General features: G+C 33.2%; 17 protein-coding genes and 2 long non-coding RNA genes across 31 annotated transcripts in view; 10 read left to right on the top strand and 9 right to left on the bottom strand.

Annotated features, from left to right (window-relative positions):
• The window catches only part of LOC145311960 (phosphatidate phosphatase LPIN1-like), a 19,267-nt gene extending 4,994 nt beyond the window's left edge, over window positions 1-14,273 (bottom strand). For 2 of the 4 annotated variants that reach the window (XM_080151033.1, XM_080151034.1), the window contains exons 1-7: window positions 14,230-14,273; window positions 13,773-13,897; window positions 9,538-9,627; window positions 8,855-8,926; window positions 8,357-8,419; window positions 7,953-8,022; window positions 929-1,040 (exon numbers count right to left, since the gene is read on the bottom strand). In XM_080151033.1, the coding sequence (XP_080007159.1) occupies window positions 929-1,040; window positions 7,953-8,022; window positions 8,357-8,419; window positions 8,855-8,926; window positions 9,538-9,627; window positions 13,773-13,883 (518 nt within the window). In that variant the 5' untranslated portion in view covers window positions 13,884-13,897; window positions 14,230-14,273. The remainder of the gene's footprint in view (window positions 1-928; window positions 1,041-7,952; window positions 8,023-8,356; window positions 8,420-8,854; window positions 8,927-9,537; window positions 9,628-13,772; window positions 13,898-14,229) is intronic. The other 2 variants (XM_080151035.1, XM_080151037.1) reach the window with 1 other exon arrangement.
• LOC145311954 (uncharacterized) overlaps window positions 1-181,728 on the top strand; it is a 214,592-nt gene extending 32,864 nt beyond the window's left edge. Inside the window, exons 2-13 of the mRNA XM_080151025.1 lie at window positions 150,738-150,911; window positions 151,479-151,557; window positions 170,231-170,308; window positions 171,268-171,343; window positions 172,444-172,539; window positions 172,788-172,886; window positions 175,105-175,187; window positions 175,699-175,760; window positions 176,162-176,246; window positions 176,493-176,569; window positions 177,176-177,270; window positions 177,472-181,728. Coding sequence (XP_080007151.1) covers window positions 150,742-150,911; window positions 151,479-151,557; window positions 170,231-170,308; window positions 171,268-171,343; window positions 172,444-172,539; window positions 172,788-172,886; window positions 175,105-175,187; window positions 175,699-175,760; window positions 176,162-176,246; window positions 176,493-176,569; window positions 177,176-177,270; window positions 177,472-181,442 — 4,971 coding nt within the window. The 5' untranslated portion in view covers window positions 150,738-150,741 and the 3' untranslated portion in view covers window positions 181,443-181,728. The remainder of the gene's footprint in view (window positions 1-150,737; window positions 150,912-151,478; window positions 151,558-170,230; window positions 170,309-171,267; window positions 171,344-172,443; window positions 172,540-172,787; window positions 172,887-175,104; window positions 175,188-175,698; window positions 175,761-176,161; window positions 176,247-176,492; window positions 176,570-177,175; window positions 177,271-177,471) is intronic.
• Window positions 31,777-83,499, bottom strand: LOC145311956 (uncharacterized). Of its 2 annotated transcripts, XM_080151029.1 has the most exons (17): window positions 83,382-83,499; window positions 71,626-71,792; window positions 71,029-71,134; window positions 70,440-70,502; window positions 69,930-70,042; window positions 69,355-69,451; window positions 66,548-66,623; window positions 65,436-65,522; window positions 64,140-64,238; window positions 61,042-61,074; window positions 54,967-55,103; window positions 46,538-46,690; window positions 43,736-43,850; window positions 42,835-42,900; window positions 38,332-38,471; window positions 36,846-36,910; window positions 31,777-35,619 (listed from the first exon to the last, which is right to left on the bottom strand). In XM_080151029.1, exons 2-17 carry the CDS (start codon window positions 71,752-71,754, stop codon window positions 35,419-35,421), a joined length of 1,680 nt encoding a protein of 559 aa, XP_080007155.1. In that variant the 5' UTR covers window positions 71,755-71,792; window positions 83,382-83,499; the 3' UTR covers window positions 31,777-35,418. The 2 variants fall into 2 exon arrangements, with proteins under 2 accessions (XP_080007155.1, XP_080007156.1); XM_080151030.1 differs by lacking the exon at window positions 61,042-61,074.
• On the top strand, window positions 98,843-126,514 carry LOC145311953 (calumenin-B-like). 2 transcript variants are annotated; one of them, XM_080151023.1, is made up of 13 exons: window positions 98,843-99,717; window positions 100,183-100,257; window positions 100,550-100,642; window positions 101,086-101,189; window positions 103,857-103,946; window positions 104,674-104,737; window positions 110,844-110,957; window positions 115,361-115,481; window positions 116,518-116,629; window positions 117,573-117,632; window positions 119,092-119,181; window positions 120,394-120,506; window positions 125,410-126,514. In XM_080151023.1, exons 1-13 carry the CDS (start codon window positions 99,456-99,458, stop codon window positions 125,480-125,482), a joined length of 1,371 nt encoding a protein of 456 aa, XP_080007149.1. In that variant the 5' UTR covers window positions 98,843-99,455; the 3' UTR covers window positions 125,483-126,514. The 2 variants fall into 2 exon arrangements, with proteins under 2 accessions (XP_080007149.1, XP_080007150.1); XM_080151024.1 differs by lacking the exon at window positions 100,183-100,257 and having other exon boundaries at window positions 98,866-99,717.
• Window positions 131,184-143,244, bottom strand: LOC145312818 (uncharacterized). The gene is made up of 12 exons (XM_080152059.1): window positions 143,104-143,244; window positions 141,301-141,551; window positions 140,868-140,928; window positions 140,310-140,406; window positions 139,082-139,359; window positions 138,556-138,777; window positions 137,691-137,808; window positions 134,189-134,267; window positions 133,769-133,900; window positions 133,359-133,448; window positions 131,640-131,733; window positions 131,184-131,446 (listed from the first exon to the last, which is right to left on the bottom strand). Exons 2-12 carry the CDS (start codon window positions 141,540-141,542, stop codon window positions 131,351-131,353), a joined length of 1,509 nt encoding a protein of 502 aa, XP_080008185.1. The 5' UTR covers window positions 141,543-141,551; window positions 143,104-143,244; the 3' UTR covers window positions 131,184-131,350.
• A 2,714-nt stretch (window positions 181,729-184,442) lies between the features above and the next one.
• Window positions 184,443-195,738, bottom strand: LOC145311952 (protein rolling stone-like). The gene is made up of 13 exons (XM_080151021.1): window positions 195,676-195,738; window positions 195,151-195,215; window positions 193,179-193,226; window positions 190,863-190,945; window positions 190,420-190,475; window positions 189,720-189,833; window positions 189,198-189,248; window positions 188,651-188,704; window positions 188,277-188,306; window positions 187,893-187,994; window positions 187,523-187,581; window positions 187,016-187,068; window positions 184,443-185,358 (listed from the first exon to the last, which is right to left on the bottom strand). The coding sequence occupies exons 1-13, from the start codon at window positions 195,702-195,704 to the stop codon at window positions 185,281-185,283; spliced, it is 822 nt and encodes a 273-aa protein (XP_080007147.1). The 5' UTR covers window positions 195,705-195,738; the 3' UTR covers window positions 184,443-185,280.
• A 25,245-nt stretch (window positions 195,739-220,983) lies between these two features.
• Window positions 220,984-293,527, top strand: LOC145311951 (neuropilin and tolloid-like protein 1). Its single transcript, XM_080151020.1, has 17 exons — window positions 220,984-221,439; window positions 221,946-222,042; window positions 223,758-223,793; window positions 231,601-231,692; window positions 232,000-232,044; window positions 232,232-232,292; window positions 243,028-243,128; window positions 243,479-243,518; window positions 257,558-257,648; window positions 258,272-258,381; window positions 270,840-270,893; window positions 273,020-273,117; window positions 277,726-277,822; window positions 282,357-282,418; window positions 285,418-285,536; window positions 285,833-286,036; window positions 291,309-293,527. The coding sequence occupies exons 2-17, from the start codon at window positions 221,947-221,949 to the stop codon at window positions 291,338-291,340; spliced, it is 1,338 nt and encodes a 445-aa protein (XP_080007146.1). The 5' UTR covers window positions 220,984-221,439; window position 221,946; the 3' UTR covers window positions 291,341-293,527.
• Window positions 293,528-295,428: 1,901 nt separating this feature from the next.
• On the top strand, window positions 295,429-336,172 carry LOC145311948 (lymphokine-activated killer T-cell-originated protein kinase homolog). Its single transcript, XM_080151018.1, has 14 exons — window positions 295,429-295,456; window positions 330,028-330,117; window positions 330,559-330,663; window positions 330,983-331,055; window positions 331,480-331,608; window positions 331,823-331,894; window positions 332,292-332,392; window positions 332,920-333,020; window positions 333,461-333,564; window positions 333,893-333,975; window positions 334,109-334,170; window positions 334,403-334,477; window positions 334,982-335,106; window positions 335,600-336,172. Coding segments are annotated over exons 1-14 (1,170 nt in total). The 5' UTR covers window positions 295,429-295,455; the 3' UTR covers window positions 335,649-336,172.
• LOC145311947 (uncharacterized) lies at window positions 295,434-327,203 on the top strand. The gene is made up of 37 exons (XM_080151017.1): window positions 295,434-295,453; window positions 298,247-298,397; window positions 298,643-298,701; window positions 298,908-299,043; window positions 299,220-299,325; window positions 299,594-299,728; window positions 299,934-300,043; window positions 300,426-300,546; window positions 301,029-301,108; window positions 301,393-301,512; window positions 301,966-302,048; window positions 302,181-302,233; window positions 303,461-303,547; window positions 304,219-304,366; window positions 304,772-304,880; window positions 305,343-305,451; window positions 305,955-306,087; window positions 306,431-306,509; window positions 306,932-307,040; window positions 307,367-307,481; window positions 308,032-308,212; window positions 308,430-308,578; window positions 308,865-308,976; window positions 309,360-309,472; window positions 313,569-313,665; window positions 314,110-314,231; window positions 314,407-314,529; window positions 314,839-315,135; window positions 322,088-322,210; window positions 322,591-322,674; window positions 323,115-323,190; window positions 323,602-323,667; window positions 323,985-324,074; window positions 325,119-325,228; window positions 325,696-325,792; window positions 326,278-326,406; window positions 327,067-327,203. The coding sequence occupies exons 2-37, from the start codon at window positions 298,293-298,295 to the stop codon at window positions 327,178-327,180; spliced, it is 4,080 nt and encodes a 1,359-aa protein (XP_080007143.1). The 5' UTR covers window positions 295,434-295,453; window positions 298,247-298,292; the 3' UTR covers window positions 327,181-327,203.
• LOC145312331 (uncharacterized) lies at window positions 315,581-321,121 on the bottom strand. Its single transcript, XM_080151574.1, has 3 exons — window positions 318,386-321,121; window positions 317,449-318,112; window positions 315,581-315,948 (listed from the first exon to the last, which is right to left on the bottom strand). The coding sequence occupies exons 1-3, from the start codon at window positions 321,119-321,121 to the stop codon at window positions 315,581-315,583; spliced, it is 3,768 nt and encodes a 1,255-aa protein (XP_080007700.1).
• Window positions 327,385-330,027, top strand: LOC145311950 (uncharacterized). 2 transcript variants are annotated; one of them, XR_013876850.1, is made up of 5 exons: window positions 327,385-327,458; window positions 327,608-327,709; window positions 328,419-328,527; window positions 328,788-329,147; window positions 329,644-330,027. XR_013876850.1 is itself a non-coding variant. In XM_080151019.1 (4 exons), the coding sequence occupies exons 1-4, from the start codon at window positions 327,418-327,420 to the stop codon at window positions 329,016-329,018; spliced, it is 483 nt and encodes a 160-aa protein (XP_080007145.1). In that variant the 5' UTR covers window positions 327,385-327,417; the 3' UTR covers window positions 329,019-329,559. The 2 variants fall into 2 exon arrangements, 1 of the variants encoding a protein (XP_080007145.1); XM_080151019.1 differs by lacking the exon at window positions 329,644-330,027 and having other exon boundaries at window positions 328,788-329,559.
• On the top strand, window positions 336,167-376,507 carry LOC145312573 (uncharacterized). The gene is made up of 28 exons (XM_080151828.1): window positions 336,167-336,238; window positions 336,945-337,036; window positions 337,621-337,730; window positions 338,287-338,424; window positions 338,613-338,665; window positions 338,901-338,961; window positions 339,330-339,401; window positions 355,777-355,831; window positions 356,245-356,373; window positions 356,865-356,976; window positions 357,640-357,758; window positions 357,929-358,199; window positions 360,325-360,449; window positions 360,643-360,782; window positions 360,959-361,089; window positions 361,653-361,779; window positions 362,370-362,474; window positions 362,654-362,852; window positions 363,415-363,538; window positions 365,217-365,310; window positions 365,706-365,862; window positions 366,570-366,700; window positions 369,888-369,980; window positions 372,214-372,348; window positions 372,786-372,894; window positions 373,184-373,287; window positions 374,476-374,549; window positions 376,411-376,507. Exons 1-28 carry the CDS (start codon window positions 336,183-336,185, stop codon window positions 376,505-376,507), a joined length of 3,213 nt encoding a protein of 1,070 aa, XP_080007954.1. The 5' UTR covers window positions 336,167-336,182.
• Window positions 358,339-359,418, bottom strand: LOC145312817 (uncharacterized). Its single transcript, XR_013877132.1, has 6 exons — window positions 359,296-359,418; window positions 359,124-359,209; window positions 358,978-359,035; window positions 358,836-358,896; window positions 358,637-358,700; window positions 358,339-358,482 (listed from the first exon to the last, which is right to left on the bottom strand). It is a non-coding gene; the product is annotated as an uncharacterized LOC145312817 (long non-coding RNA).
• A 960-nt stretch (window positions 376,508-377,467) lies between the features above and the next one.
• Mlh1 (DNA mismatch repair ATPase Mlh1) lies at window positions 377,468-426,768 on the top strand. Its single transcript, XM_080151016.1, has 23 exons — window positions 377,468-378,189; window positions 378,837-378,896; window positions 381,734-381,814; window positions 382,208-382,294; window positions 387,312-387,403; window positions 387,775-387,853; window positions 403,495-403,601; window positions 405,284-405,388; window positions 406,261-406,320; window positions 407,420-407,567; window positions 408,563-408,695; window positions 410,075-410,163; window positions 410,569-410,716; window positions 411,644-411,735; window positions 413,014-413,168; window positions 413,560-413,662; window positions 416,209-416,259; window positions 419,237-419,285; window positions 419,644-419,728; window positions 421,233-421,301; window positions 421,474-421,553; window positions 421,733-421,897; window positions 422,135-426,768. Exons 1-22 carry the CDS (start codon window positions 378,145-378,147, stop codon window positions 421,882-421,884), a joined length of 2,070 nt encoding a protein of 689 aa, XP_080007142.1. The 5' UTR covers window positions 377,468-378,144; the 3' UTR covers window positions 421,885-421,897; window positions 422,135-426,768.
• On the bottom strand, window positions 388,280-396,436 carry LOC145312816 (uncharacterized). The gene is made up of 3 exons (XM_080152058.1): window positions 396,215-396,436; window positions 395,957-396,131; window positions 388,280-388,594 (listed from the first exon to the last, which is right to left on the bottom strand). The coding sequence occupies exons 1-3, from the start codon at window positions 396,322-396,324 to the stop codon at window positions 388,517-388,519; spliced, it is 363 nt and encodes a 120-aa protein (XP_080008184.1). The 5' UTR covers window positions 396,325-396,436; the 3' UTR covers window positions 388,280-388,516.
• A 320-nt stretch (window positions 426,769-427,088) lies between the features above and the next one.
• LOC145312572 (uncharacterized) lies at window positions 427,089-438,447 on the top strand. The gene is made up of 5 exons (XR_013877069.1): window positions 427,089-427,163; window positions 428,289-428,362; window positions 428,979-429,030; window positions 437,234-437,291; window positions 438,356-438,447. It is a non-coding gene; the product is annotated as an uncharacterized LOC145312572 (long non-coding RNA).
• A 384-nt stretch (window positions 438,448-438,831) lies between these two features.
• LOC145311945 (uncharacterized) lies at window positions 438,832-493,672 on the top strand. Its single transcript, XM_080151015.1, has 39 exons — window positions 438,832-438,921; window positions 439,128-439,377; window positions 439,869-439,990; window positions 440,473-440,607; window positions 440,769-441,035; window positions 441,763-441,883; window positions 443,851-443,999; window positions 444,478-444,532; window positions 445,103-445,186; window positions 445,413-445,488; window positions 445,627-445,964; window positions 446,037-446,481; window positions 447,007-447,056; window positions 448,136-448,236; window positions 448,652-448,722; window positions 448,914-448,985; window positions 449,263-451,621; window positions 452,242-452,361; window positions 452,665-452,758; window positions 453,149-453,244; window positions 474,345-474,446; window positions 475,308-475,413; window positions 475,754-475,855; window positions 476,068-476,179; window positions 476,377-476,484; window positions 476,816-477,002; window positions 477,374-477,440; window positions 478,669-478,783; window positions 479,314-479,439; window positions 480,320-480,411; window positions 480,745-480,850; window positions 484,648-484,759; window positions 484,946-485,031; window positions 485,701-485,736; window positions 490,502-490,579; window positions 491,773-491,945; window positions 492,475-492,695; window positions 492,883-493,032; window positions 493,149-493,672. Exons 2-39 carry the CDS (start codon window positions 439,293-439,295, stop codon window positions 493,463-493,465), a joined length of 7,236 nt encoding a protein of 2,411 aa, XP_080007141.1. The 5' UTR covers window positions 438,832-438,921; window positions 439,128-439,292; the 3' UTR covers window positions 493,466-493,672.
• Window positions 493,673-495,360: 1,688 nt separating this feature from the next.
• LOC145311943 (glycine receptor subunit alpha-2-like) lies at window positions 495,361-548,326 on the bottom strand. 7 transcript variants are annotated; one of them, XM_080151007.1, is made up of 16 exons: window positions 547,849-548,326; window positions 547,433-547,503; window positions 547,202-547,319; window positions 543,818-543,892; window positions 535,913-536,003; window positions 535,413-535,463; window positions 534,174-534,258; window positions 529,840-529,938; window positions 520,283-520,327; window positions 519,924-520,026; window positions 518,937-519,068; window positions 514,350-514,462; window positions 512,980-513,071; window positions 500,075-500,150; window positions 499,146-499,228; window positions 495,361-498,245 (listed from the first exon to the last, which is right to left on the bottom strand). In XM_080151007.1, the coding sequence occupies exons 3-16, from the start codon at window positions 547,293-547,295 to the stop codon at window positions 498,164-498,166; spliced, it is 1,221 nt and encodes a 406-aa protein (XP_080007133.1). In that variant the 5' UTR covers window positions 547,296-547,319; window positions 547,433-547,503; window positions 547,849-548,326; the 3' UTR covers window positions 495,361-498,163. The 7 variants fall into 7 exon arrangements, with proteins under 7 accessions (XP_080007133.1, XP_080007134.1, XP_080007132.1 ...); XM_080151008.1 differs by lacking the exon at window positions 529,840-529,938 and adding an exon at window positions 529,669-529,767; XM_080151006.1 differs by lacking the exon at window positions 534,174-534,258 and adding an exon at window positions 534,671-534,757 and having other exon boundaries at window positions 535,415-535,463.
• LOC145311944 (tryptase-2-like) lies at window positions 510,366-510,894 on the bottom strand. Its single transcript, XM_080151014.1, has 2 exons — window positions 510,667-510,894; window positions 510,366-510,597 (listed from the first exon to the last, which is right to left on the bottom strand). The coding sequence occupies exons 1-2, from the start codon at window positions 510,733-510,735 to the stop codon at window positions 510,421-510,423; spliced, it is 246 nt and encodes an 81-aa protein (XP_080007140.1). The 5' UTR covers window positions 510,736-510,894; the 3' UTR covers window positions 510,366-510,420.
• Window positions 548,327-576,716: the final 28,390 nt, after the last annotated feature.

The following is a 576,716-nucleotide window of genomic DNA, read 5'->3' as shown; positions in this document are numbered from 1 at the left end:
ACGAAGATTTATTAAGATTTGTCTATTAATATTGGGGTGCTGGATCGATTCTTAAATGTTTAGGTTTTCTCTTTCTATTCAGGATTGACGGCTGAAATTATCAGGGATTGAATATGCTCATGTTCTACATATTTCCATCAAGTTTCATTAAAATTTGTCTATTAATTGCGGTGCTAGATCGATTCCTAGAAGTTTTCGTGTTTTTAAATGTTGCGTGGTTTTAACCAAGATTTATGATTATTGTAAGACACTGCTCTAAAGTAAATTTCTTTTCCGATTTACATTCATAATTTTTCGAGCTTCGCTACTTATGGATGTTGTCATCCTTGTATTAAGAATTAAGTGAATTTGTTATTTTTAATTGTTAGATTGCTAATTGGCCTATCACTATATTCCTGCACATGTACTGAATCATAACAATGAATATAAAATATGTGGATATTGTCACAGATTATAGCATTTTCTGAAAAAAATGTTTCTCCGAGCTGGCTGATATAACGATATCCCCATTCCTTCACCCAATGACTTATTCCTATCCCCTTCCCGGAACAAACAGGAAGCAGGAGTAGTTGTAGTATCGACAAATATTCTTCTGTCACAATATCCACGTATTTCACATATCCATTAGATAGCCTGATATCTAGTTGCCGAATGTGTACGCAGTTTCCTGAGTGTTTCCTCATCCTAGCTCAATATTTACTACTAGCTAAAAAAGCTTCAAACTTCAAAAAAAAAAAAAAAAAATTTAAAAAATTCAAATTTATAATGTATATTGTATAAATCGTTTACACATTCAAATTTTGATTTTTTTAAGGGAAGTTTGAAGATTTGTAGCTAGTAGTAAATATTGAGCGAGGATGAGGAAACACCCAGGAAACTGCGTACACTTTCGGCAACTAGATATCAGGCTATCATCCATTATCCTTACTTGGTAACAGTGCCATCTATGTCACTGACAACAAACTTTTGTGTAGAGTTGAGCATAAAGATTGTGGCGTCTGCCTTCACCCGGGAACCAGAGGCCGTCACTACCTGGTATTCTAAAACATACGATACATGATTTTTTATTAAGGCTTCGAAACCGATTAATCTCCGCTGGATTAGAACCGGTTCTCAGCCATACTGAAAAATCATGTATAGCATAGTATTACAGAAAAATTTTCACGAATATTAAAATAAAATCATAAAATTTAAACTAGTTTTGTTAGGCCAGGTCTTCGGCCCCTCGGGGTCTATAAAACGATGCGATAAATAACTATTCATCGCATCGGATTGTAGACATATTTCCGCGGATAGTAAGATAATAATCAGTTCTATTTGTTTTGACTCGAGGTTTTTTTGTCTGTAGCTTATAATCTCGATAATTAGTAAACCGATTGAGTTCTTTCTTAGGGAAGCTTCACAGTGATCCCAGGGGCATCCTTTAGTAATTCATATTTTGTTTAAATAAAATATATTTAACATAAAATGTGGGTTTCTTTGAAAATTAAAAGTAGAAATAAAATCAAATTTTTTTCCGGAAAACACAACATTTTTTTCATATTAGAAAATACTTTGCTGTAACTACATTTCCAGGGAATAAATAGTCTTGAAATCATCTTCCTTTAAATAATTTTCATAGCCATAATCATAAAGTCAGAAAGAGGTGGTAAATCCCTCTAAGGTTCAAGAACCTTTCAGAGAAACTTCCAACAAAAAATTTCAGGTGTGGAGTTAAACCCTTACCTTCCTTAAAGATGGTATTAGATAAACCTACATAAAATTAGGCGATGGTTGGGGGGGGGGGGGGGGGAGGGGGACTGAAGAAAAAAATTGAATTTCTCTTTCTTTCTTTCTTCAAGGCCCTAATGCGTATAACACTCTCACCCCATTAATATATCATTTAAAAGTTAAGAATTTAAAATCCATCAACCCATCCCTGTGTCCCATAAAACTATCAAGTGTATAAATTTACAAATTCCATGAGTATACACTTTACACACACTTTCCATTTACACAATATAATTTTACAAATACTGTAGGTTATATATAGTTGGGACACTTTCCATTTACACAATATAATTCTACAAATACTGTAGGTTAGGTATAGTTGGGACACTTTCCCTTTACACAATATAATTTTACAAATACTGTAGGTTAGGTATAGTTGGGACACTTTCCATTTACACAATATAATTTTACAAATACTGTAGGTTAGGTATAGTTGGGACACTTTCCATTTACACAATATATTTTACAAATACTGTAGGTTAGGTATAGTTGGGACACTTTCCCTTTACACAATATAATTTTACAAATTCCATAGGTTAGGTATATTTGGGACACTTTCCATTTACACAATATAATTTTACAAATACTGTAGGTTAGGTATAGTTGGGACACTTTCCATTTACACAATATAATTTTACAAATACTGTAGGTTAGGTATAGTTGGGACACTTTCCATTTACACAATATATTTTACAAACACTGTAGGTTAGGTATAGTTGGGACACTTTCCCTTTACACAATATAATTTTACAAATTCCATAGGTTAGGTATAGTTGGGACACTTTCCATTTACACAATATAATTTTACAAATACTGTAGGTTAGGTATAGTTGGGACACTTTCCATTTACACAATATAATTTTACAAATACTGTAGGTTAGGTATAGTTGGGACACTTTCCCTTTACACAATATAATTTTACAAATACCATAGGTTAGGTATATTTGGGACACTTTCCATTTACACAATATAATTTTACAAATACTGTAGGTTAGGTATAGTTGGGACACTTTCCATTTACACCATATAATTTTACAAATACTGTAGGTGAGGTATGGATGGGACACTTTCCATTTACACAATATAATTTTACAAATACTGTAGGTTAGGTATAGTTAGGACACTTTACATTTACACAATATAATTTTACAAATACCATAGGTTAGGTATAGTTGGGACACTTTCCCTTTACACAATATAATTTTACAAATACTGTAGGTTAGGTATAGTTGGGACACTTTCCATTTACACAATATATTTTACAAACACTGTAGGTTAGGTATAGTTGGGACACTTTCCCTTTACACAATATAATTTTACAAATTCCATAGGTTAGGTATAGTTGGGACACTTTCCATTTACACAATATAATTTTACAAATACTGTAGGTTAGGTATAGTTGGGACACTTTCCATTTACACAATATAATTTTACAAATACTGTAGGTTAGGTATAGTTGGGACACTTTCCCTTTACACAATATAATTTTACAAATACCATAGGTTAGGTATATTTGGGACACTTTCCATTTACACAATATAATTTTACAAATACTGTAGGTTAGGTATAGTTGGGACACTTTCCATTTACACCATATAATTTTACAAATACTGTAGGTGAGGTATGGATGGGACACTTTCCATTTACACAATATAATTTTACAAATACTGTAGGTTAGGTATAGTTGGGACACTTTACATTTACACAATATAATTTTACAAATACTGTAGGTTAGGTATAGTTGGGACACTTTACATTTGCACAATATAATTTTACAAATACTGTAGGTTAGGTATAGTTAGGACACTTTACATTTACACAATATGATTTTACAAATACTGTAGGTTAGGTATAGTTGGGACACAGAAACATGATTTGTGCACAGTGCGTTTGAAGGTGCTTTGACTTTTGAGTCAGAACCTAAATTTGGACATAGTGCATTTCATTACCCTAGGTTAGGTAACTTCATTTAACTTTTCAATAAAATCTAAAATGCAGCCGTTTTTGAGAAAATTAGATTTAAAAATTCTTAGTTCAATTTTCATCGGCTAGGAGTTACCGCATAATCATGACAAGAAAAGCAAAGATTATTTATTTAAAATTTTAAACAAGTTTGCTTTTATGAAGTCTTTCATAAAACCTCTCTATATATGATTTGTTTAAGACTGAATTTCCGTGACCTTAGCAAAGCAACTGATAAAAATGGCCATGAATCAACTAACTTCAGGAGTGGTTTTATGAAGAACTTTATAAAAGCAAACTTGTTTAAAATTTTAAATAAAAAATCTTTTCTTGTCTTGTCATGATTATAAGGTAACTCCTAGCGGATGAAAATTGAACTTGAAATTTTTAAATCTAATTTTCTCAAAAACTGCTGCATTTTAGATTTTATTGAAAAGTGAAATAAAGTTACCTAACCTAGGGTAATGAAATGCACGATGTCCCAATTTAGGTTCTGACACAAAAGTCAAACCACCTTCATACGCATTGTGTGTGATATCTAGTGTCTCACACATGTTTTTTTTTTCTAAACGTCCCAAAATTCCAACCTGTCCTTATTTAAACTACTTGATGGTATATTTTTGTTACTTGAAACATAAAAATGAATGGACGAGGTAAACAGTTTTGTTTTGTTTGCCGACAACAATATTTCAGACACAATACCAACAAATGGATTGCAAGGTGACAGGTTCGAGTACTAGCAAACTTTTAGTCATTCGCTCCTTGAATACATGTTTAAGTAAATGACAAGGAAAGTTTTCTTTAACAATTTCATCTGAACTTATACATACATACATGTAAAATCATCTCATTAAATTATTACAACTGTTTCTAAATAATTGCAAATGATGTTGTATTTTATTGTCTACTAAATGTCCTCAAGCATATACATAGATGAGATACAACCAGAGATATAGGGATACGACAATGGCCGATAAATTGATGCACATCCTCAATAATAATACACAAAATTAACCTTTCTATAGATTAAAACAATTAGTTGAATTATTGGGACACTCAACTTAATGAATACGAATCAAAAATCAATAAAAGTCCCCAAAGTTGTTAAGACAACGAATAAGAAAACGGTATAATAAAACTTTAGAACTAGTGTAATAATCAATGTCCCCTCCCTCCAGCAGTATGGATTATTTTGGCTTTATATATAGCTTACACAGAAAATTTAATACTTTTAGGGAAGCTTAATATTGTTCCTGTGTAGGTAATTTTCTATCTTAATTTCTAAGTATGTATGCTATTTTTTAACCATCCTGGAAAATTTTTACCTTAAACTTTTCTTTATTTGTTTTAATTATAAAACGAAAACAAGAAGTGTTACATTACCCCCCCCCCCCCCTCCTCCTTACCAATTGTTGACTGAAGCTCCTGAAAGCTAGGGGCGAAACCACTTCCATTATTAAAAGTATTACATGAAGTATGCTTTTCTTTTTCATTTATAAAATACTTAACCTTGACTCAATAATAGTGGTGTACTGTCCTATACGCACTATTAACAGCCTTGTTAATTAATTTCCAGTATGGCTTCAAACCGATTAATATACACAAGATTAAAATTCAAAAATTAATACCAGTTTTGTTAACCCAGGCCTTCGACCCCTACGGGCTAAAAAAACTGTAAAAAAACTGGGTTTTTTTTCTTACATCTTTTTATTTTATTTTAATATCCACGAAGTTTCTCATATAAGTTTATTGCAGAAGTGATGACACGCTAATAAAAGCATATTTACATAAAACTAAGTTGTATAAAAGTAATAATAAAACCAAAATAACCAAAAAAATTGGGGTGGTTTTTTTGGTCGAAGATTAACTGTTCAATATAAGTGTATGAAAGGTCAATTCTTTTATAAAATAACAGGATGTCTTTCTGTACCGAAGGATCTTCCCAACCGCTGAACCGATATGGTTCTCCTTTACAATTTAGCTTCTGATCTGTCCAGAGAAAGTTTATAACTTTTTTTAAGGAGGTTACCAGCACCCTATCAAGAGAAATCGCCGCTAGAAAAAATTACCCCCCCCCCCCCCCATTAAAATCAAAATTGAAAATGGGCGAGTGCCGTCTCAAGTGCCTTTAGATGCCTCTAGGGGCAAAGCCACTAGTACTATAATGAAATACTATGGTTTTCAATTAGTGTTATAAAAAAAGATTTAACATAAATAAAATATTTGAAAAATTAAGTGTGAAAAAAACTTAGTTATAATTGAAAAGAAGTAAAATTTAAATTTAAATAAGTTAAAATGATGAATATTTAAGATTTTCAAATTAAAAAGTTGTATTTACAGTAAAATAGTAAAATGTAACAATTATTAAATTTAGAGCATTCATTTTTCTTTACAATTAATAATTATACAACCATGTTTCCTTTTCAATGAATTTAAAATATAAAATTCATAGCTTATATAAAATTTCTAAAATACTTTCTGTGAAAAGTTTAAAATTAAAAGCTCGAGGCGAGAGAAAATTTTGAATGAAATTATTCAATTTGGTAAAGTTTGGATTGATGTCTGCTAAAAGGACCTAAATTAACGACGTCAAAAATCGGCAATATACCACAAAGCCATTACATGACCACACAGAAATCCCTCTTCCTGCTTATTTTAAAAAGATAAAACAAAGGACATGGGGTGGGAGGGCGAGGAATGATAAAAGACAAAACTTTAATATTTTTTAGGATAGAATGAATACAGAGTAGCCCCGTAGGATAAAAGCCTCACAGGAATATGACCCTCAACTGGTGTTGGTCAGATCAAACCTAACTTTCTTCCTTTTAGCTAAACATTTTCCAGTATGGCTTCGAAACCTACTAGTATCAGCTAGATTAGAACCGGTTCTAAGCCTTGTTGAAAAACATGTATAGCATCTTATTAGAGACAATTTTCCAAGAATATTAAAATAAAGATAAAAAGATTAATACAAGTTTTGTTACCCGTGTCTTCGGCCCCTCGAATTCCAAGGATTAATTTTTCCATGTAAATGAAATATTTTTTTTTTGTGTTTTGGGGGGCGGGATGGTTCCTCAATACGGATTAGAGGGATAATATCTAAAATCCTTAATAAGATGGATAAGTTGAATATATAAAATGGTTTCATTCATATTCTGGCTCATTTTATTTTACACTTTCCAACAGGGACAATTTTGTAGCGCAGCATAATACCATTTTATAGAGAAGAAAATATTCAATTATTATACAGTAATAAGTCATATGTGGAAAAGTCTAAAAGCATAGTTCATGTACATTAAATAAAATGCTTAATAACTACAAACTATAAACATAGCAATTTTCTTAGAGATCCCAAAAGGATTATAATAATATTTTCTTATTCGTTGGCTTAACAACTTTGGGGACTTAAATTAAATTTTGATTGATTGGTTTGTTAAGATGAGTGATGAAACATTTTAACTACTAATTTTATTGCATAGAATGGGTAATTTTGTGTATCATCATTTAAGATGTGCATTGTACATCCATTTATTGTCCATTGTCTTGTACATTTTGATCCCTCAATTTTTCTAGGTTAGTGTAGACTTATTACTAACAGTCTTTAAGTGACCGTCAAATAGACATACGAACACTTCCTTATTATGAAGCACTCCACTATAAAATATAAAAGTTTTTTATATTTCATGTTTGACTATTTGAAGATCAAATAATTTCAAAATAAAAATGTTTAAACTTTTGAAATAACTTTAGAATATTGAAATAGTGACTTTCAGAATAAAATGAATTAAGTATTTTGCATATTTTGTATTTGAATGAAGGAAATGTAAAATTATGTTAATTTACCAATTATATGAGCGACAACTTTATTGGTGTCTTATAAAATATTTTTTAAAAAACTGCTTGACTGCATCAATCTCCATGTTAGATCTATATATGACATAAACATCTATAGGAATGGATTTAGGATATTCTTGGATATATTAATATTAATATATTTGTCGTAAATTTAGCTTGCCAATATGGACCCCAGTTCGTTCATCCAGTAGGAGGGGAGGAGATGTGGTTAACGGGGTGGATATAGGTATATCGTTGTTATTTTAGCCTGCTGTGAGCCTCACTTTATCAGAGTACATGAAAATCTGGTGCAAGATCCAAGTATTAAAATATTGATTTATATTGGTGAGCTCAAGTTTTCCAATCATTTAATATGTTATATTTACCTAGTAGATTATTTCCCATCTTAAGATTTAGTTTCTCTAGCTGAGTATGAGTTGCTGTGTCGGTCATCTGCAAACACAAGATTTAAACCTATTTGAAATATAATTTAGTATTTCTATGGTTTTTTTAAAGTTATTGAAGTATAATTGAGGTTTGTCCGACCGACAAACCGACATGAACCATACATAGCAAATATGTAGTAAAACTTAATACTTACACAATTACACTTAAAAGGTTACTTTTTTAATAATAGCAAATTTTAAATATTGTCAAGCTTTTGTTCAAAAAGCTTTGATATTACTTCAGTTATTAACATTTAAAAATTATGACTTATAACACAAATGCTGCACTACATTTGAATATATTTATCATTGTTTAAATCTTTCTTCAGGTTTAATCTTCCCTGATGGGGCATAGGATCTGACACTCCCAGCAGTGCTGACCAAAATCTGTATTTATTCTGACGGGTCTAAAATTTATTTAGGTTTTGATTGTACAGCATGACCCACAAAAAATGCTGTTGATATTGTATAGTTAAACACCAATATTAAATAATTCATTTTTAAAAATTGACTACTGGTTTGGCCCTACAATGTTTGTTGTACCGAACTTCTTTTTAAATATAATAATAAACAATGTAGTAAAGGATATAAAATCTTAGTTAAATAATTTTTGGTTGGCCATGCTGTTCATTCCAATGAAAAAATGTATTTAAAGATTTTATAATATCCACATGTTTAGAATTAAAAACAAAATGTAAAATCAGTTTTAAATAGTGTTTAATTATCTCTTTTTTTTTATCATTGCCAATAATTTCGTATCTTGTATTGTTAAGATACAAACTAATGGCTTTTATACAGAGAATAAATTTTGGGAAATTTTGTGGTACAATGATAAAGTTTACCTCTAGAGTTGAGAAATAACCTTGACCAACACTGTTGAGCGTCATAGATACTGGTACAACCTCACCATTAACCTTGATATAATAGTTAATTAAGTCCAAAGGTTTCAACCAGTAATTTTAATCTACAGAAGGGATAATTTTGTGTATCATCATTGGGGATGTACATCAATTTATAAGCCATTGTCTTATCCCCCTAGATTACTGAATAGAAATCTGAAATAATTCCGAGCAAATTATGCAAAAATATTCTAAAGAATAGAATAATAATTAATCTACAACTCTTTTTCCCGCCTAATATTTACTAGCTGACAAAATTTGTGAGAAGTTTAGTTTCTGTTCCAATTTTCTTTTATTTAATTCCTTTGAAGTAAAACAATTATTATTACAAGAGACATTTAAAATGGTACCTACTGCTGCTATGTCAGGCGCGTGACAATAATAGTAAGAATGTCATAGCCCTTAAACAGTCGCAATTGATTACCAGCCACAGTTGGACATTTAGACAAAGGTCGTGTAATCATGGGTTTGGTTGTCTATCGGGCAAATTGATGCTTTACACAGTATTTATGAGACACGGAAAAGGTTTCATTGTACTTGGAGAGGACTTGTACCAGTACCTAGACCCCAAGAGGTCATCGTCATCAACAAAATTAATTTTCATGAATTAAAAATTTCAATCTTACCTTTAAACTGACAACATGTCCAGATCTTGGTAACCAAATATCTTTTTTACCAAACAGGACACTGAATGGGGTACCCTGCAGGAATCCATCCTAAATTAAACCATTAGATTGAGAATATTGATTGGTAAATCCACCAATTTATCCTGATGTGTTTGAGTAAAAATTCAATGTTTTTTTCCATTATGGCTTCAAAACCGAATAATACCCGCTGCATTAGAACCGGTTCTCAGTTATGCTGAAAAACATTACAGACCATTTTCCACGAATATCAAAATAAAAATCACAAAATTAATACCAGTTTTTTTAGCCCAGGACTAACAAACTGGTTTTAATCTTTTCATTTTTCCTTTTAATATCCGCGGAAAGCTGTCTATGATACGATGCGATAAATAACTATTGTATCTTTTATTGATAATAATATGCTGAGATAAGAATTATAGTTATCTTTTGGTTATACATCTATAGTATAATGAAAATTCGCTAAAGATATATCAAGTTTCATAACGGTCAGACTATTCTTTCAGGCCTTAAAGTGCAAGGCGGTGACGTACAAATAAGCGTTGTTTTTGATAATATTTCTAACAAACAATAAATGTGTTTTTTGTTTAATATGGTAAGAGCAGTTTTAATAATATATGAGAATAATAAAGAAGAAGATGTATTTTGTATAATCTTTGTATATATATTTTTACAGGGTGTTGGCAATTTACAATTTGTTTTATAGTTGGCATCTGAAATATCTGTACATTTAACAATTAGTAAGGCAAATAAACTTCAAGTTTTAATACTTTGTGAGTTTTTAATTAATACAATTTGTTTTAAAGATTTTTTTTATTTAATTATCCCAAAATTCTTTTTTTTGTGAAAATTCATAGCAATAGAAATTATTTAAAAACAAGGATGACAACATCCATAAAAGCGAAGCTCTGAAACGGTAGGACAAACGGACATTAATACTTGTATAGTGTCAGAACTGAATAATCAGAATATAAATGAATAAGAGTCAAAGCAAAATTGGTTGAAAAACTTACAGGATAATGCTTATGGACATACTTATATTTTTAGGACTTGATTATAGAGTTGCTTTGCTTATAATATTGTACTTTGTTGTCCTAGGAATCAGTATACCAAAAATTAGAACAATCGGATAATTAGATCACATAAAAATTAGTTGTTAAAAATGTAAAAAATCAACATGTTTAAAATAGACGTACGGACATTCTGGTAATGATTATAGAGTTGCAACGCTTTCTAAATAGTACCTAACTACTACAGAAATCACCATGCAAAGTTTGAAATCGATAAGACAATTGTAACATGCCTAAATCAATGAAAATAGCTATCCGTCTCAGACGTACGGACGGACGGACCGATCCTAATTATAGAAAAGTTTCGCTTTTAATTAGAAGACAGCAAATTTGTGTTCTACTAATGTTTTGTTTAAACTTTTGAAGCACAAGATTATTAAATAACTGAAAATATAATAGCATGAATTACACAAAAAATTTAAGTGTAATATCTTTGTAGTTAGTTATACCCAAACTTTATGTGAATCACAATTTGAAACTTTTTTTAAGGCACTCTGTAAGTATATATTACTCAGTTTTATGTTATATATTTAGAAAGAATAGTGTCTGCTTGTGTAGTAGGCGTGTGTGTACTTTACTTTCATTATATCATCTAATATACAGGAATAAAGAGATAAATTAATGGATATAACACTTGTACTTGGATATATGGACAGGGAAAATTTTTTCGTTGATTTAGCTTGCTGATATGGCCCTCATTTATCGGTCAGTTCGTTTATCCAGTAGGAAGTAAAGGGGATAGGGTAAATGTGGTTGTTGAAGGTAGGGTTGTATCGTTATTTTAGCCAGCTGAGAGTATTAATAAATGTATAAAAGTTAAAGCAAGTTTGTAAGTAAATTTGTTGAAGAACTGCTTGATACAAAATAATGTTTATGGACATACTTACATTTTTAGGACTTGATTATAGAGTTGCTTCGCTTATAATATTGTACTTTGTTGTCCCAAGAACCAGTAAACCAAAAATCAGACCAATCGGATAATTAGGTCACATACAAATTTGTTGTTAAAAATGTAAAAAAAAATCAACATGTTTAAAATGGACGTTCTCACATTTTGGTAATGATTATAGAGTTGCTACGCTTTCTAACTCGTACCCAACTTCTACAGGAATCACCATGCAAAGTTTGAAATCGATAGGACAATTCTAACATGCCTAAATTAACGAAAACAGCTATCCGTTACGGAAGGACGGACGTAAGGACTGACCGACCCTAATTATAGAAATGCTTCGCTTTTGACAAATACATTTGAGAGGAGGAGAGGAATAATTACACCAAACGCCGTAACGGAAGGCTCTTAATTTAGGCATTAAAGAATTGTCCTGTTGATTTTAAACTTTAGATGCTGATCCCTGTAACAGATAGGTACGATTTTGAAAGCGTAGCAATTTTTAAAATCTTTATCACAAAGTCCGTAAGTCCATTTCAATCATGCTGATTTTTAACTTTTTGACAACAATTTATTGTATGATATAATTATCCTATTTTTAATTGTTTTAATGATGATTTCTAGAACAACAAGGTACAAATAAGTTCCTAAGAAAACACAGCAAAAATACATTTATTGAAAAATAAGGTTTGACCAATCATTACAAAAATAAAGCGATGGACATACAGAAACTGAAAAAGTTAAAGATCTTAATTTTTGCATAAAAGCATTTGAAAACACAAAAAAACAAAACAAAATATATCAAATATTTAATCTATAGAAGATGAACATTTTTAAATTAATCAATGAAATCTTTTGCTTCCTACTTTATTCCTGATAATATTACATAAAAGTATATGTTTCATTTACTAAGTATATTTGCGATAACTTTTATTTAATGAAATCTTCCAATTTTTAACATGTACAAAACGGCCTGCTTACTTGCTTCAAGATCCATGTCAGATCTATATAGGAAATAAATGTCTATAAACGAGCTCAAGTTTTCCAAGGAATATATGACTAAAACTCATAGTGCTCCAATAATCCATAATAAACTCTCATTGCCCAGAACGATAAGACTCATTATTTTACTTTATTAAAAATAAATTCCTTTTTTTTATTTCATGTAGCTATTTACCTTATATTGATCTATTTAATTTCTAATCATTAAAGAGAAAATTTAAATTTATAATATAATAAATTTAAGAAAACTCTGTTTTAAAAGAATTCGATTGTGGCGACATTTTGTGTGGTAAAATATTAAACTAAAATTGTAATCAGCATCATTAACCCTTTAGTGATGGTAATGTAAAGAAAAAAATATAATTTAAAAAATCTTTTTAAAATCATTTAAATTATTAAATATTTACTTTCTTTTAGATAGTAATGCCAGGTGAGGAAAATAGATTTATTGAGAAATAGATATGCATATAGAAAACTAGCCAATAGGGAGATAATTATATCGAGCCAACTCTAGTTTATAAATATATACCTACATTACATCTATGATTCATAATATAAAAAGGATGAATTAAAAATTGAAAATGTGTGACGCTATCAAAACAATTCTACATAGGATGAATTAAAAAACCGGGTTAAGCCAGTACATTGTGAGTTTAATATCAGAGACGGAGGGGGCGTTAGGCTGTCTATTACTCTAGTCCCCAAAGTTTTATGAATAGTTTATTTTTAAAGATGTGTCTTACTTAGCTGCCATATCAGATATACTTTAAATTTACTGTCAATATTATTTCTAAAATAGATTTAGTATATAAGTGGATATATTGACAGGGGAAATTTATCGTTAATTTAGCTTTCTAACATGGACATCATTTATTGGTCAGTTCGTTCATTCAGTAGGAGAGGAAGATGAGGTAAAGCAGATGGATGGGGATATCGTTATTTTAGCCACCTAAAAGTTTCACTTAATCAAAATACACGATAATCTGGTTTAAGATCCAATAATGCAGCTTCTACCAATAACGAAATTAATTCGGAAAAAAATCACGAAACCTATACTTGTTTTTCAGCTGTCGTTGGGGGGCAACACATCGTAAAATTGACGACCTCCCCAAATATTATTTTAGATTTTTTTGCTTGTTGGTTATACCTATTCCTGCTATTAATGATAGATCCATTTTTCATTATCTATAATTTCAACATATATGTAGGACAAGCAAACTTTAAAAAGGACGGAAAGCAATATCAGAAAATGTTACCTGGTCTTTAACAACAATGATATCATTAGCTCCAGTCAGGAAGTTTGTATCAGCCTGCAGTCCATCCACAAATAAGATTACAACACATAATTTCAACACGTCACTAACCATTGTAAAACACACTGAAGTTCAATAATCTACGATTTTTTAAGCTGTAAATTTTAATTTCTTAGTATTGATGAGAGATTACATTGAGAGTAGCTGTTTCCAAATTTGGATCCTTTTCGGAGTTAAATTGTGCTTAAACTTTAGAATTAAAAAAGTGTGTTTCATAAATTGATTGCAAAAAATGCCATGAAAATCATCCATAGAATTACAGATTCCACATTTCTCTTAAAGAAATGTTCAGAAAAGTTTGATATTACTAACATGTTTAAATATTGAAAAAATACAAATTTTAGAAAAAGTTTTAATTAAATTTCAATTATAAGAAACAAAATCGTAGAGCATATCCCTGTCAAAATATAAAAACACACACAATTATTTGACTGTCATAATCTGAAATATAAATAGATATAGGATGTGCGCGGATATTATGACAGGGTAAAAAATGTCGCCAATTCAGGTTGATATCATGGAACTCGCTTATTGGTCAGTTCTTCCATCCAGGGGATGGGTTACAGAGTGTATGGGCGGTATCGTTATTTTAGCCAGCTGCGGACATCACTGAGTACATGAAAATCTTGTGCAACATCCAAGTAATAATATATCTATTGAAATATAACACTGATGTAACTTCTTTGTCATGCTATGAGCAACTGAGCAATATTATAAATAGAAATTTTACATGAGAATACAAAACAGCTACATTTTCTCCAAAAAATTGCCTTGCTTGAACTATGGTCAAATATGAACTAAAGGCACAAAATCTATAATTTCTCTGCCTATATAGCCTATATTGGCCTCATCCTATACAAGTTATAACGTATATAACTCACACATAATCCCTAATAGCATAATGTCTGGCCAGAAAACAGCTTAGAACCAAGACTATATTTATATAGCTATTTTAAAATTTGGTAATATTTCAAAAACACTTTGATTTCTAAAAGTAATAAAAAAGTAAGGGAGAGACAAAGCTCATTTCAAAAAGCTGGCAAAACAACCTAAAAAGGGTCTTTAATTTTTGTGTTAGATTATTAAACATTAGATAATATAAAGTTAAAATAAGCTGATAAAATATTAGTTAAGTTTCAAGACCAGAAATTTGAAAAAAAGCATTTACAACTTTCTTTTTAAAAAATTGACATTTGTAACCAGATTTATCTAAAATGTTTCGCCTGGTTTACTATTATTGTGTCATAGCAACATACTTTAAATTAATAAAACTTAATGGAGAAATACTAAAGGGGACTGTGCATGAACGAGAGCAAGTGATCTAATCAAATTACATTAAAATTAAATTAATAAAGCATTAATTTGGTAAATATAAAAGGTTTCTCTTATATCTAGTTACATGAGCAAAAAAAATAACTTCTGTGTTTTGCAGCAGAAAGTGATCTGAAATTGAAGTAAATTTACCTTTTATGGCATTCTATGATCATTCCCTTTTCGATTTTTTTACAAATTGAACTCAACAAAACATTTGATTATATATCGATGAAAATCTCTATGAAACCATGGCTGCTCATAATTTTATTTGTTTAATTTGTTCATTCAACAAGTTATTTAAAAATGTACCGAAATAATTTAGTTAATAAATTTAAAAAATTGAATTCCAGTTCTTCTCTATGACGTTTATAATATCATTCATCTTATCATGAGTCATCGTGGTGTTTTAAAGTAACAAAAAAGTTTTAATATTGTTAAGTTATACGTGAGATATTAAAATTAAAATATTTGATATAACATTATCATTGTAATAAAGTTGCAGAATATATGCATTTATTACATGTCCAATAAGATTTCGGAAATAGCAAACTAAGAAATGATTTGTTTTATTTGCTCTTAGATCAGAAGTTCCTAAAGCTGTTAATCCAAAAAATAAAATGAAAACTATATACAGTGCAAATCATTATCTGACGGCTGCCGAACTCTTATTGTAATGTTACAATTAACGCCCCACCCCATTTTATTACAGTGTTTTCACTAAGTTACAGAATATAAAAATGAATTTAAAGTAAAAATGATAAATTTCCTTAAATCTAGCAAGATAATTAAAAATCACTTCTATAAAAATTATATTGGCAATTCGCAACCACAGTCGCCGGCATAATTTTAGAACAACCTGCAGCTTAAGCAACTACAACAATTAAAAGTTATTAATTCGCAGCTGGAATAAATTTTCACCCATAGCTACCATAATTTTTATTGATATATTTTTTTATGTTCATTTTTTTTCAAGTAACTTGTTTATACACTTAAAATTAATAGTTAAAACATTTTTAACAAAATAATAAAATTTTGAAATTAAATCTATTTACATCTTAAATATATAAATCTAGAATAAAGATGCACAGTAAATGTAAATTAAAACCAGTTCATTTAATGATTTTCATATATACCGCATTGTATTACAGACGGCTTTTTTAATTAGCAGTGTCCTAACTTTTCAACTAAGTAATAACTTAAATATCATCATTGGGTACAAACATCAATTTATCATCCATTGTCTTATCTCTTGAGATCCCTGGTTGTGAATATATGTAGAGAATATTGCATTTTATTACAGACAGTTTTCCGCGGATATTAAGAAATATAGTATTCAAATTTAAATTATCATAATGGTACCCATCTTACATAATTATAGTGGTACCCAATCGCGATGATATGATTTTCATATCTATTGCATTTTATTAGAGACAGTTTTCCGCAGATATTAAGAAATAAAGTACCCAAATTTAAATAATTATAATGATACCAAAACTTGTATAAAACTTGAATAATATATATCTTGGAGAGATTTGGTGTTTTTAAATGGTAAATAGATACTCGGATTTTTATTGCTCTGATTAGCATTTAATTATTTTTAATAAACTTGTAAAATCATAAAGTTCATGAGAAGTTTGGAGATTAGTAATAAAGGGTTAGAAATTAAAAAAAGGGGATGTCTAGGGCAAAAAAATCCTGACCTGATTTTTTAATATTTTTATTCGGCCAAAATATTAAAATTTCCAGTCAATTTCACACGTCCCTAAATATCAATATTTTAATGGTAATTAACACCTTCATATTATTTTTTATTAAATTTCTACCCAGCATATGCCTGAGTTCATTTAAATACAACTTATTAATGAAATATTATCTAAAATCACTTGAAATTTTAAGCAATCCATTTAAAAAAAGAATTAAGAAAGTTATTTTAAAGTATTTGACTGTCTGACAGTCGAGCATCTACCTTATCTATAGAGTAGATTCGCTACCAAAAATCACTTTAATTAATTTTTTATTGCCTCTTTATACATGAAAGTACAAAATTAAACTTTTAATAAAAATCTTGATAAAAATAAAGCACTGCTTAAATCCAGATTTTGAAAGTTATTTTATCATTTGTTATGATGTAGTAGTGATGATACTTTATACTAAATTTTAAATGTGCGCATCCTAGGTGTGTGTGTGTGTGTGTGTGTGTGTTTGTTTGTGTGCGTTAGCGTGTGTTGTTCGTACTATTTCATATCGAGCAGTGTGTTCGTTTGTTTTTACAGCAGGAAAAAGGTATAGTATATGTAAATACACTGTTTTAAGCAGCATAAGAAGGCCTAAGAAAAAAATCCAGAATAGCAAAGATCTAATGATAAACAGGAAAAGCTTTACCAAAGAAAAAAAAAACACAAAATATTTTTTTTTGCGTATTTATTTATTTACTAAGACTATTCCAGATTACTTGAAGGCCTTCTTTTGTCAGTTAAAATTTTGTGCAAGCATAATCTATAAGGTCCAGCGTTTGGCCGTTAGTAGCCTTTAAAGTTAATAAATTTTTGGAGATAATCATTACTAAGGAACATTTTTCCGTGAACTGCACTAAATCCAAATTGTCTTATCCCTGTATGACTGTTGATAAGAGAAATTACTGCACAGTGCCTTCGAAGGTGCTTTGACTATAGTGTCAGAACCTAAATTGGGACATTTCATTACCCTAGGTTAGGTAACTTCATTTCACTTTTCAATAAAATCTAAAATGCAGCGGTTTTTGAGAAAATTAAATTTGAAAATTTCAAGTTCAATTTTCACCCACTAGGAGTTACCGCATAATCATGACAAGAAAAGCAAAGATTATTTATTTAAAATTTTGAACAACTTTGCTTTTATAAAGTTCTTCAAAAAACCACTCCTGAAGTGAGTTAATTAATGGCCATTTTATCAATTGCTTTGCTAAGGTCACGGAAATTCAGCCTTAAATAAATCATATATGGAGAGGTTTTATGACTTACTTTATAAAAGCAAAGTTGTTCAAAATTTTAAATAAATAATCTTTGCTTTTCTTGTCATGATTATGCGGTAACTCCTAGTGGGTGAAAATTGAACTTGAAATTTTTAAATCTAATTTTCTCAAAAACCGCTGCATTTTAGATTTAATTGAAAAGTGAAATGAAGTTACCTAACCTAGAGTAATGAAATGCACTATGTCCCAATTTAGGTTCTGACACTAAAGTCAAAGTACCTACAAAGGCACTGTGACTGTAGTTAAGTTGATTTTATTAAAAGAAGGTGTGTCAACTTTTTTTTTTTATAGCTAGCCGGTTCTTTTAGTAAGTAGTAGATGTAAAATTTTTCATAGAATTCAGATATGCAATCGGTTTTTTTGTAGACCTCTTATTTTTTAAGTAATTTAAGTTTTTTAAAAAAATAATTAAGTCGGTTTTAAGGTACTAAAACGCAACAAAATAAAAGAAGAAAATGGCCAGTAAGAACAAAAATAGTAAGATCTTTAATTTGACACCTTACTTTTAAAATTCTGTTGAGTAATTATTGAAAAAATCTATTTTTTTAACCTCGGTTTAATAAAAACTTTAGACCTAAATATTTTCTCAACAGACATAAAAAACATGGGTTCATATATACCTTTAGAATCAGAAAAATATTACGAATATATTGTAAGCAAAATTGAAAAAAAAGTAAAAAAATAAAAAAAATAAAAAAATAGCCAATTGTATTTTTTGTTCTGGCAACACAATCGTCTTCCCTTTTTTACCCCCTCTTTACCCCCTCTATACCCCCTTCCCATTTTTATACTCAATTGAAGAGTTAAGACGTTGCCTGTACAATATAATATGATATTTTCATATAATTCCTTTTATTGTAGTTTATATTCTATATTGTAAACTTTTTTTTCAATTTTGCTTACAATGGATTCGTAATATTTTTCTGATTCTAAAGGTATATATGAACCCATATTTTTTTACTTGTGAAATGATAAAATTGAGTTCAAAGTTTTTATTCTCGTGGGTTTAAAAAAATCGATTTTTTCAATAATTACCTGACAGAATTGAAAAAGTAAGGTGTCAAATTAAAGATCTTACTATTTTTGTTCATAATGGCCATTTTCTTTCTTTTTTTTGTTGCATTTTAGTACCTTAAAATCGACTTAATTTTTTTTTTAAAACTTAAATTACTTTAAAAATAAGAGGTCTACAAAAAAACCGATTGCATATCTGAATTCTATGAAAAATTTTACATCTACTACTTACTAAAAGGACCGGCTAGCTATAAAAAAAAGTTGATACAACTTCTTTAAATCATCCCTAATTCCGGAGTTTAGAAAAAGTAAATGTTTATATATTTGATCAGCCATGGGTAACAATTACACTCTTTCACTTTGCTGACAGCCGTTCTTATGTTTTCATGAGTAATAGGTATCACAGTAGAATTTTGTTCACATAATACCTCATGTGTACTGTAATATTTAAGCTACTATTGTAAAAATCTTTAACTACAACCCAGGAATGTAAGAAGAGGTAAAAATACAATTTTATGGTTTAGTATAAATTGAAAAGCAGGCAACTTTTCCTTGATAAAAGTTAGAGATTAAGAAAAAGAGCTATGTTAATATCAACATGTATAATTTATAATAATGCCATTACTATAACATGTAGGAAGGCTTAGTGTTTGAAATGAAGCTGATATAAGATGAAACATGAGTAAATCTTATAGGGTTGTTGTTGTTGTTGTATAAGACTTAGCATAAGAATACGATTCTTTTTTGTATGTCTATGTTTTTCGACCCACCAGTTTCGGTTTTAGGTTTAAAAGAAAAAGATTTTAAAAAGTTGTTTCTTGCTATGGGAAATTGGGCAGGTGGAGGTACCTTTCCTCAAAATAGTTGTAAATATTCCCTGTAAATCTTCTTTGTAAAGGAGAACCATATCGGTTCAGCGGTTTACGAGATTTCGAGCTCCAGACACATATATAAAGACTTGTGGCTGCGACTCTTGCATCTACAGGCTCTTAGTCATCAACTAAATGAATACCCTACAACCAACCTAGGGCCTATTTGAAGCTTCTTAATAAAGGAGAACTTAATTGGTTCAATATTTATTAAAATCTTGAGCTTCAGACAAAAAACCTTACCACTTTATATAATAGGATAATCATAACCTTTCTAGCACTTTTTCGTATTCTTTTTACCATCTTTGTCGTCGATATTATGCACTTTCTTTCTTTTTATCATATTCAAATTGCAGAATAATTTTAAATCAGGGCTAAAGGATGCATTTTGGTTTAACTACACTTAAAAAAAAATAAATAACTGCAGTCGCCAAAACTTAAACGCAAGTCTCCAAAAAGATTCAATATTTCTTTGATGACAATATCATAATTTCTTTTTTTTTGCACGAAATAAAAATACCAGGGCTTGGCACCCACAGTCACAATAAGCGTGAAAGCCGCCCTACAAGCCTCATTGTCAGCCCTGCAATTTTGTAAGCTATCCACTATGACCTTTTCTAAGCAGAGCCGCGGCAACCTTCAACTACACTAACCTGGGTAATCCTCCTTTACTCCATCCTCTCCCCACCTACTGGATGAACAAACTGAACAACAGGGAAGTTCTATGTAGCAAGCTAAATTGACGACAGTTTTTCGCCGTGTCTTGTCCCTATTTAATAAGTAAGCTATGTAATATTTTTTTCACTGTTGGACTCTCTTAATATCTCCCAAGTTTAACTATAAATACATAGACAAGTGTATTCATTGCAGGGTATTTTACACCGAAAGACGGACGTACCGACATACCATAGTTGCGCTTCTAAAAGAGATAAAATATCCAAAATGTAACCAATTTGATATTTTATTTCGATTTAAAAAGACTGAAGAATATAATATTGGAAATGTAAGAGGATGTGATTAAAATTTGAAATTGTAATTGAAAATTCATAACAATTAATGAGTTCTAATTTCTTTTGTCAAATTTTTAATTTGTATTGAAAATGATTTCAATATCTAAAAAATATCCAATAAAATAAAGTTTTATTTAATTTAGGTTTCAAGATTTACTTCCAACATAATTACTAAATTTTTAGAACCAATAGCTCTTTTCGTTAATTTACACATGATAGAATTGTCCTATTAATTTTTAAACTTTGCATGATTACTATAACAGTTTGGTACGAATTAAAACTCTAATCGTTAGAAGAAATTCTATACTTCTATTTGAAACATTCTAATATGATATTACTATCCTATTAATCTGATTTTTAAGATATGATTCCTAGGACAAAAAAGTAGAATATTTTGGGCGAGGTATCACTTTCATTAAATCTTAAGTACGCACGGAAAATTATTTACATCCTTATCCGCTAGTTCGTCTGTTATGCATTCGTGGAGATGAAAATCCTATAGAAGAAATGTGATTTCTCAGTTGACATATAAGGTAGATGTCTAAAGTATCATCTAAAATTTTGATGACCAATAACAATTAACAAACTAAGACTCTCTTTGTCGGTCCATTTTCTTATCTGTTCATATGGTTTTGATAAATTACTTCGCTATTTAGAGATGTTCTCATCCCTGTAAGACATGCCTTCACTTTTTCATTATGTTCGGAGTAAAAAAAAATGTACACTATTAGTCAATGACATAGTGAAGCCTAATTTTTTTTATGTTAAATTAATTTCAAGGCACATGTCTGACATTTCTTGTAATCATAAAACAGGATTTCTCTCTATTTTTACTCCTTTTTTCAAATGATTGATGAGTACATGCATTTTATGTTGATTTATTAGATTTGCATGTAAAGTTTACACACTGAGATTGTTCTATAAAACTTAATTTTCCTTTCTGCTATTCTGGAAACGACTGTTTTATAAACGACCAAGCTAATATTGCTTGATTTACTTCTACAAGATCAATATTTATTTTGTTTGTCAGTTAAGATCTCGCTACTACTAAAACTTTTAATGGATCTATTCTGGAGAAGCTTGACATACATGTCTCCGGATAGTTATTTATGCTATTCCTTTATGAAACTTAATTCAGAAGAATGGATGATTTCAGCAATTTTTACGCCGCGCCGTCTCAAAACTGTTGCTATTCTATCGATATGAAATTTTAAAGGTTTACTTCGACTAATTGCTTTAATCAAAGGTGACCTTAACTTTATAGTTATTTTTAGGATATCGAAGTGAGTTTTTCTATTCCTCAAGAATTCGGGAAGTTGTGTTAAGCTTTACTTTGAAAGAAGAAACAAAATTTTGGTTTCACGCCAAACGTAGGAGTGGAAAAACTTTTGGTCCTACCCAAAACATAGGAGTCCAAAACGTCGTAGTGGACAAACGCAGGAGTCCCAAATGCAGGAGTCCCAAACGTCGGAGTGGGACAAACGTCGGAGTGGATAAACGCAGGATTTTTGGGACAAACGTCGGAGTGGACAAACACAGGAGTCCCAAATTTTTTTTCAATTTTTTTTCAATTTTTTTTATACAACCCCCTCTCCCCACGGTTCCGTTATTTTTCTTAGTTAGGTTAGGTTTGGTTATATTGCGAGGGGGCCGAGCGCTGCGGCCATAGTCATTATTTTGTAGACAGAGTTAAAAAAAAATCTAAATTATCATATTACTAAAATAGCGGACACTCCTAGGTTTTACTTAATCAATGTCCACTCCGACGTTTGGGACTACTGCGTTTGTCCACTCCGACGTTTGGGACTACTACGTTTGGGGTAAGACCAAAATTTGTCCCTATAAGGGACCCCCAAAATTTTTAGATGCATGGGCGCATTCCTCTCCCCCCCCCCCAGGCAATTTTTGAAAGCGAAGCTTTTCTATAACTATGGTATTGGTCAGTCCTTCCGTAACGGTTAGCTCTTGTTAGCTTTAGACATGTTAGAATTGTCAGTAAGGTACGAACAGAACAGACCATGAAAAGTCCTAGGGTGGGGTTGTTTAATCCCCTCAAACTTTAAACTCTCATTTTACCCCCTATCTATAATACAAAGTAGCTTGTTGTCTGTCCGTCTGACCGTCTGTCCGTCTGTCTGTCCCTTAAGATCTCGGTAACCACTGAACCGATCGGATTCTACTCTTGAGGTAAAGCCCCTAGAGGCTAGGGGCGAAGCCGCTAGTAATTTTAAAAAGTAAATTATATTATCTCTATAGCAACTCTATATTAGTTACCCGAAAGTCCACACGTCCATTTGTTTGTCCTTTAATCTGATTGTAGAGATTGGCTTTAATGGAAGTTGCCATCCTTGTTTTCTTTCATTTCTAGGTTTCATTAAAATAAAAAATAAAATAAAAATAAATCATAGAAAATTGACCATCTCTAATACTTTGTTGCACATAAATGTTGAGGGTACGCAAAAAATTAATAAAACCATGAACCAAATTAAATGAAATAAAACAGTAATTATTCCACCGTTATAAAAACATATATCATAGTTTTATTGTACAGGTGTATAATAGGATGATTAATATTATGTCAAATAGTAGCGAAGCTTTACAAAATTAAACTGATATTTAACCTAAAAAAACATGGTACTGAATGTATATACTACATATTATTACTTTGATTTTACACAAAATTTTCATGTTCTCTAATAAAGAAAAACTCGCAGCGGGCTTAGATAACGATCCTCGAGGGGCACTTGAGGAGGGGGGAGTTGAATCCTAAAACCTTTTTTTATTTAGATTTTTTTTTTTGGGTGGGGAGTATTTTTTCTAGGAGCGATTTCTATTGGGATGGTGGTTTTACCGTCCCCAAAAATAGTTTGAAACATTTCCGGGACATATTAGAAGCTAACCTGTTAAGGAGAACCCAATCGGTTCAGCGGTTAGCGGGATCCTTCGGTACAGACAAACAGACACACAGACAAACAAACAAACATCCTGTTACTTTATTATAAGGAAGAAGAAGATAAGATAAAGTAATTTTAAGATGTCATATATTGTACGACATTAAGCATTATAGTGCAGTTTATGTGCATTACAAACCTACAGACCGCCAGACAAAGAGTTGCTTCGCTTCCAACAATTTTTCTTTTTTCTCCGTTACTCGGTGAAAATATTTGACAAGTAAAGAAAATTTATTAGGTTGTAATGATAGCCGGGGTTTTATTTATTACTCATGGAACAATTTTTTTCCACCAATTTTCCATTTTATTAAACATACATTATATAAAAAAAACCTCTCTTGCCTAAATGGATATAGAATATCCTTATACTAAAGTAACAGGATGTTTGTGTGTCTGTGTGTTTGTGTTTCTGTGTGTTTGTATGTTTGTGTGTTTGTTTGTACCGAAGGATCTCGCTTACCGCTGAACCGATCGGGTTCTCCTTAACAGGGTAGCTTCGGGTAGGTCCCGGGAAGGTTTATAACTATTTTCTTGGGGGGGTGGGACACTCCCAACCCCCCCCAAAAAAATGAAAAATTCCCCCCCGAAATTTTTTTTTTTACTTTTTCGTTTAAAATCTAAAATAAGAAATTGGGTTATCAAATTCGCCTCTCCCCTTCTCAAGTGCCCCTAGAGGCCTCTAGGGGCGTATCCACCTGTACTTGCTAAAATGGACATTGTTTATTGGTCAGTTCGTTCTTCCAGAAGAGGGGAGGATGTACATGTCGATCTTTTGTCAGATCTAAGAAAGAAAAAAAAGTCTAATGCAAAATAAACAATTCAAGACTATGTTACAAAGAAATACAAAAAAATATGGATGCAGAAGTCAGGGAATTAAAGGGATAAGACAATGGCTGATAAATTGATGATTATCCCCAAAGATGATTACACTAAATTACCATTTTTGTAGATCACAATTAGTGGTTGAAACGTTTAAACACCCAACTTAAAAGACTAACCAAAGTTGTTAAGCCAACGAATAAAAAAGTCCTTATTATAAAACTTTGGGGACTAGTGTTATAATAAGCTCAATGTCCCCTCCCTCCCTGTGTACAATACACTGTGGGCTAGAATTGAATCAAGACAAAAGTAAGTGCCGAGCCCTGGGACCTATGTATGGTGAAAATAGACATAAAACCATGATGATTCCAGGTAAAACCAAAATATTTCAGCGGGGTCTTTTTGTTTTATTTCAATTTTAAGTTCTGAAAAAAAAATGAAAAAAATATGAAAATCTTTAATAAAAAACAAACAAAAACTGTTTTTCAAAATTTTTTTTCACTAAAAGATACAAACAACTTATATACATACTATAAGCTTTAAAAAAATCAAAATTTTCAAATTTAGGACTGCCTTTCCAAGGTTAGAAGAAAAATCCTAACAACGAATTCTAACATATTTCTGATCAACATAGCAATAAAACGTCTTTTGCTAAATCTTTAACATCAAAATTAAATAGCACTTACTAAAGACTTTTTTTCATTTAAACTTATACTTTTTACATTATTTAACTTTTAAGATTGTGTTTTTTTTAAAGAAAGGTTGCGTGATTTTTTTCCTCATAATTAATTTATCTTAATATGCTGCATTATAAGTGACTGACATTGTAGGCTGTGATGGCTTAGAAAACTCAATACCAGTTTTGTTAGCCCAGGCCATCGGCCCCTCGGGGCCTACAAAACTAGTTTTAATCTTTTTATTTTTATTTTACTATCTGCTAAAAGCTGTCTATAATCCCATACAATAAATAACTATTAAACATACCAATTAAAGTGAAACAGGGATCTTAAGGGATAAGACAAAGGATGATAAATTGATTACTCCTTCTGTAGATTAATATTATTGGTTAAAAAGTTTGGACTTTGCATGTTTGAACCATCAAATCATTAATCAATTCATAAATTATCAAAAGGATAAGAAAATGTGTTTATAAAACTTTGTATATGATTTACAATTCTATGTCCAGTTCACTCCCTCCCTCCTTCGTTAAACATACACTTATATATAGACAGAAAGACATCCTGTTACTTTTTGTCTAGAGTTTTAGGATCTTTTGTTCTATCATACAAATTATTTAAATATCCTGTTTTGAAAAGCAGAATGCCGTTTTAAAATTTATTTTGCTAATTATAAGAGGGAGGGGACATTGGGATGTAAATCACACCAGTACCCACGTTAGCTCAAAAAAATTGTGTACTTTTACTAAAATTAATGGAATGGTTTCAAACTAATATTTTACAAACATATAATCAAACAATAATTTTACATAAGAAATGGTTAGTTTCCTTGTCATAATTTGTGGAAATCTACATGTATCACTCTATTGTCCTTTGTCTTATCCCTTAAGATCCCTGAAAGAAAGAAACAAGGATGACAACATCAATAACATGGATGAGATGGGAATATGGACAAGCAGTTTTAAAAAGAATTTCTTTAAATCCTGAAACCTTTCTTGCGTATTTTATAATTTTAATATTTATAGACCTTGACTGATATACAAAGTAAATTGTTTAGGGAATCTTCACAAAAAATGCAGCCGTCTGTCTTGAATAGCTGCTATACAAATTAAATTTCCCCTGAAAACAGACAAAAACAAAACTATTCAAAAGTACCCATAGTTGTTAAGTCAAAGAATAAGAAATGTCTTTATAAAGTTTAGAGACTAGTTTATTAAACAGTCAGTTGTCCTCTCTATTTCTGGGACACATTCCATATAAGTTTCATTTTAAAAAAACCTAGAATAAACAAAACAAAATATTTTTACTAAAATATAAGCCAACGAATAATAAATTATTATGATAGAACTTTTTAGACTAGTGTTATAAACAGTCCAAAGCCCCCTACCTCCAATGTATGATAAATAATTGATTTTATACATGATAAATACATGCAAATCGGCAAGAAGGGAGGAAAAATGTGACTGTTTATTTGTTTGTGTAGCCATTGTTTCTTAGTGTTTGGACCTAAGTAGTAATGAAGAAGGATGTATTTTAGCCACTAGGGCTATTAAGCTCCACGCTCAAGTATATTATACCTTGACCCGCTGTCACAAGTGAGCTACTCTTTATTACCTCACCCTCGTCGAGTATGGCATGTGACTATAAATTATACTGGTACCAAAAGTTTTTATAGACACGTTATCTAATTAGTTAACTGGTCTTTTATTAAATCTTAATTGGATGGTTCAAACTAGCAGTGTCCACACAAAAGAAAACTTTTCCTATTTCTAAGAATCTTTACAGTTCTTATGTCCCCTTCTTCCCTGTTGTTTTGTTGTTTACAATTAAATTATACTGATAAATAAATTCTTCAATTTATGAAATGGTAGATTTAATATGGATCAAGGGGACATTGGAATGTAAAATTTGCTGGTACCCAAAGTTCTTTATAAATATTTTCTCATTCATTGGTTCAAAAACTTTGGGAACTTTATTTTTCATCTTGATTGTTTGGTTTATACTATTAGTCTTGGTATGTTTTATTGATAATTTATGAATTGATTAATGATTTGATGGTTCAAACATGCAAAGTCCAAACTTTTTAACCAATAATATTAATCTACAGAAGGAGTAATCAATTTATCATCCTTTGTCTTATCCCTTAAGATCCCTGTTTCACTTTAATTGGTATGTTTAATAGTTATTTATTGTATGGGATTATAGACAGCTTTTAGCAGATAGTAAAATAAAAATAAAAAGATTAAAACTAGTTTTGTAGGCCCCGAGGGGCCGATGGCCTGGGCTAACAAAACTGGTATTGAGTTTTCTAAGCCATCACAGCCTACAATGTCAGTCACTTATAATGCAGCATATTAAGATAAATTAATTATGAGGAAAAAAATCACGCAACCTTTCTTTAAAAAAAACACAATCTTAAAAGTTAAATAATGTAAAAAGTATAAGTTTAAATGAAAAAAAGTCTTTAGTAAGTGCTATTTAATTTTGATGTTAAAGATTTAGCAAAAGACGTTTTATTGCTATGTTGATCAGAAATATGTTAGAATTCGTTGTTAGGATTTTTCTTCTAACCTTGGAAAGGCAGTCCTAAATTTGAAAATTTTGATTTTTTTAAAGCTTATAGTATGTATATAAGTTGTTTGTATCTTTTAGTGAAAAAAAATTTTGAAAAACAGTTTTTGTTTGTTTTTTATTAAAGATTTTCATATTTTTTTCATTTTTTTTTCAGAACTTAAAATTGAAATAAAACAAAAAGACCCCGCTGAAATATTTTGGTTTTACCTGGAATCATCATGGTTTCATGTCTATTTTCACCATACATAGGTCCCAGGGCTCGGCACTTACTTTTGTCTTGATTCAATTCTAGCCCACAGTGAATATGATTATTATATTAAAGGAATCTTCACAAGAAATTTTAAAAGACAATCTCACTAATCAGCTTGCTAAATCATAGTTTCCAGTTAAAAATCTATCACCCAGATTTCCAGAGATATTAAACTAAAAGATTTAAACCAGCTTTGTTACACCCCAACCCCCCCTGAGGCATAATGCCAACAAAATTAGTATTAATTTATGATTTTTTTAAAAATTTCTTACAGGTACTGGAGAAGGAACTTAACAAACTAAATAGACGTTATTCTTTTATTTATGTGTAAAAATGTTCTTTGTGTAAAGATAATTAGATCGATTAATATGTCCTATTTAATGCAATTTTGAGTCTTTATACAGGCGGAACATATTTTCCAGTATGGCTTCGAAGCCGATTAATATCCACTGGAGTAGAACCGGTTCTCAGCCATACTAAAAAATCATCTATAGCATCGTATTACAGACAACTTTCCATGAATAATAATCATAAAAATAATACCAGTTGTGTTCGACCGGGCCTTCGGCCCCTAGTTTTAATATCATCAATGGAATAATACACGGCACTGTTGTTGAAAAGAGACTATCCAGTTTAAAACACACAGCTAAATTTAATATCATCATTATTTATTTTAATAACCGCGGAAATAATACGAAGCGATTTATAAATATTAAAAGATATAGTTCAAGGTTCATATTTAACCAAATACAAATTTTGATTTATTAAAGTCTTTAAACTTTACTTTCATGTTTTTTGATGGATTTATTGTTACTTGGATGTTACACAGATTTTCATATTTTCTAACTAGAGTTGGCTCTATATAACTATCTCGCTATTGGCTAGTTTTCTATAAGTTCATATCTATTTATCTATTTCTCAATAAATCAATTCTCCTCCCCCGCCATTATTATCTAAAAGAAAGAAGTAAATTTTATTAATTTAAATGATTTTAAAAAGATTTTTTCAATTACATTTTTTTCACATTACCATCACCAAAGGGTAAATATGATTAAAATTTTAGTTTTAATATTTTAACACAAAGGAAGTGTCGCCAAAATCGAATTCTTTTAAATAGAGTTTTCTTGGATTTACTCTATTATGAACGTATATTTTTTATTTATGAAATAAGGATTAAATACTTCAATGTAATTCAAATATCAACATGAAGTGAAAAACTTAATTCATTTTATAAACAAAAAGAATAAAGGTCTTATCGCTTTGGTCAGTGAGAGTTTAATGAGGATTATTGGAGCACTATGAGTTTACAACACTATTGGAAGACTCGAGCTCATTTATAGACGTTTATTTCCTATATAGATCTGTCATGGATCTTGATGCAATAAAGCAGGCCGTTTTGTAAATGTTAAAAATTGGAAGATTTCATTAAATAAAAGTAATCGCAAATACACTTAGTAAATAAAAGGAAACTCGCAACGACCTAAAATAATGGTACCACCATCCACCCGTTTACCCCATCCCATCCCCTGCCCTCCTACTGGCTGAACAAACTGACTAATAAATGAGTCCCATGTTAGTAACCTATATTGACGACACTTTATTCCCCTGTCATAATATCCACGTATATTCTATATCCATATGTTTTGTTTTCCTCATAAAAATTGTTTTCCCTACATTAATTTCCATTAACTTTTACCCAGAATGTTTATACCTTCAAGGTAAAGGTTTGGTTTTATTGTTCATATTTTTAAAAGCGAAGCTTTTCTATAATTAGGGTCGGTCCGTAACGGATAGCTTTTTTTCGTTAATTTAGGCATGTTAGAATTGTCTTATCGATTTCAAACTTTGCAAGTTGATTCCAATAGTAATTAGGTAGGATTTAGAAAGCGTAGCAACTCTATAATCATTACCAGAATGTCCGTACGTCCATTTTAAACATGTCGATTTTTTTACTTTTTTAACAACAAATTTTTATTTGATCTAATCATCCGATTGATCTGATTTTTGGTATATTGATTTCTAAGACAACAAAGTATAATGTTATAAGCAAAGCAACTATATAATCAAGTCCTATAAATGTAAGTATGTCCATAAATATGTTTACTTTTAACATCCATAAATATGTTTACTTTTAACATCCAACTAAACTCAAGACTGAAGAGGGTGCAATGTCCACCGAAATATATTTCAATAAATAGCTGGGAAATATCAAAGACTTTTTCACTCAGTAAATTTATCATACGTCCATAAAGATTATCCGGCATCAAGCAGTTTTTCAACAAATTTACTTACAATTTTGCTTCGACTCTTATACATTCTGATTATTCAGTTCTGACACTATTCAAGTGTTAATGTCCGTTTGTCCTACCGTTTCAGTGCTTCGCTTTTATGGATGTTGTCATCCTTGTTAATATAATGTCATTAATTTTTATAAAAAGAATAATTCTTCTTTTTAGTAGCGTAACTACTGTATAATCTAAAACGTCCGTTCGTCCGCCTGTCTGCAAGAAACGGTATTGGGAAAGCGTGAATTTCAGCATAAAAAGAGACAGCAGTAAAATTTTGTGAAGTATTCCAAATTTGATGAGCATTCGGTATATAATACTTAATCCGAATAACTAATTCTTTTCTTCCATCTGCTTGGCTGTTCTACTATTTAAGAGCTTCGCTATCTATGGCTGTTATTTGTCATCCTTGTTATCTCTTTTCTTTTTAATAATTGTAGACTGTCCAATAAGTTTATTATAAAGAAATACTTATTTAGCAGAACGCAAGTATGTACACTTTTAAAAAAGCAAAATATACCATCTAAAATACAAAGTAGAACGATTTCTGTCCGTCTGACGTTTAAGATCCCGGTAACCTCTGAGCTGAATGGGATGTACTCTTTAAGGAATATACCTACTGGTTCTTCAGTGATGTTAAGCTGTTTTATTGAGGGGTGAGACACCCCAAATCCCCAAAAAGTCCCCCTGAAAAAATTCCTCCACTGTTATCCTTTTGGCTGAAATATATCTTAAATATCTATAATACAAAGTAGAATGATGTCTATCTGTCTGTCTGTCCGTTGGTCCGTCCGTCCGTCTGTAGCTTAAGATCTCGGTAACCACTGAACCGATTGGATTCTACTCTTCAGGGTTATATACCTATTGGTCCTGTGGTGATTTTAAGCTATTTTCTTGGGGGGTGGGACACCCCCAACCCCCCCAAAAATAAAAATAAAATCCCCCCCCATTTTATTTTTTGAATTTGATACTGTTCCAGTCCAGCGCAGTTCCAATTTTTTTCCCGAAAATTTTGAAATTGATACTGGGGCAGCTCCAATTTTTTTTTTAATTACCTCTTGGGGCAAAGCCCCTAGAGGCTAGAGGCGAAGCCGCTAGTAATTTTTCTATAGTAACAACTGACCATCCGACAAGACTATATAGAAGCATTGCTAATATAAAATATACATAAAAATGACCATAATTTACATTTATTGAAACTGCTTTTTAAAATAAAGAATATATCTAGCATCATATGCATATATTAATATTAAGAAAGAAATGATTATGTTACATTATATCACATGAATTAACAATACATTTATAGTTTATACACAGAAATAGGAACAAAGATTCTAAAAAATAATTACAGAACAAGAAACCCCAAAATTTGCTGGCCCCAAGGTGAGAATAGATATTTACCGCATCGTATTTTAGACAGCTTTCCACAGAGAATAAAATTTAAAAACCAGTTTTGTTAGGACGAAGCCCGAGCTAACAAACTGGTATTAATTTTATGATTTAAAAAAAATATTCGTTGAAAACAGTCTATACAGTATACGTTACAAAAAATGACCGGTCTTTAAAATGCTAAATAAAGTTTTAACCATAATTTGTGTGTGCAGTGTGTGCTCTTTATACATATGTATGCTTGTGTTTGTTGCGGCCAATGAGATTAAAGAACATTTACCCACATTTGGCAGGCTATAAAAGAAGATATTCAAAATGTCATTAATCAACCAATAATGTATTTTGAGTGAATTTTTTCCTACCTCTACCGAAGCGGTCTCACCAAAAGTTGTCTCAGCACCTTGATAGTTGAGATATCAAGCTACCAAGCTAGGATAGTACACTGAGATACCACAGTGAGAGGGTAGAGAAGACTAAACTCCAATATCTCAACCCTAGCTCCACTTATAGCGAGCTGAAGTCAAACCAAAGACTCATTCCTGGAATCCTGAAAATTGAAAATGTCTCGATTCTAGCCTATAAGGGGCCCTAAGGGTACTCTAAAGTCATTTTAGACTATGGGTTCAAATGGTAACTGCCTTTTATTTCTTCTGCCATTACCAAAAAGCTAAAGAACTTTTTTCTAGCCCTTCTGTGGGCTGAGATCTGAAAATTGGACACCCTGGGCACAAAGTTCTTGATACATGCTTTTTGTGCTCAAATGACTTGTATAAGAGCTAGGAAGCTGAATAAGGTGTATATAGAAGCAGAATTTTATGCTTAAGATAAAACTCTGAATAAACCCTAGGCTAAAATTAATTTTACTTTGTGATTTTTGGGCTTAAGTAAAATTCACTTAGAATAATAATAGGTGGAATTTTGACATTTTTATTTTTTTCTTTTATATTTTACCATATGTCGGTAAAAATTCTTTGGTCTAATTGACTTCAACACACACAATTATACATACATATAAAAAGCACACATACAAAAAATAGGGTTACAACTTTATTAGATGGGAGGCAGGAACATTTAAAATACCGATCATTTTTTGTAACATATACTGTAATAAGTTGATTTACATGATTTTTCAGTGTGGCTATGTAAACCGGTTCTAATTTTCAGGATATTAATCGGTTTCAAATCCATACTGTAAATTGGTTTATAATAAATAGGATAGAAAATATTCTGAATCCCTATATTATTGATAGAGCTCTGCATTATTTAAATTTACTGCTTACATCAGGGACGTCCAAGCTTTTTTTTAAAGGGGGAAAAAGAGAGGTTTTGGAGGTTTGAGGGGGATAATATAATTTACTTTTAAAAAATTTAGTGGAGTAAAATGAGTGTCTAAAAGTTGAGGGGGTTAAACAACCCCACCCTTGTACTTTTCAAAGTCTGTTCTGTTCAGTATTTTTTAGAAACCTTAATCCTATTCCAAGTTAGGCATGGAAATGGTTTTAATTTAATATTCGGGTCAGATCAATTATCCTAGAATTTTATATACAAAAAGAAAAAATTTATAAAATTCAGAGCTGGGAGGTTTGAAACAAAACTCCTCACTTACATAAATAATTTGAAACTCCCAAGCTAAAAATTATTTAGTATTAACAATCAAAATTAATGAGGAGTTCTAGTTTGATGAGATTCTTAATTCAATGAAAATATATAAGAAAAAATTAAGCTTTTTAAAATAAAATGCACATCAGATTTTGTATATATAATCTTTACAAAAGGATTATAAAAAAGCAAACAATTAGATTTCTGTAAATATATTATTGTTAAAAATGAAAATTATTTTGATCAATTCGAGAGTATTTTTTTATAAGGGCTGATAACGGCCAAACGACTGGCCGAATATATGACCAAACGTATAGCAAATCAGACACTATACAGATAGCCGAACACTGGCAGAACAACTGATCAAACAGCTGGCCGAACAGCAGACCGAACAGCAGACCGAAAAGGCTGACTTCACACATGGATGGACCGAGCTCAACGAACTTTATGACTTTACATAAGTAAGGTATTCTATAGCCATGCGCTTTCATCGGTCAATTGGGACTTGACATTAAAATTATTTTTAGGTCTTGTTGGATTTGATCTAATGTATATGCTGTTTGGCTAGCCCTGAAGTCGACTCAAGCCTTTTGATAGTGAAAAATTTTAAAAAAAGTATGTCATACCTCCAAATTGATCAAATTATTTTCAACAAGTTTAAAAACATGAAAGAGTAGGGCAGCCAAATCGAGTTCAGATTTGTTAAAATCATAAATTTGGGTCACACCAAGGTTAAACATAAATAATTAACATTATGAAAAACAACAAAATTACTTATTAATATTTATATATTTAAAACAAGAATAGTTATGGCCATAAGAAGCGCAGCAATATAAAATTCTTTTAAAAGTTACCAAAAAAGAATAGAATTACAGTTTTTTCCTACCCAAGCCCGCTGTTTATATAATCAATTTTGAAGCAGACATACAGTCTACCCCTACGATATAGGTAGCTATACTTTTAAAACATAAATTATGAAATACTGTACTACATAAATATCTTTAAAAAGAGCAATAGTTTGGATAAAAATCTGGGACGAAATATAAATAATTTAAATTAATTTTAAATTTTTAAAACAATTATTTTTGCATACTTTTTACTAGTTGTGAAATGTCAATATAAATTGATTTAAACAACAACTTCCATTTGCAATAATAAAAATGTTTTGAATTGTCTAATTTTTATCATTTTTTGTGTGTTATTTTTTAACATTTGTCACAGTGTCTTTTTTTTATAAATTGAATGGCGACTTTTGTATATAATTTTAATTGTCTAGAATCACTTTTGTGAGGTCACTTAGTTCATTATTTTCTTCACTTTTTCTTTTTTTATGTTTTGAAAGTCAGATTTTTAAAATTGTTTTCGGGGTAAAAAATTAAATAAGATTTATCAAATCAAAAAACGTTTTAACTGCTTAAAAAGCTTATTGAATTGTTTAAAAACACATACAGGGTATGTAAAAAATATGTTGCAAAAATGTAAAGACTAGTCATAACATTTAGCCATACATTTTAAAGCTTTGATAACCTTTCAATTTGAGTTTTTTTTTTTGAGCTTTAACTTGAGTGGTTAAACATTTTCATTGGTTGTATTCTTTCTAATTTTCTAATATTTCATATACCCTGTGTGTATATATGTTAATTAATCTTAAAACAAAAAATCTAGAACTTGCTAAATATTTAACCCCAAAACAATATTATTGTAAAACACTTTTGTAATTAGTTTATTGTTTATTAAACCTTTACAAAGTTGGCTTCTTTTTTTTGAACTATCTCGGTGTACGTTCAGTAGACTAATAGTACATGTACTGTTCAGTGTACACTTATGTCTATAGACTGCACCAGCTGACAGCTATACTAACAAGTACTAGGAGGACATGTACACTGAGATGACCAGCGCCTCCGTCCTCGTCCTCTATGACAGGAGTGAGACAGTACATGTGGTTGAGGTCCACCTCTGTGATCTTGTGCTCGTGGTGGTCCACGGGGTCAATACACGAGGTCTCCTTGATGTAGTCCTTGTCTATCTCCTAAAAAATAGAACTATTATTACTTGGATCTGACACCAGATTATAATGTACTCTAAAAAAGTGAAACTTGTAGCTGGCTAAAATAACGATCCATTCTCTTTACCCCATCCTCCCCTTCCTACTGGATGAACAAACCGATCAATAATTGAAGTCTATATTAACATTTAATTGACGACAACTTTTCCACTGTATCTGCACCTATATATATTTGTATTAAATTTAAAAATAAATCTCAAATGATGTTAAAAATGATTAAATGAAAAATTTTCCATTCTCTGGAATCAAGTTTTGGGAAATGTCATGGACAAATTTGTCTAATGTGGGATTCTCAAAAGTTTTCACATGACACTAATTCAATTTTATATTATTTCTTTCTTGTAATAGAACTTTTTTTAGTTGTTAAGCTACTCTAAAAGTAGGATGTGTGCCCTTCTTTTTATTCATATAGGTAGGAATTTTCTTATGTCTTTTTTGTTAAAAAAAATAGAAATAAATTTCCTTAAAATAACAATAAAATAAAAATTTTGTCGCTTATAAGTTGCTCACTATAATCGTACTTGTTATTGTAAGAAATTAAGTTTCAGTCGGGAAGGGAAGGGAGGGGACATTAGGCTGTTTATTACACTAGTCCCCAATGATTCATATTAAAAAAAAACGTTTAATTATTCCTTTGCATTACAATTTTTCTTATAAAATTTTGATTCTTTTGGTTTGTTCTTTTAGTTGATTGCTCAAACGATTCAACCATTTAGATTCATAAGTTTAAGTATAATTCACATGACACTAATTTGATTTTATATTATTATATTATTCTTTCTTGTAATAGATTCTTGGATTCTTGTAATAGTTTTTTTTCCTATGATATTCGAATGATAATTAGATTTCTAGAAAAAATATCAATTTATCGCACAGTATTACAGACAGCTTTCCAGGGATATTAAAATTAAAAAAAATATAAGATAAAAAACAGTTTCGAGAAAAATCGTCTGTAATACGGGCTATACAATACATGATATTCAGTATGGTTGAGAGCTGGTTTTAGTCCTGCGGATATTAATCGGTTTCGAAGCCATCCTGGAATATCATTTACAAATAGTAACCATATTATAATTTAATGGTTTTGATATGCTACTGCAAGACTCTATCATACTGTCAAATATATAACTAGAATTTTCATAAATTATTGTATTATGTATAAGCTGCGCTTATCAAAGTGTATTGCTTACCTGCCATTCGTTTTCATACCACTTTTTATACCATCTCATCTCACAATCACAAACCAGGGGATTACCTAAACAAAATGGCATACATACACCCTTTCATTAGAAAAAGAAACTTATCCAATTTGAGAGAGGGAGAAGACATTGGAGTGTAAATTATACACTATACAGGTACCCAAAGTTTAACCACTTTAACCTACGAATGATACGCATCCACTCATTGTTCAAATTTTGGCCCAACACCGAGACAACACAAAAGTCGTTAAAAATGGTTCCTACTGCTGCTATGTCAGATGAGCGTTATAAATAGTTGGAGTATGGGCAATGCGATAGCGCAACAGTTACCATGCACAGTTAGGACTTCTAGAAAAAGGTCGGCAATCAAAGGAACCTAGTATTAGTGTCTAACTTTTTATCTTTGTGACGTAACAAAAATCTAAGGATGAGAGGGGAGGTGGGAAAGGAAACCGCTAAAAAAGAGATGGATTTTTGTTACGTCACGAAGATAAAAAGTTAGACATTATTACTAGGTTCCAATCAAAGTGTTGGTTGTCTGTAGGAAGTTTGACCATATGATCTGATCATGCATATCATCAAGCAAGATATGGTTTAGAGATGCACCAAAATAAAATATCGTGTTGTATTCTCATAGGCTTTATAACCACGTTATATTAGTCGTTTTGCCAAAAACTGGATTCTTTTAATGTACTTTGATAGGTTGGTTTGGTTCTTAACAAGCAGTGTACTAACTTTTCAATCAATAATTAAAATCTACAGAAGGGATAATTTTATATTTAATAATTGGGTAAGCTCTTAAATTTATCGCCCACTGTCTTATTCCAAGAGAGAGAGAGAGAGAGAGAGAGAGAGAGAAGGGACTATAGGCTCGGGCTGTTTATTACACTAGCCCCCAAAGTTTTATTATAATGTTTTTTTATTCGTTTGCTTATCAACATTGGGGACTATACGGAATTTTGTTTGGTTGGTTTATTAAGTTGAGTGTTTAAATGTTTAAACCACTAATTTTAATTTACAGATGGGCTAATTTTGTGTATTATCATTAGGGATGTACAACAATTTATTAGCAATTGTCTCTTACCTTTAGATCCCTGCCTTGTCTACTTTATAAAAACACTAGCGGCTTCGCCCCTAGCCTTTAGGGGCTTTGCCCCAAGAGGAAATTAAAAAAAAAATTAAGTACTACTGGTGCTGCCGCCAGTAGTTTTATGTGAACTAACTTACCCATAAGAAAAAAAATTGGGAGGGATTTTTATTTTTGGGGGGGTTGGGGTTGTCCCACTTCCCAAGAAAATAGCTTAAAACCACCACAGAACCAGTAGGTATATTCCCTGAAGAGTAGAATCCGATCGGTTCAGTGGTTATCGAGATCTTAAGGGACAGACGGACGGATGGACAGACAGACAGACATCATTCTACTTTGTATTATAGAATATCAAAGCATAAAAAATGCGCAAATGTTGCAAGAACTTACTATGGATATCAATATTCTTGAGTGTGTCCAGTATTGGTTCCATCAGCTCGAAGTGTAGGCTGGTCAGCTCGTTGTTGAACAGCTTCAACCATTCCAGGGAGTGCAGGTCGTTGAAGGCCGTCGCGGGGATCAAAGATATGCTGAAATATAAATGAATAAAAAACTAAGTAACAAAAAAGGATGACATCAACAATAAGTAGCGAAGCTCAAAATAGAAGCAATGAATTAACGTACAAAGTTAGTTAGGAGCAGTTAAAACATATTTAGAATTTAAGAATAGATACATCCTTTTTGAAAAAATATATATCATATTTTTTTGTAACATGACTGGCCGCCTGGCGGACCAAGTATTGGTAAAGGGAATCTAAAAATCACCCGTCTAAATTTAATAGAAATGAGCAAATATGGCCATTAATAAAGTAAGTTTTTATACGAAAAAAGGGAAATAAAAAATCACTTAATAGACAGGCATTCATGACCAAGTTAGAATTACCCCCCCCCCTCCCCCGCGCGAATAAAGTTATGGGGAAAGTATACTTAAAAATATATTATTAAATTAATTATAATTATAAGTAACACTTTAAGTCTTTTGTATTAAGTTGCTATGCTTTAAAGATTATTCAAACTATAGACTAATAACTTGAAAACTATTCAGACATTAATAAAACGATTAAATCAAGGCTGGGCACCCGCAGCTGTATTTGCTTTAAGTCGCACTTTATTTTGCAAATCGGTTTGCTTATCAAATTAAGAAAATCCAAAGCCGCATCTGCTAGTAATTAACCAACCAGAAGAAATCCATTTTATACAAACAATATTCGTTTTTGACTTGCAGAAAAGATAAAAGCAAACATTGTATACCAACATAGTATGGAAATATCCATACATCCAACGTCACTTTTAATTATAGAAATAAATGAAAAATGAACTTGTAATTATTTCTTTTATAGACCTTTTTATTACACTTCATCAAGTATATTAATATTGGTATGTAGCACAGCTTACAGTATGAAAAAAATAACATTAATACATTAACAGGAGAAAAATTGTCGTAAATTTAGCTTGCTTAAATGGACCTCGTTTATTGATCAGTTCGTTCATCCAGGGATGATAGGGGAGGGATGGGGTAAAGCGGGTGGAAGGAGGGAATCGTTATTTTAGCCCGCGGCGTGTTTCACTTCGTTAGAGAATATAGAAATCTGGTGTAAGATCAAAGTAATAATATATTTAGGATTAACCTAAAGATTTTTTAGACTGACGTAAAACCAAAACAAATCTAAAAAAGTAGTTGCGCTACCAGAAATAATTTCCAAATGTAATATTTTATGTTTATTACGTCTACTATGTGTGATTTCATCTTTTTTTATGTGCACGAAATATTGAATTTTATTTTCTTGCTTTCACGAAAACCAGCCGTCATTTGCGATTTGAATGAAATGGAACATTATTGATCGCTTGCAAAAGATGGTTCATCATTAGAGCTAATTGAATCATTTAAAGCATTATTACTGCTAGAAACCTAAATCTATAATATTCTATTTATTACGTTAGGACTAAAAAGTAGCTTAAAAATAGTTTTATATTTTTTCTTTTTATTTTAATTATTACCTTAGAAATACTGGACATTGAATATATGTGGATATTATTATCAATTTAGTTTGCTAACATAGAACTAGTTTATTGGTCAGCAGGAGGAGAAGAGATAGGGTACCTGGGGGTGGTATCAGTATTTTAGCCTGTTGCCAGTTTCACTCTATTAGAGTAGTAATAAATAAAGTAGTAATAAATCCAATTTAAAATTGTATATTTGTCCAAAATGAATACATAAGTTTAATATCATATTACATAAATTATATTATTTTCTTAATGAATGGATGAAGTCAGGGAAAACTAAAATAAACTTTTATAATTATGTTTATAATGAATGGAAAGACGTAAAGAGAAATAAAGAAAATTGTAAAACCTAAGGAAAAAAAGTTTGTTCATTGACAAGAAAAATATACTCTTTATGTTTCAACCCTAATACTTAAAAAAGCTTTGACAAGCTGACATAGACGTCCAAGCTTTTTTTTTTTTTTTGGGGGGGGGGTAAAATTTTTTTAAGGGGGGGGTAATTCTTTTTTTTTTGGGAGGGGGGGTAAAATGGCGCGCGAAGCACATCGCAAATTTTTTTTACCCCCCCCCAAAATTTTTACCCCGGGGGTAAAATTTACTTGGGAGGGGTAATTACCCCCCCTAAAATCTGTTGGCAGGGGTAAAATGTTTCCCCCCCGCAAAAATTTTTTTTGTTAGGGATTTTTTATTTTGGGGGGATATTAACCCTCCCAAAATTGTTTGGGGGTAAATTTTAAATGGGGGGGGGGGGTAAAATGAAAAAAAATTTCACCCGCAAATTCGTTTGGAGGGGGGGGGGTAATCGCCCCATTACCCCCCCCCCCTTGGACGTCTATGCAAGCTGATGTAATAATCTTTTTATCTTAAAAATGTTCCTTTAAAAATATTGACTTTAAACGTGGACATCTCCAGGAGGGGAGTATCAATTTTAGAAAGCAATTGAAATGGCTACCTTTCTCTTATTTTACCACTTTGGGTTATACTAGTAACTGCGCCCCTAGCATCTAATTTTTGAGGTTCTGTATTCGAAGATTGAAAAAATAGCCTAAAACCATCCCTATACTTGAATCTTAAAATATGGTCTAAAACCACTCTGGAATCTATGTAAAGCCTCTCTTAAATGAAAAACTAAGCCAGTTCAGCAGTCATCGAAATATTAAACTTCAGACAAAAAATTATATTTCAAGAATTGATCTTATAAGCATAAATGTTGAAAAAACCTACTTTTCAAGTTTTTAAGTATCAGACTATATATGTTGACATCTATAGTCTAACTCTCTACATTTTGAACAAATTTTCATTAAATGGAACATTTCATGTCAACTTCAAATTACCATTCCATGTAGCTATCACGGGTTAGGACAATGAATTTAAAAAAATAATTTGAGCATGTACGTAATTCAAAGTTGTAGCTGCGCCTCTAGCCTCAACTTATAAAAATGAACTAGGAAGGTTGTTTAATTCCAGAGAGCACTTTGCATACTAGCTACTATCTAAACTCACAGTTTTTTTTTTTTTGGGGGGGGGTAATTTTTCCTATGGGCGATTCCTCTTGAAGGGATATAGCTATCATCCCAAATTATATAAAGACCTTACCTGGACCTTTAAGAAGCTTTTCTGTTCAGGAGAATAAAAAAGATCAAATAGTTAACGAGATCTTTCGTTACAGACATCCTAACTTTTAATTTAAGTAAAATTTCTCTATCAAAAATAGTAAACCATATTTATATTCATTTAAATTTTTTTTATATCAATTTTTCTGTTTAATTTCATAAGTTCGGTCCTTTGTTCCCTTCTGAGCAAAAAAAGATTTGAGTAAATTATAAAATACAAGCGGCTGCGTTCCTAGCTCGATATTCGAAGGATTAAGGAAAGTATGAAAACAGCCTAAAACCAAACTTAGATGTAAAAATTAAATAGCTAAAAACCATCCAGGGACCAATCAGAATCTTTCATAAAATAGAGAACTCGATCGGTTCAGTAGTTATGAAATCTTAAGTTACACAAAATATACCTTACTACTTTATGTAATACGATGTTTTTATTTTTCCTTCGTTACTTTTGTATGACGTCATACTTTTTTAACAACTCGTCAAATTTAAATTTTGCTAATTGAATTTTTTTTTATATTTGGCATCAAGTAAACGTTAGTAATGTATTGTAGTAAAGTTAACAAAACATAAAAACTACATTTACTGATATTACATTCTTTTTACATAAACAAAACATTACTTGGTATTAGCTAGTTAATTTTTTTTGTAGTTTTGACTTAAATAACGCTTTTAACTTTTTAATGTTTACTAAATCGATATATTATTACTAGGATGTTGCACCAGATTTTCATGTACTCGTATAAAGTGTCGCTTGAAGTTGGCTAAAATAACGATACCCCATTATCCCATCCCTTCTCATATTAATGGATAAACGAACTGACTAATAAATGAGGTCCATATTACAAAGATAAATTTTCCCCTGTTAATATATCCAAGTACATTAAAATGAAAAATTATAAGATGAAAACCAGTTATGTTAAAATTAGAATCAATTTCAATTTCATCATTTTAATATTCGTGGAAAATTGTCTGTAATAATATGCTACATGATTTTTCAGCAGTGCTAAGAATCAGTTCTGATCCGGCGGATATTCATTGGTTTCGAAACCATACTAGAATAACTGGAATATCTCCCTCAATCCAATCATTAGATAGAACCTTTTCGTTGATTGCACGACTTTCTTCTGAAAGTCCTAATTATTAGCTTAGGTAATTAATAATTATCTTGGTCTTGTTCTTAAAACTATTTTACCTTTAAATGCTTCTAAGTCGATAGTTATGCCATGATTTAAACCTATTGCCTCATTATCAACTAGCAGATGTGGTTAAAACTTACTGGTTATTTTGTAGCCAAAGGTTCTTGATATGTTCTCCAAACCCTTGGAATTCATCATCCTCTAGCCTAAGAAAGAAAAACTTTAGTATTTTGTGGGACATTTTAAAGCTTCCCTTATAGCGGAAAAATCTACTTTGATGTATGGAAGGATGGCAGTGTTGTGGTTCCGGATCCGGAACCGAATCCGCATTTTTTTGAGTCCAAGGATCCGGATCCGGATCCTGGGGTATAAATTTATGGAAAAATCTACCTAAATTTATAAAAAATAGTCACTTACAAATTTTACAAAGGAGGACATCATCTCAGACATTCTCGTGATGAGAGCCAATCTTTAAGGTTTAGGTTCAAACTTGAAAATTAAAAGTATTTTTGACTTCGAGATTAAAGAATAAATATTTTTTGAAAAATTTGGTAATTTCATTTTTATTGTCAAGGATCCGGAGCCGGATCCGGATCCGCACTGACCAAATTTGGAGGATCCGGATCCGCATACAATCAATGAGGATCCGCAACACTGAAGGATGGGCATATCATAATTATTAAGTTACGTCACTCCCAAATTAAATTTTTTATATGTTTAATCATTTATTTGTCAGTCAAAAATGCTTACAAAACAGACCTTTTTGACCTATGATAATAAAACATTTTCTTTACAAGCCCAAGTAATCAGTTTTGAAATACCTTTCTAGTTCATGGAAAATTAATAAAAATACTAAAATTGGGGTGTAAGCTTTTGTATGCATGGATATCACTAAATCAATAGAAAAATATCTTTTTAAACTTTTTTAAAAGGTTTATTCTGTTTAATTAACCTTTTTTTCTGTTTTGAAAGCATTTTGACAGAGTTATGGCCAAATACATGATCGAACATATAAGGAACTAGCGGACTTTAAAATCTTACCTGGTAATATTATTATCATCAAGATGTAGTGTTGTTAGTTGATGTAATGGCCGCAAGGCGGGGCTAGGTATTGCAGTCAGCTTATTGTTGGTCATCGATAAAGACTGTAAACCCTCTACAAATAAGAAGTAATATTAGAAAGTTTTAGCATATCCGGCATTTCTCTAAGGAGGGTCGTGATAACTAAATTAGTTATAAAACTTCCCAGGATCCATTAGATGCTGCTCTCTAAAGGAAAACCATATCGGTTCAACGGTTACCGAGTTCCTTTAGTACACAAAGACAAACAGACACAAAGATATTGATCCTGTTACTTATACATGTGTATGATCCATGAAAATTGTTAAACTTTTAAAAGGAATTCAGTAATCCTTTTACTACAAATAATAAAAATAAAACTGCACCAATAGACATTTTTACTACAGGCAAACATCATTTTAAATTAAGCAAATAATAAAAATTGAGGTTTTATTGATTTCAATAAAAAAAACTACGCAGTAAATTTCTACAATAGGAATGATAAAAATAAATTTTTCAAAAATTATTATTAAACATAAACTAAAAAATATTTCATTATCTTAGATGATCATATTGCAATAGCCCAGCCACCATTTTATTGCAAAAAGTTTCTTAAAAACATATATGGCAATTATTTTTATTATAAACACGGGCCGTGATTCAGCAAATTATAGTTCCTATACCCATTTATTCCATTTAAAATTGCCGAAAACTTGGATAATTTTGTGAGATTGTGTTGTGTAAAGGGAAGTGAGTTATGGGAAAATTTTCACTTGGAATCCTGGTTCCTTGTCCTTGTCACGCGTTTGACTTAAAAGTAAAATTTATAAATAGGTAACACTTGTAACATTTGATTTTAAGAAACTTTGCCAACGGCTACGTGCAGGGGCGTCAAAGCTTTTTCATTTGGGGGGAGGGGAGGTAAACATTCAAAATTCAAAATTTTTTCGGGTTATCTTTATTTTTTTTTTGGGGGGGGGGGGGTATTCACCCTTTTATCCCCCCCCCCCCACGTTGGACGTTTTTGGCTTCGTGCTGCACTACAATACAAACATGCTGTCAAAATTATAATTAATGGTCCCAATTATCCAGTTATAAAAAGTGTATAATTGTTAACTTAACTCTGATCAACTAGAATTAATTTCAAGATTTGTTATAGTTACAACTCTCCCTATTATCTAGCTATAATAATTGTATAATTATTAACTCTTATCACCTAGAGTTAATTTCAAGATTTATATATAGTTACAACTCTCCCTATTATCTAGCTATAATAATTGTATAATTGTTAACTGTCGTCAACTAGAGTTAACTTCAAGATTTGTTTATAGTTACAACCCTCCCTATTATCTAGCTGTAATAATTGTATAATTGTTAACTCTCGTCAACTAGAGTTAATTTCAAGATTTGTATATAGTTACAACTCTCCCCATTATCTAGTTATAGTAATTGTATAATTGTTAACTCTTATCAACTAGAGTTAATTTCAAGATTTGTATATAGTTACAACTCTCCCTATTATTTAGTTATAGTAATTGTATAATTGTTAACTCTTATCAACTAGAGTTAATTTCAAGATTTGTATAAAGTTACAACTCTCCCCATGATCCTGTTAAAATAATGGTAAAATTGTTAACTTTTTCACCTAAAATTATTTTTGAGAACTGCAAAACATTATCTTTATGCATTTGTTTTGCTAGAAACGATTTTTCTTGGAGGTGGTACCCTCCCAAAAAAATATTTATAATCCTACCCAGGACCTTTTAGAAGCTATATTACAAAGGAGAACGATATCGGTTCAGTGATTAGCAAGAGACTTCAATAAACTCAGACAGATAGACATGCTATTACTTTTAGATAAGATTTGATCTGATTTTCAAGATTTCAACAGTGCTACAAGCAAAAAAGTCCTTTATAATCCACACAAATATTGAAAATCAGTATTGAAGACCACTAAACCAAGTTTGATATAAGAAATTAATTTGTTTACAACTAGTTAACTAATAGTTAATTGATATAATGCATTTCTGGTAGTGCACCTACTATATTAAACTAGGTTGTAGCTGTCTATAGGCTCTAGCAAATTAGGGATAGATGTCACCGCGTTTGGCTTACGTGATCTATTAACGTCATAGTAGAGGGAAAGAGAAAGGGAAGGAGGAAAGAAACTTCCTAGAAATGAGATTGGTAATAGGGTATTTTGTGACGTTAATAGTGGCACGTCAAACGTGGAGACATCTATCCCTATTTTGCTAGGGAACTATAGACAGCTACAACTAGATTTTTGGCTGTCAGTTGATGAAAGATATAATAGTTATTTATCGCATCGTATTATAGACACCTTTCCGCGGTTATTAGAATTAAAATTATGAGATTAAAAACAGTTTCTTTTAGCTACTAGTGTCTGAGGCCCGGGTATCAAAACTGGTATCAATTTTATGATTTTTATTTTAATATACGTAGAAAATTGTCTGATTTTTTAGTATTGCTGAAAACTGGTTCTATAATCTATTGGTTTCGTAGCCATACTAAAAATTTCTTTTTCTATAAATAAGACAGCAAAACTGTAATACGTTTTGGTTGCGCTGCTAATTTATAATTAGTACCTGTCAATTATTTAACATTTACCAATATGCATTTAATTGCGCTTTTTGCAAAAAAAAATTACAATCCAAAATTAACTTTTTTTTTATTATATTTTGATTATTTATTATAGTATTGAATAACCAAAAAATATTTTTTAAAAATAAGAATAAATAATGAGAAAAATACACACAAGTTTACCTTCAAGACCGCGAAAAGCTTCCTCGTGTATTTCCGAGATCTTGTTGTAGTCCAAACTGAGGCTGGTCAACTTGTAGAGGCCGTCGAAACCGCTGGAGTTGAGGTTATGCAGAAGGTTGTGGTTCAGGGTCAGCGTGTCTAGCCGTTCCAAACCTTAAACATAATAATCCTATTATGTAAAGAAGCAAGAATTTTTTCATGATTGTCCGTTAAGATCTTGCTAACCACTGATAAAGAAGTTTCATGATGGTTTTAGGCTATTTTTTTAGGTTTAAATGTTGCTAAATGCTTGAAGCACAGCCAATTTAGGGATGATGTACTGTCCAAAACAGAGGCATAACTGATAATGCTTAAAGTTACCTAATAATGTTAAGTCAGACTCAGACTAATGAAGATAGTAGAAAGAGTAGAAATTTAATGAAATTGAGCTCTTTAAAGAACATTAAAAAATACTAAATATGTTCCAAATTTCATTAAAAAGTAATTTGCTTAATCTGTTTATAATTATACCTGAAATTGATACCCAATGTTTATTGGTGACAAATATAAATGTTTATTTAAATATTCATATATTTTTAATTACTGTGTAGTAAACCTGTCAACATTTTCTTTAATATTTGTTATTGGTCAATTATTTCTAATTTTTAGTAAATCTCCTAAATTGGTCTGTCTGTCGGTATATGTCTGGTTCTGTTTGAAACACTTTTTTATATCTTCTTTTCGTTCTGAAATATTTCACTCCTTAATATGGCCATTATTAATAATGTACATTATATGTAATTTCATTTTTCTTTAAAACAATCAATTCACTGAATTTTATTTTTACAGATAAACAGTTTAAGTATACATATAATTTTCAGCGGTTAGATGGCGGCTGCAGTATTTGACAATGCATTAAAAGTGGTATGATTTATGGTTCATTATTATTGACAAACGATCTGTTTATACAAAACAGTTATCCGTTTTGTATTAATATAGAAAAATTGTAATTTGTCCCAAAAATTTGTGGTTTCCCTAAAATTGCCTTCTTAAAATTAATTGAATTTTAGGTGATGTGAGGGAGGGGTTCAAGTAAGGTTAGGTAATATTTGATTGCAGGGTAGTCCTGCAGGGTTAAGGCACCTAAGGTAAAGATCTTGCAGGTGTAAGGCATAAAGAAAAAAAATATCCCCTCTTATATCCAATTTATTTAAGGGGTTCTGTGCTTGCTAGACACTTTTGGGGGAAAGCATCAACATATAACATATTATCAGTATTCGGCCCATAAGTTATCCAACAGTAATACCAAATAAACGATAATTTTTTTCTCTAAATTGTATGCAAACCTTAATAGTTTTATACACTATACTTTCCTTGTCATGCAATGTACTTTTAATAAGACCACTTTTCTTAGACTTCTTTTAAAAATCCTTTACGATTTACTGAAATATATGTTTAATCTTCTTCATTTAAAGTACTAAGGATTTTTGGTTCGAAGCTTAATATTTCATTGATTACTAAAACAATGAAATTCTCCACTAGTGGGATCTTCATACATGTCTTTTGATGATTTTCAGGCTATAGTATTTTTAGATTTAAGTCTTGGGGATTGTTTTAGGCTATATTTTAGCCCCCCCCCCCCTCCTAGCCATTTGAATACAAAGTCACAAATAGATGCTCGGGGCACAACCGCTAGTATTATCAATTGCGATTACTTTAAATAAATAACCCGGCACTTTGGGGCTAAAAAAAATGGTTTTAATCTTATGATAGTACATTCTATATCCGTAGAAAGCTGTTTATAATTCGATGCGAGAAATCGCGAAATCTGACTTCTGAAATTTGTGTCACTCTTCCAACATGACGCATGACGGCGTACGACCGCGAGAATGACATTTTCTAGGACTCCATCAAAACTAAAGAAATGGCGTTTGACAAGAATGCATTCTAAAAAATACTCTAGTAGTAATAAGTCTTTAAATATTTTTTTGTTTTCTGTAGAGTAAATAATATAAACTATTATGATATTTGAGAATTTGTTTTTATAAATAAGTTTTGATAGATTATGTTTGTCTTTCTACTTTGATCAGCTTATATAACTATACAACATTTCATTAATTAATAGTTGATAATTATTTTTATAATCGTTTTAAAGACAACTTCCCGCGAATGTTAAAATGAAATATTATCAGATTAAAACCTGTTTTTAGCTTTGTTAGTCCCGCGGGACAGAAAGCCCGGGCTTACAAAACTGCTATTAATTTAATCATTTCTATCTTAATATTCAAGGAAAAACTGTCTGAAATACGATACTATACATGATTTTTCAGTAAATATTGAGATAGGATGAGGGTGCTATGTACACAATCGGAAACTCAAATTCAGTTGACCTGAAAAAATTAATTAAAATTCGAATAAAGAAATGCACAATTGTTTGATATTATTATGCGCGTACATATGATTTTAATCAACGGGTGTAAAATGATATTTTTTGCATCCACATTAAACACCCGTTCATGAGTTGTAAAATCGTGTTGGCCCAAGAATGGATGTAGAATATATGTGGATATTATGACAGATTTTTTTGCTAATTTAGGTTGCCAACGGTGATCTCATTTATTGGTCAGTTTGTTCAACCAGAAGGAGGATAGGGGATGGGGTAAAGGGGGGTGGGTGGTGGATATCGTCATTTTAGCCCGCTGTGAGTTTCACTTCATAAGAGAACATAAAAATCTAGTGTAACATCCAAGTACTATTAAATCCATTTGCTTAATGTAGGGGGCAAAATCTCTTTATTCTTGTCAGGAAGGTTTTAATACCCTGTCCTGTCAATCCCTGATAAAAAAGATACTGCTCACGTTAACCAAAATGTTTAAAAATGTAGGACAAAATTAATAAAATATAATTTCGTGACTCCAGCCTTACATGCCAATGTTAGTTTTCAATTAATGTTCTACACAAGGATCCAGGATAGGACAATGGACGATAAATCATCTTTTGAGTTAAATGTTCTGTCCCTGAAATTGTACAACGAAGAAGTAAAGCAAAGCTTCTCCGCGTATATAAAATTTGAATAACGGTCCGGCATGGAAGAATTGTCCTACTGATTTCAATCTAGGCATGATGAATCACATAACAGTTAGGTACAATTCCTAAAGCCTGGCAAATTAATAATGAGTGCCTATGTGCATTTTAAGCATAATTATTTTCCGCCTTTTTGATAACATTTTATTCAATGATTTTATTCTCAAAACATAAAAATCAGATTCCGGAGGAATCGAACATTACACATTTAGGGACACACTCCCATTACCTCAAAATACCAAAATCAGATTCCGTAGGAATCGCATATGACCTATATTTTATTTTATTTTGTACATTAGTGGATTATTATATCCCTTCTCAAGAAATAAAAATCAGATTCCGTAGGAATCGAAACCAATCATTACACCTTGTTCACTTAGGTACCTAAATACGTTATATAGGTACGGTTTATTATCTATAGACACATCATTAGAGTATCTTATTTTATTTTATTTATTGGATTGGACCAGCGTTGTCGCGATATTTATCGTTACCCTGTAATTATTGGTGTGGAGATGTCCTTATACACGGACAAAACTCCACTCTGTAATGAGAATAATTTGTTACAAAGGAAACTGTCTGGGTAGAGCTGAAAAAGGATCACAACGGGAATAGCGACTTCTTTTGAAGGTTTTGGTTCCTTAATTGTTCCGAATTTATGCTTGGAGAAGTTGCAACTGATAGTAGGAGGATGTCTGAAATACACAGCAAGATATTGTATTTTATTATCATTATTGTTAAGATTATTGTTAAGATTATTTATTTGCACATAGAACATTGTATCGGCTTGGCAAGCGTCAAAGTACACCAGTGGCTCCACAACCCTTAAAGGGTTATGCCAACTATCTGGTACAATGTTGCATGGAATTTTTCTTGTAAAATGTTATCTTTATCCTATTCGAACTGGCCTGGCAACTAGGTGGAGACGAAGTTCGGCCAATTCCATGCTAGGTACTTAATAATAGTTATTATGTAAATTGTTCTCAAACCTGCATCAAACATAACAAACCAGAATAATCAAACCAATCAAAGCATAGTAACTTAATGTATGATATATATCTAATAAAATATGTTGTACCTTTGAGGAAAATAAATCTTATCTTATCTTATCTTATTTTCCTATATAATTGATTTTTAGAATATTGATTCCTAGGACTTATAGCCATAATCTATAATATTTGTTTAATAATATTATTAATTCAAACTAGCTAATATGCATGTTGTCAGCCTTGATTTTATAATGTCTATAATCAAAATTTCAATTTAAATTCTAAAGAATTAAAGTAATTGTGAAAGTGTTGCCTACTTATTGTAATGCATTGTAAAACATAACAAGAACAGACTCCAGGTGTTCTATCACTACCACTTAATTATTCAAATTACTACCAATAACCTTTTTTTTTGCCAAACATCGAGTCATTTTCAATTGTAGATCGACCAAACATTTGAAATATTAAAATATTTGGATCATGGAAAGAAAACAAAGTCATTCCTAATTAGGACAGAAGTCACTGGAAATTGATCTAAGGAAGGCTACTTATGTACTTCATCTAACAAAATCTTACTTAAGGAAGGTGACTTATGTCCTTTGTCTGACAAATTCTTACATTAGGAAGGCTGCTTATGTCCTTCATCTTGCAAAACTTAGCTTTTCTGTCCTTCACATAGCAAAACCTTACAAAACATAGCTTGTCTGTCCTTCACATAGCAAATTCTTACAAAACATAGCAAATTCTTGCAAAACATAGCAAATTCTTACAAAACATAGCAAATTCTTGCAAAACATAGCAAATTCTTGCAAAACATAGCAAATTCTTGGAAAACTTAGCTTTTCTGTCCTTCACATAGCAAATTCTTGCAAAACATAGCAAATTCTTGCAAAACAAAGCAAATTCTGGCAAAACATAGCAAATTCTGGCAAAACATAGCAAAATCTTGCAAAACATAGCAAATTCTTGGAAAACTTAGCTTTTCTGTCCTTCACATAGCTAATTCTTGCAAAACATAGCAAATTCTTGCAAAACATAGCAAATTCTTGGAAAACTTAGCTTTTCTGTCCTTCACATAGCTAATTCTTGCAAAACATAGCAAATTCTTACAAAACATAGCAAATTCTTGCAAAACATAGCAAATTCTTGCAAAACATAGCAAATTCTTGGAAAACTTAGCTTTTCTGTCCTTCACATAGCTAATTCTTGCAAAACATAGCAAATTCTTACAAAACATAGCAAATTCTTGCAAAACATAGCAAATTCTTACAAAACATAGCAAATTCTTGCAAAACATAGCAAATTCTTGCAAAACATAGCAAATTCTTGCAAAACATAGCAAATTCTTGCAAAACATAGCAAATTCTTGCAAAACATAGCAAATTCTTGGAAAACTTAGCTTTTCTGTCCTTCACATAGCTAATTCTTGCAAAACATAGCAAATTCTTACAAAACATAGCAAATTCTTGCAAAACATAGCAAATTCTTACAAAACATAGCAAATTCTTACAAAACATAGCAAATTCTTGCAAAACATAGCAAATTCTTGCAAATCATAGCAAATTCTGGCAAAACATAGCAAATTCTGGCAAAACATAGCAAATTCTTGGAAAACTTAGCTTTTCTGTCCTTCAAATAGCTAATTCTTGCAAAACATAGCAAATTCTTACAAAACATAGCAAATTCTTGCAAAACAGAGCAAATTCATGCAAAACATAGCAAATTCTTGCAAAACATAGCAAATTCTTGGAAAACCTAGCTTTTCTGTCCTTCTCATAGCTAATTCTTACAAAACATAGCAAATTCTTGCAAAACATAGCAAATTCTTGCAAAACATAGCAAATTCTTACAAAACTTAGCAAATTCTTGCTAAACATAGCAAATTCGTACAAAACATAGCAAATTCTTGGAAAACTTAGCTTTTATGTCCTTCACATAGCTAATTGTTGCAAAACATAGCAAATTCTTGTAAAACATAGCAAATTCTTACAAAACATAGCAAATTCTTGTAAAACATAGCAAATTTTTGCAATAAGGTTCCCAAACTCAAAAACGAATTTTCAGCGCAATCCGACCACCGGTTGGGACTCTTATTGCAAGAATTTGCTATGTTTTGTAACAATTTGCTATGTTTTGTAAGAATTTGCTATGTTTTATAAGAATTTGCTATGTTTTGCAACAATTAGCTATGTGAAGGACATAAAAGCTAAGTTTTCCAAGAATTTGCTATGTTTTGTACGAATTTGCTATGTTTAGCAAGAATTTGCTAAGTTTTGTAAGAATTTGCTATGTTTTGCAAGAATTTGCTATGTTTTGCAAGAATTTGCTATGTTTTGTAAGAATTAGCTATGAGAAGGACAGAAAAGCTAGGTTTTCCAAGAATTTGCTATGTTTTGCAAGAATTTGCTATGTTTTGCATGAATTTGCTCTGTTTTGCAAGAATTTGCTATGTTTTGTAAGAATTTGCTATGTTTTGAAAGAATTTGCTATGTTTTGTAAGAATTTGCTATGTTTTGCAAGAATTAGCTATGTTTTGTAAGAATTTGCTATGTTTTGCAAGAATTAGCTATGAGAAGGACAGAAAAGCTAGGTTTTCCAAGAATTTGCTATGTTTTGCAAGAATTTGCTATGTTTTGCAAGAATTTGCAATGTTTTGTAAGAATTTGCTATGTTTTGCAAGAATTAGCTATGAGAAGGACAGAAAAGCTAGGTTTTCCAAGAATTTGCTATGTTTTGCAAGAATTTGCTATGTTTTGCAAGAATTTTCTCTGTTTTGCAAGAATTTCCTATGTTTTGTAAGAATTTGCTATGTTTTGCAAGAATTTGCTATGTGAAGGACAAAAAAGCTAAGTTTTCCAAGAATTTGCTATGTTTTGCAAGAATTTGCTATGTTTTGCAAGAATTTGCTATGTTTTGCAAGAATTTGCTATGTTTTGTAAGAATTTGCTATGTTTTGCAAGAATTTGCTATGTTTTGTAAGAATTTGCTATGTTTTGCAAGAATTAGCTATGTGAAGGACAGAAAAGCTAAGTTTTCCAAGAATTTGCTATGTTTTGTAAGAATCTGCTATGTTTTGCAAGAATTTGCTATGTTTTGCAAGAATTAGCTATGTGAAGGACAGAAAAGCTAAGTTTTCCAAGAATTTGCTATGTTTTGCAAGAATTTGCTATGTTTTGCAAGAATTTGCTATGTTTTGTAAGAATTTGCTATGATTTGCAAGAATTTGCTATGTTTTGTAAGAATTTGCTATGTTTTGCAAGAATTAGGTATGTGAAGGACAGAAAAGCTAGGTTTTCCAATATTTTGCTATGTGATGGACCAAAAACCAATTTTTGCAAGATTTTGCTATGTGAAGGATCAAAAAGCTAGGTTTTGTGAGGTGAAGGGAGGCTACTTATGTCCTCAATCTTGCAAAATCTTTGTTAAGGGAGGCATGTTATGCCCTTCATCTAACAAATTCTCACTTAAGGAAGGCTACTTATGCCCTTCCTAGGAAGGTGACTTCTGTCCTAATTTAGGAATGACTTTGTTTTCTTTCCATGATCCAAATATTTTTCTAACAAAACCATTCAAAACATGCCATATTTTTGCTATCATAAAACGTTTCACTGGTGGTTTTGCCCATGAAGGTAAATTGGGACCCCTCTGCCCCAACCCCTGAGTCTGACCCAATAATCTTTAAACCACCACAGGACCAGTGATATATTCCCTGAGAAGCACAACAGTTCCGGTATAGTGGTTACCGAGATCTTAAACTTCAGATAGACATCCTTCTGCTATGTTTTATAGATACGAAGTTGGCTAATCTTTTTTTGGGCTAATATTGAATTAATGATATTGCAACAGTTGGGTGTTCAGTTTGTTCTTATACTTTTCTGCGTTTTTATGAAAGTGAATTCAGAGCGGTGGTTATGGCACACTATCTACTTACATATGGTCCCTTGTGACAAATATTTCAAAACTATTCACATGGGTGAAATATTGTTTTAAAATTGTTTTTATAAAACATCAAGTCACAGTTTATTTAAATAATATTATGCTTTGATTTTATTATTTCCAATATGTGTTTGCGATAGTTACATGTCTTAAATCATATCTTATATGCATACAACTAGCCGCCGCGCCCCTAGCTTATAGCAGAAAAAAAGCAAAAAGACTAAAATCCTGAGACTTATGAGAAGCTTCTATAAAATAATTGAATCTACAGCTAAAGACAAAAAACATACTACTTTTTGTTACATGATTATGATTATGACAGTTTTAAACAATTTCATCATATGCTTTTTTGTCGATAAATTATCAATATCAAAATAAAAATGTGTTTAATAATATCTTGCCTCTTATTCAACATGATAAAAATGTACAAAATTTGCCTACCTCTGAAAACTCCGGGAGTAATAGTTGTGATCTTATTCTCTGACATCTCTAGCTGGTTCAGGTTCTTCAGGGTCGTGATGGCATCCTTTGGGATCTCAGACAGGTGGTTGCGCCCAACGTTCAAACGGAGAAGGTCCCTAAGCATTATAGAACATAAAAATATGTGGTGACAAGTGGTTTTATTAGTTTTAAAGCAGCTAATCAACTATATTTAATTTTATCTAATTGAATAAGGTCTTGTTTTCCTTTAATTCTAAGAAGATAAATTAACTAGTCTGGTTTTAATTAATGTTAATAGCTTCTAATATATTCTATGTTATTAACTATAACTTTATGTAGCAACTTGTTGTCCTAGATTTTTTTTTTGTTAATAATAGTAAAAAAGACTACGATATATGTAGATTTGAAATTGATTATGAAAAAACTAATTTTAAAATAGAAATTTTAATGAAAGGATAAAGTTTCAATATCTAAAAAGTAATTATGTTATTGTTTTATGTAACATTTTTTTCACTTGGTTTATTTTTGTTAGTAAAGTTAGTAAACTACCATGTGAATTGAAAATATTAATGTCCTAAGTTGATATTTAAAGAAAATTTAAATTTCTAATATACTTTATAAAGAAACAAGGATGACATTATCCATAAAAGCGAGCTCTGGAATTAAATGGTAAAACAAACAAACATGTTTATAGAGTTGCTACGCGTTTATTGTACCTAATAATGACAGGAATCAACATCCAAAGTTTAAAATCGATGGGACATTTATTACATGACTAAATATACGAAAAAAGCTGGCTAACGGACAGAGGTACGGACGGACATACAGACTGACGGACAGACGAACAGACGTACAGACGGACGGACGGACGTACATACCCTAATTATATAAAAGCTTTGCTTTTGATAATATATACGTTTTATGGGTTCCAGGACAAACGCAGGAGTGTTAAAATTTTATTTTGATTAAGTTTTTCTATACAAATTAGGTTAGTTTAAGATATGAATGCACAAATAAGCCCCCCCTCGCAGGGGTTAGGCATTAAAAAAAATAAAATTGGTTAGGTTATGTTAAATGTCCACTCCTGCCTTTGTCCTAGGACCGTTTTATGTATCATTTTGTTACTAATTTTTATAAATTAATAGTTACTAAGTAGATAAGGTAAAATAGGATTTATGTAACTTTTAAAATTAATGTATCAAATTAAACAATTTACGTTGCACAAAAAGTTTTTTTTGCACTTTCAATTTTATAAATTTTTCTAAATTAACTAAAATCATAAAAGTATTTCCTGACTGAAGTATATTTTTACTTTTTATTCTTGGAAATTGGTATTTTATATGATTTACCCTTTTCATCAAATTAGATTCACTTTTTTGATTTAAATAGAAATAACAAAGAATTTAACAAAGCAATAAAATTTTGGGTTTTTTTTGCATAGGGACAATAATATTTGATAATACGCCTTAATCGTCTTAATTAACTTTAGATAAAAAAAAAATGTTTTTAACAATTATTGTTCAAAATATTTATCCTTTAAAAACCCTTATTATCAAAAGAAAAGTTATTTTATTTTGTGTTAAGTAAGAAAATTGTAAGAAAATAAAATAAATCAATAAAATTAATCATATATGAACAAGAAATAACAAAAATATCCATTAATTGTTAATAGCGCTGCAAAATAATCACTAGAATGTAAGATTGTTATTCAAATAAAAAATTACATATAACAAGAAAACGTTAACTTTAAAAAGCGCAGCTACTTTTAAACTAAAGTATAGATGTACGTTCGTCCGACAGTCACTTAGAGGTTGTTTGGAAACCAAATGTAATTCTTTGGTTTATTGTTTTCAATATTTTCAATTTTTGACTTTTGTATCAATTAATTAACTGCATAAAAATAATGTAAAATTAGCAAAATTGTTATCTGTCAATATCTTAAAAAGACGAACTGGCGAACAATTAAAAATCTAGAGTAACTTGGCTACACTACACAAAGTGCACTAGTTTGCCTATTAATAATTGCTATAGAACAATTAACGACAAAGTAAACTAACATTAAACATAAAATACACAAAAAGACTTTCTTTGCAAATTTATTTTTTGCAAATTTTCTATTTTGCAAGCTGATTAAGTAATACAACCCCTTTTTCTTTGATTTTTAAAATGTAAGGAATGATTTAGGGTGTTTTAAAAAACAAAGATTTGAAATACCGCGGGGATAATGTATACTCGTGAAAAATAAAATAATGAAGTAAACATTGTTGTTTGCACTACAATCAACTTATGGACATACATGGCCTTATTTGAATGAATATTGGAGAGGGAGAGGGGGGGGGGGAAGAAAAGGGAGTTATCAATAAATTTTGCAATATTTGCATTCATGATTGATACCAATCAATACTAAAAACATGGAAATTTTGCATGGCTTACCAGAATTGCAAAACAATGCAAAAAAAAATATTTGCTAACTTGTTTGGCGTTTTATAATTTTGTTCTGATTGTTTTGTATTAATTATTTCTAACAAATTAAAAGTTTTAAAATCATTCAAATCCAAGTGCATTTTTCCTAAACAATTGGCAGCGCCTCTAAAGACCTTTAAATACCGCCTTAAATAAAATAAAAGAAAAAGTACTTTATATCTATAATACAAAGTAGCTTGATGTCTGTCCGTCTGTCCGTCTGTCTGTCTGTCCCTTAAGATCTCGGTAACCGCTGAACCGATTGGATTCTACTCTTCAGGGTATATACCTATTGGTCCTGTGGTGGTTTTAAGCTATTTTCTTTGGGGGTGGGACACCCCCAACCCCCCCAAAAACAAAAAAATCCCCCCCCCATTTTTTTTTTTTTTTTTTTTTTTTTTTGTAGAATTCTTTTGTAGAAGATTTCTTTTGTAGAAAATTTCTTTTGTAGAAGATTTCTTTAGTTCTTCTTATTTTTAAAAATTTTTTTGTCATCTCTTGGGGCAAAGCCCCTAGAGGCTAGGGGCGAAGCCGCTAGTAATATATATAGCAGTATTATAATAAGCCTCAATTATGCCATAAACAAATAATACTAATAAATGTAAGCTTTTGTTAAATATGTCACTATTATATGATAAGTAGACGTAAACTAGCAAATAAAGTAAAAAGATTTTGTTAAAAAAATTACATATTAGTCCATGGTTATTTTTCAGATAACTCTCATAGCTTTGATTTTCAACATAATTTGATTCAAATAAAATTTTTTTCACATCCTGCTTTGGGGACTTGAGGGGTGTGACTTAATTGACCCCCAATTGTCTATATAATTGGTGTAAATAAAGGATTGTTATAGGCATAGACGTCCAAGGGGGGGGGGGGGTAAAAAGGTGATTACCCCCCCAAACGAATTTGGGGGTTCCTTAGGCACCCCCAAATATTTTTTCATTTTACCCCCCCCCCCCCCCCAAACAATTTTGGGGGGGTGAATATCCCCCCAAAATAAAAAATCTCTAACAAAGAAAATTTTTGGGCGCTTCTCGCGCCATTTTACTCCCCAAAAAACGAATTACGCCCACCCCCCAAAATAAAAAGCTTGGACGCCCCTGGTTATAGGCTTACAATTAGTAGGTACATATTGTATTTGTGCCAGATTACCATGTACTCTTGTGAAGCAAAACTTGTAATAATTTTATCCACCATCCACTCCCTTTGCTCCATATCCTCCCCTTTTCTGTCATAATATCCACGTAAATTCTACATCCATTATTACTCTACCTTACGTCAAGTCATTCACACAATTGTAATTATCTATTCTTTATTTATCAAAGAGTTTCACTATAAATTGGTATTGATCGATAATTAAAACGGAAAAATGGCAAAAATACTATAATCTATAAACACATAGACAACTATATCTAATTATCATTCTACATTTAAATTAAGCTACAGCTAAATTAAGCCATGCAGACAAAATATTTAAGATTGTAATAAATTCTAAACAATATAAAATTTTAATCTAATCTAAAAAAATCTACTAAAAGTAAAATAAAGTGTTTATTCATTATAAAAAATAAATGTATAAAAAGTCAGGCAATATAAATAAAATAAATATGCTTCAGATTTAAAAAGAGGTATGTAAATACAAACAAACCTTTCCCTATAATTCAAGGAATTAATTACATAACAGTAGAGTTGCTGAGCAAAAAAATCAACATTAACTAATTTATTAAACGATTTACAAAAGACAGAAAATAAGTATATCTTAAATTAACATTAATATAATTGTGATTTTGAAACTTCTAGTCCCGAAACTATAGGTTTTAATTACTTCAGTTTAGACTAACTTTTTTTTAACAAAAGTATAATGTTCAAGATTTGAATTTCCAAGTAGCCAATTACGAAAAAAAATATTCATATTTTCATATTACTAAAATATATGCTTGAAATATGAGCTTAAAATAAAGTTGTAAACACCGCAGTTGACATTAATAAGGTAAAAAAGTATGGTTGGAACTTATCACAAACAATTTATATCGATTATTGGACTTCAAACTCTTGTTATGGAATTTGGCATTTCAATTTAATAGAAATAACATTTACTTATTTATAATTGATGTACAATTTGGCTTTCAAATATTTCGTTCTATGTTTACTGCTAATCTAAATTTAAGAATAATATTAAATGACCTATTAAATTTATTAAAAGGATAGATAGATTTCAGGAAATCTTTGTATTGGTCTTGGTCTAGGGGGGAATGTCATACCCGACTTCCTCTTGGAGTGTTGATCATAGAGGCTAGGGGATCGACGGAGCTAACAGTAATTTATGAATATTAAATGTTAAAGATTTAAAAACAATTTAAACATAACCTTAAAATCAAAAGAGAAATGTATAATAAAATATTTCTTAAAACTTAACTAAAATAAAACGGGCACATATGAATATTTGCATGAATGTAAACTGCAAATAAATCAGTGCACGCCTTTTTGTATAAACATATCTAATCTTGAAATGTCTTATAAAACGGCCTGCAACACTTACCAACAGATACTTTGCATAGATAAAAACAAATAACACCAGCATCAAACAAATAAATCCTTGTTTTTTTTTTGGCAATTTAGGTTTGTAACAAATTACTCATTTCCCCTTCTACTATACATTTTTAAAGTTATACATTTGATCACTTGTACTGGTTGGTTAGGAAAAATGATTTTTGCTTAAATCCAGTTGTCATCTAATACTGTTTTTCTTGCCTCTGTAGAAGAAAAGTATTTTAAAAAGTACCTTATAGTGATACCAATTAACATCCATTCATTTTCTAGTTAAGTGGACAACATTCATTTAAGAGTTTTGACTTCAAATTAATTGTTTTTCTCTTTTGTTTATGATTAAACATAAAAATCAATTCAAGAGAAATTTTGTCAATGATTCGAATGCTCACGGTAACATTTTGTTACTACAAGTTTCGGGTATAGTCCCTTTTGTGGCAACGCCTCTTTAGGGGCGTTTCGTCATATTTTTAGATCAATTTTCATAGGTTATTTTGGGTTAGGTTAGGTGATTGCCACGCAGGGTTCGGCAATTTGCACCGCCGGGGCTAGAAATAGGGGAACAGCTACTGTGAAAATACGACGAATGCCCCTTAAGAGGCGTTGCCACGAAAGGGACTATAACCCAAGTTTCTACAATCCAAATTTTACTTGTTTCTAAAGTCAAAACTCCTACTGGACTAATTCAATCCAAATTGACATTGATTTAATATACATCTAAAATCTAACAGAATGAGCATATATACATATATCAATTGTGCAGTGCAGTAGTCCAAATCCAGTAAAACTATTTGAAATTTTAAAATAAAATATTTTTAAAAATGCAACATGGCTATGAAAGAAATTTTTAATTAGTTAAGAATATAAAAAATTTCCTTCATTTTTAACATTAATTAGTTTTTGGGCATGCTCTATCTTTAATTTAAATGTTGAAAATAACCAAAAAGAGAAACAAAAGTAAACAAGAACATTTAACAAAAGCATATGTTGTTGTTGTTAGTAATGTTAGTTAATGTTGCATGTATATGATTATTGTTTCACTGGATAGTGGATAGGACATACCCTTTCACTGAGTTTTCAGGGGCTTCTGTCAATCTGAAATCCGGAGATAATAAGCTTTAAACACGTTGGACCAAAGAATATAGAAGAGATATAAGAAAGAGTAATATGCCAAGTTGCGAAGCATGGAATGGAAAACAAATGGGTGCGCACGATCTCAAGTTTTTATTCTGGGACCAATATCTAAAAGGATTTTTTTTTGTAGCTGAATGAGACCTCTTTTCTTTTACCCTTTATCAATAAAGAATCAAGATGTTAGAATTTTAGAATATGGTCCCCTATAATGTTTTATTAATTTTAATAATATTTATTTCTAAGCAATTAGTAAATTCAATGAAACAAAGGAATTGCCAATAAGTTTATAATAGTTCCCAATTATAATTTTGCATTTAAAAAGTCATTAAAAGTTTTTATGAAGTTTTACAATAATTTGTATTTAATTGTTTTTAAATTTATTTTCTAATTTAAATTTCTACAAATAATGAAAATATCAAGTTTTTCAATTTAAAACTTATTGATTTTTCATATTAATTGAAATGTTAAATGTAAAATTCCCATAAAAGCTTAGAAATGAAACACATAAAAAAAACTGAAATCCTGCCCATATTATCTTTTGTTTTCATTCCCCTTCATAATAAATAAAAAAATGATATGGTCTTGTTCAAAATGATTTATTCCTAGTATAGAAATTCTCTGTTAGAACTATTAATACTCATTTCTCCGGATTGTATTTACAAAAAAATTACATACAGATCTTAAAAAAGGGATATAGAAAATTTTAAAAAGGTAAAAAAACAAGCATTTAGGAAAGATGACTGCACTTTTGTATATAGCTCATAAAAATAATAAGTTTGCTAGGAAAATGAAAACTAAAAGAGAAATATAAATAAATGAAGAAAGGTGGGCACACCCATTTATTTAAAACATACATTTCTGCTCATTCAGATTAGAATTTGGTTTATGTTTTTTTTGTTTATATGTGCTTTTCAAGCTTTATGTCAAGAAGAAAACTAAAAAAAACTAAAAATGTATTTTATTAATTAATTTTTCATTATTTTTTTACCTATTATCTAACAATTGTTTATAGAAAAAGTTTTCTTTCTCAAAGTTTCTTAGCTTTACTTAACTTAATTAAAATAATAAAGTTAACGTAAAGTTAAAAAAGAAAACCTAAAATTAATTGTAAATTTTCAAATCAACATTGAAATAAAATGGTTAAAGTTTAAATGAAAATTTAATAAAATCAAATCATTTGTAAACTTAGAATATTAATTAAAATATTTGGTTTAGTCTATGTATAATAAATTATAATTACAAAAAATAATTGGTTGTAAAGTTCATGAAGCATACATATAACTGAAAGTCTTTAACTTATTCTCAACTTTGTTTATGAAGCTGAGAGTAAGCATAGTTACAAAGATACAGAAGAAGAAGAAGAGAGGTTGTGAATTGAAAGTGGAGCTGAAAATTGAATAAGTTGAGTAAATTTGGTCTTCTATTCAAAGTGATTTCCAAGTATTGAACATTTTTGTAAAGTTTTCAATTCTTTTCAGATTTTATTGTTGAGCCATACACAAAAGCACCAGGGACAGAATAGACTTATAAAATAGTTTATAACTTTTCAGCATAGGTATAAAATGAATCTTTTTCTCCTCAGAAGTCCAGCAATAAACTCTGAATTGGCTGGAGGAGTGTGGGTGTTCCACTTGTTATATATTAAAGGGTGAAAAAGGTTCTGTCTATATATGAGGAAAACTGACTTCAAGAAACTATACATTTTAAGGCTGATCAAAGATGTTTTTTTTATCATTGTAACTCGATAGAAAATGACACTCAATCAACTAATTGCCCTAGAAAGTAATACTAATATTAAAATTTTCTCTGTTATTGAATATTTTTTTTCAGGTTTCAAACTAAAATTCCTTTGCTTTTACATTTACATTAGCTTTCTAATTTCCATTTCTGTCCAATTCCATGAACAAGTGTGTCAAGAAGTTAAGGATGTCCAGAGAGTATGCTTAAACTGAACTGAACTGGTCAGTCACAGTTGGGTGCACGTAAAAAAAATGAAATGGAAAATTAAGTTCCTTGAAAGTTTTAAATCTACCTCACCTAGAAAAGATAAATTGCTAGATTCTTATAAATCCACAAAATATTTTTTTGCATATTTGGGGTTATAAAAAACAATTATCGATGGAAATGGTATTTTTTGAGGGATATTTTTATGTTTCTAAAAGAAACCAATATTGGATATCATCATATTTAAATTTTAAAGAATGTAAACAAGAATTTACATATTCTCTTAAAGAGTTTTTTTTTGTAGGAAAATTAAGTAACCTATTGCCAAGGAGCAAGAATAAGAAAGAAAGTGAAGGTTAAAACCAATATTTATGGTTTCAAATGAATGAATAAAATAATTTCAATGTTGTAAATATTTATGAAATTTCAATAGAAATTTATATACATATTTTTAGGTTGAATATAGTTTACAATTTTACTTTGAATTTTTAACTAATTTTTATTGTAGGTAATGTTATGACAGAACTGAAATTATTAGAAATTACTAGAGGATTTGTACTAGCCTCTATTTCAAAAAGAGGATATGAGGAGTAAAAATGGATTAAGACCAACCTGAGACAAACATGTAGCTTCCTCAAAGAACACAACCCAATGAAATATTCCTTTTAATTGTCTTATTGTTTTTTATTCACATAAACTTATTTTTTGGAAAAATACAATTCAAACTTAAAGTTTTATTTTATTCAACAAAAAGTATTAAATATTGTTTGTTAAATTAAAGTAATTTCAAACTTCATTTTCTTCCCTAAATTTCCACAAACATATAAATATGTTTGAAAGAAAAAATAGAAAAGGAAATATATCTTTTACACAAGAAGAAAGAAATTTAATTATAATCAAACAATTTATGTTATAAAGTAAAAAAACAGCACAGTAAGCACATTTAGAATAAAATAAAAAGAGAGAAAAAAATAAAAATTTACAAGGGGTAGTGAGCAGAAATGTACATTCGATGCAATGCATCTTTATTTGGTAATGAAATATCAAATAATAAACAAGGCTAAAAAGATTGCTATACTTACTTGGTGAGGCCATCAAAGGCTCCAGCATCTATCTGACTGATGGCATTCTGGTAGATAGTGAGGCGGGTCAGCTTGCCCAGACCCCAGAAGGAACCCTCCCTGAATTAAAATTTTGCAATTTTTACACAATCAGGATTTTATTGCAAAGGCCAATGGCAATGTTCACCTAAACCATTTTAGAAAAAAATCCAGTGTAATTTTTCTCCAAGAAAAGGAGTTGAATATCCTTAAGGGTTAGATTCGTGGTTATTTCAAGTTAACAAAAATATATAAATTGCTTAAGTTTTTACACCTTTAGTCTGATCAATCAAGAAGCTAATAAATAAACTGCTGAACTGATTTGTTTCTCTAAAAACAACCTTAAACTATGAATGATAGCTTTATAAAATGACTAAACTATTGATATACAAAGTACAATAATCTCCCTCCCTTCATTAATACCCTTTTCTTTTGATTGCAAAATTGTATGGGTTATAATTCATGAAAGATTAAATGAAAGCCTTTTATAGCTCACATATTAAGGCTCCCCACTGAGAAAAGGTGGAATCATATTTCATAAAAACAGTGTGTCTTAAAAACAACAAATATTAAGTATTGCGGTAGGAATTCTAGTTCACAGTTCACTTTAGGATTTGCTGATACGAATGATCCAAATATTCATAAGTTATAAAGATTTTAGCAATAGACTCATTTTGTATTTTTCTCTTATTTAGATTGTCCATAATTCAATTTACTAAAAAGTTAAATATTTTATAATCTGCATAACAATAAAACTGTCTATGTTTTTTTTTATTATTCGGCTAGAAGTCTTGAACACCCGTAAATACATGAGCTCCATGAAATGGTTATTTTTTTGTGTAAATTACACTTGGAATATATAAAAAAATGTTGCGCAATTTATATAAAAAGAACTTTTTTTACCATTAACAATAATTAACAAAAAATCAATAAGTTTTGTAAATAAAAGAAATATTTTATTTTTTATTTGTTTGTTTTCAAGTCTTTTAACGTAAAAAATAACATTTTCCAGTATGGCTTCGAAACTGATTATTATCCGCTGGATTAGAACCGGTTCTCAGTCATTCGGAAAAACCATGTATGGCATCGTATTACAAAATTTTTTTTCACTAATATCAAAATGAAAATTTAAAAATTAATACCTGGTTTGTTACCCGTCCCTTTGGCCCCTCGGGGCTAAAAACTGTTTTTTAATCTAAAAATTTTTCATTTCAATATTCGCGGAAAGCTATCTTTAATACGATGCGATAAATAACTTTTTTGCAACATCCCATATACCTGATTTTTGTGATGTTATTCTGATTTAAATTTAGATGGTCCAACTCTCTTAGCTGACGTAGCGCCATCTTTGGAACTTCTAACAATCTACGCAAAAAGAATACAAAATTTTAAAAATTTTAGCTTTAATTTTTTGTTTGTTTTATATTGTCATTAAGTGTATTTTTCCAATTACCTTCTTCAATTTAAACAGATTAGCGCTCTAGTTTTTAATTGTAGAAAACGGTAGGGATCTAAAGGGATAAGATTTAAATTGTAAATTGATTTACATCCCCAAAATTACTCCTTCTTTAGACTACTATTAGTGGTTGAAACGTCATTCAAATGAATGAACCAACCAACCAACGAATAAGAAAACGTTTTTAAAAGACTTTGGGGACTAGTGTAATAAACAGCCCAATGTCCCATCCCTCCCTGACAAAGAGGTGTACATTACATTAAATACTATTGGTCCTTCTCTCCGAATTTTAAAGAATTAAGTAAATATGTTTTTTCTCACGTTTAAATTCTCTCATTTCAGCTGACTATCTACCTATACCATTTTATATTAATCACTCCACTATGACTCTTAATAATTAATGGGAATTTTCTCTTAAAAATTCTTTGGAAAATATTTTGTAATTGACTTCAGTAGAACAAAAGATTTTATTAGATTATCAAGAAAGTTTTCGTATGTATCTGTCTGTTTATTCTTAGGAATTAATTAGCTTTTATACAAATTTGCCATCTAATAGGACATTATAGATATTTGTTAAAGTTTTGTCTGTGGTTAATTTTGATAATTTTGCACCTTATGCAAAAAATATCAAATTAATTGAAAAAATTGTCACAATTGAGGAATTTCAGTAAGCTTTAAGTACATTTTTTTGTTTATTACAATTTCACGTTTATTGGAGGATTACGAATTACCCAAGAAGTGCCCTTTTCAGTTTTATTTCTTTTAATTTTTTTATTTCTTTTTACCAATAACTTTTTCTGTGTTAAAATTTGAAAATAATATTTATAAATTTTCTGGGTCTTATTGAAAATCTAATAATAAATTAGATTGCTTTGTCAAATATATTTTTTTTTAATTACTTTTGTATGAATTGCTATGAATAATGAATTATTACCTGTTACCAGAAAGAACTAGATGTTTGAGCGTAGCTGCTAGAGAAGAGAGACTGTTTGGCATCAACGTTTGTACTTCTAAAATTATAAACAGATGACTAAATGTTTAAGGGCAGAATAAAACCTTTTAATCGGCCGAAAAGTTATTGACATTATTACTTCTTTCGGGTTGGATTCTTTTTGGATTCTAAGTGATCTTCTGGAGAAGGCAGAACAACGCTTGTACTGAGAAAAGATAATCAAACGCCCACTCGGATATTGAATAAGTATCATCCAATCAGAAACCAACCCTTTGGTTGCACGACCTTTGTCTGCAAGTCCTAACTGTGCATGTTAATGAGTTGCGGCTGTTTATGGGCCAAGCCATTTCACCTACTCTGACTATAAGTGTAATATGGCGCGAAATGGACCAGACTCGTCACTCGAACATGACACCTCCCCGACAGGAAGACAAACGCTTTCATGTACGATATTACAGACAGCTTTCCGCGGATATTAAAATAAGAATTATAAGATTTTATTAGCTACGTAGTTTAATATTTTTTATTTGAATATTCGTGGAAAATTGTCTGTGCTGCTGGGAACCGGTTCTAATCCAGCGGATGACAATCGGTTTAAAAAAGACTTTATTAGAGAAAGAGGTTATCAAACGTTTTACTAAAGTCAAACTGTAATTAATTTTATTATTTACATGGTTTCATTTTTAACTGTTGCTAGGATAAAATTTTCATTAATTTTCAGTTGAAATGATTATATTTTATTTAAGTGTAAGCAATAACACATATAATGAACTAGCTAGAACACAAACACACACACAATTCGTATTGAAATGAACCTATTTGATTCTAAATTTCAATTATGTCGAATCCAACTAATTCTTTTATCCATTTCAGTTTGATTGCTTTGTATATTAGGCAAATTGTTCACTAAATTTCAATTTATTTAAATTTTGTTAAATTTGATGTTACAACGTAGATATTGAATTTTAGCTTAATCATGATAATAGGATGTGTGTCTAGGACGATAGCTCCATCCTTCCAGAAATTTATATTTTATTACTTTTTAGAGGCAAACACTTAGGCTAGGGGCAAAGTCACCATAGAATCTTTCATAAATTAGTTGTAGGCTGCTTCTATCTATTCATAATGCAAAGTATAACGATGTCTGTCCGTATATTTGTCCGTCTGATACTTAAGATCTCGGTAACCGCTGAACGGATTGGGCTCTTCTCTTAGAGGCTAGGAGCGACGCCGCTAGTTATCAATAGAATTGTACATTTAGCAAAGGTATACTTAAAGTTATACATAAATCACGTAAAAGTTAAATGTGACTGCAAATAAATAATTGATAGAAATCCATGTGTACACGTCAGCCTGACATTTTCAATAGAATTTGCCTACATCCAATAGGGTGGTTGACAGCTTTCCGCGGATATTAAAATGAAAAAATATAGGATTAAAACCAGGCCCGGGCTAACAAAAACTGATATTAATTTAAGGATTTTTAATTTTGATATTAGCAGAAAATATTCTGTAATACGATGCTATACATGATTTTTCAGTACGTCTGAGAACCGGTTCTAGTACAGCAGATATTAATCGGTTTCAAAGCCATAACAGAATAAGTATTATTTTTTTTAACCATCTAAATTAAAAAATCACTAATTAACATCAATCTTAACCTTAATAAGTTAAAAAAAACTTTCTTAACCACCCTTCTCTAGTTGGCAACTCAAAAAATATATACTTTATATTAATATTTATTTTTAGGAATTGACAGATTTTTTAAAGAAATCAAGTTTAAGAGGTATATATATTTAGAAAGTATATAATAAGAAGTCCGTCCGTCCGTCCGTAACGGATAGCTTTTTCGTTAATTTAGACATGTTAGTATTGTCCTATCAATTTCAAACTTTGCATGGTCATTCCTGTAGTAATTAGGTACGATTTAGAAAGCGTAGCAACTCTATAATCATAACCAGAATGTCCGTAAGTCAATTTTAATTGTTGACTTTTTTTACTTTTAAACAACAAATTTTTATGTGATATAATTATCCGATTGCTCTGATTTTTGGTATACTGATTCCTCGGACAATAAAGTACAATAATATAAGCGAAGCAAATCTATAATCAAGCCCTAAAAATGTAAGTATGTCCATAAACATTATTCTGTATCAAGCAGTTTTTCAACATACAATTTTGCTTCGACTCTTATACATTTATATTCTGATTATTCAGTTCTGACACTATACAAGTATTAATGTCCGTTTGTTCTACTGTTTCAAAGCTTCGCTTTTATGGATGTTGTCAACCTTTTTGTTGGTTATATTTAAAAGGTTTCCTTAGTCTTACGTAGAGGGAATATGAAAAAATTAGAAAACCCTAACTCATAACTCATAACCCTGGCATAAGAATTTTTTACAATTTTACCCAATATCATATTTTGATTTACTTGATTTTAAAGTTTTTATACGTGTTTAATGATTTTGATTTTCTCGTTTGGGTAGCAACCGTACTATCTATCTATTTCGCTTATCAACATAACATATTATCAAACTTGGCTTTGAAGAAATCAATATTTAAAAAAAATCAGGCTAATTAACATTTTCTTTAAAACGTAATTTATAAAGAAACCGGATAAAACAGCCTAGCAATAAAATTTAGACTATAAGAGCCAAGTTGGCAATGACTTTGATTCTTAAACCAAACAAGTAAGGAAAATAAAAATAAAAAGTCGTATTTTAGAACAAAAAATATATAGACACAAAGTCTTCTAGAGTAGCTAGGCTACTAATCAATAAATAACTTACCACAATTATAGATATAGAGATGAGATATTTTGAGTCCCATAAATATATAATCAGGAAACTTGGGAATCTTGCATTCACGGATTTTGAAGTAGGAAATCTAAAAAATATAAAAAAAGCTTTAAATCATATTAAGACATTTTAATGAGATTGAAAGAAAAATTTTTACAACTTCTATTGGATTTCACATTAATTCTCATTTAACATATGCCTAAAGTAAAATCAATGTAAGGTATATATGTACATATTTTTTTTTTATAAATAGACTCTTTTGTTTCGCTTTAGCAGAGCAGTTAACCTTTTAAAATTCTCTTTCATAAAATTTCAGGGTATTTAAAAAAGATTAATAGGAGTTTAACTCAATCGGTTTTGTGGCTAGCGATATAACAGACAAATATAAAGCCTTCCTACTTAATAGGATATTTTATTTGAATTTAATTTTGAATAATGTTTTTTTTTGTCTCCTTAAAATATATATTTCAAAGACTGTATGTATGTGTAACAAGCAACGTGTTCAACAAACTAACACATTGTTTAATGACTTAAAGCATAGCTTCGCTACATCACAAATAACTTACCGTGTAACCAACATTTGTATTTCTGTTGTGAGCCTTGAGATTGTCTGTTACCGCTATCAGCTCGTCCAAGTTTATTTTCTCACATGTTACGTCTATACCTGACGTTTTCTCCTGGTGGGTCAAAATAAATTATAGCTTCAGATCTAATTTAGTTTTATATTTCAGACAAACAAAAACTTCCAATATTATTATATAATAATTTTTCTCAGCTTTGTATTGGTTTTTAAGGGATTTCTAGTTATCTTAGGTTATCTAATTTATTTTAGAGTTTAAATAGGGGCTTAGAAAAGAAGTTAGGTTACAAGACCACCTTTAGTTTGAAACCCTGGGAGGTCAGGGACAATAAACCAAAAATTATTCTAATCCTCAATGTTTATAAACTATTAGACACGATCTGTCATTGGGTGTTTATGTATTCTTGATTGGATTGCACTTTATAATATGTTTAATTTATTTTAATATATAACTACAAAATTTTATTAATCATATAACTATTTTTTTATTTTTCCTTGCATTGACATGGTGCTATACCCCTCGGACAGTGTTGCTTACTCTCACCAAACTTGTTATCACCTTAATAATAATAATAATAATAATATTGACATGGTGCTATATTCCTCGGACAGTGTTGCTTACTCTCACCAAACTTGTTATCAACCTAATAATAACTTTGAAATTGAGCTTGGTCAATGTTATTTCTTGTAGATGGTTTTTCTTGTATAAATTTTAAGAATAGCTACGTTACTTGTAAAAAATTAATAAATCAATTTATAGAAGAACTCCGCTGCAAAAAAAAATTGGGCGAGGAGGGAATTTAAAACAAAATATGTGGTGAGGGCAACCACTATAAAAGTAACAGGATCTCTTCATGTCGGTACAATGGGTCTTCTTTACAGTGTGGCTTCTCATATGCCCTAAGAAGGTATATAGCCATTTTGGGGAGAGTACCACTATCTTGACAAAATATATCACCAAAAAATATTTCTAAAGTCTTGCTAGGCGGCGCAACTATATGGTTTTCCATTCCTTCAAGGAAATAGGGGGGGGGGGTGAGTTGAAACCCCTCCCAACACGTAGCCTCTGGTATTAAATATCTTACCAATTCTTATTCCCGCTGTTTTCCTAAAATCTGTGCCCCTGGTTTTTCTGCCAGAATCCTGCCATTCTGGTAAGTGTATCGATAATTCTTCATCTGTAGGCAAAACCTGGCAAGTAGAAAAGTGGATCAGATGCAAAATTTTTAACAATTCAGACTTTCTCTATGTTTGTCTGTTTATCATTCCTTCCTTTTGTCCATATTGATATTGAAACTTGATTTCTTTCGACAGTATATTTAATAAAAAATCTCTCTGACCAATAAGCATCCAGATAGCTAACTTTTACCATTCATCCTTGGACATGATACACGTATTGAATATACTTAGATACTTAAGATTTGATTAATTTTTAAATGAAATAATGTAAAGGAATAAGTCAATTGCTGAAAAATTTATGTACATCCCTCATGTTGATACACAAAATCACCTCTTCTGTAGATTACAATTATTGGTTTAAACGTTTGGACACTCAACTTAATGAACCAACCAAAATTAATTCAATAAAAGTTACCAAAGTTGTTGAGCAAAAGGTAATATAAAAATTTGGGGACTAGTGTAATAAACTGGCTAATGTCCTCACCCTCCCTATGTGTAACTACCTTGTGTTTGTGTGGAGCTAGCCGCCTGGATGCCAGGCTGGAGCTGTGTGTTGCTGGAATAAGAGTGGTGAGTGTCACAAACGCCCAACAGAGCAGCAGAGACAGCAACTCTGCAAGTTTCAGGTCCATGGCAGAAGGTTTTCAGAAGTTGTTTATGTGTTCACCACCTAAATAGTTTATTCATAACAGATTTCAAACGTTTGCTTCCAGCTTTTTCGTTAGCTTAAATACTCTCTAATTAAAATCATTGGATATTTTATTACTTGGATCTTACACCAGATTTTTATGTTCTCTTATAAAGAGAATTTGCAGCGGGCTAAAATAATGATTCACCCTTCCCCTTCCCCTTCCTATACCCAATCCCCTCCTCTCCTACTGGATGAACGAATAGACCAGCAGATGAGTTCTATGTTAGCAACCTTAATTGACGACATTTTTTTCCCTGTCATAATATCCAAAAATATTCTATATCTATTTTTTGGAGGTAGGATAAGGTTAAATCTATTACAAATTACTTTTATTATTATTTTACCATACTTTTGCTTATTTATTCAGTATACGTAAATAATTATTTTCAACTTGTCATGAGTACATATGTAATTATATTTTTTGGTCAGTTATAATTGCTAATTAAGCAACTTACTTAATAACTTACTTAATAGTTGTTAATTAATAAGTGTTTATATTGACTATTCCGGAATACATTCGATAAGTACAACAATAAGTGCTAATTGTGTATTAAAGGACAAACAGAAACAGTTTAAACATAATTATTATATAATATACTAGCAGCTACGCCCCTAGAGGTCTCTAGTGGTCCTTGAAGGGGAGGGGGAAACGGCCTCCTACTTTTAATTGTAGTTTTGAAAAGAAGTTAAAAATATAATTGGAGATTCATTTTTTTTCTTGTGGCAATTTCACTTTGGAGGGTGGTGGTACTCTCCCCAAAAAACTTTCCCAGGAACTATAAGAAGCTACTCTGTAGGGGAATTCAATCGGTCCAGGGGTTAGCGAGATCTTTCGTCACAAACAAACAACCAGACTGCTTTTGGTTGTTCTCTTTACTCCGCTAGTTAAGAATTTTCCCATACTTGTTCATAGTTTTTTTTTGTTGAAAAAATATACACCTTCTAAACTTAATTACCGAGTCTGTCAATTAACAAACAAAGGAACCAATAATCTATTTTCCAGTTTGGCTTCAAAACCGATTAATATCCGCTGGTTTAAAACCTGTTCTAAACCATACTAAAAAAATCATGTTTAGCCGTATTACAGACAATTTTCTAATAATATTAAAATAAGAATCATAGAATTAATAATAGTTTTGTTAGCCAGGGCCATCCACCTCTTGGGGCTAGCATACCTGTTTTTAACCTTATAACTTTTTAGTTCAATATCCGCGGAAAGCTGTTTTTAATACGATGCGATAAATAACTATTATATATTATTTTATCTTACTCATTTTATTATAGAATTTCTATATTTCATAGAAAGTTTTAGTTACTTTCTGACAAGAATGAATACTTCATAAATTGTTAAGTTCATGAATGTAAGTTCTAACTTCCTTACTTATTGCTTGATTTGAAAATTTTTACTATACTATTATAATGGATTTGTAATTACTTGGATCGCACATATTAGCATGTGCTCTAATAAAGTGAAACTTGGAGCGGGCTAACATAATGATTTTATCCCCCATTACCCCATCCAATTCTTCTTAATGAACGAACTGACCAATGCAAGACAGGTGAAATAGCAACCTATATTGCTAACAATTTTGCCCTGTTATAAAATCCACGTATTTTCTACATCCATTTACCCTTGTAAAATGATAATGTATCTTTAAAACATAATGCGAGGCAGGATAGTTTATAAAATCATGAAGCTTTATTCTACAGAGGTTTAATAGTTATTTCTTTCATCGTATTATAAACCGCTTTCCGCGGATATAGAATGTACAATTATTAGATTAAAACCAGTTTTTTTTAGCCCCGAGGTGCCGAAGGCACGGGCTAAAAAAAAATTGTTTTAATTTTATGATTGTACATTTCTATATTCGTAGAAAGCAGTTTATAATACGATGCTAGACATAGTTTTTTCGTATTGATGAGAACCGGTTCCTAAATGGATATTGATAAGCTGGTTTATTAAGTTGAGTGTCGAAAGTTTAAACCACTTATCTTGATCCACAGAAGGTATTATTTAGTGTTTCAACATTGCATTGGGGATGTACATTAATTTATTGGCCATATCCCTCTAGATCTCTCTCATAATTACCACTATTATCAAAAGATAAGATTAGAAAAAATCTGATTTAAACTAATTTTAATAAAAATTAGTTGATAGATTTTGAACTTCATTTTCTCAAATTTACCAAATTGTAAAATTTTTGTTAACCCTTACAGATCGGGGGGGGGGGGGGCTCAAAGAGCCCCCCCCCCTCTAGTTTTTTCAATCTCATTTTTTTTGTAGGTAAGATGGAGTGCTGTGACTTCATGACTTCTTAAGTTTAGTAATTATACGTCGGCAAGAGTTGATTTTATTACGATATCTGGTCTGTGTCGGTCGTGGTGTCCGGTCAAAGTCGGTTGGGTAGCACCAAAATAAGAAAAAAATTCTAAATAAATCTTAATTTCTACATTATAACTTTTGTGTATAAGGAGAAACCTAAAATTTTTTTTGGTGAATACTTAGATATCAATGACCTTCTGAGAAAAGTTTCGTTATGACCGTTTGACCGCTCCCTGACCGACTTTATGACCGATTTTTGTCCAGCTTTTACTACAGACATATATCATGAATATCGTGGCTTCTATTACAGCTAGAGACCTATAAATTTTTTTGGTAAATCCTTGAGCTACATCAAACAGATAAAAATATTAATTGGCGCCGCCAACCGCCGTTTTACCGCCGTAACCGCCGAAAATGGCGGTTTCCGTTATTTGCCGTTTTTCGGCGATGATCAGAAAAAGTAATTTTTTTGTTATGAAAAATAAAAGTTCGTCCTAAAATTTGGTCATCCTAGCTGCAAAATTGGCCGCTCTACAGCTGTTTTAAAATTTTGCGGCTGGCCGCTAAAAAGCGGTTTAAGGAGCGGCCTGGCCGCTATGACTAGAAAAAGTAATTTTCTCTAAAAATACACATGAACCACCAGAAAAAAATTTTACGTCTTTATCTGTAACAGGAGCCGAGATAGAGGGGGGGGGGGGGCTCAAAGGTGGGAATTGGGGCCCGAGCTGTAAGGGTTAATATAAGAGTTGCTCTCCTCCTATCCTTGATTTAATTCGAGATGGGTGTGTTTATTTTGGTATCAAAATAAGTCACCCATTTCTTATTCGTTGGATCAACAAGTTTGGGGACTTTTACTGAACTTTGATTGGTTGGTTCATTAAGTTGAGTGTCCAACCGTATCAACCACTAACTGCAATCTACAGAAGGGCTAATTTTGTGTGTAATCATCAGCTATTATCTCATCCATTTAGATTCCCAATTTAAGTGAGTAAAAACTAAAGAGTCCTTTAGTTTTTTAAATTTACAGACATGAAGTGGAGGAGAAGCTACTTTATAACCCTTGCCTATCCCTCTGTTGGTATATAATAGATTGTCCATCGAAATGTTGGAAAGATAATTTTTTAGCCATTTTAAACATTTTTTCTTGATTGATTTGAAACGTACTTTTTGGAAAACAAAGGGAAAGTTTCAGAAAAAATAACCATGTACAAGTAAATAATTAAATAAATATAAACAATAATATTTAAAAAGTTTAATATCGAAAGTTTTAAAAAGCATGACACAACACAATCCCCTTTTTGACACAATACAATCTGTCCCGATTTTGTATTACTTTTGCGGAACATTTTTCCAGTTACGTCATATTTTTCTTTCCCGAAAAAGAGAAGGGGGAAAGAAAAAAAAGGGAAGGGGGGGAAGAAAAAACAGATGGGAGAAAAGGGGGTTTTCCCCATCTCTTTTGAATATGACGTAACTGGAAAAATGTTCCGCAAAAGTAATACAAAATCGGGACAGATTGTACTGTGTCCCCCTTTTTTCCCCCTTTAGAATGTTAATTCCTTTCCATGGGAGTAAAGTTTTTTTTCTAGGAAATTAAGTTTCGTTTAAAAAGTTTGCATTTATGGAAAAAAATACATTTTTACATAAATTAGATAAATCAATATATTGAAGTACAATGGTGTCCACTGTTTTGGGGGGGGGGAGACAAGACATGGGAATGAAATGAATACTGCCAATCAATGTTTATAAACTGATTTTGGCCAAAAAATATTTTAGAGTTCATATTGCCTCTTGATTTGGATGCATAAGGTAACAGCGTCTCAACTTTTCCTCCAATAATTTCAATCTTTATGAAGGGAAAATTTTTATTCATCGTCCATTGTCCTCATAACCCCTCACTCTACAAGTGTTAATGATCGTTGTTTATCCTTCATATTCTGCATTTAACCAATATATGTATATTGCAATAAATTAACTTAACTTTTAATTTTTTTCTTATTGTCTTTAAAAAATAGTAGAAGATTTTCGGCAACACCTTGAAAAACAAAGTACTTTTACATATTTGCTTAACAAACAATGTGTTTTAAATAAATTATAAGTTGAAAAACACAAATAAATTTAATTTTTCTCGGAATCGAAGTTAGCACATCAATAATTATTAGCTAGAAAATACGTGGATATTATTATAGGGGAAAGTTGTCGTCATTTTAGGTTGCAAACATGGACATCACTTTTTGGTCAGTTTGTTCATCCAGTAAGAGAAGAGCGGATGGGGTAAAGGGGTGGGATGGAGGTGTGGGAATAATTATTTTAGCTGGCTACAAGTTTCACTTATTTAGAGTAATTGATAATCTGGTGTAAGATCCAAGTTATAATAAATCAATTTAAATCAAATTTTAGCAGGTATATCTAATAATGTTTTAATTTGAACCTTAGTCGCGGCTGAAGACAACATAATCTTAATTACACAATGTTCTTCTTTATTAACAGACAGAAATTAATCATTAAGAAATATCTATAATACAAAGTAGAACGATGTCTGTCTGTTTGTTTGTCTGTACCGAAGTATCTCGCTAACCGCTGAACCGATCAGGTTCTCCTTTACAGGGTAGCTTCTCATAGGTCCCTGGAAGGTTTATAACTATTTTCCGGGGGATGGGACATCCCAACCACCCCCCCCCCAAAAAAAAAATGAAAAATAAAACTAAAATTAAAATAGTGGGGTCGACTAACCCCCCCCCCCCAAAAAAAAATTTAGAAATAAAAGTTTTTATTTAAATCTAAATTACGAAAAATTAGGTTCATAAAACCTCTTGGGGCAAAGTCCCTAGAGGCTAGGGACGAAGCCGCTAGTATTATAAATACTAATATCCTTTTCTTGTACACTATAAATAGGTTATAAGAAATATGTATTAATATGCAATTTTGGTTTTTTACCTTCCTCAATGTTTTTGACATGAACTATATTGAATTTTAGATTAACTTATTATAGTAGCTAGTAGGAAGAAGCTTGTACTTTATACAAAAGAACTAAACAATAAACAATTGGTAATAATCGAAAAAAAAACTATATGTTTCTTCAAATATCAACTACACATTGTTTTATTTTGGATATAGGTAAACGTAAATAATTCTTAACTGATAATGCTTTCAATTTTACAGCTGTCAATTCCTATTTATCAAACGTTGCATTTTTTTAGAATGGAAAGTAGGTAAATGGCTAGAAAATTGAATTACGTGTGTTTTTTGGCTATTCCTTAACACATTTAGGTGACTTTCTACAAGTTGCCAGTGTTGCACTAGTAACCCCTCTTATTTAAAAAAAATTAAATAATGCGGGAGAGGTAGTTTTATCTTTTCCCTTAACCCTGCAGGGCTGGACCTCTTACTAATTATAAGCTTACCAAACCTGACCTAAAGTAATAAGCAACCAACAAAAAATTAACCCCCCATTATTTCAAATTTTTTAGAAATGAAGGAGGGGGGGGGGGGGGTTGCCAGTGCCAAAGTGGGCACTCTGTGCGATTTTTTTGATCGAGTCGATTATACGAGGAAACATTTTTTAGAGGGGGAGGATAGGGTTACCATAAAAATTCCCCTCATTTATTTAAATGACCTTAAATACATTTAAAGGTATAATTAGGGGCGCAGCTACTTGTATGATAAAATGATGTTAAGTTTTAATACACAAGAACTTGAACCTTTTAAGCCAATGACGCTAAAGAGGCAAGACATAAAATGTTTTCTCCAAACTTTTTCTAAACTTTGATTAAAATTTATGATATAGGATCATATAATAGAAAGTAAACTTCATATTGGGAAGAATATTTAATACTATGGCGGCTACGACACTACAGGCATCTAGGGGTACTAGAGTAAGGGGAAGGAAGGGGTACCTTCCCTTATCAGTATTATTATTTTATAAAAAAATGGGGGTTGGGGGGGGGGGGGTGGTAGTTTTTCAGAGCGATTTTTCTAAGGTTGTAGGAGGTACCCACCACCAAAATTGTTATAAAACTATCCTGGACCTTTGATAAGTTTCACTGTAAAGAAGAACTATATCGGTTCAGTGGTAAGCTAAATTTTTTTCTACAGACAAACACTGACACACATCTATCCCTATTCTTTTATACTTTTCATCAATGGTTACTGGTCATTGGTGCTGAAAAGGTAAATTGTCAGTTAGTAGTTAATTGAACAAAAATTTATATCGAAACCATTGCAATTTCTTAAGATTGTTTGATGCCATTTTGTAAAGCTATGTGTTGTTATGTATTTTGTGGTTTAGTTGTATTTGATCATGATATCTGTATTGGTTAATATAAACATAATTTACTAAAATATTTGGAATAGAAAAGATAGATTTATCATATTATTCTTATTGAATTCTTATGCTTATTAAACATGATTTACAACAATAATGTGATGATTTCGTTTTGATCATGGATTGAAATTTAATAGAGAAACTACTTAAATTTAACAAAAACAAGGAGCAACATATATACGAACAATCCATAATTTTGGAGTTGCTCGGTTCTAAATTTCCTAACGTACTTATTCGTCAAACAAACTAGCATGTGAACTCATTTTGATTTAGGGTACACATTTTGTAAATGTAGTATAAATCAGTAAGTTTTGTCTGTGTAAATCATTGTATCGGTTTTCAATGGAAAAGGGAAACAGACTAACAGACTTGAAATTCTTTCTTTTCACTTTTCCTTTTCTAGTGAGAGTGGAAAAAATACTTTCTTCTCATATTCAAAAGGTTTATTTTGTTTGATACAGCATAATAATTTCGTCATATTGTCATAAAAATCAAAGTCATGTCTATGAAATGTCAGCCGTGGCCCATTAATAATGTCATATAATTGAATTAGCAGTGCCATTTGAGTTGAGACATGTTCAAAATGTCAGCTATTATCAGGGACGTCCAAGCTTTTTATATTGAGGGGGGTAAACTGAAGTATTTATATTTTTGTTTCATGGAAGAAAATGTTTCTTTTTTTAGTTTAAGGGGGGTAAACAACCCTTTACCCCCACCCTTGGACGACCATGGCTATAATTCATTACTGGCCCTTTTTTACTTATAGCTGCTTAAAGCACGTATTTATAACAATTATGTTTTTAAACCTTATGTTCTTTATACATTAATACAGCTTATTTTTAAATCCAGAATCTTTGCTGTTTTCTGCCATAATCGTCCTTGTTTACAAAGGAGGGCTACATTTTCTGGTGGCTTTAACAAGAAAACTTATTTTGTTATAACTATATTTAGAATTGACAGTTCCCGTCTCAAGTAACTTTTTTGTGGATTTATTTATTTCAACCCATTCATAATTTCGTTTTTAAAAACGAAGCTTTCCAGAATTAAGGTAGGTCTCTCCGTCCGTAACGGTTAGCTCTCTTCGTTAGAAATGTTAGAATTGTCCTATCGATTTCAAACTTAGTATGATGATTCCTATAACAATTTGGTAAGATTTAAGAAGCGTAGCAACTCTATAATCGCTACCTGAAAGTCCGTACATCCCCTAAAAAAAAAGCTGATTTTTATCTTTTTTCGCAAATTTTTTTTCTATTATATGATTTTCATATTCATTTGATTTTTGTAGTAATGATTGCTAGGACAACAAGGTATTATAAGCGAGGCATCTCTAAAATCAAATCCTAAAAATTAAAGTATGCAAATAATGTATGTACGTACAATTTTGTTTAGACCTACAAATTAATGTTTATTAAGTTCTGACATTCTACAAGAGTTAATTTTGATATTATATTTACATGATAGTTGCTATTCCACAATTTAATTTTATATCCTAATCTAATTTTTGCATGCTTCACTGTTTGTTTAACCTAAAAACTTTGAATTATTGCAGGTTTATGCCAAATATTTGGCATAAAATTTACAACCATTACTAAACCTAAATCTTTAGCAAAACATTAAATAAACGATTTTATTACTAAATTTGCTGCGTCCTTGTTTTAAAAAATCCCATATTTTCTCTATTTTCAAAGTTTACCATTTAGCTAATATTTTTTTTATCAAAAGTTCTTAACTTTTGCATCGACATACAAGCTTTTTATTTAGATGGAGTTTGTGGGGGGGGGGGGGGGTAGAGGGTTGCAAAGGTTTGAGAGGGGTAATATAATGTATTTTTTTAAAATTATGAGTGGGGGGGGGGGGGAGTGTTAAACACCACTTTAAACCCAACCTTGAACGTATATGAATTCATAATTTGAAACTGCATTTGGTTTCTTTTACTTTTAGGTTTACTTAAATTCCTTACGTCAAAGATTCTTATTGAAAAGGCTAAAAATAAAAAGAGTGAATCACTGACGTATGTTAGTAAAAATTAAGACCTAAAAATAAACCTAACATATTGTATAATTGAAGTAATTTTTTGGTGGAAAATTTATCTTAAAATTACTTGGATGTTGCACAAGATTATTATGTGTACTATAATAAAGCAATACTCGCATCTGGCTAAAATAACGATACTCCCCATCCAAACCCTTTACCCAGTCCCAATCTCCTCTACTGGATGAACATACTGATCAATAAAAAAGGTCGGAAATAGTCCCTTTTGTAACATCGCCCCATAATGGGCGATTCGTCGTATTTTTAAAATGGCTTTTTATAGGTTATTTTAGGTTAGGTTAGGTTAGGTTATATTGGGTTAGGTGATTGCACCACAGGGTTGATAATTGGCCCCCCAGGGTTAGAGCCCCCCGCAGGGGTTAGAAACAATATATGTCCACTATCCTAAAGATCTCGAAAAATACTCATCCGAATCAGAGTGGCTTTATAAATGTCTTGGGGTGGTTTTAGGCGTTTACCTTACTTGCCCCGCCCTCCCCTATTAACTAAAAAATGGGGTTATTTCTGTACCCCCCCCCCTTGTGGACGCTCTTGAATCTACAACATCTTCTATCTTTTTCACTTTCTCATTCTTTTGAGAAGAAAACAAATATTCTTTTATGGGTCTTCATACGGAGAAGTAAATATTCTCGCGTTTTTTTAAATGGTACTTCTAGCTGGCTAATATAACGACACCCTCCTTCCACCCTTTTACTCCATTTTCTTTCCCTTTACTGGATGAACAAACTGACCAAGTAACGAGTTCAGTATTAGCAACCTAAATTCCATATTTATATCTATAACATACTTTAACAGACAAATAAATCTTTTTTTATCTTATGTGCAACATATTTTTTCTCATTTTACTTTGTAAAAACACCTTTTCTTGAGTGACCTAGTGGGATTCAATTTATTTTTGACTGATCCAATTAGAAAGTGGTAAAATAACAATCTGCTATAACATTCATTTTATATTAAAAGGAAGCCATTCCATAACTAGGCTCCTATGTTAATCTTTAATTGGCTTATTCAGTAAAAAAGTATTAAATACTCAAACAATTTAAAAGGAGTTACAATTACGAAAGTCTTTAAAGGGCTTTTAAATGATACAAACGATTTTTTGTATTAAATTCGTCGTTTTGAAGAGATTACAATATTTTTTCTTCTGTTGTTAAAAGTAATCTGTACAAACAATGCATATATAATACGTAGATATATTGACAGGGGAAAATTTGTCGTCAATTTAGGTTGCTAATATGGGTCTCAATTGTTGGCCAGTTCGTTTATTTATTAGTAGGGTAGGGGATAGGGGTAATGGAGTTTTTTAGCCAGCTGGGAGTATCATTTATTACCAGTACATGGAAATCTGGTGCAACATACAAGTAATTATAAATCGATTACATAAACTTAATTACTTCTTGTAATTTATGTTTGTTAGATTTTTACAAAACGTTTAATCTAAAAGCCGGATATGTAACAATATTTTGAAAGCTTTTTCATAATAAATGTAATGATCTTTACACAAAAGCAAAAATGTGCGCCGCTAGCATCTATGGGCTGAAGAATAGTCTTAATTTTTTTTTTTTTAAACTGAAAACAATTCAAAATAGTCTAAAACCAGCCCGAGTATTATGTAAAGCTTCCCTATAAAGGGGAATTAACCCTTTTAGCAGTTATTAAAATCCTAAGCTTCAGACAAATAAACTTTATTACTTTATATAAAGGTTAAATTGTTATATATTTTTAATGCATCTACCTATTATCGTAAGTAAAAATTGTTAGTTTGTGTATGTACATTATGTGTATGTATCTAAGTGTTTGTATGTTTAGACATTGAATTTTTTATATACATGTTGTTTATGTCAACTGTTTAAGGTTGGTTTTATTAGCAAATAAGTTTAAATATTTAGGTTTAATATAAAACTTTGAGTTTGATCCTTAAAAGATTAATAATTCAAATATTTTTAGAATCATAGCTACTCTACATTGCTCTTAATAGGTCAAATAGCAGGCTTTAGCACTTCAAACAAATTAGCAAAAATGTTTTCATTCAAAATAACAAGTAGCATATTTGTGACTATATTTGCTTATGTAAAGTTGCCACACTGCAGTTTGTGCAGAATCCTCTGTGTAACACAGAACACAGAGATAGATCAGTGTTGAAGAAAAAGTTATACCCTTCTACCTAGTCTTCCTTACATTAATTAGCTTCTTAGGATATTTAGGTTTAATGATTTTTTCTATTATTTGGGAAATCAATTATTTTTTGCTCCATTTCCCTATATCCCTGTTTTCCTTTGTGTTAACTTGACCTTTGTGCCCCATAATTGTGCATGTGTTGTGCTGCAGTCACAATTTTATAACAAATCAGCAATGGATTTAGGATATATGTGGATATATTGACTGGGAAAATTTGTCGTCAGTTTAGCTTGTTAATATTTGCTAATATATATTTTGGCGAGCTGCAAGTTGAAGTATTACTTTATCAGAGTACTAGCGGATACCCCCCTAGAGGCCTCTAGGGGAAGTCTACCATTCACTTTCAATTCTATTTCTATAAAGTGAAAGAAATTTTTTATGGTAAAGGGGGAAATTTTTCTATGGATGATTTCTCTTGGGATGGTGGACACACCCTTCCCCAAAATAGTTAAAATCATTCCTTGGGTCTATAAGAAGCTACTCTATAAAGGAGACCCATTTCGCTTCAGCGGTTATCGAGATCCTTCGCTACAGACAAAAAAAGCTTACTACTTTATATAATAGGAAAATCTGGTGTAACATCCAAATAATAAATCATTATACAAGGTAAAAATAAACCTTAAAGAAAAATTTTAAAAATATATAAAACAACAAAAAATTGCATATCATAACTTTATAAAATGTAACCAACCTGTGTATCTATCCTAGCACAGTGTGTATCCGCTACCTAGTTAATATCACATAACATAAAGTCAACATTTTTTCACATTTTTCATTCTGAAAACAAAGTTTTATTTCCAAATTTTTTTCGATAAGTCTCATTCTGAACCTAAGAACCACGACTTTAATTCTATTTTAAATGTCAATTTGGGTTAGGTAAAGTAGGGTATTCTTTTTTACTGATTAATATCCGCTGGATTAGAACCAGTTTTCAGTCATACTATCAGTCATCGTATTACACACAATTTTTCTCGATTATTTAAATAAAATCCAAACTTTATTTTATTCTAACTTAATTATAATTAAAATAATCTAATTTGAAACCCTCCTCGCCAAAATGCATTTTGTAACTGCGCTTAATGTCTCAATACTGTTTAAGTTTTTTTGCTGAAAAGCAAATTAGATCAAGTTATGAACAAGGACGGTTTTGTTCAAGATATTTTGCTTAAAAAAAATATATGAACTTACAACGTGAAAGGAGAAAGTTGCTCAAAAAAAAATTCTGACATCATAAAAATGAGGATAAAGATAGGAGAAGTGGGAAAAATAACCCCTAAAAAAGAGATGAATAATCCCTCATTTTTATGACGTCAAATGCTGATTTTTAGAGTGACTTTCTCCTATCACCTCACAACCTACAACGTTTACAATCGGTTGAATTGTTTCCTAGAACAGTTTGAGCATAGTTGGTTGTCTGCAAAATATTACTTAATCACTTTGAATAATTCAGATTTTTATAAGTTTCATTTATATTGGATAATGCCATGTATTTTATAAACAAACATTTGTATTTGATCGGTCCTTAATTTTACCTTCTTTTGTAGATAATTTTTGAGAAGCCACGCTACTAAAAACAAGTAATAAAGTTGTTGTTTAAACCAAACTATTTGCATTAACATTTGCACCAAAATCTTGTTATATTTATCAAACTTTGTGAAAACTAATTTTCTTTAAGAAAAAAACTTTGGTGGCTGCAATGTTTCGGCTGAATTTACAATTTTTTTTTAATGGCTGGAGATGCAACTTAAAACTTTGATAGTTTGCAGATTTTTTGTACCTAAAATAAGAAATAAACACTTACAATTATACAAAACCCCCTGCAGGGATCTTTTAATCTTTCCTTAACCTAACCTTAAAAAGCATAGAATTACATTTACATAGAAAAAACGCAAAGAAACTTAACAAAATAGAAAAAAAACTATGTAAAAAATTAAACAATCAAAGTTACGGAATGGCTTTGTTGCTTTAATTGCATAAAATATCAAAATATTTTTTAATTACAAAGCAAAATATTAAAATTGTATGATCAAGTTTTGTATTTTTTCTCAATTATTAAATAATAATGTATGTATATAATCATGGTTATATAAATAAAATTACAACTTAGGTAACATTTTTCGTCTGCTAGCAATTATTTTCTGCTCTTTTGGAACGAATTAGCTGTGTTTATATTTTCAAAGCTATTGGCTAACATTCAAAGACCCAATTGAAATTCAACAGAGGGTCCATAATTTTTCAAGAAGTAATATACATGAATTGGCTTGCTAAAATGTTTCTTTATGTCCTCCATAACCTAATTACGAGATATTTACAATAAACGCCACTCAATTATTTGGATATAATGGATATATAATATATGTGGATATTATGACTTGTCGTCAATTTATGTTGCTGACATGGTCATAATCTATTGGTCAGTTATTTCATCCAGTAAGAGGGGAGGTGATGTGGTAAGGGGGTTGGGGGGTCGTTAGTTTAGCCAGCTACAAGTTTCACTTTATTAGAGTACATGAAAATCTTGTACATGATCCAAGTAATAATATATCTAATTTCCTAAAATAAACATTACACAAAAAGGAACCTATTTCATCGTTGTTGTACTCATGAAAAACATAAACATTGTACACATGCAAAGGAAAAATTTGGTGATTTGGTGCTTTCCCTCATAGTGCCTATCAAGCATAAAACTCCTCCTCCTTTTATTTTAAATTTATATAAGTATCTGGGCGGAGAGTCCATTGTTTTTACAAACAAGCGAAATTTTACATCCCATGCCCCTCCATTTTCTATTTATCTATTCGACAAGGATTTCTAAGGGAAATTATTGCCGGCGATTAAACTCAAAGTCTAAATGGACCACAAAAAATATTGCATTCTTTACCCTCCATGTAAGATTAGATAAAATATTGCAGGAGAGACCCGCAGGGGTAGACCTCTCATTAGAAACAAGAAACAAAGTCCTTTTTTTACAAAGTAGAAGGGGGTGGGGATTCTGATTTAAGAATGTGTTATTGTAGTAAAGCAAATAAAATTTGTTTCGATGTGCGCTGAAAGTACAGCTTGTTTATTTTTTATGTTATTATATATTATAAAGATATTTCGTTTATTTTAAATGTCTTTAAACATTTAAATATAGAATTAGAGATTTTAAAAAAATTGAATTCAATGTAGACTATTGGATATGGAATAAGGATGCTGAAGGAAATTGTGCATTAAATAATTGTAAAGCATTATATGTAAATAGTTTAGCATTACACAATATTAATAATATACAAGAAAGAAAATATTTCTTTGTTCATTTCAATCATTAAATGAATGAAAAAAAAGAATAAATTTAAACATTTAAAATACTGAATGTTTTTACGATTATAATGTTTTAGACCGACTAGATAAAATTAATCAAAATGGTCCTATGCGAGATTGTTGTATTGGAATTATAATATCATTGTCCACAACAAAATACCTTGATCTTAATAGTTATTTTTACACCATGGCTATTACAACAGCCAAATGTTGAATTTTAATAACAACTTTTTACAGGGAATCTTTTTAAAGAATACTAATCAGAATCCTATCACACTCTAGATCAAAAGAAATGCCAACTTTAACTAAAAACCATTTTTCCCTTTAGAAATACATTTTAAGTTGAATTTAGGTAAGCATGAATAAGCCAGAATTTATTTAAATAAAATTTAATTTTTTTTGTCTACGTAAGTATATTTTATCTTTAAATTGATAGTGACGCATGTTTTATAGATTTTAAAATAATTTTTGTATTATTAATAGATCATTTTTGCTGAAAGACTTTTTAAAACTATTTTTTTGGAAATTCTATATAAAAAATACAACATAATTTGGTGGAATGAAAGTATTGTTACTTGGATGTTGCACCAGATTTTTATGATCTCTAATAAAGTGAAACTAGTAGCTGGCTAAAATAACGAAGCCCTCTTCCAACCCTTTTACCCCATCCCCCCCCCTCTTACTGGATATGATGACAGAAATGATGTTAGCAACCTAGATTGACTACAATTTTTTCCCTGCAATAATACCCACGATTCTATAACCATTGTTTAATTTCTCATTGTCTTATTTTATTAAACACGTTACTTAAGTCAAAGTGTTTACTTTAAACCTAGGACTAAGCCTAAAATTAAATTTTTTTGAATAGAGGGATTTCTGACCTATAGGCTTACTGGCGGATGACGCGCGGCTACCAGGTCCTGATTTTTATGTTGATATAAAAATTGATTATTTGACATTAAATGAAATGATTTCGGCTTACATTTATTTTTAAAATATGCATTTTTGCAAAAAAAAAGTTTATTTATAATTCATAGTTTGTTATAAATATAAAAGAATATAAAGCTACTGTTGAACATGACAAACAGACATATTCTCAACGTAGAAAAGTCCTGCTTCTAAATATTAATTAAAGTCTGGACTAAATATATATAATTAGTAAACGATATTTGATTTATTGTGCCAATTAAATACATTTGTCATTTTACTAATAACAACACATAAATTAGTTTTAAAGGTAAAACTTTTTTGTTAGTAAGTATTTCCGTCAGTAGACTCCAACCTCAGTATGTTACAAATTTAGTACAATTCAGTCAGTTAGTTCTATTGCATTTTTAAGCGTTAGATTTGTAAGTAGGGAGAGGGGCTCTGGGCTGTTACAATAGTCACCAAAGTTTTGTAATAACATTTGCTTCTTATTCGTTGGATTAACAACTTTGGAGACTTTTATTGAATTTAGAAAGTTTAGTGTCCTACAGAAAGGGTATTTTTTGTGTATCATCATTGGGGATGTACCTCAATTCATCGGCCATTGTCTTGTCCCTTTAAAACCCCTAAAGAATTGTCTGATTTTTTATGAAGCTTATCGCAGCTACTCTATAATTTCAACCAGAGAGTTTCGTAGATCTATTTTATTAAGTCATGCACTTTTATTTAATGTAATTGTGAACTTAACTAAGGATGATGTGAAACTTGCTATTTTTTGTCCTTTTAAAAATTAGATTAAAAAATCGATGATCGAACATTTTTATCTTTTTTCATTATCCATAGAGAAGTTCTAAGTACTATCATTTGTCTGGAGTAGCTACCCTCCTTTACACCCTAACTGTCCAAATCTAACACATATATGGCACCCCCGAATTTTATGAAAATCCCCCCCCACCCCGGCCCCCCAACTTCCATTTTTCATAAACTATAGTAATATGAGTTTTTACCTCAACGAAATATCCAGGGCTGTTATTTTACCACAAGCTACTCAAGTAGTATTGAAATATTTTATCCCCCCCCCCCCCCCTCCCCCCCGCAAATATAAAGGTTGAACGTTCTAGCTTTGAAATTATTCAATATCTAGATAGATGTTTAAGGTAGCTATGCTCCAAAAGTTGTGACCAAAAATCTAACCATAAACCCTATACTAAAAATTCTTAAAAATCTGTGTTTCCATTTTAAAATTCCTTTTAGATGGATATGATCTTCTAAGTTTTAGAGTAGATTTATAATAAAAAAGTAAAGAATAAAAAATGTAATATATCTATGTTTTTTCCTTTATACTGATATTAGCTTTTCTATATATCATAAACATTAATGTATTGTACATACACCTATTTATCATAACTTTTACCCAATATATTATATTATATACCAAAATATATATATAATGTTTTCATATATTATTTACAAACCTAATTATATTATTGAAAAAATGGGAAAACCTTTTACAAGTCATAACAATATTTTATTGAAAACTTGGTTACAAGGAGTTTAAATGTAAATATAACTATATTACAAATACTATTGAGAATAAGTCATAAAATCATATGTTGCTTCGCGCCCTCCCGGCATTTTAATAATTAGAAATTGAGGGTTCTTGAAAATGTGATTTTCATTGCTGCTTTTTCGATAGACTGCTATTTTTTTGTATCATGTATGCAACTTACTGAGTCCGTCAGTGTTCGGTCATGCTACAAAATATGTACATCCTATAATATAAATGATAATTTCCTTTGTCTGTAGATAATGACCTAGAAAAGTACAGCTCCAAGTTTGTTGTACTTTTCAGGGACGCTTTATAAATGGCTCTCGGTGGTTTTATGCTTTTTTTCTGACCTCTCCCGGCCTCCACTAGGTGCTAGGGGCATAATATATAGTTTATATAAATAGATCTGATTTTCTTTTTTTGTTTCAATATTTGCTCTAAAACTCACTTTTCCCCTTTGATATGGTCATCCTTGTTAAGTTTTTAAATAGCTTTTGTAGCCCATGCATCCATTCGCAGAATATAAAAATCTGACGAACGCAAAGACAGATCGATTATGTGATTTTTACGTGCATTAAATATTATCTTACCAGTAGGTTAATTAAATCTTTTTTGTAATCCATAAGTTCATTCAAGCTTAATCTAAAACTCAACTAACGATGGATTAACTGTTGATTATTATTTTAAAATCTGACGTAATCCAATGTATTTTATATAACATATTTCTATTAAAAAAAAACAAAGAAAATTAAAACAATGGTTTTTTATTATAATAAAATGTACTTTCTTACGTTCGATGTTATAAATTTGATAGAAAATAATTGTTTGATAAATTTTTATAAAATCTCCATATCTGTCGCAGTAAAAAAAAGGTTTTAACTCCTCATAAATATAATAAATATGGAGCCGCCGTTACTTTTGGTGTGGATCCGTTAAGGCAATAGATTCAGCGAAAAAATAGGAGGCTCCATATTATACTAAATAAACTCAAATACAACATATTTTATTTAAATATTTAAAAGTATTAAATAACTAATAAAACTCCGATAATAAACAGGTCAGACAGGCGTAATAACCACGGACACACCCTATAAATAGAAAAGCCTCAGATATATTTAAGAATACATAGTTTATTTTGTTTACCAACCATATTACAAAGGCAAAAATTAGGCATTATGTAAACATACGAGATGCTTCACCCCTAGCCTAGCCTAGGGCGGGGAGGTCAAGCTTAAAACCACCCCAAAAAGCTTAAAAGGCTTCCTTAAAAAGAAAACCAAAACAGTCAAGTAATTTCCGAGGTCTTTAGGTTAAGAAAAAAACTTATTACCCTTTATTATAAAAAGAAAACTAGTTGCTTCTCCCATAGCATCTAGAAGAGGCCTGGAGAGGTCATAAAAATACCTTATACCATCTAAAGTCATTTTTAAGCTTCTCTGAATTGTACAACCCATAGTATTTTTTGAGATCTTTAGCTTCAGTCTAAAAAATGCACTATTCTATATTATAGATATCTTTGTATACAAAATATACATATATATACCCCCTTCAAAAGGTTAAATAGGAGGTACTTATTTGCATTAAAAATATGTCGAGTTCTAAATTAATAATAAGGATCTAAAACATTAAAAAGCTCTAAAATCTGTATCACAATTGACCTAAAACTGCCCAAAAATTTTGAAAACGAGAGAACATCTTTAAAAAAAATTGTATGGTTTCTCCAGGTGATAAAAAAGGTGGATATAAACTGAGCCCTCAAAGGAAATGAGAAAGGGGGAGATGCATATTTTGTGGGGGTGGGTGTGATGGTTCTCCCTGGTGGAGAGGGAGGGTGTGAGACTCAACAGGCTGTTCTCCATATCAAGGGTTCTCTCTCCCAGTGTTTCCGCAACACCAAAAATATTTAAAAAGCAAATCACATGTTTTACTTTTTGTAGATTGTATATTATGTAATGAATTCAATGAGAAAAAATACACTTTTATTAAATTAGTGGCCAAAAAAAAGAGCCGAAAAAAGTCCCCTATAGTGTTACGGACTGACGGATAAAAAAGGAAGATTAAGTAGCTTCGCTACTAAAATACAATAAAAATAATTGAATAAAATTTAGGGATTAAGTTTAGTTTTAATGCCGCCAAGACTATTTATCGCAAAAAATGAATTAATTTTCAGAAGGATGGATTTTTGAAAGATAAGTTGTTACTTTAATTCTATTAATAGTGGTGACCACCCCCAAAATAGTTATAAACCTTCCCAGGACCTATGAGAAGCTACAATGTAAAGCAGAACCATATCAGAGCTAGATCTTTAAATCATTTCAATGGTACGCCAAATCGGGGTGCGCCGAATTTCAGCCAATCACAGCGCGGCATTTAGTGGAAAGTTGGCTCACCCCGATTTGGCCCACCATTGAAATGATTTAAAGATCCAGCTCAGTTCAGTTGGTTAGCGAGATCCTTCGGTACAGACACACAGACAGACATACACACAGATCCTGTTACTTTATTTTAAGGATATTTTAGCTTTTGCAATGCTTGCATTTCTGCTGGTGCACGAGGACACCGCTGTGTCTTGTATGTTAAGTGAGAGTACATGACAGTCTAACTCTCCTCTCACATCCTCCGCTCCAAAATTCTCATGGCTCTGGGAGCAATATACACATCCCCTTTTTTCCTTACTTTCCCATCATGCTCATGGTACACCATTATATTTTACCCCCTTCTTTATCTTCATTTATATCAATTCCCCAAACGCCAATATAATATCAAACACCCCTTTTCTACCACTCCCTTTATGTTAGAACCCCCCTCCCCCACAACAATGAAAAAATAAGAAGAGGGCTTCTGCTCTAACTCTCTCCCCATGGCAAGACATCCAGTTCAAGTGGTTTCTTTATATTAAAATTACACCAACTTTTCCATTTAGTTTATCCAAAAAATTTCTGTGATATTGATTTTAAAAATGTTTTAGGATAAAAACTTTTGTATTGTGTGTTTATGTCAACTTTACTCACTTTTCTCTCTTTCTACATATCACTCTCTCTTTTTCACTTCTCTTACGGTGTCGAGTCAAAAAAGAGAAAAGAGTCAATATAAAAGATAGGTGAAATAACTTTTAAAACAACCTTACTACTCAAAGGTATCTCCCCCATGTTATATTTTTACTTAAAGGAAGCTACTCTGAAAAAGGAGAACCATATCGGTTCAGCGAATGGCAACATCCCACGCCACAGTCAGACACATAGACCGTCTTCTACTTTATTAGGGATCACCTTCTTTTTTTGGGGGGTGTTGTGTGGGCATTTTTACTAGTAGCGAATTATCATGGGAAGGTGTAGTTCCCTCCCCTAAAACCTTCTCAGGAACTGTGAGAAGCTACAATGAAATGGAAAAATTATATCAGTTCAGCGGTTAGCGAGATCCTACGTTACCAACAGTCAGACTAATATCCTGTTCCTTTAACTTTATTGTTTGGTGACATAATTCACTTTTAGCCTTAGTTTATGTGTTATATTTAGCTAATAATTATAAAGTTGCTAATTAACAGAAAGATTTTCCCGCTGTATTGTCGCAGCACTCTTTTATTTCGTAGAGCCATGGTAAATATCAACCTTCAAATACCACGATCCAACAAGTACCCCCCCCCCCTTCTTCCTCCCAACCTCAATTTTGATAAGCTCATGTTTTCTCCCACAACCCACCTGTTTATATTACAATCTTTCCACTCTTAGATAGAATTGTCCCTCTTCCCCCAAACTCTTGGACAGCTGGTGTGTCTCTGCGTAACCTCCGGTTAAATTTTACGTTATCTCTGGGTGTCTCCGACACCTGCCGCAACGGCCATACAAGAAGGTGCAAGGGCCTGAACCCGTGACCATACGGTTACAATATGTCGAGGCTTTACGAAGTACGCCCCTATGGGGGAAATGTTTTCTTTTTTAAGCGAGGGGGGGGGGGAGATTTTACCATCATTCGAAGGTAGGTGAAAAATATAAATTCAAATACATATATTTGAAAGCAAAGTTTTTCGTCAAAAAACAAATGTTTGTTCGTCCGTAACGGGTAGATTTAATCGTAATTTAAGGCATTTTATAATCGGCCCATTGATTTAATACTTGCATTAGGAATACTTAATTTCATGAGGTCAAATATGGGAATCATCACCAGAAATTCCGTCAATTTTTGTTTGTTAGAAAAAATATATTTCCTAAGACCTTTCATAAGTGATCTAATGCCTTTATGATTTAAATTGTAAAAATCAGTATTTGAATTATCATTCCCATATAAACAACCCCTTAAATAGTGGATGTAAATATTCATTTATTTCCCTGGTATCTCATTTATATCCCTGGTATCTCATTTATATCCCTGGTATGATTTTAGAAGATTTTTAATTTTTTTTGGAAGATTTTATAATTTTTATTAATTAATAAAAGAAAGAAAATGATCATAGCCGGGAAATAAATGAAAATTAAAAACCAAAATTAAACCACATTTTAGCATAAAAAATGAGTTTTTTGTTTAAAATAGGAATGATATTCCTGTCCAGTTTTTTGTTTAGGAATGAATATTTCTTACCCTCGTGAATAAATGATGACCTATCGGTCCATCATTTATTCCCTCGGGTAAGAAATATTCATTCCTAAACAAAAAACTGGACAGGAATACCCCATTTCATTATGTCTTTTTGTTTGTCTATCTTTTTAGTTTCGCTTCTGTTCAATGTTTGCATTTTGCTTTTTTCTCCTTCGGGAACTAGAATGGTGATTTAATCAGAGATCTTAAGGGATAATACATTGGCGGATATATTTATGTACATCCCCAATGATGATACGCAAAATTAACTCTATATAGATTACAATTGGTAATTAAAACGTTTGCACCAAACAAAACGAATCAACCAATCAAAGTTCAATACAAATCCCCAAGGTTGTTAAACCGATGAATAAAAAAAAACGTTATTATAAGACTTTGGGAACTAGTTTAATAAACAGCCCAATGTCCCTTACCTGCCTGGATATCATCCAGGTTTAGGGGAGAAATAGAAATTTGATATGGAGTTTTATATTGAACTCCAAAGTAAGTCTCAAAATAATAAAAATCTTAGATATTTTACAGAGAAAAAAACAAGGCTGGTTACACCCATGGGAAGCATATATCATAAAAATATTCTGAAAAGATAGGAGAAGGAACAAGGATGACAACATTTACAGGTAGCAAAGCTCTTAAAGTAAGGTAAGAGCAGCATTGCAAATGCAATGTAAGATATTGAAAATGATAAAAAAATCTCGAAATCTTCATAAAAAAATCTATCTATCTTTTCTTGCAAGACCCATTGAAGCTACTTGTCAGTTCATTTATGAACACAGAAAATTTAATTTTGATAAAAAAATAAAAGTGTCTAAAAAGCTGCTCCAAAGCAGCCATACTGCTAAGAATGACGAATGTTATTTACTAGGGTTGGGCCGGATATCCGGCAAATATCCGGTTATCCGGCCAAATTACCGGATATCCGGCCGGATAACCGGCCAAATTACTGCATATTAAAGTATCAAAAAAGGATATAGTCCCTTTCGTGGCAACGCACCTTAAGGGCCGATTTGTCGTATTTTTAAAATTGCTTTTAATAGGTTATTTTAGGTTAGGTTAGGTTATATATTGGTTAGGTGATTGCCCCGCGAGGTTAGAGCCACCCGCAGGGGCTAGAAATAGGAGGAAAGCTACTGTGAAAATACGAATAATCGCTCCTTAAGGGGCGATGCCACAAAAGGGACTATACCTGCAAAAAAAATCTTCATAAACTGGTGTTTTATTATATAAAATTAAGGTCAAAACTTAAAAATTAAGTAACTATTATATGATCTTTCTTCTTAGCAATTAATCTAATGAACTATTACTACCCTCAATCTGTAGTATCAACCCCTAACGGTTGGAGGATGGGCGGGGAGGTGGTGTTAAATGCCTGCCCCCCCCCTCTGTTTTTTTCTATCCCATTTTCTGTGTATAGAGGTAGAGGGCTATAACTTAGTGACTTTTGAAATATGGGTATGACACATAACTGAGAGTTGAAATTTTTTTAATACCTCCTTCCAGGCGGGTACAGGATGGCAGCAAACCTGGTAAGGTCATTCAGGTAAAAAGTAAAAATATTTTTTTTTTACTTAAACAAAGCATTTCATGTTATCTAATACTAAAATATCCTATAGTCGTACATCCTTATATGAAATATATATCAAGTCGATTTCATGTTCCAGGTATAATCCTGCAAGTCCTGAACCTCCAGGTCTCCAGAAATCTTTAAACGGTTCCTGTGACCGCAAATTTTTACTTGAAGATTTCAAATTTTAAACTTAGGCTTTTTTATATATCTTCATGACATATTACAATTTCATAAAATCCGTTGCCGTTTACCTGCCAACCGTCGGTTTGCGGCTGGCAGCTGCCAAGTACTGCTGTCACCTCCAAAATTTATGTTTTGAGATTTGTAATATAAAATTTACATAAAGATAAACATATTCAGAAAAAATTGTTCTTCTAGCTTTAATAATAAGAAAATTACAGCCATTTAAGATTTTAAAAAATATAAAAGATAATATTGCCGGATATCCGGCCCAACCCTATTATTTACTCAAATATGCCCCTTAATGATGGGAATGTTGACTTTAATAACAGGATACTAAATCACATTCCTCCCATAGCGTTCAGACAAAGTAAATTATAGAGTAGCTTCTCTACTTCTCTCAAAAAGGTGTTTGAAAAAAGTATTAAATTTAGAATGAAATTGAAAGAAAAAGTAAAATATATAAGTTGGAGAAAATCGAATAGAAAAAACTATGTTTGCTTTGTTCCAAAAATTTGTAAAATTCCAGAATTTATTTTACATTAGATTACAAAAGAAAAGAAAAGATAAATCTATTGAAAATAAAAGTTGGAAAGAAATTAAATTTTTCTTCGCTGTATGTACAAATGAACACAGGATTAAAAAAATCATAAAAGCAAAGCTCAACACATCTTACTATCGGAAAAAAACACGACCGTGGTTAATCACGTTGCGCATCTGCTCGTTGTCGGTTAGGTGATAGGTTCGAATCGCGGCTACTATAACTACAGACGTTAAAATATTTCTGTTGCTGCTTTGTCGCTGCGCGACATTAATAGTTAGAGTAGTGGACATGCCTTGGCCCAAAACAGGCGCAAATCATAACCACTCACAGTTAAGCACAGATCATGTGATCAAATAATTGTTTTTCTGATAGATGTTACATGGTTTTAGTATAGCGTCATGGCCAGACAGCAGCTTCTCCCGTATGAGGTAATTGATAGGTAATGTCCGACAAACAAACATTAAAAATGAGGAGGGCACTCTCTCTATAAAAAAAGAATTTTATTTAGAAGTCTGAATAAACTCTAAACGTTAATTTAAACATGTTTTAGAATCATCCTATCGATTTCAAAATCGATGTTTCCTGTAATAGTAAGGTACAATTTAGAAGTCATAGCAACTCTATATCATATTCATAAAGTCCCTTTGTCCTATTTGACTTTTCCTTTATAGGGAAGTTTTACATACATCCCAGGAGGGTTTAAGGCAATTTTTTTTAGATTTGTGCCTTGAGATGTTTTCAGGCTATTTTTTGCCATTTTTGGATACAGAGCACCAATAAGCTAGGGGCGTAGCTGCTAGTCAACAATGAAGTCTTAACTCTTAAATGTCCGTATTTCCAGATTCATATTTGAAATTTTGAGACCAGACTTAAATATCATTTTTCAAGGCTTCTACACACAATATTAAATATCAAAAAAGATATTTGTAAATTTTCGTTTGTTTGACTGTCTGATATATCCAGCTTTGTTTTTATAGATGATACCATCCTTGTTTTAATTTACTTTTATATAAAACAAAAATTACAATGGATATTGAATATACGTGGATAATATTTTTTTACAAGACTGCTAAACCAAAATCAAATAAATGTGTATAATGACGGGAGAAAATTTGTCATCGATTTAGGTTTCTAACTTGGACCGCAATTATCGGTCAGTTCAAGTAGGAGGGGATGGGATGGCTTTTAGTGGGTGAAAAGGAGGTATCATTATTTAAGTCTGCTGTGAGTAATACTTTATTAGAGTACATGAAAATCGTGCAACATCTAGGTAATAATATATCTATTTTAAATACATCTTTTGACAATAATAATAATTCTGAAATAAGTTAAAACAACTTTTTTGCCCAACTTTTCAATTATCTTTCCAACTTTTGTTCCAATATTTTGTAAGTGTTTTATAAATTATTTTTAGTAGCGAAGCTACTCTATTATTCTAAAGTATTTAGATCATTAACATTAGAATTTAACTATTCAATTTTTTAGGGATATTTATCCTATTATATAAATTTAACGAGTTTTTTTTGTCTAATATAAGATCCCAAAAATCGCTGAAACGGTTTGGTTTTCTATTTCAGGTTAGATTCACTTACATTCAGATTTACTTGTTGAGATGGTTTTAGTCTATCTTCCTAGCACCTTTCTGCCCCCTCAAACATTGATCAAATATATGCTAAGGGCGTATCTCCTAGTATGTAAATAAAGAGGCAGGTAACTTTTTTGCTGAATTAAATATTCCCCTGAAGTAATTTGAAACGATTCCTTTAATTTATGATCAACTACATAGATTTCTTTCTCTTTTGCTTCTCTTTCTATGGGTGTTGTCATCCTTGTTTTTATAACGTTTATCTATGCTAATAATACTTTATGATTTGCAAGGCCCTCAATCAGGGAGGGAGGGTTTTATTCTGCTTCGTTTCTATGGATAAACCTCTTTTTTTAATTATTCAACATTTTTTCGTACTTCACAATTTATCTAATTTATTTAATATACCTATTTTAATCTAATTAAAGTAATTTAATTTGTTGGATAAAATTGTAAATTTTGCCAAAGAAGGTGTATCAACTTTTTTTTTTATAGCTAGCCGGTTCTTTTAGTAAGTAGTAGATGTAAAATTTTTCATAGAATTCAGATATGCAATCGGTTTTTTTGTAGACCTCTTATTTTTTAAGTAATTTAAGTTTAAAAAAAAAAAAATTATGTCGATTTTAAGGTACTAAAATGCAACAAAAAAAGAAAGAAAATGGCCATTATGAACAAAAATAGTAAGATCTTTAATTTGACACCTTACTTTTTCAATTCTGTCAGGTAATTATTGAAAAAATCGATTTTTTTAAACCCACGAGAATAAAAACTTTATACTTAATTTTATTATTTCACAGGTAAAAAAATATGGGTTCATATATACCTTTAGAATCAGAAAAATATTACGAATTCATTGTAAGCAAAATTGAAAAAAAAAGTTTACAATATAGTATATAAACTACAATAAAAGGAATTATATGAAAATATCATATTATATTGTACAGGCAACGTCTTAATTCTTGAATTGAGTATAAAAATGGGAAGGGGGTAAAGAGGGGGTAAAAAAGGGAAGACGATAGTGTTGCCTGAACAAAAAATACAATTGGCCATTTGTTTAATTTTTTATTTTTTTACTTTTTTTCAATTTTGCTTACAATGGATTCGTAATATTTTTCTGATTCTAAAGGTATATATGAACCCATGTTTTTTATGTCTGTTTGAGAAAATATTTAGGTCTAAAGTTTTTATCAAACCGAGGTTAAAAAAATAGATTTTTTCAATAATTACTCAACAGAATTTTAAAAGTAAGGTGTCAAATTAAAGATCTTACTATTTTTGTTCTTACTGGCCATTTTCTTCTTTTATTTTGTTGCGTTTTAGTACCTTAAAACCGACTTAATTTTTTTTTTTTAAACTTAAATTACTTAAAAAATAAGAGGTCTACAAAAAAAACCGATTGCATATCTGAATTCTATGAAAAATTTTACATCTACTACTTACTAAAAGAACCGGCTAGCTATAAAAAAAAAAGTTGATACACCTTCTTTATAAAATTATTAATTTATCTCACTTCCTTTGTCTCTGAGAGGAGAGAAAGAGAGGCACATAAAATAGGGTGAGGGAAACATATGCGCGATCTTCGTATTTGCGAATGTTCGCGTTCAAATGTATGTGTGTGTGTGTGTGTGTGTGTGTGAAGGGGATTGTCGGAGCCGAAATCTATGTTCCCTTCGTGTTCAAACACACACACCCACACATACACACACACTCTAACACACGGACACCCTAACATAAACGCACATATGCAGCAGCTTATTTGGGTTAAATTAAAAGGGGTGTATATTCTTCAATAGCATTAATATTTTTGTTATATTTTGAAGTGTTTTGAATCATAAATATTAAAAAAAAAGAATAATTAAGATTAATATTTTTTCAATTTTCCCTAAATTTTCTTGAAGTTTAAAACCTAAACAAAATACATTATACATACAAACAATAAGCTGAAGAACAGTGTTTTGATTTATTCATTATTGCATATTGAGCATCTAAAATGTTCTATAAGTGAAAATTAAGTTATAGGGCTTGTACCCTCGAAAACTTATATTAAAAGTGTTAAAACGTGAATGTGAAAAAGGCAAAAGTTACTTTATAAATTAAACGATAAAAGGGGGTTGTAGAGATCTTGTAAACTAGGCATGAGAATATCCCGAAAAGCTAAATTATAATTCTTATATAAAAGTAAAAGGATCTGTGTCTGTCTGTCTTTACTGTAGGAACTCGCTGACCGCTGAGCTCCCTTACAGTGTAGCTTTAAATAGGTCCCCGTAAGGTTTATAGCTATTTTGGGGGATGATACTACCACCCCCCAAAGAGAAATCACCCATAAAAAAATGAAACCATCCGTTTTAAAAACTTTAGAATTTTTTTTATTACATCAACTTTGCCACAAGAGACTAACAAATTATCCCACATAACTGTGAAATCTTAGTTTTTTGTGGCCTTCAAAACCTTGATTTACATTATCTCTACAATATTCATATCAACTTTAGTTTAATTAAAACCAAAATTACGAAGCCCAAAATGTTTTACACAAAGAAACATTTATTATTGATTCAAATAATATTTTTATTGCTGTCGACCCCCTCCTCACATGGATGGTGGCTATGGGGGGACGATTCTGAAAGTGTGACCGAGGAGGTTAAAGTTGTTGAGAATTTAGTTCCTGAAACATTGGAAACTGGCGACAGTATTACAGCTGACACTGAAAATAAAATAGATGAAGTTAAGTTAGACATGATGGATAATAAAACTGAAGAAACTATTGTTAACATTGAAAAAGAAGGTAATTAAATACTAAACTTTCTTTGCGTTATCTATAAAATAACAAGGATGACAACATCCATATAAGCAATGCTTTGAAATTGAAGGAGAAACGAACATTAACACTTGAGAGTGTCCGAACTGAATAAGCTGAATATTAATGCATATGTAACGGACAGGTGTACGGACGGACCGACCCTAATTATAGAAAAGCTTCGCTTTTAAAAATGTTTCTTAAAAACAGAGACTGAGCTGTATAACTAATTGAATCACTCTTATGATAAAATTATTTCCAGCATGGCCTCAAAACCAATAATAGATTAGAACCAGTTCTCAGCCATCCTGCAAAATAATGTATAGCAAAGTATTGCAAATAATTTTCAACGAATATTAATCATAAAATTAATACCAGATTTTTTTACCCAGGCCTTATTTTCATAACCGAGGAAAGCTGACTATAATGCGATGTGATAAATAACTATTTTAGAATTGACAGAAAAACCATTGAAGGCAAACAAAGCAAAAGAAAAAACAAAGATTAAAAATGATATAAAAGAAAAAGGTAACAACTCTGTTAAATTTACAATTGGAAAGTTTATTATAATTGATTTTAAGAAGGGAAGCTACCCTATAATTAACTTTGTCTGTTTGTCCATTAGTCTATAGTGCTATGGGAGAATGTAATTATCTCAGCTGCTACGTAAGATATTTCAAAATAAAAAATTTCACTAATTTTTGATAATTGTGAATTTATTATAAATAGTAAATTTAAAAGGTATTTAAAATATGAGTTAAAGGGCAATGTAATAGTATAAAAAACGTTTAAAAAATTAATTAACTTATATTTTTGTTAGAAGAAGAATCATCCAAAAAATCTCCAAAAGCAAAAGAAGTATTTCATGAAAAAGCTGAAGAAATGTATATACCTTTTACTGAAGTGGAAAAGGGTAAGGATATCCATAAATTCTTTTAGAAGCGTAGTTACTCTTTATTTTGTCCGTCCGTCCGTTAGTCCGTAAATGTGATTTTCTCGGATACTATCAAATTTGTTACTGATTTTTTTAAAGATATCATTTCCAAAGAACATCCAGTAAACAACAAACAAACAGTCTGTTGTTAATGCTACAACATTGTTTACAAAGGTTTTCTGATTTTCTACCATTGTTGTATTGTCAATGCATATGTCACTCCATCACTTTCTTTTACAACTTCTCTTTTTTATGACTACAGAATATTACCTCTATAATTCACTTTGTCGGTATGTCCAAAAATGATTTTTAGTACTTTTTTTTATAGACGTTGTCTGCCTTTTTTTTACCTAGAGTCACAAATGATTTTGAAAGCACAACATTTATAATGAAAGATACTAACCTGACTAATATTATCTTAGGTGAGGAGGCACATGACAGCCATATTGATGATGCCATGCTTCACCATGAAAAAGAGGATGGGCACTTCCATGATGGACAACACAACGAAGAGTATGATCAACGGGTAAGGAAATCTTAGGGAACTGGGTGATAAATATTTTATTAATCCTATTATATGCTCGTTCGGTCAGCTTTTAGGCTGAACTAGAACACTCTCAGGGGAATGAAAAACCGTACTAATTAGCCACAAGTGCAAGGCCCCCAGCTCATAAGTTGGTTAAGCTCTCTGGTCGAAATTTCATTTCTTACTCGTCATAGGGTAATGGTGCAATGGATAGGGTGTTGGCCTGGTAATCTAAGGGTTCCCGGTTCAAGCCCCGCCACGTGCAAAATTAACTCTGATTAATTGAGCCATACTAATAAGCCCTAAAAGGGCGAAACACTGTGTCTATGGATATCTATAATACAAAGTAGAACGATGTCTGTCTGTTTGTGTGTGTGTTTGTTTGTCTGTTTGTTTGTAGCGAAGGATCTCGCTAACCGCTGAACCGATCGGGTTCTCCTTTACAGGGTAGCTTCTCATAGGTCCGGGGAAGGTTTATAACTATTTTCTCGGGGGGTGGGACTCCCCCAACCCCCCCAAAAATGAAAAATACCCCCCCGAAAAAAAAAAAATTTTCTTTTTGAAAACTAAATTAAAATAGTGGGGTCGACTAACCCCCCCCCCCCAAAAAAAAAATTCCCCCCCCAAAAAAAAATTTTTTTCTTTCTTTTTTATTTTAAATCTAAATACGAAAAATTGGTTTGATCAAACCTCTTGGGGCAAAGCCCCTAGAGGCTAGGGGCGAAGCCGCTGGTTATATAAAATAGTATATTTTGTTTTTGTTTTCTTTTAAATATCTCGCTAACCTCGAATAAATTATGTTCTTCATTACCGAGACGCTTCCCATTTGAATGGTTTAAAGCTATTTTATTTATAATTTTTTTTATTATTTAGGCCACTCCCTCCCACTTCAAATATGTAGCACCTAGATGCTAGGGGCTACACTGCTAGTCCTTAGAAACAGTAATATTATATGTAGCTTAATTAAGTTAACCTTAACAAATTACATCAGCCTTTTTGAACAAATCGTTTTCATAAATCAGGATTATGTAAGGCTTAAATGTTAAATTTGTGTAAATATATATTATTCATATGTATGTAATATTAAGGACCAACAGACTTATGTTGCAGATTATTGGGCGGTTGAGAATTATTAAAAAAGTTTTCCAGTATGGCATTTGATTAATATCCGCTGGATTAGAACCGATTCTCGGCCATAATGAAAAAATCATAAATAGCATCGTATTACATACAGTTTTCTAGGAATATTAAAATAAAAATCCTAAAATTGAAACCAGTTTTTTTAGACCATAATGCGGCCTTTCGTTTTTGTTCATGTAAAGCTAAGATGCAGCTAGCTGCGGATATGATTGCGGCTACCGAGTCGAGTATTATATTATTGTATATAAAAGCAATAATGTAAATTGATATTTCATATAATATGCAGAGAAACTAAAAAAAAAGGAAAACTTTTCTTTCTCTTTCTTGCTTTTCAAGCCGAGGGGATGTGCAGTATACAATCCAAAGTAGCTGGATGTATGTTTGTCTTTTGTCCAATAAGATCGTTGTAAAATCAAGGCTCTGAAACGATAGGACAAACGAACATTAACGCTGGTAGAGTGTCAGAATTGAATAAACAGAATATAAATGTATAAAAGTTGAAACAAAATTTTAGGTTAACTTGTTAAAAAAAAAACTGCTTGCATACAGAATAATGTTTAGAGTCATACTTACATTTTTAGGACTTGATTTTGATTATAGATATGCTTCGCTTATAACATTGTACTTTGTTGTCCCAGGAATGGATTCAAACCTGCACATCCCTTGTCTTTCTTTGGAAACTAGAAACTTTTGTTCGTCTATGTCATTCTAAAATGTATTATATACATTTTAGAATATATTAATGCACATTTACAATGGAAAAGGAATCAAAGTTAAGTCTAAACAATAAATATATAAGTATAGATGGATATTCTAGACAACTATCTCCATCAAATGCCAATGACCCATTAGCAAGCATAGCAGTAAACTTTGGTTTCTGAAATAAGATGTTAGAAGCTTTTTTTTATGATTTGCATTGTTTTTGTAGCGGCAAATCATCTATGTCCTTAAGTGTTATTGTTAATTTTAAAGATTAATAATTTTAAAAAATATCTTTAAACCAATATAAACATGATTAAAACAATGTAATTAGAATGTTTGCAATTCTTTTTGTTCTTTAAATGACATATTGCTTAACTAAGCTAAGCACTACAGACTGACAAACTGACTCGGGGACTTTTACAGTAGTTTCGCTTCTCTTGAACCAAAATTGTATAAATCTCTGCTTTAATATTTCTTGTACATGAGAAAATAATGTACCACAAGTCAAAGACGTCCAAAAGGGGGGGGGGATAGAAATTTACCCCTGCCAACAGATTTCAGGGAGGGGGGTAATTACCCCCCTCCCCCTAAGCAAATTTTACCCCCGGGTAAAAATTTTGGGAGGGGTAAAAAAAATTTGCGGCGCGCTTCGCGCGCCATTTTACCCCCCCCCCCCAAAAAAATTTTGGACGCCCCTGCCACAAGTATTTAAGTTTAGAATCTGTATTATTACTCCAGGCCTTTGGCGCCTAAGGGCTGAATTTTATCTTATAACTTTTTGTTTTAATATCCTCGAAAAGCTGCATTCCAAAGCTGTTATTTTAGATGTTCCTTGGAGAAGACAAAATGTTGGAGTACAGACAATTAACACCAGATGAGAGCAAAAATAAGTTGAAAGATATTCTTTTGAATAAGGTAGATTCCTTACTTCTATACAAATACAAGGGTTATATATGATATTATATTTCAAAGATTCACTTAGATTACGTATCCTAAAATTTAGATTAAAATATAGAATAAATGTGAGGGTAAAATTTTATCAAAGAACAATATAAAGGTCAGATGAAATATATATAATTTATTTCGACCTTTATGTAGCATTTGTGATTTTTTTTAAAGCAAAGCTATTCTTTATTTAGGGTTGGTCCGTCCGTCCGCCCGTACTTCTGGAACGGATAGCTTTTTACGTTAATTTAGGCATGTTAGAATTATCCTATTGATTTCACACTATGCATGGTGATTCCTGTAGATTTAGAAAGCATAGCAACTCTATAATCGTAACCAGAATGTCCGTCCATTTTAAACATGTTGATTTTTAACTTTTTGAATAATAAATTTTTATGAGAAAGTTTTACTTCAGGTGTAATGTCCATCTCTGCCCCTGATTAATCAGGAAAGAATGGGACAATGGCCTGTTTATTAAACTTATTTCCAAACTTTTTCTAATTCGTTGGTTAAAAAACTTTAGGGACTTTTAATGAATTTTGTTTGGTTGATTCATTAAGTGCCCAAACGTTTTAAGCAATAATTTTAACCTACAGAATAGAGAATTTTATTTATCATCATTGGGTATGTACATCAATTTATCGGTCATTGTTTTATCCATTTAGATCCGTGTTATTAATAAAGTTTAATTCCCCAGGTGGATAAGAATGGTGATAAGTTAGTCAGTGTGGAAGAATTAACAATCTGGATTAAACATACAGGTAGATACTTACATAGGTAGCTTATTCAGTAGATAGATACGCAGGTATCTTTTTAGTAGATAGATACATAGGTAGCTTATTTAGTAGATAGATTCGCAGGTAGCTTGATCGGTAGTTAGATTCGCAGGTAGCTTATTCAGTGGATAGATACGCAGGTAGCTTATTCAGTGGATAGATACGATGGTAGCTTATTTAGTAGATAGATAAGCTGGTAGCTTATTCAGTAGCTAGATACGCAGGTAGCTTATTTAGTAGATAGATACGCAGGTATCTTATTCAGTAGATAGGTACGCAGGTAGCTTATTCAGTAGATAGATATGCCGGTAGCTTATTCAGTGAATAGATACGCAGATAACTTATTCAGTAGATAGATACGCAGGTAGCTTATTCAGTAGACAGATAAGCAGGTAGCTTATTCAGTGGATAGATACGCTGGTAGCTTATTTAGTAGATAGATACGCAGGTAGCTTATTTAGTAGATAGATACGCTGGTAGCTTAGTCAGTAAATATATACGCAGGTAACTTATTCATTAGATAGATATGCAGGTAGCTTATTCATTAGATAGATACGCAGGTAATTTATTTAGTAGATAGATACGCAGGTACATTATTCAGTAGATAGATAAGCAGGTAGCTTATTCAGTAGACAGATAAGCAGGTAGCTTATTTAGTAGAAAGATACGCAGGTAGCTTATTTAGTAGAAAGATACGCAGGTAGCTTATTTAATAGATAGATACGCAGGTAGCTTATTTAGTAGATAGATTTGCAGGTAGCTTATTCAGTAGATAAATAGTTAGCTAACTTAGTAGATTTAGTAGAAAATACTTGCTTTTCATAAAATAAGGATCTCATTTCATATGCGTAGCATTTCTATAAGTATCCGCTTCTCTCACTGACTCACTGATTGTCTGACTGAATCTTTCCTTCTAATAGAAAAGTTATTAGTATTATAGAAAAACTCTCTAAAAGATTATATTATCCACGTAATGTCTCTGATTAACCAAAAATCGAATGTATATACATTTAGATATTTAGAATTATAAAGTAGCATTGCTCCCAAAAAGGATATTAAAATTGGAAAATCCTACAAATCAAGTACTCCAACTTTAGTAAAATACCATAAAATATATACAAGTTTCATGTTAAAAAGCAAAATCTAATGATATTTATTTAAGGATACTCGACAAATATTTAAAGTGCCTATTGTGCATAAATTCTAATTAAAATGAATGGTTGCTATTTTTAATGTTTTGTCCGTTTGTCTGTCGGTCATGCTTCAAAAGATGTAAACATTATTTCTTAACAAGGTTTCGTTTTTTATGGAGTTTTTGCATATTCCCTCTCTTAATTTTTCTTAGTTATGAGAACAGAACATCTGTAAGTCACTGTTTATGTTGTCCATTCCATGATTTTTTCTGCTTCGCTTCTTATGTATGTTGTCATCCTTGTTTTTCATTTAATTATGTTTTACCTGTCTGTTTGCCTATCCTCTCAGAAATACTTAAAGTATTGTATACACAAACCTACTAGATTATGTTATATATTTATTATTTTATTTTTTAAAAGTCTTTTATTCAATGATACAAAATACACTACAAGAATGGATTTAGCATATATATATATATATAGTGGATATATTAACAAGGGGTAAAATTGTCGTCAAATTAGGTTGCTAACATTGACTCACCTCATATATTGGTCAGTTTGTTCATCCAGTAGAAGGGAGGTAATGGGGTAAAGGGGATGGATAGTCAGCTATGAGTTTTACTTTATGATAATTTGGTGCAACATCCAAATGATATTATAGCGATTATAAGATAAAAAATTAATCCTAAATTTATTCAAATTTATTAAAGTTTGCCCTATCTAAATTTTTGTAGTAATTTCAGCAGATTTTTGCTTGATTTTGGGGGATAACTCTTCATAGTAAAGACAACATTTTTATCTGCCCCCAAATATCTTATCTAGATTTATCTCGCTTGCTGGCTATACCCGATTCCTGTGTTAATATTATTAGGTATGAGTAGAAAATATTGGAATATATCTATGATAATAAAGCCTGGATTTCCCCCAGGGTTATTCTTTTTGGTTCATGGACAATATTCTATTATGAAAAAGTATACAAACAGTCACAGGGACACACGACTGTGGTGTAACACGTAATGCATCAACTTGTTGTTGGGAAGTTGATAGGTTTTAATCAAGACTCAACACTGTGTCATGACTAAATACGTCAAAAGTGGTTCCTACTGCTGCTTTATCAGGTGCGCGACATTAATAATTATAATAGGAGGAATGCAATTGCACAAAACAGGCACAACTATTATCATGCACAGTTATGACAAAAGGTCATGCAACCAAAGGGTTGGTTGTCTGTAGGACGTATGACCATATAACTATTAGGGTGGGTCGATGCTGTGCATGGTTATTAGGGCGGGTCGATTTGCATTATTTTTTGGAATTTCACATTAGTAGACATTGGGCCAATATAAAACCCTGTGAAACTTGAAATAGGTTTATTAATCCAAAAACAATGGGGGGTATAAATTTTGCCCGCCCCCTTATAAAATCAAAAATTGAAATACCTATAAACACAGGCATGTTGCATATCAAAATGACCGCATTGAAATGCTGATTACAAATCTGAGAACTGTTTTAAAAAATATTGTTTCAGTCTGAAATGATTTTTCAAATAACCTACCAAAATAAACAATTTTGACTAAATCAGCTGTTTTTAGGTACTTAATGAGATCTTCTTCAAACTAGGAGCAATATTTTTCAAAACGGTTTTCAGATTCGTAATCAGCATTTCAATGCAGTCATTTGATATGCAACATGCCTGTGTTTGAAGGAATTTCAATTTTTGGTTTTATAAGGGGGTGGGCACTTTTTATACCCCCCGCGCGCCCGTTGTTTTTGGATTAAAAAACCCCTTTTAAGTTTCACAGGGTTTTATATTTGCCCAGTAACCCCTGCCAATGTATACTAATGTGAAAATCCAAAAATATTGCAAATAGACCCGCCTTAATAACCATGCACAGCATTAAACAAGGTTTGGTTCCGAGAAACTCTAAAATTAGATCTTTTGGTGTATCCTGTTCTCGAGGCTATCTGAGCCTAAGCATTCATATGAGAGGTCTGAGTTTTGTTTGCTTTTGTGTCCAATTCCAATTAACTCATTAATTTCACATTTTTGTCACATGTGATAACTTTTTTTCCTTGTCAGTTGTAAACAGTTAAAAAGCTATTAGACTGCCAATATTACTAGATTCAGATGCTTTATTAAAGGTTACTAGATAATTATTATGCTTAATTAAAGGCTTTTATATTTTTTTATCCCTTTAGATCCCTTGAGATATTGATATACAGCAATGTTTCATCTCTGTGTAATTTTGTCTTAAGGGATTTGTCCTAGAATGCTAGAGCAAATATTAAGATAAATTCACTCATAAAGACACTCATAAGCCTTGGAAACATTCCTATATTCACAAGAAGGAATTGCATTATTTCAATACTTGTGGCTACATTCAAGCCTTTAGGGGTTTTTGTGCTGTTATTTTTGTTTCTTGTTAAAAACTGAAACCTTTCTCTTTCTAGTGATTGACTAAAATAAGGGAAATTCGCTTTAATGATGAAGTTTTTTTTCAATCTAGAGGCTAAGTCTCATATATAAAAATTAACTGTGCTAAAACCATCCTGGGGCCTATATGAAGCTTCCCTTAAATGAAGAACTCAATTGGTTCAGTAGGTATCAAAATCTTAACATACAGACAAAAAAAAACCAGTCTACTCCTATATAATAGGATACCAACGAGTTCGTTTGAACGTTTACTTTTTTAATGAATGAAAAACCACCCTACATATTTATTCATGACGAAACAAAGGCCATTTTGTCCATAAATAAGAAAATAAGTCAGTTGTAGAAAAGTTACTCTTTTGGATAAAAAAGAACAATTTGATTGCATATTAGTAAATCGAATGTTATGGCATGTTATTTTGAATATGTTTTAATTTTAATGTAAGTATAAAAAATATAATATAAGTATAAAAATGAAACAGAATGCATAGAGAGAGACTGGTAACAAAAGTACAGTCTATCACCTACTAAAGTGACACACTGACAAGCTCAAATTACAGAGGAGCTGTGCTACATAAATATCATTATCTTTGGAGCATAAAATTAAGAGAATATTATCAGATAATAACAAATGATTAGTTAAAATAATGAGTAAAGCAAAATAAAGACAACGTACTCTTCTGCATGACTATTTTTTATAATATTATCTATAATGCTAAGTAGTACGATGATTTCGATAACCACTGAGCCGATTGGGCTCTACCCTTTAGCAAATATAGATACTTGTCCTGAGATGGTTTGAAACTTTTTTCTTAAGGGAAGAGGTGAAAGGAGGGTTGTAAAAAAGGAGAAAAAATGAACCCTTTTCCCCAAAGTGGCAGAGCTCTGTTAACTTTGTACTTTTTTTTTGGCAAGAAAGGCTTAATATTATAAATTTTATTCTAAACAACAAGTCCTGGCTTATCTCAGATAATTGGATGGGATAAAAAAATTAGCTCTGTACTTTTGTCTTGAGATCATATGTATATGACTTTTAAAAATAGTGTATGACATACGATCTAGAAAGTTCAGCAACTCTAAAGTAATTACCAGGAAATTCGTACGTCTTTTTTAAACCTGCTGTTTTTTAACTTTTTGACATCAATTTTTGGTATGACATAATTATCCTTTTCAGCAAATTTGGTAACAATGATTCCTAGGACAACTGGGGGTACAATAGTTTTACCGGCGCATATCTTTAATCAAGTCCTAAAAATGTTGTAAGTGTGTCCTTAAACAGAATCCTGTATTTAGGAAATTTTGCAACAATTATGTTTGTACCTTATATTATTACTAGCGGCTTCGCCCCTAGCCTCTAGGGGCTTTGCCCCAAGAGGTGATAAAAAAAACTAAGTCGAAATTCGTTAAAGGACCAAGGAAATCTTCTGCAAAACATAAAGGACCAAGGAAATCTTCTACAAAACATAAAGGACTGAGGAAATCTTCAAAAAAAAAAAAAAAAAAAAATGGGCGGGGGGATTTTTTTGTTTTTTGGGGGTTTGGAGGTGTCCCACCCCCCAAGAAAATAGCTTAAAACCACCACAGGACCAATAGGTATATACCCTGAGGAGTAGAATCCGATCGGTTCAGTGGTTACCGAGATCTTAAGCTTCAGACGGACGGACGGACGGACAGACAGACATCAAGCTACTTTGTATTATAGATTCTCTTTTTCAAGTTTTGACACTCTACAAGTGCTAATGTTCGTTTGTCCTACCGTTTCAGAGCTTCGCTCTTATCCATGTTGCCTTACTTGTTATAATATCTTACTTCTCAATAAACTTTATATTTTATGTAATGGTTTATGGTACTTTTTATTTTTATGTAAATGGCAATTTTATCACTTGAATGATAACGACGATTTCTTAAACTTGAGTTCTTCAAACTGTTGTCATTTTTTTGTTTCATCTTTATAATGGAAATAATTGTCTTTGTAAATATATACAGTTCTCTACGAAAGTTTAAGCCTGTTTCTATTCCCCAGAATTTGTTTATGTTTTATTTTACTTTTTGAGAGGATTTTTATGTTTTTGTAAGAGCTTGGGTGATTTTATCTAACAATGCAACTCAGATTATTTAAAAAAAACAATATGTATGGTTCAGTCTAGAGGACCTGTATTCGAATGGGTAGAAAAATAGCCTAAAACTTTTCCAATACTTGAATCTGAAATCACAAGACTTAAAATAAAGAACCACATAATTTAGTAGTTACAAATGTTTTTTTTATTAAGTAACAGAATGTTTGTATGTTTATCTATAGCTAACCAATATAGTTTTTCTTTTCAGTAGAATCTCTTATAGGTCTAGAGAATGTTTTTAACTACATATTTTGTACCAAGATGAAAAATACTACCACTTCAAATTTAATTTTGCTTTTTACGTTAAAGCCAAAATGGAGGGTCGATTTCCTAATTTCCTTCTAGAGCCTAATGGGCTCTTTTGAAAAAGATGTGGTTTTTATATAAATTAATTCTGTTTTATATATAAGGAGAGAAAAGCATCCTGCGAAGAACAGAGTTATTCTGGAACAGATCTAATCCTGAAGGACGAGATGAACTCAGCTGGGATGAATATAGAGCCAGGCAGTATGGATTTCTTACAGGTATTATGAATTATTCTAGTTACTCCGCCCTAGCCTCTAGAGGTGGGCAAAGGAGGTCAGGAAATTAGCCTTAAACCATCCAAAGGCATTAATAAGGCTTCACTGAAGTATAATTCATTCGGACAAGTTTCCGAGATCGCTAGCTTTGGACAAAAAATCTAACTTCTACAAATTGTAAGATAATTTAGTTGCTTTTTCTTAAAGTGCCTTCTACTGAACCACCTCTCCCTCATTTTTAAAATAGATTAAAAATTAAGAGGTGAGAAAGTTTTTCGTTTGTCTATTCATTACTTTGGTAAGGTTATTTTGGGAACTTAATAGAGTTAGAACAATTTATGTTTTAAAATTTTACAAATTCTTTAATAGGCAAAAGAGTTACAGTCAGAGTTATTTGACTAAGAAACGTTTGGACGTACCGACAGTTTTTATTTAGAGATGAACTAAAGTAGTGATTTTTAAAATCTGGATAAGTCACATTGTCAAGGTCTTCTCTAATATGCTTCTCAAGACAGGCGAAACTCATGAGTAGTTACCAATAACAGTTAGGACAGTTATCACTTCCAGACATAGGTCGTGCCATTAAAGAGTTCGTTGTCTGTTGGGTGTTTCCTTACTTAACACCCTGGGCGATTGAGCACATTACACTGCAATTTACATTCAGAGTATGTTCAAGGAGATGACTTGTATACCTTACCTAGCCCCAAGATCAAGGACGTCCAAAATTTGGGGGTAAAGTGGTGATTATCCCCCCAAACGAATATTTTTCATTTTACCCCCCCCCCCCCCAATTAAAATTTACCTCTACCCTGGGGGTGCCGTAAGAATTTTACCCTCAAGGTAAAAGATTTACCCCCCCAAGGTAAAAAATTTACCCCCTAAAAACAAATTACCCCCATCCCCCTAAAATAAAAAGCTTGGAAGCCCCTGCCCAAGATGTCATCATCCAATATGATTCGCTATACTACAGAACTCAATCGTCCTAGTTTTTATTTGAAAAGTCTAGAATATAGATGCAACCTGAGTAGAACAAATAAAATACAACCAAACCTTTTCCCAAGGGATTTAGCACAGGGAAGGAGAGGACAATGGCAGATGAATTTTCATTTTCTAAATATTCAATCAATTTTTTACTAGCTATTAAAGTCAGGATGATGTAAGACTTATTGAGAAGAATAATTTTTGTCAATTGTAGTGTCCCCTATTTCCTGGCTTAAGCATCAAGTGGTACTAACACAGACTAAAAAATTATATAGAAAGGAAATGTTGAAATCCTATTATATAAAGTTCTAAGCTTTTTTGTTTGTAGCAAAGGATCTCGCTAACCGCTGAACCGATATGATCATCCTTTACAGTGAAGACTTTTATATGTCCTTGGATGGTTTTAGGCTATCTTCTTATCATAAAAAGGCTGGGTATATTTAGGTTTAGGCTATTTTTCTGCCCTTCCATATTCCTTTAATTATATAGCCTCTAGATTGTATGGGCGCAACCGCTAGTAAGTTTACAAAGTTTAAATAAGCACCAAATGGCTCGAACAAAGACAAATAGTGATATAGAGAGCTGGTGTATATTTTAGAAATATTTTATTTTCTGTAAAAATGAGCATATTGTGCCATCAAAGACTAATTATATATACATGTATTGTATATAAGATGTACCAAATAGCACAAACTATAATTGTTAGAATTTAAAGTTCTTATGAATCAAAAGTTGTCGCAAATATAGGTATTAAATGTGATTGTTGAAAATGTACACTTTCGTTGAGTTAAAAGTTGTAGAAAATTAAAGAAAATAAATTAGATTTGTGCTGATTACTGTACGCAGAACAACAGCAAGGGGGGGGAGGTTATTCCCCATACCTTCCATGGGCGAAGCCCCTAGACGGTAGGGGTAAAGCCACTAGTATTTAATAATATACACTAAAAGATTAAGTTAAACTGTATTGAATTATTAAAAGCAAAAAATGTAATTTATGATTATAATTATACTCATATTTCTTTTTATGTCAGTATATGCAAGTATAATTAACTTTTTACCTCTATATATACTTTACTATTTTATTCAAATAATTTTTTTTTTATTTTCAATGAGGAATCTACTCTACAATATAATCTTGAACAAGGATCTGCACTTTAATTTTGCTTTTTAGGGGGGGGGGGTTGTTGGAAAGCATCAATATTTTTATCTATAAATATTCCATCTATGGTTTGACTATTGGGTTGTATATCATTTACAATATGTATAAAATCTGTGGTTTGTATTCTAAGAAATATAAATTTGTAAAATATTATAAATCTTTATATTTTTTGTCTCTGAATTGTATTTTAAGATGTATAAATATTTAAGATTGTTCCCCGCAGATACAAATTTTAAGATAACAATTTTCTATCCATTTCGTTTTTCTATTCGTAAAAACAATTGCTCAGTTGATTTTAGTTTTTGGTACTTTCACAACAAGTACCTCGTTGATCATTTTAATACCCCCAACCCTTATTATAAGCGGGAGGGGTCAGTTTTTGGTTGTATATTTAGGTTAGGTTATATTGTGACCCGTAGGGCTAAGATTCTAAAAGAATGGGCTCAACAGGGATTACATGTAGAAAAAAACTCCCCACCTCCAGCTACTCTAAATTTGATTTAAAAATAAGGGCTGTAAGAGCTGAAAAGGCTTTTTGTGTAAAAGCACCAGTTATCTTCAAGAAGGCGCGTTACACTCTGCGCTAGTATTCCTAGGTAATGACAATAAATCTTAGCTAGCTGTCTTAAAGTTTTTTTTCAAGATTACATTTTACACTATAAGGAAAATGTTAAAATAAATATAATAAAAAAATGAATTAATAATTGATAAAGTTGACCTACGAAAATGGATGTAAAATTTTGTCGGTGGATAATATGAAAAGGAAAAAATTGACGTCAATCTAGCTTGCTAACATGGAACTCGTTTATTAGTCATTTCGTTCAGAGAGGGAGTGTAAAGTGGATGGAAGGGGAGAATCATTATTAATTATAATAATACATGGTGAACTTTTTAGAATACATATCTGGCCTTCTTTTAGAATATGAGTGAATTGATTATTTTATAATAGGCCATTAAAACACTATTTTAGACTTTGTTGCATTGATGATAAGTTTTTCAGCCCTAATGCTCGACAGCCACATGTAAGCCTTAATGAAAACATCATTTTATAACTTTAAAATGCAGCTGGATGTCTAAACCTGTTCCTAAAGAGACAATTCATCTTTGCGGCTGGCGAGCTCTAGTTTTATCTTTACCTCAAATTAAGTAGAGAAAAAAATTGGGCTTGGTAGCAGATTATCCTTATAATAAAGTAACAGGATGTTTGTCTGTGTGTTTGTATGTTTGTACCGAAGGATCTCGCTAACCACTGGACCGATAGGGTTCTCCTTAACAGGGTAGCTTCTCATAGGTCCCGGGAAAGTTTAAACCTATTTTCTTGGGGGGTGGGACACCCCCTACCCCCCCAAAAAAAATGAAAAATCCCCCCCCAAAAAAAATTTTCACCCCCCCCAATTTTTTTTATACTTTTTCTTTTAAAATCTAAAATAAGATGTTTAATTATTAAATTCGACTCTCTCCTCAAGTGTAGCCGCTAGTTTGAAAAAAAGAGTGTCAATGTTTGTATTTAATAAAACTGCGGATAATTGGCTAGTTCAACGATTCTGGACTATAAAAAAATAGTTATAGCTGCGCTTATATAATACATGATGTCATTCTTTTTTATGAAATTTATTCGTGAGAATACGAGAGTGTAAGAAAATTTATTTAATGACAATAAAATGTACCCACAGATTATCATATATTATATTTTTCTTCATTTTTTGTTAAAATTTTCTTACTTTTCATTTTACTTTACAGTACGGATGTTTCAGCCCTCTGAATATAAATATATTATCTTATTTTATGAAGTAGTAATGTTTTTTTTTTGTCGATGGGGTTCTCTATTTTAAGTAAGCTTCACATGGGTCTTCTGATAGGTTTAGACAATCTACATATTTTCAGATTTAAGTCTTGCGATGGTTTAAGCTATTTTGCAGCCGCCCCTTGCCCGTATGAATACTTAGCCCCTAGATGCTAGTGGCATTGCCGCTAGTTTACATATATAGTATGTAAAGATAAACTGTATTTCTGTTTATATTTACATTGGTCGATCATGAGCATCATTCGTTGATGTCCGCACACATTTGATGTATCTTCTATACCCTTCTTCTTTATAAAAAAAACATCATTGCTGCGCTAAAACTAATTGAAAAGAAAAAGAGTAAGAATATATTTTGCCTATTTTAAGGCTGCTTGCTAGCAAATGGATGCTTCTTGAAAAAAACAAAGCCACGAGTTACTAGTTATTCTGAACAATATCAAAATCACCTATTTCTTTGTTTAGATCGCCTGGACAGCAACTCCGAAAGACGATGGGTCGGTGAGGATGATGTGAACGAAAGCACACTTAAAATTTACCTGAGCTTAGAGGCTAGAGACAAGCGAAGATGGACTGTTGCTGATAGGTAACTCAACTCAAACTATATATGTATTAGAATTTTAGATCTTTTAGGTTGCTAACATGGACATTATTCATTGGTCAGTTCGATCATTAAGTAGGAGAGGAGGTAGTAGCGTCATTTTAGACAGCTACAAGTTTCACTTTATTAGAATAATTTAGACGATAATCTGGTGTAAGATCCAAGTAATAATATTTCCATTTATGCAGTAATTTGGATATTTTTAAGTTCCAACCTTTCTATTTCCTTTATATTTAATATCCAGGGATAAGGGATGGGAAACGTAGAAAAATATTATTTCAGGCCTATTTCAAGCCTATGCCTAAAAAACCTGTTATGGGATGGTACATTAGTTTGTTATCAACTCTAATGAAATAGCTAAATAAGCGTTAAGAATATAAAGTATAGAATAAAATTTAGGGCGGTAGCCAATAGGAGCCGTCCGCCAGTGACTTAATTTAATTAGGAAATGGTAAAAGTTGCATTATCCCTTTCAAAACTAAGCCGGGACCTAATTTATGGCCAGGTTTCCTATCACTTATCCCTGTTTATATCCCAAAAGAAAAGAAACAAAATATCAAATAATGAATAATTAAGTTACTGAACTTTATATAATAAACAGTTCATACTGGTTTAAAATTATATTTTCGTTTTTCTAACGGAAAATATTCTTATTTTTAATATGATTTTAATCTGTTATGGAAAGATTGATAATGATATTTTGTTGACAGAATTTAATTAATGACAACACAGGAACTCACAAGAATAGCATCATTTCTCCATAAATATCAACAATGGATGTAGTATATACGTGGATATTATGACAGGGAAAAATTTCGTCAATTTAGTATGTTAACATGGAACATTGCCTCCATCCACCCCTTTACCCAATCCCGTCCACTCCTACTGGATGAACTAGTGACCAATAAATGAGCTGCATGTTAGCAACCTAAATCGAATAATTTTTCCTCTGTCTTAATATCCACGTATATTCTATATCCATTCATATATTCAATATTTTTAATTTAATGATTGTATTTAGGAATAAAAATCTGCGTTTGGACAAGTCCGAATTTCTTGGATTCCTTCACCCCGAAGTTGTACCTTACATGTCTGATATACTAGTCACAGAAACTATGGCAGAGCTTGATAAGGTATTATGTATACCATAATAATAGTTGTACCTTACATGTCTGATATTCTTGTCACAGAAACTATGGCAGAGCTTGATAAGGTATTATGTATACCATAATAATAGTTGTACCTTACATGTCTGATATACTAGTCACAGAAACTATGGCAGAGCTTGATAAGGTATTATGTATACCATAATAATAGTTGTACCTTACATGTCTGATATACTAGTCACAGAAACTATGGCAGAGCTTGATAAGATATTATGTATACCATAATAATGATTGTAAATGTTACAAAAATATTATCGTTTCCCTTCTAAAAAATCGCCTTACCACTCGTGATTTTTCATTGCAAGACTATCGTGACTCCTTTTATCCTGACCTCTTTATTATTTAAAGTAATAAATAGGGGAATATATTCAAGAATAAATACTTTTTATTGAATATGTATTTTTGCGCGTGTGTCCCTTGCATCTAGAGGCTATGTAATCTGAAGGGTGTTTTTGGGTAGGACTATAGGCTAAAACCATGTCAAGGCTCAAATTTAACTGAGATAGCCTACAATCATCCCGGGACCTATGTTAATCTTCCATAAAATAGAGAACCCAATTCCTTCAGTAGTGTTTGAACTCCAGACAAGAAAAACCTTACTACTTTACATAATATTAAATGTATCAGGAATCTAAAGGGATAAGACAATTGCCGATAAATTGGTGTACATCCCCATGATAATACTTAAAATTATCACTTCTGTATATTTCAATTATTTGGTGAAACGTTTGGACACTAAACTTAATGAACCAACCAATCAAAATTCAATAAAAGTTCCCTAAATTACCAAGCCAACAAATAAGAAAACGTTATCATAAAAATTTTAGGACTAGTGTAATAAACAGCCAAATGTTCCACCCTGGATATATAATATATATGTAATATCATTATCCAAATTTGTATAATTAAGGATGCGGATGGAAAATTAAACCTGACAGAATATGTTCTCAACATATATGGGGATACTAAGGTAAATTAAAACATGAATTGCGCAGCTTTTGTTAATGATAGAAAAATACCACTCATACCGTTGGAACCACTCTGAGCTCAAGTTTTTTTTATGAATATAAATATCATTTTAAGCTGTTTGAACTTTATTAGCTATGTTTGTCCCATTGTACGTTTGTCACATAGGCCGCTTGTCCCACAAGTACGTTTTTCTGTGTTCATATTATCATTGAAAATTATTACATGCGCTGTTTTTTTCTCGAACTTTTAATCTAATTGTAATAATATTTAGCATAAAAATCATGAATCAAATGACATTTTGAAATTAACCTTTTAATAAAATATCAATATAAAAGGGCTAGTATACAATAGATTTGACATTTTGCGTCTTATATTTTTTATTGATTTATCTATTTTTGGACTACAATTTTATCATATACTAGCGGCTTTGCCCCTAGCCTCTAGGCGGTTATTGATGCTGGCGGCGATTTTATTCAATGATATAATATTCATATACCTAATTTGCTTCCCAGTTTTTAAAATTTAATACAATCTTGAAAATTGACGATTTTATATTCATTTGTTTACAAATAAGAAAAAGTCCGGTTTTATGTGGCGCACCCTGTATATTACTAGCGGTTTCGCCCCTAGCCTCAAGGGTCTTTGTCCAAAGAGGTAATTTGAAAAAAAAATAAATAAAAAATTGGATGTGCCTGTATCCATTAAAAAAAATTGAGGGGGATTTTTTTTGTTTTTTTGGGGGGTTGTGGGTGTCCCACCCCCCAAAAAATATCCGAAAACCACCAAAGGTAGGTATATTCCTTAAAGAGTTGAATCAAATCGGTTCAGTGGTTACCGAGATCTTTAGGGACAGACAGACGGACGGACGGACATTCGTACAGACGGACAGACATCAAGCTACTTTGTATTATAGATTATATAAATATCCCAAGGCTGAATTTAAAAAGAAAAACAACTAACAACCATTCTTGGACCTATGGAAATGTTGTGTAAAATGGAGAACTCCATTTGTCAAAATTTAAATATGTATAACAGTGTGGCTAAACTTTAATTGTTGTTAAGATTAAAGTAAAAGAATAGAGGGAGCACGAACTAAATGTATTCATGTCTATAGGTAGAGACCCTGTACAGACTTTCAATTTTAAAATTTAAAGATCATCCATGAGCGTCGGAAATATAAACACAGTCAAGTCACTACAAAAAGCAATTTGTTAGGAGATGAAAAATGCCCCCAGAACTTAAGGCAGATAGTTGTATGGGTCATACATCTATACTTTTACATTTCTTTTGTCAAGTGTGTTTACTTATTAACATGTGGATGTGATTGCCTTAATTGGGTCAGGTTTAGACTTCCAGCTAATTTTTAAAATTGTAAAATGTTGCTTTCCCTGAGGCTTACAGGTAGCTTACGCCCGGCCTCCAAGCCTGACTAATTGTTTTAAAGTGTGTTTAATTATTAGAATGTGGATGAATGGAACCGAGCAGGCATAGAGTTCAGAAGATATAGAGACAAAGATGGAGATGGTTTCATTGATAAACATGAACTTAAGGTAAAAACAATATGGATTTATCATTACTTGGATCTTACACTAGATTATCATGTACTCGAATAAAGTGAACCTTGTAGCTGGCTAGAATAACAATCCCCCCATCCAACCCCTTCACTCCATCCCCTCCACTCCTATTGGATAAACAAACTGACCAAAATAAAATAACCATTTTATCAACCTAAATTGACGACAATTTTTCATTGCGTATTATTTTAAACTAGCAGTCAATTCATTAGCTACCAAATATAAAATGCAATATATATATAAATATGATTATTATAAAAAAAACTATATTAATAATATCATGAAAAAAAATGTATTGGTATAATTATAATATTCCTGCACACTAAAGATAATATATCAAATAAATACTGTTCTCATTAAGTCATTAATAATGTAAAAAACATAATGTAGGCGAAATAGAAGGAATTATTCATGAAATTTTCTTTTTCGTGAAGACAAAAGATTTTCTTTAAAATACTTTTGTATTTTTCATTTATTTTTATTAAAATGTTAGTAGGTATATAAAAGTATCTCTAATAGAAGCTGAGAAAATAAATTTTTCTATAAAATATTAATTTTATTAACTACAGACCTGTGCAGAAAAATATTTCTAGACTGGATGCTGATTAGTAAAATGAATATGAACAACAAATATAGATGCCTAAATTTATTATATTTATATTTCCATCTTATAAGAACGAACAATCACACCGACAATCAGATGGACAAAGTGGTTATAGAGTAGTTTCGTTATTATGAAACTTTGGATCTAGTGCAGATCATGGTAAAATGTTCTTAGTAACGATTATGCACATAATTCTAACAATTTGAGAGGCTGCTAGCTGCCAAACGGTTGAACGTACATGTTAAGCCCACACAACGTTAAAGTGCCATAAGAAGGCCTTTGATAAATCTGAAATAACCAAGATCCAATGATGCACAGTGAAAGCTTCAATGAAGAAAAACGTCTAAACTAATTCTTTTTTGCACATTAATGTACACTGCGGACTAACTGTGCATTATTGAGTAATGTCTATTTCAGAATATGTGTAGGCCTTCTTTAGTCGGGTAAAATTTTGTGCGAGCATAATGTTCACGTTCACCGTTTGGCCGTTAGAAGTCTTAAGTAAAGTTCCTTAATTTTTGGAGATAATCGTTACCAGGAACATTTTACTGTGACCAGCACTAGATCCACTATTTGTACTTTAGGCGTGGATATTACCTGAAAGCTATGACCAACACGAGACTGAAGCTGAACATCTCATCCGTGGATCTGATACTGATTATGATAAGATGCTCAGCATACAAGAAGCTTTAGATAGGTAGGTATTATCAAGCAATCACAAAGATTTTCTTTTCATCCCTTTGTCTGTCCGTCAGTCATTTTTATGTAAAAATAAACTATATAGCTAACCTTTCTAATAAACATTGGAAATTTTAGTATCAACGGGATTGGAACCTGTTCTCAGCCACTCTGAAACATCATCGTATTACAGACAATTTTCAACGAATATTAAAATAAAAAACGTAAAATTAATCTAACTTTTTTTAGCCTAGGGCTAGGCCTATGGACTCTGGGGTCCAACAAAACTGAGGAAATTTTCTTTTACCGAACTATACTTCTAGCTTACAGACAAAATTAGAAATGATTCATCAAGAACTCACACATATATTATACGTTATTCTTATACTTTTTTTTCCTTTAAAAACTTTATTTTATATTAAATATAGATTTGTAGATGTTTTGATCATATTCGTTTTCTCAATCCTTTCTATTCTATCAGCTTATCCTATAGACTTCTATTTGAATTTTGGGCTGTCATAAATCTTAAGAAATCTTAACTTCTTGGCTATCCTATGAAATTTTATAGTAATTGGTAAAATATCTTAAATTTGTTAATTAGATTCAACCAACCCTGACTTTACTGTCTTACAGGATAAACTCAATTTTTCTGATAGAGGTAGCAAGGTAGGGTAAGAAGCAGCTAGTATTTGAGTATTTGAGTCAGTCAGGGGGGGAGATATTAAGAAATTTATAGGGGCCCAACCCCCTTATTACATTTCTTTAAACACATATAGTCACTAAAGGTATCTTTAACCCTGAGGTGCGTTATTCCTACAAGATATGAACCTTACAGGTCTCTTTAACATTTACTTAACCTAACCTAAAGAGAGCACCAAATATGTTTTTTTTCTTCAAAAAGTTTGTTCGTTGTCCAGATGCCGCCAAATTATTTTTAACTAACTGCCGCTCCTCAAAAGGAACCAGGAACCTGATTTTTCTTTTCCATATATGAGAAAGTGGGTATCAATTATTCATTGTAACGTCAGATAATTTTATACAACTTGTTTATTAAATATTTATATAGAATATAAGATATTATATTACTTTAGATATATAGGCTTCGTGCTTTTTTTTGCGGATTTAGATATTAATGACCCCCTTGGTAATAACACATTCTAGAACTTTTATCAAGAACATGTTAAAATATATCAAGTTTTATGCAGAATTAAAATGCCTTTTATAAATTTCTTTGGGTTCCCTACTGAATAATAAGCATTCCTTTTAAATTAACCTTAGGACAAACGAATGTAATCTATTTTACCAGGTCTATTGTATATAATGTGGAACTATTCTCAGACGTGAATGCATCATTATCTGATGGGCACATGAGGAATTTAATTAATTTTATAGACAATACAGTTGATGACGAAGAAAGTCCCTCAAAAATATTCTGACGTCATAAAAATGAGTGATTAGGAGAGGAGTAACGGGAAAGAAGACCCTAAAAAAGAGATGGATACTCCCTCATTTTTATGACGGCACATGCTGATTTTTTGAGAGACTTTCTTCGTCTTCAATACAAGTTGTCTAAAACAAATAAGTCAAATTGAATTTTTGCTTTGCCCCTACCCTATAGGTGCTTTGTCCTATGAGAGGGGTGTGAATTGCCCTAAAAATTCAAGGTTTAGTGAACATATACGCCCCCAAAAATTATAACAGAATCAATTGCTACAGTGGGTAGCAGGATTTTGAGATGGGCTGGTTCAGAGCATACATTGTTTTTATTTTATGTATAATTTTTTTAACATTATAATTTTGGTAGATATCTTATGTGGTAATCTATGATATGATGTTATAAAAGGTAATATTACCAATTATATTATTACAACGAAACTATAACATTATTACAGAATTATAAAAGTCAGATATATTCTTCATACATAAAATTTTTTACCATTAAACCTCAAAATGATTTCATAGAGCTAAAACCAATTATTGTAATATAAGAAGCAGTAATCTGTTTGTCATCATTTGGGATGTATATTAATCTATCGTTCATTGTCTTTTCTACTACTTAAAATTTTTATCTACTCTTGAAACATTTTTAAAAACTTTTAACTGTTCGCTTATCAAATTTCTCAACCAAATATTTTTAAGTGATTAATATTGAAATTGCAACCTAGATGAAACAAATATTTCTGTTTTAATGATTTAACTATGAGAGTTATAGATCAGATTCGCTCTTATACAAAAATTTCTATTGTATGTACTTAAGAATTTTTAATAAAGTAAATTATTCTTAAAAAAAGAATTTTTTGCAATTTATATTTCGCATTTTCATGAAAACCTATCAATAATTGCCCTAATAATATTTATTTATATATTGGAAGTATTTGCTTGACACTGAAAATGTTGGCTCTACACTTTGCGTTGGAAATTTTTATATGTTTCAAAATGGAATAATAAGTTAATAAAAATGGATTAAGTAATTTAAGAGGAAAATTTAATTTTAATGATACAAATTTCCATCATTTATAGTGAAATTTTTTTCTAAACAAATCCCTCTCTTTGAAAAATGTAATTTAGCGGGGATTTCTCCACGGTATTTCATGACTTATTTACAACAAACAATAACATTTGTATTAACCTTTAATATAGTAGAACAATTAGTATAAGATACATATTTTATACAAAGAAGAAGTTGTAATTTTGTAGCAAAAAATGAAATAAAGAAAAAAAAGTCAATTAATAATGGCGAGTAATCAAAAAAACACAATATATAAATGTTAACGAACATGGAAAATTTCTAAAAAAAATTCCCGGTAATTCTTACCAAAAATTAGTATCATCAAACACTTTTAATAGGTTCCAAAGTACACAAATTAAGACAAATTACTATGTTATTATTAGCTTTCATTTTTTTTCGCATTGCCATCAAGGGCCGGGGCTGGGGATATCTTAAGGCTTTAGACAACTAACTACTATATATAGAAAAGCCAATTTTATTTAATGTCATGAAGTTCTAATAATTTTATATTTTTTTTTGTTAAAGACAAACCTTGTTAAACTTTATTTCCAAATTCACAATTTATGCGAAATAACATGGTAAAATTGATTTAACGTCTATCGATTTGTATTTCCTACTTTTGTCTTCAGTTTTGAATAAAAAAGTAATGTTCAGATAAGATATGTTGGCCTATCTAAAAAAAAACTCTACTACCACCCCAACCTTCATTGTTTATTTTGCAAGAATATATTACTTTCTAAATTTATAAGTTTCTTCATTCTTCTCATAGGCGTGCGGGAGGAGGTTTGGGATGAGAGATTATAAACTTTCCTCCATATAATACCCCCCCCCCCCCAGTAAAATTCACTCCACAAAAATACTATTTTCATACAACCCCCAATTCAAGATATAAGGCGGTAGATTTAATTCTAAATGGAAGGGTAAAATTATCCATGACTATAATCAACCCCCTTACAGAATCCTGACCACGCCCTGATTCTTCACCCACAAGGATTAAATAAGAGGATTAAAATAGATCAGGTTTCTTTTTACATCATAATATTAGTCCTGCATTGCATTGTGTGCAGTCATTTAAGAATCAGCTTATAGTGTCTCCAAAAAAGTGGATAAATGTTGCAACGCTTGGCCGAACTAACCCCATTGACGTCATATAAAAAGGGAATATGACGTCAATCTGCATAGCCTGGCTAAATGTTGTAACTTTTGTTCACTTTCTTTGTGACACACTCTAAGCTGATTCGTTTTTGAAAATATAGTATGAGATAAACTATACTTTTTATGCCTTTAAACTATACTTTTAATAGTTTATACTTCTTCCAACAATTAGAACATCTAAAACGATTGTCTACAGATAGTTTGTCATCCGGTTTCCGGGCAAGGTTGCTGTATATTAATATTAAAGTTGTAGTTTTCAGGAAATAATTTCTAAATGATTAGGGTATGTATGTTTTTACACGAACGGACAGTAGTCTTATTTTATTTCAAGGCACCAGTAATCATGGAAAATAGTCTTAGTATTTTATATGCTCGTCTATTTTTTTGGCTGTAAGGAAGAATATGTGGAATTGTGATTCTCCCAGCTGCTACTAAAGATACCCGGATTCTTATTACCTAATCAGTAAACACCATCTGTTCTGTCAATAAGTTTCTAATAATTGGTCAGTTTGTTTTTCCAGTGGTAGGGGAGAGGATGGAGTAAAATGGATGGATGGGGGCATCGTTACTTTAACTATCAGAGTCCATCAAAATCTAGTGCAACATCCAAGTAAAAATGTACCGATTCATAAGAATTGTAAATTACTAAGTGCCTATCAATACTTTACAGTAGTTTTTGCTTGGCATACCATTCTCCTCTCCACTCTTCTAAGTCACATGGACCCGTAGATGTATACATGTACATGATCCATATCCAAAATTAATTTCCCATGCCCATAGTAAGGAGGTATAGTCTAAAACTTTAAGGAATGTTATGTTAGTTTGACATGATCCTTACTAAGTTTTTACTCTCTTTTTAGTCACAAAAAAACGTATAAAAAAGTGTTAACGCTTCATAATTATCACATAACAAAATAAAGTTACTGAATGTTATACAAATTTGTATTCAAGAGATTAGAGTAAAACACTAAAGTGAGAAAGGGTTAAAAACTGTATCTCCCCATCGCAACCACCTTGTGCATTGTGCAACCTTTCTATTGGGTCATTTTAAATCATCCAATGGTGTCGCTTATATTAACACAGAAAAGTAGCAGAAAATAATTTAGAAGCAGACCAAAGGGTTTTTTGAAAAAGGAAGGGAGGTAGTTGTCTGTATATACATCTATCCTATAGATCTGTTTTCCAGATAATGTTTTTTTAATAAATTGCTGATTGTATGCATCCTAAAATTATTATAATTATATTTTTTTTACTTCAGGTATAGCATGTTTGTATCCAGCCAAGCAACAAATTTTGGAGAAGATCTGAAAGTAACTCATGACGAACTGTAGTCAATATTATGGCAGCTTTGCAGCATTTGGAACAATCTCAATCTTTTATTTTAATCTATTTGTATATTGAAGTTAAAGTAAAAAAGACAACCTTTAGTTTCCGATTTACTGAGACATCTAGAAGATCAGAAATGGAGAGAAAAAATAAAAAAAAACCTTGTTCTCTGTTTAAAAAAATATCAAATTTATTTTTGGTGTTTTTTAATATCTCTTACAGCAAAATGTGCATAAACCTACTTAAAACTAGAAAAAAAGTAACAATAAACATTTTTAAAAATCTTTAAGTTCTAAAAAGGCAACTCTGTTTTAAGAGATATTAATCAACATAATGAAATAAATCTGATGTATTCTGTAATAGAACCAATATGAAAAAAATAAATTGTTATTTTTTTCATATTGGCTGTGTTTCAGAAAACGAAAGAAAACAAATACACATTTACTTGTATACAAACTTTAATTATATTTAATTTTTTATCTCCCTTCCATTTTTGTCAAGTGTTCCAAAATTGCAATTAAGGTTGGAGTGGAGTCATTGGTCTATTTTATGTATGAAACAAATTATTTTTGTATTCACATACACAGTGTGCATAACACTTAAATTATGCGACAAATGTAAAAAAAAATAGAGATTTTATTTGTTATGTGAAGCTTTGCCATCAGATATATTCGTCCTTATTTAGTGTTTACGTACTTAAAACAGTACTTAAGTTAATAATAAATTGTTTTCATAAAATATATTTAATAGTTTTTTTTTATCGCATCGTTTTATAGACAGCTTTAAAATAAAGATTTAAAACTAGTTTTGATATTCCCGAAGGGCCGAAGGCCAGTGCTAATTTTTTTTTATTTTTAATTTAATATTAGTGGAAAATCGTCTATAATATGATGCCATACATGATTTTTCAATATGGTTGAGAACCGATTCTAATCTAGCGAATATTAATTAGTTTCGAAGCCATACTGGAAAAAAATATCTATTTTTTTACAAATTAAATTTTATCTAATTTGATATTAATAAAAATTATACAATTATTAGATTTGCTCATATTTGGATTTTATTGGAAACATATTGGATTTAAAAAGGACAATTGTATACATGAGTTGAGCCTGTTTTTGGCCAAGGTATTCACCAAACTCTAACTATTAATCTCACACACCTGATATAGTAGTAGTAGGAATTTTAAACTTGTTTCCTTGAGCTGAGATTCGAACCTATCACCTCCCGACGACGAGCGATATCGAGTTCTTATGGATAAATAATCTATATTTAACAGATTTATTAAAATAACTCACCAATAAACAATCTTATTTCACATTCTCAGGCTTACAGAAATATATTTATATTATAAGTAGCTGCGCTCCTGGAATTAAGGTTTAATATTGTATATCAAATTTTAAAATATTGTAATTAAATATCTAAATTTGTATTCTATGCAGATAGACTTCCGTTTTGTTAGACAAACGGACAAACAAACGTTCAGAATAAAATTGGCAGGTTCTTAAATAATTTTTTTCTGCCCTTAAAAATCCAAAAATAGAAAAGGCTTACAAAGGTCTTTTTCTTACTTCTTCATGGCAGTTTTTAGCAATTTACCTGGGGCGTCCAGCAGGCAGACTTTTGACTGCAACATTTATTTAATTTTTCAATTCTTCTTGACCAAGCTCAAAGGAGATATTGAATTCATCCCCTATAAATCTTTTTAAAGCATAGGTTTCTGAATTTAGAGAGCAATGTAATTTTTATATGCTAAGGCTTCAGTTTTCATTAAAACTATCATCCTTTTACTTTATTTTTCGAACTTACTACCAAGAATTGAATCCTGAACTTTCATACAGGATGACATTATAAAAACTCATAAGATACATAAAAGACTAAGTATTTTTTAATAGCGAAGCTTTTCTGTAATTAAGGTCGGTCCGTACGTCCGTCCGTCCGTCTGGATCAGAGAGCTTTTTTCGTTAATTTAGGCATGTTAAAACTGTCCTATCGATTTCAAACTTTGCATGGTGATTCCAGTTGTAGTTAGGTACGATTTAGAAAGCGTAGCAACTCTATAATCTTTACTAGAATGTCCGTACGTTCATTTAAAACATGATGATTTTTAACTTTTTTAACATATTTTTATGTTATATAATCCGATTGGTCTGATTTTTAGAATACTTATTTATTGGACGACAAAGTACAATGTTATAAGCGAAGCATCTCTATAATCATGGATGTATGTCCTTAAACATTATCCTGTATTTAAGCAGTTTTTCAACAATTTTACTACCACTTTGGTTCCGACTGTTTAACACTTATAAATATTCTGAATAATCAGTTCTAACACTTTACAGGTGTTAAAATGTTCGTTAGTCCTACCGTTTCAGAGCTTCGCTTTTATGGATGTTGTCATCCTTGTTATTCTAAAACTAGATAGATTTGACTTGTTATTCCACAAGAAGACCGAACATCCTACTTTGATATTCTTTTTCACAAGAAAAACAAAATAAAAGAGTTTTTTTCTTAGGAAAATAAAGTTTAAGTTTAGTTGTAATTTTACTTTTTTATGTTAAATTAGGTCAAGAATGTAACTTTTTAGCTACACAAAAAGTGATATTAGGTATTAAGTAATTACAAAAATGCAAAATTTATCTAATATAACAGCTTCGCACTTAAAATATGTACGTCATAGAAAATTAATAATCTCTTTCATTCTGACTCATATGAGTTAACCATTATTTAGTGTTTGCTTAAGTTGAAGCTAAAATTATACATTTGGGATGCGTGCCTCTGTCTGGACATTCGTGACGGATAGTCCTGTTTTGATAATGATCCTATAAATTTGAAGATTCCTGTAATAAATAAGGGCAATTTCATATGTCACTTATAAATAATTTTTGAAAAAGGAAGAGGTAGGTTGTGCTAAAATTCCGCAAAGGCGTGAGTTTTAAGGCTGACAAACAGTAGAACGTTAATATTCACTAAATATAAATATACAAAATTGTTTGTCTATGGTTCTATTCAATAAGGAATACACATATTTAGTAAATATTACGTTCTACTTCTGTTTTTAAGCCTTAAAACTCACACCTTCACGGAAGTTTAGCACAACCTACCTCACCCTTTGTAACAATTATTCTTTTAACTTGATTAATGTAATGATTAGGTACACAAAAATAGTTTCTGGTGCTTTCCCTCAAAGTGCCCATTGTGAACTCCTATGGGGCACACAAGTACCCAATATAACCTAACTTTACATGACCTATAGTAATTAAACAAATAAAAAACCTTTCCTTCAACCCTTATTTCAAATTTATTTCGAAAATAAGGGGGAGGAGGTTCCGAATTTGTACAATCAAATCTGTAAGTAAAATTATTTTCAAACTTCTAAAAAAAATTTGCTTTTTATGAATATTATCATCCTTGTTGTGAGAATTTCTGGACTAAAAAAATAAGTTACTACGTCATTGGTTATAGAGAAAAAGTGTGTCAGACAAAATATGTTTTCACAAAGAATAGATACAGGAAGAAGAAAAATGAGGACTACATTTAGAATTAACGTAGTACTTTTTGAAGAAAAAAAATTGTTGAAAGGGAGGGTTATTTTATTAGGTGGGTGGTGTTAACTTCCCCCAAAACAATTATAACCTTAACCTGACGTACGAGAAACTAAATTGTAAAGGAAACCCATTTAGGTTCAGCAGTAAGCAATATACTGTTACCTTTATATGTGAGACTAACCTGCCATGGTTTGGCTCACTGCCACAAGGATTGAGGATGTGAATCATAGTATAGATGGTCTACGGCTCAGCATTCTAACTTTAATGGCAGACGAGAAAAAAATAGTAACCTAGGCATCGAATGCTTCATCAATTAGAGTAAAACACTAGAGGGAGAAAGGGTTTAATAATTATATCTTCCCATCGCAACCACCTAGTGCAACCTTTCTATTGGGTTATTAAAGATCAACCAATGGTGTCGCTTATATTAACACAGCAGTAGCAGAAAATAATTTAGAAGCAGACGAAAAAGGTCGTTGAACGAGGAAGAGAGGTAGTTGTCTGTATATACATCTATACTAAAAATCTGTTCATAACATACCATTATACTGACGTACCCACGGAACAAGGATATTATAAGAGTATTAAAGTGAGAAAGAAGAGGGAATATTATAGAGAAGGAGAGATAATGAGAAAAAGAGAGAGAAAGAATAGATATTAAATGCATTTCACACACATGACGTCATAGGATTTAAATAAAATGGGCTCTTTTCTCTTTTGCATAAAGTATTAGCAACGGAAAATAAAATACTTCATAAACGAATGTATTTTCTGAAAGATCTCGTAAATGGCTCGTAAAGACTCTAGAGGCTTGAGACGAAGCCGCAATACAACTCTTTTAAAAAGTATATTATCATGTAAAACTCTTAAAAATGTATAAGATGGAACAATGATGTAAAGACCATATATAAATAAATCGGCTTTATGACGTTGGTTTAAGTGTGTAAATCAAGGAGGAAGGGATCTACTTTCATTGCAAATATTAGTTAACTAAAGCATCAGAAAAAATAATAATCAGCTATTGGTCTAGCACTGTATTATAAACTAGCGGCTACGCCCCTAAAAGCCTCTAGGGACACTGGTTGGCGGGGGAAAAGTCAACCTCATCCCATTTTAAACTTGAGTTTAAAAATATTTTTTGGGGAGGAGAGGGGTGAAGACACCCTCTCCAAAAATAGTTCAAAACCTTCCCAGGACCTATAAGAAGCTTCACTGTAAAGCGGTTAGCGAGATCCTTCGGGACAGACAAAAACGCTTACTACTTTAAATAATAGGATGTCCAAAGGTGGGGTTAAAGCGGTGTTTACCCCCTTGAAACGTTGAAAAAAAAAGCATTTTATCCCTCTCAAAATTTTAAAAATTACATAAGATTACCCCTTCAAACCTATGAATCCCCTTATTTTACCCCCTCAAAATAAAAAAGCTTTGACGTCCCAGCACTGTATTCATGCTCAGATTCATGCTTCTTATTTTTTATTGGTTATCCATTTACATATACCTGTGTGCCTGAAAGTGTGTGTACGTACATTTTTCCCATTGAATGTCACTGTGTGTGCAAACTTTTTTTCCATTCACGCAAAAAGCATGAATCAAGTTTTGACGCTCTGAGAAAGAGAAAAACATTTTATACAAAAGTAACAAGTTAAAAAAAGATTGTTAAAAGTTAAAACAACTTTTTAAATGTAAGCATTTGTTTATGTAAGTGATCTTAAAGGCTTGCAAAACGTAGCGCACTCTCTTCGTCGTCGAGGAAAAAGAATATAGAATACGTGGATATATTACTAGAAGAAAATCTGTCGTCAATTTAGGTTGCTAATACGGATCTTATTTATTGGTAAGTTCGTTCATTCAGTAGGAGGGGAAGGGATAGGGTGAAGGAGGTGGATGGGGGTTGTCTTTATTTAGCCAGCTGCAAGTATCACTTTATCAGATTACATAAAAATCTGGTGCAACATCCAAATAATAATATATCGATTGCCATAATTAAAGATGATAACAATACTAATTACTGCTGTTATGTCAGACGTGGAACATTAATACTTTCAGGAAATCAGAATTTTAAATGATTTGGAAGTTATTTTATACTTAAAGACAAAGGTTGTACAAATAAAATCATTGGTATGATGCATTAAATTTAATGAAAAATCGTCTATTTCTTTATTATGATACATAATATATAACATGAATGACATTTATTGCCATTATAATCAGATAATCGTATACAATAATATTATTTTTTAAAAATGATAAAAAAAGTATTATTAAAATGTTAATTAATTTTGAATACAAAATAATCGTACAACATTTATTAAGTTAAGTAATTTATTAAGCACTGTTTGATTTTGTACTTTTGTTGTTATTTCTTTGTACATCCAGTTTGTGCTGTAGGTCAGCTAGTTGCTGTACAAAGCCACTGTTTACCTAAAAATGGATTTATTATTCATTGGATCTTACACCAGAATATTGTGCACTCTAATAAAGTGAAACTTGTGGCTGGCTAAAATGACTATACCCCCCACCCACCCCTTTTACCCCAATAAATTCCTATTAGCAAGATGAATTGACGACACATTTTCCCCTGTCAATATATGTTCAATATGAATTATTGTAGTACCTGTATGGCACGTTGCTTTCTCAGGTGTTGCAGGGCTTGCAGCGCACTCCAGTCGTGTTTGATCATCAGATAGGCGATTATACAGGTGGCACTTCTAAAATAGTTGCAAATTTTGTCACCAGGTGTCTTCCTTAAAGATGTTAGAATATATGACTTTTATGCATATTATTTTATTTTGTTCTAATATATTTTGGTCTTTTAATGAAACATTGATCTTTTAAATTCTTATTTTCTAACATTTTAATTGGAACTGATGATCTATTTTATTAGTGAAACAATTGTATTCCATAAATAAATTTAGAAAAACTAATATTAGTAATATTTCTATTTATAGTAATATATAACATATACATCATGTATTTGCCATTATAGACTTATGTTCTAATAATAATACATTGCATAGTTTATATAAATAATTAATGAGTCATCCATAAAACAAATTACTATTTTCAATTTGCAAGAAAAACAAGGATGAATTCTGTCTTAAGAAACACTGAAACTCCGTTATATTTTTAAAAATAAGCTTGTAGCTTTTCCACGATGCTAACCACCGCGGGGAGCTCTAAATCTGCGGGGCCTCTAATCTAACCTGACCTAATTTAATAAACCAACAAACTTAAGTCTCGCCCCCCCCCACCCTCCTTCCTTCCATTTTGTTCCTTTTTAAACAAGACTAAGGATACTTTAGCATTAAAGAAAACTTTTTGCGTGTTAACAATTCTGAAAATAAATGGAATAACCCTGATCCACTAAACATATCGTTTAACTAAAACGAAAACATCAGAAATAAGCGAATATTTAAAACAAAATTACTTTTATATTTAGTAAATATGTTTAGCCTAACATAGAAAATAAAATCAGAATAAGAGGTAACGGATATATAAAGCTGAACGTTGATGCAAGATCAGTATCAATGTATATTACAATCTGACTAACCAAGAAGAACCAACAAACAGTTATTTATAAAAGTTTTTCAACTAATAACAGAGTAATTTATAAAACCCAATCAGAATATAATTTGTGGTTTATTTGGTTTGGCCTGCTCTATAATCAACATAATCACTAACATTATCAATACTTTAATATAATATTCAATTTTATTTTGATATTTTGTTTTGTTTTGTATTTTAATTAGTTAAAAACATTTTCTTTGACTGTAAGCAATTTTTTGCAATCTTTTCAATAAATTGTTATTGGTTTGTTTTCTAACCCCTCATTTTAACCCCTCAAAATAAAAATAAAACATATTGTAGATTACCTCTATCAAACCTTTGAAACCCTTCATTGTATCCCCCTCCTACATAAAAAGCTTGTTTTTAACATCCTTAGATTTTATGTACACAGGCAAAATTTATGCAAAATTTTCGCTTAAACCGTTTCTGAAAATTTAAATCCGTTTTAATTCTAATGAATAATAAAGAAATGAGATGTAGGAGGCTTTTGAAAATATATCTTCTAAGGAAGGCTATACATAACCATACACCTTAATTACCTTAATGTATATAGAATATACGTGGATATTATGGCAGGGGAAAATTGTCTTTAATTTAGGTTACTTACATGGACATCATTTATTTGTCAGTTCATTCATCCAGCAGGAGGGAAAGGGATGGATGAAGAAGATCGTTATTTTAGCAAGCTACACGTTTCACTTTTTCAGAGTACATGATAGTCTGTTGTAAGATCCAAGTAATAATAAATCCATAATGCCATTCTTACCTACTTCTGCCAAAAACACAGTTGACAAAAATCTTTCCATCTTTTGAGTTGAGGGCTTCGTCAATATATTCAACCACGTCGAGAAAATGCCTACAACAAAAGAACTGTTATGATTATAAAAGGTACATCAAGTTTTTTGCGCGTTTAAAATATTGGCATAGTGATCCTATGCTTTTTCTTGAATCTTGATTGTTAATATATATTTCTTGTATGGTTTTAAATACAGTTGGCCCTAGATAGACAAATAAGTTCAAGGAAGGTGCAAACCATTGGAGTTTAGTGGTGTTTAAGGCGTGTATGTATAAACCCCGTCGGGTTAGTGTAGACACTCATCCATCAATCTACATCAAGAAACTCCTGATTTAAAAAGATTTAAAATAAATTCTTATTGTATATGTTGTAGTTTTTACCTATGGATAAGCGTGTTAGGTGTATCTTCAACTCTGATCCCCATATACTTGATTCCCACAGAGTTATAGAATTCTTGACTTGTGTTGACACCCCTGTTTTCTGCTGCGTTCAACACATGCGTTACTCCAAGACTAAACAAGTATTAATAATTATAAAATTGAAGCATTTATATAATTTTATTTTATTCTTAAAGAATGTTATTATAGTCAATTTAATTTTGGTATGATTGATAATTCTCTTATTTTCTAGACATTCATAATTTTTTGTCAGAATTGATTATATTACATAAAATTTCTATATCTCCCTCAAAACGCACATTTATGCTTCAAACATGCAATATAAGTGTCTAGAATATACACCATACCCTCCATTAGAATAGCCTAAAACTTGCCTGGGACAGTATACAATGAGTTATTTACCTTTTCAAATAATTTTTATTCTTTGCTGTAGCCCCATTACCAAGCACTATGTTAGGATACACTTGATCACAATCAATACCTAAACAATATAGTTCTATGTTTCCTAGTACTATGTTAGGATACACTTGATCACAATCAATACCTAAACAATATAGTTCTATGTTTCCTAGTACTATGTTAGGATACACTTGATCACAATCAATACCTAAACAATATAGTTCTATGTTTCCTATGTTAGGATACACTTGATCATAATCAATCCCTAAACAATATATTCTATGTTTCCTAGTACTATGTTAGGATACACTTGATCACAATCAATACCTAAACAATATAGTTCTATGTTTCCTAGTACTATGTTAGGATACACTTGATCATAATCAATACCTAAACAATATAGTTCTATGTTTCCTAGTACTATGTTAGGATACACTTGATCATAATCAATACCTAAACAATATATATCTATGTTTCTTAGTACTATGTTAGGATACACTTGATCATAATCAATACCTAAACAATATAGTTCTATGTTTCCTAGTACTATGTTAGGATACACTTGATCACAATCTAAATGTATATATATTTGTTTAAAAGTAACTTGTAATGATGAATATTTAATATATTTAATAAAACCTTGTTACCAAAACCTAATTACATAAATTATATTCCTGGTATATAATTTACCAAACCACAACCTTATAAGAATAATAATTACTTACAAATATGAATGTATAATATAAAATTTAATATTTATATGCATTTAGTGATAACAATCAAATTGTTTAGAAAGAAGGGTAATAATAAAGCAAAAAAAATATGTAAATTACAGGGATCTAAAGGGATAAGACAATTGTTAATAAATTAATGTACATCCCCAATGATGATACACAAAATTACACTTAATATACATTAAATTTAGTATTTAGTTATAAAATTTTGAAGACAAGTGTAATAAACAACCCAATGCCCCCCCCCCCTCGTTCTCTCTCTGGTAATTGTAGACTTCATTGCATATTTGTTATATAGATAGCGTTCTAGAATTTAAAATTTATGATTTTAAGTAAAAACTGAATTTAACTCTTATTTCACTACTAAAAACGTGCCATTACACCAATAAATTCAAATACTAATATTTGAATTTTAAATAAGCATAAAATAACATAATTGGAATGGTAAAACTATTTGAATTTTGTTAATATTAATTTTTCTAATTCAGATAATTAAACTCGAATATTTTGAAGATTTTTATTGGCAAGGATTCAAGGAAAGGCCAAAAGATGTTAAATTAATTTTGTATAGAAACACAATTGAGTTCTGCGGAATCAATGAAAGAATAAGATAGCTTAAAATGGAATGGTGAAAATTTGTTAATTGTTATATTTACTCTATCTTTATTAAACTTTACTTTAATTATTTTCATTAATCCTATAATATAAAGTAGTAAGTTTTTTTTGTCTGTAGCAAAGGATCTCGCTTACCGCCGAACTGATAAGGTTCTCCTTAACAGTGAAGCTTCTTATAGGTACAGGGAAGGTTTTTACCTATTTTTGGAGAGGGTATCTCCATCATCCCCTCAAAAAATTACCCTCCACACACAAAAAAAATATTTTTTTCTTTTTCTTTTTAAAACTTAAATTGAAATATTATACCCCTACTACCTTAAGTGCCCCTAGAGGCTTCTAGGGGAGCGTAACCGCTAGTATTTTATAAAACATCGCTATTATTGGACATAATCGTTTTGGCCAAACCATCTTAATACTATGACAACAAATTTTAATGAAAAAATAACCGTTGAAAGTTTTTCTGTGATGTAAGCATATTACAAACTTTTAAAAAAGAAGATTGTTCAACTAATATTTTAGCATTATCAGCTTCTTACCAACTTTCTAGAGCATATCTTTTCTATACATCTCACGTATGTTTGTTTACAATTTTACTATCTATAATACAAAGTAGAATGATGTCTGTCCGTCTGTCTGTCTGTCTGTCCGTCCCTTAAGATCTCGGTAACCACTGAACCGATTGGATTCTACTCTTCAGGGAATATACCTACTGGTCCTGTGGTGGTTTTATGCTATTTTCTTGGGGGGTGGGACACCCTAACCCCCCCCCCATTTTTTTTATGCTGAAGATTTCCTAAGTCCTTTTACGAATTTCGCCAAAAAAAAATGTTTGATCACCTCTTGGGTCAAAGCCCCTAGAGACTAGGGGCGAAGCCGCTAGTCTTTATCATAAAGTAACAGGATCTATGTTTGTGTCTATACCGAAGGATATCACTAACCGCTCAACCGATATGATTCTCCTTTACAAATAGCTTTTCATATGTCCTGGGAAGTTTTATAACTATTTTTGGGGAAGGTTTTGTTTTGTTATCCCCGAGGGGCCGAAGTTTAAGATTTAAAATATTATTCGTGTAAAATTGTCTGTAATACTATGCTATGCTTGATTTATAAGTATGGCTGAGAACCAGTTTTAATCCAACGGATACTTATCGGTTTAGAATGAATACGGGAATAGTTATTTCTCGCATCGTATTATAAACGGCTTTCCGGATATAAACGGATAAAAATGTACAATTATAGGATTAAAACCAGCTATTTTAGCCCCAAGATGCCGAAGGCACGGGCTAAAAAACTGGTTTTATTCTTATGATTGTACATTTTTTATATTCTTAGAAAACTGTATATGAAACGATGCTTCACATTGTTTTTGTTTTTTTTCAAATGTATGAGAACTGGTTCTAATCGAGCGGATATTCTTCGGTTTGGAAGTCGAAATGAAAGTATATTACCCATTTATCCCAGGCCGAAAAGTATACATAATTTTCTTTACTATAGATACCCAAAGTATAGGGGTTCAGAGTTACAAAATTATTTATTTATTTTTTATCATTTAAACTATCTTTACTCTGCTTTAAATTATACTTGTTTTTAACTAATATTTCATCAATCCTTACTTGGAAAATTGCAAATTTAATCTAAAGCAAAATTTACACACGTATATTTTGAAATCAGAGATGTAATAAAGCATATTACAAAATATAAAAGTACGATTATTACTTTAACTTGAAAGATTTATGTAGAACCGGAACATAATTGTTGCTAGCGGATGCTCTAGTTGTTGCTCTAGGATTCAAAGGGATAGGAAAAGGCAGAAAGACATACTTAAACCATCCTAAGAATTAAATCTAAAAATTAAACAGTCTAAAACCCAACGAAAACCAATATGAAGCTTCCTTAAAACTCAATCGGTTTTGAAGTTATCGAAATCTTAAGATACAGACAAGTAAAGCCTTCTACTCTTCAGGAAATATACCTACTGGTCCTGTGGTGGTTTTAAGCTATTTTTTTGGGGGCTGGGACTACCAAAAAAAATCCCCCCCCCAATTTTTTTCAAAGAAACTAATCAAACCCAGTTCATTACCTCTTGGGGCAAAGCCCCTAGATGCTAGGGGCGAAGCCGCTAGTATATTGTAGCATAATAATGAAATTCTAGTTACCTAATCTATGCCTGTCCCACTTGCCATGAATTCCAGGTACTCCAGGCAGTGCCCGTCTGTCTGGAGTGTACACACTCAGGTACCCGGACTCAAGCTTTTCTGCCATTCGTCTACGCTCCTAAATTTATAAAACTTTATGGGTAAAGCAAACATGAAAGTAATATTGAAGCCTGGCTTCCAAACCGATTGATATCAGATGGATTAGAGACGGTTCTTAGCAATACTGAAAAATCATGTATATAATCGTTTTACAGTAATTTTTTACAAATATTAAACTAAAATCTTAAAATTTATACCATTTTTGTTGGCCCGGGCCTTCGGTCCCTCGGGGCCAACAAATTGGGTTTTATTTAATCTTATAATCTAAATGCAAACCTGTCTAAAAAGCGATGAGAAAAAGAACTATTATTGAATGTGTATTAATTCTATGGCAATTATTTTTATTAATGAATTTGTATAAAAGAAAAAACACTAATTCGCCTTTTCAGTCGGTTCAAATCAAATGCCATTATAAAGTCAAACTGTTGCAAATACAAACTATATTCGCAACTATATTCTAAATATGTCTTAATCCATTATATAAATAAACAAAATATCTCAAAGGATCTTGCCAACTGCTGAACCGATAAGGTTCTCCTTTACGGTGCAGCTTATCATGTGTAGGTCCTGTGAAGGTTTATAGCTATCTTGGGGGAGGGTACCACCAACCCCCCAAAAAAAATAATTTTAACGGACCACTGGGCGGTTCCGCTTTATGACTACAACTGAAAGTAGGGAGGGGGTTGACTCTCCTACCCCCCCCCCCCCCAATTTAAGGGACTATAGAGGCTACCTAGCCCTTTATTTTTGGTTTCTAAAGTATTACCTTTAATTCTAGAGCCATGATACAAGAGCCATCCAAATTATATTTTGTCCTCAAACTATTTCTGGAATATTGATGAACTCTATTGGGACTATGGTTGCTTTCAAGTTCCTCCAATACTTTCCTCCATCCCCTCCTGCTAGCCTGACCCCGTCGGTTCTGTGGGGTAGTAGCCTGGTCAGGTTCTTTATTTTCTTTTACTTGGGCTGTAATATTCATGTCTTCCTAGATTAAATAATTGAATTTTTATTTTTGTCTTTCGGCAAGGAGAATAAATGTATAAGTAAAGATTTAGAAGGCAGATAACTACCTGACCCAAGTAGTGGGGATCATTTTCGTCTTCTAGCAAATTGCTTTCTGCTCTTCTGTAGCAACTTGGCTGTATTAATATTTCCGACCCTATTGGCAGATATTCAAAGACCTAATTAAAAGTAGGCACATGGTCCCCAGCCTGCGAATAACGTCTGATTATCCATGCGCTAATAATGTCCTTAGTCGTTTTCTTAATTTACAAAATAAAAAATATTACCTCTTTTTCTTTCAATTTATGTGAATTGTTATTGTTTGTAGAATTGTTCTCAATTTCAGTTATAATATTTACAGTTTTGGTTTGCGATTCTATATTTTCTTTTTCTCCTCCCTTGTTAATCAAACTTGAAGTTTTTGTTTCATTACAATTATTACTTTCATTCATTTTTCTTGGCAAAATATTTTCTTTACTTTCAACTTTTATCTTGGTTACATCATTTTCTTCAGTTTTAGCACTTTTTGTTTTTATGTAATGCTCCAAAATTACGATCAGGGCCTCTGAAAACAATAGAATTGGTTACAATTCAAGTAGTAAATAATGAAAAATATTACCATAAACAAGGATTACAATATCCAGAAAAGCGAAGTCTTATAAATCAGACGAACAAAAAACAGTGGCACGCATTGAGTGACTGCGCTTTTAATATTGAAAACAAACAAAACAATTTCAATATCTGTAAAAGAAATTATGTTAAAATATCGCAAAATAAATGTAGCAGGTTATTTAACGCTAGTTTTGGTGAGCTTCCCTTTTCAAAAATTTACTTTTTACTTTGAAACAAATTTATACTAAGGAAAAATTAATTATTTGTAATAATAAAAAATCTAGGAAAGACAATAATAAAAAATCTGGATAATACAGAATAAGAATTAATGTTAATTAAGTTGAATGAATATTTAATTGGTAGCTGTTGTGATAACAACCAACAGAAACAACGTGATTGTACTTTTCTCAAGGTTTGTCTTTGTTATTTATAGAACGGACATAAAAGCAGTATTGAATAATTGTGGTTACGCCCCTTTAGACCTGTAGGAAGCACTTAAAGGAGGGGTGGGGGGGGGGGGGGCGGGTAAGTCGACCCTCCACTTCCAATTTCAGTTTTAAGAAGAAAAAAAGGAAAAGTTATTTCCCTTGGGCGAGTTCTAATAGGAGACTGAAGGTATTCCATCCCCCCCCCAAAAAAAAAAAAAAATTAGATATAAACCCTCCCCGGACACTTCACTGGTAAAGGAAAACCCTATCGGTCTAATGGTTAGCAAGATATTATGATACAGGAACACAAACAGACATTCTGTTACTTTTATAAGGATATCATCACTATATTAATCTTAGTGATATTTTGTGACATAAATCTAACTACATCATACAATAACGAGATAATCATTTTAAAAAAAACAAATGGTACGTTTTATCAGTTGTTTTATTGCGGTCACTCCATTATAATTACCTAGCATCCAATATTCCCTGGAGACCTGAGCTTTCCGCAGGACTATCCGCAGGTTCAGGTCTGTCTTCATCCTGTGCAGGTGGTTCTGCAGGTTTACCTGAAAACAGGGGTAAACAAGTAAATATTTGGAAATATGCACCTTTACTCATTAATAAGGTGATATATTATTACATGGATTTCACAAGATTTTCATTTACTCTAAAAAGTGAAATTTAAAGTTGGCTTAAATAACGATATCCTCAATCCCCCCTCTTAACCCAATTATCTCCCCTCCTTCTGAATGAACAAACTGATTAATTAATGTCAATGAGATCAGGTTGATGACATCAATTTACGACTTATTTTCACCTATGCATGACCCCTGAAGAGCCTATTCCTGTGGTTCCCTTACCCTGCAGGGGTACCCAGTACCCAATAAAACATATCCTAACCGCCCAACTTATTTTTATTTTTGTTTTAAAAGAAGACTTGAGGGTGCTAAGCTAAGCACTGTAAGGCAAATGGCCAAAAGATCTTAGAATATCATTCAGACATGATAATGAACGAAAAATGGTCTACCTGTTCGGTTGCGGATGATGAAATCATTGGCAGTTGTACACTACGATTTTCTCCATTCTTCCTGAAAAAGAAACAATTTTCCAGTAATGCTTCGAAACCGATTAATATCCAGCCATACTGAAATGTATTACACAAATTTTTCCAAGAATATTAAAATGAAATTTATATAATTGATACCAGTTTTAATAGCCAGGGCCTTTTAACTAACTTTGTTCTTATTGTTGTTCACTTTAATATCCAAGGAATCTATAATACGATGTGATAAATAACTATTAAGGCTATAAGAATAAAATATTTGTCTTTTACATTTTTGTTAATCTACTGTTCAATTTGAAATGTCTGTTTGTCAGCATGTCCGACAATCCGTCTGATATACAAGATAAAGGCTGGATTTTTTTTTTAATTTTAAATTTTAAGATTAAACTATTTTTACCTGGAATCCGCGTTTGATTTAATCAAACAGGACCCCTCACTCTCCCAACTTTGAAAAGCTTGAATCAATGTGGTAGCAGTGCTGCTTCTTCCAATGTAGCCGCTAGTTGTCTGTGCTGCCGCCGTAGAGCAGCTGTAACCGCAGCTACTCTCTATACTGCTGCATTGGTCCTTGGAGTGTTGCAGCACTTGTATTAGATGATCAACACTCTTGTCAGGGCCTCGCAGTAGTAAAGTTGACATCGTTATTCACTGAAATAATCGATATATTATTAATAGGATTAGCACCAGATTTTTATGTAATCTGAGAAAGTAATATCTCGCAGGTGGTTAATTAACGATACACCCCATCGACTCTCTTTAACCAATTACCATCTTCTTACTGGATTAACGAACTGACCAATAAATGAAGTTCATATTAGCATGATAGATTGACGACAAATTTCCCATGTCAATATATCCACGTATATCCAATAAACATTACTGAATTTTAAAAACAAGGATGACATTATACATTTAAGCGTAGCTCTTAAGTTAAAAATTCCATATACAATTTTACTCAACATGATAAAAAAAAACAATTTGTTTTTAACCCCTTACAGTCGGGCCCCTTGCCACACCTTAATCGGTCGGGGGGGGGGCGTTCAACGCCCCCCCTTATTATCTCAGTTCCTATTAGAGCTAGAGGGCTAAATTTTTTTGTGCAAGTCCCCTGTTTTTATATTGAATTTCCGACCTTTTATAAGTCTAAGTCAATTTTCGCTTCCTTCACCCTTTTATTTAACAACCTTTGTTTTTAGGTCTTTTTTTACTTAAAAATTTCAAACGGCTGTAATTTTCTTATTTTTGAAGCTAGAAGAAATTTTTTTTCCAGAAAATGTTTATCTTTATGTAAATTTTACATTAAAAATATCAAAGTATAAATTTCAGCGGCCGCAGCTGTACTTGGCAGCTGCCAGCCGCCGCAGTCGGCGGTCGGCGGGAAAACGGCGGCGGATCTTCATGAAATTTTAATACGTTATGTAGACATGTAAGAAAAGCTTATATTTAAAATTTGAAGTCTCTAAGTCAAAAATTGCGGCCACAGGAGCCTTTTAAAGATTTCTGGAGACCTGGAGGATCAGGACCTGCAAGATCATACCTGGAACCTGAAAGTGACTTGAACACCTGTATTTCATATAAGGATGTACTACTAGAGGACTTTTTAGTATTTTGGTATGATAAAATGCTTTGTTTTAGTCAAAAAAATATTTTTGCTCTTTACCTGGATGACCCTGCCAGGCTTGCAGGCATCCTGTGCCCGCCAGGATGGAGATATTAAAAAAATTCCAACTCTCAGTTATGTGTCATACCCATACTTAAAAAGTCAAGCAGTTTGGGCTCTTTATCTTTCACACACAGAAAATGAGATAGAAAAAACCGGATGGGGGGGCGTTCAACGCCCCCCCCCCCCGACCGTTAAGGGTTAAAAGAAACAAATCTAAATTACTTAGTACTAACATTTTAATTTTTTTCTTTGTGAGAAATCTTAACTAGTTCCACTAGGGAGGGAGGGGACATTGTTTATTACACCGGTCACCAAAGTTTTATAAAAGCGTTTTCTTAATCTTTGGCTTTAAAACTTTCTGGACTTTTATTAAATTTTGATTGGTTGGTATATTAAATTGAGTTGCTAACGTTTGAACCAATAATTGTTATCCAAAGTTTATCGGCCATTCTCTTATATCCTTTAGATCTCTGAGTTCCACAAAGAAACTTTGCAATCGTTTTTAATTTTTTTTGTTTGTTAGAAAAATTAACTTACCAATCTGATATGTCTAGAAATGCAGGTACAAAGTTCCAACTATGTGAGTTGCTTCACAACAGGATTCCAGACAGACCTGACAGGTTCTGTGACAGGTCCTGGTATCTGTCTGTCCACCCAGGTAAAGCACTAGGAAGCAACTAATGTCTCAAATCATAATCTTTATCAAATGTAAAGTACTAAAGGATCAATTATGGAATTTCAGGGGCAACAAATCTCTGTAATCAAAAAGCAATCTCATCTTTGGTCTAGAGAGGGATAGTACAATGATAGAAAAACTATTATTTCATATAAATTTGTCTTTAAAAAACAAAACTAACAAATAAATGAATTTAAACGAGATTTAAAATTAGATATCAAAACAAAACGAAAGAAAGAAAAATCAGAAAAAAATTATAGAAGTCATTTCGGTAAAAATTTTGTTTTACATTTTTTGTGCCATGTTATCAAATTTATGTTTTTCTTTTTTTGTTCAATGCATTTTCCATATAAAGCCTTTTCCTTATGTTAAAATGATAATTGTAAAGTATTAAAATGAATGAATGAAAAAAGAATTTTTATTTTTTTACCCCTGAATGATGTCAACGCAAAGCTTTTTTGCTGATTATCAAATTTTTGTGTTCACGCTTTCAGATCATTGCGCCTACCCTCTCGTAGTAAATCAGGAATTTGGCCAAAAGCCATTTTCATTTTTTGTATCCGTATTTTTGTCTGTCATAGTAGTTTTCCCAGGGAGTAAGGGAGAGGACAATGGATCGAATATAAACTTGATTTGTTATAAGATTGCTAGTTTAACATAGAAAAAAAACTTTATTGTGATATTTGTTTAATAAACACTCCTAAGAACCCAATTAAATTTTGGTTTATGGGGCTATGGGTTAAATGGGTTCCAGGGAGATTTTTCTAGTTATTAATAACAGAATGGTTACGTCAGTCTGATGGGTTGGTAATCTAATTTTCAAATGAATGCTTTTTTCTTGGAACTTTTTTTCTTATTTTATAGTTTTCTGTATTGTTTTAACTCCCTTTAAAATTTCCTCCATATTTTCTGGACTAATCTGGTTTTCATAGTCTTTCACCAAAAACTCTTAAATTGAATTAATTGCCTATTGTCCCCTCCCTTACTCTCTGAGTTTTCCTCTTTGTAAATAAGTAAGTATCACCCAGCCCCTCGATGGTTCCAACAATGGATTTATTATCACATATATCTTACACTAGATTATCATGTTCTTTGACAAAGTGAAACTTATAGCTGGCTAAAATATCGATCCCACCAACCATCCTTTTCCCCCCATCCCCTCTCCTCCTATGGATAAACGAACTGACCAATAAATAATGTTGATGTTAGCAATCTAAATTGACGACAATTTTTACTCTGTCAAAATAACCACAAAGGGGGGTCATTTCTCAAGATTGGGGAATTTTTAATGTGGAATTTTATACTATTTATACAGATTACTAGATTATGGGTAATTATAAATTAACGGTAAAAGAAAGGTACATTGGAATTCTGTTACTATATGCTCAGAGCAAAGCTTTTACATTTTTATAGTTCGTCGATCCGTCCATGTTAGAATCTTCCAATCGAGTCAAACTTTGCATGATGATTCCTGTGGCAGTGAGATACAACTAAAAAAGAAAAATTGCTTTATAACCATTACCACAGACAGCATTATAGACCAAGTAATTTGTAAATATGAATATTGGTCAGCAAAATCTTCTTTTTCAAATAGCAAAAGATAAAAAAAATTATTCTCATACAAATTTGATTTCCCATTAAGCCTTAATTATAGACGGTAACATTATGGGACCTTCCCAAAAATGGAGAACTCAATGGTTTCAGTAATCATCGAAATCTTTAGCTGTAGACAAGAAAAACATTACTACTTTATATAGAAGATTATTTTAAGCAAATATAAAACGAGCTGATTTTGCAAATAAAGCAATTTTTTTGTGTGTGTATATTTTCAGCTTTTTTACACACCATATATCAAAAATAAGTTAAGAAAAATGCAAATTTTTGTAAAAATAACACATAACTTTGAAACTAAGATCTGACAAGTATTTGATTGATAATCCATAATCCAAAAGATTATATAAGTGTGGATAAAGCATTTAAAAATAAGGCTCTGTTTAAACTTATTCCGCGGGGGCTTCTGAAAATAATTTGAAAAAAGCTTTGTTTGTAAAGAGTTGCAGAGTTGGTGCACAGATAAAAAAAAATAATAAGTTTAATATTAAATTCAAGTGTTTTTGCAACAAATTAACATCATAGTATTTTAATGACTTTAAGACATCAATATTCAATAATAAAGTCCATTGCATTGAAATCTATCATATATCAATTAGATCCTAAAAATAAAAATATTTGAAATAATTTTCCTATATCTGGGAATAAAACTAATAAATGGGACATATTTTACATGTACTTCAAGTATTTTTATCATAAAATTGATTACAAACTTAGTAATTTACTGATCCGTACATTTTTTATTCTGTGTTTTCTGTTAGGTATAAGTTTCTATTGTATTTTTTAAAAATAGTTCAATTATCAATATATGATGATTTAGCAGTTTAAGCTAGGGAAATAAAATTTAATTTCAATATAATATTGATAACAATTTATATTTAAAAGATAAGCGTTGCTCTTAAAATTGACTTTTTCATCCTTGTTATGAATTATTTATATAGTACTACCCTGTTAAGGAGAACCCGATCGGTTCAGCGGTTTGCGAATTCCTTCGGTACAAACAAATAGACAGACAAACATCGTTTTACTTTGTATTATAGATGTATTAGAAATCAGTAAATGTATACTTTATTTATCTTGAATTGGGTTATCTAATATCTAAAGTAACATTTTTAAAGTCTTTGATTTATGTACATGTATAAAGATGTACATTAAATTTTGTTTTTCCTTGTTTTTTCCCTAGATAAGTGCAATTTTCTATCTGGATTTACATATATATATAAAAAGTTATATATATGTTCTTATAATATCAAAGAACGATTTATTCCGCTTGGTTTTTCAATAACAAGGCTTTTTGTCATTTAAGGATTGTATGTTCAAAAAAGTAGAATCGTGCTAATCTTGCAAGACGATTCCTGTGGCTACAATCATGTAAGAAAATTCATCTGTAAGCATATTGTGCTCTTTTATAAACTAATAAACTTGACTTTTAAATGTTGATTCCTAGAACAATGAAATACAATTTTGCCATTTTCATATTTGACTTTTACTAACTGGCATTAATATAATATTTATTTATCACATCGTAACATAGACATCTTTACGTGGATATTAAAATTAAAAGATTAAAACTAGTTTTGTTAGGCCCGAGAGGTCTGGGCTAACAAAACTAGTATTAATCATATGATGTTATTTTTTAATTCGGGAAAAATTGTCGGTAATACGATGCTATACATGTTATTTCTGTATGGCTAAAAACTAGTTCTAATTCAGCGGATATTAATAGGTTTCGAAGCCATACTGGAATAGTTATTTCTCGTATCGTATTATAACGGCTTTCCGAGGATATAGAGTGTACAATTATAAGATTAAAACTAGTTTTTTTAGCCCCGAGGTGCCGGAGGCACCGGCTAAAAAACTGGTTTTAATCTTATGATTGTACATTTCTATATTCGTAGAAAGCTGGATATAATACGATGCTAGACATGGTTTTTTCGTATGGATGAGAACCGGTTCCTATCCACCGGATTCGAATGAATACGAGAAATAATATTAAAATGATCTCATAAATTCATTTAGTACCTTCATGATCATGTTTTTAGCACGCAATATGCGTTCTATAGGGATTATCCCTTCTCATTATGTATATTACAGTGTAACTATGTATGTAATTCTATTACAAGTAATTGTGTAACTTTTACTTTTATCGGACTTTTGCAAGAATTTTTTTCTTTTTCTTAATTTTGAAATCTTACTTTTTCCCTTTATTATTGACTACTAGCGGCTTCGCCCCAAGAGGTAATTAAAAGAAATAAGTACCTCTCGTACCACTCCCCAAGAAAATAGCCTAAAACCACCACAGGACCACTAGATATATTCCCTAAAGAGTAGAATCCGATCAGTTTATTGGTTTCCGAGATCTAAAGGGACAGACGGACAGCCAGAAGGACAGACAGACGGACGGACAGACGTCAAGAATTATATAAAGAATATAAATCTACCATGACTATATGACTGTCTGTTTATAATATATCTTACATTATATTACGTTTGATATTTATAATCTTTTTTTATTTAAACAAAAGTAGTTTTTTGGTACGTATTACTTTTCATTTCTGCGCATTATGTAAGTTTCTTGTTCTTGTTATTTATCTATTGGATAGGCATTTTTAAACTTCATTTTTCGCCTTTCTTTTTTAAATTTATAATCCTTCAATAATTTATGCAAAAAAGGGCATTTAGAACGTGAATATATAATTACTATCAAATTTCATAGAGAAAGTGTTTCAAATGCCATGAACGTTTTATAATTAATTATGCTACTTAATTATTTAAATGTCTTACGGACGTTCAGACGAATGGACGTTTTGAATTATAGAGTATCTGAGCTACTTAAAAAGAGATGTAGTTTTTGTGACAAAACACGGATTCATTCTAGTTGGACAAAATCAGCCTTGTAATGAAAAAATATTTAGTTCATAATAAGTTATTTAACTCTGCTTAAAAGTTTTAAAGAAGACTTTAGACATCGTCTTATTTTATGCTGCCTATAAAAATCGACATATAATTACTTGGATGTTGCACCATATTCTCGCCTACTCTAATAAAAATTCCTTTCAGCTGGCTGATACAACGATACCCCCCCCCCCCCCCGTCTTTCTACCCATTTTATCCTATCCCTTCTCATTCTAATAAAGGAAAGAACTAATCAATAAATAACGACTAAAGTAGCAACCTATATGGACGACAAAATTACCCTGTCATAATATCCACGTTTATTATATGAATTCCTTTAAACATGCGGCTACATGGAATGTATTTCATAAATTTATTTTTACACGCAGATATAAAAAATTGCTTATTAAACATTTTTAGTAGCGAAGCCAATTCATAAACCGAATTATTCGCCTGTCTGTAGGAAACGTTTTGGGGGAAACGCGATTTTCTAGGACCCTGTAAAAGATAGAGAGCTGAAACTTCTTGTCAACATTCCCATCAATATGGAGCATAATTTAGAATAAACCCTTATATTTTTCACATATTGACTCGTGTTTTTATTGTTTTGGTCCGATTTTTAAAGTTTTTGTGAATAAAAGTATCAAAATTAAATTTCCCGTTGTCCTTAACATCCAATAAGTAATTTACTTTGACCGTCAGTCTGTCAGTCACCCTAGAAAATATTCGCTGCTTATGGATGTTGTCATCCTTGTTTATCTCCATTTTCATTTTCCTAGCAAATAACCAACCCTTTAAATTACAATTTAATTTCTGTTAATGCTTACCCAGGGATCTAAAGGGATAAGACTATGGCTAATACATTTTTTTATGTAATCCCCACAAAATTATCCCTTCCGTAGATTACAATTTGTGGTTAAAACGTTTGGACACTCAACTTAATTAACCATCCAATCAAAATTTAACTAAGTCCACAAATTTGTTAAGCCGACAAATGAGAAAACTTTATTATAAAACTTTGGTGACTAGTGTAATAAACAGCCCAATACCTGCTCCCTCCCTTGTACTTTCCCCTGGTTCCTTTCTCTCTCTCTCTCTCTCTCTCTCTGTCTCTCTCTCTCTCTCTCTCTCTCTCTCTCTCTCTCTCTCTCTCTCTCTCTCTCTGTCTCTCTCTCTCATTTGTCTTTTTATCTCCTATCCTTTTCTCTTTCTTACTTTTTCTTTACTTTCTCATTTACACCTAAATCTTTTTCATTCTTGTTTTAAATTTTTTTAATTTTCTCCATTTACTGCCACTACTTCTGAACTTTCTTTCTTCATTCAATGTATTTAAGATTATAGAATAAGCATATTTTGTGATATGTGCACAAAGAAAAAAATCAGCAAAAACTCGATATTAACTTTAATTTTTCATTTTTCTTATTTCTTTCATGTTTTAAAATTGTCAATGTTAAAAATCCCACGGAAAAAATAAAAGATTTGAAAGTAAAATTGATTTTGTAATTTTTTTTTTACAACTTTGCTAAATTGTATTTTGATTTTATTTTATGGACATATAGGATATTCCTTCCTGAGTTACGCTGACCTGCGCTTTACAGGTGCGCGCATACATACAAAATATACACACACATACAAACACACACCCACACACCCCTAATACACACAAACAGCACCCGTCACCGAGCTTTCTAACATAATTCCTTCTGAATTGTAAATCTAATTTTGGATCCTAAAGGGACTGTTCTCTTTTCATAGAAAAATTATTTTCATATATAAAGTTAGTGAAAGTTATAAAACATTTTGAAAGGTCTGATTCTTGTAAAATTTGAATAACTGGATTACAGATAAAGGTATTTAGGACAGAATGGCCTGTTACAGAGGCTTATTCTTGATCTCATTCAAATTTCAAAAGTAAGTTATAAGCAAAGATGTCCTTGAGGGGATGCCTCAATTTAGGTTTCAAACATGGACCTCATTTATTGGTCAGTTAATCATCCAGTAGGAGGGGAGAGAATATGGTAAATGGGGTGGATGGAAAGTATCGTTATTAAAGCACACTGCGGGTAAAACTTTATAAAGTACATAAAGATATGGCGCAACATCCAAGTAATAATATAAGCATAGTACTTACACTGTCCCTTAGACCTACTTAAATCTATGTATGTAACATAGCAGACACAAATTATAAGCTTTTACACACGCAGAACAAGAGGGATATACTGTTTTTGAGGATAGGTGAGGTAAATATAAAATAAAAACAGTACAGTACATAATCGGGAAAGCAAATACTGAATCTTAAAGTAATTATTCATAATTCAGGACCTTAGAATCTAACATAGGAGTGAATGACGCTTTCTACATCTCCTATTTCTACCCCTTATATACCTTACTTTACATAGATGTGAAAGAATTATATTCTTGTTCTTCTAGTCATTTCAAAGTTCATTATCATCCTTGTAATAATAGGTGGGTGCTGCATATTATGTAAAGGGAAAGTGAGAGGGATATTATGATTTCATTGTTGTACTTTTATGTGATTTCAAAGTGATTTGATTACATATTTATTTTCTCTCATAGAATTTAACCGGTACAGCGTGACCTGATTTTAGTCTAATTATTTGTAAAGTTAAGAAATAGTTTCTTAATTCATATTTTTTCTTATAGGTGAATATATAGGTAAAAAAAATTTTGTAATAAAAAAACATTAAAAAAGTGAGATTTTGAAAAGACCTACATTTAAAGACATATATAAGAATAAAAAGTCCCTCAATAAATTAAGATATTCTTGTTCATTCTTGTTTTTTATTTTAAATTATAAAAAAGGTGCTTATTTTTTGGATGAATGAATGGATACAAATTAATCTTTCCTCCATTATCTGATGCGAAAATTTTGGTAGAATTGAGAGTTATCTATGTTATCAAAGGCATTTTTAAAAAGAAAATTAGTTCTTATTTAATCCCTATATAAACCTAGTTGATATTTTGTAGACAAAATGTCAGCTGGTACATGTGAACCTGTACAACCAACCTCCCCCACCACAACTCCGGTCACCCTGATCCAAGTGCCAGGCAGCAGCCAGCTCTTCGACAAAACATTTGCCTTCAAGATACTTGAAAAGTGGTTCATCAAAAATGACGTTGATCCGGAAAAGGTTGAAATCAGGTAAACAAATTTTCCAGTATGGCTTTAAAACCGATTAATATCCGCTGGATTAGAACCAGTTCTCAGCCATACTGAAAAATCATTGGTTGCATTGATTAAAGAAAATTTTCCGAGAATATCAAAATAAGAATGATAAAATCAATACCAGTTTTGTAAGCCCAGACCTACGGCTCCTCGGGGTTAACCAAACTGGTTTAAATCTTATACATCTTCGCGGAAAGCTGTCTATAAGACTATGCAAATAATATTAATTCTTTTACAATAAAACGAACAAGATTTAAACATAAATGAATTTATGAATTATCTTCAAGTCTCAAACCACTCCACCTTATTATAAGAAAGAAAATCAAAAAGAAATTGATTGCACTTTTTAAATTTTTAATTCAATATGAGCTTTGAATTAATGTATATGTTGCATTAATTTGAATACATATTAGGGTTGGGCCGGATATCCGGCCACACCGGATATCCGGATACCGGATATTAAAACTATCCGGCCGGATATCTGGCCACACCGGATATCCGGCCCAACCCTAATACATATTAGTATTATCTATTTTATTTTAGTAAAGTAACAGGCAGAGATAATAGTGAACAAGGTCTTCTTAGTACAACATATGTAATGGACATAGAATACAAAGTACAGGTAATGAATGTGTACCTCTAGGTACAACAAGTCATTTAGTCAAAGTACAAGTTAGTGTAGTGTGAGTAGCGCGAATCACTAATACCTAGTTCTGTAGAGAAACTTCGCTTCAACTCAATAACACAGAGTTCAATTATACAAGTTAATTGAGGGCCCGGCCAGGGGCTGCTATTCAGCCAATTCGTTCCATTTGAAATCGGCGAAAATAAAATATTTAGTTGGAGTAAAGTTGGAGTAAAACTTGTGTAGCTGAAAGGGAGGTGGGTAAGGAGGGGAGAGAAACGGAAGGGGGTTGTAGAGGAAATTTTCACTTAGAATTGTTTGTCAGAATCACATTCCCTTTTCCCTAATTGAGGGCAAACTCAAATAATACTAAATTGGTTGTCTACAACTTTTGTTTAGTTAGGTTGGGTTAAAATAGGATATAACGATATCCCTTCCCTTTATTTATTTGGAAGTTGTTCTTTATGGGAAGGAATAGACAAAATATATAAATAGAATTATAAATTTTAAAAATAACTAAGGTACACAAAAATATTAACAAGGAAAATATTATGCAGAGGAGCACAGCTACTCTATTAGTCAGTCTGTCCCACTAAATTGGTACATTAGTTGTTCTGTCACTACTTGGTCATCAAGTTGAATCAAGATATACTAGGACCATGCAGCAATACAGAATGAAAGAGAAGATATATTTTTTTTAAATAACCATACTTGTTGAATAAAAAAGTGTAGTATATCAATATGGAAGTTTTAAATCAATTTTAAAAAAGAAACCTTATTTACAGAATTTTTCTTAACTTTTGATTTAACGATTTGCTTATGTTAAAAACTTTTGAAATCCATTAAGTTGGTCTTGTTTATTCTGTAAAAACACTGTTTAATACTTAATAAGAAAAGTATACATTGGAAATGTGCCCCACCCCCAAAAAATTAGAACTTAATTGGGAAAGAGAATGTGAAAGTAAATTGATACAATCAGGCAAAAACAAAGTAGAGAAGAATCGCTGGGTATAGTCCTTTCCATGACATCGCTCCATATGGGGCGATGATTTTCTATAGCTCCTTCAAGGAGCTATAGCATAGCCTCTTATCATATGGAGCGATGTGATAGCCCCTTTTAAGGAGCGTTCATATCGCCTCTTATGATAAGAGGCTATGCTATAGCTCCTTCATGGCCTCTTAATAGCTCCTTTGAAGGGGCGTTAATATCGCCTCTTATGATAAGAGGCTATACTATAGCCCCATGATGGCTCCTTCATAGCCTCTCCATCGCCCCTCCATAGTCCTTTACCTCCAGTGCCCCTTCATCGCTCCTTCATCGCCCCTACATCGCTCCTTCATCTCTCCTTCTTGAAATTTATATTAAATTGTACTTTGATGTCCCCTACATCGCCCCTACATCGCTCCTTCATCTCTAATTCTTGAATTTTATATTACATTGTACTTTGATGGCCCCTACATCGCTCCTCCATCGCCCCTACATCGCTCATACATCGCCCCTACATCGCTCCTTCATCTCTCCTTCTTGAAATTTATATTACATTGTACTTTGATGGCCCCTACATCGCTCCTCCATCGCCCCTTCATCGCTCCTCCATCGCCCCTACATCGCTCCTTCATCTCTCCTTCTTGAAATTTATATTACATTGTACTTTGATGGCCCCTACATCGCTCCTCCATGGCCCCTTCATCGCTCCTACATCGCCCCTACATCGCTCCTTCATCTCTCCTTCTTGAAATTTATATTACATTGTACTTTGATGGCCCCTACATCGCTCCTCCATCGCCCCTTCATCGCTCCTACATCGCCCCTACATCGCTCCTTCATCTCTCCTTCTTGATATTTATATTACATTGTACTTTGATGGCCCCTACATCGCTCCTCCATCGCCCCTACATCGCTCCTCCATGGCCCCTACATCGCTCCTTCATCTTTCCTTCTTGAAATTTATATTACATTGTACTTACTTTGATGGCCCCTACATCGCTCCTCCATCGCCCCTTCATTGCTCCTCCATCGCCCCTACATCGCTCCTCCATCGCTCCTACATCGCCCCTACATCGCTCCTTCATCTCTCCTTCTTGAAATTTATATTACATTGTACTTTGATGGCCCCTACATCGCTCCTCCATCGCCCCTTCATCGCTCCTACAACGCCCCTACATCGCCCCTATATCGCTCCTATATCGCCCCTACATCGCTCCTTCATCTCTCCTTCTTGAAATTTATATTACATTGTACTTACTTTGATGGCCCCTACATCGCTCCTCCATCGCCCCTACATCGCTCCTCCATCGCCCCTACATCGCTCCTCCATTGCCCCTACATCGCTCCTCCATCGCCCCTATATCGCTCCTACATCGCCCCTACATCGCTCCTTCATCTCTCCTTCTTGAAATTTATATTACATTGTACTTACTTTGATGGCCCCTACATCGCTCCTCCATCGCCCCTATATCGCTCCTACATCGCCCCTACATCGCCCCTTCATCGCTCCTTCTCCAAATTTATATAACATTGCAACTTGATGGCCCCTACATCGCTGCTACATCGCTCCTCCATCGCTCCTACATCGCCCCTTCATCGCTCCTTCCACAAATTTATATTACATTGTACTTTGATGGCCCCTACATCTCTCCTCCATCGCTCCTCCATCGCCCCTTAATAGCCCCTTACCTTAATTTATATAAAAAAGCCCCTACATAGCCTCTCCATCGCCCCTTAATAGCTCCTTACCTTAATTTATATAACATAGCCCCTACATAGCCTCTCCATCGCCCCTTAATAGCCCCTTATCTTAATTTATATAACAAAGCCCCTACATAGCCTCTCCATCGCCCCTAATAGCCCCTTACCTTTATTTATATAACAAAGCTCCTACATAGCCTCTCCATCGCCCCTTAATAGTCCCTTACCTTAATTTATATAACATAGCTCTTACATAGCCTCTCAATCGCCCCTTAAAAGCCCATTACCTTAATTTATATAACATAGCCCCTACATAGCCTCTCCATCGCCCCTTACCTTAATTTATATAACATAGCCCATACATAGCCTCTCCATCGCCCCTTAATAGCTCCTTACCTTAATTTATATAACATAGCCCCTACATAGCCTCTCCATCGCCCCTTAATAGCCCCTTACCTTAATTTATATAACATAGCCTCTACATAGCCTCTCCATCGCCCCTTAATAGCCCCTTACCTTAATTTATATAACATAGCCCTACATAGCCTCTCCATCGCCCCTTAATAGCCCCTTACCTTAATTTATATAGCATAGCCCCTACATAGCCTCTCCATCGCCCCTTAATAGCCTCTTACCTTAATTTATATAATCCTTACCTTAATATATATAACATAGCCCCTACATAGCCTCTCCATCGCCCCTAAATAGCCCCTTACCCTAATTTATATAACATAGCCCCTACATAGCCTCTCCATCGCCCCTTAATAGCTCCTTACCTTAATTTATATAACATATCCCCTACATAGCCTCTCCATTGCCCCTTAATAGCCCCTTACCTTAATTTATATAACATAGCCTCTACATAGCCTCTCCATCGCCCCTTAATAGCCCCTTACCTTAATTTATATAACATAGCCCTACATAGCCTCTCCATCACCCATTAATAGCCCCTTACCTTAATTTATATAGCATAGCCCCTACATAGCCTCTCCATCGCCCCTTAATTGCCTCTTACCTTAATTTATATAATCCTTACCTTAATATATATAACATAGCCCCTACATAGCCTCTCCATCGCCCCTAAATAGCCCCTTACCCTAATTTATATAACATAGCCCCTACATAGCCTCTCCATCGCCCCTTAATAGCCCCTTACCTTAATTTATATAACATAGCCTCTACATAGCCTCTCCATCGCCCCTTAATAGCCCCTTACCTTAATTTATATAACATAGCCCTACATAGCCTCTCCATCGCCCCTAAATAGCCCCTTACCCTAATTTATATAACATAGCCCCTACATAGCCTCTCCATCGCCCCTTAATAGCCCCTTACCTTAATTTATATAACATAGCCTCTACATAGCCTCTCCATCGCCCCTTAATAGCCCCTTACCTTAATTTATATAACATAGCCCTACATAGCCTCTCCATCGCCCCTAAATAGCCCCTTACCCTAATTTATATAACATAGCCCCTACATAGCCTCTCCATCGCCCCTTAATAGCCCCTTACCTTAATTTATATAACATAGCCTCTACATAGCCTCTCCATCGCCCCTTAATAGCCCCTTACCTTAATTTATATAACATAGCCCTACATAGCCTCTCCATCGCCCCTTAATAGCCCCTTACCTTAATTTATATAGCATAGCCCCTACATAGCCTCTCCATCGCCCCTTAATAGCCTCTTACCTTAATTTATATAATCCTTACCTTAATATATATAACATAGCCCCTACATAGCCTCTCCATCGCCCCTAAATAGCCCATTACCCTAATTTATATAACATAGCCCCTACATAGCCTCTCCATCGCCCCTTAATAGCTCCTTACCTTAATTTATATAACATAGCCCCTACATAGCCTCTCCATTGCCCCTTAATAGCCCCTTACCTTAATTTATATAACATAGCCTCTACATAGCCTCTCCATCGCCCCTTAATAGCCCCTTACCTTAATTTATATAACATAGCCCTACATAGCCTCTCCATCGCCCCTTAATAGCCCCTTACCTTAATTTATATAGCATAGCCCCTACATAGCCTCTCCATCGCCCCTTAATAGCCTCTTACCTTAATTTATATAATCCTTACCTTAATATATATAACATAGCCCCTACATAGCCTCTCAATCGCCCCTTAATAGCCCCTTATCTTAATTTATATAACAAAGCCCCTACATAGCCTCTCCATCGCCCCTAATAGCCCCTTATCTTTATTTATATAACAAAGCTCCTACATAGCCTCTCCATCGCCCCTTAATAGTCCCTTACCTTAATTTATATAACATAGCTCTTACATAGCCTCTCAATCGCCCCTTAAAAGCCCATTACCTTAATTTATATAACATAGCCCCTACATAGCCTCTCCATCGCCCCTTACCTTAATTTATATAACATAGCCCCTACATAGCCTCTCCATCGCCCCTTAATAGCTCCTTACCTTAATTTATATAACATAGCCCCTACATAGCCTCTCCATCGCCCCTTAATAGCCCCTTACCTTAATTTATATAACATAGCCCCTACATAGCCTCTCCATCGCCCCTAAATAGCCCCTTACCCTAATTTATATAACATAGCCCCTACATAGCCTCTCCATCGCCCCTTAATAGCTCCTTACCTTAATTTATATAACATAGCCCCTACATAGCCTCTCCATTGCCCCTTAATAGCCCCTTACCTTAATTTATATAACATAGCCTCTACATAGCCTCTCCATCGCCCCTTAATAGCCCCTTACCTTAATTTATATAACATAGCCCTACATAGCCTCTCCATCGCCCCTTAATAGCCCCTTACCTTAATTTATATAGCATAGCCCCTACATAGCCTCTCCATCGCCCCTTAATAGCCTCTTACCTTAATTTATATAATCCTTACCTTAATATATATAACATAGCCCCTACATAGCCTCTCCATCGCCCCTAAATAGCCCCTTACCCTAATTTATATAACATAGCCCCTACATAGCCTCTCCATCGCCCCTTAATAGCTCCTTACCTTAATTTATATAACATAGCCCCTACATAGCCTCTCCATCGCCCCTTAATAGCCCCTTACCTTAATTTATATAACATAGCCTCTACATAGCCTCTCCATCGCCCCTTAATAGCCCCTTACCTTAATTTACATAACATAGCCCTACATAGCCTCTCCATCGCCCCTTAATAGCCCCTTACCTTAATTTATATAGCATAGCCCCTACATAGCCTCTCCATCGCCCCTTAATAGCCTCTTACCTTAATTTATATAATCCTTACCTTGATATATATAACATAGTCCCTACATAGCCTCTCCTTCGCCCCTAAATAGCCCCTTACCCTAATTTATATAACATAGCCCCTACATAGCCTCTCCATCGCCCCTTAATAGCTCCTTACCTTAATTTATATAACATAGCCCCTACATAGCCTCTCCATCGCCCCTAAATAGCCCCTTACCCTAATTTATATAGCATAGCCCCTACATAGCCTCTCCATCGCCCCTTAATAGCCTCTTACCTTAATTTATATAATCCTTACCTTAATATATATAACATAGCCCCTACATAGCCTCTCCATCGCCCCTAAATAGCCCCTTACCCTAATTTATATAACATAGCCCCTACATAGCCTCTCCATCGCCCCTTAATAGCCCCTTACCTTAATTTATATAACATAGCCTCTACATAGCCTCTCCATCGCCCCTTAATAGCCCCTTACCTTAATTTATATAACATAGCCCTACATAGCCTCTCCATCGCCCCTTAATAGGCTCTTACCTTAATTTATATAGCATAGCCCCTACATAGCCTCTCCATCGCCCCTTAATAGCCTCTTACCTTAATTTATATAATCCTTACCTTGATATATATAACATAGTCCCTACATAGCCTCTCCTTCGCCCCTAAATAGCCCCTTACCCTAATTTATATAACATAGCCCCTACATAGCCTCTCCATCGCCCCTTAATAGCTCCTTACCTTAATTTATATAACATAGCCCCTACATAGCCTCTCCATCGCCCCTTAATAGCCCCTTACCTTAATTTATATAACATAGCCTCTACATAGCCTCTCCATCGCCCCTTAATAGCCCCTTACCTTAATTTACATAACATAGCCCTACATAGCCTCTCCATCGCCCCTTAATAGCCCCTTACCTTAATTTATATAGCATAGCCCCTACATAGCCTCTCCATCGCCCCTTAATAGCCTCTTACCTTAATTTATATAACATAGGCCCTACAAAGCATCTCCATCGCCCCTTAATAGCCCCTTACCTTAATTTATATAGCATAGCCCCTACATAGCCTCTCCATCGCCCCTTAATAGCCTCTTACCTTAATTTATATAATCCTTACCTTGATATATATAACATAGTCCCTACATAGCCTCTCCATCGCCCCTAAATAGCCCCTTACCCTAATTTATATAACATAGCCCCTACATAGCCTCTCCATCGCCCCTTAATAGCTCCTTACCTTAATTTATATAACATAGCCCCTACATAGCCTCTCCATCGCCCCTTAATAGCCCCTTACCTTAATTTATATAACATAGCCTCTACATAGCCTCTCCATCGCCCCTTAATAGCCCCTTACCTTAATTTACATAACATAGCCCTACATAGCCTCTCCATCGCCCCTTAATAGCCCCTTACCTTAATTTATATAGCATAGCCCCTACATAGCCTCTCCATCGCCCCTTAATAGCCTCTTACCTTAATTTATATAACATAGGCCCTACAAAGCATCTCCATCGCCCCTTAATAGCCCCTTACCTTAATTATATAACATAGCCCCTACATAGCCTCTCCATCGCCCCTTAATAGCCTCTTACCTTAATTTATATAACATAGCCCCTTCATAGCCTCTTCATCGCCCCTTACCTTAATTTATATAACATAGGCCCTTTATGGCTCCTGTACAGCCTCTGTAATTGTATTGCCCCTTCATTATAGAAGGTAGGGCATTAAGGTAAGGAAGGAATGTGACCCTCTACAGTTTTAAATTTAAGTTTTAAAAGGATGACAAGGATGACAACATTTATAAAAGCAAAGCTCTGAAACGATAGAAAAAAGTTTAATGAACATTAATAATGTAGAGTGTCAGAACTGAATAGTCAGAACATAAATTTAAAATTCGAAACAAAATTGTAAGTAAATTTATTGAGAAATTGCTTACATGCAGGAAAATGCTTAAGGACGTACTCACATTTTTTGGACTTGATTATAGATATGATTCGCTTATAACATTCTATTTTGTTGTCCTAGGAATCAGTATCCCAGAAATCAGATTAATCGGATAATTTTGATACATAAAAATTTGTTCTAAGTTAATAATTAGTATGCTTAAAATGGACGTACGGATATTCTGATAATGATTATAGACTTTCTAAATCGTACCTTTCTACTACAGGAATCACATGCCTAAATTAACAAAAATAGCTAACCGTTACAGACGTACGGACTGATCCTTAATATAGAAAAGCTTTGCTTTTAAAAAGTTAAAAAGATTTTTTGAGGGGATGGGGTAATATTTTTCTTGGGGTGAATTTTCTGGGAGGGTGGAGATACCCTCCCTCGAAATAATTATAAACCCTCTATGAACTTAAAAGAAGCTTCACTGTAAAGGAGAACCATATAGGTTCAGCGGTTAGCTTTTCTACAGACAAAAAAAAGATTACTACTTTATATAATAGGTTATGAAAAAGGAAAAAAAGCAAGATAACAAGGATAACAACATTCACAAAAGCAAAGCTCTAAAATCAGGAGGTCAAACATAAATTTTGTTAAAATTAGCGTAAATCTATAATACAAAGTAGAATGATGTCTGTCCATCAATCTGTCTGTCTGTCCGTCTGTCAGTCCGTCTGTCAGTCCTTAAGATCTCGGTAACCACTGGACCGATTATATTCTACTATTCAGGGAATATACCTACTGGTCCTGTGGTGGTTTTAGGCTATTTTCTTGGGGGGTGGGATACCCCCAACCCCCCCAAAAACAAAAAAATCCCCCCCCATTTTTTTTTTGCTGAAGATTTTCTTGGTCCTATTACGAATTTCGCCAAAAAAAATTTTTATCACCTCTTGGGGCAAAGCCCCTAGAGGCTAGGGGCGAATCTGCTAGTATAGAATATAGTAAAAGGGCATAATTTTATTTTTAGTATTTGATTATAATACTAAACCTTGTTGTCCTAAGAAACATTACTCCAAAACCCAGATGAATGGGACAATGATATTATACAAAAAAAATGGACGTACATACTTTCTAGTAATGAATATAGTATTGTACCCAACTGTTATAGAAATCATTCTGCAAAGTTTGAAATCGATAGGATATTTATAACATGTCTAAATTAAAGAAAATGTCGTCAAACCGTTTGGACGTACGGACAAACCAATCCTTACTATAGAAAAGTTTCGCATTTAAAAAGGAAAATTATAATGAAAATATAATGAATTAATAAAATAAATATAAATAATATAATAACATAATGAAATAAAGAAAAAAGAATAAACTAAGAGAATGAAATTTTTTAGTTAAATAGAATATTGAATAAGGATCATATAATGGACAAACAGACAAAGTAAGTTATAGAGCAGACTTTAAGAGAATATGCTATTACTCAAAGATTATCACGAAACCTAAGTCTTTTGAAGCATAATTGAGAGACAGACAAAATAATTTATAGACTGGATATACATATGTCATGGGAATATTCACTAAAAATCTCAACAGTCTATCTTTAACAATAGCAGAGAAAACCACATGCTTAACTTAATGAGAAGAGCAATGACGAAAGGACTAACCCTAATTGTAGAAAAGTCTCTCTTTTAACAAAAAAAAGTATTTTTTTTGGTCTGAAGCTTAAAAATTTCATAAACTGACTAAATTCTCCATTTAAGGGAAGCTTCACATAGGTCATGGGATGGTTTTTTGCTTTTTCATTTTCAGATTTAAGCCCCTAATTGGTTTAGGCTATTTTTCTGCCTCCTTACATTAAAAAGAGCGCAGCTGCAAGTGAATAAGAAAAGAGAAATATAAAAGAAGAATACATATTATCCTATTATATAAAGTAGTAAAACATAAACAAACGTTGGAGTGGACAAACCTAGGAATGGGACAATCGTCGGAGTGGACATTGCTTATGTAAAACGCAGGAGTGTCTTTTATTTTATTTATAAGATAAAAATCTTTCAAAACAAAAAAAAATCTTGAATATCTTTTCTCACAGACTGAAATTTTAAAATCAGTCTAACAGTTTTCCAAAGTAGGTAAGTTCTATCGAAAGGCAAAGGTTTGAAACAGATAGAACATTTCATTAAACTAAAACATATTTTTTTCTCACATTGTTTACAACTGTCAAATATGTTTTTTTATATGCCTAACCCCTGCAGGGGGCTTATTTGTATATTTATATCTTAACCTAACCTAACCTGTGTAGAAATAACTAAACAAATGTTGTTGAAACCTAATTTTTAAGATATTATAGACACTTCTGCGTTTTACTTATATAATGTCCACTCCGACATTTGTCCGAAACATCCTGCGTTTGTCCACGTTAGTAAGGCTTTCTGTTCTGAAACTTAAGATCTCAATAACTACTAAACAGATTGGGCTTTCTATTTCAGGTAAGCTTAATATTTGTCTTGTAATGGCTTTAGGCTATTTTATTTTAAGTCGAGGGATGGTTTTAGGCTATTCTATTTTAAGTCCTGGGAAGGTTTTAGGCTTTAATTCATTCCCCTTTGAATACAGAGCCAATAGATGCTGGGGGCGTAGCCGCTAGTCGATATACAAAGTTTTTTTTTGTCTGTAGCAAAGGATCTCGTTTGCTGCTAAACCGATATGATGTATGTCTGTCTGTCTATACCGTAGGATCTTGCTAACCGCTGAGTCCTGAGATGATTTTAAGATAGTTTATTTTTTTTCCTTATAATAAAATAACAGGATATTTGTCCATAAAAAGCGAAGCAATATCTTAATTTTTGTTGTTGGAACTGTTATTCAGTTGATTATACCAAGGATCTAAAGGAATAAGACAATGGCCGATAAATTTTTATCCATCCCTAATAATGATACACAAAATTGCAACACTACAACCAAAATATGACAAAAGTCCCCAAAGTTTTGAGCCAACGAATAAGAAAACTTCATTATAAAACTTTGGAGACTATTGTAAAAATTGCCTAATGTTTCCTTTCTCCCTGAGATTATACAGACTATCCTTAAACTAATATTTACATTAACGTAACAGGATGTTTATCAGTATCAACTGAACCGATATGCTTCTCCTTTACATTGAAGCTTATTTTACTCGCAGGAAAAGTTTTCATTTTGGGGAGGGGACCAACACTTTCAGCCCCCGGAAGGTATCACTTCCCTTAAATTCTTAACCTTCCCCCTCCCCCCCCCTCTCCACCACATCTATTCATTAAAGTACTCCTAGGGTCATCTATGGGATTAGCCGTTAGTGACTTAAAAATAATTCAAGTGCAATGATATATTTACCAAATTAATACGATAATTTTGTATACATTTTTTATGAAAAAAATTATTTTGCCAAAGGCAGCCAAAAAATAAGCAGCAAATATTTCAAAAATGCTCTGATAATCAGAGATCTACAGGGATAAGACGATTGTCGATAAAATGATATATATACATACTAGCGGCTCCGCCCCTAGAATTTAGGGGCTCTATATTTGAAGGAATATGGGGGGCAGAAAAATAGTCTAAAACCATACCCAGACTTTTTTTTTATAAAAATGTAATAGCTTAAAACCATCCCGGGACCTATAAGAAGCTTCCATATAAAGGAGGATCACATTGGTTCAGCGGTTAGCGAGATCTTTCCCTACAAACAAAAAAAGCTTACTACTTTATATAATAGGATATACAGTGTGTTTTTTTATGAGAAATTTTTTGAAAGCAATTTTACCTTACTTATAGTTATCAGAATTTAATGATTAATGGCTTATTCTCTTCTTTTTTATAACCTTTAATAGAAAAGCAAAAAATATTTCAGTTTTTATTCAAAAAGTACAGTAAATTAAAAAATTTAAAACTTAGGTGTCAACATCTAAAAATGGTTTTAGTGCATTTTTCTTATAATCTACCTTTGCAAGAATGGCTGCAAAACGCTTCAAAGTTGAGATATAGAGCTAAAAATTTATATAGATACTATTTGTGACATGTACTAGAACATTTTGAAATTTGAAGGCCATATCTCAACCAGGGAGGGAATACTGGCCCCCCAATGTACTCCCTCCATTCTTGGAAAGGGTAGAAGATTTGAGCATAAGAAAAATGCGCTAAAACCATTTCTCGTATTCATTTGAATCCGGTGGATAGGAACCGGTTCTCATCCATACGAAAAAACTATGTCTAGCATCGTATTATATCCAGCTTTCTACGAATATAGATATGTACAATCATAAGATTAAACCCAGTTTTAATCTCATAATTGTACTTTTTATATCCGCGGAAAGCCGTTTATAATACTATGCGAGAAATAACTATTTTAGATGTTGACACCCATGTTTTGAAATTTTGAATTTACTGTACTTTTTAAATAAAAACTGAAATATTTTTTTGCTTTTCTGTTAATGGTTATAAAAAACGAAGAGAATAAGCCATTACTCATTAAATTCTGATAACTATAAGTAGGGTAAAATTGCTTTCAAAAATGCTCTCATAAAAAAAAACACTGTATATATATGTATGTTTATATATTAATTATTCCCATTGATGATTCACAAAATTACCCCTTCTTTAGTTTAGAATTAGTGGTTGAAACATTTAGACACTCAACTTAATGAACTAAACAATCACAAAACAATAAAAAGTCCCCAAGGTTGTTAATCTAACGAATAAGAAAACGGTATTATAAAACTTTGGAGACTAGACAGCACTCTTGGATAAGCCAACTTATAACACTTTGGGAACTATCCTAATCCTCCCTGGCGAAATGACAATGAGATTTTTTGGTAAATTTGTGGCAAACTTTATTCTTAATAAATTAGCACTTGCCAAAATTATACTGGAGAGATATTTCATTGAAGAATAAATCTTTTTTTTTGCCCAAACTTTTCGTCAGCCAATAATAACAGATAAGTTAAACATTGTAAAAATAATATAGTAACTTAACTCGAGTTGTCAACGGCAGAAATTAGGTCCTGAGATGGTTTTAGGCCTGGAAAGGTTTATAACAATTTTATCTGTATTTCTTAAAATAAATTAACAGAATCTTTGTCTGTATGTATAAATGTCTGTCTGTACCGAAGGATCTTGCTAACCGCTGAACCAATATGGTTCTCCTTTACAGTGAAGATTCCTATAGGTCCTGAGATCGTTCTCCTTAATAGGGTAGCTTCTCATAGGTCCTGGGGAGGTTAATAACTATTTTATTTTAATCCTTATACCAATATGGTTCTCCTTTACAGTGAAGATTCCTATAGGTCCTGAGATCGTTCTCCTTAATAGGGTAGCTTCTCATAGGTCCTGGGGAGGTTAATAACTATTTTATTTTAATCCTTATAATAAAGTAACAGGATCTTTGTCTGTATGTATGTAGAGGCTATGTTATATAAATTAAGGTAAGGGGCTTTTAAGTGGCGATGGAGGGCTATTAAGGGGCGATGGAGAGGCTATGTTATATAAATTAAGGTAAGGAGCTATTAAGGGGCGATGGAGAGGCTATGTAGCGGCTATGTTATATAAATTTGCTATTAAGGGGCGATGGAGAGGCTATATAGGGGCTATTTTATATAAATTAAGGTAAAGGACTATTAAGGGGCGATGGAGAGGCTATGTAGGGGCTATGTTATATAAATTAAGGTAAGGGGCTATTAAGGGGCGATGGGGAGGCTATGTAGGAGCTATGTTATATAAATTCGGGTAAGGGGCTATTAAGGGGCGATGGAGAGGCTATGTAGGAGCTATGTTATATAATTAAGGTAAGAGGCTATTATGGGGCGATGGAGAGGCTATGTAGGAGCTTTGTTATATAGATTAAGGTAAGGGGCTATTAAGGGGCGATGGAGAGGCTTTGTAGGGGCTATGTTATATAGATTAGGGTAAGGGGCTATTAAGGGGCGATGGAGAGGCTATATAGGGGCTATGTTATATAAATTAAGGTAAGAGGCTATTAAGGGGCGATTGAGAGGCTATGTAGGGGCTATGTTACATAATTAAGGTAAGAGGCTATTAAGGGGCGATTGAGAGGCTATGTAGAGGCTATGTTATATAAATTAAGGTAAGGGGCTATTAAGGGGCAATGGAGAGGCTATGTAGGGGCTATGTTATATAAATTAAGGTAAGGAGCTATTAAGGGGCGATGGAGAGGCTATGTAGGGGCTATGTTATATAAATTAGGGTAAGGGGCTATTTAGGGGCGATGGAGAGGCTATGTAGGGGCTATGTTATATATATTAAGGTAAGGATTATATAAATTAAGGTAAGAGGCTATTAAGGGGCGATGGAGAGACTATGTAGGGGCTATGCTATATAAATTAAGGTAAGGGGCTATTAAGGGGCGATGGAGAGGCTATGTAGGGCTATGTTATATAAATTAAGGTAAGGGGCTATTAAGGGGCGATGGAGAGGCTATGTAGAGGCTATGTTATATAAATTAAGGTAAGGGGCTATTAAGGGGCGATGGAGAGGCTATGTAGGGGCTATGTTATATAAATTAAGGTAAGGAGCTATTAAGGGGCGATGGAGAGGCTATGTAGGGGCTATGTTATATAAATTAAGGTAAGGGGCGATGGAGAGGCTATGTAGGGGCTATGTTATATAAATTAAGGTAATGGGCTTTTAAGGGGCGATTGAGAGGCTATGTAAGAGCTATGTTATATAAATTAAGGTAAGGGACTATTAAGGGGCGATGGAGAGGCTATGTAGGAGCTTTGTTATATAAATAAAGGTAAGGGGCTATTAGGGGCGATGGAGAGGCTATGTAGGGGCTTTGTTATATAAATTAAGATAAGGGGCTATTAAGGGGCGATTGAGAGGCTATGTAGGGGCTATGTTATATATATTAAGGTAAGGATTATATAAATTAAGGTAAGAGGCTATTAAGGGGCGATGGAGAGGCTATGTAGGGGCTATGCTATATAAATTAAGGTAAGGGGCTATTAAGGGGCGATGGAGAGGCTATGTAGGGCTATGTTATATAAATTAAGGTAAGGGGCTATTAAGGGGCGATGGAGAGGCTATGTAGAGGCTATGTTATATAAATTAAGGTAAGGGGCTATTAAGGGGCAATGGAGAGGCTATGTAGGGGCTATGTTATATAAATTAAGGTAAGGAGCTATTAAGGGGCGATGGAGAGGCTATGTAGGGGCTATGTTATATAAATTAGGGTAATGGGCTATTTAGGGGCGATGGAGAGGCTATGTAGGGGCTATGTTATATATATTAAGGTAAGCATTATATAAATTAAGGTAAGAGGCTATTAAGGGGCGATGGAGAGGCTATGTAGGGGCTATGCTATATAAATTAAGGTAAGGGGCTATTAAGGGGCGATGGAGAGGCTATGTAGGGCTATGTTATATAAATTAAGGTAAGGGGCTATTAAGGGGCGATGGAGAGGCTATGTAGAGGCTATGTTATATAAATTAAGGTAAGGGGCTATTAAGGGGCGATGGAGAGGCTATGTAGGGGCTATGTTATATAAATTAGGGTAAGGGGCTATTTAGGGGCGATGGAGAGGCTATGTAGGGCTATGTTATATAAATTAAGGTAAGGGGCTATCAAGGGGCGATGGAGAGGCTATGTAGAGGCTATGTTATATAAATTAAGGTAAGGGGCTATTAAGGGGCGATGGAGAGGCTATGTAGGGGCTATGTTATATAAATTAGGGTAAGGGGCTATTTAGGGGCGATGGAGAGGCTATGTAGGGGCTATGTTATATATATTAAGGTAAGGATTATATAAATTAAGGTAAGAGGCTATTAAGGGGCGATGGAGAGGCTATGTAGGGGCTATGCTATATAAATTAAGGTAAGGGGCTATTAAGGGGCGATGGAGAGGCTATGTAGGGCTATGTTATATAAATTAAGGTAAGGGGCTATTAAGGGGCGATGGAGAGGCTATGTAGAGGCTATGTTATATAAATTAAGGTAAGGGGCTATTAAGGGGCAATGGAGAGGCTATGTAGGGGCTATGTTATATAAATTAAGGTAAGGAGCTATTAAGGGGCGATGGAGAGGCTATGTAGGGGCTATGTTATATAAATTAGGGTAAGGGGCTATTTAGGGGCGATGGAGAGGCTATGTAGGGGCTATGTTATATATATTAAGGTAAGGATTATATAAATTAAGGTAAGAGGCTATTAAGGGGCGATGGAGAGGCTATGTAGGGGCTATGCTATATAAATTAAGGTAAGGGGCTATTAAGGGGCGATGGAGAGGCTATGTAGGGCTATGTAATATAAATTAAGGTAAGGGGCTATTAAGGGGCGATGGAGAGGCTATGTAGAGGCTATGTTATATAAATTAAGGTAAGGGGCTATTAAGGGGCGATGGAGAGGCTATGTAGGGGATATGTTATATAAATTAAGGTAAGGAGCTATTAAGGGGCGATGGAGAGGCTATGTATGGGCTATGTTATATAAATTAAGGTAAGGGGCGATGGAGAGGCTATGTAGGGGCTATGTTATATAAATTAAGGTAATGGGCTTTTAAGGGGCGATTGAGAGGCTATGTAAGAGCTATGTTATATAAATTAAGGTAAGGGACTATTAAGGGGCGATGGAGAGGCTATGTAGGAGCTTTGTTATATAAATAAAGGTAAGGGGCTATTAGGGGCGATGGAGAGGCTATGTAGGGGCTTTGTTATATAAATTAAGATAAGGGGCTATTAAGGGGCGATGGAGAGGCTATGTAGGGGCTATGTTATATAAATTAAGGTAAGGAGCTATTAAGGGGCGATGGAGAGGCTATGTAGGGGCTTTTTTATATAAATTAAGGTAAGGGGCTATTAAGGGGCGATGGAGGAGCGATAGAGGAGAGATGTAGGGGCCATCAAAGTACAATGTAATATAAATTTGTGGAAGGAGCGATGAAGGGGCGATGTAGGAGCGATGGAGGAGCGATGTAGCAGCGATGTAGGGGCCATCAAGTTGCAATGTTATATAAATTTGGAGAAGGAGCGATGAAGGGGCGATGGAGGAGCGATGTAGGAGCGATGTAGGAGCGATGTAGGGGCCATCAAGTTGCAATGTAATATAAATTTGGAGAAGGAGCGATGAAGGGGCAATGTAGGAGCGATGTAGGAGCGATGTAGGGGCCATCAAGTTGCAATGTAATATAAATTTGTAGAAGGAGCGATGAAGGGGCGATGTAGGAGCGATGTAGGGGCCATCACAGTACAATTTAATATAAATTTGGAGAAGGAGCGATGAAGGAGCGATGTAGGAGCGATGAAGGAGCGATGTAGGGGCCATCAAGTTGCAATGTAATATAAATTTGGAGAAGGAGCGATGAAGGGGCGATGGAGGAGCGATGTAGGAGCGATGTAGGAGCGATGTAGGGGCCATCACAGTACAATGTAATATAAATTTGAAGAAGGAGCGATGAAGGGGCGATGTAGGAGCGATGGAGGGGCGATGTAGGAGCGATGGAGGGGCGATGTAGGGGCCATCAAAGTACAATGTAATATAAATTTGAAGAAGGAGCGATGAAGGGGCGATGTAGGAGCGATGGAGGGGCGATGTAGGGGCCATCAAAGTACAATGTAATATAAATTTGGAGAAGGAGCGATGGAGGAGCGATGAAGGGGCGATGTAGGAGCGATGTAGGGGCCATCAAGGGACTAAGATATATATAATAGTGAAGGGGCCATGAAGAGGCGATATTTTATTAAATAGCCCCTTGGGATAAGAGGACATATCATTACCTCTTTAGAAGGAGCGATTATGGAGCGATAAAGGATCATTTAATCGCCTCTTAGGGCAAGGGGCTATCAAATCGCTCCTTTCAAGGAGTCATAACATCGCCTCTTGTTATAAGGGGCTATTAAATCGCTCCTTTCAAGGAGCCAATACATCGCCCCTTGTCATAAGAGGCGATCAATTAAAATCATCGCCCCATATGGAGCGATGTCATGGAAAGGACTATACCCGAATCGCTTCTAACAAAATTTCAGACGCAAATTTCTTTGTAACAGTCCAATACATACGTAAATTTATGAATTATTTGTCAATTTCTTTGTACTCATATATTGACATAAGAAAATAGACAGTCCTCTGTGTTTTTAGTAGCGTAGCTACTCTGAAGCCATGGTTCATATGTCAGTCCATATATCCGTCTACGCCAACTAGTTCACGTTAGTTCTCATTAACTTTTTTATCTGACATTGTAAAAATTTATAAATTTCTCCGTCTTTAATAATTCGATAAGCTGTACATCTTAATGATAGGTTTGAAGATTTTCTTTACCTTTACATTATGGCAAGAAATGTTTCCTTTTTATCTAAAATTTATTAGCTTCATATAGCTGCGCTACTTATGGAAGAAAAAAAACAGCCCTTTTTAAAGTTATGCGCTTACAGTAATATCGTCAATAAAAAGTTTTCAAAATGAAATCTTTTTTTTGCAGAGATTTTATAAAAACAAACAAGTATAGTGCTTATGTATTGTAGAATTTAAATATATACCCGTGACCGTGCTCAACATGTAACGCATCGCTCGTTGTCGGGTAGGTAATAGGTTTGATTATCGGCTTAGCACCGCGTCGTAACTATATCCGTTTAAAATGTCCCTACTGCTTCTATGTCAGGTGCGCGACATAGATAGTTATAGTGGGGGGAATACTTTGGTCCAAACCAGGCGCAACTCATTACCATGCACAGAATGGACGCCTTGCATCGCAATCAAGTCGCGGAGTATGGTTGAAGATGCGTGTAGAGGTCTAGAACCGAAAGCGACACCAAGCCTCTTACACTACATTGTAGAATTTATAAGGTTTTAAAAATATTTTAATTGTATTTCCTTCCAGGGAGATGAAGAATTGAAGAAGAAAAGTGTATTTGTTAAAGTTCCTTTGAAGGGGGAGGCAGGAGCCCCTTATAAACAGGTTAAAACTTATTAAAAATCAAAACGTATATGAAGAATGAAGATATTATTATGCAAATAAAAAATGGCTGCATACAGGGTACAAAAAATCTACAAGGTAATGCATAACAGGTTGATTTTATTGAATATAAGACTAATCCACAAGAAAAATATGCATTTTTTGTGAGTTAGTCTAAATTCAATAAGTCAATACTTTTATGTACTACCTCGTAGATTTTATCCTGTTTATTTTGTGAATTTTTCATCATTATCCCATGAAACGGTCAGTAGTAGGCTGCCAAATCCTTTATATTTTCTAAGATAGCTCAAATATTAAGAGAGTAATAAGAGTGTCAAAAAAATCAGTTTCCGACGTACACCCTGTATGTTGTTGTATCTTCTTTTTTGCCCAATGTTCATGAATATTAAATGTTTGTTTGTACACTTAAAAAGACAGGAGTAACCAATATCCTTATACTAAAGTAACAGGATGTCTGTGTGTCTGTGTGTTTGTTTGTTTGTACGGAAGGATCTCGCTTACCGCTAAATATATCGGGTTAGCTTCTCATGGGTCTCGGGAAGGTTTATAACTATTTTGGAGAAGGGTACCACCACCCTCCCCAGAGAAATCGACAAAAATAAAAAGAACTCCCTCCCTGAGTACATTTTTGCAATTAACTAAAAACATAACACCATCTATCGGAGAAAAAAATATTTTGGTAAATAGCTGATTTTAAAATAGATTAAAAGGAAACAATTTTATGTGTCCCTAGAGGTCTCTAGGGGCAAATCTGCTAGTAAATTATATTGTAATAGTTATTCATAGCAGTATTTTAGACAGCTTTCGGTCACTAAGGGAAAATTGTCTGAAATACGATGCTATAGATAATTTTTCAGTTTGGTTGAGAACTGGTTCTAATCCAGCGGATATTGATCGGTTTCAAAGCCATGTTGGAAAATATATTCTTTTTATTTTTATAGATGAATGTTCGAGAATATGAAATGTATGCAAATGCGTTACCAGAGTTACAGAAATATTTATCAGAAAACTGCAAAGGTAACTAACTTACTATATAATTCAACAGCCACTTTCAGATTTGTAAGGAAGCTTTCACTGGATATAGAATATATGTGGATATGACCGGGGGAAAACTGTAGTAAATTTAGGTTGCTAACATTGACATTACTTTTGATCAGTTAGTTCACAGTTATTTTAGCCAGATACAAGTTTCACTTTTAATAGAGCTTACATGATATTCTGGTGTGAGATGCAAGTAATGATTAAGCTTTTAAAATTTCTATATATTTTTTTTGTAAATGTTTTAGATTTTAAGATTTTACCTGTTTTACGTTAGAGACCTAGGATGTAGGGACATGTCTTATCATTGATTCATAGATTAAAGTAAGAGAATATGTTTTGGGTTCGTGCTATTGTAACTCTACCCACGGGCCCGGGGTGGGGAACCTGCACTGTCTTTCAATTGAATTTTTGAATTTCAGACAAAAAAGATCCCCACAACTTGGGCCAGGTAGTTCTTTGGGTTATACATCTATATTTACTATTCATAGAATTAGATTAAGTTGATAGAAACAATGTACGAAAAATTAACATTTTTCTAACGTTTTAAATCTTAATGTAGTTATCTTATTGCTGTCATCTGGCTAAAAAATGAAAAGTCTTTGAATATTTTCATTGTATTTTAAACAATAATGTAACAATTACAGAATGATTTACAAAACCAAGTATCACATTTTCGTAATATTAAACATTCGGGAATAGGTTTCCAAACTATTCTGTCAATATAGTGATTACAAGACAAAAATTGTATTTAAAACTTTTGCCATGTGATCAAACATTGAATTTATCTATTTGAACACTCAACTTACATTTATACAATTAGATCATGGCTAAGAAGTCTCAATCACTATTTTCCCCTGTATATTTTGTGTTTATATACTTTATACTAAATCTCTGAAGTTTGAGTAAAGATTTTTAGCAGGAATTTCACTCAACTATTTCAAGAATATACTTCAAGCATTGTATAAGTATTTCAGAGCAAATAGAAATACATATAATACTACTATATGAAATAGTAAGGTTTTCTTTTTAAGAACTCCATTAACCTCTAAAATGATTAAACTTTTATTATCATTCAGGTTTCTTTTGTCTTGGTGTTCCAGAGATAATATACTGCAACTATGTCGGTGATGAGGTTCATGATGTTTTTATCATAGAAAATCTTTTAGCTACAGGTTGTATTACATTTTTTGGGGTCAAAAGCAAACAGTTTTTTTGTGATAATGCAGGCTGCTGACGGACAAAAGACTAATGTACAGCCCATATTGAATTTGGAGTCTTGTCTTTTTAGATTACTATTTCATTCTACTTGTTAGTTGTTTCATATTTATTATAAATTTTAGAATAATTGATTTTAAAACTGATGGTACCTAAAAATCTATTAATTTTTAAAATGTTAACGGCAATATTTTTTCCATTTAAGGATTTCAAACATGTGTAACATCAGATCTAAAGTTATCAAATGGTGGGAAGGATTATCTTCGCTCAACATTGGAAACCCTTGCGCAGTTACACGGGACAGGTATGTTTTATAAATAACTTGGATCTGTCTACATGTGGTGTCCAATATCCATGATTGTATTTGCTCTACTCTGGAGAACCTGGAGCAGTTACATTGGACAGGTTTCCTCAATCTCAAATAAAAAATAATTGGGATCTGTTTACATGTGCTCTTCTATGAAAAATTATCTTTGCTCTAATCTGAAGACACTGGTGAAGTTAGATGGGAAAGGTTTGTTTTATTAATAATTTTGTCTACATGACTCAATCTATCATATGGGGGGAAGAATTTAATAGCTCAAAACCATAATTAACATCCTACGACTTAAAGAAATCAGTGAACCAAAAAAATAATAATTATATTTTTATATACAGAATATTTGAATTTACATTAAAGTTAAGAAAAATAAATAAAAAAACAGAGTAAAATTTAATTAAATTTGATCTCAATGTAATATACTTTAAGGTATCATATTTCAAGATAAAATTAAACAAGGATAACCTAATTCATAAGTAACAAATCACAGACATAAAACCTAATTTACTTAAATTACACAAATAAAACCTAATGTGATTAAATTTTATTAATAAGCAGGGAAAAGGGAATGTGATTCTAACAAACAACTCTAAGTGAAAACCATCAACCCCGTTTCCTTTTTTCTCCCCTTCTTACCCACTTCCCTTTCAGTTAAATTAGGCATTGAATTAATTGTCTGAATAGCAGCCCCTGATTAATAAGGAAAGCAGGGTTAATGAAATGTTGTTAGAGTAGATGCTCATGAATTTTTTCTAAAAATTTCAAATAGCAATCTTATAATGTAGATAGAAGATGAACTTCTTATAATTAGTGACACTATTGGACATTGTTTATATGGTAGATACGATTTGATCAGATCAATATTTTCACCAAAACAATCCCTCTTATGTAACAGGCTCTAGAATAGTTGAAATTACCCAATATAAATTCAATTTTCTCAAAAAAGACACATAGATATAGATATAGAAAATAAAGTTAAATTTCATTAATTTCAGATTATAAAAACTCATAATTATCTAAAAGCTGTGCTGAAATAATGAAATACAGAACAAATAAGTTACAGAATAACCTTGCCACTAAACATGTTTTGAGCCAACTTAGATTATAAAATTCACATTTTAATGTTGTATTTAGTTATTTAATCTTTTAATCGTCTGACATTCATTTAAGTTTTAACTACCGCTTAGTTGTTGATTATTTTTAAAAGCGAAGCTTTTCTGTAATTAGGGTCGGTCCGTCCGTACGTCCGTCCGTCTGTAACGGATAGCTTTTTTTCGCTAATTTAGGCATGTTAGAATTGTCCTATTGATTTCAAACTTTGCATGGTGATTCCTGTAGTAGTTAGGTACGATTTAGAAAGCGTAGCAACTCTATAATCATTACCAGAATGTCCGTACGTCCATTTTAAACATGTTGATTTTTTTACTTTTTTAACAACAAATTTTTATGTGATCTAATAATCCGATTGATCTGATTTTTGGTGTAATGATTCCTGGGACAACAAAGTACAATATTATAAGCGAAGCAACTCTATAATCAAGTACTAAAAATTTTAAGTATGTCCATAAACATTAATCTGTATCAAGCAGTTTTTCAACAATTTTACTTACAATTTTGCTTCGACATTTATATTCTGATTATTCAGTTCTGACACTATACAAGTGTTAGTGTCCGTTTGTCCTACCGTTTCAGAGCTTCGCTTTTATGGATGTTGTCATCCTTGTTAAGTAATCTCCATGTCGTATTGGGAATGTTGGTAATTTGTAATAAATTCGCGTTTACAAAGACATACAAATTCGAACTGCAATAAATGTCAAAAAAAATTAAAAGGAAGAGTTAACATAAAAATGAACATTCATTGATAAACTACCTCAAAATATCATATTATGACAGAAGAAAAAATTGTCGTTAATTAAGGTTGCTAACTTGCCAACAGGAAATCATTTATTGGTCAATTTGTTCATCAAGTATGAAGGGAGGGGTTGGGCTAAGCGGATGGATTTGAGGATCTTTTTTTTATGCAGCCTCAAGTTTAACTTTATTAGAGTACATAATAATCTGGTGTAAGATCCAAGTAATAATAAATCCGTTAGAGGGTGTAACAGAAGAAAGATGGATAAAAAAAAACATAGTTATGACGTTTTTTTAAAACTCCTTGTTTCACAAAATTTATTTATTTTCATTGTTTGTTTATTTTTGTAAGGTTTGGTGTACAAGAATAGCTTGGGAGGAAACGAGGCTGTCATCAAAAAGTTTCCAAACATCGAGGAACAAATCCAAATTAAGGTAATCCAAAAAAAGTTACATTTTGTGTTCATATGCTTTGAACAAGTTATGTTAATAAAGTTCTTGAGTATGTTATTATTCGTTTGTACGATCTTTGTCTGAAAGACCTAACTAGACACCTATATTTATTGCAGATTTCTGTTTCTATAATTTCCATACAACGAACAAAATTGAAGCTGCAGCCTAGTGTATTTAGCTTCATATAGTTTTCTATTCGTTTAAAAATGACAAGGAAAGACTCGATGGACAATTATAAAGCTACCTAAAAGCACAATATATTACTTTACTCATTTTAATCTTGAACTTGAATGTTGCACCATATTTTCGCCTACTTTGATAAAATGGTCCTTCCAGCTAATTATAACTATATCCCCCCAACCAATTCTTTTACCCTATACACTCCTCTCTTGGAGGAAAGAGCTGACCAGTAAATGAGGACACAAGTAGCAACCTAAATTGACGACCAGAAAATCTACATCTATTATTACAATTAATGTATTTGCATTTTTAGGATATTCTTTGTAAAGAAGAACAAAAAACCATGTTGACAACCTATTTCTCTCCATTCATCAGGTTATACGTATCCTATAATATAAAGTAGAAAGGATTTTTGTCTGTTGCTTAATATTTCAATAATACTGAAATGATTGAATTCTCCATTGTAAGCTGTTTTTGTATTGAACTTATCAAAGTTTCACCTAAAAAAGAATCACATTTCTAATAAAAATTCCTTTCTTTTGATTTTTTATAATAGAATAATTTGCAAAGCATTGATAAAATATTTTAATGATTTAGAAAAATCCGTTAATAACATTTTGATAATTGCATTAAACAAACAGTTATGTAATTATTTTTAATATAAAATATGTTCAAAGAATACAAACAATTATAAAGTAGATAATATATCCACTTAAATCTATTTCCCTTGAGTAATTTATCTACCATTATCCTGTCATAATCCTACTTTTTTTTAGATATGTGGAAGAGTTAGACCCTGAATTAAAGAATATAACACAATACATGAGAAAAATGGAGGGATACCTCATGCAAATTTTACAGGTAAAAATAATAGCTTAAAACCTACCCAAATTTTCATACAACATTTATTCGTCAAAGGTAAAAGTTCAGAAAGGACAAGTTAGATGGTTTAATACTATTGAGGGAAGCTTTATGTATTTAATTTCTTTTGGGATATTAGGTTCTTTTACTGCCCCAAGAGGCCAGGGTGCTAATATAAGGATTTATCAAGGGAAAATTATTATATCAACTATTGTTTTCTTTTATAATTGGTTGGAAATATTTTAGGTTTTAGAAGATTCCAACGTCTCGAAGTTGAATACTTTATGCCATGGAGATGCTAAACCCAATAACTTCATGTTTAGGTAAATATTTTTAAAATATAGAGCATAGAGCTATACTACACAAACAAGAACATGCTTCTCCAGTAGAATATATATTTCGCTTTATTCAATCCTTCTTAATTCTCATAACTTGAGAGTTTTAGTAAAAAAAAAATTCTTTTGTACATTATAAAAGTTGCTAACCCACCATAAAGATATTTAAAGTCATATCTTTCTTTTTGAAAAGCAGCACTGCACAGTTATACTTTTTTATTGATAACAATTACATCATAGATTACAATTTTATATTAACCGAACCATTTATACTTTCCCTTAGGGATCTAAAGGGATAAGAAAATGACCGATAAATTGATATACATCCCCAATTATGATACACAAAATTACCCCATCTGTAGATTACAATTAGTGGTTGAATTTTTGGACTCTTAACCTAATGAACCAACCAATCAAAAGTCTCCAAAGTTGTTAAATCAGCTAATAAGTAAACGTTATCATAAAACTTTGAGGACTAGTGTAATAAAAAGTCCAATGTCCTTTCCTCCCTGACATTCTCTGCTTTTGTTGTTAGAGTTTTATGCTTTTATTTAAATGCCACTACGAATATAATACTATGAATATTATGTTTAGAAAGATTGATGTAGATTTTGAAGATGAGGAATTAAAAGATTTAGCTTGTGAAGGAGTTGAATCTATGCTTATTGATTGGCAACAGGGGTTTTTAGGTCAGTTTTTATTCTTTATCATTTTTTTTACATATTGCTATTATTGATAACTTAATTTTAAAGTTTTTCAAGTTTTAAAGGTTCGTGCTAAATTAACTTACCTATGATAATTTATTTCTTAATTCAAGAGCTTTGTTTTAACATGTTTTGTTATAATAAAAAAATAAAGCACGTATCAAAGTTAACCTTTGTCTGTTTAAGGTTCTGTATGCAGTGATCTGATGTGGTGTATCTACCCATTCCTGGAAGTCAATGGCCATGACACAGACCTATATGAGTTCACATTCAGACATTATTTCCAAGAATTAAAAAACGTTCTGGAAACATTTGAAACTACACTAGAAGAACATGGGCTACCTAATAATATGGCAGATTTTAGATCTCTTATACGAAGGGGATATGTTCTTGAATTTATGATTGTTACAAGTCTCAGGCCAGTTTTGAATATAAAAGAACCTGAAAAGGTTATGGCTTGGTACAAGAAACTAACTAAATATGAGAAGAAGGTTGAAAAGGGAGGTATTCACAAATTACTTGCAAGAAAACCTCCAAAGCTGCCTGTTCAAGATGATGTCTTTGTTAACCCAAGATATATGTACTTCCTACAGTTCTATTTTAAAATAGCCACAACTCTGGGTGCGTTCCAGGAAATGGGTCTAGTTTACTTTGAACTTATGAAGAATGAAATGTTCAAGGATGGCTTAAAGATGAAAAGTATTGTTAAACCTAAACCTAAAGCATTTACTGCTGATTGGTTCAAACAGACATTTTTCAAATGTATCATTCCTCAGACAAAAGATGAAGATGAAAAAGTTGAAGAAACTACTTCTAAAGAAGAGAAAATTATTAAGGAACAAGAAAAGGTTCCATTCAAACCTAAAGAGGACATAATTTATGCTGATGAAGAAACTGCTCAACCTGAAAAGAAAGAAGTTGTTGAATCTATATATGAAGATATTCAAAAGCCTGAACCACAAACAGTTGTAGCTGAAGTAAATCCTGTTGAAGCAGTTCCCAAAGAAAAATCTCCATCTCCTGTGGATCCACTAAGAGCTCTTGCCAGTAAACTACATTCAGATATACTCCAATACAAAGAATCTTACACTGACTTTAAGATTCAAATGGATAATATTGATCCTCCTTCTTTAGAAAATGTTGAATGTTCAACAAGCAATCAAAATGGAATTGATGGACATTCCACAAACAGTGACTATCAAATTGATGAGAACTTTTTGAATATAAAATTTAATAATAATGATTTGCCTCTAAGTGCCATTCCTCCAAACAATTCAGATCTTGCTGTTTCAGGAATGGTTCCAAACAACTCTTATTCTTCCAATTTTGGTGACAGACATAATTCTAATGCAAGAGACATTGTTTTTCCTGAGAAGATTGAAGAGGTTGTAAAAATGCTCAGCTCAGAAAAACTTAATGATTTTGATCAGGATACAGAAAAGAGTATCAGTAGAGACAGAAAGATATCTGTACAATCAGTAGACACAAGAAAAGATTCATTCTGTAGCAGCTTATCTAAACAAGAACTTGTTGATCTCCTTGATCAAGATGAAGCAGAATGGGATATTGTCAGAGATCCTATTTGTCAATCAATCAAAGAAGAGACTATGCAATCCCTAGATGATGATTCTCATGAGCCTAAAGGTGAACCTCAAAAAAATAGCACTGCTACAAAAGAGATTAACACTGTTGATACTGTTGAAATTAAGGAAGGGAACACTGCAATAGAGATATCAGAGCCTGTTTCAGAAAATAAAGATGCTGTTCTTGCTTGGCTTAATGTTGCTAAAACTACAAGTGAATCTGAGAATCATGAGAACAGTGATGAAGAGACATCAGAAAACTGTGTACATGGAGTTTTGACACTAAAGTTAGGTAATGAAGGAGAAAATACCATAAAGGCTCATAATGAAAATAAAGAAACTGTGCTAAATAAACAAGATTCATGTGAGGACCAAAATGAAGATCAGTCCAATGTTGAAAATAAACAGCAAGAGTCTGAAAATAGAAACTCTATACTAGCTTGGTTAAATATCAAACCTGGTAATATTGATATGGGAATCAAAGAGGTTGAAACACAGGAATATGTTCCATTAAGTTTTGATGATATAGAACCAGAAGAAGTTAAAGAGCATCAAGAAAATCCCAAGGAGGAAATTGCCTTGACAAATGATAACTCCAATAACTTTGCAGCAGAAAGTCCTGAAGCTGATAAATGTATTTCAACCAAATATGAAATTACCATTAAAGAGGATGTTGAAGCAAATAAAAAAACTGTAAGAACTGGATCAGAAAACGAAGCAACAAAAGACAATATTGTAGATGCAAGAATTGAACTACCAATGGAAAAATTGAAAGTAGAAATTGTAACATCAGAAACTATTGAAAGTAATGCACAAGAAGAAAAAACTGTAGAGAACCTCATGGAATCACGAATTGAAGAATCTAAAACAGTTGTGGAATCAGAAAATGAAATAAATAATACTATTGAAAATGAGCCATCAAAAGAGAAAATTGAAGCAGAGATGAGTAAATCACCAGAAATAGTTACAGAAATTGAAAATGTAAAACAAAAAGAGTCAAAGAATGAAAACATCCAAGAAGAAATCTGTGAATCACAGGTTACAGAAAACACAAATATATCAGTTGATATCTCTACTGAGGTTAAAACTTTTATTGAAGAAGTAACTAACCAAGTGATGGAAGAGGTAATTACTGAACTGCCAAAAGAGTTAGATATGCTAAATATTGAATCAATGAATGAACCCAAAATTAATAATGAGGAGAACTTAACAACTGAAAATCCAGGTGAATCAAGGGCAGTGGAAACTGAAAACTCATTAAATGAATTTCAAAATACAGATTTTAAATCTGAAAACCACCATTCAGAACAACAAGCATCCAATAAAGAAAACTTAAATGTTCATTCAAAGACTGAAAACAGACTTTCTGCTCACTTTGTTGAAGCAATTGATGTAATGGCTGATGATATTTCAAAAGAAATTCTCACAAGCACACTTAAAAGAAAGAAGAAGGAAAATAAAATAGTGGAAAATAATGTACAGAGTACTGACTTAAATACAGTTTTAGGAAATTTACCTGCTAACAAGGATGTATCAAATATTGTTGATAATGTCTCAAAAAGCATAGACACTGATCAAGTTAAAAATGAAATATTGAAGGAAGACTTAGATAATGAAATGGTTTCTGGAGCTCCTCATTTAAATGGTAATAATGATGAGGAAATAATTGAAAATGGCAGAGAAACTTTTACAGATGTAGTTTCAAAAGAGTATCCAAAATCAATCAGTATATTGAGAAAAATAACAATAGATGTAAAGACAACAAGTGCTAAGAGTCAAGAAGCACTTGAGATTGATAATGATGAAGACTTGCCTATCTTGATTGATTCAACACCTTCATCTGCAATTCAAGACTATGATGCAACTCCATTTATTCCAAAGACAACACCTAGAAGACTTAAACAATCCAAAGACTTAAAAGAAAGAAAAGAACTAGCTAAATCTGTAGAAATATTTGAATATATTGCTGAAAACATTGACCAACCTCTGAAGAGTCTAATTGAAAAAGCACACAATAATGACAAAGAAAAGAAGAAACTAAAAGATGATCAAGCTTTTATTAGACATGCTGCATCAACAAATGAAATATCATATCTTTCAATTGATGAACTTGTTGGTAGCCATGAAAAGGTTCTTGTCGATGTTCCCCTGTCAGCAGATGAACTATTTAAAGCTACCTCAGCTAGCACTTCCTCTCTAGACAAAGAACAAGTGAAAGCAAAAATAGTTCAATACTTTGCCAAACTAGTTAAGGAAGATAAGATGTCTCGGGATCTTGGCAGAGAGGATATTACTAACACTACAGAATCTCCTGAATCAAGCTTGGAGAGATCAACGACAGGGTCAAGAAATTCTGCAAGTGATCAGGAGGAAAGTGGAGTTGGAGAAGTAGATACAACTGCTACAGTTGATAATTCTAGCAAAGCTGAGCAAGATAATGATAAAGAGGAAGATACTGAGGCGAGAGAAGATGGTAAAAGTAGGAATGGATCTAAAAGTCGCTCAAGCACTCTTAAAAGAAACAAAAGAAAGAATTCCAAGAAGAAGAGAAGGAAGAGCAAAGGATATGCTTAAAATTCAAAAAGAACATTTTTCAAATTAATCTTTTTGTAAGGGTTATTGATAGTTAACTGTTCTTGTGATATTATTTATATTTTCTTAAAACATTTTCTAATGCATATTTAAGAATATTTTATAATTGCCAAAAAGAACTTTATATACACTATTATACAATTAATTTGCAATAAAACAAATAAAATATTGATTTTTTTTCTTTTTAATACTTTGCTTTCTATAAAATGTTAATATGGCACCATTATTATAAATCTGAATAAAATAAACAATAAACATAGTAATATTTCCTTCTTCTTTTTCCATTTACACTACATCTATATATATCTTTGTCATTTGTTGAAGTCCGTCTGTAGGTTTGATTATGTATGTAAATTGTAAGCCTATCGAACTGATATAAAACTTGTATAAAATGAAATTTAAGATTTGTCTTATTTTAGTTATTGTTGTTAGCAGCTTCGCCCCTAGAGCCCTAGATTATATCCTCCTTCACTTTCAATTTAAGAAAAAGAAAAGTACAAAATATTAAGGGGGAGTATTTTTTCTAGGGGTGATATTATTTGGGGGGTTAGTGATACTCTCCACCAAAATAGTAATACACCTTCCCAGAATGTATGAGAGTCTACACAGTAAAGAAAAATCATATCGGTTCAGCGAGTCACACAAACCTATTCTGTTAATTTTGTAAAGGGATTGTCAATATGTCACCATTTTCTTTAACTTTCACTTTAAAGATTATCTTTTTCGTAGAAGATAGTGTGAAACCTTAAAAGAGTACAACGCACGTAGTAGAATTACTTTTTACATTGTAGTACAGGCTGACTCAAAAGTATTTACTCTAACAAAGATCATTACATTGATAATTAAATAGAATGCGTAGAATATAGTAATATTTTCTTGAAGACTAGCGGCTACGCCCCTAGAGGCCTCTAGGGACACGTAAAATTGTTTCTTGTCAATCTATTTTATAATCAATACCCTCCCAATAAATAGTTATAAACCTTTCCAGGACCTATGAAAAGCTACCCTGTAAAGGAGAACCATATCGGTTTAGCAAATAGCGAGATCCTTTGGTACAAACAAACAAACACACAGACAAACAAACATCCTGTTACTAAAGGATTATGCTATTTTTTTCTTATTTAGGTCTGTTCTTACCACGTTTTACTAACTAGCGGCTGCGCCACTAGCATCTCGGGTAATGTATTCGAAATTATAGGAAAATCAGAAAAATTGCCTAAAACCATCCAATGACTTTAAAAGGAAAATGGCTAAAACCATCAGTGGTCCTATGTGAAGCTTACCTGAAATGGAAAACTTTATCAATCAATTGGTTATGAAATAGATTAAACAAAAAATGTTTTACTGTTGAAAGCCTGATTGTTAAAAGTTTTATTTTTTTATTGCATTTGTGCCGGAGTGTATTTGCGTTTTACAAAGATTTTCCAGTATGGCTTCGAAACCGATTAATATCCGCTGAATAAAAACATGTTATCAGTCATACTAGAAAATCATCTATAGCATCATATTACAGACAATTTTGAAGAATATTAATTAGGAATCATAAGATTAATACTAGTTTTGGTATTCCGTGCCTTCGGCCCCTCGGGGCTAACTGGTTTTAATTTTATAATTTTTCATTTCAATATCTTCTGAAAGCTGTCTATAATACGATGCGATACATTATTATATTTGTGCACCCTGTAAAAAAATACATATCCTTTAGAAAGTGATACCATCTAGGAAGTATATTTACATAAGAAGCCGATATAAATGTAAAACTTGACAATATTGGGTGAAATTCCTTTCACTTTCATTTGGGACCATTTTTAACCCCTCGTAAAGTACAATAACTATAACTTAATCTACAGGAGAAATATTATTTTTCTCGACTGGTTTTCATTTTATGCTTTGATGTTATCATACTTGTTCTATAAATACACCCATAAGATGTCAAAGGGTAGGGGTAAAGTGATGTTCACCACCCTCGAAATTTGAAAACACTCTATTTACCCTCCCATTCTAAAAAAAAATATTATATTACCCGCCTTAAACCTTTCAAACCCCTCATTTTCCCCCCTAAAAAAAGTTTTATTGAAATATCTCAAAAAAACGGTTTTAAATTAGATCAATTATAGATATATGGAATATTTTCTAATATTGCATTGACCTAGATTTTGAGATATAAAGGTTAAATATTCAAAACTTCTTCTCTCATTCTCCATTTAGTTTTATTTCAAATATGTAGCTTTAATATTTTCAAACGTAACGATTATCTACACAATTATATGAACTTCAAAGGCTGCTAGCTGCCAAACGGCTAAATGTACATGGCATGCCCGCACATACCGTGTTAAGTGGCATAACAAGGCCTTTAATAATAATCTGAAAAAGCCAACATACAACGATGCACAGGGAAAGCTTCACTGAAAAAAAAAATAGCGTTAAATAAGTCTTTTGGAGCATTTATATGCATTGCGAAATAACTCTGCATTCTTGAGTAATGATTATTCCAGGATATATGTAGGCCTTATTTTGTCGGTTACAATTTTGTGCGAGCGTACGGCCGTTAGCAGCCTTTAAAGTTCATAATTTTGTGGAGATAATCGTTACTAGGAATACTTTAACGTGAACCCGCGACCGTGGCTCAACACGTAGTGCTCGTCGCCGGGGAGGTGATAGGTTCGAATCTCGGTCCGACACTGCGTCATAACTAAGACATTAAAAATGAATCCTACTGATGCTATGTCAGGTGCGTGGCATAAATAGTTAGAGTTAAGGGAATGCCTTTGCCATTAAATGGATACAAGCCATTACCATGCATGCACAGTTAGATAGGACTTCTCAGACAAAGGTCATGCAATAAAAGGGTTGGTTGTCTATTACAAGTGGATGATGCCCTTAGGTTTTCTTGATGATCACTTGAAATCAAAGAAGAATACCGTTCCAATTAGATAAAGGTATTAGGTAATAATACATATAATTGAACACAAAAAATTACAACATTGCCTGATTTTTTTATCTGTTTATATTTAGCTTAAAACAAAATAAAAATAAAAATCACATAATTGCAAAAATAGCATAGTTACATGGTAACTTTTTTCTAGAAATACCCTGTAGTTTATGTTTATTAACAAGCTGGTAACACAAGGTATTTTGCTTGTTTCAACGATAAAAGACTACTAAACTAAACTGGAGATCAATATTGATATCTTAGTTGCGGAAAATAATATACATATTAAATAACCATACATGGATTATGGATAACAACATCCATAAGTAGCGTAGCATAAAATAAATCATGGATTGCCACAAAGTGAATTGTAAATCAAATAATCAGTGAGAAGAAGAAAAAAAAAGAAGGAAACAAGAATTTAAGATATAAGAAATGAAAAAAATCGCAAAACCTTCGAAACATGAATAATATGTCTTTTGGTGCATGATGTTTTTCGGGAAAATCAGTAGAGGAAACTAAAAATATGTGCAAATAAATCAAGCTACTTGTCTTTTCATCTAGGAAAACGAAAATTCCTTAGAACGACGTGAAATATAATTTTGAGAAAAATTGTAAATCAGACCATAATCAGTAAAATCCAAAGATATGTTAAATTTAATAAAAAAAAGTTAAAAGCGATTAAAAAGAAGCTTAAAAGCATTCAAATGGTTGTTAAATATGCTCTATAATACTGGGAATGTTGTCAAGAAGCAATAGAGGTCTAGCTTTAATAGCGGCTGAATAATTCTCAATTACCCCCTAGTGTTTCGGACTAACGGACGGACATATCGAATTATAGAGTAGCTTCGCTACTAAAAACAGAAAATGGTTAATTTGAATACAAATTTATGAAGTATTAACGCTAGAATAATTAATTTTCTTCTTGATGAAAAGTCTCAGACAATACAATCCATACAATACTCCCTAAAATTAAAATTATAGTTAGATATGCCTTTTTAGTAGCGAAGCTACTCTATAATTCACTTTGTCCGTCCGTCAGTCAGTCCGTCAGTCAGTCAGTCCGTCAGTCCGTCAGTCCGTAACGCTATGGGGGAAATGGGATTTACTCAGCTCCTATAAAAGATAGAATGCTGAAATTTTGTCAACATTCCCATTATTAAGGAGCACAATTGACTATAAAACATCATTTGCGGTCGGACCGATTTTTAGCAGGTTTTAGGCTATTTTTATATTTTTCACATTTTTCTCCATATCTTCAGTGTTTATGGTCCGATTTTCAAACTTTTTTCAGTTACAGATATCAAAATTAAATTTCCTGTCGTTTCAAGAAACAATCATGAAGGCCAGACTGCCTTTTTAGCAGGTTTTAGGCTATTTTTATATTTTTCACATTTTTCTCCATATCTTCAGTGTATGGTCCGATTTTCAAAATTTTTTCAGTTATAGATATCAAAATTAAATTTCCCGTCTTTTAAAGAAGACAACCATGACGGCCAGACTGCCTTTTCAGCAGGTTTTAGGCTGTTTTTTTTTATATTTTTAACATTTTTCTCCATATCTTCAGTGTTTATAGTCCGATTTTCAAAATTTTTTCAGTTGTAGATATCAAAATTAAATTTCCCGCCTTTAAAGGAAATAACCATGACGGCCAGACTGCCTTTTTGGCAGGTTTTAGGCTATTTATAAATATATTTAACACTTTTTTCCATATCTTCAGTGTATATGGTCCGATTTTCCAAATTTTTAAAGTTTTTAAGGATTTAAAAATTAAATTTTTTGTCGTTTTAAGAAAACAACCATGGCGGCCAGACTGCCTTTTATCAGGTTTTTGGCTATTTTTATATGTTTTACATATTTCCCAAGATCTTTGTTTATTTTGATCTAATTTTCAAACTTTTATGGGATATCAGTATCAAAATAATTTTTCCTATTGTTATGAGCATCTTTAATATAATTTACTTTGACCATCGTCATCATACAAAATAAAACAAGGTTTCATATTTATTTTATCCAATAAATCTATTCTTGATTTTAGTAAAAACCTTTTAAATCTACCTGTACGTATTCCCATCTACGATTTTTTGTGCTTCGCTACTTATGGATGTTGTCATCCTTGTTTTAGAGATGTAGGATATACGTGGATTTTATGACAGCGGAAAAAGATGGCGTCAATTAAGGGTGCTAACATCGACATCGCTTATTGGTCAATTGGTTCATTCAGTAGGAGGGGAGGGGATGGGATAAAGGTGGTGAATGGGGTTATCGTTAGTTTAGCCAGCTACAAGTTTCGCCTCACAAGAGTACAAGATAATCTGGTAATCTAGGTATTAATAAATTCGTTATTCTTTTATGCTCATCTATGTTGATTTTTTTGGGAGGTAAATATATTTTTTTAATATTGTCAGTAATACGATGCTATACATGATTTTTCAGTATTGCCGAGAACAGGTTCTAATCCAGCGTATATTACTTGGTTTCGAAGCCATACTGGAAATACTATTCCTTTCCATATTCTATTTCTTTCATCAAACAATAACCTTCTAAACTAATAGTGAAACATTTGAGACTGACCGACATAGCTGAGTTTTCAGAGTAGCTATACTTGCAAAAATATATAAACCTGTAGAGCCACGGCTAAAAGCATGCAACCAATGGCAGTTCCGACAGCAATTCCTAAAGAGATATAGATTAATGGAATAATTGCAAAAAAAACACCATCTTGCAATTTTACACCAAAGCATGGTTGTTAATTCAGCCTGGTAAAAAATATTCTAACATTTTCATTGGCGGTATATATTAAATAGATATTTCCTGAGACATAAATTGTACTATAGAACAAAATTAAAATATAATTTATGAAAGTAAGTATGTAACTTCTGAAAATAGATGTATAAATGGATATAGAATATTATACATGTATTGGATATAATGAAAGGGGAGAATTTGTCGCCAATTTAACTTGCTAATATAGACCTAATTTATTACTCAGTTTGTTCAACCATTTGGAGGGAGGGAATGGGGTAAAGGAGGTTATAGAGGTATCGTTATTTTTGCAAGCTACGATCATCACTTGATTAGATTACATGAAAATCTGGTGAAATATCCAAGTAATTAAAAATGGATTCACCTGCATTATTTTCCCAATCTAGAATTGGATAAATATAGGGATCACAATCTGTCTCTGATCTATAATGATAAATGTATAGGTTTAGATGTATAACCCAGAAAAGTAAAGGGCAACCTCTGAGTAGTGTTACATATAGCTAGAGCCCCCTCTATTCTTTTACTTTAATTCAATATTATCAAAAGGAGTATTATTACTGGTCAGTAATTCCTTAGTTGTGTACCTCCGCTAGAAACATGTCTTGGCGGTCTTTTATAGCTGTTTTTTTTTAGATACTTCAAAATTGTCAAGTACCCCGTAGGGATCAGGCCACGCAATGTTGGTTTCATTGGTTCAAGTATATCATAGTGATTCTGAAATGATATGCCAATACCTGCAAATTCCTTTACCGCCAGCAGCCCAGTAAATGAGAGAGAATGTAGTGTAGTACAGACCAAAACACACAGCCAGGTACCAGTGACCAAATTTTATGGGTCTACAAAATTAGGATATATAATTCAACATGGATGGAAACATCCATAAGTAGCGAGGTACAAAAATATTAATAAATTCAAGAAAGTAACAAATAGTGTAGATGCCAATCAATCAGAAAGATTGTCTTAAATAGTTACAGAATAAAGGAAATTTAATTTGATACTGTTACCCACAAAAATTGAGAAAAACGGACATAAAACATTAAAGTTATGCGAAAATCATAAAATAATCATTGGACCATTTTGAAATCAAACTTTTAAATGGTTGAATATAAAAATGTTACCTTGCAGTAATGAAAATATCCAACAAGCAACTGAAACAATTAAATATATTAATGGAAATTTTAGTAATGTTATCTAAATGAAAATGATGTATTACATGTATACAATAATATGATACGATATATGATTTTTCAGCATGGCTTAGAACCGGTTTTAATCCAGCGGAAATAAATCGGTTTTGAAGACGAAGACCAAACTGCATAACTTTTGTGTCACTTTTGATTCCTGTGCCGTCATATAATGAGGAAGATGAGAGGAGAAGTGGGAAAGAAAACCCCTAAAACAGAGATGGAGAATATGACGTCAAAAGTAGTGCAAAAGTTATGCAGTTTGGTCTTCGTCGGTTTTGAAGCCATACTGGAATAAATATTCATACCTTAGAGAGTTGATCAAATGTAGGAATACATTCAAGAAGTTCATCCAGACACCACTAACAAGGTTTATATATTAGTAATAACAGTCGGTTGATCTGTTTTTTTTAGTAATGCATGCATATATATACAAGCTTATTTAATAATATGGAAATTAAAAACATCAAAATTAAGAACAAATTAATATCAGTGAAGAGGGAAAAATAAAATGAGGGTAATTTGTTAGTTTTATATGAAAATGGTAGCTAGAGGAAGGGACAGTGTAGCTTCTTTATATAATTACTAGCCGCTGCACCCCTAGTATAAATGGGCCTTCTGTATTCGAAGTGTTAGGGAGTTTAAGAAGATTGCTTGAAACCATCCCGAAATTTTTGGGAAGTTTCTCTAAAATGTAGAGCTCAATCGGGCCAGTAGTTATAAAAATCTTAAGCTACAGACAAAAAAAAACCTTACTACTTTATAGGTGTAATAAGATGTATGCTGCATAAGATATTATAATCCCTGTCTTCATGTAACATTTTTAAAAAAAATTTAACAAATTAATTAACTTACACAATGAGGTTGTTTTCCACAACATACTTGTGAAGGACTCCCCAATAAACTGTGGAAAAATTAGATTGCTTTTTTAAAGGCAGGGCTTACCTAAAATTAGAGTCTTATGTCCGGCCGTTGGCTCTTTTCGTAAATCTATGCATGTTATAATTGTCCTATAATGATACTTAAAAACTTGCACTAATATCTTTTTTATGTATAACAGACTATGAGAAATAGTTTAAACTCTTTGGCAAATCCTTTTTATACAGATGTATTTAAATTTTGTCCTCAAAACGGGTATTCTTTTTTTCCCCTTCTTCCAAATAGCCTGTGAATATTCCCTTACTGGTGTGTTTGTATGAAGAACAAACCAAGGACGTCAAAGCTTTTTTATTTGGAGAGGAGAGGGGAGAAAAATTTAAAATAAAAATTTATATCATGGAGGCAAGGCTGTCCAAACTTTTTTTGAAAGCAACTTTTTTAGAACAATTTTGTAAAAATTAAGATGGTAAACTTTTCTGTAGTTAATCTAATTTTCCTAGTGTGATGAGAAAGGCTGAAGTCGTAAAGGCATTGTGAAGTCCCCATGAGAAAGAGTACAAAATAGGAAACTTTTCATCCAACAACCTTACATTCTCTGTGTTCATAAAGTGTCTGAAATTAAACAAGAAGTTTGGATCTAGTGCAGTTCACGGTAAAATGTTCCTGGTATCCTGATATCTACTATGAACTTTAAAGACTGGTATCGGTCAAACGGCTTAACGTAGATATCATGCCCGCACCCGTGTTAAGTAACATAAAAAGGCCTTTAAAAAATCTGGAATAGCTAAGATCCAATGAAGCACAAGGATAGCTTCTCAGAAGAAAAAATGCCTTAAATTATGTTTTACTTGCGTATTTATGTGCACCACGAGATAACTATACATTATTAAGTAATGATCATTCAAGATTATTTATAGGCATTTCTTAATTCATTGATTTTTTGAGATAATCGTTACCAGAAACCTTTTACCGTTAGCTGCACTAGATCCAAAAGTTTAGACAAGCAATCCTTTAATGGGACCAAGAGCAACCAAATGGGGAACAATCAAAACACATTATTGGTTAAACAGTGTACTCATTTTGGTACGAAAGAGTATTTTAGGTATATTAAAAAATTAATTTACAAATTTCATTTAAAAATCTTTTGTGCTGTAACTATTTCTTTTTCAAATTAATTATCATAAAAATTAAAACATACCTCAAAGTGACAATCACCGAGTAAAGAATGTAATGGATGGTTAGAAATGTGATTCCCTAAAACAGGATCATATTATTACTTTGTACATATATAGTTAAATAGGTATCAGTTTAACCTAATTCAGACTATAGTAACACTCAACATTGCTGCTTGTTTCTTCTATAAGGAATTCATGTAATTATATTATGTATTATCTTAAAAATGTTATATCTACAGCAATCTTATTCAAATTTCAATCCGCTTATAGCGTAGGAAATATAAACACAGCAGAGTCCCTACAAAGGCACAGAAAACAATTTGCTAGCAGACGAAAAGGGTCTTCGTGTAGTTGTCTCGATTAAACATCTATACTTATACATTTATTTCTAATTAGATGTTATTTTTAAAAATCAATATTCATATCGACCTAAGTTACTGAGTTAATAGCAAAAAATTTTAATCACCTGATTTGTCATATAAATCAACCATTTTGCACCCAGCGTGTCCTTTGTTGATATCATATGTGCTATTATTCCAGCTGTCATTACTAAAATCATTATTAATTATTACTATTTATATCCAGGGAGGGAGGGGACATTGGGCTGTTTATTACACTAGTACCCAAAGTTTTATGATAACGTTTCCTTATTCGTTAGCTCATATGTTTTTGCCAAACTTTATTTTACACAAGTACAGGACAACAACAAAAGTCTTATGTAGTGCAGCAATTTTGAATATTTAGGTATATATTTCTTAGTGAAAATTTTTTAGAATTCAGTTTTCCACGCTAAAATAATTCTATAGTGGTTTCCCTCATATATATCGAATGCAATTGAATCACAAATAACCATATTTTGAAAGTTTTTTGTAGGTTATGTAAGTAAATTACCCCGGCCCGGGATAATAGACAGCAGATCCTATAGATAACTTTAAAATTACAAATAGGGTGGACAAGTAGTATATTTGAGTGAAAGAACCAAATCCGATATATGAAGTAAAGAATAAATATAACAGTTGTGTTATAATGCAAAAGTAAATAAAAGATAAAAACTCTTGCAAAATGTTTATATTTTGTAAAATAAAAAAAATGAGAGATACAAAATTTTTAACTTCTGAAATACATCAAAGTAAAAAAATGGTATTTTTATTTCAGGTGATTATTGACGTTAATACTAATAGATTATTTTGTTTTAAAAGTATCTTGGGAAGGCAAAGAATAATATATTGCTAAACATTGCAGTTTATGACTAAACCAATCTAGGTCCAGACCATAGACATCTTTGGTTAGATGTCAAGGGGAGTTTACTCCTCTCAGACTTTGGAAACCTTCATTTTAACCCCTTAAATTTAAAAAAAAATACTAAGATTAAACTTTGAAAACTCTCATTTTATTCCCCTCAAAATGAAAAGCTTGGACGTTCTAGACGTACTGTTAAAGTATACATATCATGCATGCAACAAAAAAAAACATTTCATTGAAAACTAAAAAAACTGTATTGACACTGTATGAACTGAACAAAATGGTGAATAAAAACAAAATAGACTTTACCATCCCGTCTAGTGTTTGAATTGAAGTGGTTTATAGTGCCTATAAAAAAGGGGATAGATTATTTATAAAATTGGCCAAAGTATCCTAAATGACGTCATATAAGAATAGTCCATTTATCTAATATGACGTCAATCGGGATTTTTCGGCAATTTTTTTTTTAAATGTATCCCCTTTATTTATAGGCAATATAAAGAACTTTGTACACTGTTAAAAATAATTTTTTTATTTAGTATCAATTGATACTCTGGAGAGTATTGGAACCGTAAGTACACTACAACTATATAATTAATATATAACACTATGTAATACTATATAACACAATAATTATTACTATACAGAACCCATACATTTTTTAGTATCGATTGATACGCTATAGGGTACTGGAAAATACGCTACAGAAATGTTTATTAAAATAGTACTATTTGATACACTCTAGTGTACTGGAAAATACGCTGTAGAAATGTTTATTGATTTAGTACTATTTGATACGCTGTAGAGTATCAGACAATACGCAAGAGAATGATTTATTAAAATAGTAACTATTCATACCTTCTAGGGTACGAATCTGTACTGTAAAGAATAATTGAAACAGACACCATTCGTGCACACCTCTCATGGAAGTGTTTCTGCTTGGTCGTTTTAGACAAAGATGAAATGTTACTATTTATGCTCAGATTTATAGTTTTGATTATTGTAATTATGACTGACCATAGTTTTTATTTTTAAGGATCATGTTTACTCCTAATCATCTTTAAAGTCATTTTTTTTTACTAAATTTACATTTAAATCAATGTTTTATGGCTCTGCTTGGTATGTTTGTTGATATAACAAAATGTATATGTACATATAATAATCATATATTATAAACTGATCTTTCATCCAAAGTAAAACAGTTTCATACTCTACAGAGTATCAAAAATTATGATAGAGGGTATCAAAAATTGCGAAGGAGAGTATTAAAAACTTACTTCTACCATATTGAATATTATTCCAAAGAGCATATTGGATAATACTATACAGACAAATACATTATTTAGTACTACATGTTACTCCATAGAACACTAAGTATTACTCAATACAGTATTAGAATCTTCCTTGTATCGTAATAAGGTTTTTTTCCTAGAACATACGGATTGATACTATACATTAAAGTGAAGAATAAATAGTATTATCTGATGCTAAAAAAAAAATATTTTTAACAGTGTAGCTCACCATCGAATAATTTTCATACCTGCTGCGACGGCTATTCGGTAAATGACATAACCAAGACTTGGGTGATCTAAAACCATTATAATCAATATATTATGTATTTGGATAACTTTCTATCTGTGGTTTTATGTGAATATTACTTAAGATTACCTAAAAGGCTATAGTACTCTCAGTCCTTCTAATCTAAACTTATCAGCTAGACCCGTCTACCTTAGCCTTCAGAGCTACTCCTTCTCCCTTAGCTACCATTTAGCCGACTTTCATTATACAGAAGCACATTAAGAGAAATTACACTAGAGCCAGGCTAAAGATTTGACAGATTTAACTTTCTCTGTTTCTTTAAAAAATACTTTTTTTATTTTAATGAAACTGGGCTCGTAAAGTAAAGTAACATTATAGCTCACCAAGTGCTGGAACGTTTAGGTTCTCTTTAACAATAGAACTTCTTAAAGATCCATAGGTTGTGATTTATTTAAATACCTCAACCTTCTCGAGAAGCATTGCTCCCTAATTTGTATGTTCCATTCCATATGCCTCTAGGAGCGCCAACGCTAATTTTGAGTTATTACTCTAAATACCAACAAAAAACGTAAACCTATAATAGATTTACTAGTGACTTCGTCCATAGCATCTAGGAGTAATAATGGAGAGGTTAAGAGCCTTAAATTACCTCAAGGCTTTAATCTAAAATTTAAATAGCCTATTACTATCCAGACACTTTATTACTATACTAGCGGCTACGCCCCTAGAGGCCTCTAGTGGCACTTTAAATGTTTTTGTTTGTTAAATTTAATTTTTTATGTACGATACCACCTTATTTGACGTTGAAGTCTCCTCTAAGGGGGGGATTTTTTTGTTTTTGGGGGGGTTAGGGGTGTCCCACCCCTCAAGAAAATATCTTAAAACCACCACAGGATCAGTAGGTATAATCCCTGAAGAGTAGAGCCCAATCGGTTCATCGGTTACCGAGATCTTAAGCTTCAGACGGACAGACAGACGGACAGACGGACAGACAGACGGACAGACAGACATCGTTCTACTTTGTATTATAGATATTAGAACTAGTGGCTTCGCCCCTAGCCTCTAGGGGCTTCGCCCCATGAGGTAATGGAAAGTCAACCCTCCAGAATAATTTTATAGTTATATTTACAAAAAAGTTATTCTTTGCCGAATTACTCTTTGGTAAAATTAAACCCAGGTTGTGCCCCGTATGCACAAAAATTTCAATTCGTAAAAATTAAACCCAGGTTGTTCACCGTATATCTCGTACGGGGTGAGCATAAGCGAGTACCCTGTATGCGGTGCAAGCTCTGATAGTCCCGCTGATTGGACCACATATACACAAAAATTGAAAACTCTCCTCTGTAAATTTTATTTAATACCTATAATTGCAACAACTTTTTAAAGATTTAAAAGTTACAAAAAGCCCAAAAAAGATTTTTTGTGAATTTTTTTTTTTTTTTTTTTGGGGGGGGGGGGGTTCATGGGGGCTTCGCCCCATGGTGCAGTGGGGTTCCCCCAACCCAATTACTGGTTTTTGTTTACAAAAATAAAAAAAAATAAAAAAATGGAAATACGGATTTTTTTTATTTTTAGGGGGGTTGGGGTGTCCCACCCTCCTAGAAAATAGCCTAAAACCACCAGAGGACCAGTAGGTATATTCCCAGAAGAGTAGAGCCCAATTTGTTCAGCAGTTACTGAGATTTTACAAAAAAAATTTAAAAAAATTTTTTGGGGGGGTAGTTTTTTTAGTTTTTTGGGGGGTTGAGGGTGTCCCACCCCCCAGGAAAATAGCTTAAAACCATCACAGGACCAGTAGGTATAATCCCTGAAGAGTAGAGCCCAATCGGTTCAGAGGTTACTGAGATCTTAAGCTTCAGACGGACAGACGGACAGACGGTCAGACGGACAGACGGACAGACGGACAGACATCAAGCTACTTTGTGTTATAGATAGACCGTAGAATTAGAATGTAGATTTTTTAAATGGCTTACTTTGTGTGTTCCATTCTGAACGATGAAAAAGGTTGGGCTCCTCGTGTTTTAAACTCAAAGATTCCCTGAAAAGAAAAAAAATCAGTCTGAGGTGTTTGTATCTATAGGGACAGCTTTCCAAAGATAGTAAAGGGATAAATCATAAGATTAATTCCGGTTTTGTTAGCCCGAGGGGCCGAATAACTGGGCTAACAAAACTAGTATAAATATTATGGTTTTACTATTTGTTGAAAATTGTCTATAATACGATACAATATATCAATTTTCTGAGAACCGGTTCTAATCCAGCGGATATTAACCGGTTTCGAAGCAATACTGGAAAAGTTGTTACGTTTTTAAAAGTATATTATCTTATATATCATTATTGACGTCAAAAAAGGTATAAATCGGTGTAAAACAATTTTAGCATTATTAAAGGCGTTGGATAACAAAACTGGGATTGATCTTTTGTTTTTTTTTTCGTGGAAAATTGTCTGTAATAGCTGATATTAATCAGTGTAGAAGCCAAACTAAAATATAACTTACAATGTACACGGATTCTTACACTTCGACATTCTAATTGTAAATCTGAAAATTGTGAGACAAATTTAAACTTCAAGGAATTTTGATTAGGAGAATAACTACTTATTTTTATATTATTACTAGAGTTGGCTCGATATAATTATCTCCCTATTGGCTAGTTTTCTATATGCATATCTATTTCTCAATAAATCTATTTTCCTCACCCGGCATTACTATCTAAAAGAAAGTAAATATTTAATAATTTAAATGATTTTTAAAAGATTTTTTTAAATTATATTTTTTTCTTTACATTACCATCACCAAAGGGTTAATGATGATGATTACAATTTTAGTTTAATATTTGAACACACAAAATGTCGCCACAATCGAATTCTTTTAAAGCATAGTTTTCTTAAATTTATCATATTATAAATTTAAATTTTCTTTTTTATGATTAGAAATTTAATACATCAATATAAGGTAAATAGCAACATGAAATGAAAAAAATGAATTTATTTTTAATAAAGTAAAATAATGGGTCTTATCGTTCTGGGCAATGAGAGTTTATTATGGATTATTGGAGCACTATGAGTTTTAATCATATATTCCCTGGAAAACTTGAGCTCGTTTATAGACATTTATTTCCTATATAGATCTGACATGGATCTTGAAGCAATTAAGCAGGCCGTTTTGTACATGTTAAAAATTGGAAGATTTCATTAAATAAAAGTAATCGCAAATATACTTAGTAAATGATGGATATAGATATGTGGATATCATGACAGGGTAAAATTGTCGTCAATTTATTTTGCTAGTATTTGTTTAAATATTTTTTCACCTCCTGAGTTAAATATATTCACTTTAATTATACATTAAATCTTTAATTTTAAATTTTTATTTCTTTTTAAAGTTTTACTCTAGAGTAAACTATACATAAATTCCTATAATCAGGGGCGTCCAAGCTTTTTTGTTTGGGTGGGAGTAAAATTTTTTTAAGGTGGGGGTAATTCGGTTTTGGGGGGGTAAAATGGCGCGCGAAGCGCGCCGCGAATTTTTTTACCCCCCCCCCAAAATTTTTACCCCGGGGGTAAAATTTGCTTGGGGTGGGTAATTACCCCCCCTGAAATCTGTTGGCAGGGGTAAAATTTGTTTCCCCCCCCCAAAATTTTTTACCAGACAAATCTCTGTGCACGCATCTTATAACTTGTATCACCAATTGACAAAGACCAAATTGCTGCAAAATTGTGTCAAAAATTTTCCATATGATGTAATAAAAATGAGGGAGATGAGAGGAGAAGAGGAAAATCCCTCATTTTTATGACGCCACATGGATGATTTTTGACACAATTTTTCAGCAATTTGGTCTTTGTCTCACCAATTATTTCATATTATTGCTTAACCGTTTCTTTTGACTAACTGATACCAAAGTTTAGCTTCTTCATTTTTGAGTTTATACATTTATGTCCAATTTATGTATATGCTTGTGTTAGACTGTATAAAAAATAATCAAATTTTCAAATTTCATCTTGACATTCCAATTTTGAAATTTACTCCAAAAAAGATAGTCCATAATAAAATTATCTCATCTTAGAAGCAAATTTTCCAGAAATTTTTTAAAACAAGTAAAAAGGCATTGATTTATTTTACAAGTTATTAGTAGCGAAGCTACTCTATAATTCGAAATGTCCGTCCGTCTGTCCGTCTGAGACAAAGTGGGGGAAACGTGATTTTCTCGGCTCCTATAAAAGATAGAAAGCTAAAATTTTTAGTGAAGATTCTTATAACATATGCACATCTAATCTATACATTGTTTTGTCCATCCGTCTGTTATTTGGGGTGCTAGATCGATTCCTACATTTTCATGTTTTTCTGATTTTCTCAACTCCTTTTTAAGATAATGGGCTGAAATTTTCAGGGATTGCTTAAATTTACATTTTACATATTTTACATAAGTTTTATTACGATTTTTATATTAATAGGGGTGCTAGATCGATTCCTAGATTTTTAGGTTTTCTATTCTTTTCTCAATTCCTATTCAGGATTTGCGGCTAAAATTATTAGGGATTGAATATACTCATATTCTACATATTTCCATCAAGTTTCATAAAGATTTGTTTATAAATTGTGGTGCTAGAACGATTCCTAGATTTTTAATTTTTCGTGCTTGAAAGGTTGCGTGATTTTGAAGTTTTTGTCATTTCCCTATTTCATCAAATATATAGGATGACACTGGTATATTGTAAATATATTCATAATATACATTCATAATTTCTGAGCTTCGCTACTTATGGATGCTGTTATCCTTGTTTTTCATTAATGTTTGTAATTAAAAAAAATAATTTTATAAAGGTAAGCAACGTTTTTTACTATTTTATTTATCTATAACTTAAAGCTTCATGCTTTTGCAATCTTAAGAAAGATACTAATTATTTTTACAAATCAAATAGATGATTTTTTAAAAATGTTTTAGGAGATTTTTGTCTACACATATTTAATTTTTTCAATACCATTTTTTCTTCGTATGTTTATTCCTGCTAATTAAAAACTATGGGTATTAATTGTTTAAAAACATATGCAGGCAAAATTTAAAATTCATATCAGAAATAGAAAAAAGATTTAGTCCTTTATTATGAAACTCTCTAATACTTTTATGTATTTTGTGCCCTGTTAACATTGAGAGGTTCAAATTTTGTCAATATTATTTTAAGTTTATAATTTATAAAGTTAATATGTCAATCGTTTCAGTAGTCCGGGGCTTTGTTTAAAATTATATTCACTGAATATATCATTAGGATTTCTTTTCCCCCAATACAGTTTACTTTATCAACCTTTTACTAGATCATCGAAATGACCAATAAATGTCCATGTTAGCAATAATAGATTGACGACAATTTTTTCCTCTGTCATAATATCCAGATCCACGTATATTCTACATAAATTGAATTTATATTATATTATATTAGTACTAGCGGCTACGCCCCTAGAGGCCTCTAGTGGCACTTTAAATGTTTTTGTTTGTTAAATTTAATTTTTTATGTACGATACCACCTTATTTGACGTTGAAGTCTCCCCTAAGGGGGGGATTTTTTTGTTTTTGGGGGGGTTAGGGGTGTCCCACCCCTCAAGAAAATATCTTAAGACCATCACAGGACCAGTAGGTATATTCACTGAAGAGTAGAGCCCATTCGGTTCAGTGGTTACCGAGATCTTAAGCTTCAGACGGACAGACAGACGGACAGACGGACAGACGGACAGACAGACATCGTTCTACTTTGTATTATAGATTATAAACATTAGAAAAATGGTTTTAAACATTTTAATTGAATTTTCCTTGTAAGTAAAAAAACAAACTCTGACAGGGTAAAACGCATAAGAATGTGCGTTTGTTGTGCGCGTTAGAGTGTGGGCGCACGTTACATGGATTATTATTACTTGGATGTTGCAACAGATTTTGATGTACCCTGATAAAGTATTACTCGCAGCTGGCCATAATAACGATTTCTCCCTTACACCGAAATACCCAATCCCCCTTCACTCCTACTGGATGAACGAACTGACCAATAAATGAGGTCCATATTAGCAAACTAAATTGACGACAAATTTTCCCCTGTCAATATATCCACATATATCCTATATCCATTGGTGCATGCCTCAAAAAGATGAATTACACACTGCGCGCTTGGCTGCGCATATCATTTGATTATATAACTCTTAAAACGCGCCCTGCCCTGTCTGTCTTATCGATTTCTAAAATCTTCTAGTTCGCCTAAAAAAGACATGATTTTTGACAGCTAAAGCCAAACAAAATTTAATTCTTTTGATATCAAAATCTAGGAAGACGACATAAATAATAATGAAGAAATCAATTCTTTAATAACATTTCCATATTATCGTGTATACATTTATGTCGGGTAAGCTCTTTTAAAAGAATGTCAAATTCTCAGGGAAGATTTTTATTGGTCCCGGGGAGGTTTCAGATGGAGCTATTCAAATTTTGAAAGTTATAGAGTTCTTAAATAACCTTATGTAAATCAGTTTATGATAAAATAGTAATTGTGTTTCTGTCAATCCTTCCGAATACAAAAACTTCAGTTAAATGCCAATCTTTTTTGTGCTTCTAATTAGCCTTCATTGATTGTAGAAAAAAATGTATTACTTTGATTTGTAGTTATGCATTATTCTGAAATTTATTGGGCTTCCGAACATAAATTTTAAAATTAGGGTTCTAAAGCCATGTAGCGACGTCTAGAAAAAAAAGAATATATGTGGAGGAGAAAGTTTGTTCTTAATTTAGGTTGCTAACATGTACCTCATTTATTGGTTAGTTAGTTCTTCCGGTAGGAGGGAAGGGGATTAGGTAAAGGCCCACAGGGAGTAACGTTGTTTTAGGAAGCTGCAAGTATCACTTTATCAGAAAACATGAAAATTTGGTGCAACATCCAAGTAATAATATATCAATTGTAAGTAAAATAATATTGGGGAAAAATCCAGTAAATTGAAGTAAAAATTCAACACGCTATTCTTGAAATTTGCAAGATCACGAAACTTGGCATAAATATTCAAAAGGAATATTTTATGCACTTTTTATACAAAAAAGGGTGACAACATCAATTGAATTCAAGGTAAAATATTTTTTCTATTAAAGATTATCTTAGAGGTTTGGGATTTGCTTCAGATAAAAGAAATTGTAGATAATATCAAATTGTTTGAATTTTAAATTGCTACCTACATAACATAATTTATAAACAAAATTACGTGTACAGAAATATCTCTATACGGCTCATCTTTGAATCAATGAAGCTCCTTAAAGGTCTCAAAAAGATTTTTTCGGGGGGAGGGGGGAGATAATCTACATTTCCTAACATCTCCTTCTAAGAAAACTATTTAAAAAAAATTTTAAACAATATTTTCACTGTACAATAAAAAACATAAATGACGTAAATTTAATATATTGAAACTATAAATATAATGCAATGATAGCGTGCTTATAACTAGACTAAGCTAGGCGGGCTAAAATACAATATAGAAAACAAAATATAAAGATAACAGTGTTTGTGTAATTATTAGGGTGGGTTCATATCGGAATTAGACAAAGCGGGTATATGCAACAGATAAAATTAGCCTTAAAAACATTTCTGACCGAAAAAGAATTTTAAAAAATTGAGTTTTAGAACACGACCACTTAAAAATATAATTCATTACTTATTAGTATGCAAAGACGACATTCAAAAATTTTTTTGAATCAGAATTATAGCTTCATGGTGCTCCCTGGAAAGGCCTTGAGGAGCTGAATCAGAAACTTTTGTCCGTTTCAAAATATCTCGTTCCTAGCCTTAGAAATCACTAAAAACAAAAAAAATTTTTAAGGTTTATTGAGAATTGTCCAATTTGTAGAGGTTTTTTAGATTTTCTCAGGCTAGGAACGAAATTTTTTGAAACGGACAAAAGTTCCTGACTCAGCTCCTCAAGGCATTTCCAGGGAGCACCATGAAGCAATAGTTCTGATTCAATAAATTTTTGACTCCCATTTACAATTAGCTATACAATTGAATGTCTGGTCGTCAGCGGTTTTAAGACTTAGGATAAATTTTAAATCATCCAGAGGTGTATTATATCTATATAAATTGAGTGCAGATCCCCGCTTTGGCCTCAGAAAAAAAATGTCCAAAATCGACCCACCCTAGTAATTATCTATCATGTGACTCATTCCATGGATTTTTACTTTTTACAATTCATTAGTTTTAATTAGTAATCAAATTTCTTGATTTCAATGACATTAACTCATTCAATTTTTTATTAGATTTTCATTAGAAACAAGGACAATTATGTAGAAAATTAACGCAGCATTAAAAGTTAAAAATCATTTTTGTGTGTAGGGTAAAAGGAATCAATGCATGATAGTATTTAAACATCAGTATGTTTATTACTATTTAGAAATCAATCTAGGACCTGCGCCCCTAGTTTCTAGGGGCTATGTAAGACGGGAGCAGAATATAGCTTTAAGCCATCCCAAGGCTTAAAACTATCAATAAAATATCTTAAACCTACACGAGACCCACGGAAAATTTGAACCCGGTATTAGTGTCTTAGAAATTATCTTAGTGACGTAACTAAAAACGAGGGATTAGAGGGGAGGTGGGAAAGGTAACCCCTAAAAAAGAGATGGATAATAGAGGTGATTGATAATTGATAATTGATAAAGAAAATGTAGGAAATAATTTATACTCTCTGTACTTTCTACCATAGATTAATTAATTTGTATTTTCTAGACAAGGATAACAACATCCATAAAAACGAAGCACAAAAATCAGAAGGTAGAACAAACGCACAATAGCTAGAGTGTCAGAACTTAATAAGCAGAATATTAATTTTGAAGTCTAAATGAAATTGCACATAAATTTGTTGCAAAATTGCGTAAATATAGCATACAGTAAAAGGACATACTTCCGTGCAAAATTTGAAATCAATAGTATAATTCTAATATGTCTAATAAATGTTGTCAAAAAAAGGTTGAAAAAAGTCCGCATATTTGATTAAATTTTTCTTAAAATCCGCATATTATGTTGATATAAACTATAATATATTATCACTAGCAGTAACATCACTAGAAGCTTTTAGGGTGGTAAGGGGGAAAGTTCATTCTTCCAATTTTCAATTTAAATTTTAAAACAAAAAAGTAAAATTGCGGAGATGGTACTTTTTTTCTAGGTGTTATTTTTTTTGGAGAGTGGAGAGCCCTCTTCCTAAATAGTTATAAACTTCTCTATACCTATAATAAGCTTCACTGTAAAGAAGAACCCTTTAGGTTCAGCGGTTAACAAGATCCGTTGCTACAGTCAAAAAAAGCTTAGCTTACTAATTTATATAATAGGATATAATAAAGTCTCTTTGTTTGTTTGTTTGTCTTTTCCTTTTAAAATCTAGAAAAATAAATTGGTTTATTAAATTGGACTCTCTCCTCCTCAAGTGCCCCAAGAGGCCTCTAAGGCGTAGCCGCTAGTAATAGGATACAGTAACAAAATGCTAATCCTTATATCAAAGTAAAAGAATGTTTGTGTGTGTGTGTCTATTTATATGGAAGGATCTTCCTAACTAATATGCTTCTCCTTTGCAGGGACATAGGTCATAGGTCGTGGGAAGGTTTATAACTATTTTAGGATAGGGTACCTGCACCCTCACGCGCTTAGAAAAAAAACCACCAACATTTTTTAAATTTTTTTCTTTTAAAACTAAATTGTCCTTTTAAGTATATCTGTCAGACAGACAGACAATAAATATATGGAGCAGATCTGTATAAATATAAGGTATCTTGACTAAAACTTACAGCTGGCTATCTAAAAAAGCAGTCGTGAAAATAACATTTCTCCAACAATAAGGTTTTTTAAGCATGACCGACAGTCAGACAGACAAAATAATGTATAGAGTAGATGCAGGGGGGGGGGGGAAGGGGTGATTACTTGAGGGCACCCTCAAATTTTGGAAGTCGTTAAGTAGATGCACATTTATCTTGGGTATAGTCCCTTTCATGACAATGCCTCTTAAGGGACGTTTCTTGGTATTTTCACAGTAGATTTTATCCTATTTCTAGCCACTGCGGGGGGGGGGGGCTCTATCCATGCGGGGCCATTTTCCTAACCCTGCAGGGCAATCACCTAACCTAACCTAAAATAATCCATCAAAAGCTACTGTAAAAAAAAATACATTAAAACACCTCTTAAAAGACCTTTTCACTTAAAATTTCAGTTGTCTTTCTTCAATAGCAGCCAAAAAACACACAAAGCATGTTTTAAATGGACGTACTGACTTTCTGTTAACAATGATAGAGTTGCTTTCTAAATTATACCTAACTGTCATAGGAATCATCATGAAGAGTTTGAAATTGATAGGATAATTCTAACATGTCTTGTTTAATAATCTAAAATCAATTAATAATTTTATCTAATTTCAATTTCAATTTATCTATGAAATAAATGTAAAGCTGTACAGGTTAAGGCTACTATCTGACTCAATACATTTCTTTTTCTCCTCTTTTTAGCAACCGAATGAAAGTAATTCTTTTCAATTCCAGATAATTATAAGAATTGGTAACATTTGCTTAGATATTTATTTTATAAAAACATAGCAAAAAAATAATAACCGTATTATAATACAGGTATTAAATATTTATATACAAACAATAAAATTGAATATGAATAAAAATTAAGGATAGATCAATCAAATAATAATTATGTACAGTGTCAAAGGACTAAACAATCTTGTGAGAGGTAATATAACTTATGCATTTTAAAAAGATATTTGTTAAATAGACTGATTATTTAAAGACATATTTGTTAAATATGTTGCTCTACTGGATATCATTACCCTTGTTAGAATGTACCATTCATAAAGAAGGTTATTTTTTAATGGCAAAACTGTTTAAGCTAGCTTTTTTAACAATTACGTTCAAATTCCGTTAAATTTATTGATATAAATAATCTAATAATTGATTGTTTTGTTTTTATTCGTAATTGTCTTTTTTATATATACATTATTATGCTTAATTAAAAATTTCTGATAAACATCTCATTATATTTAAAGAAAAATTAGCTGTCTCTAAATTTAATATAGAAATAAAATTATTATGGAAAATCAATTGATTCTTCATGGTAACAGTTATAAGTTATAAAATAAAGACGAATTTATAGATGTAATCTTGAAAAGATAGCTTTAATTTAAAATGATAAATATGCGTTATTTTTACCAAAAACTAGACAAAACCCTTTTTTGTTGTTGTTGATAGCAATATCTTATTTCTTTACTCTCGTTTATATATAGTTTTAACCTAATATCTTTTGATTTAATTGTTATTGGTTTGAAATTTTGACTAAAAAGCTGGCTTAAAAAATAGCTCATATGTGATAAAATATATAGCATTTTGCGCTAACTTATGAGATGTTTATACAATAAGTATAATTATAAAAGCAAATATTTGAAAATTATTTAAAATCATTCAATGTTTAATGTAAGATTAAGCCAATTATTAATCACGAAATTACATATAGTTTTTTTATTATTTTGCTAAATAATCTATAAAATATTTACACATTGTAAGTCAACTCTTGAGTTATGTAAGAAGTACAATATCAGATGATAGATCTTGTTTCAATTTTGAAAGATAATTTTATAAAAAAAATAAAAAAAAGTTGATTTTGTTTTTTAAAAGTGAGCAAAAATAATGTAGAATTTTTAGAAATATTTTTAATATTTTTTAAAAGCACAAAAAACCTTGATTTCAGGCCTATATTAACAATTCTTAAAAATCCTAGTAGTATCGACACATCCTATTTTTTTTACGTCACTAAGATAATTTCTAAGACACTAATACCGGGTTCGGAAAATTTTCCTAAATAGGAGAACCTAATCTATGCAGTATTTTTCAAATCTTAAACTACAGACAAAATAACTACTTTATGTTCTAGGACAAAGCAATTCTTTTGGGGTAACATTTACAGTCGGCAAATAGTTTTTTTTTGTATACCACATATGGGTTTCTTGTTCATGAAAAGCCTAGCTCGGCAGCCGCGACTAAGCCTCAAATTCAAACCCGTTTGGATTCTTTGAAAAGAATTGTGAAAAGAGGGATTGCCATATTTAAGTCAGGTTTAAACTGATATTTAAAATTGTAAAAGGTTGATTTCCCAGAGGATTACAGTCGACTAACGCGCGGCTGCCGAGCCCCGAAAAAAAAACACAAGAAATAAATATATGTACATATATGTACTTAACAATCAATTTTGTTGTATTAGTCACCTTCTTTAGTGGTTTTAGTTGGAAATACTGACGAAATATGAATCGCTTCCACTGATTAATATCCGATGGATTAAAACCGGTTCTCTACCATACTGAAAAATCATGTTTACCAAGGTGTTACAGACAATTTTCCAAGAATATTGAAATAAAAATAAAATCTTTCGACCTAATATCCGTGAAGAACTGTCTATAATACAATGCGATAAATAACTATTAAAGAATAGATAAATGCAAGTTTTGTTACACATTTTATGTTTGTTCTTGTTGTAATTTAATGGCAATAGAAAATTCAAACTAGAGATGGTTACACTATTATTTATAGTACTTTTATTAAACTACTCCTTTCAATTTCAATTCAAATTTAATGTAAATGAATTTTTGGATCATGGAAAGAAAACAAAGTCATTCCTAATTAGGACAGAAGTCACTGGAAATTGATCTAAGGAAGGCTACTTATGTCCTTCATCTAACAAAATCTAACTTAAGGGAGGTGACTTATATCCTTTGTCTGACAAATTCTTTCATTAGGAAGGCTGCTTATGTCCTTCATCTTGCAAAACTTAGCTTTTCTGTCCTTCACATAGCAAAACCTCACAAAACATAGCCTTTCTGTCCTTCACATAGCAAATTCTTGCAAAACATAGCAAATTCTTGCAAAACATAGCAAATTCTAGCAACACATAGCAAATTCTTGCAAAACATAGCAAATTCTTGCAAAACATCACAAATTCTTGCAAAACATTGCAAATTATTGGAAAACTTAGCTTTTCTGTCCTTCACATAGCAAATTCTTGCAAAATATAGCAAATTCTTACAAAACATAGCAAATTCTTGCAAAACATAGCAAATTCTTACAAAACATAGCAAATTCTTGCAAAACATAGCAAATTCTTGCAAAACTTAGCAAATTCTTGCAAAACATGGCAAATGCTTACAAAACATAGCAAATTCTTGCAAAACATAGCAAATTCTTACAAAACATAGCAAATTCTTGCAAAACATAGCAAATTCTTACAAAACATAGCAAATTCTTGGAAAACTTAGCTTTTCTGTCCTTCACATAGCAAATTCTTGCAAAAGATAGCAAATTCTTACAAAACATAGCAAATTCTTGCAAAACATAGCAAATTCTTGCAAAACATAGCAAATTCTTGCAAAACATAGCAAATTCTTGCAAAACATAGCAAATTCTTGCAAAACATAGCAAATTCTTACAAAACATAGCAAATTCTTGCAAAACATAGCAAATTCTTGTAAAACATAGCAAATTCTTGCAAAACATAGCAAATTCTTGGAAAACTTAGCTTTTCTGTCCTTCACATACCTAATTCTTGCAAAACATAGCAAATTCTTGCAAAACATAGCAAATTCTTACAAAACATAGCAAATTCTTGCAAAACATAGCAAATTCTTACAAAACATAGCAAATTCTTGCAAAACATAGCAAATTCTTGCAAATCACAGCAAATTCTTACAAAACATAGCAAATTCTTGCAAATAATAGCAAATTCTTGCAAAACATAGCAAATTCTTACAAAACATAGCAAATTCTTGCAAAACATAGCAAATTCTTACAAAACATAGCAAATTCTTGCAAAACATAGCAAGAATTTGAAAACATAGCAAATTCTTCCAATAAGGGTCCCAGCACGATCCGACCACCGGTTCTTGAGATACAGTGACCTGGTGTCCTTGGTACTGATGGTAAGATTTGGGAAATGGTTCGAATCCTTAGTAAATTTGGCAAAAATTTTTGACCTGGTGTCCTCTCAGTAGGTACGCTTGGTGTCACCTGGGTATTTTTTCTTTAAAAATTTGACTAAGTGTCAAAATGTTTTTGGACTTAGCCAAATTTACTAAGGATTCAAACCATTTCCCAAATCTTACCGTCAGTACCAAGGACACCAGGTCACCGTATCTCAAGAACTGGTGGTCGGATTGCGCTGAAAATTCGTTTTTGAGTTTGGGACCCTTATTGGAAGAATATGCTATGTTTTGCAAGAATTTGCTATGTTTTGTAAGAATTTGCTATGTTTTGCAAGAATTAGCCATGTGAAGGACAGAAAAGCTAAGTTTACCAAGAATTTGCTATGTTTTGTAAGAATTTGCTATGTTTTGCAAGAATTTGCTATGTTTTGTAAGAATTTGCTATGTTTTGCAAGAATTAGCTATGTGTAGGACAGAAAAGCTAAGTTTTCCAAGAATTTGCTATGTTTTGCAAGAATTTGCTATGTTTTGCAAGAATTTGCTATGTTTTGCAAGAATTTGCTATGTTTTGCAAGAATTTGCTATGTTTTGCAAGAATTTGCTATGTTTTGCAAGAATTTGCTATGTTTTGTAAGAATTTGCTATGTTTTGCAAGAATTTGCTATGTGAAGGACAGAAAAGCTAAGTTTTGTAAGAATTTGCTATGTTTTGTAAGAATTTGCTATGTTTTTCAAGAATCTGCTATGTTTTGCAAGAATTTGCTATGTTTTGCAAGAATTTGCTATGTTTTGCAAGAATTTGCTATGTTTTGCAAGAATTTGCTATGTTTTGTAAGAATTTGCTATGTTTTGCAAGAATTAGCTATGTGAAGGACAGAAAAGCTAAGTTTTCCAATATATTGCTATGTGATGGACCAAAAACCAATTTTATGCAAGATTTTGCTATGTGAAGGATCAAAAAGCTAGGTTTTGTGAGGTGAAGGGAGGCTACTTATGTCCTCAATCTTGCAAAATCTTTGTTAAGGGAGGCATGTTATGCCCTTCATCTAACAAATTCTCACTTAAGGAAGGTTACTTATGTCCTTCCTAGGAAGGTGACTTCTGTCCTAATTTAGGAATGACTTTGTTTTCTTTCCATGATCCGAATTTTTTAACCTTACCCCAGCGGGAGCCCTAACACTACGGGGCCTCTACCTTCGGTTGATCCCGAACTCTGCGGGGTTATTTAGTAGCCAATATAACAATCCTATCCTGACCTGAAGTAATAAACAAACAAACAAAAACTATCACTCCCCCCCCCCCTTTCTTATTTTCAATTTATTTTTTTAAAAAGTGGTCAACAAGATTCTTTGTGTGAAAGCGTCTATCTAATCTTTGTGTGTGTTGTATGAAAGGTTGATGATATTACTGGCAAGGACTTAAGGGATAAGACAATAAACAATAAATTGATATACATCCAAGGACATCCAATGGGGGGGAGGGGTAAAGGGGTGATTACAATCACAATACAATTAAAAGTACCCAACCTGTAAGAGACAATGGAGAAGATAAACGGGTTATAAAACTTTGGGTGCTAGTGTAATTTACAGCCCAATGTCCCCTCCTTCTCTGTATTACTGGTCAGGTCTGATTACAGGTATAATAATAACATCAACATTTGTCTGATCCAGGGATAAGGGATGGGAAACGTAAGAAAAAATTATTCCAGGCCTATTTTCCAACTAGGCCTAAAAAACTAGTTTCGGGATGACGCAGTAGTTACATTTAAAAACTATGAACAATGATGAAATAGCTATTATATGAATGCAAAGAAAAATAGTATAGAATAGAATTCAGGTAGTTGATTCCACCTAGCATAAAATATAATAAAAACTTTTCAAAGAACCAATATGTTAGTGGTTTTAAGTAGAATCCCGTTAAGATGGTCATTACTTCGCCACCCCCCCCCCCATTTAAAAAAAAGTTTTTTTTTGAGATGGTTAAATCTGATTTATTTTCAAACATTTTAAGGGGGGATCTACTTTACCCCAAAATTTGTATATAGAAATAAACACCGCTTTAGCCCCCCAGCTTTAATAAATAAATTAAGTAGAATTGAATAAGTACATGGGTAACATTCTATCAACTAATTGTTCCATAGCGTACATATAAATTAAGAATTAAAAAAAATAATTTTACGTTAAAAATTAACAGAAAAGTTTAATTAAGTGTGCAATAATTTTTACCAAAATTAATGAAAATTTTTTTTAACAAAACACAGTACACTTTTTATTTACATATTGAACTAGTTTTGTATTTGTAATCATTTAGGTGGGTTATCAATTCCACATGAAATATAACTTTTAAATTGTCTAAAGACATGAGTATTTCACATTGTTCTGAAGTATAAAATGTTGAATCCTACGCAGTCTTCAAAAAACAATCTCTCTGTTTATGTTTTGCTATATGGACATTTATTAATGTGTAGATTTAATAATAAGTTGATGTGATTGAACATCATATATATTGTAGTCATTCTGATAGCAGAAAATTTCCATTGTTTTCATTCTAATAGCAGAAATTTATGTTTGCTTGAATTAATTTAGCCAATTAGGAACTGGGGGACGCGTTTGTTATTAATTAATTGGTTAATGCTAAAAGCAAGTTTCAGGCTATTGGATATTAGCCTACAGCCAATAATGAACTGGCGAAAATGAGTTGATTTTATAGGCAAAAAAGAAAAGTTGCCCCATCACTTTAAAAAGGAGGCTGAGACCTAATTTTCGGTCAGGTTTCCCATCCCTTATCCCTGGTCTGATCATCAAAAAGTATTAGCCATGCGGAATAAAGAGATAAATTCTTCCACAAAATGGAAAGTAGTTATTTAGCGCATTCTTTTATAGACAGATTATAATATTAAAACCAGTTTTGATAGTCTGGACCTTAAATCTTGATATTCGTTGAAAATTGTCTGTAATACGGTGCTAAACGTAATTTGTCAGTAAAAATGAGAACCGGCTCTAGTCATGGGGATATTTATCGGTTTCGATGCTATACTAGAAACTATATGATTTTTTTAGGGGGGGGAGTGGGGGGGGGAGGGTAAACTGGACATGCAAGGCGGATAAAAACCTTACATCAAATATCCTACATTCTAGATATTTCAAGTTAAATAATGTTTGAATGACCAAGCCTAATTTAACACAACTAAATTTGGGTTGCAATACCCTATTTTTTTATTTCTAATTATAATTTGTCAAAGGATTTAATATTATTACTTGAATGTTGCACCAGATTTTTGTGTTTTTGATAAAGTGAAACTCGCAGCGGGCTAAAATAACGATACCCCCTAACCTCTGTACCCTATCACCTCCCCTCTTACTGATGAACGAACTAATCAATAAATGATTACATTGTTAGCAACCTAAATTGACGACCATTTTTCCCCTGTCATAATATCCACATATATTCTACATCCATTTGTTTTTCTATCCCTATATCCTAAATTAGCGGATAATATGGTTACAATCAACGTAATATTACGTATGCTGAACTTTGGTCTTATTCATTATGTAACCAAAAATCTTATGAAACAAAATATAAACTTTTTTATATAAAGTTTTGTTAAGCATATTTTTTCCACAAAATAACAGGGGCTGGCAATGTGGGACGGGTTAAAAAGTAAAATCTTTAGTTTAGTAATATTCCTTTCAAGTTTCAAACATCTAGCTTTAATATCATATGAGAAAATAACATCCCATGAAATTATAAATGTCCACCACAGCATAATGAATTTTCATTAAACTTATTTAAAGCTAATCAAGCTAATCAAAAAAAAAATTAAGCAATCTATATTTCATACTATTTAGCTGAAATAACTCTGATAACTTTACATACAAAAACAATACCCTTAATGCATCTCTGCTCTAAAAATGTTTATATAGAGTCAGTTTGTGAGGAAAGTGAACACATATAGAGATGCTACACAACAAAAAGCTCCAAATCAATATAATTTGTCTTAAATTGTTAATTTTGAATTGCAGAAATAATTGAAGTAAAATTATTTGTAATTATATTAAATGTCCTCAGGGATCTGAAGGGATAAGACAATGACCGATAAATTGATGTATACCTTAATACTCATACTCAAAATTACCCCTTTTGTAAATTACAGTTAGTGGTGGAAACGTTTGGACACTCAACTAAATGAACCAACAAATAAAATTCAATAAAATTCCCTGATGTTGTTAAGCTAACGAATAATAAAACTTTATTATATGACTTTAGGGACTAGTGTAATAAACAGCACAATGTCCCCTCCCTCCCTGTATGTCCTACACGGAATACTTAGAGCACTGATTAGAGAATTAGATTTTGTCCCAACTTTCAATAGTCTTATAAGCTTCAGCTTTAAGGATAAGAATTCTTCAAACTAAATTTCTTACGAAGATATTTTCTTGCAATAATAGTTGTTTATTGCATTGTATTATATACAGCCTTCCGTGGATATTAAAATGAATAAATACAACCAGTTTTGTTAGCCCCGGGTGGCCGAAGGCACGGGCTAACGAAACTGGTACTTAATCCTTTGATTTTTGTTAGCATTCGTGGAAAATTGTCTGTTATACGATGCTATGTATGTTTTTTCAGCATGGCTATGAATTGGTGGTAATCCAGCGGATATTAATCGGATTGGAAGCTATATAGAAAATATCTTAGCTGCTTAAAAACTACAATATTTATAGGCATGCACAATTAGTTAGGTGGATTTATTATATCAAATATTTTTTTATATTATAAGATAAAAATTCTGCCTTTTCTAGGTTGAAACTGTAACAGTGATATTCTGTTTCCAGATTTTTATAATGATATACAAGGATGACAACATCCATAAGTAGCGAAGCTCAAAATCTATTGATAGACATCAGGAAAAATAAATCACGAAACCTTTCAAAAATGTATAATATCTTTTGAAGCATTAATCTAATAATAAAAACGTAAAATCTGGGAATCGATCTAGCACCCCAACAAATAGCAAGTCTTTATCAAACTTGGTGAAAATATGTAAAATGTTGACTTAATTGATCCCTAAAAATTCCAGGAGTTTATCTTGAACAGCAGTTGAGATAATCATGAAAACTTGAAAAACTAGGAATCGATCTAGCACCCCAATCAATATACAAATCTTAATAAAACTTAGTAAAAACATGTAGGATGCAAATTTACTTAAATCCTGAAAATTTTAGTTGTCTGACTTGGAAAGGAGTCGAGAAAATTACGAAAACAAAAAAATCTAGGAATCGATCTAGCATCCCAATTAACAAACAGATGGACTAAACAATATATAGATTAGATGCGCATATGTCATGGGAATCTACACTAAAAATTTCAGCTCTTATCTTTAATAGGAGCCGAGAAAATCACGTTTCCCCCACTCTGTCTCAGACAGACGGACAGACGGACGGACGGACGGACATTTCGAATTATAGAGTAGCTTCGCTACTAATAAATGTACAAATTTCTTATCATATAATTATTATTATGCCAATACCTTTTCTTATTTTCTACTTTAGTTAGAAACTATTATGTTCATACAAAACTACTTTAAGTGATGAAGAATATAAATGTAGATATTATAACAAGGTAAAACTTGTTGCCAATTTAGGTTGCTATTTCACCTGTCATTTATTAGTCAGTTCGTTCTTCCAGTGGGAGAGGAGGGGAAAGGTAAAGGGGGGATTAGAATAATTGTTATTTTAGCCCACAACAAGTTTCACTTTATCAGAGTAATTGATAATCTGATGGAAGATCTAATACTCAATATAATCTTAAAGATTTTATAGGTATTGCTGCTTGTTAATTTTTATTTTATTTTGTGATTAAAAAAATAATTGCAGTTTTGATGGCACGTCGTACAGAGAATCTCTATCCGTGTGTTGGGGTGGATGCTTTCAGGAACACGGTAAATTTACTCTCGGAAGCACACAACCAATATTGACGGGCTTGGAGAAATACCAACTGGTAGTATTACACTAGAAGACTTTACTAGACCAGCATACAACTCTGCTGTGCATATACTAGAACTGGTAAACTTTAGTGCATAATTATCTATATGAGTACAGTGTATACATGTGTATATAAATTGAGATTCTTTATCTGACGAAAGATTAGTATCTGATAATATTTGTGACTAGATACATGTGTTCTTTGTATGTAAAGTTATTCTATAATTAGAATATGTACTAAATATAAGAAAAGGTCACTTGCCATTTTAGGACAAGAAAGAATCGCTTGATTATACAAACCTGTTTGTAGCAAAATAAAATCATGTAAATTTTAATTTTTACCCCATGAATTTATTTTTACCACCATCAATATTTTATTTCATTGATACATCTGAAATTAAGTAGGTAGAGTTTGATATAGGTTACTAAGAGGAAATTCTACGTCAACTATTTTTGGCCAATTTAGGATTTTTTCTATGTATAATTAAGTTTTTAGAAAACTCATTTCTCTTGAATCAATGAGTCATGACCCTGTATTATTATCATAGATTTGGACAATAAATATATTTTTCCAGTGCCGGGTGTCTAAATATTTTCACTTTATTATTTAAACCAATAAAGCTGTTGGCACCCTCAAATTTTTGGAAATAAATTAAATTTTTCTTCCCAGTAATTTTTAAAAGCGAAGCTTTTCTATAATTAGGGTCGGTCCGTCCGTACGTCCGAACGTCCGTACGTCCGTAACGGATAGCTTTTTTCGTTAATTTAGGCATGTTAGAATTGTCCTATCGATTTCAAATTTTGCATGGTGATTCTTTTAATAGTTAGGTACGATTTAGAAAGCGTAGCAACTCTATAATCATTACCAAAATGTCCGTACGTCCATTTTTAACATGTTAATTTTTTTTACTTTTTTAACAACAAATTTTTATGTGATCTGATCATCCGATTGATCTGATTTTTGGTGTATTGATTCCTGGGACAACAAAGTATAATGTAATAAGCGAAGCAACTCTATAATCAAGTCCTAAAAATGTAAGTATGTCCATAAACATTATCCTGAATCAAGCTGTTTTTCAACAAATTTACTTACAATTTTGCGTTGACTCTTATACATTTATATTCTGATTATTCAGTTCTGACACTATACAAGTATTAATGTCCATTTGTCTTACCGTTTCTGTGCTTCGCTTTTATGGATGTTGTCATCCTTGTTGTCATAATATCACTTGTCAAAAAGTACAATTGTCATAAAGATAAATTAATTATAAACGAACACATTTCACAAAGGTTTATTTGTCATAAAAGTACACTAGTCATGAAAACATTTGTCATAAAACACATAAAGTTACATTTTTCTTAGAAATGTTTGTCATAAAAGGTACATTTATCATAAAAGATACAAAAAGGGGAAATAATTCCACCCCCCCCCCCCCCCATTGTAAATTTTGACATAATTAATTTTCATTATTTTAAATATTAAATCATAAATTAAATGACCAGGTAAGGAGGACAGATACACCCTGTTTGTATAGCAGCTGTTATCCTAAAAAATGCATTATTATACAACCCCTATTAAAGATGTTTTTTTGGCAAGCTTGTCGTTAGTGAAAAATATTTTTGATTGAGGAGAAATAAATAACCTCAGCTCGGTCACCAGGGAGGTAGGGATAATGCCTCAGAAATTAAACTCTATCATTTTCTTGCCTAAATGCATTAAATATTCCATTTAATATAGAAAGAAGAAGATTTTAATAAAATATTGTCCATTAATTATTCTTATATCCCTGCTTATTCATACTGTACATTCCTTAGGGGTTAGAGATCTAGTTAAATTGGCTGAAAATCTGTTTTTAGTTAATTAATAGCTCTATTGGATAAGTAATTTCAGAAATCTAAAGTTACAGACAAAAAACTTACTACTTTATATAACCAATAAAATAAATATCAATATTTCCTACAGAGAAGTTTATTGATTTACAAAATGCTGAATCTTATTAAATTAAAAAGTAAAAACATGTCTGGGAAATACATTAAAAATGTTTTTGATGTGTTATTCATGTTATTCCTACTTCCCTGAAAATAAACATTTAAATTAATAGGAACCGAGAAAATCACGTTTCTCCCACTTCGTGACTAACGGACAGACGGACGAGCATTGTAAATTATAGAGTAGCTTCGCTACTAAAAAACAATCGCATACACTTAAAACCTGGAAGATAGACCCCATAATGTTTTGGGTTTTTTTATTTGGCATTTAAACACCTTTCTATAGACACCTTTACCAGGTTTCTAACCCAAACTTTGCCAATTTAGCTTATAAAGACAGACCCATCAAACATTTTGACATGATAGCTATGCCTATTTAGGACTGTGTGTTCATATTCCTATTCCTTAAGTTCCATGAACTGGAGCAAAATGTAAATAATTGGAAGACGCATTTTACTAATTTTTCCTGTTTTTTTTTAAATGGCCTAAATCCTGCCCGTAACAAAAGAACACAGTAATAGTGTCTGACTGATTATGACGTAACAAAAAAAAATTAGCCAATGAGAGGCCGTTATTGACCAATGGTAAAATTTATAGTGGCCTCTCATTGGCTAATTTTTTTTGTTACGTCATAATCAGTCAGACACTATTACTGTGTTCGTAACAAAAGAAACACACGAGGAAAATTAGTTCTGGCTGCAAAAATTTGAAAAACCATGTACGCAAAAAGCTTGACCAGAACCATACCTCATATTATTAGTAGGCAAGCTCCTCTCAAACTGTTTTATCTTAAATGGGAAAGGGTCGATAACAACCACCCCCCCCCCTTCCCAATAAAATATACATTTATTTTTATCAAAATCAATCTTCTTTCTTTTGTTAGGATTTCCGTGATGCTTTTGTAATTTTGGTTGCTACTTAATATATTCTTCTAAAATAATACCTATGCTTTGCAACTTATGGATATTTAAATCCTAGTTTTATACAGAATACAATTTTATTTTCTATTTTCATTTGTTCACAAAAACCATTTCTCTTAGTTTTTACAGTTTAACCTTTACTAAACTTATGTTATCAAATAAACTATATCCTTATGATAAAGTAACAGGATGTCTGTTTTGTGTATGTCTGTTTAACAGGGTAGCTTCTCATAGGTCCCGGAAATTTTATAACTATTTTGGGGGAGAGTACCACCACTCTCCCCAGCAAAAATAAAAAAAACGCTGCCGGACATTTTTGCAATTAGCTAAAAACATAACTAACACCATCTATCGGCGAAACAAATATTTCTTATAAATAAATGATTTTCAAATAGATTGAAAAGAAACAATTTTATGTGTCCCTAGAGGCATCTAGGGGCGTAGCCGCTTGTAAAATATAAGGAAAAGAATAAAATATTTAGGGCATGTAGTCTGTCCGTCAAATCATGTTACGTAATATGACTTTATCTTTAATGGTTCATTTTCGAACATGAATTATATTCATACATATTAAACTAGTTGATTCGCTTTGAGCTTCTAGGGTCGCGAAAGAGGTTAGGATTATTGCCTCTCAAAAACATTTATAAGCTTCACTGAAAAGAACAATCAATTCATATCAGCAGTTTCCGAGGTCTTTAGCTTCCCACAAAAAAAAAACTTTACTACTTGATATTACAGGGAAGCTACGTTACTTCAATGTTGAAAAGGTTAACTCAATTCCCCTACTCCTCCAAATTTGTTCTAGCTGATAAGATTAGAAAAGAATGGTAGTTCTAGCACCAGGAAAGGAAGTTACATTGGGCTGTTTTTAACAATAAAGTAGTTTTATAGTAACGTTTTCTATTCGTTGGCTTAACAACTTTTATTGAAATTGATTGTTTGGTTCTAAACGTTTGAACCAATAATTGTAAATTACAGAAGGGGTAATTTTGTTTATCAACATTGGGGATGTACATCAATTTATCGACCATTGTCTTATCCCTTTAGATTCTTGGTCTAGCAGCCTTTCTTTATGACAAACGTCGGGACGTATCCACTAGTTTTAATAGATATTTATTGTTTTTTAAAGTTATTTTAAATTGATTTGTATATTAAAAGTAAAAGATACAAGAATGTATTATATTATTTAACAGAGATGTACAAAAAATGAAATATGATCGAATGGAATTTTATTTTGAAAATGTTTAGAAACCATAAAACTGTTTATTGTGTATTTTCTATCATCAATCTTTTTTCAAAGATAAAGTCATTTCAAATTTTTACTCAAGATGTAAAGTTTTACTCTGAAGGGTAAAAATTCCATTAAAATTTTATAAAAGAAAAAGGACAATTATGTTTGTTTATGTAGATGAAAAAACAACAATAAACTATTTAACAGAAACAAGATTAATGTATCAAAAGAACATATTCAAATACCGAATATGCAACCAGTAGACCTTTTTCGACATTTTAGAGCCTAAAATACAATAACAAAAATTCGATCAATTGTAATTTTAGAAGATTGAAATTATTTTAGTATGGTTTGGCAATTGATGGTTTTTTTTCTATCACATCAGAAATTGGTAAATTAGAATGATAGAACGTGTTTATAAAACTTGAAGGTGGGTCAGTGAAAACAGCAAAGGGGAATCAAGGGCGGCTTGTCTACTTTTGGATAAATGTTATCTTAGTACCTACTACGAAGGTCTACCATGCACTACATTTTGTCATCCATTAGATCCTAGTAAAAACAAGGATGACAACATCCATAAAGCGAAGCACTGAAACGGTAGGACAAATGGACATTAACACTTGTATAGTGTCAGAACTGAATAATCAAAATATAGATGTATAAGAGTCAAAGCAAAATTGTAAGTAAATTTGTTGAAAAACTGCTTGGTAGAGGATAATGTTTAAGGACATACTTACATTTTTAGGACTTGATTATAGAGTTGCTTCGCTTATAACATTATACTTTGCTGTCCCAGGAATCAATATACCAAAAAGCAGATCAATCGGATGATTAGATCACATAAAAAGTTGTTGTTAAAAAAGTAAAAAAAATCAACATGTTTAAAATAGACGTACGGACATTTTATTAATACTTTTAGAGTTGCTACGCTTTCTAAATCGTACCTAAATACTACAGGAATCACCATGCAAAGTTTGAAATCGATAGGACAATTAATGCCTAAATTAACGAAAAGAGCTATCTCTCTGTGACGGACGGACGTACGGACCGACCCTAATTATAGAAAAGCTTCGCTTTTAAAATTAATTTTATTATCTAACTACATTATATCTTTTATTGATGACGAATAGAAAGCTTTCCTATAGTTTTTGTTCTGTAGTTTAAAAATGTATCATATTTTCAGCCTTATTTCAAAAACATTTTTCTTGCAAAATTTTTGCGGTAATCTGAAAACCTAAAAATGTGTGCAAATATCTTTGACACACATATTCGCCATTGAAAACTTACAGTATCACATTAATTCCGCAGCTAAACTTGTTTTCATTTATTTAGAAGCGGAGTAGCATTCAGGTTGGTTTGTCAATATGGATGCAAATTATTTTTTTATTTGATAACGTTAAAATGTTTCTGGCAACGATTACCTTCAAAAATCTATAAACTTTAATGTCTGTCAGCTAACAAGCGACTGAACGTAAATGTCACGCCCGCACACAGTTTTATGTAGCATGACAAGGCATATAAATAATCTAAAAGATCCAATGAAGTACAGGTAAGGATCAACAGAAGGAAAACCGCGTAAAATAAGTCTTTTTCGCGCATTTATGTGCACTGCGATATATTTATGATTTGCAAAATATATATCTTTCAGTGGCTTTCATTTCCAAGTATGAAAATAGAGCGGAAATGATTGAACACCAAAACTAACTACAAGCAAACAATATTTATACCACTAGACCTGGATCTTAGATTGCCATAGATCACTAGTTATGTAGCTAATTGAAAACTTCATACAATTAAACATCCATTATTTTTTTTTAAATTAATTTAATCATAAATTCGAATTAATATTTTTTTTCATCAAACTATCGTTTTCAGTGCTCTTTATTTATTATTCTGTGCAATCAAATGTTCTACGGACAGTCCTGTCCTTGAATATATGAAAACAGGGATAGTAAATCAGGGATCTAAAGACAATGGCCGATAAATTGATGTCCCCTTTCTCCTTGATAATAAGTAGATAAAATTTTGATTGTTATCTTGCTTTGCAATAAGTAGAATTATTTTTGTATTTACTGCTATTGCTTTCAGCCCAATGTCCCCTTTCTCCTTGATAATAAGTAGATAAAATTTAGATTGTTATGTTGCTTTGCAATAAGTAGAATTATTTTTGTATTTGCTGCTATTGCTTTTTAATCAAAAGTTCAAATTTAAACACTAAAATTTAATTCAACTTTTCTGTCAATGTCAAATATCAAAATAAAATATTTTAATCTTGTTTAAATTGTTAAACTCGTTTTTGCTAACATCTATTCAATTTAACGATTTAATTAATGTACATAAATAATTTAAAAAGATAAATTTGATTTTGACAGAATGCCAAACAGACGGACCCTAGTTACAAAGTTTCTTCACTTCTAAAATACATTAAGAACAAACACTCAACAGTATTAGCGTTTATTTACTGCTTAAGAAATAAATAAATGAGATTTTGATGCCTTTTGCAGAAAGTAAAATCTATACAAAAAATAAGACAGGATATAAATTGATTTATTTTTGGTGGATCATATTTGCAAATTTCCACACAGCTATATTTATAACACAATAAAAACATTATGTAACCTTAAGGGCGTGCTCAGTTTTATTAAAGGCCGGGGGTGGGAGGTGAAGATAAAAATGAAAACGACATCCCAACCAAAATCTTCTGAACAATCATTCAAACAATTTTGAACAATTGCGATGTGTTGGCAGCTTTTTTCTCAACTACCGCACATATTTCGGCCGGGCTCGGCAGTAGATTGTTTTTCAAAAATGATTTAATTTGTGGCTCAGCTGCATCTGGTAGTATTTATTTAATTGAGGGTGTTGCTCTTAGTGAGAAAATTAATTTTCAGCAGCAATGAGCAAACTAAAACGTATTAAAATAAAAGTATAGAGGGGGCATCAGCTAATGTAACTCTGCCTACAGGGCGGGGACCCTGTCCTGACTTTGTATTTGGTCTTTGAAATCAGCCCATAGCGTCGGAATTATAAACAGAGCCGAGTCCCTACAAAAGTTTATAAAGAAATTTACTAACTACCTGTATTCAATTTTAAGCCTACAAATATGATAATAGCAAAAATTTGAATGTGAATTTGCCATACTTTCTCATTATTTTAAAAGATCCTCCCCTTAACTTTTCTACTTTTCATAGTAAAATAGGTAAAGGACATTTATCTTTGTGCAGCGAGTTGAACAAATTTGATGCTATCCCTCATAGTGTTACTGAACCACATACACCCCCCCCCCCCCTTTAAACTCCTTGTCAACGTGAAAGTAATAATGAGGTTTAGAATCATATCTTTTATTGATTAAAGAAGCAGGAAGGTTGAAGGTGGTGGGGGCAGGGGTTGTACATAAAATGTTGCTTAGAGAGATATTGCAAAATTTTTAAAGGTAAACTAGAATTTAAGGGGCTAGGGGAAATATGAATGACAAGGGAAGGCTTTCATTTGAAACTAGAGGTCATGAGAAAAGAGAAAGGGATAAGGGAAGAAAATGAGTAAGGAGTTAGAGCCTAGCTCCGCCGGTCAGAGACATTTCCTTCACAAGTTTCACATATAAAGGGAAGGAAAACTTTGGGTGGGGAATAAGCTGTGTCATTTGTCCATTTTGGCATGTATAAAAGAATAATGTTTAAATTTAGGGTTTGAATTTTTAATGTGATTTCAGATTTAAAACAAATTTTATAATGTAGTTATGGTGGTAAAAAGAAATAGACTCAAAATGTTAAAAGCAATTTAATTTGTAAAATCGCGTCTGTCTACCAGGCGGTCACACACTCCGACCTCCATTATAGTTGTACACACACACACACACATATACACACACACTCAAACTAACACAGTCGCAGATACAATTTGCGTGATCAAGTGAAAAATCATTTGTGTATTATCCTGGAAAAAATGGTGCTTAACAATATAATGAAATGAGAAAATAACAACAAAATTATAATTAAAAGTTAATATTTAGTGTTATTGATAATTTTAGCTAGAGAATGATTAACAATTTGTGATAAAATATGCCGTGATTTAAATAGAAAGTGATAAAATTTTATAGAAATAAAAAATTGTAAATTAGAAGAGTGTATGTGAATGTTAGATGCTGATATTTCACAATAACATTAATTCAGGAAAAATATCATTATTAAATTTTCCCCTTACTGAAATTTGTTTGATGACTCATTGTTAAAAAATTTCCCTTTTGAGGGTTGATAAAAGATTAAAAGACAAAAGAGTAGATAAAAGACTTCGTAATAAATATTACTATTAAAACGAAATCATTTATAAATTAGAACAAATCAAATAAGATAGATAAACTTGTTATAGTAGTTGATAAACCTATTTTGAACAATCTAATTGATATACCTAATTATAGAAGTTTATCTAAACGATAACCATAAATGTTTTAAAAAAGTAACAAGGATTACAATATCCATAAGAAGCGAGGCACAAAAAAATCATGGACGGAAAAAGTAAATTATACAGTAGAATTTCAGTGATCATAAAAAAATCTTTAAACATTTCGAAACCTTTCAGGCATTTATTGTTTATATTTTTGTAGCATGACTGTCAGACCAACGAACCAAGTACATTATACAGTGTAAAGCAAAATAAACAATGATAACTTTATAATTAGAATGCTGAGAAGCAGATTTGGAGGGCATGCTGCCCTAGGCCTCGGCTCAATTCTTTTTATTCTTCAGGGGACACAGGGTAACTCTCCCTCTTATAAGGTTTGTATATATCTATTTTACTTGGCTCTATTCTGAGGCAAAAGAACGAATTTTCTTCTAAGATTTGTCTAAAAGGGTAGATTTAGGATTTTAAGACCTTTCTTTGAGCCATATGTTCTGTTAGTTTGTTGATGATTTTTCGAGCATGCCTAAGAATTATAGTAATCTTATTTCCAGTATGACTTTGAAACCGAATAATAATTATTAGAACCGGTTCTCAACAATGCTGAAAAATCATGTTTAGCATCGTTTTACAGACATTTCCCACGAACATTAAAATAAAAACCATAAAAGTCAGCCCCTTGAGGTTGACAAAACTGATTTTTTCATTTTAATATCCTCGGAAAGCTGTCTATAATACGATGCGATAAATAACTCTTTTTGACGGTATTATTAGAAAATAATACAAACTAAGGTTAACTAAATTTCTTTTTAATAAAAATCCATTAAAGTTTTCCATTTATTTTAAGGTTATTTTTCTTGATATAATAAACAAAAATTATACCACCCTGTAAAATCAAAATCATCTTAAAATGTTGCATTGAAGTAAATTGGTGGGGCAAGGACGTGCATAATAAAAACTTTTAGTTTTGAGTAAATTGTAGATTGATACTAACTATGTGAAGATAAAAGTTTAGAAAAGATTGCATACAACTACATGCAGGGAATTCATATCATCTCATGCATTTTTTATCAAGGATAAGAGGGTATATAAATCTGCTTATAATATTTCTAACAAGAAAAATATACAGTTAAAGCCTTAAGCACAAAAGTTTTATTTTTGAATATTAATAGATTTTTTTGTTTTGTATAGTTGGATTTTAGACAGATTTTCAGCCATTTGGAACACTTTAACAATCTTCCAGGCTTTTATCGGTTGTTGGGGGGTGCTTTCCCAATTTTATTTTTAAATCTTTGTTTTTAGGATTTTTCTACTTAAACACTCAACAAAGAAACTGGAAGAACAATTTTTTAGAAAATTTTAAATTTTATATAAAGGGAGAGGTCATTTTCTAGTAAATCCCGTAAAGGTGTGTGTTATAAGGCCTAAAAATAGTAGTAGAACGATAAGGTGCTCTAGATATATGTATTCCCTATTGAATAGAACAATAGGGAAATTTTTTTTTTTTTTGATAACCGTACCTGGATTATCTAAAAAAAATACGAAATTTCTATCAAACGCTTTGTTTGGCTCAAACTGACAAAAATTAAAAAAAAATATAATTATAATAATAATGTTTTCTATAGGTACAAGGTAAAGGTTAAGAACAATCTATACCATTAAACAAAGGAATAAGTCATTCTTTACAGGTTGATTTATTATAATTATATTTTTTTTTATTTGTGTCAGTTTGAGCCAAACAAAGCGTTTGATAGAAATTTCAGATATTCCAGGTACGGTTATCAAAAAAAAAAAAAAAAAATTTCTTCCCTATTGTTCTATTCAATAGGAAATACAAATATATAGAGCACCTTATCGTTCTACTACTATTTTTAGGCCTTATAACACACACCTTTACGGGATTTACTAGAAAATGACCTCTCCCTTTTTATGGATTTTTTTATGTTAACTGTCAAGGGTTAAATGCGCTGCAAACATTTTTTAAATCCTCATTTTGAGCCTCATAGATCAAGAATAAATAGTGTAATTTTTTATCGATTAATTGACCAATCTAATTAGAATTATTTTCTAAACAATTGTTTTCTTTTTTCAGGAGATGGATCCATTATTACAAGAAGAATACTGCAAGGAATTCATCACAATAATAATAAAAAAAATAATATATAATTAATTTTAAACTTTAGACCTTCTCAGATATTTGTGTAGATGCCTCTTTTTAACTGGTGCAAAAAATTAATCGAACCAAAAATATTACAGATATTTTGTAATCAGCTCTAAAAGATCAAAACAGCTTAAAAGTAATCTTACTATTATTGTTGCTTTTTTACTAATATGCTTCACAAAAATGGGAATGCTGAAAAGAAGTTTTAACCGACCGTCATGAATATGAGCAGATAAAATCAATGAAGAACAATTAATATTTTAAAAACTTGTCATGGAAGTTTCAACCGACCGTCTTGAATATGAGCCAATAAAATCAAAAAAGAACAATTATTTTTTAAAAGATAGTCAAATTCTTTTATTTATATTATTCGGACCCAAAAATTCAGGCCGCTATGGGTGTTACACTGAATTATGCTCCATTAACCGAGAAAATCACGTTTCACCTATTCCGTACTAACGGACAGACCAATATTTCGAATTATAGAGTATTTGCTGCTTAAAACGAAGGCTAAGTTTTAACATTCCTTTCGATTATTTAAATTGTGGAAGAATCTTTTATAAATTATAATTAGATCAAATACTTACAATAATTTGGTAAGTAGGTCAATCAAATTTCTTCTAAACTTTATAAGTTCTATACTTATTATGGAAATAAGGGCGGTGTTGATACATTTTAGCACAAAATATTTATTAGGAGTTTAAATATATTTAAAAAGTATTTTAGCAACGTAGTTGTAATGTACATTAGAGAAATGGATTTTACACCAAATTATCATGTACTCTAATAAAATGAAACTTGCAGCTTGCTAAAAAAAGTATCCCCATATTCAACTCCTTTATTACCCCATTCCCCTCCCCTCCTACTGGATGAACCTAACCTTCATGAACCCAAAAAATTAACATTTGTTTGCTAAATTTTGTTTTTGAATGTTTTGAATGAACAGTTAACTAGTCTAAGCCTAGCAAATTGTCAAAGACAATGAACTTTCTTTAGCTTTCAAATTTAACATTGGCGACAAGAGTTGTTAGGATATGTAATGAATCAAATTTTACATGAATAAATTTAGATTTTAAACTAAAAAGAACTGTATTTTTAGAGATACTGCTTGACAACGACATGCATACATAACGAAAAAAAAAGAAAAATAAACACATTTAATTACTTTAATACAATTGAATAAAGTTATAATTTTAAAGTTACTCTCAGCAATTTCAGTAACATGTTTATCATATTAAAGTAAAATAATAGAGGGACACGAGCTATATTTGACCCTATTGGGTCTTTGAAGTCAGCTAATAGCGTTGTAAATATAAACACAGCCGAGTCCCTACCAATGAACAGAAAGCAATTTTCTAGCAAACGAAAAGGGTCACTGCGACTTGACCAGAAAGCTGTCTGAATTATACATCTATACTTATACATTTATTTTAAATATACCAAAACACTTTCTGACTTTCAGTGATTAGAAACAAAATTATTATTGGTTAAGGTTGCAGATGTTTAAATAAATAATAATTTAGGAGAAAATTGATTTAAACACCAATTACCTCTTTACTTATTTAATGTATCTAACCTGCTTTAATCAACACATTTTCTTTCAAATAATGTGTTGGATATTGTTTTTGACCATAATTCTTTAATAATTATTTTTAGCAAATTTGATTTTCTCTTTATTTTCTAATTTTAAGTTATTCAGAATTGTGTTAAGCAATTTAAAATATTTTTTAGGCAGGACTTTAGGTTTTTCAATATTTTTTGTTTCAAAATTTGAGGACAATATGAAAATCTTATTACAATAGGGAAAAAACTATATAAACTGTATATCAATCAATAAGAAGAGAAAACCTTAATAACAAGTACAAGGTTATATATTTGATTAAAGTTTAGGGAAAAGATATACATAAATAGAAATTACCCTTATAATACTACCTATACAGTATACATATATAAAAGTCTTGATTTAAATAAAAAGTGTACATTTAAATTATAAGAGTTATGATGACAATATAAAGTACAAATAATTAAAAATAATTTCTTATTAAAAAGGATGAAAATCAGTTGTTAAAAATATTCTGGGAGGATCAAAATAGCTTCCAATAGTAAATTTTAACCCTTTCTTGCAAGCATATTTATTGTCTCTGCTGGTGAATAATTGTTACTGCTACTGAGGGCTAGCATAGTAATCTATTAAAAAAATTTTTTTTATCCCCACTTACACCTGATTTATAGAAATGATAAGTGGGTGATTACCTTTTCTTATAATACCAGTAACCTCTCCCCGAGCTTCTAGAGAAGACCTGTCTAAAAATATGCCTAGGTCCAATACAACGCTTTCTGAAAATTAGTTTGTGTTATATAAAGTAGTAAGTTTTTTTGTCTGTAACTTAAGATTTTAATAACTACTAAACCGTTCTAGTTCTCCATTTTAGGGAAACCCCGGGATGGTTTTAGGTTATTTTACTGTTTTTCCTACCCCTTCGAATACAAATCTTGAAAGTTAGGGCCGCATTCGCTAGTAAATAATCAAATTTTTCAATAGGATGTTTATTCTTTTTCCAGCAAACATGTACACAATCCTTACACACAATACACATGTATTATTAAGAAAAGACCTGTTAAAGTATAGTAGAAATAATTAATAAAATTAACTAGAGCATGATAAAGCATATCCTTGCGGGCAGATAACAAATATAGCAAAATATTTTTGAGCAAAATAATACAAAGATGTTAGTAGCAAACATGCTATATAATTCTGAATTTCCGTCAACATGTAAGCTACTTAATTTTTATTTAATTGTTTTATGATTATGAGCTACTTATGCATATTTTCATCATTGTTTTACTTGTAACCTTAAAAAAAACTTCATAGTTTTAGTTTCAGGGTTAGGTAGATTTAGGGACGTCCAAGATTTTTATTTGAGTGGGGTTAAAATGATGGGTTTCAAAGGTCTGAGGGGTGATATAATGATTTTTTGAGGGGGTAAAATGAGGGTTTTCAAATTTTTTTTGGGGGGTAAACACCATTTTATATCCACCTCTGATGTATGTAAATAGATTAACATATACTAAGACACCATAAATTATTTATAACTGCTTGGTCAATCCTACGATTTCTAGAGGCTTCTAAGGGTGTAGCTGCTTTTAAGAGATACCAAAACAGCTTTTTGTTGACATCTATTCTATTTCTTATCTACTTAAAATATATTTTTTTTGTATTTGATATTTGTGTACTTTATAACTTGCTACATATACAACGTCACTACTGCATGCAGTTAAAGATAAAGTGGGATAAGAGATTATTATTTGTCGATGAGCAAAACTTTTTCATTATCTATTATATTCATTCAGTTCCCCCCCCCTCCCCCCCACCTATCCCAATATCTCCCGCTACAATAAAAAAAATCCAATAAATATTTTTGTATTAAAAACGTTGCATGAGTTAATGATTCATTATTTAAAGCGGTGATACGTAGTAAAGAAGCAAATAATATAATAAAAAAGTTTATTTTATGTAGCCTTTACAATCGTTTCAACTAAATATTATCACAATACAAATTATGGCTTCTATTAATTCTAAATATTTTGATCCTTATATAAAAGTAACAGGATGTTTGTCTATGTGTACGGAAGAATCTCGCATACCCCTGAAGCAACATGTTTTTCCTTTACAGTGTAGTTTCAAAAAAACTTTAAAGTTTCATGACTATTTTGGAGGAGGGTACCATTCCCTCCCAAGAGAACTTTTTCTATTTCACATTAAATTAAATTTGAAAGTGTAGGTCGACTTTCCCAGCAAATAACATGAGAAGCCTCTAGGGGCGGGGCAGCTAGTATATCCTGCAAGGAAAGTGAATAAATACCTTTATGTTGGTTGATGTCTCATACTAAAGTTTATATTTACATAATAGTTTCTCTAAAGTTAACAGGTAGAAAAGAAGAAAAAGACTTTACAAAAAATGAATGCGTGATATTTTTCCATTAATAACAGCTGTTAAATTACAGTTAATAAAACCTCCTAAAATATATAATGAGGGTAATGAGGTGTTTTCCCCCCTTAAACCTTTTTAACCCCTCATTTTACCCCCCTCAAATTAATCCAATTATAAACATTTTGGTTAATAGATTCAAATTTATTTGTCAAATGCTCTCCTAATGTTAAGGGTGCACTAATATTTAATCTATACAATAGACTAAAAAAGTTTTAAAGATTTTTAATCAATATAATAGATTTGAAATCTGCATAAAATTTTAAGGATTTTTTATAAAATTCGTTTTTTATATAATTCTTTATTTAAAGGCGCAAATACGATTTAAGTTAATAAATTTTGACCAATAGGATAGCTGGATTGGAAACTACTTACGCTCTAATTGGTTGAATGATGTACGTCACTTAAGCTTCTCCAATCAGAGCGCAGATAGTTTTCAATCCTCCAATCACAGATCTCAAAATTATTTAACTTAATTTGTATTTGCGCCTTTAAATAAAGAATTATATAAAAAACTAATTTTATAAAAAATCCTTAAAATTTTATGCAGATTTTAAATCTATTATATTGATTAAAAATCTTTAAAACTTTTATAGTCTACTATACAAGCTATTTCTATTTCATGGATGTTGCACCAAATTTACATGTACTCTGATAATGATCAGGCAATGCTCGCAGTTGGCTAAAATAACCATCCATCATCTTCCCTCCTTCTGGATAAATGAACTGCCCCATAAATTAGGTCATAATAGCAAGCTAAAATGACGAGAAATTTCTTCTGTTAATATATTCGTATAATCTATTTCCATTCTTGTATGATGAAATAACCTTTATGGTTTTTGAAAGAGTAACCATTTTTGTTAGCCCCAAGGGTTCGGGCTAACAAAACTAGCATCAATTTAATGATTTTTATTTTAATATTCGAGGAAAATTGTCTGTAATACGATGCTATACATGATATTTCAGTATGGCTGATAATAAGTTCTCATCCACCGGATACAAATCGGTTTTGAATCTATACTAGAATATCTTCTATTATTCCAACCCTGTATCTCTGAACAGAGTTGTAATTATACTGCAATAAAATTAATGCTTCTTTTAATCTTGTTCTATTAAAATAACGACAAAATGTAACAAATGGCAGAAAAAGTTTTTTTTGTATTTTTTAACATAATCCCCTCTTAGCAGTGTGGGTGGATTTTTATTTAAATATTTATCAAAGACTTTTTGGTATAAACACTTAATTTTTAGACGCACACCTACCCTTGAAATATATTTCAAGCATTTGGATTTGGTATTATGTGTTCACACAATATTTTGAAATATCCGCAGGGCTCGGCAGCCGTGCGTAAGCCTCATTGAAATCGTCGTATTATAACTTTAAAATTCAGCTGGATGTCCTAAACAGACAATCCATCTTTTCAAATTTTGCAAACAAGTAGGTTTAAATTTTGGACTTATGCTCGGCTGAGGTGCAACTGCCGAGCCCGGAAATATGGATTTTTGCCCTTGAGATAGTGAGATACAGGAAAATATATTTCAAGCGCAGTGTCTAGTTGACTTAACTAAGAGATGTGCGGTAACATGCAATAAATATTCATCAAATAAAGATGATATTTTTTCAACCTTTTGATGACAAAAATGATTATAAAGGACTTATTTTTTGTTTTCAATGTTTAGATAAAATTATTAATTAAATTAAGTCTGGTAAAAGCTGGCCTTTCCTTTGAATCTAAGGTCTCTTAGATGTTTCAAAGAGCTATACGTGCTAAAATGAAACACTGCACTCATGTATGAATACAACTGTTCACTGACTTTTTTCCAATGTTTCATATTTGCTGTTATATTTGCACACATGCATGTGCAATGTGCTTATGCTCACATACCAGCATACAAGTACAATATTATTCAATACCATCGATGATCAACAATAAGCACTAATCTAACATAAATTTTGCCTAACTTTTTAAACTCATAATTAATGTGTAATATTTATGTTAAAAAAATGCAATTTTCTTCCTGTACCTTTTACCAATAGAAAAGTAGAGTTTTCGGGACCTTAATATTCATAATTAAAGTTCATCGAAATCATGGCCTAAGCTAAAATGCCAAAACATTTTTGGATGTTTTCATTAGTAAAAAAATATCTATTAAGGCCCTATAAATGTTTTGAGTAAAATGTAATGGATGTAGAATATATGTGGATAATATGACAGGAGAAAATTTGGATTGCTAACATGGACATATTTTATTGGTCAGTTCGTTCAGCCAGTAGGAGGGTATGGGAAGTGATAAAGGGTGTGGATGGGGGGATCGTTATTTTATCCAGCTACAAGTTTCACTACAAGAGTACATGATAATCTGGTGTAAAATCCAATCAAAAATAAATCCATTGTTAATGCGTATTGTGTATATATCTATTGCAGATACTTGTTCACCAACTGAACATGAACATATGCATATGAATACAGACAAAGTTTGTGTAATATGTGTGTGCTATGCCAGGGAGGGAGGGGACAATGGACTGGTAATTATACTAGACACCAAAGTTTTATAATAACGTTTCTTATTTGTTGGCCTTAGAACTTTGGGGACTTTTATTTAATGTTGATTAGATGGTTCATTAAGTTGAGTGTCAAAAGGTTTTAAACACTAATTGTAATCTAGAGAAGTGGTAATTTAGTGTATCATTATTGTGAATGTACATCAATTTATCGGCCATTGTCTTATCCCTTTAGATTCCTGGTGCTATGCACCTATTGTGCTAAACTACAACAATCCTTAATTACTTTTCATAATTTATATTTACTTAACAAGGTTAAAAGCCATTAATTAGTGCCGAAAAAAATAAGAATACATAATTATACAATTATAAGGTAAGGTTCAAATAGGTCCTGTGATAGATTTATGCCATTTTATTTTAAGATTTAGGTATCAGGATGGTTTTAAACTATTTTTTCTAGCCCCTCTCTGCCCAACGAATTCAGAGTCCTAGATGCTAGTACATAAAATTGTTTCAAAATAATTCACAACTCAAATTTTACATTGCTATAGGTTTCAGATTTTTCTAGGCAATAGAAAACATTATTTGCATTACTTAAAAACTACAATATTTTGATGCTTAATAATATTTGCTTTTTGATTATGATAAAAAACTTTTTATGACTTATTAATAACACAAATCAATCTAGACTATTATGTATTGGATATGTAGATTTTGTATTACATAAACTTACAAAAATAATAATCATCAAAGCATTATTTTTCACCTTGATGCTTCATGTGTAATCAATCATGAAGGTTCAATACAAGGAAAATAAAAAAAATTTCCAAATTATTATAATTTAGGTAATCATTTAAGTACAATAAATAACATGTTTAGAAAAGACCATAAAGTAGATTTTCTTCCAAAGAACACAAATAGGTATTATTTTTTTTTAAATTGGAAAAAAACTATCAGATTTTGGAGAAAGGACCAATGCTGTACAAAAAAAAGAATAGTCTACTGAGTGAGTCAAAGAAGTTCTTTGGAGTGAGTTGATCATTATACCACTCATTTATTAAGGGAGAATAGTTATTTATCGCATCGCATTCAAGACAGCTTTCCGTGGGTTTTTGAAACTGGTATTAATTTTATGATTTTTATTTCTATATATTCGAAAAATTGTCATTCGATTTTTGATGAAAACTGAATATCCACCGAATATAAATAAGTTTTAAAGCTGTACTGGAAACTCATATATAGAGTTGCTTGCGACATTAATTGTGATGATATAAACTCCTAGAACTTCACGTATGGTAACCCAGATCCTAAGAAGCTTGAATTTTACAGTCCTGGGTATCCAAGAAATTATCCTGCTGGCATCAAATGTTTTAGGAACACATGCATTTATTAATAAATTTGTTGTAGATACGTTTGGGGGTGGGATAAAATTTCTTTTTACCCTCAAAAAGTTTTACACCGATGATAAAACAAATATGATGGGATTATTAGTTTCCCTCCCAAAAAATATCTAAGGGTGTCTGTTACACCCCTATTTTTTTACATATATTTTAGGGGCAGGGGTTGGTGTTGATATTCTATATATTTCCAAAAAACTCCTGCATATTTGGGGGAGGGATCTTCTTTTTTGGCCTACATTAACAATTTCAAATTAATAAATTTGCTGAATGCTTGTGTTCAGAACGCTTGAGGCCAGCTATAATTATTTTGTTAGAGTAGATTTCAGGTAAAAGCTAAATTATTTGCCTTTAATTTCAAATATTCAAAGATACAAATATTGATTTTAAATTGATAGGAGAATCACCACTCAACTTTAATTTTAATTCAATATATAAAAAAAATCATTAAAAGGAAATATCATTATATATGTAATGACAGAAAGGATTTCTGCTCTTGAATAATTTTATTTTCAGAGATTTTTTCAAAATTGAGCCTCCATCAAACGAAAATAGATGTGAATACGATTATTTAGAGGTAAGCTTAATTTTTTTTTTTTACTAGTTGGTTACTTTGGTACCCCTAAATTAATTTTAACACCCCTTCGCCCCCCATCCCCCCGGACGGCTCTGTTGGCAAGCTTTAATAATCTAATCCATGTATTAAAGTAACAGGATCTCTCTGTGTCTGTTTGTACCGATACAGTTCTCCTTTACAGCGTAGCTTCTCATAAGTCCTGGGAAGGTGTATGACAATTTTGGGGGACGTTACCACCATACTCCTTTAAGAAATCGCCAAAAAATCATGTTCTAATGTACTAGAAAACATTTTACGTTACGCTAGAGGCCTCTAGGGGCGTAACCGCTAGTATATGATATTATATTACATAAATGTAAAGCTAAAGTTAGCTCATCTAAAAATGGCCTTGACACCTCCTTTTCCCTATCCTAATATACAATATACAAATTTCAGAGCAAAAAGGGATGTAGCATTGAAAATTAAATTAGATATTGAAACTTTCTGAAAAGGGAATTTAAATTTTTGCTTCAGTAAATGTTAAATTACATGTAAAAAAAAATATTAATATTGTATTATCTTGTTGATTGATATTAAAGGAATTGTAAAATATTGATGAAATAGTTTTTTGAAAAGGCTTAATTCTAATATTCCTGAAAAATTTTGAATACATTCTTTTCAAACTAAAATTTTGCCACTTGTAATGTTTTCTATAGACTACTTTTTTTCAAAGACAGTGAAAACATTCTCATAAGCATTATTGAGAATTTTAAACTTAAAAGATTAGATTGAAACAAAATAAAACAAGGATTCTCAATAAAAACTTTGGTATATTCATATTATAATTAGTTGTTGCAAATTTTATGCTATTTCAATGAAAACAAAAAAAATTAAGTTATTTTTGATTGATAAAGGCTTTAAACATTTCATACACCCTAACATTTTTCTTCATTTTTGGTCTTTAAATTCATTGTCCCTCTCAGCTTGTTTGTCTTTCTTTTTAATCTCCTCATCTGATTGTCCTAAGTCTTTAATTATGTTTGTCTGTCCTAATGTATATTATCTCTCTGTCTGTCTGTATTTTATGCTCTAATCTTCTTGAATGTTGGAGTGTAAATGTAAATTTAAAAAGTGTGTTAAGAAGCAGGTATAAACATCAGCAAAAAAATACATATTTTATGGGAAAAGGGGCGTCTCGTCTGCAGATTAATTACTATCTTGCGGCTGTAGATTGCAGCAGCAGATTGTCAAAAAAAATATGCTTGCTAGGATTTTTAAAAATGTCACGAATTTCAGAATACTTTTCGCTGCCTGTGTTTTTGCTTTTAAGCCGAGGTCTATTCACGGTGTTCTCTGTAAAATTTAGTAAAACAATTAATTTTCAAGCGTTTCTCCTGTTTATAAGTATACAGTAGAGGGTTTCTCTTGTCCTGTATATCCATATACAAAAGTAACAGGAATCATGTCTGTGTATGTATCTGTCTGTACCAAAGGATCTTGCTAACCAAAGAACCGATAAGGTTCTCATTTACAATTTAGCTTCTCATAAGTACTGGGAAGGTTTATATCTATTTGGGGGAGGGTATCACCACTCTCCCTCGAGAAATTGCCCCAGAAAAAATTAAACTCCCCACCTAAAAAAATCTTATTTTACATTGACATGATGACGGTAATGATATATTTTTTGACAGAGCTGAATCAGTAAAGCTATTTTTACTTTTTCTTGGGTTATGCTTAGGATATGTAGTTTAAACAATTAAAAAACAAAGATCTGTATAAGTATTTTAAAAATATATGATTTTTGAAACATTCTAATTTCCAGTGGTCAAACTACAAGCTTTCTCCCATAATATATTCACATTATTATAATGCTCGTCATGATTATTCTTTTTTTTGTGTTAATGCTCAATTTTAAAGATTTAATTTTTATAATAGAATTAAGCTTATATATGCATTTTAGAAATACGACGAATCGCCCCTTAAGGGCGTCGCCACGAAAGGGACTATTTCTTATTTTAATTGAAAAATTACATTTTATGCCACAATATGGCATATATTTTTGTTGTATTGAAGGGGAGTATCACCTACCCCCTCTTTTACTCCCTCTTATCATATACCCTTCCTCAAAATACCTCTGTGAGTAAAAAAAATAAATACATTTTGTTTTAAATAAAGAAAAAAATCAGGTATTTTTATTATTTTCTATTGAAAAAATGAAAAGTATTTTTTATAGTATTTGTTAGACAAGTTAAGGCCATGTTTTCTAATCAGAATTTTAGACTTTACAAATGTAAAGATTCTGTAAAGAGCAAAGCTTCTCCGTAATATATACTCCACTCTTGATTTAATATTCATTTTTTAAAATGGGTTTTACCAATTAACAAGGATAAACATCGCCTACAAAAAGCCCAGCAATACTGATGTAGCTTTTTTATAGAAAAAAAACTAAACTAACTTGCAATTTTTTTATTTAATTATGTTTTAAAAATTTTCAAACTCAAATCTAAATTATATTAATGGGAATGATCTTATTTTCAATTTTTGAGATACTTTTCAATGTAAAGTTGAATTTTTAAAGATAAAATCTTAACTTTTATCAACAAGAAAGTCCCAGCATATTTTCTTTTAAACCTTTTTACTAACCTAACACAAGACGGACAGATCCAATTTCAAAAAATCTGCAGAACAAACAAAAATCAAACCCAAAAATAGCCTAAAACATGTTAAAAACATATGCGTGAAAGTTTTCAATAATTTTAAAGTAGTAAGGATATTTTGTCTGAAGCTAAAGATCTTAAAAATTACTAGTCTGAATTGGATTGAACTTTTGAGGAAAGCTTTATAAATGTCTTGGGATGGTTTTAGGCTATTTTCCAGAATTATACTTTCTTCCACACTACATGCTAGGGGCGAAGCAACTACTAATCAAGGAGAAGAAGATTTTTTAGCTAGGGTTATTATTCAAATTACAATCTAAGCTTTCATTTATCTCTGCTGAAATGGATAATTTTATTCTAGTTTTATGAATTTGAAGCTATCAGACATTTTTACGCAATAAAATATTTCATCACATTCCACAATTTGAAACTAAATCTGAAATCTTTACAAATCAGAGAGGTAGAGAGGGTAACAACAGTGGATATAGGATATATATACGTGGATATATTGAAAGTGGAAAATTGTCTAGCTTGCTAATATGAAACTCGCATATTTGTCTGCACGTTCATCCAGTAGAAGTTGAGAGAATGGTATAAGGGGAGTGGATGGGGGTTGGTGTCGTATTTTTAGCCAGCTGCAAGAATTACTTTATTATACATAAATTATCTGGTGCAACATCTAACATCAAAGTAATTAATAGTTAATCTCAATAATTATGTTTATCTGTAATTAATATTTAAATAAAGTTTTTTAAATAGATAATAAAATTATAGAATCAGGTTTAGAGGTAAAGTTGATAATAATATGTTATTTTTAATCCCTGTAACAATGTTTCAAATGAAATAATAACATCACAGCAAATATTTATTAATGCAACTGGATGATTTATGCAGGGAAAGCGGGGACAATAAGCTGATTATTACACTAGTACCCAAAGTTTTATACTACCGTTTTCTTATTTCTTGGCTAAACAACCTTGGCGAGTTTGGATTTTTATTGGTTGGTTTATTAAGTTAGTAACACTGGCTGTCAGGCCAACCTTTAGTACTATTTAGAATTTTTGTATATTCTTTTCCAGTATGACTTCGAAACTGATTGAAGAATCATTTATAGCATCGTTTTACAGATCTTTCTCGACGAATATAAAAAATAACAAAACTGGTTCAAATCCGCGGAAACTGTCTATAATACAATGCGATACATATACATTCTTTTTTCTAGCTGATTTGTTCGCATCATCAAGGAAATAAAAGTTTGAAGAAGGAAGTCTTTGCACATTAACTAATTAATTTTCAAGTATTTTATAGTTCTCTCTCTTTCTCTCTCTCTCTCTCTATCTCTCTCTCTCTCTATCTCTCTCTCTCCCTCTCTCTCTCTCTCTCTCTCCCACTCTCTCTCTCTCTCTCTCTCTCTCTCTCTCTCTCTCTCTCTCTCTCTCTCTCTCTCTCTCTCTCTCTCTCTCTCTCTCTCTCTCTCTCTCTCTCTCTCTCTCTCTCTCTCTCTCTATCTCTCTCTATCTCTCTCTCTCGCGTTCTCGTATCTGTGCACACCTAAGTGGTGGTAGAAAAGTAAACACAGTGATAATCAGTTTCTTTATTTTCTACAGAGATTTGGGGATCCAGTAATGGATATATTATTATTTGAATTTTACACCAGATTATCATGTACTCTAATGAAGTGAAACTTATAGGTGGCTAAAATAATGATTCCCCAATCCACCCCATTTACCCCATCCCCTTCCCCTTTACTGGAGGAACAAACTAACCAATATATGAGTTCCATGATAGCAACGTAAATTGACGACAATATTCCCCTGTCATAACATCCACATATTTCAATAATCATTTTTAAGTGCCTGAAGAAGAAGAATTCTTAACAAAGCTAAAACAATTACGATTTACTGTATAATAACCTAAACATGTTTTATGTTTGGAAATTAATTTGCTATTCAACCCACTTAACTTTAACAGAAATCAATATCATTGACTAATTTCATTTTATACCCTCTAAATTTTATAATATTGAAAGAAATTTTAAAATTTCTATGTATTAAATTATTTTAAATTACATATTCCTACATATAGAACACTTTCAAGGAATAATTTGGTAATTTATAACTAGCTTTTAAAAACTCTTGAAAAACTTGCATAAATAAAAACTACATTTTCTAGCCTAGGAACCATGAACAGTTAAAATTAACGCTTATTTCAGGGTATAACCAACAAGTACATAAAATATAGCTAAAATAAAAATTGATGGGTAGATTAATTAATACAAAGATGAACCCCCAAAACAGCTGAATTGAAATATTTTTAACGAGTATTTTAGTTTTCGTTACAGCTGATCATTTTTTATGTAGGTATCCATCAATAGTTCAAACGATTCCCTAGTCCATGATAACCAACACTATCACAATAATGGATATAATAGGATATACGCGGATAAACATTTTTTTGACAGCGGAAAATTTGTCGTCAATTTAGCTTGCTTATATAGACCTGATCGTTCATCCAGTAGGAGGGATTTTAGCCAGCTGCGAGCATCACTTTATCAGAGTACATAAAAATCTGGTGTAACATCCAGGTAATATTATATCGATTATCACAATAAATGTAGTGTGTTTGTGTGTGTGTGTGTGTGTGTGTGTAAACGTGTGTGTGTGTGTGTAAATGTGTGTGGCCAAATGCAATCAAATTATTCTAGCAGTTCTCTTCTTTCAATTTGATGCAATCTCAACAAGAAAGAAATAAGTAAACAATCTTAACAAAAAATAATCATATTTGCACGAAAAATACATTTTTAAATACAATACTTTCTATACAAGAATCGAATGTCCAACCGACCGTACGTCTATTAAGGTACTAAATTTGGTATTCATAAGTCACTTCAATATGTTAATATTTTTTCTTTATTATCAACTTTAGCCGCTTATCCTATTTGGTTTACCGCTTAAACCGCATATAAGATTCCCCTAAAATAAGCGGCTACTAAACCTGACAATTTTTATGATCTATAAAAAATATTGATATCCCTTTACTTCTGATTCAATCTTAAGATTGCACAATTTAATTAGTTTTTACACCAAAAAACATTATTCTCAAATATCTAAAAACAATTCATCTTTAAAAAAAAAAACAGAAAAGAAATGAACAAATAATTTTGTCAAAATTTGAGAAAATGTCCAATTTCAATATCGATCTGTCACGCTGCTCATTAAACAGGAAAAATATCATCACAAAATTTTTTGAATATTTTCAACACACAAAAAAAAGAAACAGTTTGTCAAATGCTTTGTTTTGAGAAAGTTTGTGACAATATTAGATGTATTATTACCTGGATGTTACACCAGATTTTTATGTACACTGTTAAAGTGATGCTCAAAATTAATAAACCACCTATGCACCCCCTTTACCCCATCACCTCCCCTCCTATTGGTTGAACAACTGACCTATAAATAAGGTCCATATTAGCCAGATAAATTAACTATAAATTTTCCCTGTCAATATGTCCACGTATATCCTATATCCATTATGACTATCTATGTGTTTTGAGTGTGTTTGTATGTGTGGAAAAATGGCAACCTTAAACACAATTCCTTTTGTTGTTTTGGCAGCTGATTAATGCTTTGACGTTTAAACATCTTTAAAAATTTGAGAAGAAATACACGAGACACGTTTTCTGTCAGAAATAGCGCAAATTTTCTGCAACTTTTGAAGAATATTTCGTTTAAATTTCTAACCCAGAAGCATAGAAATGACAAACAATTAAAATATTTTTGGTAAATAGCTCATTTTAAAATAGATTTACAAGAAACAATTTTACGTGTCCTTAGAGGCCTCTAGGGGTGTAGCCGCTAGTTGTACATATAGTAATAAAAACTTTGAATATTTATTAATGAAGTATTTTAAACATAATTGTACTTGTCTTATTTAAAGAAAATGTACTGTGCTTTCTATACTTAAATAATAAAAATTGTTTTGGAAAAAAAAACATTAAAATGCCTGAATTAATTAAGTTTGTCTTACTCAGGAGTTAGGACATACAATAAAAATCATCAAATCATAGAAAAATGAAAAAAAAACAAGTATCTTAGTCATGAATATATTTAGAAGCAAGGCTACTCACTAAGTCTTTGTATCGGTAATTAAAGTAATAGAATAGAGTATGTCATGCATTGGTTCGTGAAAGTCGATGGCATAATCATGTAGGGAGGTGACATTAGGCTGTTTATTAAACTAGTCCCCAAAGTTTTATAATAACGTTTTCTTATTCGTTGGCTCCATAAACTTGGGGACTTTTATTGAATTTGAATGGTTGTTTTATAAAGATTAGTATGCAAACGTTTGAACCACTAATTACAATCTACTATAGCGGTAATTTTGTGTATCAAAATTGGAGATGAACATCAATTTATTGGCCATTATCTTATTCTTTTAGATCCGTGTGGCATAAAGTTTTTCTAAGATGCCATATCCTTGACCCTTGTGTAACTGGGCAAACTAAAGAAATAAATACTTATGAAATATTGTGCTAGGCGAGGCTAGCCAGAGAAATAATTTAAAGTGTGCTAAATATCTTTCATATTCATATGGACCCTTTCAATGGATTTATTACTACTTGGATCTTACACCAGATTATTATGTATTCTAATAAAGTGAAACTCATAGCTGGCTAAACTAAAGATACCCCCCTCCACCCCCTTTACACCATCCCCTCCCCCACCCACTGTATGAACGAACTGACCATTTAATGATGTCCATGTTAGCAACCTAAACTGACAACTTTTTTTCCCTGTCATAATATACACGTTTATTATATATCCATTCCCCTTTCCAAGAAAGAAGTTGATTAAGTTACATCACTTTAAACCAATATTCAGTACAATTTTGTTTAGACTTAAAAATTAATGTTTCTCACAATCTAAAATTGTTTATGTTCGTTTGTTATAATGTCTAATTTTAGAGCTTCGTTTTGTAAATGTCGTCATTCTTGCTTTGTTATAATGAGACTCCACGCCGATGTCATACCATGCGTAAATGAATGGATACCAGCGTAGAATCACAAAACGCAAGGATCCAAAGGGATAAGACCATGTTCGATAAATTGATGTACAGCCCAAATGATGATACAAAATATTACCCCTTCTGTAGATTACAAATAGTGGTTGAAACGTTTGGACACTCATCTTAATGAACCAACCAGTCAAAATACCTAGTTATTATGCCAACAAATACGAAAACTTTATTATAGGTTTGGGACTACTGTAATAATCAACCCAATGTTCCCTCCCTCCCTGCACAAAACGACAAAATATGTTTGAAAAAACATTTAAACTTTTTTTGTGTAGTTAGTGCTAATGATAGAAATTGTAAATGCCACCACACCAGAGATAGCATGGATAGAGGATCTTAACAAAAAAAATTGTAGCCTTAAAAATATCTAAGAACAAAGGTTTAATAATATACAAACAACCTTTTGATTGCACCACTTTTGTTTGGAAGTCCTAACTGTTCCTGGTGATGAGACATTCCCCCTACTCTCACTATTAGTGTCACGTGTCAGAAATAGCAGCATAAGGTACCCTTTTATCGTCTCTAGTATGGCGGAGTGTGAATCAAACTCGAACCCGACACCTCCCCGACAGATACATTATCAATCATGCTAATGCTGCTGATTATTTAAATATACATACATTTTTTCCTGTACAATTTATTTATAAATTTACAAAATTATTTTTATTCTCGATGACTAATCCATTTCTCCTTGCACCTTGAACGCAAATAACATACTGTATACGGACAATACAAGTTTTTAATATATATACTCTACTTTTTATTTTTATTGCTTAAAATTCTATGGTTTTAGGCTGTTTTATTTTAAGATTTAAGTCTTTGGGGGTGGCTTTAAGCTATTTTCTAGCCCCTAGCCGCTAGTAATTCTTCAAGTAAGTGGATATCACTAATATATACATATATGTATATTTATGCAATAGTAAAATAATAGATATTATCCTTATTGACGTGAAAAAAAATATAAAATATATGGGCTACTTTGTTGTACAGCAAAGGAAATTAATACACATACATACCTTTAAAGTATCTTAATTTTGTTTTAAATATTTAAGGAAGTTTTATAATTTTACAAATCAATGTTTAAAAGACTCTTTTACAAAAAATGAGCAGAATATTAAATTAAAGGTATGAACAAAATTATAAACTTGTTGCAAAATTGCTTAGATACAGGATTCTGTTTAAGGACATGCCTACATTTTTGGTCTTGATTAGAGATATGCATCGCTTAGAATATTTTACTTTTATGTCCTTGGAAAGTTAAATATTATCGTGTTTTAAATGCACGCACGGAGTTTCTGGTAACTGTTACAGAAATCATCATACAAAGTTTGAAATAGATAGGATAATTTTAATATGCCTAAATTAACGAAAAGAGCTAACTGTTATGGACGGACGTATAGACCATGATTAAAGAAAAGCTTTGCTTTTTCAGAAAGTTTTATTGATAAATATTGCATTGTTGAAAAATTTTCTTTCTTTTTTGAGTTTTATACTGCAATTGTAAAAAGTATATTTTCTTTGGGAAAAAATAATACATACATTTTACATAGTGCATTTATATTTTCTTAAAAATCTAAAAATACGCAATTCTGTTGTGAAAAAAAGTTAATACATTTTTTAAATAAGGGGTATAATTTAATCATTAATGCAAACAAACAAACCCTAGTTGTACAAAAAAGAATCCAAAAGGATATAATATTATGATATGTAGAAATATTTTACTTGGAAGTTTTACCAGATTTTCATGTACTCTAATAAAGTTATACTCAAATCCACCCCATTTACACTATAACCCTCCCCTCCCACTGGATGAACGAACTGACCAATAAATGCAACATGCTAAAATAACGACAATTTTCTCCTGTCAATATATCCATGTATATCCTATATTCATTAATATTTGAGTACACTTTTGGTCAGTATGTTTGATAATCTAAATATTCTGCACACAAAATCTGCTTGAGTTTTGATTTAAACAGAAATATACTTTAAATATATTTCTGTCATTTCAGGAATAAAATGAAATAGAATGCAAGTTTTAATAAGTAACCAGCATTTATTTCAAAGGTATTCTGTACACTAAAGCCGTTATAACATTTCTCCTACTCTTACTCTTTATGTCGCGGAACTGACATAGCAGCAGTAGGAACCACTTCTATCGTCTTTGGTTATGACGGGGTCTTGTGACGACGGGAGGATGCTCTACGTGTGGAGCTATTGTCGCGGGTTTATCCCAATCCCCTTAAAAATAAAATCATATAAAACTTCCCTGGAATCCAAGAATATACATCTGCAATTGAAACATTCTAACTAAAAATAAAAACTTACAAGAAAATGTCAAACTTTTCTACATACAAAAAGTATGTAAACCTTAACAAGTACTTTATATCTTCTTTAAATATAGGAAAATGGAAATAAAATAGATTGAAAGATTTTAAACTTTTAATATGATTTCATTTCATTACTTCTAATAACTCTGAAAAATTACTTACACATTCAAATCCTATTATTGAAGTGGTAAGATTTTTGTCTGTAGCGAAGGATCTCACTAACCGCTGAATCGATATGGTTCTCCTTTACATTGAAGCTTCATATAGATCCCGAAAAGTTTTTTACTATTTTAGGGGAGTGTGTCTCTTTTTTCCCTCTCCCACTTAAAGTAACTCCAGAGGCTTCAGGGTAGTAGCTTCTAGTTGAAAATACAGTGCCAACTTCTAGTAGTATTTAGGCATAGGACAATATATGGACAAAAATAATCTTTCAAAGTCGAATAATAGAAATTTTATCTGTGGTAACTAGTGAATTTTTGAGAAAATAAGTGTTGTAAGATAATAAAACATTGCCTCACCTTCCTCCTTGTTAATCTGAAATCATATATTATATCTTGCTTTTAGGAAGTTTTTAATTGTGCAATTGATATCATATGAAATTTAATATGTCAAGTCTTTATATAGATTTAAATTAAAGCAGATTTTTCCAGCCTAGACGCATATTTTCTCTCCATAAAATCATTCCTTTTCATTTAGATTCGAGATGGTGATCAGGGTTACTCGCCGTTGATAGGCAAATATTGTGGAGACAATTTCCCCCCAGTTATCACAAGTTCTGGCACTTCTCTATGGCTCAGGTAAAAATATCGCAGGAATATTTGTAACTTAATTTTATCATAATTTATTTTTGTTATGATTTTTGCATGAAATAAAAAATATATATTTACAATTTTTTTAAATAGTTGACCGCAGATACTGAGATTAATTAGCATAAATCTGTTTTTTGTTGGCCTGGAAGTTCTTTGATATTTTTCCATTTCCGTGGTCAATAAAAAACATATTTCTTGTATGTTTAAAACCGGTTTATTATAAAGTCTTAATACAAAAGATGTAACATTCTTGTAATAATTACAATATATCAAATGCTTTGTTAAAATCAAAACTACATTAATTAAGACGTTAATGTTTTAAAACAAATTTTGTTTAGATTCGTTTCTGATGGAACTATTGAATATAATGGATTCAGGGTAATCTATCAATCTATTTTATAACATAAATTTAAACATTATTCAATCTAATTCATGCCAGGTATATAAGGCTATGACTTTAGAAAATGAATTAATCTTTTTCACAAATTCTAGAAAATGGCCAATAAATTGATGTATATTCCCAAGGAGGATACACAAACTTACCCCTACTGTCGATTACAATTAGTGGTTGAAACGTTTGGACACTTAACTTATTGAACCAACCAATCAAGATTCAATGAAAGTCCCCAAAGTTGTTCAGCCAAAAAAAGGAAAATATGATTATAGAATTTTGGGGACAATTGTAATAAACAATAGTCCAATGTCCCTTCCCTCTCTGAGGCATAAAATAATTTTTTTTTAATCTTAGATAAATATCTATTTTTCGTTGTCCACTTTCTCCCACAGATTTGAAACCATAAATTTAAGCATAAAATGCATATTTTATAATATACTTTACAGTACTCTCTTGCGTAGCAGCTATTAAAGTCTAAATTTCAATAGTCGAAAATCAAAATAGTTATTCATCGCATGGTTTATAGACAGCTTACCGTAGATATTAAAAGAAAATTATAAGATTAAAACCAGTAAGCCCCGGATGAACCGAAGGCCCGGACAAACAAAACTGGTATTAGTCTTATGTTTTTTTATTTTAATATCCGTGGAAATCTGATAAAAAACTATTACAGAATTCACCACTTATATTCAAAATCGTCCTTGTTAACACATAAAATAGCGAGAGAGTTAGAGAAACAATAATGACAACATCCATATTCCATAACATCAGAACATGAATTTGTAAGTTTGATAAAAATAAATGTGTTGCAAAATTGCGTGTAAATACAGGTTACTGTAAAAGGGTATATTTTCATTTTTAAAATTCGAATAAAGATGCTTCGCTATTGTTGTCCTAGGAATCACTACTCCAAAAATCAGAAGAATAGAATAATTAAGCATACCGAACTGTTATAGGAACCATCATGCAAAGTTTGAATTCGATAGGACAATTCTAATCTAATATGACTAAATTGATAATGAAAAAAAACATCTGTTACGGACAGACTGACAATAATTATAGAAAAGCTTCGCTCTTAAAAAGGGATAGAGAAAAGATTAATTGAGGAAGATAAAATAAAATAAAGTGAATTAGGCCAAAATCATCATTTTAAATTAAGATTTATTTTACAGAATAAAAGGTTAATTTTTAAAAGCTAAGCTTTTCTATAATAAGCGGATAGGTCCGTCCTTCCGTCCATCCGTTTGTCCGGAACGGCTAACTTTTTTCCGTTAATTTAGGCATGTTAGAATAGTCACATCGATTTCAAACTTTGCATGGTGAACCCTGTAGTAGTTAGGAACGATTAGAAAGCTTAGCAACTCTATAATCATTACTAGAATGTCCGTACGTCCAGTTTAAACATGTTGCTGTTTTAACTTTTTTAACAACAAATTTTTATGTGACATAATTATCTAATTGATCTTATTTTTGGTATACTGATTCCTGGGACAACAAAGTGCGATATTATAAGCGAAGTAACTCTATAATGAAGTCTTAAAAATGTAAGTATGTCCATAACATTATCCTGTATCAAGAAGTTTTTCAACAAGTTTACTTACAATTTTGCTTTGACTTTTATACATTTGTATTCTGATTATTTAGTTCTGACACTATACATGTGTAATGTCCGTTTGTCCTACGGTTTCAAAGCTTCGCTTTTATGGATATTATCATTCTTGTTCACATAAAATATTGCTGAGGAGATTATTGAATGAATGGACTATTATACAGGAATAGTAAGATGAATTTTTAATATATCAAAGTGTAAATAGTAAAGGATCTTAAATTATAGTTAATTTTACCTATCTCAAGTTGACGTTTTGGGGACATCGAAAATTGTCATGTGTAACGTCATAAAAATACGTATATTATCCATCTCTTTTTTAGGGGTTTCCCTACCCACTTCTCCTCTCATCCTTCCTTTTTAGACGTATTTTTATGACGTCACACATAACACTTTCTGCTATCCCGACGTTTAGACTTTCTATAGATTAGCTGCACTATAGAACCCAAATCAAGATTGTTTCTAAATGCTTTTGGTGACTTGCTAAAATAAAAATCTTTTGCTACATGTATTTTTGAAAAGAAAAATGAAAAAGTATAAAATCAATTATATTATAGATACTCCGTTTGTCCCTTTGGAGGTTTGTCCCTTTAAGAGGTTTGTCCCTTTAAAAGACTTGTCCATTGGGGAGGTTTGTCGGTGTACCTTTTAATCCTAATTGACGCTCCGACGTATAAAAATTGACTAGTTGTAGAGTAGCTACGCCACTATAAATGTAAATATAAAAAGTACAACTCGATGCAGCATTTTAAAGACCATTAATATCAGAGCAAACATTTAATCTTCTGACTCTTAACAAATATATCTGGATTTAGTATATACTAGACTAGTGGCTACGCCCTTAGAGGCCTAGGGGTACTTGGGGAAGGGATGGGAGGGAGTCGATCCTCACTTTATGTTTTAGTTTTAAAAAGAAAACGTTTTGAAATTTGGGGGGGTAGTGTTTTTTTTTAGGGACGATTTCTCTTCGGAGGGTGTATATACGACCCTTCCTTAAAAATTGTTATAAATTTATATGATATCTTGTACATAACAAATATTTGTATAAATTTTAAAATATTCTTTAAAAATGGATATAAACAAATATAACAAAATAGTATTGGACAAATCGAGCTGTAAATTCCTTCAGCAATTATTGATTAAAGTAAAAGAATAGAGAGGCCAGGGGTTAAATATCTGTATGTTCACAGGCTGGGGTGGGCTCCCTGTGCCGATTTTTAATTGGGTTTTTGAATGTCAGCCAAAAGCATCGGAAATATTAACACAGCAAAGTCGCTGCAAAACAGAAGAAAGTGATTTAATAGCAGACGTAAAAGGTCCCCACCTCTGAAACCAGGTATTTGTCTGGGTAATACATCTTAACCTTACATTTAATAAATATTAATAATTATTCTTGGCAACCATTGGACGCAATCTTTCTTGTTTTTATACCATATAGGAAATTTATTAGAGGTTTCTAATTTAGTCTTCTAACCTATGATAACCTTATCATATTTTATGGAGATATAAATTTTGCAATCACCGTAACTTATGTTGCATTATATTATGGCACTACTACGTAACAGGCCTTAAAAACTAAGGCCATGCAATTTATTAAGATGTTAATAAAAAGTATTTTAGTCAATAATATCCCAGAAGAAGCAGTGTTTAGATTTTTTAAGGATTTGGACTAAATAAACAACATTTTTGCGCATTGGAATTGATTTTTAAGTATGTTACATGTTTATACATAAAAAAATAACTGTGTTAAGCCTTTCATTATAACCACCCTCCCCCCCCCCCTTTCAATTTTAATAAAAGTGTTCAATAAAAAAAGTCAAAACTATGAATTATTTTTTTTGAATGGCAGAATGACTTAAAAATGTAACTTTTTTCCTATATCGCCTATTAAGTTTTAAGGTTTGCCACTATTAGACTTGACTCTATTCAACTCTAAAATAACTTTATTTTCTTTCTTTCTTTCTAAAAAGGAACAAATATGTCCAAAAATGCGTAGATAAGAGATTATACAGGAAATATAAAATAGAAGGAAAATTCTTAAGCAAATAATATTGTCAAATAACTCTTTTTATAAAAGTAACAGGATCTCTTTCTGTCTGTACCGCAGGATCTCGCTAATCAATGAACTGATTGGGATCTCCTTTACAGTGTAGCTTCTCCTAGGTCCTGTAAAATAACTATTTTGAGAGAGTATCACCACCCTCCCAAGAGAAATGCGCCTAGAAAAAGGTATCCTCCCCCAAATAAAAATTACTTTTATCATTATTTTAAAACTAAAATTTTAAGTAGGGGGGTCGACTTTCCCAATTTCCCATACCCACCTCAAGTGCCTCTAGGGGAACACAGTAATAGTGTCTGACTGATTATGACGTAACAAATAAAATTAGCCAATGAGAGGCCACTATAAATTTTACCATTGGTCAATAACGGCGTATCTGCTAGTACTTATTTATTTTATAATGTTTTTTATGAAGCGTTGAACGAGTTAACTTAGTTTACCCAGTAAGACAGTCGGATAAACGTCAAGTTATGCGAACTTTCTAAGAATAAAGAAGATTTGCTACTGCTCAAAATTATCTGTGAAAGATGAAGGAGGGAGAGGCAGCGACATTTATTGCATCATTTCTCTTTTATCTGCAGGATATTTTTGATACAACTAGGATTATAACATCCAATAATGCGTGGTAAAAAATCATTTAAAAGAACGATCGGACATCGTTATATTAAAGTAACCGGATCTCTCTCTGTGTGTGTATCGAAAGATCTCAGTGACCACTAACCTATATGTTTTTTTTTACAATGTAGCTTCTCATAGGTTTATAACTTTTAAATGGGAGGGTACCACCAACTTCCCAAGAGAACCCCCCCCCCCCATGAAAAAAAATAATTTCTTAAACTAAATTTTAAAAAAAGGGGGGGGGGTCGAATTTAATCCCCACCACCTCAAGTGTCCCTAAAGGCCTCTAAGGGCGCAGCTGTAACAAGTATAGGATAACAAACAACATTTATAATTATTAATTCCCGATGTTAAAGATTACCTTAGGGGAAAAAAAGCTAAATATGGTCATACTAACACTGTAAGACCCCATTATAAGTTGTCACGCTTATAGCATGGTGCATAATAGCCAAAAATATCCTTTTCTTTTCTTAAAGATTAAACCTACTATTCTTAAATTACTTCAGGGTCTTTGTTTTAAATTTAAAACAATTTGAGTTTAATTTTACTAAAAATACATTTTCATTTATTTACAATATTTTTAACTAACGTGCAAAAAAGCGAAACTACTGACTAATTGTAAAACTACCTGAAGAACAGCTTCGCTACTAAAACTAAATTCTATTTGAGAACAGTGTTAGGTGAATGGATTCATTATTACCTGGATGTTACACCAGATTTTCATGTTCTTTAATAAAGTGAAACTCGCAGTGGGTTAAAATAACGATACACTCCATCCACCCGCTTTGCCCCATCCCCTCGCCTCTCACAGGATGTGGAACTGACAATTAAATTATTTCCATGTAAGCAACCTAAATTGAAAATTTTTCCCCTGTCATAATATCCACGTTTTTTCTATATCCATTGTTATGTGTTAGCCACAGAATAGAAAATTATCCAAATATTTTATTTTCCCATAAAATTAGGTTTTTCCTTGTAATTATTAAGAGAAACATAAAGTTCATAAATAGAATTTTGTTTGTATCCAAACTTATTTACAATTTATTTTAAGAGCTTATTTTGATCTTATTATATGTTATAAGTATAAGTAATACACCTAAACACAGACAAATGGGATATTTTTAATAGATTGTCAAACGACAATGGATATAGGATATACGTGGATATATTGACAGGAGAAAATTTGTCGTAAATTTAGCTTGCTAATATGGACCTAATTTTTAGGTCAGTTCGTGCATCAGGGAAGGCAAGTGGTAAAGGGGGAGGATAAGGGACTTATTTATCTTAGCTAGCTTCGAGCACTATTTTCCGATGTTCATGAGAAGTAATATTAAGATTATATTGTCAAACAACTAACAGAAAAAAGGAAATTTAATTATTATGAAAACTTTGACTAATAAACTTTTCTTGTAACCGAAAGAAAAATTAAGCAGTTTTAGCAGGGATAAGTAAGTACTAAGCCTCTAGAGGCACTTAAGATAATCTCTTTTAAAAAGTCTAAGTTAAGATTTCTCTTGGGAGGGTAATGGTCCCCTCCTCCAAAATAGTTCTAAACCTTCCCATGAAGGCACACAGAAATCCTGTTACTTTATTATAAGGATTATCCCTGTTTAAGCTTATTATTGAGGAAGTTAGCCTGTACCTTTTCAGCTAACCATCCATTATGTACATTTCACTTCATATCTTATTTTCAACTTTACCTTTTCCATAAGATATTCACACACATAGTCTTACTAAAATCAGAAAAAAACCTAGAAATATTACTTGGTAAGATCAGTGGCAGAAAAAGAGTTAGAATATACATGGATAATATAAATAAATTTTATATAATTTGTCTTTTAAGTTGAAAGGAGTAGGCAGAAAAATAACAAAAGCTTTAAAGAAGGCGTCTAAACTTTTTTGCTTTTTATTTAAGATAGCTAGCCGGTTCTTTTAGTAAGTAGTAGATGTAAAATTGTCCATAGAATTTAGATATGCAATCGGTTTTTATGTAGACCTCTTATTTTTGAAGTAATTTAAGTTTTTTTAAAAAATAATTAAGTCGGTTTTAAGGTACTAAAACGCAACAAAATAAAAGAAGAAAATTGACAGTATGAACAAAAATAGTAAGATCTTTAATTTGACACCTTACTTTTAAAATTCTGTTGAGTAATTATTGAAAAAATCTATTTTTTTAACCTCAGTTTAATAAAAACTTTAAACCTAAATATTTTCTCAAACAGACAAAAACAATATGGGTTCATATATACCTTTAGAATCAGAAAAATATTACGAATCCATTCTAAGCAAAATTGAAAAAAAGTTTAAAATCTAAAAAAATAAAAATGGCCTAAAATATTATATTTTTACAGGCAACACTTAATTTTAACTATTAAACTAGCCAATCAAAAATCTCAAAAATTGACAAATCAGGAAGCTTCACCTTAAAACTTAACTAATAGAATTGACAAAAAAAAAGGATAATGTTCATACAATATATACAATAGATACTACAATAAAAATAGTGATACTTACATAACATGTAAAGAATGAAAAAGTATGAACAAATATGCTTCAGTCTGTTTATAAACTTCAAAACAATGCAGTTAAAAATGCATTATTGTTTCTTGTGTTTAAAAAATATCTGTTACAGTGTATGTACATTTGTTTAGGTTTTGTTCAAGTCAATCCTTTAAAGCCGAAAATTATGATTCTTAAAATAAACTTATTGTCTCAACCATGACACTTTGGTTGAGCTTGACTTCCGAATTAGCGGGAAGTTCACGAGATCAGTTGGCGAACATACAAACCCCCAATACCAGGAACCATCAAGTTTCAACAGCAGGTTTGAATATAGATTTATTGATGAAATTATTTCAAAGACCTGAAATTACAATATCAATTAGTTCATAATTCCAGTTATTTATAACCACGTAATCTTATTTGCTTTTTAAAAATCATTTTTCTCTACGGTAAAAATCTTTGGAAACTTTGGCTTTAAAGGAAAATTATTTGGTTTAATAAAACATTGTTAAATGCAACAATAAGGCACATAAAAATTACTAAAACATATATTAATCATAATTAAGTATCATGCTTAGCTGGCTAAAGCCTTTTAAAACTACATATAATCGTCCTATACACCATTCTTCCTTATAAAATTAACAAATTCTACCTGAAGCTCTTATGGTTTCAAATCCCTGGTATACTAGGGTCGTTCACACACTATGAGACCAATGATAGGCCCAATTTTGTTCTCCGAAATCTTCACACTCTCATATCTCATTCAAAAGTGAAAAACGTGGGCGCATATAAACAATCCATGCTGCGTCACTTTATGAAGGGAAAGTCAAAAAAGACGACATTTGCGCTTAATTCTTGAATAATGATAAGGAATTAATTTCGCACTTGATAAACACAAAGCTTCCTCGAAAAGAGGTTAAGACACACCCCCCGTTTGAAAGTCAAATTAACTTCCTTAACGAGATTCAAGGTTTTTTTTGCGCTGAGCACTAGCAACATTTCTCACTAAACTCAACTCACCATAATCACATGAGAATAGCCACATCCCGATAACGTGACAATTTTGCTCCTAACTAAATGAAACCCCGTGAAATGCATACACAATATTATACTCCTCACTAGGACTCATAATACCTCACATTTTAGGATAGAAGGATGGGGATTGGTTTGTACCATACAACATTCCATGCACATGACAATCACAAGATCACATACACAATCCTAAAATAGATAATCCTATTAATCATGATGTTGTAAATATATCAACTATACTAAATAATAATCATTTCATAATCAATAGGTAATAAATCATTATAAATAAATCAATAAGTACCTACGAAATCAGGTTGAAATGTAAACAATAATGGTAAAATAAAACGAAATAAATCTTAGACAAGAAAATTAAGATTTATAGGTACTTAAAACTAAATTTGTTAAGCATCAAAAAGAGTAGTAAGAAAAAATATTTCAAAATCCTTGGGCAGAAAGTTTTTCAAACCTAATGAATAAGAACTGTAATATCTTAATCAACAATAAAACTTTTTAATACTTAAAGAATAGCAAAATAATAATATCTTCGTTAGAATTTTCATTGAAATTATGAAAAAATACCAATTTTTCATTGTAAAAAAATATGAGACTTTAAATATGAATTTTCAATCATTCCTTGATCTGAATAAAAAATGTTTTACTTGATTGAAATTCATATATATTTTAAAAAAAATCTGCTAAAAAAATACTTGATTTTTTCTTGGAATAAATATCGAATCACGCAACCTCGACACATTTATTCCTTTTTGTTAAACTTTTCAGGTAAGTTTTATAATGAATTGTACTTTTGAAAAGAAATTAAACTCAATAAAATTAAATTTGAGCATATGAAATAGAATAAAATTTTATCGCATTTCATTTGATTCTTATTTTAGGCATAAAAATAGGCATATGAAAATGTAGCTTTTTACTAAACAAAATGTTCTTAGTTTTCATAAAATAAGAATCAATTATTAATCATAATTTTTAATAACCGCTTTTATTTTAATATCTGCGATAAAATGAAGGAAAGGTTAATTTAAAATATGCATAGTTTATCTTAAATTAATTCTGCGATATTCATATAAATAATAATCAATATTTTAATAATATCATACATCGTGCTCATTATTATAAATGCTTATCTCATAGAAAATAGAGTTTACATTTTTAAACATGAACGAAAATATATGTACCTAGGAAATAATTGCTATAAAATACTTTCTCAAGGTTTAAAATTGCCCTGTCCGAAATCGCTAGGTACATATATTACTACGAATCTCTGCTCTCGGAATGAAGAAAAATCTTTACGCGTGGATTATTAGGAATCCTTGCCTCCGGAGTGAAAGAAAAAAACTTTATTTGCTTACAAATTAAAACAAATATCTTGATTTTTTGCGATAATCTTTTTAAAATAATAATAAGAAATATTTTAAACATTATCATAATAATTTTACATGTTGTGTTCTTTACTTTAATGCATTATCTCATACGAGAATCTGAGAAATAACATTTTTTAAGCAAACGTGAACCATGAAAAAAATACCTCGAAAAATAATTCTTAAAATCTATTTTTCTCAATCTAAAAAAATCTGCAAAGATCACTTTGTAGTTAATACACACAGACTTTTGCTTTTCAAAATCATACTTAAAGAACAAAATCTTTTAAAATCTGCTTTAAAAGTCTAAACAATTTTGTAGAATTTTTGTGCTTAAATATGAACAATAAAATTAGTTGAATAATGAATACTTATTCTTTGCAGAACCTTTTTAGGTTCCCTTCACAAGCTTAATATATAACTTGTAATATTTTTTCTTTAGAGATCATTTTCACATAGATAGTTTATGTTGTAGATTAGATATGTGTGGTTTGAAATTTTTCAATGACTTTCTGGCGGCAACACCCGCCATATTTCCACCCGCCATTTGCAGGCCTCTTACCCTGTGTCGGGCGGCAAGGTTGGCAGCAGCCAAGTCGATTCTTGATTCATGACAGCACCAGGGCAAGTAATAAAAGTGTGACTGTCATAAAATTTAGAATCATCTACCGGCTTTTGTCCGGCCGGAACCGAAACTCCCGTCGGCTCTTGTCCGGCCAGAACAGAATTTCTTATTGGCTCTTGCCCAGCTGGAACCGAAACTCCCGTCGGCTCTTGTCCAGCTGGAACCAAAACTCTGATCAGCTCTTGTCCAGCCGGAACCGAAACTCCCGTCGGCTCTTGTCCGGCTGGAACCGAATCATTCAGCGGCTCAATACCCGCCGTAACAATATTCTCAACGGCTACAGTATCGTTACCAATATCATCAGGAATAACTGCAGCACAACTAACATCATTATCAATATTAGCCACGGCAACACCCGCCGTAGCCATGTTGTCAACGGCTGCGGCACTAGCAGAACCAAAAAGTTCATCAGCAGCGTTACAAGCAGAACCAACAGGTTCAATAATAGCAGCTACGGCAGATCCAACCGGTTCATTATCAACAGCTACGGCAGTACCAACCAGCTCATTATCAATAACTACGGCAGTACCAACCGGTTCATTATCAACAGCTACGGTAGTACCAACCGCAGATTTCTGCTGACCAGCTCCATAGTCAGCACTTGTACAGATAAAACCACTACCAAAAATGGTTCGCCACAACATAGACTGGCCCACTTTCTGGTAGGTTGATGGAAACACGTCAGGATGTGTATTTCCAATGATGATATCTAAGCCTCCACTAATATATGTAAATCTTTCTGGCGGCATCTTAAATATGTCGGCGGCGGTTTCCGGATGGACCGAGCGCATCTCGTTGCCACCTCCGAGGTTAGGCATAACAGCTGCCTCAAATTCTCTCAAATTACCATCCCTGTCCTTCAGATAGAACACCACATTGCGGCAGGATGATTCTCTACCGTCAGCAACAGAAATGTTTGTATATCTGCCGGTAGATTTCAGCTTCAACTTGTGGGACATCTTCTCAGATATAAGTGGTAGACTCGAACCCGAATCAAACATGACGGCGGCATGGCAGGCGCCGCCGCCAGGTGCTACAACTGGAACTATTTGCAGCAGGAAGGTACATGTGCTAGGCTCAGAACTTGATTTGTAGACTGTATTCACACTAGCACTAGCCTCATGCAACATACGACTATGATAACCGTCGCAATTATTGGTGCCACAGACACCAAGCTTATCCGATTTATTACAATTGTCAGCAGCATGACCATCACACAAGCAGAGTTCACACAACTTATTCTGCTGGACAACTTTTTTTCGGTCAACAACATCCATCTTCTTAAATGTGGGACAACGGAAAATAGGATGTTTATCCTCGCAATTTTCAACAGGACATGCACTGTTCCACTTGGAAGCCTTGTCCTTTCCAGCCTTTCCATTCTCATTGTCACTGCGGCCAGACACTTGCGCGGCGGCAGCTCTATCACGATTTCTCTTGCCGGCGTTAGTGTCATAGGCCATATCACCGGCCAACATGGCACCCCTGGTCCTCTCCAGCAGTTCTACAATCTTCTGGATGTTTGGTTGGTTCATGCTACCTAGCTCCATCATAATCTTCTCTCTCAAATTTTCAGGGCACTTGTCTTTAAAAATATGAATAAGAGTTAGGTGATTGTAATCCTTAGCTGCAGAACCTACGATGGTTTCTACCTCCTGCATCATGCTCTTGAAGGTAGCAATTGCGCTAACCACGTCCACAGGTTTATCCACAGGTTTCATCTTGTTCAGCTTAGTTAAAATCCTCATGAACCGGCGAGTGTTTGATAAAAACATCTGATCAAGAAACGCCCATTGTTCATTATGATCTCTAATCGCTGACACTTGCTTGCGTAGTTCCGGGTTGGTTATCACCTTCTCCATACACAGCATCAGACTTAACCTCTGGTCAGCAAATCCATAACCAGAGCATAGATCCTTAAAGACCTGTTTAAAGTTTGGGTAATCCGTGTCAGTACCGTCGAACGACGGCAACAAACTGTTGTCCCAGCGCCCATACTGCGGGTTGGAACTCCGAATATCCACGGCAGACATACTTCTGGAGAGAATGGCAGGTGTCCCACTCTCATCCAAGTTAGATGAACGACGTTCCATCTCTCTAAGCCTTCGGTACATATCACGTACTTCTTGGCGCAACTCCATGGAAATTTTAAGCACTCCCATGTCCATCTTCACCTTCTCAATGACGTCGAGGTTCCTGGCGACAGTGCTTGACCTCGCGTCGTCTGAATCATTGTCAAGCCAGTACAGAATTTTTGTACACTGCTCCAACGACGCATAAACTTTATCTGCAACAGTTTTCTGCTCACTAGCTTTATCCAAATCACGCTTGAACTCGCGCAGCTCACTAGTATCCACGACAGGTTTTAGACTTTTTATTAGGTCAGATTGGTCCTTGACCTCACTAAAAATGTCACGAATTGATTTTAAATTCACATTTTCACATGAACTAAAACTTTGGCAGGCTTTTAGATTTTCATAAAACACTTTTATCTGTTCGTCAAACACCTCTAGCCTTTCATTGCCAATAGCGATAGCTCGCTCAATTTTCTGCTTTTTAGTGAGCACCATATTGATTCACTAGGTAATTATTTCACAGAAAAATTGTCAATGTTTATTGCATCAATAATTCACTGGATGCTATTGATCTCTTGATGAATGCTAACGCCTATTCATCAGATACTTTGAAATTGTCTCAACCATGACACTTTGGTTGAGCTTGACTTCCGAATTAGCGGGAAGTTCACGAGATCAGTTGGCGAACATACAAACCCCCAATACCAGGAACCATCAAGTTTCAACAGCAGGTTTGAATATAGATTTATTGATGAAATTATTTCAAAGACCTGAAATTACAATATCAATTAGTTCATAATTCCAGTTATTTATAACCACGTAATCTTATTTGCTTTTTAAAAATCATTTTTCTCTACGGTAAAAATCTTTGGAAACTTTGGCTTTAAAGGAAAATTATTTGGTTTAATAAATCATTGTTAAATGCAACAATAAGGCACATAAAAATTACTAAAACATATATTAATCATAATTAAGTATCATGCTTAGCTGGCTAAAGCCTTTTAAAACTACATATAATCGTCCTATACACCATTCTTCCTTATAAAATTAACAAATTCTACCTGAAGCTCTTATGGTTTCAAATCCCTGGTATACTAGGGTCGTTCACACACTATGAGACCAATGATAGGCCCAATTTTGTTCTCCGAAATCTTCACACTCTCATATCTCATTCAAAAGTGAAAAACGTGGGCGCATATAAACAATCCATGCTGCGTCACTTTATGAAGGGAAAGTCAAAAAAGACGACATTTGCGCTTAATTCTTGAATAATGATAAGGAATTAATTTTGCACTTGATAAACACAAAGCTTCCTCGAAAAGAGGTTAAGACACTTATATTTTTTATTATAGTTTTATAAAACTTTTTCAATTTTGCTTAAAATGGATTCGTAATATTTTTCTGATTCTAAAGGTATATATGAACCCATATTTTTTATGTCTGTTTGAGAAAATATTTAGGTTTAAAGTTTTTATTAAAAGTTAAAAAAATAGATTTTTTCAATAATTACTCAACAGAATTTTGAAAGTAAGGTGTCAAATTAAAGATCTTACTATTTTTGTTCATACTGGCAATTTTCTTTTTTTATTTTTTTGCGTTTTAGTACCTTAAAACTGACTTAATTATTTTTTTTAAAACTTAAATTACTTCAAAAATAAGAGGTCTACAAAAAAACCGATTGCATATTTGAAATCTATGGACCATTTTACATCTATTACTTACTAAAAGAACCGGCTAGCTATCTTAAATAAAAAGCAAAAAAGTTAAGACGCCTTCTTTTAAAAAGATTTCCTAGAACCATCCATGAACCTACGTTAAGCTTCCCTAAAACAAAATAATCAACTCATTGTTTAGCAAGATATAAACGGACAAACATATTAACATATTAACAATACAAAATAGAACAATGTCTGTTTTAAGCTTGAGATCACAGTAACCACTGGGCTCTACTACTCAGGGAATATACCTACTGGTCATGTAGTGGTTTTAAGCTATTTTCTTGGTGGGTGGAAAAATTAATAGTGTCTATATAATAGGATAAGTATTGAAATGTCGTACAAATTTGTAAATTGGGGTTGCTACAAACCTGGCACAAAATGAAAGATGATTGATGGAGTGTGTGTGTGCTAGGCTGTTTATGAGTATATTCAGAACCCTCTGGAATCTTTGCCCTACATACCCAAGTGTGAATTTGAAGTGGGTGGAAATCAAGACTTCATTGGTAAGTGCATTTCTTGGTCATTATTTAGTTTAATGGATATAGAATACATGGATATTTTGACAGGGGAAAATTTGTCGTCAATTAATGTTGCTAATATGGACATCATTTATTGGTCGGTTCGTTCATCCAGTGGGAAGGGAGGGGATAAATTGGGTGTATCGTTATTTTAGCCAGGTACACTTTATTAGAATATATGAAACTCTGGTTCAAGACACAATATTTCGATTCATATTTCAAAGATATTGGAATATCATTAGGGCAATAAGCAATTAGACCGCGTTCATTTTAATCAATATTTTTTCTGACTAATATAGCTTTATAGTTAGATATTTTTCATATCTTCCGTTTATATATCCATGTATCATATTATCTCTACAAAAATATTTAAAATATTAGATGCCTTGGTTGGACAAACTTAAATGGTCAATCTTTTTTGCTAAAGAATGCAGTTTAAATCATAACAATCAGAATTATATATTTTGTGTAGCATGGCAACTTTCTCAGAGAATTTTGACGAACCTTGAAAATAGTATTAATGGTGAATTAGGATGGGATTGGGGTATTACATAAATGACAGACATTGCCTGCATAGAGAATAAAGAATGATAGTTTTATATTCTTAGGAACATCCAACATATCTGAAGCCCAGATGAACTTCGCTAGCAAGCATGGTGTCCCTCTGGAGTGCACATGGATTATTAGATCACAACAGAGTAAACTTATCTATATACAGGTAATAGTTCTTTATCATGGAGTCCCTTTGGAGTGCACATGGATTATTAGATCACAACAGAGTAAACTTATCTATATACAGGTAATAATTATTTATCATGGAGTTCCTCTGGAGTGCACATGGATTATTAGATCACAACAGAGTAAACTTATCTATATACAGGTAATAATTATTTATCATGGAGTCCCTCTGGAGTGCACATGGATTATAAGATCACAACAGAGTAAACTTATCTATATACAGGTAATAATTATTTATCATAGAGTTCCTCTGGAGTGCACATGGATTATTAGATCACAACAGAGTAAACTTATCTATATACAGGTAATAATTATTTATCATAGAGTTCCTCTGGAGTGCACATGGATTATTAGATCACAACAGAGTAAACTTATCTATATACAGATAATAACATGCACGTTCAAGGGTGGGGGTAAGGGGATTTTAACCCTCCTTAAACTTTGAAACTCCTAATTTTATTGACCTCAAAATTCATAAAAATACAATAGATTACCTACCTAAAATCTTTGAAAACCCTCATTTAACCCCCGTCAATTATAAAATTTGCAAAGATAACTCAAGTGGTTTCTTATATCCTATTTATTTCTATCAATTGCTTTACTTATATCACGTAATATCACAATTCATTAATTGTAAAAAATACAGGTTTAGGTCCTAATCAATAAAATAATGTTATTGTGAATATCTACATAAAATATCTCATGAAATATTATCAATTACTTTGTATTATTCGATGCAGAAAAAATTATACTGCTTTTTTGCAAAAATAATCGCATAGAAAATGTAATGTAATTGTATCTAATATTGTTGTATTATATAAATACATAATTAGCGACCTTCATTTTCTATGTAAATATATTAGATATAATTGCAACATATTTATTCACTTTGTCTTACAGTCATTCAAATAAAGATAAACACATATTAGCCATCTTTCTGACTTTAAATAAATGACTGTTAGGTTAGTCGACTTTGTATTGATATATCTAACTGTGGAAACACGAAAATGCGTCTTTTTGATATTTTTATAAATTGATCAAAAATTTTCCCAATACAAGAAGAAAAGAGACAGTGGGCTTTAAATTATACTGTTACAACAAAAATTATACTTGTTCTGCAATTTGTTGTCTTTAATACTTTTGGAGTGTATTTTTGCATCTTGATTAGGTTGTCCATAAATTTCCATCAATAAATGCAATCTTCATACACAAAATATTTATATAATGGATGAAATAAACATCTTTAAATTTTTTTATTAGAAACCAAAAATACCCTCATGAGGTTAAAAATACGGTTATATAAAGAGAAAACATTTGTGAAAAACAAAAAAAAATCAAAAGCAGCAGTGAAGATAATGTCCAAAAAAGGTCATAGACGTCCAAGGTTGAAGGTAAAGGGGTGTTTACTGTTTACCCACCTAAAACACCTCATCATTTTACCCTCACACCCTTTCAATATTTAAAAATACTTTAGATCAAACCCCGTAAAACCTGTGAATCCCCTAATTTTACCCACCAGAAGATTAAAAGCTAGGACGTCCCTGAAAAGAGTTTGTAGTTAACACTCATATTAACTTACTTTCTATTACAAAACTCGTATATTATGTACTGTGTGGATTAAATGCAAATTACAATCAGGTTTTTTTCTACTTCTGTAATCTTTCAGTTTGAAGAATGATACTGAAAATAAAAGCTGAGAGTGTGGTAAATACTTTCTTGGGTTGACCCTACCCCAAGCAAAATGTTCGAGATCTGTTTAATACCAATACAAAGTTTTTTTAACCCATGCAAAAATCGTGCCTCTAAAGTATATGTGAGGAATAAAAAAAATTTCGGGAAGTTGTGATTATAATTAATTTAATTTTAAAAATTTGGTTATTGAAAATTGTACAAATTAAATGGTGTATAATTGTTGAAATTGTATTTTGTCAATGTTAACCAAGAACTATTGAATTTTGCGGGTAATTGTCCAGAAAATTAACACAGGCTGCTCACAATACAATTTACATTTGCCACAAAACAACATAACTTTATTTTAGGGAATAAAATAAAAATTCTAATATAGGTATTTTGTATAATCAAGACATTAATTCTTTAATTCCTAATAACTTCTATTTCAATTTTGCATAATATTTTTCAAAAATTTTTGTTTGATTCAGTAATGTTGATAATATGGAGAAATCAAAATGTTCAGGCCAAAATATTCTAAAAAATTTAAAAGTAAAAAAATATGATACAAATAATAATAAATAGAAAAACCTATTGACAACTAAAAAAATTTTAATTATTCAGTAGAAAACAAGTTTGATTTTTACAAATCTAAATATGCAAACAAATTTGTTACATTGAAAGAATAATATTCTAAATACAATGGAAAGTCAAAGCAAATTTTCTATCTTCCCTTTCTCGCACAGTAAAATGGGAAACTCCAAATTTCAGTTTTATTTCAATATTAAAGTAAAGATATAGAGGGAACACGAGCTATATGTAACTCTACACCCAGGGTGGGGACCTTGTCCACATTTTTATTTGGCCTTAGAACAGAAAGTAATTTACTAGCAGACGAAAAGGGTCTCCACCACTAGGGCTAGGTAGTTGTCTTGCTTATACATCTATACACATACATTTTTATTTTAATTGAATTGTTATGAAACATATAAATAGAGACAAGTAAAACCATGCAGAAATGTAAAGAAAGATCAGGGAAAACTATTATTATTTTTGTCGAAGACTTTTTTTCCAATAAACTTTTTTTCGAAACAGGTCAAACAATAATACATTTGTAAGCAGCTGCGCCCTTAGAGGCAATTTTGATTTTAGAAGGGAATAGTTAACCTCCCCGCCTCCCCCCACCCCTTAGAAAAAAATCTACTTGGAACCTTTATAAAGCTTAAGAAATAAGAGCCATAGCAGTTATCACAGGGTTATCTTGATCTTTCGGAAATACCACAGAGACAGATAGACAAACAGACATTCTATTACTTGGGAAGATTTTTTTTACAAAAATCATCCTAGTGATTTTGCTACAATAAATAATGTTTTTTAAGAACCCACCTCCAGACCTGTATGAAGCTTCACTGTACTTAACAGACAAACTGACAAACATCCTAGTGATAATATCTTGTTTCTAATTTTGAACATAGAACAAGTTAAAAGTTTTATATTCATTATTTTGGCTTAATTTATTAATTAAAAGTTTTGTTGCCTCTACAGATTTGCTGCTAAATGATCAAAATGTGTTTACAAAACGGGTAAAAATAAATTTTTATACACAATAAACATTAGGGGATTTTTTTCCCCGGCTTTTTTTGAAATTCAAGTAGTGCAGTTGCAATTATTATGCCTTTTAGTGAAAAAACACTTGTGTAAAAATTTTAACCATTTTGAACAAGTATTATGCCCAGTAATTTCACTTTGAAATTTAAATTTTGACGTCCCCCTTATGGGGGTCAAAAAATCATCATCAGAACTATGGCTTCATGGTGCTCCCTGAATAGGTCTTGAGGAGTAGAATTCTGGTAAGCCGAGCGTTCTCGGCCCACAGGGTAACGAGTTCGAGTTCAACGAGCCCTAGCCTTGAATTATTCTACCAAAACAAACTAGCAGGATTTAGTCATACAGAAATTATATATTTAACTGAATAATATTTACAAGCAATGTTTACTATATATATACAACAGATTATAACAATGGTTAGGTTTGAAGGGGGTGTGGGACGCTAGGGCTTAGCTCCCGGCGGTAGACAGGCTGTGGGGGCAGCGGTGGAAAAAGGGGAGGCAGCGCCTCCCGGGTATATAAGCGCGTGAGGGGCGCGTGATAGTTGCATGTTTGAGCCCCTCCCCACATTTAGGCAGGCCAGTTTGACCGCTAGATAGCGGGGTCAACATCGGTCATGAGATAGATGGTGATATAATAAGATTAGTGCAGTGGGTTTGTTATGATAAGTCACAGCGTAGCAACTCTGTAAACTGCCTGTCCGTCTGGTTGTTGTATTACCACAACCTCCCCTTCAAGGGTTGCGTGGCTCTCGAGCCACCAGGCCTTGAACCTGGGGATACGACAACCTATGTCTGCGCAGGACAGGCTCTTCCTGGGGCACAGCTCGATGGAGGACAGCTCTGGCTACACAGGCTCCACGGGACACTCATTGCTCGGTCTGGCTGTGGTTGGATATCAGCATTGTCAGCTCCTGGTTGGCTTCTAGACGGGGGTTGGCGACGGCCAGGCCCCGGCGCTGGAAATTTTGCCTCGTCTGCAGGACTAGCTCTGCCTCAGCGGGTAGCTGGACACGGAGGCCTAGGCTAACTCTGGTGGTTCCCAAGGGGGGAATGACGATGGATGAGGGCGCATAAAATTCCATGGGGGCGCCTGCTTGGTTCAGGTTGCTTGGCCTCCTAGCTCCTACCCGGATAGGGATAGCTGTCATCAACAGGGGGCACATGGCTTCAGCTTCGTCCTCTGGGGCGGCCTCTTCCATTGCAACAGCTGCTTCTCCTTCTACAGGCTCGCTGCTGGCTGGCAGGTGCTCCATGTCTGTATCAGGATTCCAAATGGCATCTCTGGGGGGCTCTGGAACTGGCGGCGGCGGCGGTGGTTCGTTGGGTTGCTCCTGCAGGTCCTCTTCTACTGGGTCACGATCCTGGCCGCTGGGCTGTGGGGCGGCTGCGGCCGGCTGGTGCACTGGGAACTGTCCTGGGTCGCCAGCTGCGGGCGCCGCCGCTCCAACCGGCAGCTCGGTGGCATCCTCGTCGCCGTCCACGTCAACTTGAATGTCTGCTGGAATCTGGTGGGCAGTCACATCTCCAGTGTATTTGCGCAGTCGGCCTACATGCGCGGTAACTTCCGAGATCCTGGCTATTGGAGAGGCAGGTTTGATGACATAATGGACTTCTGTAGCTTTCCTCACTACCTTCCAGGGACCAGTCCATCTCTTGGTGATCTTGGCTGCCTTCCCTGGCACCAGGCGGGGGGCCAGGTACCAGACCAAGTCTCCAACCTCATACTTGGCCGTGCCTTCGTAGGCTGCCGCGCTCCTCCGGATGGCTCCCTCCTCCTTCTGCTGGATGGCATCATACACTGCATAGTAACGTTTCAGGAGGGCTTGGACGTTGGCTGGAACCGAGGCATATTCTGTTTCTGGCAGCCGGAGCACCATGTCCACCGGAAGCTTGGCCTCTCTCCCAAAGAAGGCCAGGAACGGGGTCACGCCGGTAGATCTGCAGGCCTTGGTGTTGTAGGCAAAGGCAATGGCCGGCAAGTGGGGCTCCCAGTTGTTGTCGTCTCTGTCTAAAAACAGACGCATGCCGGTATTGAGCGTCCGATGGAACCTTTCCACTCGGTTGGACTGTGGGTTGTAGGGTGGTGGATGTGTCAGGCCAATCTCAAGCCTGGAGGCCAGTTCCTGGAATACCTGGCCGGTGAACTCCATCCCATTATCGGAGTGGATCTTCAGGGGGCATCCAAACGTGGCCAGGTGGCGGTGCAGCAGGGCTTCAGCCACCGTGAGGGTGCGCTTGTTGGGGATGGCGTAGAGGCTGACAAACCGGCTGAACCCATCTTGGCAGGTGAGGATGTAGCGGTTCCCAGCTGGGGTCTCTGGCAGCGGCCCCACCAGGTCGATGAACAGGACTTGCTGTGGATACCCCTGGCGGGAGGGTACATGTATCCCTTGCTTCAACCTTTCCTTGGTAACCTTCTGGACACATTCAGGACAAGTCTGAACCATCAGGCGGACGTCACGGGCCAGGTTGGGCCACCAGAAGTGCATGGCAACGCGGGCGATAGTCGCGTCCATCCCAAAGTGTCCAGCCATGGGGGTCCCATGGGCTAGAAAGAACGCGTCCTGCTGGAGGGCCGAAGGCAGCAGGTATCTTGTCCGTTCCCCTGTCAGGGTCTGGTCAGTGGTGGTGAGGCAACCATGCTCGTCAAGTCCCAGGGCTGGGAAGCGGCTGGCGTACTGCTGCTCGTCTCGTTCTTTGCCGCGCAGCTCAGCCTTGGTTGGGGCTCTGCCATCAGCCACCCACTGGCGGACACGGAGCAGGAGAGGGTCTTGTGTCTGGGCTTCTAGCACTCTAGCTGGGTCCAGTCGGGCGGCAGGGGGCCGGCTGGCTGCGGACTCCCCTAGCTGGCCAAGGTTATGGATATACTCAGCCTGCTCTGCTAATTCTTCGGCGCTGGCCGTTGGCATGTTGGCGTCCTCCCGGCGGCTGAGGGCGTCAGCGTTGGTGTTCTGGGTGCCAGGACGGTGGCAGACAGTAAAATCTAGGGCCGCTAGCTCCTCTTGCCAGCGGGCCACCATCCCTGTGGATGTGTTCAGTGACTTCATCTGTAGCAAGGCTGAGGAATCAGTGTTGATCTGGAAGCTGCGGTAGGACAAGATGCCGTGGAATTTCCGGATTCCATACATAATGGCGGCCATCTCTCCCTTCCAGGACGGGTAGCGAGTCTCGGGGTTGGTTGTCTTGCGCCCCACGGCGGCAATCAGTCTCTCCTTGCCGTCCTGGCATTGACTCAGAATGGCAGAGATGGCGCGGCTGCTGAAATCTGTGGTGAGCTGGAATACCGCTGGCAAGTCAAACCTGGGCGGCGCTCGGATGGGGGCTTGACGGAACTTGTCCTTGAGCTGCAGCAGCTGGGCTTCCATCTCAGGTGTCCAGGCTAGGGTCTTGGCCGTCTTCTGCCGATTCATCTCGTAGGTGAGGTCGGCATACTCTGGGATGAACAGGCGGTAGTATCCAAAGAACCCCAGAAGCGCCAGCAAATCTTTGGGGGTGCTGGGGGCCGGCCAGTCCAGGATACGGTCAATATAATCCTCTTGCATGGCTATCCCCTCACGGCTGAGGGTGTGGCCCAGATAATCCACCTTGGCTCGGAACAGCTTAGTCTTGGCTGGCTTGAGGCGGATTCCTCCCCTGCGGTGGGCTTCCAAGACCTCTCGGAGCCTAGCCAGGTGGGCCCAGGTATCCTGGTGGAAGGTCAGGACGTCGTCAAGGTATGACTGGAGGTTGGCTGTGCCTAATGGGTTTAGGACCCCTGCAATAAATCTGGAATAGACAGATGGTGCCGTAGCCAGGCCAAAGGGCATCCTTTTCCATTGATACAAGCCTCTGGGGGTGGTGAAGGCGGTGCAGGGCCGGCTGTCCTCAGACACACGGATGGTGTAGTATGCGGCCACCGCGTCTAGGGCACTGTAGACGCGGTGCCCTCCAGCTCGTTCTACCAGCTGCTGGATCCTGGGCAGAGGGTAGCTATCCAGCTCCAGGCACTTGTTGAGGGCTCTGTAGTCGACGGCCCAGCGGGTGCTCCCGTCCTTCTTCTTGATGGGCACCAAGGGGCTGCTCCAGGCGGAGTCTGACGGCTCTATGACTCCCTCCTGTAGCCAAGTGTCCAATTGTTTCTCCAGTTCAGCCTCCTGCCGCGGGTTCAGATCCCTAAATCTCTGGCGGATCGGCTGGGTCCCTGGCTTGAGGCGCAGCTGCAGCTCGACTACATCTGTGCAGCCGGGGGTAGAGTTGGAGAAGACGTCCCTGTACTCTGATAATATGGTCCAAACCTCCTTTTTGAGCAAGGGATCCTTGCGCAGGAACTCGTTGTCTTCCATCTCAAGGGCCTCCCATAACTCCTGCATGTCTGGGGGCTCAACAGGCTCTTGGAACGAGTGGAGACTCGGAGGAGGCTTATCAGAAACCTCTAAAATGTCGGGCTTGACCAGCTCCCCTGCCACTGGGAGGCCAGCGTCCAGCAGGAGGGGCGTCTCCCCTTCATTTACCACCAGCACTCGAAACACAGTGGCGGATCCAGGCCTGTGGGCATACAGGCCTTCTGGGATGACAAGATCCTCCCCAAACCTCTGTTCTGGGGCAGCTAGTTGGATGGCATCCTTGGTGCGGTGGCCTACTAACTCAACAGGGACCGCCATGACACCGCGGCCAGGCAAGACCACCCGCTTGGCCGTGCGAAGTTGGGGTGGCTGGCCGTCAGTTGGAGTGACAGCGCTTAGCCTATACGTGGCTGGTGTGGGGTCAGCTTCGGCTCCGGGAGCCACCGGCCGCGACTTGACGGGCTCGGCCTCGGGAGGGGCTGACGTGTCGGAGCCAAGTGTGGCTCCGAGGGCGTCCGGCCACGATTTGACGGGCTCGGCGCTGGGAGAGGCCAAGGCGCTGGGTCCAGCCTGGGCTCCGTGGGCGTCCGGCCGCGACTTGACGGGCTCGGCGCTAGGAGAGGCTGAGGCAGCGGAGCCATGCATGGCTCCGGAGGCAGCCGGCCACGACTTGACGGGCACGGCGCCGGGAGAGGCTGATTCCTGGGAGTTGAGTGTGGCTCCGGGTGCATCAGACCGCGACTTGACGGGTCTGGACTCGGGCTTGGCTGGTTGACTGGCTGGGGGTCCCAGGTAGAGGGGGCCAGGTGGACACGGCTGGCCGTTGATAAAGGTGTCGGAGGAGAAGATTGGTTCTGGAGGGCTGGCAATCTCAGGGAACGTTGTTGGCAGGTTCTCCCGCGGCACCTTGGGCACTGGGGGCAACCCCATGGCTAGCAGGTTGGCCCCCTTATGGGCGTTGAGCGCAGCATCCACCCAGTGCGTGCCTTTCTCGACCACACGCGGCTGCTCTGGCAGTGGGCCTGGCAGAGGCCCTTCATAACTCAGCTCTCTCTCGGCTGTCTCCCGGTCAATGGGGACGCCACGGAGTGGGATAAACTCCCCACGCACCCACAAGCAAGGTGGTTGCATGTCGAAACAGAGCCTAGTTCCGAACTCCTTGAGAAAATACCCTCCTAGGTTCAGAGGGTGTGAGAGGTTCCGGACCACAGTCACGTGGTAAAGATGGAGTATAAGGGTGTGTGAGACTGCCATATATAATTCTTTCAATTTTCCTATTACCTGGAGGGGCTGGCCTTCCTCGTTAGCAGTCAGGATTTGGGTGTTGTCCGGAATTAACATGCGCTGCACGCCCATTGCGTGCATGAGGTGTTCAGAAATTACAGCAGACCCTGGTACACGGTTGCCAGAATCGATCATGGCATCAACCTGTACATGCTGGGCAGGGTCAGGAGTAGGAAACCTCACCCTGATATGGCAGGGGAAGTGGAGGTCCTGCCCTTGAGACAAGGGGGCCTCCCGTTCGGCTGGGGTTGGCAGAAACTTCGGTGGTGGCCGAACCGCAGCTATGGTGGTATCGCTTACCATGGTGGCTTAGACTGTAGCTTCGAATCACTAGAGCTTATTAATTATCACTGGGTCAACAATTTTATATTTATTCTTATCACTTGGTTGACATTTATACACACTTATGTGTTGTTATCACTAGGAGCTCTAGGTGTGATTCTGGAAGCACTGGCAGCAGGGAATGTCCGTCCTGCAAGGTTCAGAGGGGTGACGGCGGTAGGAAATGACCCGTCCTACAGCGCCGCTGGTTCGAATCCCGAAAATGATGGCAGGGAATGGCCCGTCCTGCAGCGCCTCGGGTTCGAATCCTGGAAGGCGGCGGCAGGGAATGTCCCGTCCTGCCGTGCCTGTGGCTCAAAATCTGCTATCCGTCGCAGTGGTAGGGCTTACTTGTGTGCTGAAGCTTCGCAGCCACACATTGCCTTCTCAAGGAGACCAGCACCCAGCTGTCTGTCTCGTAGGTTTGGCCTGGGTGTCCTGGGGCTTGTCCCAGCTACACTTGCCAAATTAGACTCAGTTCTGTAGCCGTCTGAGCTAAATTATCCGATTACCGTGGCTGCGCACCTAGCGCTACTCCTACACGGTACGGAAAAAGCGTCTTAACTGGCGCTTTTAGCAGGCTAAATCTGCTTGCCGTAGGCCAGAGGCCCACATATTGCGTTCAAAATGATGGAAATTCGACCTAAAAAGGCCGTCTCGCGGGTCAGTTGGCTTCTCAGTTGGCGGCTGATTGTCCCCTTACTTGCCAAAGGGTCCAATCAGAGGTAGAATAGGCTAGTTTCTGTAAGGCTCGATTGAAACACGCTGACACCAAGTTCTGGTAAGCCGAGCGTTCTCGGCCCACAGGGTAACGAGTTCGAGTTCAACGAGCCCTAGCCTTGAATTATTCTACCAAAACAAACTAGCAGGATTTAGTCATACAGAAATTATATATTTAACTGAATAATATTTACAAGCAATGTTTACTATATATATACAACAGATTATAACAATGGTTAGGTTTGAAGGGGGTGTGGGACGCTAGGGCTTAGCTCCCGGCGGTAGACAGGCTGTGGGGGCAGCGGTGGAAAAAGGGGAGGCAGCGCCTCCCGGGTATATAAGCGCGTGAGGGGCGCGTGATAGTTGCATGTTTGAGCCCCTCCCCACATTTAGGCAGGCCAGTTTGACCGCTAGATAGCGGGGTCAACATCGGTCATGAGATAGATGGTGATATAATAAGATTAGTGCAGTGGGTTTGTTATGATAAGTCACAGCATAGCAACTCTGTAAACTGCCTGTCCGTCTGGTTGTCGTATTACCACAGAATCAGGAATTTTTGAAATTTCCAAATATCTTGTTCCTAGCCTGAGAAAAGTTCAAAAAACCTCTAAAAATTGGCCAATTTTCAAAATGGCGTTTTTTAGGGATCCAGGATACCTTTGTTTGATATATTTTGGGCAAAGTAGACAGATCCATAGTGATCTATTCATGGTTACCCGGGCAGAACTGATTAGGATTTATGTTGTTTATTGTTATAGTAATTTTAATTGTATATTATATTTTTTTGATTTTATGACATTTTTCTGTTTAATTTTTATGCCCAAATAAATATGTTTATGTTTATGTTTATCATGAAGCCATAGTTCTGATGCAATGATTTTTTGACCCCCATAAGGGGGACGTCAAAATTTCAAAGTGAAATTACTGGGCATAATACTTGTTCAAAATGGTTAAAATTTTTACACAAGTGTTTTTTAACCAAAAGGCATAATAATTGCAACTGCACTACTTGAATTTCAAAAAAGCCGGAGAAAAAAATCCCCTAACAAACATTTTAGGCTCAAAAAGTATAAAGAACACATTTTTTTTACCTATAAAATTAATTTGGTTACTAGTGTCTTATATTTTTTTTATTCGATTTGTGATAGAAAAACCTATGTCAGAGCCACTAGTTATTTAGAATATAATGAAAAAAAAATTGCAGTATTTTGTAGAATAATGTCATTGTCATAGCTATAATCTAATTTACCTAACCTTCTGGGGACATTTTACTGCATATTGACAAATAATATGATAAAAATATAGAATTGCTCCGGGTATTTAATCCTGTAAGATTAAATCCGGTTTTCAGCCTTTCAGATAAAATATGTATGTTCTATAAATCCTTTTATAGAAAGTAGTAAGCTTTTTTGTCTGTTGCGAATGATCTCGCTAGCCCCTGAACCGAAATGGTTCTCCTTTATAGTGAAGCTTCTTATAGGTCCTAAGATGGTTTTAGGCTATTTTATCTTTATATGTAAGTCTAGGTATAGTTTTAGGTTGTTTTTCTGCCCTTTCAATATATCTTCGAGTATAAGGTCCCTAGATGTTAGGGGCGCAGCCAAGCTTTTTGCAAGCATCTAAAATAGTACTTAAAATACTTCTACTTCGTATGAATGTAGGAACAGAATACTCTAATTAAAGAATGGCTTTGCTACTAAAAAAACTAAGTTACTATCAGTGTAAAATAAAGTACGCACAATACATACAAACAAACGCGCATACACACATTACATACACACGCACACACACAAACAAACATTAATGTAGAATAGCTGGAAATTTTGTATAGCTATCCTAATACACAAACACATGCATATGTAGACACTCACATGAACATTACCCAGTGAGCTAAAGGGTTAAGACGATGGCCAATAAATTGATGCACATTCTTAATTATGATAGACAAAATTACCCCTTCTATAGATTACAATTAGTGGTTGAAACGTTTGGACACTCAACTTAATAAAACAACCTATCAAAATAAATGTCTCCAAAGATGTTCAGCCAAAGAATAAGAAAACGTTATTATACACTTTTGGGGAATGTCCCCTCCCTCCCTGCCATTACCAGTGTCTTCACCCCTAGCCACAAGGAACCTGCCACAAGAACTGAACCATTGTGGATAGAAAAGTTTAAGATTGGATAGAAAAGACTTTAAAAATAAATACTGTCATATACTATAAGGTATATAAGGTCTGTAATACGATGCTATACTTTTTTTCAGTACTGTTGAAAACCGGTTCTATACCAGCGGATATTAATCGGTTTCAAAGCCACACTAAAGCATTTTTTAATGTTTTCAGATAAATGTCAAAAAAAAACTTTAATTTTACATATTAATGCATTATTTTTTACAAAATTAGATTAGATAAATTCAAGAACTTAAATTTTACAATTTAGTTTAATTTTTGTTGGTCATATTTGTAAATTCTGTTTCTGACAATCCAAGTTGATTGAAAATTTTGTTTTAGTTTTCTGAATATGAACTTGAGGAACCCAATGATTGTAATTTCAACTTTATAGAGGTAAGTGGTGCTTGTGTTGGGATAGATATTCTGTAAAACAGCAACAGTACACACAAGAATTATAGCTCTTGTATTCATATCTGTGTAGTTAATCTTTTAACGTAATGGAATTGTTAGAATGATTTTAACTCAGTAATTAGAGTTTTATAATTTCATTGGAATTGAATAACTCATCAACACAATAACATTGAAATTTTTGTCAACATACTTTGGCGTAGGTTTGACAGGTGGAACATATTTAAACAATATCCATAATTATATATAATTATAAAAAATAAGAACACCAAATCAAATGGGTGCACAACAGACGTACAGACGGATATAGTAAGCTATAATGTTCAGTGGTCATGTTTATTTTTGAAAACAGACGAGAAAAATATATTTTATAGCTTTGCAAATAAATAAATTTTTAAAATCTAAATTGAAGTGACTGTCTCTATCCCTGTTGATGATATTTTTCCATATTCTGGAAAGTGCAAGAAGTACTTTATGCAATTTGGTTCAACTAGTGGCTTCCACCCCCTAGCCTTTTCAACAAAGGTGTTGTGGGAGGAGGGGTGCAACCACACCACTAGACAGAATTTGATGGTATAGCATCTACAAATAAAAATTAGTCATCCATTTTAATTCCTATTAGGTAACGGATTTTGAAAGAATTTTTTTCCTCATTTAAAAATAAATTATTAAACACACAACGATAACAACTTTCATGAGCAGTGAAGTAATGTTCCTGTACTAAGAGAAAGAGAACAGTGCAGACAAAATTTTAATTATTAAATATGAGGTTTAATTTTAATAAAATTACATACAAAGTCGATTTCTCTACTTTAGATTTATTTTAATTTGTTTGATTTTAACGTAAAAGTACAAAAACGGCTTTTTATCACTGTTTTGGAACATTTTTCTTTCTCTATTCTTTTGACTTATGTTGAAGTAGCTTTATGGTCTTTAGCTAAGCTTCAATCTAAAGTACTTTTTTCTTAAATCACTTTATTAATGGTCCATTTTCGGTTAAGTACACCAATACCCTTTTACTGTATATATGATAGAGATCTAAAGGGATAAGACAATGGCTGATAAATTGATGTTTATCCCCAATAATGATACACAAAATTACTCCTTTTTTAGATTCCAATTAGTGGTTAAAAAGTTTGGACACTCAACTTCAAGAACCAACCAAACAAAAGTCGCCAAAGTTGTTAAACCAATGAATATGAAAACGCTATTTAAAAAAATGTTGGTATTATTGTAATAAACAGCCAACGTAACCCCCCCCCCCTGATGTGTTTATGTATGTACCTACTTAAAGTAATTTAAACTTCCGTCTGTAGATAGAAAGGGAGGGAACATTGGCTTATAAATAATACAGATACCAACATTTTTTACAAAGATATGTTCTCTCATTAGTTGGGTTTTAAAAATTTGAGAACTTTAATTTAATCTTGATCTTTGTCTACCATTAATGTTCATTAAAAGAAGGATTAATTTTGTTTATCATAATTGGGGGTTTACATAACTATTTGTTTATTTTATATCCCTTAAGATCAATGGTATGTACACCTAAATGTTAAGCAGACCGTATTTTATCTATTCTTGGATGGGTTAATGCAAAAATAATTGTTACCGCCGCATTTTCTAAAGCTCTCTAAACTTATAAAGAATAAAGATAATTTATATATTTAAATAAATTTCGGCCCATTATAATCTATTATCTTTGAATAGTTGAAAGGGGTTTCCACGAACCAATAATTTTTAGAAAATTAAATTGTTTTGGGACCAGTATTAATTTATAGTGCAATGTTTTATCCCTATCTGAGAAAACTATAGTGTTAGGGTGCTCTCTATGACACTTTAACATCAAGTCCAACTAAGGGGAGCAAAACTAACTCTCCTTTTCTGACAAAATGTCTAAACAGCAGGGGTATTGGTTCAATAACAAACAACCAATCTTTGATTGCACGACTTTTATCTGGAAACAGTGCATGGTAATGAATTCCGTCTGTTTATTGTCGAGACATATTAGTAGGAGAAGTAGTTTTTAACGTCTTTAGTTGTGATGTGCTAATGAGTCGAGATTCGAACCCCTTGCATTTTTAACTTTTACATGAGCTTTACTATAATTTCAGGTTTTTGATGGTAAAACTGACGAGGAGCACAGGAGGAAAACTTTCTGTGGTTCTGTCGCTGAGCCGGTCACCAGCAAAACAGACGTACTTTATATCAGGTACACTGATACAATGTTAGGCAGACAAAGGTTGCACAATTAGAGGGTTGGTTGTCTGAAATGATAAGGAAGAGCAAAGCCGTCGGACTTGTTACTTAGATTTGACTTGAATACAAAAAGACGAGCATTTTTTAGTGATGATTTGAGTGGAAACAACCTTTCAGATTCATTGTTTAAGTTTATACTCATTGGGGTGCATTAATACATATGATAATTTTTATTTTTTAATTATGGGAAAATTATCATATTCATAAATGAAACCCAAACAGCATATTAAACAATCGCATCGTATTATAGACAGCTTTCCAAGACAAAATATATTATAAAATTAAATCCAGTTTTGTGAACTACGAGGGGCTGAAGGCCTGGGCTAAACAAACTGGTATTGTTTTAAAAAGTTTTATTTTAATATTGGAAAATTGCCTGTAATACAATACTATACATGATTTTTCACTAATGCTGAGAACCGGTTCTAATCCAACGGATATTGATCGGTTTCGAAAAGTAGTTCCTAAAAGTGTTTGTCCAAGAGTACGGGGCTTATCAACATAACTTTAGCAAGTATTATGTACTTGAATCAGTAAATTGGATGAGCAACAAAAGATATCAAGTGTTTCTACATTTTGTCTTGTCAAACATAAACAAGTGTTACGTTGATGATATTATATTTCAGAAAAAAAACATTGCAAGCAAAAATCACAAGAATATAATTTTACATTAGATTCTATATGGAAGTAAATAATAAAGAAAACAATATTATTTTATTTTTGCCTTTCTGTTTTAATAAAAAAGGAATCCCTTTTTTATTTTCTATAGGTTCCTTTCTTGAATGTGTAAATCTGGGCAGACTTGATTATAATTTTCAGTGATACTGATCAAACACCAATTGTTATGTTTTATTTTTTATCATTTTGGTAGCAGAAACTTTTGAAGCGCACTTTACGGCGTTTTTATATTGCCAGCCGCCAATTGCCTCTTGGCTGATACATAACAAGCCGAGCCTTATTGGTTTGGAGCAATAGCCAATAGGAGCGGCCACCAATTAATTAATTTAATTAGGAAATGTTAAAAGTTGCAAATTGCAATATCCCTATCGAAAATAGGCCGGGACCTAATTTATGGCCAGATTTCCTATCACTTATCCCTGATTTGTATTAGTTATTTCTTTCATCGTATTATAAACGGCTTTCCGCGGATATAGAATGTACAATTATAAGATTAAAACTAGTTTTTTTAGCCCGTGCCTTCGGGGCTTATGATTGTACATTTTTATATTCGTAGAAAGCTGGATATAATACGATGCTAGACATAGTTTTTTCGTATGGATGAGAACCGGTTCCTATCCACCGGATTCGAATGAATACGAGAAATTCCTTTATCTTAACCTAACCTAAGATAACCTGTAAAGAAATATATACTTAATTAACAAAAACTTTTAGACACTCTTACGCTTATCCACTCCGATGTTTGTTACTCCTGCGTTTGTCCTTGAACTCTTTTGAAAACCAACGTTTACAAACAATCAAGACCTGATATTGTTCATCCTAAATAGAATAGTTGAAACTTGCCAAAAATAAGTTCATTTTCCAATGGGACATTTGGGTTTTCTTCTGAACTTAAGTCGGTTTTTAAAGTCTTCTGATTCGAGATAATTTACAATAGGATAGTTGGTGTACAGTTACAAATGATCCACTGTGATATTATTGTAAAAAAAATCTATAAACCAGACTGTTATTAGTATTCAAGAGGGGTGAGAATGGCGAGTTCCAATATATTAACTTCAAAGCTATCCACACTTTTAGCATTATCTATTTTTCTTCAAGGGTTAGATTAGGTAAAAATGATTCGAATATGATAGAAAATGTTAGGTTATGGGAGAAAATTTTTTTTAAAAGTAAACAAAAGAGATAGTGAGAAATATTGAAAAAGAGAAAGAAAGAAAGAAAGTGAGAGATAAAGAAGAATTGAAAAATAAATGAGAATAGGTTTAACTACCAAAAGAGTAAAGCTTTTATAATATATCTATTATTATATAATTAGGGTTCGTCTATCCGTCCGTCTGTACAGTTAGCTCATATCGTAAATTTAGATATGTTAGAATTGTCCTATCGATTTCAAACTTTGCATGAGGTTTCATGTAACAGTTAGGTACAATTTAGGAAGCGTAACAACTCTATAATCGCTACAGGAAAGTCTGTACATCCATTTCAAATATGATGCTTTTAAACTTTTTTTGACGACAAATTTTTATGTGATAATTGTCCTATTGATCTTAATTTGGAATACTGATTCCTATGACAATTAAGTAAATTGTTATAAGCGAAGCATCTCTATAATTAAGTCCTTAAAATTTATGAATGTCCTTGTTCTGTATTCTGCTTTTATGGATGTTGTAGTCCTTATTTTTATATAATACATTTATTCAAATAATGAACAAAATATAAGAAACTTTTCTTCTTATTTATGACAAGCACCAAATGAATGTTTGTCTTTAACTAAATCTTTTTCTATTCCCTCCAATTTTCAGAATAGCAATTACTCTATAACATGGGTTCTTCCGTCTGTTTGGTTTAACTTGAAAATTGTTAAATATAATTGTCAACGTTGTTGTAACAATTTAGATTATATAGTAATTACTCATCCTATTATATAAAGTAGTAAGAGATTTTTTTGTCTATAGCTTAAGATTTAAACTACTGAACCGATTAAGTTCATTATTTTTTTGGAACCTTCTTGTATGTCCTTAGATGTTGTTAGGCTCCTAAATTATTATATCTATAAGTTTGTTTATAGGCTTTTTTCTTACTTTCCTTATTATTTCGAGTACAAGGCTCCTAGTTTATTTCTAGCATTATGAAATCAGCAGTTTTCTAGTTGTATAGAGTATTGTAATTAATTGTTCTTAGTAATTTTTAGCTTGTTCATCCTGCGCAACTTATGGACAATATTGCCCTTGTTTTTTTGTTATTGCATATCAATTGCTCTATTCCTCTCTCGGCACTCAAGAGGCAGGTTCTAACCACAAGTTTTTCTAGTACAATAGTATCATTATTTGTCTTGTTTACATAGAAATCTACTGTAATTGTGTAATATAATTCAATTTTAGAAATGGCCCAAGGACCAAATAGAAATATGAGAACCATTTCTCCTTCTTCAACTAGAAATCTTTAGCAAGTCATTTCAAGTATTTATTTCCTTGTAAATCCTAAATCTTTGGTTTAAAGTTAAAACATAAAAATATCTTAAATCCAGGGAGGGAGGGTGCATTGGATTGTATAACACTGGTACCTATAGCTTTATAAGTGAAACTTTGTGTCTAAAGTTTTCAACCAATAATTTTTAACTACTACATAACTACTACTACAGTTGTCCTGAAAATGGCGTTTGACTAAGGGATTAATTCAACATTGATACGTGTCCGATTGTACCTAAAAAACTGTTTCTTCTAGATGGATTGTTCGCTGTTTACCCATCCAACTAGGAAGAACCGTTTTAGTTGAATTAAAAGTCATTAGCATACAGGCATGATGAACCCTCGTCCATGATGAAAAAGCATGTATAACCTCGTGATGTTGCAGGCCTCGAAGCAGCTTATAGTGTCTAAATAAATAACGTCATACAATACAAATGACCAATGATAGGCCAGTATACATTGTTATCGACCAATGGTAAAATGTATACTGGCCTATCATTGGTCATTTGTATTGTATGACGTCATTTCTATTAGGCACTAAAAGCTGCTCGCAGGCCTCTCATCATTTGGCATCTATAAAACTTCAATCGTTGAATACACTTGATGTAAAACCAATGGAACCACTATTGCTTGCAAGAAAGATTTATTTTCCAACATTTTTTATGAAGTGAGGGACAACACTTGACCGTTTGTCAACTTTCTTCTTACATTATAATTCTCTACAGTCTTTGGATAAAGTTTTTAGTAACATAGTTCTAGGTCATAAATATTCTGATAAACCGTTGATTCTAATAAATCTTTATCACAAATTATGTATTGATTTGCAATCCTCCTATTATATTTTTGTCTGAAGCTTAAGATCTCATTAACTACTCAGCTGATTTGGTTCATTCTTTCGAGTAAGCTTCACATAGGTCCTGTTATGGTTTTAGGCTTTTTTTGTTTTCAGATTTGAGTCTTGGTGTGGTTTTAAGCTATTTGTCTCGCTCTTTTCTGACCCTTCAAAAACAGAGCCCCTAGATAATAGGGGCGTTGCCGCTAGTTGTACTTACTCTGACACTGTAGTCTATTGAAAAGTAGGTCCCAGAGGGAAGGGGACATTGGGCTGTTTATTACACTAGTCCCCAAAGTTTGATAATAACGTTTTCTTATTTGTTGGCTGAACAACTATGGGGTCTTTTCTTGAATATTGATTTGTTGGTTCATTAAGTTGAGTTTCCAATCGTTTCAACCACTAATTGTAATCTAGAGAAGGTGTAATATTTTGTATCATCATTGGGGATGTACATCAATTTATCGGCCATTGTCTTATCCCTTTTGATCTCTGAGTAAGTCCATAGTTGATTGTTGCATTAAATACGTAAGCTTCGCTTTATGGATGTCTTCATTCTTGTGAACAATAATCTGATATTTAGGTTCTTTGCTGACGGAAAAGGTTTAAAGTCTGTGTTTACTGGAGTTTTTACAGCCATCAGAGATCTATCCATTGACGAACAAGATTCTTGTCCAGAGGTAAGCTAAACATTTCCAGTATGGTTTTAAAACCTATTAATATCCTATTGATTAGAACCGGTTCTTAGCAATACTGAAAAATAATGTATAGGTATTACTTCGAATTGCAGACAATTTACCACGATTATTGAAATGAAATAAAAAAAATTTAAATTAGTACCAGTTTTGTTAGTCCGGCCCTTCGGCCTATCTCGGCTAATAAAACTGGTTTTGGTCTTATAACTTTGTATTTTCATATCCGCGGAAAGCTCTCTTGGCTAATAAAACTGGTTTTGATCTTATAACTTTGCATTTTCATTTCGGCGGAAAGCGATGAATTACTATTCTACCATTTAAATTATAAACAAGAAAGACACTATCTATAAAAGCGAAATTTGGAATCAAACGGTTGAACAAATGAACACAAAACACTTGTACTATTATAATATTATTGTTGTTTATCTTATAAGTATGAATGAACTGTTTTATTGCTCTGGGGGCGTGGTTTATGATTGAGAGATGTTATTATTAATATTTAGCCCATCTTTATCACACTCCCCCCTCCAAACGGAAACAGTTAATGAAACAATAAACACTTTTATGATAAAATATATATATACTAGCGGCTTCGCCCCTAGCCTCTACGGGCTTTGCCCCAAGAGGTGATCAAAAAAAATGAAGGTGAAAATCGTAAAAGGACCAGGGATATCTTCAGCAAAAAAAAAAGGACCAAGGAAATCTTCTGCCAAAAAAATTGGGGGGGAGTTTTTTGTTTTTTGGGAGGGTTGGGGGTGTCCCACCCCCCCAAGAAAATAGCCTAAAATTATTAAAGGACCAGTAGGTATATACCCTGAAGAGCAGAATCCAATCGGTTCAGTGGTTATCGAGATCTTAAGCTTCAGACGGACGGACGGACGGACAGGCATCATTCTACTTTGTATTATAGATGTATGTGTTTCATACATTCTTGAGATATAACTTTAAAACAACGTTTATCCCTAAATTGGGTTGTTATTAATTTCTGGTTGAAAGAAAAAAATTTAACCAGTTTCATATAAATCACAGTACTTTTTACTAGCGGCTGCGACCAAAGCATTTAAGAACTATATATTTTAAGGGTCAGGGAAAGCAAAAAAAGCCTTAAACCATTCTAAAACTTAAATAATATATTTAATAGGATAATCATAATTTTATCAAGTTTCTTTTTGATATTGCATATGTTTTTCTTGATGTTTATGCAATGTCAGCCAGGGATAAAAGTATAAGGAAATCCTTATAATAAAGTATTATAACAGAAACTCTTTATGTGCATCTGTCTATCTGTCTGTATAGAGGGATCTCACTAACCTCTAAACCGATATGGTTCTCCTTTACAGTGTAGCTTCTCATAGGTCCTGGGAAGTTTTATAAATATTTTGGGGAGCGTACCATCACACTCCTAAAAGAAATAATCCCCCTCGAAATTTTTTTATGATTTTTCTTTTTACAACTAAAAGTAAAAATTGAGTTGTCATATTCAAACAACATTCCCTCCCACCTTACCCATCGGGGCTAACAAAGCTTGTTTTAACCTTATATTTTTATTCTAATATCCATTAGAGCTGTCTATAATACAATGTAAAAAAATAACTATTACCATCTTTTTTTAGCTGAGTTATTTATGTCTTTTTCTATATGATGCAATATAAATATACACAACATATCTATCATAGGCTCAGTAGGTAAAATACATAATATTAATACAGGGTCCATAAATAATTTTAAAAGATTCATAATTCCAGAATTTCACATTTTTTAGTCATTTAAATGGATATAGAATACGTCAAATTTGTCGTCAATTTAGGTTGCTAATATTGACCTTATTTATTGGTCAATTCGTTCATTCAGTAGAAGGGGAGGGGATGGATAAGGGTTGTCGTTATTCTAGCCAGCTGTGACTATTACTTTATTAGATTACATTGAAATCTGCTTCAATATCCAATAATTGATACATCGATTGTCATGTCTTCATATTGGATGCTTTAAATTACTGTTCAATACATTTAACACCGCCAAAAACGTTGTTATTAATACCTATATAAGTCTGTTTAGGTAAAAAAAATATATTGTGCATCATATACTATCACATATGTGTGTTTAATATGAATCAATATTGCACAAACAGATTCAAATTTATTACAGAATAAACTCATTTTTATATTTCTGCCAGAGAAGTCTTCAATTCAGTGTGCATACAAAACAAAATATAAAAACTTTTTCAGTATGTCTTTGAAACCGATTTATATCCGCTGGATGAGAACGGTTTCTCATCCATAATGAAATGTCATGTACGTTTAGAGACGTGTTCATCCTATCTTTTTAGCTAAATTAACAATAATATATCTGGATATTATGGCAGGTAAACAATTGTCGTTAATTTAGGTTGCTAACATGGACTGGACATAATTTATTTTTCAGTAATCATGCACTGTAAGGACTTCATTAAAAAATATGTTGGTTGTCTATAATACCACTTGTTGGGAATGTGAAAAAGTGTCAGGCGTACATTAAATTTATTTCAAATAGATAATCTATAGAAAGTCAATATAAGGTTTCAGACAAAAAATTAAAATTTTATGTTATTGAAGCAACACAATTTTGAATACTTTGCAATGCAAATAAATGCAAATGTGTATATTTCTATACACTCTAAAAAATTGTATACTTTAAAATGAATAATACTTCTTTAATAGATTTTTTTTAAAAGTACAAACATTTTTTTGTTTATACTGAAGGTTAAAGTGTTTTATTTATAACTAGCGGCTACGCCCCTAGAGGCCTCTAGTGGCACTTTAAATGTTGTTGTTTGTTAAAGTTAATTTTTTATGTACGATACCACCTTATTTGACGTTGAAGTCTCCCCTAAATTTAAATTTTTTTTGATTTTTTTGTCATTTCTCTTGGGAGGGTGGTAGTACCCTCCCCCAAAATAAATATAAACCTTCCCGGGACTTTTGAGAAGCTACCCTGTTAAGGAGAACCCGATCGGTTCAGCGGTTAGCGAGATTCTTCGGTACACACAGACAGACAGACAAACATCCTGTTACTTTAGTATAAGGATAAGAACAATTTAGTTTCGAAGTTACAATGGTAATGTCGAATAAAAACAAGGATGACAATTGACAACCTCCATAAGCAGCGAAGCACCAAAAAATCATGGAGTGGACAAAAAGACAGGTGTTCAGTTCTCATAACAATGAAAAAAATACTTATAAAGTAGCTTCGCTACTTAAGTTTGTGTACAACACGCGAATCAGTAAGGATCTTCTTTAGACAAAGCTAATCGTACATACCAGTAATTTATAGGCTGCGCTTCTCATGATTCCTATAATAAATGTATTAGTTTAGATTTATAACCCAGATTACTTCCTGGTTTCAGTGGTGGGGTTCTTTTTCGTCTGCTAGCAAATTGCTTTCTGCTCTTTTGCTCTTTTCTGCACTTGGCTGTGTTTATATTTCCGACGCTATCGGCTGATATTCAAAGACCTAATCGATGGTAGGCACAGAGTCCTTAACCCGTGGGTAGAGTTACATATTATAACATGTGCCCCCTCTATTCTTTTACTTCAGAAATTTTTTCTTATAGTGTATTCACTATAAATACATACAATCCGACTGACATTCATTTTTCACTAACATTTTTATTTTAAATCTTTTCCAAATCTTAAAACATTTATTTCACATAATTTGAAAAGCACTAAAATGTTTTGTAAGTAAAACATTTAAGGTTAAAAGTTAAATTTAAAGTTTGTGTTATTTTGAATAGGCTGTAATTCAAAACTAAAAATGTAATTTTTAACTACTTTGTTAATATGTGGGATATGACCATAGACGTCAAAGGGTTGGGATAAAGACGTGTTTTCCCCCTCAAACTTTAAAATTACTTATTTTCCCCTCCCATCCCTTCAAATTTTAAAAAAATACATTAACATTACCTCCTTAAACCTTTGAAACCCCTCATTTTACCAGCCTCAAAATATAAAGCTAGGACGTCCCCGTTGTAAGGTATGACTATTGAATTTAGAAAATTTTAAGTTGTTAAGTAATCTTAGAATCTAGAAACATTTATAAGAATTTTCCTCAGCCGCGCATAAGCCTCAAATTTAATCCTGCTTGTGTAAAGAAAAAAATTCCCAAAAAATGGATTGTCTGTTTAGGAACAAGACATCCAGCTGAATTTATAATATCAAGATTTCACTGAAGCTTACATGCGGCTTTTGCGCGGCCGCCGAGTCCTGAGGTGGATTCTTAAAAAAAATTTGCCCCACTAATCGCTTAGTGGGGCAAAATTGTTTTCGTGAAAAATCCTCCAAAATCACATAAAAAATCTACAAAAATTAGATAAATCTTATTTTAATAACCCTTCTATGATTTTGTTTAATTTTAGTAGATTTTTAATGTGATTTTGGTAGATTTTTCACGAAAACAATTTTGCTCCACTAAGCGAATAGTGGGGCAAATTTTTTTTAAAGAATCCACCTCTGGTATTAATTACTTATATTTATTTTATATTTAGGGAGAGTATGATTGTGATGATGCTACTTGTATCAGTGAGGACCTTGTTTGTAATAATGTTAGGTAGGCATACTCATATTAGTTACTTAAACAAAAAATAAAAGATAAACTTTTTCTAACATGGCCTTGAAATCAATAAATATCTGTGTATTAGAACTGTTTCTCAGCCATACTGAAAAATCATGCATAGCATCGTTTTTATTTGTTAACACGAGCCTTCGATCCTCGTGCCTAACGTGGCTAACAAAAGTACATTTTTTTATTTCATTATCCGCGAAAGGCTGTCTATAATACGATGCAATAAATATCTATCAAATATTTATTTTATGCTAAAAGTACAGAAAAATTTGGTTGGTTATTTATTTAAAACGAATCCATAAATCCTAATATAAAATTTACATATAAAGTCTAAAATGATAAATCGGCCAACAATTTGATCTTTCTTTATTGAATACCAGACTTTTTGATTTATAATGCTTTTTACCTTATTTTATGTACAACATATTTTCATAAAATATTTGGCTTTATCCCAAATTATTACAGGGTATAGTAACCTTTTTTACATGGAAGCCAAGTAATAATTGCTATTAGATTAAAGACTTAGAGGAAAATTGACAGGAAAATAATAGGAAATAAGGATGACAATATAAGTAATGAAGAAAAAAATACTAAAAGATATTTTGAAAGAAACATAAATAACAAAAATTCTAAAAATCTCCTTTTATTTCATCTATAGAAACTTAAATTCCTTAGAACGATGGAAAATTAAATTCCAATACTAATACCCAAAAACATTTTCAAAATCGGACCAAAAATACCAAAAAAATAAGACATCTATAGACACAAAATTCCCTTAGAACGACTAGAAATTTAATTTTAATTCTTTTACTAATAAAAATTTTAAAATCGTACCACAAACATTAAAGATAAATGGAAATCAGTAGTAAAAGACAAAATCTGCCCAAAAGCGACTGCTAAAAAACTGAAATATACTTCATAATGATGGTAATATGAACGTGAAATTTCAGTTGTCTAACTTTGATAGGAGCTGAGAAAATCATGTTTCCTTCTAAACTTTCAGACTAACAGACATTTCGAATCATAGAATAGCACCGCTATTAAAAATAGATAGAAACAGATGGAGCAAAAAAGTGATGGGGGGATCTCGTACATTTGGATAAAGTTAAGATGGAAAGTACCAAATATTTCAGTGCATTTACTTTAGAAAATAAAATAGTTGGGGATTTGAATGATAATTTTGTCATGGCTGCATTTCTCTTTTTCAAATTTTAATGTTCATCCTAAATGTACACTTTAACAGGGCCTGGTCTAAGTTTTATTATATTGTTCTTTTTTTCAATATTTTATATGGTGTAATTTATTGATACTGGACAGTCAATTTGAAAAAAATAACTGAAAATAAATTTAAATATTTTATCGAATTTACATAAATATGTGTTTGTCCGACCTTTTCTAATCCAAAGCACAACGTTTCTCTCAGCACCCCAACTGTCTCCATATCTTGAAACTGATAAAGACAAAGTTGAGTGAAACCAACCTGGAAAAGTGGGGCTCGTAGTCGGTAGGTTGACAGACTTGACACACGGGTAGTTTTATAAAGAAGCTTTGCTGTGAAGTTTAAGTCACAAACACTGTGTGATGGTTAAGTGTATTTTTGAAATAAAGGACATAAATATCCTAACCAAAAATACACCATACGAAATATCTCTAAAAGCTATAGTTAGGTTAGGTTAAGTGGGGTCAACGCTCCACTTCCTATTGTATATACTGTTTTTAAACTGAATTGGTCCTTTTTCTCTAATTCAACATTGTTTTAAACAATTTTAAGATAGGCATTACATTATATAAATTTCATGTATTGAAAGAATATTTGAAATTTTAGTATCAAGCTCAACAATGTTCAAGAAATTGGGAAAGGGGGCTGTAACCACGTTCTCGAAGTTGATGCTCACCTCGTGTGCATCATAAATGTCCAAGGGTTGAGTAAAGGGGTATTTACCCCACTCAAACCCCTAATTTTACCATCATCAAAACTTAAAAATACAGTAGAATAACCTAATTTTACCCCCATCAAAAAAAGCTTAGACGTTCCTGGAATGCATTACTCACTCGGTTTTAATTATTTGTTATTTTTTAATGCTTCATTTTAGCAGCTTCTAAAGCAAGTAGTTTAGCTGCTAAATTTAATTTGTATTGAGAAAAAAAGTTTTATTTGTATTTCCGACTGGATCCAAATTTTATATTATTGGTTATGGTTATACATTTCTGATATAAATGATATAATATTGTACAAAATGTATGCATCGGGTTATCTAAGTTTTGTAGTGAAACTTTTATAAAATTGATAAATTCTTATCTGTACAACAATGTACGACAACACAAAGAAGCAAGTACGGAAAGTGTCATGTGGGACATCATAAATAACCGCCTTAAAAGGAAGGATGAGAGGAGAAATGGGAAAGGAAACCCTTAAAAAAAGAGATGGATATAGAGGTATTTTTATGACGTCACACATGACACTTTCCGTATCTCCCAAACAGAATATGTATTGTAACCATAGTTCATAATGGTTCATATAGGTATTTTTTCTAAAATAATAGGGGGTCTAATGCTCAACAAGGCACTTTAAGAGAAATTGCCAAGAAAATATTTTCTTTAGTTAATAAATTGGCAAAGTACAGTTGTATTATTGTCACTAAGTTAAACCATTAAAATAAATAAATTATGTTACAAATACTGAATCAACATTTCCAATATAGTTGCGAAACCGATTAATATCTTCTGGATTAGAACAAAATCTCAGCCATACTGAAAAATCATGTATATCATCGTATTACATACAATTTTCCACGAATATTAAAATAAAAATCGTAAAAAAATTTTTTTTTAGCCTGGGCCTTCGGCCATTCGGGGCTAAAAAACAATTTGGAGTCTATAGTTTTTCTTCTTCATATCCTCGAAAGCCTGTCTATAATACAATGCGATAAATAACTTTTTTTATGCCATAACCACTTAATAAACTTTTCTTATAACTTGTTTAGAAACTGTAAGTTTGGTTGGGACGAGGAGAGTTGTGTTGTTGAAGGATCCGCCATTCCTTTGGATTTCTCCGCCAGCCATGTCATACTCATTCTTACACTTCTCATTCTTATTATGGTCGGTAAGTAGTCATACATTATCTATAATACAAAGTATAACGATGTCTGTCTGTCTGTTTGTACGTCTGTCTGTCTGTTAGTCCGTCTGTCTGTCTGTTTGTCTGTCCGTTTGTCAGTCTGTATTTTATTCTTATTGGTTCTTGTTAAGTTAATATTATTTTTATAAAAAGCGCTACAGATATTGCACCTCATTTGCATGTACTCTTATAAAGTGATGTTCGCATCTGACTAAAATAACGATACCCCTCCAACCTGTCAATATATCAACGTATGTATATTCTAATAACTATGTATCTAGGCATGTGTTCTGGAATGATCTACAACCTGGTGAGAAAGCTGACGGAGGACAAGGAGGACATCATCGCCTCCAGGGAGAAGTCCCTAGCCTCCCTGGGCATCATTGGAGGCAGCTTCCCAGAGATACCGGACAGGACCAAGTCTGCCTCCAGCAGGAACACTTCTCATCTGGACTGTAATGGCTGCTATGTGCCACCTCCTCCAGGTGGATTAAATATTTTCCCCCTAAAACTTGTGTCTTATTTTTTTGCCCTCCATAATGTTTACCCTAAAGAAAAATTTACATTAATGATGGAGTGTGGGAGGGGATAAATAACCCCCCCAAAAAAAATATAAATATCGGAAACAGCCCCTTCGTCGCGAGTTGACAAATTTTATCCTTGTAAAGGCACGTTTATATTTATTTAATGTAAGTTTGATATTAGCATGGTGTTTGATACACAAATAAATAAACAAATATCCATAAGCAAACAGTTCTAAAAATAATTGTAGAAAAACTTTGTGTTTGGTTGCTTCACAACTGTTTTGGCTTTTATTTTCACTTTCAGTTTGAGCAAGTAAGAGCTTATGTGTGTGCTATAGTTTCCGCAAACGTGTCATAAGTTTCATGAATTATAAATCTGAAGGCTAAAATATTGGAAGTTGTTTTTCTTTAGATGAATTTAATGCTAAAGCAATGACTAGCTGCCACGACAATAGCCTCTACGGGCTTTGCATTCGAAGATTAAGATAAGGGCTAGAACAATAGCTTAAAACCACCCTAAGACTTAAATCTTTTTAAAAAAGAATAGCCTAAAAGAATTACTGGACCTATGTGAAGATTCCCCGGAAGGGAGAACTCAATCGGTTCAATCTTAAGATTCAGACCAAAAAACCTAACTTCTTTATATTGTAGTATTAACGAAACACATGACTTTTTACAAAAAGATCTTTAAGAACACATATTTATGCAGAAGTGGATAGGATAGAGAAATCACTTCTCATCAATCATATATTCTTAACCAGAGATAAGGGATAATGTATTCTGTTTACTATAACATGTTAACTTAGGTTAAAAAGATGGTCTAAGTTAAAGAAAGAGAAATAAAAGATAGGGAATCTAAAGGAATAAGACAATAGCCGATAAATTGATGTACATCCGCAATGTTACACAAAATTATCCCTTCTGTAGATTACAACTTAATAAAGCAACCAATCAAAATTCATGAACATTGAACAGTCTCCAAAGTTGTTTAGCTAACGAATAAGAAATATAAAACTTTTGAGACTAGTGTAATAGATAGCCCATAGTCCCCTCTCTCTCTCTGAGTAAAAGCACATTTTTGTTAGATACAACTTCACTTCAAAAAGGGATTTTTAACTGGCAAAAAGTTTATGGAAAAAATTATAAAATATATTTGCCGCAATGTCCCTGTTCAGAAATACCATACATACACTACACACACACACAAACACATAATAATACATTAAAACACAGACAGACATACAGACATATACAATACATTTCCACAACATAATTTGATCTAAGAGGCTAAATAAATTAACCTAATTTGCAACATAAACAAGGACATTACAATTCATTGGTAGCACCAGGTTCAGAAATAAAATATTAAACAATCAAAACACTTTAACCACAAGCATTTTAATTTTCTTTAACACAAACGAAATTTAATTGGTCTAATTTCTAGTCAATTCTATACAATTTTCCAATCAAAGGAGTCGTGCAGGGTTTCTTTAGTTGTTAAGGGGGGGGGGGGGGGGGGGTAAAATATCGTAATTTTTGTGTGCACTTTGCGCACCCCCCTGGAAACAATCTCTGCACGCCGCTATTTCTAATCTGTTCTTTTTTCCATTTTCTTCATTCTCATTCTGAGATTGAAGGCCTAGTAAACATACCTATTCTAAATTTGCAAATATCTTTTAAATCATTAGAATTTCAATTAATAGGGGATTGCTTTTTTCCAATGAAGAAGTTTGTAAAAGCTAATTTTGTATTATATATTTAGAACACAAACGAGGAGATACAAAGATATTTTAATCGATGCTGATTGAATTTTTTACTTGTTTATGATCTTTTTAAAGGAAGGAAGGGTGATACGAAACATCAAAGATATTTGCTTACATGGCCTAACACCTAATATATGAACAATGACATATTAGAAAAATTGGGTTTAAATTTTATATTTTTTTTTGGGGGGGGGGAGGGGATAATCATCGCCCCTCCCCCATTGGAGTCTCAGATGTCTTCCGTATATGTGTCCTTAAATTTACTTTATTTTTATTTTTTATCATTCCTCCACAGACCTACATATTATCTTCTTGTTTTTTTCATATTTGTTACCCACCTCCCCCCTCCCCTTCCATCCTCCCAAGTTTTCCTAAATGCCCACTCCACCAACCCCCCCCCCCCCCCCACCCTCAACCTCGTTATGTTATATTGTGGTAATCAAGAAAGAAAAACATGTCCAAGTATTCAATCTTATGTTTGCATTATGGCTTTTCTACACAGTGGCCATTGTTGGACAAAATAAGAAATTTATTTTTAGATATTTGTATACTGTAGTAATTGTAGAAAATAACTGTAGTGGAATATAACATAAACAAAAATAAAGAGGTCTATAGTTTTAAAATGATCTAACATTTTATAACTTTGCCTAAATAGACATAATAAATACTTACTAAAATTATACATTTAAGATATTAATAATGTATATGTGAAAGTTATTGTCTAGAAGAAAAAAAAATGAGAAGTTTATTTGTATAAAAGGTCAATTCTATTTTAATAAAGATTATTATAAGTAGAGGCAGAATTAATAACATCAACATAATAATATATTTTGTCAATAAATTTAGAAATGAAAAAAAAAATATGTGTTGGTGTATCTATAATACAAAGTAGAACGATGTCTGTCCGTCTGTCTGTCCGTCTGTCCGTCTGAAGCTTAAGATCTCAGTAACCGCTGAACCGATTGGGCTCTACTCTTCAGGGATTATACCTACTGGTCCTGTGATGGTTTTAAGCTATTTTCCTGGGGCGTGGGACACCCCCAACCCCCCAAAAAACTAAAAAAACCACCCCCCCAAAATTTTTTTTTTTACATTTTTGGTAAAATCTCAGTAACTGCTGAACAAATTGGACTCTACTCTTCTGGGAATATACCTACTGGTCCTCCGGTGGTTTTAGGCTATTTTCTAGGAGGGTGGGACACCCAACCCCCCAAAAAATAAAAAAATCCCAATTTCTAAATTTTAAAACAAAATTTTATTTTTTTTAACAAAAACCAGTAATTGGGTTAGGGGAACCCCACTGCACCATGGGGCAAATCCCCCCTGAACCCCCCCCCCCCAAAAAAAAAAAAAAAAAAATTTCAAAAAAATGTCACCCAAAAAAATTTTTGGGCTTTTTGTAACTTTTAAAAATTTACATCTTTAAAAAGTTGTCGCAATTATAGGTATTAAATAAAATTTACAGAGGAGAGTTTTTAATTTTTGTGTATACGGTGAACAACATGGGTTTAATTTTTACGAATTGAAATTTTTGTGCTAACGACGACCTGGGTTTAATTTTACCAAAGAGTAATTCGGCAAAGAATAACTTATTTGAAAATATAACTATAAAATTATTTTGGAGGGTTGACTTTCCATTACCTCAAGGGGCGAAGCCCCTAGAGGCTAGGGGCGAAGCCACTAGTGTTAAATATAATTCCAATTTTCTTACAAGTACTTTTAAATTTTTCTTGAATTCATTTATTATCCTAGGTGTAAAATATTCTGTAAACATGGGAGGAAAAGAAATTGATTTCTTTAACAGTTTGGGCTGGACATTATACAATTGAATACTAGACTGTTCAAAATGATATTAACTTTTTTTCCCAAATTCTTAATTCCAATAGTTATAATATGTTATATATATACTAGCGGCTTCGCCCTTAGCCTCTGGGGGCTTTGCCTCAAGAGGTTTGATCAATTTAATTTTTTGTGTTCTGGATTTTAAAGAAAAATTTAAAAAAATTTTTTGGGGGGGAATGGGTTGTCGACCTTATTATTTTAATTTTAGTTAAAAAAAAAATTTGGGGGGAATGGATTTTTCATTTTTTGGGGGAGGGTTAGGGGTGTCCACCCCCCAAGAAAATAGTTATAAACCTTCCCCGGACCTATGAGAAGCTACCCTGAAAAGGAGAACCCGATCAGTTCAGCGGTTAGCGAGATCCTTCGCTACAAACAAACAGACACACAGACAAACAAAACAGACAGACAGACATCATTCTACTTTGTATTACAGATATGAATTTATTCAGTTTAGCTAATTTTGAATAGAATAGCAGGGAAAGGCAAAGAATAGATAATATTTGGCTAGCTACCTTGAAATGGATTTATTATTATTTGGATCTTATACTAGATTTTCATGTTCTCTTAGAAAATGAATTATGTATAACAATCTACCTCATTTACACCACCTCCTCTTCAACTGGATGTACAGTCCAACCAATAAATTAGAGGGGAAATAGCAAACTAAATTGACAAAAAATTTCTGTCTTAATAAATATCCACATATATTCTAAATCCGTTTAGCTAGACATAATGTCTTTATATTTCCTGCTACTTTTTGTCTCCAAAGCTTAAACAATTTGTTTAGATTTCTCTTTTTAGTAATTTTACAGAATTAACAAATCAAAATATACAGGTTAGAGAAGTTACTGTAAATAGAAAAAATAAGAAATCTCTATATATCCTCTAATGTCTTTACTGAGGTGTTTTGTATATTCTCAAGTTTCCAAACCATTAACTTTACATACTAAAGTCTACATATTCACATACATTCATGTGTTAACTCCAAGTGGACACATTTAGAGTAGATTTTGTAGAAGGTCAAGTGTATCATCAAGATAGTTTTTGTTGAACAATCTCAATCATGTTGAATAAATGTTTTGCAAGTATTTAACTAATGGACAGGTAAAACTTGAAGAATTAAGACATATTTATAGCATACTTTATAATATACCTACTTTGTATTATAGATTGTCATGCATTAGAAAAATACTTTCTATACATTTATTTGTCATAATTGAGATTAATCCCTTTTTTTGATTAAGGTTTACATCAAGACAATAGATTGAATTAATATTTATTAATATTATTAAATATGATATAATACAAAAAGCTTTTAAATAAGCAAAACCAGATCTGTTGGGGAATCTTATTTTGTAATATTTGATTATTTTGTCATTTTTTGTACCTTATCTAAAACATTTACAACTCTGATTTGTTTTCCAAAATAGTTTCTCACAATTTTTCCAAATTTGATTACAATTCCTTATTTTTTACAAATAGATACCCACAAAGCATATTTCCATAATTTGATATCCATGATGACATTCACCCAATATGTTTTTCCTTAGCCTAAATCTCAAACTTTCTCTCATCACATTTCTGTTACTTTAACGATTCAATATTTATAACATTTATTTTATTTTCAGATGGAGGATTTCCATTTGCAACAAAGTTCTAGCACTCAGCCAGCTGTCCTTTGGCCTTAAGGGTCTCAACATCCTCATTAACCTTCAACACTTCCTCATCACCTCCTCAGACTCTGCACCAGACAATCTCCTCACCCCTTGTCACCTTTAGAACGCCCTCATCTTCATCAGACTCAAATATTGCTGTAGCTGGTCTGTCCACTACCTCCCTCCCCTCTCAGTGTCGCGCTACGCGGCACAAAACATGTACCACGTGTACACTGCCGAATTGTCCACTTGCGCGCGCAGTCTACGCGGCCAGATATTGTCCCCAGTTGACCCATTGTGATAAACATGGTGTGGGGTATTATAAAAGACGCAGCAGATATTGAAAATAAATGTAATAAGTGTTCAATAAAAATAATAGAGGTGCAATGTTTATCTCACATTTTCTATGTGATTTTTTTTTATACATAAATTTAAGAGTTATATTACGCAATATTGTTGTTGGTAGATTTTTATATCTTTGTGGGTGCTATTAGATTAAGTATTTATATCAATTTGTCAATAATTTATCTAGAATTTTAGCAAAAGTGAAAAAAGTAAAAACTTCACTTTAAATTGAAAATGTAAGAAATCATATCACTTTGACAATGATATTTTTAAAAATAATAAGAATGATATTTTTTATGTCAATTAATTCTAAAAAGCTACATAGATTAGGTACAAAAGATTTTGTTTAAAAAAAGGAGGCAACAAAAAAATCATAAGATTTCCTCGTTATAAAATTTTTGTAAATGCTTTTTGGAACTAAAAATTAAGGTTGACTTTTACGCGAAAATAATGCTATTGTAAAGTTTGATCATAAAATTGTTATTAAATGTATATTATTCTACTGAATGTTAATAAGAATAATTCATACAGATATTGATTAAGTCACCACAGTTGAATTAAAGTGGAATGTTTAAATTTTATTTTATAGGACACATCGCTAATTCTTTGCTTTTCAAAATATATAAGTTTTTGCAAAATAAATTCCACTTTATTTCACCTGTGTTTCAAAGACTTGCTATTAAAGTGTTCAAAAAAATAACATATTAGAATGTGCTCAGCAAATAATGTTTAAAATGTTTTGTAAATAATTTGTTTCAATATGTTTAGTTAAAAATCTACATATATTTTCTTACAAATTTTAATCTGTTTAATATAAAATCCATATAAAAGTCAAAATAGGTTAGGATTTTTGATTTTAAATAATGTTAAATATTTTACAAAAGTTGGTGCTTTTAAGTGAGAAATTAAAAATAAGTTGAAAATTGTTATATTTGTTGGATATTTAACTGTTTTTTTTTAAACTTCTTCCAAACTACTTTCCCATGCCAAAATTAGAATATTAAGAAATAATTAAAACAAAAATTATTATAACCATAAAAATTCACTTATAAAAAATATCATAATAGCATTTCTATCATATTACCTACCTAAAATCAGAATAGCCAATAATAATTTCGTAAAATATATTGATCTAGGGATCTTAAGGGATGAGACAAAGAACAATAAATTGTTCTACATCCTCAATGAATGATTATAAAAAATATCCCCCCTTTTTAAACATAAAAGGTTGAAATGTTTGAGCACTGCTTGTTTAAACAAACCAATCAAAATTTAATGAAAGTATCAAAATTTTTATAGTCACCAAATTAGAATATGTGATTATAAACCTTTGTGTCAAAAGATTTAAAAATTTAGCCAATACACATGTTGATATTTCCTTAAATGCAGGGATCTAGAGGGATAAGACAAAGGCCAATAAATAATTGTACATCCCCCAGTGGTAATACACAAAACTACCCAACTACCCCTTCTGTATAAAATAATTAGTGGTTAAAACGTTTGGACACTCAACTTAATGAACCAACAAACAAAAATTTATTAAAAGTTCCAAAGTTGTTCAGTTTAGGAACAAGAAAACGTACTATAAAACTTTGGGGACTAGTGTCATAAACAGCCTAATGTCTCCTCCCTTCTTGTCAATTGTAGAAAATAACGATAAGGTGGATATTCCTGCACTCCAAGTGCAATGATGTGAGAGAAAGACTATTAAATACCCAACTTATTATGAAAATGTATGTTTGTAAAGAAAATAATGTACTTCTAGACCAGACCTTACCCTTCTGTGTTATTATTGTTTTTTTTGTATGACTAAGTCAAAAAGTTTTGCCAATAAATGATTGAGAAAATTTTTTTTTTAGTAGCGAAGCTACTCTATAATTCACTTTGTCTGCCCGTCCGTCCGTAATGCTATGGGGGGAAACTTGATTTTCTCGGCTCCTATTCAAGATAGACAGTTGAAATCTTTAGTGATGATTCGTATGACATATGCCCATCTAATCTATACATTGTTTTGTCCATCTGTCTGTTGTTTGGGGTCCAAAATCGATTCCTAGATTTTCAAGTTTTCGTGATTTTCTCGATTGCTATTCAGGATTGACGGCTGAAATTATCAGGGATTGAACATGCTTATATTCTACACACTGTTAAAAAAAATTTTTTTTTTTAGCATCAGGTAATACTATATATTCTTCACATTAATGTATAGTATCAATCCGTACATACTAGGAAAAAAACCTCATTACGATACAAGGAAGTTTTCAATGCTGTTTTGAGTATTAGGTAATGTTCTGTGAAGTAACATCTAGTACTAAATAATGTATTTGTCTGTAGAGTATTATCCAATACGCTCTTGGGAATAAAATTCAGTACTGTAGAAGTAATTTTTCATTACGCTCCTTCGCAATTGTTGTTACCCTCTATCATAATTTTTGATACTCTGGAGAGTATGAAACTGTTTTACTTTGTATGAAAGATCAGTTTATAATATATGATTATTATATGTACATATACATTTTGTTATATCAACAAACATACCAAGCAGAGCCATAAAACATTAATTTAAATGTAAATTTAGTAAAAAAATTACTTTAAAGATGTTTAGGACTAAACATTATCCTTAAAAATAAAAACTATGGTCAGTCATAATTACAAAAATCAAAATTATAAATCTGAGCATAAATAGTATCTTTTCATCTTTGTCTAAAACGACCAAGCATTGAAACACTTCCATGAGAGGTGTGCACGAATGGTGTCTGTTTCAATTATTCTTTACAGTACAGATTCGTACCCTAGAACGTATGAATAGTTACTATTTTAATAAACCATTCTCTTGCGTATTGTCTGATATGCTACAGCGTATGAAATAGTACTAAATCAAGAAACATTTCTACAGCGTATTTTCCGATACCGGGCCTACAACGTATGAAATATTACTATTTTTATAAACTTTTCTACAGTGTATTCTATAGTACCCTAGAGCGTATCAATCCATACTAAAAAAATGTATGGGTTCTGTATAGTAATAATTATTGTCTTATATAGTATTACATAGTGTTATATATTAATTATATAGTTGTAGGGTACTTACGGGTCCAATACTCTCCAGAGTATCAATTGATACTAAATAAAAAAATTATTTTTAACAGTGTACTTATGGATGTTGTCATCTTAGTTTTACATATCATTATTAATACGCAATATATTGGTTGGTTCGGTTAAAAATAATTTTCTTTCTGTTTAGAATTATCTATAATACAAAATAGAACGATGTCTGTCTGTTTGTTTGTAGCAAAGGATCTCGCTTACCGCTGTACCGATCGGGTTCTCCTTTACAGGGTAGGTTCTCATATGTCCCGGGAAGGTTTATAACTATTTTCTTGGGGATTGGGACACCCACATCCCCCCCCCCCAAAAAAAAAAATAATTTTTTTTAAAACTAAAATTAAGATAGTGAGGTCCACTACCCCCCCCCACCAAAAAAAAAAAAAAAAAAATTCCCCCCACCCCCAAAGAAAACCTTTTTTTTATTTTTCTTTTATATCTAAAATACGAAAAATTAGTTTAATCAAACCTCTTGGGGCACAGCCCCTAGAGGCTAGGGGCAAAGCCGCTAGTATACAATGATACATTACATTTTTACACTATTTTTGAACAACAAATTAATTCAACTCAGTTTGACTTTATAAAAACATTTAATAAAAAATTTGGTTTTCAGATAACTTCCGTGAATAAAACGACTAAACAAATATTGCTTGATTCACTTCTACAAGAGAAAAATTGAATTGAATATGATTGCTAAAATCGAAATATATCTTCGTGTCTAAGAATAATGTACTTTTTAATAGATTGAAAACATTCTAACTTTAAAATATATAAATAAGGGTAACATGGACATTAAAGCCATTGAGAAAAAATTTTCTTATGATTAAAGCACAGTGCAAAAAAAAACAAATAACCATGACAAAACCCAAAGTGACTCAAAATCAACCATATGACGTCATAAAAATGAGGGATTAACTATATCTTTTTTGGGGGTTTTCTTTCCCACTTCTCCTCTCATCTCTCTCATTTTTATGACGTCATAAGACTGATTTTTTAGTAACATCGGGCTTTGTCATAACCATTGATGAGCGTAATAACCTTTTTCTGTTAAATTTGTTTTAAAAATTTAAATAAATCTTTTTTTGTGGCAATTGTAAAACTGATTTTAAAACACACACCTCTTTCTTTCTGTAGTTGTTTGACCGTTATTCTTATGGTGTCAGAACATATAAAATGTTCTTGTTACTTAAGCTTGTAGTCAAATTAGAAGGATAAATAGCTAGAATACGATATTTGTCTGTTACCAGATTAAAAAACAAATTAAAAAAAACAAGATGATTGTAATCAAATAATAGTTTAAGGAGTAGAGTTTATTTAGTCACCGGCGCTAAAATATTTTCTAATTATTTATCCACGAACTTTAATATTAATATTTTGAAGTTGACATTTCCTAATACACTTCATCTGTTTTCATTATCTCGACCTTATCCCTTTTTGTCATAATCTTTTTCCTTATGTTGTTCACTTTAAATACCAGAGCTGGATCTTTAAATCATTTTAGTGGTGAGCCAGATCGGGGTGAGCCAACTTTCCACAGGATTACAATCTTTATAATTGAAAAAAAAAGATCTCTGTCTGTGTATACCTAAGGATCTTGCTAACCGCTGAACCGACATGGTTGTCTTTTACAGCACAGGGAAGTACATGTGGGAAGGTTTAGTACTATTTTGGGGGAGGGTAAAACTACCTCCCAAGAGAAATCGACCCTAGAAAAAAATTACCCCTTCAAAAAAATACCCCCATAAAATATTTTTTACTTTTCTGTTTGAAACTAAAATAAAAAATTGGGTTGTTGAATTTAAACCCACAACCTTCAAGTTCCTCTAGAGGCTTCTAGGGGCGAAACCGCTAGTACCCTAGTAGCGTTAGTGGGTGCATTTGGGGAAATTCGCGTACGCCATTGCTCGTTTACTACAGAAACTTTTTTAGGGAAGGGGGGTGATTGATACTCCGTCGAATTGTATTTTTGATCCTCTGATGCAAGGTTATTTGTGTTTTGTCATTAATAATTAAGATATGATTCATTGATTAACATATTTCGAAGAAAAGATTACGACACAACAATTATAATGATATATTTATAAGTGGAAATCACGCAACCTCTCCAAAAAGCAAGACGGAACAAGGATTTGAAATAAATACCAATATTGGAACATTAAAGTAATATATTATAACTTTATTATTGGAACAAATAGATGAGATAATTTCGTTCTAAGCCTATTTAATTAATACTCTTAGGTTATATTTGATTCTTAAAAATTCTTTTCGAGTTAAAAAAAAACACTGAGATTTCTTTTAAACTCTATATAATTCGAATTAAAACATTGCCAAAGATTGAGATAAAATTACTTAGATTAATAGATTTATATTTTTCATTTCATTTCCATGATTTTAGTGAAAAGAAGTTAATATCAAATAAATTTTCTTGGTTCATAATTCTTTTGTACCATGCAAGGATTTACATAAATCGCGAAGAAAGAACGATTTATATATAAAGTTATATATAGTTAGATGGGGAAAATTTGTCGAAGTCGCTTTTAAAATATAAATGGATTTAGATTCGTCCACTTGATTTTTAAAAATTTAAAATTTAAAACTTTTTTATTAGGGCGTTTTCTCATATCACCAATTCTTCGTGACAGCGCTTTCAACAGATCTTTAGTGTTTTACTCTTAATACGCTATCAAATTCAAAGTCAAAGCAAAAATTCCATTGATAAATTCCTAACAGGTGAGAGAAACAACTATTTAAGATTATTTTACAGAATAATAAGGCGTGAAAATAACGAAATGTCTTTTAATTAATTTCAACAAATGCAATATTCCATGGGAATATATGTGTGGAGACTTTTTGTCTCTAGATTTGAGAGCAGTGCGCGGCATTTTGTGATTAATGCGCAAAGTGAATTTATCCGCCAAAAATCAAAACAAATATTAACATTCCATTTCCTTATAGAAAGTGGTTATACTAGGGAAGGGAAGGGACATTGGATTGAAAACTACAATGGTAACAAGGTTTTAAAATCTCGTTATCTTATTTACTGTCTACAAGACTGTGGGTACATTTAATGAACTTTTGATTAATTGGTTATTTATACAAAACTAGCAGTGCGCCTACGTTTTAACCAATAATTTTAATCCGCTTAAAATAGTTTCAGACCGTTCCTTAACATAGCTATGTTAAGCTTTCCTTCCTAAATAGAGAACTCATTTGAGTGTTATCGAAATCTTAAGTTTCAGGTAATTAAATCTTGCTACTTTGTAAAAGTTAGTACGTACGTAGAATTGAATGAATCCTGTTTCACTTTTCATATATACGTACTTATGTACAGACAGACAAAATGAGCTGTGTGTAGAATAAGATTAGCTTCGTTATTAGTAATCCTGTTATCAATTTGAAATAAAGTTAAATTTTTTATGTTCTATTTAATTATACTACTATCTAACGAAATTATCTATTTCAGATGAATAAAAGTTAGTAAAAAACATCTAATCCAATCTTGGATTTAAAATGCCAGGATCCAAGTCAAAATCAAGTCAGCAAAGTTCAATCCTGAACTTTTTAAAGAAAGACAACAAGCCAGCAGCCTCGTCCAGAAAGCCAAGCTCGCCTAAGGTTAATTAAATTGAAATAAATAAGATGAAGTTTTAATTTCTACATTCTTCTTTTGAATAGTAAAATGATACAATTTCCCTATAAATTCTTAAAATTTAAGTGAAATTTAAAGTGCACAGATACTCTCAATTTCTTAGGACTATTTTTGTCCGGTTATTTAGATACTACGAAAAACATTCTTTGTATCTTGTGCTTTTCCAATAGCTTGATATTACTGTGCTGCTAAAAAAAGGATTATCTTCTAGTTTATATCGAAACATGGCAAGAAACCCGTAGCAGCTATTACTCCTATTCAATTGAACAGGTGGGTATTTTTTAAGATTATTATAAACCTAAATAATTTTGAATAGCTGACGTTTGGGACTCCTGCGATTGTCATAGGACCTCCAACACTATACCATTGAATAAACGTAATAATAAAACTAAATTTGAAATATATACGTTCAGGTTACCTAAACTCATATGTTTTAAAAATAAATAGGTAGGTAATCAAAACTTGAATTGTTTTAGAGATACCGAAATAGAGAGGATAGATCTAACTAGCAGCCCAGACCTTTTAAATGATCAAGAAGATGATGTTTTCAATGAATTGTCTACACCTGTTTTACCTCATATTGATAATAAAAACAAAGATACTAAATCAGAGGTAGGTAAAAATAGAAAAAAATAGATTAAATTAGAAAGACTTAATAGGTATGTTACAGTTTTAGATTTGTTTTTATAAATCTTTAAGCAATCTTTCATGAAGTTCACGATAGAAAAAAATAGGTATCTACAGAACTACATATTTAAATAACATGCTATTGAAGATTATTATTTTAGGGTGTTGATGAGGGCTCGTGGTTGACCCAGATTTTTGGAAAAACTCCGCAATTTGACAGCTCCACAAGCTCTATAGATGACAGTCCTGGTACAAGACCTATTCTAGGCAACGTTATTTCATTTCTATAATAATGCAGTTTTAAAAGAATTCGATAGGTTTAACACACATTTTACTTTTCATAAAGATAACATTATCCCAAAGCTTCCAGTTTATAACATAATTGAATCATTGGTCTCGAGGTCTTGCCACAAAAGGCATAAAATATCATAATTCATGAATGACATAGATACACTTCCATGATTTGTTTGCTTCGCAATTTTGATGTTTTCAGAAAAATATTGCTAGGTATGTACTAAATGAAATTATGTTGTAGGAGGAAGGTTCAGTAGTAGAAATGCCAACAGACACAATGATGAAACTTCAAATAGTCCCGTCAGTCGTCCAGTTACTCTTGTTTCGGGTATCAATCAATTTAAGAAGCCCACTGCAGGACCTCATAAAACAACAGGTTTTGTTCTTATACAAAAAATACCTATATATCCTTCTTTGATTGTTGACTAAAATTGACAAAAGTTTCAATAAAGTAATATAAATATTTTAAAATTATAGCATGATGTCTCGAGTATTTTTCAAAACAATAGTTACAGAATTCTATTGCTATTTTTTCATCAAAACATTGTTAGCTTGTTTCTAATAGACTTTGTTCACTTAAGAACTAAATATAGAAAGAGACAATGTGGTAGCCTCCTCATCAAGTACAACTCGGAATCTCAAATTTAATGAAACAAAATCTCCCTGGGATGATGATGATGACGATTTTCAGGTTTGCTATTTTTAATGGATAGCTCTTGTCATTAATTTTGGCATATTAGAATTTTCCGATTGATATCAAATTTGGGATGATGATTCCTGTAATAGTTAGGTATGATTTAGTTTTTCTAGTATATTCTAGATATATGGTTGAATTTTTTGTGTAAAGATTCCCTATAATACAAATTGTATCCAGTATAAAATTGACTTCGTAGGTAGAAATATTATATAGATATAATAAATCAAATGTAAAAGATTTTGTGATTTTCGATTTTATTTTTTAATAATAACTACTGAATATGTGCTCTTTATATCACTTTGTATGTCCATCCATGATTTTTTTGTGGTTGGTGCTTTACTACTTATGGATGTTGTCATTCTTGTCTCTATTACAGGTAGAAACAACAGCGAAAAAATCTAACCATAAACCAAAGCAGTCAACCATGGATCCTAGCAGCCCTATAATAGAAAATACAGAGGATCTGGTAGCAGATTTTGGCCTTGATGACTCACCAGGTACTAATAATTAAATTCATTAATACACAAGCGGACAACCAACTCTATTGCAGTAAATTATTTGCTTTCTTTTTTCGTTACATAAGCAATACGCATATATAAACTGCAATGATTTTTTTCTCTACTGCGATTTAAGATAGAATACTTTTGTAAAGATACCACCTAATAAAGAGCACCAAGAATCAGGGGTGTATATTTTGCAAATTTGACCCTGATAAAGTGGGGGGGGGGGGGAATAAAAAATATGTGATTTGGTGGGTGGGGGGGGGGGGGGATGTTTAATTTACCTATTCCGTCAGTCTGTCGGTCATGCATAAAAAGACAATAAAAATATTTATAGTTTTTTAGCAAGGTTTCGTGAATTCTTTGAATTATTGCATATTTAACATCTTCTCTATAATTCATTTAGTCTGTTTTTCCTTCCATGAATTTTTATGGCTTCACTACTTGTCATTTTAAAAATTTATAATTTCTATTGCTAGTGTTAGACACAGAGGAAATAGAGGATTTTGAACAACAAAGTGATTTCGAGGAAAGTGAACCACCCGCATTTTTGGAGGAGGTAATACAAATATTTTGTCTGTTTTTTCTTTTCTTTTAAAAAAACAGCAGTTTTCATGAAAACAATTCTTGTTAAGAGCGAAGCGTTCCTTAATTAGGTTCCGTCCATCAGTATCGATACCTACCGATTTTTAAACTTTACATTGTGACTCTTGTAATAGTTAGATTATAATTCATAAAAGGACAGTGAGTTTGTACATGAGAGAATGTATTTATAAAAGTTAAGTATAATTTACAGTCCAATGTCAATGTTCACTACCTTAATATTACTGTTATTTATTTTAGAACGTGGCCGATGAATCTGCTGAGATAGAAGATTGTTCCGCCTTTAGCCCACCCCATACCCCGCCTCCAGAGAGATTATTAGAGACCTGTCCACCACCCAACTTTGGTTTAGCTTCCAAGGTACAACTAACATGCATTATTTATGTAAAATGTAAATACCATTGTCAAAAGCATAGCTTTTCTTATATTATATACTAAGGTCGGTAAGTCCGTAAATGATCAGGAATAAGGTATCAAGTCCAAAATGATAAGAAATATGGTATAGCCAAAAAGCAAAATATATCTAAAATATTTTTTTTTTTTGGGGGGGGGGGCAGATAAAAGGTCTTCACTACGAAGCATTGCCCCCAAAATCACGAAAAAATCTGCTGTAATTGCCAAATATTTTTTGAATTAATTCAGTTGTTGGTTACAGCTCTTATCCTTATGTTAGGCATGTAAGACTTATCCTATCCATTTCAAACATTGCATAATGTTTCCTTATTTTACTATCCACGGAAAAATGGTTATAATACACTGCGACAAATAACATTTCCTTAATTTTAACTATAAAATGATAGTGTTCTTATTAAGGACCCACCAACTCCTGGCACAGGTGTACCTGAAAGTCAGGTTATCTTTGATCCATCCCCGGAGAAACCTCCAACTTTCCGTAGGTAAGAAAATTGGTAACAAAATTTATTCTATAAGGGGTAGTTTTGTTCATCATCAATCATTTTTTTATTGTCCATTGTCTTATCCATTAAAGTCCCTTATTTCCCCATAAATTTTGATCTATGTTATTGCAGGTTTTCATCTGCTGGCAGGAGTCGGTTATCAACAAATAGAAAAATTTCTCCAGGTGGGTTTATTTAGTCAAATTCAGGAGGATAGTTATTGCCCCTCAATCTGTTCTTTCCCTTAAAGTGCCTATTAAGCTCTGAACTAGATAACCCCCCACCTTCTTCGTAATTTTTTATGCAGAACACCCGCGGTGCCTTTAAATGCGGTTCTTTAACACAGTAACCACTTTCCCCCTCTCCAACGTTTAATATTTTTCAAAATACGGGGGGGATTTCCTTGCTCGACTAAGCACTTTGAGGAAACATACCCAAATAATAAAGTATCAAGCCCTTGTTTCTTATTTTTCTATATGTACCTAAATTTAGCTGATATACAGGGTGGGGCAAATAAGACCGGACAAACTTAAAACGGCCATTGCGCCAAAACTACTTGACCAATCAGGACGTTTGACCACACTATAAAAAGCTTAGGTAATGACCTTTTAGCACAAAAAAAATTTTGGACGAAGATAGACGTGTACACCGAGCTGGCCGCGCATATGTTCAACAAGGCAGATTCCAAATGCGCCGGTGGTCAATGCGCAAAATCACATAACGTAGGGTCCGATAGGGAAGAAGTTGGAATCTTGACCCCAAATTTTGTGGGTGTCTTAGGCTCATCAAGTCACACATTTTGCCGTGTTTAAATCTATTTTAGCTCAATCATAGCCGAAATGAGATCGATTTTTCAAGATTTTGAGCCTCAAAAATCACAAACAGTAGGGCCCGACAAAGGAGTTGGAAATTTGACCCAAAAATTTTGTGGGTGTCTTAAACTCATCGAGACACGCATTTTGAGTACTTAAAGTCCATTGTGGCTAAATCCTAGCCCAAATGAGAGCAAAAACATGGATTTTGTCAATTTGGCGGTTACTCATGTTCCTAAGGAAATGTGGCCTCCCAGCAGCCCGATCTTAATTCAATGGACTTTTGGGCCAAAGACTACTTTGAAGCATGCACCAATAGACGTGCCCATACCACAAAGACCTCCCTCAATGCCACTATCAAGGAGAACTACGCCAGCTTGGACAGGTACATTTTGAAATGGACCTGCCGGCGGTTGAGGAGGCCGGTATAGGCGGTGATTGAGGCTGGCGGCGATTTTGTTGAATTATCTACTAGTCATATACTTATTTTGCTTGCCAGTTTTTAAAATTCAATAAAATCTTTAAAATTGACGATTTTATGTTTATTTGTTTAGAAGTTAGAATTTGTCCGGTCTTATTTGCCCCACCCTGTATATTAAGGTGCATTGCGAACTAAACCTATTTCCCTTGTTGATGAACCTACAGCTTTGCTCAAAACTGATAAATCAAACTCTTCTCTACCTCAAGGAAAACTTTGTTACACCCAATTGTGATAAACTAAATCACTGCGATCCTTCTGTAGAATAAGATTAGGTATAGATAGAAATTGAACACTGCTCGTTTTTACGACTCTGTCTAGAATTTTTTTGAGCCAATGAATGAGAAAACTTTTTTATAAATATACAGTCCATTATTATTTGGACATAATTCTCACTAAGACAACTGTTCCTTTCATTGCACGACCTTTATCTTGGAGTTATGTTTTGCGCTTGTATGGGTATATTGGAAAGAAATTATTTACAATATATTAGCTATATTGCTATATTGTACCTAATTGATATGGAAATATCCGTGGATATCGTGTCAGGGGAATAATTGTCAATTTACGTTGCTAACATCTAACTCATTTATGTCAATGTTCATCCAGAGCTGAATCTTTAAATCATTTTGGTGATGCGCCAATTCGGCGCACCCCGATTTAGCGCACCACCAAAATGATTTAAAGATTCAGCTCAGCTAAATGGGGTGGGTAGAGGGTATCGTTATTTAAGCCCGTTGAGAGTTTCACTTCAAAAGGTAGAGAAGATGAAAATCATCTGGTGTAACATCCAATTAGTAATAGATTCATTTTCATTGTCAGCTGTCGAATATAACAGCAATGTTTCTAACGTAAAATGCTAACAAAGTATGAAATATAGATGAACAGAACGCAAGTACAAAATCTCTGAATAAAAATATAATTCTCTTAACTACTGTGATATCAACTTTGAACGAGTTGACGCATAAAATTACAAGAACTGCAAGTTTTAATAAGTCAAGTAATAAGATGAACCAAAGTGATATTGAGTAAGTTATTTACAATTTATTATTTTAGACTTAAATAACAACATCCATAAAAGCAAAGCTCTAAAATCAGACGATAGAACAAATAAACAGAAACACTTGTAACAAGGGACTTGTTATAAACATAATTTCAGAATGAGAATATTAATTTTAAACAAAATTGTATCTTTTTGGTTCACCAGTATTTCCCCCAAGTGCTGTTTTTCAAATCTTGTGCTTCATTGGTGCTGATTAATAAAAAAAATAACAGCTGAAACCTGTAACCAAAAGATGCATCTACATTTTATATTTATAGTAAAGTCATCCAAAATGAATAATGAAGCTGCTATTCTGAAAATTCTGATTTGCCTATTTTTTTGGTTCGCAGTGTAGGTAAATATTATTTTGAACTTAATTGTTTCTGTTTAGAAAACACAGAGAATGGATATCGAAATTTGAATCTGAATTTACAAACTTTTTCATGGAGATGAATTTTTCTCAACCTCTACAATCCTCAGAAATGGAGTTAATTTCAAAGGCAAGTACATTCAACCTACAATTTTAGATGGTGGTTGTGATCAATGATCTTAATGGACAGGACTATAAATTAATATAATCCATTTATTATAAACTACCACCTCTTGTAGATTAAAATTATTGGTGGAAAAGTTTGGACACTTTTTTTATACTTATAGACCTACATAAATGTCCTAGTTTGTTATAGCGTAGCTTATCTTATACTATGTGAAGAAATATCAGCGGTTTCTCTTAAACTTCATTGCATAGTCAGGCACAGAACCTTTATTGTTAAATAAGTGGTTTTTCTTGTCTTTGTGTTTTTACTATAGGTCTGGTTAGGTTATATTGGGTACTTGGTATCCACACAGGGGCTAGACATAAAGAAAGTTAACAAGATACTCCCTTTTTTCCTTTTCTCCATGTATGATCTAACATTGTTTATGGAACCAAGATTTAAATTGTGATTGTGTCTTAATTTTAGATTGAATCTGCCAAGTCTTGTTACCGAAAACTCGCCTCAAGACTTGAAGAGCATAAAGTTCTGACAAACTCAGAGGACAAGAGTTCCAACCCGATTCAAATATCTTCAGGTTAGGATAAAGATATAAGTTATTATGCACAACTATTGTAAGTATTTGGGAGTAGATTAAATTAACCTAACCGTCATTGTCCTATCCTTTCTTTTGAAAGTTTCTGTATTAATGATAATTTCTATTACATTCTTTTTTTGTGTGTTTGAAATAAGGCAAATAGTTTTTACTACTTCCACCAATTGGAATTGATTTCTCATTTCCGATTTCCAATTTAATGATTTATCGTAATTTGTATGGCACTTGGGACCTCCAAAATAGTGGTCTCTGAACAGTTGTCTGTCTGTTTTAATATTGCAATTTTACATGAAGCTTTTCTTGGACCCTTTAATATTATTGACGTATTTTTATTTGAAATAAAGGCATAGGTAACAATTCCACTTCTTTCATAAATTCAAAAAAAAGTTTCTGTAACTTTGTCATTTTCCACTATATTATGTTTTTTTATCATCAAAAACAATCTTAAATTCCCTATTTATTAATTCCCTTTTCCTAATATTTAGGAGATAAAGTTTCTAACCGTGTCCGTCCACATTTCCCAATATGGGACGAGCCCCCAGGGTCACCAGACTTCGATGAAAGTCCGCCATTTGAATTCAATGAGGAGGTCAATGTTTCCCCGGCTAACAACAAAGGAATGTTCATATTATAATATTAAGACTTCTCAAAACATCTATCTACATTAAGAACAAAAGTAAAACAAATAAATAAAAAAAGAGCAAATTATAATAGTAAAAAATAACAAATAATTATCATAGAACTTGAAACTATAAATAGGTCGATAGGTTGCTGACTTACAAACATGTTGATACTTGATATTGTATCACTTTCTCGATCGTAAATACAGGTATGACTATTTCTATCCCAATCTGTTTCGGATTAATCCACAAATTTTTGACAATTATACTGGCCAGAATCGACTAGTAAAAATCCAGGCTTGCCATTCCTATAGTAATATGAACATTTAAAATTGATTAGGTTACTCTTATGAAGACACAATTTCAGATTCAGAACCTCCATCAAGTCCTATTCTGACTTCTAGGATGAGGTCCTCTCAGGTTTGAGTTGGATTTTGAAAATGTTTAAGTCCAGTCATTATTTAAAGTTTAATATTATGCAAATTGAAAATGTTTTTTTTTAGGGCAACTTAAATGCTTAAAAACTTAAAATATGAAAATAAGTCATATTACAAAATGTATAGTGGATTTTGCTTATTTTGACTAAAACCTAAATTTGTATAAAAATATCAAAATTAGTCCCAGAGATGGTGGGTTGCAGTATTGTTTCTCTTAACCCTAAAAATTCAATTGCATAGCAGGATAAGTACAGTAGGCACTTCCTGAAAATTGAAGATCTAAATTTAAGGCCTTACATTGCACACGCACACATCCAACTACTATAGTTAGTATAATGAATAGAGTATGTTATTTTTAGTTTATCCTGGAATCCAAATCTAAATAATTAATAAAATGTAATTTAGGCCTCAATTGGTAAGTCAGGAAGTGGTCCAGTATCAAAATTCAGGTCTAAGAAACCTGGAGCCGGGGCTGTGCCCTCCAGCAGTGAGAAATCTCCGAACAATAATTCAGGTGCAAGTTAAATATTTTTTCTTAAAACTGATGTCTAAAATTATTCTTACGTTTTTTTTATGAAAAAACCTATGAAATTGAAAAAGAAGGTATGAAACATTGCACGATAAATTGATGTACATCCCAAACGATAATAATCATAATTACCCGTTCTGTAGCTCTATATCAATGGTTGAAAAGTTTTGACACTGTATGAACCAACAAATCGTGCTTAGATAAAATAAAACGCATGAGAGAACATATTTATGGACCGTTGGGTACCAGAATAATTTATAGTCCATTGTCCTTTCCCTCGTTGGCTGTTTGTCAATTAAAATATTTTAAAGGCCTATCTGATGACTATAACAGCTATGATCAAGTTGAGTTCAGTGTGCCCAGTTCTCCTCCGTTGCGAAACTCAAATATACAACACAACCAACATTATGATGATCAGCCTGTCAGGAATCAAGTTAACAATACCTCAGTGTACCTTAAAGTGTATATTAGAATCTCCTATAGTTTTATTATAACTAATGCACTTGCACAGTCTTGTCCTAAGCAGAAATTAATATTCAATAAGATTTTGATAAATATACATAGGTATATAATTTTAAGGCCAAAAACTCTGATTTGTGAATGTGACAAGGGGGGGGGGGGAGGAGTTTTGACACTTTTGCGTAAACAGTGATTATAGGCTTTGTCTTTGGAGTGAGAGAATAGATTAATTCACAAAAAAGTTTCCCTTTGGGATGTAGTTTTTTAAAAATTAAATAGGAAAACTACATACCAAAAGAAAACTTTTTTTTTTGTAAAATAACCTCTCCTCTCACTCCAAAGACAAAGCCTTCAATCGATGTTCTAATAATGTCCTAATTTTACAACCAGGAATTTAATCTACAAAATGGGTAATTTTGTTTATCATCATTGGGGATGTATATTAATTACCGGCCATAACTTTAACCCTTAAGATTTCTGTTATCACTCTTCGTTTTTTGACTTGATCGTTTCTTAGTTCACATTATTTCAATAATCCACGGACAACAGCCAAGGAGACAGGAACCCAGTTCATAGAAGATTTCCATACGCAGCATGTCGGTGCCATGGACACACCAATAGAGATATTAGATGATGATGAAGAGATTAGTTATGATAAGATGTTGTATAATACTCCTAAACATTCCACAGTTAGTAAGGTAGGATTTGTTCTTGTATAAAAGTGTATCACGGTTTCAATTGGATTTGAAAATAATGTACAGTTCACTCCATTCTCTCTGATTATAATTAACAAAATAACCCTTTATACATAAAGATAAGAAAAAAATTCATAATTTTGACAGCTTTAGTTGTAAAAAGAAATCAAGTTCTTTGTGGAAGAGTCTTTTTAATGTTCATAATTGATACCATAATTAGAACGCCAAAGACAAAGCTAACGAGGATGGCAGATTTATTGGTGAGGCCAGAAATGATGGGAAAGATAGAAATTTATCCAGTGAGAATCATCATTTCAGCCAGGGAATAAGAAAAGTTCTGGCTGAAAAGTTTGGTATGAGAAATTTTAGGTAAGTTATTGTTAAAATGATTTTAATTTTTAAAAAATATGCTTTGAGTTTTCAATATTTTATTCTTATGTTAAAATAACAAGTTGTGTGTGTGTTTGTCTGTCTGTAGCTTGCAATCTTGCTAACCGCTGCTGGACCGATTTGGTTATTTTATAAAGTCAAGTAACAATCATTACTTTTTAATGCAAAAAGTAGGTAATAAATTGTTATTCTTTGTTTTTTTACCTTTACTTTATTATAAGCTAGGTATAAAAAAGTATAGGTAGTTTTGACAATGTTTTTGAAGGGTGAACCAGTTACAAGCTGTGAACTCTGCCATCATGGGCCATGACACATTTGTGCTGATGCCAACTGGTGGCGGCAAGTCCTTGTGCTACCAGCTACCTGCAGCTTTCCAGGTGATGGGACCATTTTTTACATTGCTTCTCTATTACAGTCCTACTTTTAAATTTAAATTTTGGCTGTTTATTACACTAGTCCCCAAAGTCTTCTGATAACGTTTTCTTATATCAGCTTACCAACCTTGGAGACTTTACATTGAATTTTGATTTGTTGGTTCATTTAGTTGAGTGTCCAAACGTTTCAACAACTTATCTACAGAAGGTGTAGTTTTTTGTATCATTGGGGATGTACATCAATTTATCGGCCATTGTCCTTCCTTTAGATCCCTGCAAATTAAATCTATTTGGCCTGAATTAATGTTAATATACCCATTATTGTATCTGCTGTATTATATGTCAACCTAATTATCTATCTATGTGCCTTAAAATGAAATATTTAGGGTGGAATAACAGTTGTAGTCTCTCCTCTTGTAAGTTTAATACAAGATCAAGTTACTAAACTGAATGGTATGAATATATCAGCTGATCATTTATCTGGAGACGATTATGCCAGGTATTATATTTTATACATGTCAGCATTATGGGTAATATTCATGGGAAGTGGGGGGGGGGGGGAACATTGGATTGTAAATCATACGTGTAATCAAAGTTTTATAAATACCTAGGCACGTTCTTAATTCATTGTTACTTTTTATAGAACTAGCGGCTTCGCCCCTAGCCTCTAGGGGCTTTGCCCCGAGAGGTTTAATCAAACCAATTTTTCATATTTTAGATTTAAAGAAAAAATGTTTAAAAAATTTTTTTGGGGGGAGAAATTATTTTTTTTTTGGGAGGGGGGGTAGTCGACCTAACTATTTTAATTTTAGTTTTAAAAAGAAAAAAAAATTTGAGGGGGGTATTTTTAATTTTTGGGGGGGTTTGGGGTGTCCCACCCCCCAAGAAAATAGTTATAAACCTTCCCGGGACCTATGAGAAGCTACCCTGTAAAGGAGAACCCGATCGGTTCAGCGGTTAGAGAGATCCTTCGCTACAAACAAACAGACACACAGACAAACAGACAGACATCGTTCTACTTTGTATAATAGACTAGCGGCTTCGCCCCTAGCCTCTAGGGGCTTTGCCCCAAGAGGTTTGATCAACCTAATTTTTCGTATTTTAGATTTAAAAAGAAAAAGTAAAAATTTTTTTTTTTTTTTTTTGGGGGGGGTATTTTTCATTTTTGGGGTGGTTGGGGGTGTCTCACCCCCCAAGAAAATAGCTTAAAACCATCACAGGACCAGTAGGTATATTCCCTGAAGAGTAGAGCCCAATCGGTTCAGTGGTTACTGAGATCTTAAGCTTCAGACGGACAGACAGACGGACAGACGGACAGACGGACAGACAGACGGACAGACATCGTTCTACTTTGTATTATAGATAAGGGGGGGGGAAGTTCTGACACTTTTGCGTAAACAGTGATTATAGGCTTTGTCTTTCGAGATAATGGATAGGTTATTTGGCAAAAAAGTTTCCTTTTGGGATGTAGTTTTCCTATTTTTAAAAAAATTTTGGATTCGGTCTCCAGGTTCCGGTACTCCAGGCCTCCAGGTGGATTCTGGACAGGTAAAAAAAAAAAATTCAAGATAGAACAAAACTTATTTAACAAAAGTTGGTACTTTATGGATGGTATGAACTAATTTGAAGAAATTTTTGAAATCGGGCTCCAGGTTCTGGTACTGCAGGCCTCCAGGTGGATCCTGGACAGGTAAAAATTGAAAATTTTTACTTTAAAAGTTAGAACAAAACTTATTTAACAAAAGTGGCTTCTTTATAGATGGTATTAACTAATCTGAAGAAAATTTTGAAATCGGGCTCCAGGTTCATGTGCTGCAGGCCTCCAGGTGGATCCTGGACAGGTAAAAATTGAAAATTTTTACTTTAAAAGTTAGAACAAAACTTATTTAACAAAAGTGGCTTCTTTATAGATGGTATTAACTAATCTGAGGAAAATTTTGAAATCGGGCTCCAGGTTCAGGTGCTGCAGGCCTCCAGGTGGATCCTGGACAGGTAAAAATTGAAAATTTTTACTTTAAAAGTTAGAACAAAACTTATTTAACAAAAGTTGCCACTTTAAGGATGGTATGATCTAATTTGAAGAAATTTTTGAAATCGGGCTCCAGGTTCTGGTACTGCAGGCCTCCAGGTGGATCCTGGACAGGTAAAAACTGAAATTTTTTACTTTAAAAGTTAGAACAAAACTTATTTAACAAAAGTGGCTTCTTTATAGATGGTATTAACTAATCTGAAGAAAATTTTGAAATCGGGCTCCAGGTTCAGGTGCTGCAGGCCTCCAGGTGGATCCTGGACAGGTAAAAATTTCAATTTTTACTTTAAAAGTTAGAACAAAACTTATTTAACAAAAGTGGCTTCTTTATAGATGGTAGGAAGTAATTTGAAGAAAATTTTGAAATCGGGCGCCAGGTTCAGGTACTGCAGGCCTCCAGGTGGATCCTGGACAGGTAAAAATTAAAAATTTTTACTTTAAAAGTTAAAACAAAACATATTTGACAAAAGTGGCTTCTTTACAGATGGTAGGAAGTAAATTGAAGAAAATTTTGAAATCGGGCTCCAGGTTCAGGTACTGCAGGCCTCCAGGTGGATCCTGGACAGGTAAAAACTGAAAAATTTTTCTATTAAAGTCAGAACAAAACTTACCTATTTATCAAAAGTTGAAACTTTATGGATGGTATTAACTAATTTAAAAGAAAATTTTAAAATCGGGCTCCAGGTTCAGGGACTGCAGGCCTCCAGTTAGATCCTGGACAGGTAAATATTGAAATATTTTACTTTAGATTTTCAGTTTTTACTTGTCCAGGATCCACCTGGAGGCCTGCAGTACCTGAACCTGGAGCCCAATTTCAAAATTTTGTTCAAATTAGTTAATACCATCCATAAAGTATCAACTTTTGTGAAATAAGTTTTGATCTAACTTTTAAAGTGAAAAAATTCAATTTTTACATGTCCAGGATCTACCTGGTGGCCTGCAGTACCTGAACCTGGAGCCCAATTTCAAATTTTTCTTTAAAGTATTTAATACCATCCATAAAGTATCAACTTTTGTTCAATAAGTTTTGTTCTAACTTTAATAGAAAAAAATTTCAGTTTTTACCTGTCAAAGATCCACCTGGAGGCCTGCAGTACCTGGACCTGGAGCCCGATTTCAAAATTTTTTTTCAAATTACTTCCTACCATCCATAAAGAAGCCACTTTTGTTAAATAAGTTTTGTTCTAACTTTTAAAGTAAAGAATTTCAATTTTTACCTGTCCAGGATCTACCTGGAGGCCTGCAGTACCTGAACCTGGAGCCCGATTTCAAAATTTTCTTTAAAATAGTTCATACCATCTATAAAGAAGCCACTTTTGTTAAATAAGTTTTGTTCTAACTTTTAAAGTAAAAAATTACTGTTTATCTGTACAGGATCCACCTGGAGGCCTGCAGTATCTGAACCTAGAGCTCGATTTCAAACTTTTCTTCAGATTAGTTAATACCATCTATAAAGAAGCCACTTTTGTTAAATAAGTTTTGTTCTAACTTTTAAAGTAAAAATTTTCAATTTTTACCTGTCCAGGATCCACCTGGAGGCCTGCAGCACCTGAACCTGGAGCCCGATTTCAAAATTTTCTTCAAATTAGTTCATACCATCCATAAAGAAGCCCCTTTTGTTAAATAAGTTTTGTTCTAACTTTTAAAGTAAAAATTTTCAATTTTTACCTGTCCAGGATCCACCTGGAGGCCTGCAGCACCTGAACCTGGAGCCCGATTTCAAAATTTTCTTCAAATTAGTTCATACCATCCATAAAGAAGCCACTTTTGTTAAATAAGTTTTGTTCTAACTTTTAAATTAAAAATTTTCAATTTTTACCTGTCCAGGATCCACCTGGAGGCCTGCAGCACCTGAACCTGGAGCCCGATTTCAAAATTTTCTTTAAATTAGTTCATACCATCCATAAAGAAGCCACTTTTGTAAAATAAGTTTTGTTCTAACTTTTAAAGTAAAAATTTTCAATTTTTACCTGTCCAGGATCCACCTGGAGGCCTGCAGCACCTGAACCTGGAGCCCGATTTCAAAATTTTCTTCAAATTAGTTCATACCATCCATAAAGTACCAACTTTTGTTAAATAAGTTTTGTTCTATCTTGAATTTTTTTTTTTTACCTGTCCAGAATCCACCTGGAGGGCTGGAGTACCGGAACCTGGAGGCCGAATCCAAAATTTTTTTAAAAATAGGAAAACTACATCCCAAAAGGAAACTTTTTTGCCAAATAACCTATCCATTATCTCCAAAGACAAGGCCTATAATCACTGTTTACGCAAAAGTGTCAGAACTTCCCCCCCCTTGATATCCTTTTAAAGAACCCTGTAAAAGAAGCAATAGTTTCAGTAGCAAAGCTGCTCCGTTATTTACTTTTGTCTGTCTGTCGTCCGTAATGTTATGGGGAAAATATGATTTCTTGTGCTGTTATTTTAGATAGGCAGCCGAAATTTTTGTTTTTGATTTATTGCAAATTCTCTCTTTTTGTGCTGAAAAACTAATCTAGTCTGTGGTGCATCCATGATTTATATTGCTTCGCTACTATACTTATTGATGTTGTCATCCTTGTTAATTTAGACAGAGTCGAATCTACACACAAATGCGAGGACGAGTGCCAGGTCCCACCCTGCTTTATGTTACTCCAGAGAAATTGACATCTTCCAATCAATTGCAGGCAAGATGATATTTGATTTGGCGGTTTCCCTTCTAGTCCTGAAAGGTTAGGGCTAGCCGAAGGGGATTGGCATTTAGAAAAGAAACTACCCCCTTCCCCGTATTTTCAGTTTGAGTGCTCGCTAGACATTTTGAGGAATATCAGCTTACACATTCCTTTAAAAATACACTAGGTATTAACCAAAATTTTGTAGACATGTCCTGTCATTGGGTTGCTTAAAAACCCTGGGTACTGTTGTTAAATCTTGATCGATTGGTTCTAACTAGCAGTGCAAAAATTTTCAACTTATAATTTTCATCTTCAAAGTTGTAATTTTGTGATTTATAATTTGTAATTTGAATTTACCGTTCATAAGTTCCCTCCTTATATTAATTAACATTTGTTTTTGAAAAATACCTTTCTGTCTCTATGTACTGTTTGGTTTTGTTATGTGTAATTGTTTAGGATGCTTTGATGTCCGTGTACAACCAAGATATGCTGAAAAGGTTTGTGATAGACGAGGCTCACTGTGTGTCCCAGTGGGGCCATGATTTCAGGCCAGATTATAAGAGGCTTTCTCTTCTCAGGTAGGAGATTTATTTTAGTATGTTTCTATAAAACAAATTAAAATAATGTCCGTTTGTCTCTCCGGATGAATCTGAAGATCGTAGGCTAGTTTCTTTGCGGGGTGGGTGGGGTTGTTGAACACTTGAACTTTACCTTAATTATCTCTCTAACCATGTATTTTTCTTGTTTCTCCAGGTCCAAATTCCCCGGGGTACCAATGATGGCTCTGACGGCCACAGCTACTCCCAGAGTGAGAACAGATATTCTATTCCAGCTCAAGATGAATAATCCTAAATGGTTTTTATCCAGCTTTAACAGGCATGGGCGTTTACAAGCAAATTTTTTTTTAATGTATAAGTTGACCACCCCCCCCCCCCCTTTCCCCCCATACTACATTAACCTTATTTACCCTAACCTAAGCGCTAGGAGACAGGGCAGTCCAGCAGGAGTAAGGATTATCAAAGCCGGTAGAATCAGAAATTCAGTGTAGACGTATTTAGGTTATCTCTTAAAAGTACATTTTAATACTGTTTTTTTTTTTAAAGATTACTAGTTGCAATTAATAAGATACAATTTTGAAAAGTCGAACTCTATCTAAAAACAATTTTCAAACGCCTTGTAAAACAGAGCCAACTTGAAATATGAAGTACGACAGAAGAAAGGAAAGAATTGTATTGCAGAAATTGCTGAACTTATTCTGGCGAGCTTCAAGCGTAAATCCGGCATTGTGTACTGTTTCTCCCAGAAAGATTGTGAGACAGCTGCCGCATATCTAGTAAAGGCGGGCATTTCTGCTGCACCCTATCATGCCGGGCTGGGCATTGAGGTTCGGAATCGAACCCAGGATGATTGGGTACAAGACAAGATCAGGGTTGTGTGTGCAACTATTGCTTTTGGCATGGGGATTGATAAGCCAGATGTCAGGTATTGTTTCACTGGAAATTCTATTCGTTATTTTTTATTATTGGATTAGCACTATGAATTGAAGGAACATTAGACTGTGATTTTTACTGATCCCACCAAGTATCATTCAATCATTCTGCTGTTAGCTGTCTTAATAACTTTAAAGGTTCACCAATAAATATTTATTTTGTTGTACAATGTAACATTAACTAATATGGCAAAACTCACTCACCTCGCATTATAAAAAGCTTGTTCTGAAAGCAGGAAGATGGATTAGTTCGCTATGATACACCCAGTCCATTAGAACGTCACATAGACACAAATCAGCTGACTTATCATGTACGTCCTGGCAGTTATATGTTGGCAGCTGTATTTAATCTTTGGCTTTGTAAGTTTCTATACATGTATTTACAGTTTGTGTGATCTTGATGATGGGTCATGTTACTGCCTAAAATATGGGACATCATTAATGATTAGCGTCCCCCTTCTTTTGAGGATCAGGTTCATCATCTGTAGAACCAGTAATATTTTTGACTGATGTAGATATTCTTGTTAAAAGATTTGTAAGATCATAAACACGATTAGTTTGAACATTATCAGATTCTGCTTGAAGATTTAGAGGTGGACGAATCCATGAATCATCGAGAGCAGGAGTAGGAAATATATCATCAGGATCTAAAATTTCTTCATTCCCTGAGTAATCCCATGCAAAATCAGAACTATCTGATTGTTGAGATTTTGAATCTTCATAATCGGTTTCATCATCAAGTAGATTTTGAGTAGTAGAAGAATAAAGCCTTTTTTTATCTGTTAATTCTGGACTGCTATCAGACTCTGTCATAATTCCGTCAGTTTGAGGAATTTTTTTGTGTTGTTTTTGTGTGTATAGCGAAGCTATTTTTTTTGTTGCTTCCTTATTTTGTGTTCTGGAAGATTTTCTGGGAGATTGTTTTTCAGATATATCTTCTGTAGAGTTTATTTTTTGAAGTTCACTGGAAGCTTGTTTTCTGCTTTCTGTTAATTCTTTATCCAGATGTTCATATAAAATTGGTCTTGTTGAAGTTATGGATTGTGGTCTTATATGAACAGTATAATCTTTCTCTTTAGTATTTAAAACCTTGTCATTTATATTTTCATCATCTTCCTCATCATGTTCTATTTTTCTAATAGGATTCCATTGACTAATCACAGGCTTGTTTTTTTCTGTTTTATTGTTCGGTTTTAAAAAATTTCTTGTTACCTGGATTCTGTCAATTGAAGTTTCATATTGTTTTGACCTAATCATAGGGTTTGATGTATGTGGGTGAATAACTTTTTGAATAGTGACTTTATCATTTTCACATTTTGAAACCATAAAAATATCTCTAGCTTTATGTTTATCTGGCTTTAATTGAGTTGTAACAAGATCACCTGGTTTTGGGGTAGAAGTTGGCATTTGTTTAATTTTTTCATTGAATTTTTTGTTTGCTGTATTTCTGGTATCAATTTGGTCTTTTCTTATTTCTTGATAGTTTAGATTAAGATTCTGTCCAGTGTACATATCTCGATTAAAAAGCATTTCTGTGGCTGATATTTGTCCTTTTCTTCTTAGCTTGTTATTTAAACGAGATATGGCAATTTGAAGTGTTGTGTTTGATATTGGTCTGCCATCCGGTTCTATACGTTTTAGCTCCTGTTCTAATTCATAGCAGCATTTATCTATAACAGCATTGGCATTCTTGTTTAGGACATCTGTGGCCGTTATTTTGATATTTAGTTTAGTTAGGTCAGGATCTTTGCCCTTAAGGAGAGGGGAGAAACCAGTTGCATTGTCTACTCTAATATTACATTCACCTGCTAATTTGAGGGGCATAACAGTATCAATAATTGCGTTTTTTAGTTATTGATTATTTTCAGATTTGATAATTTTAGATGAAGTATAAGATGAAAAATGATCTCTAATTACAAAGATGTATTGACTTTGTCTCCTTAAAACATCTGCATGAAATTGTACACCAGGGGTCTCTGCTTCAGTAATTGTTTCATGCTTGGTCATATCTGGAATCGTTTTTTGTGAAGAACAAAAAAAACAATCATTATATAGAGTTTCAAGTGTTGCTGTAAGTCCTACTGAATAGAATGATTTATCAAAATTTGACTTAAGTTGAGCTTTTGACGGGTGTTGAAGTTTGTTGTGTATTTGCCATAACAACGCTGGTAAATGAGTTTGAGGTATAACAATCAATTCTGTTTTTTGAGATGAGTATTTATTTGGTTGTTTTTCGACAATAAGTAAATTGGTTTTATCTAGTTTGGCTATGGAACATAGACGTCTGATTTCAGAATTAATTTTACCTGACATTTTGCTGGGTGTTTTTCCAGATTTTAGAAGATACTTAGCTTCTTTGCAAGCTTTCTGCTGGTCTTGAATTTTTTTCCAGGCATTTCTGTTTGTCATACTATTTTCTGCGGAGATATTATTGATGGCGGCCGGGATTAAAACTGAATCTGATGATTCTGATACAAATTTGCAGACAGAACAATGTTCAGAATCACATTCTGAAGGATGGCGTGATTGATAGTCACTACTTATGTTTTGTTTGTTTTTTCCACTTGCAAGTTGAACAATTATTGGCAATCTGTTGACATTTGTTATGAGAGATTGAATACGTGGACTGGCAGAATATTGATTTTTTCTGATCATTTTTATAGCATCAAAAACTGGTTTGCTGTCCGGTGTTAGAATGACAGGTTTTTTGCATTCTTTGAGAAGATCATATTCTGTATGTATAGCTGTTGCAAAACTTAGGGCCTCAAGTTCGCAAGCCATCCATTTTTGGTGATTTGGCGACAGTTTTGTGCTATGAAAAGAAACAGGTAATTTTTTACCTTCAATTATGGCATATACTGTATGACCCAATCCTGCGGGGCATTTTGCTGCGTCTGTTTCAATTAGTAGTTGGTCCTCAGGATGTGGTAGATAAAGGGTTTGTAGATTATCAACAGCTGATGTAGAATCCTGAAAAGAAGCAATCAAATCTCTTGTCCAATTAATTGTTTCTTTACTATCCCTGTCGGCAACTTCTAAGTCGAATGGGTTAAGGAGAAGGGTTAAATTAGGGGAGGCTGGGAGAAGGGTTTTGTAGAGACCAAGATAAGATCTTAAGTCTTTGACTGTTTTGATATCTGTATGCTTTGTGTTACGTAAAGCGTTTACGCGATGTGGTGAAGGGCTTAAATATCCACCCTGTGACCATTTCCATCCAAGTATATCTACAGATTTAAGAAATACCTTTGTTTTTGATGGTGATATCTTGATGTTTCCAGCTTGAAATTTTTCCAGGACATCTCTGTAGTTGTCAGCAGCCTCTTTTGGATCTCTGCCACCTATATAGAAATCATCAGCAATACGTAAAACTTTACCTTCTTTCATTTCCTTGCCTAAAATTTTACTTAAAAGTTCATCAAGCTCTTCACTCTGTCCAATTAACCCTTGACCCGATCTTTTCAAATATCTCATTCCTCCAAATGGGGTTGTAATTCCAAGCCATTGTGCGTCCTCCATACTCATGTGGTTTTGAAAGAATCCAGACTGTAAATCTAATGTGATTATATAATTCCACTTACCCAGCCCTGAGAAAATATCTTTAGGTCTTGTAATAGCAGTTGGTATATTTTTCAGATGGTCATTGATTTTGGAAAAATTTACCACAAGCCTTACATCATCTTTAGTTAGGTCCTGTTTAGATTTATTTTTAGCTTTTTGTTTACGGACTAAAAAACTAGGTGAACAATATTGGATAATGACATCATCTTCTTGTGGAATGCCCAAAACATTTTTACTAGTCAAATCATCACAGACTTCTTGTAATAATTTTTTTGTTTCATTGTCATAATTGATGTTTACTACTTTTGTTGCTGTTGGTCTGTTAGGCCCAGCCCAATTTAGTCGACAAATGTGTTTTCCAAATCTGTGGTTATAGCCAATGGACAGATCTTCGTTAAAAACATCTTTAAAAGTATGGTTAATATCTTTAACATACCTGACAATATCTGGGTTGATGTCTTCGTTGTTGATGTCAATTTTGTCTGTATTGTCCTTTTCACGCTGGTTTTCTTGAAACTTTTTGTTGATGACTGGTTCCTGTTGATATTTATTGTTGTCGCTGAGGGTTCTAATTTGAAGTTTTGTAGATTTTTTTAGCTGATAGAGTTCATTTGTAGGGTTTTTTACTAGGATTTTGCCCTGTTTTACTGTACATAATTGCGGCTGCGGCCAATCTTGCTGCTTGTTTTGGTGCCATGGTTGAATAGCCAGCATAGTGTTGTCTTTAAATGGAACTTGAAAAGGAATTTCTTGTTGTGGTAAAACTATGTTGATGTTGTTGTTTTGCAAAAGTAAGTTATTTGGTTCTGTTGGTAATATTAATGATTTGCTCGTTTCTGACACATTGTATTTCTTATGAATTGTAATAGATTTTGCATTTAGATCTTGTATAATTGAATTTTCTTTAATGAAGTTATTTCCTGCTACAAAATCACAGTGAAGATGCTGCGTTACTATTGCGTGAAATCTTACAGACCAAGAATTTCTATGGAATATTTCGTCAATTTCGCCTAAAGATATCAGTTTTGTTTTTCCGTCGGCTAGATTGGAAAGTTGTGAATTCGGCCTTATTGTGAAACCATGAGCTTTTACGATAGAAAGTTTTGCATAGCTTACTGTTGCGCCTGTGTCTAAATCCAGATTTACTGTTCTGTTGTTGGAATCCTGGACTGTCAAGCATTGTGTAGGGATAGGTTCTATAAAGTTACAGCTCGCTGTGCTGAAATTAGAATTATTTTCATTCTGGTTAATATTGATGGTTTTATTTTTTTCAATATTTTTTTCTAAATTTCCAGAAAAATAAACTTTCTTTACCTGCTCATTTGATGATTGTTGGGCATCACAATCATCAACTCCATAGCCATATTCTTTTAGTATTTCAGAGGCTTCATCCTGGTCATCTTCTAGGCTTATGGCTCCAAGTTGTTGTCCAATTCTAGTTGTAAGCATTTGTTTGTCTTTGTCTGACAAAGTTGGACAAGATGGTTGACCAATGTAATGACTTAGATAAACTGTTTTAGACAGTCCTGCTAGGTGACATATACGGCAAAATGGTGGGCTCTGGTTGGTAGAGGTTGTTGTAGATGTTGGATGTTGACGTTGATTTTGTGGGTATCTTCTAGGCTGTTGTTTTTGTTTCCAATTAGATCTGTAGTTGTTTCTTGGGGTAGACATGTAATTACATTGTGGATCTTCATTAATAGAGGTTGCGCTATTTCCGTTGATTTCTGCTATGTATTGTTTAGCTTTGGTTAAAATTTCTGTTTTAAAATCCATCAATTTGTTTTCTAAACCAAGTTTGTGGGCATAGTTTTCACGAATGTAGGAAGGCAATTTTGGATGCAAGATTTGCAATACATTGAGGAAGATTAAATCTTCATGGCTGGTATTGAGTTTGTCGTCTTCTTTCAAAGTTTCTCCTTTCCATTTTACATGTGTTCCTTTGGCCGCTAGGTTGCTAATAATCATACTGCGATACTGGTTGTAGAAGCCAATTGCTGTTTGTTGTCCAGTACAATCCCATGTTAGATCAAGAAGATTAAAAAAATGAATTCCTTGGGTTTGAATATCATAATCTTCGCGAATTTTTTTGTAAATCCACTTTAGGCTGCTGGAATGTTTTATTATCGGTTTGTAGTAATCAATGTGAACATATTTGGCAACTATGCTTATGAATTGTCTGAGATCTCTTCTGTGATCAACTAACTTGTCTTCAGTATCTGGTGCTATAGGAATAATGATTCTTTTGTCATTTTGTTCTGCGGGAATCCATGTATCATATTTGCCTCCTGGCAAAAACTTTCTGAATTTTTCTTCAATCTCGAGATAAATTTCCAGTTGTTCCGACCAGATTTCAAACTGGGCATCTGATATTCCTTCTTGAGGCAGTTCATTAGGCGGGTATATCTTGATTGACGACATGGTCAAGCCAAAATGTGTCTATTAGATGTATCAAAGCGACTAAAACCGGGGGGGGGGGTTTGGGGGGGGGTTTGATTACATTTACATTTACATTTTTAAATTATATTACTATATCACGGATCACTTTATTTGTATTTTTAAAATCACTAAAATGTTTGTAAAATGTTTTAAAATTCACAAGTGTGAAATGTTTTTTTTTCTAATAAAATAAAATTAATCTAAAATAACCAAGCAAAAGGAATATTTATTCCACAGAAAAAAGGAGATGTCTCCAATGAATGATGAGGGGAAGTGGTCGATGGTTTGGTAACGTGAGTTCGCCCTGCTGCCACCACATTAACTAATATGGCAAAACTCACTCACCTCGCATTATAAAAAGCTTGTTCTGAAAGCAGGAAGATGGATTAGTTCGCTATGATACACCCAGTCCATTAGAACGTCACATAGACACAAATCAGCTGACTTATCATGTACGTCCTGGCAGTTATATGTTGGCAGCTGTATTTAATCTTTGGCTTTGTAAGTTTCTATACATGTATTTACAGTTTGTGTGATCTTGATGATGGGTCATGTTACTGCCTAAAATATGGGACATCATTAATGATTAGCGTAACAAAATAAAGTTTTTACACCAATAATTTTAATTACGTAAGGGTCACCTTTGTTTATCAATATTGGAGGGAGGTGTTGGGGGGGGGGGGGGGGGGGTGGCAATATGTCGTCCATTGTTCCTGATTGGTTAGGTTATATTGGGTTAGGGCACTGAAATTATAGGCCCTGCAGGGTTAGTGTTTAGGCAACGTAAAACATTCCTTCTCTCCCTTATCTTTAATTTATCATTTCAAGAAGGGAATGGGGGGGGGGGGGGGCAGTGTTCGAAAGGCTCTTTGTGGGATAGAACAAAATTTATTCTTTTAGTAAATATAATCAACTAATAATATCCTATTCATGAGAACATTAATTAAGGTATGTGATCCATCAAGGCTTGCCAAAGTCGATCGAAGGGTACTACCAGGAGTCAGGTAGAGCTGGCAGAGATGGAGACCCGTCAAGGTGTATCCTGTTCTACAACTTTTCTGACATGCTTAGGTAGGATCATGTTATTATCATGAATGCCAATTTGGCTTTATTTTTTATGATCAAGCCTGTGGAGAGGGTACTTAGACTATTATGAAATTTTTATAACTACGTTTTCCTATTAGTAGTCTTAAAATCTTAGGGCACTTAATTGAATTTTTGATTGCTAGAAGTGTCCAAACTTTAAGATCCCTGTATGATTGGCAGTATGGAGGGTTTTGTACATTCTTTTTATCATTTTGTTCAAACCAGCGACTTAGTTGCCCTTTGACTGCACAACATTTGTCCGAAAGAAACATAGGAGTAGCTCAGTGCTCAACGAGGCATTTCATGAAAAACGGCCACATTAAACCCAACACCTTCAAAACATCCTAACAAAATTTCTTTTAAAGAATGAGAAAGCTGATAGAAGGTAACAAAGATTGTAACAGAGAAACCCAGAAAATTCACATGGACAATCTCTGGCAGATGGTCAGGTAAACTATAAATAAACACTTTGGTGCTTTCGCACAAAGTACCCGTCGAGCATTGAAAACTCCTCAGCCTTGTTTTTTTTCAAATAGATTGAAAATGAAGAGTAGGGTTAGTTTTCACTATGATAAAGGTTGGGAATTCTGTGCTTAACAAGGCACTTTTTAGGTACTAACTAAAAGCTTTTTAAAAAGAAAAAAAATACCCTTTAATCCTGAGATTTAATTAAATTAGTATGGCAACATAGAAATTAATATGAGAAGTACTATTGAACTTTGGATTTATATATGGAAGATGCTCAGTTGCATTGGATTTCTTCAAATAAAAATTAGCAATCTAATTTTTATAGCTGAGGAGAAAAACTTAATTTCTGTGAATGAATTTGATATCCGTTAGAGTACGGACCTACAAGTCTAAAGTTTTAAAATCAAAATTGAATTTTAAGATATGCAGAGAACATCAGTGATTGTAGAAGAGTTCTACAGCTTCAATACTTTGGCGAAGTTTTTGACCACAACAGGAAAACATGCACCTTATAAAACAAATTTGTATGTAACCTTTAAAAATTTTGATTTTATCGTTGATTAGGTAGTCTTCTTTAGAATTCAAATATAAATTGATAAGGGGAAAAAACTTTGTATTAAATGATTCAAAACTGTCAAATTTGATGAGAAAAGGCAAAAAAAAGTTTATAGAGAATTGACGGCTTTCGGCGAGAGCGGCAGTTCCGCCGTCGTTTGATCACAATTTTCAATTTATCTCTTTAAAATGACTGCCTTGCCAAATCCCAGTAACTTTTTTGTTGGGATCAGTTCATTTCTGCCCAAAGCCTGTTTACAACTGTGCTAAACCCGCCCTTTTTAACAGCTTAGCTTGTTTGGAGCGCAACTGTCCTTGATCTTTTAGTGAAAGCATGTTGCACCAAAAATAGGTGTGGAGAGATTGCTAACATGCGCTGTGATAATTGTACAAGAAATATCAATTCATCTATGGAGAAGGTAAAATATAACAAAGAAAATATATCTAAAGATAAGTTTCAAAACTAAGCTTCAACATCTATAAACTTGATTATCATTCGTTGATCTCTTGATCTATATATACAATATACATTATACATAGTATATATATACGATATCTCTCCGTCTGTGTGTCCAGATAAAGCTTTAGATCTTGGTAACTCCTGGAACGATAGGGCTCTATCCAATTTCCTAACAAATATTTGATACTATTTTCTCTTAATCCTGTCACTAGAAATTTTTGTTTGGCGTTTGAATTTAATTTTTAAACATTGTTCCGAATCTTTGTTGTTGTCTAGATCGACATATCAGAGATTGGTAAGCAGGTTGTGTTGGCCGTGCAGCGACTCAGCAACAGATCTCAGTTCAGAAACATCACTCTTAACCAGGTATATTATAAGCTGAAGTAAATTTTTAATTAAAAAGCGAAGCTTTTCTATAATTAGGTTCTGTCGTCCGTAAATCCGAAACTGATAGCTCTTAAAGTCGTTTTTTTGATTTTGACTTTTTATAACACTTTTTTATGATCTTATCATATAATATTTATCGATTTTTTGGAAGAATGATATCTGGGAATACGGAGTGGATACAAAACCGCGACAAACAAAACCGCGACAGGGACAAAACCGCGACATAACAAAACCGCGACATAACAAAACCGCGACAGTGACAAAACCGCGACAATAACAGAAATATAACTATGTAGGATTTTTTTGTAGAAATACATGGCCGCAGCGTTCGGCCCCCTGGCCTGCCTAGCCGCGGGCGCTGGGCCTCCTTGCCCATAACCTAACCTAACCTAAATATTGTAAAAAAAATATTAAAATTTGAAAAAAATCTACCAACCACTTTTTGTAAAATCCACGAAATTCTAAATTATAAATTATAATAAGTTAATGTACATTAAACATTCAAACATATAGGTTAGGTTAGGTTAGGTTAGGTTAGGTTATAGGCAAGGGGGCCGAGCGCCTGCGGCTAGGCATGCCAGGGGGCCGAGCTCTGCGGCCATGACCTTCTAGCATTAAGATTTTTTTTATTATAGATTTTTTGTAATGTCGCGGTTTTGTCACTGTCGCGGTTTTGTCCCTGTCGCGGTTTTGTATCCACTCCGGGAATACTAGGTACAATATTGTAATAGAAGCATCTGTGTGACCAAAGTCCTAAAAATGTAATTATGTCCTTAATCAGTGTCCTGTGTATTTATACGAAATTTTCATAATATTAAAGTTTCTTAAAATTAGCATCCCCTATTTTTATGAATTACTAAATATTTGTTTGAAAAGTGAAGCTACTCAAATTTTGTGATTTAAAAGTGATTTGCAATAAAAGTTGCTGTCATTAAGGGGATCGTTACCACCAGAAAAGCTTTGCTGTATAGTAAATGAATATAAAATTTAGTTCATCTGAAATAATTTGGGAGATTTTTTTAGTTTGTTGACGTGTGGCGAGGTATGAAGAATCAGAAGACTGTGTCATGTGGCTGGGATTCGGACCCGATATATGGCAAGGGAAAGATGTACAATGCTCTGGAGGCAAACAGGTTAATTGTTAAGAAATATTAAAACGAGGAGGGAATATTGGACTGTAAATTACACTGGTACCCAAGTTTTTATAATCACTGTTAACGCCTTTTTACAAAGATTTATATCCTGTCTGTATTTAAAAAGTATTTTTTTGTGTTTTTAGTTTTTTTTATGGGATTTTGTATGTCAAGTTTATAAATATAAGAAAAAAGCAAGTGATATGTTTGCAAAGAAACTAATCTTGTTCTAAAAATGGATATAGGATGTACGTGGATATATTGACAGGGGAAAGATTGTCTTCAATTTGGCTTGCTAATATGGACATAATTTAATTGTTTGATCTTTCATCCAGTAGGAGGGGAAGGTATAGGGTAACTGGGTTGGATGGAGGGTTTAGACAGCTGCGAGCATCAGAGTACATGAAAATCTGGTACAACATCCAAGTGATTATATGGTGATTGTTCATAATGACATTTTTATTCAGGATTCTGAAGCTGATGGTTATCGAGGGTTTCCTGTGGGAGAGCTTGACTATTACCAAGGATCAGATGGCCATTGGGTACCTAGTAGCTGGACAAAAGGTGATCAGTTAGGATATGAAAGGTGTCAGATTTTTAAGGCAGCTTAATATAAGTATTTTTCTGTTCACCATTCCAAAATTAAGATAAATTAGATTTTAAAATAAATCATTACCGTGTGTTACTTTTTCAATACCCTGAGATTAAATGACTGAATCAATTGTAGTGACATTTATTAAATGCTGAATTGGCATGACCTTGATATGACCATAAATTGACTCCGTTAAGGAGTAGTTTTATGAAGATCTTCATAAATCAAACATGTTTGGAATTTAAGTCAATAATCTTTTTCTAAATTTATTTTTCAAAAATTAGATTTCATTGGATATTATGGTAGAAATAAAATCTACGCCTCTTACTTAGGTAGATCTCATAGGTTGACAAATCATATAATTTTTTGTGTGCATATAATAGGGCAATAATTCAGTTCTTGCTACATAAATTCTATACCTATTCAAATATCTACTTATCTATATCTATCTATCTAGGCCCAAAGTTTGATATCTGGTCAAGCTGTGTTACTCCACCTGACTGAGGCTGGTAGCAAGGCTGGCAAAGCTGATGAGGCTAATAAGGATGGAGCTAAGGAGACTGATCCAAGATTATCGCAACTACAGGTTTAACATTTTTTACCTTATGGCAGGGGTGTATATTCTGCACAAGATTTATTTTTTTTTCCCTGCTACAAAATTTTTTATTTTTTTCCCCCCTAGATTTTTCTTAAAAAGTAGGGGGGGAAATAGAAAAATATTTAAAGAACTCTATATTTTATGTATTTATCCCTCCTACCACACATTTTTTCAGTTTTTTTAACCAAGGAGGGGGCGAAATGGAAAAAATGTTTTCAGTTTTCTTAATTTTTACATTTTTTTCCCCTCCAACCACTTATTTTTTATTTCCCCCCCCCCCCCTGAGCCGGGGATCCCATGCAGAATATACACCCCTGCCTTATGGCGTCGGTTTTAAGTCATACTGAAAAATTATGTACCGTTTTGTTTTATAGAGATTTTCAACGACAAAAAAAATAAAGATCATAAAATTAATCCCTGATTTGTCAGCGCAGAACCTCGGCTCCTCGATGCGATAAATAACCAACTAGTAATATTTTATTTGTAGAATATGAAGAAATTAAATACCTACATATAGTTTATAGTGGATTATTAATCATGTTTAAAGTTTTCATATCAAAGTATTACGCCTGGATTTAGGGGCAGATTCATTTACAGTCTAATAGTCACATCCCTTAAGATATTTTATGAGGTTATTTATATTTTTAGGAGGACTGTTTCAACGAGTTGAAGATCCTTGTTCTGGAGACAGCCCGAACCCTCCTACCTGGAAAAGTTATCAAGGGTGTCAACGAAATTATCCCACTTCAGGCAAGTTTATAATTATACCTTCTAAAGTAGTAGGTTTTTTTATTGTCTACAATAACAACTTTATATGTACAACTGTTGCTTCGTTTCTAGCTTTTAGGGGAGGCCAAATAAGCTTAAATAATAACTTAAAATTACCTCAATACATCAATTTTTTTCACCCAAGAAAAAAAAATTGGTTTAAATTGGCAAAATTATTATTTTTATTACTTATAGGCGCTCAAGCAGATTTCCGAGAAGCTTCCTACCACCATGGAAATGCTTGGAAAGCTGGAGTATATGACTGCTTACAGGTAACAATTTGGACCAAACCATCCCAAATTATTTTGTCAACTTGTGGACGGTCAACGACCATATTTAGTTATTAAGTAGCTTGCGCTTCTCATAATGGCCTTTCTTTGTTCAATGCTAGCTGTCATCTAATGATTGTATCCTTGTTTAGATTGAGTTTGTATGGAGAAGTAATTCTTGGTATATGTAGCGAATACTCAGACCAGAGGATGGAATATTTGGCCTCACAAGCACAGGCTTTTCAAATGCAAAGGTAGGAAATAATGAATGTAGAATATACGTGGATGTTATGTTATTGTTAGGGGAAAAAAATTGTCGCCAATTTAGCTTGCTAACATGGAATTCGTTTATTGGTCTTATCGTTCATCAAGTAGAAGGTTAGTTGATGGGGTAGAGGATTGGGTAACTATTCTGACCTGCTTTTATCTAAAATGATCTACCCCTATTTGTCCTCTTCTTTTTTCTATAATTAGTGGCTACACCGCTAGAGGTCTCTAGCGGTACTCGAAGACATACACAATACATATGAAGCCATCGTGTTACTTTTATATAAGGATTATAACATTTAATACCTTAGATATTGTTATTTGTAGAAAAGTTTTGACCCTAATTAAGTACTACTTAACTCTATGTTCAAATTAATTCGTATTTTATGTTCCTAATTTTAATGATAGTCTTTTATTTTTCGTTAAAGTCTCTGTTTTAATTCATATAGAAATATAATGTATGTACTAGAATGGATGTTGAATATGCGTGTATATATTGACATGGGGAAATTTAGATTACTAACATGGAACTCGTTAAATGGTCAGTTCTTTCATGCAGTAGAAAGGGAAGGGAAAAGGGGATGGATGTGGGGTGTCGTTAAATTAGCCCGCTGCGAGGTTCACCTTATTAGAGAACTTGAAAATCTGGTTTAACATCCAAGTAATGATATATCCATTACTAAATAATATTTTCAGGGAGGAGGATGAGTTTGTGATGGGTGGAGAGGATGGTTATTCAGGACCTTCAGGATCCATGGGGGGTGGCAGAGGGGGCAGGTCGGGCGGCAAGGGCAGATATGGAAAGGTAATACATCCCCATACTTTTTACTAGACTGAAAATTATGTTTTCGAAATTTTTAACTTGTCTATTAGTAAAGTAATCTAACTAGCACTTAAGGGAAGAGGGGGGGTTGGGGGGGGGGGGGAAGCGACCCTCTACTTTCTATAATATTTTTGAAAAAAGGAAAAATGTTTTTTTTTGAGGGTGGAGGGGGTATTTATTTTTATGGGCGACTGATTTCCAATCAAAATAATTGTGGTGTCTGAGAGTTAATTTTTTTTTAGCAATTCAGCCGTGGTAAGAGAAGCAAGAGCTATAAGCGCAAAAATTCTGGTGGGCAAGGAGGTTCTGCTTCTAAGCGGGGTAGAGGCTCTAGGACATATTCATCACGTGGCTCCACAGGAAGTACTTCATCATCAACACGAGGTCGTGGCGGTTCAACCTCTTATGGGGGCGGAGGAGGCGGGTCCTCGGGGAGTATGGGACTACCCAAGAGATTTGGAGTCAATGCTTAATTCAAAGAAATTATACCCTTACACTGCTGTATTTTTAATCACTAATAATCAGGAGGGGAGGGAACATCGGACTGCCAACACACTAATACCTACCTAAAACATTACAACCTAGTTAAAGTTTTATTATTCGTTGACTTAAAAACTTTGAGCACTTTTCATAGACGTCCAAGGGGGGAAGTAAAGTGGCAATTATTCCCCCCCCAAAAAAAAATTTTACCCCGGGGGTAAAAATTTTGGTGGGGGGGGGGGGGGTAAAAAAAATTTGCCCCCATTTTACCCCCCCCAAAATAAAAAGCTTGGACGTCTATGGCACTTTTATTGAATGTTGATTGGTTGGTTCAAAACGAATAGTGGCTAAACTTTTCAACGAATTATTTTTAACTCCGAAAAGGGTCATTCTGTTTTTCATCATTGGGGATAAACATCAATTTGCTGTCCATTGTCTTATCCCTTAATATCCCTGCTAATCTTAATAATCTCATCATGAAACTATGTCATATATAATATATATTTTTTGTAGCGAGGCTACTCTATTTCTATGTCATGTCCGTTTCTATGCAAAAAAAGGATTAATGTGCATTAAATGAAGTTAATACTTGCTCACAGCATTTTTTTCTCATTATAGATAATGTTTTTATTTTATTCACAATCAAATACTCTAATTTTACTTATTATTACTTTATAACAATATGCTGTGCTTTTTATGGACACAGTTTTCTTTGTTCTGATTCATTCTGTATTTATATTTTTATTATTAAATCGCATGTTCGAGAATGATCTGTAAAAAATGAAATTATATTTTTTTTTCATTTAGAACGGAGTAAAAATTAGAAAAACAATCATGAATTTCCAGTGATATTTCATTTTTTGATTTTAAAAAAATCATATGTTAATATCTATTTATTTTTATAGGTATATTTTTGTACTTTTCTGTAACTTTTTCAGAAAGATATTTTAGCAAAATGAAATTTTCTATGTATGATTAATAAAGTGATGTTCTTTCAGAAAATGTCTGAAAATGTGTTTATAACTCCAAATAAGCCAGGTAGCAGAGCTGTGAGGCGTACAGCCCAGCTGTCAAGTACACCAGCCGCCACAGGTAAGATAAAACAAACAGGAGGGGATTGTTATTCGCGCAACCGATATAGTACTCCAGTAACTCCTGTATTTTAACTAGTGATATTTAATTATTTTTTTTTGTTATATACTAGATTTATATTGAATATATTATATAAATGATCGAAAAGAAAACAAGGCTGACAACATCCGAAGCTCTGAATGATGAACGAACATGAATACTTGTAGTATGTCTAAACTCAATAAGCAGAATAACAACTTGTAAATACATGTTTGTTTAATGACATACTTACGTTTTTATTCTTTCTTTTAACGATTTTAGAGTTGCTTCGCTTTTTTAATCGTACCTAACATGGTGTTTGAAAGTAATATCAAGTGGCTTTTGTCAAAATACTAGGAAGTCATTAAATTTTAGTTGAGTTTAATTTTACAAATTTCATCTGGTCGATTTTATTAATGTCAGGTACGAAGTCTCCATCTGCCCTGCACATACCTGCGACACCCTACCTGGCCAAGCTCGGATATGGCACGGGTGTTAATGTTTACCTGTACAATCGTTCACCTAAGGAATTCATACATTAATAAACATTTCAATTATAATTTTAATATTTAAAGTAAACATATCACTTATTTTTTCTATGAGCTATTTTTCATAGGAGGTAGGTGGTAGCCTCCCTAAAAAAATAGTTAGAATTCTTCTCTGGACTTCACCTATGAGAAGCTAAACTACACAGGAGACCCCTATCGGTTCAGCGGTTACAGAGATCCTTCGGCACAAATACAAAGACAGAAAATGATTCTGTTACTTTTATAAAATACTAGTTTATATAATAGGATAGAATAAGCATTAAACTGAATGTATATTGTATGTCAATAATGAGTCTAGGCTGGAAGAGTAATGTCACCCTGGGCGGTAAAACGTGTCAACAAACGCCATGAAAAATCAGAATATGCCGACAGGTACTTAGAATCAGTGAGGGAAGATTCATAAAGTTGAGTGTCCAAACGTTTCAATCACAAATAGAAAGCTACAGAAGGGATAATTTTGTGTATCATCATTGAGGATGTACATCAATTTATCGGTCATTTCTTATCCATTTAGATTCAATTTAACCTAATCTAAATTAAGCTTAGGAACACATTTCTGTCAAAAAAAATACATTTAATTTCTGAATTGTAGATGATTAAGAATATACCTAGAATATATGAATATGAATATAATTTATGGATCCATTCGTTCATCCAGTAGGAGGGGAAGGATTGGGTTAAAGAGAGTGATGGAGTCTTGGATCGTTATTTTAGCCAGCTATAAGTTTTATTTTATTACAGCACATAATTATCTAGGTTGTGTAAATTCCAAGTAATTATAAATCCATTATTCTAGGTTGGAAAAAGAAGCTGCAATACTGCGCACTCTGAACCATCCTAACATCATAGGATTCCGTGGATTTACCAAGACTGTAGAGGATGGTCCTAAAAATCTCGTCATGGAGGATGGAAACCAATCCCTAGGGAAAAAATGATGATTTAAAGAGTTTTTTTTATAGACAATATTCTTTTGGATTCCCATTTTGTAATAAGTATATTCGTGAAAAGTATTGAACCCCAGCAATTTTTTTTCATGTTCATATGACTTAACATTTACGCTTGATGATGCTTCAGATAACGGATTCTTTTTAGTAAAAAAAATACATTAATCATAAATTTCAACGTCATTTTACTAAAGGTGATCTAATTGAGATGCGAAAAGAAAATGTGGACCTCCCATTTCCTGCTCAGAATATTGAAAAAGTTACCAGGGATGTATACTTGAAAATAAAATATTAATAATTTCCCCCCAAAGTGTCCGTCGAGCAATGAAACACCAAGACACATTTATTTTATTTTTAACTTTCAAAAAAAATCTTTTAACTCATGACTGTAGGCGCTTCCACTGTCGTTGTTTGGGGGGGGGGGGGTCGCTTCAAATCCATGCCAAAGCCACGCCAGAACTGATGATGTTTAAAGTTGTACCTACTGCTGCTGCTTTGTGTAATGCGCGAAATTAACAGTAAGAGTAGGGAAAAGGCCTAGCACTAAATATCTCACTGGTATGTATAGGCCAACCAGACAAAGGTAGTGCAATCAAATCACTTTGGACCTATGTTGTTGTCAACAGTCCCCAGAGGTATCAATCAAGTATCTATCTGTTAACAGTGGCGTGTGCAGTGCTTTGGATTATCTGCACACAGAAAAGTTGATAATGCACGCTGATATTAAGTCTGCTAATATTCTCATCAAGAATGATTTTGAAACAGGTTTGAATTTGTTATTAAATAACTAGCAGCTTTGACACTAGCTTCTAGGGGCATTGCCTAAAGAGGTAATAGGGAGCCCTTCTCCTATATTATAGAATTGTTTTTAAAGCTATAGAGAAGAGTAGAGTCCAAACAGTTCAGTGGTTACCAAGATCTTAAGTCAGACGTTATCTTACTTTGTATTATAGAACATATTTAGTTTTAAGGATTAATAGGGAAAAAATTACCAGTTAAGCATCTATATTCAAAGGCGGAGGGTTGTGACAGAAAATATCCTCTAACCATCCCAAAAGTTATTCAAAAATAAAATAACTTAAAACTATCTTGGGACCTATGTGAAGCTATTATAAAATGAAGAACTGAATCGGTTCCGTGGTTAGCGAGATGAGATCAAAACAAAGAGAATGAAAAACTTACTACTTTATAAAAAAGGATTAGAATTATATAAGAATCAAATAATAATAAGGATTATATATGGTTTCTGATGTGTAACAAATAATCTTTAATTACGAAATTATACCTTGCAGTGAAAATGTGTGACTTTGGAGTGACCGTTAAGGTGGATAAATCTGGAAAACAGCTTCCAGGTGAACAGTATATCGGTACTGATGCCTGGTCACCCATTGAGGTAGGCACTTTTCCCAGTAGCACTGATACTCTGGAACTAGAGTTTATTCGTATATTCGTTTTTCTACAAAGTTCTTTCGAAAAGTCACGTACATATTACCAGTACTACCCTTATCCCAAGCTTCTTTGCGGAGAGCGTCATTCATTTCGGTGACTTAATTTGGAACACCTATCATATAATTAGGCGAGGGTGGAGTAATAATGAGGAGCTCTCATGATTAAAACCGGTATTGTTAGCCCCAAGGGGACGAAGAACCGGGATAATGAAACCGGAAGAAATTTTATGATTTTTATTTTAATTTTCGTGAGAAAATGTCTGAAATACGATGATGTACATGATTTTTCAGTATAACTGAGAACCGGTTCTAATCCAGCAGATATAAAATTAATCGGTTTCGAAGCCATACTTGAAAAAAACATCTCAAATATATATTATTTCAGGTAATCCTGAAAGAAGCCGTGACAACCAAGGCGGACATATTCGCATTTGGTTTGGTTATCTTTGAAACTTTGGCCCTACACTCACCTCATATCGACAAACTAGGGATGCAGATTCTTGCAAATTTAAACTGAGATAACTGGTTCGAGTCCTAGCTTTGCCTTTGAGAATTAGTAATGCATGTAATTCGAAAAATGGTCTGAATCATTCCCTTTTATTAAACTTATTTATACATACAAACACTTTTGCCTTTTGTACTCTTTAATAATCCTAAGGTGGTTAAAGCAATTTTTCTGGGAGATGGGACACCACTCTCTTAAAATTTTTGGGGCCAAATCTTTAGGCTTTGCCTCTAGAGTCACAATTATCTATTACTATTTAGCTTTTATTGTATTAAATCAACCAAACGAGATTTGCATGAACCCTTAACTAGGAGGCGGAGAGGAGCCCCTAGATGATTCTATGTCAGAAAGTTTTGACGATAGTTTTGATGATGCCGCATTTCAGGAAGCTCTAGGTAAAGCTCTAGAGTTGTGTTACCTCGGGCCTTTGGCCCCTCGGGTCTAACAGAACTAATTTTAACCTTATGATTTTTATGTCTGCGGAAAGCTGTCTATAATACGATGGTATAAATAACTATTCTCTCCTAGGAACAAGACCAGCTTTACCAGATACGCTTGACTTGGATAACTCATACAAGAAAGTTCTAGAGGTAAATATTGAACAAATCCTTACTACTTTTGTGTAATACCATCGGCTGCGCACTTAGCATCTAGGCGCTCTATAATCAGAAGGTCTAAAAAATTGCTTAAAACCCTCACAAGAAAAGTGTCTAATACGATTGAACACATGATTTTTCAGTTTGGCTTAGTACCGGTTCTAATCCAGCGGATATTAATCGGTTTCGACGCCATACTGAATTGGAAAAAATAATTTCTGTTTAGATATTTTTTGGAGCAACTATTGTGGAAAAGCCTGAATCAAGACCTTCTGCTAAACAAATACTGGAAATTCTTGAGGTAGGTCACAAGTCATTATCCAACAAAGATCATATGACATCATCCTTAAAGCGAAGCTCATCACAAACTGGACGGACTAACAAATATTGAGTGTAAAAGTAAAGCAAAATTGCAAAAGACTTTATTAAAGAGATGCCTTGCTTTTAACTAGTGAATAGTAGTAATGGTGATATTTTAAAACCTATGTTAAATTGTTAATACATCACGTACAAGCGTTTTTTAGTTAGTTTTTCTTAATTTTGGGGTCATTTTATAGTACAAGGATGCTATATATTGATATTACACGAAAGGACACAAAACTTTTGTTCATTTAAAAAATACTTAAGTTTCCCAAAAAATCTTAAACCTTCGTGAAATACATCATATAAGAGTGATTATATCTTTAATAACATATCCTCTCAGTCCAAAGATAAAGCCTAGGCACCAGGTTTACGCAAATGTGTCAACCCCCCCCCCCCCCCCCTCCCTTAGTTTTCAATTTAATGATATGAATGTTATGACTAGAGAGAGGATACTGGAGATGATAGTATAATGTGTGTCAACATCATTGATGGTGATGCTGACGATAGTATGGACCAGAGCAGCTATATGGAGGAGAGTAGCTGCGCTACAATTGATATTTCTGACAGGAATTGTATTTTATCTATAAGCTAGGGGCGAAACCAGTAGTTAAAACCTAATAGCATTAACAAAAAATCTAAGTTTGTGTTCTTTAATAGAATGTGATTTTAGATTTAAAGAAATGGACATAAAGACACCCTTTTCTTTTAAGTAGTAAGGTTTTGTTGGCTTAAGCTTAAGAACTACTGAAGCGATTGTGTTTCCAGTGACGGTTTTAGACTGATTTATTTAGGCATTGCAAGTCTTTTTTTGTTGTCAATAGGCTTTATATTTTAGTCTGTAGGGTCAAGGTTACACTTTATTATTTATTGTCATTTTGACTTTATCAAGGTATTTAATGATCTAGTATTTTAAAATATAGAAATAAAATATATATGTTTTCATCTTTTATTTTTAAGATGTGTCTTTATGTACTACATACTTGATTTACGGAATCTCCGCAATATATTTTTGATTCCCTCTAATTCTATTAACAAAAAGATAAAATACAATCAATTTTAGTGCAAATGAGAGCAGTGTCCTTATTTGTGAATCACCACCGGCTGTTTAAATTCAGGATAAGCAGCGGCTGCCAAGAAAGACTGTTTTTTTATAATGTAAAATATTTGGTGTTCCCTCTCCCTAACACCAATATACCTCTCCTTTATCTTCCCTTTAGAGCTCTTCTAGCCCTTACTTAACCTAGCCTAAAATAAGAAATAATTTTTGAAGATAATAGTTTGTCCATATCCAAATAAGGAAAATCACCAAATATTTAAATACTTAAAATTGTACCTGCTGTAAAAATCATTTCATAATAAGATTTGACCTAAGAAAATACATTATAAAATGTAAAGTTGTCAAAAGTATTATAGTTTTAACATTTCTAAAAATATGTTTTTAAATTAAATTGTCAAATATTGTATTTAGTATATAACAACTTTATAATGTTTATTTTTATATGTATCATTGTATATGACATGTTTTATATATCTCTATATTTCAACTGTTAGAATGAAAAAACAGAAAAGTTTTTTTATTGATAAACCACCTTCTTTGTTTTACCAATTAATATTAATGAATTATTAATTTAGATGAAATTACAATGTGTGAGAAGAATGTAGTTCTTAGTTTAGACTCGGGCACAAATTTTCCTTTAAGGTGATATAATTGTTTATTAGTTAGCGCATTGGTAGATAGTTATCTCTTCGAGATTCTCTAATTTTACGAGAAAAGGCAAAAAAGATAAAATGACGGTTTTCGGCCGTAGCAAAGGCTTGGCCGCCATTTTCATTATTAGGTAGCGCATAGGTAGATATTTTTCTCTTTGGGAATACTTCCTCTTAAATAACTCTCAAAATAGTGTCAAATGAAAATTTTTGTCGAAAAAATGTTTGTCTCAAATGATTCAAAATTGTCTAATTTGGCGAAAGTTAAAAAAAAATTTTTCTCAGAAATTTACGTTGTACCCAATTTAAGCAACTGCGTTGCCAAAGTTTAGCGTTCTACTCCTATTTTAAAGTCTCAGAAAACACACACCTTTACGGAAAAATTACTTCCTTTCTTTAAAATAGTTGAATACTCTCTCTAAAGCATTATTTCATTTTATATAAGGGAGAAGTAGCTCGTGCAATACTGCGTAAAATTGTGAGCAAGCTTCCTATCAAAAGCGATTATTAAGTCTAACTGTTATTAAATATGCGTTTTATTGTACTATGCTTTTTGCCAATAATAAAAACAGTTAGACTTATTAATCGCTTTTACACAATATTGCATAGACTAGGTACTTTTCCCTTTTTTTATATTTACAAAATATATCAGAGAGCTTTGCTAATTTATGCTATTAAAATAATTGTTTTTGTTTTAGGCCTGGGTCTCTAGTTCAAATAAAAGCCAAGTTAGATAATGTTCTGCTGCAGACTGACCGACTCAAGCTTACAAACAAAAATCCTCTGTTTGGTAAGATAATTTTATATTTTCATTTTTAAATAATTCATATTAAGTCCCAGTGGAGCAGCTGATATATAATTTATAATAATGTTAGTGCTCACAGTTTTCAGAAAATACGTTCGTTTATTCATTGGCTTAAAAGTCTTTTAGTACCTAATCTAGATTGAGTTTTTCTTTTGGATCCAAAATATGAGGGATTTATGAAATAAGCTTTACTAACAGCCTTAGAACTATTTAAATCTATTTTATCTGATCCCTTATGTTTTTGTTTACATTATACACAAAATTTGGGGTGCAATTTTTGGGGCTGGCGTGTCCCACATCCAAGAAAAAATAGCTTATACCACCACAGGATTAGTAGCTATACTTCCCGTATGTCTATAGCTCAATCGGCTCTGTGGTTACCAAAATCTTAGGCTTGAGACAAACACCAATCTACTGAGTATCATAGATTTAGAATGGTAATATGGGGGACAAATCAAGACTTACTAACAGCTAACGATTTGTTTTTTTGAATGTCACGTGAACTAGTATGGTGAACAATTCAAGACTAACTAAAACACATAAAAACTATATCTATCTATTACATTTAGAATGTGAGCTAGTTTGGGAGACAAGTAAAGCTCTATTAACAGCCCTCAGAACAAAACGAGCTTGTGTTAGAGTTGATGTTCTGATAGATGACAAACTTTTGGGCTATTTGGTAAGTTTTTCTCTTTTTTTTTTGTAGAATACAATAGAGAAAAATTCAATTTGCTACATTGTAGTTTTCAAAAATTCACATTCATCTTTAACAATCACAAATTGCACATTTAGGGTTTTATCGAAGTACATTACAAACCCGTGACTGTGGCTCATCACGAAGCCCATCCGCTCGTCGTCGGGGAGGTGATAGGTTCGAACCTCGGCCCGACATCGCGTCATAACTAAAGACGTTATAATGGTTCCTACTGTTTTTACGTCAGGTGCGCGCGCGACAGAAGTAGGTGGAGTAGGGGGAATGCCTTGGCCTATAAGGAAGCGCAACTCATTATCATGCACAGTTAGGACTTCTCAGACAAAGGTCGTGCAATCAAAGATTGGTTGTCTGTTGGTTGTTACTTAACCTAATATCCACCAGTGAGCTATAAGAATATTGTATCCCATTACAAGCGGATGATGCCCTTGGTTCTCTAGATGAACACTCGAAATTTAAGGAGAATCCCGCCCCAAATAAGAACCTTCTATACCTAGTAAAAGCTATATTTTTGTTTCCTCAGGTTCTTGATGTACGAAGCTCCCCTGTGGTATCACTGAGTGATGACCCACCAGCATCCAAAGCGCATGCGCTCCAGGGTGCAGGGGGTTTGAAGCCCTGCCCCGCACTCAATGCTGTTCTTTATATAGAAACAGATCAGGTAATTTCTTGGTGGGAGGGGTGGTCATTAGAAATAACTATGATTTAGAGTAGTTAACTGTGATTATTATAATTTCAGATGTACATCAATTTATTGTTTATTTTCTTATTCCTTACCTTTGACAACTTACTTATTTGTCTTCTTCCTTAGTTTGGAAAAAAACATTAAATATTTATTATCATTATTAGGCAAGTCCCGCGCCAAAATCCTCCAAGCAAATCAACAAAACAGAATATACTCAGTAAGTATTACACTTAAAATATTATTTTAAAAACCATGGGATTAAACAAAGCTTTTCTATATTTAGGGTGTTACCATTCGTGTGTTGACGGAGAGTATTGACCATTTAATAGATCTTTACAACTATTTAACATTAAAGTCTTTTCACCCAGATGTTTCACCGTATAGTTTCGTTTTTTTATGTCAACGTTTTCATATCTCAAATTGTGTTGAAAACGAAGTTTTTCATTATGCAGGAGGAAAACGGTAACAGATTCCTTGAAGCCAGTTTTATTAGAAGACGCAGGTTACTTTCAGGGAAAGATTTAATAGATTAAAGTTTGCGTATCTTAACTTTACAGTAGCTACAATATTTTTATGATAACAGGGGACAGGGCTTGAAAATAATAATGTTTTCAAAGAATAAGTATTAACATAGATCTAATTAATAAAATTAATGTATAAATACCTTAAACAAAGAACTTAATGGTTTCGCCGCCGTTTCTTCACCGTTCCAAATTATACCCCGTTAGAGCAACTACTAAATAAGCAGAAAAAATGACAAACCTTTGTTTGATATAATGTATACTGGTTTACATCTTCTCAAATCAAGGGAAACCGCTATTTTTCTACCTTCTTTTCTTTTAATATTAAATCTTGTTTTGTATGTATTGTGTGATGAGCAGATAGGAGAAATTACAGCATGTCAACTTTTCCATTTAAAAGTGGCAGTTCTCAGAACTGAAAATTTACACATGGTAAGAGTTTATATACCTATTACTATAGATAGAGGATTAGGTATTCTTTTCAACAAAAATTAAATTGAAAACATTTTTTCTTATTATTTTTCTTATTTTCATGATCATAAGAGCCTATCCATTAGGCAGCTGGGTAATAGCCGCAGCTAAGCTATTTTATCCAATTTTTGTTACTATTTTAGGATAGCCAAACATTAAATATTTCAGTAGAATTAAGCTTCTTAAATTAATATTTTAACATTATTTCATTGGAAATATTAACAATACAACCCTTTAAATATTTAGGTTTAGCTTTTAAACGATTTAGGGAAAATAAACCTACCAAGGATTACTCATGCCAAAGGGGGGGGGGGGGGGGGTAAAATGTGGTGACTAGGGCCACGACATACCAGCAATTTTATTTTGGGTGCTACTCCCTTAGTTTTAGAGATAATTGGATGAAATCTTTTGGGCTGGGTCACTAATTACCCCAACTATTGGTATCTTTCAAAAAAAACGGCGGCGGGACCGCCGCTCCCGCCGCCGTTTTCCGCCGCCACCAAAAATTTTTTTTTATTGCATTTCTCGCCGAATTAGGCAATTTAGAATCATTTAAGACCATGTTATTTTTTTCAAAAATTTTTCCCCTTACAAGCAACCCTGCGGGGGGACTTTTCATTTTTTTCAAATTCTCGTTTATCAAGGTATATCTTAAATACAGTGCTACTCCTGTGCTTTTAAAGATATTGAAACAAAATCTTTTAAGGTTGGTAAGTAAAAAATATTTGAATTAAGAAAACGGCGGCGGGACCGCCGCTCCCGCCGTCCGCCGCCCTTTTCCGCCGCCACCGCCACCAAAATTTTTTTTGTTTTATTGCATTTCTCGCCGCCGAATTAGGCAATTTGAAATCATTTGGGACCATGTTATTTTTTTCAAAAATTTTTCCCCTTACAAGCAACTCTGCGGGGGGACTTTCAAATTCTCGTTTATCAAGGTATATCTTAAATACAGTGCTACTCCTGTGCTTTTAAAGATATTGAAACAAAATCTTCTTAGGTTGGTAAGTAAAAAATATTTAAATAAAAAATGGCAGAGGTACCACCGCGAAAAATGGCGGCGGGACCGCCGCTCCCGCCGTCCGCCGCCGTTTTCCGCCGCCACCAGAAAAAAAAATTTTATTGCATTTCTCGCCGAATTAAGCAATTTAGAATCATTTGAGACCATGTTATTTTTTTCAAAATTCCCCCCGCAGGGATGCTTGTAAGGGGAAAATTTTTTGAAAAAAATAACATGGTCTCAAATTATTCCAAATTGCCTAATTCGGCGAGAAATGCAATACAAATTTTTTTGAAAGATACCAATAGTTGTGGTAATTAGTTACCCAGCCCAAAAGATTTCATCCAATTATCTCTAAAACTAAGGGAGTAGCACCCAAAATAAAATTGCTGGTATGTTGTGGCCCGAGTCACCACATTTTACCCCCCCCCCCCTCCCGCGGAAAACGGCGGTGGCGGCGGAAAACGGCGGCGGACGGCGGGAGCGGCGGTCCCCCCGCAGGGTTTCTTGTAAGGGGAAAATTTTTTTAAAAAAAATAACATGGTCCCAAATGATTTCAAATTGCCTAATTCGGCGAGAAATGCAATAAAAAAATTTTTTTTGGTGACGGCGGCGGGCGGCGGGAGCGGCGGTCCCGCCGCCGTTTTTTTTGAAAGATACCAATAGTTGTGGTAATTAGTTACCCAGCCCAAAAGATTTCATCCAATTATCTCTAAAACTAAGGGAGTAGCACCCAAAATAAAATTGCTGGTATGTCGTGGCCCGAGTCACCACATTTTACCCCCCCCCCCCCCCCTTTCATCAAGAAATTCTGATTTTATTGCCATTTGCGCACTAATTGCGAGATAGGTGCATTAAAAAATGCCCTCTTTTTGTTTACAATTTTCTGCCCTCTATTATATACATCTTTATATACCTACTACCCTATGTAGATTGTAGATATCTTTTCTAAGTATGATCAAGTTTACCTGACTTTTTTTGCACTTTTTTTCTTCAATGCACATATTCTTTTATCTTGAATGCAAAATATTAGCAATTACCCATTGTGTGTGTGTGTATTTGTGTGTTTGAATGTTTCCTGCAACTAATAGATAAGTTTATGTGCGGATTTATCAAAATTAAAATTAATTTATTGCTAGATAATCTATTAAAAAAAATAGCTCTCCCAAAATTCTATGTTAGGTACATCTATGTTGAAAATGTGTATCTACATATTTAATTTTATATGTTGCCAAATTGTAATTCTATTGTAAGAATCTAAACAAACTACGTCTTCCGATGATCTAAGACAACCAGAAGGAATATTGAAATTTGAAAACCATTTTATTTTTAAGTTCTTGTTTTAAGTTAAAAAATATATTAGATTTATTTCAGTTGTCTTTTTTTTTTTAATAACATTAAAAGTAGAAATGTGTTGGTAGTGATACATTTTCATCAATTTTAACAGAGAACTGACTCCTCCTTTATATTCTATCCTCAGAAGAGAAAGTAATTGACAAAGTAAAAAGTTTTTGCTCTATTGACTATGTCAATGACAATACATACAGTAAGCTTAGATCATCGGACCTCTACGTGTTCGAATAAAACTGCAAACATATTATTTTAGTGCAAATGAAATATTTAAATTATTCTAATAATCCTTAAATAAAAGTAACAGGATTATTGTTATTGTCTAAGCTAGCTGTTGAACATATATAATTCTCATTTACAACTTAGAGAAATCGACCCTAGATAAAAATCTCCCCCCACCCCCCACCCACCCCATCAAAAATTGCTTTACTTTTCCTTCATTAAAGTAATATTTAAATGAAAATTAGGGGGGTGGGGGTAGCCCTAGCTTAGTCGCTAGTGGTTTTCTATAAAAAACAATTTCTGTTTATAACCGGTTTTGTTTGTGGGAAACGTTATTGTGTGGTATTCGGCAACCGTGAGCCATGCCTATGGCAACCCTGACCGGGGTTCGGGGAAGGGCCAAAGGCCCTCCCCCGAGTCCTGGGGAAGGGGTCTGCCGACCCCCTCCCTATGCCTAAAATTAATGATTGATTCTGACAGCCTTATTATGGTTAAGCTGTATTGTTAATTCCCCCCCACCCTTTCCAGGGATGGGGGATCATTATTGCCCAAACTGACTATTGTATATGTATTATATTGCTTTTATTTATGACTATTTATTCCTATCTGTGTAGTTATTGTTTGTTGTATATAACGTTAGTAATCCTTAGACCTTCAATAAAGGAACAACTGAATAGACTCTGTTTATTATTTAGTGATTGCTAGAGAAGCGTAGCTTCTCTATAGTATAGGTGTCCACGTCTGTTCACACTGCCGTAGTCATTTGAACTCTGGTGTCTGCCATTTATCCTAGGCGGATACCACAACTTTTGGTGACAGCTGTGTGAGATTACGGCAAACCACAAGTGTAGAGCAGACGCGCAGCTGAGGCTAAGGTACTCCCAGCAGTGAAACTGGCAAAACTGACACAAGCAACCTGAATTACCCACCCTGGATAGCAAGGTCTAACTCTGCATCCGGCAGTTGTGGAAGCGAAATCTAGCGAAAGACCACTAAGTGTGGCGGAACCCGAGCTGCGGAGAGTAGCGAGATCGGACGAGAGACTGCGGAGAGCAGCGAAACTTGACGGAGAACCGCGAGAAGCGCCGACATCTAATGGAGAATTGAGCGCTCAAGGGCTGAAACAGGCCTGCGGACGGGCTGAAACAGGCCAACTAAGTGTAAACGGCTGAAAATAGGCCAACATTTACTGCAAGAGATAGCAGGATTCGAACCAGCGGCGCTGCAGGACGGGACATTCCCTGCCGCCACCAGCCGGATTTGGATACACGGCGCTGCAGGACGGGACATTCCCTGCCGCCGACAGGCTGAAACAAGCCAAGGATTCGAACCAGCGGCGCTGCAGGACGGGACATTCCCTGCCGCCACCAGCTGGATTCGGATACACGGCGCTGCAGGACGGGACATTCCCTGCCGCCGACAGGCTGAAACAAGCCAAATAGCTGCGAGCTGCGAGCGAACATACGAGTGTAGTGTACCAAGCAGAGGAAACTACGTCAACTCCAAGTATCCTGAGAGGCTACAGCGCAGCCACCCATCTAGAAAAGCAGATATTATATCACATTGTAGGGATTACCACCCTAGTGTGAAGGCTGAACAATAGATTTATGAGCAAGGATTGGTAAACAATTTGTTGTGTATTGTGATAAAACTAAAAATAGAACAGGCTTGGTAAGCAAATCTGTTGTGTATTGTGATAAGGCCAAAAATAGAACCTAGATGTAATATAACAATGCATTGATAAACAATCTAACCCCCCAAGCCTCCAGCACAACAAATAAACCCCTTATTCCAGCGGAAAGGGAGGGGGCCCACCATCCATTGAAGAAAATACAATCGAGGTGACATAACAACAAGCCCAGGATTAAGGAAAAGGGCACAATTACCTCACCACACAGTTACCTCAAACCCACAGCACTCCCCCCTCTCCATAGGGGGAACGGACGGTTTTACCCCGTCCCCTCACGCGCTTCCCCCCTCCTACCCACACTTGACTAAGTCCGCCCACGGTGTGGAGATAGCGACCGGGAGAACAGAGCGCCATTTACGGGTCGCGCAGCAGAGTTCGGGACGCATAACAAAATTCAATGGACGAATAAGACAAAGCGGACCAATGAGAGAGCGGGTTGAGGGATAAGTGCGCGTTTTACCTGTGTGCGCGGATCTGACGGTGCGTAAGCGCGTTGCAAGGAAAGGATATTTCACGCACACACACACACACACAGGAGCGGAGCTACTCCATAGCATCCAACAGAGATATTTTTAGAAAACAAGACTTGCAAGCTTCTCCCTCCTATCTATAGTGTGATAAAGGAAAACCCAATCAGTTCCTGACAGCAGTTCAGACCCTCAACAGCTATCTACCCCTACCAGCCTACTCTACAACTCAGAAAAAACTAGTGACAAGTACTTTGGGTACATCTAAGTTACATCTTTGTAGTTAAGTAAGACGAATGGTTAAAGGACCCAACATGTAAAATCCTCAGACAGAAAAACTCAAGGCATCAAATTTTTAAATTTATTCAACGTTTCGAGGGCAAAACTGCCCTCATCATCAGGAACTAAACAAAAAAATAGCAATTAAAATTTATCAAAATATGCATTTTAAGTCAATTATTACTTAATATATGTTTTATAGGCATTTTTACATATAAAAAAAAGAATTAAAATTCCCTATGGTTACACATTGATAACAAATAAAGTGAATAAATAGGATATATGTTTATACAAGGTTAATTAAATGCAAAGTAGGGCAGTTTAAATAACAAAATAGAATTAAATTTGAAATAAAATCTTACTTTTTTTCGTCCATGTACATTATTAACAAAACACAAATTGAAACTGGCAAATTTTTGATTGATTTTTTGTAAATTTTTTGAAAGTTGGACGGTCAAATTAAACAAGTTATTAAATCATTTGCTCTAGAAAAAACTTCAGTATAGGTGCAGCTTTGCAGATCAGTCTTTAAGTAAAAGTTTGACCAAGAAAATTTTTTTAAAAAGGATGAGCAAATGTAACAAGACAAAACAAAAAAAAAAATTTTTATTGCAACTAGCAAAAAGGTACATAAAATTGTCATGAATTTATATTTAAACCATGTTCAACTGTCTTTTTTTCTCTTATCCAATATTTTTCTCTGATATCCAACAGAGTTTTATCTTTTTTGTGGAGTTTTTCAAAAGGGGTAAAAACCATGTCTGACCATGAATGGTTTCTACTGTTAAAATGTTTGGCAACTGGCTTTGAAATTTTTTTGTTTAAAATATCCGAAGAATGAGCATTAAATCTAACAGAGGCAGCATTAGAAGTTTGTCCAACATATTGCATTGGACATTGTTTACACTGAATAGAATAAATTACAAAATTATCTGAACATTTAATATTTGACTTGATTGGGTACTTTTTTTGAGAAAAACTGGCAACATGTTCAGAAATATTTTGACTTCGATTACACAGGTATTCTTATGCTACATTTAAAGAATCCATTTCTTTCTCTTAAGTTGTATCTCTGAGTAGGATATAACTTGGCTCGAATTAGGTGTTCACCTAAATTTCTTGCTCTTTTATATCCTATCATTGGCATCAGAGGAAAAGTTTTTTTAAAAACTGGATCTTTACTTGCTAAAGAGAAATGTTTTTTCATAGAATTAGATACAGAATCAATACAAGGGTCATATGTTAAACAAAACACAGGTCTACTGTTACTTTTTACATGAACAACTTTTTGTAAGGCTTGTGTGCGAGAAATAATCTTTACTTTCTCAAAAGCATGTTTTATAACTTTAGAGTTATATCCACGAATTAATAAATTACATTCAAGTTCTTTTAATCTAATTACAAAGTTATCATTTGAAGAACAAATTCGTTTTAATCTATAGGCTAAGCTGTAAGGAATATTTTTTGTAACAAATGGTGCATGTGCACTTTGAGGCTTTAAATAGGTTACACGATCTGATCCCTTTACAAAAAGGTCAGTTTCAAATTTGTTATTTTCATTTATCCAAATATTACAGTCTAAAAAATCAACAGATCTGGGCCTAATATTTAAAATAGGAAAATTTTCAACAATAAATTGGCCATTTTTCCATTTTGTTTTTACAATTTTATCTTTTAAACGATATTCACATGTAAATTTAATAGTGTTATGAAATGTACTTATATATTTTAAAAAATCAAGAAGTTCATCCTCTGTTCCTACAAACAAACAAAGAATGTCATCAATAAAGCGTTTCCACCAAGAGGGGGGACGGCCTTTCCAATCTGTGAGTAATTGGGATTCAAGTTTTCCCATGAAAATATTGGCATATGTTGGTGCCACTTTTGTTCCAATGGCTGTCCCCCACTCTTGCAAATAATACAATCCATTAAATATGAACGAGTTGAATTTTAGAACAAAAGATAGTAACATAATTAAAAAAGGAATAGATACATTACAATCGCCATATTTCTTATCACTTAAAGCTTCTTTAAAAGCTTGTATCCCTTCATTGATAGGAATTGAAGGATAAAGTGCCTCGACATCAATACTGACCAATATAGCCTGTTCTGATTGGTCCATATTTTCATTTTGCTGATCAAGAAAACGTAGTAAATCGGGGGTATCTAAAATGTGGCTATCAAGCATTGGGGGAATATGTTTGGCTTTAAAATCTAAATAGCTACTTAGATTTTCAGTATTGCTGGAACACCCACTTATCACTAATCTAGTGGGCGAAATTTTTTTACCTTCTGCTACACCTTTGTGTACTTTGATTAAGCCATAACCTCGCGCTTCTGCTGGTTGGTCAGGCAAAAGTTGGTCAGCCAGCTTTTTGTCAATAGTCTCGTCTACAACAGCATCCTCTAAGGCCTCCTTGATTCTGTTGTAGTGTACTTTCACCATTACTTGATCTATTTGTCTATAAACAGACAAAACAGATCCATCCTGATTGGTTATTTTTGAGCTGAGGTGTTCACCTTCAATCGCTGAAATATAATCATTTCTATTTACTATAGTGGATGCACCACCTTTATCAGCTCTTAAACAAACAATGTGACCCGATTTTTGTTTGTCAATTAAATTTTTTAAGGCAATTTCTTCCCCTTTTGATACATTGGGAAAGACTTTCTTTTTTTGATTAAACATTAAATCACTTTCAATTCCATACAGAAAATTAGACAAAGTTTTAGTTGGCTGACATGAAGGTAGATTAAATTTTTTAACAGGAACGCTAAATTCTGGTATATTATTTGTATCAGAATTTTCACTAAAAATATCGGGATTTAAATCAATGGCTTCCCTCCATCTCATTGACCTAGAGAATCTCTTAACATCATAACTTAAGCTGGTAATATTCAGCTTTTTTGGCAAAGGAACGAAATTTAAATGTTTGTTGAAAAGCGAAATTTCATCTGATGTTAAAACATGGTCAGAATAATTAATGACCAAATCATCTAAAGGTTTTTGACTTAACCTTTTCATTTTTCTCCTATATTTGGAACGTTTTATAAATCTGCGATTACGTTTTTTAGTTGTGTTATTGTCAGACTCAGCAGGTTTTATTTCATTGCTAATAAAATCTTGTTTATTCACATTTTGTAGATTAAAAAGTTTTGCCTTATACTTGTTTTTTTCACTTAGAAGAAACTTAGATAATCTAATATCTAATTCTTTTTTTACAATAACAATTTCAGAGCTTTCAAGATAAAGATAAACTTCACTACTTAGATTTAAAAATTTCTTATGAAGTTCACATTCCAATATGTGATGCTCTTTTATAGACAACTTCAATTGTTCAGTTTGTACACTGGTAAAAAGACTTTTCATTTTATTTTGGGCTTTAGAAGAAAATCTTTTATCGACGTTTGATTTGATTTCAAATGTTTTTGGAAAGACTTTTTTAACTAAACAGTCTTTTAAAAAATTAATCAGCGACTTAGTTTGGGAATAATTTTTGAGACAATCTACTGTTCTAAGATATTTCTTTTTAAGAATGTTATCAATGGTTAGCCAAACAGAACTAAAATCCTGAATATTTTGAGGTTGGGGGGGTGGGGGCTGTGATCGAAACCGAATGGTCTGCTGCGTCTGGTCGCCCATGGGGTTGTTTTGAGAGGCTGACATCATGGTGGGGGGCGACTCTAAAATCACAGTTACACAAGGATGTTCTTCACACGGATCACATACGTGATACACTGGGCCGTCACAGGGTTGGTTGATAAGTAAGACGAATGGTTAACGGACCCAACATGTAAAATCCTCAGACAGAAAAACTCAAGGCATCAAATTTTTAAATTTATTCAACGTTTCGAGGGCAAAACTGCCCTCATCATCAGGAACTAAACAAAAAAATAGCAATTAAAATTTATCAAAATATGCATTTTAAGTCAATTATTACTTAATATATGTTTTATAGGCATTTTTACATATAAAAAAAAGAATTAAAATTCCCTATGGTTACACATTGATAACAAATAAAGTGAATAAATAGGATATATGTTTATACAAGGTTAATTAAATGCAAAGTAGGGCAGTTTAAATAACAAAATAGAATGAAAGGGATAGTTCTACGAAGTGTATTTAAAGAGTTAAGGTACTTAGAGTAGTGAACTTTTATATGTCTTAGTAGAATATATTAGGCATTGGATAGATATGATTATATGTTAAAGAATTTTTAACATTGACCAGACCAAACTTTTTTTATTTGACAATATCTAAAAAAGTTAAAGTGATTTGCCACATAAATTACATGAGAATGGTCTATATTTTTTTCAAATATGTATAGCCAAAACACCAATATCAGAGAATCTTTTTCCACATATTTCACAAGAGTTATAAAAAAAATTGAACAGGGGTTCCCCTTGGGACAAGTTACTTAAAAAACATAAAAAATAACGTCCGGTTCATTATTAGACAGGTTTTCTATAGATTCTTTTTAAAAAAATAAAAAGAAAACCGTCTGGTTTACTTACAATATACACATTATCTCACGCGGAAATACCAACTAACCATACAACATATATATATATATACATATATAAAAAGACCATTCTCATGTAATTTATGTTGCAAATCACTAACTTTTTTAGATATTGTCAAATAAAAAAAAGTTCGGTCAGGTCAATGTTAAAATTCTTTATCACAATCATATCTATCCAATGCCTAATATATTCTACTAAGACATATAAAAAGATCTTTACTCTAAGTACTATACTAAATATTTTATTGGTCATTCTTTGTTGTTATGTGTATTTTGTTGTATAAACAATTTAAAGTTCTATTAACTAGTAAATGCTATCCAAAGTTGTATTTAAGACAAAAAAGTTTTTGCCATATATAACATGCAACGAAGTTGAAAATAAAAATGAAAAACTTATTTTTTAAGGAAAATCCCTGGTCAAATCTTTTAATTTTAATCAATAACTTTATATTATGCACTACTACGTTATTTAAAATAGAAAAAAACTTACAGTTCACTATTTTTTTTTAAAATGCACTTCGTGAAACTATCCCTTTGAAATAAAATCTTACTTTTTTTCGTCCATGTACATTAGTAACAAAACACAAATTGAAACTAGCAAATTTTTGATTGATTTTTTGTAAATTTTTTGAAAGTTGGACGGTCAAATTAAACAAGTTATTAAATCATTTGCTCTAGAAAAAACTTCAGTATAGGTGCAGCTTTGCAGATCAGTCTTTAAGTAAAAGTTTGACCAAGAAAATTTTTTTAAAAAGGATGAGCAAATGTAACAAGACAAAACAAAAAAAAAAATTTTTATTGCAACTAGCAAAAAGGTACATAAAATTGTCATGAATTTATATTTAAACCATGTTCAACTGTCTTTTGTGATAAACAGAGTTGGCTGCTAGGCTAGAAAGCCTCAAGTGTAAACCATTTATAGTATTGACTTAAAACTTCGTGTCCCGCCACTGAACCGTTGACCTGATGGAGCAGCCGCAAGCGCCAGGAGGCGACCAAGCCCAAGGATGGCTCCAGGATGATCCCCAACCGGCTCCAGCCGAGTACCGCAAGCTGATGCTGAGTAACCTGCCGGAGTATAGAGGACCGCCCAAGCAATCCTGGAGTTCCCACATCCGGAGACTCGAGATGTCATGGGCGGCTTACCGTGTGCCTCCCCATGACACACTAAACCGCCGCAACGCCCTTTTACTGTCACTGGTGGGGCAAGCGGCGGAGATGGCCTCTCATCTGTTTGGCGAGGCAGGCCAAGCCTTGACATACGAACAAGTCAAGGCCGAGTGTGAAATGTTATTTCGTCCAGCCTTTGAATCCCAGACTTTGAAGCAAGCCTTCAGGGATTACAGGCAACACTCGACAGAACCTATACAAGCATACATATCCACAAAGTGTGCCTTGTATAGGGAGGCCTATAGCCATGAGGACCTTGAATTGTTGATAGACGAATTAAATCGTGGCATTTGTAACGCTAATGTGAAACGTGAAATGATGAGTCATGAGATCGCCTCGGTACCTGAGTACACGAGGCGAGCCATGTTTACCGTCACAATGATCACCAAGCAGCTGAAGGAGGGTGTGTGCCTAGTGGACGCCACCGACGGGCTCACGGGATCAGCCAGCGTCCAGTTGCCCCACTACGATGAGTCGGAGCCAATGGAGATTGGCGCCTTGGCTCCGGGTCTCCACCAGATGGGGAAGGTCGCCCCAGATGACAAGACTTCAGGCCGCTGTTACCGCTGCCAAGGGAAAGGCCACCGAGCCCGAGACTGTCCGACGCCTATGGAGGTCAGCCTAGAAGAGAGACGCACCCAGCCACGCCGTGACCGTCCTGCCAAGTGCGACCGTTGCCACTATGCCGGCCATACGGCGGCTGAGTGCAGAGCCGACTGGGACCAGGTAGCCGGCCGGAGGCGCACTGTGGACAAGGGCGCTCCCCCAGGAAAGCCCAGCAGAGTAGCCAACATGGAAGGGAGCGCGCCCCCAGCAACACCCCAGCAAGCAGCCGCCCCCAACGCAGCGGGCCGAGCCGACGGAATGCCGCAGTTTGGAACCGTCCCAGCTAGAATCAACGTACTGGGAGGAGCAGCTGAACCCAACCAGGTTGGCCTGGGCTTCAGCCTCAACCACCTGGGGCCGGAGTTTGTGCAGCCCAACAACATCACCGAGCCAGAAGTCCTGAGGCCCCAGCCCTTCAGCCTCAACATGATGGGGCCTGCCCGACCGAGCCTACCCAGCAAGAGTGGAGGGGCGCTACCCAGCGTCACTGAGACGGTGTACGGAGAGGCCCTGGCGGCCGTTGAACGAGAGAGGCAGGAGGCGCTAGCCAGCGCATCGGAGTCGATGTATGGGGCGCCATCCGGCGCCGCCACCTGCGATGACTGGGGGGTGCTATCCAGCGCCCCCACCCTGGTGCCTGGGGCGACAACCGTCGCCGCCACCGAGATACCTGGATCCTGGAATGAGCCAGCAGCCCCAGAGGAAGGGGTGACACCCGTCACCCCCAGTCAGCCAGCGCCACCAGCCCGTAGGGAGAGCCCAGCCATACACCATCCAGCGCCCACTGCCAGCCGAGGGAACCCAGCTGCCCATCATTTCCAGTCGAGCCAGGATAAGTTAAATTTGACAAATGTATTGTATCCAAAGTATTGTAACCCTCCAGCCTTGCCTGTGCCTCCTGCACCAGAGGCTGGGGAGATTGAAATTTGGGGATATAAGGACTTGCTTGTGCCCCATGCACCTGAGTTCCTAGGGCAGGGGAGGGACGTAATCCAGGGCGAGCCTGTGCCACACGCACTTCAGCCCCATGCCACTGGGCATGCCATGGACAAGGGAAGGGACCCCTTGGGGCTAGGGGAGCCGACACCCAGGCAGGCGCCAGTCGCCTGTCAGTCTGTCATTGGGGAGGGTATCAGGATGCCCCGGGCACCCAAAGATAACGCTCAATGGAAATTTGTATCTAGCCAGGAGCAACCCAGCCGTGTCCAGCCCCAAGAAGCAGCCGTGGCCCGAGCCGAAGATCCCCAGCCGCGTGTGCGAGGTCGATGGCTGTCTGGTAGCTTCTCACACTGGTGGATGGTTCTGTGGGGACTACTGCTCGCAGCCGTGTGGCCTACAACTAGCTACGTCCTGGTAGGGTGGGACTGCGCCAACCCCACCCACGTCACAGCCTACAACAAGGAGAAGATGTGTAGCACGGAACCGCTACACCAGGAGGTGCCCTTGGGCCACGAGGTACATGTCCTGCAGCAAGTCAAGATTAGGGAAACAACAGGATATAGCTGTCAGCTCACCGTGTCCCATTGGACATTTAGGTGTGGGGTATGGGGTCACCTCAAGGTGACCTCGGTCCCCACCCTCATGAGGCCAACCAAGATTGATCCAGAAACGTGCTGAGACCTGGCCAGGACCCGAGTCTACACGCTGCCAGGCAAGACCCAGCCACTGACGTTCCAGCTGAACCATCCCCTGTTCTTCACCCTCGATATGGTGGGTGCCTTGGTCAACAGCCCCGAGGGGGTGGGTTGTGAAGGGGAGGACGTCCATTTCGAGGGCCAGCTGTACCGCAATGAATTAGTGCTCCAGGAACGACGGCTGCTGGTCAAGGAAGAGACCTATGTAGTGGAGGATGGACGGGTGGAGTCCCAATCTGACCACCTGACCCTAGAATGTCCCCATTCTGAGCTGTCTTGCATTACTGGGGAGGCCACCTACGTGTGGGACCACCTGGGGAGAGATTGCCCCTTGAGGCTGATCCGCAGCCTCCAGCCTAGCCTAGTGATGGATGCGTTCCTGGATGACCATCAAGCCCAGTTCTTCATCAACATGACCACCCCCACCTCAATAGTAACTGCGACTTTGAGGCCCATGCCACCAACCACCCAGCATTGTTCGTGGCAGCTGACCCGGCCGCGGCAGCGCTGCCCAGAGTATCGGCCAGGGATGTGGATGTCCCCCTGCAGGCCCAGATACATGCAGGTTACATTGGATTTACCCTGGAGACACGAATGAGAAGCTTAGCGGCAGAAGAAGTAGTGGCCAATTGCTGGAAGCTCCAGCAACTAGACCCGGCCCACCCGGTGCGTGTCCAGGGGAGCACGTTCTCTGTGCTGAGGGGAGATGTACTGCTCCAGCATACCTGCCAACGCAACAAATATGTTGTCCGTGAGAGCAATGAATGTTGGGACAAAGTACCAGTGGAACCCACAGGATTCGTAGACGCCGTGACAAAGGTGTATAGCGGCCACGCCACCAAGATTCCCTGCTCCTCCACCTACCCCCTAACTGTGCACGTGGAGGAAGGCTGGATAGAGTTAACCCCCGCACCTAAGAAGAGGCCACCCCCGCTGGATACGCCCAAGCAGCTGCTGACAGAACCTTTGGATGACTTTAGTTCGGGAGGCTTGTATTCGCAGGCTGAGCTGAACGACTGGCAGCAGCTGCTAGCGTTCCCAGCGTATAAAGCCGCCATGCTGACCGGCCTGTCTTATGGCTCATGCGTTCAGCAAGGTAGCTGTTCGGCCACCGGAGACCATGGGATCGTGTCCTACAATATCGACCGACTGGCGGAGGAAGGAGAAGCCGCCCTGGATGTCTGGGCTGGGTTCAGACAAGCTATTCACGAGTGGGGAGATGGCGCAGCCATACTGTGTTTGCTGTTGTTGATTCTCAAACTGCTGGGGGATTTAACCATCATTTCCCTGGCAGCCGCACAAGGAGGTGTACGGGCCGCCATGAATGCGATGTCACAAGTGTTCCTGTACCATCCAACCTTGTACCGTAAGGCCTTGGCCAGAGCCAGACTCACCCATGCCAAGTCCCGGGACTTTTCAGTAGACTGGAATGCCATTCCTATCGGCCGGGAAGCAGCCGAGGAAATGGTGTCCATGCAATCAGCCAATAGCGGGCATGACCGCCCAGGCAGGCCTGGACCACCCTCTGGAAAGCCCCGCGGCCCCTCGGGAGGCCAGGCTGTCGCTCAGACGGTCAACTTGGTAGCCAGTGCCCCAGCCGCTGCCAACAACAACCAGAATGCCCCGTTACTGACCGGCCCCGCAGCGGCTGTGCCCCACGCCAACCTGACACCTGCTGGCGCCGAGCTACGTGTCCAACCAAAGCCAGCCTCTACCTTCTATCCCACGTTGGGAGCCCATCAGCCCTGAAAATCACCACTAGGATTCCATTGAATCATTATCGTTTGTATATATCTTAGCCCTAAGGAGCGGGCCGAAGGCCTCAACCACTGTCGGAAGTCTGGCAGGGAGACCCCCTCCCAGCCTTCCGAGGGGAGAGTTGTGGTATTCGGCAACCGTGAGCCATGCCTATGGCAACCCTGACCGGGGTTCGGGAAAGGGCCAAAGGCCCTCCCCCGAGTCCTGGGGAAGGGGTCTGCCGACCCCCTCCCTATGCCTAAAATTAATGATTGATTCTGACAGCCTTATTATGGTTAAGCTGTATTGTTAATTCCCCCCACCCTTTCCAGGGATGGGGGATCATTATTGCCCAAACTGACTATTGTATATGTATTATATTGCTTTTATTTATGACTATTTATTCCTATCTGTGTAGTTATTGTTTGTTGTATATAACGTTAGTAATCCTTAGACCTTCAATAAAGGAACAACTGAATAGACTCTGTTTATTATTTAGTGATTGCTAGAGAAGCGTAGCTTCTCTATAGTATAGGTGTCCACGTCTGTTCACACTGCCGTAGTCATTTGAACTCTGGTGTCTGCCATTTATCCTAGGCGGATACCACAATTGGACGCAAAAGAAAATATTTATGTATAAGGGAGTAATTTTGTTCGTGTAATTAAAAAAAAAGTCAAATGCACTTATTAAATCCAAGTGTTCTTAATTATGCTATGTAAAATGGTCTATAATTAAGAACAGTTTGACCTAATCAGAGCATTTGACTACAACCAAACACTCAACTTTACGGAAACACGCGAAAAAATTTCTCTCTTTATACTGTTTCATATTCAGTTTTATTGAATAAATATTAAACAGGTTGATACCTATACAAGGAGTTTATTTACATGTTTTAAGTTTTAAGAACCTTTAGTACAATAATAATTTAAGAACAAAGTAACGGAAACGATTTTACTTTATGACATTGGAAAATATTTAAATTGATCATTTTTAACAGATTACATTTTAATTCAGTTCATTTATAGCAGGATTTTCATTTAGATTTTAGTAAAACATTTGACATACACGTTTTTAAAGTACAAGAATATTTCTTCTTAACATGTTTCCAAGGGGATTAATTTTACTAAATAACTTTAAAAGTTTAATTGCAGACAGCCAGTGTACGCATATCATTAGAACCGGAATGAAAAGGTCTATAAGAAATCTGTTATAACACCCAAGTACAAAAAAAGCACAAGTAATATACAGCACACAAAAACGCGTAAAAAAAAAGTTTCTCGCACTTTTGTTTTCTAGGGCATTCCTGTGAAATTTTAGTTAAAAACAATTTCTTGTTTCTTTTAGATCTCTTAATTGCGGTTCTAATGATATGTGTATAGGGACTTTGCTGCCAGCCGTTTAGAAGCTTACTGTATTTATAGTCATTTAGTCAGAATAATGTCCTTAGAATTTGATGTTAGTATAGTTATATTTCCAAAATCATATGCAACGGAAAAAGAAGTTTTTAAGGATAATTTGTTAAAAACTACTAGATTTTTATTTCTTATTAAAAAATGCCCTAATCTAATAAAGAATATATTGCTTGTTTATTTCTGTCAATTGTAAGTGGGTTAAATTAAGCAATACTTTTGTGCCTTACACTGATTATTTAATATTTTAGTTGAATACAGATCCTGATATTAAAGACGAGTTTAAGATAGTTTATGATTTATTAGGTAACATTATTTCTTTATTGCATGAACATTTATTTAGGTACTTAATGCTTATACGCTAATGTAATGTTTAAGTAAAAGATAACAACTTTCTTTTTTAATTACAAATTTTCTTTTACTTTCGTTACCTTTTGCAAAGATTTTTTATTTTAATGTATTAAACTTAACTGTTCTATTTTTATTAAAGATGTTGTTAGCTTGTACTTCGACAATTATTTTAGTCATTTTAACATAATTAGAATAAGTGTGGCGGTTTCCCTCAAAGTGCCTAGTAAAACACCCCCCGCCCCCCAAATATTTTTAAATAATTTGAAAAAAGGGGGGAATGGGGTTATTGTTATATGATAGGTGGTAGGGAGGATTCAGTGCTCGATATATTCTTCGAGGGAAAGCATAAAATTCATAAAATAATTCAGGTACAGAACTGGAAGCCAGTCCTGGAGAAATAGCCACTGCCAAGTTGAATTCCAACAAACAAAATCTTGTAGCTTTCTTGTCCTCGTATGGCATACAAATGAACATTATTCAATACGATAAAGTTGTAGGTAAGCATAATGGATGTATTATTACTTGGATCTTAAACCAGTCCACTAATTAAGTTGCAGCCGGTTAAAAGAACAATTCTCCCCTTTCACTCTCTTTACCCCCCATTCAAACCCTCCTACTGGATGAACGAAAAGACCTATAAACGATTTCAAGTTATTGTCGGTTTCTTGTTCTTAAATGAATTTTAGTTGTATAGATGTTCGCATTAAGCACTTTTATTGCTATCAGGGACAAGGAATCGGGATTTTAACAATAAACTCTTTATGGCAACTACTAGTAATCAACAAAAACAATATCCCTAATTTTTTCTGTATTCACACCACTTCCTTTGTTAAATTATTTTTAAATAGATAAAACATTACGTAAGACTCAATGAGAAACTTTTTATTAGGTATTTTTCACATGTTTTATGCTAGTTAACTAGCAGTTGGGTCTGATACCCATTTTCAATTAATTGCAAAGAATTAAAACTATAAAACTTTTTTTGTAGGCACCGCAGATATAGATATTTCCAGTAGATTGAATTTCGATTCTGGTAATTTTCCTGTTCAATATACAGGAGAGTGTCCAGTTATTGCTTCTTACAACCTCACAACTCCTAGGTTAGTTTGTCAGTACATTTCTTTAGTGCAGATACACTATTAATAATTGATATATTATTACTTGGATGTTGCACCAGAGTTTCGTGTACTCTAATAAAGTGATACTCGCAGCTGGATAAAATAATGATACCCTTTAAATATATCCATATAGGTATCCATTCTTTAAATTGAGTATGCCCGTCTGTCCGACAGAAAACATTTTCTCGTATTCATTAGATCCGGTGGATAGGAACCGGTTCTCCTCATCCATACGAAAAAACTATGTCTAGCATCGTATTATATCCAGTTTATACGAATATAAAAATGTACAATTATAAGATTAAAACCAGTTATTTTAGCCCGTGCCTTTGGCACCTCGTGGCTAAAATAACTGGTTTTAATCTTATAATTGTACATAACTGTATACGGGCTAATGCATTCTAAGTCTAACCATTATTACTATTAGTGTCACGCTTTAGACAAGTTATTGGGTGATGACGCGATGTGGTACTGACTCATACAAGTTCTAAATGTTTATTTTAAGTGATAATACTAAACCAAATGCATATATATGAAATTGTCAACATTAAAAACAGTTTGACTTAATTAGCGCATTTGACTAAACAGTAATACACAACTTTACGCAAAATACAGGAAAAAATTATCCCCTTTGTTTTATTTTAGAGACAAGGATGGACATTATCCATATCTGATGATATTTTTATATTTGGACATACTACCTCACAACCCATCACCTTCAGCTATAGATCATCAGAGCATTGATCTATCACATGTATCAGAAGGTACAACTTTCTTATTCACCAGATCATATTAAGATTTCTTAAAACTCTGGTTATTTATGCGTGTACGCGCTACGTGTTATTATGTTGGTGAATAGTATGTAGTTGGTTTTGGATGACGAACTATTTTAAGCATTTCTGTTCTTCCAATCTGTGAAAGATTTTTTTTTTAGGTGAACTTTCAGATGCCATATCTGAGAGTATTCATCAGCAAAGTATAATAGCGCAGCAACAATATAATCAAGCACAGCAACAACAACCACAAAATCAACAACAATTACCTCAACAACCTTCAACCACAGCTACTGCTGAAGAAATACAAAATCCGCAAATTAATTTACACGAATCTGCGTTTAGAACAATAGAAACTCCACCTGTAGGAAATGCGCAAGCTGAGAATGTTGAAATTCAAAATCCACAGCCAACAAAAACTGGATCTTTAGGAATGTTCATAGAATTAATAATATTGAATCATGACGGACATACAGACGGACAGAGTAAAGGAAAAATAGCTCTACAGAACATGAAACATTACTTTTTTGTACAAAAATGTTAAAAACTCTTGTACAAAGATATTGTGCAACCTGGGAATTTGTAGGAGGGTTGCATCCGCCCTGCTTCAGCAGGCAGCTCCGGTGGACAAGGAACAGGCATGGTTAACATTGTCTGTGGACAGCATTTTAACTTTGAAATAGAAGAAGAACATCTCAGCTATGCTTTCACAAAACTAAAAAAAGAATTTATGTTTTGTAAAAGGATAATATAAAAATTAAAATATAAAATTTTAAAAGAATAGATGATAAAATAAATTTGTAAAGTATAACACTATGGAATAAACTTGGAGCTTAAAACATAAAATACATATACAATAATAAATTTACCTCTGGGGGTATATTAAGTTGCCTGGGTTGGTAATTTTACTCAAACACACTGCGCTCGTAATGACTAAAAAGGAAAAGAGCATGCAGTTATTAAAAAAAGAATTTTTTAAAAGATTAAATATTTTTTTTCTTTTCTTTTTATTAAAATTTAACTGTCTCTGGGTATTTGAATTTGAATTTTTCTTTATTAAATATTTACCAGAGAAGGGTAAGAAGGCTGCTATGCCAACATAAAATATCAGGTACAGCACAACAAACATCTAAATTGAACAATATGTTTAGGCTAAGATTTTAATGATATAAAATTAATGATAAAAAATACATTTTTATTTGATTATTACCTAATAGGTACACAGTTAACAATTATTTGACCAGCTTTTCAGGTACACAGCTTGTAGTCTAAATATTGATTTCTTTTTAAGGACACAGTAACAAATTATTAAAAAGTTTATAAATGTTCTTTTAGGTAGGTATTATAGGTAGTTACCTTGATTCTTATGCAACCAAGCACTTCTTGCAATAAGATAGATTAATTTAATGCAGCTACACAATCTTTCATATGGCAGTCACATTCTGAATTGATAACAAAATTTGATAATTGTTCAATTGAATTAAAAATTAAGGAATTTTGTATTACAATTTTTTATAAGAAAGCTTACTTTTCATTTTCCTCCTTGGTCTTGAGCCAGCTATGGAACATGAGGTGGCTACACGGAGTTAAAAATTGAATTATCTTTCTGAAATGGTTTGATAAGTTTTAAAATTTTGCTTAATATTTTTTGTAATTTAACAGAAAGAAAGAAAATATATTAAATAATTTTACTATAACATCTTCATTAGGCTATAAAAGTTTTCCGGAATTTTAATAAATATAATAGATTTGAAATCTGCATAAAATTTTAAGGATTTTTTATAAAATTCGTTTTTTATATAATTCATTATTTAAAAGCGCAAATCCAATTTTAGTTAATAAATTTTGACCAATAGGATAGGTGGATTGGAAACTACCTGTGCTCTAATTGGTTGAATGATGTACGTCACTTAAGCTTCTCCAATCAGAGCGCAGATAGTTTTCAATCCACCAATCACAGATGTCAAAATTATTTAACTTAATTTGTATTTGCGCTTATAGATAAAGAATTATACAAAAAACGAATTTTATAAAAATTCCTTAAAGTTTTATGCAGATTTCAAATCTATTATATTTATTAAAATTCCAGAAAACTTTTATAGCCTAAACTTCATGGTACAGGCAGAGTTACAGGTACAGATGAATAGTTGACCAGGAGGGGTGCTCGTTTTCTTTCCTTAACATTGAAACATTTAGGTTTGTGGCTTAGCCAGCACAGAAATAATATTAAAAATAAGACACCGAGAAAGTTATATCTACTTACCATTGATTGTTTGATGAACCATAGTTTATTCGTGGTTAGTCGTCACCTACTGTAATAATGTGGTGTATCAATTTATTTGCCCCTAGAGGTCATCAAGGGGAGGGGAAAGTCGGCCTTCCTATACAATTTTTTCAGTCTTGATTTTTTCTTGGGAGGGTTTAGTAATCCTCCCTGAAATGGTTTTAAACTTGTGTTTGGACCTTTTGCTAATCAGGCAATCTTACGTCACTAAACCAAAATTTCCAATATTACTAGTTAGAGTTATATTTATTATTTTATGACAACATTTATAGGGACTGGGAGCACTAATCAACCATCCGCAACTGTTACAGGTTCAAATCCCACCCAAAGAGATACAGGGCGGGATATCAGCCTCGAAGGAAGAGTTGTCCCGGAATTTTTACCACAGAAAGAAAGAGGTATACCATTTTTTTGCGTTTTAAGGGTATTCTTTATTTTTTTTTTCTTGAATAAATTCTTTTGGGATTGTTAAATTTCCAGAAGCTTTTTTGTCAAGAAAAACCTTTAGGTCCAAAGACACGCACCCTGCCCTTTTTATTTAAGGAATTGTAACTATTTTATAGAATAATAAAGTTCGTTTTCATTTTCAAGGTCCAGAGCAACTGTTCCCCCAATCTCCGCCCACCAAACTACCCAGGGAAGCTTCTATTGTCCCCGAAGAGTCCTCCCTCCTTCCTGGGGATGAAACTGATTATAAATCTCCGCCCATTTCAAGACCATCTTCAAATCAGGAAATTTTCTTTGTTTTTAAAAATTAAAGGATCATGCACTAGTGGGATAAAATATTAGTATCTAGAGGCCTCTAGGGGCGAACTTTAAAGAGGAGAATTTGACTTTGTTGCTGCGCTTTCAATGAACTCAATTATCATTGTTACTTATATGTTTTGTCTAACAAAGAAATCCGCAGAATACTTTTGAATTTGCCCCTGACGTGAAACTTCCAAGAAAAATGATAATTTCTGTGGAGAACATTAGGATGCTTCATAATTATTCTAATATTGTTCTCTGGTATGAATACCCTCATCTTTCTAGTTCCAGGTAAGGTGGGATAGATAGATAGATAGATAGATAGATAGATAGACAGACAGACAGACAGACAGACAGACAGACACATCATAAACAACATTAAAAACGATAAAAAGCCATGACTTTGAGTAAGAGAGGTAAGAGGACTGAAAAATATAAGTGGTACCCAAAGTTTAATAACATTCTCCCATTTGTTAGCTTAATTTTTTTTTATAAATGATATTAAAACTTGAATCAGTTGTTAAAACTGTCAGTGTTTAGGTATACTTTTCAATTTTAAGTTTAAATCTAGAGAAGGTTTAATTTTGTTTATCATATTATAATTAAGGATACCTAAGTTTTCCCAATATCGCAGTTTCTTAATAGTTCTAAACATGTTCGTTGTCTTTGGGGACCCTTATTAAAACTCCATTGGGATGTATAAACTATGAGTGTCCAAACTTTTGTACCAATTTTTAAAACCTTACAAAATTGGTAAGTTTGGGATGTAAAATGTCTATCCATTTATCGTACATTGTCTTATCCCTTAAAATCTCTTTTGGATTTTAAAGTTATTACAGATTAATATCTTTTAGAATAACAACAGAAGTGACAAGAGCGCCCGCAGGGGAACTTGTTCCTATCACTGATGGTAGCATGGAATATAACTTCATGTCGAGTCAAGTCCAGCTAACAGCTGTTTTTATGGAATATAAACTTAAGGAAATTCTTTGAGATAAATATTTTAATTGTTTCTTATCAATCTATTACTCTATAAACACTTTGTTAAAGTTAAAATGAAATTTAAGCAGACAAACACTTTTTTTTATTTATACGTTCCATTTAACGACGTTCAGTGACGAAATTTTTCGACAATTTATTTTTTAGAACGCCAACTTTATCCTAAGAAATTCGCCTGCTCATATTTAATTTTTGTGACATGCTTCTCGTTATTAAATACTATATAGAGAAGAAATTTTTACTCGATATAATTTACCCAAGAAAAGCTGTATCCCTAGAAACGCGACTATTCACATATTTCCTTTTTTGTCAAAATCTGTAAATATTTCAACCATGCACTAACGTCTAACATGGCTGTATTGTTCTTGTTATCCTATTGGCTGGTTTAGAGAGTGTGTCTCTAGATTATCTCTATTGTCCATATAAGTAGTGGCACTGTGTCACAACGTAAAAGAACTTTAGTTTACAAGGTTTTTTTATATGTTAACTTCAAATTCTGTGCTACTTATTGACTCAAATATCTTGTTTTTGAGGCATTTTCTTTTTTTGAATCAAAGATTGTAACTTAATAGATAAATGTGATATCCTTTGTTGGAGTTAACCAGCAACAAGTTGGAGTTTGTACTCTTGGGTTAGATCAAGTTCTTTACCTACAGGCTGATAACAATAGCGTTAAGGTAGGTTATTTCATTATGTAATAAGGTTTTTGTGGTTAAGATCTCGCTCGCTAGTCCCCTAAGTTTAATTATAACATTTTTTTTATTCGTTGGTTTAACAATATTGGGGACATTTATCGAATTTTGATTGGGTAGTTCATTAGCTGAATGTGATATTATGAATTATTATTTATATTCAGAGAAAGAAAGAAGAGCTAACAATAGTATCTGACAAAGGAGTTGTAGGTTATCTCAACCTATCATTATCCCTACAAACATTTTCTCCACGTCAGTCTCCAAGAAATAACCAGCAACGCAGTTCCCCGCCCTCCAGGAAATCTTTGGAGCAATCACTGAGCTTTGGATCCACCAATAACTACAAAGCTTCCAAGAAAACAGGTAAACTTAATAGCTACTTATCAAATCGTTAAAGACAGATTTCAACGGATATTTAAATTTTAAAAAATATTTATTAAAATCAGTTTTGTTAGACCCAAGGGGCCGACGGTCCAGGCTAACAAACTATTGATTTTTATTTTATTATTAGTAGAAAATTGCCTGTAATATGATGCTTTACATGATTTTTCAGTATGGCTGAGAACTGGTTCTAATCCAGCGGATACTAATCGGTTTTGAAGCCATACTGGAAAAGATATTAAATTGATAAAAGAGGAATATAGTGCATTTAACAGGTTAAGAAATTTTTTGTAGGAAATATTATAATCAAAACAATCGATTTATTATTACTTGGATATTGCACTAGATTTTCTTGTACTCTGAGCTTTTTAAATTAACGATACCTCCCATCCTCCACCTTGCAAGCTAAGTTCACAATAAATTTTCCCGTGTCATTGTATCCAGGTATATCCTATATCCATTAAAAAAAATTAATTTTACCAAACTACCCATTACATAAAATTGAATGTACTACAAAGGCAATAAATTGATTATTTTTACTAAGTAAATCCAAGTCAACCTCTGCAAAGCAAAGAAAACGTGAATGTAAGTGAACAAATACACCAACAAAGAAGACAAACATCCAAAGAACAAAATACTAGTTCTCATAGCAGAGCTATTAAAGATAGGTATTTTTTCCAGTACTTCAAAACCGGTTATTCCCTCCCGGGAATCAAAAACATTTCTCAGCCATACTGAAAAATAATGTATAGTTTCGTATCACAGACAATGTTCCACAAATATTAAATAAGAATCATAAAACGGGTTTTAGTGTTATGATACCTATTCATTTTAATATTCTTGGAAAGCTGTCTTTAATACGCTGCGATAAATAACTATTACATTTGACATAAACCTAGGGAAATTATCAGTTTTCGAACCTTCAACAACATTGTACATTTTTAAGATTGATCTTATAGCTTTACCTGCAAATTGTTATCATAGAAATCAAAGTATTATAAAAGACTCTTTACATATTAAAAAAAATTTAATATATCTCTTAAAACAAACTAAACAAGGATGGCAAAGGGATTTAAAGGGCAGATTCTTAGTGGTCATAAATAATTAAGGGGGAAATCACGAATCCATTTACGTATGCGTTTTATATGTTATAATATTTATATTTTGTAGCATAAATTACAGACCGACGGACTTGATGATGACTGGTTTAGGAAATCTTCACAAAAATCAGAAGTATATGTTTAATAGCAGCCAAGAAAGTCACATTTCCCACATAGCGTTACGGACTGACAGAGTATAGCAACCTGTTATTTTTGCTTCGGTTTCATGTAGTAGACTATTAATCTTTGCTTGTAGTCATTTTGATCTTTACTTGTTCTGTAAATATAAGAGCTTTGTGTTTGTGACGCATGTGATGGTAACAAATTACATGGCTCTCTCTGTGTAAAGATTTGTTCCCAGATTTCTTGAGAATAGCAGTTCAATTTTCCCCCACAGGGCGTTGCGTGGGTCGGAGATATTTCCTTGATGATGGTAGCTTAGATGTTAATCTTGGGGTTCTGGAGAAGCTTGATCTTCATTTCTTAGTGTGTTAGCTATCCTTCCACAGTAAGGTACACTAATTATAGCCTCAACTTGGTGTCTGCTTGATAGGCTTGTTTTCCGCTCTTATCTCAGATTGGGTTGGTTGGTTAGTTAAGGGACTTTTGCCGTTAGGGGACTTTTTCCGTCATAGACTTGTTTAGCCTGTTTTGGTCACCACCTTTTTTGGCCACCCTAATTATAATTGTATATTAATTTTTCATTGGTTAAAAAGTTTAGTCTGAAATTAAAAAGAAAGCTCAATTGAATTTCATTTGATTTTACAGTGCATATATTTTAGACATTTTAGAGACAATTATTTTCATTTTAGAGTACTAATATAAACATACATTTTCTGCTGTTAAGGGGAGTAGGTTAAAAGGGGAATAAAAGATGGAATAAATACTTTAGTAAATACAAATTATAATCGGTGGCATGTAGAGACTCTTCTTTGTAGACTTAATAGATACTGTAGACTTGACTCTTTCTCTAATCAGATTCTCTTTGCCACTTAAACTCAGTTAATACTGTTGACAGGATTCATATCTCATCGGCTTCGTCCCTATTTCTTGCTAGAGTATTCCAATTTCTTCACCCCTTTTTCTATCTTCACCCCAATTTATTAATTCTTGGACTTGTGTAGCTCAACTGTTCCCAAACGTGTCTAAAATAACAATATTTATGACACACACGTTACACAGAGAAAGTTAATTAAATTATGGAGTAGCTTCGCTAATAAAACCATAATTATATTCATAATTGAAGGTTATTGGAAATGGAAATATTGGCTCAAGTTGCTAAAGAGCTTGAGACTTGGAAGTTGAATGAACAAAAGAAATTCAAAGAAGATTTAGCAAAAGTAAGTTATTACTTCATTATTGGAACTTAGCTATAAGAACTTGAAACATTGGAGCGAATAGCAGCGGAAAACGCCTCTTAAAGCGCGTTTCGTCGTATTTTCACATTAGTTTTTAATAGGTTTTTTTTAAGTTTGGTTAGATGTTTGCCCCGTAGTTTTAGAGCCCCACAGGGGCTAGAAATACAAAATCTACTGTGAAAAAACAACGTAACGCCCCTTAAGAGGCGTTGTCACGCGAAAGGGGTCTATACCCAACTTTGTCTAGCATTTTATACTTTAAATTACTTTAAAGTTAAATTAACTGCCCACTGTCTTTTCCCTATGTCGCTGCGTATTTTTATTTCACTATCCGCGGAAAGCTGTCTATAATATGATGCAATGAATATCTGTTGTAGAAAGAATCCCAGCAAATGAGTTTGTTGGGTCGTGAGTGGCAGGACCGAGAGAAGGCCCGGGTGGAGGAGTACAACATCAGGCTCGAGTCCCTCCGCAACAAAGAACAACAGCTACAGACAAGGATGGAACAAGCAGATAACAGAGAAAAAGAATTAGGTGATGAGATATTTTATTTTAATCACTAATGTCTTCAGGGATAAGACAAAGAAAGATAAAGGGGGGGGGGGGCGAAAGTGACACTTTTTGAAACCAAAACTAAAAGTCAAAGGAACTCAACTAAAAAAAGAGTTACAGGTCTGAGATTTTGAATGGCAGTTGCTCTATAGGGGTACAATATGGAACTGTGAAGAAACGGCGGCGCAACCGCCGAAAACCGCCGAGGAAAGGCAAAAAAACATTCGGCGGGAAACGGCGGTTTTCGGCGGTTGCGCCGCCGTTTCTTCACAGTTCCATATTGTACCCCTATAAAGCAACTGCCATGCAAAATCTCAGACATGTAACGCTTTTTTTAGTTGAGTTCCTTTGTTGACTTTTAGTTTTGGTTTCGCCCCCCCCCCTTTATATACTTCCCAAATGATGATAAACAAAATAACCATTGCTGTAGATTAGAATTATTGGTTTAAAGATAGGGCACTTCTAGTTTGGAACCAACTGACAACCAATTATTATTAATTTAAGTACCCATTTTTTTATCCAACGAATAAGATAAAGCCCAACATCTCTACAATCAAGTCTTAAAATATAAGTATGTCCTTATTAGAATTTAAGCATTTTTATTCCAATTTACAACGAATTTAAGTTTAGCTTTCTAAATAAAATACTATTTGGCTTCGCTTTTATAGATGTTATTAACCTTGTTTTAGATGCCATGAAGAAATCGTTGGAAGAGGATCAGTCTAAATTGAAACAGGGCAAACTTGACACTATTCAGAAGTTGAGAAAAGACCTGAAGGCCAAAGAAACTGAGGCTAGCCAAAAAGATTCAGAATTACAGGCGAGTTACTTTTTTATAATATTTATTACCCTATGTTAGTTGATAGGTTTGGACACTGCCAGTTTAACCAACCAATCAAGACTTATTAGAAGATTTTAAGTTTGCTTGATTAGTTGAATTGTTTTTCTCTATTAGTCTTAATTTTCAAAAGGGTAATTTTATTCATTGTAATTATGATGTTCATTAATTTATCGTCCATAATCCTATCCAGTAATCTAGATTTTAGTTTTAATAGATATATTTGTAAATGGATATATGTATTATTACTTTGATCTACTACTTTTTATGTTCTTTAATTAAGTGCAACTCGCCGCGGGCTAAAGTAAGGATTCTCACTTTTCCCCATCCCCGGCCCTCCCTTCCTTCTGGATGAACGAACACTCGAATAAATGAGTTACATGTTAGCAAGTCAAATTGATTACATTTTTTCACATGTCATAATATCAACGTATATTATACATTATACATTAGTCTGTCCCAAAATCAGGCTACTTTTTTATTTATGCCTAATTCAATGTGCGGTTCTTCGAACTTTGTAACCACTGCCTATACAGGCATTCTAAGCTAAAAATTTTGTTTCTACGATAAAAACTGATTTCGTCAGACTGATTTCCATTTTCACTATCATAATAAACATAAGGTTTCGTGATTTTAATTTTAAAAATACTAATTTAATCACATAAAATAAGTTTAGAGTTAAAAATCCACCAGTAACCCTTATTTTACGTTTCTCATGTCTGTATTATGCATAGGACAAATACAATGCCTCTCTGAAATGCATGAATACTGAATAGTTCTTGTTTTTAGATATTAAATACCTTAGCTTATTGGAGCATTAAATCAATGAGGGTTGGGTGTCAAATAAAGCTGAAAACTACCTAAAGATTTATATAAGGATTCAATGAAAAGCACAACCGAATTTATATTGATTCAGGGATCATTTAAATCAGACAAACAAATACTGCTTTATATTTACAATGGCAAAGCAACTAGTGAAAAAAAAAACTAAAACTTAAGAAACAAAAGTTTTTATTTTTTAAATGAGCATAAAAAAACTATTGAAAAATTAAATTAAGTAATGTTAAAGACATAAACAAATAATAAATCACTGGTAACAAACAAAAATAGGTAAATTTTCAATTTTTATGTGTGAATTCCGACTAAGGATAAAATATGTTATGTTCTGTAAGTAAACTGTTGGTTAAAGCCATTGAAATCAATAATAATACCTAATTTTAATGAGATTATTCTATGCCAATGAAAGTTCTTAAAAATATTGTCCACGCTTTTTGCATTGCTTGAATAAAAAACATAAAAAATTCTATCCTTAGTCATTAAATTCGGCAAAAGTTTTCTATGTTTTTTGGCAGATATTATATAACACTGCCGATTTTCTTCATTTTTTGTACAATCAATGAAATCCTAAAAAAGGGAATATAAGATATTTAGTCCAATTGTTCCAAATTCATATTTGTTATAATGTTACTTATATTCTTGCCTGAATTAGTTTAATTTTTCTTTCTGCATAGTCATTTACAGTTTTTAAATTGATAACAAAATTTTGAAACTCCAAATAAGTTGGAAATTTTTTCCAGTCACTTTAAAAGTCCATTTTTTTACATGCTTATATTTATAAATTTTACAACAAATTGACTTTTAATTTTGTCTAGACTTAAACATTTATATTCTGGTTATTCAGTACAGACACAACAAATTTTAATGTTCATTTGTTCTACCGTTTTATAGCTTCGCTTTTAATGATATTGTCATACTTGTTTTCAAACATAAATAGCCCAGCTATTTTCCATATTGTTAGAATTTCTGCCACCAAACACATTTCACTTTTGTTACAACTGTCACCTGATCCACATGTCAGCGAAGTTGATTTAGTTTTAGATGTACAACCAACTAGATCAGCTGGATTTAAATATCTTTTACATTTTGTGCTATTTTTTTGCATTCAATTACAAAGAGATATCTATTCAAACATCCTTTACAAGGGGTAATTGGTTTTTTGGCAAAGATTCACTAGGACAAAGGCCGAGCCCTTGTTTTGCCCACTGGTTTCTTGTCTTGTTCATTATTATCTTTAAAAATAACGTTAACACATAAATTATTATATACAAATTTTAAATGCAGGCGGAGAAATAGCAAGCAAGGAAATTTTGGATATAAAAAGACAGTGTTAGAAAGTGTTTTCCAGTATGGCTCAGAAACCGATTAATTTCCGCTGGATTAGAAACGTTTCTAAGCCATACTGAAAAATCACGTATAAAAGCTCAGTGTCGATAAATAATTTTTCAAATATGGAGTCAAAACCGATTAATGTCCGCTGGATAAGTACCAGTTTTCATCCCTTCTGAAAAATCATTTATAGCAGCGTATTACAGACAATTTTCCAAGAATAATAAAGTAAAAAAAACATACAATTAATACCAGTTTTGTTAGACTATCAGGACTAACAAAACTAGTTGTAATCTTATAATTTTTCAATTTAATATTGGCGAAAAACTGTTTATAAAATGATGCAATAAATTACTATCACAGAAAGTATAAGTTGGAATTTAACTTCATTTGAAAATGAGTTTGTTTAAAATGTGTATAAGTACGGACTTTGTAGTAACGATTATAGAGTTGCTACTGTTTCTAATTTGAACTGTTATATTATAGGAAATTTAAAATTAAACAGAAAATTATAAAAGGTATAAATTAATGATAAAGATATCCGTTATGCACGGACGGACATACAGACCGTAATTATAGAAAAGTTTTACTTTTTAAAAGAATATTATCTTATAGGTTATTTAATACATAAGGCTGTTTCATTATTATCACAAATTTCTAAGTTTTATATTAAAAATGCTAGGGTTTAAGAAAGAAATTTTAATGAAAACAAAATATTGTTGTATTTATTTACTTTAATTTGTCTGTTTGTTTACAATTGTACGACTCGTACGCATGCGAAAAAGCATTAAATTATAAAAAAGTCGTCGTTGTTCATGGAAATTAGAAAAACAAAATCTTAATAGTAAAATGCATTTTTTGTAATAGAATTATATTGTTTTAAAATTTCTTTTAATAAAAGTTATTTTATAAATGATGTATTATGATTAAATCACGCCCGCATATCGTAATATGAATTAGGCCTTATTCTGGGCCAATCTATTATACAACTATTTATTTGTAGATTACCAAAGAGAAGTTGAAAAGTGTCGAACAAGAGTTGAACAGAATCAAGAATGAAAAGGAGAAGAAAAAAGACTTACACGCAAGTCTGCAGGTAAGTCTTTAGATTGTTAAGCCTATTTTTCAGTCACTCCCGACTAGGTAATTTCAAAAAAAAAAATTTTTGGTCGCGGTTCAAATACCTGTTCTATACATAAAAATAAGCAATACTATGAATTTTTTTGGTTCTATCTTGATTCTAAGTGGTAGAAGGTAAAATCAAAATTTTTCGAAAATACGCGAAGAATGAATCTTTAAACCTGAACATTAAGGTTATCGGTTACCGGTCTTTAGGCTGTCCTAAGGGCACCGGTTTATCATTTTAGACTATAAGTTCAAACGGTAACCGCCTTTCATTTGCCTTGCCATTTCTAAAAAGATATAGAACACCTTTCTGGCCCATCTGTGGTCTGAGATCTGAAAAATTTGTCAAACGACAGATCCCTTTGTACTCTAAAGTCATGTATCGAGAACTGAAAAACATCAAAGTTTCAAACTAGTTTTTAAGACAATTACTCTAGAATTGGCCACAGATGAGCTAGAAAAATGTTCTTTAGCATTTTAAAAATGGCATTGGATTCTACTAGGAGGTACCATTTGAACATATATTATGAAACGCCATGAAAGGTGGCATTAAAGTCGAGAACTGAATATATTTTAAGATTCTTGGATTTTGGTAATTATTGGGTTAGTATATTGGCCATAGAATCAGTTATAGGTGTCCAAATCATTTCCAAAGGTGTTTTTGTTGTCAGGGTAATATGCTGGGTCAGATATGGTATGACCTCCCTGTAAAAGATAGAGTATGTCAGTTAGTATTTACTAAGACATTTATCCATAAGTATCTGTATTCCTTTTTTAAAGATATTTCAATTTTGAAGCGTTTTACAGCAATTCTTACAAAAAAAACGAAATTGGCAAATTATTGCAAATTTTCATCAAACAAGGATGACAACAACCATAAAAGCGAAGCTCCAAACTGGTAGGACAAACGAACATAAACACTTATTGAGTGTCAGAATTGAATAAGCAGAATACAAATGTATAAGTTGAAAAAAATAGTACATTGTTGCAAAACTGCTTAAATACAGGATACTGTTTTTTAAGGACATACTTAAATTTTTAGAACTTGATTAGAGACATGTTTTACTTATAAAATTGTACCTTGTTGTAATAGGAATCAGTATTCCAAAAATCAGATGAAAAGGATATTTACATCATATAAAAATGGATATACGGACATTTTGGTAACATTTATAGAGTTGCTACGCTTCCAAAATCATACTTTACTGTTATATGAATCATTATGTCTAAATTAACTGTCTTGGAAAGATCCTAATTTTTGCAAGACTTTTGCCCTTCTGGTGTAAGTTGGGTGAGAAATAGACTTTCAGCCCATAAAGTTTTCTCTTTGTTATGATAATAGCTCTCTATAGACATATTAACAACAAAGATTGGTCTACTGTCTTTAGCTCTCCAGGCAGACCTGGCAAAGTCAAAACTTGGATTTTGAAGGCGAAGGTGAAACATTGAAATTTTTTTGGTTACCCGTCTTCAGGGTACGAATTTTAGACTAGGCATCCTTTAATGTTATCTCCTACTCACAATATGACCTTTCTCAAACACCTTAAACACCATTCTAGCCCAACTCTAGCGGGATAAGAGCACCTGTGCCAGCAGGCAGGTTGAAAGATGGACTTTTCGAGCTCCATGGTTTCAATCCTTCAATGGAGCCTTGGTAACACTTTTTTCAGATCTCAGCTCACAGAAGGGCCAGAAAGACGCTCTTTAGCTTTTTAGAAATGGCAAGAAGAATGAAAGGCAGTTGCCATTTGAACTTATAGTCTAAAATTACTTTAAGTTGCCTTTAGGGCAGCCCAAAGACGGGTAACCAAGAACCTCGATGTTTTAGATAATTCGCGTATTGGCAAAAAAATGCAAAATCACCTTCTACCACTAAGAATGCTTCTAGAAAGCTAAAATTGCATATATAAGCTTATATTTATGCATAGAACAGGTATTTGTACCGCGACCTTTGATTTTCTTCATTTGGTTACATTATGAAATTACCTACTCCCGACCCAATCGAATACAGAGCCCATAATTTTTTAAACCAACGATTGAGAGAATGTGTTAATAAAGAACAATGAGAACAAGTATAATTTACAGTTCACTCCTCAATTTTGAGGTACCCCAATTTTTTTAACACACTAATATTGAGGTCCCTACTTTAGCTATGAAAGGACCAAATCATATTAATACAAGATTAAATCTAACTATTTATTAAGACTGAGCTACGCAAATCAAAGGACGATGTAATAAAACTTGAGACCCAATTAGAGATTAGAACTAAAGAGCTGCAACTAATGGAGACACAGAAGAATAATCTTTTCAAAGAAAATCAGGATTTAAAATCAGAACAGGTAAGTCATCCTTATCCTTATTTGCTCCAGCTAACACTTTCATATTAATCTTTTAATATATTTAGGTATAGAATTTAGAAATTTACTGTAGATTTTGGTAGTCCGAATTTATTTTTTTTCCTGTCATTTATATCATATTATTACTAATGGCTAAGCCTCAGCCTTCTATGGGCACTTGAATGATGGTGGGGGAGAGGGGGGGGGGAGGAGGGAATCGATCTTCCACTAAAATTTTTTTTTTGGGGGGGGAGGGTGGAATGGATATTTTTTCCAGAGGTACCCTTCCCTAAAATAGTGATAAACCTTTCTTTGGCTTTTAAAACACCCACTGGAAAAAAGAACCATTATGGTCCTGCGGTTGGCGAGATCTTAAGCTACACACAGATGGAAGTCAATCATTCTATTACTTTTATATAAGGATAATATAATTTTTTTAGCAAACTCGAATGTCAGAACTGCTGAACCATCTAAAATTAAACAAGGATGAACCTGTCCTAATGCAAGGTGGCCTACAACCAGTCCAGAATCAAAAATACCAAGAACAAGGTAGTTTTTTTCAATATGTCATAGTTTCAATAGTCTAGCTTTCTCAATGATCTTAATTAGTCATATGATGATAAATTGATGAAAACTCTTTAGTAACCTATAAAAGTTTTAAGAAAAATTATAGGTAAAAGTTTTTAATCCAACGAATGAGATAACATGTCTATGATTAACTCGTGACTAATAGGCTTAAGATTTTCTAAAACTATGAAGTTAGAATCCTATCTTATTAGGTACAATTTTTTATTCACAAAAAACTCAATTACTTTCATAGATCCTATTACAATTTTAGGACCTGGATTAGTGAGTTCTGGTACAAGCCCGCGGCTACCAACATCAGGAAGATCAGGAGCCACGTCTGCTAGAAGTTCTAATTCACGGACACCTGATACTCAGGCATGTCACTTTTTTTTACGTAGCGCAGTTTCTCTATAAATAGTGTGTCCGTCTCAACGTAAAGTTATTTTTTACCAGTTTGTTTTATTCTACTTAATTTTCGTAATTTTACTAACTACATATTTATTTTAGCTAAGCTATTTTTAACTGTCAATGCTTCGCAAGTTATTGATTGTCCTAGTTTGTTTAAAATGACACATTAAAGTAAAAGAATAGAGTGGTCACTAGCTATATGTAAGGGGGGGGGGGAAGTTTTGACACATTTGCGTAAACAGGGAGTATAGGCTTTATCTTTGGACTGAGAGTATAGGTTATTAGGGATAAAATCATTTTTATATGATGAATTTTCCCAAGTTTTAAGATTTTTTGGATAGGCCTCCAGGTTCCGGAGCTCCAGGCCTCCAGGTCCTCTCTGTACAGGTAAAAATGAAAAAAAAAAAATTTTTTTGAAGAGTTAGAAGTCAACTTATGAAACAAAATATGCGTTTTTTTCTTCAAATATGTGAATAACATTCAAAAATATGCATATTTTGTTTCATAGGTTGACTTCTAACTCTTCAAAAAAAAAATTATTTTTTTAATTTTTACCTGTACAGAGAGGACCTGGAGCTCCGGAACCTGGAGGCCTATCCAAAAAATCTTAAAACTTGGGAAAATTTATCATATAAGAATGATTTTATCCCTAATAACCTATCCTCTCAGTCCAAAGATAAAGCCTATACTCCCTGTTTACGCAAATGTGTCAAAACTTCCCCCCCCCCTTACCCACGAGGTGCGGTCCCTGTGCCGACTTTCAAATAAGCCAATAGCGTTGAAAATATAAACACAATTATACTAATACATTTATAAATGACACCTTGTAACCGAGTGCTTCTTATGTCCTAATTGATTATGATTATATTTTAATAATACCATAATATTTTATCTTGCCTCTTTGGTTGATAAGACATTGTTTCATTAACAAGTGGGTACGCCCTTAGCTTCTATGGGCTTTTAAAATCAAAATTAGAAAATGGGACAGTAAAATTATGTAAAACCATCATGTTAAATCTTTTTAAAATCGATAACTCATAATCGGTTCATTTGTTAACGAATTCTTAACGCTACAGACAAAAACCTCACTTCTTATTTTATAATAGGAAACAACAAATAAATACTTATTCATTTAATTGCAAGTATCTTTTCTAGATTGAAATGAGAATTCCAGTATCTTCAAACAGTCCACCACCAACATCAGCTAGATCCAAACCTACCACCCCAAGGTAGATATTTGCAGAGATAGAGGGGACAATGGGCTGTTTATTACACTAGTCCAAAGTCCTATATCAACGTTTTCTTATTCGTCGGCTTAACAACTTTGGGGACCTTAGTGAAATTGATTGGTTGGTTAATAAAGTTGAATGTTCGAACGTTTCAACCACTAATTTTATTCAACAGTAAAGGTAATTTTGTGTATCATCATTGGGGATGTTCATCAATTTATCAGCCATTAACTTATCCCTTTAGTACCTTCCTTGAGATCTTTGTAATTGCTTTAAGCAATAATAATTACTTGTAGAATAAATGATAATGTAAGGGGGGGGGGGGGTGTTTTAATGCAACCATCTCGTAATCAGTGAGGAAATGGCACTTAGAATTCGAATTTCGATCTTAAATTTTGCATGAGTAATCATTGGTAGGTCTATTTCCCCTAAATCGAACAAAAAGTTGAAAAAGTAACGGCTAACGGCTCAGCCGTTTCGCCGTTTTTTGGCTCTTTTTGGGGCAAATCTGCCATAAATCATGAAGGAATCAACTTTTTGAAACATATTTTTGCTTTAAATCATGTGAAATGATACAAAAAAAATATTTTTTAATTTCTAGTACCAGCAACTAGCGTTTGAAAACGTTTTGGAGCAGCAAAGAGTATTATGTGGAGATAAGTTTTGTGATGATTTGCCTTGAAAATATTTTTAAAATGGCTAAACGGCTGAGCCGCCAGCCGTTAGCCGTTACTTTTCCAACTTTTTGTTCAATTTAGGGAAAATAGACCTACCAAGGATTACTCATGCAAAATTTCAGATCAAAATTCGAATTCTAAGTGCCATTTGCTCACTGATTACGAGATGGTTGCATTAACCCCCCCCCCCCCCTTCATTACATAATACTTAAATTAAATCTGTTATTTATATAAGAACAATGTGTGTTGATTTCTCTGCTGTAAGCGTGTTTCTATTTGAATACGCGTTGATCTAAAGAGAGAAACTTGTATGGAAAGAAAAGGGTCATTGGACTGTAAATTTCCTTTCAATTATTAAGGAAATCTACAGAAGGGGTATTTTGTTAGGAATGTACATCAGTATATCGTCCATTGTCTTATCCTCTTAAAACCCTGGAAACTAACATTATATATAATTTTTTTGATAGACGAACATATAATATCGTTTTATAAAACTTAAAGAGGGACAGTTCTTGTAAGCCAAAGTTCTAGGCATTTTTTAAATGACATTTTATGTACAATGAAAATTTTGAAAGAATTTGAATGCTAATGTTAGAAACTTTGAAATTAAACTACGTGGCCTAGAAACAAAATTATAAGCTTATTTTTGTCATAAATTTAGATTGCCAGTAACTAATTATATATTTGCAATAAAAATACCCATTTTTATATTCAAAATCATTAAAAAGAATAAGTTTAACTTGCGTTGTACCGAGAAGGCTGAATCAGCTTAGCAACCAATCACAGCTGAGCTTGCAGAAGTTTTCCCCTTTGTTTCCGCTATGATTTTAGTTTAAAAATGCAATTTAAATTGAATTGTTTTCATAGATTTTTACTATGAAATGTGGTGTTTTTATTGTAAAAATGTAATCGGTTACCGGCAATCTAAATTTCTGACAAAGATAAGGTTATAATTTTGTGTCTATGCGATGTAATTTAATATTGTTTTTTCTTTTATGAGCATCGGAAATCTTTCAAAATTTCCATTGTTTATAAAATGCTTTTTTGAAATGCCTAGAACTTTTTTGTTATTGAAGCTGAAGGCTTTAAATTTGAGGTATTGGGTCTACTTGTGGCAGTCTTTCAGCAGTTTAAGCGTGGTATTTCTTGCAGGCGTCCTTTAAATAACTATTGTTGTTTCTCAGAGAGGTGCAGATATTGCGGGATGTGCAGAGACTGGAGCGAGACAGAGACATGATGATTCGGGCTGGATACCCTCAGGAACATAGTTTTCATATTTGATATGATGATTCCTTGGATGATTATACATTACATGTAATTATCGACGTGTCTCTACGCAAGTCTAAACTAATAAGTATGCTAAATATCATGTTTTGAAGCTTTTTTTTAGATTTTAAGTGATAGAATAATAGCATCCTCAACTTTCAAAATTTTAATCAAGAGTTCTTACCAATGGTTTCACTAAAATCTATTTTTGTACCACCGATCCTCCTTCCCCTTTTTATAAGAAAAAATTGCTTTAGCTTACATACAACTATTATCGATCAAGGAATATGAAAATGTGTTTGCTTCAGGATGATGACGTCATAAGGATGTTTGAAGAAAAAATATCGGCATTGTACGTGCAACTCAAAAATAACGCGGAAAAAGATGATCAATAATAAAATTGTGGAAAAAGAAATATGCCTCGAGAAGAAACTTATGAACCTTCGCATATCAAGAAATTAAATAAATAATGAAATTCTGCAGTAGATGCCTACTTATTAGTTCATTTTATTATTTAAATACCTAATTTATATCTATATAAGGGACTTTTTTAATGGAAGCTAAAGATCTCGAATTTGGTTGGTCGTATTAATTTGATTTTGGGGGTTCTTTTGTAGTACATCTTATATGGTGGTTCTAGGCTATTTTAGATGCTTGGGGGCGCATCCGTTAGTAAGATATAAAGTAATAATATATTTTCTATTTTTCTAAGAATTTTCTATTCTTTATAACATATGACGAAGAGAGAAAAAAACTTTGAAGAATGCATTTTTTTGGTTAGAATCGCAGCAACTTGGCATAAGGCAATGTTAAGCAAATTAATCAACTGTAATTTTCTTGTAAACTTCTTAAAAATGGTACCTAAACGAAGATGATTTAAAAATTACTTTAGAAAATTTAGCTTCTATTATTTTTTGTATGTTATTTAACTAAGTATTTCATCTCAAATAACAAAATTTTATTGTTGTCTGCACTTCTTATGAACAAACATATCTTTGTTTCCTTGATGATTCCACTCTTGATTTGTGTGAAGTAAATTTTGGATGAGAACCGGTTCCTATCCACCGGATTTGAATAAATACGAGAAATTATTTTGTATTTAATGTAGTGTCTTATGTTTAGATAAATACCTATAAAATGATTTGATTTAAAATTAATATATTTTTATTATTTGACTTTTAAGTAGAAGCTTTTATTTTTAATTCTGATATTACAGACTACGATTGCAAGTATCTTAATAGTATATTATTTTTTGATACTTTTTTGTATTACCGTTTTTAGAGTCTTTAATTTAAGCTTATAAGATTAAAATACTTTTAATATATTAAAACTTAAATGCAAGTAAAATGAATTAGAATACCTCGAAACAATAAATCCAATATGAAATTTTTATACAAAAAAAAATAGAAGTACAAAAGTATTTAAAGTGCCAACACAATTATAGCATACTACTTATCATGTAATAAATTTTGCATTAATTTTGCTCATGGTTAATTTTAAATGCTAAATATATTTCATTAGAAATAACATTTCACAATGTTTATGGATAAAATTACTTGTTTTATGTAAAAATATGACAAATAAAGTTTTAATTTGTTATTTTATTACCTATTTAACTATTGTCAAGTTTAAAATTTCAGATAATTACTAGAATGGGGTCAAAAAGTGATCCTGGTGTTATAAAGAAGTTGGACGAGGTAAATAATCCGGCGTTATTCTTTTCCTTTACTTCAAAGTAGTAAGTTGCAGGGAAGGAGGGGACATTAGACTGTTAATTACACTAGTCTCCAAAGTTTCATAATATCGTTCTCTTATTCATTGGTTAAAGAACTTTTAGGACTTTTTGATTGCATTTGATTTCTTATTCATTGGTTAAAAAACTTTTAGGACTTTTTGATTGCATTTTGATTGTTGGTTCATTAAGTTGAGAGCCCAAACGTTTCAACCACCTATTGTAATTTACATAAAGGGTAATATTGTGCATAATCGGCCATTATCTTATCCCTTTAGATCCCTAAGTGTATTTGTTTCTGTGAGGCTATGGGGGTTGATACTCGTTACATAAGCTTTAGTTGGAGAAAAATAGCTCTATTATTGGGTTGTCCTACTTCACACTAAAATAGACTAAAACCTGCGTTTAATTTAAAGAAACTTCATGTAGTCAAATTAGTCAGGCGGTTTTTGAGATTATTGGTTTATGTATATAAATTACATGCATATAAAGGTGTATAACTGATCTTAGGCATCCTGTTATCTTCAGGTATATTAACTACCGTTCAATATCGTATTATTTAAAACTAGAATTATCAATCATTCTACGGTTAAAAAATACATCTTGATTTAGGTTGTTGTGAATAGGATAGCCGCCGGCGAGGTTATTCAACGTCCTGCTAATGCACTAAAGGTTAGTACGATAGAATCATTTTTAGATAACAGGTTTTAAATACAGAGTAGATTCGCAAACTCAAAAATCAGGCGGTTTCCTCATTCCCTAATATTGCTTATGAACCTTAAACGAGTCTTCTTAATAAAACATATTTTGATGCTTATCAAAATTTTTAGTTTAAATCAAATTTTTCTGATATAGAAATAGATTGAAATGTACATAATATTTTTGTTGTATATCTCATTGTATTTAAGTTACTACTTTAAATTACTGCGGTTTGACAATAAACCAGAAAATCTATTTAATTTACGGACGTAAGTCATAGAGTAGCTGTGCTTCTAAAATACATTTTGTCTAGGTATTTTTTACTATGTTTTTAAAAAGATTATTTTGTGTGTGTATGATATGAAGCTAATAAAACATGACCAACCACATAAATGGAATGTAAAAGATGTGGCGGTATATTTAGATAATCTTTAATATTTTGGTGTTACGTTAATGTAACAAATAAAATCTAAGGAGACTACTGATGGGCTTTTGTTGCCCTATTCATATTGAGATTAATTTAGAAGTAGAAGTAATATTTTCTACTTTTCTAGCCTCGGAAAAATGGACTTAATTCATCCCAAACCATTACAAATCTTCCCAGAAAAATATAAACCATTCCGGACCAGCAATTTTCGAGATCCTTAGCTTGAGACAAAATTTCCTATTTTATGTTATCGGAAGTATTAATTTATAATTAGTGTATAAAAACAGATAGTTAAATTTGTTTATAGAACACAGATCATGAATAGAAATGTTCGCAAATGAATCTGCAAATTGATGTCCATGCGAATCAGCAAAAAAATATATATATATTTTAGCCACAATTACATGCTTAATTATTCTGTTAAAGGGTCCAAGGAGAGTACCATAGACTAAAATTACAATTGTACCAAGTTTTATAAACACGTTTTTTTAATCATTGGCTGAATAAAAACTATGGGGACTTTTGATTGATTGGAACAATCTAGCAGTGTGCAAACTTAACCACCAATTTTGGTAATTATTTTCAGTAATTTGTGTACATCAAAACTTATGCCTTATTATTACAAATTAGTTAAAGTAACCAGCATAAGAAAACCAATTATTGAATAAAGAATCCCTTTTAAAAGTTCTAACAAAATGAGTAGCATCTTTTTACGAGCTAATGCATTCCTCCGTTTATTATTTTGCTATCATTTCAAATTAATGATAGCAGTAAAATCTATATTTATTTTTCCAGTTATGTTAAGATCTTGCAAAAGAATCGAAAATTACCAGAAAAGCTAGGTATTTTGCCAAGATATTTGGTGCTTTCAAACATAGAGCCTTTTGAGCATTGATAATCCCTTCCCCCTTATTTTTTTTTATTAAATTGAAAATAAGTTGGAGAGGAAATTTTTTCCTATGGCTAACCCCTGTGGAAACCTAACCCAACGGTGTCCTAACCCTGCAAGGCTACTCAGTACCTTATATAACCTAACTTATCAGTGCTCCACAACACGGTACTTTGTGTAGAAGCATCAGATATTTTGTTATATTATGTAAACATCTGATGAATCTTGTATTTATATATTCGGACCACATTTTCTCAGTGTATATAACAGAGATTATTAGTTAAAGAGTGGTGATAATTTTTCAGTATGGCTCAGAAACGGATATAATCAAGCGGATGTTAATCGGTTTGAAGCCATACTAGACTGGAATACAAAATTATAAATTTTCAATTTACTATCCACAGTAAGATGTCTTTAATACGATACGATAGATAACTATTAAAGTGCCTCTTACAGGCATGTTAGCCATTGCATTGTTTGTTTTATAATACCAGGTATAAAACTTGAAAATTTCTAGAATCAAATAAATAGAACAATGTATCCTTAACGAATATGTCTAATGTATATACTGTTTATATTTTGCACGTGTATGTAAGGTAATTGAACAAGCCTTGTTAGTATCTCTCTAAAATTAGGTCAATCTTCATTGCTGGAAATGTTTTAAAAAGTAAAGCTTTTATATAATTATCGTCTGTCTTAAAGTCGGTGATCCGGTAACGAATAACTCTTATTCTTTCTATAAGAATGTTAGAATTGTCGGTTTCGTGACTCCCCCTCTTAAGAGGCGTTTTGGAGAAAAGCATTGTTTTACTAAGTTTAAGCTGGTCCTAATATTTATAGGATAATTCATAGATTTTGAGTAACCTTTATATCAAAACATTATAAACTTATAAACTGACTAAGCTTAATTTGCTTGATTCCAGTGGCATACACACAGATTGGGGCTAAACTACGAAAGGCAGACCTTCCAAATTTCGATTTTTAGGGGGTTGTTGAAACGCCACTGCTTGATTCGACAGTTTCTTTTTGAACTATTTTTAAAGATCATTCGCTTAAAATGCCTTGTAGAGCACTGGGGGTGGCCTCGCAGGTTTAGGGTTTGTCATGACAAAGAAAAGTCAGAGAGAGATAATATGTAAATAAAAAATTAAAGAAAATCACAAAACATCTAAATGGCTGTTTTATGTCTTTGGAAGCATGACTGAAAGACAGACGGACAAAACAATTTGAAGACTAGATGCACATATCTCATATGAATCATCATTAAAATTTCAACTGTCTATCTTTTATAGCAGCTGTTAATATCACATGTCCCCTATTTACAAACTTACTGACTGACGGACGAAGTGAATTATACAGTATCTTCGCTCTTAAAAGGACGACAGCATCTTCATTAGCAGCCTAGGAAATTATATTTTCCTATAGCGTTACAACAACGGACAGACAAATATAGAGTAGCTAAAAGGTAACTTGCTAAAAAAGTAACTTGTATAGGAAATGTTGGAGAACAGCCTGGATGCTAAAAGTAATCAGATAACAGTTACAGTCAAGTCTGGAGGCCTTAAAATGCTCCAGGTATTACAAAAAAAAACACATATCCTTTTATGCGTTATACATTTTCCTTGCCTGACAGAATAGTTCCCTATGATTTTATAAAAAAAAAAGGAATCAAAGATATCTAAAAAAGGACTTCAAAATGTTGCCTTGTTTGCTATATCTTCAATATTTTCAATGAAAACTTTAAGATGAAATACCTCAAATCCATCATTTTTGCATTGACAAGCCTCGATCCCGACACTCTCTTGACAGCAAGAGCCACCTTATCATTTACGCTAACACCTCGGATTATTCCTAGCATTATAAATACGAGTACTTTTCTGTACTACAGGGTTTTTCGAAAAAAATGCGTTTTTTTGGTTTTTGGGAAAAACCAGTTATCATATCACTGAAATAGTTATCCTTGTTTAGATAAGTGATAATGGTACAGGTATTCGTCAGGAAGACCTTGGTATTGTAGCTGAACGCTTTACCACGAGCAAATTAAGAGATTTTAAGGTTAGTAGCAGAATTTTATTTGTTTTGTTCATTGTACTTCTTACAAGGAATCTTTAAGAACTTACCAAAGCAAAATAAGCTAAAAACAAGGATAAGTAAAACTAAAAAGCGATGAACAAAAACATAAATTGACAAGCAGGCAAAGTGAATCAAGCATATGTTCACCAATAACTCCAGCTGTCTAATTTAAATAGCAGCCAAGAAAATAACATTTCCCCTACAGTATAAGGACGGACCGAAAAAAAGGAATGTAGAGTAGCTTCGCTACAAAAAAAAGTTTGCACTAAAGATATAGAAGCTAATAGATAGTAATAAAAGAATATATTACTTATTTGTTTCACAATCACATGTAAAAAACGTATTCAACGTGTTAAAAAGTAATCTATGAAGAGCATCTATAAAGCCCTCTTCAAATTTCTTCCTCAAAGATTTCTAAAGGTTAACAGAATAATGGAGTTAAATTAGAGTCGTTAGTGTTAGATTTTAATTAGTTAAGAAATTGTGAAAAGGAAGTTGAGTAGAAATAAGGGCATTTCAGTCCAAATTTGCCACGGTGTGCAGGGAAATTAACGGACGACAAAATTGAAGTGCATTTAATGAGTTGAGGTTCTTGGAGTAGTAAACCTTAAAACATTTTTGACGGGTAGGATGATTATTGGTTTGCAAGAAATAAAAATATCATCAAAATTATCGTAATGAAGTCATTAATGAAAATTTTTGACACTTCTATTTAGCCTGTATAGTGTGCAAACAAAAAACCTCAACGTTTATAAATTTACGAATAAGAGAACATGTTTCTAAAACTTTTATTTACCCCCCCCCCCCCATTCCTTGCAACTAACACTCTAAGATATAATATATCTTCTGAACAAAACTGGACTTTTAAGTTGTTAGGGATGAAAAGACCAATTTTTTTGGCATCCTTAAATAAAATTTGAATTTTCTCTACAATTTATTGGTCAGGTGGAAAGATGGACTCTAAAGATTTACAAACTTCATTTTAAAATCACATTTTCAATTGAGGAAAAAGTTTGTGTGTGTTTGTGTGTGTGTGTGTGTGTGTGTGATGGCCATGCAAAGGTGGCAAGGTCGTTGTTTATAGAAAACAACTTTAAAGTAAAAGACAATAGCTTTAAAATCAAGACTGTAGTAGGATGAGAAAGTCCAATATTCCAAAAAATTGCAAATAAGATTTTAACTCGCATAGAATTAACTATAGATTTGTTGTCAAATTTTAGTTTAGATTTTCACTACACCATGTAAACTCTGACAAGGGCAAGCTAAAGATAAATTTCCCACTTTAAAAAAATCATTATAAAAAATATCACAATTATCTCAGAATAACACAAATCAGGGGACATTTAACTAAATGGGTTTTATGAAGACTCGTTTGTTGACTCAACAATCAATTAATAAATTTTTCGCTCATTGTCTTATCTCTTAAGACCCCTAAGAAAAATCACACATTTCTTCGTTCGTTGTTTTTTGAGAAAAAAATTAGTCAAATGTTTTGTACTATTCAAAAAAACATTAAATACCTACGGCTAAAAGTACATAAAATCTCAAACAAATGGCTGAAAAAAAATATTTTTTTAAAGTGATGCTACCAGAAAAGAACTAGGATGGATGTGTGGGCAGTCAGAAGGCAAGGGCACATTTCTGCATAGTTACACTCATGGGAATGGGGGTAATATCCATCAAATTACATTTATATAAAGGATTTAAACAAAAATGTTGGCGGTTTAAATTTATATTAAATGTTATCTTTCTAAAAAGATATGATATTTAAAGGACTAATCTATATGAAAATGCTACCTTTATTTTGAATTTTTGAAAAGTTTTTTTGGCCCTTTGGGGGATTTCTAACCCTCCAGAGCTCTCCTAATCTTACTTAATGTAACCTTAATATAAATAATTCTTAAAATAAAGTTTGTTTCTAAAACTTGCTGATTTATTTTTCTTGATAAAAACCAATTTTGTACCTACACCTAAGTAAAATTATATTTTAATGCAATAAAACACAGTTATCCTTAGTTTTAGTTTGTTATAAATGTAACTTTTAAAATTCTGTTAAAAGATCAATAGCTGACCTACAGTTAATATGTTTTTCATCTAAAACTTGACATTTCTAATCGTAACAACTAACCCATTATTACCTACTAGCGGCTTTGCCCTAGCCTCTTGGGGCAAAAAAAAATTAAGGTGCTTCGTCTTCTTAAAAAAACTTGAGGGGATTTTTTGTTTTTTTAGAGGGTTGGGTGGTGCCCCCCTAAGTAAATAGCTTAAAACCACCACAGGACCAGTAGGTATATTCCCTGAAGAGTAGAATCCAATCGGTTTAGTGGTTACCGAGATCTTAAGAGACAGACGGACAGACAGATATCATTCTACTTTGTATTAAGAGGTAATTAAAACAAAAATTAAGTACCCCCACTAAGGTAACCCCACTACTTTCTGTTAAAAAAAATTAAGTAACCCCACTAAGGTGCCCCCACTACTTTCTATTAAAAAAAAAAAAAAAAAAAAAAATGTGGGTGGATTTTTTTGTTTTTGGGGGGGTTGGGGGTGTCCCACCCCCCAAGAAAATAGCCTAAAATCACCACAGGAACAGTAGGTATATAACCTGAAGAGTAGAATCCGATCGGTTCAGTGGTTACTGAGATCTTAAGGGACAGACAGACGGACAGACATCAAGCTACTTTGTATTATAGATTACCTAATTGGGCCGGGATTATTTTTCTATTTCAAGTGATCATCTAGAGAACACAAGGGCTTGTAATGGGATGCAATACTCTACGCCCTTTGGTGGAATTAGATTAAGTAACATTCAGCAGACAACCAACTCTTTGATTTCATGTCCTTTGTCTGAGAAGTCCTAACTGTGCATGGTAATGAGTTGGGCCTGTTTATGGGACAAGGCATTTCCCATACTCTTAACTATTCATGTCTCGCACCTGACATAGCATCAGTAGGAACATTTTTTACCAACTTTTGTTATTATGCTGTGTCTGGCTGAGATTCAAACTTATCAGGTGTCCTATGAATAGCGAATGCGCAAAATTTACTAAATCCGTTCATTAGTTTTACCCTTTCTGAAATTGTGTGGATATTCCATCCAATTGAATTGGAGTTCATGAATTTAAAAAGTTTTCCCTATTTCCTGAAAGCATCACCCTCAAGCTCAGGATAGCTCAGCTCCCTGGATCTTAAGGGATGAGACAATGGACGATAAATTGGTTTACATCCCCAATTATGAGAAACAACAGTACCCCTTTTGTACATCAAAAGTTTTGGTTAACACGGTGGGATTTTAATATTTTGGAAAGAACCTACAAATATTATTAAATGCACCACCTAAAATAATTAAGCTAACGAATAAGATAAACATAGTAATAAAACTTTGGGTACTAATGTAATTTATATTCCAATGTCCCCTCCCTCCCTGGGGATAGCTGAGCCCTGAGCCTCAACAATCAAGTTTATGCATCCCATACTCATTTATTGGCTATATTTTCAAATTCAAGCATAGGTAGGTACTGTTGATGCTTCCCAGGCAAAATTAATTGGTGTCTATAAAATTTTGCTTTTTTAAAAATGACAAACAATCCTTTTACTAAAGTAACGTTTGTTTGTCTGTGTGTTTGTACCAAAGGATCTCGCTAACCGCTGAACCGATCGGGTTCTCCTTAACAGGGTAGCTTCTCATAGGTTCCGGGAAGGTTTATAACTATTTTGAGGGAGGGTACCTCCACCCTCCAATGAGAAATCATGAATAATCGAATTTTGAAAAAAATATTTGAGAGACTTGAACGATACATTGGTATGTATCGTATAGACTTAAAAAAAGACTGGAACAAAAAAAACATTTTAAGTGCCACTAGAGGCCTCTAGGGGCGTAGCCGCTAATATTTAATATATTGTTAAGATAATTAAAACATGATACAACTAAAAACAATTAGACATAATCTAAGACAAAATATTTGATAACTTTAATTTTAATCATTTTGTTCCTTTCTTCCATATTATACCTACGTTTTAAAAGCTTTATGTAAAAACAAGAAATTTTAAGATATAACTATATATACAAACGAACATATAATTTGTATAAGGCATTTGCAATACTGATTTTATTTTACTTCACATAAACACCAATTGAAAATATTCATGTTATGTTTTCATAAATGCATTTATATTGACCAGATATATTTTTTATTTCCTTTTATATCTCCATTATTTGTATATCTATTGTGTAGAATCATGTACTGTAAATAAAACAAACAACAGATGAAAACGATTTTTCTACTAATGTTATATAAATAGAGTGACTTAAGAGACATACTGTATGATTCCACCAATAGGAGAATACTAAAGGAACATACGAGAGATCTCATTGGTTGAAATTGTATACATATTTTGTTACGTATGGCCATATTTTTTTCATTTTGTTCGTATTATGAGTCAGCTATAAACTGTCGCATATTCTAGGATTAAGCTTTTCCTGGGTAAATTCATTCGTGTAAAAAATTCTTTCCTTGTATAATGTGAAGCATATGACAAAAAAATTATGAAGTTAGTTATGAAATACTTTTAATAAAGTTGTCTTTCTAAAAGTTTATCGTCAAATAAATTCATCTTAAATTTTGTCGCCAGTATCTAGTATACCTATAACAAAATGTAAACAACAGTTCTGTCTGCAAAAATTTCCTTTTTAATTTTGACGAAAAATGGGATCAGTTGGACTATTTAGATATACTATGTCTTGTTTTATATATATATAATGTATATCTTTAAAATAATATAATAATATTTGTAAGAAATATAAAGGACTTATGATATTTTCAGAATTTGTGATAGAGTAAGAGCATTTTAGATTTAACCAGAGTTTTACTTTGGGACTCAATTAAAAGTCTGAAAATAAACAATTAAAAAATTTCATGATCCTGTAACACTTTGATAAAGGATTTAAAATGTTTTAGATGTAGATGTATTATAATTTTAATAATACTTACTTTTTTAGGATTTGAGTAACATTGCAACTTATGGGTTTAGGGGCGAAGCCTTGGCCAGTATATCTCATGTGGCTAGATTATCTATTCTTACTAAAACCAGGTACTATATTCAAATAATTTAATCCATACATAAAAGATTAAAGTTTATTATTCTACAAATATCAAACACATATGTCTAAAAGTACTCTCTCTTAAAGAGCCCATCGTGCACTGAAATCCAACCACCCCTTATCTATTTTTTAAATAAATTGTAATAAGAATTGGGGTGTCATTCCTAACATCTGCAGAGGTTGCAAAACCCTGCGGCGCTACCCAGTACCCAATATAACCTAACCTAAAGCAATTGATAAACAAACAAAAAATTATCCCTCCCTTATTTTCCTTTTCAAATAATTGGGGTGTATGTTTAAGAGTTTTCTAATGTATGAATTTTATTACACAATAAAAACTTTTTGTAAATCTTTTATTTAGAGATTCTAAATGTGGATATAAAGCAGAGTACAGTGATGGAAAGTTGTTAGGAACACCCAAGCCAATGGCAGCTAACCAGGTAAAATAAACAGTTATTTTAGGGATATGGGGAAAGGACAAAGGCAATTAAATTAATCTTCTCTATAATTATGAAGTGTGATATACTTTTTTTAATGCAATCTTAATTTTTTTCAATTATTCCTAATTAATTATCTAGTTCTAATTAAGTTCCAGTAAAGATTTTCCCTAAAGTGCCACCTTCCGCTTAACTTATAAATAAATTGAAAATAGGGTAGGCTAGATTTGCGCTTTTTACTGTAGGTCAGGTTATATTGGGCAGTTCCGCATGGTTAGCCCCCCCCCCCCGCAGGAGCCCATAAGAAAAAAACTACCCCACCCCTTATTATAATTTTTTTTTAAAATAAGCGTTTTGAGTTTTGTGTTGATAGGCATTGTTAGGGAAAGCACCGCTCCAGCTAATTTACTTTACAGAGAACAGGTGTTTTCTTCCCTTGTCTACAAAGTCAAAAGTAGTGTCGACTAAACTGAGTGCTGAAACTCCAAGCCACAAGCCTTGAATAATTAAAATATGTAGGTATATCAATTAAGTATAAAATATGACAACAAAATCTAAAATACTAAAAAGTTAAGTTCATCTAAATCTGGGTAGAAAAAAAAACTTTCAACTGACTAAATAATCACACCTCTACAAGTCATCCATATGAATTTACAGATCAAGTATTCAATAATCTTTACCTAAAGCACTCCCAACCTCAACAAGAAGATCAACTGTGCTGTAGCTATAAGTCTCAGTAAAAGCCTACAAAAAATATTCTTATATAATAGGTGGTAGCTCTAAAGATGTTTAAGGGGGGGGGGGGATGTTAATGTAACTGTGGTATCCGCCGAGGATAAAGGGCAGACACCGGAGTTCAATTAGATTACGGCAGTGTGACAGACGTGGACACCTGACTATAGAGAAGCTACGCTTCTCTAGCATTCACCAAATAATAATCAACATCTATTTCAGTTGTCACTTTATTGCAGGTCTAAAGGGTACTAAAGCTATATACAACAAACAATAACTACACAGATAGGAATAAATAATCATAACATAAAAGCATTATAATACATACACAATAGTCAGTTTGGGCAATAATGATCCCCCATCCCTGGAAAGGGTGGGGGGAATTAACAATACAGTTAACCATAATAAACTTGGCAGATTCAATCATTAATTTTAAGCATAGAGAGGGGGTCGTCAGACCCCTTCCCCAGGACTCGGGGGGAGGGCCATTGACCCTCCACCGAACCCCGGTCAGGGGTGCCATAGGCATGGCTCACGGTTGCCGAATACCACAACTCTCCCCTCGAAAGGCTGGGAGAGTGTTTCCCTACCAGACTTCCGACAGTGGTTGAGGCCTTCGGTCCGCTCCTTAGGGCTAAGATATATACAAACGATAATGATTCAATGGAATCCTAGTGGTGAGTGTTTCTCAGGGTTGATGGGCTCCCAACGTGGGATAGAAGGCAGAGGCTGGCTTTGGTTGGACACGTTGTTCAGCGCCGGCAGGTGTCAGGTTGGCGGGTGGCACAGTTGTTGCTGGGACAGTCAGCAGTGGGGCATGCTGGTTGTTGTTGGCAGCGGCTGGGGCACTGGCTGCCAAGTTGACCGTCTGGGCGGCAGCCTGACCTCCCGAGGGGCCGCGGGGTCTTCCAGAGGGCGGTCCTGGCCTGCCTGGGCGGTCATGCCCGCTATCGGCTGATTGCATGGACACCATTTCCTCGGCTGCTTCCCGGCCGATGGGAATGGCATCCCAGTCTACTGAAAAGTCCCGGGACTTGGCATGGGTGAGCCGGGCTCTGGCCAAGGCCTTCCTGTACAAGGTTGGATGGTACAGGAACACTTGTGACATCGCATTCAGGGCTGCCCGGACACCTCCTTGTGCTGCTGCCAGAGAAATGATGGTCAGATCCCCCAACAGTTTGAGGATTAACAACAGCAGACACAGTATGGCTGCGCCATCTCCCCACTTGTGAATAGCTTGTCTGAACCCAGCCCAGACATCCAGGGCGGCCTCTCCTTCCTCCGCCAGTCGGTCGATGTTGTAGGACACTCTCCCATGGTCACCTGTGGCCGAACAGCTGCCTTGCTGAACGCATGAGCCATAGGACAGGCCGGTCAGCATGGCGCTGTTATATGCTGGGAACGCCAGCAGTTGCTGCCAGTCATTCAACTCAGCCTGCGAATACAAGCCCCCTGAACTGAAGTCATCCAGGGGTTCTGTCAACAGCTGCTTAGGCGTATCCAGCGGGGGTGGCCTCTTCTTAGGAGCGGGGGTTAACTCTATCCAGCCTTCCTCCGCGTGCACAGTCAGGGGGTATGTGGAGGAGCAGGGAATCTTGGTGGCGTGGCCGCTATACACTCGTGTCACGGCGTCTACAAATCCTGTGGGCTCTACTGGCACTTTATCCCAACACTCCTTGTGTTCACGGACAACATATTTGTTGCGTTGGCAGGTAAGCTGGAGCAGGACATCTCCCCTCAGCACCGAGAACGTGCTCCCCTGGACACGCACCGGGTGGGCCGGGTCTAGTTGCTGGAGCTTCCAGCAGTTGGCCGCTACTTCTTCTGCTGCTGTGCTTTTCATGCGGGTCTCCAGAGTAAATCCAATATAACCTGCATGTATCTGGGCCTGCAGGGGGACATCAACATCCCTGGCCGATACTCTGGGTAGCGCTGCCGCGGCTGGGTCAGCTGCCACGAACAATGCTGGGTGGTTGGTGGCATGGGCCTCAAAGTCGCAGTTCACTATTGAGGTGGGGTTGGTCATGTTGATGAAAAACTGGGCCTGATGGTCAACCAGGAACGCATCCATCACTAGGCTGGGCTGGAGGCTGCGGATCAGCCTCAAGGGGCAATCTCTCCCCAGGTGATCCCACACGTAGGTTGCTTCCCCAGTGATGCAAGACAGCTCTGAATGGGGACACTCCAAGGTCAGGTGGTCAGATTGGGACTCCACCCGTCCATCCTCTACTACGTAGGTCTCTTCCTTAACCAGCAGCCGTCGCTCCTGGAGCACTAATTCATTGCGGTACAGCTGGCCCTCGAAGTGGACGTCCTCCCCTTCACAACCCACCCCCTCGGGGCTGTTGACGAGGGCGCCCACCATGTCGAGGGTGAAGAACAGGGGATGGTTCAGCTGGAACGTCAGTGGCTGGGTCTTGCCTGGCAGCGTGTAGACTCGGTTCCTGGCCAGGTCTCGCTCGGCACGTTTCTGGATCTATCTTGGTTGGCCTCATGAGGGTGGGGACCGAGGTCACCTTGAGGTGACCCCATACCCCACACCTGAATGTCCACTGGGACACAGTGAGCTGGCAACTGTATCCTGTTGTTTCCCTCACCTTGACTTGCTGCAGGACGTGTACTTCATGGCCCAGGGGCACCTCCTGGTGTAGAGGTTCCGTGTTGCACATCTTTTCTTTATTGTAGGCTGTGACGGGGGTGGGGTTGGCGCAGTCCCATCCCACCAGGACGTAGCTGGTTGTAGGCCACACGGCTGCCAGCAGGAGGCCCCACAGGACCATCCACCAGTGAGAGAAGCTTCCAGGCAGCCATCTACCTCGCACACGCGGCTGGGGATCTTCGGGTCGGGTCACGGCTGCTTCTTGGGGCTGGACACGGCTGGGCTGCTCCTGGCTAGATACAAATTTCCATTGAGCGTTATCTTTGTGTGGCCGGGGCACCCCGATACCCTCCCCAATGACAGACTGGCAAGCGACTGGCACTTGCCTGGGTGTCGGCTCCCCTAGCCCCAAGTGGTCCCTTCCCTTGTCCAAGGCATGCCCAGTGGCATGGGGCTGAAGTGCGTGTGGCACAGGCTCGCCCTTACTCACGTCCCTCCCCTGCCCTAGGAACTCAGGTGCATGTGGCACAGGCAAGTCCTTATTTTCCCAAATTTCAATCTCCCCAGCCTCTGGTGCAGGGGGCACAGGCAAGGCTGGGGTTTTACAATGGCTTGGATACAACACATTTATCAAATTTAACTTATCCTGGCTCGACTGGGGTTGCTGGGCAGCTGGGTTCCTTCGGCTGGCAGGGGGCTCTGGATGGCATGTAGTTGGGCTCTCCCTGCAGGCTGGTGGCGCTGGCTGGCTGGGGGTGACGGGTGTCACCCCTTCCTCTGGGACTGCTGGCTCATTCCAGGATCCAGGTCTCTCGGTGGCGGCGACGGTTGTCGCCCCAGGCACCAGGTTGGAGGCTGGCTCGTTCCAGGATCCAGGTATCTCGGTGGCGGCGACGGTTGTCGCCCCAGGCACCAGGTGGGAGGCGCTGGATAGCACCCCCCAGTCATCACAGGTGGCGGCGCCGGGTGGCGCCCCATACATCGATGTTGATGCGCTGGCTAGCGCCTCCTGCCTCTCTCGTTCAGCGGCCGCCAGGGCCTCCCCGTACATCGTCTCAGTGACGCTGGGTAGCGCCCCTCCACTCTTGCTGGGTAGGCTCGGCCGAGCAGGCTCCATCATGTTGAGGCTAAAAGGCTGGGGCCTCAGGACTTCTGGCTCAGCTATGTTGTAGGGTTGCACCAACTCCGGCCCCAGGTGGTTGAGACTGAAGCCCAGGCCAACCCGGTTGGGTTCAGCCGCGCCGCCCAGTACGTTGATCCTAGCTGGAACGGTCCCAAACTGCGGCATCCCGTCGGCTCGGTCCGCGGCTTTGGGGGCGGCTGCTTGCTGCGGTGGTGCTGGGGGCGCGCTCCCTTCCATGTGGGCCACTCTGCTGGGCTTCCCTGGAGGGGCACCCTTATCGGCGGTGCTCCTGCGGCTGGCTACCTGGGCCCAGTCAGCTCTGCACTCGGCCGCCGTGTGACCGTCATAGTGGCAACGCTCGCACTTGGCAGAACGGTCACGGCGTGGCTGGGTGCGTCTCTCCTCTAGGCTAACTTCCATAGGCGTCGGGCAGTCTCGAGCTCGGTGGCCTCTCCCCTGGCAGCGGAAGCAGCGACCTGGAACCTTGTCATCTGGAGCGACCCTCCCCATCTGGTGGAGACCCGGAGCCAAGGCGCCAATCTCCATTGGCTCCGACTCGTCATATTGGGGCAACTGGATGCAGGCAGATCCAGTCAGCCCGTCGGTAGAGTCCACTAGGCACACACCCTCCTTCAGCTGCTTGGTAATCATGGTGACGGTGAACATGGCTCTACGAGTGTACTCAGGTACACTCGTGATCTCATGTCCCATCATGACGCGTTTCACATTAGCGTTACGAATGCCACGATTTAATTCGTCCACCAACAACTCGAGATCCTCATGGCTGTAGGCGTCCCTATACAAGGCACACTTAGTTGATATGTATGCTTGTATAGGTTCTGTCGAGTGTTGCTTGTAATCCCTAAACGCTTGTTTAAGCGTTTGGGATTCAAAAGCAGGACGAAATAGCATTTCACACTCGGCCTTGACCTGTTCGTAGGTCAAGGCTTGGCCTGCCTCGCCAAACAGATGGGACGCCATTTCCGCCGCTTGCCCTACCAGTGACAGTAAAAGGGCGTTGCGGCGGTTGAGGGAGTCATGGGGTGGCACGCGGTAAGCCGCCCATGACATCTCGAGTCTGCGGATATGTGAACTCCAGGATTGCTTGGGTGGTCCTCTAAACTCCGGCAGGTTACTCAGCATCAGCTTGCGGTACTCGGCTGGAGCCGGCTGAGGGTCATCCTGGAGCCATCCTGGGGCTTGGTTGCCTCCTGGCGCTTGCGGCTGTTCCATCGGGTCAACGGTTCAACGGCGGGACACAAAGTTATAAGGTAATAGAATAAATGGTTTGTCACTTGAGGCTTTCTAGCCTAACAGCCAACACTGTTTTTATCACTAGGTTGGTAGTTTAGTTACAAAGATATAACTTAGCTGTGCTTATCACTAGTTGGATTCTGAGGTTGTAGAGTAGGCTGGTAGGGGTAGATAGATGTTGAGGGTCTGAACTGCTGTCAGGAACTGATTTGGTTTTCCTTTATCACACTATAGATAGGAGGTGGGAGCTTGTAATTCCTTATTTCATAAAAATACCTCTGTTAGATGCTATGGAGTAGCTCCGCTCCGGTGTGTGTGTGTGTGCGTGAAATCTCCTGCCCTTGCAACGCGCTTACGCACCGTCAAATCCGCGCACACAGGTAAAACGCGCACTTATCCCTCAACTCGCTCTCTCATTGGTCCGCTTTGTCCGTTGAATTTTATGATATTTCCGCACTCCGTTGCGTTACCCGTGAATGGCGCTCTGTGTTCCCGGTCACTAGTTCCACACCGTGTACGGACTTAGTCTGGTGTGGGTAGGAGGGGAGAAGCGCGTGAGGGGACGGGGGTAAATCCGTCCGTTCCCCCTGTGAGGAAGGGGGGAGTGCTGTGGGTTTGAGGTAACTGTGTGATGAGGTAATGATGCCTTTTCTCCTTAATCCTAGGCTTATCTATTATATCACCTTGATTGTATTTCCTTCAGTGGAGAGTGGGCTCCTCCCTTTCCTCTGGAATAAGGGGTGTATTGTTGTTGTGCTGTAGGCTTGAGGGGATTAGATTGTGTATCAGGGTCCTTGTTATATTACATCTAGCTTCTATTTTTGTCCTTATCACAATTACATAACAGATTTGTTTACCAACCTTGTTCTATTTTTAGTTGTTATCACAATACACAATAAATCCAAGCCGGTTCTATTTTTAGTTTTATCACAACACAACAAATTGTTTGCCAATCTTTGCTCATAAATCTATTGTTTAGCCATCACACCAGGGTGGTAATCCCTGCAATGTGATATAATATCTGTTTTTCTAGATGGGTGGCTGCGTTGTAGCCTCTCAGGATACTTGGAGTTGACGTAGTTTTCTCTGTTTTGGTGCACTACACTCGTATGTTGGCTCGCAGCTCGCAGCTATGTGGCGTGTTTCAGCCTATCGGCGGCAGGGAATGTCCCGTCCTGCTAGCGCCGCTGATCCAAATCCGGCTGATGGCGGCAGGGAATGTCCCGTCCTGCTAGCGCCACTGGTTCGGATCCTGCTATCTCTTGCAGTAAAATTGGCCTATTTTCAGCCGTTTACACTTATTTGGCTTGTTTCAGCCGGTCCGCAGGCCTGTCTCAGCCCTTTGAGCGCTCAATTCTCCGTTAGATGTCGGCGCTTCTCGCGGTTCTTCGTCAAGTTTCGCTGTGTCACTTCCACAACTGCCGGATGCAGAGTTAGACCTTGCTGTCCAGGGTGGGTAATTCAGGTTGCTTGTGTCAGTTTTGCCAGTTTCACTGCTGGGAGTACCTTAGCCTCAGCTGCGCGTCTGCTCTACACTTGTGGTTCGCCGTAATCTCACACAGCTGTCACCAAAAGTTGTGGTATCCGCCGAGGATAAAGGGCAGACACCGGAGTTCAATTAGATTACGGCAGTGTGACAGACGTGGACACCTGACTATAGAGAAGCTACGCTTCTCTAGCATTCACCAAATAATAATCAACATCTATTTCAGTTGTCACTTTATTGCAGGTCTAAAGGGTACTAAAGCTATATACAACAAACAATAACTACACAGATAGGAATAAATAATCATAACATAAAAGCATTATAATACATACACAATAGTCAGTTTGGGCAATAATGATCCCCCATCCCTGGAAAGGGTGGGGGGAATTAACAATACAGTTAACCATAATAAACTTGGCAGATTCAATCATTAATTTTAAGCATAGGGAGGGGGTCGTCAGACCCCTTCCCCAGGACTCGGGGGAGGGCCATTGACCCTCCACCGAACCCCGGTCAGGGGTGCCATAGGCATGGCTCACGGTTGCCGAATACCACATAACCATGTTTAAGTAATCGCAAAAGGCTCTTATCTGAATTTTCAAATCAAAATTCGTACGGGGAAGCTTGATGGTATATTTCAAATAAAAGAAAATTTTTTTCAAAAATATTTTTTTCATAAATAAATTCAAAGCTTAATAGAGTAATTTTTTCTTACACTCACCCCTTTTATTTAGAAATTTTTGTCTTTAGTCCTATTACACTTTTATAATTGAATTCCCATGGTTATAGAAGATTGGTAATTTGTACATTTAAGATGAATATTATAAATTCTCAGGTAATGGGACTTTCCCCCCAATTTTAGGAATTAGTTCTGTCATAAAACTATTTATGGGTTTTATTGTATGAACTTACCTTGACATATTGGTGTGTAGATAAAGAAATTAATCCATCAGGTCCAATATAGTTTGACCGCTCCATCCTTCTTTTCACTTTTATTCTTGTAGTCATACAAGGATACTTACATCCTGTTATTTCTGTGTATTGCTGTACAAAGATTGTTTCTTCAACAGTTGTAAAGAATTTGTACCTTTACAAATTAATGGTTGATCAATTATATGTCAATTTGAAAATATATTAAAACAAAATGATTTATGACGAAAGTAGGTATACCTAAATGCTTCTTCTTTATAAGAAGTATTCTTTGTACACATTTCTTTAAGATCAATGTTAGGAAACCAAGGTGGTAGACATCCCAACCAGGCCCTAGCCTTTGTTTTCATTTCATTACTGATGCATTCATCATAACTTGAGCCAATTGCCTCATAATCTGTACAACTTTCTCCATTTTCTAGCTTGCTGTCCTATTATAGGAAAGAAGTATTATAGAAATGAGTATCAAGGTAAGAAATGGTTAAGTTAAGATATTAGAGTATATTACATTTATATGTTGAAAATTAATGTACTTCCAACTTTCCTGAATTTCATAGGTTAGCTTGTAATCCATTAGTTGATACATTCCATTTCCTAAATCACGAAATATAAAAGTAACATCCTCAATATAAATACATTTCTAATTTCAAACCTTGTGGTGCAATTCCAATGAAGTCTCCTTCAATTTCACTTTCCTCAATTCTAAATCTGTTCTCTCTGTAAGGATCAACAACATAAGTTTTAATTAACTCAGGGGAATGAAATCTTATCTTTGTTCTGGTATCGCTTGTAATCTTTTTGCAGTATCCTTCTGGAAAGATGAACACATCCTCAGTGGTCGCATTTAAAGTGTTTAAAGATGAGAAGTTTGGATTAAAGACATTTTCTCTTATATCTTCAAATGATTGATCTCCTTCATCATCTAATATTTCACATGAAAATTTACCTTAAAATCATAGCAGTTTTTGGTTAACACATAAACACATAGAAGAAAGGGTTTTTATGGGCTTTTCAACATTTCTAAACTACCAAGGAACTGACCACCACAAAAAAAGTTGCAGTATTGGGATTTTGCATAGCATTTACTGTAATAAGGTTTGTTTTGGAACTGCATGCAAACTGATACTGCACCAAAAAGTACCATACCCTGCCAAATTTTATTTTATTAAGGGGGGGGGGGAAGTTTGTACACTTATAGGAAATGAAATTCAGTACCAAAGTTTGGGAGGGTCGTATGGGCTTGTTTTTAAAGTTATCAACCTAATTCTTTTTGAAGGCTCTCTTATATGACTTGATATACACGGAAAAATTTGAAAATTGAATTTCGGTACTTTCCTTCTAGGGGCTTGTGGAGCAAAAGACCCCCAAAACACTAAAAATATGAGTTCTGACCTTATTTTTAAAGATATCGACCTGATTTTTTCTTTATAATACTTTTTTAACATACCCGAATCAACGAACCATTACAGATTTCATTTTGGGACTTTCCTTTTAGGGGCTTGTGGAGCAAGAGACCCCCAAACACAAAAATATGAGTACTGGGCTTATTTTTGAAGATATCGACCTGATTTTTTTTATAATACTTTTTTAACTTAACCAAATTAACGAACCATTACAGATTTCATTTTGGGACTTTCCTCTTAGGGGCTTTTGGAGCAAGAGACCCCCAAAACACAAAAATATGAGTACTGGGCTTCTTTTTTAAGATATCAACCTGCTTATTTTATATAAAAATAATATTTAAACATAACCGAATCTACGAACCATTACAGATTTCATTTTGGGACTTTCCTTCTAGGGGCTTGTGGAGCAAGAGACCCCCAAAAATCATAAAAATATGAATTGTGGGCTTCTCTTTTAAGATATCAACCTTATTTTTTTATATAATAAAAAAATACTATTTTAACATAACCGAAGCTACGAACCATTACGGATTTCATTTTGGAACTTTCCTTCTAGGGGCTTGTGGAGCAAGAGACCCCAAAAACACTAAGAATATGAGTTCTGAGCTTATTTTTAAAGATATCAACCTGATTTTTTATATAAAAATACTATTTTCACATAACCGAAGCTACGAACCATTACGGATTTCATTTTGGAACTTTCCTTCTAGGGGCTTGTGGAGCAAAAGACCCCAAAAACACTAAAAATATGAGTTCTGACCTTATTTTTAAATATATCAACCTGATTTTTTTAGGAACACTTTTTTTAACATAACCGAACTAAGAAACCATTACAGATTTCATTTTGGGACTTTCCTTCTAGAAGCTAGTGGGACAAAAGACCCCCAAAAAATATTTTTAGAGATATTGAGCTGATTTTTTTCATGAACACTTTTTTCACATGTTTGAACTAGGTAGCCACAAATAATTTCATTTTGGCACTTTCCTTTTAGGGGAAAGTAGGGTAAAACACCTCCAAAACAAAATAATTTGAGTTCTCAGGTTATCTTAAAAAATAAGCTCAGAACTCATATTTTTAGTGTTTTGGGGGTCTTTTGCTCTACAAGCCCCTAGAAGGAAAGTCCCAAAATGAAATCCTTAATGGTTTCTTAGTTCGGTTATGTTAAAAAAGTATTATTTTAAAAAGATCAGGTTGATATCTTTAAAATTAAGCTCAGAACTCATATTTATAGTGGTTTTGGAATCTTTGCTCCACTAGCCCCTAGAAGGAAAGTCCCAAAATGAAATCTCACTGTAATGTTTTCTTAATTTGGTTATGTTAAAACAGTATTATTTTTTAAAAATCAGGTTGATATCTTAAAAAATAAGCTCAGAACTCATATTTTTAGTGTTTTTGGGGGTCTTTTGCTCCACAAGCCCGTAGAAGGAAAGTCCCAAAATGAAATCTGTAATGGTTCGTAGATTCGGTTATGTTGAAATAGTATTTTTATATAAAAAAATCAGGTTGATATCTTAAAAAAGAAGCCCACAACTCATATTTTTATGATTTTTGGGGGTCTCTTGCTCCACAAGCCCCTAGAATGAAAGTCCCAAAATGAAATCTGTAATGGTTCGTTAATTCGGTTATGTTAAAAAAGTATCATAAAAAAAATCAGGTCGATATCTTCAAAAATAAGCCCAGTACTCATATTTTTGTGTTTTGGGGGTCTCTTGCTCCACAAGCCCCTAAAAGGAAAGTCCCAAAATGAAATCTGTAATGGTTCGTTGATTCGGGTATGTTAAAAAAGTATTATAAAGAAAAAATCAGGTCGATATCTTTAAAAATAAGGTCAGAACTCATATTTTTAGTGTTTTGGGGGTCTTTTGCTCCACAAGCCCCTAGAAGGAAAGTACCGAAATTCAATTTTCAAATTTTTCCGTGTATATTAAGTCATATAAGAGCAAAAAGAATTAGGTTGATAACTTTAAAAACAAGCCCATACGACCCTCCCAAACTTTGGTACTGAATTTCATTTCCTATAAGTGTACAAACTTCCCCCCCCCCCCCCCCTTAATAAAATAAAATTTGGCAGGGTATGGTACTTTTTGGTGCAGTATCAGTTTGCATGCAGTTCCAAAAGGAAAGTACCGAAATTCAATTTTCAAATTTTTCCGTGTATATTAAGTCATATAAGAGAGCCTACAAAAAGAATTAGGTTGATAACTTTAAAAACAAGCCCATACGACCCTCCCAAACTTTGGTACTGAATTTCATTTCCTATAAGTGTACAAACTTCCCCCCCCCCCCCTTAATTAGATAAATTAGAATCATGTGCTTAATATTAGAAAAAATTGCCAAGTTTTCAGGGTAATTATGTATAAAGAGTTTTATTCTTGAAAAAATATGGGTTGGTTTTAAAGAAAGGCACTTTTAATATGTAGAGAAATATTTTTTTGTAAAAGCACATCACAGAGCAACTGCAATTTCTAATCCCACTCTTTTTCTTTTGTTTAAGGATTGGTAAAAAAAGTGACACATTAGTCTTGCATCTATGATAGTAAATATTTCATGTACATTTCCTACAGTCCAGCTTAGAGTGTCAAGTTCATTATTATTTGATGCTCCAAGGAATAAGTTGAGGCTGTGATTGTATCCTAGTTCCAAAGCTAAAATAAAGTTATTTTTTTTAAATTGTCAAACTTTAAATTATATTACAACTATACCTAAAGGAGTTGAATAATAATGTAAATGATTAAACCTTTTTTATAGTCAAACTGGTCTTGGATGCAAATATAAATGATTGGTGGTTTTATGGCATCTACAGGCTTGACCTGGCTTGTATTGACAACTGGCATTGAAATAAACTTTTTGATGGCCACTTGCATTTGCCATATAAATATCATCAGAAAGACAAGCTGCACAGTGCAATGAAATACTTTATTCATATTTCTATGATTTAATAATTAATTTATCATAAGTCTTTCTTCTTTACTAGCTTTATACTAACAGAAAAGACGAAAAAATAAATATTCAATATTCCTAAATGGTAATTGGTTTGTTTTGTTAATATTTGCTTAAAGTGGTAGAATATTTTTTGCGGGTTTTACAATTTTATGAAGAGACATTCATTTAGGGGGGGGGGGGTTAATGCAACCATCTCGTAATCAATGTGCAAATAGCACTCAGAATCCGAATTTGAATTTCGTTATGAAATTTTGAATGAGTAATCCTTGGTAGGTCTATTTTCCCTCAATCGAATAAAAAGTTGGTAAAGTAACGGCTGGCGGCTCAGCCGTTAAGCCGGTTTTTGGCTATTTTCAGGGCAAATCAATCATTAATTACGGACGAATCAACTTTTTGACTGATATTTGTACATTATTAGGTATGAATATGTTACTCTTGGCATTTTATAGCTTCTACCAGTCTTTTTTAGTCGGTTCTAGCTGTTAATCAGCTGGTACAAGAAATTTTAAAAATAAATTAGTTATATTAATTATTGATAATTTTGCCCTAAAAAAGCCCAAAAACGGCTAAACGGCTGAGCCGGCAGCCGTTACTTTTTACTTCCAACTTTTTATTCGATTTAGGGAAAATAAACCTACCAAGGATAACTCATTCAAAATTTCATAACGAAATTCAAATTCGGATTCTAAGCCTTTATTTTTCCAACTTTTTATTCGATTACCTACCAAGGATTACTCATACCAAATTTCATCCTGAAATTCAAATTCTAAGTGCTATTTGCGCAGTAATTACGAGATGGTTGTATTATGCCCCCCCCCTCCCCCCCTCTTTAATAGTTATTTCTCGCATCGTATCATAAACGGCTTTCCGCGGATATAGAAAGTACAACGGCACCTCGGGGCTAAAAAAACTAGTTTTAATCTTATGATTGTACATTTCTATATTAGTAGAAAGCTGGATATAATACGATGCTAGACATAGTTTTTTCGTATGGTTGAGAACCGGTTCCTATCCACCGGATTCAAATGAATACGAGAAAATCCATTATTTTCATTGTTATTAATAAATTTAAAAGTTCAATATTCAACTTAAAAACTTTTTTTATTAAATATCGATTCTTTGGTTTCAAACTTTTCAACAAATTATTTTAATCTATAGAAGGTATACTGTATAGGTATTTATCTAATTCTTGGTGATGTTTTAAGTTTACTAGCATCTACGCCCCCTAGAAGCCTCTAGGGACACTCAAGGTACGAGGGGGAAAAGTCGACCTCATCCCATTTTAAATTTGAGTTTCAAAAGAGTAAAAAAATATTTTTGGGGGAGGGGGGTGAAGACACCTTTCCCAGAAAAAGTTTAAAACCTTCCCAGGAGCTATATGAAGCTTCATTTTAAAGGAGAACAATATCGGTTAAGCGATTTGCGAGATCCTTCGAGACAGACAAAAAGTGCTTACTACTTTATATAATAGGATAATTCATCGTCGTATCCCTTTACCTCCCTGCTATTTAGCCTCTTTACAGGTTGGTGACTTTAAGTACGTATACACTGTCATAACATTGCCTCGGCAAGTAAACAAATAATTATGGGCACTTGAGTTAATTAGTTTTTAAAAGCGAAGCTTTTCTATAATTAGGGTCGGTCCGTACGTCCGTCCGTCCGAGATAGATAGCTTTTATTCGTTAATTTAGGCATGTTAGAATTGTCCTATCGATTTCAAACTTTGCATGATGATTCCTGTAGTAGTTGGGTACGATTTAGAAAGCGTAGCAACTCTATAATCATTACCAGAATGTCCGTACGTCCATTTTAAATATGTTGATTTTTCTACTTTTTTAACAACAAATTTTCAAGTGTTTTAATTATCCGTTTGATCTGATTTTTGGTATATTGATTCCTGGGACAACAAAGAACAATATTATAAGCGAAGCAACTCTATAATCAAGTCCAAAAATGTAAGTATGTCCATAAACATTATCCTGTTTTTAAGCAGTTTTTCAACAAATTTACCTGCAATTTTGATTCGACATTTATACATTTATGTTCCGATTTTTCAGTTCAGATTCTATACAAGTGTTAATGTCCGTTTGTCCTACCGTTTCAGTGCTTCGCTTTTATGGATGTTGTCATCCTTGTTTTTATAGACTTTACCTACTTTGGTTCAAATTATGAATAATGCAAATATTGTATTTATAAAATTACATAGGAAATTCATTATTAACATTCAGTTACATGTTTGCTTCATTTTTTTAAGCGAAGCTTTTCTATAATAAGGGTCGGTCCGTCCGTAACAGTTAGCTTTTTCTCGTTAATTTGGGCATGTTAGAATTTTCTTATCGATTTTAAACTTTGTATGGTGATTCCGTAGTAGTTAGGAACGATTTAGAAAGCGTAGCAACTCTATAATCGTTACTAGAATGTCCGTACGTCCATATTAAACATGTTGATTTTAAAAAATTTTAACAACAAATTTAATTATCCGATTGATCTGATTTTTGGAATACTGATTCCTAGGACAACAAAGTACATTGTTATAAACTAAGCATCTCTATAATCCAGTCCTAAAAATGTAAGTATGTCCTTAAACATTATCCTGTATTTAAGCAGTTTTTAAACAAATTTACTTAAAATTTTGTTCCGGACATTTATACATTTTATTCTGATGATTCAGTTTTGACACTCTACAAGTGTTCATGTTTGTTTGTCTTACTGTTTCAGAGCTATGCCTTTATGGATGTTGTCATCCTTGCTTTTGTACAAAGCCATTGTTTCACTTGTGTGTTTTGTTCAGCGTGAAAAGCTGACAGAGAAGTTTAATAATTCAAAGGAATGTTTGTACTGTTCTTTGTCAGGTTTTATGCTATTTTGCATCAATTTCAGATTTATGCGGCGCAAGATTAAGTTTCACACCAAACCTTAAATTTAAAAAAAAGATCATGGAATGGAAACAAAAAAGCGGGTTTCGTCGTATTTTCACAGTAGATCTTCTCCTATTTCTAGCCTCTGCGCTTGGATCTAACTATTTAACATTAACCTAACCTATAATAACTAGCTACTGTGAATTATCAAAAGCTACTGTGAAAATACGATGAAACCCGCTATTTTCCATAATCCAAAAAAAACAAGAATCAGAAGGCGCTTTAACTTTTCACAAAAAAATACCGATTTTTTAGGGAACTACCATTACAGTGGAGGATTTATTTTTCAATGTACCGAACAGGCTTGCAGCCCTGAGGTCAGGCGCCGAGGAATTTAACAAGATTTCTGAAGTCATGACAAGGTGATATATTAATTTTAAGCGAAGCTATCATTAGGGTCCGGTAGCTCCTTCAGTTTATATAGGCATGTTAGAACTGTCATATTGATTCAAAACTTTGCATACTGATTTTTTTTAACAGTTAGGTACGATTTACTGTATCCTGTATTTACCCAATTTTGCAATAAATTTATGTACAATTTTATTTAGATTTACAAATTAATGTTTTGCTTACCTATTAAGTTCTGACAGTCTACAAGAAATATTTTTTCGTTTGTTTTTCCTTTTAATTGTAGAGCTTCGCTTTTATGGATGATGTCATGCTTGTTTTAGCAGCATCTAAAAATTGACTTTTGACCGTCGACTTAACGTTAAAGGAGTAACATTGCCTTTCTCTCCTAAGCTGTAATAATTCTCAACTAATATATAGAATTTAGTAAAAAAAATTAAGTAATTGTTGAACTGTTACCATATTACCTTAGTTAATAATAGTTAAAATTACGGTAGGAAATGTTTGATTTACAATTATGAATGAAACATTATACATATGTGCGAAATAGTGTTTGCATAAAAAATTCTGCAAAAAAAATTATATTTATTCTAGTGATGGGAATCCGGATCCGGAATCCGAATCCGGAATCCGAATCCGGAATCCGCCCAATTTTCGGCCAATTTTGGAATCCGAATCCGGAATCCGTTTTTTATAGCGGATTCCGGATTCCAAATTGGTAGGCTAAAATTACCGTCTTTTTTCTTACAACTCCCTCTGTTTGAAGGCAAAGATCAAAAAAAAAATTTCTACATAACAAATTTTAATAATTACTAATGTCATGTAAATGTTTTAGTTATGCTGGAAGTCAACACTTAAAATAAATCAAGGCTTCAACCAAGTAACATAGTGATAAATTAACGAAAAAAGCTATCCCTCTGTGACGGACGGCCTTTTAAAATACTGCTAGAATCCGGAATCCGAATCCGGAATCCGCCAAAAATAAGAATCCGGAATCCGCAAGAATCCGTCACTTTTTTTGACGGATTCCTTCAGAATCCGGAATCCGAATCCGGCCCAAAAATTCGACGGATTCCCATCCCTAATTTATTCAATATTTGAAAAAATACGTTTGGACTTTATTCAATTGAATTCTTATAGTAGTAAATATACTATATATGAAGTTAACTTTGTGTATTCGTCAGTCAGTCCGAAATGCTATGGGGGAAATTAAATTTTCTCTGCTACTGTTTAAGATACGCTACACATTCACAACTTACTTGGTCCGTCATTCTGTCTGTCATACTGCAGAAGACCTTTATAAATTGAAATGTAAAGGTTTTGTGATTTTCTACTATGTAAGTTTCTTATCCTTCTGTTTTCCTTTTCTCTCCCCCCTTCTTTTACATAACTACTGAACAACTGCTAAATATTTGTACTTCGCTATTATGGATGTTATCATCCTCAGGGATCGAAAGGGATAAGACCATGGCCAATAAATTGATGCTTTTACCCAATGATGATATACTAGATATTACCCTCTTTGTAGTTAATAATTAGTGGTTGAAACGTTTAGACACCCAACTTTATGAACCAATCAAAATTAATTTTAAAAGTCCTTAAAGTTGTAGAGCAAACGAATTAGAAAACATTAAAATTGGTGTAATAAACGGCCCAATGTCCCCTCCCTTCCTTTATAATCATTGTTCATCCTTAGATATGCAGTGCATAATTCCGGGGTTGGGTTCACCCTCAAGAAAGCCGGAGAAACAGGCGTCACTGTCAAAACTCAAGTCAACAATTCTATTCTGGATAATATCAGGTAGCTATTCGTTTAGGGTGATTTACCTGGGAGTGTCTTATTGACCCACGAACCCCCTCTCTTTATTGTGAAAAAAAATAAATAGATTTTTGTTTGTTTATCACTTTTTCTCAGGTTAGGTTAGGTTATATTTGGTACTGGGTAGCCCCCCCTGGTAAAAGGCATAGGAAAATTACTACCTTCGTAACCCAACCTGTCCTAAAGTAATAAACAAGCAAACAAAAATTTACATAATTTATAATAACACTAGCGGCTTCGCCCCTAGCCTATAGGGGCTTTGCCCCAAGGGGTGATAAAAAAAATTAAGGCGAAATTCATTAAAGGACCAAGGAAATCTTAAGCAAAAAAAAAAAAAAAAATGGGGGGGGATTTTTTGTTTTTGTGGGGGTTGGGGGGGGGTGTCCAACCCCCCAAGAAAATAGCTTAAAACCAGCAAAGGACCAATAGCTAGGTATATACCCTGAAGAGTAGAATCCGATCGGTTCAGTGGTTACCGAGATCTTAAGGGACAGACAGACAGACAGACGGACAGACAGACATCGTTCTACTTTGTATTATAGATAAAGGGGGAGGTAGGTTCTGCTAAAATTCCGTAAAGGTGATAGAATAGATTTTTCTAGGAAGTTCAAGTATTGTCGATTTTGCCCTTAAGTAATTTTAGTTGCGCTGCTAGAAATGTTTAATTACTTCCTTGTGTATAGACGTATTTTTAGACAATAGCTTAAATGAATACCAGAAAAAATAGTCCATATTCAGTTATATTTTGTCTTTCTTATTATCAAAGTCGGGTTGATAAGTTTGACTTAATAAAGTAAATAATCATCATGAGATGTTGATAATAATAATAATAATAATAATATTGTTAATTTTAGATTGTTATATGGTCCAACTGTGGCAAAAGAGCTTATTGAGTTTGACTTTGAAAATGAAAGGTAAACTTTTAATTTGAAAATTTTATTTGACAGAGGTCATGTTGCAAGTAGATGCAAGTTGAAAAATAATAAAAGAATTCAACTTACTTTATAGAATAAGACAATATATGAATAACTCTGGCCGCGGCGCTCGGCACCCTTGCCTGCCTAGCCGCAGAGTTCGGCCCCCTTGCCTGCCTAGCCGCCGCGCTCGGCTCCCTAGCCTAAAACCTAACCTAAAATAGTTGTTCTGTCGGGGGGGGGGGGGGAGGGGTGTATAAAAATGTTCAAAATTGAAAAAAATAAGGGGAGAACGCCATAAAAAGTTATTGGTGGATATATTCGGACACTGATCGTTTGAACAAATTAATCAAGATTTTATCAAACTCTCCATTTTTTTAAAGCCAATGCATAAGTGTAGTGCAGTGTTGCGGATCCGGATCCGCAAGGATCCGCATTTTTTTGAGTCCAAGGATCCGGATCCTGGGGTATAAATTTATGGAAAAATCTACCTACCTAAATTTATATAAAATTGTCACTTACAAATTTACAAATTTTACAAAGGAGGACATCATCTCAGACATTCTCGTGATGCGAGCCAATCTTTAAGGTTTAGGTTCAGACTTGAAAATTAAAAGTATTTTTGACTTCGAGATTAAAGAATAAATATTTTTTGAAAAATTTGGTGATTTTATTTTTATTGTCAAGGATCCGGATCCGGATCCGCATACAATCAATGCGGATTCGCAACACTGGTGTAGTGTCTTTAAAAGTTTTGTGCCGTGTAAAAATAAAACTAAATTGTGATTAACAAAGGCTTTTAATATTCCTTTTTAAGAAAAGGCATATAGTTTTCACTTCTTCCACTTATTCAACATTTTAGCCATTTGCAAGTCCGTTGTGACAACTCAAACTATGGTCTCTTAAAGTAGGTCTGTACGTTCAGTTTCCATATCTTTACTCTGTCCGTAACACCTTATTTTTAATGTGCAGGTGTTTCTTTATCTTGATTAGTCAGATACACGCAATGCGGGTGCTGCTCAAACCCGATTAGTCAATGTCTTGCAGAGATTGAAAAAAAGGCATCAGTTTTGATGAAAACTAATCTTGTTATATTAAGGTACAAAGTGAAGAGCAAAGGCTACATAAGCAATGTGAACTACAGTGTCAAGAAGATGGTTTTCCTCCTCTTTATAAATCACAGACTCGTTGAATCCTCAGCTTTAAAGAAAAGTATTGAGGGTGTCTATGCCAGCTATTTACCTAAGGTAATTTTAATGTAAATATAGATTTTAAATTTGGTATTGGAAAAACGCAACTTCGATTTATATAGGTAATGTATTTCCATTGTGAAAAGGTGAAAAATCTTTGATAAAATTTTTTGCTATGTCTCAGAAAACGCCATCGCTAAAGATGCCCCGGTAAAAAACACCAACGAAAACCAAAAATAGCATTAAAAACGCCACAGTAAATTTTCACATAAATCTATTCAGGGAATGTCTCCATTTGTGTACCTGTCCAAGTAAATATATCCCAACAATATTGACATGAATGTTCACATGATTATATTCAGGGAATGTCTAATTTTGTGTTCCTGTCCTTGGAAATACATCCCAAAAATGTTAACATGAATGTTCACATTATTATATTTAGGGAATGTCTTCCTTTGTGTACCTGTCATTGTAAATAGATACCAACAATGTTGATGTGAATGTTCACTTAATTCTATTTAGGGAATGTCTCCCTTTGTGTACCTGTCCTTGGAAATACATCCCAACATAGTTGATATTAATGTTCACTTAATTCTTTTCAGGGAATGTCTCCCTTTGAGTACCTGTCCTTTGAAATCCATATGAAAAATTTTATGTTAATGTTCATATGATTTTATTTAGGGATTATCTCCCTTTGTGTACCTTTCCTTATTGTCATGAATGTTTACTTAATTATGTTTAGGGAATGTCTGTCTTTGTGTACCTGTCCTTAGAAATACATCCCAACACTGTTGACATGAATGTTCATATAATTCTATTCAGGGAATGTCTGTCTTTGTGTACCTGTTCTTGGAAATACATCCCAACAATATTGACATAATCATATTCAGGGAATGTCTCCCTTTGTGTACCTGTCCTTGGAAATACATCCCAACAATGTTGATATGAATGTTCATATAATTCTATTCAGAGAATGTGTGTCTTTTTGTTCATGTCCTTGGAAATACATATAAAAAAAATTTGATGTAAATGTTCACATATTTTTTTTTTAGGGAATGTCTCCCTTTGTGTACCTGTCCTTGGAAATACATCCCAACAATGTTGATGTCAATGTTCATCCGACCAAACATGAAGTATTCTTTCTAAACCAGGATGCTATCATTGAAAAGTTTCAAAGTGCTTTAGGTGAGCTTTTAATGTAACATTGAAGCTTGCCAATGTAAGGTTGGCCTAAGGATTCTCGCTTCCAATCTTCGTGTACATCTGAGTCCTAACTGTATAAAATCTGACCCTTATTGTACTCATGCTGTATTGTATTTTCAGGGGGGGAAAGATTAAATTAGAATTTATTTGTTTTATTTGATCTGCCACCCACCAGTACAAAGCACAACTTTTTACATTTAACACAGGGATTCTAAAAAATAAGACTATGGTCAACAAATTTATATTCAAATCAAATTATGAAAGAAAAAATTTCAGTTCATGTAGATTAAAATTATTAGTTAAAATGTTCTGACACTACTTGTTTAGTACAGAACCTACCAATCAAAATTCTATAAAAGTAAACTATTAAGTTAGATAATGTGGTTATAAATGTTTGGGTACTAGTGTAATTTGTTGTCCAATGTCCCCTCCCTCCCTAGATTTAACATGAACATATTTATTTTGGTTAGAAAAGTTGACTTTTCATCTCGGTGTCTATATAAAACCGCCAAAAAGGCAGGAATTCAAGATTTCATTGAAGACCACCAAAGTTTTTATTTTAACGAAGGAGTAAAGTGTTCTTAAAACTTTGGGGACCAGTATAATTTACTAAATTCACTCCTTCCCAGGTTCTCAAATTTAAAATGCACTATTTTTTTGCTTTTGACGATGATACACAATTTTTCAATTCTGTATGAACTCTTGATATGTTGAATAAGTTTTGCACTAGACTGTAGAATGTGCCACTAGGGACGCATTTTTGTATACTAGAATTAGCTATACCTTCTTTCTTAACATACTTGCAGCGCAGCTTCTCGTCAACTAGGGTAAATTATGTTGTCACTAGGGTATGTTGGGACACCAGACTGTAAATTACACTGGTTTCCAAAATTTTTAAAATGGACAAAGAATATACGTGGATAATATGACAGGGGGAAATTGTCGTAAATTTAGGTTGCTAACATAGAACTAAGGTAGGAGTAGGTTGCGCTAAAAATCCGTAAAGGTTGTGAGTTTTAAGTTAAAACAGTAGTAGAACGATAAAGATTTATGTTAACTTTAAAAAACAAAAATTTGTCTATTGTTCTTTTCAATAAGAAATACACATATTAAGTGAATATTATCGTTTTACTGCTATTGTCTTAAAACTCACATCTTTACGGAATTTTAGCGCAACCTGCTCCTCCCTTTATTGTTAATTTGTTCATCCAGTAGGAGGGGATGGGATGGGGTAAAGAGAGGAAGATGGGGGGGATCGTGATTTTAGCCAGCGACAATTTTTACCTTATTACACGAGTACATGAAAATCTGGTGTAAGATCCAAGTAATAATAAATCCAATAATTTGAGCTTTTGGTTTAGAACAGAAGCTTTTGAACTCAAATGCATCGCGAACATTCTACACAGAAAGACTTCTACCTGAAACCAAGATATCAAAATTAGACATTCAGGTAAGAACAGATATCCTATGAGACCAGACAATGAACTTTAAAGTGATATACATCTCCTATGATGTAAACAAAATTACCTCTACTGCAGATTAAAATTGATATTTTTTAGGTAAGAGATTAGGTTTTCAGTTAAGATTGTGTGTGTGTTATCTTTAATTTCGGTTGAGGGGGTGGGGGGTGATTTCATTGGATGACAAGAAGGTTTGACTCTAAGTATTGAGTACAAAACTCTTACTTCGCATTGAAGAAATATGACAAATGTTCATTAACAAGTCTAACGTTTGTTTATGCTCAACTCGTGTTGGGCCTTTGCATAAGAATAACCTATCATCAATATGATTATAAAAAGAGTGGAGGGGGGTAAGCACTTTTAGTGAAACCGCCGACAAAATTTTTTTTTTTTAGATTAGCAGCAGTTCCGATAAACCTGCAATAGCTGCCAAAGATATGATTCGTACAAGCAGTACAGACCAGAAGTTGGATAAATTCTTCACAAGCACATCTTCTGTCCAAACATCAGGCACTGTTCTTGACTCAAGAAATACACCGTCAGGTATGTTTTAGTTAAGCCACTCCATAATTCACTTTGTCTGTCTGTCCATTAGTCAGTCCGTAACGCTATGGGGGAAACGTAATTTTTTCTGCTGCTATTTAAGATAGATAGATAAAAATTTTAGTTCAGATTCCTATGTATGACATTTGTGTATTGTTTTTGCATAATTTCTCTCTTTTTTCATTGATATGAGAACTTGACATCTTCTCTATAACGCACTTAGTCTGTTGACCATTCTATGATTTTGCTACTTATGGATGTTGTCATTTGATTTATGAATATTTTTTAATGGAAGAAAGTTACTTTCCAGAAAGTGCTTTCCTAACACTGAACCCCGCCTTTTAAAACCCTGTTTTTAATCTATAGAAGAACTAATTCTGTTTAACAAATTATCACTGTGGATTTATATTCATTTTTCGTCCATTTGCATATCCCTTAAGATAATGCGCACCAGAGAAACGCCATGAAGCTTCTTGAAAAGTAAAATTTAAACGGTTCACCTACACCTTTTAAAGTTTTTTTAATCTATAATACAAAGTAGCTTGATGTCTGTCCGTCCGTCCGTCCGTCCGTCTGTCCGTCTGTCTGTCCGTCTGTCTGTCCGTCTGTCTGTCCGTCTGTCTGTCCGTCTGTCTGTCCGTCTGTCTGTCCGTCCGTCTGAAGCTTAAGATCTCGGTAACCACTGAACCGATTGGATTCTACTCTTCAGGGTATATACCTATTGGTCCTGTGGTGGTTTTAAGCTATTTTCTTGGAGGGTGGGACACCCCCAACCCCCCAAAAAACAAAAGAAATTTCCCCCATTTTTTTTGTAACCTTTGTGGAAGATTTCCACACTTTTTTTACCATCTCTTGGGGCAAAGCCCTTAGAGGCTAGGGGCGAAGCCGCTAGTATACATATATTTAAACATTAAAATCTATTACTAGAGGAAAAATCAGGGAGTGGGAGTAAATGTTCCATGCCTGAAATGCGAGAATGCAAACTGTCAAGTGTCAGAACTCTTAGAAAAGAATTACAGGTAATTGTAATGTAAAACAAGGATGAGAACATCCATAAAAGCGAAGCTCTGAAACGATAGGGCTTATATAGTGTCAGAACTGAATAATCAGAATATAAATGAATTAAAGTCAAAGTCAAATTGTGAGTAAATTTGTTGAAAAACTTCTTGATAAATGATATAGTTTATGGATATACTTAAATTTTTAGGACTTGATTATAGAGTTGCTTTGCTTATAATATTGTACTTTGTACCAAAAATCAGAGCAATCGGATAATTAAATCACATAAAAATTTGTTGTTAAAAAAAGTAAAAAATCAACATGTTTAAAATGGACGTACGGACATTCTGGTAATGATTATAGAGTTGCTTTCTAAATCGTACCTAACTACTACAGGAATCACCATGCAAAGTTTGAAATCGATAGGACAATTCTAACATGCCTAAATTAACGAAAAAAGCTATCCGTCTCGGACGGACGGACCGACTCTAATTATAGAAAAGCTTCGCTTTTAATACCCTAAGCAGACGAAGTTTTTGTTTATAGTTCGTCTCATAATTAAGAATCAACTCCGTAATTATATAATAAAGTTTCCCTAGCAAAGATTTATCCTAAGTAATTCAATTATTTCAAGCTGATTTACAAAAAGGATTAAATGAAATAAAGGTTGACATCATCCTTAAAAGCGAAGCTCCAAGATGAGATTAGACGGTAGGAAAAACGAACATTACCAATTTTGTGAACAAAAATGTATGTAAGTTACAGGACATACCCGAATTTTTTGTTATTTTATTCTAGTGGTGCATTGCTTTGGTATACATTATTATAAAATGACCTTCTAACAAATAATGTGGTTAGATTGTTACTATATTATGGTACTCTAGCGGCTACGCCCCTAGAGGCCTCTAGTGGCACTTTGAATGTTTTTTTTTTATTTAAAATATCTAATTACAGAAATAATTGGTTTATGTTTCGTTGGAGTCTCTTTTTCGAGAGGGGTAATTTTTTTCTAGGGGCGATTTTTCCTGATAGGGTGGTGGTACCCTCCCCCAAAATAGTTATAAACCTTCCCGGGACTTATGAGAAGCTACCCTGTTAAGGAGAACCCGATCGGTTCAGCGGTAAGCGAGATCCTTCGGTACAAATACACAAACACACAGACATCCTGTTACTTTAGTATAAGGATTATTGGTCCAATTAAGTGATTGTTAACATCACCTTATTAAAATTATTTTAAATTTTTTTAAATATCTTAAAGAACTTTTCATATGCATAAGCTAAATATCAACTTTAATTAGGCTGAAAGCAGTAATACAGGTCGAGATATATTTGCCAACCACACCTTTGTTGGATGTGTGAGCAGAAAACTGGCATTGTTCCAGCACACCACCAAGCTATACCTGGTCAACACAACCAACTTCTCCCAACAGCTGTTCACCCAGATTTTATTAAGGTAATTAAGTGATAAGACAATTAAACTAAGAAAAAAATTATATGTTAAACCCTGTGCAAATTAAAATTAAAAGTGGAGAAGCTTGTACTAACTATTGAATATTTTACAAAAGTATAATTTTACCAGTAAGAAAACATTATATCAATTCTTAAATATCAGTTTTAGTTTTTGTAGCTGTTTAATGCTTTCTTTAAGTCAAACTAGCAAAAGCCTCCTATGAAAATTAACATTATAATTTAGGGAGGTATTTTATATTTGTTACTTGTGTAAAAGATTTTTTACCTTTGAGTGTCTCCTTGTTGTGTGTACCAAAAGATCTCGCTAACTGCTTGACCAATGAATTTTTCCAGAGAATCATCGTATAGGGCTTAATATTGTTTTTTTTTTTTAGGGATTTTGGAAATATCGGAGTTATGAAGCTAAATCCAGCCCCCAGCCTAAATACTCTGGCTAAACTTGCTCTGGACCACCCAGAGGCTGGCTGGAGCCCCCAGGTATAGTAAATACTCTGTCTAAACTTGCACTGGACCACCCGGAGGCTGGCTGGAGCCCCCAAGTATAGTAAATACTCTGGCTAGACTTGCACTGGATCACCCGGAGGCGGCTGGAGCCCCCAGGTATAGTAAATACTCTGGCTAATCTTACACAGCACTGGATCACCCTGAGGCTGGCTGAAGCCCTCAGGTACAGTTAATACTCTGGCTAGACTTGCACTGAATCACCCGGAGGCTGGCTGGAACCCCCAGGTTATAGTTAATACTCTGGCTAATCTTACACAGCACTGGATCACCCGGAGGCTGGCTGAAGCCCTCAGGTATAGTAAATACTCTGGCCCAACTTGCACTGCACCACCTTGAGGCTGGCTGGAGCCCTCAGGTATTGTAAATACTCTGGGTAAACTTGCACTGGACCACCCGGAGGCTGGCTGGAGCCCTCAGTTATAGTAAATACTCTGACTTAACTTTCACTGCACCACCCGGAGGCTGGTTGGAGCCCTCAGGTATAGTAGTAAATAATCTGGCTAAACTTGCACTGGATCACCCGGAGGCTGGCTGGAGCTCTCAGGTATATTAAAATACTCTGGTTATACCTGCATTGGATCACTCGGAGGCTGGCTGGAGCCCCCAGGTATAGCAAATACTCTGTCTAAACTTGCACTGGACAACCCGGAGGTTGGCTGGAGCCCCCAGGTATAGTAAATACTCTGGCTAAGCTTGCACTGGACCACCCGGAGGCTGGATGGATCCCCAAAGTATAGTAAATACTCTGGCTAAGCTTGCACTGGAACACCCGGAGGCTGGCTGGAGCCCCCAGGTATAGTAAGTACTCTGGCTAAACTTACACGGGAGGGCCCGGAGGCTGGCTGGAGCCATCAGGTATAAGTTACCTTATATTAGATACTGTGTACTAGTGTAGCCCCACAGTGTTAAGTCCAATTGCAGGGGTTAGAAGGCATAGGGAAAAAAATAAGAATGGATGGGATCAGTATTTGATAGACACATCAAGGGAAAATGGCGCAAATATTAACCCCCTCACCTTTTCTAAAACCGAACAGATGCTCAACACCAATTATTATCTAAACTGCGAACCAAAAAAATAGGCAAATCCGAATTTTCAAAATGGCAGCTTCATTATTCATTTGGGACGAATTTACTGTAAATATAATATGTAGATGCATCTTTTTGTTACAAGTTTTCACCGTTCATTTTTATTAATCAGCACCAATGAAGCACAAGATCCCAAAAACAGCATTTTGGGTAAAAACTGGTGAACCAAAAAGATATGCAAATCCAAAACAAATCAATGGAAAAATGATTTTTTTGCACTTTTCTTCTACCTTAAAGATTGATTCTGATAAATTCACAATTTTTTAAGGGATTTATGCATTAATTATTATGAAATGTAGTATAAGGTAGAAATTAATGATTTTTTAAAATAAGAAATATAAGAAAAAAAGAAAATCCAACCCCTATCACTTTAGAGGTCAGCTGCTGACCTCCAGTTTAATGGATGTAGCCTAATACATGTTAAATATAAAAATTACCCTGAAAAGTATACAAAAATGCTTTTTAATGTGTTAAAAAAAAACATTTTAAAATCTTGATTTTGAGGATGATGTCCTTTCAGATGCTCCTATTAATGATGATGGTGAGCTAAATGTTATCTAAGTACATGCCCATCACAACATCTTGTCTATCAACCTATGTACCATTTTTTGTAGTCATATCAATATTATCTCCAATGGAGCCTGACGTCAAGAAATATAAATATCTTCTAAAAACTATGGTAATTACCTTATGAATTGGAGTAATTAAAATTGCAATTTTTTTCTTTTTTAATACTGCTTGGCTGGAGGCTGCTATGAATACAAAAATTGGACCATAGTTCAATATATAAGTTGTCATCATAGTCATGCACTTTGATAACATTTGGCTCACTATCACTACCCATAGGAGCATCTTAAAGGCCATCATCCTCAAAATCAAGATTTTAAAATGGATTTTTTTAACACATTAAAAGCATTTTTGTATACTTTTGGGAGTAATTATTATTTTTAATATGTATTTAGCTTCATCCATAAGACTGGAGGACAGCAACTGTCCTCTAAAGTGATAGGGATCGAATTTCTTTTTTCTAATATTTCTTATTTTTAAAAATCATTAATTTCTACCTTATATTACATTTCATAATAATTAATGCATAAATCCCTTAAAAAATTGTTAATTTATCAAAATCAATCTTTAAAACAGAAGAAAAGTGCAAAAAAATCGTTTTTCAATTGATTTTTTTTGGATTTGCATATCTTTTTGGTTCACCAGTTTTTAACCAAAATGCTGTTTTTGAGATCTTGTGCTTCATTGGTGCTGATTAATAAAAAATTAACGGTGGAAACTTGTAACCAAAAGATGCATCTACATTTTATATTTATAGTAAAATCATCCTAAATGAATATTAAAGCTGCTATTCTGCAATTTCAGATTTGCCTATTTTTTTTGGTTCGCAGTTTATAATGTTACTAACAAAATCTTTGTCTGTGTAGGATGGAGATAAACAAGAACTTGCGGATTTTGTTACAACAACTTTATTTCAGGAATATTATTATATGATAAATGTATACGTTTCAGTTACATGTAATCTAGGGAGGGAGGGGACATTAGAATAGTTATTTATCATATTTTCGTAATATTGTGAATGCTAGAAAGGATATTAAAATTATTTCAACAATTTTGGTCATGTGATCAAAATTTGAATTTTCCTTCTACTATTGCCCCCTCTGGGGGCGAAGTAGGTGGAAATTTAAATTTTTGTCACTTGACCTTAATATTGGTGAAATAATTTTGAATGACCTTTCTTGTATAAGCAATATTATAAAATATGATACTTGGTTTTGTCTCATTCTCTATCTTTTACTTAAATTCAAAAAAGTCTATCAAAAAATTTACATCATCTAAGGGTGAACAATAAATATCTCTGTCTATTTTTCTCTATATTTCTTCCCCCTCCCCTCTCCCTCACTTTTCTGTCTATTTCCTTCTCTCTCTCCTCCTCTTTTGTACGTTCATTTATACAATAGAAGTAACCTAGAGACAGCACAAGGGAATTTTGTTTACATTATGTATCAGCTATAAATTGTTGAATATCTTAGGTTAAAGCTTTCCTTGGGTGAAATATTTGAAGAAAATATTTCTTCCATCACATAATGTGAAGCGTATGACACAACATATAATAAGTTAGTTATAAATAATTTAATTTCTTATAATAAAGTTATCTTTCTAAAAATTATATCATTGCAAAATTTAGTTGCAAATAATGTTGCCTATAGGGCTGTATTTCATATACAACAAAAAGTGAACAAAGGTTTCTTTTTAAGAAAAAAATGGGGTCAATTTGACCATCTATGTCTAATGTTTATACCCACATCAAATATTAAATTATAACAATGTACAGTAGAGTGGATCAATTTTGGACATTGAATTTGTAATCAACATCTACAGTTTAAACGTCATATAAGAAACCTAAATATAAAAAATTGATTTTGTCCTTGAGGGGAAATGGGGGGAAGGTGTTTCCATGCATTAAAATTTTAGAAGTTTATTCTGGAGGTGCAACTTTTTTTCTTTCAAAGTATTGCTTTATGCATCTTTTTGAATTTGTCTTGTTGATTAATATAAGAATATCCAATTGGTTATAAAAAATATTCATCCAAGCATGAAAAATCTTAAATTAAATGTAAAATCTCTTAGTTTTTAAATTTATTTATGGATTTTTCTTGCTAGGATCAATAGTTTTAAAAACAGATTTTTTATTCTTATTCTACTCTTCAAGACAAAATTGGGAAGGTGCATAAAGCTATACTTTGAAAGAAAAATAATTGCCCCCCCCCCAAAAAAAAAAAAATTCTCCCCACAAGTGTCTTTCTAAAAGTTTACATGCATCAGCGAGCCTCTCCATTATTCAAAATATTTTCTTTTCATTTTTTGGTCTCTTATATGATGTTCAGACAGAAAGTGTATGTAGCACATTTAAAATTAGAAAATCATTGAAAATCAAGCCACTCTAATGTACAGCATTTATTTCTTCAATTCCACAGTACAAAATTATTCCTGTATTTAAATTTAACATATCATATAGGAAAAAATATTCTTGTATTTAGAATTAAAAATCATGTTGGAATTTTTTTTACAATTTTTAAATTTTTTAATAATGTACAGCAAATTATTTCCTTTTTATCTCATGTTTTGAAATTTATAAGATAGTTAGAATAAATTACAGAAATAATGAAAGATTTAAAGAAGAGAGCGTCAGGGGGGGGGTCGAGGGGGGTCTCCCCCCTCAGAAAAAGCTTGGGCTTAAATCTTCAACAAATAAAGAAAACAAAATTATTTTAAAAATTTCTGTTTTATGTTAAATATTATTATTTTTGTGACACTTGATTTTGAATGACAAAGAATGTTGAAATAAATATTACCCACTGTATGAAATGTTAAATTAGAAATCAATAATGATGTTGGAAAATTTATTCTCATTTTATACTCTGAAATAAGGAATTGACAAAAAATAATAATTTTTATTCCAAACTTTTAAAACAGCATGCCTATTTCTTATTGGTTGACACTCGAATTAAAATAAAATAATGAATATTATTTCAAGACCAGAAATAAATTTGAAATAAATAATTTTCTTTCCCCTATATTTTTTATTCCAAAATGCCAAGAATTAATTTTGAAATAAAATTATTTCTTTCCAATATTTTTATTCCTTTTTTTTATTGGACGTCATTTTGTGTCCAATGAGAGACTAGTGTTTAAATATTTTAAAGCTTATTACAGCATTTATTTTGAATATGATAATAGCAACATTCTCACATTAAATGTGATAAAATAAATTATATTTTTCCTAGAATATTTTCACTCTTTTGTTAACTAAAAACAGACTAGAAATGTTTTACAGAAGTTTTTTTTATTTATTTATCATAATTAAGGATGTACATTTTATCGTTCATTTTCTTATTTTGCCATAGAATTCCAGAAAAATATAAAAGCAATAATATTTTTATAGTGAAAAATATCCTTTACCAAAAAACTTTAAACAACTCTCTTTAGAGAGAAAAAAATAGGTTTTAATTTTCATTATTTTAATTTTTATTTGGCACCAGGGTTATGAATAATAGATTAGTTTATTCATTTTTATTGTGTAGGGAGGGTACATTATTTTCCAAATTATAAAGGTTCCCAAAGTTTTACTAACAAGTTTTCTTAATTGTTGGCTTTTTATATTACAAATGGAGGGGACAATGAACTGTAAATCATACTGGTCCCAAAGTTTTATTTACAAATTTTCTTTTTTGTTGGCTAAAAAACTTTGGAAACTGTTTAAAAATCTTGATTGGTTTACACAAACTAACAGTGTCTAAAGCTTTCAACAAATGATTTTATTATAACAGAAGGATTGATTTTCTTATCATTTTAAATTAAAGTCGTCTTAATCATATTCTACCTATATACATACAAATTAAATGGTATAAAAATGTATTTAATATTAAGTTGATACAATAATAATTAACACAGTACAGAGAAATGTTGGATGACTATTTTTCACTGCAGATGGATTACAGAGGTAAAATTAAAACATTTTAGAAATTAAAATAGATAGGTAGGTATTAATTTTTAACCTTTGTTTACAGTATGGCATTGAAACTTATTAAGTTACTCAGAATTAGAACTGATTCTCAGCCATACTGAAAATCATATTCGTATCGAATTATAGAGAATTTTACACGCACAATGAAAAAGAAATGATAAAATTGATACCATTTTTTTACCCGAGCCTTCGGTCTCTCGGATTTTATCTTGGAATTTTTCATTTTACTGTCTGCTAAAGACTATATAATTATACAATAACTATTCTTATTAAAATTGAACATTATGACAAACTGCTCAAAATAGTTCTTAATAGTTCACAATTTTATCCACAGATGGCGTTGAGTGTTTGGTTGGAATACCATTGCTTTTGGATGATTATTGTCCTTGGCTGGCTGGCTTACCTCTGTTTGTTCTGAGGTAAAATACTTAAGTTACGTCGTCCGTCCGTTTCTCTGCCTCAATGGCTTCTTTCCTGTAATATATCGTAGTAAGTTTTTATATCTGTAGCTAAAGATCTCAGAAACTGTTAGAACGAATATATTTTACTTTTCAGGAGAGTTTTTGATTGTCTTTGAAACTGTTTTAGGCTATTTACCTGATTTCAATTCACTCCTCTAGAGGCTAGGGGCGATGCAAGATATAAATCTTATTTTTGTACAAAGTTCTTATGACTTATGCGCTCACAGTCTATACGTAGTTTTATCCGTAGGTCTAACGGTTATTTTATTAGAGTCATTAAATTTTTACATGGGAAATGTAATCAGCATATCTGCAGTAAAAACCAGGTTGATTATTTTTTGAGGGAAGATTCTAAACTCTCTTTGACGATTTTTGTGTCAATAATGCTACTTAGAAAGTTTTATTTCACAGCCTCTGAATGAAATTGGATTATTCATTTTTCTCGTATTTATTCGAATCCGGTGGATAGGAACCGGTTCTCATCCATACGAAAAAATTATGTCTAGCATCTCATTATAAACTGCTTTCTACGAATATAGAAATGTACAATCATAAGATTAAAACCAGCTTTTTTAGCCCGTGCCTTCAGCACCTCGGGGCTAAAAAAAATGGTTTTAATCTCATAATTGTACATTCTATATCGGCGGAAAGCCGTTTATAATACGATGCGAGAAATAACTATTATTAGGTATAAAATTCATTTGACTAATCAGTCGTTTGTTTGGCTTTTCTTACATTTTACTAAATGGTTCATGTTCCTGTGCTTCGCTATCCATGGATATTTTCAGCCTTGTTTTTAGACTTTATTTCTTTGGTGCGTGAATAAACACAGTTTTCTTAATAGTCTTTGAATGTTTCAACTAAACAAGAACAAACTATTAACCTGTACAATTTAGAAAAATAAGTTTTGATTATTACACAGCTGTACACCTGAAATGAAATGGGGGATCGAAATCCATGAAAATAGCCTCAAACCATCCTAAGACTTAAACCTTAAACTAAAACTAAAACAGTCAAAAGCCATCAGGGACCTATGTGAAGCTTCCCTAAAATAAAGAACACTCAATCGGTACATTTGTTATTTAGATAGATAGATAGATAGATAGATAGATAGACAGACAAAAAAAATCTTACTGCTTTATATAATAGGTATGACTAGCGGTGGATTTTGGTGGTCAACCCTTAACTTATAATTTTCTAAGTAAAAAAAATCGAGAGTTTATTTTTTCTACGGGCGATTTCTCTTGAGGGGGAGGTGGTACGTACCCTCCCCCAAAATAGTTGTTTACTTTTCCAGGACTGGTCCATAGCTTAACTGTTGTAGAAAACCATGATATCGCTTCAGCGGTTAGCAGGACCCTTCCCTAAAACAAACAAACAGACAGACACACAAATAGACAGACAGACATGCTGTTGCTTTTAGGTAAGGATGTTAAATTAATAAATTTAATATCGAATTTAGATTAGCAACAGAGGTAGATTATCAAGATGAGATTGAATGTTTCAGAGGATTTATCAGAGAAACTGCCAGGTATAGCCAGTTCGTTCAACTAGTATGAGGGTATGGGTTAGGGTAAATGGGGTGGAATGTGGGGGGGGGGGTATCGTTATTTTAGCAAGCTTCACTCTTTTAGAGATTATGAAGATTTAGTGCAACATCCAATTAATAATATGTTGATTTTCATTCATTGCATTATGTCTAGGTTTTACAGCGTGTCTAGTACTGAGGGAGCAAGGATGGACTTAGCACAGCATCAAGATGAAAAAGGGGAAGGTGATTCAGGTAAAAAGACGTTAGAAATAAAGTATAGGAGGTGCTTTCACCAAATCATATTTTTGGACGCCTGAGCCCTTCTTGTTTAAACTTTTTTAGAAAGTAACAGATTAGCAGGGCTCTTTCAACATCAAAAGTGTATTTTACAGTCCATCCATTTTTGGTGAAAACAAGATTTTTATTTTTAGACACTAGTGAGGAGTGGAGGTTTACCATAGAACATGTGTTATACCCAGCTTTCAAAAAGTTTCTGATGCCATCACAAAGTTGTCTCACAGATAGATCCCTCCTACAGATTGCTAATCTTCCGGATTTGTACAAAGTTTTTGAACGCTGTTGATTCTTCTACAGGGATGGATTGGATATAGAATATACGTAGATATTATGACAGGGGGAAAATTGTCGTCCATTTAGGTTGCTCACATTGATATAATTTATTGGTCAGTTCGTTTATCCAGTAGGAGGAAGGGGGATGGGGTAAAGCAATTGGATGGAGGGTAAGTTATTTAGCACGCCTGAGAGTTTCGTTTTTTAAAGAACATGAAAATCTGGTGTAACATCCAAGTCCTAATATATCCTTTTCTTCAGTGCAAATATTGTGAAAAACAGAGACAAAATACAATGGACTCTAAACTAGTTTTAGTACAAATCCTTATGAACAAATCACATGAACATGAACATGATATTCTTATTTTCTCAGAAAGTGTAAGAGTTATTTCAAAATTAGTATTAGTTCTACTATTGATTTTATATGACCAAAATAGAAATGAAGTTACTAATGTTAACGTTTTTCCTTTAATTTTCCATAATAGCTTCTTTTTACAAGCATAAAACTTTAATCTAATATTTTTCAAATGTTAAAAGCTTTGTTTTTAAATAAATTAAAATAGAGAATTATTTTCCACTTCAATTTGATCTACTTAATAATTCATCAAATAATTCTACCTTTAATATTTCATTTCTATAAACAAAAACAACATTTTAGAAAAATTTCGGTTTAAATTAGGTATTTTTTTATGGGAAGGGTGGAAATTATGGGTTATTACAGAAATAAGGATGACAACATCCGTAAGTAGCGAAGATTAAAAAATCCTGTAAGGACAGACAAAGTGAGTTTTCGAAAAAATGTTAGAATAGGTAGAAAAAGCAACACATGATAAAAATATAAAAGCACGAAATCTTTATATACCTATGTCTTGTGTACCATGACCGACTTACCAACGGACAAAGTAAATTGTATGCTAGATTCTTACACAAAAAAAAATCTTCAATAAGTCCAAGTAATTAATCATGTTTCTCTTAAGACAATGACAAACGGACAGACATTTTAAATTATGGAGTAGCTTCCCTTTGAAAAATTTTCACCATGAAGTATTCTAAAAATATTCATAAAGTTAGTACCGAAGGACTGGGCTTTCTAAACGGGTGATAATTTTATGATATTTATTTTAATATTCATGGAAAATTGTCTGCTATTCGATGCTATACATGATTTTACAGTTTGGCTTAGAGCCGGTTCTAATCCACCGGATGTATAAATTGATAGGTATTTTTGCATAATATACGCTTTAATTAATATAAAAGACTGGCTTCTTTCACAGGTAGATAGTTCTTCATTCTTGGTCTGGTTGTCCGCGCGCTCAGTCGTGCATGGTTGTGGTAAAAGTTTTTCAGGGGTGTTACAAAAAATGTAACAGTATACATACATTCTGATTGATGATAAACAAAATTACTACTTCTGTGGATTAAAGCTATTGAATGAAAAGTTTGGACACTTATAGTTTTTGACCAACCAATTAAGATTCTATTAAAGTAGCAAAGGTTTTCAGCATCCAAAGATTTTGAGCCAACGAATAAAACTTTAGGTACCAGTGTAATTTACAGCCCTATGCACACTCCCTCCCTGACTTATAACCCTTAATTGTATGTCAAGACAAGTAAAACAAAAACCAAAGATTTTGAGCCAACGAATAAAACTTTGGGTACCAGTGTAATTTACAGCCTAATGCACACTCCCTCCCCAACTTGTAACCCTTCAATGTAACTATTAATTCAGAAAACCCAAACTGTATGTCAAGACAAGTAAAACAAAAACCAGTCTGAATTTTAATATTTTCTTTTTCTTTATGTTTGAGTTTGATTCCCTTGGGAAGGGGGGGGGGGGGAAATAGATTGCGGTCCCACAAAACCTTCTGCAAATTTTAGTTAGTATATCTAATAATCTATAATACTCATATTACTTTGGGGTCTAAAGGGATAAGATAATATTTCATAGATAGATTGATCCAAAATAATTTTTCCTATCAAAATGTTCTTCCTAGCGCAAGGAGTTATTTTTGCTAGCAAGGTCACGTGTTTTTTTTGCTAACAGGGTGTTCTGGTTTTTTGCTGTTTTGTTTGACTACTTAAAATGAATAGAAAGGTCTTCTGGTCCAATGTATATAACCACTTTTTTTTCTTCTTTTAAACTTTTCACACCCCTCTGTGACTAAATTTAAAGTATTATGTGTGTGTGTAGCCATAGTTTCTTAGTGTTTGGACCTAAGTAGTCATCGAGTAGGACGAGACACTGTATGCTAGCACCAGGGCCAGCGCAAGGTCTACGCTCAAGTACAAATACTTGACCCGCTGTCAATAGTTTTGTATTAATGCAGCAACTTAATGAAGCTACTCAATATGTGATTACCCCTTTGTTCAAAACAGCTATCTAAGTTTTGTTTTTACATAATATGATAAGACTTTACCTTTTTATCTAAAATGTTTTATACAAGCGGATAAGCCACTAGAGGCCTCTAAGGACACTTTAGTAAGTGAAGGTGAATCAAACCACCACTTTCTATATTAGATTTAATATTGTTTTGTTGATGCGTTTTTATGAGAGGGTGGAGGTAACCTTTGCAAAAATAGTTATAAACATTCACTGGATCTATATGAAACTTCACTTCAAAGAAGATCTATGTATATCGGTTAAGGGCTTTTATGCATATAGACAGAGAGTCATCATGTTACTTTTATATAAAGAAAAAAAATTGTATCTTACAGAATGTTAAATATTAAGGAGTAGTGTATATTATTCTTCTTATATAAGAAAATATTATATTCATAGGTATATGTTTTTAATATTCCTACAAGTAATGTAATATTCCAATATGGCTTTAAAAACCAATAATATCCACCGATTCTAAGTCATTCTGAAAATCATGTATCATATAGAATTTGAGACAATTTTTTACGAATATTAAAATATAAAAATGGTAATATTGATAATAGATCTGTACGCTTGAGTCTTCGACCCCTCGGTGCTAACAAAACTGGAATTTATCCTTTTTTCTATCCGCGGAAAGCTGTCTATAATACGATACGCTAAAGAACTACTATAAGATACAAATCTTAATATCCCAAAGGTAGAGTTACAAACTTATATAGAATAGATATAAATTTATTTTCGTTTGCATCTGTAAAAAAAAACCTTTTTTTTTGTAAACTTTTAGGTAGGCATTTATATTAGTTAGGAGAAGTTGAAAGAGGTTGAAAACGACTGAGGTTAAACCTGATTTCTAATTATTGTTATTTTAACCATTAACTTCAATAGCAGCAAATTAAGACATGATATAAAAGTAACGGTATGCCTGTGTGTCTGTCTGTTTGTTTTTGCGGATTGCTCTAACCGACGTATTGATACGGTTCTAATTTTTAGTGAAGCTTACAGGAATAAAGAAGGTTTTTAGTAATTTTGTGGACAAGTACCACCTACCTCCCAAGAGAAATCGCCCCCCCCCCCCAAAGAAAAAAAAGAAAATGATAAAACTGGAGTGCCGTTAGAGACCGCTAAAAATTTTATATGATAAGTGATTTCTGTTTTCATAGTTGAATTTTACCTCTAATTCTTTTTTTTCTTTGTATGTTCATGGTTATAAAACTTAAGTTTGGGCCTGAAACCTTTGTAGACTAAACAGAGAATGTACAAAACAGCATAGGAATTACAGATTATTATTAGCATACCTACTAAGTGTAGAATATTAAGGTTTTAAAACTGAATAAATAATGGTTATTTTTAAAAGCGAAGCTTTTCTATAATTAGGGTCGGTCCGTACGTCCGTCCGTCCGTAACGGATAGCTTTCTTCGTTAATTTAGACATGTTAGAATTGTCCTATCGATTTCAAATTTTGCATGGTGATTCCTTTAATAGTTAGGTACGATTTAGAAAGCGTAGCAACTCTATAATCATTACCAAAATGTCTGTACGTCCGTTTTAAACATGTTGATTTTTTTACTTTTTTAACAACAAATTTTTATGTGATCAAATCATCCGATTGATCTGATTTTTGGTATATTGATTCCTGGGAGATCAAAGTATAATGTTATAAGCAAAGCAACTCAATAATCAAGTCCTAAAATTGTAGGTATGTCCAGAAACATTATCCTGTATAAAGCAGTTTTTCAACAAATTTACTTAGAATTTTGCTTCGACTCTTATTTATTTATATTCTGATTATTTAGTTCTGACACTATATAAGTGTTAATGTCCGTTTGTCCTACCGTTTCAGTGCTTCGCTTTTATGGATGTTGTCATCCTTGTTTAAATATATAGTATGGGTATTTGTATTTAAATATTTCAAGCTTCACGAATGTTAAATGAGTAATTCATTAATCATTGACCAATCCCTAACCGATGTAATGTTTTATAAAATTTGGTTTCTTTTAATGAACACTTTAAAGTTTTTTATTCTAATCAAATTATGAAACACAAGGTCTGAAAATTGTAGGTTGTTCAATCATGTCCGCGAAAATTTCCACTTTGTATTATACTCCCGTTCATTGGCGTAAACACTTCGGGTACTTTTATGAGATCATGACTGTATGGATAAAAGTGGCAGTGTCCAAACTTTTCAACCAATAATTTTACTAGTTACTTAGTTTATTATAATATTAATATTATTATGCTTTTAACTCTTCAGATCTCTTGGTGTAAAAAAACTAGTTGACATTATACTTGATTTAGGTGTAATTCTTTTAAACATTTGATCATATTTTGTATTTAAATTCATACAGTTCTAATGACTTCATACAATATTCGTAAGTTTTTTTTTACAAAAGTTATCAAACACTAAATTGTGAATATGCTGCCGTCTACATACAATTTGCCAATTTGCTAAACTTAACTAACTTCTTTCAAAAACTTTTTTAAAAACTTTATATTAAACCTTTCATATACGTTTTTTTTATAATAAAAGCGGGGTGTATAACTTTATGTTTGTATTAAGTTTCTAGAGAAAATAATTTACATTTTTCCATGAAAAAGACTTTTTACAATACATTTTTCAAATTGAGCTTTGCTTAAATTATAGATATAAGTTTATGTTGTTTCTTATGTAGTTTGAAAAGTACTAAAGAATACTTTGTTAAGCTTTGTATCATTATCATTTAAATTTAATTTTTATGTTTTAAAATTAAGAATGAAATAGCCAAATTGTTGTATTATGTTTCTATCTATCTATTACTGTGATACCTGCCAAACTATATGTACCTATGTATGTATGTACCTTTATTTTCAGAAAACTAAAAATATAGAAATGTAGAAGCAGAGAAAATGACAAGCTATGAATATTTCTACTGAGGTCAGGTTTTAATAAAATAATTTCTTTGCATGCTGTAGATTTTAGTTATATTTTTATAATGGCATATGGATTAATCTTCCCCTAAATATTAACAGCTATTAAGGGTTGAATTTTGTACTCAAAAATTAGGGTGATTATCGTTTTATCCTTTATTGTCCCATGGATTTTAGTTAGAAAAAAAATTATTATTTTTTTTCTGTTCCAATCAACTCATATACCTGTTGAAATGGCACAAAATCTTTAACCACATTGGGTAGTTTATTAAACCAATCTATGATATAAAGTAGGGATGGGAATCCGTCGAATTTTTGGGCCGGATTCGGATTCCGGATTCTGAAGGAATCCGTCAAAAAAAGTGACGGATTCTTGCGGATTCCGGATTCTTATTTTTGGCGGATTCCGGATTCGGATTCCGGATTCTAGCAGTATTTTAAAAGGCCGTCCGTCACAGAGGGATAGCTTTTTTCGTTAATTTATCACTATGTTACTTAGTTGAAGCCTTGATTTGTTTCAAGTGTTGACTTCCAGCATAACTAAAACATTTACATCACATTAGTAAATTTAAAAATTTAAGTGCTACGTATGTCCTAAAAATGTGCTTGGTATTTTCTAACCTATTTAAATTAAATTTAGCCTACCAATTTAGAATCCGGAATCCGCTATAAAAAACGGATTCCGGATCCGGATTCGGATTCCAAAATTGGCCGAAAATTGGGCGGATTCCGGATTCGGATTCCGGATCCGGATTCCCATCACTAATATAAAGTATAATGATGTCGGTCTGTCCGTCTGAATTTTAAGATCTTGGTAACCGCTGAACCGATTGGGCTTCATGGAAAATAGCCTCTGGTGGTTATAAGCTATTTTCCTGGGGTATGGGTCATCTCAACCCGCCTCCAAAAACAAATTTTCATTTCTAAAAAAATTATTAGTTGACCTATTGTGATTTAAAAGGGGTGATGCGGATGAGACACTGTTTAAAACCAAGCCTGAATCTTAAAGGAACCATTCGGCTAGGGATAAATCCACTAGTATTAAAATCTATAGGGGATTTACAAGCTTCCCTGCTCCAAAGGCTTCTAAAGGCTAGTATTATCTCAATTCTAAATTACATATTAAAACTAGGATTGTTTGTCTGACTTTATTCCACCTTCACCTGGATGTGATAATGTTTCCACCTTGAGGACCAAATTATCAGGAATAGAAACTATTTCAAAATTTTTGGCAGGGTGGGTGTGCTCTCCCCCTAATAATAATTCACATTTTTGCATGTTGTGCTTCAAAATTAATGTTTATCCTTGTTAATTTGCAGAACTTTTTTTCTATCTAACCTGAAAAAATTGCATCAAAACTGGTTTCTAGAAATTTTATATCCTTAATGTCACAATAAAGTTCACCAAAAGTTTTCTGCTTTAGTGTTGTGATTTACTATAACTATTTGTTCTAGGGACTGGTTGTAGTTTAATATTTATTTTTAATTTGCATGGATGCATGTTTTGTTGACTTTAGGCAGGCATGTTTTAAATTTGGTTGTTAGCTAGGTGGAAGATATGCTAAGCTTAACAAAGGGATCTTTTATATTATAAAAATAATATTTTATATTACACTTTTTGTCGGTTAAAATAACATTTTCTGTAAATTATCGCGCCCTTTGTAGTTTACAGCATAATTTTTGGCTTAATAATGAATTGTTGACGGTGTAAAACTGAGGCAAATAGTTTTCTTATCAAGTATCCCTACAAGTAAAGCTTAATGATTCTTTCATTTACCATTGACTGTTTTACATGGTTTAGTTTCTAAAAAAAACTTAATAGGTAGAAAACGTAGAAAAGCTGGTTTTTCTGTACCATTGAGAAATAAAGTTCAGGTAAATGGGCGGTTTACAGAAACCTCTTCCACCCCCCCCCCCCCCCCCTCGAAATAAATTTAAAACATGGGGTTGTTGGTTATTTTCGTGGTTTTTTTTTAGGTTAAGTTAGGGTGTATTGGGTACATTTTAGCCCCGCAGGATCAGATTCCTTCGTAGGGGCTAGGCATAACCCCCACCCCTTATTTTCAATTTATATCAAATGAGGGGGTGGGATTTCTGTGCTCAACAGGAACATTGAAGAAAAATAAAGTAAGGGGGGGGGGGAAGTTTTGCCACTTTCGCGTAAACAGTGTTCTGTGGACTAGGTATTGATTTTAGATTATAGGTTATTTAGGATAAAAGTTTACTTTTGGGTATTAGTTCACGTATATTTAATCCTTTTTTGAATAGGCCTCCAGGTTCCGGAGCTCCAGGCTTCTAGTTGACTTCTAACTCTTCAAAAAAAAATTTTTTTTTCATTTTTACCTGTACAGAGACCACCTGGAGGCCTGGAGCTCCGGAACCTGGAGGCCTGGAGCTCCGGAACCTGAAGGCCTATTCAAAAAATGATTAAATATACGTGAACTAATACCCAAAAGTAAACTTTTATCCTTTATTCCTAAATAACCTATAATCTAAAATCAATACCTAGTCCACAGAACACTGTTTACGCGAAAGTGGCAAAACTTCCCCCCCCCCCCCTTGTTTAGCAATTTTTAGGTATAATTTTTAATATTTTTGCTTTCACTGAATCTTTTTTTTGAACCACCAAATCCTCCCACATTATTTGGAATTTTTGTAAAAATATATATTTACGCTTCCTCTACAAACATAGACTTAACCTAACCTAACCTAAAGATAGATTTCTAAATGATGAGGGAAATCGCCAAATATTTTGCATATCAAAATAATCTAATTGTGTTTTATTGGAACATGGGAAAGATATCAAATAAGAGGTGAAATGTTTTTTTTTCCAAATGAAATATCCTATTACATTTCCCCTGTTCTATCCTAATATATATTGTTACTATTAGTTGGTAAGAAAGTTTTTATTATTTAAAAGTTTACTCATATGATGTATGGAATACAATAGTGTTGCTCTATTTTATATTTTATACTATATGTGTGGTATCCGCCTCGGTTAAATGGCAGATACCCAAGTTCAAATGATTACGGCAGTGCGAACAGACGTGGACACGTATAATTATAGAGAAGCTGGGCTTCTCTAGCTATCACTAAATAACAAACAAAGTCTATTCAGATGTTACTTTATTCAGGGTCCAAAGGTTACTAACTTATAATACAACAAATAATACATACACAGATTGGAATAAATAATACTAAAGCAAAATCAATATAAATACATATACATTAATCAGATTGGGCAATAATGATCCCCCATCCCTGGAAAGGTCAGCAACGGGGCATTCTGGTTGGCGGTGGCAGCGGCTGGAGCACTGGCTACCAGGTTGACTGTCTGGGCGACAGCCTGGCCTCCCGAGTGGCCGCGGGGCTTTCCGGAGTGCGGCCCAGGCTTGCCTAGGCGGTCATTCCCACTATCGGCTGATTTCATGGACACCATTTCCTCGGCTGTTTCCCGGCCAATAGGAATGGCATCCCAGTCCACTGAAAAGTCCCGGGACTTGGCATGGTTGACCCTGGCCCTGGCCAAGGCCTTACGATACAAGGTTGGGTGATACAGAAATACTTGCGACATCGCGTTCAGGGCGGCACGTACACCTCCTTGTGCAGCTGCCAGGGAGATGATGGTTAAGTCTCCCAGTAGCTTGAGAATCAACAGCAGCAGACACAGTATGGCTGCGCCATCTCCCCACTCGTGAATAGCTTGTCTGAATCCAGCCCAGACATCCAGGGTTTCCTCCCCTTCCTCCGCCAGTCAGTCAATATTATAGGACACGATTCCATGGTCTCCGGTGGCTGAACAGCTGCCCTGCTGGACGCATGAGCCATACGACAGGCCGGTCAGCATGGCGGCCTTATACGCCGGGAACGATAGTAGCTGCTGCCAATCATTCAGCTCGGCCTGGGAATACAACCCTCCCGAGCTAAAGTCATCCAAGGGCTCGGTCAGCAGTTGCTTGGGTGTATCCAGCGGGGGCGGCCTCTTCTTAGGGGCTGGAGTTAGCTCTATCCACCCTTCCTCGGCGTGTACAGTTAGGGGGTAGGTGGAGGAGCAGGGAATCTTGGTGGCGTGACTGCTATACACCTTTGTCACGGCATCTACAAATCCTCTGGGCTCCACCGGCACCTTGTCCCAACATTCATTGCTCTCCCTTACCACGTATTTATTACGCTGGCAGGTAAGCTGGAGCAATACATCTCCCCTCAAGATAGAGAACGTGCTCCCCTGGACACGCACCGGATGGGCCGGGTCTAGCTGCTGGAGCTTCCAGCAATTGGCCGCTATCTCTTCTGCTGCTGCGCTTCGCATCCGAGTTTCCAGGGTAAATCCGATGTAGCCCGCGTGTATCTGGGCCTGGAGGGGGACATCCACGTCCCTAGCCGATACTCTGGGCAACGCTGCCGCGGCCAGGTCGGCTGCCACGAACAATGCTGGGTGGTTGGTGGCATGGGCTTCAAAGTCGCATTTCTCTATCGAGGTGGGGGTAGTCATGTTGATAAAGAATTGTGCCTGATGGTCAACCAGGAAGGCATCCATCACCAGGCTGGGCTGGAGGCTGCGGATCAGCCTCAAGGGGCAATCTCTCCCAAGGTGGTCCCACACGTACGTGGCCTCTCCGGTGACGCAGGACAGCTCGGACTGGGGACACGCTAGGGTCAGGTGGTCGGACTGGGACTCCACCCGTCTGTTCTCAACTACGTAGGTCTCCTCCTTGACCAGCAGCCGTCGCTCCTGGAGCACTAACTCATTGCGGTACAGCTGGCCTTTAAAATGGGCGTCCTCCCCTTCACAACCCACCCCCTCGGGGCTGTTGACCAATGCTCCCACCATATCAAGGGTGAAGAACAGGGGGTGGTTCAGCTGGAATGTCAATGGCTTGGTCTTGCCTGGCAGGGTGTAGACTCGGCTCCGGGCCAGGTCCCGGCAAGTCTCTGGGTCAATCTTGGTTGGCCGCATGAGGTTGGGAACCGACGTCACCTTCAGGTGGCCCCAGACTCCACACCTAAATGTCCACTGGGACACTGTGAGTTGACAGCTATATCCCGTGGTCTCCCGGATCTTAACTTGCTGCAGGATATGTACCTCATGGCCCAGAGGCACCTCCTGGTGTAGCGGCTCCTTGCTACACATCTGCTCTTTGTTGAAGGCGGTGACATGGGCGGGGTTGGCACAGTCCCACCCTACTAAGACATAGCTGGTCGTAGGCCACACAGCTGCTAGCAATAGGCCCCACAGAACCATCCACCAATGGGAGAACCTGCCCGACAGCCACCATCCTCGCGCGCGCATCTGGGGATTCTCGGCTCTGGCCACAACGGCTTCCTGGGAAGGGATACTGCTGGTCTGCTCCTGGCTAGATATAAATTTCCATTGAGTGTTATCTTTAGACGCCCGGGGCTTCCCGATACCCTCCCCAATGACGGACTGACAGGCGACTGGCGCCTGTCTGGGCGTCGGCTCCCCTAGCCTCAAGGTGGCCCTTCCCTCATCCATGGCATGCCCAGTGGCATGGGGCTGTAGTGCGTGTGGCACAGGCTCGCCCTGTATTACATCCCTCCCCTGCCCTAGGAACTCAGGTGCATGTGGCACAGGCAAGTCCTGATACCCCCAAATCTCAATCTCCCCAGCCTCTGGTGCGGGGGGCACAGGCAAGGCTGGAGGGTTACAATATTTTGGGTACAATGTATTTGTCAATTTTAACTTATCCTGGCTCGGTTGAGGGGGGTAGACAGCTGGACACAGTTGAGGGTGAGGGACAGCTGGACTCTCCCTGCTGGCTGGGGGCTCTGGCTGACTGGGGGTGACGGATGTCACCCCTCCCTCTGGGGCTGCTGGCTCGTTCCGGGGTCCAGATCTCTCGGTGGCGGCGATGGTTGTCGCCCCAGGCACCGGCGTGGGGGCGCTGGATAGCACCCCCCAGTCTTCACAGGTGGCGGTGGCGGTTGCCGCCCCAGACATCAGCTTGGGGGTGCGGGGCAGCACCTCTCGTCCTTCCCAGGTGGCGACGCCGGTTGGCGTCCCATACATCGACTCAGACTCGCTGGCTAGCGCCTCTCGCCTCTCCCGCTCGGCAGCCGCCAGGGACTCCCCATACACTGTTCCGGTGGCGCTGGGTAGCGCCCCTCTGCTCTCGCTGGGGGTGACAGAGGTTACCTCCTCCTTCGGGGGGCTTGGTCTGGCGGGCACCATCATGTTGAGGCCAAATGGCAGAGGCCGCAGGACTTCTGGCTCCGCAATGTTGGTTGGCTGCACGAACTCCGGTCCCATGTGGTTGAGGCTGAAGCCCAGGCCAACCCGGTTGGGTTCAGCCGCTCCTCCCAGCACGTTGATCCTGGCTGGGATGGTCCCAAACTGCGGCATTCCTTCTGAGTGGCCCACAGCGCTGGGGGCGGCTGCTTGCTGGAGTGTTGCTGGCGGCGCGCTCCCTTCCATGTTGGCTACCTGGCTGGGCTTCCCTGAGTGAGCGCCCTTGCTACGCGTCTCCTCCCGGCTACCTGGTCCCAGTCAGCCTTGCACTCGGCTGCCGTATGGCCTGAGTAATGGCAACGTTCACATCTGGCAGGCCGGTCACGGCGGGACTGGGTGCGTCGCTCTTCTAGGCTGACCTCCATAGGCGTAGGACAGTCTCTGACTCGGTGGCCTTTCCCATGGCAGCGGTAGCAGCGGCCTGGAATCTTGGAGGCGTCGTCTGGTGCAACCTTCCCCATCTGGTGGAGACCCGGAGCCAAGGCGCCAATCTCCATTGGCTCCGAATCATCATACTGGGGCAACTGGACGCTGGCCGATCCCGTGAGTCCGTCGGTGGCGTCCACCAGGCACACACCCTCCTTCAGCTGCTAGGTGATCATGGTCACGGTGAACATGGCTCGCCTCGTGTACTCAGGTACCGAGGCGATCTCATGTCCCATCATCTCACGTTTCACGTTGGCGTTGCGGATGCCGCGGTTAAGCTCATCAATGAGCAACTCCAGATCTTCGTGGCTGTAGGCCTCCCTGTACAGGGCGCACTTTGTGGAGATATAGGCCTGGATGGGCTCCGTCGAGTGTTGCCTGTAGTCCCTGAAGGCTTGCTTCAGGGTCTGGGACTCATAGGCTGGACGAAACAACATTTCACACTCGGCCTTGACTTGTTCGTAGGTCAAGGCTTGGCCTGCCTCCCCAAACAGGTGGGAGGCCATCTCCGCCACTTGCCCCGCCAGGGATAGTAAGAGGGCGTTGCGGCGGTTCAGCGTGTCATGGGCGGGTACGCGGTAAGCCGCCCATGACATTTCCAGCCTCCGGATGTGGGAATTCCAGGACTGCTTGGGCGGTCCTTGGTACTCCGGCAGGTTACTCAACATCAGCTTGCGGTACTCGGCTGGAGCCGGCTGGGGATCGTCCTGAAGCCATCCTTGGAGCTGGTCGCCTCCTTGCGCTTGTTGTTGCTCCATCGGGTCAAAGGTTCAGCGACAGGGCACTAATTCTAAGTCAACACTATAGGCTGCTTACACTTATGGTTACTATTCTAGCAACCGCTACCGTTTATCACTTGGTTGGTAGTTTGAACTACAAATATATAAAGTAGGTGTACACTAGGGTACTTTTCACTAGCTTCTCAGCTTTAGGGTAGGCTGGTAGGTGTAGAGAGTTGCTGAGGGTCTGAACTGCTGTCAGGAACTGATTTAGTTTTCCTTATCACACTGTAGATAGGGGGGGGAGGAGCTTTGCAAGTTTTTTCTAAAAATATATCTGTTGTATGCTATAGAGTAGCTCCCCTCCTGTGTGTGTGTGTGAAATCCCCTTTCTCGCAACGCGCCTACTCGCCGTCAGAGTGCGCACACAGGTGAAACGCGCATCTATCCCTCAATCTGCTCTCTCATTGGTCCGCTTTATCTCCTTTGTCCGGCAGATTTTCGTTGCGTTCCGAGCTCCGCTGCGCAACCCGTGAAATGCGCTCCGTTCTCTGTCTCCGCACGGTAGACGGACTTATCCGAGTGTGGGGAGAAGGGGGAACGCGTGAGGGGACGGGGTAAAGCCGCCCTTCCCCAGGTGGGGAGGGGGGTGCCGCAGGCTTGAGGTGACTGGGTTGTAAGGTAGTTGGGCTTCTCCCTTAATCCTTGGCTTATCAGATGTCACCTCGATTGTATTTGCTTCAATTTATGGGTGGCCCCTCCCCTTCCGTTGGGATAGGGGGTGTATTTGCCGTGCTGCAGGTTTGGGGGTCCGATTGTTTACCAATGCATTGTTAGCTTGCACCTAGGTTCTATTTTTGGCTTATCACAAGTTCTATTTTTGGCTTATCACAATCCATGGCAATTATTTACCAAACCCTGCCCATAAATCTATTGTTTAGCCTTCACACCAGGGAGGTAATCCATAAAATCTGATATAATATCTGTTTTTCTCAATGGGTGGCTGCGCTGTAGCCTCTCAGGATACTTGGAGTTAACGTAGTTTTTCTTCTGTTTGGTACACTACACTCGTATTTTCGCTCACAGCTCGCAGCTATTTTGCTTGTTTCAGCCAGTCGGCAGCAGGGAATGTCCTGCAGCGCCGTGGGTCCGAATCCGGGTGGTGGCGGCAGGGAATGTCCCGTCCTGCAGCGCCGTAGGTTCGAATCCCGCTATCTTTTGCAGTAAATAGTGGCCTGTTTTCAGCCGTCTGCAATTATTTGGCCTGTTTCAGCCCGTCCGCAGGCCTATTTCAGCCTTTGAGCGCCCAATCCTCCGTTAGATTCCGCGGTTCTCCGTCGAGTTTCGCCGCTCTCCGCGGTCTTTCGTCCGATTTCGCTGCTCTCCGCAGCTCTGGTTCCGCCACTCTCCGTGGTCTTTCGCTAGGTTTCGCTTCCACAACTGCCGGATACAGAGTTAGACCTTGCTATCCAGGGTGGGTAATTCAGGTTGCTTGTGTCAGTTTTGCCAGTTTCACTGCTGGGAGTACCTTAACCTCAGCTGCGCGTCTGCTCTACACTTGTGTTTTGCCGTAATCTCACACAGCTGTCACCAATTTGTGGTATCCGCCTCGGTTAAATGGCAGATACCCAAGTTCAAATGATTACGGCAGTGCGAACAGATGTGGACACGTATAATTATAGAGAAGCTGGGCTTCTCTAGCTATCACTAAATAACAAACAAAGTCTATTCAGATGTTACTTTATTCAGGGTCCAAAGGTTATTAACTTATGATACAACAAATAATACATACACATATTGGAATAAATAATACTAAAGCAAAATCAATATAAATACATATACATTAATCAGATTGGGCAATAATGATCCCCCATCCCTGGAAAGGGTGGGGGAACCAAACAATGCAGCTTAACCATAATAAGGCTGTCAAAATCTATCATTAATTTTAAAGCATAGGGAGGGGTCAGGCTGACCCCTTCCCCGGTACTCGGGGGAGGGCCCTCGGCCCTTCTCCGAACCAAGGTCAGGGTTGCCACAGAACATGGCTCAGGGTTGCCGAATACCACATATGCATGACGTCGTAATTTAAATACTTCTCATAGTTTAGATAGAAAACAAGGACAGCATTGTAAGTTAACAACAACTATACCTTGCATGAATAAAGAATTTTTTTACTTAGAAACATACAGAAGTACGGAAATCCTAGTTGTTGAATAGCTGCGCTTCTTAAAATAAGCAAATCTTTTCAAAAAATGGACGTACGGACTTTCTGGTAACGATTATAGGGTTGTTTTGCTTAAAATCGTACCTAATGGTACAGGACTAATCATTGCTAGGGCAACTGTAACATGCCTTATATTAACGAAAAGAGCCAGCCCTGACGTACGGATGGACGTATATAGCAAAGCTTGGAATTTAAAAACTCAGGTCTTTCATATAGTTTTAAATAATAGGTTAATGGATAAAGAAAATACGTGAATATATATATTGACAGGGAAAAAATTGTCGTCAACTTAGGTTGCTAACAGTAAAATTTATTTATTGGTCAGTTCGTTCATCCAGTAGAAGGAGAGGGGATTGGGTAAAGGTTGTGAAGAAGCGCTAAATTAGCCAGCTACAAGTTTTACTTTATTAAAAAACATAAAAATATGGTGTAACATCCATGTAATAATATATTCTTTAATAGGTTGGAGAAGAAGTAGAGAATGATGATAAAACTAGAAAATTAAAAACTTTACCATCAGGTTTCATACAAAACTGCGAAGAAGTTTTTTCAATACTAGCGGCTACGCCCCTAGAGGCCTCTAGGGGCACTTGAGGAGGAGATAGTCGAATTTAATAATTTAATTTCTTATTTTAAATCCTAAAAGAAAAAGTAAAAAAATTTTTGGGGGGGGGCGAAAAAAAATTTTTTTTTGAGAAGGGGGAGGTGCCCCCCCCCCCCTCATATTTAATTTTAGTTAAAAAAATTTTAAAAAAGTTTTTTTTTAAGGGGGGGGGGATTTTTCATTTTTTTGGGGGGCGGGGGGTGTCCCACCCCCTCAAGAAAATAGTTATAAACCTTCCCGGGACCTATGAGAAGCTACCCTGTTAAGGAGAACCCGATCGGTTCATTGGTTAGCGAGATCCTTCGGTACAAACATACAAACACACAAATACACAAACACACAAACATCCTGTTACTTTATTATAAGGATTTAAAATTAATCAGAGAGAAAGATGACAATGCCGATTCGGATTAGTCCTTTTTTACAAGGATCTAAACGGATAAGACAATGGTCGATTAATTGATGTACATGTACAATGTACATCCCCAATAATGATAAACAAAATAACACCTTCTGTAGATTAATTTGTAGTTGAAATGTTTGGACTCTCAACTTAATTAACCAACCAATCAAAATTCCAATGAAGTCCCCTATAGATGCTAAGCAAATTAAAAAGAGAGTGTTATTATAAAATTTGGTGACTATTGAAATAAACAGTCCAATTTCTCCTCCCTCCCTTCATTTGTATTTGTGCAAATTTGACTTTAAAATAACGTTTGATAAATAAATAACATTCTTTTGGGCGCTTGTTACATTTTTATTCATGTAAAGGAAATAGGTTTATTTACATAACGTCAAAGTACAGTGTAAATATTGTAACTTTTATATTTTGATTAATACGGCTAGACTCAACAGACCACAATTTTCTGAGCTTTGTCTTGTTTTGCGTTGACAGGTTTAAGCTATTAGTGGATGAATGTGAAGGGGGTTATGGTAACTGGGTCAGGTCAATTATTTTGTATGAACCTTACCTGTAAAAGAACAACAGGCTGAACCCGATGTTAAAGTACACCCACCATTAGAAGCAACAGTAATCAGGGATAAAAGAAATAAGAAAAAAGCTTTAAACTAGTAAATTGATAAGATATCTCTTTATTCCTATTACAAAAGTGATAGGTTAATGGCATACAACTATATTACCTTATCCCAGAAAAAAAAGTATTTTTTTTTCTTCTGAAAGTTAGATTAATCTAGTTTGTTTAGGTTATATTGGCCACAGGATAGCCCCGCAGTGTTAGGGCATCGTAGATATAGGCCCCGCAGGGTTTAGGCATGAGAAAAAATTTCCTCTTTAATTTCAATTTATTTAAATAAATAAGGGGAGTGGTTTTAGTGCTCGATAGGCAGTGGCACCTTTTTTGTGTTCATTTGTATTTCTCTTAAACAAACTTATCTACATTTTTAAATTAGTAGGTAGATTTATTTATTCTTTTCTCAATGTTTATTATCTAGAACTAATGTGAAATTGAATCCTTCATCTTTTCCACAAACTAGAAGGAGCTTTTCCTATAACATTGCCGGAATTTCTTCTATTATCACTTCAAAGGAATCATGTTTTTTAATAGAAATGTTTAAGTACAGACTTTTTGAAAACTTACACAAAAATTATAAGTAATTAACATAAATTTTAATCTTCAAGCTTAATTGTCTTTAAAAGTTTGTTATATTTTAATTTAATGTTTTAATCTTCAGTTTTACTTGTTCATTTATATTGTTTTGAGATTCTTTATATGAAAAAATATTATTTGATAGAGCATTCCAAACAGTAATAATCCAACTAAAACTTCTAATAGTAACAATCTGAAAGCAGTGACCTCCAATTTTAAAGATGTATATGAAATATCTCCTATCATAACCAAATCAATTTCTGCCAAACTAAAACTTTCAGCAGCCAATGTTAAATCAGCTGTTACAGAAATGAATAGCAGCCAGATAGAAGCACAGCAGCCTATTTTGTCAGCTGATGATCTGACAAGTCCTATAATTAGCAGACAGCAACAGGAAGGGCAATATGTATTCTAGAGAAAATAATTTAAAGCTAGGGGACTGTGCACGAAAAAATTTCTCATCAGATAACCAAACCTTAACACCATCTCATTCATATAATCTTAAAGATAGGGCAAAGCGGGCTCTCGATTCCTTAAAAAACGGCTTTTTTCCGCCGATTTTTACTAACTCCAAAATTGGGAGAAATTTTTCTGGAGTATATAGATGTGCAGTTAATTGTCTTTTTTTCCTTCTATAGCTAAAACAAAACTTTTTGACATAGTTCTCCATTTTTTCTAAATTTGTCCTCTCTGTTTTTTTTTATCATAATAAATATATTTTAGGTACTCTGTTAAAAAGAGTGTTAATGGGGAGGGAATTTATTTTAACTCATGCAATTAAACCAATTCTATTCTGGGTAATTTGATCATTTTGTAGCTTATTATGTAGCTACAATATTATGTTGAACTCTTTTTTTTTATACATGTCACCCTTGCTTCAATCAGGCTGATAGACAATCCTTGCTTGAGAGCCTGGAACAGACAACTAGTCCTATAGTATCTAGTCATGTGACAAGGAAACCAGTTGTACGACCTGTACAGTTATTATTTCCTGAGGATGATTCACAGGTCAGTGTAGTAACTAGTCACATGATTAAGAAACCAGTTTTACGATCTGTACAGCTTTTATATCTTAAAGATGATTCTCAGGTGAGATAGATAGATATATAAATAGGTGTAGTAACTAGTTATGTGCCAAGGAAACCAGTTGTACGACCTGTACAGTTATTATTTCCTAGTTAATTAACTTCTCCTTGATTTCAAGTGATCATCTAGAGAAGCCAGAGCATCATCCACTTGTAATAAGATGCGATACTCTAACACCCACTAAAGGATATTAGGTTGAGTAACTTCTAGTAGACAACAAACCCTTTGATTACACAACCTTTTTCTGGAAGTCCTAACTGAATGCCGCAGTTTGACCAGTCTCGGCCACGACACCTCCCTTAACATTTACACCAATGCTGCGTGTTCGATTAATCTATCAGGTAGATAATGTGAGAAATATAGAATTGATTATATTCTTATCCACATTTATTTACTTAATTTAGGGTAGTAGTGAAGAAGATATAGAACCACTAGAAACAAAAACAACCAAATTCAGGGTAGCCCAGACAAAATCAATAGAGCTTAACAAAACTTACACTAAAGAGACTTCATATGAGAAGTCAAATATATTCAAGGAATGTTCATTCAAATATTTAAATGTTATGCGAAAAAACTTAATTGAAGTGGAGTTTCTCATATCTTTTATCTATTTTACATTACTTGTTTAAGATTAAATAAATGGTCTTTTGGTGATATTCACCTCTATACATTTTAATTTAATGAACATGAACTACAGGAACCAGAAACAAGCCTAGATAACTCAAACATTACAGAAGATAATTCTGACAATCATAAATCTATGGTTGAAGAAGAAGCAAATGATGTCACCAAAGATAATGTTGAGGGTGAGACAGAGACTGAGTTATCAATGAGTGAAGAAGACAACTTTCAGATCAATCCAAAAATTGTAGTTAAAAAAGATTCATCACCTAATGCAAACAACCATGAAAAAGATGTATCTACAAAAGGAGAAGATGAAATTGATGGCGAAACCGACAAATCTAATGTAAGCCTTATTAGTTAGTTATTCATATTGTAGCGTAAATACTTGGGTTTGTTCGTCCGTTCTTTGTCAAGTTTATAATACTAGGTTCCGCTTTAAGGTTCTAATTATGCAACTAATATGCCCTAGCTTTTATATAGTTATTAGTATAATTATATAGCTTATGTACCAGAGGTACAACAGTAACTAAATATTAAAATGTACTGTGCAGACCTTTTTTTGTTATTTGCAGTTAGTTTGTATAGACAACTAGTGCCTGTGGCTTAACACATAGAGCAGCCGCTCGTCATCGTGAAGGTGATGGGTTCGAGTCTTGGCTCAACAAAGTGTCATGAATAATAACGTTAATAGTTATTTCTCGCATCGTAACAGCTTTCCGCGGATATAGAATGTATAAGATTAAACCAGTTTTTTTTAGCCCCGAGGTACCGAAGGCACGGGCTAAAAAACTTGGTTTTAATCTTGTGATTGTACATTTTTATATTCCTAGAAAGCTGGATATAATAAGATTCTAGACATAGTTTTTTCGTATGGATGAGAACCGGTTCCTATCCACCGGATTCCAATGAATACGAGAAAAAATGTTTCCTATTGTTGCTAAGTCAGATGCGGGAAATTAATAGTCAGACAAGGAGAATGCCTTGGCCCAAAACAGGCTCACCTCATTACCGAGGATTTCCAGATAAACTACTTCTATCTGTTTTAACTTATGTTTAATGTATTTGATTAGGGTTCAGTTGATTGGAGTGTACTTATGTCGAATGATAGTTTAGAAGAGGACCAACATAAAGCTGCCTTGGAAAATGTTGAAACTCCTGGCATCAAAATTGCAATAAGTCTTGGATGTACAGGTGAAAAAAACTACTAATGCTTTGGTTAATTTTTTCTTTGTAAAATCAAACTCGGCCATTGTTCATAAAAATCGGGTGTTTTATAGCTTTTTAGAGAGGTGTATAACATGGGCAATTTGAAAAAACTATCTATCATTTTTTTTATAAAAGTAATGGGATCTGTGTCTGTTTTTGCCGGAGGATCTCGCTAACCGCTGAACCTATACGATTCTCCTTTACAGGTTAGCTTCTCATAGGTTCAAGCAAGGTTTATAACTATTTTGGGGGAGGGTACTACCACCCTCCCAAGAGAAATTTTTCTTTTTAAACTAAAATTAAAAAGGAGAGGGAGTCTTCTAATTCTATGGGTAGTCGAAATCAACCCCACTCCCCATCATGTGCCCTTAGAGGCCTCTAATAGTCGTAGTAGTCGCTAATAGAAATTATAGTATCTTAATAAAGGTTTATAAACATGTTCTCTCATTCGTTGGTTTCAAAACTTACATTAAATCTTAATTGGTTAGTTCAGTCTTCGGGTGTCCAAACTTTTAAATCAATATTTATATGCTACAGAAGTATCTAGAAAAATAATCTGTGAAAACTAAAGTATGTATTTTGCGCACTTTGCAACTTAATATGCAATAAGGGCAACTGCCTGTGTAATCTTGCAGTAAACTATCATAATATGACAATTTATAATTCCACCTTGTCTGACAAAAGTCTCGCACATACATAGAATCAGCAAAAGGTAGGGACTGCACTAGGGATAAGACAATGAACGATAAATTGATCAATTCTGCTGCACTAAATTACCAATGTTGTAGATTAAAGTAGGATAAAAAGTTTTACTCTGAAAATTTGAAATAACAAATCAATATTTCTTAAAAGCATCCAAATATTTTTTGGGACAACAAACTTCAATAAAATTCTAAATAATATTTGACATTAATCAGTCAAAAGCTCAGGTTGCGGGCGTGACATCCTATGTTGAATTTTCTATCTTTTATTAGAACGTTTTTTTTATATTTTTAATACATTTCTTCTCATCCTAGGTTTTGTTGTAACTTATTCCGATACAATGGATATAGGATATAATACACGAATATTTTGACAGCAAATATTTTTATCATGATGATATGGGCAATTCGTTCATCCAGTAGGAGAGGAAGGGATGGGTTCTTACAAATATTAAGTATGTATTAGAACCCACAAGAGTATCATACATCAGCTATGCTGTCTTCATATTTCCTTTTATCAACCTAAATATGAAACAACGTTGTCATATTCAAATACAATCACAGATGCTTACATATCTTAAACCCCAACCCTATTTTCATTTTTAGTTTTAAAAAGAAAAAGTAAAAAATTTAAGAGGTCATTATTATCTAGGGACGATTTATAGTGGGAGGGTAAGAGTACCCTTCCTTAAAATAGTTTTAAACCTCCGTAGAACCTAGGTATGTGAAGCTACATTGCAAAAGAGAACCATATCGGTTCACCGGTTTACAAGATCTTTCTGTCCAAAGAAACAGACAGACACAAGACATCCTGTGTCTTTAGCAATAGACTAGCGGTAACGCCCCAAGAAGCCTCCAGCGGAACGTAAATGTTTTATCTTGAATTTACGTGAAGATCAGCCGTTTACCAAATAATATGTTTTTGCCTTTGGTCAGTTGTATTTTTTTTCGATTTCTCTTGGAAGGGTAGTGGTACCCTCCCCAAAAATAGTTTTAAACCTTCCCAGGACTTATGACAAGCTACCCTGTAAAGGAAAACCTTATCGGTTCAGAGGTTAGCAAGATTCTTCGGTACATTCAGACAGACATACACCACACAGACATTGTTACTTTAGTAAATAGGTAATAAATACCTACTTGGCTGATTTTTTATCTATCTTGTGTGATTTCTTTTGGGATCTTCACATTATATCAAATAAATACCTATATTGGAAATAATGATAAAATAGTAAATGATGCGTTATATTTGAGGTACCCCTGTCCAATGGGAATCCAAGTTTGAAACTCCGGGAGAGAGTGGAGCAGACAGCAGGAAGGTCCCTCTGGACATGAATGGACGCATGACATGGAAACTAATGAATACTATTGAAAGATATCATCTACTACCATCTAATCATCAGGTATATAATCTATCTATCTACCCTCGAATTATCAATAGATTGTTCTATTTATTTCACTATTGCCTAACTGGTGCAGTGAATATTGAAAGATATCATTAACTAACCATCTAATCACCAGATATATTATCTATCTATCTTTGCATCTTTTTTCCCCCTCGAATTATTAAGATATCAATCTTTTTATCTACAATTTTTATCTATTCATCTATCTTTATATATGCCTTTCTATCCATTTATCCATATCTATCTATCCAAAATGATAAATCATCCTTTAAACCATGGTTTCTTATACACAGAATACAAAGTTTTGTATTATACTATTACTAATCATATATTATTATTGAATTCTATTTCTCGAATTCTTATCCCAATCTATTTCTATTATAGCTGTGAATGTAATACATGACATATACTGATTTTAAATAGGAATATATCTCTAAATAAACCAAGCTTCTGAGTTAAATAAATTAATATTTAGGAATTGTCAGAAAAGAGGCGTAGTCGACCACCAAGTAGAAACCTTTTTGCTGGAGGTAAAACTTTCATAAACTGCAAAAGCATGCTTTTTTATTATGAAAACAGTATTAAAAAACAATTGTTTCCCCTCAAAATACCGATTGAGCATAGAACACCCCCTTATTTTCAATTTATTTCAAAATAAGGGGGTTGATTTCTGTCTTTGACTAGGCACCTGGTAGCTTGCATATATTGAGGAGGTAATAAAAGGGGTATAGATTTTTTTATTGTCTTTGTCCTTAAATAAAACTTTAAATTTCTTTCCAATGCTAATAAAAACAACTAGAGAAAATATCTTATTATTTAGAGTAGTCAGCTTCTTTTGTCTATAGCGAAGGATCTCGCTAAAATTGCTGAACCGATATGGTTCTCCTTTACAGTGAAGCTTATTTTGGTTTCTGAGATAGCTTTAGGCTATTTTATTTTTTATAAATAAGTCTGGGTACTCATGGTTTTAGGCTATTTTTTTTTACCTTCAATATTCTTTCCAATAAAGATCTCCTAAATGCTAAGGGCGCAGCTGCTGGTTCTAATATAAAGCGATTATGCTGTAAATGTAAATATTAATTTGTTGACTGTAAATTTAGGAAAAGATATTTCTATGGAATCTTCGTCTTCTGATGACACTATTCTTTTGGAAGAGTTGGAGCTGGAAACAAATTCTTCACAAGGAAATTTTGTTATATTTGACATTTTAGATTGGTTTTAGACAAAGTTTATTGTAACGTATATTCTATATTTATTGTTTTTTAAACTTCCTAGTTTTTTTTCATAGCTCTCGTAGACTGTACATCACGTTGGTGATTCCTTTAGTCAATTGAATTAAAGTGTATTTTTAGTAAGAAAAAAATTAAACAATTTAAATGACAATGTCAAATAATGGAATGTGTTATTAAGATCTAGACCTTAAGACCAACAATGGCAGGTTTGACCAGTTTATGGAGCAGGGCAATGTCTGTTCACCAATTATCAAGTATGTTATTTTTCTCATATAAACATTAGTTGTAAGACTTATAAACAGGAGTAGAAAGTTAAAGTTGGGCCTGAAATGAAATTTTGATTGCTTTCTGTTGCTTTCATATTAAAAAAATATATATTCTTCTTGTTTTAGAGTCAATTCTATAAGCAACGGAAAGCTTGTCACAAAACCATTCAAGAGAATTCTAACAAAGGAACATAATAATCTAACAAATGTAGACTGTGATAATACTGAAAATCAAAATACAGATGATGATAATACAGACACAGCTGTAACTGATAAAAATAATAGTGCTAATGATGCCTCTAATGAAATATCTGTTGGTAATGAAGTTTCTGCCTCTATCGTGAATGAGTTGTCTGCTTCCATACTTGATGAGGTCACTGAGGACTGGGAGGATGATGAAACTGATGGGTTAGAAAATACTGGAATCCCTGCCAACACAAGCACTCCTATTGCAATTCATTCAGGTAATTGCAATTTTTGTGACACATTTAACTATTAGGTATCTTCAATCCAATTATATAAAATCTTTTTTTTAGTTTCAAGATTGAAAGGTGCCCATGAAATTCATACAGAGGACATTAAAACTACTCCTAAATCATCTAAATCTGTTGTCAATCATGTCACACCAACTGGAAATACTTTACATCAAGCTAAGATTAGACCTCCTGTAAATTTCAAGGAGCTTATGGCAACTACACCCGCACAACAAAGTAATTTTGATATTTTAAAGCCCAGCATCACAATGCAAGGTAACCAAGTTAAGTCTAGCACCCCATTACAAGTAAAGCATGATCAGCTTAAGACTAGCACCCCAATACAATCAAACCAACAGCTGGTTCGAAGCAAACCTATGAATAAGGAACAAACAACTGCCATAGAAGCTATGGAAGATGAATCCTTGGATGATCTTGACTTTACAGAGGATTTTGATGATGACAACATTATGCCTGAACTTAATACTGATACACCTACTTCGCACAGGTGAGGCTTTTTAAAATCATCTTTAGTCTTTGTACCTACTTAATCATTTTTTATTTCTTAGTAGATAAGTTACTCTATAATTCACTTTATCCGTCAGTAAGTCAGTCCACAACGCTATGGTGAAATGTTTATTTTTCGGTTGCTATTTTAGATAGACGGCTGAATTCTTTTGTGAAGATTCCCTATACCAGAGTGAATCCTTGTTTGCTCTTTAAATCACCTTGTTTGTATCACCACCTATGATTTTCTTATGCTTTGCTACTTATGGATGTTGTTATCCTTGTCATATTTAAAGCTGTATTTTTTTCATTCATCTACATTAAGCTTTGCAGTATATATACTTATACCTACGCAAGTTTATAATTATTTGTGTTGTTAATTAGCCACTTGATAAATGCAAACCTTTGCTAATTTTCTTCATAACTAATCATTTCAAAATTGCATATTTGCAAAATCTCAAACTGAAATGTAGGAATGCTTTTTAGCAGTCTTCCACTCATAGACTACAATATTCTTGTATTTTAGACCAAATACTGAAGCAAAGAGAAATGAGCAATATTTGAAACCTAGTACAGGTTCAGGCAACTTAATTATTTGATTGTATTTGGTATTGTAAATAATTTTTTCTCAAGAAATGCAAAGTACAAATTATACAGACTGTTGCTGCTTGCAGTTATTAAAGAATGATTTATCTCTTTATGAGAAGTGTCATATGCAATATATGATGTCTAGTCTACAAGGTTACAACCACAACAAGTGATAAGAATTATAAAAACTAAAAAATGTAAAGAATGGAATTATTATTTATATAAATTAGTTAGATCTTACACCAGATTATCAAAATTTGCCTATTTTTTGGTTCGCACTGTATTTTTACCATCTTATTATGTAAAGTAAAGGGTGAGCAAAAAAAAATGCGTAGATTTTTAAAATTCAAATTGCGCGGCTTGTGTTTATAGTAGAAAAATGTTACGCATACCCTTAGAACCGATAAGAAGTCTATTTTTTGGAAATATAAGAACGATCCCTCTGCTACGTATAGTTAGGGAGCTACATGTTAAAATGTCCCAACTGACTTAAAACTTGACTTGCAAGTAAATTTTGGGACATTTTACCACCTAGCTCCTAGATTATTTGTGGCACAGGAGCCGTTCTTATATTTCCAAAAAATACATTTCATAGCGGTTCTAACGGTATGCGTAACATTTTTCTACCATTAACACAAGCCGCGCAATTTGAATTTTAAAAATATACGCACGTCTTTTTGCAAGATTTATTGTCTAATATTTACTAATATACTCGCAAGTCAAGTTTTAGGTCAGTTGGGACATTTTAACAAGTAGCTCCCTAACTATACGTAGCAGAGGAATCGTTCTTATATTTCCAAAAAATAGACTTCTTACCGGTTCTAATGGTATGCGTAACATTTTTCTACTATAAACACTAGCCGCGCAATTTGAATTTTAAAAATCTACGCATTTTTTTTTGCTCACCCTTTAGTAAGGTATTTTTATTAGTTGATATATAGGTATATATTACGTAGCCTATTAATGATTAAAAAAAATGTTGTCCCATCATTGAGTTTTAGGTGATATATATATATTTATTCGCTATTTATAGAATCTTATTCTTGATTGATATTAAGTTGTACAAGATTTAGAAAGTGTATTAGTATCTCCTGTGGATGGTAAATCAGGACCTGATAAAAATGCAGATAACAATAAATGCACCCCAACACTAACAAACAATATACAGGAAAATATCCATGCGAATTTGTTTAGCCCATATTTTTCCATCTCAATGAAGTTTTTACTTTCCAAGCTACTTTATATTTCAATATGCGTCTTTCTGTCCGTCCATAATAAACTGAATAAGGAAAATTTGCTTTTCTCGGCTTCTATTTAAAAAAATGACTGAAATTTCTTGTAATATTACATTTACCATCATATTTAAGATTTAAAAATTCCTTGGCAGTTAGGTTGCTTTTTAGTACCTAGCCTTTTTAGCTGATTTTATATTTTACGACTGATTTCCACAAATCTTTGGTAATTTTGGCCTGATTTTCAATTTTGTCTAAGATATTAGTATAAGATTAAATTGAGACTGGGAGGGTTGTTGACTGATATCTTATGGTATACAGCAAGCCGAATGGATATTGCCATTAAAACAGATTAGCTGCAACTTTTCAAATTCTTCTTCTCTGGGAGGAAACAACAAGAGATTTCTCGGAGTTAGTGGCAGGCATGTTCTAACATTACCACAAAAAATTCCGACAAATGAAAATAGCGCAAGTTCTTTAATCATCCATCTTTTCCCTGATATTTATCAAAGTTAAATCTAAGAGACATCTTTTAACCATAAGTTACATTGTAGGATATCTAACTCTTTTTATGATTAAATTAATTGTTGTTTTATAAGAACACCAATTGCAGGAGATCAATAGGTGCGGGCTCAGGTTCAGTCAAGTCTGTTTCTTGTTCAACTCCTACTCTTCAGTTTAGCAGGGATGCATACCTTTTATTGAATGTTTTATCATTATAGTGTTTTCGAAAGTTTTAAACAAGATATAAGCAGATACATATTGTGTAAAAATAGAAGTATATTTTACTTGAATTGATCCCAAACAAATATTTTTTTAGGTCAGCCGACAGGTTTAGTTTAGTTGGGGATAGAAGAGCTCTACAGGGCCAGAGAGTTCCAAAAGGGCTAGACTTTTTTAATGATTTCAATTTGTTATGTGTTATGTGTGTTAATAAGAAATGAAAGTATGCATTTTTATAGCTTGAAAAAAGTTGTCAAAACAGAAGAAGCTAAAAACGAATGCAAAGCAAATAAGCTAAACTTTATTGGAAATAAATCTTTAACAAAGAAAGAAGATGATAACTACAATAAAACTAAAGAAGAAAATGAAGCTAAAAACACACCTGACCTGACAAAAAACACAAATTATGCAAATACTAATCAATCCAAAGAGGATTATGAAAATCCTGTGAAAAACTTAAATTTTGGTTTTGTCACTGGAGCTGGCAAAAGTGTGAATATTTCCAGAAAAGCCATGATAAATGCACAAAGACTGTTAAAGAATGATGCATTAGATAAAAACGATTATGAAATACAAACTAAAAATATTTCAACAAATAATAAGAATGCACACAACATGTCTACTAACAGCTTAAAATCTAAATCCACTGGCTTTCTAACAGCATCTGGGGATAATACTGCTCCTAATCAAGATCATAACACTGTTAGTACAAATGAAGTAGCTGCAGTCAGTGATTTTAACAATGCCAACAGAGATATTGAAACTAAGGATATAGAGAGAAAAGAAGTTTTTGAAGACATTACTAACCAAGATATTTTTGACAATAAAATTAATTTTGTTGGTTTTATGACAGCTGGCGGAAGCAAAGTTAACATTTCTGAAAAGGCCATGCAACAAGCAAAACAAAAAATGGGAATAACAGAACTGAACAGCAAAAATGTAAAAACTAGTTTGAATGAATTTATGACTGCAGAGGAAAGCAATGTTTATAGTGCTGAATATGTTAGTAACCAATCAAAACAAGAGCCAGAAACAAATTATAAAATTGACAAAACTAGTTTTACAGGTTTTATGACAGCTGGTGGAAGCAAGGTCAACATATCTGACAAGGCTCTGCAACAAGCAAAGCAAAAAATGGGACTTTCAGATCAACATAAAGACAATAACCAAATTGATTACGCCAGCTTCAATGGATTTATGACAGCTGGGGGAACCAAGGTTAATATTTCTGAAAATGCAATCAAGCAAGCAAAGCAAAAATTGGGATTTAAAGCGTCAGAGAAAGAATGTGATCAAGAAAGTTTTACTGGCTTTACGACTGCCGGTGGAAGTAAGGTTAATGTTTCTGAAAAAGCTCTACAAATGGCCAAACAGAAATTAAATGAAATTTCAGATACATTTCTATCAAACACAGCGACTCTTGGATTTTCAACTGATTCTGGAAGTAAGGTTAATATTTCTGAAAAAGCTCTTCTAATGGCCAAACAAAAATTAGAAGATACTTCAGATCAATTTATCCCTCCTTCAAATAATATGAAACTTGGATTTTCAACAGCATCAGGAGGCAAAGTTAATATCTCAGAGAAAGCTTTACAAATGGCCAAACAAAAGCTAGGTCAACTGTCAGAACCAACAAAAACAGATAATTTACCAATGAACACAAGGACACTTGGATTTTCAACTGCTTCTGGAAGTAAGGTTAATATTTCAGAGAAAGCTTTACAAATGGCTAAACAAAAATTGGGAGATACTTCAGATCAATGTGATACTCCTTTGCATTCTATGAAACTTGGATTTTCAACTGCTTCTGAAAGTAAGGTTAATATTTCAGAGAAAGCTTTACAAATGGCCAAACAAAAATTGGGAGATACTTCAGATCAATGTGATACTCCTTTGCATTCTATGAAACTTGGATTTTCAACTGCTTCTGGAAGTAAGGTTAATATTTCAGAGAAAGCTTTACAAATGGCTAAACAAAAATTGGGAGATACTTCAGATCAATGTGATACTCCTTTGCATTCTATGAAACTTGGATTTTCAACTGCTTCTGGAAGTAAGGTTAATATTTCTGAGAAAGCTTTACAAATTGCTAAGCAAAAATTGGGAGATACTTCAAACCAATGTGATCCTCTTTTTAATCCTATGAAACTTGGATTTTCAACAGCATCAGGGAGCAAAGTTAGTATCTCAGAGAAAGCTCTTCAATTGGCCAAACAAAAGCTAGGTCAACTGTCAGATCCAGCAAAAACAGATAATTTACCAATGACACTTGGATTTTCAACTGCTTCTGGAAGTAAGGTAAATATTTCTGAAAAAGCTCTTCTAATGGCCAAACAAAAATTAAAAGATACTTCAGATCAATTTATCCCTCCTTCAAATAATATGAAACTTGGATTTTCAACTGCCTCTGGGGGCAAAGTAAACATATCAGAAAAGGCATTAAAGCAGGCTCAAAACATAATAAGCTTTCACAGAGACGCACAAACCGATGACGTCGAAGATGTTGTTGAGAATCATAAAGATGAAAATTTCCCCGAAACTTTTCCGGACATCATGGAGTTTTCTTTTGATGATAATGTCAACTTTAAAGATTCTAAGGTAAGAACAATTATGGCTCTTTCACACAAAGTACCTTATGGAGCAATAAGTCCCCCCCTCCCACCCCTTATTTTTAAGTAAATTGAAAATAAGGGGGAGGAAGGGGGGGTTAGTTTTTTATTTGTTTGTTTATTACTTTAGGTCAGTTAAGCTGTTGTTGTAAAAACTTTATTGTAATTTACAGACCAATGTTCCCTACCTCCTTTAAAAGAATAATTCTATTGCTATGATTCTTATTAGTAAAACTGTTCTAGTTAAAAACGAAGTTTTACCTTAATTTGGGTCTGTATGTCCGTCTGTCTGCAACGAGTTGCTTTTATCGTTAGTTTAGGCATGTTAGAATTTATTTATTTCAAACTTAGCATGGCGATTCCTTTATTAGTTAGATACGATTAGGAAACGTAGCGACTATAAATGTTACCAGAATTTAAGCAATTTTGCTAAAAATTACTTACAAATTTGTTTAGACTTTTTACACATTTATATTCGGCTTATGCAGTTCTGACACTCGAAAGTTTCAATGTTCCTTTGTCTTGCCGATTTAGAACTTCGTTTTTCTGGATGTTGTCATACTTGTTAAATTATTGCTAAATCCAACTGTATGTTATGTAATATTCTAGGAAGAAAACGTTGAAGAATCTCCAACTTCCCCAATTTTAAAGAAAAGAAAGCATAATTTTGGTTCTGAAAATGAGAATAAGAAAGCAAGAATCATACAAGAAGATATGATAAATTCTCAGGTATTATTATGTAATTTTTTCATAGAATTGCATCTATCCTATTTTACTTCATTCATAGAGTACATTTGGTTTTGTTTTCATGGTCTATTTTAGGTCAGGTTAGGTAAGCTTAAATTATGCATAAGGTTGTCTTACAGGATTAAGGATCCAACAGGGTTATACCGTTATTTTTTATTTTTTTTTTTTTTTGGGGGGGGGGATTGCTAGGCTTTTAAAGGGACACAACTAAAGATCAAATGGAACACAAGGAAATACAATATATTAGAATATTCGGTTTCTCAAATTTTTTTAAAAATAATTTAGGATGACGATCTGTTTCCCGAGTTGACAAAAAATCGCGCCAAACAGAAAGCTTTAATTGAACAGAAGTCCAAGATGACCGTTTTTCCTATACAAGGTTTAATTAAAAAATCAATTTTGTGGTCGGATATGTTGAGATTTACTTTTATGGATAGTGTCATCCTTGTTTTATTGTTACTTGTTAAAAACTCTCATCGTCCTCTCTAAGCATCGTTAAAACGCATAGATCAAATTAAACAAAGGAATGTTTTAATGGTGTCAACATAACAGGATATAATCCTTTTAAAATCTGATTTATAATCCCTTTCTTAGTTTTTCTGGCAACACTTTCATTTTATAATCCAAACATATTGATATAAATTAATCTTATTTATGTTAATAACCTGCAAGAATAGGTGTAGATGGGGGTATCATAATATCATTAATTTAGCCCTCTGCGTGTTTCACTATATAAGAGATCGGAGTAATAATATAATAATTCTTGTAGGTCACCTCTACACATTAAAACAAGAAAGCCGGTCAGTGCAAATTCTCCTGAAAGATGCAACAAGATTTGATTATACTCCCAGTCAGTTAGCCGCAGGTAGGAGTTTTTATTGTAGTTAGGTATAATCAGGGCACTGCAGCCGCGCGAAAGCCGCGTGTAAGCCTCAGTGAAAACGTCAAATTTCATCTTTAAAGTTAAGGTGAATGTCTAAACCTTTTCCTGAACAGACTTTTTTTTTAATTTGGCATACAAGTAGGCTTATGAGCGGATGCCGAGTCCTAAATGTTTTTAAAAGTAGACGTGTAAGTATTAAAAACTGTGTGTATAAGTATATACCTATTTATAATCCAGACAACCTGGCCCAAAACGCGAAGACCCTTATCGCCTGCAAGCAAATTGCTTCTTGTTCTATTGAAGAGACTCTGCTATGTTTATATTTCAAACGCCGCTACAAAATCGGAACCACCCCTTGGGTAGTGTTACATATACCTCGTGCCATCTTTATTCTTTTACTTCATTATTAAAATAATGTACCTACTTCTTTAACTGTTAAACGCAGATGTTTCTAGCCAATGTGGAACTCTTACTTAACCTAACCTAAACTAGAATTAGCATTAACAGGTTCTTTGAAAGTTTTCTATGGTTTTTTACTTGCTTGTTATTTTTATTTTGGATTTAAAAAGCTCGGCTCATATGAAAGGGTCGTTTACTTGTATTATTACTCTGGGAAGGAGAGGACACTGGAAATTTGATCCTATGGATACCTACAGTTTTATAGACACGTAGGTATTCATTCGCTGGCTTAAAACTTTGTGGTTTTTAGTTGGTTGTACAAATCAACAATGGCTTTAATCTTCTTAACAGTAATGTTTTAAAACATAGTCAGGGGCGGGGGTTATTCATCAATTTATCGTCCATTGGCTTATCCATTAATATCTCTTTGTTTTTGCAAAAATATTCTGCTAATGCAAAATATTTATTGAAATGTCGATTCCCTTAGTAGACGGGATTTTCTATGAGTAACAGGAATTCAATAAACAAGAATAAGTGATGCTCTCAATAGTGCTTAATTTACAACTAGCAGCTACGCCACTAGAGGACTCTAGGGTCACTTGAGAGGGGAGTTGAATTTGATAACCTAATTTTTTTTAGATTTAAAAGAAAAAGTAAAATACGTAGGGTAAGGGGGGGGAAGTTTCGGTAAGGGGCTATTTTCGGTAATTTCGACCTACCTTCATTAAATGACCTTTTTCTCCATGTTCCTTTCAAATGACAGAAAAAAACCATAAAAGCAAATTTGTTCCTTATTAAATTGCCTACAAAAAAGTATAAAATGAATTTTTTGTGTGATGAATATTAAGGGTACTTATTGGGTCTCAAAGTCGGACGATAAAAATTTTTTTTTCAAAAATTTTTTAGTAGGTGTGTAAAGATCGACGTACACAAAAATTGGTAAGACCTAGAGCTGATCCGAAAAACTTTTTGAACTAAGAATTGCCCGCTTTTTCCAAATCCGTTGAGAGCTTTAAAATCGGGTTAATATTTTTTTCAAAAATGACCAAAGTTGGCGCCGGGGGAAAAATCGGTAATTTCCAAAAATAATTTACTATATGTATTTCACTAACCTAACCTTAATTTTCTCAGGAACCATTTGACCAATAGAGATGATTTCTTAAACTTCTTTTGTGCTTATAAACTACCTTCTAGTTTAGAAGTCACCCCCTTGCCGCCAACCCCTAGCCCTCCGGGGCTCAAAAAAAACTAAAAATTAACCTTACCTTAATTTTCTCAGGAACCATTTGACCAATAGAGAAAATTTCTTAAACTTAAGCTTTTATGCTTATTAACTACTTTCTAGTTTAGAAATCACCCCCCTGCCACCAACCCCTAGCCCTCTGGGGCTCAAAAAAAACCTAAAAATGAACCTAACCTTAATTTTCTCAGGAACCATTTGACCAATTGAGATGATTTCTTAAACTTAAGCTTTTATACTTATAAACTAAGTTTAAGTTTAGAAGTTGCCCCCCTGCCGCCAACCCCTAGCCCCCCGGGGCTCAAAAAACCCTTAAAATGAACCTAACCTTAATTTTTTACAGAAACTATTTGACCAGTAGAGATGATTTCTTAAACTTTAGCTTTTATGCTTATAAACTAACTTCTAGATTAGAAGTCACCCCCTTGCCACCAACCCCTAGCCCTCCGGGGCTCAAAAAACCCTAAAAATGAACCTAACTTTAATTTTCTCAGGAACCATTTGACCAATAGATATGATTTCTTAAACTTAAGCTTTTATGCTTTTAAGCTACCTTCTAGTTTAGAAGTCACCCCCCCCCCCCTCCCCCGCCAACCCCTAGCCCTTCGGAGCTCAAATAAAATTTAAAATTGAACCTAACCTTAATTTTCTCACGAACTATTTGACCAAGAGAGATGATTTCTTATACTTGAGCTTTCATGCTTGTAAACTAACTTCTAGTTTAGAAGTCACCCCACTGCCGCTAACCCCTAACCCTCCGGGGCTCAAAATTTAAATAAGAAATTTTAATTAAAGTTAGGTTCATTTTTAGGTTTTTTTTGAGCCTGAATATCTTACCTACTAACAACCTAGATGAACCCTATTGATGTTATAAACAACATTTTGACACAATATCATGTTATTCCTAGATAAAAATGAACAGAAAGAAATATTTAAAATGAAAATGTATGCAGGGTGAAAATGGTGAATTTTTGTCAAAGATGACACTTTTGATTCAAATTCAATTTTTGAGGTCAATTTTTAATCAATTTTCATGTTTTTTGGGCTAAATCTATAGTTCAATGTGAGCTTTTTTAGGATCAGGCCTAAAAAGTAATAAAATACGTTTTTTACTTATAATAATTTTAAGTTTTTAAAAAAAAAATTTTTGAAAAAAAAATCGAAAATTCGCGTCTTTCAAAAAAATTCATATTTAACATAGAAGGAATAGTCCGATCATTATGAAACTTTTTGTGGATAATCCCTATAACCTATACTAATTATGATTATTTATGTTCGACTGGCCGTTTGGCCGTTTTTCATCGATTTTTTTTAGGTTGAAAAAAATTACCGATATTTCCCCCGGTGGTGGGGAATTTTCGGTAACTTTTTTGCGGTCATTTTCGGCAAACTTCTAAAAGTCCTAGGATAACGTCCTTTTAGGGCCTGATAGTCCTTTCCGTAAGCTTTCTACTGGTCTTGGTTTCATTTGAAAATATTAATATTTACCCCATTTTTTTTCAAAAAAAAACGAAAAAAACCGAAATTTCCCCCCCCTTACCCTATTTTTTTAGTTTTAAACAAAATTGTAGGGGTGATTTCGCTTGGTAGGCCTGATACCCTCCCCCCAAATAGTTATAAACTTTTCCAGGTCCTATGAGAAGCTCCCCTGTCAAGGAGAACCATATCGGTTCAGCGGTTAGCAGATCTTTCGGTAGAGAGAAATAGACATCCTAGTACTTAAGGAAAAAAGTCATTAAACGACTAAAAGGGTAAATAGGCGCAGCTTAAACTCATTACCATGCACAGTTGAAACTTTCAAACAATAAACGGGTTGTTGGTCTGTTGGGTATTACTTAACAAGACGTCCAGTCTTTGAACGATTGTTATTGTCAATGAGGACCTCGCCCTCAAGAGGTAACGAGTTCACTATGTATGTTATCACTAATTTGGTTATAAGGGATATTTATGAAATAATGTTAATTTATTATTACTTGTAGCTTACGATTCCCCATCCTCTCTTCCTACTAGATGAATAAACTGACCAATAAGTGGTGTCCATGTTAGCAACATAAATGGACGACAATTTTTCCCATGTCATAATATCTACGTATTTTCTAAATAATTAAGAATCAATCTTTTATTAAGGCATCTTTTTACTCGTCCAATAAAGCCTACATATGTATAGAGCAGTATCGCTACTAAAATGCATTTATTTTTCCCGCTAAGTTGTAGGCGGATGATTTCATAAATAAACTCAGTCTGGCAATTTTTCCTGGAACTTTTGGCGGACATAAACACGGGTATTTTCCATTACAGTTTTATTGCCATCATAACACAATTTTGCAGTCTCATTTATAATAGCTAAGCTTTTCTATAGTTATGGTTTGTACATAACGATTAGCTCTTTTCGTTGATTTGGGCATGTTAGAATGGTGATTCCTGTAACAGTTAGGATTGATCTTGAAGCCTAGCAACTCGTTACCAGGAAGTCCGTACGTCCATTTAAAACATACTGATATTTAACTTTTTTGACACAATTTTTTGTTCTAGTGATGGCAATCCGTCAAATTTTTGGGCCGGATTCGAGTTCCGGATTCTTTTAATTCCGGATTCTCAAAAGAATCCGTCAAAAAAATGGCGGATTCCTTGCGGATTCCGGATTCTTATTTTTGGCGGATTCCGGATTCGGATTCCGGATTCTAGCAGTATTTTAAAAGTATTTTTTTTAATTAAAAAAATTAAGTGCTACATATGTCCTAAAAATTAATGTTCTTAGTGTTCTCTATAATTCACTTTCGATAATCGAACCTGATTTAAAAAGATTTTATATGGAATGATGATAATATTTGCCTTCAAAAAGAGGCAGTTGAAAGAAAAAACGCAAGACGCTAATTTTAGCCTACCAATCATAAATCCGGAATCCGCTAATTAAAAAGGGATTCGGGATCCGGATTCGGATACCAAAATTGGCTTAAAAATTTGGCGGATTCCGGATCTCGAATTCCGGATCCGGATTGCCAGCCCTAATTGTATGATAGCCTTACCCTGCGAGGCTGCAACGAACCTAATTTAACATAACCCGACTTAAAGTATAACAATACCTGGGTCCTGACACAAACAAATAACTAACCCTTCGCCCATTTATAAAAAAAATATTTCTAATAAAGGAAATTGATTAAAATATTATATTCTAATTCCTAATGCATTATACTTAATCCTAAATTTATTAATAATCTAAACCAGGAATTCATTTTTGGACTGAACACAAAAAAATTTTTCAAACCCTTAACAATACTTTCTTTTGTGAGTTTTGATTTATTGTCCCCTCTTTCTATTGTATATGTAAAAAATTCATATTTTTACTGATATAGTATAGTTATTTATTGCATAGTATTATAGACAGCTTTACGCGGATAGTAAGATAAACTTAATATTAAATCCATTTTTTGAGCCAGTAATGGACAGAGGCTCGGGCTAACAATACTGAAAGTTCTTTTATAGTTTTTATTTGAATATTCGTAGAAAATTGTCTTCTATACAATACGATACATAATTTTTTGGTAAGGCTAAGAACCGGTTATAATCCTTCGAATATTTATCGGTTTTAAAGCTATACTAGAATAAATGTTACGCAACATAGTAAAATAAATATTTAGGTTTATGTGACCATAGTTGATATATGAATAATATTTATTCATCGTATGTTTTCAATTTTTGCCATAGTGTAAGTTTTTATCCAAGAATTTTTCAAAGCTATATTTGTATTTTAGAATTTTGAGGGGGTAAAATGTAGGATTTCTATGTTTGAAGGGGGATAAACTCTCCCCTTTAATCCTACCCTTGGACGTCTATAAACATTTGAAAAAAGCATAATTTTTAAAGTACAGCTGATCATCTAACGAAAATTTTTGTATGAGTGTTAACCACTGTTCGATGACAGTTATTTATTGCATCGTATTATAGGCAGCTTTTTGCAGATATCAAAATGAAAGATTTAAACCTGTTTTATTAGCCCAGAGGAGCCAAAGTTTTGGGCTAACAAAACTGATAATAATTTTATGTTTTTTTTATATTTGTGGAAAATTGTCTGTAATGCAATGCTAAACATGAATTTTCAGTATGACTGAGAACCGGTTCTAATCCAGCGGATATTATATTGGTTTCAAAGCCATACTAGAAATATACACTACTCCACACTTTTACTGAAACGGTAAAGTCTACTTTATTGCATTTCATACGATAAAACATTTTTCTTATCTTTATTTTTGTCAATATTTTAAACTCTGCAAAAGCATAAATCTTGTTTGGCTTTTATCAATATTCCTTTACTGCAATATTTAACAGGGAGGGAGGGGACATTAGACTGTTTTTTACTCTACTCCCCAAAATTTATAATAACGTTTTTACGTTTTCTTATTTGTTGGCTTGATAACTTCTATTGCATTTTGATTGGTTGGTTCATTCAGTTGAATTTCAACCACTAATTGTAATATACAGATAGGTATACTTGTGTGTATCATCATTGAGGATGTACATTAGGGCGGGTTCATATCGGAATTAGACGGAATTAGGGGATATGCAACAGATAAAATTAACCTTTAAAACATTTCTGACCCAAAAAGAATTTCAAAAAATTGAGTTTTAGAACGCGACCACTAAAAAATATATTTGATTACTTCGTTACTTATTAGTATGCAAAGACGACATTCAAAAAAATTTTGAATCAGAACTATGGCTTCATGGTGCTCCCTGGAAAGGCCTTGAGGAGCTGAATCAGGAACTTTTGTCCGTTTCAAAATATCTCTTTCCTAGCCTTAGAAATCACTAAAAAAAACCACATTTTTAAAGGTTTATTGAGAATTGTCCAATTCGTAGAGGTTTTTTTTAGATTTTCTCAGGCTAGGAACGAGATTTTTTGAAACGGTCAAAAGTTCCTGATTCTACTCCTCAATGCATTTCCTGGGAGCACCATGAAGCCACAGTTCTGATTCAATAAATTTTTGACTCCCATTTACAAATAGCTATACAATTAAATGTCTGGTCGTCAGCGGTTTTAAGACTTTAAATCATCCAGAGGTGTATCATACTCACACAAATCATTTGCAGATCCCCGCTTTGGCCTCAGAAAAAAATGTCCAAAATCGACCCACCCTAATGTACATCAATTTATTGGTCATTGTCTTATCCCTTAGAGTTCCTGAATATTTAGCCAATAAATTGTGAATCCAGAATAAATAGGATTAGATTATGATTTACGAGTTGCAAAGCAATTTAAGCAAAAACAATTTTTGCGAATTTTTAAAAAATTAACTGCATCCTGTTTGTGGTTAGAAATATTAAGTAATGATAATCTTGATAAGATCTATCTAACTGTAAGTAACTGTGCTATTTATGCAGGGAGGGAGGGGACAATATAATGTTAATCAAACTGGTAACCAAAGTTTTAGTTATTGGTTGGTTCAAACAAGAAATAAAATGTTGTCATCAATAAATTTAATTTGAAGGGGGGTGATTTTGTTTATCATATTTAAGTAGGACAGTAAATTAATATTCATGATTAAATAAACAGTAACTAATTTGAAATTCAATAGAAGAACGAATATTGTCTTAACCTCTTTTCGAGGAAGCTTTGTGTTTATCAAGATCGAAATTAATTCCTTATCATTATCCCAAATTAAGCGCAAATGTCGTCTTGTTTGACTTTCCTTTCATAAAGTGACGCGGTATGGATTGTTGATATTTTGATGCGCCCACGTTCGTTACTTTTGAATGAGATATGAGTGTGTGAAGATTTCAGAGAACAAAATTGGGCCTATCATTGGTCTCATAGTGCGTGAACAACCCTAGTATACCAGGGATTTGAAACCATAAGAACTTCAGGTAGAATTTGTTAATTTTATTAAGTGGAATGGTGTATAGGACGATTATATTTAGTTTAAAAGGCTTTAGCCAGCTAAACATGAAACTTTATTATGAGTAATTATTATGTTTTAGTAATTTTTTATGTGCCTTTATTTTTGCATTTAACAATGATTTATTAAACCAAATAATTTTCCTTTAAAGCCAAAGTTTCCAAAGATTCTTAACCGTAGAGAAAAATGATTTTAAAAAGCAATTAAGATTACGTGGTTATAAAAAACTGGAATTATTAATTAATTGATTTTGTAATTTCAGGACTTTGAAATAGTTGCCTCAATAAATCTATAATCAAACCTGCTGTTGAAACTTGATGGTTCCTGGTATTGGGGGTTTGTCTGTAAGTCAACAAGATCTCGAGAACTTCCCGCTAATTCGGAAGTCACACTCAACCAAAGTGTCATGGTTGAGACAATTTCAAAGTATCTGAAGAATAGGCGTTAGCATTCTTCAAGAGATCAATAGCATCCAGTGATTATTGATGCAATAAACTGTGACAATTTTTTCTGTGAAATAAGTACCTAGTGAATCAATATGCCACTAACCAAAAAGCAGTTAAAAGTGTTTTATGACAATCTAAAAGCCTGCCAAAGTTTTAGTTCATGTGAAAATGTGAATTTAAAATCAATTTGTGACATTTTTAGTGAGGTCAAGGACCAATCTGACCTAATAAAAAGTCTAAAACCTGCCGTGGAGACTAGTGAGTTGCGCGAGTTCAAGCGTGATTTGGATGAAGCTAGTGAACAGAAAACTGTTGCAGATAAAGTTTATGCGTCGTTGGAGCAGTGTACAAAAATTCTGTACTGGCTTGACAATGATTCAGACGACGCGAGGTCAAGCACTGTCGCCAGGAACCTCGACGTCATTGAGAAGGTGAAGATGGACATGGGAGTGCTTAAAATTTCCATGGAGTTGCGCCAAGAAGTACGTGATATGTACCGAAGGCTTAGAGAGATGGAACGTCGTTCATCTAACTTGGATGAGAGTGGAACACCTGCCATACTCTCCAGAAGTATGTCTGCCGTGGATATTCGGAGTTCCAACCCACAGTATGGGCGCTGGGACAACAGTTTGTTGCCGTCCTTCGACGGTACTGACACGGATTACTCCAACTTTAAACAGGTCTTTAAAGATCTATGCGCTGGTTACGGATTTTCTGACCAGAGGTTAAGTCTGATGTTGTGTATGGAGAAGGTGATAACCAACCCGGAGCTACGCAAGCAAGTGTCAGCGATTAGAGATCATAATGAACAATGGTTATTTCTCGATCAGATGTTTTTATCAAACACTCGCCGGTTCATGAAGATTTTAACTAAGCTGAACAAGATGAAACCTGTGGATAAACCTGTGGACGTGGTTAGTGCAATTGCTACCTTCAAGAGCACGATGCAGGAAGTAGAAGCCATCGTTGGTTCTGCAGCTAAGGATTACCACCACCTAACTCTTATTCATATTTTCAAAGACAAGTGCCCAGATGGCCTGAGAGAGAAAATTATGATGGAGCTAGGTAGCATGAACCAACCAAACATCCAGAAGATTGTAGAACTGCTGGAGAGGACCAGGGGAGCAATGTTGGCCGGTGATATGTCCTATGACACTAGCGCAGGCAAGAGAAATCGTGACAGAGCTGCCGCCGCGCAAGTATCTGGCCGCAGCGACAATAAGAATGGAAAGGACAAGGCTTCCAAGTGGAACAGTACATGTCCTGTTGAAAGCTGCAAGGAGAAACACCCGATTTTCCGTTGCCTCACGTTTAAGAAGATGGATGTGGTTGACCGAAAGAAAGTTGTCCAGCAGAAAAAGTTGTGTGAACTCTGCCTGTGTGATGGCCATGCTGCTGACAAGTGTAATAAATCGGATAAGCTTGGTGTTTGTGGCACCAATAATTGCGACAGATATCATAGCCGGTTGATCCATGAGGCTAGTGCTGGTGTGAATACAGTCTACAAATCAAGTTCTGCACCCAGCCCCTGTACCTTCTTACTTCAGTTAGTTCCTGTTGTAGCACCTGGCGGCGGCACCTGCCACGCCACTGTCATGTTTGACTCCGGTGCAAATTTGCCACTTGTGTCTGAAAAGTTATCCAACAAGTTGAAGCTGAAATCTACCGGCAGATATACAACTATTTCTGTAGCTGACGGCAGTGAGACTTCCTGCCGCAATGTTGTGTTTTATCTGAAGGATAGGGACGGTAATTTGAGGGAGTTTGAGGCAGCTGTCATGCCTACCCTTGGCGGGGCAAACGAGATGCGCTCGGTCCACCCCGAAACTGCCGCCGAAATATTTAAGATGCCGCCAGAAAGATTTACATATATTAGTGGAGGCTTAGATATCATCATTGGAAATACACATCCTGACGTGTTTCCATCAACTTACCAGAAAGTGGGCCAGTCTATGTTGTGGCGAACCATTTTTGGTAGTGGTTTTATCTGTACAAGTGCTGACGGTGGAGCTGGAGACCAAAAGTCGGCATATAAGGCTGTCAGTGTCAGTGGAGGCACCTTGCCAGACTTTTTGACGTCTGAATCGTTTGGCATACAGCCGCAGGCACTTTGTCCAGGATGTACTGCCTGTCAAGAGTGCAAGGCTATGGCCGACGGCACTACCTGGGACCAGCGTGAGAGGCAGAGAATAATTGAGGCAGGTTTAACACTAGACTTGCAATCCAACAAGTGGACAGGTCAATATGCTTACATTGAAGATCCTCACACTTTGCCCTACAATGAGAGTTTAGCCCGCAAAATTGCTGAAAAGGATCGTGCAAGGATGGTCAAGGAAGGTACCTATGATATGTATGTGCAGGTATTCAATGACGCCATATCCAGAGGCGTGTTTCAAAAAGCAACGCCTGAAGAATTGAAGTATGAAGGGCCTAAGTCTTGTTCATCAATAGTGGTTGCTTTCAAGGAGGATTCAAGTTCCACACCCATGAGATTGTGTGCAAATAGTTCTCTGACGTTCAAGGGTACCAGTTTTAATCACATAATGCTGGGAGGTCCGCCGCCAATGCAGAAGATTTTTTATCATTTGTTGCTTTTCTGCGGTTACAAGGTTGGTTTAACCGCGGACATTTCCAAGTTTTATAACTCCATCCTGGCCACAGAGTTCGACAGCCAGATGAAGAGAGTTTTATTTTCCCCGACGCCAGACGGTCCACTTGAAATTTACCTGACTAAAGTGGTGAATTTTGGCGAGTTGGCAGCGGGAAATTTGGCAGTTACAGCCCTGAAGTTGACGTCCCGCCTGTTCGGCGGAAAGAGTGAAGCAGAGGTCAAGGAGATGTATGGAGAGGGTAAGATTAATGGTAGTGAAATTGTTGCTAAACCTGAATTATGGAAGGAGCCACAAATACCTACCTACCCTGAGGAAGATTTCAAGTTACCTCAGATTCCAGTTGCAGTCAAGCTTGAGAAGCACAGCTTCATAGATGATGTTATTTCGGGAGCAGGATCTGTGCCAGAAGCCAAGGAGATGATGAAAGAAGCCGACAGAATTATCAGCAAAAGTTTTTCCTTCAAACAAGTCATTTATTCTGGTGATGATTGCCAGCCAACCAAGGTTCTTGGGCTGATATGGAAGCCAGCCACTGATGTGTTATCCATCGCCACGAGAGTCAACCAAGATGGTAAAGTCAAGGGAAAGAAGGTGAAAGAGGATGCTGATTTGTACAACCTCCAGGACGCCTTGGACGAGAATCTGACAAAGAAGATGGTCCACAGGTTCGCCGCCCAGACCTTCGACCCGCTCGGGCTTTGCAGCCCTATCCTGTTGAGAATTAAACTTGTCCTGCGGAAAACATGTTTGCTGAATTTGGGCTGGCAAGATTTCATTCCAAAAAGTCTACGGGATGAACTTGTTAAGTCGCTGGAGGACAGAGCTGAGGTCGCAAAATTGGAGTTTGACTGTTGTGTGGTCCCGGAGGAACCAACTGGCCTTCCATCCTTGATGATGTTTTCGGATGGGTCATCAGAGGCCTATGCATGTATGGCATATTTGAGGTGGCCAACTAGGCAAGGGTTTGAAACGTTCCTGCTAGCCACCAAGTCAAGAGTTGCGCCGGTCAAGACTGAATCAATTCCACGCCTTGAATTGATGGGTTGCCAGATGTCCACCAGGTTGTCAAAGTCCATCAGAGATGCCCTGCCCTTTGATGTTATCAGAGTGATGTACTTTACTGATTCATCGTGTGTTTTATCACAAATTGTTTCCAACAGTGCCATGTTGAACACATTTAATTCTCATCGCATTGGAGAAATCCAATCTGCAACCAACAAGGATGACTGGAGGTGGGTCCCTGGGACACACAATGTTGCAGATTTGGGCACCAGAAGCACCTGCAAGGTATCAGATTTAGGTCCAGGTTCCAGGTACAGATTGGGCCCAGAATGGTTGCGCCAGGATGAAAGTGCGTGGCCGGTGAAAACTGCCGAGCAAGTCAGGCAGGATTTACCACCGGAGGAGTTGAATACCAAAATGGTTAAGTTATGTTCAATGAAAGTTACCGGAGAAGCCGCTGAAGATGTCTTTAGGTTTAAGCACAGGAGATCATTTGGACAGGCCAAACGTATTATGGCAGCTGTCCTGCAAGTATCGAACACCTGGTTGAAGAAGCTAAAGAGCAGACAAGAAGGCAAGACTACAGCCGCTGGTAGTCATGTAGCAGCCGCAGATTCTGTGTACAAGCCGTCTTTGTACAATTTTATGGCGGCGGCGGAACTTTTCATTGTGTCATGTAGCCAACAGGAAGAGTGGATAAAAGACGCTAAAGGCAATTATTCGTCATTGAATCCATTAGTGCATGAAGTATCATTGACCTGGCCTGTCGTTGGTCCCGGAGGTAATTATGTGACCAGGGAGATGAAAATTCTAAAAATGGTTGGTCGTGGAGAGCCCGTCATTGACGCCATTACTGGTGGCCGTAAAATGCTTTTTGAAGACATGCCAGGTTTAGTAATTTTGGAGCCTGGTAATTGGTTAGCTTCTATCGTTATGAGAGAAGCGCATGTTGAGCTTCATTCTGGTGTCCGTGGAACTTTAGCTGAGAGCCGCCGTTGGTGCTGGATTGTGAAGGCAAGGAGGTTGTCCATCATGGAGGTGAAGAAATGTTGGCCCTGCAGTGTTGAGAGGGCCAAGGAATGTCGTACTACCATGAAGGATGTGTTACCTGACAAGTTGGTTCCGAGCAGGCCATTTGAAGCTGTGCAAGTTGACCTGATGGGTCCGCTGGTTACGAGGAGAGCTACCGCCAAAACGAGGAGTCAGACAGCAACGAAGAAGGTGTGGGTGTTCGTGGTAGTCTGCAGGTTCTCAGGGGCGCTATGGCTGGATGCCTTGGAGAAGTATGATACCAGCAGTATCCTGTTGTCCCTGCGCAAGTTGGAGGCTGTTCATTGTCTGCCGAAGGTTATAGTAAGCGACATGGGCACACAATTATCCGCTGCTCGCAAGGTTTTAGAGCAGAAGTTGGGCAGCCAGGTAGAGTTTTCTTGGTCCCAGATCCCGGCCCGAGCCCACCATTTTATTGGGCAAGCTGAGAAAATGGTGGGATTAACCAAGAGATTGCTGTCCAAGAAGTTGGTGAATAGTTCTGTTAATTTTAATGAGCTCCTGGTGCTGTTGGCAGAGGTTAGCAAGTTAATGAATAGCAGACCATTGACGATAGAAGCTGCGAATGACGTGGAGAATTGGCGACTGATTACCCCTGGCCAGCTGCTGGGAAATGTAGACCGCCAGCCGTTGTGCAATGTGGCGATGAAACCGGAGGACCAAATTTCCTCCAGGTTGAAGTTGTTAGAAGATTTGTTTGCCCAGTTTTGGACTTCCTACCGCCAGGAGATTTTGCCGAAGATTTTAAGGATGTCCAAGTGGAAAGAAGAAATGGCAGAGCCGCTAGCTGACGGAGATATAGTGCTGGTTACGAGTACCAATCCGCTGATGAGATGTTTGCGGATGGGCCGTGTGACGAGGATTGAGGATGGGAGAAAGACTGCAAGAGTCTTGTTCAGGCTGACAGATAAATCTCCCCTGGAAGAACATGCTGTATCAGTCAGGCAGTTATTAAAAATTATGATTAATAATTGATTCTTATTTTAGGGAAATTGAGATTTTTTTTAGTAAAAAAAAAGCCACATTTTCATATGCCTATTTTTATGCCTAAAATAAGAATCAACCGAAATGCGATTAATTTTTATTCTATTTCATATGCTCAAATTTATTTTTATTGAGTTTAATTTCTTTTCAAAGGTACAATTCATTATAAAACTTACCTGAAAAGTTTACCAAAAAAGAATAAATGCGTCGAGGTTGCGTGATTCGATATTTATTCTAAGAAAAAAAATCAAGTATTTTTTAGCAGATTTTTTTAAAAATTATATATGAATTTCAATCAAGTAAAACATTTTTATTCAGATCAAGGAATGATTGAAAATTCATATTTAAAGTCTCATATTTTTTTACAAAGAAAAATTGGTATTTTTTTCATAATTTCGATGAAAATTCTAACAAAGATATTATTATTATTTTGCTATTATTTAAGTATTGAAAAGTTTTATTGTTGATTAAGATAGTTACAGTTCTTATTCATTAAGTTTGAAAACTTTCTGCCCAAGGATTTTGAAATATTTTTTCTTACTACTCTTTTTGATGCTTAACAAATTTAGTTTTAAGTACCTATAAATCTTAATTTTCTTGTCTAAGATTTATTTCGTTTTATATTTTACCATTATTTGTTTACATTTCAACTTGATTTCGTAGGTACTTATTGATTTATTAATAATGATTTATTACCTATTGATTATGAAATGATTATTAATTAGTATAAGTTGTTATATTTACAACATCATGATTAATAGGATTATCCATTTTAGGATTTGTGTATGTGATCTTGTGAGTGTCATGTGCCTGGAATATTGTATGGTACAAACCAATCCCCATCCTTCTATCCTAAAATGTGAGGTATTATGAGTCCTAGTGAGGAGTATAATATTGTGTATGCATTTCACGGGGTTTCATTTAGTTAGGAGCAAAAATTGTCATGTTTTTCGGGATGTGGCCATTCTCATGTGATTATGGTGAGTTGAGTTTAGTGAGAAATGTTGCTAGTGCTCAGCGCAAAAAAAACCTTGAATCTCGTTGAGGAAGTTAATTTGACTTTCAAACGGGGGGTGTGTCTTAACCTCTTTTCGAGGAAGCTTTGTGTTTATCAAGATCGAAATTAATTCCTTATCATTATCCCAAATTAAGCGCAAATGTCGTCTTGTTTGACTTTCCTTTCATAAAGTGACGCGGTATGGATTGTTGATATTTTGATGCGCCCACGTTCGTTACTTTTGAATGAGATATGAGTGTGTGAAGATTTCGGAGAACAAAATTGGGCCTATCATTGGTCTCATAGTGCGTGAACAACCCTAGTATACCAGGGATTTGAAACCATAAGAACTTCAGGTAGAATTTGTTAATTTTATTAAGTGGAATGGTGTATAGGACGATTATATTTAGTTTAAAAGGCTTTAGCCAGCTAAACATGAAACTTTATTATGAGTAATTATTATGTTTTAGTAATTTTTTATGTGCCTTTATTTTTGCATTTAACAATGATTTATTAAACCAAATAATTTTCCTTTAAAGCCAAAGTTTCCAAAGATTCTTAACCGTAGAGAAAAATGATTTTAAAAAGCAATTAAGATTACGTGGTTATAAAAAACTGGAATTATGAATTAATTGATTTTGTAATTTCAGGACTTTGAAATAGTTGCCTCAATAAATCTATAATCAAACCTGCTGTTGAAACTTGATGGTTCCTGGTATTGGGGGTTTGTCTGTAAGTCAACAAGATCTCGAGAACTTCCCGCTAATTCGGAAGTCACACTCAACCAAAGTGTCATGGTTGAGACAAATATAATACTTTATAAAACTTTGGTTACCAGAGTAATTTAGGATCCAAAGTCTCCACCCTTCATGTTTATCATCTTTGAATTAAGTGTATTAAGTGTATGTTTGACTATTGGTTTATTCTTAAATAACGGCTACGCCCCTAGAGGCCTCTAGTGGCATGTAAATTTTTTTATTCTATTTTAATATCTAATTTGAGAAATAATTTGTCTATGGTCAATCAGCTGTTAAATTCATGTCTCTACGCAGCGCCACTACGCTAGCGACACTATGCGGCGGGAATATTTCAATTTTATTGTGATTTCTCTTGGGAGGGTGGTGGTACCCTCCCCCAAAATAGTTATAAACCTTCCCAGGACCTATGAGAATCTACCCTGTTAAGGAGAACCAGATCGGTTCTGCGGTTAGCGAGATCCTTCGGTACAGACACACAAACATCCTGTTACTCTAGTATAAGGATAATTTAAGTAAACTTTACTCTATAAATAGACCTTAGGGTAGTGTTTAATAAACTTTTACTATTTTTTTATCTTTTCTGTTATTTTGTAAGTGGCGATATGACACTACATAAAGACTAGTTTTCATCGAAATGATATTTCTCAAACAAATCAATGTAAAATTTTCTGTATTGTATTGAATTAAAAGCCCTGTCCCAGATTTAAATAGCCATTTCCAAGAGTTTGACGTTCCAACAATAGAATGAATAATGGTTTAGTACTATGGGGGAGAATTTCTACATTTAACTGGCTTTTGACCTTTTTAGTTGCGAAGCTGCTTTATAGGTAATTCTATGTGTCCGTAATGCTCTGTTATTTTCTCGGTTGCTATTAAAGAAAGATAGTTGAATTTGCTTTGAGGTGATTCACCATACCATTGAGCATCCAGTATAGAATTTACTTTGTCCGTAGGTCTGTCAGTCATGCAACAAAAATACAATATTTATAAAAACATGCGAAAGGTTTTGCGATTTTTTTCAAAATATATTTATTCTTGATTTAAGTCAAGTGAATAATTGCTCTTGAAATTACTATGGCCATGTTTTCATCCATGATAGTTTGGGTGCTTCGCTACTTATGTATGTTGTCATCCTTGTTTTTCCCACTCACACTAATATGAATTGACCATTAACTTATCATAATCGAGTTCAATAATAAGTATAATTCATTGGGGATTGCCAATTTAATAGTTTTAGGAATTGGAAATGGTACAGTGAATTGCACTGGTTATCAAATTCATAATATCAAGAACTCTGTCATTTGCTAGCCTAAAAACCTTTAAAGATGCTAATAGATATTTAGGTATCATTTATAATTTTCTTGTTAGGTAATTAAACCGGTCTTTAGTATAGTTTAGTTTTACCAATGATTTAATTAAAATTTTTGTAATGTCATAGGTTTTTCCGTTTTCAAGATCTTACTAGACTTATATATATTTTATTACCTAGGTATATATACGATTTACACAATCCAAACATACTTCATTTTACAAATATGAAAATGCATAACAGTAAATTTAAATTTTCATATGTCATATTATGAAAGGGTATTGCTCCTTTAGTATTCTAAAGAAGTATATTAGTAATATAGACTTAGACTTGCATTCTGAAAAAAAGGATGAGAACATCTATAAAAAACAAAGCACTAAAATAAGACAGTAGAATAAACGATCGTTAACACTTGTAGAATGTCATTATTTAATAAGCGGAACATATATCTACAAGTCTAAACAAAATTGTACATAAATATATTTCATTAATGATTATAAACAGGTTACTGTTTAAGGATATACTTTAATTTTTAGGACTTGATAATGAAGATGCTTCGCTCATGATATTGTACCTTGCCATCCTGGAAATCATTATTAAATAAATCTGATAGATAGTATAATTATATAACATAAAAATTGTTGTCGAAAAAATTTAAAGTCAATATGTTTTAAATTGACTGTTGCAGGAATTATCGTGCAAGGTTTTAAATCAACAGGACAATGTAACATGACTTAGTTAACGATAAGAGGTATACTTATCCTTGTGACGAAGTAGAATTGCATAGAAAAATATTCATCTTTTAAATTTCTCATTCATTTAAACTTGTCAGAAAAGTCTTTGCCATACAATTGAGTTATTATTCTGAGTAATAGAGTTGGGATATTAACGGGGAGGGAGGGGACACTGGATTGTAATTTATACTGATCCCTTAAATTTGTAAAAGACGTACTCACATTTGTTGGCTTAGGACATTTTGCACACTTATTTAATCTTGATTGGTTGGTATGAACTAGCAGTATCTAAACCTTAATACCTTTACTATTAATCTTTTGAAGGGGTAATTTTCATCATCCCTGGATATTCGTAAATTGCAATTTAGATATTTCAATCTTGTAATATTTTAGTAAGTGTAATGATTAAACATCTAAACTATCAAGAGCATTACAGACAGACTTTGACGGATGATCTATAGAGTAGCAATGCTGCTAAATAGGGTTTCGTTTTTGACTTATCTGATGAAACTTTAAAATAGCTTGAAAATTTGTGATGCCTGCCCTATGCAATAAACATATTTTGATGCTTTTATGATCAATCTAGTACACCTTAATCTATCATATGCATAATGTGCATTTAAATAGTAGAAAGAGGTACTTTACTAAATCGAAATTTAAATAATTTATTAGGGTTTTATAACTTAGTTAATGTTATACTCATACACTTTCGCTTTTTTTATCGAGGCTTCTGTGCCTATTCGTCTGTAACGCTCTTGAGAAAGTGTAATTTTCTTGGCTAAACTTTAATGATGCTTTAAAAAAAGTTTACCCTTTACCAAGAGCATCCAGTATACAACTTACTTTGTTTATCCGACATATGGTCATTCAATAATAGACATATAAATAAAGCATTTATAAAGGTTTCGTGATTTTCTATCATTCTTCTATTTTTTTCTCTGTTTTTAAGACAGCTGAACATTTGTTATATAATTCAACTGGTCTTTTTGTCAGTCCATTTTTTTGTGAACCTAAAATATGTATTGGTACCACCTGACGTTTCGAAATCCAATAAAAAATGGTGAAATCCTGATAATAAAGTAAAACGATCTGTCTGTCTGTTTGTGCTGTAGGATCTCGCTAACCGCTGAACCGCTATGGTTCTCCTTTGCAATGTAGCTTCTCATAGGTCCTTTTTTTTTTTGGGGGGGGGGGGTACCAACACTCTCTCAAGAGAAATCTCAAAAAAAAACATAACTAAAACATAACATCCAAAAATTATTTTTTTTGTAAACAGCTGAACCTAACATAGTTTGAAAAGAAATCATTTAACGTGCCCCTAGAGGCCTCTATGGGCGTATCCACTAGTGTAAAATATAGTAGGGGTTTAGATTATTATAATTTATTTATCCTTAATTGTTTTCCCCACAAAACCTTCATGATTTAATCTTTTTCTAACAAGATTACTATTTAATCAAGTAGGTATAAAAAGTATATTTTGAGTAAAAAAGTAAATAAATTTGATTACTAGAGTCTGCTATGTAAACATGATATAACTGGTAATTACAAGATATTCAGGGAGGGAGGGGATACAGGACTGGAAATTGCACTGGTACCCAAAGTTTTATAACTGCGTTATCTTATTCGTTGACTTATAACTTTGGAAACTTTTATAGAATTGTGATTGGTTTGTTTCAAATTCGTAGTGTTCAAACTTTTTTCCAATAAGGAGTAATTTTGTTTCTTGTCATTGGGGATATATTGTTGATTGTCTTATTCCTGAGGATCCCTGGTTATTTACAAGAAATCAGATTGTGTACACAAAAGGGGTTAGATTAGGGTACAATAGAGGAATTGGTAGAATAACCAACTAAGTTTTTTTTTGTAGCACCGTTACACTATAATTTGGTTTCATCCGTCAGTCACTACGTAACTACTGGCAAAGTAAGTTGTGTCTTTTTCTTCCAAATATTTATTACCAAATATGGGAACTATATTGGAAGTGAAGGAGGGGGTAGAAAAATAGCCTTAAACAATCCCTGGAGCTATGACAAGTTTCCTAAACATTGAGAGCTCTATTGATTTGGTGGTTAGCAAGATCTTAAGGAACAAACATTGAAAATTACTAGGTACTTTATATAGTTGGATAATCTAGACTCATCGCCCCAAGAAGTGATATCTTTAAGCTGTAGAGAAATTATCAAATAAATCCTCTTGTGGTAATCTCTGGCACAATTTATCCCAGGATAAATATAAGTATAAACTTTTATTATTGGGGGAGTGGGGGGTCCTCCAGTATTTGTTCTTGTGTACAATAATTTTTAGTTGGTTTGGGGCTGTTCCAACGTAAAGAAAATTTCCTTAAACCAGTAGCTATATTTCCCTGAAGAATAGAGCCCAATCGGTTCGGCGGTTAGCGAGATTGAAAGCTTTAGACGGACAGACACTTTTTTCTACTTTATATCATAGTTAAGAATTGCTTATATCCAAATCAGGTATTTCATTACAATATCAGATATCAATTTCTAATACCTGCCATTTTAAAATGTTGTCTAATGTTTACATGTCTAAGGAATGGATAGAAAAAGGCAATCTGTAAGTATGTGTGTATATGTGTATTTATTACGGAGAGGGATATGCATTCTCTAAACTATTCTAAAGTCATTCTAATTGCCATGACAAGCTTAATTCCAGTTGTTTTGTTGACCCGAGAGGCCGAAGGCCTGGGCCACTAAAACTGATATAATTTTAAGATTTATTTAATAATTTGTGAAAAATTGTTTATAAAAGATAGGATACATGATTTTTCAGTATGGGTCAGAACCTGTTCTTATCCAGCGGATATCAATCGATTTTGAAGCTATACTGAAAAAAATCCTTATTCATTTTGTTCTATTTTTTCTTTAGAAAACTCATTTCTAATTCTAATATGTTGTATACATAGAAGATTTAGTTGTAATCTAATATTCCAATGACGCGCGTGGGCCTTATATATATACAGATACTAGGGTGGGCCTTATATAATAAAGATATTAGGGTGGGCCTAATATACAGATATTAGGGTGGGCCTAATATACAGATATTAGGGTGGACCCTTTTTTTTTTGGGGGGGGGGGGGGAGGTGGTTGTACCTTAACCCTCCCTAGAGAAATATCCCATGGACAAAAAATCACCGTCTCCGCAAAAAAAACTTTCTTTTTACAACTAAAACTGAAAGTGAAAGTCCGACTTACCCACCCCCCTTCTCTTCTCGTAGACGATTGATTTTAATATTACAATATTACAAAATCCCCCCATCCTAGAAAATGTAAATATTTTCAAATAACAGGCCCAGCCTAATATCTCCCCGCGGCAAATCTGTTCTCCATGAATAAATGTTTACCAACAAATTTGTTCTCTTCAGGGAATTAATATTCAATACAACTCAACACAACATTTCCTTTTTTCAATACAGCTATGGGTTATGTAACTTTAGTATCAATGAATATGTATCTTTTTTAACTCTTAGGGCAATAAACTTTTAATTAAGAAAAATGTTTTTCAATTGAATGTAAAACATATCGTATAACCCCACAAAGTTGCATTTGAAGTTATCGATATAAAATATATAAATTTTAGAGGCATATTTTTATATAACTATTAGAATTATAGGCGTTTCAAATGAATTTAATACTTTAGGTGTTCGTTATGAGAATAGTTGTGCTATAAGGATCTCAGTGGATACTATCTCTGAAGATAATACAATCATAAGACTTGATGATGGAGCCTGGGTTGTACCAGGTAATATTAGGATTTCAGTGGATATAATCTCTGAAGATAATACAATCATAAGATTTGATGATGGAGCCTGGGTTGTACCAGGTAATATTAGGATCTCAGTGAATACTATCTATGAAAATAATACAATCATAAGATTTGATGATGGAGCCTGGGTTTTTCCAGGTAATATTGGGATCTCGGTGGATACTATCTCTGAAGATAATACAATCATAAGACTTGATGATGGAGCCTGGTTTGTACCAGGTAATATTAGGATCTCAGTGGATACTATCTCTGAAGATAATACAATCATAAGACTTGATATGATGTTGGAGCTTGGGTTGTTTCAGGTAAAAACAGTTGTTTTTTATTAACCTTTCAGATGGTCCCTACTATCTCGGTGGATACTATCTCTGAAGATAATACAATCATAAGACTTGATGATGGAGCCTGGGTTGTACCAGGTAATATTGGGATCTCGGTGGATACTATCTCTGGAGATAATAGGTACTATCATAAGACTTGATATGATGTTGGAGCTTGGGTTGTTTCAGGTAAAAACAGTTGTTTTTTATTAACCTTTCAGATGGTCCCTACTTTCTTGACTCCTATTATAACTAGAAGTCTAAGATTTGCTATGTGTTTTCTTTTTTATTATAAATAAACCCCGACATAGCTTCTTGCTTCCTTAACCCTTTTAACTAGCAACCTTTGTGTTAGGTTTATTTTTTAAGAAATTGTTTTTATGTAGAAGGATAAATATTAAAGGTGAAGCTTTTTTATAGTTTCAGGTGTAGTTTAATAGGTATTTTTTTCTTTTATTTATTTTTTAATTATCTTATAATCTAGGCTGTAAAAGCTATTAAAAAATCTCTATCGTAGGAAATGATGGTTGTATTGGGCTACCAGAAATATCCGAATCTTTCCTGGCAATGCCGGGAGTCGATCCAAAGCTTCTGCACCAGAACTGGATTAAACATCATTTCAAGTAGGTTTTTCTTATTAGGGAGGGAGGGGACGTTGATTTGTTAATTACACTGGTATCCACAATTTATGGTTTGTTAGCTCAAAAGGTACTTTGACTGAATATTGACTGGTTGGTTCTAAGCTATAAGTGTCCACACTGGAAGGGAGGGATTTTTACTAACTACAAATATGTCCTCTCATTTGTTTTTATAAAGCCTTGGACTTGGTGGATATGGGCTGATTTATAATTAGTCTATACAAACTCAAAGAAGCAGTTAGTAAACTTGTCCATCAATAAAAAATCTATATAAGGGATAATTTTGTTTATCATATTTAGAAGTACAATCATGTATTTTGTTTAGATTTATTGTTTGGAGCCTAGCTAGTATTGAAAGTAGAGGATTATCAGAATCTGCTCTTACTGTCCGAAATATCATGGCCAGGCTGAAATATAAATATGACAGGTAAATTCAAATTCCATAAAGTCATTTAGGCATGGCATTTGCTTTAATAAGTTACATTGTAAAACTGGCGAAGTACCCAATATTTTAACCATTTGATACGGACATTTACACTTGGCATTAATTTGTTAAAAGTGTTCATGTTGAAATATTAAACAAAAAAGTGCTTATAAAAGGTGATGTAAAAAAAAATAATTGAGCTATGAATATTTCAGAGAAATTGATAAGGCAGAGAGGTCAATCATACGACGAATATGTGAAAAAGACGATGCTAGCACTAGGAGTATGATTCTGGTAGTTACGGAAATAAGCAAACAAGATATTCAGGTATACAATTTACAATTTAATTTAAAACAGTAGCTCGAAGCGGATAAAAAATCCTTATTGTTTCAGAGGTTTTTTACTTACTTTTTAATTTAAATTCAAAACCTGTTTTTATCCAACAAGGAGTTGACACACAATTACTCCGATTAAAACCAAATAATCCTACCAAATCTTGCATATTTAATAAAAATTATTTCTAGTTGTCAGATGGGTGGTATAGTTTGTCAGCAAAGATTATACCTGGAGATCCCTTGGAATACCAGATTTCTGCTGGCAGGATCCAACCTGGAACTAAACTTCTTTGTCAGGTACAGTTTTAGTAGCGAAATAATTTGGTATGGTTTGGTGGTCCGTCTTTGATCCATAATTAGCGAAGCACGAAAAAAACATTGATAAGCGATTAGAGACAAAGTGAACTATAATCAAATGTTCAGTGAGACGAAGAAAAGAAGAATAAAAGAATGAAACATACTAGGAATGATAGAAAATCATTACTATAATGATGGGAATTAGGACAAGCTATAATAGCAGATGAGTAGATTTCATTTCCCTCATAGCATTGCGGACGGACGTAAGGACCGACAGAATCAGCGAAATATTGAGTAGCTTTTTTACTACTATTTTTTTCTACTGCTTTAGAATATGAATCTAGTGGGAAACCTAAACGGATTTCATCCTCTGGACGCCACGGGCAGCGAACATTTGCAGTTATCCCTTAACTCATGTCGGCGGGCTGCCTGGTGGGCCAGACTAGGACCCTGCAGGCCGCTAACAGTGTCTGTAGGCAGTCTGGTGGCGGGCGGTGGCCCCGCAGGAGTTGTTAAGGGAGATGTTCTTACAAAAAAATTATAAAACAAATGTTTCAGATGTCCTTTAATATATACCTAGCATTAAGGTTTTTTTTGTCTGAGCTAAAGATCTAGGAAAATGTTGGTCTGAATTGGCTTTATTTCAAGTAAACTTTATTAATATGGTGAATAGTTTTTAGAATTTTTTTTACCTCTTGCAAAGTGTCTTTAAGCGAAGAGACTAGTTGTTTAAAAAATAAACAAGATATCCATTGTTGTGAAGGAAGAAATATTATAAAAGCAAGGATTTGAAGAAAAAATATAATATAAAAAGAACTAAATATAATTTAAGTAAAGATTATCAAAGATTAATATTTATATTGCAATGTTTGAACATCCATATTAAAGGTTTGGGTTGCTCGAGTTTATCCAATTCTCTACATGGTCAAAATAAATGACAAAGTTGAATATTTAAGGTTTTTGAATTTTATAATTTTCATATTCGTTCATGTTGTTGCTCTTCTCCAATATGATTTTGTATCCATCGTTTAATATATTTTTAATTTTTTGTCTTACTTATATGGCCTGTATGAAAACAATGTGTGAATATATGTACATACTGCATACTTATTACCTTTTCGGAAATTGAACTTTGGAAAGAAAGTTTTTTTATGAAATCCATATTAATAAAAGGGGTAGTTGCACGAAGTGCATTTAAACTTGAATTTAGAGAACTGCATATTTTTTCTGTTCTGTAGTTTAACTACATCTATAAGACATATATTAGAAAGAATTTAAATTTTCTACTAGGTAGTTTTATAAATATCAAGACTTAAAAATCATATTTTTCGGATATATGCACCATAAATGACTGTCCTGTTTTCACTAAAACAGCATTTTGACTCTTTTGGTGGTGCAAAATTGATTACTAATTATTGTAATACAAAATCATTTATGCTATATGGTATTCTTGTAACTTATAGTTGCAATCAAAGGGGGGGGGGGGGAGGGGGTTTAATGCAACCATCTCGTAATCAATGATTAAATGGCATTTAGAATTCGAATTTCGATCTGAACTTTAGCATGAGTAATCCTTGGTAGGTCTATTTTCCCTAAATTGAACAAAAAGTTGGAAAAGTAACGGCTGGCGGCTCAGCCGTTTAGCCGTTTTTTGCCTATTTTTAGGGTAAATTCATCATCAATTACGTAGGAATCAACTTTTTAAAACATATTTTTGGTTTAATTCATGTTGAATGATAGCAATAGCCATTTTTAAAACTTCTAGTACCAACAGCTACTGTCTAAAACCGTTTGATAGCGTTTTGGAGTTGAAAAGAGTATTATGTGAAGATAGGTTTCGTGACTAATTTACACTACAGATATCCAAAAAATGGCAAAACGGCTGAGCCGCCAGTCGTTAGCCGTTACTTTTCCAACTTTTTGTTCGATTTAGGGAAAATAGACCTACCAAGGATTACTCATGCAAAAGTTCAGATCGAAATTCGAATTCTAAGTGCCATTTAATTACTGATTACCAGATAGTTGCATTAACCCCCCCCCCCCCCCCTTTGTTAAATGCCCTTCATGCAACTATCGCTTTAACTGTAAATATTAATGTGTTTAATATTTATTTAATTCATTATTGTTGTTGATCTATATCTGTATGAACACCCAAGAATAACAAATCTAATCTAATGTTTCTAGTGAGAAGGAATGGCGTAGGAGAGTTGAGAAATGTCGTGACGAGAGTAACAGAAATATTCAAGGACAAACAACTTCCAAGAATCCAAAGAAGCGGATCTCTCTGAAAAATGTCAAGGTATTTTCAATTATTTCTCTTGAGTTTGGGTAGGACAAACATGAAATGCACTGTTAAATTTTAATAAAGAACCGTTGCGCCCCTTGAGGCCTCAAGGGACACTTATTAGAATAGGGGTAGGGAGTCGAGAAAAAGTTTTCTCGTATTCATTCGAAACCGAATAGTATCCAGTGGATAAGAACCGTTTCTCATCCATACGAAAAAATTATGTCTAGCATCGTATTATATATCCAGTTTCTTACGAATATAAAAATGTACAAACATAAGAATAAAACTAGTTTTTTTAGTCCGTGCCTTCGGCACCTCGCGGCTAAAAAACTGGTTCTAATCTAATAATTGTACATCGTATATCCGCGGAAAGCTGTTTATAATACGATGCGAAAAATAACTATTAAAAATCTAGTGGCGATTGCTAGTTAGTTATAATCCTAGTCTGGACCTTTGAGTAGCTTCACAGGAAACCTTGTTATGATCAGTGGTAGTGAGGTCCTTTTCTTCAGACAGACCAACAGTCACAGATTTTTGTTTAGAATTTAGACGCCGAAGAATTGGTGGACGCGTTGGAAGACGATCCGTCCGTTTGGGAGATCTTATCCAACACTCAACGAGAAACAGCGGCAAATTTAAAACAAGAAAAAGTATTGGCAGCTAGATTGGTGAGTTTTTTTAGTCAGTTTGTTTAGTAGTAGGCAGTTTCCCTCTAAGTCCCTAGTCGAGCACAGGTAAACCTCACCTCCTTTATTTTGTAATAAATTGAAATTTTTTCGTTTTTATTTTAATTACTTTAGTTTAGCCCCGAAGTGTTAAAGCTCCAAGAAGGAATTAGGGAGGAGAAAAAACTACCCCCCCCCCACTCTCATTAATTTCAATTTATTTAAAATATAATGGGGGTTGACTGATTTCATTGACCGATAGGAACATTTAAGGGAAAGTCCTTTTTTTACAATGTGACAGTTTAATTTTTTTTATATACAAACAACGAATATTATGTTTCTTTTTTATGCAAAGTTTTTATTTAAATCCAATCTTATTGTATTGGAAAGTTTTTGTGTAGGTTTTTATCGATTTATATGGTTTTGTCTGATAAATAAAAGCATTATTGTCTGCAACTTAGTCATTTCAATAGGTACAAATAATGTAATTTTAGATTTTCATTTTTTATAATCGTTTATTTTTATTTGTTAAATAGATTATGAATTCGTCATTGTTTTTAAGCTAGTTATCGATAATCTCCAAAATGTATGAGCTTTAAAGGCTGTTAGCTTCCAAACGCCTGAACAAACATGTCATGCTCGCACATCGTGTTCAGCGGCATAAGAATGCCTATATAATCTGGAATAGCCTAGACCCAATGATGCACAGGGAATGTATCGCTGAAGGAATAATAGTAATACTTTTTGAAATGTGCATTATTGAGTAATGTCTATCCTAGGTTATTTGTAGGCCTTCTTTTGCTTGTTAAAATTGTGTGCGAGTATAATCTTTTCGTTCCACCCATTGGCCGTTAGCTGCAATAGATCCGTATAAATTATTTAGGCCCAACGTGGAACCAGCTCGGATATAGAGAATGCTCGACCTGTGCTCAAAGTTCGAATATGTGACATCAAAGAAACTGAAAACAGCTCAAGGAATGTTGCCATATTTATACTATGTTGTCAAATGTTGTCCTTAAGTCAAACTGTCATTAATTAACACAATGAAATTATACAAACAATAAATTGCACCACAAAAGTTTAAGCTTTTTCCCCCTAGTAAATTTTGATTGTGTAGCTCAAAATATCAGAATAAAAAACTTTTCGGCCAATATAATAATCACAAGAAGTGTTCATTTTGTTTATTAGGATTGGGATGGTATGTCAAATTATCCTACATTGTCTTTTCCCTTCTGATTCCTGTATTTTACTTTTCCCTGGTTGTTCTTGCTGGGCTACTTGTAGTATAAATGAACATTGATGTATCAGAGATGACCTGGATGTCTGCAGGTCAGGTCTGGTGTCCATCTGGAATCCTGGTAGCCTGGCAGATGTTCTGGTAGAAGGACGGGCATTAGCCATTTCTGGTCTACAGGTAGGATTATGTTATATTGAGTACGGGAAATCCCTGCAGGGTTTGGACACCACAGGTGGTATAAGGGTAATATGAAAAATCACTTATTTTCAATTCATTAAAAAAAGGGTTCGGTTAATGTGCTCGCTAGCTACTTTTAGTGAAAGCGCCAATGTAATCGCATATTACTTACTTAAACGCGTATGTTATATAGGCTTTTATTGCAATGAATAAGATAACGTGTCCATAAACGTTTTTCTTCACTATCACCTCACTTCCTGTGACAATTTTGTTTAGTAGCAGACTGACAGACGGACGGACATGCTTTATACACATTTTGCTATGCTAATATACATAGATTCATTATTTTCCATGGACAAAAAAAATTTCAAGGCCTCGGACAGGAAAATTATGAACTAAACTTGTGATTAATTTATAATATAATATCTAAGATTTATGATAAATACAAGGACAGAAACACTTATGTCTATAAGTAGCGCAACAATAATAGCTCAATAATGCAAACTTATTTTTCTTGTCGTTTTTATGGTCCTAAGGATCCTTTTAATTGGGGTGTCCAAAATGTTTGCCTGTCTGTTGGTCATTTATTTCAGTCCTTTATTCCTTTTCCTAAAATTTAAAAAAAAAGTTTCTTGGTCTGTCTGTGTTTGTCTAGTAGTAGGATGTCTATTTGTCTGTTTTTGATGTTTGGTGTATCTTTTTAATGGTATTCTTTGAGCTTTTTATTACTACATATGAAGGGACAAGTAGCTTTTTTAAAGTTTCAAAAGGTACAAGTGTTCGCAAAAATTAACCGTGTTAAAAATTTAAAGTTCGTTAAACAATGATTGACGTAGTTGTAGACGGATATAACGGATAAAACAGAGTAGATGCGTTAATAAAAATATATATCGAAGCACTTAAAATATCTATTCACACATCATGAGAAAGAATGAAATATTATTAAACTTAGACATAACTATGAATTAATTTATGGTTTATACAGAGGGGTTATAAACGTCATGCGTCTGACAGCATTAATATCTACGTTTTCATTTTTGATAATTGACAAGGCAAAGAGGGGACATAAGACTGTTAATTATACTTGTACTCGAAATTTAAAACTTCTTATTCGTTGGCACCAAAACTTTGAGTACTCTTATTGAATTTTGATTGGTTGGTTCCAAATTATAAAGCGTCCAAATTCGTCAATCAAAGATTAAATGTAAAGAAGTGATAATTTTGCTTCTGATTTTTCGTTCATTGTCTTATCCCTTTAGATCCAGGTTCATGATTGTGGCAGAATTTTAATCGACAAAACCCTGTCAGTCAGTACGCAACACGTGGAAATTTGATTTTCTCAGCTGCTATTCCAGATAGACAGTTGTTTTTTTGTGAATATTCCCTAAAACAATGCACCCAGTATGTAATTTACTTTGTCCGTCGGTATTTCAGTCATGCTACAAAATGCAATTATTAAAAAATATTTATAAATGTATAAATACCTAGACTTAAATTTATGTTTAGATTTTTTAGTAACTGTAAATTAAATACTGTAATAAAAAGCAAAACAAAGACTTTTAAACAATTTTAGTGGTTAATAAAATAAAAAGGGGGGGTTGGAGTTTTTCTTGTATTTTTTTATGTTTGTCAGGTGAGATACATTCCCAAAAAGTAATGGGAGGGGTCTGTGCTTGAAATCTAATTAAGGGTGGAGCACCAATTTTAAAAAATAACATAAAACTTACAACAGAATAGAATGTTTAGATAAGATTAGATAATAAATATTTTTTAACAATCGGAAAAGTCTTCTCCGTAAAGATGCAATAGACGTACATGACTTAAACATACAAATTATTCGCTTTTAAAATTAAATTTTGATTATAAACTTAATTTAAACTAACAACGTTTATCAACATTTAATCCTGATTAAATTTTGTTTGTTTTGTTACAGCGGCAATGTTATGAAAATGAGCACAGACTTAAAAATTAAAACTCACGTCCGAACAATTACTGTTGAAAGTAATTATAACGGGGAGGGAGTGGTATATGGGAAAATAGTTGGGAAAATTTTCAAAGATTTTATGTAATATTTTTATTTTTGAGCAAAAATTTCTTAAACCTGAAGTGGAAGATTTAAATTATTTTACTTTTCTGGCACCGTTATTTACCGTTAAAACCGGTGATAAAGTGTAGAAAACTGAGGTGGATTCTTAAAAAAAAATTTGCCCCACTAATCGCTTACTGGGGCAAAATTGTTTTCGTGAAAAATCCACCAAAATCACATTAAAAATCTACATAATTAAACAAAATCATATGTTAATAACCCTTATATGATTTTGTTTAATTTTTTGTAGATTTTTAATGTGATTTTGGTGTATTTTTCACGAAAACAATTTTGTCCCACAAAGCGATTAGTGGGGCAAATTTTTTTTTAAGAATCCACTTCTGGACTCAAACAACCCCCCCCACCCGGAACAGGGTTAAGGGGCTCTATGAGTGGGTACTATTGCTTTGAAGGTTGGGGCTCAGTTGCGTTTCTAAGTTCTAAGCTTTCTCTAAAACTGCAGGTCTATATCGGACCTGTAGTTTTCAAGATCTTACAGGAAATTCATATAGCTTCTTCAATTGTAAAAAAAGTATTAATTTTCGACAATGTTTAATTTTTAGATTACTATATCTTATGTAAGAGTAATTATAAATGTGAAATTGTACAGTTTTTCTAGGGAAGGAGTTGAAATTGGACTGTAAATTATACTAGTACCCAAAACATGGTCTCTTAAACGGATGGGATGTTTACCGAATCTTGATTTTTAGGCACAAACTAGAAATGTCTTAAATTTTTTACAAATAATTTCAATATACCTACAAAAGGGGTAATTTTGATATTTTTTAATTTGTGAAAAAGGCTTAGTGAACAGCCGGGAGGGAGGTTGTGTTTATTACACAAGTCTCCAAAGTTTTATTAAAAGTGTTTAACAATTTTGAGGACTTTTATGGATTTTTTATTGGTTGGTTCATGAAGTTGAGTGTCCAAACGTTTAAACCACTCATTATAGAAGGGTTAATACTGTGTATTATCATTGGGGATGTATATTAATTTATCGGTCATTGTCCTATCACTTTAGATCTCTTGTTTAGAGCATTCGATAATACATTTTAAACAAAAAAATAAGACAAAATTTTGTGCAGACATAATTTCCACTAATTTTCTCTAGCTTACGCCCCCTTTAATTATTTTTGAAATATTTACATATTCTTCACAAGTCCAATGACTTCTCCCCTTCGTGATTGTTACAAACAACAATTTTTGTTGGATTTGAAAAAGACCCTTCATTGCAAAAAATGTGTACAGTAGTTTTTGCGCACTTACTTTCTCACAAAGAAAAAAACCTATAAATTAAAAACTTAAATTTTGCTATTCATGCTTTATTGTTATTGGACTTTGGTGCAAAAATTGTTCAGAATAAATCTATCAAAGACAATGGATATAGAATTACGTGGATATTGAGACAGGTTAATTTATTTGTTAGTCAGTTCGTGCATCCTGTAGGAGAGGGGAGGGTGGGGTAAAGGGCAGGTATAGGTAAAGGGGGTGGATGGGGGGTTAATGAACTTTGCATCTACAATGATGAAACAAAAATTTCCCATCTTACAATTGCTGGTTAAAACGTTTGGACACTCAACCTAATGAACAATCCCAAAGTTGTTAAGCCAACAAATGTAAAAAAATTATTATAACACTGGTGACTAGCATAATAAACAGCCAAATGTCCTTCTCTTCTTGTACACAACTATTGTATTAATTTTATTATTAGGTGAAACGGATATGTTCTGGAACAGTCCATCTAACCAGTATGAAGTCAACTCAATTTCTGGAGCTAGAGAGTACCGCCACCAAACTTGGTTTACCTGACAAAATACAAAGGAACTATTTTCATTCAAATTCCGCCTAAAATGTATATTTTTATTATTTTTTTTTCGGGGGGGGGGAGGGGGATGTTGCACTTCCCTACCCCATAGCCTAAAACCTTATTCGGACCAAATAATCAGCCCAGGTGTTTTAAGAGAGCTTAGAGGGTATAATTTAAATGAATGTTTATAATATGATTAGGAGAATAACAGAGCTAAGAGATATGCACAGTAGCCAGAGTTTCTGTCCTGTCTTCAGACAAGTTGATGCTGTCGTTTACGTTCTCAAGGTTAGTTTTCCAGGGAGGGTCGGAACAATGGGCTGTTTATTACACTAGTCCCCAAAGTTTTATAATGATATATTTTCTTATTCGTTAGCTTAACTACTTTGGGGGCATTTATTGAATTTTGATTCAATAGGTTGATAGTCCAAACGTTTAGACAACTAATTGTAACCAACAAAAGGAGTAATTTTGAGTATTGTCATGTAGATCAATGTATCGACCATTTTCTTATCCCTTTAGATCCCCTTAACTAACGAGTCTTAGAAAATAGTCGTCAATCTTGATTGTGCGCCCTTGTCCTACTGCATTTGAAGTTATAAGTAGGTTTAAAAGTCCCTTTACTTCCTATAGTAAATCCCTTTATAGTCAACACTTTCCACTAAAGACAAAAACTGCTTTGTCCTTTAAAAAAGTGCATTAACGTATAATATTTAGACTCGGAACCCGCGTGTAAGCCTCATTGAAATCGTTATTTTACAAATTTAAAATTCAGCTGAATGTCTAACCTGTTCTTAAATAGACAAGCCGTATATTCGGAGTTACTTTTTTCTTCTTTCAAGCGGGTTTATATAGAGGGCTGAGGCGCAGCTGCTGACCCCAGATTATAATCATTTATCAACTAAACAACTGTTATTCTGTTTTCATCATTTTTTGGTAATTCATAAAATATTCCAGGTTAATCCAGTCAAGAATGGCTTTGCAGACATTGAGGTAAGAATTATGATTATATCCTTATACTAAAGTAACAGGGTGTTTGTTTGTGTGTCTGTGTGTACCGAAGGATCTCGCTAACCGCTGAACCGATCGGGTTCTCCTTAACAGGGTAGATTCTCATATGTCCTGGGAAGGTTTTTAACTATTTTGGGGGAGGGTACCACCACCCTCCCAAGAGAAATGAAAAAAAAGTTGAAAATTTTCTTAATATCTGGGAGACTTCAACGTAACATTAAGAGGTATCCGTAACATAAAGAATTATCGTAGAGACTTTAACAATCAAAAACATTTAAAGTGCCACTAGAGGCCTCTATGGGCGTAACCGCTAGTCCTTGAGATAAAGTAACAGGAGGTCTATTTTGTCTGTCTGTTTGTACCGAAGGATCTCGCTAGCCACTGAACCGGTATGGTTATCCTTTATATTGTAGGTTCTCATAGGTCTTGGGAAGTTTTATAATCAATTTGGGAGAGGATACTAACCCCCCCCCCCCCAAGAAAAAAACCCACCCCCTTCCCCCCCCCAAAAAAAATTTTCTTCTGGATCTAAATTTAAAATTGGATTATCGAATTCAACTCCTCCCTCCTCAAGTGCCCCTAGAGGCCTCGAGAGGCGTATCCGCTACTATTTTTTAAAGTTATGAGGTATTTATTTTTATGTGTTGAAAAAAGTTTTAAGTACAGCTTGATTTTCAATTATTTTATTTCTTATACTATGTTATAAAGCAAACAACAAGGATGATAAAATTCTTAAGAAGTATTATTAACCTTTGACAGGCGGAATATTCTCTATTATAAATCCGTAGTATTACTAACTAGCCGAAAAAGTCATGCTTTGAATGCAAATTGATCTGAAAAAACTTCATAAAAAATGTCAATTGCCTGACTGTAACAATGCAATGGATATAGGAAATACGTGGATATTATGACAGGGGACAAATTGTCGTCAAATTAGGTTGCTCATAGACCTCATTTATTGGTCAGTTCGTTCATTCTGTAGGAGGGGAGGTGGGGAAAAGGGGTGGACCCCCCCATCGTTATTTTAGCCCGCTGCGAGTTTCACTTCATTAGAGAACATAAGTATCTGGTGTAACATCCAAGTAATAATATATCCATTACTGTAACAGAAGCTTTAATTTTTTCTAACCAAAAACGCTTCAGACAGACTTCAAGTATGAAAGAGAATAGTTACTTCTAAAAAGCTTTGCAAAATGTAACCATTACACAGAAATTATTATATAGTTTCTGTCAATACCAAAAGTGAAAGGACTAATAAAAAGCATATTTATAGAGAAAATATAAATGGTTTGGTTAGAAATATTTATAAAATATTCCATTCTGGTTCTTTCACTTTTACCTTTAAAGAAACCTTCGAAAGCTCTTCATATTTTAAATAATAGTTATTTCTCGCATCGTATTATAAACAGCTTTCCGCGGATATAGAATGTACAATTATAAGATTAAAACCAGTTTCTTTAACATATCTAAATTATACTACAGCGCAAAATGTATATCAAATTGTTTTCTGTAGCATCATAAACAAACCAATAGAAGAGTTAACCTGTTGAAAAGGTTCTCTTCTGAAAGTGAAAATTTGGGTGTTTGTCTTAGTAACAGCCAAGAAAATCTTGTTTCCACTATAGAAATCCAATGTTCTCAAGAGCATTAGCGAGGACGGACAAAATAATTTCTGAAATAGTTGTTATTAGTCGGAGTTATTACAACAAACGTTTTTAGTCGTTCATTCAATTTTCCCTTTGAAAAGAAAATGCCATCAATAGTATTACAATACCGACATAAAAAAACAATAGGTAGACTGGATGTTAAATATTTTAACTGTATCTTTATTACCATGCGTGGAAATCTCGTAAACAGAACAGATGTACCGACAGACAAACAGAGAGGAAGAGTAGAAGCTTCGCTACTAAAAAACTAAAACAGTCTGTTGAAAGAAAGTAAATGTACTGTATATATATAAAGACACATTATAAAAATATTATCTTACATCCATGTACTTTGTTTTCTCAGTAAAGAAACAAAATACTATCCAACAGTTTTTACAAATGTTGGGCGTTCATTAAATGTAGAAATGATTTTTGTAAATAGCCACGTAAGTGTTTTGACTATAGTGTTCTCATACATATAGGAGGGATGGGAAACAGTGTCTTATGATTCACTCTAATAAAAAGACAACGATTTCAAAAAGAAATTTCAATTCTGATCAGGGATCTAATTGGATAAGACAATGGCCGATAAATTGATGTACATCCCCAATAATTATAAACAAAATTATCCCTTCTGTAGATTGCAATTAGTGGTTGAAATGTTTGTACACTTAATTTAATGAACCAACCTATCAAAAATACCCAAAGTTGTTAAGCCAACAAATAAGAAAACGTTAAAATAAAACTTTGGGAACTGGTGCAATAAACACTAACAGCCCAATATTCCCTCTATAAAATAAAACTCTATAGAGCATCTTAGCTAACAATTCGCTTGCAAATCTTAACTTGCGCAAATAATGAGGATAAATAGTTTTTTTTTAAGTGAAAAATTCTTTTTAAACTACAGAATATTTTTCTCGACCTAATCCTAAGTAAAAATTCTATTTTTTGCAAGATTGTAGAAGCGGTGGTAAATATTTTACATTTGCTGATTTCTCATAAGGAGAGAAACACGGGAGTCTAAGGTTATATAGATATAGGATAAACAAATCAAATCAACTAAAAAAAGGAATTTTATTTTTTACTTTAATTCATTGTATTTAATTTTTCATTTTTTAAGGTTTTAATTAACCTTTTTTTTTAATAATAAGAAGAAAGTGTAAATTTTTCTCTGTATTCTTACATCTAATTCTTATAATTATAACACTCTACAAAATTAGGTGAGGGTTAGGTAATTGTTTTCTGGTGATAAAAAAAATTATACAGATTGAAATAAACCAAAACTGGGATAGTTAGATTAATATTAAACCATGTAGATTTACCTAATTTAATCTTCAGTGGGCCTACTTAATCTAGCTTAACCTATACAATGGTTGTGAATTGGATGCCTTTCTCAATTTGGGGTGTACTTCAATTTATCGTCCGTTGAATTAGGCCTTAAGATCTTTGCAAATTATAAGATGTACATTTAAGAATATTTATCTTGACCTATACAGTTTTAATTTAATACGTGAAGATGTCATGGAGGTTAGGGGGAGAGGTGTTGTATTGAGTGATTGTCCTACCCCCTCCAAAAAAAATTATTTGGGGGGTAATTTCTTAACCCACGCCCTTTACTCAAGGTTTGACTCGCTGATTGATTTTTATTTCGGTGGGGAGGGGGTGAAAGCCATTTTACCCCCCCTTCAGAAAAGTAAAAAGCTAGAAAGTCTTTAATACATGCTAAAACAACTCGTTCAGGAGCGTCCTTCTTGTTTATCATAAAACTTGTCCCTGGCTAACATGGTATGACAGGATCTAAAAAGAAATATTTGCCATTTTCTTTTTGGAGGGAGTAACACAAAATCAGCAACGCAATACTGTTTCTAATTAGTTTTTAAAATTACTTTTTCTTCTTATCTCATATTTTTTAGAAGCACAGATGACAAGTAACTATGGCATGTTCGTTTGTCTTTCAATCAAAATATCTGCATTATTAACTCTCTTTCCAGTGTGTCTTAGAAAATTATTAATAACTTGTGGATTAGAACCAGTTCTCAGCAATACTGGGCTGGATCTTTCAATCATTTCAATGGTGCGCCAAATCGGGGTGCGCCGAATTTCAGCCAATAACAGCGCGGCATTTCGTAAAATGCTGTGCTCTCATTAGTGGAAAGTTAGCTCACCCCGATTTGGCGCACCATTGAAATGATTTAAAGATCCAGCTCTGAAAAATCATGAATAGCTTCGATTTACAGTAAATTTTCCATGAAAATTAAGATAAAAATAATACCAGTTGTGTTAGCCCAGAGCTTCTGCCCCATGGGACTAACAAAACTTGATCTTAATTTTTTTTAATATCCGCGGAAAGCTTCTATAATACGATGCGATAAATAACTATTCTAGACATTAGCGATGTAAACGTAATTTTAGCGTATCCGCAAAATAAGCCAACTTATACATTAGTGAAATAAGATGGCTCCGGCTCCATATTTATGTCAGGAAATGTGGAGTATTTGTTACTTTTTAGGCGGCTTCGCTCCAGCAACTAAAAGCGGCGCAGCTGCGAATCCTATCGCTGAATGTATTTATTCTATGTCATTATTAAAAAAACCTTTTGCCTTGTGGTATTCTTAGCTAATATTTTGCCTTTATGTAAAAAATATAACAACATATCTTCTTCTCTCCAACTTTCACAACCCAACAAAAAAAATGATTAAAAAGATGAAAGAAAGTTTTGCACTATAAATCAGAAATGTAATTGGGTGCAAAAATATTTCCATGTCATTTTATGAAAGAAAATAATACGCAAATATAGACGTTTTGTACAATTTTTTTTAGTAGTGAAGCTACCCTCTAACTAAGACATGCTTTATGAACTGTTAATCCGTCTAACTGAGAATACAGTTTTAATGCAATTTGGTGGTTTACCCCAATTTCATATAGACCACCTATACAATCAGTTCGTTCATCCATTAGCAGGGTAGGGGTAGGGTAATGAGGAGGGGGGGTGATATTGGTGATATTGTCTTTTTAGCCCGCTGTGTGTTCCACTTTATTAAAGAACGTGAAAATCTGGTGTAAGATCCAAGTATTAATAAATCCATTGTTATAATTTGTAGGTTTGTGATAGAACCGCAGCCATCAGAATTAGAGTGTGGCAAGGATTAGAGGCGGCTGGTCTGGCCACTACATTACAGGTATTACAGCAGGGAGGAAGGGGACATTAGACTACTCTGGCTTGGTGTCATAAACATTTTTATTCAATATTGGTTGATTCAAACTAGCAGTGTCCGAACTTTTAAACAAAATATTTTGATTTACAGAATCAGTAATTTGGTTCATCAATTCATCATTGGAGATAATTATTTTGATTTATTGTTCATTGTTTTATTTTTTAAGATCCCTAATAATAACCAGATTTAAAATGTTACTAAATGTAATTTCTGAATTTTGAATTGCATCATAAGAATGAGTACTATGTGCACTTTATATCTATTAAGGGAAAATTTAATCAAAATATAGATGACAAAAATAATGAATTTATCTAAAATTAATCAACTCTAAGATTGCTGGGTTAGTGTTCCCATTTTCAAGCAGAATTATTTATTTAGCTTATTTTAGCTATAATTACCTTTTTCCGTTTAAATGAAACTTTTTAGGAAGTTGTCATTGTCTGAAAATAAAATAACGGGAACTTTAGACAAGAAAACGGCGCTTTCATGAAAAGTGCCCGTTAATTGCTTACAAGGGGGGTAAGTTTTCCTATTGGTTGTTTATTAGATTAGGTTATTTAGGGTACTGGTTAGCCCCGCAGGGTTAGGGCCATAGGCAGGAGTTTGACATAGAAATAGAACACTCTTCCACATTTTCAATTTAAAAAGAAAAGGGGGGGGGGGGGACTATCAGTTTTCAACAGACACTTTTTTGTGTAAGCACCAAGAATATTGCTTAAATCTGCGTAAAATTAAAATCTAATGATTCTTATAAAGTGCATTGATGGAATAATATTATGTATAAAGAGTATTTTGATTTTGTACTTTAATTTTATGTTAGAGAGGGTTAGGGCAACTGAAAATAAAATAATTTTTCTATGAATTTGGGGGAAAGTGGAAAGAAAATGGCAATGAATAGCTACAGTCTTCTTTTATAACTAGTATCTTAAGGGATAAGACAATGGTCGATAAAATGACCCCCAATGATGATAACCAAAATTACTCTTTCTGTAGATTAAAATTATTTTAAAGAAGTACTCACCGTTTTTTAGCAAACTAATAAGATTAAGTGGTACAAACTTTTGATCTTTGGAAGTTGAAATTTTGGTTACATAATTGGGGATGTACACCATTTTATTCTTTTTGTCTTAGCCCTCAAGATCCCTGTGCTTTTTTAGGTTGGCAATTATGTGTCATTCCGTAACCTAGACTGGCGAGGAGATGAAAGATGTACCAGCTTGTATTTGAACGAGTTTACCGTGGTGTCGACCAACCCAAAGCTTGACACTCACGTGAAGGCCCTGCAGGGCTTGAGACAGTTTGTAGCTACCAGTCAAGAATTAGTTCAGGAAAATATTATAAATATGATTTAGAAATCCCATTATATAAAGTAGAAGGCTTGTTTTGTTTGTAGCGAAGGATCTAACTAACTGCTGAACCGATATGGTTCTCATTTACAATGAAGCTTCTTATACAAGATCCAAGGAAGGTTGTTAACTATTTCGGGGGAGGGTATCTCCACCTTCCCAATAAAAGATACCCCTCTCCTAAACAATTTTTTTTCATATAGAAGGGTTGACTTCTCCCCCCCCCCCCCTCTTAAGTGGTACTAGAGTTTTCTAGGGGCGTAGCTGCTAGTGGATATATAAAATATGTGGATATAATGACAGGGAAAATTGCCGTCAATTTAGGTTACTAATATGGACATGACTTATTGGTCAGTTAGTTCATCCAGTAGGAGGGGAGGAGCTAGATGGAAGGTATCTTTATTTTAGCCAGTTGTGAGCATCACATTATCAGAGTATATGAAAATCTAGTGCAACATCCAATTAATGATATAATCGATTCCTTCCATATTTATGATATTCAACTGTAAAGGAGTACCAAGATGAATTTGAAGATTTAATAAAAGCTTCAACAAATAAATCTCTCAACCAATCCTGGAAAAGATCTAGTGTGCATACACCTACGGGTGCTAGCATATCAACACCTCTAGGGGTGTCAAGATCTGGTGTATGTACACCCATGTCGGGTGCAGGCATACATGGGGGTAAATATAGGAGTAATGTGAGCACGCCATCTTTGAAAACTGCGACATCAGGTAAACTTTTTTACAATATCATGGCTTCGAAGCCAATTAATATCCGACAATATCGAATGGTTAGGACACTTCAGACATAAGGCAAGCAAGGGTTAGGCAATGAGAAAAAAAATATAAAAACAGGGGGTGTGGTTGTTTTTTGAGGAAAATGACTAAAATATCTTATTCAACAAATTCCTATTCTTAGGTTGGAATCTCGAGTCTGCATCTGAATGTCAACAAGAATCCAAACGGCAGAAACGAACAACCGCAGACAGATTGTCCCAGCTGGACGCATATGCCTCTAACATGGCCAGGATGGCATCTTACAGTCCTGTTGCTGTAGCTACACCGCAAGGTATTGACTTCTACATTTGAAAAAAATATAAAGAAATGGATAGACGGACAGACATATTTCTATTTTGTTTCGTACTAAATAGGTATTCAATTAATTTCTAAATATTTTTTCTGTAGGTTACAATCGTGGCGTGAACATCCAAACTCCTTCTGACACTACACCCTACAGTCAGAGAAGCCCCCAAGACTCCCCCCTCACCCCCCACATCAGGGGTAAATCTGTCTTGGGTATTCCCTATCGAGCCCCCAGAAGGTGTTTAGACAACGAGAAAGAAAAATCATCAAAAAGTAGCAGCGGAAAATGTTCCAACGATAAGGAAGATAAATCTACCAAAAACAGCGAAGAAACCAATTTTGTTGAAAAGCCAGCTTCTACTGAAAGTCAAGAGTTAGAACATTTGTTTTCCAATCTAATGGATGAATTAAACGTTTAGGATTTATTTCAATATTTTCGTTTTTTATTTAATATCCGGAAAATTTGATATACTACATGGTAAAATGATATTTAGAATGTGATTGAATGTGATATTATTACTAATATTATACGCTTATGTTTTTTATAAGAAAGTTATAAATTGTCAGTCCAATAATGTAAGAATAACTGTAATTTTTTAATAAAAAAGGTATAAGTTAAAAAAAAATTCTTAGTTTTGCTAGAGACGTCAAAAATTGTTCACAAAAACAGCTGCAACTCGTTGCCATGCACAGTAAGGCCTCCCAGTAAAGGTTGTGTAATCAATGGGTTTTGTTGTCTGTTACTTGTTACTTACCCAATACCCTAATAACTTAAGGAATAAGACATTGAAGGATAAATTGATGTACATTCCCAATCATGATAAACAAAACTATTAAAAGTACCCAAAGTATATAAGCTAACTTATAAGAAAACGTTATTGTTAAACTTTGGGTACAAGCTAAATTATTAGTTCAACGGCCCCTCCCTTCCTGAATTGAATATTGAATATTTGCTGTATAGTGTGCAAATGGATATATAATATACGTGGATATTATATAAGGTGAAAATTGTTGTCAAGTGTAACATTCAAGTATTAATATATCTATCAGTGTGAAAATTTTGATAGGATATTAATAGGTCTCTATGGGATTGTTACTGCCAGCTACCACCAAATATTGGCGCCATGTTTCAATAAACTTATTCTTATGAACAAGATTATAACTGTAAGTTGCAGCCGCGTATAAGCCTAGAATTAAAGCAATTATACGACTATTTCACAAAGGCTTACACTTGACTGCCGAGCCCTGATTCCCATGGAAATCAAAAGGGATTAAAATCAACTCTAGGATAGGAAGCAATTTTTTACATAATCTCCTAAAAAAAAAAGCTTTTCGACAGTTAAGTGTGAGTGAACACGCCAGGCTACAATTGAATCAAGATAAAAGTAAGTGCCGAGCGCTGGGACCTATGTATAATGAAATTAGGTATAAAACCATAATGATTCCAGGTAAAACTAAAATATTTGAGCGGGATCTATTTGAGAAAATTAGATTTGAAAATTTCAAGTTCAATTTTCACCTTCTAGGAGTTGCCGCATAATCATGACAAGAAAAGCAAAGACTATTTATTTAAGATTTTGAACAAGTTTGCTTTTATGAAGTTCTTCATTAAACCACGCCTGAAGGGTGTTATTTAATGGCCATTTTTTATAAGGTCACGAAAATCCAGCCTTAAATAAATCCTATATAGAGAGGTTTTATGAAAGACCTCATAAAAGCTAAGTTGTTCAAAATTTTAAATAAATAATCTGCTTTTCTTTTTATGATTATACGGCAACTCCTAAGGGGTGAAAATTGAACCTGAAATTTTCAAATCTAATTTTCTCAAATAGATCCCGCTGAAATATTTTAATTTTACCTGGAATCACATGGTTTTATGTATAATTTCACCATACATAGGTTCCAGAGCTCGGCACTTACTTTTGTCTTGATTCAATTGCAGCCTGGCGTGTGAAGTAACTCTCAAGGCAAAGATGGGGTTTTAAAAGAAATTATGCCGCGTGTTTTATAACAATTGTAAACAATAAGATGCCAACCAAAGATCAAAATAAGTACTTTTTCCAATATTTATTTATATAATCTACTTTTTAATTCATCTAGCTTTGTTTTTCCAATCAATATTAAATGCGTAAGAAGGAAGTGGATTTATCGTTATTTTAGCCAGCTTTATCAGAGTGCATGAAAATCCGGTGTAATGTCAAAGTAATGATATATTGATTGATAATGATTGTACTAATATTTTGTTGCTTTCCCAGACAATACAGACATGTTTACTATAAAGTAGCTCCGCTACAAAAAATATTAACAACTTAACTAACTAAGCAAATAGCTTTATTCTCTTTTTGTTTACAACTAAACTTATATAACAATATTTCTTTACTTTCTCAAATAAACCAATGAAAGATAGAGAGATTTTTAAAAGTAATTCAATGAAATAATTTGTAGCTGCTCTATATCTCTTGTTAATTTCTGTAAAAACTCGAGGTAAAAGTTAAGTAAAGCAAGAGGAAAAGGATATTGGACTATAAGTTAAATTGGTACCCAAAGTTTATAGCCACGTCACGTTATCTTACTCGTTGCTAAAGAACTTTGGTACCATTGTATGACACCGATTATTATCCGCTGGATTAGAAACGATTCACAGCCATACTGAAAAATCATGTTTAGCATCGTATTACAGACAGTTTTTCACGAATATTATAAAAAAAATCATAGAATTAATACCAGTAAGTTTTCTTCTTGATATCTGCGGAAAGCTGTCTATAATACGACGCGAGAAACAACTATTTTAAGATGTTAACCTTTATTTTAATGCGATATAGGTACATCTAACTTTTAAATAGGTACACAAACTTATTAAACGCTACCATTGAAAATTATAATCCCTGTTTTATAAATACAATATTTAACAAAAAAAAAAACTAAAAAAATGCACATCTCTCTATCCAGCTGTTATATTATTTTTACAAATTTAATCACATTTTTCTTCAATAAATTCAATAAAGTTTTTCTCTTTGGGATATATAATCAGTATAGTACAGTATTTATAGTTAAATTTTAATAATAAAATTGGAGAAAAATTTAGTACTATAAAAAAAGAAATTTGGTAAATACTGATTTTAAAGACTTTATGAAAAAATTTCAAATGTGCGTTGCAATACGTTTTGCTTAGAAAATAAGTTTAATAAATGATTACAATTTTATATGATCTTCCTAATTCTAATGTAGAATTGAAAAATAAATATTTTTCTATCTATTTCCATAAGTTACTAAACATAACATTTAATAAATAATTAATATACATTTTACAAAAAAAAATCTTTTTTTTCTCATAAAATTGTTGCATAGTACTAACTACAACACACTCTTCTTTAATGTAATCAAGAAAGTTTGGCAGTTCGACAATTAACATTAATTAGATATGCTCATATAAAAGTAACCGGATGTCTGTCTCTCTGTTTGATGTATTTGATTTATTTTTGACGTAAAGTAGTAAGTTATTTTTGTCTGTAGCTAAAGATCTCAGAAAATGCTGGTCAGAAATGGTTGTACTTTTCGGAGAAGCTTTATAATTGCCCATCTATAGAAAACTTGTGACGAAACAGCTAGTATTAAAAAGTGTCATACAAATGTCTTTCCACAAATACACAAGAAATTATTTATTATTTTTATCATAAAAATCTTAAGTACATTGAAGGAGAGCGTGACTAACATTTACATATTGCATAGATTTATATGTATGTATATAAGTAATGCATAACTGTAATAACATTTAATTTCATCAAATAATTCGAATTAAATACAAAGTAAAATATGTAATAAAATAATTGAAAAGCATATTCAACATTCAGAATTATAGAATTTTTAATGTTTATGTTTATAATTTAAGAATCACATTAATATCAGACTTAATCAATAAAACATTACTAGGTTAACATAAACATTAAATTTTATATTTTCGAATCATTGAAAACACTTTTTCTGGTAAGATGTAAAATGAATAGATTATCCTTAACGCTTTTTATACATTACTTGATTTATTTAATAAAAGACAGTTAACAGAATTTTGAAAAAGCATGAGAAAAGTTTCTAGGTTTGTATTTTTGTGTCCGCTACATTAGTATTGATCCTGGGTAGGTTTGAGGCTATTTTTTGACCTCATTTATGATGGAAAACGATTCCCCCACCCAAAAATTTCAACTGTTTTGTTCAAAATACTTTTAACGGCACTAAAAGCTGGCGCTGCTTATTTCAATATTATCAAATAATTTGAGAAAAAAAAATATAATCTTTCATAGATTTTTTTTTATTATTTTATTATTACAGCATAAAAGGCAAGAAGTTTTTTTAATTGTCAAAACATAATTGGTCCAATAAGTTCATATGTCCTATAAAAAACAATTTTTAGATAAATAGTCTTTTTTTAAATTAAAATCTGGTAGTCATGGTCGTGTATGTTGTTTTGAAAATAAAGAGAAATAATATTTTAAATGGAAAAAGTTTTAATTAAAAACATTTACTCTTTTTGTTTCACAAAATTTATATATAAACACTACAGGGTGTTACAAAATTATTATATTTTGTCAAGTTTTCTTTTTTTTATATAAAATTTTAAATTAATAATCACCCTGTAATTTTGAAGTCAAAAAGTTGTAATTGCAAGTCCTAAGTTTGTTACATTGTTAAATGGCCACAATGTTTTATAATTTACATTTTTTAAATATCAAGTTTATGTACAATTTTATTTCTGGAAGTAAATACTCGTCTTTTCATGACAATTCAAATTTTAAATCTATTTTGGACATTTATTTTTACTATTTCATTTATTCATTTACTTTCACAATCAAATAAATATATGATTTTTAAATAATTCAAAAGTAAAGGAATGAATTTTTCAATGCAGGCCACCACAAATAGTGAAATAAATTATTTTTTAAATAAAATTTTAGGTTCTAAGTTTGAAAAAAAATTATTATTGCAATAATATTTTTTATTTAAAATTAAATTTGAAGTAAATAAAGTTATTGTAATTTGACAAAATTATAAAAACTGTGGGAACCTAGATTAAACTTTGAATTAAATAATATGAATGGCCAGCTTTGTGTTGATTGATTGGCCTACAGTATAAATGCCATCCAGTAGATAATGTTGAAGATAAAGAACAATATTGGAAAAGATTTTAGGAAGAACTTGTCGATTCTGAAATGTAAAGATTATTTAATATGGGAAAAGGGGTTGGACAATGTACAACACATTTTAATTGTCTTTAAGCCTGTGACACTAGGTTGTAACTTTATTGGTAAAGATGTCTAATAACATTTTCTTCTAATATATCAAACTATTGGTTATTGTCAAACAGTTGTCCAATGTCCTTAAGATCGCAGCAACTACAAGCTAACACTATCTATGATTACAGAAAAATAAAATAGTTAATGATAATTAAAATAGTTATGAACAGTTATAGATTTGAGATTTAAGTACACCTACATAGACATTGTTTTATTTCATTGAAATTTTTCCTCATAATTATGTATGTATGTATGTGTGTATATGTGTGTGTGTTTGTGTATTCTATATTGAAAATGACGGTAATCAGACAGGACACTTAGTTTACTCATGAAACTTAATTACATCCCATTAATAACATCTGGGACAGGTTTATGTGTTTGAGGTCTAGTGTGTGGGAGTTTGCCTGTGGGTGTGTGTGTGTGTGGGTATATGTGTGTGTGTATATGTGTGTATGTGTGTGTGTGGGAGTTTGCCTGTGTGTGTGTGCTGTGGTAATTTATGTGTTATGCTTTCATGTGGCTTTTTATAGGCAAATCTTCTCTACACTTTCCTAAGTTGTTTCTCTACAACATATCTGGGGTTGTTGGCAAATCTAACTACCTGTCTATCTATCTATTTCTCTATTATTAAATTCTGACTTTTTATCTTTCTAACTATCTATCTATCTGACATTCTAGCAACCTAACCATATATGTATATTGTATATCCTTACCTACAATGTTCATCTGATCATTGTTGCATTGTGGCTTTCTATATTTATATCTAGCTATCTATCTAACTAACTGTCTATCCACTCAACTACCTCCTTACCTCCAATATTCCTCAGCTAATTGTTGCATTGTGACTGCTTGATGCGCTGGCGACTTCTCCTCCACCTCGTATTTGAAATTCTCCTTAAAACGGGTCTTGCCTAATTGCACAGTGGGCCAGGGGAGGGTATGATTTCAAAACATTGGCCATGTTAGGAAACAAATTATATTTTGACTAGGGCAAGAGATGGATATTGTAAGCAATAACAAAAGGTAGAATTTTTTACAAGATAATTAGGGAAAAATATTCAAAGTAGTGTAAAAATGAAAAGAAAAAAGGTTAAAAATAAAACAAAAGTGGGCAAGAAAATGGAACATAGGTTTGTGGCTCAAAGTGCAATGAGATACAGACTACGTAGTTTTCTTTTTTTCTTTCTTGAAGAATTCAGATTTTCAACTAACATTTTTTGTAATTGATTTTACTGTGTATTTAAAGCTAACTTTTGATTAAGTTAGTATCATATAAAATAAATTCTTAGGCTTGCCTTATCAAATGTTAGTTGATAATCGATTCTTCATAATTTAGTTTTGGGTTTTGTAGGAGTAATTTTACAAATATTAGATATCTTTATTTGCCAGGAATAATGTATAATGATTAGACAAAATTATTCATAAATTATTTTGGGATCAGATAACTTAAGGAGATTTAAAACTCCAAAACAGCACATTTGGGTATCTATTGTTTGGAGAACATTTTCTAAATAAGTTTTATAGTGATATTGTAAGTTCCAAAAAAAATTCTGAGTTATATGGGGGTAGTTTATCTTGGGAGTGTAGGATGCCTTTCCCAAAATTAGTTTAAAACCTTCCTAAGGCCTATTAGAAGAAAATGTAGTTACATTTATTTCATGGATAGCAAAATCTTTCATTTGATATGCACAGACAAACATCCTGTTACTTTTGTAAAGTAAGAATAAAATAGAGATCTACCTTACAGACTATTTTAAGATTGACTCTATGCTGACCAGAAACATATCTCTGCTTCTTGAACAAAATGGCAGCATATCTGAACATATTTTTAATATTTACATAACCAAAAATATTGAAAATATAAATATTTGATATATATGCAAATTTAAAATATGCATTTACATGTAAAACAATGGTTTTCTATTTTTTGCATACACAAAATCAAAAGAAATTGGGCTGTACCTTTGAACATGTACTTAAATAAAAATATTTGTGTGAAAACATATAAATTTAAGATGATAGTACAAGTAAAAGTTTGGTAGGTAAACTTTGAAGTTCTTAAACTGTGTTATAAAATTGTATAGAAATATCTTGTAAAATTTAAACATTATCAAACACATGAATAAATTTATTAATAAACCTACAACCTAATTTAACTATATTGCATCAAAAATACAATAATTATTTATTATTTAATACCTATATTTGCGACAACTTTTATTTAATGAAATCTTCCAATTTTTAACATTTACAAAATCGGTGGCCCTCTCGGACGGGATTCGAACCTGGGTTAGCCAGATAAGAAGTCACACATTCTATAAATAAGCTATATGCAACTTCAAAGATTGGAAGTAAAAATAGATAAGGTAGTAAAAATAGTATGATTCACGAAACCTCGAAGTTTTATTCACGAAACCTCCAAATACAAATTTTTAGGTACGGAGGTTTCGTGATATACTCTCTTTGAGTATCGAGGTTTATTGATAATTGGGGTATATGTATTTTGAAGATTAAAAAATTTAGACAAGTTTTTGAACAAAAAAAAGCTAAATATAACCTAAAGAATCAAATTAAAAAAAAAATTACAAATCTACAAAATACAAATTTTTAGGTACGGAGGTTTCGTGATAATCTTTAACTAAGACTAATTCAAATATTTTTTTGTTCGATTCAAGTCGGAAGGTTGTCAGTTCGAAACTACCCAAACACTAAATATCATTTTCACTCTCTGATATAATAAGTAATATTTGGTAAAAGTTTACTTATTTACATTGTAATAACAGTCACTTAAAATATCAAAAAGCTATTTTTTTAAATTTGTTTTTCGTAAGGTAGACAAGGAAACGAACTGAAAAAAAAAAAAATCAAATCCGGGAATTGAACGCCCGATCATGATAACCACACACCACCACTTTCCCACTGAGCTATGAAGAACACCAAGAATCGTACATAAAATTAGAAAATGTATAAAAAAATTATGTCTTATAGTATACAACAAAAATTTGGTGTAATTTAATATCGGCGTAATAGTTTTAGCTATTATAATAATTTCAATTTTTATCCCCTCTTATAATATTCAGAGATTAATAGTCGGGGATTGGAAAATGAAAGAAAAAGATTAATAGTAGGGTAAAAGACAATGGAAGAAAAATATTAATATTCAAGGAAAGTTCAAGGAAAGAACAATGGAAGAAAAAGAAGGGTTGATTAATCCTTATTATTAATTTTGTTTTGGGTTGTAAAAATATGACAAATTTTTGTTTGTTATTAATGCAGCTTTTGTGGCACAGGGGTACGGTGTAAGGCTGAGGTCATGGTTTTCCAAGATCGATTCCAGACAGGGACATTAATTTTCAAATTTTTTTTTTGTTTAACATAACAGACTGAAAAATATATTTAACATCTTATTATATCCAGTTTTCTATGAATATAAAAATGCACAATCATTTCAGATTAAAGCCAGTGTTATATAATAATAGTTAATAATACGATACTTTAAATAACTATTATATTACTCGCCCTACCCTCCAAACATACAAACACACAGACAAATATCCTGTTACTTTATAAAATTTTGATTTTTATATCCGTTTAAACGGTCGCTGATGATTGAAAATTACGCAACCTACGAATTTCTCTCTCTCTCTCTCTCTCTCTCTCTCTCTCTCTCTCTCTCTCTCTCTCTCTCTTTCTTTCTCTCTCTCTCTCTCTCTCTCTCTCTCTCTCTCTCTCTCTTCTCTCTCTCTCTCTCTCTCTCTCTCTCTCTCTCTCTCTCTCTCTCTTTCCTCCTATAATATTAAGTATCCCTTAAAGCTTATAGGTCGCCGGTTCAAAACCCCCCACGTAACTTATCAAGAATTCCAGTTCCATTGCCCGCATGTATAATAAACTATTAAAGCTATCATCCATATAATAAAGTAACAGAATGTTTATTTGTCTGTCTGTTTGTTTGTGACAAAGGATCTCACTAACCCCTGAACCCATATGGTTCTCCTTTACAGGGTAGCTTATCATAGGTTCTGGGAAGGTTTCTAACTATTTTGGAAGAGGGTAACACCACCCACCCAAGAGAAATCGTTCTGGGAAAAAATTACCCCCCCCCCTCCCCCCTCCACACAACAATATCTTTCTTTCTCTTTCTCTCTCTCTATAAAGATAAAAATATTTTTTAAATACCCGAGGTGGTTTCGATCTTAGGTGCTTCAGACTGCTTGGATAAAATATTAACAATAAAACTTATCCACTGAGCTAAAGAGGAAAGCTTTAATAAAACCATTAATTTAAACAATTCATATAAAGTATTCTTTAAAATATTTAGGGCCATGGAAGTCGGTTCGAGGCTTGGCGATAATTTTTTTTTAATTACCTTTTTAAAGATATTAAGGGACTTCAAAATTAGTTTTATTTTATTAATTACAATGTCATAAAAATAAATATTCTTTAGAATATTTAGGGCCAAGGAAGCCGGTTCGAGGCTTGGCAACATTTTTTTTTAAATTGCTTTTTTAAAGATTTTAAGTGACTTTTCAAAATTAGTTTTAGTTTTATTTTATTCATTTAATAAAAAATTCAATTTTTTTTAAAGGAAATAAAAAATGTTTATCTTGACAACAAGAATTGAACCACTGATCTTCATACCCCATTCTCTCATATCATACCACTAAGCTATGAAAGAATAACTAAAAGATGCAATATCAATAATGTATTATAACAGAAGGAAACAATAATTTTCACTAATTTATCTAAACCTGGATGGTACATCCAGGCATTTCTAGTATTAAATTATAGACAGCAATCCAAGGATATTAAAATGAAAAAATTAAGATTGAAACCAGTTCTGTTAGCCTGGGATGACAAACTGTTAATGATATTTTATTTTAGTAATTGTGGAAAATTGTCTAAAATACAATTATATACATGATTTTTCTGTATGGCTGAGAACCAGTTCTAATCCAGCGGATATAAATCAGTTTGGAAGCCAATCTGAAAAATATATCAAACGAATTGTTTTTGATGCTAAGGAAGCTTAAGTTGGGTTCTAAGTATTTATCAGAAACTATTCCTCAATAAAAACATTTTTATTAAATTCAATTAATTCCCATATATATTCATATGAACTATGCTTTCAAGATAAAATCATTTTTGATTTATTGAGTGCATTAAGCAAATTAGTATGAACTGATTGCAAATTATAAGCTGATGAAAGGTTCAATTTTCTAAGTCACCATCCTGAGCAGATAAATCAGGATTATGGACAGCACAGGACTAAAACTGCAAGGTGTTCAAAAAAAGTATACTTTACAAATTTTTTTATAGAAATTATTAAGAATAATAAAACTGAACTTGAAAATTTTTTTTAACAATTGAAATTTAGAAATATCTATGAGCAAAACAAATTTTTGATTTAATTTTTTTGTTGATTTTATAGCTGGTTAAGGGATTAAATCAAATTTAATTGTAATGATGCAACTTTCTGCAAAGTGTAAAAATTTAAGCTATTATTTTGAAGATGGCCTTGTGTCGGTTTGTAAAAATGTTAAACTGCAGCCCATAGCCCTCAATAGATTCAGTCTTTTCTTCTCATATTTTATTCATTCAACTTTGGAAACTAATTCCAATATCAAATACACACACACACACTCTTGCAAAGAAAAATAAAAGAAATATAAAGACAATCGAATGGATATTCATTATTGAATCAAATGATCTCATCAAATATCAATATTGTATAAATTTTAAGATTACATATTTAACATACTTCTTAAGTGTTTTGGAGAAAAAAATGTCTTTTTAGTCTGCTTTACCTCACTGTGTATTAATGATCGATATATTATGACGTGGATATGATGTTGCACCAGATTTTCAACTAATAAAGTGAACTCACAACTGGCTGAAATAACAATACCCCGCATCCAAAACCTTTACCCCATCACCTCCTCTCCAACTGGATTAATGAACTGACCAATAGATAAGGTCTATGTTAGCAACCTCGATTGACGCTAATTTTTACCCTGCCAATATATCCATATATATTGTATATCCATTGTATCAATATGTCTGGACCTGATTTGTTGCCTGTAGTTGTTCAACTTTGCGTGCAAGATGCAAGGTTAAACTAGAAATATAGGGCCAGGGCTAATATTCATTATTAATTCTGTTCTTAAGTGTTGGGTCTAATCCCTAGCTTAATACTTAATAAATTATTTAAGAGGTTTTGTTCAGTATTCTATTTATAGATAGCTTAAAAAATAAATGTAAAATATCGAGATTTCTTATTAGTAAATTGGACCAATAAGACCTCAATCTGACATATTTTCGTAATAAAGGCATCTATTTTTTTCATTTCCTCCTTATATAAAACGTCAGCTATAAATAAGGAGATTTCACCGCTCGTATTATCGGCATAAATCATATGTGAATAAATATAAACAATTTAATTTTCAAGTTGGACGGGTTATTGTGCCTGACAGCTTATCTAGGGTAATAAATCTAGTCTTTAAACATTATCGTGTTTTAATAACTATTTTTGTTAGTTAGACTTTAAAAAAAGGACTAAAAAATGACAAATCTAATGTGTCATAAAAATTTTGAGATTAAAACTGATGTTGATTTTGTGATTTTTACGATGCTATACATGAATTTACAATATGACTGCGAACCGGTTTTATCCAATTATACATAGTGGTAAGTTTTTTTTTGTCTGAAGCTTAATATCTCTGAAAATACTGGTTTGACTTGGAAACACTTTTGAGGGAGGCTTAATTAATATCCAGGGGGGGGGCGGTGGGTTAGGCTATTCTTGCTCTCACTCGTTCTTCCCTAGATTTTAGGGGCGGAGCAACTAGTGAGGACTATAAATCTTTATATATCAATCTTAATTATTTCTTATCGAGAATTTCGGCAAAATTCTTTACATTTTTCTCATTTCTGAAATACTTATAAAACAACTTTACTTCACATTGTCTGTCTGTCTGTCCGTCCGTCAGTCCGTAACGCTATGGGTGAAATGTTATTTTATCAGAGGCTACTAAAGATAGACTGTTAAATATTTTTTGTGAAGATTCCCTAAATCAATAAGTATTATGTATATAATTTACTTAGTCCGTCGGTCTATCAGTCATTCTATCAAATGGCAGAGTCCCTTTCATGACAACGCCTCTTAGGGGCGTTACGTCTTATTTTCACAGTAGATTTTCTTCCACTTCTAGCCCCTGAAAGACGCTCTAACACTGCGGGGCCAATTGCCTAACCCGAGGGACAATCACCTGGTCTAACATAACCTATCCTAACCTAAAATAACTTATCGAAAATATGACGAAAATCACCTTAAGAGGCGTTGCAACGAAAGGGACTATACTTAAATTTAAGATATTTAAACATTCAAAGAACATATTTTAAAAAAATTATTCTTGATTTATGGCAACCAAACATACATTTTTAGTAGCGAAGCTACTCTATAATTTGAAATGTCCGTCTGTCCGTCTGTCCGTCTGTCCGTCTGTCCGTATGTCCGTCTGTCCGTCTGTCCGTCTTAGTTTGGGGGAAACGTGATTTTCTCGGCTCCTATAAATGATAAAAGGCTGAAATTTTTTGACAACATTTCCATTATCAAGGAGCACAATTAACTATAAAACATCAATGGCGATAGGACCGCTTTTTAGCAGGTTTTAGGCTATTTTTGTATTTTTCACATTTTTCTCCATTTCTTTGGTGTTTATGGTCCGATTTCCAAAATTTTTTTAGTTATAGAATCAAAATTAAATTTCCTGTCATTTCAAGAAAACAACTATGACGGTCAGACTGCCTTTAAGCAGGTTTAAGGCTATTTTGTATTTTTCACATTTTTCTCCATACCTTTGGTGTTTATGGCCCAATTTCCAAAGTTTTTCAGTTATATATATCAAAATTAAATTTCCTTTCGTTTCAAGAACACATCAATGGCGGTCAGACTGCCTTTTTGCAGGTTTTTGGCTATTTTTATATTTTTCACATTTTTCTTCATATCTTTGGTGTTTATGGTCCGGTTTTTTTAAAATTTTTGCAGTTAAAAATATCAAAATTAAATTTCCCGTTGTTCTGAGCATCCAGTATGTAATTTACTTTGACCGTCAGTCTGTTAGTCATAGTACTGAAATATAAATAAATATTAAGAAATTAAAAACAAATGTTGAAAAGGTTTCGTGATTTTTTCCTAATATACATTTTTTTGTCAAGTAATATCTAAATTCTTATTTAATTGTTTATGCTTCGCTACTTATGGATGTTGCCATCCTTGTTTTAGTTGTTATTATAAAATTATATGTAATTCAACGCATTTTTATGATGTATTTCAGAAGTTTTCACTGGTTATTACTTGTTTGTTTTATTTAGAACAAAACTATTTAAGCTTATTATTATTTTTGGACACGATTATCCCTGTTTCAATAAAATTGCATAACCAAAATTTGAAAATGAAAACCTAGACTGAAAAAAGGAAAAATTGTAAAACAAATGCAAAAACAGATTTTCTTTATAAACAACAAAAATAGAATTCTCAAAATTTTCAAAAAAAAATATTAAAAGTAAAATTCGTTGTCTGTTGCAAAATTTTACAAAACATAAACAAGTTTTTTTTGGTGCATTATCTAATAAAAAATATTTTAATACCAAAATATTCCCACCATTTTTGTTTCTATATCTTATCAAATTCAAAATATTTCATTTATCGTCAATTGTCTTATCCTTTAAGATCTCTGTCTATTGAATTTCAATGGTCAACATGTATAGCAACATAATTAGTCTCTTAAAGAGAATGTGCAAGAATTTAGCAGTTTCTGACTGACTTTGGGTACTAGCGCACAAAATGCCGCTAACTCGTTTGTTAGTTTTGAATATTGCAGACAAGTATCAATAAACTTAATTTGTTATGATGTGGCTGGTTTTAACAATTTTTTTCTCTCCAGAAAATATCATTTAATAGATAAAAATTTTATTGTGATATTTGTTTAATAAACAATCTAAGAATCCAATTAAATTTTGGGTTATGGGGCTATGGGTTGAATGGGAGATTTTTCTAGTTATTAATTACATAATGGTTACGTCAGTGCTGGTAATATAATTTTTAAATGAATGCCTTTTTTTTGGAACTTTCTTCTTATTTTATTGTTTTCTGTATTGTATTAACTGTCCCTTAAAAATTTCCTCCATATTTTCTGGATTAATCTGGATTTCAAGGTCTTTCAGCAAATACTCTTAAATTGAATTAATTGCCCACTGTCCCCTCCCTTACTTCCTGAAAAAAATCACAATACAAGTCAATCTATGTAACCCTTTCCAAATTTCAGACATTACAATGGAAATGGTATACGTGTATATATTGCCAGGGGACCTCAGAGCTGTGAGTATTTCTTTTTCAAAGTACATGCAAATCTGTTGCAATTTCCAAGTAATAATATATCGATTATTACGACATACTTTCCCGCTTGCTAAATTTGACAGTTATTTTATCTTAAAACAAACAGAAATATTTTTATTTATCATTTAAAGGGTGAGCAAAAAAAAATGCGTACCTTTTTAAAATTGAAATTGCGCGGCTTGTGTTAAAAGTAGAAAAATGTTACGCATACTGTTAGAACCGCTAAGAAGTTTTTTTTTTGGAAATATAAGAACGATTCCTGTGCTACGCATAGTTTAGGAGCTACATGTTTAAATGTCCCAACTGATGTAAAACTTGACTTGCGAGTAAATTTTAAAATATAACTACAAATTTGAGAAGATTTTTTGCAAAAAAAGATGCCTACATTTTTAAATTTCAAATTGCGCAGCTTGTGTTAATAGTAGAAAAATGTTACGCATACCGTTAGAACCGCTATGAACTGAATTTTTTGGAAATATAAAAACGGTTCCTGTTCTACAAATAATCTAGGAGCCAGATGGTAAAATGTCTCAAAATTTACTCGCAAGCCAAGTTTTAGGTCAGTTGGGACATTTGAACACGTAGCTCCTAAACTATGCGTAGCACAGGAATCGTTTTTATATTTCCTAAAAATAGACTTCTTAGCGGTTCTAACGGTATGCGTAGTATTTTTCTACTATTAACACAAGCCGCGCAATTTCAATTTTAAAAAGGTACGCATTTTTTTTTGCTCACCCTTTAATATCTAGAAAAGGGGTCTCTTATGCAAGCAATCTTCATTCTTTTCGTACCGGTAGAGATTAATACTTTTCTATAATTAAGACCAGGTTCTATTGGAATAATGACCACAAATTGAAGAAAGGTCCGTCGGTTTCACCCAAAATGCATAGTCTAGTAAAAAATCATATCCCTTATATTAAAATATGTTGAAAAGTAAGGGGGGTTGTTTGTTGGTTTATTATTATAGTTCAGGTTAGATAAGGTTAAACTCTCAACTGGGTGGCCCCACTTTATCAGAAATTAAATGTTTAAGACATTTATGAAAACTGCGTAATATTAAAAGAATAAGTTTTGGTACATAACATATGATTTATAGCTACAAAAATGTTTATGTTATCTAAACCAATTAAAGGGCTGAGGCTATCATTTGATTTTATTACATTTTTGGAGGATAGGGGCTGGATTCTCCTACGATTTCAAGTGAGCTTCTTGAGAACCCTCACCAAGCACCATCTACTTGTAATGAGATGGGATACTCTAAAAGACCTTTTAGTCCTAACTGTGCAGGGTAATGTGTTGCGCCTGTCTACATGCCAAAGCATTCCCCTTACACTTACTATTAGTGTCACGTGCCAGACATAACAGCTGATGGTACAATATATAATGTCTCTAGTGCGTTGCGGTTTGGTCCAGATTCGAACCCGACACTAAGAGATATAAGTTTTCCGGAATTGTAATGTAGGGAGTAGATTTGAAATCTGCATCAAATTTCAAGGATTTTTTATAAAATTCGTTTTTTGTATAATTCTTTATCTAAAAGCGGAAATACAAATTAAGTTAATTAATTTTGGCATCCGTGATTGGTGGATTTAAAAAATCTGCGCTCTGATTGGATGTCGTACATCATTCAACCAATTAGAGCGCAGGTAGTTTAAAATCCACCCATCCTATTGGTCAAAATTAATTAACTTAAAATGTATTTCCGCTTTTAGATAAAGAATTTTACAAAAAACGAATTTTATAAAAAATCCTTAAAATTTGATGCAGATTTCAAATCTACTCCCTACATTAAAATTCCGGAAGACTTATATCTCTTACCCGACACCTCTCCGACTGCAGACACGCTACCTTTTACGCTAATGCTACGCGTTAATAATTGTTACATAGTAGCAACACTAAAATGCGTAACACCCATTTAGCACCCCATCTTTCCTCTTTAATAGGATGACACACTAATATTAGCCACACCTGAGGTGCAAACTTAAGTGGGCCCCAGGTGCAATCTCTTTTGTACCCCCCCCCCCCCCTCCCTCTATTACCCCATCCGAAAAATGGCCCCAGTATCTTGTATTAAGTAACCAAATGGAATTACATAAAAGTATATAGGTATTCCCAATTCTATAGTCATAATTAACAATAAGCCAAAGAATAATATTTATAGAATATTACACATGTCTTAAACAAGTAAGATAAATTATTATCAACAGATTTGTGTGATTATAATACTTTTTGTGATATATTAAATTCTAAGACAGTTGCAAATTTTCTGACAGGCACCATAAATTTGCAATTATTCAAACAATTTTCTTTACTTAGAATCTATTATTAAGTTGAGCACTATACAATTACTTAAATAAACATAGTTGTGGCTCACAACATTGCAATTAATTCACTAACTTCAACACTTATACAACTAAACTCTTATAAACTATTGCACTTTTTATTTTACCTTTTTATTAACTGATAAAACTTTTAATTTATCAATAAATTTATGTTTTATTTTAAAAAAATATTATAATGACCTCATTCTAATGAATAAAGTAATATAGTAATCAATATTCTTGATTTAAATTAAAAAGGTGAATTTTAAACCTTTCTTTTGAAGTTTAAAAGTTTAAGCTTTTTGTAAAAGCAATCATTTGAAATATTTATTAATTGAATCAATGGCAACATAAAAGAGGAACAAAATATCTTAAGCAGGAAGTTTGCATTCACCATCTTTTATGATTTCTCTAATCCAATCAAGGTATGCTGTAACTCTTGTAAAAACATCTGGATCTTCATATCCACAACCAAAACCATAGCTAGTTATTCCAACAACAACATAATGACCATTTTCATCTACAGTCAATGGCCCACCACTGTCACCCTATAGAAGGTTTAGAACATTAAAATCAAGATGTTTATAAAATGTTTCTTGTAAGAAATCAATGTATACCTGGCAAGTACCGGTATTTGGAGAAAAAGCACACATTTTAGTTTTATCTACTTGACCATAAGGTGCCATACTTCTCAAACATAGTGGTGTTTTTCCGTTCAAAATGTTCAAATTGGTGGCTTTAAGTTCACAGCTCCCACCTTCATCATTTGAAACAATTCTCCCCCATCCAGATGCAAGGCCTTCATTTACTTTTAACTGTTAAAAGGATATAAAATTTTTTTTCTACCTTTCTAGATCTTATATGTTCTCTTCTATTATTTCCTTTATGATTCTAAACAATAGTTGTGTTACTGGTTCATGAACATGCAAAGATTGAAAGTAATAGATAAAATAAAGGGTTTATTAGAAAAATATCAGGACAAATTAACTAATGATTGTTGAGGTTTTAGTGAATCTTTTACAAGCTTAAATATACTACTAAAAATTTTACAAGACTCAGAAAATAATACACTATGAAAAATGGATTAAAGTTAATTCCTGTTTTATCTGTGTAATCAAGCGTTGATGATGTTGGAAGACAAGCTGGTTGAATTCTTTTGTTAAACTTTATTTTTGAAGAAGTTTTTATCAGAGCTATGTCATTTACAGGAATAATTCCATGCCTTGTTGAAATTGAATCATAATCATTGTGTACAATTAACTTCTTCACTTTAATTCTGCATTGATCAAGTTCTTTTTGGCTACATGTATTATGAAGACCAATAAAAACATGAACTGAATTAGCATCGAATATATTTTTCCTATCATTAACTACACAGTGAGCAGCAGTAAGAATGTATCTTTCATTCAAAATAGATCCACCACATGTATATGCAGAATTATGGTTTGTAAAAACGTATAGATACACTTGATATTTGAGACTGCGTGGCTTAACTTTAAATCCATTAATGATTCTATTTGTATATTTTACAGGAGCACAGCCGCAAGAGTTGATTTTTCCTTCGTTTGAAGATATTAAATGTATGATAATAAAAATAAGATGGTATAGTGATAGAACAGTCATGTTGTCAACTTAAAGATGACAGGCTTACTAAAATCATCTTATTTGACATTTTTATCATTGACATTTAATTTAAATAAACATATGTTATTGAGTATTAAAAATCATTGTAAATGTAGTTGATTTCAAGAATACTAGATTTGTGAATTTTAATGCCATAAAGAGATAGAAAAAGCTTTCTAAAATGTTTGGACATGATTTAGTTGTTCAAACAAAGTGAAAAGTAATTGTAATTTCAACCTTGCAGACTAATACAGTATAAAATTTCCTAATATATCAAACAATTTTTGGATCATTGAAAGAAAATGAAGTAGCAAGCTTTGTTGTATTTTCACATTAACTTTTAAATTAGGTAAATGTTAATGATTGCACTGCAGGGTTAGGAAATAGAACCCTCGAAGGGGCTAGAAATAGGAGAAAAGCTACAGTGAAAATAAGACAAAACCCGCTACTTCATTTTCTTTTCATAATACCAACTTTCTTATACTTATAATATAAAATTCTAATGTACATATTTATGGAACTCTCAATTCCATATAAAATCATTTCTATTAATATAACATTTAAGTTTAATGCTACTAGAGCACCTGGGAGAACTTGAGATAAAAGAGGAGGCGGAATCAACCCTCCACCTAACATTATAATTAAAAAAAAAAATAACGATCCTGCTGTTATCAAGATCCTTCAGTACTCAAACAGATAGACATGTGACTCAAAGACATCATATTGCTTTTATAAAAGAATATGGTAATTATTCTATTTTGTTTTAATCTGTGATAACATATATTCTAATACATATAATTATATATAACTATAACTGTATTGTAATAGTTGGAGTTCGCCTTATAAGAAGATTAGTATCCCTAATTATCTACTTTCTTTTCAATATTATTTTGACTACTGCTGATACAAAAGTATTGTCTTTAAATTGATAGATCTATAGATGGATGGATATTAGATATAACTCAGTGTATGCGTACTCCAATAAAAATAATATACAGACAAACATATATAATAGATAGATAATATATACTCTAATAATCAGGGCTCCACATCTAAAACTCAAATTTAAACTCGTTTGAATGCTTGAAATTTTGTTTGAAAACAGAGATTGCCATATTTGGAACAGGTTTACGTAGAATTCCAGCTGGTATTTCAAATGGTAATAGGTGAATTTTCCTGAGCCTTACAGGCGGCAGACGCGCGAATAATACTCCAAATACAAATAATATACACAAAATAATAATGGATAGACATAGACAACTAGACAACTAGATAGATAGATAGATAAATGAATAGATAAAACTTACTCTATGAGTGCTCCAAATACAAATAGTATACAGGCAAGCATCCAAGCTTCTATGGCGGTTAAACCCTCAGCCTTTGGGGTGTTCGTAGTCACCTAAACAAAATATTTGTCATATATGTTTTTAGAAAGCATTTTGACAGGTGAAGCCCACACAATTAGGACCTTTATAAAATAGTCATGCAATCAAATTAAGGCCCTTTTCTTTATTACATAAGCACGAGTTTATGTCTCATTATATAAAGTAATAAGCTTTTTTGTCTCTGTCAAAGGATCTCGCTTACCGCTGAACCGATATGGTTCTCCTTTACAGAAAAGATTCTTATAGATCCAAAGAAGGTTTATGATATTTTTGGGGAGGTTATATCCATCCTTCCAGAGAGAAATTGCACCTAGAAAAAAATGCAAATACAAATTTAAAAACTTAGGTGCACCTAGAGGCTTCTGGGGAGGGGGGATTTATAGCCGCTAGTTACATAATAAAGAGGATTTTTGCCTTCTATTTCTTCGATACAGTTCTGTTTAATATGTGGCATTTCTTTATTGATTACAGTATTTTAACACTTTTACGAATGACACAATATAGTTTTCTTTCTTCCTAAAGCATACCTATCCTTGCTTGTTTAATGTACAATTACGAAATAGTTATAAATAACTTGTATTGAAATATTTGTTTTTTATTTTTATTTGCCTAGACTAGCAAAAACCTGCGTTCTGTTCAATAAACAAATGTCACTTGTTATTTTGTGTAAAATCTTTTATGTAACTATGTAATATTTATACAGCTTAACTTCTATATAGGTAGGGCATACCCCCCCCCCCCCACCCCTGTCAAACACTTAAACGTAAAATGACCATGTTTGGTGTTTTTAATATTAGTTTTTTTGGTAATTTTCTTTTTAAAAATTTCAGTCAAAATCATCTTTAAACCTAGCCATCAGTTATACGATTGTTTGCCTGTTTATGGGATAAAGCAGTTTTAGCTTTGGGTATTATGTCAGTAGTTTCTCCCAAGAATGCCCATTCGAAAACAGCAGGGTTAAAGTCCCTTACTCAGGGGTTACTCATAAGGAAATACCCCTTATATTTTTAATTTTTAAATATAAGGTGGGAGTGGTTCAGTGTTCATTGGGCCTTTTAAAAGTCTTACCTATGGACATAGGATATATCTGGATACATTGAAAAGGGGGAAATTTGTCGCCAATTTAGCTATCTAATGATCTCATTTATTGGTCAGTCCAGTAGGAGAGGAAGGGATGTGGTAAAGGGGATGGATAGGGGGTATCGTTACTTCAGCAATCTGCAAGTATCACTTTATCAGAATACATGAAAATCTGGTGCAACATCCAAGTAATGATAGATCTATTGTCTTACCGTATTGAAAATATTGACAAGGACAAGGAAGAGAGTGACTAGTAGAGCCATACGCCCAGGTATCACGTCCATAGGAATTAGGAAAGAAATCCAAGAAACTATCACAAATAATCCTGAAAATAAAACATAAATTTTATTAAACACAATAATAAAAAAATGAGCACAACAATGTCTTTTTGTTTATTTGTAAACTACAATAGTATTAGATAATATTCATTAAAAAATCTTTCTTAAATGTTTTTAATTGGTTCAATAATGATTTTTATTATACTGTAAATATCAACGCCCTATATGAATATATGTAAATAGCTTACCCAGTGTAAACACTAATGTTTACAAATAATATGTACAAATATCACATAAGATTAGTAGAAATTAACTTATTTTTTATTTACAATGACCAAAGCAGAACTAATAATCTATGTATGTAAATGATTTTCTAGCTTATCTTTCTTTTTTTAAAATTAATTTGATGTACAAATTTAATTATGATAAATTCTGTAGATTAGAATTATTGATGGAAAGGTTTAAACACTCTTAATTTGTTCCAACAAATGAGCTAAAGAATACGAGAATAGTAATTTCTCGCATCGTATTATAAACAGCTTTCCGCGGATATAGAATGTACAATTATAAGGCACGGGCAAAAAAACTAGTTTTTATCTTAAGATTGTACATTTTTATATTCGTAGAAAGTTGGATATAATACGATGCCAGTTTTTTCGTATGGATGAGAACCGGTTCCTATCCACTGGATTCGAATGAAAACAAGAAAGTGTTTGAGTACTAGTACAATTTACAGCCAAATATCCCCTCCCTTTATCTATTTGTTTTTTGGGTATGTTTTTCTGTATTTCTTCCTTAACCCTTAACGGTCGGGGGGGGGGGCGTTGAACGCCCCCCCATCCGGTTTTTTCTATCTCATTTTCTGTGTGTAAAAGATAAAGAGCCCAAACTGCGTGACTTTTTAAGTTTGGGTATGACACATAACCGAGAGTTGGAATTTTTTGAATATCTCCATCCTGGCGGGCACAGGATGCCAGCAAACCTGGCAGGGTCATCCAGGTAAAGAGCAAAAATATTTTTTTGACTTAAAAAAAGCATTTTATCTTACCAAAATACTAAAATATCCTCTAGTAGTACATCCTCATAATAAATACAGGTGTTCAAGTCAATTTCAGGTTCCAGGTATGATCCTGCAGGTCCTAATCCTCCAGGTCTCCAGAAATCTTTAAATGGCTCCTGTGGCCGCAATTTTTGACTTAGAGACTAAGAGATATAAGTTTTCCGGAATTGTAATGTAGGGAGTAGATTTGAAATCTGCATCAAATTTTAAGGATTTTTTATAAAATTCGTTTTTTGTATAGGTAATTCTTTATCTAAAAGCGGAAATACAAATTAAGTTAATTAATTTTGGCATCCGTGATTGGTGGATTTAAAAAATCTGCGCTCTGATTGGATGTCGTACATCATTCAACCAATTAGAGCGCAGGTAGTTTAAAATCCACCTATCCTATTGGTCAAAATTAATTAACTTAAAACGTATTTCCGCTTTTAGATAAAGAATTTTACAAAAAACGAATTTTATAAAAAATCCTTAAAATTTGATGCAGATTTCAAATCTACTCCCTACATTAAAATTCCGGAAAACTTATATCTCTTATTAGAGACTTCAAATTTTAAACTTAAGCTTTTCTTACATGTCTACATAACGTATTAAAATTTCATAAAGATCCGCCGCCGTTTTTCCGCCGACCGCCGACTGCGGCGGCTGGCAGCTGCCAAGTACAGCTGCGGCCGCTGAAATTTATACTTTGATATTTGAAATATAAAATTTACATAAAGATTAACATTTTCTGCAAAAAAAATTTTATTCTAGCTTCAAAAATAAAAAAATTACAGCCGTTAGAAATTCTTAAGTAAAAAAGGACCTAAAAACAAAGGTTGTTAAATAAAAGGGTGAAGGAAGCGAAAATTGACCTTGACTTACTTAAGGTCGGAAATTCATCATAACACAGGAGACTTACACAAAAATTTTAGCCCTCTAGCCCTAATAGGAACTGAGATAACATGGGGGGGCGTTGAACGCACCCCCCCCCCCCCCCCCCCCGACTGATTAAGGTGCGGCAAGGGACCGACTGTAAGGGGTTAATTTATCTCCATAAATAACCCAATTATTTTAAATTATCCTATGTAACTGTAGGTATAATCTAATAAATTATAAACTAAATTACCATGAGATGCATCTTTTTAATAATACACAAGTGTAAAGCATTTTAAAGGTTAATTAAAAGTCCAATTAAATAATAAATTTAATAATAATAAAATGCTGTGAGTTTACAGTTTATAGAAAGTTGAGCGTGAGGAAGGAGGTAAATGGGGCCGGGGTGTCAACAAACCCATAAAATTGAAATTGGTAAAGACTGCCTTACTCTTTTTTCATCCTTTCAAAAAATACAACTCCCTGGCATAAATCTGTGCACGACACAAAATTATTTTTATTAACAAAAATAAAATAACACCAAATCAATTTAAAACTAATATATCCAGCTGTTACTAAGATCTATTAGTACTAACATAAAAAAATGGGCATAGTCCTTTAAAAAATCCTTTCAATTTAAGTCAAGCCAAAAGTTGAAATTGTTTCATAACAACTAATATGACGTAAAAATGTCTTATTTTGTATTTTAACATTTTAAAAGCTTAAAAGATGTTTCTCTCTTGGGATAAGCTAGGTTAAAGTGATATATCAAGTGTTTTAACAAAACAAGATAAGTTTAGCTTTTTTTAGATAGGTGGTGGCAGAAAAAATAGGCTAAAACCATACCGTGAATTATATATAATAATAAAATAGCTTAAAACCTCCCTGAACATACGTAAAGATTTCCTAAAGTGGAAAACTCAATCGGTTCCATTGAAAACCCTCCAAGAAAATAGCCTAAAACCACCGTAGGACCAGTAATTATATTCCCTCAAGAGTGGATCTCAATCGGTTCAGCGGTTACCAAGATCTTAAGCTTCAGACGAAAAGATAGGCAGACAGAAAAACATCGTTCTACTTTGTATCAAAGAATGGATCAATTTATTCAAAACCTGAATTACAATTTCTTTGTATGATTGAGTTAACACCATATTTTCCTATTTACTCTAAACATCAAAATTACATTTGGAAAAGCACTCTATTTAGTTATATACACCCCATATATATCTCATCTAGATATTATATATATATGTAAGTAATATATTTTTTGTTTATTTAAGGGCAATAAAAAGTAAATATTAGTATCAGTAACCATTTATTTTTATTTACAAAATATCTTTACTATATACTTATTTTTAAATCCAATATATACTTAACATGAGGTATAAAAATATAAGAACATCAAATAAAATTTTATAAACCTCTAGACAGTAAGTTTAATTTTTTCAATGAAAATCTAGTATTGGTCCAGGACGGATTCAAAACTTTTTGGGCCAATTTTGAGAAATTATTTTCATATTACAGATTTGACCAATTTATCAAAAGCCTTTTAGCCTAAAGAAACATTCATGTTTTTCTATAAATAACAAGGATGACAACATCCATAAAAGCGAAGCACTGAAACGGTAGGACAAACGGACATTAAAACTTGTATAGTATCTGAACTGAAAAATCGGAACATAAATGTATACATGTCGAATCAAAATTGTAGGTAAATTTGTTGAAAAACTGCTTAAAAACAGGATAATGTTTATGGACATACTTACATTTTTGGACTTTATTATAGAGTTGCTTCGCTTATAATATTGTTCTTTGTTGTCCCAGGAATCAATATATCAAAAATCAGATCAAACGGATAATTAAAACACTTGAAAATTTGTTGTTAAAAAAGTAGAAAAATCAACATGTTTAAAATGGACGTACGGACATTCTGGTAATGATTATAGAGTTGCTACGCTTTCTAAATCGTACCCAACTACTACAGGAATCATCATGCAAAGTTTGAAATCGATAGGACAATTCTAACATGCCTAAATTAACGAATAAAAGCTATCTATCTCGGACGGACGTACGGACGGACGGACGTACGGACGGACGGACGGACCCTAATTATAGAAAAGCTTCGCTTTTAAAAATAAGAGGCAAAAAATATAAATTTGTATCCAAAACATAAACGCACAAGATTTGGGGTAAACGTTGAAACGCCTAATTTTCCCCATTCAATTTAAAAATAAACACACAAGATTACTCCCCTCAAACTTCTGATAGCCTTCCTTTTACCCCCTCGAAAGAAAAAGCTTGAACGTCCCTGGTAAAAAAATAAGGGAGATAGGGAAATTCCATTTACCAAATAAACCATCTATCTATTCTTTGGGCCTTTAGGGGAATATACAATGGATTATAGATTTATGTGCATGGCCTTTTACTTAAGAGATGCCCCCCCCAAAGGATTTTTATACCTAGTATGTTTGTCCTTAATCAGTTTGTCCCCTAAAGGGTTTGTCTCCAAGTGGGATTGTCCCTCTTGTTTGTTTGTCCCCCCTAGTATGTCGGTGTACCTCTATCTATCTATCTAATTTTCTTGTAATTATCTATCTATCTCCTACCTGAAGGGAGGTAATAAGTAATGATGTATGTAGAGACATATCTGGTGAGAACCATTTCAAAGCCGGCGAGTGAGAAGTTGCCGAGACTCCCGTAGTCAAGGATCATGTCCTGATCTGCTAAAGGCTCTATTGCTGAAATTACAAAAAATGTGTGATTTTGTTCCATTAAATAAAAATAAAAATAAAAACTTTTGGCCGAATGCCGTCGTATTAGAATAGCCCATTTAGGGGCGTCCAAGCTTTTTATTTTGGGGGGGGTAAAATTTTTTTAAGGGGGGGGTAATTTGGTTTTGGGGGGGTAAAATGGCGCGCGAAGCGCGCCGCAAATTTTTTTTACCCTCCCAAAATTTTTACCCCGGGGGTAAAATTTGCTTGGGGGGGGTAATTACCCCCCCTGAAATCTGTTGGCAGGGGTAAAATTTGTTTACCCCCCCCAAAATTTACCCCCGGGGTGAAATTTTTGGGGGGGGTAATCTAAATTTTATAAAAAATTTAGTATTAAAAATGCGCGCGAAGCGCGCAAAAATTTTTTTTGTTAGAGATTTTCTATTTTGGGGGGAGTATTTACCCCCCCAAAATGGTTTGGTGGGGGTAAATACCCCCCCCCCCAAAATCGTTGGGGGTGCCTACGGCACCCCCAAGGTAGGGGTAATTTTTTTTGGGGGGGGGGTATTGTTCACAAAATTTTGGGGGTGCCAAATGGCCCATTACCCCCCCCCCCCCTTGGACGCCTATGCTCCATTATTCTATTATGACATAATCTGGCCAAAAGTTTATAGATTTATCCCCTTTTATAAAGACAATATAGAAAGCTTCGTTAAAAAGTCTTATCATAGTTAAGGTATTATAAATACTCGTTGGTATAGGTAATAACCGCAAAACAGTTTTAGCCGTCTATCCTAAATAGCAACAGAAAAAACCGAACACACTGATGGACAGACAAAGAAAATCTTAAATTACTCCCCCTTAAAAAAAGTTAAAACTTACTAATATCATAATCCAGGGCAATTGTATTTCTTCCATTCTTCTGATATTGAGCAGAGAGGGTCTCGAACTTCATCTTGGTGTCCGCATACGAATAGGACCCGACCTTCAATATTTTTATTTAGATTTTATCATTTATGTTCAAAGTAACACAGCGGTTACAAGCTAAAATAAATTTGAATAAAAAAGAAGGAAAAAGTTTGCTTATTTGCTTGTATTGGCAATACATACAACCGATTATAAGATTTGATTTTAAATTGCCACTTCCACGTAACTTAGGTGGTAAAAAGCTGTTATCGGATTTGAATTATTGATAGATAAGTTTTTACGTTCTGCTATTTGCCTCATAAAATTTGACATACCTGGAACTTGCATCGTTGAGTATCCAAAGGAAATTTGTCAAATCTGAGCACATAGTAACAATCAGTTTTAACATTCAAAATTGTTTTTTTTTTATTCTGGAGTATTTTTCTCTCTCAGTTCAGAGATTTTTTTTTATATTATAGGGATATGTATTTTGAAGATTTATTTTTTCTTTCTTTGGCAATAGCCAACAGAAAAAAAATCATATAATCGGAGTCTAAAGTTTCATTTATATATTAAAATTTGATGTTTGATCCAAACAAAAATTTTTTTCTCTTACTTTTCTGCCAATTAAATAAAATGTGTAATACTCTTAAAAACTATACAATCATGAATCTCAAAAATTATCATTATTATTATAACTGCCCAAAAAATCTAAATATATGATAGTTATATATATCGTATTATAGACAGTTTTCTGTGAATATTAAATCTCAAATTATGGAATCGATAACAGTTTTGTAGTCTCCGAGGGGCCGAAAGCCCGAGCCAACATATTTGGGTTGAATTTTATAATTTTTCTATATTTTTTTTTAAATTGTCTACAATACAATACAATATTTATTTTACAGTACCGGTTCTTATCCAGCAGATAATGATCTGAAGCCATACTTGAAATATATCAATGATTAGTAGAATTTATTTAAAATTCTTAAAATTTCTTATTTTACAATTTATCTTTTTAGCAATAGTAACAAATATTAAATAGATGGGATCAAAATATTATAAATAAAGCGAATTTTTAAAAAACTTGCAGGAAATTGAAAACTAACATTATCAAACAACTTAAATAATTAAAATGCACCGCTTAATCATATAAAAAATCATAAAATAGGTTTCTTCAGTTTAAGTGACTAATTAATGGTAAAAATTTAGCGGTGCATTTTTAGAATTTTATTCGCTTGATAGTCCTATTTTCATATTTACTTCAAGTGCTGAAAAGTTTCACTATAATCATATTAGATAGGATAACGAAGGGAAAAAATAAATTATAGGTAAAGGTTCAATAAAGAATGGCGAAAAAGGATAAAAATTTGGAAATAAATGTTCATAAATTTTATGGTTTTACTTATAAAATATGAAAATTCATAATTATAAACACTTATGTTAAAAATGAGATATGAAATATTGAAATGTAAATAATTTTCTTATCACAAAATGTCTATTGATCACTGACCATCCCCCCCCCCCAAAGTTTTTTTGTTAGTTTGTTTATTACTTCGAGCAAGTAAAGTTTGTTTATATTAAGTATTGGGTACCCCTGTATGGTTAGAGCACCTGCAAGATTATTTCAATTAATATAACTAATATACAGCTTGACCCTTAAAAAAGTATTTAAGGGAAAGCAACATACCCACTAAAAAAAGCTATGGAGAGGGTTTTTGTGGTCCAATAATGGTTAAGGGGGAACTCTCCTGATTGTGTTATGTTTAACTTTCATTAATAGATTATCATTTGGACTAGGAATGGTTGTAGAATATACGTGGATGTTATGACAGGAGAAAAATAGTCGACTTAATTATTGGTCAGTTTGTTCATCTAGAAGGTGGGGAGGGGGCGGGGTTAAGTAAGGATGCGGGGTTGAATAGCTATTTTAGCCCGCTAAAGGTTTCACTTTATTAGAGTACATGATAATTAGGTGTAATATCCAAGTAATTATAAATCCATTGGTCTGGGATAATTATTCATTTATCCATCTGGATTAAATATCAAGGTTAAATCAATTAATGCAACTAATACATGTAAATAAAACAAGGATAATCCATAAAAAGAAGAGGTGCTTGCTTACATGTGAAGACCGGAGCACCGAACCCCCCCCCCCCCCGCTTAGTTTTGACAAAAATCAAAAATAAGGGGGGGGGGGGAGGGTAGTTTTCTAATGTCTGGAAAACGGCAAGGAGGAAAAAAGCACGGCAAGGCAAAGAATTAACCCCCCCCCTTAATTTTGAAGAAAATCAAAAATAAGGGGGGGGGGGGTAGTTTTTTCACTGTACAACACGCCAGAAATTTGAGTGAGGTAAATCAAGTAAATCCAGTATACCAGAGGGGAAACCTTATAACAGGGATATTCATGTTTTGGAGCATAATTTCCTTATTTATTGACTGATTTTAGTAATTGATGTATCCCTGAACAAGACTACCTGTTCAGGGATACATCAATTACTAAAATCAGTCAATAAATAAGGAAATTATGCCCCAAAACATGAATATCTCGTAATAAGGTTTCCCCTCTGGCATACTGGATTTACTTGATTTACCTCACTCAACTTTCTGGCGTGTTGTACAGTGAAAAAACTACCCCCCCCCCTTATTTTTGATTTTCTTCAAAATTAAGGGGGGGTGAAGTCTTTGCCTTGCCTTGCTTTTTTCCTCCTTGCCGTTTTCCAGACATTATAAAACTTCCCCCCCCCCCCCTTATTTTTGATTTTTGTCAAAACTAAGCGGGGGGGGGGGGGGAGTTTCGGTGCTCCAGTCTACCACATGTAAGCAAGTACCAAAGAAGCTCAACAAATCAAAAATCAAAATCAAAAACTACGATTAAGATAATTAATGTAAAATATGAAAAGAATAAAAGTTTATTAAAAAAACAAGGAATAAATTGTTTTTTAATAGTATAGTTTTAAAATATTTAGTTAGTAAGGTCAAATTTAAATCATTAACTAACTTTTAAGTTTTCAAACCAACAAATACACTGGATCTTACGTGATAGTAGAATTATTCTTATTATCTATAATTCAAAGTAGCTTGATGTCTGTCCGTCTGTCTGTCTGTCTGTCTGTCTGTCCCTTAAGATCTCGGTAACCGCTGAACCGATTGGATTCTACTCTTCAGGGTATATACCTATTGGTCCTGTGGTGGTTTTAAGCTATTTTCTTGGGGGGTGGGACACCCCCAACCCCCCCAAAAACAAAAAAAATCCCCCCCATTTTTTTTTTTTTTTTTTTTTTTTTTTTTTTTTTTTTAGAAGAATTCTTTTGTAGAAATCTTTTGTAGAAAATTTTTTTTGTAGAAGATTTCTTTAGTTCTTCTTATTTTTTTTTTTTTGAATTTTTTTTTGTTGTCATCTTTTGGGGCAAAGCCCCTAGAGGCTAGGGGCGAAGCCGCTAGTGTATATTAAAATTATTGATGGAAAAGTTCAGACACTGGTAGCTCATACCAACCAATCAATATTTCTGAGAGATGGTGTTCAAATATAGTTTATAGTCCATTGTCCCCTCCATACATGTATTTTTGTGTGTGTTATTTTCAGACACATTTTCTGTAGTCTTAGCTACATCATAATATGATTACAAATTTTTGTACAATATAGATATATTGCTGTACTGGCTTCCAAAAAAGTATATTGGTGCTTGCTTACATGTGAAGACCGGAGCACCGAAAACCCCCCCCCCCCCCCCGCTTAGTTTTGACAAAAATCAAAAATAAGGGAGGGGGGGGGGGTAGTTTTTTAATGTCTGGAAAACGGCAAGGAGGAAAAAAGCAAGGCAAGGCAAAGACTTAACCCCCCCCCCTTAATTTTGAAGAAAATCAAAAATAAGGGGGGGGTAGTTTTTCACTGTACAACACGCCAGAAAGTTGAGTGAGGTAAATCAAGTAAATCCAGTATACCAGAGGGTAAACCTTATAACAGGGATATTCATGTTTTGGAGCATAATTTCCTTATTTATTGACTGATTTTAGTAATTGATGTATCCCTGAACAGGTAGTCTTAAGGAGAATATATCAGAAGTGTTTTCATGGGGGTCCCCAACTTTCTGGCGTGTTGTACAGTGAAAAAACTACCCCCCCCCTTATTTTTGATTTTCTTCAAAATTAAGGGGGGGGTTAAGTCTTTGCCTTGCCTTGCTTTTTTCCTCCTTGCCATTTTCCAGACATTAAAAAACTACCCCCCCCCCCCCTTATTTTTGATTTTTGTCAAAACTAAGCGGGGGGGGGGGGGGGTTTCGGTGCTCCAGTCTACCACATGTAAGCAAGTACCAGTATATTTGATACAAACAAAATATAATGAGTTAAAAACAAAGAAAGGTTTATTAAGGTTAAAACAACTAAAGAATAAAAAAATACTAAAGGTTAAAGACGTGTATTTTACTGTTCTTTCTTCCCTTATTCTATAACGCAATGAATGAAAAAAAGAAAACCTCAAGCATTACTTATGATTTTTTTTTAGGAAAGTAGGGGAGAATGGAATGAAATTGCAGTGGTATCCAAAGTTTTATAACTAAGTTATCTTATTTGATGGCCTAAAAACTTTGGGTACATTTGTCAAATTTTTCATTTTGAGTGGGTAAAACATGTATAATAATTTTTCCTAGCCACCCTGCAAATGTGTCTTAGTTACGGAATTATAATATATGTAATTTTGTGTATTACATCTAGCCCAGTTGACAGACTAATCTAGGAAAAGTGTCAATATAGAAATGAAAGTCTTTGGACACTGTCAATCAAAGTCCAATATATGTAAGGAAACGAGGACAAAAATGCCCATACTTGGCCAAGTAATGACAAACTAACAACTATTTTGTTAAATAAACAATAATTTTTGATATATTTAGAAAAAAAAATCTTTACTCAACATGTTTTATGATATAGGATCATACAGGTTGGTTTAACTTCTCAGCATAAATAGATGAAAAAGGGAAGTGTTACTATATCTGAGAAAGCTTAGTGAAATAACACATTTAAAGAGAAGCTGCACTGAAAATAAGTGAAGACCAATGTTAGCTAAAACATATACGTAATAATAAACGGTCAAATATTCTATAATACTGAAGCTAAAAATACCCTTTTCTTGTTTTCTTTTGATAGAGAAAGTTAGGCAACATGAGAGTTAAGAAATGAGAAAAATGAAAATATTTTTAGACGTGTTTCTAGACAAATGATAGACTCAATGGTGAGTCAGTTATTTATTGCCATTGTTCAACATTGAAAGGAAAGAAGAAAAAGTGAAAGGGATAGAAAATGCCCCAGCTAATGGTCTTTTTATGGTTTTATCTAATGTAATTTCTGTTTCAATTGTTGCCTTTTAAAAGTTTTTGGTTCTCTATATATATCTAATTTAAGAATTTAAACACTACACCATACTAGAGATGTACAAAATAGTACCTACTGCTGCTATGTCTGGTCTGTGGTTCTAATAATGAGAGTAGGGGAATACTTGACCCATACACAGGGGCAACTCATTATCATTCACAATTAGGACTTCCAGGTAATGGTCATGCAATCAATGGATTGTTTGTCTAATTGATATAACTTAACCTACTACGCAACAGTGGGCAATTGCAAATGGCATTCCATTACAAGAAGATGATATTCTGTCCCTTCTTGTAAACACCATAAATGCTTTAATAAGTTTCTTTAGATAATGTTTTATGTAGATTAGTTTTAAAGATAACCAAAAGAAAATCTTTGAAAAATATTTGAAAAATATTTGAATTCCCAAGTTAGAACTCTTATTATATCTTTTAACGGGGAATTTGCACTGTAATTGTGGAACTAAATCTAAAAAACACATATTATAGGTAAAAACGGGAGTTAAAAGTACTAATTTATTATTCATCTGTGGTAAACTAATAATACATTTAATTTAATTTTGAGACTTATCCTACTATACCAAAAGTCTGAATCTATTTGGCGCATACCAAAACTTGGCAGAAAGTCTTTAAACTGTAGATAGAAGTTACAGTGCTCATGTAGACTTCAAAGATGTAAACTTGAATTTAAATGTTTGAAACCTACTTGAGAGAAAATGAAAAGCACACATAAATTTCATGGAGAAGTATATAACTGTATTTTTTTCTCATTTAAACTTGAACTAAGTATGATAGGTGTACTTTTCTGAGAAGAGCTATTTTCAAAAATTTTGTACTTTTTGCACTACAATTTTGAATTAATTTTTCCTGAAAAAGTAAATGTTTTGCTCTCTTAAAATTTTATGTCTTTTTATGCCAATAAAAAAGGTCATCACAAAGTTATTCGAATTTTGTTATATTAATAATATGTCAGCTATAACTACCATTATTTAATGTAGTATAGTTGATGTAAACCGCAAATTTTTTTTATTGATAGAAAGATTGAATATTTTGCAGGTTTTTATAAAATCTTTTAAAAGAAATTGTGTAAAACTTATTATCTTTGGTCCTTTTGATATCGATAGTGTTATGATTTGTACAGTACAAAGTTAATAATAGGTAGGCTAGACACAAAATAAAGAATTTGCAGAAATATTCAAGTTTCATCAAAGGAACTAAACAACCTGGGGGTAAATATGGCCACCACCAGCATATGTACAATGTACATAACAAGTATAAACACAAATTTTATGTGGAAATTCTAAATGTTTACTTAGGCAGACTTCTATTTACTGCCATAATATCATATACAACTAATAAAAACATTATAGGTTTAACTGTTATATTGTTTTAGTTTCTTATAATTGTTTTATTATAGCAATTCATAATAATACTAGCAGTTGCAGTTGAAAGGAGGGATCAGACCAGAAAAACAGCCTAAAACATCACAAAACTTTCCTCTAAAATTACATAGCCTAAAACCATCACAAAACTTATATATAAAAAAAGTCTCAAACCATCCTGTGCTAATGTGAAGCTTCCATAAAAGGGAGAAATCAATCAATTCAGTTTTTATTAAAATTTAATGCTTAATACAACAAAACCTTACTACTTGATTTATAGGATTTAATGAGCTATCTCAATGGTAAAATATTATTGTTATCAAAATTTCATTATTAAAATAGCATGACATTATTAGTAATGGTCTCTATATAACTGATTAATGATGAAAATACTGTCAAGGCAATATCAGGTTCTGATAATTCTTAGTTGATTTAATAAGGAGTTTCAAAATTTGTAATACTAAACCTTTAATTTTAACATTGAATTTGGAATAAATTGTATTATTATTGTTGATAATTATCAACAATTAGACATCTATGAGTTGATCAAATATAATTTTGTAATGCAGAACTTATTATTAAATCAGGTGCACACATAACATATTTACTAAATTTAAGACCTTTTATTTTTATAATATTCCTAAATTTGAACTTGCAGTCCAATTGTTGAGGATATTAAACATAGTTGATCATCTTAGACCACTATGAGTAGATTAAAGAGATTTTGTGATAGATGTAATATATTTACTAAATATGAGATCATTTATTTAACAATGTATTCATACAATTTGCACCAACTGAATTTTCAAAGAATTGCAGCTGTAAGAATGTTTGATGATGGTACCTGGACAGCAGGACACAAGCTCCACCTTGCACACAAATTTTCATTGTTTCTGAGAATGAGTGGATGCAGGCAGATTTTTGTGTTAATACATACATATGTTGGATATTTTGAGTGTGTGTGTGAGCACTTTTGTGTATAAATTTGTCATACTGCATTGTGACGTTTAGTTTAGTTATTTGTTCTCTTTATGTACTTGGACTGCTAGCTAATTAGTGTTTTCACTGGCTATCTTTATTTTGTTCCAGATACATGCATTAGAATTTTTAACTTTTGAAAAAACTAGCAAAGTTTAAATGCAATTAGAATTGTAATAAAATTTGAAGAGTAGAAGTATGTACCACAATTGTGAGTTTATAAAAGTGTGTTGGCCAGTTAACTGTCATGCATAGGCTTGTTCAGGTGCACAGCACATCATCCATTTATATGTGCATGAGGCAGTGTGTGCATGTGTGTGTGTGAAAAGGGAGAAAAAAGGTGTGTTTGGTTAGTGCAATTCTTGCATTTAAATGTGTGCACAATTGTATTTTTTATGTGTGTGTGTGTTGGTGTAGATTTATGTGTGTGTCAGTGTAGATTTATGTAAGTGTGTCAGTGTAGATTTATGTGTGTGTGTCAGTGTAGGTTTATGCAGGTGTCAGGGTAGGTCTATGTGAGTTTGTTTAATTGATGATGTGTGTGTGTGTGTGTGTGTTGACTAAGTGTGTGTGTATCTGAATGTGAATGGCTCTTCTGAAGTGCATTTAAGTTATTTTTTCTTTTCTTTTTATTTTATCTCTGGATTAACTTTTAAAGAAACTTGAGATTAGGAGGGGAGAAATAAAATGCCAATTTAAAAGAATGGTTCAACTGGAACCAGGATTATGGTAGACTTGAGGAATTGTAGATATTTTTTGAAAATTTTTATTTATTTTCATCTGTTATGTCTTAACTGTATTTCTTGAACAACTTTTGAATAAGAAACCTAATTAAAGATTGCAGTATATGTATGTTCATTTAAACCCACATCACCAAGTATATTTGAAGGTAATTCATTTAAAGTTAATCAAAAGTTCTTGCATTTGCTGAAGGATAAAGATATTTAAAAGGATAGTATTTTACAAAAAAAATAATTGAGTAAAAATTAGAAACTATAATAATTTATCTTGGTATACTTACTTTTAAAAACTATTTTTCTTGTATATTTTTTTATAAGGCTATTGACAAATTGTATATATTTATTAAATCTTTAAGAGTCTACCTTGGACTTAAACATAATGTAAAAGTACAAAGTTAAGAGTTAGGTTTCATATATATTTTTAGGCACATTCAATATTCCTGGCTTGGGTTGCAAACCACCACTCACACACACACATCCACACACACACACATACTCACACACACACCCACACACTCACACATGAACAGATGGTTTTGGTTATCTAAATGAATTTGCTCAGAATTAGGAACGCAATTTAATTAACAATGGGGGCATCCACATAAGTGGTTGTACATTTTTTCTTTTTTATTCATAAAGTTGTGATCATTCAATTTTTGATACTTTGATTTTCTGGTTCCCTAGAAACATCTAGATTTGATTTAACCATGTGTAAAGTTCATGTTAAGTATATGATTCTAGAACCTTTTTCAAAAAATAAAATAATCAAGTTTAATCCCATAAACAATTGCAATACACAGAAAATAAACCTATAACATTATTTTTGAATAGTTAGAAATGTGCTCATATTGTGAATCTTCATGAAGATTGAATAGACTAATTAACTCCAAAAAATTTAAGTTTCATAAGAGCGTATTAGTGTATTTTTTATATCTTTTAGCCTTTTTTTTTTGTAGAAAAATGCATTTTTAAAATTTTGTTTACATTTTTCTAAAAATAGTTTTTATTGATCAATTTGGTTAAAAAATTTCTTCTTAATCAGATATGAATACTGAATAATTTAATCAAACCACTAATAGAGAGAAAGGATAAAAAAAACTAGAGGTAGAAATAAAAAAAAATGGGGGTTATAAAAGTGCACAAGTAACTTTTGGGTGCAGAGATATGTAAATGAAATATCTCTGCTAACCAAGTGTGCCTAGTTTACAAATTTATATATAGCGTCTTGTTGCTACAGTTATTTGTTACTATTCCTCATAGGACAAATAAAAGTGATGTGGGTCTGCTGGCTATAAAGAATCTTCTTATTAGTTGCTATCCATAAACCAGCCATCTTAGATAACACATCGATCACCTTAAAAAAATAATAAACATGTTCTGTGTATGTTTATAGTTTGTATGTATGTATAGAGTTGTTACTATTCCTCATGGGACAAATGAAGGTGATGTGAGTCTGCTGACTGTAGAGAATCTTCTTATTGGTGGCTATCCAGAGACCCGCCATTTTGGATAACACATCCATAACCTTAACATAGCAATTAAATGCACATAAAAATTATATTTAATTTAGTACCTATACCTTTAATTACAAATTTTTGTAAAAAGTCAATAAAACTATTCTTTTTGAAACTTCTACATAATTGTAGATTTTATAGCCTTTCTAATGTATTATAATAAGCCTCTGAAATACATTTCTGAAGCAAAAACTAGTACAATTATCATCAAATTTGAACATTTACATATAGACGTCTCAGGGTGGGGGTTCAGAGGTGTTTACCCCCCTTAAACTTTAAAACCCCTTAAATTACCCCCTCAAAATATTTAAAAAATACATTAGATTACCTCCGTCAAATACTTGAAACCCCTCACTATCCCTTCTTTAAAATTAAAAGTTTGGACGTCCCTGATATTACATATTTGTTATATACATATCAATAAATAAAAACTATCCATTAAAAACTAGTTTTTTACCAACAGATCATGTTGGTAGGACAGAAAAAAACTTGTTAAAGAGTAGTTGCGCTTTTAAAATTAAATTTAGATTAATTTGTTTGACCAACCATTGGTTGAAGCTCTGAAAGGTTCAAAGAATTCAATGTTTTAATTTCAGGCATTCAAGCATTATCAACACAATAACGTGTACAATTTTAATTTTTGAAGCATAACAATAAATACAATTTTAATTTTTAGAACCTGATAATCGGCTATGAGTTCAAAGAATCATCAAAATTTTAAACCAGTCTCTAATTCTAAAGATTGTCAAGAGAAAAAAAATACTAAATACACTTTTCTGTTTATTTTACCTTTTTATATTATTCCTTTTTTTTCAAATTATTGTTTTATCGGGGCTCGACAGTCGCGCATAAGCCTCAAATTTAAATACACTTGTATGCCAAAAAAATTCTGAAAACATGGATTGTCGTTTTAGGAACAGGTTTAGACATCCAGCTGAATTTTCAAGGTATTATATGATGATTTCACTGAGGATTACACGCAGCTAAAGCGCGGATGTCGAGCCCTGAAATTTACTATACATTATTTTGCCATGAAGGATATAATCAGCATATTTTCTCTTGTCAAAAATAAACTTATATTAGCCAGTATAACAACCACCCTGTTATAAAACTTGTCTATTGCTTTAGTTTGTTATAAAAATATATTTCATTCTTTTTACAATTACAAATAAAATAATGGATTATCCTACTGGCAACTTAATGAATGATTTTTTTTCCCCAAACAAATTTTAACTGCAGAAGACTACACAGTCTATTATGCTTTAATAAAGATTAAATAGGAAAAGATTTCCTTCTATACTAAATATTTATTTTATTTTTAGTAACGCAACTATTCAATGGCTAGAAATGTCTTTACTTCGATATCTAAAATACTTGAGGGTGAAATTAATGTTTTCACGTATCTTTTGAGCACTAATACCCCCCCCCCCCCCCCCCAACCCTCCCATATTTTATAATTTTTATGAATAACCAATGCGTGGCCTATATCTTGGGTGCCCTAACCATGCGGGGCTACCCAGTATGCAGTAGCCCCGCATGTAAATAAAACACTCAATCACATCCCCCCTTTTTAATGTATTTAAAATGAGGATGGGGGAGGATTATCAATTTTCCTAAATAAAAATGTAATTTTTCCCAACCACTCCCCTTAATTTAAATACCTGCTACGCCCTTGATATCACCGAGAAAGGAATGGAAGATAAATGAGTTAGTGGAAATTATTTACGAGCACACCTAAATGAATGTATTGGCTGGGTACATTTTCATCACTAAAAAGTACAATTTTACACAAGAAAAAATAAAAAAAGATAAAGTAAAGTTTTCAAATAGTCTTCAAGGCCTGCAAGAATGGGGGTAAAGAGGTGTTTACCCTCCTTAAACTTTGAAATCCCTCATTTACCCAATTCAAAATTTCAAAAATACTTTATTACCCCCTCAAACCGTTGAACTCCCTCATTTTACCCCACTTAAAATAAAAATCTAGAGTTATAGTATGCGTGACCCCTTCCGGATATATTCCAACTTTACCCTAACCTAGTAAAAATGCCCCTCAATTAAGTTTTTAAAAAAAATTGGGAGAGGGGTCAAAACCTGCTCTCAACAATCTTTTCAATTGTTGTTCATCAATTGGAGAGAAGATAAAAAATAGTCTAAAACCCTCCAGGGTGCAGTGTCAAGCTTGCCTAAAATTGATAACTTAATATCTGAATCTCAAGAGACAAACAATAGAATTGCAAATGAAATCGACAGATTCTTAGAAAGAAATAATATTTGACAAATGTTAAACATTATGATTAAGTCTAACTGACTTTAAATTCAATATTTTATGATTTTGCAAAAGCTTGCTGCTTTTCGTTGCTAAACGTTTTAGTGATAATTTTGAGATTTTGCAAAAAAAATATGATTTAATGATATAATTTTATAATATCACTTGAAAATACAGAATATTAAGCTTGCAACATTTTTAGAAATATATAAACTAAGTTTTATAAAATTAGTAGGATATAAGTGTCTGTCTGAAGCAAAGGATCTCGCTAACCTCTTAGCCGATTTTGTTCTCCTTTACAGTGAGGCTTCTTATAGATTAAGGGAAGATTTACACCTGTTTAAGGGAGGGTACCACCACCCACCAAAGAAAAAATATACCCTAAAAATTTTCTTTCATACTAATTTATACTTTTTAAAATCCGTTAATAAAAAACTTACAATTAACACAGAAACGAGCTAACATATATATAGACAATCTTAGGTAACTGCGATGCAATACTATCTTTTTGCGTTTTACTTAGATATTTAATTTAAGAAAAAAATTGAGAGAAAAGAGTGAAAAATTTGTTTCAATTTGCAGTAAACAATTTTACTCGGAGTTTATATAACACAACATTATTGAGTACTTTCCTGTTAACATTGGGTGGATCATACAAAAGTTTCTGGGCTCGCTAGAAATAAATTTTAGAAAGAATTTCTTTGGGGGGTAATCTTAATTTTTTCTATGTACGATTTCTCTTATTAAGGTGGTGAAAACCTTTTTAAAAAGGTTAGAAACCTTCCCAGGACCTATGAGAAGCATCCCTTCATAGAATGGCAATTTCCTTCGGTACACACAGATAGACATTATGTTACTTTTATTAAAGAATTGTCATTTTTTAGAAAAGTTGTGAAAAAAAAACTTTAAATAGAAAGTACAATTATTGTATTTCTACTTTATCCAATAATGGTATCTAGTAGCATAAGATTAATTCAAGAGGACACATTTCCAATAATATAATCAGCTAGATAGATAAATTCATTACAACAAGGACAATTCAATTCAATTAAAGGGAAAATAATCATTGATAAGTCATGGAAAAAGTCTAATAATAATCCTTATTATTGTGTTGATAACCGTTTAACTGCTATGGTTCTTCTTTACAGTGTAGCTTCTCAAAGGTCCTGGTAAGGTTTATAACTATTTTGGGGGAGGTTAAAATACCCTCCTCCCAAGAAAGATTGCCCCTAGAAAAATATGACCGCCAGAATTTTTAAAATAGATTTTTTGATTAGTAACAATTTATGGGCTTAAATCTCTCTTATAATTCATTCAGATTGCCTAAAATAGTAGACGCTGTTGTAACACGAGAGACACGGTGTGAGACGGACACAAACCCGATACAATCGAAGCCGAGAACATTAGAAGTTAGATATAAAAATATTAATAATGAATCAACTACAAAATAAAGTGAATCTTTTATTTTACCTAAAATGATAAAAGTTGAAAACTAACTACACTACTGAATTGTTAAGAAACTATAAATCCACACTAAAAGAATTGAAAGATATAAGCTGGATACCCAGAAAAAATGTAGCATACCTTCACATATGTTGAACTTAGATTGCTATAGGTATACCTACTTAACTAAAATATTATTATGCTGGCAGCTTAGCCTCTAGGGAACAGTGGAAGTCGACCCTTTACTTTCAATTTCAGTTTTTAAAAAAGATAGTGAAAATGTTTTTGGGAGATGGGTGAATATCAGTTATTTCTCCTAAGAGGGTTGAGATATAATCCTCCAAAATAGTTGTAAACCTTCTATGAAACTACAAAAAGCTTCACTGTAAAGGAGAACTATATCGGTTCAGCGGTTAATGAGATCTTTCGCTACAGACAATAATAAGCTTGATACTTTATATAATAGGATTTAAGATTAAGATTTTTTTTTCTAAATTGTCGTAGGATATTTTAAGGTCACTGTACTGGCCCACTTACCTTAAATATTTTGAGATTATAAATCAAAATATTAGGCAGCCATAAGTCTCTTATAAACTCCAAATTCATGGGGATGTCGGTCACTAAAAGTCAAATCGTCTTCACATTTAAAACTTTTTAGGTTTTGAAACCATAAAAATTATTAATATTGTAACAACAAGAAAAAGGGGACTTTTTTTAATATAAAGAATAAATGAATATACCTAAAATCTACAAATTATTTACATTACTAAATATTTACCAAAGTTAAAGAATATCTACAAAATTATGTAATTATGTGCACACATTGAAAAAAAAATAAAATTTGAAAAGCATAAAAAAATATAAAAGTAGCACACAAAAGCAAAAGCTTCGGTCGGTGTTTAAATGTCATTGGTCGTTAGTCAAGGTGGCAAAAGTGCGGTAGAGTAATAAACTCTGTGCGCAATAGTGGCATTTACTTGGCTGGTATTTGTGGTAGCGTGGTTCTGTGGTTATGTGGTGTGGTGTTCTCTTACCTTAAAAGTTTTGAGATTATAGATGAAAATGTTTGGAAGCCACAAATCTTTGACAAATTCCAGGTTCATGGGAATGTCTGTGACTGAATGTAGTCTTCAATTTACATCAAGTTTTTTTAATTTAAAATTTAAATAAAACAAAAAAAAACGACAGCATACATAGTAGCGTAGCAAGTAAGATTTTAAAAGCAATTTTTTTCTCAAAAAAGCAAAAAATTTGAAATCAGGTCATTTCTCAAAGGCATTTTTAAAAAAAGCAAAAAGTAAAAATAAGAACCAATTTTTTTTGTAAAATTTTTATTTTTGTATTAATTAAAAAAAGTTACCTTATTTGATATGAGGACTTGAACAGACTTGTAGACAGGAGAGTCGGACAAACAAATAGTTTTATAGAGTAGCTCCGCTGGTAAAAAATGAAAAAAATAGGATAAGGGTTGTAGAAAAAAAGGAAAAGGGTAAAATAAATAAATAGCGGGTTGTATGAGAGCACATAATGTCATATTATAATAATAATGAGTCAGTTAAAGACCACTCTATAATCTCAGTTTTTGCATTATATAATATTAGTCTACTTACTTTTTCATGTTACAAATTTAAGTTCATTTAAAATGCCTTCAAAAAAGTGACTTTTGACTTTAGCATGGCTATTAACAAAACTGCAAGCATAGAGTTTCTTTTTCATTTGAAAATAATATAGAATATAAATACTTAAGGTTTTATTAATTTAGAAGACAAATTTCCTGAGGAATTATCTGCACCAATCTCATGAAGTCTGTCATGATTCACTGTCAGCCTGATAAATTAGAATTAATATTTACAGAGATTAAAATTTTTTTTCTTCTACATTTTGGGTTGGTCAGTTTGTAATTGATGGCTCTTATCTTTACCTTAGGCATGTTACAATATCCTGATTCAAGTATATACCAGAAAAGCCATGCAACTATTTTAAATATGATGATTTTTAGCCATTTTAAAAACAATATTTTATTTGATTTAATCACCCTACCAACTTGAATTTCAGAATGTTGATTCCAAGGAACATTAGTTATTATGTTATAGGCAAACCATATCTACAACCAAATATTATAGAATGTTCATATTTTAAGAAATAATAAGAAGTAAATTTTTGGGGAAAAAAATTAATATTTTAGAATATTGAAAGCGTTGATAGTCTATATTTCATTGTCTGCAAAATTGTAATATTTTTTTTCAAATAATTATTTTTCTCTGTAAATAATTTGCCTGCGTTCTATCCACTCGACATTGAAATATGTGGAAAATGTGATGGAATAATCTTTGTCATTGATTCTCAGCACCTCATCTATGTCGATGGCTAAAAACAAGAAAAATAAAGTTAGTTGAATCGTTGAAAAGAACTCACATTATTATATACACAATTGCAATGTAGATTCTGTTCCATACTGAAATCAAGCATTGTATGATAGTATAGAAATTTTCCAAACAAATCATAGAATCAATCCCTGTTTTATTGGCCTGGGCATGTGGCCTACAACGCGATAAATATGTATTATCAACCCCCCCCCCCCTCACTTCCTCTTATTATCTTTAAAACCTAAATACTTACCCAATAAAAGAATCATAAAAAATGTAAATTTCATTGATTAATGGTAAATGTTGACACATCTAGCTATCATCTTTTTAATCATCTGCGCTTCATTGGTGTATGTTATCAACCTTATTACATGACATAAATGATATAATAACATGCAGTAGACAAAATAGTAAAAAATCAAAGCGCCTTTATTAGGAATACTATTAGATTAATTGCTATACTTTTTTCTTTTAAATAATAACTAGATACTAGAGAAGAAGGTTTAAAAAGAGGAAGATTTATAAATAGGATTATAGATGAAAAGGAATGATTTAATTTTATCTGAAATGTCCACATTATAAAATAAATATATATTTTTTATTATAAAGGTTGTGCAAAAAAAGCACCCTTTAGAATACGAATTGTGCGGCTTGTGTTAATGGTAGAAAAATACTAGGCATACCATTTTGAGCTCTTGTTTTTATAAACATAAATATCATTTTTATGCTGTTTGTAACTCAGTAGTTCTTAAAGGTTTAAACAATAATAGAAGAATTTAAAATGTTAGTTAATAAGAATAATGGATATATTATTACATGGATCATACACCATACTATTATGTCCTCTAAAAAGTAAAACTTGAAGCTGGCTAAAATAACGATCCTTCCCCCTTTATTCAATCCCCAACCCTCTTACTGGATGAACGACCTAACCAATAAATGACAATTTTCCCCTTGTCAAAATATTCACATATAATCTACATCCATGTACTTCTAAATGCGCAGTTTATAAAGTAATGTTGTAAAAAATAAGAAAAATATATAATTCATTTACCTAAATAATATTCATACATACAAAAGTATAAATAGTGTTTTCATTATAGTGAGAAAAAAATCTATTTGTGCAACGCTTTTTTATCTGTAGCTTCAGATTTCAATAAATACTAAGCTGATTGAGTTCCAGTTTAAGATAGCTTTACATTGATCCCGGAATGGTTTTAAACCTCACCCAATTATGACAATCCATCAATTAAAAAAAAAATTTCAATGCTATCAAATGTGTTTAAATTTAAGGCTTATGCGCGGCTTCCGAGCTCTGAATTATACAACTACAGACTTAGATTGACGAAATTTTTTTTAGGGAAATGGACGTCATCGTCCTTGTTTCTGTTGTAATGTTTGGCTCGCAAGTGCCAGTGTAATTATGTTTATGCATATTGAATATTTCTTATTATACACACCACACAACTAATTATATTATGCCACGAGTATTATGGATAGGGAATCACCAGAAGATAAATAAACCTCGTATCCCATTAGAACTAAAAATAGTATTGAATCTAGTTAAAAATGTCCCAATCTTTCAACAAAAATCTACACAAGAAGTTATTTTGTTTATCATAATTGGGGGTACATACGTCTATTTTTATACCAATGCTACTATATTGAGGCCAGGAATAGCAAATAATTCTGAAGTAAATTTTTAAAACTACTAGTTGTAATGTAATCGGTCCTTTCACTGAAACCCAATTTTGACCCATGAAATGTCTGGATGTATTGGGTTCTATCTTTTAGGAGCTCTTCTAACCCTTACTTAACCTAACCTAACCTGAAAAAGTAAAAGCATACGATATTTTCATAAAGTTCGTTCGTGGTCCATATGCGATTTGGGTTACACCATCATGGTACCTTTTTCTATTTTTGAACAACAATTAATCTTTGAACAAAATTACTGTGCTATCTTTAAAAAAGGAACATTAAAAAATAATGTGTTTTTTTTTGTGCATAATGGAAAAAATAGAAAGATTAGGATTGAGTATAAAATAAAAAGGTATTTGACTTTAGTCCTATTACTTTCAGAGTGAGCTTCGTGTTGGTCCTTGCTAGCAAAAACACTATTTTCTAATTTTAAAGTAACAGGTACTTACTACTAGTACAAAAAGTAAAATATCATTAAATACAAGGATGACAACATCCATAAAATAAATCATTGATGTACAAACGAATAAAATGAGCTATAGAGAAGATATTCAGTGTCCAAAAAAGGACATGCTCGACACACTCACGGACCAAGTAAGTTATTTACTGGATGCTTTTACGTAAATGATATCTTCACCAGGGTTAGCCAGTCAAACCATGAATTCTACAAAAAAAATCACGAAACTTATTAAGTATCTGGTGGTATATTTTGTTTTTGTCGTGTAAGTGAAGAGAGGTGGGAAAGAAGGGGAGGAAAAGGGGAAGGGGGTTGTGGGGAAATTTTCGAGTTGTTTGTCAGAATATCATTCCCTTGTCCCTGATCTTCACCGAAACAATTAGCAGCCTTTCTTAACTAGAAGCTACGAAAATCACAGACAAAGTAAATTGCAGAAAAGCTTAGCTACTAATGTTTTTTACACTTTTCCCAGGGGTATAAAATACTTTTATTTTGCGTCAATAATAAAACTAAATATCAAATATAACCTAATAATAATTGATAAGTTTGTACAAGGCAGTACTTAAGGATGCAGGGATAAAACAATGGATGTAGATTATATATTGACAGTGGAAAATTTGTCGTCAATGGGGGTGAAAATTTTTTAAGGGGGGGGGGGGGTAATTCGTTTTTTTTTTTGGGGGGGGGGGTAAAATGGCGCGCGAGATTTTTTATTTTTTTTTTTGGGGGGGGGGGGGTATTTAACCCCCCAAAATTGTTTACTCCCCACCTTGGACGTCTATGGCTGCGAGCATAGCTTTTTCAAACATTGAAATCTGATGCAACATCCAAGTAATAAACATATAGGACTAAGGCTATGCAATCAAATTGGTTTTAGGCTGTATATCTGGCTAGGAGGGCCATTACATTGTATAGCATTAACCATGCTGGGGGGGGGGGGTACTTTGAAGACTTGACCTAACCTATCTAAGCTAAAGCAGCACAATGATTACTGTTTTAACAAATACCCCCTTTCTATGTTTTTTCTTTAATAAACCGAGGGGGGGGGGGGGTGCGGGGGTGTCGAGCGCTTCGTTTTTCCTTGACTAAATTTCTTGTAAAACAGTTTTCTATCCATTGACCAATCCATACATCCTTAATACTGATTGATTGGTAAAAAAGTACTAACAAATAAAACAATTATGTTTCTGTGGTTACTTCGCGTGTTACACAACTTGGCATTTATCAAAAACTGCTATTTTCCTAAATTTTCCCCAATATTAATGTCAGTTGTATGATTTGGTTTAAGATTTGTATTTGTTTGGTGGTATTTTGCTTTTTTGTTTGTCCTATAAGATATCTCTACTACTAAACCGATTAGGTTATATCTTCAGGGAAGATTTACATATGTTACATGATGGTTTTAGAATACTTACCTACCACTTAAAATATTTAAGTGTCCCTAGATGCTAAGGGCCTATCTGTTAATAATTAATTGAATGAAGTTACTATCAACATTTTACAGTTTTCTGATAGAATATACAAATATCTTGTCTAACCAAAATTGTATTCATTACTTAATTTTATTACTTAATATTATTGCCGATTTGCCACAAAATACTTTTTTTTCGCAATATAATAACTTAATGAGAAACTAATTGGACTTGTTTTAGTTTTTTTTTATGGTTAATTTTGTATATTTTGACCCTGGTTAAGGTTAAATGGGGTGTGAGGCAACTTTAGGAAACATACACTTTTTAAACAATCATGGAAAAAGAGGATAATGGGCTTAAAATTAGTATGGTACTCAAAGTTTTTTAGGCAAGCATCAAAATCACTGACTTAAAACATTTGGTATCTTTATTAAATTGATATTTTAATATCCGCGGAATGCTGTCTATAATAGGATGCGATAAAAAAAACTATTATAACCCCTCAAAGCAATGAAAACGTCAACTACTTAAATTATCTTTCCTGAAAATGTCAACCATTTTGTTTCTTGTTATTAAAATTTCTAAGAGAATGAATAGTCTAAAAATTTTATGCCTAATTTTCCTTCTTTATAAGATAAATCTTTTTTTAAAAAATACTTAAAGAAGGCGTCTTAACTTTTTTGCTTTTTATTTAGAATAGCTAGCCGGTGCTTTTAATACGTAGTAGATGTAAAATTTTCCATAGAATTCAGATATGCAATCGTTTTTTTTTTTGTAGACCTCTTGTTTTTGAAGTAACCGATCTGAATTCTATGGAAAATTTTACATCTACTACGTACTAAAAGCACCGGCTAGCTATTCTAAATAAAAAGCAAAAGAGTTAAGACGCCTTCTTTCCTTTTGTTGAAAATTGTTTAACATACAATAAAACTAAAGGCATTAATTTTGCAACATAAAAAAGTAGTAGTCTTATGCAATACTAAAAGATTTTTAAAAACCTTATAATTAAATTTTGGTTCGTGAGATTTAATGGAACGTAAAAAAATCATTAGGATTCTATATAAAGCAAGAAAGAAATCTATTTATAATTTTAAAGTAGTTTGTAAGTTTGAATGAAACTGTATAAAACACAGCTTGGCACTAGGAGGAAGCAGGAATCAAACTGATTTCTGTGGTAAGTGTTCATTTGATACTGCAAAATATCTACAGTATTTGCTATATAATAAATTATTAAGAACTTTAAGTACATCAAGTAACGCTATTTTAATGAAAAATCAAAATCTGGATAAAATTTACCCTCTAATTCACAAAATACTTTATTTTCTAGTGGCTATGTATTCGAAGTAGGCAGAAATATAGCTTAAAACCATCACAAGACATTAATTTAAAAGTAAGATAGCATAAAACCATTCCAGGACCCAAATGAAGCTTCTCTTAAAAATGAAAATCAATCAGTTTGGTAGCTGTGCGTGCATCAACCTTTTACAATTCAGATTTAGATGAAAGGCTAAGCCCGACCCAAATATGGAAAGCCCGCTGTATAAAAAAACGGGTTTAAAGTAAAGGCTTAGTCGCGGCTGCCGAGCCCTGATAATAGTAATAATTGATTTGGTTTACTTTCATGAAATTAACCCAGTTTTATTTTAACACTAGAATTAATTTGCTTATTTTACTCCTGGTGAGCATATCAATTTGTCAAGTTGGCAACTTTCCTAAACCTAAACCAAAAAACTATTTCCTTAAATCAAATACAATAAAAACTTGTACTGTACGAAAGTAAATAACTTTTAGCATTAAACTAATTTTTGATCAAGGAATTTTGGCCAGTTTAAAGGCTGTTTGTGTTTACGGCTAAAGAAAATTAAAATTTTTAGAATGTTTATTCCAGTATAACTTCGAAACCGATTAATATCCGCTTTTTTAAAAACTGGTCATGCTGAAAAATTATGTATAACAAGTGGGGGTAAAGGGGTGATTACCCCCCTCCACCCCCCCCCCAAAAAAAAAAATTAAGCACCCCCAAAATTTTTTATTTTTATTTATACCCCCCCCCGGGCACCCCCCAAATAAAAAAGCTTGGACGTCCTTGCCTTGATACTACAACCCTGCTAATTTGAAACTGGACATTTCAGATAAAAGAATTAAAAAGGGTAAAGAAGGTTGAAACGTTAAAGGATTAAACTAGGAATAGGATGATATGATTCCAGTATGGTTTCAAAACCGATTGATATCCGCTGGATTAGAACTGTCTTTAACCACTCTAAAAAATCATGTATCGTATCGTATTTTAGTCAGTTTTCGGCTCAATACCAGCTGAGTATCCACAAATTTCCCAATAGTAGCTGAGTATCCACGCATATTTCCCAAGAGTAGCTGAATATCCACACTTTTTCTCCTATGGTAGTTGAATATCCACAATAGTTTCCTATTGGTATTTTCATTATATCCTTTCATAATGCTGATTCCGATGACAATAAAGCACATTAATGCAAGCAATTCACAGCTATCATTTGACTTTAATACAGATTTAGAAACCAAATATAAAAACATCCATAAAAGCAAAGCTCTGAAATGAAAGAACAAACTAACATTAACAGGATAATAATGTATAAGTCAATATAAAATTATTGTAATTATAGTAAATTTGTTGCAAATTTTCTTAAGTATATGCTACTGTTTAAGGACATACTGACATTTTTAGGACTTAATTATTGTACCGTATCACAATAAGAATCAGTATTACATAAATTAGATATCCTCAAACTTATAAATAATAAATACCATTTATTAATAATAATAAATCAATCCACGTATGTTTTTGTCTTGAATTTAAGTTGTACAAAAAAGCCGAAAAATCTCCACCCACTTATTGCAAGTTTGCACTTTAAAACAAGGATGACAAAATCATTAAAAGCGTAGTTGGGCATACAATAATCAATTTGATTTGTTGATAATTAAGTTTTTTATAATGTGCTTTATAGGAATCATAATGCCAAGTTTGAAATCGACGGACGGACAGACGCACAGACCCTTATTTTTAAAATGATCAATCTACAGGGCTAATAATCCAATATTTATCTGGACCAAAAATCCCTAAAGCCACGATTTTATAGAGTTGATATAATTTCCTAGAAATGTAGAAAAACTTTGCTTTCATTTATTACATTATATAAAAAAAATGTTAAAAAGGTTAAAAGCATCATGTTTAAAATTGACCTACGGACTTTCTAACATTAGTTGCTATGCTTCCTAAATCGTACCTTTTGTATTAAATCGATAGGACAATTCTAACATGTAAAAATCAACAAAAAAGCTAACCAAAATAATTGTTTAAAAACTTTTTCCCCCCAATGGTAGTTGAATATCCACACATTTTCCCAATGGTAGCTGAGTATCCAAAAATGACCCCAATAGTAGCTGAATATCCACGTGGACACTCAGCTGGAATTGAGCCCAGTTTTCTACTAACGTTAAAATAAAAATGAGAATATTAATACCAGTTTTGTTTGCCCGGGCCTAGGACCCTCGTTGCTAATAAAACTGGTTTTAATCTTATAATGTTTCATTTTCATATCCGCGGAAAGCTGTCTATAATATGATGCGATAATTGACTAATATACTAACGATTCACCTCCCTGTATGTCAGGGATAAGGAAAAGGATAGATAGGGGGAAATAGAACTATAAATTTTAATCTAACACTAAACAAAAAAATTTACAGTCTAGGGCAAAAAAGAAAATATTAAAAAAATTACATTAATAAGGGTGCTTTAACTCATACTTGAATCTGGACAAATGACCCCCATCCCATGATTTTTAAAAAGTTCTAATCTATATTTACTCAGACTAACCTAAAATTAAGTTTTCTATATGAACCAAATGCAATATGAGGTAAACCACCAAAAATTATTTTTCACAATCACCATTAATTAAGTACACATACAGAACAGCATAATATTTGATCCTTTGATATTATAGAGAAGATTTAAATACAGCAAAGACTTAAGATTTTAAAAACATTTAAAGAACATTATTTAAACATGTCAGATAAATCTTTTCTTTTAAGTATTTTTTAAAAAGTTGTTCTGTAGGCACACTTTTAAATCTATGCAGTGGCAGGACAATGGAAAATAATTTTATCTTTCCCCTTATCTTATTTAGATTTTTCCTTTCTTAGCATGTACTTATATATAAGGGCGTAGATTAATTTATCTGCCAGTGTCCTCTGCCTGCCAGGTAAGTTACTAACCTATTCCAATCATATTTGTAGTATCAACAAAGGGCAGCTCAAATTTAGAATACCCGTCGGGTAAACAGATTTCCTGCACTCACAGGTCCAACAGTTGAATTTTTAACATCTTTAGACTTTAACCACTGTTTTTTCCCAGTTTTTCTTTTCTTTTTTAAGGTTGTGTTTTAGAAATTGTTTCATAATTGGTTTCTTAAATAAACTATGGTTTACACCTTATAACATCCCTTAATTGAAAACATATTTTTATCTTATAAATATCTCCTAAATTCTACTTTTTATCTTGGTTATTCTGAAATCCTATTTTTCACCTTTATTTTTTTTCAAAACACAACCAAACAAATTTTGTGAAGCGAGGTTTTTTTTATATTCTTTCACACTAGGGAAAAGGATAAAAACTCTATAAAACAGAAATTTAGCAGAGCAACCATTTATTTGAATTTATATCAAATCTTAGGCTGTTCTGTTTCAAGTTTTGCTTTTTAGACACTTTATCCCCATCCCTGCAAAGGGGATATTTGTTAACTGACAAGGAAAATATCACAATTCTATTAAAATGAGGATATTAAAATACAGCTTTCCACACAATACAAATGTAATTTAAAATACTATTACAATCCCACAATTTTATCTATTTAAATAAAATGAATCTATTTGGTTTTGGAGAAGCTGTATTTGTATATTCCTGATTAAAAAGGAGGTTATATCTATCTAAGAAAGAATCATAAGTATGAAAAATATATTAAGAAGTACAATATACAAGAAAAAAGGGTTAAAAGGGTAGAAGTAGAAAGATTTATGATCGATTAAATTTATTTTAGAAATTCTTATCAGTATGTCAATAAAATTATTTTGTTTAAAACATCCTATAGAGTTTGAAAAGTCTTAATTATACTTTGTTATAAAATCTACTAATCATAGTCTAAATATTCCCCTTAGAATCTAAATATCTAAAAATGAAATATTAATTATTAAATGAAATCTACTGGTTGAGGTCTAGAAATGGATAAAAGGTTAAAAAGGAGGGGAAGATTATTTCATAATCTTGCTTTATTCTGTAAAAGCAGATTTTGAGTTAATATGGCTTATTAATTTTTTTATATCTTAGTTTGATTTTTCACCTATTATTCTAGTTCAGTTATACACTACAGACTTAATAATTTGATACTAGATAATTGTAGCTAGTTGTTTATTAGAAGTATTTATTATTTTAAAATCATATTAGGATTATAGGATGAAAAAAGTCTCTTTAAAATATGAATATAGTTTTTTGAATTAGAATTTAGAATTTGAATTTGATATATCTTTTTTCATCCAATGATTGAAAATATAAAGATTTTGAATGTAGAAAAGGGGGGAAAATGCAGGACAGAGTCTACTCTATGTTTATGATCTCACCTATCCCAATCATGTTGGTTTTATCAACAAAGGGAAGCTCGAATTTCGAGTAACCGTCAGGCAGGCACATGTACTGAGCCACAACAAATCACACAGTCAGCAACAGTTGAGGGAATCAACAAGTGTTTATTACATGGACAGTTGGGAACCTAATAGGACTGTTTTTAAAGAATTTTCGTGTAGTTGGGATTTTTTTTACTATAAATTTCAGAGTACTAATTATAAAAGATCAAGAAAACTAAGTAGATTGTGGATTTTAAATCATTTTGATGATAAATTATTTTCCATAATGAAATAAAAAGTCTTAAAATTGATACCAGTTTATTTGGTCTGGGCTTTTGGCCCCTCTGTAACAACCTAATTAATTAAATAATCTTAAAACCTTTAAAATTTGACAATTGCCGGAAAGCGGAAATTCAAAATTTTAATTAAATCAGCCTAAATTCCAATAAGCAAGATATACTTTTGTTAATCAATTCCTAAAATTTTTCAGAAGAAAAAATATGAAAGTTATGAAAGAAAACCCATTAAAATTCTATATAACTATTGTATATAAAAGCTTTTCAAATTGATTACATTTGTCTTCCCTTCTGATTCTGACAACACAATTTTCAAAATAGAAAATTCAACAAATAATTCTAAAAGCAGAATTCCAGGAAATTTGTCTGCCATAATATCATCTTGTGGATTTCATTGGATATTTTAAATAATTAAAAAACAATGAATATTATATTATGTTGCGAATTATATTTAAAGTCCAATTTAAAAAAAAAAATTCCACTGTTTCGTGATCTCCTAACTTTAAAAAAAAGTTTTTCATTATATTATATCTAATTTGCTCCCATATGAAATAATGTAAACTACCTCACTGTCTAATGTAAATAAGATTTATTAATATAGAATGATATTCAACTTCTTCTTATATATTTCTTAATTCTCTACAAGTGTTGACAAATAAGAAATATTAAAGAGGGGGGGGGGGGGTCACTAAGTTAGGGGGAATCATTAGGCTTCAAAGTAGTGCAGTTAGAAAATCTTCATTTAATTAAAAATTAAAAAAATATTAGAATAGAATTATTAAACGCCTGTTATTAGCCAAATTACAAAATTGGTGCAAAAATGTGGCTACAAAGACGACATTTGAACTGATAGATTCCTTAGATATTCCAGCACTGCACTTGAAGCCACTTTTTGACATTGTGCTAGTGTATCTGCCCGTCAGTGGCAGACACAGGACAACCAGCCAAATCTTCATTCTGCTGGTTGCGAGCTATTCATTGAGCATTATGATTTTTTGTAAAAATTATGTTTAAGTAAATAAAAAAAAAACAAAAAAAACAATTATGTTAATAAGTAGTGCAGTTATACCTAAATAACCAAATCTTAATTACCGATAAAATGATGAACATTTCTAAATCAGTGCATATTGATGACTAATCTATCTTTATTAAACAATTGGAATTTTTATAAATGCCATTTAACATAAATAAAATTGGTAAACCATTATTAAAGAGCAGCTGTGCTATTAAATATACATGTGTATGATGTACTATATTGTACCAAATATTGGATACTTGAGAACAATTTTATCAATATTCTTCACAAGGTTTTATCTGTGTTAAGTGGGCCTAGTTGAGTGCTGCAAAAAAAGGAAAAATATTGTGTTAATTGGTTTTTAAATTTTGCTTAAAAATATAATTTGACATTATCATTGCCATTTGACAAACCTTTGCAAACCCTGTACTAAAGCTTTTATTAGTCTAGGATAGGTAAATTCTACTCAAGAGAACCCAGAGGGATTTAAACTAGTATCAAAGTAAGTAAATTGAATTGCAAATTATGTTATTGTTCTTATAAAAAGAAATTGCAATAATTTTTAAGAACTTAATGTTATCTATTAGAATAGAATTACTGAACGTCTGTTATTATTCAAAATGGCGCGGAAAATGTGGCTACAAAGACGACATTTGAACTGATGGATTTCCTTAGATATTCCAGCGCTGCACTTGAAGCCGCGCTTTGACATTGTGCTGTATCTGCCTGTCAGAGGCAGACACAGGACAACCAGCCAAATCTTCATTTTGCTGCTTGTGAGCTCTTCACTATTAGTTTTAGAAAGTTAAGCATTATGCTTTTTTCAATTTTTATTTTAAGACAAATAAGAATTAAAAAATAAAAACTTTTCAAATTTTCAATCAATTTTCATAATACTTTCCTTAGGTAAAGATATAAATGTTAATGAGTTATTTGATTAGTTCACAAATGGAGTTCGGTGATTGATTGATTAACTGTAAAATTTTATATTATCAAAGTTTAAATGAATATTTCTTTTTTAAAAAGTTTTTCATGTAGAGAGGGTACGCATGTTGGACTGCAAATTATACTGATACACAAAGTTTAATAGACACGTTCTCTCATTGGTTAACTTATATTTCAGAGACTATTATAGAATCTTAATTGGGTTGTATATTAAATAAACATTCAGTGTCCTGTCCAACCTTTAATAGATAATAACCCATTTTTATGGGATTATTTTAATTGGTATGACAAAAAATTATTGTCCATTGTCTTAGCTCTTAAGATTCCTAAATCCAATTTAATTTTGCAATTAAAATTCAAACTTTGATAATTGCCTGGTTATGATGAATTGTTTCACTCAAGTTTGTTGATTGATTGCTTTGCTAACTGATTAAACTGATTGATTGATTAATTTGTGGCCTCAGAACTTTGGCCCCAAAAAAAAGATTAACGCGGGAAGACAATAATCTCAGATGTAATCAAATCTCACATTAAAAATCTAAATATCTCGATTGTGACTGATCAAATCGAGACAAACTGAATAGTCAATATGATTTTAAGTGTTCACAAAATTATTTGATTTTTTTCTACAGGGGTAGGTTTTCAAAACAGACATCTTTGTTTTAAGCTCCATGATTGTATTTAATTTACATTTTGGTTGTTTTATTCTTTTCTTTTCTCACTAAGTTTAGCAATTTTATGTTCCCATTTGACACATTTTAAGGCATTTTTGTGCTGTGTTATTGTTGTTGAAAAATTTAAAAATCTATTTCTGTAAACTTGGTCAGCTTTTCATCATTTTTGTTTTATTCTGAAAATAAAATATTTGTTTACATTCAACTTTTTATTATAGATTGATTTACCATGTCAATAAAGGACCTTAAAAATATATCTAAAAGTGTTTTGGAAATTTTATACCTTTAGAGGGACTGTATGGAACTAGGTAGAGTGTAAGTCGAACCATCGCTTTTAGTTTTAAAAAGAAGTAAATTTTTTTTTTTTTCTGGGGGGGGGAGTTGACTTTCAATTTCTCTTTGGAGGGTGGAGGCACCCCGTACAAAACATTTAAAAACAATATTTATGGACCTTCAGAATGAGTCACTGCAATTGATAACCATATAGGTCCAATGATTTGCAAGATACTTTGCTAAAGAGAGACATCATGTTACTTTTATTTAGGAATATTTTTTAAAAAATTGAATATTATAAAACTCAAGTTGATATTAACTAAACAGTAATAAATAAAGAAAAACAAATTTTGTTTTATTATAAAATGTGTATTGTGTATAATGATTACTTAGTACTCAGTGTTGCTCAGTGGTACTCATTATGCAGTCAAATATGAATTAATGTCTACCTACCTTTACTTGGCTTGAAAAATAAATAAAAGAAATTAAAGCAGGGCTCGGCAGTCGCACGTCAGCCTCGACTAAGTCTCAAATATTTGGGTCAAGTTTAGACTTCCAGTTGATTTTAAAAATTATTGAAGGTTGATTTCCCTAAAGCTTAGAGGAGGCTTACGCGCGGCATCTGAGACAATGAATATTGAAATGATCTACAGCCCCTTCTTCTTTCAAACTTAAACTGGAAGCATAATTATTGATTGTCCACTATCACCGGGGTGGGCGGGGACATTGAAATATAAAATCACACTGGTACCCAAACTTTTAAACCATTTTATCTAATTCATTGGATCCAAAACTTTGGGTACTTTTATTGAATTGTAATTAATTATTTAAAACTAATAGTGCACCAACTTTTAAACCAATAATATAAATCTTCTGAATAGTTAAATTTGCTTATCTTTACTTTGAATGTACATTAATTTTTCAACCATTGTCTTATCCCTTTTATTTAAAAATCAAATGCTAATGTAAAGTCAGGCTGCCTAAAAATATCACAGCCTTAGTTTTCTAAAGATTCATTTTTCACTGTTCCTAGGAGGCTTTTTTAGAACAAATCTTTTAAATATCGTATGAAAGGGTACCTTAAAAATTGCATTAAAATCTTTTATAACTATTACTAATTTAATTAGTTATGAAAAAATATAAAGATACGCATGAATAGTTATAAAATTCATTAGTTATTGTTCATATTTTTAATGACATTAAATTAATGATTCTACTAAATTGATTAGAAATGAAAAAATTAACACCTAAGCTACAACATGTTTATATTAAACTGTGAAAAAAAACCAATTGATAATAAAAAAGGAACTTTCAGAAAAGCTGTCAATTATATTTTAAGGAGGAAAATTTCACTTTAATAAAACTTATTTTGCCGCTGATACTTATGCCCCTGTATGTATAAAAGTGTGTTTTGAATAAAATACATTAACCCCCTTTTTTAACCTGCAAAAAAGTTTTAAAAATTTAGTCAGAAAGATATTAATAAAATAAACAAAATATATTGCTTTATCTGATTTTATTAAAACACTTTTTTACTGTATTATAGCCTAACCTGTTTTTATGATATATTTAAAATCATTAGTCACTTTCTTAGGTCATTATTTGTTGTGGACAGCTAAAATTTTTGGTCATCAGGATCATTAATAATATTCAAATTAGAAATTTAACTGATTTACCACTTTTGTCGAGTTAGCGACAGTTATTCAATTTTGCTACTAATTCATACTTTTATTGGTAATGTAGTCATGCTAGGATAGGCCTATCGTTTCTAAACTTGGCATATAGATTCCAGTAATAATTAGGTACAATTTAGAAAGCAGAGAAATTCTATAATCAACCCCTGAAAGTCAAAGTCTGTATGAGCATATGAAAAAATATGATGATCTTTTTAGATTTTTCACTATATTTTTTTGTAAGTGATATAATTACTTGAAATTTAAAATTGAATCCTAGAACTATCAGGCACAATGTTATAATTATCTCTATAATTAAAATATTTTGCCTTCAATTTAATGATTACATCTTAAAAGCTCCTAGATTAATCTATGTTATTTAAGTATTGGATTATTTTAAAATATCTTTTTAAACACTTTTTTTTCTAACCTTACTGTAGGTGATGGTATGAAGGTATAAAATATGATATTGTATAAGAACTCCGCTTGCCTCCGTTTATAATAAATTACTTCTTTACATGGTTGGCTGTTAAACTAATACCAGAATGTTTATACATTTACTCAAAAAATATATAGTAAAATTTAGCGAAATTCTTACACCTTAAACAATTAAAGTTTAGAAACTTTAATGGTCATGAGTACAGTTTAAAATTAATCTAGATTATTATGCAGAATTTTCACAAATAGAATTGCAAAATTCAAATTGGAAAAGGAGCCTGTTTTTTGCTTTTTGTTTTCTATTTTGTAATTTTACCATTATTGTAAGAACAGGTATAATATTAGCCTAACACAATATTTCTAAATATTACTTCATATACGCATTATAATACTAGAGTTGTTCTTAACCATAAAAATTACAACTATTTCTGACTAATACACAGGCAGCAAATATATTGTTATTTAGGTGTAACAATTGAATAAAGGAATCATATATGAAATATTACAATACAAGTATTTTGTGAAATAAAATTATTGTTCAAATCAAAACCCGAACTTAATCTTAATTTACGGGTATTTAAACCAAATTATTAAGAATATACATTAGTTCAGCAGTAGTAAAATATTACTTATAACTTCATAAATTTTAATATCATGAATTTAAAAAAGTAAAATGCACATTACGATAAAGTTTATTATTTTTAACTTTGTTTGTAAAAAATACTCGTTTATTTATGTTTAATAATGTTAATTTTCAAGTTTCAAGGTAAAAATTTTTTTTCATGAATATAATTAAAGAATTTTGTTTATAATTCTTGAAGTAATGTAAGAAGACTTTAATGTTAGAGTACTGTTAAAAGGTTGTTTAATGTACTGCAGGGTTAATGTGATATGGAAAATCTATGCTAATCTGCTGGGCGATATATTAGAGCTAAGAATATAATAGAGAGTCTAGGTTTATTTTTAGCAAATTAAAAGATGGTCAATCTTTACAGTTAGATTTGATTACATTTTAAAGTATTCAAAAAGTATTTTTTAAAATCTTCTTCTAAATAATTAAATTTTGTAATTTATCATACTATTATGTATTTAAAGCCAAAAAATTTTAGAAGACTTTGAACAAAAATGTATTTAATTTCCCTAATATATTGTGTAATAAATATCTGGAATATTCTAAATTCATGAATTGCTAAAAGTCTATGAATATCTGAATTCTTTTGGGCGGAATATTATCTTTTTACATTGATATGCAAATGTTCTATCTTTTTCTCTCTAAGGATCAGGTTAATACAATTCTTTCTACATTAACTATTCCAGTTACTGTATAATTAATTTTTCTTACACTTTTATGCACAGTGAGCAAAGAACATGTGTCTAATCATTGGCATGGAGGGAGAGAACATTACACTAGTCCCAAAAGATTTCTAATTACATTTTTTATTCGTTGGACTTGTGGACTTTTATTGAATTTTAATTGGTTGGTTCATATATTGAGTGTCCAAACGTTTCTACCACTAATTGTAATCTGCATAAGGGGTAATTTTGTCATCATTGAGCATGTACATCAATTTATTGATCAGTGTCTTATCCCTTTAGATCCCTGAATGGTTTGTCAGTCATATTCTAGACACACCAGATGTGTGCTTTAGTTAAACTCAAAGTGTTGCCCTCACATTTGTAAATTATTTATTGTTTATATTAGCAATTACAGCACAAATATCTTTATAAAAACTCCTCCAACTTTTTATCAACTAGTGGAATCCTCTTATGAGGGGAGGGTTATAAGGTATTGTTTAGCTTTCCTTAAAATAGGAGAGCTGTTCATCCTATTATATAAAGTAGTAAGATTTTTTGTCTTTAGCTCTAGATATCAATAATTACCTACTGAACCAAATGGTTTTTAATTTTAGAAAATCTTAACATAGGTCCTGGGATGGTTTTAGGCTATTTTATTTTTAGATTCAAGTTTTGGTAGGGTTTACGGCTATTTTATGCCAATCTCTTCCCCTTCAAATAAAGAGTCACAAGTTTAACTTTTCCACACCCAAGACTTAAACTTCCTTATATAATCTATGATTTATAGCTAGACAAACAGACTTCAAATGAAATAAACTTGTACTTAGAGCTTTTATAAAAGGGGAAAAGCTAAAATTCTAATCCATATTTCTTTAAGAAATTTTTATTTTATCTTCTAATTTACAAAAGCTTTTCTTAATTATACTTTCTAAATAAATAAAAAATGTCCTACTTTAATTAGTACATGGGCAAGTCTGAATATATTTATTCTAAGAAAATATACATATTGAGAAAATACTCGTGTTATGTTTGTAAGTGCCACAAATGGGAAATGTGATAAATTAGGTAAATAAATAGAATGTGTGTGTAATATGGTACACTACAGGGAAAATGACACATCTTAAATATGCATGGAGGGAGCACATCATGCACACCACCAGCTAGTATTCTATGGTAGAATGGCGGAGAAAGAATAGTTATTTATGGCATAGTATTATAGACAGATTTTAGTGGATATTGAAATGAAATATTATAAGATTAAAACCAGTTTTGTTTTAGTATTTAAGTAAAATTGCCTGTAATACTATGCTATACAGGATTTTTTATTATGGCTAAAAAATCAGTTCTAATCCAGCGGATGTTAATTAGTTTGGAAGCCATACTGGAAAACATCATATTCAACATCTTCTCATAACATAAGTAATGAAAAGTTAGAAACTTAATTTTGAGTTTTGAAACAAAGTTTTACAAGGTTTTGAGAAACTGGTGGTTGGTTGAGCTGGTTGGTTACACGCCAATAAAATCTTAACATTCAACCACAGAAAAATTTAATACAGCTCATACAACAAAGATTCTTTCTAAAATTATCCTTTTAAAAAGAAGAGAAAAAGCAAACTATTGTAGTTAAATTGAGTAAGATTCTGTTGTTTTTGTAGTAGTTGTTTAGTAGTTGGCATTTTTTTTAGAAAAGAAGAAAGGAAGAATTTAAGTCCTTTGAAGCTTTTAGTATAATAAAAGACAATCAAGTTTGTTAGACATTTACATTTTCATTTTTTTACTTACATAAAGTTTACATAACATATTTAAACAGCTTTAATATTCTACAAATTATTTTTCTTGTTTTACCGGATTACTTTACAATTTCCAGCATCATAATGTATTTTACAGTTTGCACTTATTTTCATTATGACCAAATAAAATGCATAATTATATATTTTATTATCTTTTAATTGAATGCTAACTTTTGTATTTTAGGGAAAAATGTATTAAATTTTATTGTTTTATGTTTCGTAATAAAGCAATTCTATTTTTTTTGTAACAAAAGTAAAAACCACTGAATCATGAATAACAATTTACAAGTAAATTGCCAATTCATGGAAACCTAAGTACACCTTTACTAATTTCTCATTCTTCACCAATCAACCATATTTCCCCTCCGGCTTTTTCTTTAAACGGTCCTCTTTAAACACAATTTCCCTATTCAGCAATTCTAGAACATTTTGTTTCTCTATTATTCTCCCCCCCCCCCCCCCAACACACACATCTTTTCCATGAGCTAACACTTCCCATACAAAAGAATAATGTTTAGAGGAGAGAAAATGCTGGATGTTAAAGGGAAGCAATGGAGGTAAAAATAAAGAAATAACATTTCCAGTATCGCTTACTAGCCCAGGCCTTCGGCCCCTCAGGACTAACAAAACTTTTTTTTATTTTATCGTTTTTCATTTTAATATCTGCGAAAGCTGTCTATAATACATTGCAATAAATAACTATTCTATGTATTTTTAATGTTATAATTGGTAGGGTAAATTTATTTAGTTTTGTCTGATTGGGCTTAAAAAACAAACAACTTTTGAAAAATGTGTTTGGTCAATGAAATCCTAAGCTTGTGTAAGCATTCTTCCATAAAAGAGGAATGTTTAAATGTAAGATGTAAAATTTTTTTATAATATTTTGTAGAAATTGTATGAAGTTGAGGTTGGTATGGTTTTTATAAAAATAGTTTTTTTTTAAATTGAACATCCCTCCCAAGTATATAGAACAGCCCTTAACACTAAGAGATATAAGTTTTCCGGAATTTTAATGTAGGGAGGAGATTTGAAATATGCATCAAATTTTAAGGATTTTTTATAAAATTCGTTTTTTGTATAATTCTTTATCTAAAAGCGGAAATACAAATTAAGTTAATTAATTTTGGCATCCGTGATTGGTGGATTTAAAAAATCTGCGCTCTGATTGGATGTCGTACATCATTCAACCAATTAGAGCGCAGGTAGTTTAAAATCCACCTATCCTATTGGTCAAAATTAATTAACTTAATATGTATGTCCGCTTTTAGATAAAGAATTATACAAAAAACAAATTTTATTAAAAATCCTTAAAATTTGATGCAAATTTCAAATCTCCTCCCTACATTAAAATTCCGGAAAACTTATATCTCTTACTTAACACCCTCCTACCCTGGACGTCCCTATATCCACTTCTTTATTATTGTCTTTTATTCCATTAGAAAACTATTTAGCATAATAAATCATTTTAGGACCCTCTTAATGTTCTCTAATCTCTCTTCCCGTGGAGCTTTTGTTATCCTAAGCCTGTGCTATATACTACTCAGTGCGGCTGTAATGCTTACACACACACACACACACACACACACACACACACACACACCCTATTGTTGATTCATTTATTCTATTTACATGTGTATTATGTACTACATTTTATATTTATTTCCATTTATGTAAAAACGGAGAATAAAACATTTTCTTCATGTTTATCAAAAGAAAAGAAAAACACAATTTCTTTATTAGATTTGTTTAGATAAAGGTATTTAATATAATCAATTGGTTATTACTAATAAATGCATTTAATTGTTGTTTATTGCTTACATATATCGCAACCACAAGTAATAAGGACACTTATAAAATAACCTAAAGCCATACCTATTCTCAAATTAAGTAAAAGAGACTAAAACCACCTAAGAACAGATACAATACAGCCATGCCATGTAAGGACAAATGACGCACAAGGGTTGATTGTAGACAATGGAGTTGTGGCAAGCAAATGTTTTTTTTATATTTTAACAGAACTTTAAAAAGTTTAAATTATATAATTCAGAGACTTTCAAAAAATTATTAACAACTTACCTACTCAGTTAATTATCTACCTTTTCATGAAATATCTACCAGAAATTATGAAATAATAATAGGAATTTAATCGTTTTTAGATAATGATAGTAGACGATAAATTGCTCTAAATCCTCAAAGATAATGAACACAATTAGATTAAAACTATTGTTAGAAAAGTTCAGACATTGATAATTTGAAGTAACAAATCAAGAATTAATATAAGTACCCAAAGTTTACAAGCCAACGAATGGGATAGCATGCTTATAAAACTTTGGGTACCTGAATAATTTACAGTCCAATGCCTTCCCCCAAAGTTATTATGCAGAGTTAAAGTATTTATTGCAAATTAATTGCCGCATAAATTGTAAATGAGGCAATTAGAAACCTATAATCAAATGCCAAAGTGAAGTCAAACTGTTCTTAATTATATAATTTAATATTGGCTTTATAAATAGCAGGGATTAGACAAAGGCCGATAAATTGATGTACATCCCCAATTATTATACACAATAATATTCCTTAGATTTTAATTAGTAGTTAAAAGGTTAGGACACTCAACTTAATGAACCAACCATTCAAAATTTAATAAAAGTTCACAAAGTTAGTGAGTAAATAAGAAAAAACTAATATAAAAGTTTGGGGACTTTGTCCCCCCCTCACCTGATTTATAAAGACAAAGATATAGAAATTGAAATGCTAGCCTTAGATTTAATTAATTTAACATAAGTTAGGGATTATAAGGGATAAGACAATGGACAATAAGACACTGTAGTAAAATTATCGCTGAAAATTATTGGTAAATACGTTTGGACTGCTAGTTTCTATGACCCAATCCGGATTTAATATAATTCCCCAAAGTTTTAAAGCCAAGGAATGGGAGAACTTTGAGACCAAGTATAAAATTAAGGCAGGTAAAGTCACTAAATCATTAAACGTTACATTTTCGTTAGTTTTCTACTTTACTCCAAGCAAACTATAGAATGTGCTTCCTTAAGGACTGATAAACTAAAAAGCAAGATGGGTATCTAATACCATTATCCCTCCCACCTTGGAGGAAAACCATATAGGGGGAGGGGGTTAAATACTGTATGTCCCCTTTCCGAGGACCCTGTGACGACTTTCAATTGGGTCTTTGAAAATCAACCAATAGCGTAGAGAATATTAACACAGCTAAGTCGCTACAAAAGGACAGAAATCAATTTGATAGCAGACGAAAAAGGTCTCAAACAGGGGGATCCAGGTAGTTGTCTGGTTTTACATCTATTCCTTCCCAAATGAACTTTAAACACAATTTGCCTAATCATATGTCCGTAATTATCATGATATTGTTCTATAAAGTTTAATAGCCCTAATAGGGTTGATGATTTTACTTTAATAACAAATAAATAACATTTATAAATATTTGCAAATATAAATATTTTGTACTCGGTTAAAAAATTAGTTTTAGTAGCGAATATATTCTATATAATTAGAATGTCCTTTCGTTTGTCCGTATGTCCATGAACTACGTAAAACAGGTTGTGGTCTTCTAAAGGTTAATGTAAAATGGCATAATAATATTAGAGAACAAATAAATAATAATATGTACATTGTACATTGTGAACACATTAAACACAAAAAAACAGTGGGGAATTTATATGGACTTTGGTTCAATTGTGAGGGAATCATATTTAGAACAGGTTTTATTCAGAAAAAGAAAAAAAATAGAAATATAAAATAAGAGAGTGAGAGAACGATAGATTGAGAGAGAGTGAAATGTAGAATTAGTAAGAAAAATAGGGAGATAGAAAAAGAGAGAGAGATAGATAGAGAGAGAAAGATTGAGAAAAAGAGAGAGATAGAGAATAGAGTAATAGAGAGTGAGATAGAAGGATAGAGTGAAAGAGATTAAGAGAGAAAGTGAAAGAGACAACTAGATATATATATATATATATATATATATATATATATATATATATATATATATATATATATAGAGAGAGAGAGAGAGAGAGAGAGAGAGAGAGAGAGAGAGAGAGAGAAAGAGTGAGATAAAGAAGAATATCGGAAAAGGCTATAACAAATTTATAGTAAATTCATAAAACCTAAAGAAAATTGATGATATAGATTATCCCAAGAAAGGGGGGATATTTGACTATGAATTGCAAACCCATTGTTTTATAATTACGATATCTTATTCGTTGCTTTAAAAACTTTGGGTAATTTTTATTAAATCTTAAATCACAAGTAAATGAATGTCTATTCAAGGTCTATACTGAGAAAGCTAATGCAAAAACATTTTCTTTAAAGAACAAAAGAGAGTTATTCATACAAACATAATAAATTTAAAATGGAATTGATTGGTTTGTTTCGAGATTTTACTGAACACACAAACACCCTTTTACTCTAGAGATATAAATATAATAATAAAAGCTTTGCTAGTGAGTCTTATGAAGTTTTCCATTTTTAATTAGCTTTGTTGAGTTCTTTTATGAAGACGATTTTAGTCTTGCTTGAAATCAAATGTAAGTAATGTTTCTAATGCTAATTTCAGTAAAAAATCTGCTACAATACAGCAACACCCTACAGAGGCTTATTTGTACATAGGGAGGGAGAAACAAACAAATTATTTGTTTCTAAAGACCAAACAAAAATGGCGTGCCTTCAATAACGCATAACATTATTACAGATGCAATTTCATTAATATAATAACGGGATCGCTCCTGGTGAGTGAAGAGGCAGAAAAACAAATTAAAACCACCAAAAGTCATGTTTTTAAAAAAAATCCACGGACCTATGAGAAACTTCTCTTAAATAGAGGACTCAATCGGTTCAATAGTTAACGAGATACTCACAGATAAACATAAACCTAACTACTTAATATACATAAACTAACGGCTGAGCCCTTAAAATATTGATGCTCTGTATTCCAAGGGGAAAGGAAAAGCCAAAAATATCCTTAAATCAACCTAAGACTTTAATCTAAACATAAAACAGCCTAAAACCACTACTGAACCCATACAAAGCCTTGTAAAGACAAAAACCTTAATATCATATACAATAGGATCTGCAGTAAATACATAGCAATGTCTTCAATTAGATTTATTAGAATGAGTGAAAAAAAGGGTGGGGGGGGGGGGGCAGTTTGCGCTGTTGTAATAATATGATGTTTTAGCTAAAGTACTACACTTGCGTAATTGAAGGATCACAAAAAAAAATATTTTCTAAAGAAAGATTGGTAATGTACTTTTCATTCTTATTTTGTTATGAAGCAAACCTATGAGAAGCTATACTGTAAATGATAATTATATCGGTTCAACATTATCCTGTTTTAAAACTTTTAAACTAAAATGATGTTTCACTTTAATTTTATCAACATGAGCGCATCCACTCGTCATCAGGTAGGTAATTTATTTCCACCCGAACCGCGTCATACATTGGACTTAAAATATAACCTACTGCTGCTATTTCATTCAGAAACTCAACAGTTAGACTAGGGGGAATGCTTTAGCCGAAAAAAAGGCTTTTTAGACAAAGGTCGTATAATTAAAGGTTGTAATAAGTGCACTATTGGGGTAATGTTAATATCTTTAGACAAAAAAGGAAAAAAACGACATAATTATAACGTAAAAAGGCTAAATTAAAGAATGGCTTTTCTATTAAAAGGTTAAAAGTTAAGTAGGACCAATTTACGACTGCAAAAGTTTTTTTTTGCTTGAGGGAATTACAGTTTATAAAACTTTATTGGTCGATTTACAATACAACAAAAAAATAATTTTTTTCATAATATTTCTTAAAATTTTTAAGAACAATCAAACAAACGGATAGACTAGGCGAATTTTAGAATATCTGATAAATTCACTGAGTGAAAAAGTCTTTGATACTTCTTAGTTATTTATTGAAATATATTTCGGTGGACATTGCACCCTCTTCAGTCTTGAGTTTAGTTGGATGTTAAAAGTAAATAGCTCTCCATTGGTATTAGGAATCTCATAAAATAACATGTATCTTTAAAAGAAGATGAGAAATACTAGGATCATTTCTGCAGTGTAATAAATGGACGGACGAACCATGGTATATAATATATGCTCATCTTAGAAAATGTAATAATAGTGTAGGTAATAAAAAGAATAATTTATCAACAAGTTGCTAAGCAATAAAACAAGCAAACTACATTTAAGATAAAATAATAATATTTTCTCGGGCAGAATAATGGTTGGTATTATAATGTTACTGCGTAACTTGAAAGTTTAGTTGTTGTTTTCCCTCAAAGGGCCTTGCGAGTATATAACCTCCCCCCCCCAAACAATTTTTTGAGATTGAAAACTTCTGGGTAGTGCTAGAAGAGTACAGAACCCAGTCCTATTTATTATTGAATAATTTAAAAACAAGGGGGGGGGGGAGATTTTATTATGCCTCACCCGTGAAGTGAGCTTTACACTGCATGGGTATCAGCCTTAACCTTGCGGGGCTACCCTGTGCCCAATTAAACCTAAAAACTTATCCTAGCCCAAGTTTCAACACAAACACATGAAAAACTACCCAATCCTCCCCTATTTTCAGTTTGTTTCATAATCTAGACAGTTAAGTTAGCTTCTCTGAATAGCAAAGGCTATCTAAAGTTGGCTAAATTGCATGGACATTTAAGTTAACATTTGTCAGACAATTTTATTATAAATTTTGTTGACGCAAAAACAACAATCTAAACTTGGAACTATAACGTCAAGTCTTTAACAGGGATATTCATGGATAAGACAATAGAAGGGATATCAATAATTCCCCAATAATGATAAACAAATGATAAAATATTTAGATGAAAGGTCTCAATAAAAGTACCCAAAGTTTTTTGAACCAACGAATAAGATGGTGTTGTTATAAATGTTTGGGAACTAGTCCAATGTCTTTTCATCCCTGAGTTCTTACACAACTTTCGCTGTAATAATACAATTTAACATTGGTTACAATTTTGGTCAAAGCTGCTTGTATTTTTATCGAGTAATAAGGATGACAACATCCATAAAATCGAAGCTCTGAAACGGTATGACAAAAAGGCATTAACACTTATATTGTGTCAGAACTGAATAATCAGAATATAAATGTATAACAGTCGAAGCAAAATTGTAAGTAAATTTGTTGAAAAATTGCTTGATGCAGGATAATGTTTAAGAACATACTTACATTTTTAGGACTTGATTATAGAGTTGCTTTGCTTTTAATATTGTACTTTGTTGTCCCAAAAATCAGATCAATCGGATAATTAGATTATATAAAAATTTGTTGGTAAAAAAGTGAAAAAATCAACAGGTTGAAAATGGACGTACGGACATTCTGGTAACGATTATAGAGTTGTTACGCTTTCTAAATTGTACCTAACTACTACAGGGATCACCATGCAAAAATTTAAATTAATAGGACAATTCTAACGTGCCTAAATTAACGGAAAAAGCTATCCGTTACGAACGGACGTACGGACGGACGGACCAACTCTAATTATAGAAAAGCTTCGCTTTTAAAAATCATTTAGAATTTAACCTTATTAAAAGCGAAATTTTTTTAAAATTAGTGTCGGTCGGACGTAAGTCTTGAACGGATAGCTTTTTTCGTTAATTTAGGCATGTTAGAATTGTCCTATCGATTTTAAACTTTGCATGGTGATTTCTTTAGTAGTTAAGTACGATTTAGAAAGCGTAGCAACTTTATAATCATTACCAGAATGTCCGTACGTCTATTTTAAACATGTTGATTTTTTTACTTTTTTAAAAACTAATTTTTATGTGATATAATTATCCAATTGATCTGATTTTTGGTTTATCGATTCCTGGGACAACAAAGTATAATGTTATAAGCAAAGCAACTCTATAATCAAGTCCTAAATATGTAAGTATGTCTATAAACAATATCCTGTATCAAGCAGTTTTTCAATTTACTTACAATTTTGCTTTGACTCTTATATATTTATATTCTGATTATTTAGTTCTGACACAATACAAGTGTTAATGTCCATTTGTCCTTCTGTTTCAGTGCTTCGCTTTTTTCTTTTAATGCGGCTCCGCTCCGAATAAGCAAAAAAATTGTAGCAGTTCCATGACTGAAGTGCCATATTTTAAAGTTACTTACACCGTTTATAATCATTTCTAACTTCAAATTTAAAAAAAATATGAATATAGTATTGTTTAGGCTAATTTTCTAGTGGCTATGGATATTTTTAATAAAAAATGATGATCCAAAAAACAGAAAACATCAAAAATAAAATAAAAACAATATAAAAACAATGATTTATAATGTAACATTTGATGAATATTTAATTACAAAATTACAGTTTTTCTACATATTGTTTAAATAATAAGAAAAAAATACCTTGGTATTCAATTATTAAAACTTTTAGTAGCGTAGCAACTTTATAACAAGTGTTTGCCTGTAGGTAACACTTTCTAGTTAGCTTAATATCCTTTGGCTGATTTTAAAAATTAAAAAAAAAATCTTGAACCTAAATGTAATTTCTGATTATTATTCCTGTAATATTTAATTATTTATTATTACCGCGCTGGTTATGGTCAAAGTTATCCTTATTTTTCTGCACTTTTTCCCTTTGAAGAGAGCCCTAGCACGACCTTGAATGTTAGAATTGAATAAAAAGAAACCCTTCTAGATGTAACACTAACACACACACTCACAAACATATATTGAATATCTCTACATGGCACAACACAAAAATTTTACATCCCTTCACTCGCCTTAGTTTAACAATTTTTAAACAAATTTTAATCTAAAAAAATAATTAAAAAATAAATATGATTAGTCCTAAATAATCACTTTATCATAAATCACATACAAATAATAAAAAGTCCTGATTTAAAAAAAATATGATGTTGACAGATTTCTTATGCACTACATGAAATTTGCTATGAAGGTATGAAGGGGGTGGGGGATACTTCATGTACACACACCCCAGGGGTCATGAAGGAACTGAATATGCAGAGAATGAGATACCACCCTAAAATCTCCCCCCCCCCCCCATCTACCGCCATCAAGAAAAAGAACACCATTCTAAAATATATTATAAGGTTCCTTTCGGTTTTCCCCAAAATCCCCCCCCCCCCCCCAATGTTTAAATTACAGATATACTAAGCATCTGACCTTCTCTATACATCCCTTCCCCTTTTATACACCTGCCCAAAATAAAATCCTTTCCCTTTTCTTCCCCTTCCCACTACCTCTGAGAGACCTCTGAAATTTATCCACTTCCCTTTTCTTGTTCCCCTCCCACCCTCCCCCCGCCAAATACCTGACAGATGAACAAAATTCTTCCCTTACCTGAATATTCCTTCCCACCAGAAGCAGCCTCACCTCCCCCCCCCCCAAAGGCCGAGAAGGCCTAATGTGTGTGTGTGTGTTAGATAGATAGATAGTTCCAGTGTATGGATGGATAGATAGTGAGAGTTTATAGATGGATAGATAGTTCCAGTGTGTTGGTTTAACTCATGGCACAAAAAGAATTTTCCTAAAACCGCAATTTTTTAAATTTAGCAAAATTTCTAAATTGATTACAGTGTTAATGAATCATATTATTTATAATTACAATGTATGAAATAAGCATGAAACAAAACAGAAATGAACTATTGATTAAAAAAAGTTATGAACAAAATTTATACCTCCTTAACAACTTCATCCCATTTTCCTGGCTTATTTATTTGTTTGTCTTTTTGTATAAAATTAAACATGTTTCAATTTCTATGCCAAAATGTTTGTCAGGCCTATTCTGTATAAACACCGCACAAGAAAACTCTCTGTGATAACCTCACCTCTCTCTGAGCATAGCTTACATACACACACACACATACACACACACACACATACACACACACACACATCCTCCTTGCCCAAGAGAGACCAGCCTCAACCTGAAGAATTGCCCCTCTCTCCAAATTTTAGATTACTCTCTCTCTCTATTTGTGTGTATTGACCCACCTAATCATGAGAATCACCCATCATCTCCCCCCCCCCCCCCTAATGGAAGTACCTCCCTCTCCATGGCCCCCTCTTCCCCTTACCTCATCCATGAACCATAATTATAGAAATTTTAGAAAAATACCGCCAAATTAAGAATTAAATTCGGTTTATTCATATTTTTTTTGCAGTAGGATAAGTTAACAAAATTTTGCAATTTCTTGTTTTGACTTTACTGTGAAAAAATGCTGATTTCTGAGAAATATATTTTTGTTGTTTTTAGATTGATAAACTTTATACATGTATTTAGATCTAGTATATACTAGAGGTGTATTCTAATATACCAAACAAAACATCTTAGAATTTGTTAATTGAATGTGATACTATTTTTTTTTATTAGCAGACTTAATAAATTAACAAAAAATATATATAAATTGCATTTTTTATATACCTAGCAAAGCTGAAAAAATTTGTTTACTCTTACAATAAAATACCTTAGTCAAAATGTTGTTATCTATTTTTAAATATCTTATGAAAATGATTCTTCCTGTTATATATTTGTCAATGTCATGATTAAAATTAGTTGCATTGAAAGAGCACTCTTTCTAGGTGTATTGTTAACCATATTATGCATTGTGTGTATTATAACCTGGTGTGTGTGTGTGTTGGTGTGTGTGGGTGGGTATGTGGATATGTGGGTGTGGGGTGTGTATATGAGGGAAGGCCTTACTTTGCAATTTTCCTCTAGATGTGTCTTTCCCATTTAGCAGTAGAGCAACTAGGATATAGTCTTTAGGTTACTTTGATAGATATACCTTGATAAGATAGATAGATATTGATGGAGGTATAGACAGAAAGTTTCACTAGATTAATGAATATACTTTTATAAATAAAGTTTCGATGACTGGAAATATTTAGAATAGATTGATGTAAAGATAGAACAATTTAAAATGGATAAGCAAAGTACATCTAATTTAAATAATAGGATTATTTTCTTTAAATATATCTATTTACCCCTCACTTTTATTCATTTTTAAATGGTATTTTTATATATATTTATTTATAAGATGATTTCATTTCCCCATCACCTTTTTGTTAGGTTCTATTGATTAGGTTAAATTTTAAGTTAGAAAGAATCAGGATAAGGAAATAATGTGTAAGCTACAATTAAACATCTAATCATACTTCATATTTCAAGAATTATACCTCCTCTAACTTCGGAACCCCTCATTTACCCCCCATAAAAAGCTTTAAAGAATACATAAGATTACCCTCTCAAACATTTTAATCCCTTATTTTATCCAATCAATATAAAAGGCTTTGACGTCCCTGTATCCTTCTATAGACATTTTTTAGATAACTACACAACATATTATATTAAGTAGTAAGGTTTTAAATTTGTCCGATAAAATCTTGCTATCAAATTATCTATTTAAAGAATTACAAACAATTATCATAAATATTATATGTAAAATGCTAAGAATATATGATTGTTCAAGGCTATTGTATTTCTTGATTAAAGTCTTGGTATGGATTTAGACTACTTCCAGTCCCCCTCCCTTCCTCTTGGGATGCGGCCACTAGTTTCTCTTCTAGTGAACTATCTCTCAAAGTTAAAATTTTACAATGTTCTTTTACTACACATTACAGTACATTCTTCTTTCACATCATACTATGCAATGCATGCTAAATAAGTGTATTCAACGAAATTTAGAACAGTTGAATCCATAAGTAGCACAGCAATAGCTTGAATAAAAAAAGAACTACAGACGGTAGGACAAACCAACATTTACACTTGTAGGGCAGCAGAACTTAAAAAGCAGAATACTATAAATTATAAGATTAAACAATAATGTATAAATTTTGTTGCAAAATTGCTAAATTACAGGTTACTATTTTTAAGACTTTATTATAGAGATGCTTTGCATATCATATTGTACCTTGATGTAATAGAAAATCATTATTTTTAAAATCAGATGAATAGGATAATTATGCCATTATAATATTCTAAATATTGATGTCTAAAAAGTTAAAAATATGCATGTTTCAAATGGACGTAGAGACTTTCTGGTAACAATTATAGAATTCCTTTGCTTTCTAATATGTCTAAATTAACGATAAGAGCTATCCGTTATGTACAGAATGACGGAAGGACGGGCCTACTCTAATTATATACAAGCCTTGTTTTAAAAAAAAGTGAAGAAAATAAAAATTCTAAAAAAATAGAATAAATTAAACAAATGGACTTATCTTTCATCAAGCTAGATCTCTCAAACTTCACTCAATTTAATTCTCCTCTAAATCATGAAATTGACAATCAATCTTAGCTGAAAAGACTGTTTCTTGATATTAGATTGTTCTCTATTTAAGGTAAAAAATTTGTAGATTTCTAAAACAAAGGTAATATTAAATCAACGTATTTTGATGCTAATTTTAGGGTAGATTATTTAAATGTTAGAACAGCCCATAGGAATAGAAGGAATAAAGCCAAGCAGGGTTCAAGCTTCCCTAAGAAGCTAGTACAAATTCTATATAAATGTGGGTTTGCCCAGAGGTTTCGACGATTAAGAAATGGTATTAAGTAAAAGCACAAACTTAGGAAAGCATGTGAAGCCTAACTTGGATTAATGATTTCAATTTCAGGGGTTTAATATTAGAGGTAGATCTGCGACTGTAGCATAACACGTTTTTGGGGTAGGTAATGGGTTCAAATTTTCTTCTCGACCATATACCACATCATAATTAAAGACGTTAAAAATTGTTCTAACTGCTGCTTTGACAATTATACGACATAGGTAGAAAGAATAGGGGAAATGCCTGAGCACAAAACCGGTGAAACGCATTGCTTAGCACTTCCAGACAAAGATCTTGCAATTAAAATTATTATTGCATTCAAAAAGGTTTAAATACAAATAATAATTAAAGCTAAGCCAACAGCCTCTAGAGGTACCTTAATTTAGGAAAAGAAATGAAAGAAATTTAACTGGGACATATGTAAATCTTCCCAAAAATTAGAAATTTGAAATTTTCCTTCGTTAATGTGATCTTAACGAACTGACAAACAAGTTTTAATAACTAAATGATTTTAAACAATCACAGCCTATATTTATTCCCTCAAGCCTATATATATTAAGTGGAAAAAATAAGAAGGACCTGATCGTATGGAACCTATGTTATGCTTCCCTTAAATAAAAAAAACAATTATTTCTGTGGTTAGATAGATTTTAGCAGACAAGCCAAAAATAATATTTTATATTAAAAATTTATATAACATAATAGTTTAACATAAGTGACTGTATCGAATAATTCAATGTTTGAAAACATTTCGGTCAAATAGTCTATAGGCTTCTAAACACGTAAAATTGTTTCTTTTCTATCTATTTTAAAATCCGCTATTTACTAAAAATATTTTTTTCGCCCATAGATGGTGTTATATTTTTAGCTAATAGCAAAAATTTTCGCAGGGCGGCGTTTTTGTTTTTTTATTTTTGTCGATTTCTCTGGGTTGGGTGGTGGTACCCTCCCCCAAAATAGTTATAAACCTTCCCGGGTCCTATGTGAAGCTACCCTGTAAATTAGAACCTGATAGGTTCAGCGGTTAGCGAGATCCTTCGGTACAGACACACAGAAAAACACACATCCTGTTACTTTACTATAAGGATTAAGAATTGATTAAGTAATAAGACATTGAAGTCTAACTTGTTAAATTTAAATCAACTTTTTAAGTATCTTTGGATTGAATATTCTAAAACATAGAAATCTAATAGTTTAATTTAAATTAAATAGGTAAGTATTGCTGAAGTCTGAGAAATTAACTTCATTACAGAAAGGGTTTTACTTACAGATTGAAAATTAAATGAGAATAAGAAAATTCCTTTCTCTTATTCCTTCGAATCCGATTAATAACCGGTGGATTGAACCGGTTCTCATCAATGAAAAAAATTATGTCATGCATCGTATTATATCCAGTTTTCTTCAAATTATAAAAGTACAATAATAAGCTAGTTTTTTATTAGCCCGTGCCTTCGGCATCTCGGGTCTAAAAAATTGTTTTAATCTTGTGCATTTTATATCCGCAAGAATCTGTTTATGATACGATGCGAGAAATAACTTAATTAATTAGTAGTAGTTTGACTAAAACCTAGCATTTGATGAATACATTACTTGCTTCATTAATCTGTAGATAAAAGTGATATGATAAGTTACAGGAAAGGTTTTTGAAAAAGTATTAAAGTAAAGGTCTACTTAATCCCGGTCTTAAAGAGCCCCTAGGAGCGAAGCCGTTAATTCTTTTTTAAATAGTTAATTATATATGCTTTTAAAATAAATTTAAAATTGATGGGCTTATAAGTACTCCCCTTTTAGAATAAACAACCTTACCATATACTTAGCCTCATGTTAAATTCTACTAGATATAATTTAGTGGGTTTTAAAACTGTTTCAATAGTTATCAAATATATTAGTATTACAGTAGAATATTCGCATTTGTGAGCCTTATATTGTGGTGTAATTTTCTTTAATTTAATGACTTTGGTGATTTTTTGAAATGTTATGTCCGCAATGCGGTGCGGTCATAGAGTAATAGCCATAGGTATTGTAGACATTCTTAATACTGTTTAGCTCATAATTTAAAAGAGTTTCTAAAAATATGTCCTATATTTAAAAGTAGCAGGATGTTTGTCTGTCCATGTATTTGTACCGAAGATTCTCGTTAACCGCTGGACCGTTATGGTTCTCATTTACAGTGGACCTCTTATTAGGTTTATGAAAGGTTTCTAACAATTTTGGAGGGTGGTACCTCAACCCTTTCAAGAAAAATCACCCCGAAATTTTTAAACTAAAATTTAAAGTGGAGGGTCGTACCTTCCCTTTCTTGAAGTGCCCCAAGAGGCCTGTAGACGCGTAGCAGTTTGTAATAAGTTTTTGGTTTGTCTGTTAAGATTTTGCTAACAATTTAAATGAATTAATTCACAATTTTATGGAAACCTTACATAGGTACCAATTAGGATTTAGTATTTTATTTCCTAATTTATGGTTTATCTACCTTTACTCTCCTATATTCTAGAGGCATATTCGCTAGTATATCATAAGATTTATGGATATAAAAGCCTTGGTTATTTAATGTGTGTAGCTTGCTAAATACACGGCTTTGGTGTTAAAAAAGAGATTATCCAAGGAAAAACACACAGCTAATACAGTAGGAATATATTTCGACTAGTCGCATCTAATCCTTGTCAACCTTCTATAGTTCTTTCTTGTACAAAAGTTAGTTTGAAAAATATTAATATCTGTTGAAACATTATGTAGACCTTTTGTAAATTAGACCTTATGTAGCATTAGACCTTAGTATTAGAACTATTATAAATTAGACCTTATGTAATTAGATCTTTTGTAGCAACGCCTTCTTACAAGATCATATTTTAATAAAAATGAAATTTTGTTATATCTTTTTACTGTTTGAAAGAATGAAGGTATATATCGTCTGTTGAATTTAGGGGTTTTCACACGCGGTTTTACTCTTGGAATTTTGCAGAAAGCGACTGGAAAAAAGTTTACAGCATATGCATGTGGAGGGTTTTATCAAATAGCTATTTACACTAAAATTCGAATGGCCTTCTGTCATTCTGTTCAACAGTTCTTCAGAAATTAAGGGAAAGTTAATTTCTCGGCTGCTATTCAAGAAAGTGTGCTAATTTTGTTTTGAGAATTTTCTTCATAATATTTATGAGCAATAAACATCTGCTTTATAACTGACTTTATCCGTTTGTCCAACTATGATTTTTTAAAAGTTAAATGTATGTATGTTGTCATCCTTGTAACTTGGCTAGAAAGTGTTTTAAAACCATTTAAATTTAAAAGGGAACACTCAGTTTTCGGCCCCTCGGGACTACCAAAACTGGTTTTAATCTTTATTTTAATATCCGCGGAATACAGCTGTCTATAATACGGTGCGATTAATAACTAATCTAATATTTTAACGGCTTTTAAACGACGTCGGCAAAGTTTTTGCGGCTGTCTCCACTTGAAATATACAAAACTTCTACATTGGGTAAATTGAATAAGAATTTCTATCTTCTAGAAACCTTCAATAAACTTTATTCAAATCATGGATAAGAATAAGAATCCAGTAAAAAAGTCCAGAAAACTTTGTTGCAATGGTTTTTGTTAAAGTACGTTATCAACAAAAACATTTTACATACATTTTACATACGTCCATGACACTCTAACATCAGGTCCAACAACTAAAAATAACTAAGTTGAGCCAAATCTCTTTTTTTCTGTCCAAACACCCGGGGTATAAGGTTAAGTAACACCCAACAGACTACCAACTCTTCGATTGCACGAACATTGTCTGAAAGATTTAATTGTGCATGGTAATAAGTTGCACCTGTTTTGGGCCAAGGCATTCCCCCTACTCTAACCTTTTATGTTGCGCACCTGACATTGCAGCAGTAGGAACCATTTTTAAGTTATAACGCGGTATTAAGTCGAGATTCTAACCTATCACCTCCCCAAAGGACTAGCGGTTGCGCTGCGTGTTGTGCCACAATCGCCGGTTTTTGTACTTCATATAGATATAATTGTCCTAGTAAAAATAAAAATATATATACATATTTCCTTTTTCTGATATATCAGACAATATGGATGGTTGAATCAGCAGATACAAAATTTAAATTTACATTCAGAGTGTTGAACCCAGTGGCGTGCACAGTGCACGAGTATTTACAAGAGGGAATCAGTTTTACCACCATTCTCTCTAAAAAAGTCTACAATGCATGACAATAAGAGGAGTGTTCTGGGCAAAGTGTCAAATTTTTGTCACCCCCCCCCCCCCCCTACTATATAATTAAAACTTAATTTTTAAGATTTTAGATTGCAAGATCTTTGTCTGGAAGTCCTAACTGTGAATGGTAATTGGGTTAATGGGTTAAGGCATTCCTGCTATTCTTACTAATGATATCACGTGACTAACAAAGCAGTACTAGGTATCATTTTCAACGTCTCTAGTATGATGCGATGTGGTCCAGACTGGAACCCGACACCTATCCGACAGCATACCGACACGTTACCAATGCCGCGGGTTTAGGCTTATTCTGTAACAATATTATATACAGTCTGTAAAAAAGGAAAAATAAAGAATAAGAATTATTTTTCTTTCTTTAGCAGATATTGTCATGTTTTCCTATATCCTGCAGGTATGATACATGTGCTACACGCAGGTTACAAATTGGGTACAAATGGTGTCCTCAAAATACTGCAAAAGTAAACTATTTGGCAGGTAGGAAAGGGTACCTTAAGTGTTATAACCACGTTATCGTATTTCTTGGGACAAAAACTTTAAGTACTTCTTCAAACCGCTGGATTAGAACCACTTCACAGCCATACTGAAAAATCATGTCTAGCATCATATTGCAGACAATTTTCTACGAATGTAAAGATGCAATATAATAAAATTGCTACCAGTTGTGTTAGACCGGGCTTTCGGCCCCTCACTGATAACAAAACTGGTTTTAATCCTATAATTCTTAATTTAAATATCCGCGAAAAGCTGTCCTTAATACGATGCGATAAATAAATATTAGCCCAAAGGATGCAATGTATATAAATTTACGTCCTTTGCTTATCCCTTAAGATCCCTGACTGTGAAGCAAAAAATTCCACCCCCCACCCCCGCCGAAGACATAAGTTTATTAATCATTATTAATAATAAAATATGATGAATCCTAAAAACATCCAGATATCCTGAAATGGAGAATTCAATCGATTCAGTGGTTAGCGACATTAAAAACTTGCTTCTTTACATTTCTCTAATTTTTAGATTCCTACTTACCTTACAATCCATTATACAAATAAAATGTAGAAAATGTTTGGTAATTTTGTATTTAATTATTTCCCCTTCCCAAGTATGTATATTTTCATCTAAAAAAGTCTGCATTGTCTCGACTTTTAACTTTTATCTCGATAGTGTGAGTTTCTTCAAGGACCATTGTGCATCTTGCAATTGAAGCTGTGTATGGCGGTCAACTGTACCTGTTTAAGGGTCAAAGTGTTCTCCCTAAACTCGTTATTAGTGTCTTGTGCCTGACAAAACAGATATGTACATGATTGTTAACAATTTTAAAGTTTTAAAGGTATTTAGAGGGGAGGTGGAAGGGGTAGTGCCCCCACCAAAATTTTAAAAGTGCTTCAGAAGTTCTCTATATATCTATCAAAGATGTTGCTCTCTATCTATCTATTTATGATGGTGCTCTCTATCTATCTACCTATGATGGTGCTTTTTAAGTATCTATCCCTGACGGCGCTGTCTATCTATCTATCCATGATGGTGCTCTCTATCTATCTATCCATGATGGTGCTCTCTATCTATCTATCCATGATAGTGCTCTCTATCTATCTATCCATGATGGTACTCTCTATCTATCTATCCATGATGGTGCTCTATATCTATCTATCCATGATGGTGCTCTCTATCTATCTATCCATAATGGTGCTCTCTATCTATCTATCCATAATGGTGCTCTCTATCTATCTATCCATGATAGTGCTCTCTATCTATCTATCCATGATGGTACTCTCTATCTATCTATCCATGATGGTGCTCTCTATCTATCTATTTAAGATGATAATCAAAGACTACATGAATAGAATAACAAGTATTGTTTACATTTGCTTATATGACGTCACAAAAGTCTGCATACCCTGTTGCATCCATAAAGTAGTTTTTTGAATGCTACTTGGTAGCGTCTATGCCTTTAGAGGCTTTTGGTAGTGTATTTTTTTCTTGGTAGTGTTACCGTCCACCTAAACAGTTACAACCCTTTCTAGGACCTATTATGAGCTACATTGTAAATTGGTTCAGTGGTTAGAGATCCATCAGTACAGACAGGCAGAATCACAAACAAAGACAGTCAAGCATCCTGTTACTTTTATGTAAGGAAAGGCTAGCTCACTTTTGGGAGATGATTAGTCTTTGCTATTTTAAGTTAAATCGACGTACACCCGTAAAATATTTTTATTAAAAATACCACATTTGAAAATAAAAACAAGGATGACAACAACCATAAAAGCGAAGCTCTGAAACGGTAGGACAAATAGACATTAAACTTGTATAGTGTCTGAACTGAATAATCAGAATATAAATGAATAAGAGTCAAAGCAAAATTGTGAGTAAATTTGTTGAAAAACTTCTTGATACCGGATATTGTTTGTGGACATTTCTAGGACTTGATTATAGAGTTGCTTTGCTTATAATGTTGTACTTTGTTGTCCCAGGAATCAGAATACCAAAAATCAGAACAATCGGATAATTAGATCAAATAAAAATTTGTTATTAAAAAAACAAAAAATCAACATGTTTAAAATGGACGTACGGACATTCTGGTAATGATTATAGAGTTGCTCGGCTTTCTAAATCGTACCTAACTACTACAGGAATCACCATGCAAAGTTTGAAATCGATAGGACAAATCTAACATGCCTAAACTAACGAAAAAAGCTATCCGTCTCGGACGGACGGACAGACCTACCTTAATTATAATAATTATAATATAATAATAATTATAATTATAATAATTAAAAGCTTCGCTTTTAATTATTGTTGTTAAAGTTTAGACACTAGTTTTATGTCAACCAATAAAATGTTGAAATTTCCCCAAATCTGTGTACTAGTGTAATAGTTTAAAGTCCAATGTCTTCCCCCTTCCTGCCTTCTCAAGATTATTATGGATCCACTTTTTCTAGTACACATATTCTTTTACTATATATATCTCAAGATTGTAAATGTTTTTATGTAAAACAAATACGCAGCCCTTTATGAAATCAAGACATATTTATCCACCTGGCAAAATTAAGGGAATTGGGTACGACCCCCTACACCCTACCTTAAAGTTACAAAATTTACAACTCCCTCCACATGTTATTTAGGGGCTGTTTCCATCCAAAACTAATAAATAACACCCTCGATTTTGGTTTAAGGAGGGCTGCACAAATCGCACTTCGAGCACCATCCTGGCAAAACCCTATTTTACGTTTATGAAGAAAACTGTAAGGGATATAATTTTTTTCACTGGACTACAAATAGCTATAAGCACTATACCAAAATTTTACAATAGCGTAATCTTATTTAACAGCACAAAAACTTTGGGTACTTTTACTTTTTATTTTGTTTGTTTAAAATTAGTGGTGTCCCAATTTCTCAACCAATACTTTGTAAGATCCCTAAATTTTAGTCATAATCAGCCTTTTAAGTGTAGAAGCAAAGTAAATGTCTTAGTTGTAATAAGAGACCATGTGGGAAAAGTTTTATAAAAACGTAGAGACATTATGACATTGTAAAAGGTTTTCATTCCCATAAGAGTAGCTCAACTTAGGCAGGTGTCCATAATGGTAGAAAATACCTAAATCACATAAATTAACGTCATATTCGTTATTGCTATCTAACTGTGACTAATTAGAAAGAATAGAGGCAAAGAAACCGCCTTAAAAACAAATCCACTGCTACATACATATTGGGTTGTTACAAGTTTTACAATAAAGCTTTTCTTTAATCTATCCTATTGATTTTCAACTGAATGCTGATTCTTCTAACAATAAGGTAAGGTTTACAAAGCGTAGCAACTCTATAATCGTTACCAGATAGTTCGTAAATCCAATAAAATCATGCTAAATTTTATCTTTGTGACAACAATATATGTATGATATATGCAGTTAACCTATTCATCTGATTTTTTTTAACAATGATTCCTAGAACAACAAAGTACAATATTTTAAGCTAAGCATCTCAGTATTCAAGTCCTAGAAATGTAAGTATGACCTGTATTTACGCATTTTGCAACAAGTTTTTATACTTTTATACTTTTGAATTAAAATTCTACCTATTAAGTTTTGACACTCTACAAGTGTTCGTGTTTGTTTGATCTATGGTCTGATTTCAAGGCTTCGCTTTAATGGATGTTATAATCCTTGATATTCAAGAAAATAGCTTATGTAACATTTTTAAAACAGATTTCATGATGAACAAATTATCCCTTCTATATAAAGGGGACTATGCACGAACAAGAGCAAGCAATTCTAAGCACCTTACATTAGTGATTCTAAATGTTTTTTTGGTGAATATACTAGGGCTAAGTACAATATAGATATATCGACAAAAAAATTACGTTTCACCATGGTTTTCTAAAAAAAACTTTGAAATGTAAAGCATTTTTGGACGAAATATCATCAAATGTTTTGTTGAGTTCAAAAGGTCAAAGATAATAATACGCCAAAACATAATCAAATGCTATGAATTATAAAAGTACACTAATAAAACTGTTTGCAATATTATAAGTTACCCTCCCTTTTTCTAAATTAACATTTTTTCATCAAAAAAGTTTACTTTTGTGTCATAGCCGTTTTAACTCAACAAAACATTTGATGACATTTCGTCCAAAAATGCTTTACATTTCAAAGTTTTTTTTTTAAAGAAAACCAAGGTGAAACTTAACTTTTTTAGTCGATATAACTATATTATACTTATTACTTAACCTTAGTATATTCACCAAAAAACATTTAGAATATCAGTATGTACACAACGGTATATAAACAACAATAAAAAATTTAAAAAAAGGATGGTGCCTAAAATCACTTGCTCCTGTTCGTGCATAGTCCCCTTTTATACATACATCATAGTACTTCATCAGAAAACTTCCAATTACTTTGTAGAACAATTGGAAATTATTTTCAAATACTTTTAACTAAAAAATTCTGAAACTGATGAAAAATGATAAAGTTACGTAATCTTTATATTATAGTAGAAGGATGTATGGCTGTCTGTGTGTACCGAAGAATCTCGCTAAACACTGAACTGATATGGTTCTCCTTTACATGGTCCTGGGAGGGTTTTTAACTATTTAGGGGGAGGGTACCCAATCCCAAGATAAATCTCCCTAGAAAAATAACTCTTGCCAAATTTTTTTTTGAAAATCTTTTCTATTTGAAATTACAATTGAAAGTTGGGGGGTCGAGGCCTCTAGGGGCGTAGCCGCTAGTATTTTTTCTAGACAGAGAAACATATATTCTACTCCTTTGTAAGAACAAATTAATGCAAGAAACGACAATTATTTTTAATACTGTTTAAAAAGATTATGAAATTTCTATTATATTTTTTCAGACTGAAAGACTTATTGCTATGCTGTAAGAAGATATTTACTTAAAATTTTAGGTAAATATTAACATCAATAAGAGTTTTTTTTTAAATAGAACATATAAAAGGTAAAAAGATAATTTTAAAGTTTATGAAAATATATTTCTTATAAATGATTATGATTATTTACAAATCATACAGACAATATATATCTAAATTAATGCATAAAATCATAAATAGATTAAAACGAACAAAAACTAAATTTATGGTAATGGTATACCGGTCTATATATTGATTTTGAACCTATTTTCATAGATCTTACATATAAAACCAGGGATCCAAAGGGATAAGATAATGGACGATGAATGTATGTACAACCCCAATGATATCAAACAAAATCATCCTATCAAAATTATTGATTGGAGAGTTTGGATATTGAAATTAATCAAACCAATCAAGATCTAGAAACAGAACAAAACATGAAAAAGATAATTTTGATTAAAACTTTGGGTACCAATGAGATTTAGAGTCCAATGTCCCTTCCCTCTCCCTGTATAAAACAAATATAATAAAATGAAGTAAGACTAAAATAAAAATTTAGAGAAAAATTTACTTCAATGGAAGAATTACGTCTACATCTAGGGGGTCGGTGATTATTGATGATATCTTGTACGATAAGGTATTAGGGAAACCTCTATTTAATGGATAATTCTTAGCTTCAAAAATAATATATTGCTGTTTATTATCAAGAATTTTTTACCATCAAATGTTACTCTTAATGAAAAAAAAAGTTTCAAGGATCATGGAAAGAAAACAAAGTCATTCCTTAATTAGGACAGAAGTCACCTTCCTAGGAAGGACATAAGTAGCTTCCCTTATGTGAGAATTTGTTAGATGAAGGGCATAACTTGTCTCCCTTAACAAAGATTTTGCAAGATGAAGGACATAAGTAGCCTCCCTTCACCACACAAAACCTAGCTTTTTGGTCCT

Source organism: Acartia tonsa, chromosome 2 (genome assembly GCF_053477335.1).
Source record: "Acartia tonsa isolate MP-2025a chromosome 2, ASM5347733v1, whole genome shotgun sequence".
In the NCBI taxonomy this organism is placed as follows: Eukaryota; Metazoa; Arthropoda; class Copepoda; order Calanoida; family Acartiidae; genus Acartia; species Acartia tonsa.
Note: the sequence above shows the minus strand (reverse complement) of the source record. Positions and strands in the feature narration are given on the sequence as shown.

Coding starts and splice junctions, on each gene's coding strand:
- LOC145311956 (XM_080151029.1), bottom strand. CDS start 71,754: ATGGACCTGAAACTTGCAGAGTTGCTGTCTCTGCTGCTCTGTTGGGCG. Junction 65,523..66,547: donor CTAGTTCTTTCTGGTAACAG/GTAATAATTCAT, acceptor CTTTTTGCGTAG/ATTGTTAGAAGTTCCAAAGA. Junction 64,239..65,435: donor AATAACATCACAAAAATCAG/GTATATGGGATG, acceptor ATTTTAATTCAG/GGAGGGTTCCTTCTGGGGTC.
- LOC145311953 (XM_080151023.1), top strand. CDS start 99,456: ATGTTTTACACAAAGAAACATTTATTATTGATTCAAATAATATTTTTA. Junction 103,947..104,673: donor AAGATATTCTTTTGAATAAG/GTAGATTCCTTA, acceptor TTAATTCCCCAG/GTGGATAAGAATGGTGATAA. Junction 120,507..125,409: donor ATACAAGAAGCTTTAGATAG/GTAGGTATTATC, acceptor TTTTTACTTCAG/GTATAGCATGTTTGTATCCA.
- LOC145312818 (XM_080152059.1), bottom strand. CDS start 141,542: ATGTCAACTTTACTACTGCGAGGCCCTGACAAGAGTGTTGATCATCTA. Junction 140,407..140,867: donor CATCATCCGCAACCGAACAG/GTAGACCATTTT, acceptor CCCTGTTTTCAG/GTAAACCTGCAGAACCACCT. Junction 138,778..139,081: donor ATAAATTGAAAGAAAAAGAG/GTAATATTTTTT, acceptor TATTTAATCTAG/GAAGACATGAATATTACAGC.
- LOC145311952 (XM_080151021.1), bottom strand. CDS start 195,704: ATGTCGAAGTGTAAGAATCCGTGTACATT. Junction 189,249..189,719: donor TCAGCCTTTCTCATCACACT/AGGAAAATTAGA, acceptor TAATTTTTCCAC/AGTTTATTGGGGAGTCCTTC. Junction 188,307..188,650: donor CATTTGATCAACTCTCTAAG/GTATGAATATTT, acceptor TAATTGTTTCAG/TTGCTTGTTGGATATTTTCA.
- LOC145311951 (XM_080151020.1), top strand. CDS start 221,947: ATGCTGAGAAGCAGATTTGGAGGGCATGCTGCCCTAGGCCTCGGCTCA. Junction 222,043..223,757: donor GTAACTCTCCCTCTTATAAG/GTTTGTATATAT, acceptor TTCTTTTTTCAG/GAGATGGATCCATTATTACA. Junction 243,519..257,557: donor TTGAATATAATGGATTCAGG/GTAATCTATCAA, acceptor TGTGTGTGCTAG/GCTGTTTATGAGTATATTCA.
- LOC145311948 (XM_080151018.1), top strand. Junction 331,609..331,822: donor GATGGAAACCAATCCCTAGG/GAAAAAATGATG, acceptor TTTTACTAAAGG/TGATCTAATTGAGATGCGAA. Junction 333,021..333,460: donor ATGCCTGGTCACCCATTGAG/GTAGGCACTTTT, acceptor ATATTATTTCAG/GTAATCCTGAAAGAAGCCGT.
- LOC145311947 (XM_080151017.1), top strand. CDS start 298,293: ATGCCAGGATCCAAGTCAAAATCAAGTCAGCAAAGTTCAATCCTGAAC. Junction 300,547..301,028: donor TGGCCTTGATGACTCACCAG/GTACTAATAATT, acceptor TTCTATTGCTAG/TGTTAGACACAGAGGAAATA. Junction 315,136..322,087: donor ATTGATAAGCCAGATGTCAG/GTATTGTTTCAC, acceptor ACATTAATTAAG/GTATGTGATCCATCAAGGCT.
- LOC145312331 (XM_080151574.1), bottom strand. CDS start 321,121: ATGTCGTCAATCAAGATATACCCGCCTAATGAACTGCCTCAAGAAGGA. Junction 318,113..318,385: donor TATCACCATCAAAAACAAAG/GTATTTCTTAAA, acceptor GCTTCTTTTCAG/GATTCTACATCAGCTGTTGA. Junction 315,949..317,448: donor AACACCCAGCAAAATGTCAG/GTAAAATTAATT, acceptor GAATTATGACAG/AGTCTGATAGCAGTCCAGAA.
- LOC145311950 (XM_080151019.1), top strand. CDS start 327,418: ATGGAAATGCTTGGAAAGCTGGAGTATATGACTGCTTACAG. Junction 327,459..327,607: donor GAGTATATGACTGCTTACAG/GTAACAATTTGG, acceptor ATCCTTGTTTAG/ATTGAGTTTGTATGGAGAAG. Junction 327,710..328,418: donor CAGGCTTTTCAAATGCAAAG/GTAGGAAATAAT, acceptor TAATATTTTCAG/GGAGGAGGATGAGTTTGTGA.
- LOC145312573 (XM_080151828.1), top strand. CDS start 336,183: ATGTGTGAGAAGAATGTAGTTCTTAGTTTAGACTCGGGCACAAATTTT. Junction 337,731..338,286: donor ACAAACTTTTGGGCTATTTG/GTAAGTTTTTCT, acceptor TTGTTTCCTCAG/GTTCTTGATGTACGAAGCTC. Junction 357,759..357,928: donor TCTATCACATGTATCAGAAG/GTACAACTTTCT, acceptor TTTTTTTTTTAG/GTGAACTTTCAGATGCCATA.
- Mlh1 (XM_080151016.1), top strand. CDS start 378,145: ATGGGGTCAAAAAGTGATCCTGGTGTTATAAAGAAGTTGGACGAG. Junction 407,568..408,562: donor ATGCCAGCTATTTACCTAAG/GTAATTTTAATG, acceptor TTTTTTTTTTAG/GGAATGTCTCCCTTTGTGTA. Junction 416,260..419,236: donor TTACAACAACTTTATTTCAG/GAATATTATTAT, acceptor TAATTAACACAG/TACAGAGAAATGTTGGATGA.
- LOC145312816 (XM_080152058.1), bottom strand. CDS start 396,324: ATGAAAACAAAGGCTAGGGCCTGGTTGGGATGTCTACCACCTTGGTTT. Junction 396,132..396,214: donor TATAAAGAAGAAGCATTTAG/GTATACCTACTT, acceptor TAATTTGTAAAG/GTACAAATTCTTTACAACTG. Junction 388,595..395,956: donor CTACACACCAATATGTCAAG/GTAAGTTCATAC, acceptor TATTTTTTGTAG/GCTTTTACTGAGACTTATAG.
- LOC145311945 (XM_080151015.1), top strand. CDS start 439,293: ATGAATAGCAGCCAGATAGAAGCACAGCAGCCTATTTTGTCAGCTGAT. Junction 441,884..443,850: donor AATAAGTCTTGGATGTACAG/GTGAAAAAAACT, acceptor GTTATATTTGAG/GTACCCCTGTCCAATGGGAA. Junction 477,003..477,373: donor CCCCGCAGGAGTTGTTAAGG/GAGATGTTCTTA, acceptor CCATATTAAAGG/TTTGGGTTGCTCGAGTTTAT.
- LOC145311944 (XM_080151014.1), bottom strand. CDS start 510,735: ATGGCACCTTATGGTCAAGTAGATAAAACTAAAATGTGTGCTTTTTCT. Junction 510,598..510,666: donor CAAATACCGGTACTTGCCAG/GTATACATTGAT, acceptor AACCTTCTATAG/GGTGACAGTGGTGGGCCATT.
- LOC145311943 (XM_080151007.1), bottom strand. CDS start 547,295: ATGAAGATTTGGCTGGTTGTCCTGTGTCTGCCTCTGACAGGCAGATAC. Junction 529,939..534,173: donor ATAATCTCAAAATATTTAAG/GTAAGTGGGCCA, acceptor TGCTATGTTAAG/GTTATGGATGTGTTATCCAA. Junction 513,072..514,349: donor TTGTCAATATTTTCAATACG/GTAAGACAATAG, acceptor TATTTTGTTTAG/GTGACTACGAACACCCCAAA.